A 523,770-nucleotide genomic window follows, 5' to 3' on the forward strand; every position below is an offset into this window, starting at 1 on the left:
ACATGGCAGTATGATAGACATTTCTTGTACACACAGTCCTGCAGTGTCTTGCCTAATATAAAACAAATCTGCTGATACAGTAAACTGTGTTTTATATTGTGCTACGGATTAATTTAACCACAAAAATGTGTTGTAAAATATGGCACTTATATATTAGGCTACATGGCATTTTTAGATTTGATATGTATTGTGTGCGTAACAAATTCTCCCCAGTGTTAGTAAAACTCAACATTTTTCCCATTCATTTCTCATTAAGTGCTATGACAGCCTGTTTCTGATTGTCTCAATGTCAGCCAGCCAGCTCAGCCGATGTCCCACAGGTCTCAAACTGCAGGATAAAATCGGAGTCTACAGCTATCATAATTAATAATCACCCACCCACAGGCTTTGCAACCTAACCTTCAAAATCCAATCCAACCCCTCTTCTGATCCTCCGATTGATAGATGCGCATGTTTCCGTGCGCGTACACTGTAAATATGTATGTACTCATAAACTCAAACAACATTCGTGCCTTTCATCTGCAGGCTTGCCATACGGGGAGAAAAGACACGCATACACACATGTATACAGATACACACTCGCATACTTTTATCTAATGTCAGATATCAAAATGTCAACCCATCGGTTGGTGGGAGGCGGGGCGGAGCGGGTTGTCGTGGATATTTCGCACCCCCTGGTCGAATCCCAGCACTACCCGATCAATACGTCGTTATAGATCTTAATCACGTGAAGCGTATAATCGCCTAAGACCTATCAATTATAGAGAGTGAGATAGCCGGACCGCCAGATCCTGGCCTGAAGCCGCCTTCCTCCTTGGATTAGGATCTGAGATTGGGTCAGGATCATAGGAGCCGCACCCTGCCCGGCCAGATAGCACATTAATGACCACTCCTGGGGCAGCCGCCTCTCAGGCTACAGTCTGGCAAAATAAATAATAAATCATTTAGGGATGAAGCTGACATAATTACCAACTTAGAAGCTCGGTACGGGCCAGCGAGGCCAGTAACAATGGGAGAAGAGCGCGTGATGGGCACAGCACTGAGCAGTCATTAACTAGTTTCCTTTTTATACATGTTTAGGCCCAGATTGTCTTTACAACATCCATTTCTCCTTCATCTTTGCGTTTGATTGAGGTTAAACCTCTTTGAAGTATATGAAAAACTTGTTTTAATCTTTCAAAAACCATGTTCTTATGGTGCATTCCAATTAATTTTAAACAATAAAACATAATAAGAAACATGATTTTTGAAAAATGTTAAAAACAGAGTTCTCATTTTGGAAACAAACTCTTCATATACAGACCTAAGTGACTGAAATGCAACCCAAGCGAATATGAAATTTCTATGCCATTAAGGGTGGTTTCACATTTTGTCGATTGGCGTTGCTGTCTTTTATATGTTTTTGAACCGTTAGTCTTGTTTCTAAAGTTTCGGTACATAACGACACTTTCGTCTGTCTTACAAATACACTGCAAATGCTCTTATGAACGCTGAAGGCGGACAGAAATGAGATATACAGGGCTCTCCTTGGAGCGCGTCAATCACTCTCGTCAGAAAAGTGGTTCACTTCTGCAATTTGGTACGATTCCGTTCATATCAGGAGCGAAGAGTACTGGAGTCCACATGAACCGCACCCCCTTTTTAAGCGTACTCGGGTATAGTTTGCAGGCGTGCACCTGGGTTCGGAAGACAGCATTCACATCATCCAAACGACCCGTACTTTGACGTTAATGGAACCCGTGTGTGCATCAAAAAACACACAATGTCGAAACAAACTGAAAGCGTGGCCCCAATCTTCCTGGGCCAATACTGCCATGTTGGACCACTCAAACTAAACTGACTTCAAACTTTTCAGGGAGTTCAACTAAAGAACAATAAATATTAAATTAGGAGAAAGAATCTTAACACTGAAATAATGTGTTCTTGTAGCTCTCTTGATAAATAGAGCATCGCACTAGAAACCCAATGCTCATGTGTTCGGGAAAGCACAGAGTGATAAAGTGGTCATTATGGCCATAAGCAAAATAAACTCAATAAGCAATAAGAAATAAATTCATTGAGAACAGACCACATGATTAAAAAAACAGATACAATTAGGTCAGCAATCTGCACTAATTGAGAAAAACAGTCTTAAAAAAATATTAGATATATTTTGCAATTATTTTGTTGTTAATACCAACCTACCTTTAGGTAGGCATGGCATGTTGCATAGTAAGTTATTGAGTCAACGCCCCTGACTGCAGGCAACCAATTGTCATTACCTTCACCGAAACACCTTGTTGCCAGTGGCGATGCAATTAAAGGGACGGTGAGCTCATTTTTCATGCGTGTCTCTTACATTAGAATCACCAATCAGGGAGGGTGGTTTTCGAGGAAACTCACACCGTGGTGCTTTCGTCCTGAAGCCGTGAACTCACTGCCAACCCTTTTATTTTTATCATTCTAAGGAGTCAGAGAGATGTACATTTTAAAAAGAGGTGCAAAATAAAAGCATTGTCCTAATTCATCTCACCTCACGTGCCATTTTGCAACATACCTCAGCCACGTCGCTTCCCGTTCCAAATTTAAATGCAGAGAATTCTTAAGCGGATTTTCTCAATTTAGCCATACTTTTAATCTTTGGCAAAAATGAGTGATGACTTCTTTCAAAAAAGAAAAAAATCTGACAGGCTTACAGCACACACCGACGGATTAGTTTCCCGCGGAGATGAGGTTTTCCTTTGTGCTGCCGTGTGTCTGTTTGATGGGGGTTTAACGGGAAACGTTCACGCTGAAATTGGATGCAGACGGGGATAGTGACGCGATGGCCGGGTTTTGATACGGACCCCACGCGGTCCCCACATCTTCCTCCCTGAGCCGTTCATTGATCCCTAAGAGTGCAGAACATCCTGTCAATATTGTGCATGTACAGTTGCGTTGTTTGGATGCATACTTGTGAGGATAATTATTTGAAGTTTGTTTACGGAGGTAATGACGTCTTATCGATTGCTTTTGAGGTGTTTGATTCCTCACATGTAAGACCAAGTGTGCCGGTGACAAACGAAAACACTGTGCTAAATGCCGGACCCTTGTAATACAGGAGATTATTAAGACGTTTTGTTGCGTGGGCACTTCGTATCTGCAAAGAAAGGTTAGCAAGTTGTTTACCAGTTCACCTACTTTTCAACATCACTTAATACAAACACTGATCCAGATAAAACTCATATAGTTTAATTTTAGTTAAAGAGCCTAAACCAGAAGAGCGGTTTGAAACTAGAATTGACACAAAACAATACTCAGTGTTTTGCAAGCATCTATGACGCATCATTGAACGCCTGCTGTCCCGTTGCGCACCCCCTCCAGCTCTGGCCAGGGTATGCAACAGATGGGCAAAGGCAGGCCTGAGCTCAGACTGTCTTACCAGGCCGGCAGGCTGCCTCTGAGATACATATCCTTTCCCATCATCCTTTGAATCCTGCACACAGAGATTTGTTTGTTGATTTGGCTCCTCTGATGCCCATCACACAACCTATGCTGAGAGAGAGAGAGAGAGAGAGAGAGAAGCCATTAATGACAATTTTTTATCTAAAGCATGCTCTTGACAATGTATTGACAGATCTATTGACAGATCCATCTCAAATGATGTAAATAAGACGGCTTGGGCGGAGTATCCGTTAACTCCTCCCCTTCAACTGTCAGTCTGCTGCATTCATTTCAAAATGCAACAGCTGTTTTTATACATCCTATCAATTCACAGGAAAAACGCAAGCCACGCCCACTAGTTATCTATTTGAAATGTGTCAGAATACGGAAGGAAAAACATTGCAAGTTCCGGTTCATGGGGACTTTAAATAGCCATGAGATCTCAGACTGACCAATCAAGTATTCCAAAGAGTCGTGGAGTAAAATCTATACCACAGGTTATTCGACACACCAAACATAAACGTTGACATTGGCTAGTCTTTCACCCACTTAATTCCAGACAACAATACCAAAATTTGACCTGATCTGGTTTGATCCTTTGAAGTGAGTGCGTGCTTATTGAACCAGCGCGAGTGCCGAGTTAGGAGCGTGATAAACCGCTGGGGTGGTTTGCTAGTCTGCAGGTTTTTCAGAGAAACGTAAAGAGAGGAGCAGCGTATTGGTTTGCCTTTTAAAGCTTCTGCTCTTGACCTACTTTTCTTTAATGGAGATTCCGAGTGCGAAAAAGAGCTGTTTATCAGACGATGAAAAGCATAATGACACAATTTATTTATTCAGAGCGGAGCAGATTCATACTCCTGACCCTTGGGGAGGTTGGTCAGCCTTTAAAGTAAGGACTGCTGTCATTTAGGAGATGTGAAGTAAATCTTGCAATGCGCCTTTTTGCATTTCCCTTTCCAGCCTTTTTGCGCACGCGCTACGTGATTTAAAACAACAGCGGATGGCGTGTTTGCCGTGAGGATTAGATTAAACACCAGCTTTCTCATTTATACGGGGTCATTCGAGTATATGGGGTAATGCAGCTGTTATTTTAAAATCGTTTTTTCGAAATGACAGCAATTTAGATTAGTCGAGGTGAGTAATTTTTAGCCGCTGTTTATCTCCTGTGCTGGCGTGAAGTGCACAGGTCCCCGGTGGGCCGAGAAGGCGTAGTGGGTGGGTATGTGCTGAGCGTGGGCAATTACAGCTTGTCCTGCACATAAGGGCCGTAGCACTTCAAAAAGAATTATTCAAGACTCGGCTTTATTTGATTACGGCCGGTCCCTTGACTTCCCCTTGCCGGCGACCACAATGCATTTCACCAATTAGCTTGTGCACCTGGCCGCTGTAGATATGAGAACCACTTTGCAAAATAACGGTTGCATCCCAAATAATTCACTAAAGAACATCAATATTTGATTCCTGTACCTTGTAGCGGTGTATTGAATATTTTTCAACCTCCATAAAAACACAGATGTTTAATATAAATATTTTAGGTCATCAACTCTATTACCCGTCTCTCTCTCTCTATCTTCCGCTCTCTCTCTCTATATCCTTTCCTCATTTACTATTTGAAGCAACTATTAGTGTTTTAACACCACAGGAAAGCGGCTTCATTGAAATGCAATGAAAACTGCACAGAAAAGGCAAAGTTAACTAATGGGCTCAAATTTTCAAACGAATGCAAGATTAAAGTCAATTGAGTCTCCCATCGGGTTTTGAGTGAAACCCTTTGAAAAGGAGCCCCGTAGTGGTTTTCAGAAATGAAAAATAGGACTTGTTCTAAAATATTAATAACATTTTATAACCTCATTACGGCAAAGCAATTACATTTATTCAGAAACTTACTTCGATTTTACCTTGAGGTGGTTCTTTCGTCTGTTCCTCGCCAGGTATGGCCACCGTCAGCCTTAGGAACATCTTAATACGCCATTCCCAGATATATCGCACTGACAGAGGAAGGAATATCATTTAATATAGGCCAAATTCATATTTGATCTATGCATTGTAAGTTGCAGCTCTAATGCCCCGTGTACCGTCGGCCCATCGTGAATCTCAAAGTTTGAGTGTAGACTTTGAGAATAAAGACTTTCGTGTGTGGTTATCTACGGAGGGAGTCAGAATGGGAGATCTGAGGTGCAATAAAACAGTAGTCTTCCGTATAAACCTTTGGGGAGCGAATAACTCAATTCTGAACGTTTTCTATCACTCTTTGTGCACCAGACATATCCCATCAACTAGTCTGGCCTAGTTTGCCATAACAGACACTATTAATTAAAGATATGACACAACGCGTGCCCTCATAGATATAAATGAAGCACGCAAGACGAAAACAATTCAGAGAGGAGATTAGGCGGAAAAACTCGCCAAATTCGTCTTCCATTGAAGCCCATGCTCCTCTTCAGAGGGATCGAGGGCACCTCAAATCACACACCACAATAAGACAAAAAGCAGAAAACTTCCAGATGCTCTCATATAGTCAGACAAAAGTGACAGGGAGAAAGATTTGAAACCCTTCTCTAGATCTCACAAGCGCACGCTCTGCCCGTAATGGGTTAAGAAGTCATTAAAACATCACTGCAGGCCTAATTAAGACGGGACATCTGGTCTCTCCTCACAGAACGAATCGCAGCCGAGTACAAATAACTCCGCCATGACATGTTGAGAGATGTCATACATCTCAGTGATCGTCAATCAACTGGGGACTTAGGCAACTCTTTCATCCTTAATGAGCGAATGCTTTGTTTTCCGTTATAAGAGAAAACATTTTGACAAATTTCAAAAGGGGGGTTCCAGGCAGGGTGTCTTCTGTCATTTTTCAATTCCCCTTTTATGTTGCTGCCAATTAGTCGGTGTAAACTTTAAGTTGTCTTTGACGATGATGATTTTTGCATAACAAATGCCTGTTGGATCCGCCACAGGTTGGTCCTCGAGTGACAAGATGAAGGGAAATGAAGATTGAGGTTCTGGGATTCTTGATAATGGAACTGATTTTTCCTGAAGCTGATTCTGTTTCTGCATAACTGTACAAATGTTAAAATATTCGTAAATCAAGATAAATTTACTTGAGAAGCAAAATGACCTACAATATTTAGTCTTGTTTTCTGAAAAAATGTAATGATAAGCAACGCTTAAAACAAGATAAAAACTGCAAATCGAGTAAGGAAAATAAACAAAGAAAAAGCTAAATCATATATATTTTTTTTTTTCTTGATTTTCAGACATAAGCTAAATTAATTGTAAGATTTAAAAAAATATCTTACATTATTTGGCTTCTACAGTAAATGTATCAATGTAAGAATGTTTAGATACATTTATAAAAGATAAAATTCAGTATTTTGTTTGTGTTCACACATTTTATGAAAAATCTATACATAAATGTCTTACTTATATACACAATTTTAATAGAACACAAACAATTCCTTAAAACGTTCAGATAATAAGTTCAATGTTACTATACTTTAACATGCTCTTATGCAACCTTGTGCGATTCTTTATTTTTGTCAGTTTCTCACACTTATGTGTAATAATACTTGACTTTTCATTTACCACCACAAAAATGCAACAAAATAAAGGGTTAAAGATAAAGAAAAACACCAAAGATATGATATAAATATAGAAAGAACAAAGGCAAAACAACCAGTCAGAAGCAACAGACAATGCATGAAAATAATTGGAGCCCAAGGGGTGATATTTGTTCTCCTGAAATAATAATTACTCTTATGGACGGTCTGCAAGCACTTTAACACTAAGGGAGTGCAAACATCCATTGATAACGTCACATTGTTATCTACAATCATTTTTATAGTAATGCACATCTGCTTCTCTTAAATCAATATATATGCACTTAGCTGTGATTTTCACTTGTTTCACATCACATTTTAATTGGATAAATAATAGATGAAGAACTCTTGGACCTTAAACGGCTTTTCAGCACTGATTGTGTATAATTCCAATCAGAACCTTACCATCTTATAGATAACACAGTAGCGGATAATGTATTAAAAAAACCTATTCAGTCTAAAATAAGGCAATTTCTATGTAAATCGGCAATAAAGCAGAACTTTCCCGACTGCTGAGGGCAGTTGCATTATTGACATGCGGGCTGTTGGGGAAATTGTTTAACCGCTTGATAGCAGGTATCTCTCTAGATATTTGCTTACCTTTCCTCTTCCATTAATGCTCCCTGTAATATTAAGCCATCTCCCTTGCACGCGAATATCTGCGTGCACGGTCGCGGCTCACTCTTTAGCATCTGATTAGCGTCGAGTAATTCTATCTTGGCCGACAACTGCGCTATCACGCGGCAAAGACCGCCTGGATATTATGTGCTGGGATGAAGAATATCCATCCATCTCAAACTGAACTCTAGGATGCATTATTGATTGACCAGTGAGATTGTGTCGGAAAAATAAGTGCCACTGGGTTTTGTTTAATATGAATGATAATGCACAAGGGCCTTCGTGAACCAGGGGCCCATCAAGCTAGGCCTGCTTTCAGGTACACGAAGGGAAAGTTTATTGCAGTTACAGACTTAAGAATTCTCAATTTAAGGTATCAATTGTGTCTCAGTCTCAACAAGAGTGAAAAGAAAGATTTGAGTTTTATATTTAGTATCGTCGAACCATTAATCACGATTAATCGCATCCATAAAAGCGTTTCCCAGTGAAATAAAAAAATGACAATTCTTATTTTTTTACGAAATATTGCAGCATTCATAGTTAATATCTTCAGTTAAATTCAGAAAATACACGATCTCAAATGACGTAAATTAGACGGCTTGGGCGGAGCATGCTGCTAGTGTCATTTCAAAATCAATGAAAGGGCTGTTTTCACACATCCAATCAATGTGCAGTGAAAAACGCAAGCCACGCCCACTTATTTTCTCCTTTGAAATTCCTTTTCCTAACGATCGCAATTTCCCTTTCACGGGGACTTTAATCTATACACAATATATGTCTGTTAACGGTGCATATTAATTTGTATTCAACATAAACAACATATCTTTAGTAAATATTTATTTTTTATATTTTTCTTAAACATATGCATGTATGTGTATATGTTTATAAATACAAAATGAATATGCACAGTACACAGACATTCATTCTGTAAACACAAACTTTTAAGTCTGGATGCGATTAATCGTGATTTCGTTTGATAACCCTACTGTAGTTTATATCAAAATCTTTGCCATAAAATAGCAGTTACTTGGCAAACGTAAGCACAATTTGAGATATATTATCATATTAGTCATCGTGTTAGTTTCTTGAAGTCTCAGGAGAAAAATCTGAGATGTAACAACTGAGATATTAAGATCTCATTCGCGATTCTCCTTTCTATACATACATACCACCATACTTCTGTTACAGCCTTAATGTGGCTCACTCTTTGTTGGACGTAAAGTTAAGTTTCCAAAACTTTGAAATGAGATGATAAAAGAATTCGGGTGTCAGCGATTCTCTTATTGTAACTGGAGCTTGTATCTCCCTGCAGGCCACCTAGAGGGATTATGATTATACAGTAGATTAACACTTTTATCCTCATCTGTGAGCAACGAATTATTGGTAGATGGGGCACAAACCAGCTAAATTTGGCGTATGAATAGGAAACAGATCATGATGATTTACTCTGTTGACTTTTGACCCCCAAGTTTATCGGACTTGTCTGCAATGTTTAAAGACCCTAGAGGAGAAGAGGCTATCCCCACAGACAAAATAGCTTAATCTGAAATCCAATGATATTATATATAAAAATAATATAATTCCATGTCTGCTTCCTTACTCATAGATGTGAGACCTTGTGACTGCGAATGGAGCCGTGAGCTTAAGATGTAAAGGTTGAAACTGAATGAGAACAAGATGTTAAGAATAAGCCAGTGGCCACTTTATTCCTGTATACACAGCGATCGCCAGTTAATTCAGAGTCAAGGTGCACAGCCATGTTTTGGTGCCCGCTGAAATTTGTTTTCCATTTCTAGACACAAAAGAGTTAACATGCATTTAAAAGTGCTAACGCATCGGGTCAAAGTAAACAGATTTGGGCAACCTATTTCAAAGGGGTAAATGTTAAAGAAACGGATCACCCAAAAATGAAAATCTTGTCATTTTCTCATCCTCATGGAAGATTATTTTTATCTTCGGAAAAAGGTTTGCTTACAATGAAAGCTACTGTGTCATACAATGTAAGACGATATGAAAAAAATGTGTCAGATATATGAATTTTAGGTGCTTTATTGTGGTTATTCTGCAATAGTGTTCAGCAATTCTGCATCTGTAATCAAGGGAAAAAATATAAGCGTTAAAGTCTGGAATGACATGATTTAGTAAATAATGGCAGAATTTTCATTACTGGATAAACCATTCATTTAATAACTTTGTATGATGCCAAGACATTCCTTAAAGACATTAATTTTACTTAGTAAATGCTTAGATTAAATTGCTTGAGCAAATGATTTTTGGGTGACCCATTCCTTTAAGACTGCTTTAAGATTTAATAATCACATATGGTGCGTTTGGCGCTGGTCTATCGGTTTTTAAATAATTGAATATCAGCACAATTTTTAAACTAGCATAGATCGTATTTTGTATGTAAAATGATAATTATAGGTAGAAAAATGCAAAGAAAAACATTAAAATCCATACAAATTATATGATTCTGTAAATAAGAGCGAACTTAAAAGCATTCTTGAGGCATCTAACTGTGGGTCGTTAATTTATTCATGTTGTTTTCTTTGAATATTAACACAGTGATCATCTGCAGAGACTCATTGGTTGTCTCCGAGCAATGGCCGAAGCGATGCAAAGACGACGGTAGTTAATTATTAAAAATGTCAAAAATAATCACCAACTCCCTACAAACCTGAGCCGTCATCAAACCTGTAGCATTAGTCTGAGTTTCATTCAGCAGGTCAAAAGCACCGTATGGAAGCTGCAGACAACATGGACTTGCGATTGAATTGAAATGGCACATAGGCTTGATAAATGATGGGTAAAACATGACCTCCATCCAACCGATGTATGTCATGACTGAAAACTACTTTCACCTCTATTTTCTTTGCTATGTGTGCGAGATGCTCCAAGGTGGCCTCATTTAAATCTCAAGGCCGTCATGGAAGACGAATACTATAGGACGTATTGCAATCTTAATAATGCTTTTTCACTATAAGCTTAAAAGCATTTTTATGAAAGCAATTCATCTCTCATTTAAATGCCATGGGTGATTATTTAGCCTTTTTCGACCGCCTTTGTTGAGTTTATTGTCCGGTTTTCTTAAGACTGATGTATTTTCTTGAAAGACAGATCAAATTTTTTGTGAATGACAAGCGGTTACAATGGTTCACAATTGTGTACGAAGACAGACATGAAATGAGAGTTTTAAAGGGACAGTTCACCTAAAAATGAGAATGAAGAAATTATGAGAAATGGTCATCATTTACTCACCCTCATGTTGCTTCAAACCTGTATGACTTGCCTTCCTCTGTGGAGCACGGAAGATGTTAGGCAGGATGCGAATGACGGCCTCAGTCACCATTCACTTTAATTGTAAAGAAATATCGTTTGGAACTACATGAGGACACCAGAAATGAAAACTGACTAAACTTGTTGACTGTAAGTGAAAGTTCACCCAAAAATGAAAATCCTGTCATCATTTACTTTCCCTCTTGTCATTTCAAACCTTTATGACTTTATTCCCACGAAACAGAAAAGAAGATATTTGGAAGAAAGTTGGTAACCGAAGAGCGCTGGCCCCCATTGCCTCCATAGTATGGATACAAAACCAATGCAAGAGAATGGGGTCCAGTTTTGAACATTCTTCAAAATATCTTCTTTTGTGTTCTGCAGAAGAAAAAGTCAGGTTTAAAATGTCAAGAGGGTAAGTAAATGTTGACAGAATTTTTATTTTGGGGTGAGCTTTCGCTTTAAGTGACCTTATTTTAACCCTTGACGTAATATCCAAGAGCATTATTTTCTGTTTGGCTGCTCATTTCTATACATTTAAACATAGTACACATTATACTTGGACTAAATAAAAAGGCCTCTCTGTCTCTCTGGCACTCTCCTCTTAAATTCAATAAAAAGAGAGACAGCAACAGAGACAAAAAGCGAGTGAGAGGGATTCAAACCAACATTTTCATTACGAGAAGGGGCAATTAAAATACCACATGTATATGATGTTCCCTATTCAATAAGCGCGAGAAAAGAATCAGTCCATGTGTCGCTCCATCCAGTTATCTTGTTCAAGTGCATCCACTGAAAGCAAAACTAATGGAATTCTGTGCGGTGGGCTGTCTGCCGTTTTCTGATCACTAGAAGATTGCACTATTGACCAAATGTCAGGCACAGAGAAATGCAATGATTGAATAAAAGAGTATACATAATCGAAGCCGAGAACTCTGCCAGGGCCGCCTTCTGTTGCTCCTCTAACTACACCCTGGGAAATTCTAAAAAAAATCATTACCCCTCTCTGCCCCCCATCACCACACACACTGCTGTCATCCTGCCTCCCATCTCTCGTGATGCTCTCTTGAAATGCTATTTGTTTTTCTCATTAAAAGCAAATTTTAAATGTCTCTCTCTCGTACACACACACACACACAATCCCATGCATTTCTGCTCGGTTGTCAACAAACTTTGAATCTGTCGGAGGACGTGTTATGAAATATTATGGGCTCAAATTAATGCGCTTTTACTTCAGGAGGACTGAGATGAAGATGACAGAGGGCCTCGGAGTATTTAGATCAGTACCAGATTGGTCACAGGGAGGAAATGTGGGTGTTGACCCCAGGAGACCGATACACCCCCATCCCCCCAAAAAACATAACTCACATCTAAGGGGAAGGAGGGGGCAGCTAACAGATTAAATTCTGATTAGGAGGAAGACGCCTCAAGGAATTTATTGGTCACTTGAGAGTCTTGAGAGTGATGTTCTACCAGTTTGACACCTGCTTGAACATGCTAATGATTCTGTTGCATTTATAAATGCAACACAAATGTGGCAAATGAAAAATGCATTCCCTCAAAAAGGAGATTTTTCTTCGACTTCTGTTTAAAAGTGATCCAAATCTGTCAGAGGTTAAATAAATTACATCTTCTGAAGGGAAGGAATGGATTTGTTTGCCCCGTGTATTAAATGTATTCTGTAAGAGTGCTTTCGCACTGGAGCTTCTGGTGCCAAACTGAGCCGGCAGGTTTGTTCGGTTGGCGCGGAACTGGTTTTCTGAACTCGGGTGGGCGTCGTATTGGCGAACCGCAGGAGTCTATTCTAATTTCTCAGGCACGAATTGCAAACAATTGTTGAAATTATTGACATGTAATTTGCATCTTTGCACGCTCCTGGTCGTACATATTAGCATGATGTTGTTGTATTTTTGGAAAGCAGCGTGCAATGTTCTACTTATGCAATACAAATCTGTTGCAGTAAAAAAAAGTTTCGGTTTTAATTTCAACTAGAGACTAAAGCATGAATAAAACTGGAAAAGTCATTTATTAGTTAGCAATCGTGTTTAGACCCAAAAAACTAAGTGAGCAACTCATTCAAAAAAGAGACGTGCAAACTAATATTTGTTAAATGTGGACTTTGGTTGCACCTGTGCACACACAGAAACACTTCAGACCCCCCCTCACGAATGCAATTATTGCACGCAATTATATCTAAATGCACTAAAATGATTGACTGAACCAAGTGAAGGGCATTTGCTTTTTGTGAACCGTGACATAATCTGAGAGGTTTCGAATCCTTTTTATCAGGAGGCCCAGGTAATGATAAAGGCACGGGATCCATTCAGAATTCTCATTTACAGCTAGGAGAGGATGGCCCCATCTGTTCAGTGGCAAGGCCCCTTCCAGCAATCTTTGATATCACTGAACGCTATTAGCCGAGGAAGAGGCTGGGCTAATGGACCTTTAAGAGCTCATTTATTTGAAGCAATTATTTTGAGACGACCCCTTTTTCGGAGTTGAGCATTGCCCTAGCAAACGGCAAGATTATGCCGTGTTTGGAGGAGAATGCATTTGAGTGAAGGACACGGGGAACTGAAGACGAGAATGAAACTCATTTCACCGAGGCAGAGTGGAGACCCACAAACAAGTGTTCAATGTACCCTGGTGTCAACTAATGATAGAAGAACAGGCGGGCAGTGCCAGCCCACAGCCGAAATGGTGCCAAATGCGTTACGGCTAAAATTGACAGTGATTTTACTTGGAGAAGTCAGCAATTATATTGTGTATTTCTAAATGCAAGAAATCTAGAAAGAACAGGAATTATTTCAGCACGGCAACAGATAAAAACTGAAAACTGTCCAAATATGCAGAAGCACAGGTTTGAACCTGTTTTCAATCCAAACCTTGCAATAGAGAGAAAGAAAAACAATCCAGAAAGGGAAGACACTGAGTCAGCAGTGTTGCTTCAAAGTGGACCAGGCCTTCACATCAAAATGGAGATTGAAGTGCTCAAAGGCGGCAATCGTGTGTCTTCTGTGGCACGAAGGTATTAATACAGAAGATGTTCTACTGTGGAGTGATTCTTCGGCTGGTTATGACTCCAGTTATGTTTACAGACCACTAGGGGTGCTTGTTGTTGTGATGGATGGTTCTCACATACTTTCAGATTGCAAAAAAATATGTAGGCCCTGATTTCCATTTTACTCGTGTACAGACAATGCATAGCATCTAAAAAGAGGTGTCAAAGAGTGCTACAAAGATGGTATGACATGCTAAAGTGTGAACACAAATGTTATTTAAATGGGCGTAAACTGTATTTGTTCACACGTTAAATGAATGTCAACATTGTTGTGGCATTTACCTTTTCTCCCATGTGTCCCGTTAGATCTGTGTCTGCAAGATAGAAACATATGCACGCTTAGAATATTTACAATGCAGTCGATAAACGTTACTAACCAACGTTATTTAGCATAACAAACTATAAAAAAAGTGTGTTCGTGAAGCGAATCAAAAATTGTGTTGGATGTTTTTTGCCGGGACCTTTTCTTTTTTGCAACACATCCAGAATCTTACATTCAGTTTTCGACTTTCAAATTTCGCCAGAAAGAACACTTGGTCCCTAGCTGCACATAAATACCTCCTCCTCTCTCCCTTATGACGGGGGTGCATTTGAGAATCACTGAGCTAGGATATGAGACCTAAAACTGAAAGAACATCACAATGGCTTCGATAGATGCCATTCCCCAAGTAAAAAGATCAATCGGACCTTTTATCGTTACGTCTCTTTCATTGAACATTTCAATCTTCCAAATACGGACAAGCTGTGAAAATCAGTTTAACCTCCTTTTTCTTAAGTTTGTGCGAGTTTGTGATATACTTTGTACTCTTTTGAAACGAGTACATCCACTTCTTGCCAACCTTATTTTTATGTTTTTTTTTTTCACCTTAGCTGTATTCTGAGATCAGACAATGAGCAGGTGATGCAATATTGCGGCCTGGCGGACTCGGTAATGTAGTCAATGGTATAAGTCCTGCTGCAATTTAAAACTGCTTATCCGAGTTGAATCCAAATGGGAAATCACTCCCAAACAGTTTTCTCTTATAAGCACTCGTCAGGGCTTAGCCAGGGTGGTGTTCATCTCCACACAGAGGATGCGCAAATCGCTTTAGTAAAAAAAAGTTGAAGGCCTCATGAGCCATTTGATGAGACGCCAGCGCGCGGGCCTCAGTTTCCTGCCTTCAATTTGGTGGGCACGACACCTCGGATGTGCATCTACTTCCATTTTCAATATTGCTTCTCCTATCATGACGAAAAAGAATCCTCAAAGACACAAAGCTTTATATTGGAAAATAATGGGCCGAGCGCGGGTCCTGCGCAGGGAAGGCTTAACTAACCGAGCCATGCGGTCCCACTACGCCAGATTACTTTTTCCTCTTTTAGGTCTACGGCTTCGTTCACGCCGCACGTAAATTCGATTTGGTTTTCAAATCGGATCTTGAGCAACGGCGTACGTGCTGTCGTTTTGCGAGCGATAAAATCTGATACGTTTGTTCGGACAGTGTAGTTAATATCCGTCGCGACTACATTTGTTGTTATAGTAATGATGTCATCGTTAGACTGTGATAGCTACCGATCTGGAACGAGAAGATGGAAAACATGATGTTACACACCAGTTACATTCAGAACCACTGAAACGCAAATTCAATTTAAAAACGAAATAATTGGAAATTAAACCTCGCATGGATGTTTGTACACATCAGATTTCATGTTTTTGATGTTCAGGCTAGCTAAGGCATAGGATGTGACTTCTTGCCGTCTGCACAAAGATCCATTCTGTTCATCTGCCATTAGAGGCTCTACGTGGAAAAGATGCCACAATGCCTGATCAGAAACGTTTCAGATCCATCCGAGCGAGACGCTCTACCTCAAACTCTTCATAGGTAATAATTCTGCGTGTTTGGAAAAAAAGAGCAACTCCTGTGTTAAGATCAGGCTACTGTGAAGATGCATCGAAACCATCTCGACTACAATGGGGCAAAACGCCTGTTTTTCCACCCCTCCCGAGAACAGGATCGGATCTGATCATCACTAGAGGATTAGTAACTATTCCACAGGGTCCCCTGACATGCGAAATGAGCAGCCAATTAAAACTTGAAGGAGGGGACTCTCGAGCTCCTACACAAGATGCGGAGAAAACACCAAAAGAGCGAGGGGCTCGTACATCACCCCCGTTTTCGTGGCTGTGTACTATATGAATCAGGGAAAAAAGCCTGAATGGGTGGCTTTGAACCAGCAAAAAAGGTTGAACTGCACGCCTAATTTGCAGCTTTATGTCAGAACACATTGACGTCAAGCTTACAGGGGGTTGTTACATGAGAAACAAAATTTTGAGAACAACAACAAATGTGTCGCGTCTGGCGGATGTTTGCTGTGCCCTTTAAATGTTCTCTGTACTGGGGACTGCATGCATGTGACAGACACACTGGTAACTGCATGTGGGGGATTTTGCTCGGAGGTTGTTCTGCACTTAAGGCCCACCTATCAGAAAGCATTAGATAATTAGCAAGAGCCGTTGGAGAAGCTAAACCGCTCATTAGAGGAAAGCATGACTCTAGACCACCTACTTTTTCCTAGAACTACTGCTTATGCTAGGTAAACAGCCAAAACCGTTAAGCCCATGGCATTTTCTATGTATTCCAAAACAAGCTCATGGCAATTTGAAACTATTTTATAAGGTAGCTAATGCGTATGAATAAACAATTCAATTTGTCCGAAAATGTAAACAAGTGATAGGTTAAAGCAGGGGTCTTCAACATCTTTTCTTTGAGGGCCAGATTCCAAAAGTATAAATAGTATGCGGGACAGTTTTCATCATCACATAATTTCTTCTGTTCTTTTATATTTCTGTGCATTTTGACCCTACTGTTTTTGTTGCTGTTACTAATAGGTCATTTTAAAGGGATAGTTCACCCCAAAATGGAAATTGTGTCATTCTTGACTCACCCTCATGTCATTCCAAATCTGTATGACTTTCTTTCCTCTGGGGAACACACAAGAAGATATTTTGAAGGATGTTGGTAACCAGACAACATTCGCCCGCATTACCTTCCAGTATATGGACACAAAACCACTATGACATTTCTCAAAATCTCTTATTTTGTGTTCCATAGAAGAAAAGTCATATACAGGTTTTGTACAACATGAGGCTGAATAAATTATGAAAATGTATTTTTGGGTGAACTATCCCTTTAAGGGGGGGGGCTTTATTCTAGCTTTTTTCTAAAACTGTACATTTTTGTACAATTTCCATAATCAAAATTTGTATGAATTTGCCACCTCGTTAAACACGTAAGTTTTCGCGTCAGATCAGGTTGTGTATTCTGAGTTTGGTGTTGCCAACTAGCTGCACATTGTTTCAGTTTTATGATGTCACCAGCCACTGCAAAGTGAAATGCAAATGGAGACTGTCGCTCTAACTTTGGTGAAATATAGCGATTTTCCATTTTAACTAGCTTTCTTCTCTAGCTCAGGTCTGTACAAAAAATTGTTCTCTGAGAATCGATCATTGAAATGGCGGCGGTTGTCTTTCGGTCCTTTTTATACACCTATAGTTTACATACCGGAGAATGAAAGTTAGTCAAGGCTGCATCCGAGAGTTTCTCTGTCAGGGTCCAAAAAATTAGTCAAATAACGCCATCTAAAAGCCACTTTAGCGGATTTTTCTGTTCAGTATTTCTAACATAGCCTTACCTTGAGAGCACTCAATAGTGTGGAAATAAGTGCATTGCTTTGACTATGTCTCGTTTAGCAAGTTAATGTGTGAAGCCTATGCGTACCGGAATCTGGCAAATTCGCAGGCCTTGCCACAGGTGAAGGTTAACGCTTCCCATCTAAATAGCAGAGGTAGGTGCTCAAAATGAGCCTATTGACGCTGGGAAAATTAATTTCATGATAAGTATGTTTTGAAAAGCTCACCTAAATGCATTGCGTCCATTCTCACAGCCAACATGAGTTTATACACTTTCTGCCTGCCATCCAATCTCAATTTTGTAATGAGGCCATTGTAAGCGCATGCGTTTAGTTCATTTCGAGGACCCACCCCGCGTGTTTCTGAGTCAATTAGCGATGGGAAAGAGAATGAGCTAGAGGCTAATGGCACTAAACAGAGAGGTGATGTCCTTCGATGTTTCGAATAAAAGGAGAGACGGTACAAATGTCAAAGCAGATGGAGAACGGGTTGTGTACTGATCAAGGTTTAGCCCTCCCTCCTTGAATCGCAGGCTTAATTATTGTAAGAAATGGCACGACGCTGATCTCAGATCAATGTAAAAGGCCGACTTTTACGGTAGCAACACCGTGTCATTACGTTGACTGACGCGCGTGGGCGGGAAATTGCGGCGCGAGCGCTCGAGAACATCAGTGACATCAATCATTGCTTCATCTTGCCAATTAGCGCTCCCAGATATTCACGCAGATGAAATCAGAGCCTCATCTAACTGGCTGACAGACTGTGAGATCCACCCCAGCCCCCAAACAGCATCATCACTGCCAAAACTTTACAACAAGATGTCTGGTTTTGTTCCGGGGCCCTCTCCTGTCATTCTTCGGCGACATTAATATTTTAACTACTTTTATTTGCAATCGAGACGAAATGGATCTGATCGAGCCAAAGATTCAACACTTTACGAGCTGAAACATATGCTACATATTGCCACACATGTTCGTTATTTACCATCACTCCACGCTTTTCCAGTCTCAACGAATAGCAAGGTTAAGTGTATATGCCCTCCTTATTTCATCACCGTTGGTGTATTTTATGTTTTGAATATATGTTCTTTCTCTGTGGACGCAAAGCTGTGATACCGTACGTGCGTTTTACGCACGACAGATGGCATGGTGCTGGATCGTATGAATATTTAAAAGATTGCAATTTTATATTTAGGGCTGTGGGATAAAAGAGGAATCTGCAGACAAAGAATATATTACAGTTTACTAAATTAAGAGTGATGGCTGACTTAATATTTTAAGTTTACCCAAAAAGAAAACATCTCTCATCATTTACTCATCCTCGAGTGGTTCAAAAAATTTGTATAAATGCTTAAGCAAACGGTTCTTGGCCACCATTGACTACCATAGTAGGAGAAATGACAATGGTAGTCAAAAGTGCCCCAAAACTTTCCCACGTTCTATAAAATATCTTATTTTCTGTTCAAATGAAAAGCATTTTTCCAACTAAATTATATGATATATTTTCTGAACAGACTCCAAAGCGAGTCCAAGCGTGAATTCAAACAACTTCACTCATGCAAACTCTTGAAACTAATGCGGTCGCCTATATCGTATCTACAGCAAGCAACTGCAATGCTTGTTAGAAGCAGTTTCGTGTAGCACATAAACTAGAGGTTCCATCGCAAGCAAGCCTCCATTTTACTGTCAACCGATGCTCAGCACTGCAATCAGGGATTGTCGGCAAGAGATTAAAAGATATTTTCCTCTTCAGGCGGAGTAAATTGGTTTTGGATTAAGGCTGATTGATTGCCGCGGAGGTATACGGCAGTCTGTTTGAAATGCTTAGTTCCAAACACACAAGTCATTTCAGCCAAGCTACTCAAGGAAATCATGCTGGATGGAATCGATAGATATTGTGTAGCAGGCACCGGTATTGCTCATGGTTATCATTAAAGGCTTGTAGAAATATTATTCAAAGGTTCATCTTGTGGTTTTTGAAGACGTGCATGTCTTTGCGTTTGGTATTACGTTCGCCGGGCGCGGTCAGGTTTTATTGACTATAAAAGGTCTTTTGTGATGGAAGGTTCAATAGGGAAGCGTAACGCTGACCTCCAAAACTGCAACATGACCTGGAAGCTCAAGTGTCAAAAAACAATTATTGCAGAAATAAAAAGATGGATTTGGGATTGTTACCTGGCTTTATAAGAAAGTAACTGAAGCATATCTGGTGAAAGACAAACTAGCGTTAGAGTTGAGAGCTACAGGAGATATCAAACTCATAGTTGTTTCTTGTGTGCAACTTAAAATTTTCAAATGAAAATGTTCATCATTTACTCATCCTCACGACATTCCTGTATGACTTTATTTATTCTGCAAAACACAAAAAGAGGGATATTTGACAACCAAACAACATTGGCCTCCTTTGACTTGTCTGAACAGAAAACCACGGAGACATTTGACTAAATATTGAACTATCCCTTCAATCTTTGAAAAATATAACATTTATTTCAAACATAATGGCATCCTAACAGGCATAACTTGAGTAAGAGGTTCCACGGGCAGTCACAGATTAAAACGTACTGAACTACCTACTTAAAACCCGCCTTTAGGCAATTCAGAAACACAAACGTGTCGTGTTGCTCTTGAATTTTATAGCTCTCAGGCCGGACCTTCCCAATGAATAGCTGTTTGAATTAAGTAATTTTCATCTATTCCCTCTGCGACAATATGAGGGGACGGCATCTTTTGGTCTGGGTGTTCTTAAACTTCAGAAGTGTCCACTGCAGCCCCATTACTAGAGATGATTCTTCAGACTTGCCGGAAAGAGTCTCTATTGTTCGCTTTAGTTTCTCTCTACTAAAAACTAAAATTGGTCTACAGGGCAGAAAGAGTGAGGTTGGTACAAAAATTGTCATTAGAAGCTGGGCATCCCTCGACCTTAGCTGAGGGTCACCAACCTGAAGCAATTACGGAGTGTATCGTTAAGGAGAGGCTCTTGTGGTTGTTAGCGCCAAGTTGCACATGTCCTTCTGTGTCCGTCGGGATTGGAGAACTCTGGGAATTAGATTGCGTGTGAACTTGAAACAGAGTCTGTATGTGCTGAATAGATTGTAAGGGCCCGTATGTAATTACGGATAACCTAGTTTGGGATTTCGAAAAGTGTAAGGAACAGATGACTGGGTATACTAGGATAAGAACATAAAGGTGGTCCGAAGCCTGCAGAATCTCAGCGGGACCACAATTAAGCGGAGCTAGTAAAGATGGATATAAAATACCACATGGCAAGGCACCTGGAAACTAAAACAAACTATACGATGATCACAGGCGATACATACTAAATAGATCAAGACAGGGCGAAAATTTGCAAAACACAGCCTGGAAACAAACCTGTGATTGGTTCCATAAATGAGGAGTCGTTTTTAAAAATAATACTTATTATAAATAATATTTATGGATATAAAAATGTTCTTCTAGCCGAAGAGTAAGGCCGTATTTATATTGCATCTTTAAGGGGGGGCACTGAAACTCTTAAAGGAATGGTTCACCCAAAAATGAAAATGATGTCATTATTTGCTCACCCTCCAAGTTGTTACAAAGCTGTGTACATTTCTTTGTTGTGCTTAATACAGATAAAGAGATTTTAAAGAAGGCTTGTAACGAAGCTATTTTGGGTCACCACTGACTCCCAAAGTAGTCTTTTGTCCTACTCAGAGTAATGGGTGACTCATTTTTGGGTGATCTATTCCTTTAAGAACTTTACCCCTGCCCTTTGACATAAACCATTATAGCACATGTCTGTAACATAAAAGATACAAACTGTGCAAACAAAGAGAACGTTATATATATTAGAACTAAAAAAAATCAAAGTATTTGCACTCCTAGGTCACAATCTACTTACTACACTTTTGTTTTTATATGGTTTTTTTTGCACACATCACAAACTGCTATGAAAATTTTTTTGCCCAGAGATGACTGGCACTACCCCAGCTTTCACCTCTCTATGTTTGACGAAACCATCTCGTCTTTTAAGTGCAAAAGCATGACATTCTCATTTCCCTAAAGTGCTCAGTGTTTTAGCACGGCGGATAATTAAGCGAGAGTGGGGTGTGGCCCTGATTGACATTATAAACGCTATGCCATCACTGCTCACCGTTCACACCACCTGCCTCCCCCTTCTGCACGCACGTGCATATAAACTTACCATCAGAGGAATTATTAGAGAAAAAAAGGATTGGGAAAAAAAGGGCGTCCCATGACAGATATTATCATTACAACCTTTTATCAAAAAGTGAAAACTAGTTTTTATCTACACCACCCCACCCTCCGTATGTGTCTCACACTCCATCCTTCACTTCTTCCCTGGGTATTTCAGCATGGAGAGAAAAGCAAAACGGGAGGGAGAGAGAGAGAGAGAGGGGTACCAAAAAAGCGAGGGAAAAAAAGCTAGACTGAGCTCTGTCAATTGGAGTGAGTGCACAACTAAGTCTGGCTTCACTACAAAGGTTAGCAGATCTGACTGTCAATACAGTCAGAGGAATGGAGTCTTAGGGAGGGGAGGGAGCAAAGGAGGTGGAGACACGAAGGTTAGGTGGTGGGGGAGGCAGGAGGGTTTTCTTTGAGAGAAAGAGATACTTTGATATTTCGGAATGTTAGAAGGGTGAATGTGGAGAACTGGAGGTTGGGGATCTAATTACCGGGCCATAATTGGGGGCTAGGGAATAGGTTGCCGTCCTCTCAACTCGCTGCAGATCAATTATGTTAAGAGAACATCTGTAAGTAGAACTTAATGAGGTCCATTAGAGCAACATGCGCTGCCTTCCCTAACGGTGCTTGTCAGCTTCTTGGATGAGTTGGAGTGCGCTACTAACTAGGGACCTGGTGAAGGTGCTTAAATAGGCGAGGAGACGTGCGGGCCGGCTCAGGTCTGTTTTGCTTTGCTGCCGGGGAGGGAAGGAGACCGCGAGAGGAGAAACATCCATTGTGGGGAGTCTTTTAAAGCGGGACTGAGAAGAGAGCAAGCGGGGAAGGAGTTGCACTGAGGCGGGCTGAGCGTTTGTACCCAGACACCTGGAACTTGAAAAAGGAACGGCTATATTTGAGCAACCAACTCTTCTTACGTGGCAACTTTTCCTCGGTACAGTATCTTTCAATCACGATTTTTTTAAAGACAGATATTCTGATCAGCAGCCTGAGCCTGGAAACAACTGTTTTGTGCAAAAAAAATCATTTTACCGCAAACCATTTTTTGTTGTTCAAATTTAGGTCTCTGGATAACTATTTTTCATTTATCTTTAGACTAAAGAAGAAAACGAGCTTATAGACTTGGTTATGTCATATTGTGAGTGGCTGCGGTGGGTGCGCTAGAGCATTAGATTCTATGTACATTAGTAGCAGAGGTTTAAAACTGGGATTAAGTTGAAGCTTCCGTGAAATGAATGGTCGCTGGAGATGCTCAAAGGAGGCTTAAACCAGAGTAAGAGCGCGCAGGAAATATCTGTTTAGTCCAATCCTCTCCGAAAAGATTTTCCCTGTGAAGCCCGGTAATTAAACTCCGATTTCATTTCGACCACAAAAATGAACTCGCGTTTCCGTGCGCGCAATGCGTCCGTCGGATGAAGCGGGGTGGTCGTCTGTCGGATATCCCTCTATTCACCGACGTTTTATTGCACCTCGGTGTGTGTGTGTGCGAGAAAGAGAGGGTGTGTGCATACATGAGACAGACAGAGAGAGAGAGCGAGGGAGAGAGAGAGAAGGGGAGTGAGACGCAAAATAATAACCAGCTCTTCATTGTAGCGATGTCCGTGCGTGCGCAGCGGAGTCCTGCGCGCTTTCAGCCGGACTATTTTGCGCATAGCGCGTCACGTCACTCTCCAGCTCATCACCCCCAATAATTCAGATATCTTCGGTGAATAATTGACGTGATAATGCGCGAGATGAAGTGGTGGCGGGAGGGAGAAGAAGAAGGGGTTATAGCGTCCCCTACTCCCTCTCTCTCTTTCCCTTTTACTCAGCTTAAGCGTCTCCCCCGCAAATTGCATGATTACCAAGATAGCCCGCTTTGAAATAATTCAATCCATGACAAAACCTAATTACTGGCAGGTAATACCCTGTCAGCTTTAATGCATCTCATCACTCATAATGGAAGCGAGGAGCGTTTTATGACCCATCTCATTACTGCTGCATTTTAGGCAGAGAGTGATTGGCGTGGGGACGCAATCTTATAAGCTAACCAACTCTGTTAGTGTTGCCATCAGTCCTCAGTTTCTATTTTCTCAGTGAGTCACTTCCGAACTATAAATGACTGCTTTTGGGCCATGACAGAAAATAAACGCCTGAGTGTGTATGTGTGTGGGGAGGGACGGTGGATGGCACCAAAGGCATGTGATTCATCCTATCTCGGCAACATGGGCATCAGGCAGCGCTAATTAGAGCGAACAGGTGTAACCAATGGGTGATGAATAGAGGATCAGGTATGTGCACAGTAACTGAAATATTAAGAATAAGCACAAGAGAGTTTAGCACATCAAAACAATTTGTCCAGAACTGCATAGATGTTTGATTGTGAAGTCAGCACACCTGAAGCATAAGCGCTTATGATCAAGAAAGAGAACATTTTTATTTTGATTAAGGTCGACGAAATGATACCTAAAACACAACAACAACGTAAATGTTGCAATGTCATTTATAAGACTTAACTCAAATACAATGTGGTACAAGTTGTCTGGTGTTTAACATGTATAACTGCATTTTTAAATAATTATACAGTTGTTGGCCATCTTTGCTTCTGTGAATTATTCGTGTGATTGATCTTAAAATAAATGTAATTAAAAATGCCTCCACTCCATTTAATATGCCTGTTTTAAATATAAAGAACAGCATTGTTTTTACAATTGTTTGATGAAATGCAACAAACTTAAAAAGTAAACCTTAACGCTTCACTTCTATATATTTACATTTTGACAATGACTGGGGATTATAGACTGTATGTGGTGTACTGAACTAACACGTGAATCAATCGTTTCTGCAGTAAAACTCTTTGCACTCGATGTTATTCTAGCACCACGAGATTGTTGCCCAGCTGCTTAAACAAAGAGAGGGAGAGAGAGAGAGTCAAAATGTGTAGTAAAGCTCATAGCTTGTTTGTGCGCGTCTCAGTGAGGTGAGCTTTAAGTTCGTGTGCGCGCGCCCGCATGCTTGCGCTCTGTTACTCCGGCTGTCGGTAATAACTGAATGACCTTTTCCTCCTCGTGTAATGTCTCACTGGTGAGGGATTGGGTTTGAAGATAATAAAGCTAGGCTTCACTATTCCTCGTTCCTCACTCACTGATAGGCAAGTTGTACTGAGCCATCTCACAATACCCAATATATGACGGCTCGCGCGAGAACACCTGTAGCTTTTGGTGCGAACAACTACTCGTAGATGATCCATGTGGACCTCATTATTTTCAACCTGAAGATCACTCTTATCCGCGGTGCAATGTCAGATTCGTGAACTTTTGCTCCGAGGAATATTGAGTTGGACGGTGCTCTATACAAAGTAAACCTTCGGCATAACTTGGTCAGGAAGGTGAGTGGGTTGCGCTTTGATTGTCTTGTTTATTGTACCTAAATAAACAATGGGCTTGTTTATCCTTATTTGAATCTGTTTTTAAAACAACGCTCTGGAGTCAAACAAAACAAAAATACTGACAAAACAATGCTGCGTTTCCTAGTTTTCATGTCTAATGCAAAATATCAAAATTGATCATTCGCACTCGATTGCTTGTTTATCTTGAAAACACGTGTGTGCATATAACGGATGGTTATTTGGATTTCTGTGTGGGTTTCGCGTTATGTAAGATAATCAAATCCTGAAATGTCCAATTCGTTGTTTTTCAGTTTACTGCACTTTTTGACAAATCCAAAAAATGATGTGTTGGCCATACAGCAATGATTGCGTTGTGCGTAAAACAGAAGAACCAATAAAATGTTACGGCTCTACGCTTGACAAAATAAATGTGTTTTTGTTGTATCACTTCTGTCCGTTCAGGGGTGCCCCTTGCATTTAACTTCGTGCCTTTTACTGCTCAGCACATCGAAACGCCTCGAACAGGCGAATAGCGTGAGGCGCGATAGGATTATAAGATTACAGCGCGCACGAAGGGGTAAAGCATATGCCTTTGTCATCCGCTGTCATTTGTTCGCCACCACTTGCCTCGCGACGGCTGCTGGTCGATGCAATTTCATAGTCGAGCACTGTTGTGCCAAACGGAGTCTTACAGTAGCGTGTTGCGCGCGCCGCGGCTCCTTCTCTCTCTCTCCTCCCGTGTTGTCAGTCGTTGTTTTCCTCGTTTTCACTGTTTTCTCGGAAGCGTGGTGGATTGTTACTTGTAACAAAAGCGAACCTCCCTCGCGCGCGTACAGCTGCTCACTTCACGCGTATCTTTGGCTCGCGCCTCGTCTTGTTGCATGGTGCTTCTGGGAACCGGAGCGGGTCAACCAATGCAGAAAAGGGAGAAAAGTTTCGGTAAGAACTACGTTTTGGTCTCGCTTTGCACAATATCGACGTGAGTGTGGCATGTGTGTGTCTGTGGCTGAGTAGTTTCCAAAGGGTACAGTGGCAGTTTAACGAAACGCACGCGAAATGTGTGTAACCCATTTCAGCTGCGTTTATCTGACGCGACGCTTCAATGTGCATTTTCCCAATTTCCCTGTCCGTTTAATTACATGCATGTCTGCATGCATAATGGTAAATAACGTTATTTGGTGTGCCGCCGTCGCGTATCATCGCTCCCAAACCCGTTAATGGTCTTTTCAGTTAACGGTTTCATTTCGTCGTTTTGCGAGCCGCCTCGAAAATTAGCTGCTCTGTAGCAAATCTTATTGGCCTTTTCCGCGCGCCACGCTGCCATGGCAACAGTAATTAAACTGATAAGAGGGTGAAATGTCAGCATCTCCGGCTCGCGCAGCTGTGATGCGCTCGAAAGGGGAAATCAAATTGGTACGTGGCGCCCCGTGTTTTCTTCCCAGAAATGTCCCCATCAGTATCTGACCAACAGTGAATAGCATCTCGGGACGTCTGGAAATATCTGAGCGAGTGAGCAAAGACAAAAAAGTGACCCATCCCGGGCCCAGTGGCAGGTGAAAATGAATTGATACCATCAAAAAGGCATTAAATTTGGGAATAGAGATTCGGGGGGCCATGCTTTTGAATAGAAAGAAGGAGCAGTGAGTTTGTGTCACTGCACAATCGATTCAGTTGGGAGTCGAAAACGAACTTCTTTGGGTTGGTAATGAGAGGCGGTGACTTTGTTGTGTTAACCGTGCAAGCTGGGACGGTGTGGATGAGCGGGACAGAACAACGACGGATAGCAGAGGCGCTCAACCGTGCTGTCCCCTCACAATTCAATCCAGCCAATTAAAAACTCAACCGCTTAAACGCAATAGGACAAAGTACGGCTCATTACTGCAAACAGTACCTGTCTGATATGCCTCCATGCTGCTTTCGCCCAATCAAACTCCTCTGATTCAACTCGAAATAAGGCATCATTAAAACGACGGAGGGGTCGAGCTAAGAATATTTATTATAATCATTATTATCCCTCACCTCTTTTTTATCGAACGTTCCTCCGTCCTAATGAGCGCGGTCCTACAGCAGAAAGAAGTTGTTCCACAGTCTAAGCCTATGGTACTGCATCAGATATTTGCTCTAGGCTATAATTATGACCCTAGAGGGATAGGCTACCTGCTGTTCCTTTCCCTGCATTGTAATGCTCAGTTGAATTGAAACAATTTCACACCTGTCCTCAGTCTTGCTAATTGGTGCTCTGTCTTGTTTATTTTCTGCGAGGGCCAACTGCCACGCTTTTGGCGAATCATTTCTGAAAGTAATTATCGTCAAGGCCGCATGTCGAAAAGGAAGAAAGGAATGCTCGCTTTATCGCACGGGTAGAGCAGACGCTTAATGTTTCTTTAAATGTGTCGACATGCGCAAGTATCCAAGAACCAGTCCTCTATTCTCCTCTACTAAACATAATACCAAAAGTTTAAGTCATGTCAAGGGTTGATCTCAAATTCCTCTGTGAATGTATTTCAGCGGGACAACACGTAGCGGTGACGAGCGCATTATAACTATCCCGAGGGAAGTCTTCAATTCAGACTGAGACACTCAATTTACCACAGCTGAGAAAATTCTCAGTGACCCTCTCACTCAAAGCTCGCAATTTCTCAGCGCTCGCGCTCTCGGCGTATACGTTAGGTGGAAGCTATGGCTCTGACAGCTTCGCCTGCACAAGGTGAGAAATGGGGACTGTCGCAGCAGCAGGACAATGGGGCGGAATCGGGCATACTTGTAATGTAGGACAAAAACTTTTGGGGCCGGGACAAAGAAGAGACTCGAGAGCTGGCGTGGGGGAGAGGGGTAGAGCTTGCGCTCTTCTGTATGGCAGGAGAATACTAATTACGGGCCTTCAGCATGAGCCCACATTGTCTCCACTCTACCCAACAAAGCCCTTTAACGTCCTTTATAGGGCTGCACAATGCCGGCTCTGGGGGCAAGCTTTCCCTGGCCCCTCCTCTAAAGAGGGGGAAGAGAGGGCGTTAGGAAAGCGGGAGTCAGAAAAATAAAGAGGACGTTTGGTGATTTCTTGTTAGCGATTGATGTACTGTATCGGCCTGCCCGTTTTCAGCATGACCTGCTTACTTGGCCCAAAAAACACATTGGAAAGATGTCTAATCTAAGAAAGATGTTTCTACATCGTTGAAAAATCTTTATTGGTCGAAAATGTGGATCTAATAATAAAATCAAGATGCATTGATTTATCGCCAAATATTGCAACACAAAACCTATTCTCACCATTCTGCCATTCGTTTTGTTTTTCACAGGTATACAAATGCTCTCCGTCCAGCCGGACACCAAGCCAAAGGGCTGTGCCGGCTGCAACCGGAAAATCAAGGATCGCTACCTGCTGAAGGCCCTGGACAAATACTGGCACGAAGATTGCCTCAAATGCGCATGCTGCGACTGTAGACTCGGAGAGGTGGGCTCCACTCTCTACACCAAAGCCAATCTCATCCTCTGTCGGAGAGACTATCTACGGTAAGGAAAGAAACATCACTTGTTTTTGCCATTTGTACTGTAACGCACTCCAAGCAATAATACAGATACGGTATACTGTAATTGCCAAAACATACAGTGGGGTCCAGAAGACTGAGTTCACATTGAGAATGTGGAATTTGTAAAATAAAGATGAAGAAAGGTAACTGTTAAAAAAATATGTTATAGACCACTTTGCAAGATGTAAACAGAAGGTCCCAGTATCACTTCCGGACTCAGTTTTTTTATTTATAATTATTATTAATTTTTTAAATTTATGATCAAATCTTAGATATTTGTTTTACATTTTAAATCGGTTATAAATATACTGCTATTTTGTTCAAACGGTTGTGTAATGTTAAAGAACCGAAACAGGAAGTTCTACTGGACCAGCGTTGTTTATGTCATCCAAAATGGCTTTTGCACACCATTGGTCTGAATTCTGAAATTAATTCTCGAATTCAGTCGTTTTTTTGTTTTGCCTTGCATTCAACTTGTTTTGCAGACAACAATATGCAACTCAAAACATTGCAAAATAGAAACTATTTTCTTTAGTGGTCTCAGACTTTTGCACCCCACACATTCTGTGTCACCTCTGGAAATTTTACTCCTTGCGTTTTTAGTTTTGATACCGAAAATAGCTGAATCTGTACTACATTCACAAGAGATCTCGGAGGGCCTTGCTTCAAGTACCGTGTTTGGACACACAAAGCCATATTGCTTTTAACACTGGCTTTAATGGCTGCCCTTAACGCCCAGAGTTCTCCCATGCTGTTAGATATCCTTTGCTCTTCATAATAGAAAAAGAGCTCAAAGGAGATCTTTATGAGCCTATAAAGTGCTGCCATTTCTGTGAGCTTTCAATGAATTCACTTGTTGGATCCAATCAGCACACTGAGCCTTGATAGAAGGGCATTGTTTAGCAGAAGACCACCCTGGTTTCTGTTCAATCAGCTTACCTTTGTTCACTGATGGAAGGGTTGCCTTAGAAACCCAACCTCTCAATTCCGCGCCATTCTGTATCCGTGTCACTTTGTGAGCAAACAAGCATCGCCGTTTTGAGGCAACAAGTCTATACTGTGTAGGAAATTGCAACATGGGAATACAAACAAGTTTTGACTTTACCTACTAAAAGCAAGTCGGTTTAATCGCTCATGACCTCATGGTACGCCCGGTCAACTCCTTATCTCTGAGCCTTTTAGTTAAACGGCTTCACACGTTTGCCCTAATGAGTAAAAATGAGAGAACGCTTGAGTGCTTGACTGAGGTCACAAAGCAGAACTCCATGCGCATGCGAGTTAGCCCACATAGACGTGTCTCAGCACGCACGTATATAAAATTATATAAACGCCGAACGGGACGCTCCAGGGAGTCACGGGATCGTGAGCGTGCTAGAAGCTACAGTAGGCGCTTTGAAATGGCACAGTTCATTTAATTTTGGCATTGGTGATGAGAGAGTCTCCATTAGGCGCGGTACACAAGCAGACGTTGGGGAAACACAACTCTAAAGCATTGCCAGAGGGCCAGAAGCAGGCTGAGATTACCATCGCACGGTAAGCCTCATTGACTGTGCCGTGCAAAACCGCATCTTCATTCACGACGACACTCGCAAGTTTGTGCCCGAAACAACAGCAGAGATGAGATGGATGGCATTAGATGTGTCATTAGGAAATGGCGTTTTGAATTTCGTTTGTGTTTTAGGAGCACAGTGGTGCAATACGGCACCGGTCTGCGCCAGGTGCGACAGACAAGATCACGCACATGTGTATTTTCTTTAATAACTCTTTTAGCTCCGACCAACAGCTTGCATGCGATTCTTCATCTTTAAAGTTCAAGGTGACCGCATGGTTTCCATTTTGGGCATCACGTGAGCCAGGTGGTCCTCTTTTGCTAGCAAATGAGGGGCCAATATGGCCAGTCCCAGTTCTTCGAATCACATCTGCATCTCAACAAAGAGAAAGCAGTCTCTCCATTGACAAACCAATCAATCGCCACTTCTACAAAGCACTCTCAACACTTGATCTGATTGGATCGTTTCCTTATTTATTTTCTTAAGTTAGTGCACCGAGATGAGAGATAGACTTAATCCCTTCGCCTTTGTTCCTTGTTCCATTTCGGCTTTCTTATTCCAAGTAAATTACGTCGGGATTTATTATACAAGACTCCCCACCCCCACATCCACACAGAATCAATCCAGTCCTCTTTAGCAGTGTGGCATATTATTAAGGCTGACATAACCAGGGTTAATAGAATTCTTCAGGGGTCTACAAGCATGAGCGATGCGATCCCACCAGCTGAGAAATAATAATCCCTATCGCAACACACACAAAAACAAATTAAATAAGGAAAAGAAAGAGATTTATGCCGTACCAGACCTGTCTCATGTAGTACGTTTTATCAAATATGATGCGGGGTGGAAGGGAGAGCCAACATCGTTTGGTCTTGGCTTGTCAGCTAGCGGGGAGAGAATATCATTCGATTCATATTCAAAGCATCGAGAAGGTAATTATTGACGGAGAGCGTTATCGTGGCCGGCTCGATTCTTGTATTGCACTCAAAATACGGGCAAATGGTAGCACCTGTCATATCAACAAATGATTCTTTTGATACCGCGCGGACATCTCCATTGATGATAAAGGTAATAACTGCCGTGGCAGTGTTTATGCTGACGCGCTTGCATTTCGTAGCGGGGAACGATAAAGTTAAAAGGCCCAGACAACAAAAGAAAGCGAGTCGTTTAAGTTGAGAAACGGGCAAAAATGAACCCTGTCACAGCTCGCAGACTGAAAAGCTGGGGAGAGGAAATCTGTTAGGCATCAGCTAATGGAAAACTGTAAATTTTCAGGCATCCATTTTAAAGACAGCACAGGGTGACCACTTATTTATTTATCTATCTGTTCATTCATTTTTTTTTAATCCAACTTCAATTTTCCTCTACAGTGGTTTTACGAAGATTGTAAATGCAAGCAAACTCGGTGCACAGTCAACATGACTGGATTTATTACCGTTATGGAAAGCTGGCTATCAGTGAAAGATAACCAACATGTAAAGCACGGTTTGGTTTGTAATAACTTGTATTTTTTCCATCCTCCCCATTCAGGAGTCACTTTGTGGTGCACATCTACCGTGCGCTTTATAAACATTTTCTGAAGCGAAACATAAAAATGTATCTTTCACTTTTTCATGTTAGCATCCGTCATGCTGCAGTACAATTGTGTGCGTTTACTTGCATGCCATATGTTTATCTATCATGCTTTGGGTCGACAAAATGTGAATAATCTTTCAAGTAAAATTGTGCAGAGGGAAACTGTTATTCGATTTTTCACGTTTCGTTTCCGATATTTAAAATTATAATTTACAGGAAAGAGATTTTTGAAGGATGTCTGTAATTGGAAAGTGTATCATGCAAGATTAAAAATGCATTAAAATCTGCAAGCGGCTTACTGTACATACTATATAAAAGCAAAAAGTGCACCTCTACTACAATCTGTGATCGTCTGTGTAAAGTGAAGTCCTGTCGTCCTTGAAAACATGCTAAAGCGTCACATTTGGGTCCATGCCACCGAGCAGTCCAAGTCACCACCTAAGACAGAGACAAATTGTTAGGAAAACTGCAGTTTGTAGACCTTAATACAAACTGTGTCCCATCAGCTATTTTATTTTAATCTATGTTCCGGGTGCCGTGCAGGTGTGCACCACTCATTTTTTTGTCTTCTAGGGGATACTGCTTACACCGTCCTTGTTGTAAACACAAAGAGGTCAAAAATGCAGAACTTCTTAGTTCACAAGTTCCAGTGCTCTAGATTACACCTTCAGCCGATAAGAGCAATAATTCTCTTGTATAAACATTTTTACTGTACGCTGACGTGACATTGTTCTGGTTAAGGTTGGTCTTCCCGTCGGGACAAGCGCAGTGCAGCCTTCTGTAGTTAGTCATGTTTGCTCCTCACAATGTTTTTGAAGCGGGCTGAAAGATCGAGGCCATCTCTTGTTCTAATGACCCGCACAGATGTTAACAAACAGTGTAGACCGAAGGGCATTAGGCAGGACTTAGGTGATGTGTATGTACAGTGCATCCCTACAGTAACCTCAGGTGTAAATGCATAAAAGATGCATTCTTGTTGGATAAACTAACATTTGGAGATGTTCAGATGATCCATCACTTTGGGATTGTAAATAAGTGACATTTTGTACTATTTATAGAACAATGCACAAAGAACTATCCCTCTGGACTAAATCTACAATTTTTAATAATGTTTCTATATTCGAAAGGTGATACTAGACAAATAAAGTAGTAACATCTTTCACAAACTAGTTTAAGATTGAACTGCGATACACATTTACCTTGCTGATGTTTATGACTTACTTTTGGATATATTAAGATTTGTATAAAAAAAATGTATAAATGTGACCCTGTATATTTGTACATACAATGTATATTTGGCTTTTACTAAAAATGTTCCCGTGCTAGTTAAGACTGGTTTTTTGATCAAGGGTCACAAATATTGTACAAAAGTAAAGAGAGGAGAACGTTTCTGTCTGAATAAAGACAGAATTAGACTACAATTCGGGTGGATATAAACACATAAACAAGAAGACAGAAGAACAATTAAGACTACATATGTACACCCTACACAATACTGCAGAAGCAGGTTGACTGAATTTAAAACATTAAGAATCTTAATGAGGCCGTGTTAGTTTCGTTGGCAGCGTTATATCACGCTGACAAATTTCAGGGTCCCAGGGGAAACATCTGCAAGGTCGGCCTTTTGAAAACACGCTGTTTTCTGTAGCTGTTTTCTGTAGGTGCACCTGTGCTGTAATTGTTTTTCCCCTTCTGTCTCTTAAAGAATGGATTTGCTTAACATTAATAAAACAGCTAGACAAATATTGTCACTTATTATAATATCCTTGTGGCGTAAAAAAGTTTATTGTTGGTTTTAAATCTGATTGTTCTTTAACACAGGAAGTTTTTGAGACCGTCTAAACTCTTAATTGCAGGACAATTTTTGCAATTACAGACATCGTTCCGTTGTTTTTGAAGAGTTCACTGTAACCCACCAGGATTTGGGGAAAGGCAGATTGTGGGGCCTTACGAACTCTGGTTCTAAAAGAGGAATATTGATGACTTGCAGAAGGTCAAATCCGTTCAGAGAGGTGCTCGAGTAGGAGTGGCCCTTACTACTGAAGGATCATGAGCACTTGAGGTGTAGATTCAGAAGGCGTACTGTCTCTCAGCCGCCGATTGTGCTCCGTCTCGACAGCACTTGTTAAATCAAAACACTCAACATTTACAAAAGGTCTCTCCCGATAAACATTTTAATGGCTGTGTAGCTTCAGACACTCTCTCTTTTTCTCCTTCATGTTATTAGATGATTCTTTACTCTTGTGCTGTTTTCTCCTAAGCGTCTTTGCTTGAGAAGTAGGTAGCAGGCAGGTTTTTGTTATGAAAGCCAGATGTTGCTTTGCAGAAATCAGAAAAAATGCTTTATTGTTTTGTAAAAGCCTCAGAAGAGATGTTAATGACTAGATAAGACTGTATTAAGAACAATATACTATATCCTTGCAAGTACATGCATAGTTTTAATTTAGAAACAGTCTTCATGTATTCATAACTTTTACATGAATCATCTCTCTAGTTTTGGCATGTTTGTGAAAGCTCATTGTTGTGCTCATAGGGAGTCCAAGTTGTGAACGACTCCTAAATCAAATCTTTTCAGTTTGACAAATCTTGAGGCTAAAATGACACATTTATCATCCAGATTCTCCCTTTAATTTGACAACAACAAATTGCGCTGGAAACTGGGATGCTTGCAAATGCGTAATTTACATTTAAATGTAAAATTGTGTTCAAACCCCTACGCAGGCCCTAGGAAGTTGGCGTAAAGAAATACTACACTTACAAGCTCCCATCTAAACAAAGTTAAAGAAACGCAGATTGGTTGGATTATTTGTTCCCCGCGGTGTCCCGTATGATTCCTAACCCTTTGAGGACACACAGCAAGCCTCTAAACAGCAACGGCCGCTCCACCGCCACAAGGTGAACTATTCCCCGCTGTGCGTTATTATTAATAACTGTCAGCCAGAGGGGGTCACCCCCGACCACTCCTTGAAAAGAACCCAGGGCAAGGCAACTAGGCCGCAGCTGGGCGCCTTGTAAAACAATACCCCCCCCCTTTCCACTTCCCCAGAGGAAGAGTGCTTAAGGCAGGAATAATGCATGGGAGCGGTTGGAGAGTACGGCACGGCCATGTTTCCAGCCGTGAAAAATTAAGATGTCACCACCTGGCACTGTTATGCATACCTTTTGCCAGCGCGATGCTATCTGTTAGAGAGGGACAGGCCAAAGGCGGTACGTTTCGTACACCTCCTCCTCCACCTATAGTCACGAATCCCCAATCACATGCTCTTCACAACCATTAAAAGATTTTCACGAAAAGTGTGCAGGTAGTTTGTATTTTCGTAACCTTTATGTCCTTTCAACCCTGTATTGTTTTGTTCTCTTGTACAAAACACAGATCTTAGGAAGAGGTCGTAGGAAAAAAAGCTTTTACCTTTTGCGTAACGTCTTATTTTGTGTTTCACAACCTTAAAACAACAATATTTTTTTGTGTGCATTGCCTTGTATAACAGATTTGTTTTGCATCATGTGGCAATAAATGTGAGATTTCCTAAGACTTAATACATTATTTGTTTGTTATATGAACAAAGTATGTTCTAGCCCATAGCTGAACAAAATTAAACATTCAGCATTTTTGATCAACACACTCTACAGAGGGTTTGTTTTTTTAACTGTGGATGCTGTCGTTGTCCGCATAGCCGCATTACTGTGGTCAGAGTAATTCCAAATAAGTGTTCCTCCAATCTCCCTTCACCACTTCTAATCCAACAAGTTTCCATTAAAATGAATGTTATAACTGAAAACAGGGTACCGGAGATGTGTGTGGGAGGGTAGTGACAGCAATTTATTTGTGCTCACCTCTTTTTCCATGTACTCTCACTTTGAATGCATTACAAATCCCGCTTTAATTTTCTCCACTGTACCACATAGACATCTAGCTACATCACTGCAATCTCTCCAAATGAAATTGGTTTTGGAGAGGTCAGAGTTCAGTGCATCGGTCTGTGTTATGATTTCCATCTAATCTGGGAGAGGACTATAAACACCTAATCCGTCGCCCTACCTTTCCCAGGCACCGCTGCACACTTGTGCCTGCATTTGGGAACCTTGTAATAACTCGAGTACGGGGGACAGAGAGGATGATTTCAAGTTGTATTTGTTTTGTGGATTTATGGGTGGCAAAATGTTAGATGGCTTCAACTGCTAAGGGTAGACGAGGCTAAATTAAATGTCTGCGTTGAACTGGCTACAGATCTTAAAGGAACAGTTCATCCAAAAAATGACAATTCTGACTTCATTTGCTCACCATCAGTTTGTTCCAAATTTCTTTGTTCTGATGAACACAGAGAAAGATATTTGGAAGAATGCTTGTATCCAAACAGTACTTGGACACTTATGACTACCATGGTAGGGAGAATTGCTCTATAAATATCTATGTTAAGTTTTCCACAAAAGAAGATATTAAAGTTCTGGGCCACTTTTGACTACCATTGAAATGTTTACTACTATGGTAGTCAATGGTGGTCAAGAACTGTTTGGTAACAAGCATTCTTCCAAATATCTTTCTCTGTGTTCATCAGAACAAAGACATTTATACAGATTTGGAACAACTTGAGGGATAGTAACTAATAATTTTGGGGGTAAACTTCACCTTTAAAGGGCCACCCAAGGGATTCAGATAGGCTTGATGGAGTCCCCAGGACCCCTGTAGAGTAACCAGTTCTCTTCAGTTAGAATGACTTTACATCTTCACTGAAGTAAACTGATCACCACGTGTACCAATCATCTCATTTTATTGCCAAGTACTACTAATGTGATTTAATTTTAATGCTTTTTGCTTCACTGGAGTTTTTCATTGTCCTACTGTATATCTCAGCTTCCACTTGCCGAATGTTTATTTTGTCCCAAGAGTGAAATTGGCCGGACAGTCGCGCAGGAAGGACAATCACAATATATTAATGAAACGGCTTTAAAATATAATGCAGACAGACATTTTTTTGTATTCATGATACCTTACGGTAGCAGGTGGTACTGTAGGACCGCTAGAGCTTAAATTGTGGGCATGGGAACAACATAACGCAAGCAGAGGTACATGCACGGCTACCTGTGGAGCGTGATATTATCTGTTATTGTCGTAACACTGGAGGAAAGGTTTTTCCACAGCGTACTGTACCTACATATTCCGGCATATTGATTTCTGTTATTGTATCTTTTTTTCTCATTGTATATGCGTACAGTTCCCCAAGTCTCAAATTCTCCAACACAGCAGATACAAACATAGCTTCTCGGTATTCACAACATTGATGTTACCCACATCCAATGACAATGGACTGAGAGCATAGCAAGTATAGTGGGTGCTCAACTGTAATACCATGGTCAAAGTCATCAATCCTCTCCTAACCATTACATCAGTCATCCTATTTTAGTTTGAGCTCCTTAAAGTGTGCACAAGGCTATATTAAGCTTGAATCACCTTATGGGCCTAATTTTTGATGAGATGATCTTCCAGAAATAGTCGTCGCGATACATCTCGTTGTCGAAAGCGCTTCCACAGGCGTTCCGACCATATGGGCGCTTCATTTTCCCCCTCCGTGCTCATGTCGTTACATTCATTTTCACAAACTACGCCCGTCAGTAAATGGCGAAATTAAATCCTGCACCTGCTGACTGGACTCCACAGAGCTATCATTGCTTTTAAAAAGCCCAATTTAACTTTCTCCGGCACACATTTATGCGGATTTCTTTTTCCTTCCCTGCAAACCATTTGATATCCTTACTCCACCGAGATTAACCTTTATGCCCTTAATAAATGGTCTATATTGACATCAAAGGAGCCGGCGCAAGGCCTTATGGGAAGAGGACTGGGGGCTTCCTGAAAGAAGCCAGGGCCCAGTTCTCCTGCGCGAGAAGCCTTAATCTGGGTTGAGCGTATGGAATTTACAGCTCCTCTTTGTCTTTTTAATTAAACCCGAGCACAGTTTGGAGGTTGTTTGACCTCTCAAAGCCCCCTCTTTGTGAGGATTGCCACAGGTCATTTCCATGCATATATTACCACATTTTAGTTCCTCTCTGCCTCTGGTGTGTCCATGATCTGCTTGGATTTACAGATTAAGCTGGAGGTGCGTCTAAAGAAGATCAGCCACGTATTTGAAACGCTGCTGGAGGAGAACGCTAGAAGATCAAGTATATAATTTTAGAAAGGCCTTGCCGAGTATTAACCGATGAATTTGAGAGACTTATGCTTTTAATTGCAAGCAGGGCTTGTTTTCTTTTTGATTGTTTTCTCTGTTCGACTCAGCTGGCACAGCTGCGCTTGGCGAGAGTGGGTGCCACCCCATCTTTGGCTGGCATCTCCCCTTCGCCGGCATGCGAGAGCGCGATAACCAACCTTGTCGTTTGACACGGCGAGATATGCAAGCCCTTCTGCCGCCCCCAGAGCTTTGACAGACACCGATTGGCCTTTGTTTCCGGGTTCTTCGCTCGGAAGCCAAACGCCATCTTGGCTCCCAACACAGCCATTTGAAAACCTAGCGGCTCATTCTCCAACCTGCCGGTGCAATCCCTCCAAAACCAGCTGTTCTTGTACCTGTGATAAAGCGACAGACCCAATTCGGCAAAAAAAAAAAAAAAAGATTCCCTGTCGAAAAAACATCCTCTGAAGCACTGCCTCGCATGGTCTGGTAGCTGTAAACTATTCATGACGAGTGTGTACGGTAGCAAAGATGGCGTTATTGTAGGATCAGATGCAACTACAAAAAAAACTTGCCTTCGGGTATAAACCCTGTTTGTGTTGTATTGCTGATTTTCTCAAAAACCTACATGCCATTCATTTCAACCCCAAAAATATATCGTTTCTCCCTCGTGTTATCGGCATTCGAGTGCAACTGGCAGCCTACAAAATTGTGAGCTCTTTAAAGTCTTAGCTCTGTGTCTGGTCTTCTTCTTTGAGATGTATTGTTTAAGGCGTCACCACTCCCCCAAATCCTACACTTTCTGAAAAGTCAGTTTTTCTACTTATTTAGTGCAGCTGGCTCGGTCCTTATTCCAAGCAACTCTCTTCTCTCTGCCACATCTCTCACATACAAGTTTAACAACCGAATTGAACAAAGCAAAACTAGAGCTCAAACCATGAACCTTCTCTAAAATGCTAGCTTTAGGGCTCTGTGTTATTATGTATGGGTAAGCCAGGTACAGAACTCCTAATGAAGGCCACTCAGGAATTCCAGATGCATCCAACTATCTCACTGTCTATGTCTGCATATGACTTGCAGCTCTACGGACCTCATCAGTCGGCTACGCTTGCTGACAATTAGATTGCATTGGTGAGGACGGGCTTGGCCTCGGACCCTCAGTCACACCCCTTTTGTAATGAGACTTTTATGGAGATGAGGGGTGGATGCCGGAAGTGTACGGGAAGAACAGGAACATCCAGATGGTGATTGGTCCGTGTCAGCCCCACTTACAGGGACTTGATTTGGATTGGGGGCGCGGTGCACCGAGCCCCCCTCGCGCAACCCCTGAGCGACTTCTCAATTAGTGTGCTGCCTAGCGGAACTGTGAAACGTCGCTGGACGCTCCTCACCTCAGCCCCACAGCTCCAGGCATACAGCATCTGCCAAAATATCTCATATGATCACATGGTCAGGCTTATTTTGCTGTGGATGTTACATCAATACACATGCTTCTATCGAGAGCAGCAGAGCAGAGCTGTGCCTGACTGAAAAGTGCAATTGCTAAATTCAAATGCATAACTCGGAGAGCGTCGCCAGCAAGATTATCCCAAATGGTTGGTTAAGAAAAAATATTTGATTATCGAGACTGTTATTGCTGTATCAAAATGCGGAGCTCCTTATAATTTACGTTGAATAATAAAAGGTAATTCTTACTCCAGATCAATGGCGTGGGTGAGAGCAGTCAGACCTGGTTGTTGAACTGTGCTTCTGTAAAATGAGATGTAAATGCAGCCGTTTTAACGCCTTGATTTATTCATGAGAGAAGCAAAAGAAAGGAAAGAATGTAAATGAGGCGCTCGCGGTTGCCCTTGAATCGGACACATTCACAAACAAGTCCATCTCACCAGAAGAATTAACAACTTTATTAAATCATCTACAATAGCTTTTGTGGAAATGTGACAGGTGCTTGATGCGCAACTACTGTATCTCTTAACATTGACTGCCTTCCTTTCTTTCTTTCTTTCTTTCTTTCTTTCTTTCTTTCTTTCTTTCTTTCTTTCTTTCTCTGTCTGTCTGTCTGTCTGTCTGTCTCTCCCTCTCTCTCTCTCTCTCTCTCTCTCTCCCTCTCTCTCTCTCTCTCTCTCTCTCTCTCTCCCTCCCTCTCTCTCTCTCTCTCTCTCTCTCTCTCCCTCCCTCTCTCTCTCTCTCTCTCTCTCTCTCTCTCCCTCTCCCTCCCTCTCTCTCTCTCTCTCTCTCTCTCTCTCCCTCCCTCTCTCTCTCTCTCTCTCCCTCTCCCTCCCTCTCTCTCTCTCTCTCTCTCTCCCTCTCCCTCCCTCTCCCTCCCTCTCCCTCCCTCTCTCCCTCTCCCCCTCTCCCTCCCTCTCTCCCTCTCCCTCCCTCCCTCCCTCCCTCCCTCTCTCCCTCTCTCCCTCTCTCTCTCTCTCTCTCTCTCTCTTTCTTTCTTTCTCCCTTTCTTTCATTCTCTCTCTCTCTCTTTCTTTCTTCCTTTCTTTCTTTCTTTCTTTCTTTCTTCTCTTTCTTTATTTCTCCATTTCCTTCTCTCTCTCTCTCTCTCTCTCTCTCTTTCTTTCTTTTGATAATATTTTGATTGCGACATTTGTCGTTGTAAAAAATGGAACAGGTAGGGCTTCTGAAATTTTTCCCTCCATCTCTCTATATTTTTCTATTTTTCTTGAACTTTGGCAAAAATCAAACCAGATATACGTTCACTTTTTTCAGATATGTGATGAGCATGAGCCCTAGAAACATTTCAGACTTGCTATGTGACCACTGCACTGTTGTCTTTGTTAGGAAAGGACGCAGCGCTACATACAGTCAATGAATACCAAAATCATACACTGCCTCTTCATTAAACGTATATCTTAGCATGCAGAAACACAGACGTGGGACTCCAGCGGCATACCCGCGTATATGAAAGGAGAAAAGACAGACAAGCGTCGCCAGCCCTGCACATGTTGATTATGCGGAATCTACCACACATTCCCACATACATTTAATCTCGCTAAAATGTAAAAGAGGCAATCAAAGGAAGTCTGTATTTGTGTCAGCGCACATCAGCCCTACGGATTTCTCATCCCAGCTTCCCTGCATTAGCCCCGGGTGTCTCGACCATTTGCACACACCAGTTTGCTCTTTTATGGCAGCTCTAACCCACGAACGTGCCAGGCTCGGGCTAGCACAGCATGCTATAAGCGCTTTGCTCTTCGTGTGGTGCTTAGATATCACTGTCCACCTACTTTAATGCCAAAGAGGGGAAAGATGGCAGAAGAATTTATATTTTAATGTCATATTTTAAGTGGGATGAACGGTTGATGAGATGAAGTGTTGGCATAAAAATAATTTATTTATCTGAAAATGTACTAAATAAATTTCAGAATGAATGTTTTATCATTTTTAACTATATAACATTTTGAATTAACAGTTTTTTGTAATAATAACTGGAAATTAAATACAACTTAATGACATAAATGGTCAGGATGGTTATAAGACCATCACAAATAAGTATTGTCTTAAAATGCAAAACTTTCTGTCTTAGCTGGCTATATAATGTTAGTATTTAATTTTCAAAGTAGACAAAACACATTTACAAGATTGACATTCAATTTTATAAATATTGACCTATTTGGCCCCACACTGAGTGTCAAAAATAAATAATAATAACAATTTACAGCTTGTTATCTTTTTACTTGTTTTCTAGTATTTTTAAACCGAAAGACATTTTCTAAAAAAGCTAAATGACCTAAGGTAGTCATTGTGTATAACTATCCAAGTTTATGCATAAAACAAGAGAGAACTTCCAAAAGGTAAGATGTTTTTTAAAGCAGAACCTTACTTAGTTTTGATAGTTTTCGGGAAACTGGACATCCTTGGTTCCTAGATCCTAGGTCATTTTGCTCCTTAAGTAAATGTATCTTGACTTAAGAGTTTTCAGATATTTGTATAATAAAAACAGGACACAAATAATTTTGCAGCGCTTTCAACTTTCCCCAAACTTTCCCCAGGTCCTGCTTATTGTAGAGCTCTGCTGTAGTGAAAAAGTTGAGCATCTTTCCTCCAATCAAAGTCACTACTGCATTTGGCGTTCACGGACACTACCAGTTAAGGGGATGGCGAACGAACGTCGATCAGACCCATGGCCTTTGTAAGCTCTGAAGAGAGATCTCCATTGTCAGGCCTGGAGAGCAAGATCATTTGCTCTGATCATGCCCATTCGCTACTCTCCACCAACAATCTGCTTAAAAATAAAAAAGAGAATGACACTACAGGAAGTGTAGGTTCTGGTGTCCGTAACCCAGTGCTCTGAAACCCATATGTTCCCGGAACAAAGCGGAGCAGCGGGTTTGATACCGAGAAGAGCGCATATAATTAATTCGATTTTCTGAAGAGGGAGGAGAGAGTGGGGCGTGGGTTAATGTATCGATCACAAGTTCATTTGGTTTTATCGTCATTCTACTAATTACTTTACTCTGAATAATATCAAGGTGCTTTTCATTGTAACTGCCAGTGGGAATTCCTGGAAAAAACACATCCAATCTATTCTATCAGTGATTAAAACATTTCAATCATTGGGTCCACAAAACACCCCTCAAGCTCAGTATGGGGCGGCATTCAGGACTCAGTCTAATTAAAATCCTACATTAAATATTTCTTAATTATCTTTTTCATGAAAAGAATGGGAAGAGGAATTAATCAGGTTGGATTTGAAGACGCTTTCCCAGATGGGATCCGCAAATCTAGTGGGGCGGCTCTTGTTTTTCTACTTTGAGTTTCTTTTACTTGTAATGGGTTTCAAACTTTGGTTATTTGGGTGTACATTAAGCGACATTGCTTAGCTGTTTGAATGAGGAACGATAATTGAACTGGGTTTATTTCTTTTACAATGGTATTTTGAAATAAATGCACCTTTAGTATCGCAACAGCCTGTCCATCAATCAAAAAATTATATTTAAACCAAGTAAAGCTTGTAAGACTTCTTATTGAAGTATTTAAATCACCTGACTTGAATATCACACACTTCATTCATCCAGAAGAACAATTCCAGCATCAAATAACCCTCTGTTCTAAAATTCGGTACCGACACATGATACAAACCCTGAATATATAGACACTACAAGAAAAGGTCACTTAACATTGTCTTTTTTTTTCATTTTTCCCATTCAAGTGGCTAGTTTAGACTGAATCAAATAAATGATTATCTTCGAATATGTCACAAGACTTTTCTTTCTCTTTTTAAACAACTTCTAACAGCAAGCCTTCTTAATACGAACAAAACCATCTTCTCCTGAATGAAGACTCACGTACGCGAAAAATAAATGAATAGATAAAGCGACGGAACAAAGAAATTCCCGGTCCCCTCTCGCCTCTATATTGTGTTAAATAAGATGGCGTGGAGATGTTAAAAGCTCCGAAGGCGTCCTGTAATTGCTATGTTGTGCTTGGAAAAAAGCTTTGCCACCATTAACCTCTCTTCAATTCAATTCACTTCACATGTCTGGCAATTACGTGGCCAATAACTCTCCAGTCTTGCAAATATGTGTGTTCTTGACTTCCTGTAATTAAATTGGGCTTTTCACATGTAATCTGGAATCGTGGCGAGGTCAAAATGGCCACTCGTAATCACCATCGATCGAATTTTAAAGTTGAGGTGCACACACTTATTCTATTATATTTCTTCCGTGTTACGTCGCACTGAAGGCGAGGTCAGGGATGCGGCTGAGGGGTCGGGGGTAGGACGCCATTGTTTTCTCTCTTTCTCTCCACAGTTGCTAGCTGACAAAAAGAAGAGTTCTGCAGCGCATTAAAGGACGGACATCCAACGCTTCGATTTTTGACAGCTCTTTTAACTTCTTAAAAGCAAAAGGGCACCTGTTCTTCGAAAAGACGTTATCTTTCAAGTAGATGATGAATAGGAGTTTCAAAAAGCTGTGAAAGTTATTTGGCTCCCTTTCCGAAAGGCGTTCGGTGCTAGTGATGTATGCTACGAAATGTTACTATCGCTCACCAGAGGCCACATACGCCGCAGTGCATCTTCTCAACCTTTTCTATGACGGTAGACCTTTAGAATAATCATTTAACGTGTCCGTGTCTACACAATGCCCTATCGGGTCGGCCGTTTCGTTTTCCTCCTCTTTGTCGCAGTCACCATTTTGTATCCGTTCGAGAACCTAAACTTAACAATGCAGGCATTCCCATTTCAGCGAAACGCTTCGGAGATCATTCGCCTGGACACATTATGTTTTTGGATGGTCCCCTCCAGTTGAGATTAGCTTAATTAGCTGTGAAGAGCAATGACTCGTGGGACTGCGCATGTTTGGTGCAGATAATTGCAGGGCTAGCGTGGCACACCCCGGTGCCCAGCTTGCGACTGCAGGTGGGTTGGCATGGAGAAGAGCCTATCAGAGTGCACATCTGGGCCCTGCGGGGGTTGAAAACTTTCATTACACCCCCTTTCAAAATACCCTCAGATTCCCCGCTCGCAACTGCCAGGTTTTCTTGCTAAAAAGCCCTCCAAAGCTTTTAGATGGCGCTATGTTGCGAGGGCATAATTATTTTGGTTTTGCTGTGATTTTCACTTGAAAGAGTTCAGAAAAAGACCTGACGCACCTTTCATCTCGGCTGTTTATTGAACACGGAGATGTGTGAAAATATTTGACCACCATTGTTTTTCGGGAGTCAATTAAAGTCGGCCTCCTGATAGGCCTATCTACGTTATTATCTCATAATAACAGTTTCTCAAGTCAATTCTTTAAGTTGCTGTTGTCTTAGAAGGTTGTTTACAATAATTACCCTGTTCAGGCAGATAGAAGCAGTAACTTTCGATGCGAGACAACAATTACTCCTTCGTCACGCGCCGTAAGATCTCCTTTCTCTCCTCAGCACCGAAACGCTCAACGAGTGAATGATGTTCATGTGACGCTCATGAGTTTTAAACACGCACGCGGTCTTTCGGGCTAATTATCGTGGGTCTGTGCCTCAGACGTAGCAAGCTGACAGGTCAGCGGAGAGCTGTTCTATCTGCCCTGCAGTGGAAAGCTGAGAGGCCCATAATTCATCATTAGGATATCAGAGTCCAGGTGCAGATTAGAACTGATTGAGCCAGCAGCCAGCCAAGGCAGGGCACTCAAGGAGGAAAATCTTATCCCACAGACAATTCCCAGGTCACGCCCGCTGTAATTGAAATAATTTTGCCCCAAGAGTTGTTTAATCTTCGAAAATCACATGTGGAGGCGCTAGATTGAAGAAAGGACACGACTGATCGCATCTGCCAACCCCGTCAACCCTCTGTTTCTAAATGGCCCCTCCTCTTCCTGGGTTTTTATAGGAATCGGCGAGACTTTTTAGTACGATACCTTTTGCTATTAGGGTCAATTTCATACTAACAGGGAGCTTTGTGTTTTCGAGTACATATTCGTCATTTGATCTATCTACTTAATATTATTAACACATTAAATGGGCATAAACTGCAGATTATCAGGCTACTTTTCAGTTTTTCATTTATAAATGATTTAAATTGCTGACACTATACATATGCTGTAGTTCTTAACAATAGTTAATGCACTAGCTAATATGAACTAAATTTTCTTTCAGCATTTTCAAATAAACTTACAAAAACCAAAACAATAATGTAAGTTTATGTATAATGACATGAACAATTGCATTGGGATTAGCAACATTAACAAAGATTAATAGATGCTGGAAAACTAAATTTTTTCAGTGTTCATTGTTAGTTCACAATAGCTTATACATTTACAAAAGTTACCAAACCTTATAGTAGATTTTCATAATTTGGGAAAATGGAGCAAAACTATTGATGACTCATCCTGCACTACACCATTTGTCGGATCAAATTTCGATTCCCCAATATTAGAATTAACATTTAAATGATTTGGACTCTCAATATAAGATCAATATCAAAAGTATCAATATTTCAAGATAACGCCACCCATCTGTACTTTCTAGGCTCTTCAGCTCACCGCACCTCCTTGTTCCACGCTAAACATTGACATTAAAAGTTTGCGACGACTCTAGCTGCAGACACAGCGCTGCATGTTAGCAGGGAGAGAGCCTGCTGCTCGAGACGCAACAAATCATTTGTCTGTTATTAACCCTGAGCCTGTAATTATGCAGATTGCCATAGATTTTCCCCGGGTGCCGAGAAGTGAGATCCAGGGGTTGCTCTCAGCGTGGCAGGCGGACGCGAGAACGGCCGCGCATTACTGAACTTGCCACATTCATCACGGTGACTGATGGCACAGGCAGCCGGTCCCCGGGTCCCGGTGGTTAATGTAGTGGGTAATTAACTGTCATTTGCCTGGTAATAGGCCGATGATCAATGGTTTGTGAGGAAACAAATTCTAATTCGGCAGCTGATGAATGCACGCTGCGGCCAGAGCGATTGAAGTGGCGGGGGTGGCGAAGGGAGAGGAGAGAGAGCCACTGTCAGAATTTCAAATGCCTCTGGAGGTGGCGGTGTTATCATTATGTTTTTTTCTTGCCTGAAAGGAGCAAAGAGGAAGAAAGTGCTTAATTTGTTGCCCTTGATGTTCAGAGAATATCTAAACAATTGAAGAAAAACGAATACAGGCCTGACGTTTCAGATAAACATGATGCTTTGTTTTGTTTGAAATCGTTTACGTGTTGCATAAAGGGATTCAGAAGAAAGAAAATTATTTACACTGCAAGAAAAACACATATTTATTAAATCAGCGATGCTTTCCTGCAGCATTTGTCTGGAATTTGGACTTTTCCAGGTATTTGTTATTAAGTCATTTCAATACATTTTTGATGTCTTGCGCTACGGTAGTGTGCAGGATTGTGTTATTGGGTTTATGACATCTTTGTGCAGCAGATTTTTTCAATATCAGAGATATTTTAATATCAAACGTGCATTTTCAACACTTTTCGGACCGAAATTAAATTTCCTTTTTGAATTTTAGGCCTCAAAAGTACACAAAAAAACATAAAAGATAAGACGAGTCAGAAAACCGATTCATATCTCCAGGTGTGGGACAGGTGTTGATCACTTCACAGAAGGGTTTCCAAAATGATACATTTTATGATTTCAGATCAAAACAGCATCTCCGGTTGTTCCTTGTTACTTTCATTCGCGTGTAAGAATCCCAGAGGGGCCTTTTGTTTGATAGGGACTCATTTACGAAGATTTCGTAGCTCGATGAGAATATCGAAGTGACATCGCTAATGTATTTTCCATTGTGGACGTGTCTAATGATTACAGCAAAGCTGCACGCTTCAGCCTCGCCTAGCGACCACAAGGATAAAGCCTTGTGGAATAATTTAATTGGTGTCTGTTTTCCTCTCATCAAATAGTTGCCAGTCAACTGTGAAAAGCTGTTGTGCACCTCAAACACCTTTTGTGTCCAATCAGGTGCTGTGATTTGGCATTCTCTTTTAACTCGCGAATACGAGCCGTGAGGAATTTTAATTTCGCGCTGCCTCTTCGGCCTGCTAAAATATACATGCTATTCTGTCGGCCTTTATGTCGAAGGGAGCAGGATTTCCTCTGTAATATTCGACAAATATTGCACGGCCACTGACCACTGACTGAAGCAATGATCTCGACAGAAAATACAGGGGAATCATACAATACTATAGTACGCAATATTAAAAAAGTAGTTCCAGGAGTAAAGATCAAGAAGTATTACATGAACAGACACATTATAATAAGAAGAATTTTGATCCCCGGTCGTATAAGTTGCACCGTGGTCAGTTTAGTCAAAGCTCTGTCTACATGAGACTATACTCTCGCAAGCTGCGTTTAGAGAACATGTACCTCCGAATTCATTACAAGCCGAGCACGCTTAATTTGCCGCCTCCCTTGAGAGCCATTAGCGTCTGCAGCCTCAAACTGGCAGACCGGTGAAAGACAAGTGGCAGGTAGAGCTTCATCCATCTTCCTGCCCCTCCCTCTTTCCCGGTGGGCTGGGAAAAAGACCTCTGGAAGGCTTCTGTGCTGCTGATAGACGTTAGATGTTTATGGCAGAGTTCCCTTATTTTTGAAGCAGCAGGTGCTATTGTGCTCTATTGTTTGCAGAAGGAAAACATATTTAAATTATACAGATTATAATACAGATTTGCAACAACTCGAGGGAGGGTAAATGAAGACAGAATTTTCAATTTTCATTTTTGGGTGAACTGTCCCTTTAAGGATGATCAACACAAACTCAGCCCACAAGGTTGTTATCTGTTATATAAGCAAATGTTGTGTATCGGCTATTGCAAAAGCACTTGTATTTAACGCAGAACGTTTGACATTTCTGTACCTGATCATACCGCCAGAGTTGTCCAGTCTACATGCAGTTCGTCTTAGTAAAAAGAATCAGCTGGCTGGAAAAACAGTGCTAAGACCTATTAGAGTTATACATAACCTAAAAACATTTTTCTCAAAACTCAAAAATAAAGAGCATGACCTGTACTGAATGTGTCAGTGCTGATATTCTGCTACTTACCAATTGTGTTTTGCAGAATAAACACTATATTGAATCTGTCTTTTGCTGTAGCAGTCCTGGCCTGTCTGATCCACATGAACTGTTCTAGAGGAAGTATTTTATGTCTTTGCCAGTCCGTCAACAAAAAATATGTTTGTAAACAATCCATAAAATACAGTGGTCTTTAAAAAACACAAGTATTGATTTTTCAGCGCTCTGTACAGATGTTCGAGAGCAGGCCACTTTATTCAAAGCAAAGCGCAGACCTTGGTCCTCTAATCTCAAAATAAGAGCATGAATGTCCTATTTAAAGAAAGCTTTTAGTTAATATACATTTGTACGAGATGAGAAGTTTGCGCTTGAGTTTGCAACGGTGTCAAGAAATGCAAATTGAAAAGTTAAAATTGAAGCTACAGTAATTTTAAACACAGAAGACAAACATTGTAAAGATATTTTACAAAAAAATGGATGCAGACACGCTGATACATTATAACGGTTCTTTTAGATCAGAGTAAAAAAATCCTCCTCATCATTTCGTCTGTTTCGTGCTGAGGCCTTCTGGCTATGCACTTTTCCCGAGACGAGATAGCACAAACGTGTCTATATTTAGTCTGCTCAAAGGAAACGGCATAATTCCTTTAATTAAAGCCACACCAATTCATGAGATGTAGTGTATGGAGTCTCGCTTCCTACAGTATCAGCCGCTTACCTACAACACTACAGAGAAGCACTGTTTCAAGGTGTGTTGACAGTAACTCTTAATTTTGTAGGTATTCATGAAGGCAAATCTATTTGCTTCCCTCTTTTTTTTTTTGCCTTTGGGAAACATAGTTTTTGAAGGTTAATAAACAACCCTGCATATCCCAGGCCCCGAGATCATTTATCAGATTGTGATCTCTTACAGAGTCAGAGAGTGGCATGCAGTTTTATCATTTTAACAACGACGGCTAAAAGGCCCGAAGAAGTCCGCCTAATAGCTTATTTTGTTATATGATTTCGTTATCAGATATTTCTTTTTTCCCTTTACTCCTTTACTAGATCGCAGTGGAGTAACAGTCATGAATCCCTAATGAATGCGCTCTCTCTCCAATGTCCTGAGAGAAGGCTGCAGAATAATAGGCTCGTCCCTGGGCAGCAGAAACAGGCGCCTCATAGGCTCTTTTAACAGGAAACGTTTGGCCAAAACCTCAGATTTTTGTCGGGTCTCACAGACACGGCTTAGCTTAAGCCAGGAGTATGTCTTAATTAAATTAAGTAATTCAAGTTGCTTTTATTAAATTGCCTTAGTCATTTCCATCGTTTTTTCTCAAGATGCACACCAGTAACGTTTTTATCTAACTTTACTTTTAGTCTGGGACTTCTTGTCTGTGAAACTGGGCAAAATTTGTGCTTATTGATAGTAACCCATGCATATGTAATATATTTAAACATTTTCTCTGGATTAAATTATTAATTATGTTTAAAATTACATTTACAATAACATCCATTACATTTGGTAAACATTTATTTGTTTTGTTTTGTTTTTGTTTTTTTGATTTGTTTATTTTCATACTTTCTGATGGTCAAGAACTTCAGTAAACCTTTGTGTATATTATGCAACCAGATGATGTTACTTTGATAAAAAAGGGAAACAGGCAGAATATACATCATATAAAACAAAGTCATTAAGTGTTTATGCTGCAATATCATCCAAAGGGGGTCCTACAAATCAGGTATCCGTCTTCCTTTGTATATATTATCCAGGATACATTTTCTTTAGAGACAAAATAACCTAAATATTAAATCTTGTTTTCTGAAAAGTCATCAAAGATATCTTCCTACAGGGTATTAATAACAAACTTAAATGAGGTTTAAAGCACTTAATTTTTCTTGTTCCATTGACAGACATTTTTGCTTATTTTTCAGATTTTATTGGCAGATATTTTTGCTTATTTCTTATTCCATTGGCACACATTTTCCAAGACAAAAATAAGAAACTCATTTTTCAGTGTTACAAAAGTATGCCTCAACAGTCAATGAAAATGTACCTCAGCACTTATGTGAAAGTTCAGATGATTCTTGTCCTAAAGGTTTTTGAAACTCTTTGACAGGTTGTTCGGTGTGACGGGGAACTGTGCAGCGTGCAGTAAACTCATCCCAGCATTCGAGATGGTCATGAGAGCCAAGGAGAATGTTTATCACCTGGACTGCTTTGCCTGCCAGCTGTGTAACCAGAGGTGAGTCATACAGTGCAAACCGCTCCTCTTCAAATCTCATTCTTATTGTTTTCGCAAGCAATTGAGTACTTTCAGCAAATAAATGAATCTACATGCAGATCTGTTAAAGAGCCGCTCAGAAGTAGTCTGGAATTATGGACCGTTTTAAGTGAGGGGACGCTTTCCTATCCAAATCATCTTTACAGTGAATTACATATTACAGTAACCTTTTAACCGCCGTATCGTGTCTCAATCAAAGGGCAAATTTTTAAAAGGGGATCCCGGGATCTCTCGAGTACATAAGTCGACCCTCCTGGGGTTTGAAAAATGACCTTCGCATTACACCTGTTGTTCAACCACCATAAGGCGGTTTTGGCAGGCGTTTTCTTATCCAAAGCATCTGAAATTACATCGGCCTATTTACTACAGTACAGTCCCCCGGAGCAAAAAGTACATCGCTCAAGGGCACGCTAGTGATAGGGGATAAATCTCTTTAGTATATGAATCGCCCTACTGGGATGCAGACCAGCAACCTTCGGATTACTGGCACAACACGGTCCTGCCCAGGTGTTGTGCATACGCCGGTTACACTGAAATGGCGTCGTGTTAAAAGACGTTTTGGTCGACAGCTGTATTGATAATTGTTTTGCAAATACAAATGTAGTACTTTTATATCAAATCAGACGAACACAGAACGAATTTGTCATTGCTGCAGTTCATCATGCAAAAACTGCACTACGCTACTTTAAATATTGTACGCCCTGCAGTTTTCTCATTGCATAATTTGTTTACTTCATCACATTGAGCAAACTGCGTTGTTTGTCCTCATTCACTTACAAGCCATTTGTCTTCGCATCTGCAAAAGCTCAGTTAAGCAAGACCAAATAAGGAAAAAACGTATGCACGGGTTGTTCATCAGATATCCGTTTCAAGCACGCACAAAGAGACGAACGCACAGGTGGCACATGAGCCGTAAACACAAGAGGGGCAGATTGCTGGATTCGGTTACGCTCAATTAACACCAGGTTATTGTCTTGCCACTTCACTTGACTGCACGAACCACACTCACCTAATCTAAGAAGTCAGCTAATCTTCATCAGCACAACCACAGACAGGTCTACCGCTCGCCTGGCATTAAAGCCCATTTAGACCCAGGCAAATCTTTCTTTTCGAATTAGGCCAGCCGATCAACTGTTTAATAAAACCGGCGTCTGTCTGCTTCGCACGCCTGCTGCAGCTTTCATTCGCCAATCACAATTTCCCTGCCGCCCACCGCAAGAGTTATAGCATGATGCTGGTGTTAATTGCCTGTATGACTCGTGTTAGAATTTGCTGTCAGTTTATAGAAACTTTTGAATGTTTCGTGGAAAAACTGTTTTACAGTGTGGCACAAATATGATAAACATAAATGTATACATGACATTGCTTTCGATAACCAAAAACATTTCCTTTATCATTTACTCACCCTCATGTCATTCCAAGCCTGTATGAGAGCTTTTTGCAGAACACAAGATATGTTTAAGAACGTACAAACCCCACATTGACAGTTTAGGGACACAAAACTAAGACATTCTCGAAGATATCTTCTTTTGTGTTTTAAAGAAGAGTCATATACAGGTTTTGAATGAAATAAGAATGAATAACATATAACTAGGACCATCCCTTAATACAGCCACTAAAAATCACCATTTGGTTCAAACTACTTGTTGAGGGAAAGGATCTGTATATTTTGTCCACGGATGATGTGATGTGATATTCTGTAACCGAACGCAGTCAACTAAACCCAAATGTTCTACAACCCGACTGAATTTATTAGGGCGAGATGCCGTTTTCAACATCAGATCTCCACCGCGCGAGTGTTACCCAAGAGAGCAGTGTATCAACAGACTGATATGCAAATACCCCCCATTTGACCACCAGCAAATTCATTCGTCAACAAGCCGAGGAGACATTATCTCCACAGACACACGCCACCCGACATGTCTCAGACACTTTGTAGTTCCGTCAGTGTCTTTTGAGAAAGCCGAGCGAATTCTGATGGACTCGTTGAAAGAAAAGAGGAACGGCCGGGCTTTTCATGATGCGTCCGTCATCGTGACAGCTTCGCACATTACCCGAGCACAGACTCGTCCGATGGTGCTCTTTAATAAACATCAACACGAATCGCAAAACCCACTTAAAAGCTTTCCATGAAATAGGCATTTGAAAGAGACACAATAAGGTCAATCATTGTTTTGAATAGCCAGCTGAATTAGCTTTTATTTTGTTACATGCATTTATTTATTTCTTGAATGTGCTATGCACTTAGTGATTGAATCAAAATGTCACTGGCTGAATCTCGAATAAATGTAGTCTTTTTTGTATTTTTCTTAAAGCAACCTTTCAGCCTATATCTATTAGTTTTAAGGCTATCTAGATTGTATGTTAGCACTGAGTTTTTTTGTTTAAGTTTTATTATGCACGACACAGAAAAAAGGAAATTGATGACTCTTGTCGCACTGCACACATTTTTGTCCAATCGGATGCTCCCCAGACTGGCATTGTCCCTCCCTCTAATGCCACCTGCAACCTGTGCACATCAAGAATTTCCATGGGTTACGTAAATGAGGGTTATTTTGTTACTTAAGCCGCTTCGAAGATGGCTTTTCTAATTTGTTCATCTTTTGTCTCTTTTAATACACATCCCCACCCATAACCTCGCTCTTCTCATTTCCCTTCCTCAAACATTATTAAAGAGGCCGTGGCCTTTAAAAGAGCCATCTAATCCATCTTACAGAGCGCTCCGCTTGACATCAATGACGTGGAATAGGCATTTTGTTGCTGGGAACAGGCTATCAGGTCACTACGGTCACGCCGTATAATTATTCTCCCCCACGAGGGTCAGAAATGGCCCGACATTGCTGTTTAATGCATAGATTATTACAATCAAGGTTTTAATACAGCCGGACCACCCCTCCGTTCTCTACACACATAGCTAAAGCGGTTTCATTAGTCAAACCATCCCACACAAAAACAACAAAATCTGAAATACTGACAAAGATTAGTCTGACTTCAACAAATCAAATGTTCAGATTCAACAGTGCACATTATTTTAAATTCATTTTTCAATTCTTCCTGTCTTTACTGAACTCTCTGGTGGGTTGTATCGCCCTACATCTTACTTCCAAAATCTGACCCTTTTTCTTGTTAAATGTCCCCAGTAGATGAAATAAAATGGGTTGCACATGTCATTGCACATTTCATCACTTAAATTACTGACCGAACACTGAACTACGTTAAGGTTTGGACTTTCATGACACCTCATCAGATGGAACATCAGTCACGCTCAGTCTCATCTATAGAGTTTCACATCGTGCCGCGCAGCCAGGTCTAATCTAAGAGTGATTACTCATCAGTCGGATATGAATCTGCTCACCTGGCTTGGGGTTATATTCTCAGCCTGGTTAACAGGAATCGGAGTGGTGCACGTGTGCGTGTTTGTGTGGTTTTGACTACTATAGGCGGCCGTTAGCCACAGATCAGCCCTGCGGGGACACTTAATCGATGTGCCTGTCGTCTGCTCAGGCCTCAGTCCCTGGTGATGAGCCCGGGATACGCTGCTTAGAGGCCCTCTGGAGATTCGTAGAAGGCCAAAGCTCGGGTGGGAGATCAGACAGGTCACAGGAACGGGTCACCGTCCTTGTCGGAAAGTTGAAGAACGCGAGCCAAATTGGGTTCCCCGTGCTGAGGAATGGCTGTTTCGGCCAGTACGCCACAAACAACAGAGACTTCCTAAGAGACTTAATCAGATTTTAGTTTAGGGAAACATTGTTACTGTGAGTTCCCTTACACATGACACAAATAACTTTAAAGTCATTGACATTTATATTTCATAATATCAAAAATTGATCCAAAAAGGAATAGTTCACCCAAAAATAAAAAACGTTTTCATCTCTTATTCATCCTGATGTCATGCAAGTGATATTTTGAGAAATGTCATAGTGGGTTTGTGTCAATATAAAGGAAATCAACGGGGTCAATGTTGTTTGGTTACCAACATCATTCAAAATATTGTCTTGCGTGTTCTGCAGAAGAAGAAATTTATACACAAAAGAAGATATTTTGAGAAATGTCTCAGTAGTTTTGTGGCCATATAAAGGAAGACAAAGGGGGTCAATGTTGTTTGGTGACCAACATTCTTCAAAATATCTTCTTTTGTGTTCTGCAGAATAAAGAAAGATATACATGTTTGTAATGACGTGAGAATACATTAATAATGCACAAATTTGTATGTGTGGGTGAACGGTCCCTTTAAAAGGGAGGACTTGAATTCCTATAGATACGCATTACAACTTCTCTCCACCGTCTTTTACAAACTCTGTAGTCTATTTTTGAACTGATATATATTCAATTCCATTCTGTTCAAAGATTTCTTTCAGCATTTTTTCTCTCCCTCTTTATTCACTCTCTCTTTCTTCTCAGTCAGTCTGTACGTCTCACTCAGCTCCTGCATGTTATTTTACAGAAGAGGAATGTTACTACTCTAGTTAACACAGACCTCAGAGGCAAATAGCTGACGAAGCCATACATCATTAAGTCCATTGCCTTGGAAGCCATCTTTTCTTTAACAAGACGGGTCTCGATAGACATATTCATCATTACTGTCACACCTAAGGAAAAAGAGAGAGAGCGAGAGAGACGGAGAGAACAAGAGATGTATTAAAGGTGGTGAACGACTGAAAGAAATAAAACAGAGCCTGAGAGAACGTAATGGAATTGTAAGTTGACCCTTCACTAAGCCGCGCCTTGAAAACATCACTGACCAATCATAGCGTAGCAATCCACCACAAATCATAAGCTTTTGAGGTTTTCTAATGTAATACTATGGATATTACGTGTATTGTTCAAAAGTGCAGGGCATGCTGGGTCATCCATCACTCCTAATTGACTACGTATAATATTAGTAAGGACATTTATATGTGCTCCAAGGTATTTGCTCCACTGTTTTTAATAAAGTTAATGCATAATTCAGCAGTTTCTTAAAAGAAAAGAGACTTTCTCATTTGAAACCTTTCGCAAAAATGCACTCCTGCGTTAAGGAAGGGACAAACTTGTCAGAGCATGCAACGGTAACCAAGTTTAACGGATTGCAAAAATTGACTTGCGGTCAATATCAAAAAGGTGCAAAATTTACGGTCACGCCTGAACAAACACTACATCAGACCCGTTTACTTTCTTCCCTCCTCCACTTGATGGAAAATACTAAAAAGCAATTAAATTAATCTAAAAGTTGAACTCATCCGGGAGGAGAGATTGAAAGGAGAGGCCAAAGGGGAACGCATCAAGCTAAGGGTAATGTAGGTGCTCGGCACACGTGGCGATGGGTAATGACTGCACGAGTAGAAAAGCGAAGGGCAGCGCGAGGGCATTTATTACCGCCGTCTCTGATGGGCTGACTGCAATATCCTCGTCATAATTGGCACGCAGATGTCACAAACGCTGTTGACATTTCACCAAGCAGAAACAATTTGGCGCTGCGAAACGGGCGGCGACGAGGGTAAGAGGCAACAGAAAACACGGGCTGTAAATAAACAGAAAGATCCTATTAGCCGAGAAAGCGAGAGAGGGAGAAAAGAAAGAACGGCGCTCAGAAGAGGAGGTGAAGAGGGCCGGGATGTCAAAGAAGACAGACACTAATGGATTCCAGGCAAGAATGTGTCATTTAAACAGGACGTTTTTATCGGAGTGAATGACACCATTACATTAAGCACACCGCTGCTTTGTGTTAATCACCGTGTCAACAAGCGCCGATTAATGGATATTACTTGTTGATACTTGGTCCAAACTAATGGCTGCGTGCTCACGCTTGACATCGCCGTGTCGTGGATAACGAAGAGAAAGTTTTCCAGAGTTGTTTGTGAGGGAGGAAAGATTTTACAAAGTATTCTCGCGCTCGCTCATTATATTCCAGAATGACGGAGAGGATAATGCTTCCCAGATGAGATCTGATCTTGACTATCCTACGCATGAAAATGGTGTCGAGTAGCAAGTTCAAGAGCTACTAATTGGTGAAAGGTCAAGACTATGAGTGAATCATACATCTACTGTATGTGCATATATGTGACGAAACTTTGGATTCACAATACAGTAGCTTTTTAATCCGACTTTAGGTATCATTCAACACCTAGTGAGGTTTAAGCATTAATTTCTGAATATACATTTTATAAATGTTAGAAGTCATTAAGGGAAAGCATCAAAAATGTTTTATTTAAAGATGCAATCCGTAACTTTTTTGGTTATGAATCAAAATTGAGCAAATGAAAATATAGCTCCTCACCTTACACTAATTTGCAATATAAGTGAAAAATAATGATTTATAATTGGAAATAACAGTTTGACGTCATTTGGCAAAAGTAACCTGCAATTTTACTTCAAACAGAGATGCGACTTTAAAATTGATACTTTAATTTGTACATATTTTTCTTTTGTGTGCTATTTCTGTTTAATGCCTTTAAAGTATCGTGTCATGAGACCACATGAAGAGTTAATTTGCAAAAACAGCTAACTCGGTTTTTTAATGATTTAAAAAAAAACTTTATTAATTATTTAAAAAAGCATGTTTTTATTGTGTTTTATTGTGTTAGTTTGTTGTATTTTTATAAGTTATAACTTAATATAAAACAACTGCAGTTTAATTGATAATTCATTAGTTATTATTACTTACTTAAAAAAAAGAAAACTGCAGTTTAATTGATATTTAAATTGAATGCACAATAAAACAAGATTTTTGAAATGTAAAACTTAGTTATCCGTTTTTGCAAATTAATTCTTCATATTAAAGAAATTACAAATCAGTTTTTGTGTGGTGTGCAGACTAAAAATGACTCACTCAGGAGGTTGCATTGCAGTTAGGATACTGTCTGTTTAGGCAGAAGGGAGCTTACCAGGTTTCGTAACAGAGCCCTTTTTCTTGCACAGCCCTCTACGCTTGAAACAGGAGAGGGAGGGTCGGGTAGGGAACGCCAGTAAACACAAGCACTCGTTGGCGCACCGACCTTGTCGAACTCTCGCTGCGAGCAAGATAAGCAACCCTCAGGACGACTAAACACACAGAGCCTTCTCGCTCCCCGTTTTTCTTTCTCTCTCTCTCTCCCTCGCCTGCCTGACCAACATAATCTTCTTTCCAAAAGGTCAAGTGAGACAGCGGCCCGTTGGGCAGCGGTAAAGCAGAGGAATTTGTGGGGTTTATTTATGAAACCGCTGCAGGTGGAGAAGAAGCCGGGTACCGTTGAGATACACTCTAGAGATACTCTATCCAAGCCGCGTGTCCGCGGGACAAGTCCTCTAGATGTACAGTGATATTGAGGGGGTGGGATACTGCTCGTTGAATAAGTATGTCTTCATCTGTGTGTATCGCATTCGTTAATAATGAGGACCTTTGCTCTGAGCTCCTGTTATGGGTGTTGCTTTAACTTCGGCACTTTGGGAATTTTTAGGGACTGAAACACTAGTTTAATGAAAATGCATTACAGTGGAAATCTGTCATTTACCCAGCAAACATTTCCTCGATTTCCACATGTCAAATTATAATGTTTGACAAATCTGTGGTGGAACATTTTGGAACGAAAATGCTTTATCTCACTATGGGTAATGTTATGGGAAATTAATGTGCAATTTTAGAAATCTGCGTATCCTAATGAAACACAATTACTTCCCTCACAGGGAGAGTTTTGATTGTGTTTTTGATTGTTTTTATCCACACACCACACATCTAGTATTCCAACACTGTTGTCTCCTTTGTAATCGCGCCAGGTCTAGGGGACATTTCCCCTCCAAATTTTTCTTGGGCCCGTCCAAAAAGCTGACATTTAAAATAAAAATGTCCAAAAATAGTTCACCCAAAAAATGGTGCCCATATTTGGGACAACTATACCTCTATTAAATACTTTTATCACATGACTTATTAAATACTTTCAGATTGCAAGTTTCAGGAGATTTTAATATGGGGAAAAGTTGAATTGATATTATTATAAAAAATGATACTGTCTATTTTAGAATATCAAAATCAACTCCTGTTCTATATTACTTTGCTTCTAATCACTTACATGAACTTCTGTTTTCTTGTTTTGTCTGTCCAGGTTCTGCGTTGGAGACAAGTTCTTCCTGAAGAACAACATGATCTTGTGCCAGACGGACTATGAGGAGGGTCTGATGAAGGAGGGCTATGCGCCACAGGTCCGCTGAGCTCCCCTTCTAGCGGCCCTGTGCACACCAGGGGAAGAGCTGAGAGAGGACCTGAAGGGGACATGCAATCAAACACAAAGCACTAGCGTCCTCTCCAGCCCCTGGCCCCAGTCAACTGTATATATGAAGACCCTAGATAAGGGAAAGTACTGTACAGATTAGCCATAGAGACGTTTTTTGGTAAGTGGGAGAAAATGAAGATCTCACGAGAGGCATGACGACGGTCTCGGACATCGACTTTGGTCATGATGATGATGATTGATGGCTTCATGAAGACTCAATTTGAGAGCCCCGCTTCAAGACCCCTATCCACCCCATGGCAATGCCACTTTTTACTTCTTTCAAAAGTTCCCTGGCCGTGGAATTTAACCTAAAAAATAAGCTAGATATTTATTTTAAGAAAAAAAGGGAGTCACGTAAACAAAATGTTTTTATAACGGATCTTTGAGCCAGACATCAAAATCAAAACTAACGAATAGCGAAAACAATTCCCTAACTTCTATCACCCTGTTTTGTACCTAAAAGATGTCACTAAAAACATTTAAGTATGACTGTATGTGATGGGGTTGGTGGGCTATGAAAAAAGGGTGTTTGTTACTTTCACTGTATTTATTTAATATGCTTTTTTGTTGTTGCGCATTATACAAAGGCTCTGTCCCTGATGTGTTTATACCTGAATTGAATCACAGTTCAGCCGTCAAACATCTCCTCTAGACAACCTGTTTCTCAATGTCATGTATTTTGTGCGGCACATGTTGCTCAGCAGGCGTAATCTCAAAACAATCAGGTCAAATAAACTGTTGGCATTAACAGAACAATTTAATACCCGGTCTGAGGATTTGCCGTCACCAGGATTTGTTTACTGTGGAGGCGATGATCAAGCGCACATCACTACCGTAACCTTCAGAGTTGATCATCCTTTTATGGATACGGCTACCTTTAAAGACAGAGGGCGCAGCCAATAGGCAAAATGTGAAGACAAACTTAATTTGTATATGGTGGTTGTACATATTTAAAAAAAGATTCCTTTTTGCTTGCTATTGTATATGGATTTTCTTTTAATGTGTTATTCAGCATGAGATGTTTATTTTTAGGATGTGTACATACTGTACTGTAATCATTTTAAGCACAAATGTAATACAGTTTTATTGTGTTAGCACTGTGTGTTGACTTCTATTCTTCACTTTTTGTCTAAAAAGCATTCATTTGTCTAACAATATTACACGTAACACTTTACAACACTTTCTAAAGCGTAACATGTAACACTTAACAAATATCTTTACAGCACGTAACACTTTACATCATTTATTCATCTTTAATTTGAATATTTACTAATGCATTTTAAAAAGTAAAACGTCTGCTAACATTTAACATGAACAAACACTCAACAACTGTTTTTGTATTAACAAACATTAACAAAGATTAATAAATTCTGTAAAAATATATTGTTTGTTATTAGTTTATTGGATTAAGTAATATAAAATCTTATTGTAAACTGTTACCATATTATCTTAAAGGGATAGTTCGCCCTAATAATTTCCATCATTTACTCACCCCCTCATGTCCTTCCTAACCTGTATGACTTTCTTTCTTCTGAAGAACACAAAAGAAGATATTTAGAATTATATAACCAAACAACGTTGACCCGCATTGACTTCCATTGTATAAACACAAAATTTACAAAATATTTTTTGCTTCGAAAGTCGCATACAGTTTTTGTCGGTGAACAACTGATTTTAACAAACATGGGGCATTTCAAGCCGCATCAGAAACCGGGTGAAAAGACCTTTCTCTTTCTCAAAACAGCAGACGGGCTGGTTTGCATACACCCTCATTCATTTCTACAACAGAGTGTTTACTGAAGCAATTTGGGTTAAGTGCTTTGCTCAAGGGCACAACTGTAGATGCCGAGCAGCCAGTGGTGAACCCTCAGGTCTCCACTCCATTAGCCTATCCAGCAGACCATGCTGCACTTCCGGCTTTGTGATTGATCATAAGTGCGCTTTGTCATTTTGGAAGCCATTTTGCTGTCATTGCGCCTCAAAAATATCCACCCCTGTAGTCTAGAAAAAAGGGTGAGAGTCTTTCTCTGTGTTTCTGAGAACAGTGCAAGAGAATGTTTAAGGCGCTGAACTGTTGGACTTAAACCGATAGCTCGCCTAAAAATTCTGTTGTTTCAAATCCTTGTTGTTATTCTTTCTGCCACGGATAATAGAAAGGAAATCTCACGCAATAGTGTTTCTGTAATTGTTCCACAAAACAATTGTGGGTTTGATTCCTAGGGACATACAGCAAATGGTTTAGTCGGTCAAGAAAAATGACAAGCAATCTCTAAAAAGGACCGTATTCCAAAACTGATGGACCGTCTAAAGCTTGAAATAGAGTCTGTCTACGATACAAAGCTCTTTTCTCTCCCACTAAGGCCCACACTCAAACCATTTAACACCTTTGTAGTTTGCTTCGCAAGAAAAGCCGAAATACGGCTTGAAGATCCTCTTCACTGTACCAGCGAAACGGCGAGATTAAAGTTCTCCCCCTAATTACGGAGGCTGTTTAAAGTGGCCTGTGAAGTTTGACAACAGCCGCGCTCACATCACATTACGGCCTATAATAAGCAGACCAATTAAACTAATTGAATTTCTTTAGCCCGAAACACAGTGGGAAAAATGTCTTTGATTAGACTCAAGCTGTTAAGTCCTTCCATAAAGAGCAGACTCTTCTGAAACCTCACTAGATAACAATCCAGTCATCAAGGGAAGAGCGAGATCCACTTCACTCATTTACAGTAATTGTCTTAAACGTCGCTGCGTTTGAAGAAAGAAATGATGAAACCGATCGGTTCGCTATTATTCCTGGTTTTGGAGCGATGCGTCCTTGCCGTAATTCATACCCCGCCAATTACAGATTATATAACTGTAAAACACGTCAAATACATGTTTTCTGTAGTGTGCAATTTAGAAAAGCACCACCGTAATTGTTCATGGAAATTATGCCGGCATGAAGTTTAATTAAAAACAACATTTAGCATGCATATTAAATGAGAGGAACACAACCTGTAAAATTCAAGTCACATTTAAGATCATTTCTATAATGTTGTAATTGCATTTCCAAGCAAGGAGATTAAAGGGATAGTTTCGCCCAAAAATGAAAAGTCTTCCATCATTTATTCACCCTCATGTCAAATATGAATGACTTTCTTTCTTCTGCAGAACACGAAAGAAGACATTTTGAAGAACATCGATAATCAAACAACATTGACACCATTGACTTCCATAGCATGGTCACAAAACCATTGCAGTCATTTCTCAAAATATCTTCTTTGTGTTCCACATATAGAAGTTTGGAATGGCGTTACAGTGAACCAGCAATGACATCATTTTTGGGGGGAACGTCCTCTGTAAATTAAGAGCAAATGTCAACCACATTCTCAATGTGTCGCCTAAAAAAGGCCTTAACAATATCTAAAATGTGACATTGGGAGAAGCCAAACTACACTATTTACAGTATGTTTTCTTTTTGTAGGCATTTACATGAGAAACATCTAAAACAAACATGCTTAAATACAACAAGCGAGAAGTCTTGAATTCTCCTGAGCTTCAAAAAAATAATCTAAGGCGAGCAGTGAGACCATGTATAATGCATACACAAAAAAACTCAGGGAACCATACCTTCAAATTCTTCTGTCCAAACTCACAAAAGCTATTTTCTCTCTACTCAACTCTTTTTAATCTCGGAGACATTCTCCAGTTCTGTTATTTAACACAACGTTACTGTTTTATAAACACTGATCACTAGAGCGTTTGTTAAATGTACTCGACCAAAAGCTGAAGTGCAGAGGGGGGTTCAGAAACATTTAGTCCTCGAGGCCGCCAGCGACGGCAAACTACAAAGAAATGAAAATAAAATGTACATTTTTCATGAAACAGTCATTAGGGACATAAAGAAAGCGCATTAGATGCATGTATAGCTGACCGTCAGGAACGAACACATACTCATTCAACTCTTCTCGCTTGGCAAACGGCTCCAGGGGCAAAAATAATGATCTGCAATGATGATGCCAATGCTAGCTGGACCAGATAACAAAGATCTTAATGACCCCTTATCCTTCGGCCTCTTCATAGAGAGGGGTGCCACCACGAATATATTCTCGTTGTTGGGTCATTAGCTCTTTACTGTGGCGATAATGGACGAACTGCGAATTCAAGTGTACATTACCCAGTGGAAAACAGCCTTGAGACAGACTGGCCGAAGATGCTCGGGGATTGTTTTTCAGCCCTAAACATTAGCTGGTATTGACAACCCACAATGACAGATTTGTTAAATGAAGTCAATGTAACGGTTAATACCGCATAAAAAAACAGAATAAAAATTTGACTAAAATAAGATTGAGTGTGCCGTCAATCTGAACGGTGGAGGTGCACATAAGTGCCTCACATCGTCCCCTGTTAGCTGGGAAGAATGCTAGTTATTTCACCTTAAGCACGCTTAAATGTCACTGGGAATTTATTCCACGCGCTCATTCAGCTGATCTGTGATCTTGAAGAATGCAAGATGTTTTATCAACACGGGCGAATCTACAAAAAGCGGCCCGCCATTATCAGTAATGTGCGCTGGATAGCAAACGGCGGACCGTGATTCAGAGTCTTTGAGCTCTGTGAAGTTCTGCCTTTTGATGTGGCGCGCTAACCTATACCAGATGGGCCGGGATTGGTGTAAAAGAATAAGAATACCGGCTGTGTTCAGTGACATGCTGTTGTTGTAGTACACTGTCTGAACTAATATGTATTTACTGTGAAGCTGCTTGGACACAATCCAAAAGTTGGAAAAGTCTGATAGGGATGAATTTGAACTGTATGTTAATTCAGTATATAGAGTATGTAGATGGCTATGAAATCTACAGGACACCAACTGCACACCATTGACTACCATATTCGGAAACGTTGCTTTATAATTTCTTTGTTTGGTTTGAACCCAAAAGAAGATATTTTGAAGAATGTAGGAAAGCAAACAGTTCTGGGCCATTGTAGTCAACTACCATGCCATTCAACTGGTTGGTTATAAGCATTCATCCAAATATCTTTCTCTGTGTTCATCAGAACAAAGAAATTCATACGGTTTTTGAACAACTCGGAGGCGAGTAACTGATGAATTTTCATTTTTGGGTGAACGGTCTCTTTAACACGTTTAACAGTTCCTTTAAATGTTGAGATTGTCGACATCATTGTCTTCAGTTACACGGATATAGACGTATATATTTTGTGGATCTGAATTAAGCGATTCACTCATGCAGAGCCACTAATGGCTATTTCGGCGTCCAAGTTAACACCTTCTCTCAAGTAAAACTACACAGCTGGAGCCGAGAATACCTCTAGCCTTTCATGGGCTTTTCCCATTTGACCTAATTCATACCAAATTGGAGAGATGATTGTATTCAGCGGGGGGTGCGAGTCGCGCGTAACTCCCGACAACATCCTCGCAATCCCTTTCAAATGAATATTTGAGATTATTCAAGGCAATTTTCTACCGTCCCCACCTCAAGCTCGTGTGTCCGGGACAGGCGTGACGACTTGAAACATCTTATTTTGCCGAAATGGCTGCGGCATCAGGGGGAGCTGAGCTCCGGGTTTCTCTCAGCAGGTGATTTTGGAGTAATCAAACATTGCTGTGTTGCTGTGGGACCCGACTAAAGCCTGTTAAACGGAAGACCGGTGAGATAACAGCACTACCTCGTCTCTACCAACCTCAGAAACAAACCCTCCTCCGAGACTTATTTGCTGCAGATGGGCTTGTGATTTCACCGCCTCACGGTGAGACACCCGATGAGTGATATGAGAAGAATGTTGATCTGATGGACCGGCGCATACCCGTGGCCTTGAGTCGAAGCCTTCGGTAGGCGAGAGCTTTATTTCGGGGGCGTAATTGGACTCCAGGTTTTTAAGGCCTTATTGAGTAGAGAAGTACTTGTGCACAACTACATCTCCAAAGGTTATGTTGGAATCCATGGATTTCGGTGCACGGTTGTGATTTAAGATTGGAATCAACATCCAAAATGTTAGGAATCGGTGACCTCGCTCAACCTTTCACGATCACTAAATGTAGTAAACAGTGCACACCAGACTTGTTATCAACACAGAGCGCTGGAAAAAGACTAAAATACAGGTCGCTAATAAGATCAGTGAGTCACGTTTCTAATGGGCACTCGGGAGACCAGCGAACCCAAGCTATCTGACAGCGTTTTGATACGTGAATCTTCACAAACCAGTGAGACCGTGAAATTACCGGCAATTGTTATGCAGTGACAGCTGTACCTGACAAATCCTGGTTTTATTTATACATTTATAATGGACCTGTATGACTCAAGGGCTCATCAACTGATCTGAGATTATGAGCCATCTTCACTCTTAGGGGCTGTTTATACAAGGTTTTTGCTGATCGTATTCACCACATCGTCTTGTATAAGTCAAACCATTTTTTAATGGAATAGCAAAACTTTTTCGTTTTGTACTTCACCATTGTCATGTTAACGTACTCTTAAAGTCCCAGTGAAATAAAATATGACTATTCTTATTTTTTCATGAAATATTGCAGAATAATGTAAACAGCTTATCAATGAGGGTCGATCACTTTTTAAAATTCATGTGCACTCAAAGTTAAAATTTCAAAACGCAATAATATAGGTATTCATCTTAAATGATGTATGTTGTTGGGTGGAGCAACCGTTAACTCCTCCCCTTCAACTGTGAGTTCCATTTCCGGCTGTTTTTATACATCCAATCGGGTCGCAGTGAAAAAACGCAAGCCACGGCCACAATTTTCCTCTCTCAAAATTTTTTCTTTTACTTGTAAATGTTTCAAATTACGACAAAATGGCTATCGGTGGATTTTCCCTTACATAACAGATTTTAGTAATGTTGTACAGCAAAGAAAAGTTTGATGGGGCGCTTTTGAAAAAGTACATTTGCATCATCCAGCCTCTCCCTCAAAGCACGAGCCGTGCAAAATAATGGATGTGGCTGTTTTCTCAAAGCAGTAATTTGTTTATTTATCAGTTAAATGTGTTTATATTAGTAGCTGCCATAAAAGACTACTGTTTTACTTCTCGACGGGTAACCCGTGACCTCTGGATGATGCTGAAAAAGTACGCCCACTCTCCTGCTGTGCTTTCTGGTCTTGGGTCAGATACGTGGGCTGGGCAATGAGAGTAGCAGCCAATGTGTGTTTGAGAGTGTGTGCATGTGTCGCTTCCTCTTTACCTCTAAGCAGATTCGAAATGTGAATGATCAGTTGTCGGATGGTTGTCTAAAAGCTTAAGCCTACTATCGTCAGCGCATTACGGAAAATAAAGCGCCAAGTTATTTCCTATCTTTACGTGAGCACCTAATAGAAACTAAGGCCATGATGACTTCTCAGAGTATCTGGACACCAAATAACAAGAGAAGCTGTATAAAATACACAAAAGGAATGTATCAATTATAAATTTATACAGATCTTGGATGCGAGTACATTTTCATTTTGGGTTGACTGTCCCCTTAAATTGACCAAATAGACATTATAACGCTACGGTAACTACTGAAACACTATGAAATGCATACTTAAATAGATTTTCGAATTCATTTTTTCATCTTGTGTAGTTTTATGGGAATATCATCACAAAAAAAGGCCTTCCTGAAGCAACCCACAACATTCATTTCAATTGCTAATAAGGCAAGGAGTCGCCGAACATCTGCCAGGCCTAATCTCCGCCCACAATCACACTATTCTCTCCCAAACTAGCATCATGTGGGGACTGAAGTGTCTTTCTAACAATACACAACTATTGATACCCTATAAGCAAACAATCAAAAACCCTTTTCAAACTATTTATTAGCTTTGCCATTTATAGCTTTCCATTTTTCCTCACATTCTTCTCTCTAAATATGATCAAAAGATAACAAGGGGCTGGTACGTGAAAGTGTCGAGATGGTAATGATGTCATGTAATGATTTCATTTCCCCTGAGGAGATCACATCTATCACAAGGGGATGGATGGGAAAAGACCCGAGGGAGAAACTCAGCGGTTCATGCGAGCGCCTCACTCGTGAAGGAAACTTAAAGCAGGAGTTGGAGGCCGTTTTAGAACGAGAACCAAATCCAAAAATCGCACCCTTGGCTTTTTGATGCTTCTTTCTCCTTCAAGTGTGTTTGTGTACGCTCACATCAGCGTGAGGGAAGGAAGCGGGTGATATTTAAATAGCTGAAAGGTATGATTTAACAATCCTCAAAGCTCAATGCAGGATAAGCAACAAATTACACCGGTCTGTTAGGGAGATGGCAGAAAAAAAAAACTCTCTCGATCGATTGCGTCGTCAAAAATTAATCAGCCGCACTGCGCCTGCATGGGATTCTCTGCCAAGGTTTGAGGAGTGAAGTAAGCACTGAATGTAACTACCTGTCTCTTTCTTTCCCAGGAATCTGCTTGTGGTCTTTACATGGGAAGTCCAGACATCCAGAGTAATCTAGACCACGCACCCTTCCTTTGACAATTGGTTCGGATGACTGAGGAGCCTACGGCGTTGCTTTTAGGAGCAACGATTTTGTGATGTATCGCGAACACACCTTAGTCGTAATGCGTCTAAAGACTGCTGGTTCCATTTACCTACTATAGCATGTCCATTTAAGCATTATCTCTATTAAAAGGCTAAAAACACACTCAGCACTGAAGGTTTTAAAGGAATGATGGATATCACACGATCCATTCTTGTACCCCGTCGTTCGGTGTCAGCGGTAACAAAGCAGACGTGTACAGCAATAAGTGTAGCTTGTCTGTCAAGATGCGATGGTAGTGCATCAAGTCTAGAGGTGACAATGCACTTCTGCCCATTTGCACCACATTAAGGCCTGCTCCCAGCAGAAAAGTGGCTTTCTGCGTTTCACCCCTCTTTACCCTAAAGTAATGGTGCTTTTTCACAGCTCATGGAAGCTTTTGCAGGCCGGCACTTAATGGTGTTCGGTTATCGCCCGCCTGTCTGTCTGTTCACAGAGTCCATTCTTATTTGTCTCAGAGAAGACCCCCACTGTTTGTTTCGCATCTTTTAGGCCAAATCTGTCACGGTTATAATTCATTGCAGCAGTTTCAAGCGATGGTAGTGTGTTGAATTTAGTTGAAACATGTAATCGTCATGTTAACACTTCTGTCAAACTAAACTCAACCCCCAAAACATTGCAACCATAGGATAGTTCACCTAAAATGTTTTAGTTTACTCATCCTCGTGTAAAACATGTACACAAAAGAGAATATTTTGAAGAATGGTACCAAACGACACTGGCCCCCATTGACTTCCATTGTATGGATAAAAACCCACCCAGACATTTCTCAAGATATCTCCTCCGTGTTTAACATAAGAAAGAGTCATAAAAGGATTTTTCATGACATGACGTGAATAAATGAGGGCAAAAATGACATGTGGAAATAAATTTGTCCATATTTGTTCAAGAATTGCTGTCAAACGTAGCAAGGATCAAATGTTCCTTCAAAGAAAAAAAGGGCATTTAGAATTCAAGCAGCAATTTATTTTACCTCTAGATGAGCTTCTCCCATGTTCCCACGTGTTGTACGCGGTGTGCGTAGAAGCTATTATCCTCGGTCTGTTCAATTATTGATTGGCGAGTGCCACAGGGTGAGAGAAAGCACAGAACACAGAGACCAAATAAATCTCTGTTTGGACATTTTCGACCGCGCTTTCGAATCCCTTGACTTCAAACAGTAATGTTGATACTAAAACTACAATTAATTCAACGTATCTAAAAAAAAACACATTGTTTAAATAACAGTATGAAGCAGTTCACGAAGCTGTGCCAGGGTGAAGAGGTTGGAGTTTGGATGTCGAGATGTACGATGATGCTACTACACCCCCGTAACGTAATTGACAGCCGGACAGCATCAATTTCACTTCTGTTATGATCTAGTATCGGTCATGTTCAGTACTGACTACTCCAATAGGAAGGTTTTTTTTGACAGGGTGTATTTGAATGATATTTCTGGAGTGATTGAGCTGCCAACAGCCTCCCTCGGGTCTCTCGCGGCCTCCAAAGGAGCTTTTATTTCTTTCATAAAACCGGGCAGATTTATCCATTATTAACTCTGGTCCTCATAGCAGCCACATTTTTATGTATTGCAGAGACAGGGTTAAATGATTTTCAGTTAATTAGCTTGCCTCCAGGTTATTGATTTTCCTTCAGAAGGCGGCCGAGCTCCAAACACGGCCCTCCGAACAGCCTCGGCTACGTTTCTGATCACGGCTGCATGAAGCCAAGCCGATATCGTGAGACAATCCGGTCGCATCCAAACTAGAACTGCGAATGCAGCTGTGAGGTTTAACATAATGAGCAGTGAGTCAGTGAGACTGAGAAAGTCTAGATGTTTCTAGACAGGAGGCAGTTGAGATGCAAGATGACTTACATTATAAATACTTACATTAAGGACGCCTACACGTCAGAGAATGTGTAGAAAACAAAAGAGCTTGACGGCTGGGAACGCATAGCAATTGTTGTGATGGTGGGGACAGAACCGGGTGAGTTTTGTAACCAAGCTAGAGAACTGAAAACTGTTCCGGCCTTTCTTAACTCTTGTTGCTCAATTCATGCGTTTTAGGGTGTCACAACATATGGTATTTGTCAATAATCAGTATATTAATCATAATTGTTTTAATACTTTTCGTTTTTATTTGGCCTAAATATTATTTAAAAGACGTCAACTAAATGAAAGCCATAAATTGAAATGCATTGTTAAATAAAAATAAAACTTAGATGAAAATACAGTTAACTAATAAAGCAATATTCAATTAAACTCATTTCAATTCAATAAAATATAGCAATTAAGCAAAAACGCTCAAAAAATTAAATAAAATATTAGTTAAAACAGCAAGAAAACTGAAAAAAATCCTACACATGATAATTTCTATAAAAAAATTCAGTCACTGTTTAAATGACACTCCAAAATAGTAAAAAAAAAATATATAGATATTATTTTGACTGCCAGCATTATTTATTTCTTTAAAAAAAACGCAAGATATTGCAATAATATTGCATACATTATTTTGACCATGAAAGCCTAATAGTCATAATGTAAGTCCATGTAAAGTGCATTGCAAAAAAGTTACTCTAATATTTGGTCATAAAGCGTACAATACATTTCTTTCCTCTCTATAATGCACCATCCACATTGAATTCAATATGCTCTCTGATGCAGCATAAACTTTTATTGTATGCGCACTAAAGAATTTTAAGTAGTTTCTTGCAAAGAACCTAAATCATTTAAATTCTTTTCCCTTGTAGCAGCACAAGGACTCTGATGTGATGTGTGTTTGCCCAATGGGGTCATGAAACGGGTGTACTGAAGGTCTACTGCAAATAGTAGAAAACTAACTGAATAGGTCCACACAAAACTGTTGTTGGAATCTACACGTATTAATCGATACAACAATATTGCCACATAAATAAAATCCATTCTCTCTCCACTTGACGTTTTGTACTTTGTGTGGAGGTCCTTTAACATTCAGATTGAACAGAGAAGAGCCATGACCTCTTGGTAACTACATTGGTTTTCAAGCAGGCAATTTCAAATCTAACTCACGTCATGTTCTGATGCTATTCTTAACTATTCTCCCCAGCATGTGTTTGTCCATTTCGATTAATTTATGCAATAAAGGAATAAGAAAATACAACTAAGTCAATAAATATAGATCTTCGGCTGTCACAATATTAGTTTTTTTTTACTTCACGGTTATTGTGGCCAGCCGATCTCATGGTGGCACTTATATCACAACATCTATTACCTTTTAATAAATCAAGTTCATATTTCTGTTTAATTTGTTTCTCTTTTTCGGCCAATGAATCACATTTAAAAATGAGTGTATTGAGGCAGAAAGAGTTTGTAACCATGGTGTCTACAAGATTTGCAGTATTAACTCGATATTGATCTTAAACATCATGCTTCATGTCAATACCGGTATGTTGCTCCACTCCATGCAACGTTAAGCCAAGATACAGAATCACATCCTGCGATATTTGAAACAAAGCAACACCCACCAAAGGTTCCTGACTGCAATTGGCCCAAATCGAGATGACATCACATCAACGTTAACAAAGAGCAACCCATGAGACTTCTTTTGAGAGTGAAAAAAGTGCTTTTCCTGATATCAGGCTCCAAATAGTGATGGCCGAGTCTATTCTCTGCCTCATCAATGTTTCACACCTGAGTAATGAAGTTGAATGTCGTCTTCACGTCTCGCACACAGCGGTTATCATGTGTCTCGCGTACGTGCGCGCACACACAGCCATGCAAGGATGAATTATGGCAACACCCCCACCTGACTTCTACAGAGGTGGGCTCTCTGACAAACATAAATTATGTTAATAGAATGAAATAAAAAACACTTTATTCCAAAGGTTTCAGTACTTTGAAATGTCAGGATGATCTAGTACGCTACCTGCAGAGAACTCCGAAGCTTAAGTCGGAGCGCTAAAATATTAAAACCAGAAATTTGCGCGCTCTCCCGAGGTGCTGGAAAGGTGTGTGAAAAATGACGAATGTTGGAGCGTTTCTCCCAGGTGGAGTTTTTCCATTCGTTAATTGATCCGAGCGCCAAATATAGCACCGCCGCGAAACATGGTAGATACGGAAACTTATTTAACCGTGCTTTCATGAGAACAATTGCCATTAGGCTGTTTTTGTCCCGTTGCCCCCATAAAGCGCTTCGTCAATGTTATCAAAATACCAAATTATAATTATCGTCCAAATTAGCTGTTTGATTTAAAAGAAGTTGATTAACTCCCCGGGTTATTACACTTGGGAGGTTATCTGGCGAGGAGCTCTCAGGGAAGCGCGTTCTCTTCTATTATTTTGATAGATGAAAAACATGGAGGACGTTTGCATCCAAATTGGAAGAGGTCCCACTGCTACCTTACCGTTCCTCGCGTAGAACGCGGAGGGAGCCAAGATGCTAAGCAGTTAAATTAACCGGAGATAGGATATTAATTGAACAATTCCATTGTTGCCATGGCGAACCGCCAATTGATTGGGCCTCCAACGCCTGATCCCTTCTTCTTCATTGGTGGCAGGACACCGAATGTATTTTCGTTAGATGATAATGCGCGAGAGGAACGAGAGGTGAACGCCGGGCAGGCGAGAGGGGGAAATGGTGCGGAGGCTTGGTCGTGGTGTTCAATTACAGCAGCCAGGAGGATAAATCAATATCATTTAAATTGCTTATGGTAATCACTAAGATCCAATCACTAAGATCAGCATACGATATCTGCTGACCCAAGCCAAGTCTTACAGTCCCTTAGCTCCAATATTCCAAATCTCCTACTCAAATACGTGTTAAGGTCACACTTTCCTCAGCTCTGAGTTGACAGGGTCACAGCGTTACTCAGATGCTACAGAGATGGCATGCAAGCTAAATACATTATATGCTACTTTGGCATGTGAACAACACTCGTTCAGAAGAACTTCCTGCTTCAGTTTTTTTAACACTAAACAAAAAAGATGAAAATACAACCAATATACAAATATAAAAAGAATAGTTAAAACTTGACAATAATACAATTCTATTTGTTTAAAGTGGTTAATGTTTTAGCTAACATAAACTGACCATGAACAATTATCCTACAGCAGTTTTTGATTTTGATTCATTTTATTTCAGCATTTAGTAATACATTTATTTAAACTGTATTCGTGAATTAAATTGCTCATTGTTAGTTCCTGTTAGCTTATGTGAAAAGATAAATCAAAATTGTAAAACAATTTAAAAACTAAACATAATGATCCTTTCATTTCTATCACCATGTCTACACGGAGGCGACACGACACAACAAAAGACATTAGAAACGCATTAGAACCCGTTATAATTTAAAATGTTGAGCAGACTTGATGCGCCGGTCGCATCTGGCAAAGACACGGTGTAAGCGTTTATCCGTTTAGTTGTTTATATTTTTATTTTTATAGTGAATTAGAAATAGTAGTCAACTATATGTTATCTTTATAATATCAAATGTACTGTTTCTCACAAAGTTTAAATGTTTCTTTGCACATGCATTTTTTAAGATCGATATGTTTTCCAGAAAAGGTTCATCTTATTTGGGAGTCCTTAGCTTCGTGTTTGAAAACCCCTGAGCTAATGCCTTTACTATTGCAACCTTTTGGTAAAGTGTAACCAAATAAAAAACTAAAACAAAGTGCTTCTAGACCAGAGTTGTATACGTCACGCGCTATGGTCTTATAATATAAAATCACGTTTTTCTAACAACAATTCTATTTAATAATTTCTAAATAATTTGTTCGATTATTTTAAAGCATTTTTGCAAAGTATCGTGTTGATAAATACGGTTACGAAGTTATGCTGCTACACGTTAAGAAAAACGGTACAAAAGCTGTCGCTGGGAACTGTAAAAGGTACATATTTGTATACAGTACATTTGGTACTAATGTGAAACTTAAGGTGCAGAAGTGTACTTTCTACAAGGGTGCCACCAAAGTGACAGCTTTTCTCTTTTTTTCTAAGAGTATGCAGTAACTGCTAACATTAAAGATATAACATGAAGCGCCTCTTTATCCATGACTTATGGCCCACAGAGGCCATCAATTAAAGTAACATGTTGAAATAAATACACGCTGAAGTCCGCGCAGAGCATCTGCTTCAATGACCGTTTCAGGCTGATTTAGTTGGCCCTTGGAGTGGCCGTTTCACCGGGTTTTACCCCATATGAGATAATATGACCTCCTGTGTCTAAGCGGCACTGACAAGTGCAAAAAGCAAATGGAAAGCTTACTACATTCTCACGGTAATGGGCTTCGGAATCGGTAGAGATGAAGGGCAGAGAAGGGGGCAGCAATGCGAAAGGCATTAGTTAGTCCTTATTATGTCGGCATTCCACTGAAGTCTGTTCTCTCTCCGAGGCGAACGCATGATCCCGACCTGCGTTTTATACTGTATCAACATGATTACGTGTGACCTCCGGACCCACAATTACTTCACATAAACTCGCAAGGCGTTGCATGTACAAGGACGAGAGAAAATGTGTGTCGTCATTGACGAAAGGCCACGAGGCCGCGTGTTCACGTCTTGCCTCTGACATTCTTCGGCATAACTTTCAGTGAATGACACATAGAGGAGAGGATCTGTGCCGCATTATTGCTCTTAAACAGGCTGGATGTTCAAAAATGCTCTAAAAATGTCCAGTCCAGCGGATATGGTTGGTTCTGGATTGCAAGGCTCAAACTCGAATTGATTTATGTTGCGCCGCGTCGCCTACAAGTCGGATCCCGACTAAGCGTTCATTAATTTTTCAGGACCCGTGGAGCCATTGTGTGATATAAATCTCTGCTAAACCTTGATACTGGCCCACGCCATGACTTTGAAGTGCCGCCTAATTAAGCGCCTGTACAGTTAACAAGCCGTACAATATGGCAGAGGGAAGATCTGAGAAATATACGATGTATTTTGTAATATAGAAACAGCGTGGGAAGAATGTACCAAAGGTGCAACCGCAGCATCTGTCTATCTGTATATATAGCCCACTATTGTCGGCACAGATGGCACATTTGAGAACGTGTCAGTCTTGGCTATGCATGTCTATATACCGCCTCAAGGTTCTTGAGCCTTTACAAGACTCTTCACTTAAAAACTCAAAGCAGCCAGGCCGGACCAGCTCTTTCCAAACCGAACAGAACCAGCGGAGAGGCCTATGTGGGTGGATCAGTCATTATTGATCACGAAGCAAGGTTTCGCTGCACTTCATCTGGCCAGATGGTAAAATGCTTGGCTTGACTGAAATATTGCACACCCTGAAGCTGGGCACACACCCAAAACAAATGAGAAAAAGCCTTTACGGGGCATTTGCACGGCCAGCCATGGCGACCTTGGGGGTAAGTGGTAGTAATTACTGTCACCAGGAGAGGGCCTGTGTAAAAAGAATGAAACATAGGGAAGATGCACAAAACCATCACCTATAACCTTGACGGGGAGATAAATGCAGATTTATCCAGATCGACAGATGCCTGTTAAAGGGTTTAAGAGTGAGTGCACATAGATAAATGGTCTTTATTTAAGATAGCTTGTGCAATTTAAATTTCTAATTAATATCACAGATATTCTGATTGTATTGGTTTTAATAGAAACTTTGAAGGTATGTGTGGGTCTCTACTGGTAATATGTTGGGTTTATTGGTGGGATGTTTTATCTGGCGGGTGGGAACCAAAAGAGCATTTAAATCCTAATGAAGTAAGATTAACAATGACATTTTGTAATGCTTTTAATGAGCTGACGGTTCATACTTGTATGAGATTGGAATCAGTATGTTTTGTGTTTATCTTTTGTTGCTGAAGGTGTTGAAAAATCCAGCCTACATGTCTGTAATTGAGGCTAAACCCCACCAACACGTTCTGTATACATACTTCCACTTAACTTAAATGTTGCTCTTATGTAGACCAGAATTTCAAGATTTCTTACTTTGCTTTGAGAAGCTCCAGAGTTGCTGTTCTGAAATTTGACGGCATGTTCTTTATAGTGATCTTCTCCCAAGTGTGCAATTTGAAAAGATGAACGAAGATTAAGGGACATTAAGCTTTTAAAAACCGGAAAAACATTTTTTTACAAGCTATTCACAATACAAAGTGAAAAGTAATTAGACAAGCATTACATTTAAATTGTTATAGTAGATACTGTAGAAAAAGAAAGATTATGCTCACTCTCTGCTAAACGGCTGCCTTTGTGTTGTTGACCATGTATCTCAATCCAAACACAATCAAAATGAGATCACGGGATGATTATTTTGTGTATATTGTAAGGACAACTGTGAAAATGTGTTTCACTAGACAAAGGTGAAAGAAACATCAGTAGTCCGTTGCAGCTTTCAGATAGTGCCCTCTAGTGGGTAAAACATGAAAGTTTTCACATACATTTCTGATGTAAAAAATATTGGAAACCTTAAGCAAGTTTATTCAAACTTTTTTAAAACCTGTTTACAATAACCATCAATATACAAAATGTTAATTTGCAATTACAACAGCATAACAGGAGGTCACATTCCAACTTTCATTTGCCTCCGTAAGACTTCTAAACTAATGTTACTTAAGGCATGAAGCGGTTACATTCATTTTTTTTCATTGTTTTTCTCTCACTTGGGCCTAATTTTAGAGATAAACATATCTGTTGCTTAATGTCTTATAATGGTTCATAAGAACCATATTAATAGTATACAGCACTGGTCAAAATTGTGCAGATTATCGTGCAGAGTATTTCAGTTTTACTGTAAAGCAGTGTGGTACCACAAACTTAAACAATTATGTAAACTGCAAATGCACATATGCAGGCTCCTCAAAATACTCAGCTCATCGTCATGTTTTAGTCTAAACCTGCTTTTCGTTTACACAAAGCATATCGACGAAAACTAAAAGTTTCCAAGTGCTAGCCATCAAAGGAAAAGTGCGGTAGTGATGACCCTGTAGGCCATGGAGAAGGTTGTGAACAATCCCACAATCCACGCCAGGCCTCTACTGGGCTGGGGAAGAGCAACCAGGTAAGCCACCGTGTGAATAAACCGTGAACCCACAAAAACCCTGAAGTGCAACAGAGCCGCGTAGAGATCGGGTCCCGTGAGAGCGTATAGAAGGCCAATTACCACAAAGGGAATGATGTTCTCCAGGTCATTCTGATGGCATCTGTGATCAGAAAGCATTACAAAACATCAGTGCCTAAACTGCTACTCCATCAATGCTGCGGTTAAACCGTTCATTAACTTACCTCCGCACCCGTTCGACGTCTGGATCTACCCTGACACACTTCCTCCTGTCTTCAGTGGTTTTGACCAAGTTGGTGTCCTCTAGGTTTGCAAAGACCTTTGGAGAAACATTACATTGATTCAGGTGTGTAGAATAAAACATTTGCTGAGTTCGAGATTTATAACTTACCTTTTTTGTCAAGCGCAAATAAGAAGTGAAGAGGTCCATCAGCATCATTTTAAGGATGACTATGGCTGCATAGGTAGAGAAAGCCAGGAAGACCTCAGTGTCAATCATGTGAGCAACCTCTGCCATTTTTATTTAAACTGCAGTGGGAACAAATGATCAACAACATGAGCAACAAGCACAAACAGTTACTATAACAAGTCTTGTTTTATATACACTTTAAAGGTTTAACAAACAAAAACTGGAAAACAAATACATTTACAAATATTTTACTTCGTTTTGAACAAACAAAAAATATAGCATGTTTGGTTGATATACCGAACGTAAGTTACGTAAGTCCTTTCATTCATTTTAGGTGACAGCTAACGTTATACTTGTGAACGGATTACGGTTTATGCATGCTGCACAACCGAAGAAATGTAGATATATTATATACATTTAGATGCTATCAAACGGTATAGTTGATCTTTGCACATATATCGACTTAAATGTTTGCCAGGTGACACCAAATTCAAACTTTATCGTGTTGTAAATTAGACGGCCGCCGCAAGCGGTCTTTGTGGAATGTAAAAAATGTCTAAACATGCACTTTTTAAAACAGGCTAAGCGTCAACTGCACATAAACACATTTCACGGTGTGATTGTGAAATATGACCAAAGACATCATATCGAATACGTTTTCTCACCGTTTTGAGGAAAATCGATCCACTCGGCGTTGTCCTGCACACTCCTGAATTTACGTGAAACGGTGGGCGTGCCACGTAAATTGCGTAATAACTATAGCGACAAATCATCCGGCTGACATTCAAAATAACGACATTTTACCTCCATGCTGCTGTTTTGCGAAAAATTGTTTATTTATACATTTATATTTAATACACTCATTTTTAATCTCCATTTCAAAGTTGGAATGCTCTTCTGTTAAACATTTAACAAAAAATAATTACGTAAGAGTTTTATAATGAGTGACCCTGGACAACAAAACCAGTCCACTTTTCCCAAATTGAGTTTTTCCATAATCTGAATAAATGAGATTTCGATTGATGTAGGAGTTGTTAGAATAAGACAATATTGGGCTGAGATACAACAGTTTAAAATTTAGGAATCTGAGAGTGCAAAAAGCCTAAATATTGAGAAATTTACCTTTGAAGTTGTTAATAGGGGCACTGTGGCAGGCCATCCACTCACAAAAATAAAGTTTTTATATATTTTAGGTAGGAAATGTGCAAAGTATCTTCATGGAACATGATCTTTACTTGATATCCCAATGATTTTGGGCACAAAAGAAAATTTGTATTTATGTCTATTACTAAAATGTTCCCATGCATCTTAAGACTAGTTTTGTGATCCAGGGTCATATATATGTACTTTTACACTTGCATGCATAACTGCTGAAGTCACATTTTCAAATGTTAGACTGTGAAACGTTGAACTGAAAACCCAACTGCAACCCCACCTAATGCATTGAGATACAAGAATGAATGAAAGAATAGACAACAACCCTCTTATTTATGCTGACTCACTATGACAATGGCCTGGTAGCCATGACCGAACAGTGCAAGTCACTGATGAACGTCTTCATAGACTGATATGTGCCCTACTGTTGCTAGCTTTACTGCATTGACTGTAGTTAATATCTTTGATAGTACAAAATACTGATAAAATGATTTTATTATAAACTGAAATTGTAAAATGGATAAACATACTTATTTAACGCAAACCCCTTCCCAACTTCTTCACATTGCATTGGACATTAAAGGAAAAGTGCAGTTGTGAGGACACTGTAGGCCATGGAGAAGGTTGTCAACAATCCCACTATCCAAGACAGAGCTCTACTGGGCTGGGGAATGGCCATCACATAGGACACCGTGTGGATAAACCGTGAACCCACAAACACCCTAAAGTGCCACAGAGCGGTGGAGAGATCCGGGCTCGTGAGAGCGTACAGAAGACCAATTACCACAAAGGGAATGATGTTCTCCAGGTCATTCTGATGGCACCTGCAGTTAAAAGAAAAATTGAATGTAAGGAATCCAACTTGACTGGAAATTGAGGTTCGACCGGACACTTTGCCATTACCTTCGGACACGTTCTACATTAGCGTTGGTCTGGAGCATCTTTTTTCTTTCTTCTGGATCTTTAGAGACCCTTCTGGTGTCTTCCCAGTTTGAAAAGGCCTGTTTAACAAACGAAATTATTTGATTAATGGACCTCAAATGCATTGCTTTATTAATCACATGTTAAACTGTCTAAAACAAGAGAGCAAACAAAGAACAACACTGGCCTAAATGAAGTTTTAGTACGGTCATTTAATGATATTAATCATATAAGGCCTGCAAGATAAAATCAAGTGATGGCACTGGATGCAATACAAATAATGAAAAACAAATAGCTGTTTGCATAGCTATTTACATTAAAATATATATTTCTAAGCAAGTGCACCTTTTCGCTCATCCTGTGGTATACAGTCAGAAAAGACATGAAGATCATTTTGAGGACGACAATGGTGGCGTACGTGGAGAAGGCCAGAAACACATCGCTGTTTATCAGGTGGGCCATTTTCCAATAATTCCTGCCAAGGCCAAGAACATGCATGAACAAAAAAGACAAAAGTACAGAAATCTGAAAACCATAGTAATAACTCATAAAACGTTATGGCATGTATATCTGTATGCAAGTACTGAAATAAAGCTATTGCGTGGAAATTAAAGTCTTGTTATGTTGTGTGTGTGTGTGTGGTTTCAAGACAACAAGCGTCTGTTAGTGGAAATACCACCTGAACCTGCCCAAGAGCTTAAGTTGTAACGTTTGACTAAACTGATAAACAACGCATATAAACAAAAACAACGTATTAACAACCCACATTGTGCAAACAGTACGATTATATATTACATGACATTATTATATAATTATATAACTTTGCTAATGCATGACGTTTTTTCAAAATGTTGCCAAATTTGATCGGTCGCTGCTATTTTAATAACGAAGCGGTCGAGCACAGCCTCGTTTATTATAAATGGTCGTGTTATACTTTTGCATTTTGCCGTCAAACTTTCACTTTTGCTGGCGTGTATTGTTAGGGTGTGACGTTATGAGCGTTGCATAATCGATTTCCCAACAAAATGTAACAAAGTAAATCAGATCAACATTTACATTTTTTTATTGCACGCTTACCTGGACGACGATCTGTGTGTGGATCACAAGCGCTTAATGCTTTTAGCAACTGCACTGTGAACTATAGATAAGCAACAACTAGGCGTTAATTTTAAGAGCAAAGGACAGCCTACTTGGACCAAAGCCTAAGCATTGCTCCACTTCCATTCTGAACTCGCATTGCTGTCGTTTTTCTGGCACTGTAGGTAAACCAATGAATAATCTCTGAACATTTACATTTGTACAGGGAGATACAACTAAGTCGATGTAGAAACTAACTTTTGCACATGCACAACACTGCTGGCAAGTTTGTGCATGCATCTGTATGGTTATGTTATTATTTTATCCTGTTTGCCAGCTTATTTATAACAGAGAAGTAAGAATTTACATTGTAATTCAAACACAGTTTATTAGAAAAGTCATCTGCCTATTCGCCCATGCAGGAAAAATGTGTTTTATATTTGCCGTTTTATAATTGCTGATCCACTGTAACGCTATCAATTTGTTTGTTATTCCCAAAATGGCCCCACCTCTCACTAACAAATCAATACTAATTTTATCTCAAAATCACAGGGGGGTATTATTTTCCCATATCGTTCTTGTTCAAAAATATCTCAAGAAAGTTGTTCAAGCGAGCGCATTCTGAAAACGGGTGAATTCTGTGTTGTGTACATCGACGTCTATATAAATTGACATTTTATTGTCAGTTTTAGTTTGTGCGCAACACAACTTTCTGTACATAGTGGTACCGCATCACTACGCATTTAACTGCTGAGCTAGGCAGGACTAATTCCATCAACCTCAAATCAAAGGCATCACGTCTCATAGTCGTACTAGTCTTTCTCTGGGCCGGTCATCTTTCAAAATGAGAAGTTACACCGAGTGAAGACCAAGACATCTGCCTCCTTACAATTACGCCATTGTCACAGTAAACAGCTGTATACACGTCATGTCACCCTTGTGCTCCTGTTTTCGCAAGTCATCACAGGTGTGCTCAACGTCCTTATCTCTGATGGAAAATATTCAGTCTTTACATATGCATGAGGCGCGGCAGAAAGCGTGGAAGGGGGTAAGGGACTGATGAGATATTCTCCTACTGACATTCCGGTGTTTGCCGGCTTCTCCAAGAAATGTTTACAGTTTCAGGAGAAGCGGCGCATCTTTGCTAGAGGTATACATGAGAGATGTCAATCAACACGGGACAAGGGATTTGAAGATGTTGTACCGCGCTAGGATATTTAACAGATTTTTATGGCAGGTGTCAACGCACTCTCTATCAGAATAGTAATGAAGACACATGTGGTACGTTGTTGGTTTGCGTAGCTTTTCTATAGTTTCACATGTGATAAAAACACAGAGTCATGCATAGGCCAACACACAGAATTTATTTTGATGTTGTGATTTTGTTGATGTTAAGGTATTTTGCAATAGTCAATCAGAGTTGAGATTACTGGCTTTATAACATTTTCTTCCACACACACTCGTAGCAGGTACAGCACAGATTGCTAACAACCCAATAACAGATGTTATGGCAGGGCAATTGATGTATGTGTCGCATAAGGCAAAGCAAAACAAGGTAACTAGGTCTCTGCCTGTACGATCTCTTGTTGATTTGTATTATTCACTGTTTCACAGAGACATGGAGAGCACGAGAGCCAAATAATGCGGTATGATTTCCCAAAAGGAGCCGTTAATGGCCAACACATGAATTGATCTCTCACCAGTCTCACCAGTAATTGGGATGCCGACTGCGGTGTCACTTTATTGATTTTTCACTGGTAGCCAACTTGCACCGGGGTTGTAGGACAACGATGACTAAATAACAGCCAGACCAATGATCTTAATGCTAGGAGCCAAGCACAGCTATTGATTTCATTACTGAATGCCTCCCAGGCTCCAAGCACATACATTTTTTTTATCGACCCAAGGCGGCGTCTACACTTCTTCCTGTGCCGTCACATGCACTGTGCCGGGGCATTCCACGCAGGATGCAGAGTACGTACAAATACATGGCGTCCATAAATGTGCACAGTATTCATTTTCCATCATGCTTTTAATATATGGAAGATTAAGGGGACTGAGCAAATTTAGGATAGAGGATAATATAAGTGACTCTAAATAATGCTGGGTTGATGTCAACCCAACATTGGGTCAATAAGGGGAAAAGCCAACTGCTGGGTTATAAATTAGCCTATGCTGGGTCGTTTTAGAACGTTGTTGGGTCAAATATAAAAAAAAATCCCAAAGCGGAGTTTAAAATAACCCAGCATTTCTTAGAGCTTGAAGACCCCATAAAATCAAAACCAGGTTTACGTGCATCAACCTTGCACCCATCTTCATGTTAGTATATTCCTATGTTAACAAAATTTCAATTTTAACAGATGAGGGCAGTTTAAATTTACAATCTCCCTCTACCTGGAAACTCCCAAAATTCCGATGACTCATGTTGCACTACACACATTCTTGTCCAATCAGATGATTTTGAGAGCAAAATACACCTGCGCGGCTGCGCCTGCAACCAACTAGAAAGCTGTAAATAAGGACTGTTGCGTAATAAAGATGCCTGTCAAATGGGAATTGACGTGATGGGAAAGTGGGTTTACACAGTCTTTAAAACGTGACATGAATTTTAAACTTTCTTGTCTTGCAGCTCTTGTTTCTCACTAATTGTGCAAATCTTGAGTTCCAACAATCTATCGAACGACAATGACCTGTAATGAGCAGAGCCATTATGAAAAAAGACTACATGTTCTGCATTTAATTATGCAAACATTAATGCTCATTATCCTAAAGGCCTTGTTTCCACATCAGCCTCACCTAAACTCTGAATTGAATTGCAAAGTTAGTCAACCTTTACAAATGTTCGCTAATGATCTATTGTGACAATTTAACACACAAAAATTACGTTAAAATATAATTGGGCATTCGTTTTAAAGGTGCTGTGTGTAATATCTTTTTGAAGCATCCACTGACAGAAATGCAATATAATATAAGCTACATATGTCTTCAGATGTGTATCAAGACCTTACATAATGAAACGTTATGCTTTGAATGAGCCATTTCTATCTGCATACACCGTGGGTTCTGTAGCATGGAATTGGCCATATTGTTTCTACAGTAGCCCTAAACGGACAAACTGCTCTACAACGCGCTAAGTGCGTTAAATCTCCTTAGGCAAAGAAGAGAAAAAGCGACAACTTCGTTGTCCTGTGTCTGCCACCATAGCGCTTCAAAAGGGAGGGATGGGGTGAAAAATCTTGCGAAATAGAGGTCAAGGTCACCTGGGCTGCATGGCTTTTGTCCAGGTCGCTTCAACCTTTTGTAAAGTCAGATTGCATTTAAGCAGGTACGACTAAAGTCACATTTTCCACAACTAAAGGCAAAGTTTTGCGAACAAAACGTCCCCTCTTATTACGAACATACTTTTAGTCAATGAACTCTGTTAATCATCTCTTATTTCTGAAGCAGCCTGACCCCTTTCCGTGGCAGGGGTCTACGAGCGAGTTACGTCACACTTTTAGGCGGAAGGTCTCGTATCGGATGTGGCTCCAGGGTGCAAATTAAAGTAATTACGTACGACGAATTTCTCGATAAGTGGCCCTCCAAACGCAGACGATACCACGTTCTCGCTTACTTAATGCACATCCGAACAAAAGCGAGCGCTCCTGCTAGGCGTAACGCTTGGGTCCCGGCGCTCGGCAGGAGGGCTTGTCTCATTAGGATGCTTATTTTAACGAAGCGTCTCGGCGCTGCAGATCATTGCGCTGCCCCACGGATCCGCTCTCCTCCTCACAAAGGGAAATAAATCTCTTTTCGGCAGGATAATTACCGAGATAATTTTATCCGTAATGATGCTTGTCAGTCAGAAGAGCTGATGAAATTAGAGATGTTCTTGTGTAAGAAAAAAACGAGAATCCCAGCAGATTTGTCTGTCAAGAACGAAAAGGGATGAGTAAAGAAACTAGTGAAAAAAACTTTCTTGGGTTCAACCTTACTCGTAATAGAGTTCGGGGATAAAAACCCTGTTATCTGGATGTTCTTAAAGTAACACATTTTGTCTTTGTTTGTGCAAGTGGTTCTGGACAAGAATGCACACAAAACATAAACTTCATAATTGTACAAAATTATCAGAGAATAATGACTTTTGATGCTTTTGGTCTGTTAACGCAATGCTTTCATATGGCTTCAGAACATTTCTGCATGCTATTTTCATTTTTGTGCGAATGTTCCTTTATTCTAATGTTGTGACTGCCTAATATAAACCAACAAAATGAATGACACTGCATTAACGCTGGTCTTGAGAGATAAAGCTGCAAGCCCTCTTCCCATTGGTGGACATCAGATTGTAGCATTTTCTTGCCACTAAATTTGCTCCTCACTCACACGCAGGAGAGTAAACATGTGGATGTGCTCAACATTACAGCTAGGAAAGCCAGGACAGCCATTCAACAAAAAAGAAAAACCAACAACAGTGCCTTTACACAACATGGGAAGCAGGAAAGCCGATACTTACTCCTGTGGCACCGCAACTGCAAAGCTTTGATCTAAGATATGAATTCTCTTAACTTCTCCGGGCTTTCAAAAAGGGGCTACTTAAATTATTTCAGAGGCACTGCGTTTCTCCGAATGTGGAAAAGGTAGAGCCCTCCTGCGGATTTGGGAAGATAAAAGGTGCTCAGGCAGACATCACGACAGGTTTGTTATATTACTTAGCATAAGCACTGCCAAGCATCCCTTAAAGGAATAGACATCTTGTGTTTTTCCTCTTTAAACAAAAAATTAACGGTGAGGAATTGGGACTCTGCTCTGTGTTGTATCACGCAACAAAGGCACGCGAACAATCGCTTATTATGTCAAACTTTGACAATGACAGAATTGGAACAGGGCTTCTTCGCCGCTCCGTCCCCCACTGGGAGCCCCCCTACATGCACAACTCTGAAAGAAAGTTTACTTTCGCTGTCAGAGAAAATTACGTTCATTTGCATTTGTAGAGCATAGCAGGCCAGCAAAACCAGTAAGGTTGGGCAACCTACAAAAGATTAACCAAAGTGTAGATTCGCTTTGATCGCTACCGAATGTACTTGTGTTAATATATGCTCAATTATACGGTTCTCAAAGTTTTACAAGTGCAGATTACTCCAACTGGAAAACAAATGTTGTAGATGTTTTCCAAGTTTGTATTTTTTACTTAACTGACTGTGTTAACATCCATTATTAGTTTCAGTAAATTCAATTGACTTGATGTTCCAGGGTGCCAGATCGGAGTAACAAAACCAGCCCAATTGCCAGTCAAACCACACACTTGGCAACACCATCAATGTTGGTGCTTTTTGCAAAGTACAGTTTACCATTGGAGTCTATTTCTGTCTCAAATCAACTCACAAACGAACTGTCATTCTTAACAAAAAAACAGGAAAAGTCAAGGTTTAATAAACTGTGAAAAGTGTATGAAGTGAATTCCACCAATTCCACAGTTTATGACAACAATAAAAAGACTAAATAACTTCAAACAACAACCCTGCTGAAAGAAACAGCATATGCTGGTTTGGTATGTTTTGATCCTGGTTTGTGGTGGTTTAAGCTGGTCATGTGCTGGTCCTCAGCTGGTCACACCAGCATCAAAACATAACTAACCCAGCATCTGCCGTTTTTTTTCAACATGGAAATCACAGAAATCCAAGTTATTCTGCTCGGGTACAAAAAACAAATACACCTCAAACGCAGTCATTAACTGAAAAAGGTTTGCAAATGAAAGCAGTAAAAGAGACTAAAGATCGATTCTGGGAATTTTGGCTGGCATGGCACAGCGTGAGAAAGGCAGCCGAATGTTTGCGTGCTGTAAGGAAGGGTCTTGATCATACGCTAACCTTCATTGGCTGCTCTAGCTGGCAGCCCTGATCATCGACAGGAAGGAGCAGACCGCCAGGGCATTGATGGATTAATCAAAGCTAATGTTCTTTTGATCAGCGAGTGCTGCCCTATCAACCAGCCGCCATAAGTAGGGGAGAAACTCTCCATCTTTTATTTACCCGCTCGCGAGGTCCCTCGTTGACTTACGTCGCTAACTTCAAAAGACTCTGTGACAATTCTGTCACAGTTTTGACTGATTGAAAAAAAACAGTTTCATATATATTTTCCCTCGACAGTAGATTTTGTTTAATCGTTTCCAGCCTTGTTCGGTTTTAATGTGTGTCGAGGAAGAGAATGAAAGTCTCATGTTTACTTCATGACTGTTTTCTCTTTCGTCTTGCTGTCTGGTGGGTTGTCCTCTTTATTTGCAGCGTGCCATTTTATGCTCCGCTGCCTGTCATAAGGACACCCAGGGAAACTTCATGCAATTTTTTGGTGTTCGCTATAATTTATCCCCTTGTTTCAGGTTTCAGTGTCAATCCTATAGCTACATTTTTACCCCTGTATATATGAACTTGAATATGCCATAAAAACAACCTGCAATGTCAACTCCTTTCACCTTTCTAATAGAGAACATGGACGGTCTACAACAAAATACTAGAATACTGTTTAGCAGACAGTTAGCGAAAACAAACCAAAAAAGAAATCGACCGCAGATGCCAGAAGGGATGTTATATAGGATTTTCAAAGCACTTAAAGTAAAGACTACATCTGAAAACTCTCACTTTCAGTCGGATGAAGGTACTGTAGACCCACCTTATAGACATAACCTTCACCGTCTTGTCTCATGTCGTTTGACTTTAAATGAGCTGTTGGGTTTGTTTGCAAGCGTGTTGAATTTAAGGCAAAGCTGAAGGACTTTCTCGGGGTCTTTGAGGTTCGGATGCTTCTCAAGTCTTCAGGAAGTCTCTCAGGGAAACATTTAACGAGAGTTAAGAACAAACCATCTGGATACGTATACAAACAGACGTCCCAACCATCTTAATACGCATCCTATAGTTTGAAATAAAACACTTACCGTTCTGTTCTTCATCCCTCACTTCTTCCCCTTTCTCATTCGAGTCCATTTCCTTTTTAACCTCTCCCTTGATGTTTTCCCCAATGTCAGCGCCGACTTTAAACACCAGCTGACTTGCTCAGAAGAGTCCGTTGAGATGCCCCATTCCAACCAATTATTCCCTCTCTTCCTCACTCATCCCTTTCACGCATCAATGTCACCGTCAACAGACGTGCTGATAAAAGATGATCATTTTGTCCCTCGCTGGTAGGCTTAAACATAAAAAGTGGAATATTTGAGAACAAGCAGCACCAATGGCGATTTCTCAAAGTTTACCCCATGAGATTCGAGGATGCCCGGAGAACCTGTTTGGGTTGTACAAACTCTCTCTTTCCTTTAGCAGGCTCGAGGCAGTCACTGTACCTATGAAAGTTTTGTTGAACAAACAACGAGCTTTCACCTTGTAGAGCTAAATCATTTAATGCAGATGAAAGCCGTCTACACTCAGGTGAAGTATGACTTGTTGGCCCAGCCAGCGAAGCTTCATAAAAACAGCTTCTAATGAAGGTTAAAGAACTTCAATATATTGATATTGAATATATTCAATCCAAAGTCTCCTCATTCTCTTTGAACCTCATCAGTTCTATGGACATTTATATACAAACAAGCGAAATCTAACTAATCAAACCAACTTTTTTCTATTAAACAGTCGCAAAATTTGTGTTACCCGATTCTGAATCATGAGTTTTAAAACAGCTTCAATAAAATTGCACAAATTACCTCAAAGGGTCAGAAAGCACATTGATAATTACATTCGCTGATTAGAAAAAACCTGATCGATAAAGATCGCTCTCACGGTTCGGCGGTATCCATCAAATCCGTGGATGGAGCTCAATCCTCAGACTCATCTCACCATCTGAACCTCCTCCGCAGCTTTTTAATTTATTTGGAGCACAAATATTTCCATATTGATTACACTGCGTTGGTGACCTTTTTGTGTTTGGTAAACCCAAACCCAGAGCAAAAGATATTATGAGAAATGTCTACAGGTTTTGTGACCATTCAATGAAAGTCAATGGGGGTTGTTTGGTTACCAACATCATTCCAAATATCTTCTTTTGTGTTCTGCCTAAGAAAGAAAGTCATTCAGGCTTGGAAAGACATGAGGTTGAATAAATAATATAACCATAGCCTTATAAAGGATTTAAATTACAGTTCTTGCTATATTGTGTATATAGCACCATCCGTGAAACCTTGTTAGACCTTGCACATGCCACTCCCCTTCGATCAAATCGACCCTAATGGATTATAAATACTCTGCTGATCTGTCAATGACAAATAATTTATCCACTGCGGATGTGCGAGTGATCAAAGCTAATTACCGTTTCCTCATTCATTTCAGCAGCAGAGTTTAACAAGTACGGCTGGAGCAAAGGTTCTTTGGAGAGCCAGACATTACACTGCCGATGCCAGGTGTGGCCCAAGCGCAGGTTTGATCTCGTATACATGTATTCCTTCACTACTCGGCCGCTGGGGAGCTGCGTGCCAAGGTCAACACTCAAAGACAACTGCAAGCAGCGAGAAACTCCCTGCATGCCGCGGCCCTTTTGTTGAGCGCATCACCGCAGCATCAGAGGGTGCAGACTGACACTAGCGGAGTCCCCAGACAGCAGCCGTCGCTTATGGTTTCCCTCCCTTCGCAAGAAATGCCAGCATACGTTCTAATTGCTTCATTAATATCATTAAGATTAATTGTCTTCCCCATCTGGGTCACGATTGCCTTTGTTGTGTTGATAGGATTTAATGTGTGAGTTTTAATGACCTTCAACCCAAGCCTGTCTCCAGTGGCTGGGATTGAGCTGACCGAATTTCTTGATGTAAAGTGTGTACGTTTTCCTAATGTCTAGGACTTATTTCCCCCCCCAAAAAAATATATTTATTAATCCTGGCAGAACTACTTACTTTTTAAATCACTCCTACCCACTTAGCCCAAAACACTGCGCACGTACAGTAAAAAGACAATACAAGCCGTTTTATCAATTTCCAAAATCAAGGATGTCAAAACAAGCATGTTAACATACATTTGACACGAAACTGTCAAAGCTTCACCGTCATAAGTCAACCAAACAAGCGTTAGCAATTATTCGTCATCTCGCTGACATTTCGACGAACTGACATTTTGTCACAGAGCTTTTTACAGTCATTTTACTTCCTTTTGTCTCACAATACATTAAAATTCAACAGCCGGGAGATGATAGTGAATGACATGCTTTTAAAATTAAACCTTCAGCGTACGCCTCATTTTACAGCACTTTCTTCAACTAAAACGCTTGTTAAAAAACCTTCCAAGATCCGAGGCACTCAAATGAGTGAAGAGTAACGCATGTATATCATTTATCACACAGAATAATGTGTTTCTATAGCAATTGATTATGAGGGGGGTTAATGTTGCTGCATGTTAAAAGTGCACTCACAAGTCTTCGACAAAGAAAATCCCCGCCTATATGAGAAATGTGGTTGACAGGTGACTCATGTCATTAAAAATGACTTTTTTGCCTGAAAACCTCACCCTGAGCGCACCATTTTTCACGACTGCTTCCAGGAACAAGGGGGAGAAAACATTTATGAATAAAACAGCAGAAAAAGCAATCAATCTGAAAAAAGAGATTTGTCAGAGCGAGTGAGAGGCGGTCTGACCCGCTGACAGAATCAATCAAATTTCTCAAAGAACTAAGTTAATGCAACAAAGTACAAAAGAGGGTTTACTGGCCACCTGATCTACAACGTACGAACTGGATTAAAAATACATGATGAATGGATTGCTTTAGCTTTTAGTTCATTTGGACGGATAACGCTGGGAACGCCTGTGGTAAAATTAAAACGGGATCTTAAGAATTGCATGTCAAATGTAATGAAACGCTTGAAATGCAAAACAGAGTCTCAAACAGTAGACCTACATATGCTAATGAATAATTCACATGTAATTCAGTCATTCCCTTTGGCATTTCAGATGTTTCTTGGATTCATTTACATTTCATTCACTGCATGACCCCATAATCAAATTAGACTGCTGTAACAAATGGATATGTTCGTAAAGATATCATTTGTATGGTTATGAGAGAAGAAAAACAGGATAAAGGGCGTGAATTCGTCGTACTAATGGGCATTTGTATTCATCATCTTTCTTATTTGATATATAGACTGGGATCCAAACGTCAGCGACCTCCTAAAAATTTTGGTTTCAATGAAAACTCATTTCCAAATTTAAACCAAAAAATTGAAGATTCTGCACAATTTGTGACTTGTGGCATCCTTAATCCTCACAAATGATCATATTAACACAAACTTCTACACAGTTTGTAAATACCAAAACTTGCAGTAATATTAAATAAGGTAAAAAATGACTAGCGGCATCACATTTTTGGACCCCACTGCATATCTGGCAGCTCTATCAGCTTGTTTGAAATGTTAAAACACACAGCTCGACGGGAAGCCACACGCCGCCTCAAGCAGAGAAAGTGATGGAGGAGAGCTGCTGGAAAACTAGGGAAGAAAAAGGCAGAAAATAGTGTGAGAAAGAGAGAGTGTTGTCTGTGGAGGAGAGATCAATCTGCAGGCTAACTCGATCCCTCAGCGTTATCTGGCTTGCTGGCGCGGGCCACGGGTCCAGATTGCAGATGATCTACATGCCTTTATGTAAGTGAAGCTAATCTGTCATGGCCTCGGGGAGGTGGAGAGAGCTGGAGGGAACGCCGGGACTCCATCACTCTTACTCTGCCCTGCCAATGTGGCCTCATAAACTACTACAGTCAAGAGAGACTACAAACAGATGAAGAGATAGACAGACGGCTAGACGTCACATGCCACAAACATGGATGATGTCTATAATAGTGCAGCTTGTTAAGGAAATGTGCGATTCCTTTGTGGGTTCAAGCAAGCTTATTTAGTTCACAACCCAGAAAACAACACAAAACGCATCAAAAGAAAAAATAATATAAAGATAACTATAAAGACAATATCAATATATATTTAAAGTCACAGTGAAATGAACAAATCAAAAATAAATTATGGAATATTGTAGGTTATGCTTTATACGTCGTTTCACTCTACGTGATATACGTCACGATACGGAAGTCCACATCGCAAACTATAGCAACAAGACCACTTTTCAACGTTTTTCCCAGAACACTGACAATCGAAATTCTTTTAAAATAAAACAACTTAAGCATTAAAATGTGAAACTGCAGTTTGAGATCTTGGAAAAAAGAATGTTATCCTCCCAGTGTGGAAGTTAATATAGTTATCATTATAAAAATTTTTAGTTATCGCTCTTGGTGTGAACGAGCCTTAAAGCAAGTTGAAAATTAATTAGTATAGATAATTCTGTCCGATTGCTGCTTCTTGCACAAGAGATCACATGCGTCTCTCAGGACCGTTGAAACACCAGCTCTAAAACAGTGCTTACCAAGGTATTATGAAGCTCATTCGAGAATAGCTTTAAACATTTCTTCGTGAATACAAATCTGTTCCCGCTCCACTTTGCCAAACCTACTTTCTATACCTTCAAGTTTCCTCCTCGCTCCACTTCAAGCTCTCGCCTCATTCCCCATTCCACAATTAATTCAGTCATTTATCCTCCAATTCCAGGCAAGGGCACGGCCCGAGATCTCTTAATTAAAGAAGAAAGGAGAAAAAGAAAGTTGTGTTCGTCTTCAAACGAAGCTCAAATCGGCATGGGGCATTATCAGATCTTTTAAACTCTCTTAACCTGGCTTAATGAATCCCAAACACACACTTCAGAGATCCGTCTCTTTATTAATGAAATTATCCCAGCTCAAGTCTAGTAATATCAGCCGTGGACGTGGCAGTCGTAAGCCCAGGTGAAGCTTGCCAGATGCGCGGGGTTGTCTGCAGAACAGCTGCTGGGAATTTCTTAAAAGAACGAGGTGATGCAAGAGACCTTTACACTGATGTAAAATGAGCGCTTTTACTTCTGATAGTTTGGTAGACAGGTTGCACCATGGCATCCAGAATTTTTTATAAGATAGCTTGCATTCCTCAAGTTTTTACAGTGTAATAAAATACATTCGGTTTGTGGTGATATGGATATTCTTTCTTCGTTTCATCATAAGAATTCATTTTCTTTAGAAAGGGATGTCACATCTTTCCATACACAGTTGCTACCGGTTGTTTTAAACTATTTAAAGCTTCAATGGCCATCGAGGTTCAGGCCATAGGAAGTTCATGATATGCTGGATAGCGCCCGGTCACGTGGTGGTAAATCTGTATTAACAAAAAGACAGAAGAGAAAAAAAAGTCTCTTTAAAATGAATCTAAGCTCTTAAAAGCGTTACCGAAACAGAGGATAATTTTCATCTCATTGATCACAGAAGTCCAAGGCCACACTGCTTCCGTTCCAAACATAATGGCCGCAATTATCCGTTTATTACGTCTGAAGTCAAAGTAGACCAGCTTTAAAGGTATAAAACACAGCGTTGATGTCATCACCTGCCGCTCGATGTCAGCAAGCAGACTACTCGCTCCCAGTCTGAATAGGTGAGGATTCAACCAATCGTCACCCAGTTCCTCTTTCATCAGGGTCAGCCACACCAGCGACTCCTGCGCCGTACGAATGCCGCCCGCGGGCTTGAAACCCACCTGAGGTGATGACACAACAATCACTCATGAAGCCTGGTGGAAACAATGGATGATTTATGTAAAGGAAGTTGATTTACTGGTAGAATGGGTTATTTACCTTATGACCTGTTTTCAGGTAGTAGTCACAGATGGCCCGCACCATTACTATGGCAACAGGATAAGTGGCGTTGACAGATTCCTTGCCAGTTGAAGTTTTGATGAAATCGGATCCTAGCAGTAAGAAAAATGTCTTGTAAACAATTTCTTGCATATTGACTTTTGCACCGCCCGTTTCTTGTCACACTTTATAATTGTAAGTCCATTTTGTTTTGTTCAGTTTAAAGTTCACTCGGAAGCGCTCTGAAAATAGAAACTTCCAAAATGAAGGTGCACATTTTTAGCACCTCAACTCGGGCACGTCGGAGAGGCGTCAGCAACTTTTGCTACCCGACGGGACATTAGTCGTGAGGCTTGCAGAGGCCAGACAAGAACATATGGTCCCGCCGACACCGCGCGGAGGGTGTGCGTTCGTTCATCAATAAGAGCGTTCATTTCTCTCTTCCTCTCCTTCATAGCCAATTACGGTTTATCAGCGTTCCGACAAAAATAGAAGACAAAATGACGCTTCTAATGGATGAAGCACAAACCGCGGACCGGTTCTAACCCCCAACAGCCCAGTCCCGCCCGCCCGCCTCTCGAGTTTAATGACTGTTCATTACCGTACAGAGCAAGATGAACATTTTCCAGTTCATTAAAGATACGTTCTATGTGTTTTTCCTTTCTTTTATCCGTCCCCCACCTCTTTCTCTCCCCTCAGACGCACTTGCACTCTATCGCTCACCCTCTTCCTCAAAATGACATAATCCTCCAGATTCGTTCTGGGGAGTCTTAATTACACGATAATGGATAACGGTTATTAAACGCGGGCGACAGTAATGAAGCTCTATTCATTTGCGCCGGAGCGGGGGGACACTGCCGGAGCGCGTGGGAGTAAAATAGCTCCGGCGTCGCAGATTAATAGGTGAAATTATCATTCAATTTCAGAAACCTCATACCCAATTCATAGGAACAGGGGGAGATTAAGGAATGAGCACGCCGACAAAAGCAATGCATTTTAATAACGATCCCTATCAGAGCCGCTGACAATTGGGTACAGTAATCGGCTTAATGTGCAGTTGCTATTTAAGCATACAGTGGTTGGCCTGATGTGTGTGTGGAAGTGTGTGTGTGAGATGGGCCATCTGGAGGAGAGAGAGGAAAAATGAAAAATAGCGCCGTGCGGTGGACAAAAGATCAAACTGCACTCCTCCTGATCAGGGTAGATTTTTGTTATATGAATATGTCTTCTAAGTAAATTAAATGCATGTATCTATTTAATATATAGATGTTACACCAAGCCAAGTAGAAATCTGAATGACTACATAAATATATATATATTTATCTCTGTATTTACTTCCAAGAAGAATATCCAAAAATTGTATTATTCCAGCTACAATGGCTAAGATTTATGCTTTTTTCTCACCTGCCATCATGGACACCAGACTGGCCTTGTAGACGTTGGTAAAGGTTCCCAGTTCTCCCACTGCCAGGATGGTCTTCATATGTGCGTCCCCACAGGCCTCCCTGAACTGCTTTATCTCATCATATAGGGCTGAAAAGGTCATGAAGAAAGATGTTAACCAGGTTATAAAACGAGTCATGAAACCAATACATCAGAAACATATTATGGGTCAAGTGTGTATGAGGTAGAACTGATCTCAAATGATGGGTCACAAATCGACAACAGGTCGCAGTACTATTCTGATGTTGAAAATAATACCACAATTTCATGAATTGCTTTTTTATAACTAATCTCCATCGTTTGGGCTATTCTTTGGCTTGTGCAGTTAATAATAATAGTAATAAAACATCCTGATGCAATTCTTGTAGTGCACACACCTGCCCACTGTCCAGTAAGTGCCAATGTTCGGTTGATAACAATGTCAATCTCCGTGGCACCATCTTCCACAGCCATACGGACCTCCTCCAGACGGGTCTTTAGTGGCGTCTGTCCGGCAGGAAAACCAGTGGCCACTAGCAAATAAAATACAGCTGTAATAAGATGTCTGAAGCATAAAAGAAGCTCTTGGAATAACGTGTAGGTTTGAGCGTTTCAAATGTCTTACCTGATGCAACAGGAAGACTAGAGTTGGCCGCCTTTAAAGATTTCACAGCATCGGCCACCCTTGATGGATAAACGCAAACAGCGGCAGTTGTGATACCTGCGAGTATTCAAAAACGTAATATACAGATTAATATACTTTTGCTTGTCTTCAATACTATTACATTTAATTCAATAATATATCATTTATTTTGCTTGTTACCAGTTGGTCTCCTTCATCAGGATTTTTTTTGTGGATGGAGCTTTTACTCCCTCTAGTGGGCTGATGCATACATACATATTTATGTTATTACTCTGGTCTGTCTATCAATTAAAAATGATTACATTATATGCAGATTTATCAAAAACGCAGACGAGTCAGAAAAGAAATATAAATCATAATTTTCAATTGACACACTACAAAGACGAACGTAACCTAAATTCAATTCAATCTGATTTTAACCTTTTAAAACACACAAATACACAGCGAAGGTCAAATATCAGTAGTACATGTACTAGTATTTACCAGTTAAAAAGACTTAAAAGTAAATACAAGTCCACATTTTTGTTCACTGTCAGACATAAAAGCTGTCATAGTGTAACCTCATATAAGTTCATAATTTGCAAGTTTATAATTTCACGTTAAGTAAGTCATTTACAAATGCTCAAAACTATGGAGGCACAAACCTTTGTCATGCATGTCCATACTCTTCAGCAGGTCGTGACGCATCGGCTGTATAGCCTTCATACAGAGGCGATGGACATTAGATGGCGTGTCATCTCCAGCAAGGGTGGTCAGATCGATGCACGTGAGAGCCTTTAGCAGCCAGGCTGCCTACAGCAGAGGATGAAAGTATGTGATTTTACAAAGCAAACAACGAAACAGTTCAATCAAGACGGGTGTATAGCCTTATAAAAAATATCAGCTGGCACAAAGCAAAACCTTTGCTTCAGCACCTCTGAATCGTTACCTGCCACTGTTTTTTGGCAACTTTACATCCCTGTATCTGTTGCGCCCTTTTCAGAACAGCCTGGGTGTTGACTCTGACTTTTGACACCCATTCCAGATCTATAACACAGATTGAATAATAAGACATCTACAGGGCTACAGGATAGACATGGTAAGAGCATTGCGTTGACAACGCGAGGTTGTGGGTTCGATCCCAGGGGATTGCAAATACCTACGTAAAATGTATAGGATAAAGCAATGTAAGTCGCTTTGGATAAAAGCGTCTGCCAAATGCATATATGTAAATGTAAGACCTATATGATATAATAGGTTCTATATGGTTTAGTTTGGCTCGTCCCCTTTGCTCAATCAAAGTCACATGACACATGTGATATTCATTATGATACTGTATCCACAAATCTTCAATTGCATGCATTTTTCGGAAAAGTGCACACTTTGAAACTGAAAACATGATGAGTTAAGGCTGCCTACATGTACACAGGCCATAGGAAGGTTGATTTAGAAAGTTCAAAACTAGTCAGAGTGAGTTAAACATTAACAACTCTTGGAATAAGCTTTGCACAACATATTTACATTGGTAGACGTATCCAAAGGTCCACCACAACGCATCTAAAACAGTTTAGTTTGAACCGTCTTCTGTAACGTTACTTATGAAATGTTTATCACATCGTGTGCAAAACGTTACGCTTTGCGTTATTTACAAGCGGCTAAAAAACGTAACGTTAAAACACTCACCAAGATGCATTCCCAGATTTCTAGCAGACATGATGAAAAATAGTTAAATACTGAAATGAATTAAAATACTCGGGTGGTTTTGAACTAAACCGCTCGCACACTGACAGCTTTCACGCTACTGCTGCGTCTTCCGGGATGACGTCCCTGCTGAGTGTTTTCAGCCAATCACGTTACAGTGCGCTGTGACGTTAACAGAATTTATCGCATGGCTTTTATAACCGAATACACTTGTGTTTATGTCTATGTTTTGATACTATATAACTAACAAAACAAGAAAAATAAGCGGATATACGAATAACTAAGTATAATGCAAACGTACTTTATTGTTCTTAAGATAGAAGAACACGTCACATGTCATTTTAATTTCAGACTTTACCTCAAATTTCTTCATTGTTATGGTAAGAATGGTATGTGTAATGGTGTCTTTGGGTCTCTACGTTACTGGCAATGTTTTGTATTCGTTTGTTGGTGGACAGGAACTCGTGCAACATCAAAACTGTCATAGTTTTAATGCTTAAATATGATCATTATGTTTTTGTAATGGAAAACATTAGAATTGTATCGTCTTTTCAACAGAAGAGTTCAACAAATAGCATGTCACACACTATTTAATATACTCCATAACTTCCAGAGAACATTACAGCATTTATACTTAAAACGCACCACATGCTTAAGGCCAAAAACAATCCAAAATATAAACACAAACACCCACAAAACTGTATTTTTAAATGTATAAATTTAGTCTTCATGTAATTACAATTTCCAAATAGTTTGACATGGAAAAATCCATTTTTGGGCTCCTTACATTAATCATTTTATTAATGATTTTGACATTACTATCATTAAAGCTAACAGCAGCTACACTCTTCACATTGCTGCCAGAACCACAATATATTATAACCAAACATCTTTCCTTTTGCTCTTTTTACACAATTGTTATACAATGATTTACAATTTGTTAGGTGCAGGTATGGATGGATAATATTGCTTTTGCATGGGTACCCAATTAAATGTTAAAATCTATACAATATTTTACAAATAGTATACAAAATAATACAAAATCTATTTCTTAATAACACAGAACCCTTAATGCTGATTTAAAAATGTCAACTATTCATTATTAAAATGTTGTTTATTGGGAACCCCACATCATCTGAACATCATATGAATATAGCCTATCTCAAGGAACAAAATAGATAAAATGCAGTAGTGTGCTCGCTCCTCTTGTTGTGTGCATGGTTATTTTCAACCTCGGTATGTGTGAAATTAGCCTACGGATGTTCCTTTTCAGAAGAACTTTCTCGGAAGAGCTTCCTGCCATGGGGTTTGGGGCCGGGACTCGTGATGGAGAGAAGGTTCATCCTTGAGCATCCTAATGGAGACTCTTCGGAAGTGGTTTGCTAAAGCAAGGGGTTACAATATGACTTTAAAAGTGACCTTTTTTTGATCTTCAACATGCTTTTTAACATTAAACTTTGCTTTGTTTACACAATGCAACTATGTTTTTCAACCTTAACGCTTCACAACATTTTTCAAAACTGTCTGTTACCTTTGCTAGTTTGCTCGGTGTGGTGCAGTCTTCTGCTTGCCCCTGTCGTTTAGGCGGTCTGCTGCTATCACTTGGAGAAGAGCTAATCGTTCCCATCAACGCTGCATCTTTGTCATGATATGATAATTCGGATTCAAATTCCACTTCCGTCGTGCTTGGCTCATCACAAATGTTCATGGGTGACCAAGAATAAGTTTGACTAAATCTCATGTCATCTTCTAAAGACATGTCAGGTTCTTCAATGTTTTTGTCGAGGCGTCGTGTGCATGAAGGTCTGGTGCTACTGGACGGCTGAGAGAAGTTTGGGGTATGTAAGACGGGTGTGGACTGTGTAGGTTCAAAACCTGATATTTGGGAAGGCCCAAAACTTTGGGTCTCCAAAAGACTTTGACTGAGTCCAGACTGTGTTAGGGTGTCTTCCCCTTCAGGGCCTGGTTGGGAGACCACCTTTTTGACAAGGTAGCACAATCGGGTCTTACGTGGGATGATCATTTTCCTGATGGCTCTTTCAATATCGGCCTCTCTACCCACAACATAAACGCGCTTCTGACCCCGTGTCACAGCCGTGTAAAAGTGTTGCCAGTTCTGACCTTTGCTATCTCCAAGGACATACACAATGGTTTCTGCCTCTGAGCCCTTGAGGAAGCAACAACAAAATATTATTCAAACTAGATTCAAAATGGTTGTGAAGAGAACGGAAATGGTTCACCACAGGAGACCAAAACATCAAAAGCATCAGGTAGTGAGTGTGCGTATGTATGTGTGAACTAAGTACCTGAAAGGTGTGAATGGTTCTTGCCCAAGCGTGACGTAGTTTACATTCTCTCTGAAGCTCCCGGAAGCTGGCAGTCACCACCCGCCCGTCTCCATCATCTAGTGTGAGGTATCGCTTCTTTCTGCATTTCCCACCCTTATCCTCTTTTGTATCATCCTGTAATTGGAGGGAAAATGATCAAATAAATTCTGTGTGCCAGTTAATTATATTTGCAAATGACAGCTAAATTGTTAATTTTATAAATTTAACATACAAATTACAGATTGTGCTACTCTGAATGAATTTGTTGTAACAGGCTCTGATTTACCAAATCATACCAGTGACTGCTACAGTTAAGAAAGAGAAGGTACATTTGTAAGATTTAACGTTTTTAAAAAGTAATAAGAAATACAAAGAGTCCAGTACCCCTTTAATGAAGAAAATTTCTCCATTGCACAGTCGTTCATTCTCTTTAGACTGGTCCTTTTTCTGGGTTCCAGAAAAATCACGGGAAGATCCGGCAGCAACGAATGACGCTTCAAAACTACGACGTGAATTTCGAGCAACCTGAGAAGGTCCAGCTGTATCAGTTAAAGTCTCGTTTTGTGTGGGTTCGTTGTCTATCTCTGTGACGTAGCCATTCTTTGTGCAGCAAACTTTATCGTTCGGCTGAAAGTTGATTTTATTTTTGTGATTCCTAAGTTTAAAAGAAACAGAACTTACAACCTCATATACTTCTAAATAAAGAAATCAAAATAAAGTAGCTGAAGCCCATTTGTGAAATTGAAGTGTTTGGATTTTCCATGTGGTGTTGTTTCATTTACTCACTTTGTTATATGACCAGAATAATGCTTGCAGCAAAGCTCATTGATCAAGTCACAGTCCTTTCTGTAAGCAAAAGAAATCGTAATGTCAAGATCAGCACGTTAACATGGACTAAATAAACAATCTAATGGGTGCAGAGTAAAATATCTTGCACATGAACTTTAATTTGAATGCACCTCATCTTACAATACATATTTTAATCTGCATTGCTAGTACTGGACAGATGAGCCTATAGTTTACTGTATATCGAAGGGTGAGAACCAGGCTTTTCTCCACAATACAGTTACGCCTTTCTGCACCAACTGGCTCAATATGTTCAGTGAGAAGACTTTTGAATAACTCCAAATGGACAAAGATGTCACATTTTTTCAATTTTGCAGAAGAAAGAGCTCACCAAGGGCTTTCATTTGATATATATGCCCATTTCTGTTCCAAGGTCATGTATTTTGTTCTCTTTATAAATATGGTCTTACCTCCTAAAAGCCACAAACTGTGAAGCTTTGTCGCCTTTGAGTCCAGGACCTTTCTCAAGTAAGAATTTGATGGCATTCTGGAGGTCTATGAACATAAATGATTGAGTCAGAACACAAATATTTGCATCAATTTCAAACTGGCCAATTTAAGGGTGATGCATCAAAATAGTATGTTCTTCCTGTAGTTCAAATGAGGTTCAGAAAATGTATTCAAGATCTCATAACCTGCATTGGGTCTATGTGATAAACCTGTATACATAAAGTTAAATGTGCATCAGACAATGGGAAGCAGTTTCAGGAAGACAATACACTAGACATACAAGACACATAGCAATGGTTTTCCTTTGATGAAAGCCCCCCATTGTTATTCTAACTATGGGCCTTTTGCTTCACACCTTCATAGTAAAACACACATCCTAGTATATTAGATTAGATTAGATTCAACTTTATTGTCATTACACATATACAAGTACAGTGTAACGAAATGTAGTTTAGGTCTAACCAGAAGTTCAATATGAAGGAGCACCTACAGTGTGGATGCCTGACGAGAAGCTTTCAGGAAGTCAAAAGATCCATAAAGTTTACTGTGAAGAAGGCAATAATGTAACGTAACTGTTCACTTACCCATATTATAGTTTTCTCCAGAGATCTGGACAAAAATGAAGCTTTCATTTGATGGGATTGAACAATGACTGGTCATATCTATGATGGCATCGAAGTCCAGAGGACTATAACTCTTCCTTTTACCCATTGCTGCAATTCTGAAGGAGGACAAAAGTGAATAAATGTAATCCGCATTTGGCTTTAAATACAGTTCACGTCTGGTTTTCCAATTTTCAATATCTTAGAATATAAACTGCTATCTGCTTACAGTCCAGCATTTTTGACGATGAGCTCAGACTCAGCTCGATGGTTTGTCTGCATCTCAATGGCCCAGCGGACCTTCCTGAGACCTTCAAACAGATCATACAGTGTGTTGCCAGGATCAATGCTGGGTAACTGCCTCACATCCCCTAAAATCACAAAAACCTTAATTTGTGCTTTGCATTTTGTTTAGAAAATAATTAATATTCATAGAAGAAACTTTTACCCAAAAGGATGAATTTCTGGAGTTGGGCATGTTTGGAGAGCATGCTAAGAAGGGAGTGAAGAATCTGAACAGACACCAGACTGCCTTCATCTACCACAAGCACCCGCACTTTTGAGAACTTCCACTCCTCGGGTTCCCCGGTCTGATCTTTTTTTGCACACATGAAACTCCATAACACCTGTTATAAAATATATTTGTGTAATTGACTAGTGTCACAAGTTTAACGGCTCTCTTGTCATTCCAAGGTCCCTTAAATAAATGTAAACTTAAAAATTTAGGTCTGTGTCCTTGTAGTTAGGTGGACATTAATTCAAACTCAAATCCCAAATCCTGGTCAATCTGGAATGACTACATAATTCATTAAAATGGCATGGTTACAAAATTTAAGAGATCAAAAATACAATTTAATATACCTGGTGCATGGTGTAAGCTGTGAAACTGGTTCTCTTAGTAAGAAGTGAAGCCGCTCTTCCTGTAGGAGCAGTGAGGAGAACCTCCAAAGGCTTTTTGTCATTACCGTCGCTCTCCGTGCCGTTTAGTCCTTCCATAAGCGTGCCGGTAAGCACCCCGTCACTAGACCCCAGAGAGTCGTTCTGAAAGACCTCACAGGCCTTCAACGATTCCTCCCTGTCAGATGTTTGCTGTTTCATGGCAGCCTTGACGACCAGACTAACCACCGTGGTCTTACCACAACCCCCTTTTCCGCTGATCACCGTCACCGGGTTCTCACACATCATTTCTGCCGCTCGCACCTGATCGGGATCTAAATCTAGAGCAGCCTGATCAGGATCCCAAGAGTCTGAATCAGAGTCTGACGTCATCTCATCGTCTTCCATATTTGAAGAACTGGCCTGGACATCATCACCAAGAGACCGATCTGAGACCGCATTTTGATTTTCGCAAGCCTTGGCCCTCAATCTCTTCCGATGAGCTCTGTGAAGAACCTTTTTTACGTTCAGCTGGATTCTCCAGGGTTCTTTTTCCACCAGGGACCTCAAGCATTCAGCGATGCCGTTCTCGTATCCAAAGAGGTTTTGAAGCGCCACTTTCTTTCTTTCCCTCTTCAGCACGCCCTGCTCCTCGAGGAAGTGCCTCGCTTCCCAGGTACGCTCATACCCAATCTTATCCTCCAGTTTGTCCTGCTGAATGTACGTGCTGCCCGTGGCGCTGCAGTAGCGTTTTATTTCCGCGTACAACAGCAGGGCATCTCTCTGCAGGTCAGGGATTGTGTTAAACAGACCGCAGAGCTCAAAGGCCTCCACTTTTGCTTCACACCGGACGAGGTGTAATTCTTTGAACATGATCTGTTAAAAAAAAATCAAGTGACGACACATAATATTGAATAGTGAGGGTGATAATGGGCTCCCTAATATGGGGAACCCGCTTTCAGGTCCATCTTTAAAAAATGTGTCCCTGCTAATACCACTCAGGAAAGAAAACTCCTGTAAGAAATCATACTTACATAATTGAAACCCAGCTTCCAAACATCAGTTTTTATAAGTGCCTCCAGTTTGGCCAACACATCTGTATTATCCGGTTGCTGTTGAGGAGGCTGAGTGGAGTCTTCCCCCTCCGGAGCGTCTGGTGACGGTTTCATTATTCCTTTGTTTATTATTGCCATAAACCGGCCTGGCAGCAATGTCGGCAAATATTTCATGATTCCAGGATACATGCTGGCAACCCTCACGTGTGTTCCAGGAGCTGAGATGTTTCAAGGAAAGATTAGCATGTGATTGAGCCTTAGACAAGGTTAAGATTTAAGGCGTGGAAACTTGATTAACACATCAATGATGCATGCTGCATGTTAGTAATTTGGCCATTGTTTATTCAAATACGTCCAAGGTGTTGAATGTAGTGCATGTAGACCAACCGGAGCGATTGACAATAGACTTGAGGTGATCGGCTATGGCTTTATGTTCTGGTTTCGATTCCTCAAAATCTTGCAGGGCGTCCATCACATTAGCGGGCTCCACTTGTCTGTCTTTGGGCAACCAGGCCATAAACATGGTAACAAACTCTGGTAAGGCACTACAAGCTGTAAGAAAGAGAGACACAATAGACTGTCCCTCTGACCCCAGATCAGTTCGGAGGCTGTATGAGGGATGGCCTTTGACAAAACACTTGCGTTGGGCATTGCGAACTGTGCAGGTGATTGACCACCAGGGATCACGTAAGGGAAAACGACCATCAATCCGGTACATGATACCCCCAGCCATGAAATCCACTGCAAGTGAAGACCAACAAAACATGAGTGACAGAATAATATTAAGGATTATAAATCCTGCTGAATAAAACCAGCATATGCTGGTTTGGTATGTTTTGATGCTGGTTTGTGCTGATTTAAGATGGTCATGTGCTGGTTCATAGCATCAAAACACACCTAACCCAGCATATGCTTTTTTCTCAACATGTTCAAATAAGCACGTGACGTCATGTTGCAATGAAAACAAGTCAACCTTGTTGTCTTAATATAAAATCTAAACATTGCACAGTACAAAATGGAAATACTGACAACATGTATAAAGGCTTTAAGTGACTGCATTGTGTTTACTTCATACTACAAAACTACAGCACGACAAAAGACAACGACGTGTTAGTATAAAATGTTACGCGTTACCTTCTTTTGAAGCCGGAAATGAGAAATGAAACATTTGTCCTCCAGATGAGACCGAGTCCATTTCCTTCATGTCCAGAAATTCCGGCTGTCTGTCCTCTTCATCTTCACTTTCTGAAACGTGATCTTGGTCCGTGTTAACAACGTGACGTTCCGGTAAAATATATCCCGATATGACCTTTACGGCGGCGGGTGACGGTATATTGTGCAGCGGCATTCTGCCTTTAGCTCGTTCAATTCAAAGACGTTTAAAGTTCGCGGTAGTCGATGTTAGTGTAACATCGCGACGTCAACAGTAGATTTTACCCAAAATAAAAGTCTCCGCGTTCATGCGCGCTTTTGACTGCTCACAAAACAGCAAAGTGAAGCCTCCCATCGGGAGTGTGTTCAGGGCGCCAGCTAGTATATTTTAGTTCAAGGGAGTTACCTAAGAGTGACGAAGTGATTATGCAAAATAAACCTCAGCAGGAGGGCACGCAAATTTGATATTTTAGAAATAATAATGTTCCACCTGGAAATATGTCCCAAAGGTAAATTAACAGGTAGAAATATTGTGTAAGTGTTGAGATGAATAACAAAACATACTTAAAAAACAATATTTCTTTATTTGGATGTTTGTTTTTTATTATTAAAGTTCTACCACATGTGAAGAACAACATACTGATGAAATGTTTATGCAATTTGTAAAAGGTCCATTCAATGTTTCCACAACTTTCTCAAGTTATACTGAAGACTGACACCAAAATAAATCCCACCCTTTCCACCCAATCCCTTGAAAGCAATAAAATGCACATTATTAAAGTTTGTGCTCATAAACACCATTTATTACATTTGACATAACATCCATTTGAACAAGAGTTAGAAGTACACAAACAAATTGTGAAAGATAATTACACTCTTGCTGTTAATAATAGTAAAATTGTATTTGTAATATACTTGATTTCAGCATATCTTCGCCTTATAAGGTTCCATCTGACATTTTGGTCAAAATTTAGTTATTCACATATTCTTATTCTGTGATCACTTTTTACTTTATGCCATGTTTGTTTTTTAATGGATGCATTTTTATTTTTTTAGATAAAAATAGTTTCTATCTACAAAATCGAATTATAATTTGGTGCTATAATGTTCTATCTCCAAGAGCCAATGAGGACTTTGAATGCACTTAGAGGACCAATCTGGGACTCCTCAGTGACAGAGGAATATCAGAGGAAACAGCGCAACCCTAAACAATGTTTAAATGAAACCTCAAGGTTGACTGTTTTATTGATACTCTTGTCAATGAGAGCAGCTCAAATGGAAATAAATTTAGTTTTGTATTGTGTTTTTTTAAGAGACAGAACCTTATAATGCCAAGGCGATGATATTAAGAATAAAACCCTTCACCTCTCCCTTTCTATGCATGCAGTGGGGTTAAAAGTAAAAAAATTTTTTTAAAGAAAAGCTTTTATTAAAAATGTTTAACATGTTGTTCAAAAATTACAAATTTTCGTGTTTAAAAATGTGTTTGAATGGTAAATGCTATGTTCCGGTTTAAAATATTTGACCTTATAACCCCTTTTGGTTAATGAAAACAAACTATAACTGTAATAAACTGCATGTATGTTTATACCTTGCCCACCTTGCTTCATGAATGATAATTGTTAAGCTAATGCTAAAAAAGCTGGTTAGATGTTGACTACGATGTGACTACGTGATTTTTTATAAAGCATAATCTGACCAACAGAATTGCATTCCCTATGATAATTCAGCTCTAAACAGACCAAGAGAGTCTCTTGGGGACGTTTGCTGTTGATGCCCACAAAATATCTTATAGACATGATGAGCGTAATGAACTCAGTTTTTTTTATCAAATTCTCCATTAATTTAATACCTATTGTCGTTTGCTTGGTGTACCGCAGATTTCCGACTGAGCACACCGTTTAGACGCCATGCCAGACTGAGTCGAAGTGTCTTCCCTTCTGGCAACAAGGCTGCACAATCTTGTGTTACGAGGGATGATCGCTTTTGTGATGGCTTCTTTCATGACTGTCTCTGTACCCACGACATATACACGCTTCTGACTCCGTGTCACCGCCGTGTAGAAGTGTTGCCAGTTTTGAACCTTGCTTTCTCCAAGGACGTACACAACAGTTTCTGTCTCTGAGCCCTTGCATAGAGTGAAAATACAAGTTTAGTTGCATAAAGCTTGTTATTTATATCTTGGCGATCACAAAATGTACAGGTTTCTGTCCATTTATCACAACCAACATATTGCAGTTCATTCAATAAGTTTTTGAGATGATCTGATAAATAATAACCGTGCATATGCATTTCGTACAACTTCACAAAGTGCTTTCAGTGCACATTCTCCTTCAAATGTAATTTGTTATGTTATGATGCTGCAGCTTCAGATAAATGAAATAAATTTGACACGACACTCTTCCATTATGCTGCGTTTTTACCTCTGGCATGTTTTCTGCATAAATACAGCCAAAGAGCATCAGTGGTATTTCATTTGCCTTCAGTTAACTTTCACATGAATGGTGTGGAGACCGGGCAGGAGAGTTATTTTAGTTTTTATATTACATCTCAATATGATTATCCATTGGAATTAATTTCAGCCATTTTTTTATGTGCTGTGTCATTTTATTTGTTTTAAATATTGCTATTTAGATTTATTTCCAGTGAATAATTTAAAAGACCTAAATTGTTTTGGTATACCCGAGACAGATGGTTGCCAGCAAGGTCACAGAGGAACACATGCAGAGCATTAAAAGAGTCTGTGTGTTTGTATGAACTTAGTACCTGAAAGGTGTGAATGGTTTTTGCCCAGGCATGTTGTAGTTTACACTCTTTCTGAAGCACCTTGAAGCTAGCAGTCACCACCCGTCCGTCTTCATCATCTAGCGTAAGGTACCGCCTCTTTTTGGGTTTCCTTCCTGCATCCTCAAACGTCACATCCTATTATTGATGTCATACATGAAATGGCTTGAATCAATCAAATATACTGAAGCTATTTTTACTTAAGCTTTCTTTGTGTTCAAACACAGAAATTTAAGATGCCTTGAGTTGAACTACTTTTAACTTATTGAAGTTCTTTCATCTACTATCATAAAATATTTCTATCAATATATACATTTTAATTTGGGGGCTTTTCGTAGGGAGTGTTGACACTTGTAATGAACTAAAATTAGCAACAATATCAATTAAGTTTTTTATACAAATGAATTGAAATTTTCACCTCTTTAATAAAGAACACTTCCCCGTTGCAAAGTCGTTCCTTTTTCTCTCCAGCACCTTTTTTGTTTTCATCTTGTTTGTTCTCATCCTGTTGATCCTCATCTTTTGAGATGTATCCACTTCTCGTGCAGCAAACTTTATCATTTATTTGAAAGATCTGTTTATTTTTTTTAGTCCTTATTTAAATAAAACCAAATATGCATAACTGTTGTTATAAAGGTAAAAAAAACAAGTATGGTGTTTGTTCATTAAAAGTTTAATTTACTCACTTTAAATCATGTCTGGAATAATGATCACAGCAAAGTTGGTTGATAAACTCACAGTCTTTTCTGTAAATAATAATAATCTAAATGTTAGTTTTTTCTTGTGAGCATTATAAAATGTCCATAGTCTTTATAAACGAAATATAAAAGGTGTTAATAGGTAACATAGTTATCATACAGTCAGAATAGAGGGATGAATTATCATGATATCAATCTTACAAACTTATTGACTTACCTCTTGAAAGCCAAAAATTGCGACAGTTTATCACTTTTGAGCCCAGGAGCTTGCTTTAGTAAGAACTCAATGGCATTTTGAAGCTCTAAACATATAAATATTTGAAGAAAAAAAGCAAAATTAAATTAGTTTTACAAATGAATCTGACATGACTGCAATAGAAGAATGTGCTGTAAACTGCTTATGCAATGGACCGTTTCCTCCAGAGAGTTTGACAAAAATGAAGCTTTTATCTGATGGGATTTCGGAGGGTCTGGTCATGTCTATGGTGGCATCAAACATCCAAGGAGTATACCGTTTTCTTTTATCTGAAATTCTAAAAGTTTAGAGAAAGAAAAATAGTATGGTTAAACCATCAAGAATGTTTTATATACGACAAAAGCTCTATATTTTACATTGACATTATTAAATATATCTGCTCACAGTTCAGCATTTTTGACGATGAGCTCAGACTCAGCTCGATGGTTTGTCTTCATCTCAATGGCCCAGTTGGGTTTCTTGAAACCATTAAACAAATCACACAATGTGTTTCCAGGCTCAATGCTGGGCAACTGCCTCACATCCCCTGCAAATACAAAAACACATGAAGGTGGTAAATCTTTTCATGTGTATTTTCGTCAAAAAATTAATCTTAATAGGCATGCAAGATGCCTTTACCCAAAATGATGAACTTCTGGAGCTGGGCGTGTTGTGTAAGCATGCTGAGAAGGGAGTGAAGAAGCTGAACAGGCACCAGACTGCCTTCATCCACCACTAGCACCCGCACCTCTGAGAACTTCCATTCCATGGGTTCCCCAAACGGATTTTTTTTTGTACTCGTAAAACTCCATAAAACCTGATAAAGGAACATACATTTCTGAATTACTACTACCAAGTTCATGTAGGAGACCATATTTTTGCTACGCTCGAATAATTTGTCTTTACCTGGTGTATGGTGTAAGCTTTGAATCCATTTTTTTTTGTAAGAAGTGAAGCGGCTCTCCCTGTAGGAGCAGTGAGGAGAATCTCAAGAGGGGGCTCTTTGTCTACACAGTCTTTCTTCTGATTCTGCATGACCTCCATTAAGACCAGACTGACAACTGTGGTCTTTCCAGAACCCCCCTTTCCGCTGATCACAGTCACTGGATTGGTACACATCATCTCTGCTGCTTTCACATGATCTTCATCTATAGAAACCAGATCCGAATCCAGATCAGAGTCAAAGAAGGTGGAGCCATTTATGTCAGAGTCTTGTTCAGCAAAACCTGTCTGGTCAGACCCGCCCTCTACCTCCATGCCATTTTGTGTTGAGCCCGATGCATTCGTTTTTACATTGGTGTTGGATTGGTTATGATTCGAATTGTCTTGCTTAGCCTTAGCACTTGATCTTTCCAGCTGAGCTCTGCAGAGGACCTCTCTCACATCTATTTCGAAATTCAGAGGGTTTTTCCGTAGAGACCGCAAACATTCAGCGATACCACTCTCATAGTTAAAGAGGTTCCGAAGTGCAAGCTTGCTCCCGTCCTTCATCAGCACACCCTGAACATTGAGGAAATGCAGAGCTTCCCAGGCACCTTGATCACCAATTTCACATCTCACCTTGGCCACCATATTTTCCTTTTCAATGTATGTGCTACCAGTGTCTCTGCAATACTTTTTCAGCTTCTCATACAGGAGGAGGGCATTCTGCTGCGGTTTTGGGATGTTCTTGTACAAATCACACTGTCTGAAGGCCTCCACTTTTGCTTCGCACCTGATCAGACAAAATTCCTCAGACATGATCTGTCAACAGATTTGTGAAAAAATAACCATATAAAAAGATGTGATACCAAATAAAGAATGGTTAGTATCCAAAATGGTTTAGTAAATTGGCCGAAATATTAAAATAGTTTTTGAACTAGAAGATTATATGAAAGAAACATGTTGATACGCAACATATTGCTGAGCGAATCACTGGCACAATCTACAAGAACTGTACTCATCTAGAGCAAGTAAAAGAACTCGCAAAATCACTTTTGACCCCTCACACCCAGCCCACTTTCTCTTTGAACTGCTGCTGACGGGTCGGCGCTACAGAGCACTGAGCACCAAAACAGCCAGACGCAGGAAAAGTTTATACCCTCAGTTCATGAACAGTTAAATGTTCTACTGTTTAATAAAAACATGTGCAATACACAACTATCCATCCATCCATCCATCCATCCATTTTCTTCCGCTTATCCGGGGCCGGGTCGCGGGGGCAGCAGTCTAAGGAGGGATGCCAAGACTTCCCTCTCCCTAGACACTTCCTCCAGCTCTTCCGGGGGGACACCGAGGCGTTCCCAGGCCAGCCGGTAGACATAGTCCCTCCAGCGTGTCCTAGGTCTTCCCCGGTGGGACATGCAAGGAACACCTTCCCGGGAAGGCATCCAGGGGGCAATCCGGAAAAGATGCACGAGCCACCTCAGCTGGCCCCTCTCGATGTGGAGGAGCAGCGGCTCTACTCTGAGCTCCTACCAAGTGACCGAGCTTCTCACCCTATCTCTAAGGGATCGCCCAGCCACCCTGCGGAGAAAGCTCATTTTGGCCGCCTGTATCCGGGATCTCTTCCATTCGGTCATGACCCACAGCTCATGACCATAGGTGAGAGTAGGAACTTAGATTGACCAGTAAATCGAGAGCTTCGCCTTGTGGCTCAGCTCCTTTTTCACCACGACAGACCGGTAGAGTGATTGCATTACTGCAGAAGCTGCACCGATCCGTCTGTCAATCTCCCGTTCCATCCTTCCCTCACTCGTGAACAAGACCCACAGATACTTGAACTCCTCCACTTGAGGCAGGAACTCTCCACCCACCTGAAGTGGGCAAGCCACCCTTTTCCGACTTAGAACCATGGCCTCAGATTTGGAGGTGCCAATTCTCATCCCAGTCGCTTCACACTCGGCTGCAAACCGTCCCAGTGCATGCTGAATGTCCTGGTCTGATGGGGCCAGGACGACGACATCATCCGCAAAGAGCAGAGATATAATTGTGTGGTCCCCAAACCCAACGCCCTCCGGCCCCTGGCTGGCCTAGAAATTCTGTCCATAAAAATTATGAACAGAACCGGTGACAAAGGGCAGCCATGCCGGAGTCCAACATGCATCGGGAACAAGTCTGACTTACTGCCGGCAATGCGAACCAAGCTCCTGCTCCTGTCGTAGAGGGACCGGATAGCCCTTAGCAAAGGGTCCCGAATCCCATACTCCCAGAGCACCCTCCACAAGATGCCGCGATGGACACAGTCGAATACCTTCTCCAAATACACAAAACACATGTGGATTGGTTGGGCAAACTCCCATGAACCCTCCAGCACCCTGGAGAGGGTATGGAGCTGGTCCAGTTTTCAACAACCGAGACGAAAACGACACTGTGCCTCTTGAATCTAAGGTTCTCCAGTACCCTGGCATAGACTTGCCCGGGAGGCTGAGAAGTGTGATCCCCGAAAGTTGGAGCACACCCTCCGTTTCCCCTTTTTAAAAAGAGGGACCACCACCCTGGTCTGCCAGTCCAAAGGTACTGTCCCCGACAGCCACGCGGTGCTGCAGAGGCATGTCAGCCAAGACAGCCCCACAACATCCAGAGACTTGAGGTACTCAGGGCGGATATCATCCACCCACGGTGCCCTGCCACCGAGGAGTTTCTTGACTACCTCGGTGACTTCAGCCCGGTTGATGGACGAATCCGCCTCCAAAGCCCTCAGCCACTGCTTCCTCAATGGAAGACGTGACGGCGGGATTGAGGAGATCCACGAAGTATTCCTTCCTCCGCCCAATACACAACTATATAATCATATTTATTACACATGTTGTTTATATATTATTCATCTATCTACATCTCTATTCTACATTGCCCTGCATAACTTGTATTTAACACAGTATAATTTGTATATAGCACACATGTGTACATAAAATATGCTGTCTATTGTCCTTTTGTCTAATATTGTCCTTTTTGTCAAATGTGTATTGTCTCTCACATATTTATTTCTCTGTTTTTTGTGACCTGTGCACTGTCACTTTTTTAACCCGTATGTGTACTGGAAGCTTCTATCGCTAATTTATCCTTGTGTGTCCAAGCACACTTGGGAACAAAGCTTTTTCTGATTCTGATATCTTACTTACGTGTTGAAAGCCCAACTTCCACACATCAGAGGTTGTAAGTAACTTCTCCAGTCCGTCCAATTGCTCTGGAATTCCTTCTGGAGTCTCTTCAGATGTGTCCCGTGTGTGTGTTGTCTTTCTTTGACTTATTATTGTCATAAACTGCGATGGCAGCAATGTTGGCAAATATTTCATGATGTTTGGGAACATAACGGCAACTTTCACATGTTGTCCAGCATCTTTTTGAGAATGCACAAAACCAAGCACAGTAAGTAGGTGGTATTTGTCATACAGGTGGCATTGTCATATTTTACCTTTAAATTTACATTTACACTAGCATTACTATTACTAGATCGGATGGTTATTATCTCACCTGAGTGTTGGACACATGACTTGAGCTCTTTAGATACGGCCTTATACTTTCGCTTTGACCCAAAAGACTGCAAGGCATTTTTGACATTCATAACCGTGACGGGTTCTTCATAGTTGTTTTTGGACACCCAGTCCATAAATGGTTTGACCGACCTAGGTGAGGCCGTACAAGCTTTAAGAAATAGAGACACAATGGCCCCTCCAACTGATTGGAGATCAGTACGGAGGCTGTATGACAGGTAATCTTTGACAAAATGCTTGCGCTTGCATTTGCGAACCCTGCAGGTGATTCTCCACCAAGGATCATGTAAAGGAAAACGACCCTCAACCACATACTTTTCTTCACCAACCTGTAAGACCACTGCAAATGAAAAAAACATACACAAAGTAAAGACAATGTTTGTATGTATTTATTTATATACATTAAAGTGACACTTTCACTGATTCATCACCATATGATGTGCTCCACTGTACTGCTCCTATCTCTTATCAAAAATGAAAATTCTGTTATCATTTATTCACCCTTAGATTGTTCCAAACCGGTTTACATTTCTTTGTTCTGCTAAACACAGGAACCAAAACTGAAGTAATATTTTAAAATGTGGAAGTGTACAGTGTTTTTGTGTTGAGCAACCAATGTCTGTATACGGTTTAATGTTTTCTATTGCATAAAAATGCTTCTCAGCTTGTTTAATCTACACGGCCTATAAAAATATAATTTATTGTGTTAACTGACATCAATAATCATGATTACAATATCAAAGTCAATAATAGACAATATTTTTTTATTTTAATCTTGCAGGCCTCTCCAATAATTTCCTGTTTTTTATATCTTTTTCATCAGATATTCTGCTTTGAGCCACCACATAAGTATTCAGATGCTGCTTTACTTCTGAGTCAATGAAAAGACTTAAATCATTTTGCTTTTCTGTTTTATTAACATAGTGACCCTAAAGGAGGACTAATCCTAAAGCAATCGGACTACATTACTTTAATATTGTGATACTTGGATTACATTACTGATTAAACGTTTTATTAATAAATGTGTAACTGTACATTTATACATTTTCAAGTAAGTGACCACGCCTACTTTGGCAATAAATGAGATCTTTTTACTGGCATACTTCCAACATCTTTTCTTTGTGTACAGTTGAACAAAGACATATTTACACGTTTTGAACAATCTGAGGGTGAGAAAATTATGACAGAATTTTTATTTCTGTAAATGTACAAAAAATGTAAATTGGCAGTCCTGATGACAGATCTTCATTGGAATACTGTAAAGTAAAAAAGGGTCAAAATGCTCTTCAGATTTTGTACTATTGAACATAGATGATAAATCTGAAAAACTCTACCTTTATACAAATAGGTCACGAGTGTTTATTGCTGTAAATTATTATTAAATGATAGATTTCATTTGATTTTCCTTATACTGTAATACTGAATTTAAAGTTTTTATTATTTGATGGGAGAATAAATACGTTTTTTAAATACCTTTCTTTGAAGATGGCGCGCGAGAGGTAATCGTTTGTCCTCCAGATGAGACCAAATCCATTTCATATACGTCCAGAAACTCAGGCTTTCCTTCTTCTTCTTCATTCTCGTCTTCTGAAACATCATCTTCACTTTCTGAAGTATTATCTTCTTTCGGTAACATATAACCAGTTATGGTCAACTGAAAGTTAGACCGTTGCTGCGCCATTTTGATCTGAATGATTCAACCTGTTTCAAATGTGTATTTGGCGGTTTATTTTAAACATTTATTTTATTGCAACACTCAGCCTGCAGCCAATCACATGACTCCAAATAAGAGGCGGCTCAGCATTTGGCAACAACGCCTTAATTTCTTTGAGTGAACAGATTTTAACGCCTTAAAAATTCTGAAATCTGGATCATACGTGAAATCATACCACACATTATGTTTGTCATAAATTACATTAATAATCTACACGTTTGCTTAGTGGATTTAAAGCGTTATACAGTAGACTATATATTTTTGCCCCAAGCTATTTACAAACTATTTACAAAAGAGCAATTTAGCTTTTCGAATAATTCTAGTCTAGTTAATACTGTATAACATTTTCATTTTCAAATTCTTATGTATATACATATATTTTTTACATTCATATTTATTTTACAATTTAGTAACTTTAGTTTTGATGACCACATAAACAGATCTTTTCATATTACGATAATAATCACAGCATTATAACTTCCTCTCATTTTTCTTCAGAATTCTGTCACAAACTCATCCATGTCCAGTCCATGTGTGATAAAAAAGTTTTTTTCTTCTTATTCTGCGGAATGTGTCAGATCCCTCGTCGGGTAAACCACTAATATTTGATGTAATGGGAATAATTATTTATGTGTCATATCTATTTCGATGCACCTCATCTGATGCGCTACGTCCTGTGCTTATTTGTGCCAATTGTGTGTAACTAATGGCCAGCTAAGTGAGGACTCCATACTCTTATCACCATTTAAATCAACGTTTTGTGCTCCTGGTCCCTTTTCTGCACGAAGCTTTATTTATCATTGAGGATATCTTGTTATAATCACATGAACAATATGGCTATTATTAACACATTTTCCATAATTCAAAACACATTACATAGATCAATAATCAAATATAGAATAGCAACTAGCAAACAATATTTTAATGGATACACTCTTGGTTGTCTCTCCCGAAACTCTGCAATATTTTTTTAGTAAAAACGTACTTATGCTAATATTTTGAGACTTGTTGTGAGAAAATAAAGGGTTTTGTCTACATCATGGAGATGTAATGCGGGTGCGGTTCGGGGCATATTGTCAAATGGGTAGGGTCGGGTGGAGACAAGGTGGGCAAAGCTTCTTATAAGGTGGGCAAAGTCCACCCTGGCCCCCCTGTGGAGCCGGGCATGGCCGGCGATGGCAAACGACCGGTCACCTTTAAAGTTGTTTATTGATTATAAACAACAGTTCTTATAAATCTCTTCAAATTCATTTTAATAATAATATTTACATTTACATTTAAACATTTGGCAGATGCTTTTATCCAAAGTTACATTGCAGTCACCTACACATTTTATACTTAGGTACGTGCAATCCCCTGGGATCGAACCCACAACCTGAGCTACAGGAAAGCTAATATACAGTAAGAACAATTTGTTGAGTGCATCAGTCTAACTTTAGAGAGAGAAGTTCCTCTGTTTTTATCAACCCCTGGTTGTACAGGTGAATTTTATTCCTCATCTTCTCTTTTGCCGGATTTCTGATATCATCATGAGAGGACTGGTCATCGTCATCTAAAAAAATAGATATACATTGTGTTACTGTCAATATTTTATTGGAATTCAGAACAATATGCTTATAACCTTATTTCAAAAGCAAAGCATAACTAAAGACAAATAAAAAACACATATTGCATTTACTTTTGCTACTTGCCTATGGTGACACATATGACAGAGTTATTGAAGCCATTAGCGCAACAGTCCTCGCATCCCTGTGCTTCTGCGTCAGCGGTACAGCTGCACTCCACAGGCAAACTCCCATACAAATCCACACGAGAAACATCTGATTGTAAACTATGAGCTGTTGAAAACACATTGTCTCTTTCCAGTAGAGATTCATCGGAGCAACGTTCTCCGACACTCAGGAAAGTCACCTCGGACTGACTGCATTCGCAGGGTCCCGACTGTCTGCTGACTCTGCAAGCTTTATGTTCCTGCACGGGGCTGTATAATTCATCGTCTTCTGTAGGCATGCTTACAGCAAGACCATGGGCACTGTAGGGTACCTGAAGAGCGCTCCTATCGTCCAGTGTATGTGGTTGGTCCTCAGGAGGTGTAGGGATCGGAAGAAGTTGGCTCAACATCTCAAGCACCTAAGTCATATAATACAACATGCCCCACTTGTTGAATACACTTGTTTATTTGTACGACAAGCAACATAATAATTATAATATTGTGCGCTCATGCATCATAATATTAACTAACAGTATCCATGCCGGGCCTAACTCGCATTCTGCTGCTTGTGCACTCTAGGCCGATTCGGAACAGACAAAGAGCAACAGAAGGAGGCCAATCGTCCACTTTGGGATCCAAGAACTGCAGACAGGCGTCCACGCAGCCCTTCTCCTCAAACTCTGATCTCACTAGATCTCTCTAAAAACATAATGACACTTTTGATATTAGTGAACAGTACACTTCTATGATATCTATCTATAACTAATATACTCAAAGAGTCAAATTTACCAAAAACGAGGTCTTTGCAGACTCTTGTTTCACCTTCTGTCCTGTACATGTCTCTAGTACAACCTACAAACATGAACATGTTTAAAACAATGTGGGCTGAGGCCTTAACCTCTGTGTTTGTTTTTTAAAGCCTTTTAAACTCACCATGCCATAGCTGTAAACGTCAAGTTTGACGGACAGCTTGCCATCGCGAATGTACTCCTCTGGGAGGTAGCCGAGGTGGCTTCGGGAGGCGGTATCCATGACAATGGTGCAGCTCTGGTTGACCGTGTGGGGTCTCAGGTGTGCTAATCCAAAGTCAGATAATTTGGGCTGGAGGTTCTCGTCCAAGAGTATGTTCGAACTGTCAACAACAAACCATAAAACCAGAAGAGATAAGGTCAAGAGTATATGACACGTTTATTTTAATGCATTGTAATGAAAAAAGCCCCTTTCACACATAATGCCGATACCAGAAATGTACTACTTGTATAGACCCTTTTTTAAGTGTTATTTGTTAAAATGCTCAGATGTGAGACACTGAAAAAGCATTTGGTATGACTTCACTGTGGCACCTTGTAATGTTTCCGCAAATAACCGTGCAAGGTTGCGCAGTGTGTAGATGATGGACAGCTTTCGCAGTTCCTTTGATGATGTTAAGTCTCTCCTGCCATGACAGAGGTCTCTTCACCTCCTTTAAAAAACACAATGGGATAGATACTTCAGACTAGCATATGAAAACTTATTTTGTTGCAGATCTCTGTTTCAGAACTCTTTATAGTTCAATAAGCAAACAGGTTACAATAAACAATTAACTAAGATGGCGCTATGAACGGGAGGAGATGGATTACCTCATGAAGTCTGTGAAACAATGATCCATTTTGTAGGTACGGATACACTAAACAAAATCGATCGTCCTTTGAAAAGCTGCCCCACAGCTCCAAGATATGAGGATGCTGGTAGCTGAGAAAACAGAAGATAGAAATTATCGGAAATCATTACAACAGAACAGAACAGGATTTATTTATTTATTCATTCATTTCAATATCATCAATCATGTATAAACTAAGTGAACATACAGTTGTAGAACTTCAATCTCTTTGGTGAATTTTTCCCACAATCCCTTCCAAGCAGCCTTACTTTCCTAAGTCAAAAGTTGAGGAATTTGATCAGCCTTTTTAAAACAATGATCTTTAAATCTTTGAACTATTTCACAATGTAAAGATCGGGATCAGTGGCCGCTACCTGCTTGAATACTTTCACAGCAAACGATTGGTTCCCCCATCTTCCGCAGTAGACCTCTGCAAAAGCGCTACCACCGATTTTCAAGTCATGGTGAAAATGTCTTGTTCCTTCTGTGACATCTGAGAAAGTGATGAGATACTTCTGTTTTTCACCTACGGTATTGAGATTACCACGTAAGGTTGAGAGGAAATCTATAAGGACACAACGCTATCATCTGAAATCATCATGAAACCCCTCCAAACAGAAGGGAAAGTATTTACGTTCAATAACTGCGAAGTCTTACAGTCATGTTAATTCATTCAAAGGCAATTACAAATGTTCTTGTCATTTTCATATTGTATCCTACCTTTATCACACACAAATTCTGGATGAACTGCTGATGGTTTAAAAGATTTTTCACGGTCTGTAAGATGCTGAAAAAAAGGATGAGAACCACATTCTTTAATCTATTAAGCACACATTTAAAAAACCTCATTAGAAAAATGCGTGAGGTTAAGATAAGTATATCACTTTTTACCGTGGGATAAATAGGAGGTGAAGATGAACTCAGCGTACACCAATCTAAACAAAATCAAACACCTTTGGATACTTTTGATATACAGGGTTGTGATGGTATGTGGTTTCGTGTGTTACTTTACAGCAGATAACTGTTTGTGGGTAATGTGGTTCGCGATGTATTTTCTGCTTCATGGTTGATTTCATATTCAGATTAGACTGCTTCCTCTTTATGCAAAGTATATGATTCAAACCCATGGCAATACTTTAGTCACATGATATTATTGTCGTAGCATGTAAACACAGTGCAAGCTCTTTGTCTTTTTTTAATAAGCATGTTTTGGTATAAGAACTGTTTTAACAACGCAACATAAATTGTAAAAAAGTGTATGATGATCGTTTCACCTTGGGACTGGAAAAAAAGACTCCTAGCACGGACATGACCCATCTGATCCAGAACCTTCAGCAGATCCCCCACCGTTTTATTTTGCTGGGCCCAAGACCAAATGAGCTCCTGAGTGGGACTCTTCCCTCCTGCCGAGCACGTTTCAATGCACCTCACATCCAGGAGACTGGGAAGGATGCGAAAAGCTGTAGGGAAGATGAGGACGCATTTCAGAGGAAGATCTTAGGAAGCTGTGTCACTTACATACTTTAAGTGACTAAAAACATTCAATATTTGTGAACTGTTTAGTGTTTAACGATGGAAAGGATGAACATCTGACCGTATTCACTGATGCAAACTTAAATTATGCTGAAAATGCTGGTTAAGATTAAATATATGTCATTTACGTGATGTCATTAATAATTCTCTGTCAATTCAGCGTTTTATTTGGGATAAGGTTTAGAGGTATTGTGTGGATACTGTAATTTACACTAATACAATTCAAGTGTGGCTTTAAAATGTTTATTAATGAATACAATAAAAAATGAGGAAGATCTTAGGAAGCTGTGATGTGGACAATTTTAATCACAAAAGAATCCTTTGTACAATTGTAGATCTCATTAAAATCAATACAATTGTTATTGCAATCAATACATTTATGAGAATTTCCGTGGTTTCGATTTTTCACCAGGATGACTTTTTATAACCTTCAGGTTTGTCAGATAACAGATCGAAGTGAAAAAACAACTATCACAATAAATAAAAAATATTATTCTTACCTAAATCTCGCCATCCGAGACCGTCGACTCCACTGTCCATCAGTTTACAAAAAGAACGCATAAGCAGTGGGGGGACATCAAAGAGAAACATCGAGGGGTTTATTGTACCTGCCATAGTTCTCTGTCTAGAGTGTATTGTGTTTGGTTATATGTTTCATCACTATTGCATGACGCTCGTGCGTAGACATCTGTTGCTACAATTCGGAAATTCCCAAACCCCGCCCACTTCCTCAAAAGTGAGTACTTGTGCTGTCATGATGTCTCGTTCTATATGAATTTAGATAATTTGGAAAGTAAAATACCACAAACAGAAATTGTTTTCATGAACTAAATTCTTGACGTAAGATAGGGTCTCAAACCCAATAAGAGCACATGCAATTACAGCTTTTTTTGTGATATATTCCCGACACGCATCCATTTTCTCAAGTAGGGCCATACCTACTATTGTATCTGTGGTGTGTGTCAAAATTTGTGCTATTACTGACTAAATACAACATTGCTACGTCAAAATAAGTGAGGTGGCCAATCAAATGAAAGAAGGCGGGAGTTACTGGTTGCAGAGCCGAGCAGCGACCAATCAAATCACAGAAGGCGGAGCTACTGTCACGTCTTCAGCAGCTGTTCAGCAAAACGCTTCAAATTTAATGTTGAAAGAGTGCTCAACACGACATACTGTAAGTGACTAAAAACATTCAATATATGTGAACTGTTTAGTGTTTAACGATAGAAAGGATGAACATCTGACAGTATTCACTGATGCAAACTTAAATTATGCTGAAAATGCTGGTTTAGATTAAATATATGTAATTTACGTGATGTCATTTATAATTCTCTGTCAATTCAGCATTTTATTCAGAGGTGTTTTGTGGATATTGTAATTTAATTTAATGGTTATCAAGTAAATATACACTAATACAAATATTAAATCATCCTCAAGGGATGTGTGGCTTTAAAATGTTTGTAAATGAATAAAATTAAAAAAATGACAAAATGAATAAAAATCTTTGCCAATAGTTAAATGCACTGAACAACAAATTCCACAACCTTTGTGTGATCTGTGCTCATAATTTAAAGGGACTGTTCAGCTTAAACTAGAAGTAATTCCATCCATCCATTTTCTACCGCTTTATCCGAACTACCTCGGGTCACGGGGAGCCTGCGCCTATCTCAGGAGTCATCGGGCATCAAGGCAGGATACACCCTGGATGGAGTGCCAACCCATCGCAGGGCACTAGAAGTAATTAAATTATCAAATGTTTTGACTGTTACAATACTTGTAATGCAAGGTTTATATGTTTTTTGTTTTCCATGGCATTCCTACCTCGCAAGCACAGATACAACTAATAGAATTGCATGTGCTAGGTTTAATGTGTGCATGCAAATAATCAAACATTGCTGGCCCTGCTTTAATTTATAGAAAAACCTTTTGAAACCCACTAAAAAGAAAAAACATTGCTTTAAAAGCACTAAAAGAAACGTTTTTCCTTCTTATCTTAATAATATGACTATGTTAAGCTCATATTGTACTAAAACAAATATTTAAAAAATCCTTAAAAGAGTGACACTTCACTACAGTAACACAAATAATAACTGCACAAGAATGTGAAGAAAAATAGGGTTGAAATGTGCTCGTTTGATGAAATCACATTAAGTTACAATAATGAATGTTATTGTTAGCAAATTTGTATGCTGTTCTTAAGAAAATACAATGCAGCTTTCGCCTCTGCCATATTCTGTAAAAAAATCTAAATGTATTTGCAAATCAGAAACAGCTCTTTTTACATTTTCATAAAATATTTTATATACTTTCAAAGACCTTGCTTAAAGGTCTGTACTCATGCTGTTTGTCTGGGGAAAGCTGGTGAATTCCATAATTATGTTTCGGATGATGTCAGCGTCTTTGTTCCATTATCACTTTTGTTAATGCATGATCTCTTCCTCATTTGTTTGTGTTGTTTATATTCAGGATTAAAGTGAGTCTCGGGGGAATTCACGTTACTTCACCTCAAGGCGACGCAGGATTGAAACTTAATAACAACAAATGTGATAATAGCTCAAACTTTAAAATCGTATCTCTTCTAATCTTCCCATTTAGCCTAAATCCTACAAATGTTTTGTTATATTGAAAGTGAAACTAACTTGGCTTGGCGCAGGTTTTTATCCAATCCCTGAAATGGTTGATCAGTTGCTAAGCAGACATTAATGTTTTAGGTAGGCCTGTTTTTATTTTCTGTTAAAGCACCAATAATAAAGGTTATTATCAGTTTATATATCAGTTAACACATTCATTAATGGAATTATAAACTAAGACATGTTATCTATTTGAAGCAGAAAAACACAATTGTTCTTTTAAGTTTTCTAATCTTTATTGTCCCATCTTAAAAATTACAATATTTCCTCTGGGGGAACAGTACAAATTATGCTCTATAGTGATATTAATTTACTAAACATGTGAGCAAATGTAGGTTAAAAACAGAATCGAAATAATATTTCAAAAGAAATATCTTTAATCACAAAAAAGCGAAACTATCGCCCCATCACTTAAACTTTAACTAAAAAGTTTACTCCTGCATGTTGTACACAGCATTTACAAAGAGAGGAATGAAAAAGTGAAATAACCAGAAATCAAACCCATACAGAAACACGTAGCAGCTAAACTTTAAGTATAAACCTTACTTTAATGTTGAACAACTTTACGTTGATTTAAGTTGGCTCAAAAAAATATCAATTTTATCAGTTTTCTTCCATCCTCATTTGTATACATTTTGAATCTTGAAAGGCACCTCTGTAGAGGCTGTTAAAAGTCCGAATGATGAATTATCCTAAGAGAGAAGAAACAATAATTTTACCTCTTTGCTAAATTGGACATTATCAAAAACAAAAGACATATCCAAGAAACTGAAAGCAAAAATACTTCGCTGCCACTTACCTTCTTTGTGGGTTTGTTGGAATTACATGTTTGACTTTACATGTTTGGCTCTGTAGGAAAACAAGTGATTCAGTACATGAAGTTTTATGAAACTATGAGACTGAATGAAAACACTATTTCACAGTAAATCTTAAAACACTGAAACGTAAAACTCACCCCAAGCGTAGTTGTTCTGATTGTTCAGGTGTCGAACTCTGCACGTGTACTCCTCTCCTTTCACCGGTTTGAAGGCGACACTCTTGGTCAGATGGAACTGCCAGCCCTTCTCAAAAGCCAGGTCAGTCTGCTGGGCATTAGGAATAGCTTCTCCATTTTTCAGCAGGTCAATGGTGATATCAGGAGGGTGGAAGGCGCTCACATGGCAGATCAGGGTGTTATCTTTTCCATACTCTCCTGGAAAATGGCTGTACACCTGGACTTTGGGATTGGCTGAAAAATGTATAAATAAGAGTATCATAGAATGTTAGGATACGTAATAAGACACTTTAAAACTTGAACACAATCAGCAATGGGGGCGCATAAAGGGTTAGGGACGGATACAAACACACAACGCGGAAATGAGACCACATACAAAAGACGTATTTGATTTGATTCATCAAATAAATATCAATCAAATAACGAATGCAAACTTAATAAACAGAAAACAACAAGAATGTGTTACAATTACATGATCTGTTTATATATTTCACAACATCTCTATTAGCAATTTTTTTTGTAAGCAGTTAACTAAATATGTTGTTCTCATAAATATTCTTGTGTATTATATTTCAAATGTTAATAACAATAACACCTTTATTTGGCTTTCTTACATCAATGACAATGCATTTTTACACCACTTGAAATGAATGCTAGAAAACAATAGCAAAATAATAGTTTAAAATATAAACTACTTACAGATCTTCCCTTGTACGGTGACAAACACAAGGCAGAACAGTGAAAAACAGATGAGCTCTCTCATTGTGGCCTGTTTTTTTGCGTATAAGACAGAGAATCCTTCAGCTTGCAGATCTTCTACACACAATATCGAAAGTGTTTCACTGGTAACCTTAAATGCACTGTGGAGTACAACCTCCCCAAGACATAAAGCAGCCAGTAGAAAAACTGCTACTTGGTGTTGTTGGGTAGATTGGGACAGGGGAGGTTGTAAAGGCAGTTGGATTGGTCTGGTAAATATGGCTCTTTTGGAAATACCCAAATTTACCAAAAGAAACCACGCCCGTTTGTCACAAAAAAACCCGGTCCACCATTATGTAAGCCTAACGCAACCAAAACAATTGACATGTCATATTTATAATGGTGAAGCTAAAATGGCCACAGATAAACTAAACCTTAAATTCGACGAACAATATTCTTAAAACACAAAAACAATAATCAACATAAAAGACAAGCAGTGTGATACAAATATTTTAAACAACATTTTATTTATTGTACATTTATTGCACATGCATTTTAAAAGTTCTTGAATAAAAAAGATTTGTAGCCTACTTAAAAACAACAAAATTAGCGATAAACTAGCATCAAAAAAGTGATTTTAAGTAGTTGGAAAATTAAATAAATTGTGGCCATCTAAAATACCCTTTTCTATTATACATTAAAAAAGATCTGTCGCTTTAAAGTTGCTTTTAAATTTCCTCTAAACAAAAATCTTTTTAATAACCCGAAGGTCATTGTAAACATTCTACTCAAACATGATTTTTCTCATGTTTTCTAACATTTCTTTCCTCATCTAACCTTTTCATATGCTATCTTGAATACACTAGGCCTATTCATTCCATCCATGCCAATGTATAAATCTTAAATCCATTGGATATTTAGCATCAAAGATGTACTAAAAAGAATGGGTAGCATAATGTGAATTCCTTCTTCTCATTTGTAAGGTTATGGCCATATGAAAAGTCCAGGCTGTTATATGAAAAGCATATGAATTGTGGTTTGGCGAGGATGTCAGATTCCCTGCCACAACATTCTTCATCCCTATGGATACGAAGCACAATATTATGACACTATGCTTTATGGAGATCTTTATTGTTAAATATTAGAGGCTTGGGACATTTTTTCTTATAAAATTCCAGTATATGCACTGTACTGCCTAGTTGAAGTACAGCTTAAAACATAGGACGTTTTCTTGTGTGTTGTTTGCATATTTGATCGAAGCCAAAGCAGAATTACCAGGCTGGGCACATTTCCAATGCTTAATGTTGATCCACCTTTTGATGAATGGCACACGATTGACACATTTGTAATGTTTTTATGTCAATGCATTAGATAAAAAAATATTAAATTAAATTCCTACAAATAAAGTTTAAATGAATAATAGATCAACTGTATTGTGATATATATTGGGATACTTTGGGAGGCTTTGTCATATAATTCTTTGAACTCAAGGGGAAACAGAATTCATTCTCCATAATTTACCCTTAAAGCTAAAAATGGATATCAAAATAAAGGCCGAGCATCATGCAACTTAATTTGATATCAAACGTTTTGCGCCCAATGAATAAACAAAAGTGAAAGTAGATTTCAAAGCACAAGATCTCCGGGAAATCACGTGATGGGATTTTTTATTGTGTTTTATTGCTGACATATACAGAAGAAAATCTAGAAAAATGTATTAAACTCCCAGTATTCTGCTTTTTTCATAATTTGTGTAGCTGATTAGAACTCAACTGAAGATCTCAAAATATAGGGCAGATCGCAATGGCACATTTAGTCCACTTGCTGTCAGCATTGTACAAGCATTGAAAGCAAAACTAAAACATGTCAAGGAGTAAATCTGAGCCACTGAAATGGTTTCAGACTGATTTGTGACATTAATGAAATGTAAATGTTTATTTGATGCGGGTAGGTGAGCTGTAAAATGTAATGGTTAAAATTTAATCTAATGATCCTGTCTTATGTTTACTTAATGAGCCTATCCAACACAAAGTTTAAACTGTAATTGAAGGTCTATTGGCACCTTTAGTTAATATCGAATAGAAGAAATCACATAAAGATCAGTCAAATGTAACAACTAACTGAAAAAACAACACGTTTTGACTTATTTTTAACAGCTGAGATTTGAGTATGCTACAAATCTACAGAGTTTGCGTTGTAGCTGAGTGGGACAGTTTCGCATGTGGTAGTTCACAATCTCAAAGAGGCTCAGGTCAGAGACCAAAACAAAACTTCACGCCTTACTGGAGATTTTTTCTGCAATTACTTAGAGGCGTAAAGACTTTCAGTTTGTCTGTGAAAAATATATTTTACTTTAGTGACATAACTGAGAGAAGAGGAGCCAACAGAGAAACACTTTGCAATGGTTCCATTTTGTTAAAAGTATACATCATTTTGTTATAAATCCTTAGAATAACAATGCGGGTGATAGGTTTCAATTTCACTATTTGGTTTGTTTATCTTTTTCTTTAATAACTCTACATGCCCGTGCAAAGCCTGATGATTCATGTTTGAGAATGTTCCTGAGCATCTTGCGTGCTTCTCTATTCTTGTAAACAGAGTTAACACTATCACTATTCCAAATTTGCCTTTTTAACTAGCCTATAAAGACTGTGCATCTTAAATGCTTTTTATTCTCATGTTTCTAAATGGTTGAAATTGTCAAATGTCGGACGTATTTACAGGTTCTGAATCCCAGATTTGCAGTTCTCACTGCATATTTGCAGTTCCCAGATTTGCAGTTCTCAGTCCTGGTTCATGAGATGATGTTGCAGCTGGAGCCTCGGAAAGGAGTTTTATTACATGTGGTATTGTTACCATAAGTTATGGAACACAATCAAACATTTGTCGTGGAATTCTTGGAGTTACTCTAGAATTCCCAGACTTCCCGGTCGGTTCTATTAGCTCTGGGAATGAAAGCCAGATCTGAACTACAGGGTGGATTAGAGCACCGACAACAGAGAAAGGGAGAGAGAGAAAGGGAGCTTCCAGCCATGCGGTTCGGTGTCCAAGCCAAGTCTGGGCTTCATTAAAATGAGGTCATTTACAGAGCCAGGAAGGAAAGGCAAAGAGAGGGAGGATAAGAATGAGAAAGGAGAAAGAAGGAAGAGATAGAGTAGTGAGGGAGGGGGAGCAAAGTTGGGTGGTGAAGGGAGGAGGGCGGCAAAATGAAAACAAGATGAGTCACACAGAGCAACAGAGAGAGAAGGAAGGGGAAATCGTTCCTCGATGACTGTACGAGTGCGGTCGGATTATGTCGCCGGCACGCGAGCCTACGGTGCTTGTGATGGTGGGATGAGTCAGGACCGCCACCGTGAGTCAGTGGTGTGTGTGACACTTCGGTCGGACACACCCTCAAACAGAAGCGTACAAACACACATCAGTCACACAACGTAAACAAATGCAGATTCACATAGGTTGACTCACTTAGTGGAACTTAATGCTTGTCACTTCACTAATATGCACTAAAATTTTTACAAAGTCCAAACTTTTAAACGTACGTACATGTGTAAAATGTCAGTGACATTGAATCTAGTTGCTGAAACGCTGTTTAAAAATGCAGTCTAAAATGCCGTCATTTTGCCGTTTGGCCATCCGCAGTACGCAGTAATTTACGGTGCTTCAGGGTGACACAGACACCCTCAAAAGTGCATTTTCCATAATATTAAAGGGATATATATTAAAATTGAAATACTACAATGAATTACTCAAACTCAAGTTGTTCCAAAACTGTATAAATGTCTTTGTTTTATTGTACACAAAGAAAGATATTTGGAAGAATGTTAGCAAATACGATTTCTCTACCATTAAAATGGTCGTAAAAGTGCCCTGGAACTGTTTGTTTTCCTTAATTCTTCAAAACATTTTCTTTTGTGTTCAACCGAACAAAAATTGTACAAAACTTATTTCCATATGGTAGACAATGGTGTCCCAGAAATTTCAGTTGCTAACATTTTTCCAAACCACACAAAGAAATGAATACAGGTGTGGAACAACTTGAGGTGATTCACTCATGACAGAATTGTCATTGTTGGGTAATTATCCCTTTAAATCGGAATATATTTATAACTTTATAGATTACATGGTTTTAAACTAGTTTCTATGGGCCACTATACGACCGTGCGTCGCTATACGACCGTGGTCCGCCATATTGGAACGGCGCAAGCCGCTCTGTGTTACAAAGTCTGCGGTTTCCCGTGGAATTGGGCTACAACCCTGTGACTGTCAACTTATTAAATAACAGGAAATGCTTATTAAAGAGCGAGCCGGTGTAAGGCCTTAATGCCTGTAACAGCTGGCTTTGTAACAGAAGAACACACGCCCACCTCCGACATCCCACGCTGAACGCCAGCTCAGATTCGCCAACAGCGGTGCTCTGACACACAGGCTGGGGAAACCGGACCTCTGGTCGCACCCGCTCCACATACGAAGGGGAAGCAGGCAGGATTACACAGCCTGTAGTTGGGATGTTCAGTGACTCATTCTTAAAAACAGGCTCTTCTGAATGAAAGGAGATCATATGTCAGAGTCCCATTGAGAGTCTAGAGACGTCTCCGCACTGTAGTATTTGGTGTACGGATCTGCTGCTGACTCACCTCGACTGTAGCGGTTACGCTCTTGAAAGGCATGAATGAGACCGGGGTCGTCCAAGTGTGCTAGTTTGGAACAAACGTGCCAGTTGAAGTCTTTAAAGAGAATACTGTTCATTCATTATGTAAGAACATCGATCGTTTATATAACAGTAACAGTTATGAGTAAACCAACCGTGGCGGATCAATAGCCAAACCTGTGCATATTTAGCGTGAATGCTCAACTGGAGAGGCCTCATCTGCGCATAACTGACTTGCTACCCAACACGCTACAAATAGGGCTCGGTGGTTCATTTGCATGTCTTTTTGTTAGTTACTCATGTATACATTTGTGCATGTGAAAGAGAACATGTCTAGCTCTGTTTTTACAGCTCTGTAACATTGAGCATGTGTGCTTAGCCTCAGACATACGTTAACCCCGACTGAGCCCAATAATGTTGCTAACCTTAACCCTCCTGTTGTGGAACAATGCAGCAGACGGCTCTGGCCTTCCTCACAGCCAGACGAGTCATTCCAAACACTCATCTGCAGGAAGCATCCGAAAAACTAAAACCACACCCCTCCAGACCCACTGTATCCTCAGCTCCCAAACAATCTATAGATATTTCACACTGACAACATTACCCACAACAAACAATACATTATAGATACAGAACACACATTGGTGACATCGTAAGAGTTTGGGAATCCGTGTTCCTCAAGTCACGTACCTCAGTTGGACAGGCTGGAATCAATAAACCATTTGGAAGAACGTTGTGTTAAGTGGACTTCCATTCTGCCTGACACAACTTTTTTCAGTCAAACTTGTTAAAACTCTTGAAAGAACCACGATTACAACAATTTAAATGAAGCTCGGGTCAGCAACATGATACATGAGCTTGGGAATTGGAAAACATAATATCTGATACAGAGAATTACTCTTCACTTGCAAAGGGACCTTGTTCATGTTTCATGGACGTTATATTTATAAGGAAGGTTTTTAAGAAATGTCTCAGTGGTCTTGTGTCAATGGGGACCAATATTGTTTGGTTACCAACGTTCTTAAGGATATCTTCTTTTGGGTTCTGCGGAATAAAGAAAGCCATACATGTTAGGTAAATGATGAAGAATTTTCATTTTCAGTGAACTGACCTTTTAACAGTCTTTTGATGCATCAGCACTTACATAATATTTAATATTGGCACAATTATCCGTCTTAAGGAAAATATACTGTATTTCTAAGTCAAAGGTTTTTACATAAGACTATAATATTATATGTGGATATAGGATTGTTGGGCTTAAAATGATCCAAGGCAGACAGCAAAGTCTAAACCATTTCTCTTCAACAGCTGCGCACAGACAAGCGAGGACAGGAAACGTGTTTTATTTGCTCAGCAGAGTGGACGGACATCCTTTAGTGTGAAAGACAGAGCAGCGAAATCCGTATAAATATGCAAAACTTGGGGCTTGTTTATATAAATAAATAAATACAGATTTATAGAGGGTTTTCCTCGTACCTTGTTTTTGGTTCTTTTCATTAATGTAATGTTATGGAGCATTATTTATTGATCTCGTTTTAACAAATTCAATTTAGCTTTTGAATAAAAAAATATGCATTTAGACATCAACTAAAAAACTGAGCTCAAGTTAACCAGTTTTCTCAGTGGCCCTCTCTTAAACAGCTGGATATGCTAATAAGAGTGCAGGAAAGACTTTCTCACACTAAAACAGACCCTCTTTACACGGAAGAGGTAACAAGACCACCTCTGAAGGTGGTTGTGGTAGCGGTGAGATCCGTCTCCACCCGGAATTTAAACCCGGTTCAAATTCCGCAACTTGGGTCAATCTGAAGGAATAATGAAGCATATTCACAGCAGAGAGTGGCGCTAACCAAATCCTGGTTATATGGCAGCGGGTGGAGGTAAATAGCAGAAGTGGTGGGGGTTTCGGGACGAAGGGGTGTGGGGGTGTGGGGGGAATGAGTGACGGGCCCTGTCAAAGCGCAGAGAACGGCGGGGCTTTGAAGTGGGGCCGCCGTCCCATTCACAGACTGTGCTATAGAGCAGAGGTCAGGGGCTCCAGGGTGGGGCTACGTCTCCCCCGTGAATACACCAAAGAATTGGAGTTAAAGAGATGTTTCGGAATTGGGAAGAGGGGGAGAGCCTGTGGAAGAGGAACGGGGAGGGACGAGGGGAAAAAAAAAAGTCTAAATTCCGTAACATTGTGTACCTAGAAGTTCCATACATGGGAGTTGGCCTCTCTATTTCTGAACATACAGCCGCAGTGTTTTGCCGTGGATTTTCTTTAAACACGGTGACACCTTGGTGTTGACTAACTGATGCTTAATTTTATTCGATGTTAAAAAACTGTTTTCACAGCTTAATACACAAAGACAGCTATAAGTAAGTCAATTGAGAGCTGGTTTTCCTAAAGTGGATAAACACTGACAAGCACAACATTACTCTGTTTATTTGAGCGCCCCAACCAGCCAGACACAGCAACGTATGATTCATCAATCACGAGACTATGTGGAAGTGCTCTGGACTCGCAGTTACAATAACACTAGGCGTAAACAAATACTCACTTCACTTCAGGTATTAAGTATGAGAAACATGCCCATGGTCTCTGGCAGTCTTAAAGTACCAAAGTTTCATCTCCAGCGTATATAAATATTTTTAGTGTGGACTTACATGAGACTAGAACTTGCGTTATATCAGTGGCTTAAGAAATCAGATTGAATTGTATATAATACTATTGAATACTATTAAAGGAATAATTGACCTTCAAAATGAAACGCACTCCATCTTGACATTTCAAACTGGTATGCCTTTCTTTCTTCTGCAGAGCACAAAAGATATAAGTAACAAAAATCCGTCCCCATTTACTGCATTGGTTTTGTTTCCTTACCATAGAAGTCAATGGGGACCAACGGTTTTTGGTTACCAACATTTTTCCGAATATCTTCTTTTCCTTTTTGCAGAAGAAAGAAAATCACTCAGGACAGGGTGAGTAAATGATGACAGCATTTCGTCATTAATAAAGGTAAAATATTCCTGTAACACACTTTAAATGTGTATAGATACAGCATATGGACGCAGAATGAACTAAATCACGCTCAAATTGACTAACTAAACAAAAAAATGAATGTAAAAAAAAGAAACATATATAGACGCCGCACTGGTCACTGAATCGTATGTCAATTGCAATTCCATGTTACGGAGCACAGAGGACACACTTTTGGTGAAGTAAAAATGTCCAAGAAGAGTGTCGCAGCCCAAAAAACCATTTTGTTCAACCGTACCGTATGTGTTTGAAAACCGGTTAATAATTTTTGACCCCGTAAAAAAATAAGAATCAACACGTCATAGTTAAACAAGCAACGTATTAACTTCATACACAACAACAATAACAGGCACCTTTTTTATTGTGCTGAACAAAGAGGTGGATATGTATAAAGAGGACTTTTTTGTAATACGTTTTCTTTTTTTTTGTCCTTTTTTTAAAACAAGCAAGCAAATTTAAGCGAAATCACAAACAGCAATTCTATGTGAAACAGCCATAATTGTTAGAAAACAAGTTATATCAAGTGAAGAAAGTTGAGACACCTAGTGACATTTTCCATCTCTACAGCTGCAGAAACTACATAACATTGCATAACGTAAGACAGCGTTTTATAAAGTCAAATATCCAGTCTTAGCTAACTTGTGACTTAAAGGCATAGAGGTACAGTCATATAAAAATCCCCCGCACACAAAAATAAACTATGAATATATATTTATATATAAATTTATGACGTTCTCTATGAACTCCGGCACCTGAATTTAAGCAGATAGTAAGTTTGAAAAATGAGGTAACGAGAGGCCCTTTTGGAGGTAGAAAAGTGTATTCGATTGTACTAGAACGTGTTGTCATAAAAATACAACTTTATCTTCATTAAGACACCCAGAGTTGAAGCCTGTGAACAGTGGCTCTTACGGATACACATTCAAACCAACATAGGAAATCTTTGAACACAATGGCAAGTTTTAGAAAGGTTAACCTCGAAGGCCCGTTTGCGTGTAAAAGTTGCGGTTTCACGCTGTTCTGCAATCAGCAGAGTTCAGATCGACTGATCTCCAAACAGTGTTTGAATCCAACCACTGCCAAATCTGAAGTTGTGAGACGGCAAAGCCGAGACATGCCATTCGTCAACTTAAGCCACTGTTAGATTTAACAAATCCATCCTATTGGATAACTAACATGACGCTTTTACGAGAACTGTAACCATTTAGGTAGTAGCATTACAGTGTTTGAGTCACGCTTAAATGATGGTTTGTGGCAAAAGCCAAGCTGCCGCATATAAAGACGGTCATGCCGTTGCAAGTTCAAAGGGGCATGCCAACAGTTCCAATAGCTTCCACTGAGATTCTACCTCAGGCCTACTTTGAGAATACCATGATTTTCATGGCGACAAGCTGAAAAAAAGTTGTATTCTTTCACTAAATAAGCAGTACATATACATCTGTTTGAACCATATAACGGGAAAAGAAAATCACATTTGTGTCGAGTACACAAAAACGCTAATCAAGTATATCTCAAGATCTACTAATTTTTCAAAAAACATATTCATATAAGCAATATACAAAACCCAAATATTTTTTAACCTGAAATGAGTTTCAAGCCGTTTTCCTCGTGTAGTGTTTTTATCAGCGTTCTTCTCCCCCAGTTGAATTAAGATTCCAATTTCCAACGTTTGTAAAACAGGATCCTGTGCAGTTCCAATACGCATTCAATTGAATTCATATTAAAACGAAAATCATTCCATTTTCAAGACTGGAGGTAGGTATTTGTCAGCTGATTATTAGTCCATTTTTATCCATTTTTTTGAGGTACGCATCTGAATCGTACATAGAGAAGAAACAAAAACGAAATCGATTCAGAGCAAAAGTGGAGAAGAGAAATCAAAAACGGAAAAGAAAAAAATCCATTTAAAACAAAAATTTAGTGTCATACAAGCACTTGATCTTTAGAAACCATTGAGTAAATCAGTACAAAATATATATTCAAGTTAAAAATGTAAAACAGACATCCCGGTTGTAGAGGCAGAGTGTCTCGTTACAAATGTCAGATATATACGCTAATGTGAAAAAATGAAAGAAAATGAACTACAACAAACAAATAAACAAACAAACAGACACAGTACTCTTTTCCCTTAGCTGCATGATTAGTTCGACATATGACTACAAACAGACCCCAGATTTCGATTATCACCTGCCCGATCCACAAAAACATTTCGCTCGTCTCTCATGCTCAAGGTTCGTTTTGAATATTGGCACTCGCTGCCATTCCCTGCTTTGTAATAAGAACTGTATAGCAGCGCGTGTCTCTCGAGCTGGTCGCTGAAATCAGAGGTAGCTTCGTAACGTTAAGGAGACATTGCATTGGTGACAGCGCTCGCGTACGTTAAGATTCTTTGAATACTCGACAGATCCGACATCACACGGTCACTGCTGTTCAGGTATTTTTTGCGTAATGAGGTAAAGTGTGGTTTTGTTCCTGTGGTTTTTGTAATGCTTGAGGTTTAGGTCTTGAACCAGACTGAGTTGAGTTTCCCTTTCCCTATTCGTCGGAAATTGTGTTCTTAAAGCTATGCCATAAAAGAAGAGAAAACACGATTATGTTCACGTGTGTTAGTTAAGTGAAGCCAATGATGCAAAGATATGTACAGTAGCTATTCTGAAACGGAGGCGTTTAACCATAGCGACAAATTCTTATAAGAACTTGTCAAGTTTTAATTTAATAGTGAAGGGATAGTTCACACGAAAAGAAACATCTTTGTTCAGTGGTTCACTTAAGACAGAAACTTCAATGGTTTTCAACAGACATGAGGGTGCGTCCAGCTACGATGACGGAATTTTCTAAGATAACATTCTTAAGAGCCGGAGACTCTGGTTGCAATTTTAAGACGAATACTGTACAGATTATTGTATTTTTGGTGAAACCACTGCATTACATGCGTCTATTTTTGACAGATTATTATCCTTGCAAATCAGATGTTTTGACTATTTCACACCTGTTTTTTTCAAGTGTGTTAAAGATGTCTTGTAATATTAGCCTTTGGAGAAATGACGGATATTTTTGCATTGCTTAGCCAATCTAGTGCTTCAGTGTGTACACTAAAGACAGAAAAATTATCAGTTATGACATTGTCTTTGGTGGTGTGGTACTGTGGAGACAGTGCTCTTTGTGTGTACTGTGTAAACTGCATGTTTGTGTATGTCCGTTTAAGGCTCCACCCAGATTTGGGAAGCACCACATGTTGTGACTGTCCAAATGACAAAACCATACGGTTTGAATCTTCCTAACTAATGTAGAAACATCAGTCGAGAAGAAAGTGTGCTTATGTGTGTCCACTGTAGCACATTGTGTGTGTTTAACCCCTGCGCCTCTGTGCTTACAGCAGTTGGAAACTCCGAAGTGGGAACAGCAAGGCGGCTCCAATTGTCATCTGCAAGATGTCTGTTTGCATTTACGTCTTTTTCGGGTTTACGCGCTGAGGTGTTGTGTGTGTTTATCACAAACGAAACGAAACCAAAACAAACGCATGAGGAAAAAACTAAAATAAACAAACGAAAGTGGGAAGTCAATAATAAGTGGTCAAGGCAGTCTTTTCCCTTGCAGAGAGTTGACAGCTGAATGAGGTAGAGGTGAAATCCTGTGGTTGCTTAGTCCTCTTCTGGCTCTGGCTCCGCCTCCTCTTCTTCCTGCGAAGCAAAACACACCCAATCAGTTATCAAGAAAATGTACATAATACAAAATGCTTTTTTGTGCATTCAACCATTTATTTTTATTTAATATTTAATTTAAATAACTAAAATATTTTTTTTCCAAATAAACCAGCTGACTGATACCCATGACCAGACCCCCATCTTTTTTTAAAGAATTTTTTGCATTGCAAAGTCACGTTATTGCCATTATATTTTCCCTTTTACTTTTTAGTGTTTTAAAGATTTACATAATTTTTCATATTTAACTTAAATTCCTGAAATAAAACGTTTTTTTTTTCAAATAAACGAGATGTCTGATACCTATGACCAAACCCCTCCTTTATTGGCATTTCTAAGTAAACCTTATTGTCAATTTATAGTTTTTTTACTTTTGAGTCTACTTTTCTCTCTGCATACAAACGTTCATGTGCTCAGACAGTGAGCGTCCCACAGCTGCTGTCGGGATGACCACCATTGAGAAAGGAAGGCACTGAATAGGGGGCTGGGAAGGCGCTTAGCTCCGGGCAGTTTTCAGAATGAAATGGATTTCGTTTTCCACATGGCTTCATTTTATTTGGTGAGGCTAACTGACACAATTTATAACCCTCTTCCTTTCCCAAGTCGCTGCGTTGCTGCCATTCAGAGGCGAAAGCCTTGCCTGTGTTATATGAGCCAAACTCCATTCATTAGTGCGGCAGACACTTCAGCTGTTAAGCACCAGCTAAGCGCTACCATGTGTGACATGGGTGAATGAAAGAATGGAGAAGGAGGGGAGAGGAAAGAAAAAAACTCTTTAATCATATTTGGAGCCCCCCAATCTCTCCCAATGCCTGTCCGTGCTTATATCTGAGGCTGAACACAGACCAGAACAAAATCAGCCCGGCTTCTAAATTTGAACCCTTTGGAATATGTAAAACAACCTTTTGATCAGATTTTAATGTTGATGTAAAATTTTGTATTTTTACTCAACTGCCTTGAATTAATGCACGTAAGAAGCAAGCCACTTTTGAGAAGTAGCTTTATAACATCACTTTCAAACTGGGATGAAGTGGCGTAATGCTTTTCTGAAGGAGCAACCAGTGGTCGAATTTAACCAAAAATACCTTTTATACAAAATACACAATATATTTGATAATATTATAACTATATACTATTTATTAAAAACAGGCTTTGTGATAATAATGTTTGTTCCAAGACATGACAACAAGCCCATAAACAAACTTAATGACTGTAAATGAATTCTACTCAAATAATATTCAAATGACCTAAAATATCAGATCCGGGACCCCCATAAGGCATTAGGGATCTCCCATTAGAAGTAAAAAAATAGACTTAGGGGGTCCCTATTGCCTTATGGGGGGTCCCGGATCCCCCCAGCCCCCCTTCAATTCGAGCACTGGGAGCAACACACTTTCAATAAACAGTTAAAGATATTATTAAAGATAATCTGAAAAAACAATTATTCTGCTTAACAATATAGCTCATTATTTTAACGGAGGCTGTTTGCAGTTGCCAAGTAACATAGAAGCTCTGCATATTAATATAGAATGTGAGCAGATTCAATACATCATTATTTACAGTCAAACAATAGTTTTATAAAACACATTTGCTTAGCTGCAAAAATGTGGAACTACACACGGTTAACTCCATGGCAGAGAGGTCACCATGTCAATAAATACCCAAAAAACAAGTCAACAAATAATTGCACTTTCATTATTCTAAATGACCTGTCGAACATCTCCCGTTATAATGGTTGCAATTGAGGCACCTGTACTCATGTTTACAATGTTAAAGCAGTAGAAAGTCTTGTTTACTGGAAGTTAGTGTATATAACATGTAGCTTTAAGTACGGCTCAAAGCCATCAGGGACCTGTGCTTTCCCACATGGCAACAAATCAGGCTCCAGTTATGCATTCACACTGTAAACTGGTCCGCACCAGCGAACAAGAGGAGGTGAAATGATTCCTGGTAAATGTGTGGAAGTTGTATGTGGGGGAGGTCGGGATTGTGGGATTTCTAATCAAGACACCTGTGGCCATTAAAGCAAAAACCACCATCGTAGGTAGTGTGCACATATAAACTGCATGGCTATTTATAAATATGTTTATTTACTGCAGCTTAACAAAATAATTAATATTCCTTTTAGTTGCATCAACATTCATTATTTATCAACATATAAACCAACATATAGATCTTTCATGAGCACATTAAATCAGCGCGTGTACGGAGACTATACAGCCAGCTCCATTGTTAATAGGGTAAAAGAATTCTGACTAGAGAAAAAAAGGGGGCGACTCTTCAAAACTAATCCTATCTTCCAGATTGCCTATCCATCTGTGAGGGGATGAAACTGAAGATCACATAGCGCTATAGGATTGGCCCCTAAATGATCGACCGCGCATGTCTCTCTTTAACCAAGAAGTTCACCCTTCATGTACATCAGTAAATCTGTTCCTCACTTAAAGGACCATCGTGTCATTTTATGAGGCATATAGCGGTGAGGTCGCAAATTGCAACCAACGGCTCACTCCACCCCCCTTTTCGGTTCTTTCCCGAATGTGATAACACATTTACGAAACATGTTCTTCAGAGCAGTTTGTCCACTTTATGTAGATAGAAATATCTCAATCTAAGGTAATAAAAACACAACGCTGAAGACATAGTTATGTATATTATACTGCATTTCTGTAAGTAGATCTTCCAAAAAAATTACAAACTGGACCTTTAAATACATTTTTTCCCCCAAATATGAAAGAATCTTCACTATCTGTGTGTGTTGATATGATTTGGTCAGATCAATAGATGGATGCATTTTTGATACTCAACAGATATCCATTCAACCAAAAACTGTACAACGTGCATGAACATGTGCAGGATCACCTGTCATATATCAGTTTTCTATGGTGCAAGATTTTATTTAACATACCTGAGCGGGCTTTTCCTGGACCTTCTGCTGCGGCTGAAAGACAAAAAGAAACCCATTACTAGATAGCTAATACATGATTTTGTGTCACTTGTGACTGCTGTTTATTTTAATACACACACTTGTGTGCACATACAGTAAGTGTGCACAGTTCATACTGTATTATATGACTGCTCACAAAATAACAAATCAATACACCCACTGGTGACTTCCCCAGCTAAATCCCCCAGCTAAATCCCCCAGCTAAACACCTGTCTATACAGTGAATCGTATAGAATGTAAAGACGTATGTGCAACACAGCAGTGCCATCCCAGTGGCAAGTGGAGAGTATACAGTACAAAGGCCAGATTGTCCCTCCTCGCATTACATCACAAACACTAAGCGCCGCCACCCCGCAGGAAGTGCTTCTAAGACCCGAGCTTGACAGCTGAAGAGCTCTCCGCTGTTCCGAATGCCAGGCAAAAATAAAACCATGAGAGTCCCCAGTGTTTGGAACCCAACCTCCACACACACACACTTGGGATCGGCGAGAGCAGCTGGTGTGTTTTGTGCCAGCTCCGCTTGGAATGCTATCAGTCTGTAACATAGTAAATGTCAACACCGGATGGAAGCGGGTGAAGAATGGAATCGGCGATAGAGGGGAATTGTGAAAATGATGCACTCGTTCCAAATAGATATGCGTGTGTATATATAAATATTTACGATACAAAATGTATAAAAGTACAACTATGATTGTTTAATGCAGAGTAAGACAAATATGAAATGACACGGTGAAGCCTGGCATTATATTTCAAGCTTTACACTCGGCTATTGTTATTGGCTGCTAAAAGCATGCCGTATCCCTGACTGACAAGCCAACATCCCACTGTTTCCACTTGACGTCTAAACTGAGGATCAAACGCAGGGATGACTGCCTATGAATGGTTATAGATGATCTAAGACAGTTGCAGTGTGGCCTCTGAATGTCATGATGTGTTCACGAAAACCAACCACTCACTTCAACATGAGAACATGCACTTGCTTTAAAGGAAAGCACATTTTATGTATAAAGATTTTTGGTCTTATTATGAATCCATTTCCATCCTAATTCTGCAATTTCAGGCATCATATTAATCGCTTGACCGAAACATTTATAAAGGCCGAACTATTAACCATCATGCGTATTGTAAAACAAGCGATACAAGTGACAATGCATGTAAAATTCTTCTACTCGACGACGTTGAACTCGTTCCCCTACAGGCACATCTGACATCGGCTCCTCCTGCCGTCCAGCACAAAAGGAAAAATCACACCATTGTCTTTCCCAAGATTGATCTCGCTCTTTGAAGTTGTTCACACAGTAGCTGACAAACCACATCACTTCTGCAAGCTTTGCTGAGATGACCCCTGCGGCCCTGTACTGTGTATGGCTTGTACTAAAAGACCCAGACATTTGCTTCCCAAAAAGCAGGGTGAAACAGAAGCCCACCCTGTCGTCCCTGAAACTTAACACTTGACTAGAAATACACCCGCATAGGCGCTCGTCCCGCTGCCAGCTTCCCTCTGCCAATAAACACAAAACTGACCTTTTCAATAAAAATAAAAGTTAGTGTTAACAAAATATATGTCTGTATGTGCATATTCATTTTGTATTTGTAAACACATACAAATACTGTACATGCATAAATGTAGGAAAAATTAAAAAAATCATAAATGTTATGTAATTTAAATAATTGGTAAATATAAATAAATGCATCTAAATATGTCTTAAAAACATACATTACATGTATATATATTTTATGTGTTTTTAAATACAAAATGAATATGTACAGTACACAGACATTTATTATGTAAGCACAAACTTTCATTCTGGATTTACTAAACCACAGGTGTTAACTTTGTCATGTAAGAAATCAAAATGAAGCAAGAACCTTTTCTTAAATCAAGTTTGAGAACCTTAAATTCCGACTGATCGTGTTTATTATCATTTTTGTTTGAATAACAATTTATTTAAATATTATATAACATAAAACACTATTTACTTTATTTATCGATCCCAGGGGATTGCAAATACCTATGTAAAATGTATAGAATAAAGCAATGTAAGTCGCTTTGGATAAAAGCGTCTGCCAAATGCCTAAATATAATATATATATATAAATATAATATATATATATAAATCACTCCATCCAGGGTGTATCCTGCCTTGATGCCCGATGACTCCTGAGATAGGCACAGGCTCCCCGTGACCCGAGGTAGTTCGGATAAGCGGTAGAAAATGGAATGGAATGGAATATATATATAATATATATATATATATATATATATAATATATATATAATATATATATATATATATATATTAACACAAAACATTAAAGAAAAATCAAAACATTGAAATATGTTCATTGATTTTCTATTTTTACAATTTATTTTTTAATTATTTATTATTAAAATTATTATTTTGTATATTTTATTTATTATAATTTATTTGTTTATTTTATAATTGTGGATACTTCTATACATCAAGGCCCAGATATCCCAATTAGTTAATAACAGCTCATGCGTAAACGGCAGAAATAAACAGAAAATTAGAGGCATAAATAAGTGTGGTCTCGTAAAGGAAATAACTACTTAAAAACTCTGATTTATCAACTAATAGCAACATTAAGGATAAATCAAGATTAGGATCAGGCAAACATTAAGTTCTCTGCTCTTTTCCACCCGTAGGCAACACTTTTTCTTCTGTGCACCAGCTTTGCACTTTAATTGTATTGTTAATGGGATCTGGTTTTAATAGAAGAAGTCACGCTCGGTGACCAAAGGGAAACTAACTACCGTGGGATAAAAGCGAATGATCTTTGGAGGAAATTGTAGCTTTGTTGTGCGAGTTAGTAAATTGCTCAGAAGGTTTATATCTAACCATACTACCCAATTACTAGTTGACAACCATCCACTAAATGATACAAGAGATTAATTCTCCTACCGGTGAATTACAAGAACATAAAATAAATCTCTGAGCACTTTTAAGACTCCTATAGCTTTGCACAGTAGTTTGAAACAAACACTTCAGTTTTTACATACATGTTGCAAATTAGATCCCGTGTGCAAATATGACGGCTGTTAAATGCAGGAATGCCGAACCATTTGCACAGTTACATTTTAACAACCTCGCCTTTCAGCGGCTGAACTTCCAATGTAAAAAGGCATGTGTTTATAAGTGAACAGAAACTGCACTCTGAAAGGTTGTTAAGGCCATTAAATTTTTATGCCAACATGAGAACAGAGCGACTGCTCAAATATTATTTCAAGTCACGAGTCACATTCATCATTCAACGCCAAACGCGAGTCTACATTGCGGTCGGAGTGATTGACAATGTCCAGAATTGTTTAACGCCAATTAAGACCATTTTTGTATGTGCTAGTTGGTTTTGTACACACCATATTGCATTTTTAAAAAAGGATAAAAAATCTCATGCGCCTTCTTAGATATCTAAATAACTGTGAACGACCCTTGCTTTTCTCAATGAAGTGATAGAACCTGGAATTGCCCAATTCTAGTGTTATGGATGTGGATTTTTTTGTCAAAACCTGAAATATAAACTCTTAGAGAATGCATTTATTAACCATAAATTTCAAATTCTGTTTATAGTTTCTTAAACCCCTGTTGATAGAGATAGATGCTCATGTTTTCTAAAGAGGGAAATAAATGGATGCGCCAAAACAGACAACATACTTTGTGCATTTTAGTTCAATCCTGCAAACCAGAGCAATTCTACCCAAAAAAACGGAGAACAAAAAATAACTGTTAAATTTTCAATTTCCTGAGCCCATTTATGAGGAATATGGATCGTAATGGATGTGACAATTCTGAAAGCGTCATTTTCCTGACTATGGAAAATCATTCTTAAAAAAGCTTTAAGAGACCTCACATGGGTATTTAAACCATCAAATACTGACATCTGAGCTATCCACTACGATGCAAAACTTTGGTAAAAACTTATTTTTTCATGGTTAGGTTGACCTTTGCATTGAATTGCCCTATGACACAAATAAGTTAAAGTACATTTCCAAGATCTTAAAACAGTTAAATAAAAATGTATTGCGCAAATGGCAATAAAAGTTGAATAAAATTATCATCAAAACGCTTTATATGACAAACTCAAGAATGCTTTGTGAAATAATAACACTGAATCATACAATCCTAGTTCAGTAGTGTGAAATGGAAGAAGTGATTTATTTCAACTAAATCAATTGTTTATGAATGAAAAACGTGAACGAATGTGCTAAGATAAGCTAATATCTACCGCTTTTGCTTTTATGTTGTTTTTGTGCTAAACAGACTCAGAACGCATTTTCTTTCAAATGTAAAAAAAACAGCAGGGAGGTTTATCTTCAAAAACATTTGCATTTAAGTTCAAGATAACATAGACAGTAACACGAGTTAGGAATAACATGAGGGTGAGTACATTTTATTTAAGGTGAGCTGTCCCTTTAACACTACCCTGCCAACTGGCCATGAAATTCATTGCTTGCCACAACCCGCCACACTGGAAACAAGCGCTACTGTGATTTATTTTCCAGCCTACAGTGTTACGCATGCCTTGAAACAAGGAAAACGGAGACATCCATCGTGCTCAGGAATGATAAGATCAACGGACATCATCTCCAAAATAAAAAATGGCAAAAGGAAACAAAAGAATGTGACTTCCTTCATTTCTTTTCATTTTCAGATCCCCGTTAAATCATACTTTCGCAAAAAACACTTGACACAATTTCTCTTTGCGACCTCTCTTTTTTTAGTAAGGCCTTAAAATAATAAGGCGAGCACATCCAATTCATTTTTTTTGATTGACAAATAACTTTTGCGGACCCAGTTAACACAATTGTGTAATAAAGCCTGTTCATCAAAAATGATGATAGATTTTAGAGGATGTTGCATTATGAGTCAAACATAAGCAAACAACCAACCGAATCCGTTCTTGCTCTCATTTTAAACAGCTGAACTTTCAGAAGACAAAATGACGTTCTGAATCTTTTCCATCTAAAAAGCAACAAGACCACATCCCATTTTCAAGCACAAAGAATAAGTCTGAAAACCTTCCCTCTGAAGTGTTCGATCATCTGTGTTAAATTCGACAGTGCTCACTCAACAAAGAATGTTTCTGGGCAAAAGGTGATGCATGTGGCTGCAAAATCACGTTTTTATCTCATCCTGCTGTAAATGGAGAGACGTTCTTTGAAATCTCTTGATTATTGGAAAGACTTTCGGTAATGCTTTACCCAATCCTTCATTCGTTGAATATAAGAGATTATGTAATGGCTGTAAGTCAGCCTCTGGCACAGGTACCTGGAGGCAAAAGCTGAAAGCATGCAGCTGCATGTTTGAGCCGCTCCAGGACAGAGCGTGCTGAAACAGAGCAAAGCCAAGCGGCTACAGTAGGAGTGGAAGACTCCTGCTCTTAGAACCTGGCACGACTTACCAAAACCGCTCTCAGTGCCAAGAGTCATTTACTCAAAGCTTACACTGTAGGGAACCCCTCCTTCCCTCTTACAAGAATCTGCAATGATATTTTTGTCTCCCTCTCTCATTCATGGCTCCTGAAGTCTTTGTACTGATGGCAAAACATTGAGGTTATTGTTTTAAACTTGATGGGTTTGTATAAACAAGCATGTCATGTTGGCGCATTTGCAATGCTTTTGTCTTTTTAGCTTCATTATTAACACAATAATTGGAATAAATGAATAACTAATCTCTTGCACGACTTTTACATTGATGGTGGTGTCGAAACGGATGCAGCACAAAAACGGTACTTCTTAACTCCGCCCACTTCTATTCAAATGACTCAGACGTATTTTTGATGAACATTTATAGGAGGAATTAAGACTCCCTGAAATGTTCGATCTGACCAAGACTACGCCAAAAATGTTTCAGGGTTGGAGCCAATTCATTACTTCTCACACTAGGTCAGGTACCTCAAAGAAAGTCAACTCTGTTGTGAGTTTCTACAAGATTTCTGTCATATCCGTCTATAATTTGGTCATCTGTGGAATGGATATTCTGAAAAATGTCTCTGTGGTTTTGTGTCCATGCGATGGAGTACAGTGGGGCCCAAAGTGTTTGGTTACCAACGTTCTTCAAAATATCTTTTTTGTGTTCTGTTGTTTTCATTTTGGGGTGAACTATCCCTTTAACACTTCTACTCAACCGCGAGGCAGATAAGGAGATTGTGGGGAACAACATCAGGTATCAGATAAAGTGACGATAGACGATCTTAGTTGCATTTCCAATGCTCAAATATATAACAGGAAAACTACGTCTACTAGAGTTGAAACCTAAAAATCGATGTATTGTGTTAAAATCCATTACACACAATTCCTCCATTTTCCTCAGAAAATCAACACCGATGTGTTAAAAGATTCCCATCGAAGCCTACTGATGTCTGAACACTCAAGAAGAACATTTCATGTGAAAGCCCAAATCTGTACTGTTCCCGAGACACTTAACCATGGTTCAGACCCATTAGACCCTTTCCTGCCCATAAGCCATATTCATTTTACCTGGCCGCCCGGTGAAATAAAGGGGGGAAAGTCTAGAGCGACGGAATGCATCTCACATTAGCTTTTAACTCAAACCGCTAACACATGTTTTGCGTTTGTTAAAAAACCTTACTTGAACATAGTCTCCTTAGGGCTGCTGACAGAAATTCCACAAAGACAGGAAACATAAAAAAACACTGGTGCTTGATTTGATGAGGCAAACTTATCCAAGGACTCCCTCACTAGAGGCAGACCCCACAGACGAGCCACCCAGTAACTGCACGCCTCTCCGCCCCCTTCGCTCCCGTGAATAAAGGCCACATGTTCTGTTAACCTGGAGGTGGAAGTGGGGAAAACAAGCCAGACATCTCCAGGGTACAGGGCCACAGCGCTGGCTTTGTGATCTCTCTTGGAATGCTTCCACTAGTTCGGCCGATCCTGAAAAGATTCCAGGTCCGAGAGCACCCCCCCAACACACATCTCTTCTCGGGCTCCGAATCAACCACACTTCCCGACCAAACAGTGCTATGAATGCCACCTATCAGAGCCCGGCTAAATCCCGCGATTAGGGGGAATTTGCCGAAGGGGCCTTTGTAGAAGAGAAAAATGTCTGCCAGAGCGAGGAATGTGGAAAATTCCTGGCAGGACAAGCAGCCTTTTGTTGGGTTTTTTCTTTGGAGGGGAGGGGGTGTTCTGAAGGGAAAGAAAAGCGCAGACAAATTGGATCTGCTCCGTTCAGGAGCCTCCGCTGTTTGATGTGAAATCAGTTCCCAGAGTTTCTCAAAGAAAAAGAGAAAGGGATTGGATCCAGCACTGTAATTCATGTTACTTCAGTTCCACACCAACTTTCCTGTCCAGGTTTTCTAATGTTGAGGGTCTTTAAGTTTGGGAACTGGGTCAATACAACAGTTGTTCTATTGGGACATTTCACAGACTACAAATATAGATTTATATTTCTCGAAGTTTATTCAACTGAACATTCCAACTTAATAAAATGCATAGTGTTACAAAACAGTCTCGTTCACACACATTTATATGCATTTAACACAAAAAAAAATTGTGTTTGTAGGCACAAAATCTGACTGTGCCTGTGGTTCCATCCAAGCATTACTTTTACAGTTATGCATTTGACAGATTCCTGTCTCGACGGACCTTTGCCGATCCCGCTCCCCCATCTCCACCCAACTCTTTCCTGTCACCCCTCTTACTGTGCAATCCCATTAAAGGCATAAAAAGCCCCTAAAACAAACCTTCAAAAAACTATTTTCTAAACAAGTGCCTGATCATCTGTAGTAAAACATTGATGTTTGCATATTGCTTTACTTATTTTCATGAGAATTTGAAACATTAAACTCAACAGTTTGATACTTTCTTGTAGCAATGCCAAGGCCATGGGTTCCATATAGTGAATGAACAATCTCATTCACTTTTGATAAAAGCATCTGCCCAATGTATAAAATGTAATAATGCATTTCTGCATATCTTCAGCCCCGTTTGCCCAAAAGCAAAAAAGGTGAGTGAGTGCAGACATACAGAGAAAAACACGTTTCCAGCCCTCTATGAGAATGGCTAAACCATGTGGCCATTGTATGATAAGGGTCTCGGCTTGACAAGGTGTCCCCATCAATAACATACCACTTCTTTAAACACTAACGTTTTGATTTCCTGACCCATCACTCAATTTAATCGCAACCTGTGTGAAAACTTTGCCAAAACACAACCAAAGCCGAACTCAGGAAATCTGTTTGAAAACACCCGACATGTCTAAAATAGATCCACAAACCATGTTGTTTTGATATTATTTATTTTCCCCATTGCGCTTTTCATCCATTAACTTCCTTTGTCTGTCACATTCTCATCTCTGGAGCACCTATCGAGGCAGCTGTTATGGTCACTGGCTCAGAGCAAAGTGAATAAAAAAAGCTTCCAGAGGCTGGAACGAGAAGGGGGGCTAGCGAGAGAAGCGGGGAAAGGGGTCACAGGGGTGACTGGTGGAAATCCGTTGAGGTGGTCCCAGCAAACTCCTAGAGCCACGAATTGAGTACACTCCCCTATTGGCAGGAATTCAGGTTCACGGGCCTCAGTTACAGAGATGGGATTAGGAGGGGGGGGGGCTCTGAGAATGTGGAGAAAGAGGTAGAGATGTCCAATCTTTCTCTCACATTGTATCTATCTTGCACAGACATCCAAGTGTGAGACAGGAGAGGCTCCAAGCCACAGCGTAAACTACGCTTCTGCAACTCTCGACCAAGCTTTTTTAAAGCTGCCCTCTAAACTTTTGCAGCACGTCACCATCGAACTATGTTATAAGAGAGTCTTTCCAGATGAAATCAGAACTGTGAAAAGTTTTTTGAACATGATGTGCAAACGAGACTTTTGTTGTTGTTTTTTTTACAACCCACAAGACCTTCCAATTATTTAGATTGGCAAACGGCAACATTGAGAGAGTGTGAGACACATGCATCACGTCCGTGTATTTAAAACGAAAATTGTACTTTTGTAATGTCAGGTATTTCTAAATATAAAAGCTGATAAGAAAAATGTATAGACAAAAAAGTAGGTGTTCAATATAAAAAATGAATGTGTTAACCATCAGCCCTTTTTCCCCCAATGTCATCCAAACAAGAAAGTTGTTTAGGCAGAGCGAGTTTGCGATGAAAGATTATGAAAACAAATACATACCGCAAATAAATATATACTTTTAATAACACACACTGTAAACAATGAGCATTTCAGTCCCATTTAGTTTCCAATACTATACAAGGTGGAAACACTTTAAAAAATGAGAGAAAAAAAATCTGGAAAATTCATTTCTAAAGATATTTACCTTTGTTTTCTGAAAACTATAATAAAATGTAAGTTAATTAAATAATTAATATTATTATTAATTAAAATTGTATATGTGTTATAAAATGTAAAAAAAATAATAAAATAATTGACTTATGATATAATCATTTAAATAAACTAAATCAAGTAAGTTTATGCTTAAACAAGTAAGGAATTTTTTTTTAATCCTTAAATTCTTAATTCAAGAATATTTTTCCTTATTGTATGTATAAACATACTCAATTTTTTTTTTAAATTTAATATCTTAAGTGTCTTTTCTTGTTAAATAAATGCATCTTGATTTCAGTTTTTTTAGATAATGTATTTGTACTGCAAAACCAGATAAAAATACCAAGAAGTTTATTTTTTACACTACACGCTGCTTTTCATTCAGGACAGAACTTCAGCTGACTGACTACTCTCCTGTCTAGGATGCCTGGGGGGCCAAGTTTAGTATTTTGCCCTTGAGGTTTGCGAAGGCTATAAAAAGGTTTTGATGTTTGACACCAAATTCCCATCACAATACCCTCCTCCTCCCTCCTCACACATGCACGCATTAAAAAAGGAAAGGAGGGGAAAAAAGAGAGAAAAATCTTTTCACACTTTGGCAGCAGCTGAGGGTTTTCCGAGCCTCCCCACCAGATCGAGACTTGGATGTCTCCCAATCACGGCCCTCATTCCCCCTCCGAACGCCGCCTGCCTCCACTCTTCCCTGCCAGACTCTCTCTCCCGTTTCCCTCAGCTCTGATTCCGCTCCTTACCACCTGACAACACTGTCTGTCCTCTAGCCAAAAGCAGCACATCCTTGTGTGAGATGATGGAAGTTCTCCCCTCTTCTGCTCTTTCTTGCCCCTTCACTTATTCATTTCTTCATTTCCTCGAGGTGACGGGGAGGATCCAGAGACGCTGTTCTGAAGTTTGTGCCTCCATCAAAATGCTCTCAAAAATGTTGGTTCAAGTGAACTTTGCTCAAGACCGACTGGTCAAGTAGAAATCAACTTCTCAATTTCAGATTAGTGTTGTCCATAATTTATCACCGTGTAGATGATGCAACCATGGTTTGAGACTGACATGTTTGTTCAATTTTAGTTCAAGCATTAAAAAGGGTCGTGGGATGGTTTAAGATCCAATAAACGCTGGTGAAACCAGGAGGTGAAGGGAACCATCAGGGAAAAGAATTAGGAATCAAGATGTTGTCATCAACCTCAGATCACAGGAATTATTGGCGAAAGAAACTCTTGCCTATATCATTTCTGTGCATGTGACATCCCTTACGGGTCGAAACCATGGGTAGTAAACCTATCTGCATTCCCATTTTCCACGTGGCAACTAACAGTAAAGTGAGTGAGCGCTTGAATGTTGCTGACAGATGAGAAGGTGTACAGAGAGCACAAAAAGCAAAACTTCTCCCTTCGATTTGGTCTCGCTCGCTCAGAGAATCAAACACGCAAACTCTGTGGACACTCGCCAGTTGGCACTATAAAAGGGGAACTGCAGTGCACAACTGAATAATCTTAGCTGGACAGAGATAGCCCGTTCCGACATTCCCCCTCCCACTCCAAAACACAGTGTGGCTTGTCCGCTTGGCACGGAATACTCCGTCCATCTCCGCACCTGTGCAGGAGGAGCACCCGGAAAAGGAAGAGGGGGTCAATAAATCAGTCTTTTGGCTGCCGCAGCAAAACTAGCAGATAACGTTCCGCCCGGCGTGGAGGATCCGCAGAATTCTCTCCCTAGCAGGACTTCCTGTTGGCCTGATTTATAAATAACAAAAGGAACAGCAGAAACGAGTATTGAAATGTTAGAATGCAATTCTACACCCAATGAATGGAGTTATTTATACTTCAAGATCCTCTTTTCGGAACCTGTCCGTCATAACTTTGGACCATAACCTAAAACAAAAGGTCATTGAGTCAATGCCAATACGTCTTTTGTTTAAGATGCGATTTGTGGCCGAGCAACTGGTGTAACACACAAACACACAACAATGAATTCCTTTTGTATACGCATTACTGATAGAGAAATCAACAGCTCAAGGTCTTTATTACGTTTTATCACTTTTGGGAGGACAGTTTTCTTGTAGCAGACTAGAATCTTCACGTATCAGCTTTGCCACCTGTGAAATGTTTTTACGAACTGTTGGATTTCCCATCTTGAACCACAAAGCCCAATTATCTCAACAGGTCTTTGCCTACAGATATAATCACAAAGTTAACATCCACAGAAGGATAAATCACAAATAGAGTTTTTCAGATTTTTACGTGAGCTCTTTAATTTGTCAAGACTCGCGCTTTCATATGCTCTTATTAAAAGGATACACTTAAACAATCCACCTTCCATTATTAACCATTTAGAGCAATGGTGATGCTGGCTGGGGTGGGGGCAAAGGAAAACATTCCAACAGCCCCTTATAGCCAAAAAGGATATGCTATAATTAGTTCCAGGAGGACGAGCGGTGGCTGAATGAAGAACACTGACTTGTTTATTCAGAAGAGGTAATGCAAAGTTCTTGTCGACAAAGTTATTCGTGGAGACCGCCATGCGACCAATGTGAACGTCTTCACTATGCCACCATGCGTGACATGCTAAACAGATCACAAGCCAAACACAATGACCCATACAAGAGTACAGAGGGTTGCAGACGAACACGTTTCCTATTGCTCATTCATAAAATGTTTTCTGCCTCTACCTTCTTTGGCTGAAACCAATAAACTCTGGCATACTGGTGATTCAAATCAAAGCACATCTCTCCGCTTTCCATCTCTGACTCATACTCATTCATACACTTGGCAACAAGTTCATCTCGGACTCATTCAAAGGATGTCATGCCACCGTGCCCACTCCACATTCAGGATATTTGTAGTATGACTACAGTCTGATGAATTCCCTTTAACCACAAGCTTGGGACACGATCAATGAATGTCTTCAGGCGGCCGTTAAAATATCTTTACTTTTTTAACTCTGTCCAATAAGGTGACTGTCCTTGCACAGTTTAGCTCAAACATTTGTCAAACAGTCCCGTGTGTGATTTAAGCAATTCAGAACACCTTGGTCATTTCTATTTGTATTTCACCAAATAAATTTTAAAATAATCCTCTAAGCACTGGATTCACACCAAACGCAAAATTAAGAGTTAGGCGCAAGTGAATTACATACAAAGTCAATGCAAAGACGCATATAGATGTGAACTCGCGGTAGGCGGTACAAAATGACTTAAAAAGGTTAAAAATATTCACGCGAATATAACAAACTATTCCTATTCGTGAAGTCTTTTAACCTTTACCTTTGCCACATAATGTCATACTTTTCAAAATAAAAGCCTGCTACTTGATGTATTCAACAATGACGACCAATATTTACTTTTATAGCTATATTTCTTTAAGCGCTCAACTCTTATTTTCATTTTCTGTTTACCAGGTCTACTTAGCATCTACAACGCATATTACCCCATTATCTATTTGTTTAAGACTAAAGGACATCAATGTGTGGGTGGATGAAGGGAGTGTGTGTGTATTTGTGTGTGGGAGCAATGTACAGCGTGGGAGTGTGTAACTGCATCACGCAGGCATCATGAAAGCACTGCCGAATGCACCTTGGGCATCGGTACAAAAAGAAATAGGCCAATAAATGTAAACTTTTATCAGCGCAGTCCAAAGAGCTCCTCCGCAGCTGAAACCCGCGTCCTGACTCAAAATCTCTCACATACCACGGTGCTTTATCATTTAAACAGATACTGCCGTGTCACATTCTATCCTTGTATGTGGTGCATCTACCTCTTCAGATTTCACTTCTGCAATGCATTTCAATGCAAATTATTGATTTTAAATAGAATAAAACGTGTTCAATCTCAGCCTAAGAAACGAGTAAAAAGCAAAAGTGATTTATTACACAAGAGCCAACAATATAAGCTATACTGCAAAAATCGGTGCTCATCCATACGCTGCAGGTTTTAATCCGGCTTGCAACATTTCCCAATTTTTCTATTGTTTTCATCAGGTCCTGTCCTATCCTTTACTGTTCACTCATAGCTACAATTGTATGGCATGGCGAGTGAAAGCTGAAGTTCCTAATGTTAGCTAAGGGTCTTAGCTGAGATGTGAAGGTAAAGGGTGTTTTGGAACGGCTTGGCTCACATGTGACTCAAATCGCATTCCTGGATGATAGAGTCAAATGGGTCACGTTTTCCTCCAATACAAATGCACTTTTTCTGAACAAATCATTTCGGCTTGTGCTTCCAAGCCACCCCCCACAACACCATAATGAAATAAATTACATTGGAGGATGCAAAAAATTCATAGAAAAACTACAAGCATTCTTAAAACATCAAGTTAATTCAATCACAAATCTTTCAAGCTAATGTGTGTTCAGGGGCCTAGGAATGCTTTGCTTTTCCTCTCTGCCTGGGAAAAATCCATAAGGACACAAGAGTCGGCATGCCACAAAGAGATTATTCCTTCTATATCTGCCTTTAGTTATCCTGGTGGCATTTTTGACTGCCTGCGGCTTCACTTCCCCGGCTATCAATCAAATGTGCCACTTGCAGGCTGATAAACGCGGAAAACTCCAGGTTATCAGAGGACGCATTGAATTAAACCAGAATGCAAACATTTGCACAATCTCCTCCTTCATTTGCAGAATGGCAAGAGCGATTAAGTAAAAACCGGATCAAGTGAAAAGTGGTAATTGTGTGGATACTGAATTTCCAGTGGATTCATTTTTCAGTCATTACTGAACATTGAGGTATTTTATGAAGCATTATTTTGTAGAAAACGCACTTATACACAGCATTTTAACTCATGGCAGAACTAAACTACTCTGCACATAGTCATAACTTTTTAAGATTATATTACATTGTCAAGCATTTGTAGACAAAATACCTGTATTACAAGTATATAATATTATTATAATTAATGTAATCAAACTCACCCATTTCCTGGGTCTTCCTCTGGGTCTTTTCTCCCCTGTGGTCTCAGCTTTCTGCAAATGCCAAATATAAAAAATGAGCATCTATGCTTTCAAGCCAACATTTCAGTCACACATTTAGTACATATTTGTTTGTTTTCATATACATGGGCACAGAAGGTGAGGTTGAAATGCTGGTGCTACATTTCCTTTAATTCTCAAAGGAAATTGTGACGGGTCTGTAACGTATATTCTGCCCTCCAACAATGAACTGTCTACATCGCTCGAGTTCCTGGTCTGTGTAGCGTAATATTTCACTTGGGGAATTTTATGCCATTCAAGTGTAAAAAAGAGCTGCTATATCAGCAAAAGCACCCAGATAAGAGCGAGATAAGAAGACATTTAGGGCTTTATATCACAGCAGATCCAGAACGTGCTTCAAATTTGAGTACCTGGGATGTGATATTTTTCTGAAACGTTGAAAATCGGACCCAAAAGAAATGCATGCATGTATCACAAATGAAGATGATAGTGATCTGTAATGCCAAGCTCCATGAAGTACAATAAGACATACTTTCAGTTTCATTTTACAAAAAACAGCTCAAACATTCATTAAAAATATAATAGTCTAAAAACAACAGGAGTAAATGAATTTGTATAACGTTTCAACTTTACTTAATATACTTGGCAGACACCTTTTTCCTGAATCAGCTTCCAGCATTTAAGCTGCTCCAAAATGACTAAATGAGCTTGTGAACACAGGTATTCCTAAATAGTGCTCAAGCACTAAATAAAACTTGTCAACGTCTTGTCTAACTATCCAACACAAGAAAACCATCAAACCCAAAACAGAAGTATATAGAGTTTCCTATATTTGATTAAGAATTCCACACAGATGTTTTGTGTTGTTTGGGCAACGACTTGCCCTCCCACCACCTCTGAAATCGCAACTGACATACTTTGACAGGTGGAAGCGGGATTATTTTCCCCGTGGGCTCGCTCGACGGTGCCCTATCGCCACCGTCCATCACAATTAACAAGACAAGACGTGCCTTCATTATTTATAGGATATAAAGTTTTCTTCTGCCTGTGAGTATTTGTCACGCGGAGCCCTGAAGGAAACCTTACTCAAATCATCAAACATCTATGAATTCTGAGAATGACCTAGGAAGGGTGGGTGTCAAAGGTATCATGTTATTTAACCGGGTACAACCAAATGAGCAAGATGCAAATCTGAGCCTACTATGGTAGTCAATGGTGGCCAAGAACGGTTCGGTTACAACCATTCTTCCATATATCTTTCTCTGTTCATCGGAACAAAGAAATGTATACAGATTTGAAACAACTCGAGGGTGAGTAAAAGTTGACAGTGAACTGTCCCTTTAAGGAACAATTAGGTAAAATAAGAGTTATTTATTAATAGTACGGTCCAATAGATAGATGTGCAACTCTCCTTTAAGACCAAAAAGATCATGTGATTTTATTATTTATGCGCCAGAGGGAATAAACTCTATTCTTGTATTCTGAATGTAGATATTGGTGTTGTGTATGATGTGTTCGGCCCTCTTCGGAGCCAGACATTGTCAAGGCTCACATTACCACCTCTTCAACAAGCACAGTTTGTTTTGAATACCCCAAGGACGCTTCACCATTCTGCGCAAGCAAGATAAAAACAGAGAGATGCAATTCTCGCCACAGCCAGGACCTGTGAGAACACAGCGGCATCTCTGGATCCAGAAACCAAATGTTATTAGTAGGCAGTTCAGAGTGGATTTTAAATGCTTTAAAAATCTAGCATTGAATATTATGGTACATGACTGGACCATTGGCTTAAAAAAATATGCTTGTCATTAGAAATTATGCATATCTGAAACGTCTGCTGCTGGGTCTGTTTCTAAGACAATTCAGACTTTTATCACTTTGTACACCTTGCATATGTGGAATAAAATAAATATTATTATTAGCTTTACTTTTACTTTGTCAACGATACTTTTTGCTTCTGTGCAAAGTGACATGACTTAAAAAGTGACAGAACCGATAGAACAAAATGGCGAAATCATGTTAGCCCATTTTGGTTTTAACTACTCCACATCATTTATTTTTGTAAAACACTGGTCAAATATGTATTCTAGAGTCTTAGACCTTTCCAAGGATATGTAGTTTATTATGATTGGCTTAGATTTTAGTTGCGAAATATTAACATAAACCTAAAATATTGGAACAGTGACAATAAAAGGGTTAAAGGGATCATTCACCCAAAGATGAATATTCTGTGATCATTTGCTCAGATTATTCCAAACCTTAACCAAATTTCTTTCTTCTGCTTAACACAACCGAAGATAGTTAGAAGAATGTCAGTAACCAACTCCAATGGTATTTATTTTTCCTACTAAAGCTGTAAATAGCGGATGAGATCTGTTTGATTACGGACATTCTTCCAAATATCTTTCTTTGTGTTTAGCAGAATATTATATAGTCTGTATTTGAACCCGGGTCCCTATTTGTGAAGCATACTATAGCACTAGACTATCCTATCTTACTACTTAGTAGTAAAAAGTGCTTTTCGGATCACGTCTTATTTCACCTAGTGCACAAAGACCTGTAACATTACAGAACGATCATAGTTCTTTGTCTTGAAATAAGATTATTTGGCTAACGTTGCAGTACACTGACATGCATGTTATCAAAGACACAATGTCTTTAACCTTAATCTCTCCGTCTCTCTGTGTCTTTATTCCTTGCCTGCCAATCAGTGTCTCTGGGCCCTCGGTCTTCAGATGGGGATGCTGCATTTTTAATCAGCAGCTTTAATGGTCTGCAAGCTGACACCCTGATCAATTAATCATGTTTGTGTTTGCATGTCTCATCCAGCCAAGTCCACGACATGCACGCGCCTGGATGCTCTCTGTCCTCGTCGACACAGAGACATGTGTGTGAGCTCGGCAATGAGACCATCCCTCATTAGAGGGAGGAGTGGTCTCGCCCATGCTAAACTGACTTTTGCGAATGAAGGGTTTAAAATTAGCCCCTGGGTGCCCAGTATCGAGTTCCAACAATGACTTGTGAATGGAAAATATTTCACTGAATGATCTGAGTGGGGCGGAAACTGGTCAGGTTATACGTGTTGACAGACACAACTGTGTAAGTTGTAAGTGAGGTATATCCTGGCCTGTTTAGCTTATTTTAGCCTGGATTGTTCATTTGATACCGTTTCTGTGGGTTGCGTTGTGCAACTGAAGACTGACAATAGCGGAATCTATAATGCATTCAATGACGTTATTAAAACCGGCTTGACTGACTGCTACATTTTCCCAAATTAGAGTTTTGCTGTACGATCTCTTAACAAAATCATGGCATTTTAATAGTCGTTTTATATGCAGACCTAGAATAGCGTAAGAGACCACTCCAAAATGTTTTCAGTTCTTCTGAATGAACTATTTCTAGGAACATTTTTAAGGAAAAAAAATGTTTTTGGTTGCATTTATTTGCACAAAATTGAAGCGCAACAATTTTGCAGATCTCGCAAACTTCCAAAAAATACACATTCATGTTTAAACAAGAAAATATTATTGTTTGTTCAGTAAATGTAGTTTAGGATCAGTTTAAAAAGAAAATATGATGCATTAAGCCTGATTTTTTTCACTACTTTAATGCGTCTTTGCATTCTCTCAGTCTTTACATTGCTGTTGTCGTTCCTGAGGTTGGTTTTTGTATATATTTATATGAATATATAGAGAGAGCGAGAAATAGCATATTTGTCCCTGTAAATAAATTCCAATATAAAATGTAAAAAACATTTTATAATTCTTGTGAACTAAGTACTTTACAATGTATTTTTTGTCTAAAAATAAGACTTTTCAATACAAAAGAATGTATTTTTCTGGTGTCCAAGCAAACACAAGATTAGAGAAAAGCACACTTTTGAATAAGGTACTAAGGTAAAACATGAATACAATAAGGTAATCTCACTGCTATCTTACAGAGACAGAAGAAAGAGAAGATCAAGAAATCTTTAAGAAATCCTCACTTGCAGACCAGCAGGTTTAAATGAAACAATTAAAACGTTTTTATCCGGCTCTGTTTGTAATACCAATTGCAGCATTAGTCTGTCTTGCATTCTGCAAAGCGGACTTCGAAACTCTGTTTCGATCATAAAGTAGTGGAAGACTCTAAAAGATGACTGAATCTGGGTGGAAGAGCAAACCCTGTGAAAGTGTTTCTGGTGTGAGCGCCTTGGCGTTTTGACTGCTTTCATCTTCGAAGATTTATCAATCCGACGCATATCATAACAATGCCAAACGAGATGAAACAGGACTACGCTGGCAGAAGAGTGCTCAGGCTTTTCAAAGCAGGCCCGTGACTGTTTACAGCGGTACATTAGCGCGAAAGAGAGCGGGCCGTTATTAACACGGACTAAATCCGCAAATACACAGCACGGCTCAACCCCGATAGCTCAGAGAAGAGAATTACATAGTAATGCTTTTAAACCCAAACGCACTGACAGTTGGCAGGGATCGGGAGAGGGGACTTCCCACAAACATATGCCAGACTAGACCACACACACAAGCGAGGAAGAAATGTTAATGACTTCATCAAGAAACGCTCTTCAGAACAGCCCCTCTTTAAAGGCATTCCCAATACATAAACAGAATTCTGCAATTAGAAATGTTGACCGTCACATTGCTGCGATTTGCTTTTCTGTTTGCACGAAGGAATGGGAACAGAGTTCGTTTGGCAATATGTAACAGAACGTGCTCTATATTCCCTGCGTGGAGTATACAGATGCACAAATGTGTGTGTGGCTACATGTTTGTGGTTCTCTCACATGCACGTGGTAATTTGCCTAAGGGGAGACCAAGGGAGAGAGAGAGAGTATTTATGTATTTGAGCGTGTGTATGTAAGCGTGTTGAACCCAGCGCTACTTTAAGGTGTGTGTCACCACCCGACCCAAATACTGGAGCTTAGTTTTTACTTCTGTGATGAAACGACGTTTACAGAGAGAGGCATTCCCTGTACATACATTATATACACACACTCGCCCCCGGATGTTGACAAATTTCTAATGCGTCTTAATGTTCCTGACACATTCCTGATAAATGATTCATGAGAAACAGCAAGAAGCAGTTTCAACATTTATTCCAGTTAATATTCATGCTACTGTGAAGTGGTGCTTAAAAAACAGCGCATACAATAAAAAAGACACAGAGAGATGGATGGACAGATACAAAGATACGTCGTCATATTTATGGCACACATGTATGAAACCCAGCCCTCCTGAGATTCAGTGAGATGGCGATATTAATATCATGAATATAAAAGTATGTTTTCTATGCTTGTGTTTTTAGTCATGTTCCAGTAGTGAGGCGTGTCTGTAAGCGTGTGCAAGTACGTTTGTGACTGGATCTCACCTTCTGCGCTGCTTTGGAGGGGCCCTTGTTTTTGCTTCCTTTGGGGCGACCCCTCGGCCGTTTGGGGACAGGCTCTCCTGTGGGCTCCTGAGGAGGAAAGGAGGTGAACGCAGGCCATGAGCACAGGAAACAAAACCAGGCCCCTCTTAACAAGCTTATTTAGGGGCCCCAAAAAACACTTCCACACTTCTTTTAAATGTACGTAGGGTGGATTACACCGTATAACAAAACATCGAATACTGATATGAAATATAGATACTTTTTGAAGTTTGCACAAAACACTCTTTTAAACGAAACCATAAGCAAAAATGCCGTTATTGTTTGTTTTGTTTAAGGACAGTGACACCTGCAGTTACCTTACTAGAGCACCCGTGTGAACTGAAAACATCTACAAAAAATAACCTCGAGGCCCTTCAAAGTACTCCCATGGCTAAGAAGAGTACTTGGTTGAGTACTTTCGATGAAATTTCTCCATTTTAAATGTGGCGTTCAAGTGTTCAATTGGACCCACTGTACAACCTTCATTCCTTAACCCCCCCAACTCGCTCGCAAAAGGACGGGGTCCCTTTCAACTGTGGACATTTACTGGTGGTCTCCCATTCACTCTGTGTTTCATGAGTCAAGACCAAAGGAACGGACAAAGGTTGCGTCTATGTGTGTGCGCACGGGAACACGAATGTTTAAATGCAACATTCTTTCACAGACAACCATCACAACAATTGAAGCAGAACATCTGTAATATACGTACAAACACACAGTGCAACGAAAATGTATAGGTTTTTTATATCCCTTGACTATATATAGCCCGTGTTAATATTAAGGCTGGTTGTAAATTGTTTTATTATTTATATTCGCCAGTGTAATGAAAAAGCACCCTGCCTCTACTAACACCTAATTACAACAGCTGCTCGTTTTACTACACGCCTATATATAGTATTGTGGCAGGAAATACCGGGGTAATAATCACGTGATGTTGACGTCCTTAGTACAACGAATATCCAACCTTCACCATCTCTAAGAGAAATGTACAAAAAAAGACATCTCAGAAACATCGTATTTGTTTTTCAATCAGAACTTCATTCCGATTAATGCCAAACGCGTAAATGTTTTACACGCAACTTTGTGACATTCCCACAAGGCCAACTATTCAATAGGAGAACCAGTTATCGGGTAAATTTATTTTTAACCCCACTCGCGACCTCTCTTCCTAATGGACACTTGCAATTAGATGTATTGTCGTGACTCATTCGTGAATTACTTGTGATACTGAATCACATCCTCTAGGCATAAACACTCGAAAGTAAGTATTTTGAAGGATGTGGCCGTGACTAAACAGCAAGATGTTCCGTGACATATTTCGATTGCATACGTGTTGTTAAAGTAACCATTTTTAAATAGGAAGAAATAACTTCGCCTATAATTATGGACATATCAACAGGTACACTTAAAACAGAAAACCCATGTCGCATACAGCACCATCTATTTTGCCGCTTTTACGCACAACATGGCGCAACATATATGTCCGTGTTAATGGTATTTCAATAAAATATTTAAAAGAGTTAAATGAATCAATACAAGTGCAGATAAAAACAAACAAGTAGCACGCGATTCTGTTCTGTGATCTAAGTAGCGAATGCAAACAGCCGAAAATGACTGGTGGGCTATGCATCATTACGCGTACCCACATTAAGTCCTTTTTCTGTTTGCTGACAATTCAGAAACAAACGGCAAATTTAATTTGCACTGCTTAGAAAATATCTGAAGCAAATTTGCCAAACATACCGATGAAAACGGCTTGCAAAGCGCATTTTTGCAACAGGTTCTACAGCGAAGGATCCTATAGCGCGCGCTATACATTAAGTCCGTGTTCTTCCCTTCGTGACTTCATAATTCAGTACACAAAAACAACACTTCTGTCACAAGATGCACATAACAAACAAAACCGCTTCCATTCACAAACAAAACTATAGAAAAAGGCATTTGTTTGAAAGACATGCGTTAATAGAGCCACGCACTGACCTGTTGCGGTTTCCTGGGTCTGCCCGGTCCTCTCTTCGGTGGCTCGGCCGGTGCGGGCGCGGGCTGCTCCTGCGATCCTGAAGGCTCGCCGGCGGTTTCCTCACCGCGCTCACTCATCGTGCGTGTGCGAGTGGGTACCAAACTGAGTCTCGCGCACCTTCCGTTACTGTAGCACGAGCTTTCCGTCAGTCACCGGACGTCCCGTTGCTGGAATCGGAACGGGCAGCGCGCGCTAGTGACAAACAACGCGGTTGAAGCCGGCGCGCACGTGAAACGGGGCGCAAAAGGTAAGAATTAAACGCGCGCCTTTACGCTATTGTAAGAAGCACGTGCTGCCTCCTGGTTGAGATTTTGGCACGCGCACACACATACACACACTGGGAGAAAAAAATCTCCTCCGTGGAATTGAGTGGGGGTGGCTTTGGTAATAAGATAAGCAAAGTGATCGATTGGGATTTCGGTCACCGTCTGTGCAAACGGGACATTTGCGGACCGTGACAGTGTACTGTCAAATCCGAGCTACTGGAGCGGCGATCGCTGAATTTGCGGGGAAAGATTCTCTACGGATTGATTCTGTCAAAACGTTGGCATTTTAAAAGCATCCCTGCTGCCCACACGGAAATAAGTCCACTGACTGGGGATGTGAATGAGGTATACATAAAAAAGAGGCGAAAATCACTCTTCCCGTGGGTGGATAACACGGGGAGGGAGGGGGCACGAGAGGCGCAAAAAAAGAGAGAGGAAAAGAATTGGACAACAGCCAGGGAAAACGAGAAATACTGCGACGCTAAGAGGAGAGACCAAATTGAGACAAACTCACGTGTCCAGCACCATTCATGTAACTGGGCGCACTCCAGAAAGTTTAAAGAAACAGCACATTTGATAGACTGTTTGTTTATTTGTTTGCTTATTTAATGATTTAGACTATTTATGTACACAAATCTACTAACTTTAGTGTGTGTGCTACGTGCGCACAATCAACAACAAATAATTGTTTTCTATTAAAGGAAGTCGTTCCCCTAGTGCAAGTAAGAAACATTATTTATTCAAATCTATTGATGTATTGCAATACCGTCAATATTTTTCAAACCCACATTTTCTCGTGCAAACCTCGGGAGCACTGCTTGGTCGTAACCATGAGCATGCACTATGCGTATTTTTGCACACTTATCAAAATCGTGCGTCGCAACAGAAAGTGAAGCAGTTGTTGTTTTTTGTCCCCCAAGGCCGAGAGGACAAGCAGACCGACCTCCAACAGCCGCGTGTCTTTGAAGTCTTCCGCCCATCGACGTGGAGTGCGATCAATTACACTTAGAACAACAGTGTCAAAGAATAAACTGCTTTACTTGGAGGCCCTTTCCCACGATCTGACAGACAAACGGGGGGAATGGCAAAGTCCTCCCTTACCCTCTCCAACTGAATACAATTGTGTCAGAGGTGGGCTTTATAACCGAGAGTTTAAGGATCTTGAAGTACAAGCACTGCTGAAAAGACCAATAATGAATGAATGCATTAATAAACGCATTATTATAAAAATGTAATGCTTGTGCGTATGGACACAATGTCCAGCTCGCTTTTACAAAACGCACTTTTCTCGGTATTAACTATGCTTGGTGAAAACCTCTTGATAAATTAGAATAATATAATTCGTAAGCAGAAGGATTGTTATTTTACAATTACGCACATTTTTATTTTACAATTACGCACATTTTATTTTACGCTTCACTTCGTGCTCTCCATCATTATAGCTGCAGAAATCGAAAGAAGCTCCTCTCTTGTGAACGAAGACGATTAGTTTGTCGTTGGTATTCTGTTCATTCATAAAAAACAGCTCCTAGACCCCCAAAGAAGGTGGAGAAGAAGAATTTCAGACCACTCCCCCGCAGACAGAGCGGCGTCAGGACCGCCAGCGAATGAAACGAATACGATCAATAGCCCCAGCCGCAAATTACTGCCCAAAGTACTACCAAGATCGATTACGGCCAACTCGGAACTTTTGTCAGAACACGGAGACATATGACTTGAATGTATACATATTGTGCAAAATGCGCGTCACTCTTCCCTTTGAGAAATTCCCCTTTCCAAGGATCAATGGTAAAAAAGGCTTGGCATCGCCAAAGCATTCATGAGCATCCCATCATAAAGGCTAATGTTCATTTTTTAAATCGAACAAGATAAAACCTACAAAATCCAGAAATCCAGAAAAATAACAAATGCTGAATATTTTGCATCGGAAAAGGGTGTCTGTGTGTATTGTTTTATTTTGAATTTGAACACATGTCTACAGAAACGTAAAGGAAACAAACGCTTAAAGGGTGTAAAAAACAGGAGCTTGTGCATTTCAAAAGACATTCTTTGGGTCGGACACAGATTTCCTCTTTTCTCTTTCTGTCAGAAGTGGGGAGCGCTCTGGGCAAATTGTGGGAGAACTCGTCCACGGCGGCGCACTTAAAAGATTCAAGCCCAACCACAGCCCCTTTGCCACCTGATGTCAATTTTATCCGTTTCACCCCCAGACTGCCTTAAAGCTGCCCCTGCATATGAGATACATTTATGAAAAGTCGTCGGCCGAGGGGCCTACGGCCGCACATCAGACACAAACACTAAAATGATTTTCCTCTTTACTTAAGTCGTGAATCTTTCTAAGATGTGCAAAGTAAAAAAGTTATGCTTATGTGCCAGGTTATAAAATTGTGTAAAGACGTATTTAGAATGAAAATTTTGCGTTTCTGAAAAACTGCGTAATTCGTCCGGATCTATTTCAAAATTTGTTCAATGAGGCTGACTACCCCACATGCTTACATCACTAGCCACACACTGTTTGTTCAAGTAGGAACGTACTATCTAGGGTCAGTCCCCCAGTCAAAGGGTTAAAGGTCACATGGGGTCGTAAAGACAAATTATCAGCTCAAGCTGTCTCTGTCTTCTGAAGTGACACGGATGTCTGGCCAGCTCCCAGGCCACCTTGGAGAGACAACGGAGCAATGTGTGTAAACTCACATAAGCTCCCACCTCGCTAAATTCGAGTCCCCTGTGAACAGCAGGTTCCGCTGGTCTATTAATAGCTTCCAGTCTCGCTCGTATTCCTAATGTGGTAGCACGGTGAGGTCAGATGGACCCCGTTGTTGAATCCGACCTTTCCTTAACACCCGAGCTTGGTTTAGATGAGTTTCAAAATCAAAAGATCATTTTAAGATCGAATTATATATCAATTAAGCCAACAGGTAAATTCTGCCCTAGCACACTCCTACTGTTCCCAGGACCTTGAAAGCCCGACCAGGGACAGCTCTATTATCATGACAAGTTGTATTCTGTTTGTGGACAAATATGAAACACAATAGACCACCCTGGGAACTCTAAGGGTCCGCCAGCAGGTGAAGGAGCCAGGACCAGCCCCCAAGGTGATCTGCTATCAGTCCAATATGTTCTATCAATCCACTAGCAGTTCATCTCTTCAATATTGTCAATATTAACCAAGGTGGTACACAAACAAAGCTAGCAAACAATCTTATCAGTTGAACTATCCGGCAAGCCAGAAACGGAGCTCAGAACTCCGAGCAAACAAGATTGTATTTAACCGATATTCCTATATTGCACTTAAACAAAAATCTACCAAGGAAAACTACCCGTGATCAAACATTAACCTAAAAGGACATGTGTTTTCCCACTGCCATTGTTCTTGCCATATATAAGCTAATGGAGGTAATTTATGTAACGGATAACGTACAGGGAGACGGTTGATATTGCAGAAATAAGCCCCAACAGTGTGATCAAGGTTATTTTGCGACAACAGCCTGCTGTTTGTGCCTTATCCTGCTTATTACACGGCTACGAGCCACATGAGAAAAAAAACTCTGTCACAAACAGGCAATTTGATTTAATCATTTGTAAATTTAATGTCATATATGTTATTAAAAGACATAGTTTACTTTTTGACAAATTAAATATAAATGTCAAAATGATTAGTTGCATACAGGTTACTGTGTTAGTTTTGAGGGGTTAGTATCTGGAAATAATGAACCTGAAAATGGCTCATTATTTATTCCAACGAGCCGTGTAATGAAAGTTATTAATGTTAACCTGACTTAGTGCAACACAACAGCATGTTATCTGTGAAAGTCAAAATAAAGGCTTTGAGGAATGTCTTGTGTGCAGCGTTTATGTAAAACAATTCTATAAATTTAAAGGATGTCATGGTATTTTGTTAAGAAGACTTAGTGGGCCGGTGGGACATTGGGATATCAATTATTGGGACATCAATTAGCGCAAGATGAATTTCGTTTTAATATCTTAAATATATTTTATTGCGTGTGTACAAAAAGAGAATTTTGTTAACATTTATTTGTACACTAGCAAAAATCAGCAATTAGGTATGGAGGAAAAAATAAGAAAAACAAAACAATCGAGTTGAAAAGTCAAATTATCTAACTGTGTATAGGCTACAGCGCACTCAATTATTTTTCCTAAATGCCTAAATGTCCACACTGGCTTGTTTTTTATATATTAAAAGTGTAACAGACACTACTTCTACTACTACTACTAGCACTTATTAATCCACCTTGTCCTTAATAATAATAATGTTATTTCTTGCACATACACGCTAAGCTCAGCAGACCACTTTGTTTTTAAGAACTTCCAGTGCCGGAAAATCTCGGCATGTTAACTTCCTGCGCTTCAGGAAACGGAGAGCAGACCTTTGACCTCAGAACTTCGCTTCCACACCTTGTTAAGGTCAAAGTGTACACGACACAAAGAAATTCCCTCCCAAGCTGAGGTGAACCGCAGAAGCCCATTTTCTCACATTCCTTACTTTTACACAGCATACACAGAATCGCACTTCAAAGTCAACATGATCGGTTGCTCACGTGCCATTTTACTTATTTAATGCATTTCTGTGTGAAACAGGATATATATAAAAACTTTGGGTGGGACTTTTATCTATAAAATGAGATGAGAAATCTCTCAGTGGTTAAGTCAATGGGGGGCAATGTTGTTTGGCTACCAACATTCTCCAAAAACATTTTTTGTGCTCTACAATTTTGCTGTACAACAATAAAACTGCTGACCAAAGAAATCTCTTTTTAAACAACCATTATTGTTCAAAAGCAATTTCGGCTTTTTTAGGGAACATCTACCTGAATCTAAGCCGGACGCTACCTATTCCTCTGTTCTGCTCAGTGCCAGCACTAAATGCTACAGACGATAGCTGGCAGGCCACAGGCTCCATCTGCCGGCACACAGGAGAGAAGTTGACACCGAACATTCCACATTCACTCATTCACAAAGTTCACAGGATGCCAAACGAGATCAATCCATTGAAACCTACAGCTTTGCTTAATATGTCCCCAGCTCTTAATGTCTCAGTGCACCTCACCGTGCCAGTGGGCTTCTGCTGCGGAAAGATACAGCAGTCAGTGATTTGTGTCTGGAATATAATCAGGTTTACAGCAGCATTTTTTTCACTTTTATTTAGATGTTTTCTAACCCTAAAGCTTTGCTTATTTTCATAATTAAAAAGGACATGCAAACTTAAACATTACTTTCACCAACATTATCTTTTAATATTTGTAGAATATCTCAATTAAATAATGACAATGGCGGCTAGAATCTATGTGCCGTGGATTTCAAAGTAGACAGAATATGCATCTTTTACCTCTCTTTACCATCCCTTCTCCCTCACCCGATGGTTTCAATCTGTATTAATCCTAAATCAAATACGTAAATCAGTGGCTCTTTCATTGTTACAAAATATTGCAGACAATTATTTTACATTTGAATTTTATACAAATAAGCACTTTTATGACACAGATTGACATTCTTAAAAAACATTATAAAAGTACTGTATGGTACATCTAGGCCCGGTTTCACAGACAAGGCTTTATCTTAAACCAGGACTATGCCTTCGTTAAATTAGGATATTTAAATCACTTTTATTAAAATGCCTTGGATAAAAATACAGCTGGTGTGCATCTTGAGACAAATCAATGGCACGGCATATTAAGATATGTCAGGGCTATTTATTTTCATTTAAGACAGCTCAAACTTATTTTAGTCTGGGACTAGTTTTTAGCCTTGTGTGTGAAACCGGGCCCTGATGTTTTCTCACATAAAAAAACATTACAAACTAAAAAACATTACAATTAATCTGTCACGAAACTTGTTAAAGTGGATTTGTTGGAAGGCTATAGAATAAGTGCTGAGTTTAGAGCTGAGAAACAAGACCAAACTTGAATCGTCAAGGAAAGGAAAATCTAAGTATATGATGATTTCTACTAAAGGATTCATTTATAAGCTTTTCTATGTAGGAATATCTAATGTGAATTATGCGTGTGAACAAAATCTAAAATGCATTTCTGTTTACAAGTGATTTACGCCATAACACTTAAACAACAATCTAAATTCCTTCTCTCCACATTCTTCTGTTAAATGGCGATCCCAACTACTTTCAACAGGACTGATTGCCAGATTGAGACGTATGTTAAGTTTATGAATAGATTGAGTTTTGGTTCGAACAAAATATCTGTTCTTTCATTGGTGGAACGCTGTCACAGGGTGCACCAAACCGCAGCTTTGTGAGTTTTTCCTCGAAGGCGAATTTTTTTTTTAACGGGGGAAATGTTTTAAGAGGCATGATGTCCCTTTCACACACACAACAAATAAACACGCATGTGCTCTCTCGCCTGTATGACATTAATGCACGTGTTCACGCAGACACACAGCACATTCATACGCATTCACAGTGCAGCCCCGGTCAGTTCTGGTCAGTTCTTCAATTAACTCGTTCTCATTGACAAATTTATGGAAGCCTGGCCTCCGAGACAGGAAGTCTTCAAAAGAGAGTGAATAGCCCAGTGCACATTCCTGACTTCCCCAAAAACATCTCAAGTGAGTCTGCTGCTGTGAACCTCAGCTACCATCACAATGAACAGACCCGCGTCTGGCTGCCGAAGTAGAGAGAGGCTGTAAAGATGCATTTTATCCTTCTTAAAGAAACAGTTCCCCATGCAAAAATTTCAATCTGCAATTGGTAACTTTTTTGGTTGAAAATAAATCAATTGAGCTGGTGCATGAACGGTCTCCATACTTCACCGAAATTTAAAACCGCAAGCTCACTGTATAATGATTTGGAAGCTTAAATTGTAAGATTGATTTTGTATAAAATGATTTGATTGAACAAGTGTCTGTTTTGCAACAAATACTCACCTGTTTGTTCTGCACATTCAAGTTCTCCATGGACAATTATTTTGTGGGTCACTAATCAACTGCGTGCTTTAAGAAAACCAGAATCAACGTATTTCCAGGAACAAACCATTACAACCTGTGACACTTTAGCTAATACTACATAACTTATGGGAATGCGTGTTTCACCATCACCTGCGGTTTGGCCGGACACCTGGGGCAAAGGTTAGTTTCCGTAACCCTTGTTTGGTTTCAGGGTTGGGTGGGGGTCATTAGTGAGTCTTGTTATACGAGGAATGATTGGAATGTGAAATGCAATATAAAAAATGAGGGAGTAGTCAAAAAGGTCAATGCTATCAATACCTGTGCTGCATTAAAAAAAAACATGTTAATCGCAAACCGCTACATGCAGCAGTATCTCTCAGCATCTCTAAAATACAGAGGTTTCAAAGAAGGGAAGTTTAATGTTTCTTGGTCTGTTCAAAACCAGTCTTATGGATCAATTTCTCCAAATTGAGATTGTACACAATCTGAATAATAAGATTTCTATTGATGTTAAATCTCAGGAATCTGAGAGTGGAATCAAATCTAAATATTGAGAAAGTTGCCTTTGAAGTTGTTAATAGGGGCACTGTGGCAGGCCATCCACTCACAAAAATAAACTTTTTATATATTTAAGGTAGGAAATTTATAAAATATCATTATGTAACATGATCTTTACTTAACATCCTAAAAATTGATCATTTTGACCCACACAATTTATTTTTGCCTTTTACAAAAAGAGTTCCCTTGCTACTTAAGACTGATTTTGTGATCCAGGGTCACATTTGTTCCCTTTTTGCATAAAAAAGACCAAACTATTAATGTTATCAAAGTAATAGATCAACTTTGTTTATTTACGCTCCCTCTTGTCATTTCAAACCTGTATGACTTCTGAAGAAAACAAAAAAAAGATATTTTGAAAAATGTTGGTAACAGAAAAGCGCTGGTCCCCAGTGACTTGCATTAGTTGTGTATCCAATCGATTTTGATAACCAACACTATACAAAATATCTTCTTTTGAATTTTGCAGAAGAAAGAAAAGCATACAGGATTAAAATAACAACAGGTTGAGTAAATGACAAACTTTATATGTTTAAGGTGAACTATTCCTTTAACAAAACAAGTGTGAAGTGTCTTAAAATCTGTCAAGTTGATATCATCGTTCTTATTAAAAAAACGGTTTTAAAATAATAAATATTTTTGTTTAATGAAAATGCTTTTTCGATTTTCCTTCTGCAACGTTCACACTGGCACAGAGTCAATGAATCCTCCATTGATCCCGTGAAGAGAAAAAAATAATTGGGGCCTTGTCTTATAGACCAAATGTTAACAGATGCTTTATCTCAGAAGATTTTGCCAAAGGCTTATTTCACCATTACCTTAACCAAAGAGAGGAAGTTCCTGCCAAGGCAAAAAAAAACACTTATATTTAAATGCTTGATAGCAAAAGCAACCTAAATTCCTGATAAATGTTTAGGAACTATTATTTTTATTTTGCAAATATAATCGCGGCTGAATGTGAATGCAGACTCTCAGTTTCATGTCGTTTGCAACAGTGACATTCAAATTGTTATATTAATTTCCTCTCAAAGCTTGTTACTCAACGACCATTATATCATCGTCATTACAGTGCCATTAGTTATTATTAGACAAAAATACAATCAAAAACAATTCAAACTTAAATTCATATATTTACATTTGCACTCACAGTATGCAAATTTTATGTCTATACATTCGGACTCCCTGACAGTGGATTGTGTAAATAAATGCTGTCTCAGTGTGTCTGTCTGGCAGGAGCAGAGCGGAGCGCGCAAGCACTGCTCACAGGGACCGCAAAAGAATGCGCTTTCTGTGGGCTCGCTCCAAGATTTGTTTTGAAAAGAAGCCAGGGGAAAGTCTGGAAGACTAAGTAAAAGCAACTGAGCAGCAAGTGACATCCCAAAGATCTGGCGTGCGTTCAACACTCCCCGCCGCCCCTGGAGCCGAAGCCCAGTTTACTTGCTATAGATACAGAGATAAAAAGAAAAGTGAGTAAACGGCATCAAGGATCGTTTTTGGAGGTGATATATCGAAAATATCAAAAGGTTTGTTTGAAAAATTTAGGCTAACAAACAATTAAAATATTATGATGTCTACACGGAAAAGCCTTAACTGCTCTTACAACCAAAACACAAATAAAAATGTGCAAGAAAGTAAACAATCACTTCAATATAAAAACACATTTTGTTTTCAATCTCATGAATGGAAATCAAAACATGGCAAAGTGCTTATTAAAGGATTACTGCGTTCAAAAAAGAAAATTCTGACATTATTTACTCACCCTAACATGCTTCCACACCCATTAGTCATTTCTGAATATGACATTTTCTTTGTTTAGCAAAGAAAAGCTATTTTCTTCTGAAATTATAGTGCACGAGTCACATTTTTAAAGAAATTGTTTGGCAACCTATGATCACCATGAACCAGTCATGTATAAAAAGTTGTACAAAATTAAAAACTCATCATTTATCTATCATGGGAAAAACCGTGCATGTGTTTAGAACAACCTAGTAGTGAATAAAGACTGACAGCCCTTTTTATTTTTGCATGAACCTAATGCACAAAGAGATTTTATGTTGGTGCAGATGGAAAACCAAAATCAATGTGGCCTGATCAGGTCTCATGTTTTTTCTTGATTACTTTTCCTCACAAAGAACTTAAGGAACCAGTCGGATTCTTTCTATGGGAAACAGTGAATGAAGTTGTTTGGTTGAAGGCATGGATTTACATTTTCAATGCAGAGTTTAAATCAAAGAGCAGTTGTTCTGTGCAGTTTAATTCTCCAGAAGATTTTCCACATTTCTGGCCGCGCAGCAGCGGGAAATTCCCATGGCCTTCTCCGCCGGTTTGCTAAGTTGTTCCAGAACAGGACTATTTTATTCTCAGGTATGCAAATCGTGAGTGCTTTGTAACCATTCTATATTTAACCCACGGCTCTGAGATATTGCCTTTCCTCCCATGGGCTATTAGAAAGAGGGGGCCAGCTAAGAACCTCATTCTAGTCTTTTCCTCCAAATGTAAACCCTGCGCAGGTTGAAAGTACAAACGCACAAATGCTCTCTGTCAGTTTTACGGCGTCAGCTCTTGAATACGCTCTTATAAAAACTAATTTTTGCTCGATGGTATGAACTGCAGAACGTGCAAGGGTACAAACAAGAGGCCCACTGACCACAATTTCTCTCCACGTCCTTTCTGGCATAATTGATACCAGAACCTTCAAATGTTATTCTGAATTTCCTGTCTCGCTCTCTCTCTCTCTCTCTCACACACACACACACACCTCTGCCTTCTAATTAATCAGCAGGAAAATAAAGAGTTAACATGTTCCATACATCCTTTGCTTAAAGAATAAATTACCTTTCACCACAAGTCCCTGTGTCAATATGGCTCTGCTCTGTTCCTTCTCTTTGACCCCTGCACACACTGGTTATTATCCAAAGTCGCTGTTGGGAAAAAGCCCTCTGCTTTTGAGAAACAGATTCATAATTAACTTGGCTTACCTTGCACTCCTACAATACATAATAAGCGGTTTAATTATTACGCTTTTGCTCAAACGCCATTACAAAAACTATTGTAAAATGAAACCTAACGGTAAATAACAAATTATTGAAACTTGTTATAAATATGTATTAATAAAATGAGTAGAATGAAAGAATTACAAGAAAATAATTCATATTCAAATCTCGCAAGCAGAGATGACAAATCCATTGTTTTCTGTGCAATCGGCCACTGTGGTTGTTTTGGGGTTAAAGGTGGAAGGATTATGTTAATTTCCTGACATTCTAAAATAAGATCAAGTTATTCATAACATTTTTTTCCTAATGTGTAACGCATGGGTCTTCAACCGAGTGTCCGTGGTGGGATTACAAGGGGTCCGCTAATCAAGATTTTCTCAAAGTCAACTTTTAAATATTTTTGCTAAAAATGTAAAGCATGGGTACAGAAATATTACAATCAATGTTTTCTTCAAGCTGCGCACGTGCCCGGCCACGGGGAGTCATTGAAGCTCCCACGCATTGCAATTTTAACCTGCGTGTGCACAAAAACATCCATTCAGGCTGCAGAAGCGATAGAAGAAATGTTACATCTACATCATAAAAAAACGGTAGGCAAAACTTGTGGATTTTTGGTTTCTAACCTAGACCTCTACCTCCACTAGAATAGTCTTTGTGCTATCATTGAAGCCTGAATTGAAACAAGGTTGAGGACAAGTTAAGTTCTTATATATTTAATGGAGGAAATTGACAAAATATCTTCAAGGAATATGATCTTTACTTAATATCCTAATGATTTTTGGTATAAAAGAAAAATTGATCATTTTGACCCATACAATGTATTTTTGTATTTTACTAAAAATGTTCCCGTGGTACTAAAGACTGGTTTTGTGATCCAAGGTTGCATCTAGTACAAGGAGGTCCCTGCTCCATGCATCTCTCATTTAATGGCTCCTTGCCCCGAAAAACGTTGAAGACCCCTGGTGTAACAATAATGGGGATAGAAGTGGCAAATTTTGAGTTTTGACAAGTGGGCCAAGACCTGGCAACCTGTTTTGCAAGGCCAATTCTTAACTACAACGGAATAGGGTTAAGAAAAGAAGTTGAAAAGAAGTTGCAAAGTTAATAATAACTTGTAAAACATTGAAAGTGGAATGTCAAAATTGTTAGCAAATTGGGAAGAGTGGGTATGGAAAACACAACCAGCAGCTTCCTCAGCAGACACAAACTAAGCCAGGCCAGATCTATTCAAACAGCCTCTAACAAACGTCTTGAAAATAAAAAGAATTCCACTCATAACCTCCTGGGGTCATGCGCTGGACACGTCCACAGGGTGCATCAGGACATGTGCGCAAGATGCAAAGTTAGGCAGTCAAAACAACCTAGCAGATTCAAAACAAACAGGCAAGAAGTAACTTTTCCCAGCTCCAGAGATATACCCGTACTCCACATTCCCACACACCACATCCATTACGCCCCGACCGTAGCTGCACACGGACACACACGTCCCCAATAACAGCACGTCCTCCTAAACCAAACACAGGGGCCGTGGTGAGCCTCACCCCTTGACCAACTTCAAAACACAGAGCTGGTTTTTAATTCCCCGTCCTGGGAAAAGAATGTCTAAGCAGGTCTGCGAATGAACTATTTGAAGAGCATAGATCACGAGCAGACACTTCCTGATAGTAATATAAGGAATAAGGCGGCTGAATCCCGGGGTTTATTTATGTTCGGCATGCCAGAGAGAGGTGGTGTGGTGATTGCCTGGTGGCATTCCGAAGCGGTGATAAATCACTCACAGACGCCCACCGTCATTTAGAGGAAAGAAAAATGAAATTTTGCTAACAAAGCTCGAGCAGAAAAGAAAAACCTGTACAGCTTTCATAAATAACCAGGGTTGACTTGTGAATGATATGAAGGGCTGATCCCTTTTTTTGGCTCTGTATAAAGGCCTTCAATTGTACTTTCTTTTGACACAGCTCAAGCCACAGAATTGCAGAGGACGAGACTTTATTGCTCTCGTTTCTGACCTCATGATCATTTTTTGATTGGTACTTCCTCCTCTTAGGTAGCCGAGCTCAGACTGCGCACATTTGGAACCAATCAGCCAAAAGGCGCGCTCAGTACGAAAGTGTCCGGTTCTGTGCAACGATGCTGAGCGCTGCCTCCAGAACCCTGGCCGTACACTGCATACCCCGAGCCCTTCATGTGGTTTCTGTCAAATTGCATCATTTGGAACGGGGCCACATACAGACTCTGGCCCTCTGCCCCCACACTGCTCATTGAAAAAAAGTAAATACTTGGCAGACCTTTACAGAGCTAAAATGAGATCATTGACTTTACTCCAGGAAAGGAGTCACAACACATCCATCAGACGAATGCCTGATAGCACTGGCAGAGCAGCACATTTCCGCAAATCGTTTGGCTTCTGCAACTAACCACATTATGACATCTGAAGAATCTCAAATACGGGTAAAAGGTGAAGGCTTGGACAAGTTTGTTAGACCTTGGGATGGTCAACGGGGCTCCATGATGAGTTGGATAAGGCTTAGTGATAACAAGGTGCAGCTAGGTCTCTAAACTTTTGTGAGAAGGCTTGCAAAATCTCTCGGTCAACAAAGTGTGGACAGCTATAGACAAGGTATGGGAACAGGGCATTACGCTGATGATGGCTACATAAAGGAACGAAAAAATTATTCAAATAAATCAAAGTTCTCAAAGTATTGGTCTTAAGAAGGAACCTGCAACAAATCACAGATGCAGGTCCATGCAAAGTCTAATCCCAAAGTAAGCAGAGATTTACAGTGGACATCAAGCAACGAAAGAATAAAGTGGATTTGCATGTACACATACCCAACATGTAGACTCTATATGAAGGAGTCCATGTTTGATCCATGCATGGATATAGTGAGGTGTTTATGTCTTGGATGACTTCATGGATCATGGACTGTATGTTTGGGCCTGTTGAGCTGCTGCCTTGGGTTCTTTTGTTTGGTTTAGTGCTTGACTAATGGGTCCACTGGGACAAGTGATCATGCGTGCTTGGTGTGATAGTTTGTTGGCTAACAAAAAACAAGATGGACCAAGGGTTTCAGAACAAGACACAAAATGTGCAAACATATCAACATACGAGGCTTTCCCTACATTCCACACCTTAAAGCATAAATGCAGACAAATGTGACAAGACCCATTCCGACTACGGGATGTTTTGGAATTCCATATACAAACAAACGGCTCGTAACAGTTGAAGCCGTTGCACATCCACATAGCAAGTTCACTTTTGCTCTATAAATGACAAAATTGTTTGACTTCCGGGTGGGAGATGATATGGGGTCCAAAGGCGGTTTGAGACAATCCAGCTGGCCGTCTACTCAAACCTCTATCCTCCATCGAAAGCCCCCAACCCACCAGCGACGCACAGTCTAAACACACCTGACTTGTAAATATTCTTTATTGCACGGGTAACGTAAACGCTCTCAGCGACAGGCCCGTCGGACGATTTTTCCCACACTCGCAGACTAAGGCCAACCACTCTGTTCTTTAAACAACTGCACCGAGGAGAGAGAGGCGAGGCTGACGTCACCCCTATCAGGGTTTGAAAAAGCACTTCTAGCAGCTCATCAAGTGCACTACCGCTCCAGTCAACCCAAGAGACTCATGGGGTGTCTGGATTTTCTTCGGCTCACAATAGCAACTTGTGGTGGATGGTGTTCAGCATTTGGGGAGCTACTGAAAATAAGAATGAAATAAGCCAATCGTTCTTTGGTCTGTTGAAATTCAAGCTTTCGCAACATTAAAAATGGGTATATTAATAACTGTTCGTAATTTGACAAAATTTGACATTTCTTTCAAGATATTTACTTTTTGCATAGGTGTTGTTTACACAAATGCACTTTTCCTAAGACCATTTCATTTCTAAATCAAACCCAAAATGCACTTGACAAAAGCAGCTACATTGATTTAGGCTCAACAAGTATACATTTTCTAGCTTAAAACACAGTTGATTGTAGGAAAAGTTCACCAAAAAAAAAAAATTCATATTTACTCACCAGTGGTTTCAAATCCCCAAAAGAAGTTTCCAGGCTGTTGTTTTCCAATAAGCGAAGAATAAAAAGCACCATAAAAGTTGAACGAATTATTTTCACATTTAAATACATGCAAAGGAAAACCTATAAACGATGCCATAAAAATATAAAAGAGCAACATTACAACAGAATCAAATTCATATCAGAAAAACAAGATGTATGTAAATGTGTGCATGTGTTCTCAACACGTTTAACAAAACTCACAACATAAACACATTATTCTTAATACTTCTTTATTCACACTGGTCAAAACGAATCAATATTCAATATAATCAAAGTGAATCCATATCCAAGAAAATATTTAACTCCGAAGATAAACAGGCACTACAAGCAGGGAGACCAAAACAGCACCTTTAAAAGTCAGGCTACGTTTGTGTTCAGACTAAACATTTTTCATCTGTTCCATTTTATTTCAAAGAATGCTTTGTACTCCACTTTTGCTTACTTTACTGCTCGCAGGAGCACTTGCATAGCATTTTCCTCAAACTTCATGACCTCCCTATATCGCATGTCACTTTAGAAACAGCTCAGCTCTGTGACTGCACGTACATGATTTGTTTTCAATCGTTGGGCTTTCAATATTAAGTACGGTTCAAACATCTTTGACCATAAGTGAAACGGCTAGATAACTGACAAAATTTGGAAGAATAAACAATGTTTACAGAGTACTTCAAATTTATACTAAAAATAAAAGAGCGATTTTAATTTGAAAAATATATTTTTGTTGAAAAATAGTGATAAATTGCTATAATTAAATTGACTTATTACTTTTATTTGTGAAATTAAAGTAACAAAAAAAGATGAAGATTTATTTGAACGTATTTGTTTGCGAAAACGGATACCTCAAAAATCATGTTTTTTTATTGTGTCATTGTTTTTATTGTGTTATTACTTAATCAAAACAACCGAACTGCAGTTTGATAAATATAACTTGGAATACACCGTAAGAAAAACATGATTATTAAAAATTCTTATCAGTTTTTGCAAAATTAACTCTTCATATGTTGATGTGACATACTGATCACATCATATTTTATAGTGTGCAAGTTTGCACAAATCTTGATAATCCCAGTGTGATCTGGAAATATTCCATGGTGGCAAATCTTAACATTTTTTCAATTTAAGCCTTTATAACTTAAGCACTTCATACCTTTTTTTAAGTAAACTTAAAAATAAACATATTTTCAATGTGCTCTCATGACTCTTGAACCCCACTGTATCTCTGTGCACAAAATCATTACTAACACACTTCTAACATTATAAAAACAACCACCAAGTGTTTCCAAACTTTCCGGGGACCAATTACAGTTTACCAGAAACTTGCTTAGGTCATGAAGTTTAGAGGCAAACATAAGGCCATTTACTGGGATGTGTATATTGCATTCCTGACATCATTTAGACAAACGTTGCAAAAAATATATCTGACTGATTGCACAGCTTGATTTGGAACAGTGACTTTGGTGTAGCCTATGCGTGACATCTGCGACTTGATTGGTCTATTTCAAGAACTATTAAAGTTCACCGTTCTTACTAGAAGATGGCGATTGACCTGCTGCTCCGGTTGGTTCCGCCTTATTAGAGGCATCGTCTTTTGACTGGAAAGTGAGAGAGGCGGAGTTTATGCAGTAACGTTTCCTTGAAGGGCGGGGTCCATCATCAAAGAGATGGCCCAGGTGAGCGCCACACTGCAGGTAGAGAGCAGGAGGAAAAAACACACCTTGAAGAATGTGCTAGCATGGCCTATAAAACTGTGGAAAAGCTTGTCACTCGGTTTTGTACCTGACTGCAGTTTATCTCCACTCTATGCATGCCGTACGAAAAGTCATCGGTTTTCGTTATAGAGTCCTTATTGATCAAGTCGAAAAAGGAAGGCCATCCTGCAAAACCAGTTAAGAATTCAGTGTAAAGCGACTCTTCAAGAGAGCATGTTGGTGGACCTCATCTTCTTGCCAATCTTTTTTCTGTTAGCCGAGGCAAAGCAATAGATGTAAAGTATGTGCTTAGGACACACAGGGATGTTGTAGCTAAACTACAAAATCTCCTTAAACGTTATATGCATCTGATTCATATTTAATACGATTTTGTTTCATGCTAGTTCAAATACAAAGCGATCGTCAATATGCCATATTGTACGTCTGGCCATCGTCTCATGAGATCAGCAAGTGAAATAAACCCTCCTTAAAACCGACAGTGTTATCACTGGTGTCCCACAATCCTGTTTCTTTCATCTGGAAACTTTCTATCCAGTAACAGGGGTGTGAGTGGAAAAAATAGCTGTACTGGCTCATAGGTGGTCCTGCTTATGGCTTTCTAAGAAGGTGGGACGTCTGGAGGAAAGAAACCTTGGGAACTTACTGCTACACAGCCTCTGACCACATATTTGTTTAGATCTTTCACAAAAAAAACTTTTTGCAAAGACAGCGATTCAAAAAACATCTCTTAATGTGGGATGAACTAAGTACAGGTTAAACGCTACTGGCAATGTAGGATATGCCGCATGCAATTACTGTTCACAACATTAAAGGTGCAGTGTACAATTGACGAAAATCCAGACCTTTAGAAACACCTTTTTTTTCTGTATTTTAGTTGCACTTCGCCAAAATTAATTCTCCACTTTTTGAGGTCTCCAACCCCCATCAGCAAACAAGGACTGTGTGCACCACCAAACTGTCCACACATCACGGATTCATTTGAGCTTGAGAGCGATTTTTCCTCTAAATATCATGCAGAGAGAATTGTTCAAGGCCCACCATAGAAGATCTGGCTCTTTCATACCCTTCCTTGTGCGCTTAGTTTGGCAACTAATGGTGTAATCTATCTTGATAACCAAGCATCAGTAACTCTGAATGAGATCAGGTCAGGCTTAAGGAAACAGGAGTGTGCTTATTGCGGACACTGTTTGTGGAAAAAAAACAAGTAATTTAAGCCCTAAAAGATGCATTTTCTTCACCCCCAAAAACCCCTCGACACCCCCATCCCTTCCCTGTCAGGTCAAAGATGCTAGGCTACAACTACAAAGCCGCCAAACTCCACTCGCAGGACGCTCTTGGAGGAATATAGGAATCCTATGACTCAGACCAGGACAATCCCGACGGATCACTGCAGAGCTGATCTAATGGAGCTTTATCACCAGGGCAAGGAGCCCGGTGAACGGATCGGTGTAGCAGAGCTCTAACAAAACAGGAAATTGAGTTTATACTACTTCGGGCTGCACTTCTGTCCACGTACACGGGACGTTTGGCTCCCATCTCAATGACAAAAATCAGATTTTTCAACACGGCCCGCATATGTTTCTCATTTCTGGCTGTTTTCTGTGGAGAATTCATGCATTCGCATATACGTCGTTGGGAGGCCGTGTAAAAATAGCCTGTGTAGCGCAGCAGAAGTATGCAATTTGAATCTAAAATCTGTACCGAATCAGCAAAGCGTAGCTGCTATATATTATATTGGCATTGTATACACTTAACATCAACGTTCATTTACTCTTTAGCTGATGAGCCTTTTTAAGCTTAAAAAAAAAAAGAGGTTTAATACACATCTTAATCTTGTAAAGAGAAAAGATGTCATTGCAACAACAAAGGCCATTTGGGCCACATTATGATGGCCAGCACTTCCATATGATCAGAAAAAATTATTGTGATCCGATTTATGGATTTTTGGACCTGTAAGTTCACTTGCTCAACAGTGTTCAAATCATATTAAACAATGTTTTTAACATAAAAACATAAATAAATTATGATAGCCAACACATCCATTAAGAAAGACCATAGACAGATTTTGAACGGCATCATCTAAATTCTTCATTTGATCTCAGTCTCTAAAGAGATCACTTAAAAGGATAAAAGGACTAAATGTCTAAAAAATGTTTCCGATAAATTATTCCCTAATTGTCCAGGAAGTTATTTCCTAATTGCAAAAGAAGACAGAATGCCAAGGTTAATGTGGACAAATTAGGAAGCACAAGATATCAAAATGACAGCAGTTGAATGCTTACGCCAATTTCATTAATTTACAGTAACAGATAGCGCTCATTAAAACAGTTTGTAACCTTCTTAAAGCCGACCGTTTGTTTTATGTATGTGCTGTAAATCATATATTAAGGAGCATGAGAGCTTTTGTGCTCCATTAGCCAGTTGACTGATTCACATTTGTCCTTGCAATCAACCATAAAACAGGTTGATGAGGTCAAAACACCTCCCTTTGTGGAGAATGAGCTAATTTGGTATCTCTGTTACTCTATTCATTTGTAAACATTACTATCACCTTAAGATACTCTCGCTGTTCTTGAAAAGCATAAGGTAGTAATGCAACAATTAGCTTGTACAAAAATATGTGTTCATATGTAAATATAAAACAAAAGACATAAAGGATGTATATTGTTTATAAAGATTTAGTAATAAAATATGTTTTGTTATTGAGGAGTGTGGTCACATACCTGATCCGGAATCAAACTTCATATCAGACCTGCAATGACAAAAAAAAAAACAGAAAAAAACTGAGACTACCTTAAATTGCTCCAAGAACACAATTTAGCATTTTATGAATTTGATTAAACACTTTTATCCAAAGCAACTTCCAGTGCATTCCCTCGATATATTTTTGATCAGTAAGGGTGTTCCCTGAGGACTGTATGCTTAATGATAAGCTGCTAAGGCAATGCTCTACCGGTTCAGCTGGAGGAACTATACAGAGATATTGCAGTCGTATTAGGTGTTCAGCGAAACTAAACATTGTTGCTTGGAGTAAAAAAAAGTTCTTGACAGTAAAAAAAGTTAAATAAAGAATCAAATCCCCGTGAACCGCAATTTGCTATCGTGTTAACTTCCGTATTCTGACACATTTCCGAGTAAAATGGAATTTACAATTAACCCTGCAATATATCAAGAAAAATATGAATCGTCGTTTTTAATTTCATTGAGACTACTAAAGGGGCCATTATCAACACTTACGTGAAAAGAGAGGCCCCGCAGACGACACAGTGGTAGTTTCCTTCCTCTTTGTTATCTGTATGTTTTCCGGCGAAAGCACTGAATGTGAAAAAGAAATCCAAGTCAAACAGTGATATGACATATTTAATGATCAAGAATGCATACTGGAAAAACACTTTCAAAGCACGTATACATTTTCCGCGCCCTGTTTGTAATGTGCAAAACTAATTGACATCAATGAATGATGGTCTGTAGAGCATCCAGATAAGGACAAAATGTGGATTGCGTTTCTCAAAACAGAGCAATCCCAGAATGCACCTTTCCGGGTCCTGGATCTCCTCTCTCAGGCTAAAGGCATTTTTCACATTCTTCCTGCCAATGGGCCGATAAATACATTCCCCACGTGTGTTTTTTACAACTGAGCGATTGAGGGGAGAGAGGAAGCGGCAGTGTTTTCCCTTCTACTTCACATCCTTTTGCACAACATCTATCTCACCTCCTTGGGACGATAAGGAGAAAAAGTGCCATGCGTTTTAGGCGTAAAATAATCAGTATGGATGATGTGACAATTTCATGAAATGTTTCAATATTCACAAAAAATTCAGAAGCCATTGAAATTGGAAAAAAATCTTATTTTTTTACACATTCTTATGTTTTACAATTTAGAAACAATTTAATCCATAAAAAAAATCTAGATTGATTCAAGTAATAATATTTATTTTTCTACAAATGTTATAAATGTTTTGTTACCAATCATAATATTTATATTGTAATAGGTTATTTATATCAAACAAATCAATACATTTTCTGCATCTATTAAAAAAGCATTTTATCTTTTAAGCATAAAATTGAAGGTTTTTGGAGTTTTCACATGGTTTTTAGTTATGGTGCACATGTCACCTTTCTGTGCCTTTCTCCTGAGTCACATGGTACTCCATCGGAGTCAAACGTTTCCTCAGCTCCTCCTCGGTGAAGGTTTTGGGCCATGTCTTCTTGCTACGGCACGTTCCTACAGAGCAGAACGTAAATTACAGCAGGCATGAGTGGCCCATATCGCCAATAAAACCTCTAGGTACTGCAAAACGTGAAACATTTCTTAATGTACTTTCATGTGACTCCTTTCAAGCAAGAGTCAGTGCGTTTGGTTATTTTCGTTGCAATTCTTTTTTACTGAAGACAAATCTTTGTCAATTTGAATAATAAGCTGACTTTTACCTGGAAAAAGTCACAATACCAGTGACACACACAATCCAAACACACACACACACACACACACAATCCAAACATCTCATTGTCATTGATGTGCTACAGCCAGTATTGCGCAGTGGCAAACGAGATTTCTCTGAATAACATATAAAGTGAGTTACAGAGAAGCACTTATGTTGGGTGTCTGTACAGAATGCTACAATATCTACGCTACAGGCGTTAGTATGCTTTTTCCCTTTAACAGCAATGCTGACCTCTAGAGCTCAGTCCTAAAACTGACCAATTGCAGCCACACGGCACCTTTACCATACATTTTTTTTGACAGCGTTAAATAAGTTCCCAAGCACTTCCAAACAATCCCGCCATATCTCATTTTAATACAAATACATAATGAGACACAGTCGTATGCCAAGATGCCAATATGTTTAATAAAATGATAAGCTAAAGCAGATTACAGTTAAAATATCCAATTTGGCAGGACGAGCTCTATAGCGGGGATTTTAAAAGAACCCATGTGTCCATTTGAACCTTATTTATTCGCTGGGACACACAGCGGTTTTGAATTACACACAATTCCACTGCAATTTCCAATTACCGAGAACCTTCTCCCTCGTTTCCACATATTTTTTAGCTAATTTTTTCGGCCGTTGCCGTGTTTACGGGGGGTCTGTACTACACCCTTATTGTTCTGCCAGTTTTACAGCTAGTGTTCTGGTGAGAGTGGGTCTCCTGAAGAATTCCTCTCAACAAGATTGAAACCATGTGAATAAAGGAAATAATAGGGTCTTTAAAGGTCCCTCTGGTGAATGGGCTCCATTGATGGGCTCTGCTCTGTCCAGCGAGTACAAAGTTACATCTGACAAACACGGGAAGAGGGGAGGAGAATCCAAAGAGGAGGCCCCCACACTCCCTGCAGGATTTCCCATATCCCTCTCTCATCTCTGGGAGAGGGTCTTCTGGATCCTATTAGCAAGACAGGGAGAGAATTCCGATTTTTTTTGTGTATGAAGGGCTCTGAACCCTATTTATACTGTGAGAGAATGGAAAGGGGGGAAGAAAGAAATGTTTTATTTCTCGGTTTGTCTAAAAAAGCCTCTAAGGAGGCATTTAAAGAAATTCAGGAATTTGGTCCGTGTCACCCCCTGCAAATGATTTAGTTTTGGTGCACCGAGAGGTCACTCTACAAATCAGCACGTTTCTTAGACTTCCCTCCGCTATAACCTCAAGTGTAAGCTATTTCCTAATTAGTGGCAAGATTTGTTCTTGGTATGTTCCTTTCACTCATGACTTGAAACCAAACATATCCTTTTGTGCCCTGGATGTTTTTCATGGTTCGTCTCACCCATGTCCTCCTGAGCAATGTAGACTTCTATGTTAACAGTGCTTGCAAGTCATTGTATATCATAAAACATTTGGTCAGGGGTGGTCTTAACCTTTAAAACTACATTTTAAACTTACAATTAATATAACCAGGACATCTTAACATACAATGTATGTTAAGATGGCATAGCACAGTACTTCAACATAAAAGACCCTTTAGCTGCATTTCTTCTGCTGGCTTGCATGCACTGCTATATATTTTAGGAATGTTTACTACAGAAAGTTTACAATTTACAATAATACATTTACCGATCAATCTTGATCAAGGTCTTCTTTGATCATTTTTTTATGTGCACCACGTTTGGTTATTGCAAATTATTGCAAAATCTAGATTCCAATAATGGGAAAAGTGTGAATACAAAGCAACCATTTGTAGAAAATAACAGTTGAAGCTTGACAGGACATGCAGGCTTAAAGGAAGGCAAAATGGTGAGTTAGATGTTAATTCATGAGCAACTGAAGATCTCTACAGAGAAGAAGCTTAGAGCAAATGTGACATTTCAGGGCAAGGGGACATCAAATGCAGAAAAACCAAGTCAGGCATCAGATGAAACATGACATCAGGCTGCCCGCTAGACTCAATCTACTTCATATAAAATTACATTTATTATCAGTTCACCTGTTGATATTCCAAATAAGCACATCAACAAACATGCACTTAGGCTGACACAATAAGAACTTGTTCTTCACACTAGGCCATTTAAAGCAAAATCATATTCATTTAAAGCTCAGTCAGGCTACCTTTAGATTAAAGAATTAAATTGGTTTCTCTACAAATAACATCTAAAACACTAAAAACAGACCCCTTGCCCAAAGCTTGTGCACGCAGAACAAAGCATCAAGGAGCTTGAGAAAGCAGAGCGCACACACACACAGCATCCAGGTGACCTGAGGGGAGACTGCAAGCCTTCAGTTTTACAGGTTGGCCCTGGCTGACCAGGTGCAGAAGATTGAACCCGGACATGGCTGGAGCTGATGCTGCTGGAACAAGAGAGCGGGGCGATACAGGAGCCGCCCTCTAAGACACCCTCCTAACTGTCAGGCTAAAAAAAAACAGGACACACATAGGCGAGGAGGGAGAGGAAGGAGAGAAAACACAACATTGGTCAACGCAGATGTCAGTCACATAGACAATGAGAGCGGGCAGTCACGGGACGGCTGACACTTTCCATGCACGGAAAGACTGATCAACATCGCTGTGTAAAGAGAGACAGGTTAACATGAACTCTATAGATACTTTTATGACGTGTCAAAGGTACAATTTGAAGCCAAGAGTTAGATGACAGTATTAGTAGTAGACCCCAACAATTGAAGTAAAAATCTAATTTTGTATAAAAAGGTTACACCCATGAAACATCTTGGACACCGCAAAATCTTGAGACATGAGGAATAAACGCGAAAGAGCAAAGATGTCAGAAGCAATTTGAATAGGCGATAATGGCCGTTTCAACCAAACTTATCAGCTGTTTTTATGGCTGTAGCACGTCAGAAATGTAAACTAGGACACACTCATACCAATCCACTGAGCAACTTGACTATTGCTAACCAGACTTGCATATTATAAGACATATAGTCCATTATAAAACTATAGTCCAAAAGCTGAGTGGTTACAGTACCTATCGCAGTGGGCGGAGACAGAGTTAGAAGCTGCCCTGTGGTTCTAGGGGAACGCCTGCATTGGAGCAGGGCCACGGATACAACCGGGGTCATGAATCGGAAAAGACGGACAGCCATCCTGGCATTGGCAGACTTGACAGCACGAGCACGCAGAAGGTTCGAGCTATAAGGAAAAGAGCAGGAAGGTGTGTGCCAGCGTCACTCAGCAGTCATGCAATTAGGAGTAAAGATATCTATTTCACAATCGCCTTGCTCAAGTCTTAATATGAATGAATAGGAGAAAAACATTCCTTTAATACTTAAGGTGTAAAGAACTTTGTGAAAAAAAGATTACAGATTAATAACTACATGAGCAAACACAGGCAAAGCCTGTGTGAATGCAACAGAATGAGAAGGTAAAGCTTTGGTTTATAGGGAAGGAGGTCCATCTAGTGGTCATGAAGGTTTTCATCTTTCTATTTCTATCAAAATGAGAAAAAGAATATTCTTTAAAAATTAAAGGGATACTTCAACCAAAAATGAAAATTCATAATTTACTCACTTTCGAGTGCTTCCAAATTCCATTTATTTGTGTTGATGAACACAGAGAAAGATATTTGGAAGAATGCTGAAAATCAGACAGATTTTGCAGCCCATTGACTAGACTACCATAGTAGGAAAATATTAAATGGTGGTCAAAAGTGCCCCAGAACAGTCTGGTGTCCTACATTCTTAAAAAAACAAAAAAGTTTAAGTAATTTTCCCTACTATGGAAGTCAATGTGGGCAAGATCTGTTTAGATATAAGCATTCTTCCAAATATCTTTTTCAGTGTTCATCAGAACAAAACAAAAAAATACAGATTTGTAACAACTCGAAGGTGAGTAAATGATGACGGAATTTTCATTTTTGTGTAAAGTATCCCTTTAATATTTGCCCCTAACAATTAGACTTGAATACTTCAGCCACACTTAAAAATGTATGCATGTCATTGGGTTAGATTGCAAAATATAAAACCAGGACACATCTGCATAGAAATGATGCTTGAACTTTTCCGCAACAAACTTTACATTTCAATAACATTCAAACATTATTAAGTGGCCGAAGACTGTAAGTGTCACTGTTAATAAAATCATATAAATTAATTGTTCGCAACGCTATCATATTGTACAATTTTATAGCGTTGTATTATTTACCACAGTGCAAAGATGGCCACGGACCGTATCTTGTAAATAAACATCCACAATTGTTCATCATGTACATCCAAATCTATAATTGTTGCAAAAATGAATGCAACAGCTTAAACATTGAGACACACGATGGTGCAGTGAATGTTGTTAAGTTGAATCTAGGCTGACTGGAAGGAGTGATTTCAACACATGCACAGATACAGACATAAGCAAGGCCGTATTTTAAAAATAGCTTGCACAGACTTCCACACTGGACTATAAATGATGCACCATTACTACGGCGTATGACTATGACACCATAGGTTAATATTTGTCCACAGCGTAAAGTTTACATCTTTCACATTCCTCATATTTCTTTAAATAACTTTAAAGGTCAGATGACATTCTTATTATTTAATAATTGATCTTGTTCTACTAAAGCAAATCTAATTTTAACTCATCAGAACCCGTACCATTTAATGAATCACTTCAGATGCACAGCAAGGCACTTTTGGAAAAGCGATTTAATTGAAATATTTTGAATAGAGCCAGCCAACTTACTTGAAGAATGCCTGCAAGTTTGACAGTGTTACTTTAACGTATTTTACCGGTGTAGTTTCTCAGTTGACCTACAATTATACATAGACGACATAGACTAACACAACATCAAGTCTCCATGCTCAGGAAAACAAACATTCAAAGCAACTCAAATACAGCTTATAAATACATCATGCTTGATACTTGAGGCAGAGCCACAACTATATATGGTCATGAGAGATGAATAAGGCCTAAAAAGCAGAACTGTACAAGGCAGCCGCGATGGTAGATGTCAACAATGACTAAAGTGAAGCTGACTAAAGATAAACAACATTAGGAGTGTGTAAACATCTCAAGCATGTGAATATTCTGCCATATGATCTGCGCCTTTGCTTTGGAGCACCAACACTGGCCAAAGTAAAAAGCTGTTTTGTTCCAGGTCCAACATGACATGTAATATTAATGTCATCAAATGACACGCGCTTTCCACAAACACAACGTTACGTAATAACGTGACGGTCGTTTTCCTGTGGCAATGCGCAGGCCGATTGGCGTATGACACCAGAGTATCGCGATAGCGGAGCTCTCGAGATAACTCGATATCATAAACTGATAAGTCTGCGCAGTGCCCCGCGCAGTCGAACACGCTAAACGTCGTCACCTGTGGGAGGTTACATACAAAGTATTTCAAGTGTAACTGATATCAGTGGACCACAAAACTGTACTCTTCTGGGCTTTTTTACACCGTATGTCGTCATATTATTATATAAGTTAAGCATTAACATAACAGAGGTGAGACAAACGCATACATACGAAAAACGCATACGCTGCGAATGTCAATATTGAAACGAAAGTTACGTATAACGGTAGTTACGTGATGAACGCGCAGTCCTTGACAACGATTGCTGTCACGCGCAGCTTGCGCTTAAAATAAAGTATTTTGAAAGTGCGTCATAGAGAATACAAACATAATAGTTAAACGTACCGGACAGAAAAAGCAGAGCTAACACCGGGCAGAGCAGCAGGCTGTAGAATGAAGAGCAGTGCATTTGTCAAACAGCGACACGTCTGTGTACTTCTTAGGTAATGACAAGTGCATTGTGGGAAATTCCTTCCGCCGCTCCATATACGTGCAACGCGATACGTTCATTTAAACGTATAATTACTCAACGCGTCGCACGCTTTAGTAAGATAGTTATGACACGATAATATTTATAATATAACGTTACTTGCTAAAGCATACTGTATCTTGTTATATAATATACAGGATGTGGAAGAGAAGTAGCCTATTGGGACTGTTTTCAAAGGAAGGTTGTCACATGCTTGTAAATAGTAATATTAAAATGTACATTTACAATATATACAATGTATTGTTGAAAAGTACATAAGAGTTTTAAAAAGCTTTTTAATTCACTGTCATGGCGACTGAAAGCTGTAACGTGTGATTACAAGGCTATTTTAGAAATCATAATCAATCACTGGAGATGTGTTAGTATTTGCTACATCCTGTTGTTACATCCATTAAAACATTCTTTATATAAAATCAATATTTACTTTTTATATTTACAAAACAATTAAAGCCCCACTCCCCTATCGGTCTTGGTAATTGTTCTATAAATACAAAACAAGACTTTATAAACATTTAAAAGATCAAATGACACTACACAAGAAAGAAAAACATTATTAATAAACAAGTACATTTTATTTACCTCATATCAACCCAAACTGCATCTGAACAAAAGCTGATAAATCTTTCTGTGATCCAAAATAGACACAAAGCAGCATGACATGCTCTCTGTTTATGAATGTGTCCCAGTACAAATCAGAGGATCGTCAGATCTCGACCGACAGGCTGGGACTGCAGCACAAGTGTGTACAAGGAAGTTCCAAAACAACTTCCATCCTTACAACGTCTCCTTTGGAATTTTTAGAAAGACTGGGGACATTTAAAAACAGCGACAGTTTGGAATTAAAATTTTCAAGATATGTGCATGGACAAAAAAAAGATAATATTTGCATCAATTATAATGGAGAAAGCATAACTTTTAAAATATAAACAACAGTAAATAATTATATACTTTAATATAATCAGGCTGTAACAACTGTGACTAGTGTTCAGAAACACAGCATTAAAAGGGAAAAGAACCAATGTTCATTACTCTTCCAAAGCTATGTCCAATACAACCATGTGGACGTTTCAGAACGCAGCAAAATCAGTGTAGTTATTCTGTTGGCAAGAAATGAACGACAGCTTATTACGATTTTAATTTTATACAGATGATTTTAACCACCACCATTCAATGATATATTTACAGCATCCCCTCTCTTGAGTGTGCGCATGCCGATCATGGACTAAAAAAACTACAAAAAAAAAAATGAAGAGGGAAAACAAACGCGAATACATAATCTAAAACATCCTCAGGAAAATAAACATCCACAATATATGACACAATTCAAAGCTTAAATATAGGCATACTTTAACCAGCACATGCAGCTATGTATAGCCCAACATAGCTCCTTGAAATTAAGGAGGGGAGTTAGTTGTGTAAAAACGCAGATGCTTGAGATCGAAAAAGACCGTTTGATCGCTCACATTTGTGTTTTTATATCGGAACAGAATTGGAAGCAATTTTGTGTCCTTGAAGACAGCGTATCAAAAAAGGACAAAGAAAACGCATTGAGAAAATGGAAATGGTCCACTTGCACCAAATATGGGAAAGAAAGCGGATCGTGGTGTCCACCTCTCCTAAACAAAGTTCTTGAAGGCCCGAGCAGCGCTCTTTCCACCAGATATACACCAGTGTCCACGTATCACTTGCTTTCCCCGATACCAACCGACATGGATAAAGAATAACAACAGCTCAGATGCCATTGCTTGCATATAGCTGACACAGGAGTTGACAGTGTGTACTCAAGTTGCCCTACTGTAAAAGCTCCCAAATGCGGTTCTCATTGGTGAGGAGGACGCAGGAGAAAGGAGCCTTGAATATAGCATAAGAGAGAGCAGTGAGGATGGTGGTGGTAGTCGGCACGTCCCTCAGGAGAAACACAGAGAGCTGGACGTGCTGCTTGATCGCTGGTTCAGGCGTGACATGCTGTTCATGCTGGAGCTGGTGGGCTTGAGGGGTGTGTTGCAGCCCAGGGCTTGCGGGAAACGCTGGTGGTAGCGATCAAGGCGCAGGTACTTTACCGTAACAAGCTTACCTAGAACGAAATACTACAGGTTGGATACTCATCTACTGAAATGAGGCGATTCTTAGCGATGAATGAAAATTACAGACAGAATCGAAAAATTATGTACTTGCATCAACCCAGAGTTGTCACATTGTTTTGCTCTTCTGATTCCGAGAGATTCTGATAATCAACATTCACTTACCATCAAACCAGGAGCCATGAAGTGCTTTGAAGGCTTTCCCAGAATGCTCTGCTGAAAGGCACTTCACGTAAACACAGCCCTAGACCAAATGAAAACATATAAAGGATTATTAAAACATCCACATATCGTTTATTCTAGACATATAAACCCAGAAAGCAAATTGACCACAGAAGACACAAACCTCTCTTGAGTTTTTGTCAACAGCTATGTGAACGATTCCATCATTCTCGCTGCATTTCTCCAAAATGGCTTCTTGAATGGCAAGGTGCCAGTTTTCCCCCTCTTCCCTGTTAAGTACAATAACGTAAATTCACTTATCGTCCAATCAAAATGCGTGTATCAATTCAAGGACACATTTGAGGGTTCTCTGCAAACTCACATTATAGGGTCGAACATGTTGCGAATCTTTAAGCATGGCGTTAAGCTGTTTGGCGGTGAATTTCTCCGGTCCAATGGAAAAGCTGCGAGAAACAACAAGCTAATTAAAATCTATGAAGGCACAAACTGGTCATTTTGATCTCTGATATGAAAGCTAGCATGTTTAACAGCACACCACGTTTGCCATAAATATCTGAATAAATGAAGCAAGTGTTACCTTTGCCTTGCCACACTTTGGAGGGCATGCTGGACATTTTATCAGGTGACATTGAGGGTTGAAGCCACCTCCACACCATGAAATCTGCCCCACCAATTCTCTGGGTTTCTGTACGAATGCGAGACTCATTGGCTGAGAGGAACGCAACAGCCCTGTCCCATACTCTCTTCATCTTTTTTCTGCGAAATTGACAAACAAATCTATTTTTTTCGACTTTGGTATTTGGAAATAAGTGGATTAACATTTTAGGAGAAGATTCTGCCAAATTCCGGAAACATGAAAAGGCCTTTGCGTTCCATTTTACTTAAGTAATGGAAAATATTTTACTGCAGTAAAACAAAATATTCAACGATTTTGTCCAGCTGGAACTGATTGGATTAAGAAATAAAGTCATTCAAAAATGGAACTGAAAATGACCTTTAATTTGCAGTTAATTTTAGCATTTCTTCATTCTGTCATTTTCAAAGATGGCATACCTGTCCTGAGGCATGACCAGAGAGTCACGGACATGAGGAATGGGCAAGTACTGCTGCAGGTCCTTGTTCTCCTGACTGGCCTCATTATGGCTCCTCATTAAATCTGGACAAATAGCAATCAAATGGATTTAAGGTTCTCATAACCCCTAATCACTGGATAAAACTTGTAATCTGAAGTGATGTGGTGGGCTTACCGATGATCCTCTCCACCATGTCATACATCTGCCTGGTTTCCTCTTCTTCTCTGCGCCATCTGTATTTCATATAATAGACCAAACCCCAAACTACAACGATGGCTTCAGAGAAACAGAATAAAAGGGGGAATATATGAAATTGCCTTCTCGCCGACACAAATCCAAACACAGGAAAACTGATCCCTGATCTGTTCTCTACATTTTACTAAAACCACAACAAGCACCTGCAAGGATGAGGAGAACTCTGTGGATGACGGTGAAGAAGGCCCGTCTGAAGCGGCAGAAAAAGGACATGCGGGGGTAGATGGACTCCAGCCGAGAGATGTCCGATATGTCCTCTATGGGTTCATCAGGGTTAGAACCAATCAACCTGCACAGAAAATGCATATATTTGGTGAACACACAAAACATACAGATAAAAGACTGAACATAACATCCTTATGGATATATACACTGTCCCTAATACATCATATATTCCTATTGGATCGGTCAAAACATTAAACAATTTATAAAAAAATTATAAACTTGTAGATAAAGTGTAGATATATTTCTTACCTTATTCCCACAACATCTTTGGTTTTAATGATCCATTCTAAAGACGTTTCAATCAAGTCTTCATAGGCTTTATTTTGGAGCTTAAAGGAAAAATGTTTTATTAAAACAGGCATTTTTCATATTTGCATAGCAACTAGTGCTACTTTTAAACATTCTACAATTCTGAGAAAGCGTCCATGTTTAATTCAATAAGACCAACCTTCTTTGAGTCGAATAAATAATTCAAGTCACCCTGAAAGCCTAAGCAGAGACAGCAACAAAAAATACAGGATCAAATAACCAAACAAACCTTGAGGTACTCGGAGGCTTCGCTGAAGGAGATACTTCTGTTTAAAGGATTGTTGGGATCCCCACAATCGTGTTCTCCTTTAAAGAAATAACAAGAATTCATTGTCTTAAAACTTTGAGCTTAGGGGACAGACCAGGGTGACCAACACCCCAAACACCAAATGTGGGACACCATTGAAAGGTAGCGCACAACTGTGATGTAACAACAGAATTAAAACATTTTTGTAAAAATCGTAGCTTATAAAATAATTTGTTATTCAGCCCATTTCAACTACATCATAATAAAGGCATAAATAAAATATGACATAACAAAATAACAATTTAAAGGCGATTTCAATTTAAGGTTCACTGTCTCTTTAAATTTTGAGAATAGATCAGATGGAGTTATGTTGTACACTTTGAAGATCTTTCTCTTTTAAATGTATTATTGTTAAATAATTAATTTCATGTATTGCAAATATTTTTATTCAAATTGCGTAACCACACCTATAGGCTAAACGCAGTTTCAAAGCCTCAAGATTTACAATGTTTCAGTGAAATTTTGACATGGGAGGATCGCCACCTGATCTACTGACAGACGTCGCAGCCTATTGATGACTAATAGATATCACTGCCGTATTCTCATACATTGGATAAAAGTCAGGCTTTAAAAAATAGTTGCGTTAGTACGAGCTCGTTGGACACTGGTGTGCACCGGGTTGGTACTTTTGACACAGCGCTGTTAAATACTAAAATAAACACTGCCGCAAAAGATTCTTCTGTGCGTTTCGGGTTAAAGAACGCGTTTCTTAATGTGACAACTAAAAACAACAGACTGATGAAAATGCGGGACTTTTTCTTAATATGCGACGTGCGGGACACGGGGTGAAAATGCTGTGCGGGACAACGCACAGAGGGACCGGTGGTCCACCTAGGACTGACACTAAAAACCATAAAGTTTCATCATTAGACGTATAAACGTCCTGTGATGTAAAGCGTGGATTTTAACTAGCACGCTCACCTGCGACATGGGCTAGATAGTCATGTAGAGAAAGGAGAAGGTTGAGGATGAGGTCTCTGTCTTTGACGTCCTGTTGAGGTAACATTAGTATGTAAAGAGCATGTTGGAGAATAATAAAATGGCTAAAACTTATATAATATAAATAAATTATTATATTTATTTTCTATTATTATATAAACACATAATAGTATATATATATACATATATAAATATTATTAATTACATCACTCAACCCTCTAGAGTGGAAATGTAGGCCAGATCATAAAAGAACCAGTATTGTTTTGATTGAAAGGGGACCTCAAATGATTCAGCCACCTAACTCAGTTTAAAACGTAGCAAACAACTGTCCAGACAGATACTTACATACTGCTCATTAAACTCAGGTCCAAACGGGTGGCTCTTAACTGACAGAGAGAAGAAAAAAGAGCATTACTCATCAGAAGGCTCAATCTTCTGTAGTCCAGTAGCAGCAGGGGTCTGTAGAAAAAATGATTACAAACGGCATTTCCTAACCATGCTGACAGACAGAGGGAGTGACTAGAGCAGAATCAGCTCAAGTCTCTCACATGTGGGAGTGACTGATGGTGAGAGCCTACCATCACCTTTCACACTTGACTCATTGTCTGAACATTTCTTTTCTATCCTTGCTCTAGTCCAGGCCCTGATTTATCAAAGTAAGGGCCCCGCATGTCTCAGTAACAGGTTCTATTTCGTCTGGGGTATCAAATGTGAGACGTCTGACGTCGTAAGACGTTTAATATCACAATCTCCGTAGGCAAGTAAAGTAAAAACTTTGAAAGTCAATAGAAGTAATTTCGTGTTCTTTCATTGCCTTGCAACAGCAGGGTCAAGAGCTTTGCATTGTGGGTAATAACATATAGTAGAACATCCAGGTGTAAATATAGAAAGTTTTCATATTGTGTGCCGTATTCTTCAGGTCTTTAATGCACAGAAGAATAAATCTATGTAACAGAGTTACATCAGTGTGACAGTCAGGCATTCAGACGACCAGAGAAGTCAGACTCTCTCTCTGGGCAGATTCCCCTGAGACACAGACAATTAGTCCGCTTTAGCTTGTCTGTGACCTAGATGTCTGCAACGTTCACTTCAGCCAAAGCCTTCTCCCCGAGAGACTGGCCATACCACAAATATACATTGTAATTCATCAGTCGCTTCCTCTCAAGAGACGCCTCTCGCTTCAAAAGCACTTCACTCCATTTAAACTGAGTGGCAGAACATGCGAGGCTCACAGACGTTGATTTTTCTCTTATCTGGGGGAAATGTTTCATAAGATAAATGCTGGCTCTCATATTATAGAGTGATTACAACACTGTAAGAGCGGCTAGGGGTATTTATCAAATTACTGGAAGCGCTCAGCACAGAAAATGTAAAATACATGTTACACACATGATGATTTTCTGAACACAATGTTTGTAGCTAATTTTTTCTGGAAAAATAAATAAGTGTGATTTTTAAATCTAAATTCTTACATTATCTTTTCATACTTTTCAGTTCCCCAGTCACAGTATTTTGGCCAAAGGTTAACCAGATACCTGCAATCGACCAGGCAGAGGGGTGGAACAGTTCTTTTTGACATGCCATGGAGCTCGCTCCTATTTTAATGAAAATACCTCTCTGTGTGTCATAAAGCTGCAGTGGCATGGGCCGTTTCCTGTCCAAGAAGGTGAAAATAGTCTGAGGCGATAACTGCTATGTAGATTAGAAATGTTTGCCTTACGAAGTCGCAGAAACAATGACAGGAACTGTGAGGAACTTTCTAAAGCATGATTCGTGACATTTAAGAAAACCACAAGCTCTATGATTTTGGTTAGCGAATCGGCACAGGCTACTATAATAAAGAAATGGGATTCATAAATCAATCGTTTCAATCATGTAAATTATTTTTATAGTATAATGGTATTTTTAAATACTAGAGTGCACCATCATCATGGTATATAAATATGAGTCGGGACATATCCAAGGATCGCTATAAAACTTCACTAAAACCCAAGAATGAAAACTCAGTCATCATTTTCTCACAAACTTATATGCTTCGTTTCTCCCGCAGAACACAAAAGAAGATATTTTGAAGAATTTTGGTAACCCAACAGCACTGGAGCCCATTCACTTCTATCATATGGACACAAAACCAATGGAAGTAAATGGGGTCAAGTTCACAACTTTTCTCAAAATCTCTTCTTTTGTGTTCTGCGGAAGAAAGTCACACAGGTTTGTAATGACAAAAGGGCGAGTAGATGATGACAGAACTTGTTATTTTCAGATAAACTATCACTTTAAGGATATGCATGGTTGTTAAAGAATTGGCCCAATGAAAGAAAAAAAAACCCAAAACCCATGAGAGACATTCAAATGGATATAAGGATACAATGGCCATAATGGTAATTGGTTTTAAAGGAGACTATGAGTTTCTGTGGGTCTCTACTGGTAATGTATTGGGGTACACTGGTGGGATGTCATCCGGTGGGTGGAAACGAATACAACACAATTAAATCGTACTTAAATAAGGTCAAAACCAAAATTTGAATGGTTGGATTGAGAAGGATATATATAAAAAGCTGATTTTCCATTATGTAATTACACATTACACATTACTGTTCCTACACTTTGATACTCACCGGCAACATCCGTCTCTGAGATGCTGGAGCCCCGCATCCGCAGATACATGAGGCCCAGGATCACGAAGAACAAGCAGGCGGCCGTCAGGAGGATCATTGACAAGTAATGCGCGCTGAAGCCCCCGGTGGCGGACACCTCCTCTCGTTTAAACTGCTGCAGGAGCTCGTCCTCCGGGACCGTCGTGTGCTTGGGCTTAAGGGATGAGGAATGACTGTAGGAGTGATTCGAACCGGTGTGGTTCGAGTGGTTCGTACGGTAGGTCGCAGGCAGACCGGTGTAAGAGGAAAACCGCGGTCTTAGCCCGATACTAAACCTACTACTGCTGCTGGAGGGCTCGTCATCCCCGTTGTCGAGGTGGTTCTTCGTAAAAGCAGACGGGCTGCTGGTACCGTCGTCCACGGAGAACAACATTGACTGTTTCGGGTAGTTGTGGCTAAGGAAGCCTGCCCCAAACTCCATCGGTTCCTTATCTTCGCCCTCCTTCATGTCTCGGCTGCTAAAGTCCGGAGTCTTTTCCGAGCCCCGGGCGCTTATATACGGGGAAGAGAAAGATGATTTAGGCGGACTGTGTCTGGAAGTTAAACGGCGGGGACGGTCTCGATCGCCCTCTTCCTCCTCCTCCTCCTCCTCGTCGGAATCGGAGTAATCCTTGACTAGCTTACTACTATTACTACTAACGTTACTCAATACGTAAAACGTCTTATTCCCGTTTATAGCCCGGCTGTTAGTCTCCGTCTCCTCCAAATTGTCGTTAGGCTCGCCGTAGTCTCTACCATCAGCATCTATACTGGACTTAGCCCACCATGGAGACCCCGATGAGCTTTTTCTGTCCACGGATAACCCGAGAGAGTATCTGTGTTCGCTCCTGCGAGAGGCGGCGGGTGTTCCCGCGGGCCTGATGGGTGTCTGTAAAGCGGATCCGCGGTCTCTCCTGCTGGCGCTGCCGACGTTCGGGCCTGCCTTCTTCTGAGGCGCCTCCACGTCCGACTCGTCCGAGCTGAAGCCCAGGACGAACTTTCCGGTTCTGTCTGTCCTGCGCTTTTCGTTCGGCGTCGGTCGTCCGCCGGCGCTCCGACGCGTGACGTCACTGCCCGGTGGCCTGGCGCTTAATCCCGGAGCTCGCGCCGCGGCGTTACCGCTACCGCTGCTACTGCCGCCGCCGTTGTTGCTGATCGTCCCGGTGCTGTTGCGCGCTTTCCCGCTCCGGGATCCTCGCGATTGTGGCTGCTCCTCTCGCAGCTTTTTCAGTTTCTTCAAATACACCGGTCGCGTGTTCTCCGTCACCGGGCCGGGTGTAAAGCCGAGTCGTTTTAATTCAGAGAAAAGCTCCTCATCCGTTAGCTGTGCAGACGCCATCTTTGCACGAAAAACGCACACAGCGAACTACGGCGGAAGTGACGTTGAAGTAAGCGGACAGGCGGCCAGCTTTAAAGGAAAAGCGTTTTTTTGTTTATGTATCCATTCTTTTTTGTTTTTTTCTCCCAATTTTTTATTTCCTTTTTTAAGTACATCTTATGTTTTAGGGTGATTTACAAAGTCTGCATTTTGTCAATATTAACTTCTCTTATAGGCCCTACCTGCAACATACATTTCATTGAGACCTAACCAGCACGAACCACCAGAGAGCGTTTGGTGTCCAGCCCAGGAAATTGCTGTAAAGAATGTGGCAAAAATAAAATAACTAAAATACTAAAAAGAATGTTGTCTTTATTATTGTTCAATTTCGTAGCCTTATAATCTTTTCAACAGGTTCATCAAATCATTACACATCACAAATGATATATTATATTTTATAGATTATATTTTTATAAACGTATGAATTTTAACAGATACACACGTTGGGTTTTGCTCTTCTTTTCTTAATTGATTTATATTTCATGTATATGTCAAATACAAAAGTTTGGTTATAAAATACATTTACTTGGTTATAAAAGAGTATAGGCCTACTTAAGAGCATGTAAGATAAGATCATTTACATATTTGCTTATCACGTTGTTTAATGTTTAATAATGTTATAAGAAAAGTATTTTGTAGGCTAATCATGGATGATAGACTCGTTTGGCGTTCCACCATGCCACCTCGTGGCGAGATATGTAAATTGCAATGGTTAGTGCGTTCAAGTAGCCTGCGAAACAGTGCGCTCGAATCATTCTGTCAATACAAGACTTGCTTGCGACACAGTTTGTAGTGCACGGGACTGAAGCAAGAACGGAGATCCAACAAACCGGAGTATTCATATCAACCCACTGATAAACCAAGGGATGGCTTCCACGACGCCTGCTGTTCAGCTGCACTTTAAAACGTGCCTTTTACTTTTTGGGGCTCTTTTAATCGAAGCTGCCCCTGAGCAAGGGAGCCTGTACATGTGGATCGATGCCAATCAAGCAAGAATATTAATTGGTAACGGGGCAATAGCATTTGAATGAATGAACTCTATACTGAAAAATGTAAAGTAAAAAATCAAAAGGCTTGTGATTGCTTAATGTTTTATCCTGTAGGTTTTGAAGAAGATATTTTAATTGTCTCCGAGGGCAAAATGGCACCATTTACACACGACTTCAGGAAAGCACAGCAACGGATGCCAGCAATACCTGTCAATATCCACCACGTTAACTTCACCTGGCAAGCCACTGACCAGGTACGGTGCCACTTTGTTTTGCAAGTTGCAATCCTGTGTCAAGTTTTGTACAGATTATTGTTGTATAGAGTCTACTTGGTGTTTGTTTGTAAAAAATAGATACATATCAAGGATGTTTTTCATGTTTTTGAAAACATTTAGACATAAATAATTATTCTAGAAAACTACTTACACTACTTTTAAGTAATACCTCCCAGCTATATGCACGAACCGTATATTGAAATGTATAGGGTATGTATGTGTGAACATTTTGGACCTATAAAGAATAACATTGAAGTGCATCCCAAATTCTGAAACATAGCAGGGGCCTAAATACTTTGTTGAGTGAACTTTATATTTTATTTAAGTTTATTCCTACAAATTAACACAAAGTTTCTCGAGCTTGTAGTGTACAACAAATCCAGTCTTGACCAAATTAGGCCACGGGTTTCTCTTATCTTTTGAAAACCAGCGTTTCCAACTCTTGCGGTATTTTGCGTCTTGGTGTTGCAACGAAGCGCACCGCGGATCAAAGCGCGGGACCGCATCGTGAGCGCGCCTCCTCATGCATGTGCCAAACATCTGGCCAGCCATCACTACACTGAAAACACGCGTGCCAAAACCTGCACTTTATTGTAAAGGGGAAAGTTTTGTTGGGTTGTTATTGCTTGTTGATCGTCTTTGTTTGTCGTTATGGTTTTGGCATGGTCTATACAAAGCAGTGTTGAAACAAAGTTAGGCTTTATTTATTGCGTTATTTATTTATTTGTATTGCAGCACTTACTCTATGATTAAGTTACAAGTAATGACAGCATATGGAAAGGCCATCCCACAAAAAATAATTTATAAGATTTTGTAATAGAGCAAATGTTTTCCATGCTCTGGTTTAATTATATCGTTTCATAAACTCAACAGATTTATAGTCAAGTAATAATATAACATGGTGTTTTATGTTTATTCGTCATGTCCAACTATACACCTTTAATTGCACTGGCAATTGTTTTTATAATAAACTTAATAACATCACTGAATACATAAACTCATTATGGATTGTCTGCTGAATGGCTCTCTGTGACATTTACACGTTTGCACGTATAGATCTTAATATCTGAATGTGACGTCATATTGTTAAAAAAGTTAAAATAACTGTTCAGAAATCTCTCCTGACAAATGATCCATCTGTGCACACCAGGATCATAATCTGTGAAGAGCACACTGACTTGGTGAAAGAGATGCAAAAAAGAGAAATTTAAAAACCAAGGGGAGGGATAGGGAGAAAAAGAGAGGACCCGCTCTGTCCTGGCCTCTGTTAGCGCTCACTTCAAAGACAGCCGCTGAGGGTTTAGAACAAAGGTCCCCGACATAAAAGCCTGGCGGCAAGAGTTATCTATGTTGGTTATTGCCATTCAGCTATAGGATTAGCTAAACTCTCCACACAGCTTGTGTACTTTTCCCTTCATCAAACGCTGGCCAGCTTTTACACTCAAATCTAGAGACCAGAAAAAGAGGGAAAGGGAGAAAAAGAGCCGTCTGCCTTGCTTTCATCTCCTTTTGGGACCGTTTTTTTGTGGGCCGTGTGTTTTGCCTTCCCATCATGGCTGTCTTCACAAGTGTGTTCTCAAAGGGTCGAGGTCATCCGTTCTTTTGGGGGAAATTGATTGCCCTGCAAACGTAAAGGAACGGTTCACCCTAAAATGACAAATTCTGTGATTACTTTGTTGACCCTTGTTACTTTTGAAACTCACATTTATTACATTTCCTTGCAGAAGTACTTCTTTGCAATGCAAAATGTTTTTTTAAAATAGCAGAATGTCCAATTTCCCACTTTTATTTATTATAATCAACGTTTTGATTTTCATTGAATCACCTATTTCCCATATGTCGTATCTCTCGTTTTTCTTTTAGGCAGAATACTTCTATGAGTTTCAGACGCTGCGCTCATTGGACAAGGACATTATGGATGACCCTACTGTCAATGTTCCCTTCTTAGGGTCAGTGCCGCACAAAGCTTCAGGTCTGCTTTCATTTTTTCATTCATTCAGATTTTTTTTAACTTTATTTATGGAATTCATTATTTCAAATTATACGTTTATTTCACTCATTGCTAAAGTTTAGTCATTACTGTAGTTGTAATGGGTTTTGATCATTTTCTGGTGTAACGCCAGATAGAAACATGACTCTTTGATGCTTAGTTCATCAAACGGGTTTTGTCTTCTCAGTGGTCCAGGTGGGCTTCCCGTGCCTAGGGGATCAGGATGGTGTCGCTGCGTTTGAAGTGACCATCCTGGTAATGGATGCTGGTGGAAACATCATTCTGAGGACACCACACCAAGCTATCTTCTTCAAGACTTGCCAGAGAGGTGAGTTTGTCATCCAACCTTGGATGGTAATATTAATCAAAATTGTCAAGTGGTTAGATATTTGTTTCTGAAACGAGATAACCTGGGAGTACATTTCCCCAAGGTTTCTAATGACTTTGAGATAATTTCTAGGTGAAAACGCCTACAGGAATACATTAGCTGTAATGCACTTCTAGAGAAAACATTTGTGAAGTAATGTGCCCAAATCTCATCTACCTATTGAACAAAACAAGACGCAAGATATGAACTACTTTTCCTGAGATACAAATGAAAATGTTTTGTCTCCTCATCTCTCTTTTTTAAAGGGTAGCATGAACCTTAGTCGGTGAGAGAGGGAGATCATGGTATGGTTGACTCTCAACCTCACCCACAAAGCCATCGCTGGCTCATGAGGTCATGTGAATTCTGCCAGCTGCAGCCCTTTAGAATGAGCGTGTTATGTTTTTCTCTGATCCCCCCTCTTCTCACAGACACTAACCTCACGGTGTTGCATTCCCCTACACACCCTTTTCCACCCCTCTCCATTCGGTGTGGAGACTTCACAGATCAAATGGTCCATCTGTGTGAAGCCACCCCGTAGGGAGGAAGCAAAGTGTTTCCTAGTGACAGCTGAGGGTCCCTTAATCACTTGTACCCACAAGTTGTTTTTTTAACATGCGCGGCTGCTTGAATTTCGCTCAAAGGAACTTAAATCCTAGCACATGGCTAACGCAGTTTGAAGGAACAGGTCACCCTAAAATAATCTTCATTTCTTCTGTGGAGCAAACATGAGACCCTGGACGGGAAAACCATTCTTATATTTTTGCATAATCTGAAAGCTGAATACATAAGATTTCTATTGATGTATGAGTTGTTAGGGTATGACAATATCTGGATGAGAAACCACTTAAAACACAATCTAAAAGTGCAAAAAATCTAAATATTGAGAAAATTGCCTTTGAAGTTGTAAATCAGGGGCACTGTGGCAGGCCATCCACTCACAAAAATAAAGTTTTTATATATTTAAGTTCTTCATGGAACATGATCTTTACTTAATATCCTGATAAAAATGAATCATTATGACTCATAAAATGTATTTGTGTCTTTTACGAAAAATGATCCCGGGCTACTTAAGACTGGTTTTGTGATCCAGTACCACATAGAAGAAAAGATACTTTTTTCAATGCAATTACAATTAATAGAGACGGAAGCTGCGGGAAGGCTTTCCCAAAACATCTGCATGGATGTTGCATTGAATGAACCCTGACTAAACCAAACTGCAACTTACAATGAATTCCAATGAAACATCAATAGCTCGTATTACTCCATATCTGTTCTACATTGTACTTTACAGAGTTGTTGACATTGTGGTTTCACCTCAAAGCCTCAAAGAGTTTTTTTTTCTGTCTTTATATGCTGCTTTGAAGGAAATGCTGTTAAAGAGTTCATTGGCCTTTGTCTTGGAATTTGATGTCCTTAAAGTGGTGCCGAAAGGGAGTAAGTTATAGGAAGTTTGGTGAGGATTAAAAAAGAAAAGGAAAAAGTCTCACCGTGTTGTCTTTCTTCTTTCTCGTTTGAAGCAAAGTGCCCCGGCGGTTGTCGCAATGGAGGCTTCTGCAACGAGAGGCAAGTGTGCGAGTGTCAGGATGGTTTTTACGGCATTCACTGCGAGAGAGGTAAATCATTTTTTTAACGCACATGTCTAGTTATTTATGCTTATTTACATATTGGAGTTTAGATCAATAGCTTGGCCTCACTGGATCTCCAGAGGGTCTAAAAGCATACCTGCGACAACACATCCCTATGAAAACCAGATGTAAGGAGTGCACCACAAACAGATTCATGAAAAATACACAATGGAAATGTGTTCTGCAAGACAAACTTCCTTTGAAAACTGATGAACGTGTATAGTTTATTATAATGATGATTATACTCAACCTCAGGGCATGAAATCCCAAAATGTCTCGTGCAAATTACAAAGCATGGTAAAGCCTGAGTTCGTTTTTTGTTGAAAAAAATTACTGAGCAGGTTTGCAGGCATAAACATGTGTTTTTCATCTATTTACAACTTTAAAGAGCGGTTTACAAAAAAAGACGTTAAAAATGTTTTCAATATCCTCTTTGTAGTGCTGCTGTGTTTGTACCTAAACCACTTCCACAAAACACCTTTCATCCAACATAGTTTCTGGCTGATTGGTTTTTGCCCGCACAGCTGCCAAAACCACCAGGTTGTGAGCTGTGCATATCAAAAACCTGCAGCCCGATATAAACTTACACATATATTAACCGTACCCATGTGATTTCTCATGTTTTTAACTTTACTTTAATGATGTACTGAAATTGTTTATTTTGCAAAAGCTTGTAGAATATTAAGTTTTCCTTTGCATTCGTATCATTTGGATCAAAGGCTGATGACGTACAAAGCGAATCAAAGCACATGAAATCGAATATTAGATAAACACTATAAACAAGCAAACCAAATAGCTCCAAAAGTAACAGGAATTGGTTTCTGCTCTCTTTTAAGCTCTGTGCTCCCCCAGATGTCTGAATGGTGGTCAGTGTATGAGCCCGGGTGTGTGTATATGTCCTCCTGGTTACCATGGATCCAGCTGCGAGAGAGGTTTGTTTGTGAGACGTTTGAACACAGTTTTCTATAAGTTGCCTTTACGTTTCTTCCGTAGATATTATAGACGGTTTCATCAGACGCACGTGAATGGCCCGAAGTTAACTTCCGGTCTGAGTTTGTTGATCGGTCTGGCTAGTAGCTAATAATATAACAATTTATATTTTATTTTTATATATATTATTTATATAATATTGTATACAGAAATTATTGGTTAGCATCAGAAATAATCTGGGACTTTTTTGGGCATGTGTACCGGAAGTTTGGGCCTCAAAAGCGTGCATGCGCCGTAACATTTATGTTGTTTTCTAAATACTGCAGGACTAGTTAGATTCGTACAGTATTTCTTAGTATAGTAACAATTCTGTAGTAGGACAATTCCGTGAAAATATCAACCTGACCACAAAAATGTTTGTAAAGCATTTGTTTCATGTTTAGTGCATGATTTTTAATAGTCAGGTAAGTGCCATTTTAAGTATTGTCACATCCATAACGCTACATAACCCTCATAAATTGAAACATAAAAATGAATATGAAGTAACTATTTTATGTTCTATAAAGAGGAATCCCTTTGGGATTGTGAATTTTATTTTACAGAAATCCATCAAAGTTTATCGCCTACCAAAAAGGGAATCCTTTTTTTGTAACATCCATAACGCATGTTTATTTCCCTTTTTTAAATATGTATATTTTTTCATAGATTGACATTTTTTGATTGTTAGACTCTATCAACAAGGGTTCAGTAAAATATGAACAGATGGTTCAATATAATCGTAACAATCTTATGTCACATCCATAATGCAAAATGTCACGTCCATAACGCTGAAATTCCCCAGTATTGTAACATTCTTTTATACTATAGTAGCAATACTGAACACAGTCAATGATACAAAGTCATAACAGGAATGCAAACAAAGTTAAACAAAGAAAGAATTAAAAAATAGCACGACGAACCAAACCAAATCAGATTAGATTAGATTGTTATTACTCTTGCAGTAAGTGACACTTTTAATCGACAGAGTCTGTTTTTGACTGCATTAACAGCAAACTGCAGCATCACCTGCTTGAATGGAGGAACGTGTTTCCATCCCGGAAAATGTGTCTGCGCCGCTGGCTTTGAGGGGATCCGCTGTGAGCTCAGTGAGTTTAGCAACATGTTCCAAACTGAATCATCATTTACATTTTTTAATTGGCAGACGCTTTTGTCAAAAGTGCAAAGTATGTATAAAGTATGCATGTTACCTTGGGTATTGAACAGACACATATAAGAGCATTACGTTACATCTGGTATAAATATACAATCAATATTATCATAAAAGCAGATTAAAAATGTGTAAACGTTGTGACACACCCTAATTAAATGAAATAGTTATAAACTCCTATTAACCTCCAATTACATCTGTTATCCTTTCAAAGGGAAAGCATGCGTTGTTATTCTTTGGTTGTAATGGGCTCATTTCCACAAATTGCCCTCAGAACAGTTTTCAGAGTAAACAAGTGTGTTCTCATAGTGGTGTTAAATGGGACAACACCTATGTGGGCAAACACAGGATGTACTGCAGTTGTGTTGTCACCCTGATCACTAAAGAGCCCCTTGTGAGCTCATAAGGTTTTCATGACCATTAGAGTAAGAGGAAATGCTTCTTGCATGCGTTTTTGGTGTCATAAATCCCATAACTTAATCCTACATTTGATCTCTTATTCTTCAAAGACACGGTTCATGATGGCAATCAGGCGTGGCTTTACATCACATACCCGCTGCTTGATATAAAAAGGGAGAAAATTGAAAACATTCAAGTCAAATCGAATGCTTCATACTGTTAGACCAGTTGTTGCTCTCTGATTCACAGAAGTATCATGTTCTCTATCAAAACATGCGCAGACATACACGTCCGGGGTCTCAGTGAAGTCCTCCCTTTGTGTATTACCATGGGTGTTGATTTCAGTGATTTGTCAAAGAACAAAGCACACACTGACATTCGCTTGCATATGCAGGTGCGAAAAGATCCGCAAGGATTGAGAAAGTGTATTCTCATTTACTTTGCTGTACATTATCATAGCCAAAACATCACAGAACTTTGCTTTACCTTTGTTATAAAAAATACATTTAAACAAAACAAGATCATGGGTTATAAATAAGATTTGTAAAATGGATTTTTTTAAACAAATTCAACAAAGACCAAAATCTTTTGATGACTCACACTGACTGCACTGACTCATTTTTTGTCCAATCAAATGCTCTCATTAATCCACAGGTAAATGTCGGCAGCCTTGCAGAAATGGGGGCAAATGCATAGGAAAGAACAAATGCAAGTGCAGTAAAGGTTACCATGGAGAACTGTGCTCTAAAGGTAAGCTTAACCCGATTTGGCACAAGAATATCTATGTAGATATCAAAAGAACATGCGTCCTTGTGACATTATAGCTACTGCATAATAAATGCACTGTACAAAAAAACGAACCATAGGTGACTGATCGCACCCTAAACCTTCCACTAAGGCCGCAGGCTTAGTGAACACGTGATACGTTTCCAAGACTAAACAGTGTCTGTGTATGTCTGTGTATGTGTGTGCAGCTGTCTGCGAGCCCAGCTGTGGAGCACACGGGACCTGCGTAGAGCCCAACAGGTGTCAGTGCAGGGACGGATGGCATGGACGTCATTGTAATAAGAGTGAGTAAAGCAAGATCTCACAGCCCCTATTCCTAAATCCCAGATGACAAATGACACCTGAAAACGGATTAAAATGAGTAATCTGTTGTTATGCCATATAGCCGGAGGAGACTTTCATAGAACTGATCCCAAAAAGTGTTTCTGTCAACGATTTCTGCCTGCATTTATTACTAAATCTATTACTTCACTAACTATGGTGTTACAATAGAGTTTTGGACATGTAACATGGTGGCACCGTGAAGTCTAACCATTGTTGGACCATTGTATCAATGTTTCTTCAGGATTTCGCGGCACGGTTTCCAACAACCAGCGGGTCTCTGGTCCCAAGCACAAGTCACAGCCTGCGGCTGCAAGGGACACCGTGGAATCACCCGACTCCAGCCAACCCTCAGAAACCAACTATGTGGTTTAAGCCCCTAAATTTTGGCCGGCGGTGTCTGGCCACCTCCTCCCATTTAACGTCGTCTTCCTCAGTCCAAAGCTTTCATCCTCCACTTCCGATCCCCGTCAGTTCCAACGCGAAACTCCCGAACCGGCTGCGAGATGTTTGCGTAGCACGGTCACAGTGTCTTATTTTACCGCACTAGTTCCTTTGATATAATATCTCCCACAGTTACCCTTCATTAAGCTTCTGTACTGCATTAACAGAGAGGGGAGTGAGTCATTGCGTGTTTGTCTAGCGGGGCGAGCGTCTGTGATGTGTGCGAGTAGCCCTGTAGTTCAGCTTCAAATGTGGCGGTGAATCAACAGAACTTCTGTGTGTCTATCCGGCTTTTCACTGGACCGTAATTGCCATGTTTGTACGCTGCTCGAGGTTTCTTCGAATTACTTATTTTGTAAACATGTTGTTGTCGCTGCCTGTAATGCCGCTTACTTTTTTCATTTGAATTACAGTGTCGTAGCTGGAGAGATTTCCCGAACAAGTACTTGTGTAACAACAGTCTTTCTAGAATATGTATCTTATTTGTGTTATGTAAAATTAAAATATATAGAGATTATATATGTAGTCAAACATTAGTGTAGTCTGACTTTTAGTGTATATTGTTACAGCTTTCATAATTATGTATAACAATTAATGGTGCTTGTTTTTTATAAACATAAAGCCAAAGTCTTCCTTTTTCATCCAAATTACATTTTGCTTTACAGAAAATAAAACCTCCCACAGTTTTCGAGACAACGTATTCGCTGCCTAACAATTGTCTGTACAGCGTAATCATTTTTTAAACCTGTAATCTGTTATTTTTTGTTAAAAATAAACAAAATCAGTCATTTAGCAACTACATAAAAGTCTGTATTGAGGATTTTGTTACAGTGTCATGGAAAATGTCAGTTTGGCATCATTTGACCCAAACCCACATAAAGGTTATTATGTAAAGTAACCTGCAATTTCATGTTTTAAACAGAGATGGCGATATAGAGGCAAATGTTACAGATTGCAGTCCTAAATTTGTGAAATTCCATCATTTGGTCCACATGGTTTGAAAGGCCGCATAAAACAGGATTGTAAAATCCAGAAATCAGGCCAGACTTCTGTAGATTCTCTGACTCCGTGTGCGCTGGCAGAAGAATAAAAAAATCATTTTTGCGTTTTGTATTTAGCGTCTTATCTTCGCTTTTAAAATGTGATAATCCAATTTACTTGTACTTTGCTAACTACACACATTTATCTCATTAATTTGCCTTTATCGTTGTGTTCTAGCTGGAGTCCATGTTTCAGACAGACCTATGACCTTCCAGTTGAGTAACACTGCTTAAGAGAGTTCATTCGCACATCACGGCAATTAACCTTGGCTCATCTTTTATGGCCCGAGGTGAAAATAAACAAGCGCTCGGGTGATTATTTGTACTGGTCCGCATCAAGTAGCAGCACGGCCCACCATGATCGCACCCCGTGCCCAAGGGATGCACACTAAGTTGCCACGTCAGGTCATCTTTCATGTGGAAAATAAAACAACAACACTACCTGGAATCCCAAAAATGCACCAGGCGAATGAAATGGCGGTAACCATGGAAACAGTCTTTTTTGAGGCGTTCGATATTGTCCTATGGTATTCGTTTAACATCTGGTAACTTGCACAAAACAGGTGCGGGCGATGTGGAAACAGGTATTTTCCATTTGCATCTGGCTCTAGGCACTGAGGAGGTTTCAGTCTATTGAATTCGATTTAAATATTTTCGCAATTACAGTTACATCTATTTTTATTACATATACCTGTAATTTTTGTGGTTGATATGCCTGAAAGCAAATGTTCTATTCAATCCTAGCCAAATAAGACAAGCTTCTGAAGGCCCTAGCCGAAGCAGAAGCCAGTCCAGAAGGTCTAAATTCTCCTGTGGTGTGCTGGAGAATAGAAGAACCAACAAAAGCAACAATCACATTGTGCCCACTGTGCCAAAAGGTTCTCGCCATTGTTCCAACCAACGGAGAAGGAATGAGAGCAGGACATCAAAGGCCAAGCGGGAGAATGGGCTGTCAGATCCAAGGGCTTTAGATCAGCTCTGCCCTCATACATAATCACCCCGCTGGAAAATACAGTAGGCTTACAGGTAGAGGTCGAGAATACCGCAGTGTGGATATATGGGGTGGGCGCTGACCATTAACACAATGACACCAATCAAGTGTCATTGGTCTTCTAAGATAAAAAAAACTCTGGAGGGAACAGCCTACGGATGCTTAAGGGATATATATTATCTAGTAATAACTTCTTGTTTGTGGAAACTGGCAAGAGTTTTTGTTACGTACTAAAAGCCTGCTGTGTAATATTATATAATGACAGTTCGTAAACGTGTGTGGCAAGATTTTTATTGTTAACAGTAAATCAGCAAATGGACGCTAAATGAAAACACCTTAGAATACTTTAGAAGGGATGCCAAACACACCACTCCATCAAATGAAACCTGGCAAGTAAGATCAGAGAAACCCGCTGGGCTACCATTTTAAAATATAGTGAAATGCTATAAAAATGGTAGGAAAACTACACAAGAATAACACATAACAGGTAGGAAAATACATTATGAATCACACATGGATTGTGGCTCTCATTAAGCGTAATTCTTGATCTCTATGACAGAACATTTTCCAGGTGGGCGGTGCTTTAAGGAGACTCTTAAAGTGATAGTTCAACAACAAAAATGAATTCTGTTATGTTCACTCCCCTCAATATCAATTCAAAGCTTTGTTATTTTGTAAGGTGGAAAAGTACATATTTAATATTTAGATTTTTTTTAATTGAAATGCGTGTAAAACGATCGCACAATAAGGAAGGTATGCTTTAAAGCATTTTCAAGGTAGCCCTGTCTGCTTCTCCAAAGACAAAAAAGAAAAACACTGACATCAAAGCTATGCTGTCATCACAGAAGAATTTCTGAGTGCCCCCATCCTTTAGGAATACTGGCCACCCTGGAATTTTAAGTGGATTTCACCATCTCTTTCGGAGCCGAATGGGTGAGGGGGATACTGACATGAGGTGTTTAAAAATGCAGTATGGTAGTATGGAAGTCGTCATGTGACTTTTCAAAGTCTGGCTTCTTCAAGGGGTTTTCTGTTTCAGTTATTTTACAAAGGAATGCACAGATTCAAACACAAAATCCATCCAACATCTCGACAACTGACAGAGGCTTGTAGAGACATACACAAGTTAGACAAGTTTTTAAAACTGCAAAATGTTTTTGTCTATTCTGGCGGAGGAGAAAAGCCTTGTGACAACTAGCCCCGAATATTTAAATAATGGAGCTTAATGGGCAGGGGTTGTCAAATTGTGCGTAATTGTTGTAGTGAATGACAACAAAAACGACGTTAGTCCTATGAATGCAACTGCTTTTGATAGCCTAAGGTATTTTGTGATTGCAGTTAAACTTAGTTTGTTGATGCGAAGGAAAATAAAAACGGCTCTCTATTAGTAAGGAATAGAATAATAATGGTCATAGAATGATAAAAACACAAAATATTTACAATAAACTGATGTCAAAAGCGTGTACACAAAACTGTCATACACTAAATTGACAATAGCTTTAACATAAATAAATATTGATTACATTGGTGTTTATTACAAAAAGAGAAAAAAACAACACCAAAAAGTGAAGGAATTAGACATTCAACTTATTTGTATTAGGAGAACTATAAACCATTGAAATAAGAAAATGCCATAGCAAAAAAACAGAAAAATGATGTAAACTGCCGAAAACCCCAAATACTTTATATCCGTAACGGTCCATTATCACAAATGGCCACACATTTTTAAATTAATAATTGTTATAATAATATATCAAAATTATATTAAAGCCACATAAGGTGTCTGCAGCACTTATATCTTTACAGCATCTAGTCTGATCATTAACATTAAAATCACATCATTACTAAGTGGTGCCCTTCACCTGAGATCAAATTTGAAGACACAATTATAATGACGTATATTCTGTCCTAGATACGTGTTCCATCTACGCAACATTGACAGATAGCTAACATGAGTCAGAAAAAGGGGAGACGACTGTAATAAAGTTGAATGCTTTACTGTTTTGTTCTTTCCTCTTCTTTCTCTTTTTGTAAAACTGAAACATACAAAGATTACAAATGTCTTTTACAAAATATTCTCCAAATAAACACAAATGAACTTCCGCTGTTTACAAATATTCTCTGAGCACATATTAAAAGGCTACAATCAGTTCTCAATGTAATTATAAACAAAATGCCATCACTGTTGAATAGTTTGTTTTCCTTTTAAACTCAAACTAATGAGTTACAAATATTTATATACACATTCATGCAAACACTGCAAAAATGATAAACTTACAGGCAAAGCCTTTCTGAGGCACGAAACGTAAAGAAAACAGAGAGATGACTCGTTGGCTCACCGCATGGGAAGAAAACTAGAATACAGTGGCTATTTCCTGGTTAACCTCTAACCCAGGAGTCACATGACCTAAACCAGCCACTAAGAAAATGGTTTACAATAATCAACTTCTCTGTTATAACATCAAACTGCCACAAGATGGCGCCAGCGAACAAAAAACAAAAGAATGTCATGACACTCCCCGTCTGGTATTGTTTAGATACCACCATATAACCTAAGAATGTTCACATAAGACCTCACAAATATCAGTCCTCCGTTGGCATGAGCAGAACTGTTTCCGATATAGGTCTGAGGAATGTCTTGATTGTCCCATTTCTTACAACTCTTAGTTCAACCGTTCTGACTCTTTTGTCACTGCCAGGAAAAGTTTTGGTCACAAGAGCCATAGGCCATTCATTACGCTTACTTTGAGCATCCTTAAGAAGGACGACATCGCCCTCTCTTAGATTTCGTCGTTCCTCTTGCCATTTGCTTCGGCTTTGAAGCGTTGAGAGGTATTCACGCCTCCATCTATTCCAGAAAGTATTAGCAAGATGTTGCACCCTTCTCCATTGCTGTCTGTGGAGATTGGTTTCCTTGAAATCACCTGGAGGTGGGAGGAGTGTATGACCCTTTTGAGTTAGGAGCATGGCTGGCGTCAACAAGAAAGGTGAATCTGGGTCTGTTGAAATAGGAACAAGGGGTCTTGATTTGACGATTCCTGTAACCTCTGCCATCAAGGTGGACAACACTTCATGTGTCAAGCGGGAAGGACTGATCTGTTGGAGCATGGAATCTAGTATGCGCCTGGAGACTCCTATCATCCGCTCCCAGGCTCCTCCCATGTGGGACGCATGAGGTGGATTGAAGACCCATGAACAACCCTCTCCACTCAGGAACTTCCTCACACTAGGCTCTTGAGGATCATTTACCACAATTCCCAACTCTTTACAGGCTCCTACAAAATTGGTCCCGCAATCAGACCGAATTTGTTTGACAGGACCTCGTAGAGCAAAAAACCTTCTCAAGGGCGTTTATAAAGGTGGATGAATCCATACTGTCAATCAGCTCAATATGTACTGCACGAATACTCATACATGTGAAAAGAACAGCCCATCTTTTGCACTGAGCTTGTCCTCCTCGCGTGCGCCTTGCGACAACTGTCCAAGGTCCAAAAACATCAAGACCGACTTTCGTGAAGGGAGGTTCAGTGCTCAGGCGATCGATGGGCAAGTCCGCCATCTTCTGCTCAGTTACCTTCCCACGAAGCTTGTTGCATATGATGCAACTATGTATAATGCTGTTGATAAGCTTCCTGACACCAATAATCCAATACCCTGCATTTCGGATAGCTGATTCAGTAAACACACGACCCTGATGCTTGACTCGATCATGGTAATACTCCACAAGTAGCTGCGCAGCATGACTGCGTCCTGGAACAATCAAAGGAAACTTCTCTTGGAAATCCAAAGTTGCATTTTTAAGCCGACCTCCTATCCTGAGAAGACCTCCACCATCTACGTAAGGATTCAGTTTTTTCAGAGCACTGTGCCTGGGGATGTCAAGTTTTTTGGCGATGCAGGTGAGCTCTTCTTGGTAAGCTTCCCTCTGAATACTCTTGATTACAACTTCCTCTGCTTGTAACAACTCTTTCACTGTACGAGGCTTAGCACAGTAGTGCCATGAGCTGCAGTCTCTTTCTCTATCATCAGACGACTTGTAAGTCTGGGCGACATGTATGAGAAAAGCAATGGCTCTGACTAATGACCTCCAAGAAGAGAATCGCTCGAATCGTTGACAACGATTGTCCAACTCTGGCCCGAGGAGGTCAAATTCCCTCTCCTCCAGAGACTGATTCTGATCCATTTGCGACAGGAAGGCAGGTCCTGTAAACCAGGTGGTGGTGCCCAACAGAGCTGCAGGAACGGAGCGGGTGGCATGATCTGCAGGGTTATGCTTAGTAGACACATAGTGCCATTGCATTGGGTTTGACACTCTATGGATACGCTGCACTCTGTTGGCTACGTATACATAGAACCGTCTTGTCTGGTTATAGATGTACCCCAGGACAACTCTACTATCCGTGTAAAACTCCACAGCATCTAAAGTGAAATCCAGCTCGTCTGTGATTATCTCTGCTATCTCAGCAGCTAAAACCGCAGCTCCCAGTTCCAGCCTGGGAATGGTATGAGCAGCTTGTGAAGCTAATTTGGCCTTCCCCAATATGAACCCAGTGTGGCATGCTCCTTCGCCATTGATGACACGAAGATATGCCACTGCTGCAATCGCCTTGACCGAAGCATCAGAGAAAATGTGGAGCTCCTTCCTCAGAGCTTTAGAGAGAGCAGTAGAAACATATGTTCTAGGAATCTCCAGCTGTTTGAGATCTTGTAGGGATCTCCTCCAGGCATTCCATGCTTCTTCTCTGTCCTCAGGGAGGGGAGAATCCCAGTCACAAGTCTCACCTGAGAGTTCTCGCAGCAGGAATTTCCCTTCAATGGCGACAGGGGCAACGAACCCAAGTGGGTCGAAGAGACTGTTGACAGTAGCCAGTATCCCTCTCCGAGTAAAGGGCTTCTTAATGTCGGTTACATGAAAGGTGAATGTGTCTCCCTTCACATCCCAGCTAAGTCCGAGACTACGTTGGATGGGGGTTGGGTCAACTTCCAAGTTGAGATCTTTGAGTCCATTCGCATGATCTTCGGTCGGAAATGCATTCATTACTTCCTTGCTATTAGAAGCAAACTTGTGCAATTTTAAATTTGAAGTTGCCAGCATTTTCTTTGTTCGTGTCAACAGATCGATTGTTCCCGTAGCTGTGGGTGTTGACAAAAGTCCATCATCGACGTAGAAATCTCTCTCTCTACAAAGTGTTTGGCATCTGAACCATATTCCTCCTCACCATAAGCCGCTGCTCGTCGAAGACCATAAATGGCTACTGCAGGAGATGGACTATTACCGAATACGTGCACCTTCATGCGGTATTCAATAATCCTTTGGCTGGTGTCATTATCCTTGAACCAGAGAAATCGAAGGAAGTCTCTATCTTCCTCCTTCACAATGAAGCTGTGGAACATCTGCTCGATGTCTGCAGTTACAGCTACCAGCTCCCTTCTAAAACGCAGTAAGACTCCCAAGAGGCTATTATTCAAGTCAGGACCAGAGAGAAGAACATCATTCAAGGAGATGCCCTGTTTCTGTGCACTGGAGTCGAAGACAACTCTGATCTGACCAGGCTTCTGTGGGTGGTACACCCCAAAGGTAGGTAAATACCAACATTCCTGGCCTTCTCGAAGAGGAGGGGCTACTTCGGCATGGTCACGATCAAAGATGTTCTGCATGAAGCTAACAAAATGACACTTCATCTCAGGCTTCTTTTCCAGTGTGCGCAAAAGGGAGGTTAGGCGTGTAAATGCCTGTTCTCTATTATTAGGGAGTCTTTGGCGAGGTGTTCTGAATGGGAGTGGTGCGACCCAACTATTGCTCTCGTCCATGAACATCTCTTTATCCATGATGTCCAAAAAGCGCCTGTCTTCAATAGACAATCCTACTTTATTATCCTCCTTTGTCCTCTCAAAGATGGTATCTCCTATGGCATAGTCATCAAAGATGAAGGCGCCGTGCGCCAGAGATATCTCAGGCGGAGGCTTGATGTCAAACTTCTCCCTAACACTGAGTTTGTTGGGACATGGAGGAAGTAGAGAAGGACGTCCATTATCAAGTACATGGGTACGGTAAGCACTAGGTGTTGTAGACCTGTGGACAGATCCTAAGCAGACGTCTCCGACTACGACCCATCCTAGGTCTAGTCTTTGTGCGTAGGGTGCGTTATTAGGACCATTACGTTGCTCACGTACCTTATGAACCTGAAGGATGTCACGACCCAAAAGGAGAAGAATTTGGGCTTCTGGATCCAAAGGAGGAATGCAATTCGCGATGGGCTTTAGGTGAGTGTGCCAACTTGCTGCATCAGGTGTCGGTATCTCAGCCCTGTCATCTGGCATATTGTTGCATTCGATCAACGTTGGCATTTTCACCTTCGTTACTCCATCAAAGGCTCTATTATGAAACCAGTCGCTCTTCTTCCCGCTGCCTCTGTCACACCCGCACAGGTACGTAGAGTATATGTTGAGTTCTCTCCATTGACATGCAGCAAGTCGAAGAACTTGGTTCTAGCGAGCGATCTATTGCTCTGGTCATCCAGGATCACATAAAGCTTGATTGCTCCTTCTGGGTGGCCTTCTGGGTAAACCTTAGCCAGACAAATCTTAGAGCATGACCGTGAACATTCACCGTAACCACAGACTTCTGTACACTTGGAAGTTATAGCAGGTTGAGGCATGTCTTTCTCTCCCTCCCCGCCATGATCAAATAAGTTTGAAGGCGGTGGTCCTGGATGAAGCGCTGCGATATGAGCATCACTGCCACATTCCTTACATTTAATAGCTGCCTTACAGTCCCTTGCCAGATGAGTGGTTGTTCCACAGCACCTGTAGCAAACACCTTTCTCCTTTAGAAATGTATTGCGCTAGTCCTATGAATGCAACTGCTTTTGATAGCCTAAGGTATTTTGTGATTGCAGTTAAACTTAGTCCTATGAAACTTAGTGCTGTTTGGTTATATTTACAAGAAGATGCACGAAACAATTATCAGTCAATACAAGCCCAAATATCTGCAGATTTAATCTCCGTGATAATGTGAATATTTGACGAAAAGGCTGTAAGGTGAAATGAAATGTGTTACTTACTTTCTACAATCTAACTTGAGTTCACTAACCCAACATTTGTGTCTCCGTAATGTTCTTAAAGGTGCGGACATTCTCCCATCAAGTTAGTATTGTCTCACAACCGTTGCGTGGAAAGTGGCGTACGCACGTTTCCACGCCCATTTTGTGCGTACACCACGTTTATAAATGAGACCACACACTTAAGGGTGTTTAACACCGCCGCCTACAGTTCAGGATAAGGCAACGCGTCGCAGCGCAATGGCTGAACAGGAAGCACCAGCGCCTCTGAAATCGCTGGATTCTCATGATCCGACATATGTCGTTTTTATCAATAAAACCAACGAGAATGCCGAAGCGTGGTGGTTAAATTTTTCGGGGATCCCAGTGCCGTACGGTGCCATAAGCCCCGGGAACGCTTTGCAAATGGACACATATACAAGTAAGTAACTTAAAGTTGATACAGCCTTACTTGTCACATTACTTATTAAACACTGATAAGATTTATAAATGCACTTTTCAGCCCACCCGTGGGTCTTTAGAGCATCCGACGGCTTCCAACTCCTTGCAAACCTAAGTGAAGTTTATTTTCCTGAAGTTGGGGAGTACGAGGAGGACGGATACCCGCTTTACAAGCGCGTGCATGTGACCGCCCCAGGTGAGAAACGCATCATTTGAGTCGAGCATGTTTGATTTGATCATGTTTCTTATAGTATTACCCGTATGTTCTGTGTGTTTTAGTATACTCGTTACAAGAGTACTGCACGCGCATGATCCGAAAAATGGTACGAAAAGAAGACGTCAACAAACTGGAAATCGCCGCGTTTTTGAAAAAGGAGATCAGCCGAGCACCCAATCTAAGAAGAGACTTGAAAGTTTTAGCCGCGCGGAGAGCAACGAATGGTTCATAGTGACATTTCTCTCTTATTTCTCAAATTGCAAGCCAAAGTAACTTTAGTTTTTTTCAGCACGGATGACAGTCTGGAGAAGTGACCGGTGTTAGAAGTTGAAGTGTGAAGGATGTAATTCAGCCGGTTGTTAAAAACAGTTCACCCGAAAATAAAAAGGCTTTCATCTTCTGTCTATACTGTTACCCTTAAATTAATCCAAATCTGTATACATTACATTTCTTTGTTCTGTTGAACACAGATAAAGATATTTGGAAGAGTGCTTATTTATTACAATGGTAGTCAATAGTGCCCCAGACATGTTTGCTTGTTTACATTCTTCAAAATATCTTATTTTGTGTTCAACGGAAGCAATGGGGCATATGAACACGAAGCGTTAACGTATGTCTGCTAAAATCTCTGTCTATCTGTTGTCGATTTACTGGAATTTGAACGTTTTCTTAATAAACGCATCGATATGACTTGATTAAATATTACACCGGCCCAATTAGAAAGGAAGTGGCTTAGCTGGCTGAGATTTTAGCAGAATTACGTCATCGCCCCGTATGCATAGCCAATGGCAGTCAACAGGGGCAAAAAACTGTTTGGTTTAAGCATTCTTCCAAATTTCTTTGTTATTAGAAGATTTTGGGGTAAACTGTTCCTTAAAAGATGGGAAAACGCACACCGTTTCTGCAACTCTCATATTATTATTGAGGACCTATACGAAATATGCAATACTGCTGTATCTTCTCAGTGTATTTTGTTTGATATGTATAAAAGAGATTATCCCTTTGTGTTGTTTATATTATAGTTTGCCAACAAAACAGACATATGACTCAGTTTGACTTACCGCGCGCGCGGTTAATGTCCGGCAACTTTTAGCGCTGAGACCGCACCATCTATCCGTTTCAAACTATCGGGAGAGTGGCCAATTAAAGTGAATACGATCCCTGTATAGAAAAATGGGATCCAGCAAAAAACTTTCCCAAGCAAGTTGGACTGCTGGGCTAGTGTATCGAGCACAGAAATACTATGTCATACGTCCAACTCGTATTTATCAAGTTGACCATGTTAAGCATGAGAAGCCGGCACGTTTTAACAGAGTAAAGAAGTCAGTGTGCTTGAAATAGCATGTTAACCCATATTTAAGTAGAGGAAGAAGTGTGTACATTCTGAGCATCGTAATTGATCTGGTTTACTATAAAAACAACACACAGGTCAAAACACATTCCTTTTCATTTTTATTAAGTACTGTACAAAAAGGTAAATTATATTACATCAGATTTTTTAGGTTGATAAATATTGCACTTGGAATTGGGTTAATAAATAATATATAGGCTTCTAGAAGCTTCCTTTAAAAAACCTGAATGTTGTGTTTTTAACGGTTTAATCCCTATTTGTCATTTATTTCAATGAGCTGACTGCCATTTTGATGTTTTTAAAATGGGTCGCATGCTGTTTCAAAACCTTTAATTTAATATAACCGACTTTTAATATGTTTTAATGAACGGCAGTGATTGCTGTAAATAAACATTGTAATGATGTTAGCTTTTAATGTTCACAAGGAAATAAATTGTTTAAATGTAATAGCTTCTGGAATGTTAATGTTGATTCACTCCTTTTTAGTTAGGAAGTTAAATGCTTACGTTTATAAATTATCAAGTTAAATCTGAACATCCCATACATCCACCAAAATGAAGAAAAACGTGGAGACTTGATTTTAGCTTGTTCCCAAACCATTAGCAGTAATTTACTTACACCAACTGTACAGGAACTACCACTAAATGAGGTACACTTCACTTTACACAACATAATTCATAAAGTAGTAACTATCAATCACAATTGAACACATCAAAGTGTTTTGTACTATCATAACTTGATATAGCATTCAAATATGTGCAATCTATAAGTATTAAAGCGAGACAAATGTACAATGTTTGGAAACATGATGAAACTACTCCATAAGAGAAGTATCATTTTTAAACATGCTGTGCAAAAAAAAGTGTACTAAATTTTTTTTCACAAAATCAAATCCCTTTCACTGTCTAAACAGAAAAATGAATGTGTGCTCTGTAAGACTTAAATCCATTTAAATGATTTGGTGTATAATGCTATAATTACTTCTCGGTAATGAATTATAATCGTGCAAATATATTTATTTGGGGCCGGATATACAGTACTTAAAGACTATGAAATATTATTTTTGTTATTTCGAATCCACTCACAGCATTAACGTACCCATAATTCATCACTGAAACTGAAGAACATCAAAGCATTCAGTGTTTCTTCAGGGAATCAAGAATGCGCAGGATATACAGGAAGAGGTTGACTATGTCCAGGTACAGATTGATGGACGCCAGGACATGTTCCTCTGGTGACAGCTTGTGCATCAGCAGGTGCGTATCAAAAATGATAAACCCACAGAAGAGCAGCGCTCCGGCTCCAGCGAAAACCAGCTCCACAGTGTCGTTGTAGATGAAGATCTAAAGGACAGATATTTGGACAGATGTTGAAATGCGGATTGCGTTGCATAAAGTGACTTAAATAATGGACAGGTCTCAGACTGGCAACGTACCCTCAGAAAGCTCGCAATGATCAGAATCCACAGGCCAGCGAACAGACTATGAGACATAAGTTTTATTAATACAAATACAAATTTGATTTACTCAAAAAAGTAATTGTGTTATTCCGAAACCACATACTGCTATTTATTTTGCTACACAATGTTTTTTTAATGTCAATTGCATTAAATTTCAAATGCAACTTAAAAAATAAAATGATCAAAATGGTTCAAATGTTCCTTTAAGTACTCTTATACTTAGTAAATCTTCTGCACAAAGACATCCTTTTCTCCTCGCTGTAATTTCCCACGGCAAATGGTGGATGATGCGTCACGCCGTTAGAGTTATGACCACAAAACCAATTATTTTATTTCAGTTTAATAACTGCAAAGAAGAATGTTTCACAAGAGAGACATTCTGCCACAAATTCCTCATGGACTCGGAGCAAATGGATTAAAACAATATTACGGATCTTATTTATTGTGACGAATGTGACAGGTCCGGGCCCCGAGCTGACGGGAGAGTGAGAAATACCTGGCTCCGAGTTTGCTGAAGTCCCGTTTGGACTGGAAGGTGTAGGCAGTGAGGCCCAGGAACACAGCGGAGGTGAGCACGAAGGCCTGGAGCACTACGGTGTAGTCATAAAACGTCACTTGAAAGAGAAAAACAGTATTAATTGCAGTGTAATGGTTGTGTAAGTCAACATTCTGTGATGTGATGTTGCTATATTAAAAAAAAAACATACCTGCCGTTGCCACAGACAATGACTCCAGCAGTGTCTACAATAACATTATACACCCATTAAATTACATTATAATATCTATATTATGAATTTGAACTGGAATGGATCTAAAATACTTACAAATCCAAACAGCAAAAAAAGATTGATAGGGTGCTGGTGTCGGTACACAGCGAGGGCAAGGAGCAGGATAAGAGACCCAACAGCAGATATCAGCACCAGAGCGGGACTAAAATAAAAAAACAGTGAATCACATAAGCGCAACTATACTCTAAAAGTTTACGTTTAATTTTAACATCTAAAACAAATAGGTGAATAATATACATGGCTGGTGGTCCTTTACCTTGAGTGCACAAAGCTTTTGATGGGGTCACAGAGCATAAACACACCAGACACGACAGTTGTCATAATAATCTGCAGCGATAGGATGGTGTACACCTTGCGAAGAAAATCTAGAAAAAATTAGAGGATTACATTTAATACACCAATTTATCCAGAAAACATGTACAATATTACATTTCATTCATACAGGAATGTAATCTGCCTATTTATCTATCTATCACGAAACACATGTACATGATTTATGTTAAACAAATGTGTAACCCTAAGCTTTCATTTTCATGGATTTAATGGTTATAATGTGAATTGTGTTGGTTTTAATAGAAAAACTGTATTTTTGTTGCTCTTTACTGGTAATGTGTTTGCTTGATATTATCTATCAAACAATAGAAAACCATGAAATCCTCCAGGATTAACAACTGGATAAAGGAATCCTGTGCTGGTTTTAACGGCTTATGGTTCATAATGGTATCTGTAATGTAAGAATTGATACAACTTGTTTTTTTCAGCTGGTTAAATGTCAGAGCTACTGTAACATCGTTCTCAACATTCAGGTTTTACAAGTGACATTTCTAGGACATCAATAAGCTTAATGGCTCGTGTCAGCTGATTCAACTGGCAGCCATTGGCACCATATGTTTGGCATTTACCATCATCGTCAACTACGAAAGAATGTAAAATAAACGTAACAATGGGAAATAAAACAAGTGCACGTGGATGTGACAATAACCATCCACAGTTACATTTTTAAATTGACGGAAAGACACATCTTGCGCGATTGATTACGTAGACCGCAATGCATTGTACATATACGCAGTGACTTACCCATCCGGATGTGGACGCTCGCGCTTGCGACGTTCGTGCCATAATTGAAATCATCTTCAATCGACGATCGCGGATATTTCTCCTCATTCATGTTTGACGGATTTATTTAGGTTTCGTTAAACACTGGTGTTTTAATGATCTCTTCCGGCTTTGTCCTGACTTCCTCTCTATCTTCTGGGCTTTTTACATGTGCTTGAGGATGTATACTGCCACCAAGCGGAGGGTTTACCTGGAAATTCATTGAAGTCCATTAAATACAGAAAAAAGTCCCTGCAGTGTGTAATGTGGATTTGTCAATAAATGCTCCTTCTTTTTTAATAATGTGCTGTGTAATATACATTTATATATGTGTAGACATATATGTGTATTTATATATTTACACAATGTAAGAGAACTGAATTGCTTCCTCTTGTCGGAGGAGTAGATGCGCATTATAAAATCACTTTGATATAACTTTAGTAGACAAAATAGTCTTAAATGACTGAAATGTCAAATATAGGTATAGAAATGTCCACAAGGAGACCTCCAAATACCCGCACATGTACTAAGTAGGTAATTCCCGACTGTTCCTTTAAATCTCCACCTTTGAATGAATAATATAAAAGAGCTTCTTTATCAAATTTCCTAACAGGTCTAAAAAATCCACCCAATCTATCATCCATCTTTGCAGACTCAGGGGGGCTTTGCACCTGTTTCTTTCCTTTGTGGCGATAATAAGCTCACGCAAGTCTCAAACACAGCCTGCGGAGAGCTCAACCAACTCCTATTTAACCAACACATGTTCATATTCCTGCAGCCCATGCTGCTCTTTTTTATATTCTAATTACTTCATAGCCCCAGCAGTGGTCAAAAGTAATTTCCTTCAGGTTAACCTACAGCCTTATCTCCGAAAAGAATATTTTTCACCTTTGAGAAGGGTTCCCCTTCAGTGTCGGCTGAACAGTGGGACACATTTTCCACTAATGACATGCCTGTGGGTTTTAAATCGTGCCAACGCTCCAACAGAACCTGCTCGCAATCTCTCCCGGGCATTCTTAACAAAATGCACTGTGCCTTGCCTTCTCCCGTGAAGTCCACAGAGCATTTCATTAAAGCTTCTGTGGTGCCAGCCTTGGGGACTCGGCCACATAATTCATTTGGAAGTTCACTGTATTCTTCGAGCCCTGTATCTGTTATCCAGGTAGGTCTGAATAACTGGGTGCCATCCTGCATTCAGGGACATGTTCATCACATCAATGCTTTCATGCGGCACACACTGGCATCTCATTTTCTGCATCCTATCATTGCTTGTAGATTTTCCCCTATTGGAAAAAATATTACATTACGGTTAATAAAAGCCTGAATCAGCTAGAAGGCACCAATGTGGAAAACTTTCATTTATCTTTTATATTTAAATGTATTACAACATGCACATTTTCATTCCCTTTTTAAAGCCAAGGTTTACAACCTGACATATAATACAAAAATCGTATGTTATGTAAGCTTATAGATGTTTCTGAAATAACAATTCCTCGTTGACCACCAGATGGCGCACCCCCTATTATTGTAGGACCGACAATAAAATGATGGCATGTAAGGCATTTTTCTGCAGAACTCCCCTCTCTAAATGTTTAAACAAATATTTTATGGACCAAGTTAAGGGAAACATTTATTAATTTGATCTCTTGTATGCACTAATTGTTTGATGTGTTTGTAGTTGTTTTATGTTTGAAAAGTAATGAAATCCGTGATTACTTACTGACCAGACCAGGACTTGTTGCAAAAAAAGTTTCTCCTTCAATGGAATGTCAAAGGCGATTGATGGAGCTGTTTTTAACACCATAAAAAAGAATTGGTGACTCGAGGCTGTCAAACTCAAGAAAAATAAATAAAAATAAGAAAAGTAAAATTGTTATTGTAAAAAAGTATTAAAGTGTTATCAACGGACCACCTCTTTGTGAGTAATAGACTGAAATGTAAGGCATTCCTCACCAGACTTCTTGTTGTAAAAAGGGAAGAGATATTACAGGAAAAGTACTATCGAATCACCAAATATTTACACGGTTTTCATTTCTGGGTGAACTATACATTTCATTTTTCATTTCTGCCCAATATGGACCCAATATGGACTCAAAATGACATTTTCAAGAGAAATCTGTTGAAAACTTTTTAACGACACAATAGAAATCAAAACAAGTTAAACAATTAAACAAATAAACTGCATAAGGTTTTAGTTTCCCAGTGTTTCATTGACAATTCTTTCATAATTCATCCTAATATGCTTTTTACTTTGATGAACTAAGCATGAGGGTGTACGTAACCATGGAGATAATATTGCATTTTACTCAGAGTCATGATATTAAGAGCTTAATTAAAGTGAATAGCAGGGAGCTTTTAACAGCGCCATTACAGCACCACAAAATGTGTCACGTGACAGACAGACATCATTTCAGTGTTCTCCCTCCGCTCGGTACCTTTTATTCTTTTCTCCATTTGTCGGCCATACAAAGGATTACAGCTTTAGGGATCCCCAAATTTATACATAGACGATAAACATCATGCTAACAAAGTATTAAATTTGTACAAAAATACTTTACAGCTCATAATACCTGTCCATTAGAAATAAAAATACAATATTTCAGGGACATAACTGTGACATTGAAACATAAATTCATGGTATACTGAAAATGGACACCCACTATTTTATCTGGCAGTGCTTGACTTCACTATATGTTCTCACATATGAAACATAAAAATGATTTTTATTTTTTTCAACGCAAACAATGTGTGCACCAACGTAGACCATACAGTTTTGCAGAAACACAATGACGTCCCATGACAAGCATAGGCCCAGATCAAGATAACTGCAATGAAGTGAAAACCATGGTTCAACACGATTACACTATGACATCTGAGAAGTGTCTAAACATCCAGTGCATGATTTTGGGGAATGAACCCGTACCTGAAAGTTTATTTAAAAAAACAGAAAAAAAAGACAAATGCTCCCTATCAAGAAACTCCTTTGAGCTTTTCCCTCGATGAGGTTTCTATGTTAGGCCCTGTAGTCGGACCACATGTGCCATTTAAAAACAATGTGTGTAGACAGGATCGTTGAGCACTGACAACAAGGGTGACGTTACTCAACCAAAAGCCACAATGTTTCACACAGGTGGGTGAGGGTTTTCATTGCCATGAGCAGCTTGTCATAAACATTTTTTTCTGTATTTTTTGTATTTCCTTCAAGCTGAGCTACACATTTATGTGAAGTATGTTTAGTGGTCTATCACGCATGGTACACTCAAAAAAATGTTGGGTTGTTTTGACCCATGGCCGGGTAAAATACAGTACAGACATTCCATAGGTTAATAAACCAACACTTGGGCTTGTCCACAATTTCACCCAACCGTGGGTTAAAAAACTGCATTTGTTTTACAGTGTAGGACTGACACCACTCCTTGCCACGAAATTGACACTTTTTCCTTTACACAAACTTACTGCTCGCACACTTTAAACAAATATCAGATGAGACGGACAAAACCATATACAAATTACCATGATTTAAACTATTCAAACAAAGGGGGAAATACAAAAGTATTTTTCTGGATTCTTATGGGTATCAACCCCATGCTTTTATTTTCGTTTTTTAAATCACTTAGTGGATTTTAGTAAGTCATAATTACAAAAGTTGCCATGATAACCACAGATTCGTTCACAAATGTTATTAGGTATAATAGTCGTTTTGTTTCATATTATTAATAAGATTATTAATTTATCGCTTTACAGTAAAAATAGTAACGTAGCACTGATGGAATTTATGGTTAACATGGTACATTTTTGTAAGCTTGCAGAGAATTTAACAAGGGAAACACACTAATGTGAAACCTAACCAGCATTTCCATAAATATATTTTTGTTTGTTTGTAATTCATAATATTCTGATATCAGACAGTGAGTAAACATTAATATAAAACTATCTAATTGAACAGTTGTCTTTTTTAATTAATTCAGAGATTGATCACAGACTCATTGGATGATTCATTTCGTAAAAATGAGAGCATTTACCGCAGTCACCTGACAAAGAGTTTTCCCGACCGAATGACCTTCTCGATGCTCTAAATCTGCTCCTGTACATGGTCAATAGGGGCCACGAAAAGGCTCAACCACCCAACCTTCACTTAAATCACACACAACCCTTATAAATCATCATGACTCTATTCATAAAAATAGACATCTGTCCAATTTTCAAGCTAAGGTGCCTTTGTGGTGGCTTCAGATCAGTCATGATGCGTAATGGCATATCGGACGGAGACTGCGGTGTCTGTGTAATTCTGTTTAGAGGATGGAGCCAAGCGCTTATTTTTAGACAAAAATACATCACCCAATACAAAATTGTTGGAAAAAAGTCTCATGCATTACGCTACAACCCACATTCAGCCCGGATTGAAAAATGGCTACCCAATTCATTGTGCTGATTTTTCCCCCGTGCACAGCTGTCGACCCCTCCTGTCGGGCGCCAACAGGGACACGGTCTGACCTTGGCATCGGAATAGGAAACACACACACACATACACTATACACACACTTGTGTTTCAGTATCACAAAATAGGAGCGTTAATGGTTGCGTTGAGAACGGAGACTTTTGGGACTTGCGAAGTCGTCGAACACGCATTGGGACTCACACCGATAAACACAGAGAATCACTGAGTGCTCAGTCTAATATTTTAAGTCTTATTGTTGCTTTTATGCTTTTTTTCAACTCTTTTTGTCCTCCTTAGAACTATTGTTTATTGGCAATAAAATCAGGGATGGCACTGTTTCACTTTTCTCCTTTTTTAACAGTTTTGGTTTTCCAAGAGGTCAGTGTGGTCTTCTCCATAATCACCATTTTCACAGGGTAAAAACACCACCCAGCATGTCAGGATAGGACCTCGAAGTCACTGTGGCTCATGCTCTGACTGGGTGGAAAAGATCTGGGTGTGTGCTGAATGAGAAGAAGCCCCTTCTGTTTTTCTCCACCAGGGGGAGCCGTCTACAGGAGGAGAGAGAGTTCAAGGGTAGCACCATGAGGGGCATTCCAGTGCAGGAAACTGGAGATCTGCTATAAGGATTGGTTGGGGTCTCTGTCATTTAGCGTCGGGTTGTGCTGGCCCTGTTCCAGCCGGGCGGTGGGCTGATCCACAGTGTCTGCCCAGTTCACTGGCTCGTCATTGGACAATGAGTTCAGTTCTGACGGTTGGGAAGAAACCGGGTTTCGGCTTATGACTAGATCCAGTTTGTTCCCGGATTCCGCAATGAGAGGAACCACTAAGCAGCAGTCAAAGTCTCTAGTCCGGACGTGGTTTATCTGCATCGCAAACAGAGATAATGAATCTCGATTCAACGCTTGCAAATTGTGTAAGATAATGCATAAGTAATAGTTTGCATACAAATATAAGAATGTAACAAAAACAGATCAATAAAATACATTTTTTTTTTTTACAAAGTCAATATTTTTGTTTACTTTTTTTGTTCTAATTTTATAAATAATTTTGTTTATTTGTGCAGTATTTGTAAAGAGTCTACATCAAAAAGAATTCTACCCTTAAAAAGCATGCAGAGAGGCATTTTACTTGTTGCAATGTAAGGATTTTTATATGAGTCATAAAATGAATATATCCTCTTTAAGAAATTAAAAATTATTGAAATTATTGTCCTGCTCTGTAATGATATAAACCAATACAATTATATTTCAGTGCCAATACTGATCTTAAAGAACCACCAAAGTGCCTTAAAATCTGCACCTTTTTGTTTGATGCACTGAGGTAACTTCCTACGAAACAGGAAATTAGGGCGGGACATATAAAGTGTCTCCGGCTCCTTTAAAATAGCCGACAGCTGAGGCAGATGCTAAATTCTCTCAATTATAGAGATGTTTTGATTGGTCAGGAAAGTTTGATGAGAAGCTGAAGTGCAGAATGATGTCATAAAAAGTGTGGTTCCATTTTAGTGGAAGAGAGACTAAATATATATTCTAAATATAAATTTTGTCAATGTTTTGGATCCCATAAGGTTAACATTATCACAGAAAAGCCTTAACCTTCCATCTTGATTTCATAGGTACTTTAAAGATTGTCACATCTCATAATTCAATTTGTCTGCATCACGGCTCACCTGTAACAGACGGTCATATGGCTTCAGGCCTCCTATTTCAGCGGGTCCCCCCGGACGGATGTTGTTAACATAAACCCCTTTCTCTAGAACTCCATCAGATACGCTAAATCCAAAGTCTTCAAGATCGGAGTCCTTCGACAGACTCACCTGCGAATGTAACACATCACATTTAACATCATAACCACCAATGGTACCGTATCAACTTATGGTTTTATAAACACAATATTCACAGTATTCCAGACCTTATGAAGCTCAACTGGGGTGGCCGACATAATGTCTTTGATCTCCTGCTTCATTCTTCTCATGGCGAAAGCTTTTCTGCCGACGTCGGTGGGCAACGTATTGCTACGGTTGGCCTGCGTGTATTGTTGTTTGTTGTTGCTGCGTTCCTGAAAGCTGGCTTGGCGGCCCAGGTGACTTCGAGTGGGAGACGGGTCGTGGTTGAGGCTCAGCGAGCTGCCTGACATGATGGTGGCCTGGGAGAAAATGTAATATTAATAATGAAATCGTACCATACAGAGCGCATGTGTATAAGCAAGTTTTGACGTTAAAATATCCATTCAAATGTAAGTTTAACAGTTAAAGTAACACTGAACAAATAGCCTTTTTATGTCTTGCGCTACAGGCTGACATCGCAAAGCATCAATGATTCAACAGTTGACAAGTTTGTGTTGAACTTCCTGTTTAGTACGTCACAATAAGCAAAATGGAGATGGACCACGATACACAAACTCTTAGAAACATGCACTTCTTGGAGATTGGTTTGAAACACTTCAAATTTTAACACGGCAAGCCCAAACAAACATGACCAGGGGGTGCTCCGGCGGTCTCGTCATTTGAAGATGATCTCCAAAAAAAGAACCTTCTTCTGGTTCTGTCTTTTTGAGAGGGTGCCACTGCACACGGCTAGACACAAATCGTTCACAACGAAAAGCCTTGCAGCAGCTATCCCATCATGCTTTGCATGAGCCCACATGCCTTCGTTCACACCTCCCATTTCACCGTCATTCCCCAGTTTGGGTGAATTTCACTCAAACTTTATTGAAATCTGTTTTCAGGATAATGACGGGTGACCACGGACAGAGAAAACTCCAAGCCGATGCATTGTTTAAGCAGCGCTGAACCCATTATGCCGGTGTTCAGACATTTATTCATGCACCTTATTAAAATGGACGCCGCATTCGTCAATTCAGCATATGACAAATGAACAATTGTGACTTTTGTAAAAAGCTCTTTTTAGTGCACGCTACTGACACGAACCAGAGGCAAACACTTTCAATGAATCCAATGAGGGCCAAAGGGTACATTCAGTGTAAAAGCTTTTGATTTTATTGTGTTTCCACAGACTAGCGTACGCCGGAGAGCAAAGAACTTTCAAAGCGATCCCTAACGTCGAGTACTAAAAGCTTCTGTGCGCCGTCGGCTACACGTAGTCCGCATTTAACTCAAGGTACCTGACAAAGCAAAGACAAGAAAATCAATCTGCTTTCATGAAGTGTTTCAAGGTTGCCCACAAAGCACGTCAATGAAACAATGCGTAACACGCCGGAAGACATTATCTATTCTACGAGACGGACAAAAAAGGAAAATTTGATTGACGGTGGGCCTTGACAAGTTTGCAATTCTTATTTCTTTTTAAATGAATGAACGTTTTTGTGTTTAATATTTGGTATTTAAGGGGACGATGCACCCAAAAATGTAAATTCTGTCATCATTAACTCACCATCTAGTTGTGTATACATGTCTTCGTTCTGATGAACACAGAGAAAGAAATTTGGAAGAATGCTTATAACCAAATAGTTTTTGGCCACCATTGACTACCACAGTTGGAAAAAGGACATTGGTACTCAAAAGTGCCCCAGAACTGTTTGCTTTCAAACATTCTTCAAAATATCTTCTTTTGTGTTTAACAGAACAAAGAAATGTATAAAGCAATTTTTCTTATGGTTGTCAATGGTGGCACAGAACTGTTACATACAGAGTAAATGAAGACAGAATTTCATTTTTGGGTGAACTGTTCGTTTAATAGAAATAAAAAAAATAAAAAAGGTGTCTTCCTGTTTTACGTATGTGCATGTACTTTGCATGTCATTGTATAATGTTCAGAGATCAGGGACTAAATGAATTCATTTCATGCCTTAACTCTCATAAAACACAAAATTGACAGCCCTAAATCTAATTTAGTTTTGAATGCACCCCCAGGATTTGAAGTGGATGCCAAAATTGGTTGTCCGTAATGACCCCCCACCATAATTTTCAAGCAGGCCCTTAGCAAGAGACACGGAGCAAATTAGCACGAGAACACTCGGGTGCCAGCGCTACAAGCAACTAGAAAGCCCAAAGAAAAAAGGAAAACGGGTACCAAGATGGCCAGGTTTCTCTTATTCAGAAGCCTGTCTGGCTTGTCCTGGAAAAAGAAGGACCTGTTACACAAAACCAGGGTTCGAAGAGCATGCTACTAAAAAAGACGTTGAGCCAGGGAGAGTAGGAAGGGTTCAAACAAGTGGACACATGATGGCTGATGGACGATGGTCACCCAATTACCTCAAGTTCTCGCAGGATCCCGGACTGTCCACACGTCTCTAAATCCTCTAGCGCTTGGGACCAGAAGTTCTCCTCCTGGTCCGGCTCAGTTCCGTCGTGTCCAACGGTGAACCTGAAGGAAAACAACGGACAATTTTACCACGCGGCATGTCAAAAAAGCGTCAGCCAATGAGCAGGCAGGCACCACAGTGATGAGCGCGGGGGACGGCCAATGATCTGTGCAGGCTATGGTTTGAGGTGGGGCTCTTGGAGAAACAGACAGACACCCAGTGTGGTTGGGAATGCCGTGATGGACACGGCATGGCAGGCGGTGATGTCCTGGTGGATTGTGGGGCTTTGAGTAATGAGGTGAAAGGGGCCGGATTGGTTAAGGGAGGCAGTGTAGGTAACAGGCACACAGCACTGAACCCTCACCTGCTGTCTGAGATTAAACCGGTGGGCAGCGTTGACGCTCTGTAACGGGAGATCAGCTTTAATCAATAACAACACTGACAAGCCCGATAAAGACAAACTCATGAGAAATGCCAGACGTAGATTCAAAACAATATCAGTCTTATCTGTCACCGTTTGGTACTGCGGAGTGTTTATGCAGTCGGCCTTGCCGTAAAACGTCTTTTGAGAGTTTCCGTCTTAAAATCATTCAAATCCCACTCGGGAAAAGCGAGAAAATGTGTGTAGGAAAATCTGAGGAAAGCTTTGCATTATAAGAGGTTTTTTGACTGCACACTGCAGATGACAAGATCCGAAATAACACCAGAATACATTAAAGATAAATGTATTGGAAAACCTCCTTTTGAGTTGCGTTGGTATTTCTTGTACTGTGTATATATACGGCTGGACGGCTATAGAGCGGATTCACAGATCGTTTGTCGAAATGGCTCGAGTCAACATGAAAGTACATTTGAAACGCATTTTACCTGCATAATGTGATGTATTTCAGAGTGAAAAAGGATATTTAACGAGAACAAATGTGGAGAGGGACTTGATTTTAACCGTAACAAAAAAGTCCCTGATAGCACGACTATTTGATGTCTGCATTTAAATCTGTAAGACATCTACAATCTACACAGTTTGCTCATCTGCAATATGTCTCGGAGATGTTTACTGTAGGACCTCAAATAGACATCTAGAAGATGTCTGTAAGATGTTTATGATTCAGCATGGATGTAAAGCTGCTCTTTCTAAGATGCTTAGCAGATGTTTTTACGCAGCAGATCTCCAGATCTTTAGCAGACGTATTACAGACGTTCAGACATCTCTGAGACGTAGTGCAGATGAGCAAACTATGGATTGCAGATGTCTTGGAGATGTAAATGCAGACGTCAAATAGACGGATTGTGCAATCTGGGATCAAAACTTAGAACTTCTTTTACTTCTGTAAAATAAAATGTTCGTATCTCAAAAACTAAAATTCGGTCATTATTTACTCACCTTCATGTCATTTCAAACCTGTATGACTTTCTTTTTTCTTCCGCAGAGCACAAAAAGAAGATATTTTGAACAATGTTTTTAACCGGCACCCATTCAAATGCTCTGGTTTTGTGTCATTACAATAGAAGTGAATGGATGCCGGCACGGTTCGGTTATCAACTTTCTTCAAAATATTGTCTTTTGTGTTGTGCGGAAGTACAAAGTCATACAGGTTTGAAATGACAAGAGAGTGAGTAAATGATGACATAATTTGTATTTTGAGTGAACTGTCTCTTTTAAAAATCAAGGAAGAATCATCAGCAAAATAATTCCCAATCAATAAGTGGGGACCAAATATCCAAGTAGGATCTTTCCCCATAAATCCTGAACACCTTGACTGGATGACATCACCCCTAAAAAAGTAATTGTAGTTTGATAAAAGACTATATTGTCTATAAGTGACAACAAGAGCGGTAAACATGATTTTTGATTTCATGTTGACTTTAAGACAGTCACCATATAATATGAATCGTAAAATCCTTCGAAGAAAAATCCCGGGTGATCGTAACACCAGTTTAAGATAAATACTTTAAAAAGGCTCTGTCATTTCCATGACCCGCAGGCACACAGGGACCGTTTGCGGCTTTGATCTACTGCACAATGAATATGAATTACACATTCAACAGCATGAGCTAACAGAATAAAAGTAAAATAACTCCAGAAACTATCGATCAAAGCTCTATAAAATGTGCCTTGAATGTGTCGCACGGCTCAGTTAATATTACCAGACTGATAAGACTATTACACTCAGGCGGAATTAAAGAAATATTGCGACCCATTTAAAGTGAATATTGAAATGAGAAATAAAATTGTTCAAATGTTAAGTACTATACGAAGACGTCTTTTGAACTCAATGAGTCAGAGAATTCACAATAAACATTTTTATAGATTTGGTTAAGCTCTGCTTTCCCACAATGCCTCGTGCACAATCTGGTTCACGATCAAATGGATATTGACACTTCAGTTTTAATAGAATAAAACAGCGATTATAGAAACTACACGTAGCTTGCACAAAACTTCTTCTACTAATTCCTTTCCATTTATCCATAAAAGTTGTATCCAAAGTATTAAATGTGCTTTGTAGAAGCATGTTGACGTACCCACTAGCACTTGGCCTGTCCCATTCATCAATGCCAAGTCCATAGTCTGGCAGGATATTGTTCCTCTGCCGACTGCTGTTGACCGGGGACAGGCTGCCCCGGTTGGATTTGGCGTTCCTCCACTCGTGGCTATGAAAACTGTACCCAGATGCTTGGAAACCTGCGGGAGCTGAGACATACAAACAAACAAATATTTGATTTAACCATTAATCTGACAAAAAATACCCTGATAGCAAATAATTCCCAAAACTACAGTAGATTTATCCATTACATGACATTCTCTCACACATGAACAGGAGGGAGAGGTGCTCCTGGATGTTCTGGTTCCCAAGCTCCGATCATTAATCTGACTCGAGACTGCTAGAGGGCAGTGGAAGGACAATAGGGAGAGCGGAGAACAACATGCTTGCTGTGTTCACACACTCATCCACGGAGGGAGCCGCAGATTTATGCTTTATGCCTTTTCGTCTGATTCTTCCCCGGTGACCACTGCCGAGCGCAGCGCAGCCTGGGGGCTTTAAGATTCACCAGCAATTCAATAAGGATTAACTGCTTGTGATTTGTTCACCCCTCAGGGCTTTGAAAGAGAGAAGAATGCTTAATGGGATTCTCTAGATAGCTGTTTTGGTTTTATGTCCCCTTTTAGAAAAACAAGGGTTGAAATTAATAATGATACAGACAAGACTCCCTTTATTTCAATAAACTGCATGCATTGCCTGGCTAAGCCCCGCCCACTCAGAAAGGAAGAGACCGACTGATATGTAAAGTGACCAGTCAGAGTCGGTTACTTTTTTAGTGCTGTCAAATCGATTCGACGTGATTAATTGTTTGTGTTTATATAGTAAACATGTGTGTGGCTAGTATTTTTATATGTATAAATAAATATTCACTGAACAAAATTATAAAGGCAACACTTTTGTTTTTGCCCTCATCTTTCATGAGCTGAACTCAATGATCTAAGACTTTTTCTATGTATACAAAAAGCCTATTTCTCTCAAAAATTGTTCATAAATCTGTCTAAATATGTGTTTAGAGAGAATCCGTCCACCTCACAGGTGTGCCGTATCATAGCTGAACTCAAAATGATGCACAGGTGTGCCTTAGGCTGGACATAATAAAAGGCCACTCTAAAATGTGCGGTTTCACTGTATAAGGGGGTCCGGAGGGTCTGAAAAGCAGCCTGGTGGCCTGTGGAATGTTGGTCAACTTCTCTTCAATGGCTGTGAGACGTTGGGGACCCTCAATAAAGTAAAACTGCACGTTTTAAAGTGGCCTTTTATTGTGGCCAGCGTAACGCACACCTGTGCAATAATCATGCTGTCTAATCATCATCTTGATACGGCACACCAGTGAGATGGACGGATTATCCCGGCAAATGAGAAGTGCTCACTAACACAGATTTATTTAACAATATTTTAGAGGAATAGGCCTTTTGTGTACATAGGAAAAAAGTCTTCCATATTTTAGCTCAGCTCATGAAAAATGTGTATATGTATCTATTTATACACAATATTTAATAAAGAATTAAAATATTTTAAATTAAATATTTGTTTGTGCAATCGCGATTAATGGATTTGACCGCTGCGCTAGTTTTTTGTGTCATTTAGGGGCAGGATTATCCAAAATGTGTTTTACCACAATTATATTGTTATTATTGTTTTATTATTTAAATGTTGTGTACATTTTACCAAAAAAATAATATAGTAAATAATTCAGCACCTATTAAAAGTTTTGTCTTTAGCGGCACAATAATTATAAAGTCTCTCTTCCTCCCTAAACTTATTTTGCAAGTTTATTCCGTTCGTACAAAAAATAAACAAATAAACAAAAAAATCAATCCGACTGATTGAATTAATAATAATAAAAAGTGATAATATCATTACCTTGATGTAAATCATGTGAAAGTCTGATATTGCAACAGCCCGAACCAAAAAAACAGACTGCCGTGGACACAAAAGATTTAAATAATGCCGCAGGCTTCCACACCCAACGTATATTATTTACTAGAAGTCTAGCATATGGATTTTTTTGACTTTGTATTCAAGTTCTAACGTTTACAATCAGGTTGAGCCTTATCATCAGATCCAGCTGCAGTATGAATTCCACAAGGGCCGATGCTTTTCCAGCAACCTTGAATTTATGCTCTGTCCACATCATCCATAATTTAAGGGCCAGATTGCTTCTCTCTGCGAATGGCTTTCGTATCTTTGTAACCATCCGAGATTCATTTATGTGTGGGGGGGGCTTCTTCAGGTGAGGCTAGCAGCTCTGTACGAACCTGTTAACACGGGTGAGAGTGTCTGTCTCTCTCTCTTTATCTCCGTTGCTCACTCCCATAAGGGTGAGACGGGATAAAGGCACGAGGAATGCAAAGGTGGCCACGAGATGAAATATGTCACCAGCCCTGGGATAAATTAATCGTGGCTGTAAATGAAAAATGACGGATGATGTCATTTGGTTATAAACGGGAACGAGCTAAAGCTTCTGCTCACTGATAGGCTAATTATAATTCATTTTTATAGACCCGAACCGTCAGATATCAGTAGAGCTGTCAACTTAATTAATTGATATCATCATCCGCCTGAATCGCTCCAAAATATCCCTACGGAATTCACGTCCGCGGACATGATTGTTTGGAAAGAATAGTCGGCCTCCAAACCAACCTGACGTGGCAACGAGTTTGGGGGCGGGACTGTCTGTTTTTGTGTTTGCAAAATAAAGTTTCGTATGGTGCAACTAGTGGTAAAAACAGATGAATAAGCATAAAGTATCACCGAAGCAAAAACGAAACAATTTAGGCCTATTTACAAAAAAGTTTAATTTAAATGGCAAACACGTAAAATTTAAAAACAAAAACAAACAAAAATGTTTTAACAAAACACTGCTGTAGTCGCTTCATATCCATTCTGTTTTCATGATAAAATGCTTTTTATGTAATACAACCATGTGAACCAACTAGCATATTGTTATGACAGTTATCGTTTTCACTAAACATACACGGATCTGCGTGGGAGCAATACCTAAAGTGTTATTCATAACGAACAGCAACGATTCCACAGAACATTAAAATGTGTGATGTGCCTACTTGACATTCTCGGTGCAAAAAGCTGATTGTATTATTCTTGACCAGGAGGCCTCAGTTAGAGCTGATTGTAATCCAAACACATTGCCAGCGAGTTACACAAATGATCGGGTGCATCCCAGCACTCATCTGGACTCATTTTCCACAAAATAATGCATTTTCCCCCTATTTCCCGCCAGCTGGCCTAATAAAAGACGCTTCCCAATGCAGATTACTGTAAATAATTACCGGGGTAAATACACATTTACAAGTCTAGAGAGAAATGTAATCTCAATTAAACCAACATTACACCTGCTGGGCTAAACTCCCAAGATGCAATGTGGCCGACAGTGCTTAGAGCTGCAGTTAAGTGTGAGAGATCCAGACGTGTAATCTTAAGAACAACAGGCGTATCCATGGTGACCATAATGTTCAGGTTATAAAAGAAACGGGAGACATGTTGGACGAGGATAATGCTTTTTGTTAAGATCTGAGTAACATTCAAATATGAATCAAGATGTGCTGCAGATCCATCATACTTGAATATACGTGAATATTATTTTGGTGCTAAACTTAACGGGTGTACTTTTCTATATCATTGCTATGCACTCCGCATCGCATGAACATAAGGATGCTTATTTCACTGTCAATACCCGTCTGAGCCCCATTTTTTTACTTTTGAAACAATTGTCAGCTCATTCGCATTTACAAACCGAAGCGCCCGGCAGAACATTCCAGAAGACAGATGTAATTTTTTATTATAAATTCCGAAATTAATTCAGCGAGAAACTTCCGGCAAGTGAGACATTTCACATCATTATGCTGAAAAAGCAGAAAGCAAATTTTGCCCAGAGGGGAAGAGGAACTGGGAGCTTATTTATTACAATAAAAACTGAATTTCATAGAAAGCGCTAAAACACTCGAAAAGAAGAGACGCTCAAATGTACCCTGCGAGCTGAAGGTGGCGTCAATGGCCGAGCCATCCCAGGATTCCACGGCGCTGTCCACGCTGGGGATGGTGGTGGAGTAGATGTCAGAGAGTTTAGTGGGTTTCTGCCCTGCTTGACTCTCGTCCTCCATGTCGCTCAGATCATTCGATCGACCGGGTATTGGAGGCTGCTTTGGGCTTGCCACTACGCACAAGAAAAAAAGAAAGAACAAAATTATTGTTTGAACCCACAGATAATAGGGCAGCAGAGAAACTGAGACTAAAGATCAGAGCTTATTTGATCTTTTGTACTCGGAAAGAAACTTTATCTTGTTTACTGTCCGTACAGTCACAGTCAACAGTATGCGATAGATGTGAACAAAGCATCCTTGTAATGACTCACGACTGCACAATGTTATTAAACTTTACAGTTTCAAAGAAATAACAGTCTAGCTTCACAAGTCTAAGTCTTTTGACCGCTGTTGCGAATATAAAATACCAGTTTGAAATAAATGAAAAATTGAGTGAGAGAGAAAAATGCTTCAACCAAGCAAACTGTAATCTAATATAGTTAAAATAAGTCAAGATACCTTTTCAAAGATAATACATTTTTTGATAAGGCAAACGTAACTAGTAAATGTATTATTATATGACTGAGACAAAACAATTAAACATTTAATAAAACAGGATTTTACTAAATACTACGCGGAAAATGGTCAAATCATTGTTTTCCCAAATTAGTCACTGGATACAGCAGCCCATTGCTGTAAAATCTTAAAAAACAAAAAAGGTTGTAAAATAAAAAACAAGAAAAAAACCAGTAGATTATATGTCGACTCTATATACTCAGTTACTTCCAAACATTGATGTGTGAAGCAATTTTGTCAAACTTCGCCTGCCAATACGTGCGTGCGACAGCACTTACACTCTCCCTGTTTCTTGATCTTCAGCGTGACTGATTCTCCGGCCATCTGGAGCAAGTGTATTGCCTCGCTCAGAGGTTTGCCCTTCAAACTGTTGCTGTTAATGGCCAGGATGCGATCCCCAACGTGTATCGCACCGGTCCTGCAAACATGACAGCACACAAGTGTCTCTTCACAGGCATCTAAAATGCCTTTAAAAAGCCGATAGTCGTATTTACAATAATCACTTTATTAATAGAAAACCTTATTAATAAAGCTCGCAAGTTCACAGGTTTGATTCCCAAGGAACTCATGTACTGATAAAACATAGATTGAACGGTAGCAGCTTGGGATAAAAGCACCTGCATTAGTGTAAATGAGCTGTATATAAAATAGCATATAATCTCAAAAGTTGTACCTCTCAGCCAGACCGCCTTTAGTGAGACTGGAGATGATGATGGGGTCGAAGGGCTCCTCGGTGCCTGAGATGGTGATGCCCAGCGGCCCACCGAAGCGTTTCAGCTCCACCGTGTATATGATGGCACCGGAGGTCTCCTGCTCGTCTGCAACACAGGCCAACAGCACACGGGCGTCCCTATCAACACTGCCATCACGTAGGATACCTCACAGAGGGGCAGAGAGCAGAGCGAAGACACCCCTCACAACACCGGACAGAGAGAGGAAGTCAGGGGGCGGGGGAGGGAGGTATGGTGAAGGAAGTAGAAATAAAAGATGGGTGGAGAACAGAAAGTAGGGGGAACTAATAGAAAGAAACCGAACAGAAATTCTAGGACTGTGATAGTTTAGTACAAAACAATGCAACAGAAGAGAAAAATGCGCAGTTTTGATATCTTTGAATGATCTCTCTTTGGGGCTTTGAATGCATTGATATTTGCAGTAATTTGGTTAATCGTGATTGATTTGCTTCATCAGTCGACATATTGCGTCGTGATTTCATTTATCAGTTGAAATTGTCTAACAGCCCTAAAAAACACAATCAAACTATTAAATAAAAGTGATTGTTAATCAAAAGGTAATGAAACGGAGAGAAACGAAGATGTGGATTTTTTAAATAAAGTCAACTCAACGCAGGTATGACGTGAGAAAACAGAAAAGTCATATTCGCAAAATAAAATGAAATCAAGGGAAATACATGGCAGTGCAAAAATGGAGATATTCACATGCATAATACAAAAAATGGGATATTGACTTTGTGATTCATTTCATGAAAGCCCTTTCATCGGCTTCAGAAATGAATGCTGCACCTACCACTACAAATCATTACACACACCGGCAGCGGAGGTAAACCCTATGGCCTGGACCCACAATGCCTTTCAGCAAACCAAATGTCAGGTGTAAATGAATTATAAAAGTGAACGCTGCTCTGTTTGTGTGAGCGTGGTGCAAAATAAAAATCATTTTCTTGATTGCTATTTTTGTCTGGAGCATCCTTAATTCACTGATATGCTTTATACAAAATGTTCATTAAAAAAAAAACTATTTTAATCCGTAGAATTTATATCCGAGATACATATTTTGTGTTACGTTCAGGGGCGGCGTTTGCGTATGGCTGTAGCATTCAGACAAAACAGAGAAATCAAAGTGTGCATAATAAAAGATAATCTAAATATTTGAGACTACTGTATATTGTTTGCATGGGCGTCAGAAGCATGTGTATTATGGAGCGTCAAAACGACATTCACTAACAGCTTCAATGGTTTAGTGAGTAAAACGCGTGACTAGTTCAAATTCACCTTTCGCTTGTCTATGTTTTCACATCACATCTTTCATCATGCAAGCATTGATTTTCACAACAGACCGGGTCAGCCTTACCAATCAGAGCCTTTCGGAAGGAGGGACTTTACATAGACCGGATGAAATAAATCCAGTCGTTTTGTTAAAAGAGGGACAGCGGTGAACAATAGACTTGAAATATGTGGAATATAAAGCGTTTTTTTTTAATCTATTGTTAAACACCCAAAAAACATAATCAAAGTAAAATAATATTAAATAATGATATTAAATGTGAACAATAATAGTTTTTATTTAATGTTTCAAAACAGATGATGTAATAGAAGCAAAACTTATAGACTGCATATAATGCATATCATTTTGAAACCTTGTAAACAGTAGTAGCTACTGTATAACTTCACCGAGACCTACTTTAATTTATAAAGCGGTTCATATAATATTTTAACATCAATAAAAAGCTTAACCTCACCATTTGGCACGTCTTCCCCGAAGCGGAAATGTGCTAAAGAGAAGACGACTATAGGAAAACTCAAAGACCCTCAGGGCACTCCTTGTCAACTCCCACCCTCCTTCACATACTAATGAAGAGCTGATCTCTGACAGATCATAACATTAACTTTCCCGCTATACGGCAGGCTATGTTTGTGTGTGTGTACATTCGTACACGCAGACCGTCTGTGCTGGAGGTCTGGGAATGTTCGTTAACACGAGGTCGGCTCATTACGCCTTTGTTTTTCAGACGATGGACTAATGGAGAGTTCGGAGGGAAATTACCCCATTTAGCACGCAAGTCAGGACCCTCGCTCATTCTGCTGATGGTGCCCTTGATGATTTGTTGTCACTGCTCTAAAAAAAAAGCGTGTGCACAAAACGAATGTCACCCTAATGTTTTCCTTCGAGAAAGATTTAAACGATCTTTTAGCTTTGAGCAAACAAGCATGAGGTCTTTTCTGCGCTTAGACACGTAAGGAGCCGTTCTATGGATGCGATGTATGAAATATAATGTGACATAATAGGTTCTGCGATTCTTTTTTGTCGTATACATACGAAGCTTCTGAAGAGGACAATGGTGCAGGGGATTGTGGGTAAATGGCTTTGAAAGGTTCACAGTGGTTCTCTAAAGGCAGGGTGACGGCTATGAGGGATTCTAATCAGGTAATTTAACCAAATGAGCGTTAAATTGGGACGATTAAACACTATTTTCCTCTACGTGCACAATGTTAAGCGTGAAAGATGAGAGCGTGGATACAAGGGAAGCTCTGTATGTTGTTTAATCTCTCTAGGAGAAGTGACGGGTTTAGGTGGAGGTAATGGTGACAACTCCATGCCACGTCAAACCATACCTTTTAAAGGGATAGCTCACCCAAAAATCATTATCATTTAATCATCTTCGCATCATTCCAAACCTGTATGACTTCTTCTGCAGAACACAACATTTTGAAGGACGAGGGTAAGCGAACAACATTGGCCTCCATTGACTTCCATTGTATGGACACAAAACCACCGAAACATTATTCAAAATACCTTCTCTTGCGTTCCACAGAAGAAAAAGTCACATTTAGGAGGACATATGGGTGCAAAAATATGCAATTTTTTATTTTTGCTCCCATTACATTGAAATAAGGGGTAGTTGCAATTAAATGATGGATCACGGCAGAAAGCAATATCCCTATAAACTCATCTTTCACAAAAACAAAGTTCTCATCTGTGTATTGGGCTTTAGGAATTTATAGCCAAGAACACTTCAATGTTTTCTCTCACCCTGTCCTTACTCTGCCCTTGGTACATCTACTTGAAACCAGATTATATCAGAGCAAGGTAATCAGCTGAGCTGAGTTAATTCATGATCTTGATTCTAGCTACTAAAACGTTGCTATGATAAGTCTTTGCTGATGCAGTGTCTTTCGACCTTGCACGGTAGATTCTTCAGTCGTTTAATGTGTGTGTTTGAGTGGGAGGGTTGCAGGGATTCTGGGGTACCTGAGTTGTCCTCGTCCTTGCGTATCTTCAGTTTGACCAAGTCCTCGCATTGCTGGAGGATTTGAACCGCGTCCTCCATAGAGCAGTTGTCCAGACGGATGTTGTCTATCGCCAGAAGCTTATCGCCAAGCTCTAGGGTGCCCGTCCTTTAAAGGAATATAGGGTGAAGAGTTTTGAGATGTTCATCCTATTTACACACAGATACAGTTTTAGCTGTATTGTTGCTTTGGGTGTAAGTGGGATTCAAGTAATGCTGAGGACATATTTCACTATAAAAGAAATATGAAATTACATTTTACCCAAACTGAAGACTTGTTTAAGAGTATCAAGATTCAGAGTCATGCAAAACATCTTAATTGAAAAATACTCAAATTACTTTGATAAACACCATATTTTTACTATATATGATTTTTGGTATTTATTGAACAGCTTTTAATGTATGCTGTCTTTTGCATATGTAAGAATCAAATAATATTAACAAAGAGAACAAAAATCAATAAAATACAATTAACAACAATCAAATTAATTTTACATTATGGTAAAGGAAATGTATAAAAATTTAACATTTTTTTATTATCACCCTTTTATAATGTCATTAAAGATATGTTTATTGAAAAAGTAACATAGAACGGAAGTAAATAATATAAAGTATGTATAATGTGTATTTAAGATAAGTCGTTTTAAGGCCCTTAAGGTATTTTCTTCACACTTCTTCACAAAATAAAAAAAAAGAAATTTGAATAGAGAAAAATCAATATTAGCAAAAAACCTCATCTCTTTTAGGAAAATGTGACTTCTTGTTTGTCGGGGTTGAAATGTGATCAGGCAACGTTTTTATAATTCTTAAGTGTTTATTCAGCTTTCATTTTTTATGAAGCAACTACAGCAAGCTTTCCACAAACTCAAAGCACATCCCCGGGCAGTCTCAAATTGTTTTAAGGGAAAGGTTATTGACTCCGGCATGTTTGTTTTCACAGACTTTCACGCTCATTTCATTGCAGTGTGAAACAAACCGTATGTATTATTCAGGGGACTGACCGTGATACACAGCCAAGAGCAGCCGCAAGCACTGATGTAGATCCAAATCAAAAAGCAATGACTTCCTGTTATTGTATTGGTGACAACTGTTCTGCCATTCCAAAAACGATTTTCCTCATACATTTATTGGACGTAATTTCACCTGAACGCACAATTATTCCACCAAATGCCTCACATATATTTAGGCTATATAAAAAAAAAGCTGAAATGGAGGACAGGAGGATTTTAAAGACTGTCATCTAAACACAAAGACCGAATCTTAACTAATTCCACGTTTTACAGTTCAGATCATAACCTGATTCTCTTTCCTCCTTGGATAATTATAGGTCAACATATGTTATATTTGATAAAAGTACAGTAAATTATAACGTGTGCTGAAATTGGGGTAATTAGCTGGTACCCATCCCCATAACCACCCACACGGTTACCATGGAGACCATTGTTTGATTTTTATTAGATAGGCTTTTCACGCTTTAATTACGGAGACGAATTATGGAGAATTCATCCAAATTTACTTTCTTTGGTGGAAGACATTGAGGTTATAGCAAATCCTCATTGATCGGTCATGTGACACATTCAGTAAAAACTAACTGTGTGTGGTGTAAGTGTGCTTTTGGACCTTGGGTGTGATGTTTAAATGTATGGGAAAAGCCAAAACTCGATGAGCAAATTATATGTATTTCCCGACGACACATTCCTGGTACAGTCCTGCATGTTCTCTCTTTAAATGCAGAACATTCTGGAAATCAATTTTCGAAACATGCCATTTAAAAATGAATTTCCGTGCATTGAAAACTGTTTCTTCGCACTTCAGCATCTTTAATCAGATCAGGTTATGATACTAAACCGTCCGTTTCTGGCCCTGGCACGCAAACGTTTGGACTCTCATCCAAATCAGCAAGCGGATAATGTCACGACATCTGCACGGAGACTTCAGGGAGACTGCCGAGCTTTACGCTATCTGCACCGAGCTGGGCAAGCAGGCTTATGCAGATAAATGCTAATTTTCTTCGGCTACAGAAGAGGGCTTGTGATTTGGCGCGGCTGGGAGAACACGAAGCCCTCCGTATTGACGCAAATCTCAGCAGCGGCCCTCTGGGAAGTTCTTTGACTGCATTGTTGTTGATTGCGATTGTGAGGTCTGTACGGGGTTTCGAGCTGTAAAATCGAATCGGTAAAAACCAACTTAAAATGTATCGCCAAAAATATGGCTTGAATTTATTGACTAGAAAAGATTTCGCGGTGTAGACAGCATACAGCTGTGGGAAAAATAAGAGACTGTAGAGACTACTGCATTTTGAGATTTTTGTGGCCAGTCCAGTGTCTGATGAATTTAAAACCAAATCAAACCTCAGATGTCACAAAGTCATCCAACAGCAATATAAAATACTGAAAGCATGACAAAGATAGACATGAAAACTGTGATAAAAATGTAGAAAATCTACATACATGTACAAATATTGCTCTTGATTGCTTAAAAGTTGGCCTGTCATAAGATTAATCACAATTAATCGCATACAGAATAAAAGTTTGTGTTTACATAATATATGTCTATGTACTTTGCATATTAATTATGTTTTTACAAATACAAACACATACACATTTATACATATTTAGGAAATATTTACATGTATTTATTTATATTTACAAACAGTTGAAATTATATATAATAATTTTTTGATTCTTCTTAAATATATGCACGGATGTGTATGTGTTAATAAATACAAAATGATTATGCTTAGTATACAGATATATATTATGTTAACACAAACTTTTATTCTGGATGCGATTAATCGTGATTAATCTTTTGACAGCCCTACTTAAAAGTAAATATTACCTTGTTTTCTTTGCACTATTTAAGATACTTTTCTTTTCTTTTGACTTTATATTTTATGTAAATAAATGCACATTTAAAATTTTTGCAGTAAAATTGTTATTTTCCATATCACATAACTAGTAAGTTCAGGGAATCTAAAATTCATTTTGAAATGGTCTTTTTTCCGCGACTATATATTTATATATTAAACAATGATAAACTTTCTCTTTTCACAGTTTGCAGTGCAAGGCATCTTTCAATAAAATTAATCATACCCTAGACTTGATTATATCTCACGGAGCCGATCTAACCAATATCGATATTATACCTCAAAGCGACGATGTTTCCGATCACCATCTTATAATATGTACACTGCGCACAGCAGAAATCAGTTGTATATCTCGTTATCGACAAGGTAGAACAATCACCTCAACTACTAAAGATAGTTTCGTAAAGAACTTGCCAGATCTGACTTCTCTAATAACCTTTCCAACGAATATAAAATTGCTCGATGACATGACCAGCAACATGGGCACTATTTTCTCTAATACATTAGAAGCGGTCGCACCTATGAAGTCAAAAAGGATAAATGAAAAGAACATAGCACCATGGTATGATAACACCACTCGCGCCCTAAAAAGAGAAACGCGTAAACTGGAGCGAAAATGGAAACAAACCCAATTAGAGGTCTTTAAAATTGCATGGAAAGAGAGTGCAAGCTGTTACAAAAAGGCACTAAAAGCAGCAAAAGCCGAGCACTTCCGTAACCTCATAGAAAATAACAAAAATAATCCAAGGTTTTTATTTAGTACAATTGATAAATTAACAAACAAACAGACTCCACCTGACCTGGGTATTCCGCCGCACCTTGGTAGCAATGAATTCATGAAATTTTTTACAGAGAAAATCGAAATAATACGAGACAACATAGCTAAAACCAAACCTCCAAGTTTGTCGGAAGAATTAGTTTCAACCGTCACCCAAAAAGAAAAGCTAGAGTGTTTTTCTCCTATAAATCAGGAAGATTTAATTAAAATTATTGCAACATCCAAACCGACGACATGCTTATTAGACCCCATTCCGACTACTTTATTAAAAGAGTTACTACCTGCTGTAATTGAGCCCATTTGTAACATAATCAACTCGTCTATTAATCTAGGACATGTCCCAGGACCCTTTAAACTGGCTGTAATTAAGCCTCTTATCAAAAAACCAAATTTAGACCCAAATGAACTTGGAAGCTATAGACCGATTTCAAATCTCCCGTACTTGTCTAAAATACTAGAAAAAGTAGTGTCAACTCAACTGTGTACCTTCCTACAAAATAATGACATGCACGAAAAGTTTCAGTCTGGCTTTAGACCGCATCACAGCACTGAAACTGCGCTCGTTAGAATTACAAATGACCTTCTTATTGCTTCAGATAAAGGAAACATCTCACTCTTAGTCCTGCTTGACCTTAGTGCTGCTTTCGATACTGTAGACCATAAAATACTACTAGATCGTTTACACCATTATATCGGTATTCAGGGACAGGCACTGCAATGGTTCAGATCTTACTTAACAGACCGATATCAATACGTCCATTTAAATGGGAAATCGTCAAATCTTACGCAAGTCAATTATGGATTACCACAGGGATCGGTTTTAGGACCCCTGCTTTTCTCCATATACATGCTGCCCCTCGGCAACATTATTAGAAAACATGGAATTAGCTTCCACTGTTATGCAGATGATACTCAGCTATATATCTCATCAAGACCAGATGATTCCTTTAAGCTATCCAAACTGGCAGAGTGCATCGAGGACATAAAACATTGGATGACTAGTAATTTCCTCCTTTTAAACTCTAGCAAAACAGAAATATTACTTATAGCACCAAAATTAAGTAAACCGAATATCTCCGATTACAGCCTGCAAATTGAAAGCTGCACTGTTACTCCAACAAATACAGTTAAAGACCTAGGCGTTATATTAGACGGCAACCTGTCATTTAAAAATCACATCTCAAATATCACAAAAACAGCCTTCTTCCACCTTAGAAATGTTGCCAAATTACGAAATAGTTTATGTGTTGCAGACGCAGAAAAGCTTATTCATGCATTTGTGACCTCACGGCTTGACTATTGTAATGCTCTACTTAGTGGTTGTCCTGTATCATCGATAAACAAACTACAGTTAGTTCAGAATGCAGCTGCCAGAGTTCTTACTAGGTCAAGAAAATACGATCACATAACCCCAGTTTTATCATCGCTTCACTGGCTACCCATTAAGTATCGCATTGATTTTAAAATTATTTTAATTACTTACAAAGCCCTGAACGGTTTAGCACCTACTTACTTAACCGAGCTTTTATCACGTTACAACCCATCACGCTCGCTGAGATCTCAAAACTTAGGACTTTTGACAATACCTAGAATAACAAAATCCACCAAAGGTGGACGAGCTTTCTCATACGTAGCACCTAAACTCTGGAATAGCCTTCCTGATACTATTCGAGGGTCAGACACACTCTCCCAATTTAAATCTAGATTAAAGACACATCTTTTCAGCCAAGCTTTCACTTAATGCATAGTTAATGAACAGCAGCTACGCTAATTGTTCTCTTTATTCTCTTTCCGCCTCTGCCTCGGGATGCCCATCCCGAGGTAGGAAGAAGTTCCACCATGTCCAGACGACCGACAGATGCCCATCCCGAGGTAGGAAGAAGTTCCACCATGTCCAGACGACCGACAGATGCCCATCCCCAATTTGAGATTACACCAGATACAGCTGCAGACTGACTGACCATCCCAGCTCCATCTAAGGCAATTCCACCAGCTGCCAAGAGAAATATGACCATCGGACCATCCCAGCTCAGACCACTACACCCCCAACCAAGAGCAAAGACGGACTATTTGTCTTATTAATGCTGAAGTTACAATATTTGGTATTAAATGCTAAACTAAAATCACATGTCACCAGTCTGAGTGCAGCTATGACACGTCAGAGGGGATCTGGCCCTCCCGGTTGAGCCTGGTTTCTCCCGAGGTTTTTTTCTCCATTAATCAATCATTGGAGTTTGGGTTCCTCGCCACAGCAGGGCAGTGTTGGCCTGCTCACCGGGAGACTGCATTCATTCATTTATTTATTTAGAAATTAGATGTTATTTATTAGAATGAACTTACTCGTTGTATAAATACCATGCACTGTGCTGTGTTTTAACTTTTCTGTTTTTCCTGTTTGCCCCTGTAAAGCTGCTTTGAAACAATACACATTGTGAAAAGCGCTATATAAATAAACTTGAATTGAATTGAATTGAATTAAATATATCTGCATTTAATGTACATTGTTGAGCAAAGCTGGAGCATTGCGCTCTTGGATATAACACAAAATCCATCCGCTTTGAATCTGTATCTAATACATTAAACCGTGAGGTGCTGGTGGGTGTTCATGCAACGGAGGTTGTATAAAATGAGTCACAGCGTTTGCATGAGATTAGCGTTTCTACAGAATTTGAGACTATACAGTACATTCAAAGAAGATGTGGTGCGAGCCGATGAGGTGAGACAGTACCTGTGTGCCACACTTCCTTTCTTAATTTCAGAGATGATGAGAGAGTCTCCGGGCTTTCTGCTGGAAGGAGCTGCGAAAAGAGAAGAAAACAACAGTACTCATTTGTTGTCACAATCCCAATTATTCTCTGCAGGCAACACTGCTGCTTAAGTGTGAGTCATCCTTAGCAATTAAGACCTTGAATTACGGCTCTTAAAGGAGCAGGCCATCATTAACAAACAAGTGGCAGGTATTAGTGTTTAAAAACTTTAGAGAAACTCTGTTACGGTGATTCAACACAAAACACCAAAGGTTATAGATTTTCTGTTGTAAGATGTTAAAAGATGTCACCAAGGTTGTCCCCATGCATTCTGGGATGTGCTGTGTGTGAAGAATGCGATCTGATGCTGTGTTATATTTTGGCTCAATTTATCTCATAAGGCAGCATCATTTCAGGATTGATGTCTAAAAATGATGTCTAAACATGTCTTCCAGGTTTGGCACCAACCCATCAAATCTATAAACGCTTTCAGGCAGCCCTGGTGGTCATATGCTTGTTTGATAGTGGGGACAGATGCGAATACATAACCACATGTCATGTGGGGGTCCCTTGCACACCAGTAGCATCTGGGGGTGTGATATTAAACTTCTCTAAGGACGCACCGTGGCATTTTTACTCAGAGCTGAGGATGATTCACGTTCGCTTTCGATTTTTATACGAGCTGTCACATCATGCAACCAATGCAATAAGACAGGCTAAGCGTAAGCCCCGCCCCCTTTAAATCATCCACCTACAAGTGATGCAGACATATGCCAGAGGTGCTTAACATGGTGCTGGGTTTTCTTTTTTTGGTTTATGTTTCAGTTCCTGATGTTGCTAAGGAATGCTAAATAAGAGAGACTTATTCCAAAGCTTCAGAGCCACTTCATTTAGATAATTTGACACCTTTATTACCACTTATTTTGTCTAAACTGCCGGCAGAGCCAGAGTGTAGAAAGAGAAAATTTAGTTTCTGTGTCCGCAACCAAACAGCTCTGTGATTTAATGATTTGAAAGAGAAAGGTCAAGATTCAGCCTAGAATCTCTAAACATTGCAAGCTTCAGTCAAAAGGTGGAAAGACTTGCTTCGGGGCTGTCATTCGGAGCTGACTTTGAAGCTCTCCGAGAACAAACCGTCACCGTGTCAGCAACATGGGTGCTGAGATAATTCAATGTTAGCGCGTTCCTGGACGGAATAAACACATTTTCTGATCGCGGTGAAGAGAGAGTGACATCCACTGATGATAAGGACATATCGCCATATGCTGCATTGTCAAATGATGTCACTTTCAGCTGCTGCACAAAATCCGAACTTGCCGAACTGCTATGTGTACGGATAAAAAAACATTCTCAATGACACGCATGCATTCATAAAGTTGTGCACAACTATAGAAACGAATACAAAGTGAAAGAAAGTCTTTGATGGCCAACAACAAAGGCTGAATTCACACAGTTGCTCGAGACAGTTCTGCAAACAGGTGACTCTGGAATTGTCTTGTTTACACAACAGGTTATAAAAGCAGATTGAATTATCTCTATGAACAATATGATGATGGTTGTTGTATTCTGACCAATTTATAGGGTGCATTCAGGTTAATTGGCACGTTTTTTGACATTCAATGAATTGACCCTACTTTATGACTCTCTTCGTTTATTGGAGGAAATAGACATTTTGACCTCTGATTTTAGATCTATTCTTACCGCCTAAGTTGAGTTTCTGTACCTGGAGACCTTAAGAACTGGTTTGTGGCTGCCGATTTGTCAAAGTCTAAGCTTCCGCTTGCACGGCTCTTTGGCCTAACGGTGATAAATAGCATGGCCAACCCATTGTCTCTGAAACTGCTTGGTCATGTTAAGCATGTCAAATGACCGGGTCTGGACAGGTGAACAGTGTTGCACAAGCTATGGCTTTCACTTAAAGCAAAAAGTGAACTTTTGCTACGTGCGTTAGCGGTGTTGTTTTCTTCTGTGAAACAACAGTTACCATGCTGAACAGGAAGGTCATGTGTTACTGGGACCAGTAAGACCACTGAGTAACCAAATGATCAGAAAAACATAAAATATTTTAGCAATATCTAGTGGCCGGTGAGGTTGTGAACTGCAAGCAAGGCTCACTTCACCACTCCCGAAGTACTACGGTAGCTGACACATAACTAAGATGTGTCAAGTTTCCGCTTCTTTGCGGATGGATAACGTATTTACGAAACACTTCGTCCATATAGCGCTACTGTAGAAACAACATTGCGATTACGGTATATGTAGATAAAAATGGGTCATTATAAGATAATAAAAACATAACGCTTCATTATGTAAGGTCTTTATACACCTCTGAAGACATACTGTTGTTATATATATATATTATATTGCATTTCTGTCAATAGATCCTCCTAAAAATCACGCACTTGACTTTTAAAGCAACATCCTTAAGAACACCATAGCAACTGCATAACTGTCTAGCGTCATCATTGCGGCTTCTGCACCACCCATGTTAATTTATAAAAAATGATATATATTCTGACAGTTTCTTTGACAATTGATGTTGCATGTTCTGGCTCCCTGTCACAGTGATGGATTAAGACACGCATGTAAAGAAACACACGCAGGTGCATATAAAAAGACACTATATATCACATCCTCTAATACACAATGAGCTGCCACCTGGAGAATAAGATGAGGTAATCTTAAAAGACAAGTAAACAAGACATCTATAAAGGTGTCGCTCTACGGCTTTATTAGCACCTGTGAAATACAGGCCACGCAGAGGCACAAAGCAGAAAGCCATTAAACCCTTGAGGAAGGCCACAAGAGCTCAGCAAAGCCCATATTCATAAATCAGCACGCGGGTAAGGACGGCCTGCTTCTACACCTCCCTCTCGAATCCTAAATCATACAAGTTGACTTTCTCAGACGCGCTATTGGCCCCGAGCCGAGCACAGGCATAATTGAGCAGACTTTCTTTTGCATATGATGCATTGCCTCGTGGGACACGAGAGGCCCGCTTTAATAGCGTGGCATTTCTTATAGCTTTGTAAGTGCCTGTGATATTACTCTGCTCTTCACATACAGCACTTTGTCTTCATTTGTTAAAAGCAAGAGCTCCGCCCACTCAGTGCTAAATCCCTCCCTGATGAGCCATTAAGATGGGTAACATGCTATTTCATGCATTCTGACTTCTTTACACTGTTAAATGTGCTGGCTTTTCATGCTTAACATGGTCAACTTGTTCGAGTGGTCGAGTTGGAAGTTTGACGTAGTATTTCGGTGCTCGATACACACCCTAGGACTCCGACTTGTTTCAGAAAGTTTTTAAGAAGTCTAGATCCCTAATTTTTTTTTATTTTTAATACACCCTCATGTCATTCCAAACCTGTATTACTTTCTTTCTTCTTAGAACACAATGGAAGGTTTTTTAGAAGAACGTTGGTAACTTTGAATTCCATTGTATGGACACAAGACCACAGGGACATTTCTCAAAATATCTTCTTTGTGTCACCGAGAAGAAAAAGTCATTTTGAATAACATGAGGGTAATAACAGATGACAGGATTTTTTTTCCCAGCTGAACCATCCCTTTAAACATCTTTTTGAAGCTGCAGTCCCCTTTGCAACTGCATGAAAGAGCGTTCTTCAAAACGGCATCATTTGTGTTTCTAAAATGAACAAAAGTAACAAAAGTACAGAATGACAGATGAGTGTAAATAATGAATAAAGTTTTGGATGAAGTATTTTTTCAATGCATCTTTGAGGGTACACGGTGGAAGGAGACCCTGGAGAACATTTGAAGACATTTTTAATGATCTGAAACATAAGCAACTATGTTGTTTCAATAGTTCATACGGTTCATTAAGAAAGCTCAGACGGCTGTAAACCAACACAAAGCTTTACTGGGAATCGTTTGCTATTATTCCTGAGCATATCTACACAACAGATCCAGGGAGATATGGCGCCATCAAATTAGCGCGGACATCACACAACATGTGCACCAACAATGTAATAAATACTTTCATTTAGAAAGCAAGGAGGAAGACAGGCAGAAATTGCTTTGGAGGTAAACAACTCCAGGGCTTCAGAGAGGCAATTACCGGTGGGCTGTTGCATGGGAGCCAACCGATGCGAAACCATTTGACAAAGCTTTCGCTGACTAAAAGCAGAAGGTTTGTATCATAATGCTGTAATGGCAAAAAGAGTCAATATGTCAAAACAAAGCTGGGATGAGTTGATGAATCACTCCGGCTCGACGACGCGGGCGGCATTGATGGAGCAGCTGGCAGGGCCTCCGAGCGATCGGCACGTGGGGTTTGCGAACGGATCTCTGCGGTGCCCCGACGGAAAACTGATTGAATCTGCGGGCAGATCTACATCTAACATTCCTCACAAAAAGTCAGGTGATGGTAAACGAATGAAAAACGAGAGAGGAGACACAGTGTGTTCTCTGGAGTGAGAAGGGAACGACCTGATATTTATTTTCATGAAAACGAGCTCCGTTTATGAGTCTCTTGGAGATGATGGCTGAAAGGTAGTCTGCGTTTAAAGGACAGGGGAGACAATAATGGCTCGAAAATGGTCAAGGGGAAAATGGAGAGTGATATATCACAATGCTAAGATGATTCAGGAACGAAGGACGGTGGAGGGTCTAGTAAAATACGTCTGAAAGGAACGTTCTCCCCATTATTAAGTTCTGTCATCGGTTACAGAGCCTCATGTCGATCCAGACTTGTCATCAAACAAAAGTCATCAAAGTGTCAAAGCTGTGCTAGTCTATACAATAAAAATGCATGATGTTTAATAGCTGTCATGCACAGTTGCAAATTTTGTGGGATTTATTAAAGAAAAAAACGCAGAATGATGGGTTCGAAAAAACAGAGGTACTGTAAATCACTACTTTGAATGCACTTTGTTGCTTTGAATAAAAGCAATGGTCAAGGTTCAAATACTTCAATTTTTGAACAACTTCAAAGAATGTCCAGATAAGGGTATATCTTGTGAGCAACAAAGCACTTTCCCTCAGTATTCTAGCAAGCAGCATGATTTATCCAATCAAACGTGACGTAAAACCTAGAAATTCTGAAAAGACTGATATTAAAATTCCACTAAGGACACGTGGTTACATAACCCGTCACTGTATACTTCCATACATTTACATTCATACAGTCGGCAGACGCTTTCGTCCAATGTTCACATATGCATTTCTCAGTATGTACGTTCCCTGGGACTCAAAACCCATGACCTTGGTTATAACAGTTGCATGTTTCATCCTGTATCTAGGTTATCAATTTGCATACTACACCAAAAGAAGAAACACTTACAGCTGATAGTGATGCCCAGCTCCACACCTGGCTTCTTTGGTAGCTTCACATGGAAGGTTCCACTGCTGGGGATGACTGATTCTAGATGAGACGGAGAGAAACAGAGAGCTTTATCAAACACCATTTCCCAGTTTTACAAACACCGGGGATTTCTATCGAACTTTAAATCAGAAGGGTGGAGCAAACCAACGCTTGTTAAAATGGCTTGCCGATTGATAAAATTCATTCAGAAAACAAAGTGCAAGTCCTTTTGTCAGATAGAAAGAGATAAGGCCCAATAGCTCAGTCTGGCAGAGATCTTCGGAAATCTCGATAGAAAAACATTCCTCTCTTGGGCAGTGAATCTGGTGCAGAAAGATTGAAAGCGGTGCCAAACCTGTTCAAACAACAACAAAAAAGAAAAGAAAAATGCACCGCACTCCAGCGACCAGCAATTACATATAAAGGCCACTGCTCCTGGAACCATCATTCAATAATTCAAGCGAGCTCATTTCCTCCGATCCGACAAAAGAGTCACAGAAAACAACCACCTGGTCTAAGGGATGATAAATGCACAAAATGTGAAAACACAGCAAAGCTTATCAGTTCCTAAAAAAATCATTATTATTTTAACGCCAGAAGCACTTGTCGTATAAACTCCTCATATATCAAAAGAAACCAAATGTCACCATTCATCCATTGAAAATGACAATTGTTAAGGTATAAACCCTTACATAATACACACGCTTTTCTTTTAATCTTCCATTGGATGTTCAGCATCATCTTGTAAAAATCAGCCAATCAGATTAGAGCTCGCCTTATAACAAAAATAGTTTCCAGTCTTGTGAGCAAAAATATATATTTTTGAAAATAGCTTAATATGAAACCACAATATTAAGACACAACACGTAGCTGACAAGCTAATTGCATTCATTCCAGGGGGCCGACCTGGCATACTGCGCCTGTACTTTGATTACAATGAAGCACAGCAAGAGATGGAAAAATAAGAGAATATGTTGTGTGCTTTTTGTTAAAAAACAGTGAATAAACACAACGTCAAGGTTTTCTTTTCCTGCGGATGTCTGTTTGAAAACAGTAGCTGTTATATCACGGCCACTTGTCTAGCGGTGCTAATCATTTTCACACATCAAACGTGCGCCAGATGGCCAGGCTCTCCGAATTACGGGGCGACTTTTTAGAACGAACATCAACACTAGGACGAAAGCAGGAGGCGGCCAGATGGATCGCTCATGCCAAAACAGCCTTATAATTGATGAATCCGTGTTCTTACCTGCTACGTCAAACTCGATCTCCAGGGTTACTTTGCTGGTGATGCTGGAGTCCCTCAGCAGCTGATTGGTCTCCTCAAGCGTGCTGTCCTCAGTGGGGATTCCATTTATTGACAGGATGCGGTCGCCGATCTGCAGGACGCCACACCTAGTAATTGTAGCACAAACACAATTCTTTTTTAGTATGATAACCAAGAGACTAGTCTCATTGAATGTTCTTTAGGGGACAGTTCAGCCAAAAATAAAATGTTTATCATTTATTCACCATCAAAATAAAATACTGAATGTGACTCTTTTGTGGAACACCAAAAGATATTTTGAGAAATATCTCGGTGGTTTTGTGTCTATAGAATGGAAGTCAATGGGGGCCAGTGTTGTTTGGTTACCGACATTCTTCAAAATATCTTCTTTTTTGTTCTACAAAAGTAAGTCAAACAGATTTGGAATGACATGAGGGCGAGTAAATGTTTGAAACATCCCTTTAAAAAGAGAGCAGCGGTGAACATCGCTTGGTAGATGATGTGACATTTTAGCCAAAAAAACAAACCCCCTCTTCGCTTCTGCTTCAAGGTCAGAGTAAAAGTGCAAAGGTTTCAGCAACAGATGGATCCAAATATCTTTACTGAATACCAAAACAGACTGTGAGCAAAACAAACCCAATGCTTTACTGTCATACTTGGTCACCCCTATACATTGTGTTTTGGTTGTTGCTTACTGTTGGAATGATATCAGAACTCCCTGAAGGTTTTTTACTAGGTTATGGTGAACAACATGACACATCATTTGTAAATTATATGTAAATGTTTATACATTGTTATATTTTTCTTAAGGATATGCATGTATGAGTATGTGTTTATAAATAAAAAATAATATGCACAGTGCACAGACACATTACTGTAAACACATTACTGGTGGTGTCAAATGATTAATCGCGATTAATCACATCCAGACTATAAGTTTGTGTTTACATAATAATGTCTGTGCACTGTGCATATTATTTTTTATTTATAAACACATACCCATACATGCATATCCTTAAAAAAATATAACAATGTATAAATATTTACATATAATTTAAAAATGATGGGTAAATATAAATAAATACATGGAAACATTTCCTAAATATATATATACATGTAAATGCATGTTTATGTGTTTATAAATACAATATATTATGTTAACACAAACTTTTATTCTTTGTGCGATTAATCGCGATTAATCATTTGACAGCCCTAAAAATGTGATGCATATCACGTTCAGTACATCAAATTGCATCAGAAAATTATATAATGAGAAAACAGAAAGCATTATATTAATAAAAGATTGTTTAAACTCGGCTCTAAAAGCTATTCCGGTCCACAAGCACCGAACCATCAGAAACGCATTTATGCTGCTTCAGGGTGGTTATTTCAGCAGGATTCTCCTCCCAGCATCAAATCAAAGACATTAAAAGGTTTACGTCCTTAACTGCAATTACAACATCAGCTGGCAGCTACGAGTCATCTCTGTTTCTCAGGTCAGTAATTACAGTGAAATCGCAACCTAAATCTTATCCGACGTGCAAGTTCCTTCAGTTGCCAGCTGCGGCGTCGACGTGCACATAATTACACTTAAGGGCTGCGCACTGTCACGTAACGGCGCAGTCAATCACGGCACTCGCACAACCCAAATCAAATTGTCAAGGGCGGGCAGTTATATATCATGTGCGATCATTGCATTACATCACGGATGAAGCCTCGGCCCTCTACGAGCGACTGCGAAGGACAAGCTGTGTGCCGAGAGAAATTATGTAACGGGATTGAAGATATGTTGAGATAATCTAAATTAGATTCGAGATTAAATATTAAAGATTCCCGAAAGGGAAGTTCACACTTCTGTGATAACGCAAACAATTAAGCCGAGCACCCGGATCGGAAGGGGCGCCCGGAATATTAAGTTTCAGAGTTTTAACTAGGTCGCATGAAGCGCTGGGGGTTAATATTAGTCATAATAGGAGGTCTCACCGTTCTGCCGGGCTGTCGGGGTCTATGTAAGCAATAAGCGGAGGGGAGGACAAGGTTTCCGTGGCGAAGACTCCTCCCTGGAGCTGGATTCCGAAACCCATGATGGAGTCGCTGATGAGGGTCACCTCTGTCGTTTCCGTGTGGACCACCTGACCCGCCAGCCCCACGGTACTGGATGCCAAAGACACTAGAGAGATGGAAAGCAGGGTTGCACATATTTTATCATGTAGAATCAAAGGCACTTTATTGTGGTTGTCTGCAAAATAAAAAATGTAGAGATGTCTCTCGAGGGAACTTTCGAAATGCTTCTGTTAAAGCGACAACTCTCACAGAAATGAAAACTCAGCTTTAATACTTTTTTCCCCCTGTGGAACATAAAATTAGTTTTTTGAGCAATACCCAAGCTGCTCTATTGTTTATGATAAACGTGTAAAGTGAATTGAATCGCAAAAAAATCCTTTCATGTTCAACAAAAGAAAAACAAAATCCATATGGGTTTGGTATGACATGAAATTGAGTAAACAAAATGGTTTCAAAACAGACTTTTGCACCAACTTATCTGGATAAGTCACTTTCGATAAAAATTGGGTTCAGAATGAATACTAGTGTGCTAGTGTTTCAGATCAGACCAAACAGCCATTGAAAATGCCCTCTTATAGAGTTGGAAAGAGTTTCTGTAATGTGCAAAACATGTTTTTATGTATTTGTACACGTTTATATGTATACAAATGTCACCCGACTCTTTTAGATCATTTAAATGTATATATTAAAATGTATTTTTTCTTCTTATTTTGACCTTTCTGTTAGAAACAAAGTATGTGAGGAACAATACACCGTTCCTTGAAGACAAACTGAAACTTGAGCTTCATCCAAAATGTCATTTTATCAGACAGCCTAATATTAAACCCTGTGGCATCTGTAAACACATCGACCTTTTCTCAGAACTTTACTTTAAGTCATTTTGCAATGACTGTTAGTTAAATGGTGTCAATGTGAACTTCAATGAATGCTCTGTGTGAAAGGTTTGCCTTAAAGCATCACTCTTAAAAACACTAGTCAAACATTTTATAAATAATGTCAAAACATGTAAATATTTAAAACATTAAAACTTAATTGTGTCACAATACCCAGATATTTGTAATTCAGCGATTGAAAGAAAAAAATTAGGAAAAACCAGCATAACCAATCTGATTTGAACACAGCGCTACGCTCCATTTACAATAGTCTATTTCAATAAGTCACACTGAATGCATCTCAATTGAAGAGCCAGAGAAGCGTTTAAAACCTGGCAACAAAGGACCTTACAGGCGTTTGTGGACAATGCCTTTCGTCAATGTTTGTTGACACTGTGCATACCTCCCAAAAAAGTGAAAACAATCTAACACCTAAGCACTCGTAACACAATGAATCCAGCATCCCGACATCATGTAGAGATATTCAAGATCTTATTTCGTAGCAGCATGCTACATTAAACCCCCAATGGACCACAAGAGGCGTCCGTCTGTAATGCCTCTTTGAATAATACAAAAGCTTGTTCTGGTTTAACCCAAATAGCCTTTTTAGTCTTATTGCACGTACGGTATTAACTCCATTCCATTCCATTCCATTTTCTACCGCTTATCCGAACTACCTCGGGTCACGGGGAGCCTGCGCCTATCTCAGGAGTCATCGGGCATCAAGGCAGGATACACCCTGGATGGAGTGCCAACCCATCGCAGGGCCGGTATTAACTCATTTTACAAAATGGTTTTGGTAACATTGCACTGGAATCTTGACATCGTGGCTTATTTTTTAGTTGATAGGAAATGGAATTACTACATCCCCCATTGGGATGTTGTTACACAATGCATTGTGCCGATACAAGACATCTTGAATATGCTAGAAGAGCAGGCCATTTGACACCAAATCCAAAAGCTCTTAACACCACCACAACAGCTAAAAGGGAAAACAGAATCCAGACATGACGCATTCTTAAAGAGTCCCTTATTCTCCCAGGATCGCTCTACTGTGACTTCAGAGTCCATCTGTCTGAGATTGATGGCCATGCTCACAGGCTAGATTTACCGCTCCAGACACCTTTATTGTTTTAAATGCGGTGACCTTTCCATTTTTATTGGGAATGAGGGATGAGGAAGGGAGGCTGATGTGACGCAGCGGAGGACAGGACGTCTCTTTGTGTGCGAGGTGGATGCTGAAATGTTTCAGGGACGGTTCTGCAGGACACATCGATCAACATCAGTTTGGGACTTGTCGCATCCGTAGCACGTAAAATGATACCGACTGGTATTTTCGTAAATGGGTTACACCCGTCTTGGGCGTGCAGACTATAAAATAACTGGAAAGGGCTTTTATGCTTTGGGGTCTTGGATCAGTTTCGCTTTTCGGGGTGATTTGGTTAAGTGGAGTCTTCATATCTTGTTGACTTCAAAGGCTCGGGTAGAGAAGGAAACGCCTGAGGGGTCATGTCGTGCGGATCTTCGAGAATCGCCAAGTTATTCTTTCTTTTGAATCCTTCTGCGAGAAATGCTTTTTTCTGCTTCCCACAGAAACATGAGTCAGCTGTGGACCATAGACCTCAGAATGAGTCACAGCACTTTTGTTTTCCTCAGCAAAGACTCAAAGCCACTTTTGTTTGTTTCTAGTCAAACTTTTTCAGGTCTTGATTTATGTTAACATTCTCCAATGCATTCAACTCTATGGACATGAATCATCACTTATAACGTGGCCGGATATGTGCCTTGCACAAGTTACCCAAGACCTTTAAAAATTTAATTATATACAAAGCTTGGCCGACCCATTGCAAACATTTAGTGACATTGGTTTTAGCTAATGCTCGCTATAGCACCCCTAGTGGCGATGTTGAAATCATAACAATGCACAAAATTGAGCTTTCATACAGTCGATAGAAGCATTTGCATTATCAAATGTGTGTCTCAGGCCTTCCAGTCCTCAATTCTGTCCTTTAATGTAATCACATTTTCTTCGTGCAGAACACATTAGCACCTCAAGTGACAACCGCAGGAAATCGTAAATGAGAACCGTTGGCATTAGCCAACAATTAAATTATGCTAATATTCTCGCGTCGAAGAGGCGCAGCGCTGGTTCAGTCACGGTACATTAAACGCACACTGGTTTGTTCCGGTCCACAGGGGCACAAAGGGGAAAATGTTAAAATTAGCATGACACTAGCTTCAACAAGGGTAAACAAGGTTTGGAAAAGACATCAGTGAAGGGTTTTTAAGAGAATGCCCAGCAGGGAACGGAGGATGAACGAGAATGTGCGGGAATGTTTGTCTGTTTGTGGGGTTTGTTGACAAGACAAACTCTCCTCACCTTCACTGCTTCATTGAATCGCTGTTTGATCTGACAGCAGTTTTGTGACCTTCTGCATTATCTCTCAATGTGTCCTGATGGGTCGACATCACATTCAGACGTGTCATTGTTGTTTGATGGTGACTTTGCAACATGGTTCTGACTTCCTCCATCTATCAATCTCTCTCTCTCTCTCTTTGTTGGAAATCTATCTTTGAAATATTAATCTTTGAAATTGTAGCTTGACAAGTGGCAGTAAAGTCACATTCCCTTAAAAATACTTTGAACGGTTTCTGTCGTGGACTTTGATAACCTAAGGAGGGACTCTTAATAAACCTCTTTCACCTTTTATGCAACAAAATGTCCATTGTGCAAAATCTGGAACAGGATGCATCAGCAGTAATACATGCAGTGAATGCTATTTTATTATTTCCTTTTTTTAATGTAGCTTGTCAGAACTAATCTCTGATGTGACCGCAAACGTCGCCACCCGTGCAGTCCAGAGTTTGACAATGGTTAAAAGAAAGTGCTGCAAAATTTGTTAATTTGGAGCGCAAATTAATGTAGTTAGGCAAATTAGCAGGTGAAGGCTTCATTTCTCTGATGAAGGTTGTTTAAAAGTGGCTGTATATTCTTAATATGTAAACATTTAGGCAAGCATTACACAAATATAAAAAATCATATTAGATATACAAGATGTAACCATGGTTATTTAAACATTTTCGATGGTTGAAAAAACAGCATATGCTGGGTTAGGTATCTTTTGATGCTGGTTTGACCATCTTAAACCAGCTAAGGACCAGCACATGACCAGCTTAAACCAGCACATGACCAGTTTAAACCAGCACATGACCATCTTAACCCACCATATGACCAGTTTAAACCAGCACATGACCAGTTTAAACCAGCTAAGGACCAGCACATGACCAGCTAAAACCAACACATGACCAGTTTAAACCAGCTAAGGACCAGCACATGACCATCTTAAATCAGCACATGACCAGTTTAAACCAGCACATGACCATCTTAACCCACCATATGACCAGTTTAAACCAGCATATGACCAGTTTAAACCAGCTAAGGACCAGCACATGACCAGCTTAAACCAGCACATGACCAGTTTAAACCAGCATGTGACCATCTTAACCCACCATATGACCAGTTTAAACCAGCACATGACCAGTTTAAACCAGCTAAGGACCAGCACATGACCATCTTAAATCAGCACATGACCAGTTTAAACCAGCACATGACCATCTTAACCCACCATATGACCAGTTTAAACCAGCATATGACCAGTTTAAACCAGCTAAGGACCAGCACATGACCAGCTAAAACCAACACATGACCAGTTAAAACCAGCTAAGGACCAGCACATGACCATCTTAAATCAGCACATGACCAGTTTAAACCAGCTAAGGACCGGCACATGACTAGCTTAAACCAGCAAATGACCAGCTTAAACCAGCACATGACCAGTTTAAACCAGCTAAGGAACGGCACATGACCAGCTTAAACCAGCAAATTACCAGTTTAAACCATTTAAGGAACAGCACATGACCAGTTTAAACCAGCACATGGCCAACTTAAACCAGCAAATGACCAGTTTAAACCAGCTAAGGAACAGCACATGACCAGCTTAAATCAGCACATGACCAGTTTAAACCAGCACATGACCAGTTAAAAACAGCTAAGGAACAGCACATGACCAGCTTAAATCAGCACATGATCAGTTTAAAACAAGCCCATGACCAGTTCAAACCAGCTAAGGAACAACACATGACCAGTTTAAACCAGCTATGGAACAGCACATGACCAGCTTAAATCAGCACATGACCAGTTTAAAACAAGCCCATGACCAGTTTAAACCAGCTAAGGAACAGCATATGACCAGTTTAAACCAGCTATGGAACAGCACATGACCAGCTTAAACCAGCACATGACCTGTTTATACCAGCTAAGGAACAGCACATGACCAGTTTAAACCAGCAATGGAACAGCACATGACCAGCTTAACCCAGCACATGACCAGTTTAACCCAGCACATGACCAGATTAAACCAGCACATGACCAGCTTAACCCAGCACATGACCAGTTTAAACCAATCAAGGAACAGCACATGACCAGTTTAAACCAGCAATGGAACAGCACATGACCAGCTTTAACCAGCACATGACCTTCTTAAACCAGCACAATCCAGCATCGAAACATACCAAACCAGCATATGCTGTTTTTTTCAACAGGTTTAACAGATTCAGGTGTTGATCTATAAAATACTACTAAATAGAACACTAGGTTGGGTCTGTGTACATCTTTCCCCGGAACTCTTTTTACGGCTCTTGTAACTGGTCTTCAAATATTCAGTCCACGAAGCACGTCTGAAACACACATGACATCATCATGAGCCTGTCAAGCAACCGCCATTGAGATGAAAACACTTTCTACAAATCGCTTTCGCAGGTATTATAGACCACCTCTATGATGTCTATGTGGGAAGAACCAGCTGATATAGGAGCACTGGCCTTTCATTAGGTGTTTTACTCCAGTGCTTGTGTGATAAAGTAGGGCATGTTTCATTTGTTACATTAAATAAAATGCACTCGAAGCGGCTATAACGGAACCATTATGAAATCTGTTTTCTAAACAAAACGGTGTGTATGAGAGGCTGCGCAGGCACTCACAGCGTTAAAACTGAACATAAATATTCGTAATAGACCAGAGGCTTCATTTTTCAAAGCGGGTATATTTGGAATACCAAACAAAGGACAGCACGGTAGGCGAAACTATCAAAAGATGTTCAGTGTGGAATTAAGTAGAAACAACTTTTCTAAGAAAAGAGTATCGATTGAGTGCCGATTCATTCTCATTGGACCAAACCTTGAGGGTAATGATGTCAACAACACGGCTTCATCCTGCGTCAGCCGCAACATGTGCTTTCACTACAATTTAACATCCAGTTTATCCACAGCAGGCGCACAAACAACCAGCCTGATCAACTAACCACAGTTCAACACCACAACTGCGACAAACAAACCCAAAAAATACTAAAATAAAAATACTTTCAGCACAATGAGGAAGTGAGTGTGAACGCAGCCAGTGATGTGGGCTGCTGATTAACTGTTTTTCAAGTCCCAGCGTTTGTTTATTTGTCCTGTTCGCAGTGCCAGAAGATAAGACCCCCATCTTCACAAGATATGAAAGTGTGGCGGGGTAATTATCGGCGGTGGCGGAGGAGGACACGAGCGCCAGTGACGCTGTCTAGCTGAAGGATATGACATATCTTTCAGGATCTAATTACTGGGTAGCCTGAGGTGTAATTTCCCTCTTGTGCTTGGCGGCTTCAGATATGGGCAGGGGAGGCTGAACTTGTTCCATCCAGGTAAGCGTTATCTTGCTCTGTGATCTCATTCAAATACATCGCCTTTACTTATCCATCCAAAGATCGAGGGGCGTAAAAACGGAAACATTTTGCAAAAGGCTGGAATTTATAAAGATAGAATATTATAACCAAGACGGGCACGATTACAGCCCTTCTGGTTTTATGTTGGTGCGTCACTTTAAATATCTTAACTAACATTGTTGCATGCAAACTTGCAGGCATTAAGCATAATGTGGCATTTAGAATGGTTCATTTCTGAATTACCGAGGGATGCACTTTGAGCTTAGCTTCTGTTTTGCTGGAAGAACAGAAAAAGCAGGCAAAACATTTGAAACTCAATATATGAGTCGAGACAAGTCCACGCTTAGAGCCTGCACGAAGATGCTGATACTTTAGAGAAATTTTACAGGAAATCAATAGCAAAGCCTTTTTGGTTTATTTCAGGCACGCTGACAAAAAAAGAAAGATTTAAAGAATGAATGAAAGTGGAAATGGGCAAAGACTACCGCACTTTTAAAGGTACAGTTGAAAAAAACTATTTTATCATTATTTACAGCATAGCACAAAAGTCTGTTTTTAAAACCGTTGGAATACGATGCAAAACAAAATATATATTTTTTAATGGAACTGCCAAGCTCCAATATGAACAAATATCCTTGAAGTTATAATAGCAAAATAAAAATTCAGTCATCGTTTTCTCACCCACTTGTCATCTCAAACCTGCATGACTTTCTCTTTTCTGCAGAACACAAAAGAAGATATTTTGAAGAATGTTGTTAACTGGCCCCCATTCACGTGGTTTTGTGTCCATACAATAGAAGTGAATGGAGGCCAGTGCTGTTTGGTTAACTTTCTTCAAAATATCTTCTTAAGTGTGCTACAGAAGAAAGACTGTCATACAGGTATGGAATTTTTGGTTGAACTAACACTTTGAGTGATGGAATCCTTCATTTGTATTATGTTAAAAAAATTAACTTTATTCGTAAAAAATAAAATCACATTCACGATAATGTCGGACGTACTTGAGCTCTTGTAGTCCTTCTTCTTCAGTTTGCGTCTCATCATGGTGCCGCGGGGGCTTGTGGGATACATGGTGCGTGGCAGCGTGTTCATGTTGAGTGAACTCAGACTGTAAGCGCTCATGGAGGTCGGCGAAAAGGAAGAACCCAGAGCTGTGCGACAAACACAACAAAAACATTTGAGAAAACTCTCAATGGATCCCTTAAACTGATTCAAATTCAGAAGGAAAAAATCTTCAAACTTTGTTTAGTTAGCATTCAAATGATTTTCAGTTGAATTGCATTGTTTTCAATGTAGATATTTGAACTCGAATGCTTATTTAGATTCTATATTTTAAGTGGTCTCGTAACAGGTGCTAGAAAGAGACTGGTGGTTTGTCACCATCAGAAAATAAACTCATTAAAACACTAGAGAAAGTGCTCTCCTGTTTGACATTGTGTGAATTGTGTTAAGTCTTCATCAAAGAAATGTTCTTAAAATACTCTTAATGCCTAAAAGCCACTTTTTATCCGCGCAACGAATGTGGAAAATCAACCTCATGCTGATCAGATGGTGCACTTCAAAGCCAATTTCTAAGTGCTTGCTTCAAATCAAGCAATAAATATAAAAAAAAACATCAATACTCAAAAAATATGCGTTATTTACTGGTGATGTCAAGAGTAGGATTAGGGCCGATTACAGTTTTTTTGTGATGTCCCTTGAGAGAGTTGTCTGCTCTAGGAGCACGCAAGTAATTTTTTGCTTTAAATAAAACCGCTAAACTATACAAAGTGCTATAGGCTCAGACCGGTCCACCTATTTTTTTGTAAGGAATTAGCTCAATATAATCCAGACATAATCCAAATATTTAAAGAGATAGTTTGACCAAAAATGAAAATGCTGTCATGAATGAACCATTCTCTAGTTGTTCCAAACCTGTACAAATTCTTTGTTTGGTTGAGAAAGATATTAAGACAATGCATGTAACCAAACAGTTCTTGGACCCCATTGACTACCATCATGGTAGTAAAAGTTGCCCATGACTGTTTGCTGTCCTACATTTTTCAAAATATCTTCTCAAAAATAAGTAATTTTTTCCTACTATGGTACTATGGCAATTTCCTAAATATCTTTATCTGTGCATATCAGATCAAATAATTTTTTGAGATTTGGAACAACTTTGAAGGCGAGTAAATAATGACAGAATATTTATTTTTGGGTGAACTACCCCTTTAAATAATTTAACTGCTAGGGGGAGCTTTGGGCTTTTATTAAAAACAAAAGACCTTTTTAAAAGATGGCCCAGCCAGGGGGAATATATAATCCAGGGAAGTATTAGGTAGCAATAAAAAAGAGAGACTATCACTTAAGGTATTGATAGAACAACGGTAAATTATGTGTAACCAGCAACGATTTGTTCAATAAAGTGCAGGCGGCATATTCATTAATAGAGAAGGGTGAGCAAAGATGCAAAAACCATTTGGCAAACGTCCCTTATTTTTCTTAACGTTGCACTTTTTCTTTCCAAGTCCAGTCTCCAAAGTCACGTAAGCTAACCCGATCGGCCACACACAAAACAACTGACAGGCAGAGAGCGATTCTTAATTTGTTAGCTCTCTAAAACTGCACAGATTGTTCCCCTGACTACTGTTTGTTGTTTACATACCCAAAGGCTGCCAGCAAGAATCAAAACGGTGCAATTTTCCCCCCAAAAAATGGTTTTACAAAAAAACACTGCTTTAAGGGACCTTTGAAGTGTGATCACAGAAAACGGCACTAAAAACACAGGAGGTCGAGTCTCTATACTGTTGGCTGCTAAATGCCATCCCTGGTCGACAACGGCATCCATATGTTAGCGAGGAGGTAGATTAAGAAACCTCCGCTCAATTAACTCTGATAAGAACACAGCAGATCACAGCTCGTTTCCCTAAACGAACACTTAAAAGCATCCATTTTGACGGTGACTTCTACTCGTTGCCTCTCATCGAAAACGAAAGACTTCCTTTCTCTTGCTACAAATCAGTTAGCGTGAAAACCATCTCCAGCAATAATGCAGTGCCCTTGAAATGCAGAAAGCACCAGCAGAAGAAATCAATAGAGGCCTGACGGCTGGAATTTATAGTAACAAATCTATATCATCGCAGACTCTAAGCCTTCTTCATGTTAAATGAGGCGATGTATGACCTGTTACAATCTTGTTAGCGACACATCATCCCATCCTTCAGCTCAGTCGGAGCACTAAGGTTGTGGGTTCGATTCTCAGAGAATGCACATACCGTGTATAAAAGCGAAGCGTGGCGAATGCAAAAATGGATTTCAATTATAATTGACTACACGTCCCAGAATTCACTTGGGACTGAAATGTCTACAAGAAAAGATCCTTAGTAAGGACTGTGTTACATATCACCATTTCCCACAGTCTCCAATTGGCTGAATGGCTCGGTGCTTTCTGACTTTGTACTCCATCTTTGCTCTTTGCCCTAATGTGCTCAACATCGCCCACAGTTGGGGAATAAAAGCCAAATATAAGACAGAGAACAAAAGGAAAAGAACAAACAAAGAACAGTTTTAGCTTCGCGGCTCTGAGAAACCGCCTGAAAACAATTTAGTTCTGCTCTGTTTTTCTAGAAGATCAAATATAATCCGATAAAAACGACAACAAAACAAAGACACTATTATAAAATATAGCAGAACCGATGCGCCCCAACGATGGCTTAGAGCCTCAAAGTGCCGCCCATTTTTTGACAGATGGAGACATCCATCATTATTTAGATAACTTCATATCCTAAGAAACGATTTCCAGTAGAGGGATTCCTCGCTACGCCAACAATCACAAAAAATGACCTGGAGTTTTTTATTAAACAGCGACCCCGAAGATCAATTTCACACGCACACGACGCCGTCACGAAGCCGAGACCTTAATATAAATAAATCTTTTTAGAGATGATATTAAAGAGACACAAAGAGGGATACAAGAGGATGAGGATGATTGAGAATGAAGGAAGGTAGGAGGGAGCATTACGGGGGTTGTTCGGAGAGGTTTTCTGCTTGGCCTGGCTGTGGGACTGGTCGGGGTGGTAGGTGTTATAGTGCTGGTAGGGGAGGAAGTTGCTGTTGTTGTTGGTTCCGGATTCCCAGGGAAGCGTCCGGTTACTCCTCTGCACCTTGACTGAGCAAATGGAGAGGAGAGAGACGGGTGTCAAACATTCAACATCAAACAACGTGGACAACAGGCATAATAGACATAGGATACAACATACAGTACAAAGAGAGACACTATTTTGTGTTTTATTTTGTGGGAATTAAGTACTTTTAACCTTGAGTTTGAGTTTTATTTCGCTGACTCTTTTGCATCACACAAGACCAGGATTTAGTCATGTTGTAAAGTGCTGCAAGGTCTTATATATCCAACATCATCTCTCTTAGAGACATCACAAGAAACAAACACCCCATCCAACCACTGCATTGATCATTTTCTATTTTTGCCTTTCTCTGTTTGAGTTAATTTTGGAATCATGTTTACCCTGACCAATGCTTTCAAACACATGAGCACACAGACTGCAAAGAGAGATTACAAAAACAGAGACTGGGGGGCGAGGCTGTGAAACAGACATTGAGGGGTGAGGAAGCATGTGTTTTTGTGTAAGCGTAGAGACCAGGGATCTATCATCATGATAGCGCCACAGATCAGCACAGGCCTGAGAGACAGTGAGAAATCCTTAGAGGCTAAAGGTAATCAAGCTTGGGCAGATGAGAGCCATTACTTCTTCAATACTGTGTGTGTGTGTGTGTGTGGTAAGAGCAGGGATTGTTCGTGTATTATAAAGGGAAGGTGTAAATGAATGCCTGATAGATGTTCCTGCCGTCCCCCCATACCCCCACCCCCTGAGTATAATTCTCTTATTTTTTGTATATAGGAGGGCTGTTCAATTATAAAAATCACAAATAATCTTTTGGCTGTTTATGTGATTATCTCCTGTTTTAATTTGCTGGAATTGGCCTGTGTATAGAGACCGAATCCGTTTTGGCTCACACACTTTATACTTCAGTGAATATTACCTAGGAGAGGTACATTTTTTTTGGATTATTTATTTCATTTTTTATTCTACAAAAAGGAAAAATAAAAATGACTAAAAAAGATACAGTTCGTTAAACGTATGCTGACTGTTATCGGGGCATGTTGTCGCAGTATGTGATGTCAGCCATTTGAAACAAGTTGAGGCTTTTATGCCAATTTAACCAAGAAAAAAAATCTTCATTATGTAAACAGAAATGTGACCCTTGATCACAAAACTGGTCTTAAGTAGCACGGGGACATTTTTAGTAAAAAGACAAAAATACATTGTGTTGGTCAAAATGATCGATTTTGCTTTTATGCCAAAATCATTAGGATATTAAGTAAAGATCATGTTCCATGAAGATATTTTGTACATTTCCTACCTTAGATATATAATATATTTTTTGTGAGTGGATGGCCTGCCACAGTGCCCCTGATTTACAACTTCAAAAGCGATTTGCTCAATATTTAGATTTTTTTGCACTCTCAGAATTCTGAGTTTTAAATGGTTGTATCTCAGCCAGATATTGTCCTATTCTAACAACTCATAAATCAATACAAATCTAATTTATTCAGCTTTCAGATTACGTAAACATCTTAATTTCTACGTTTTGTTGTCAAGGGTCAAAAATAGGTTACAGGTTGTTTTTACCAATAGATTTGTAAGTGTGCCTTACGTGAAATTGAGCGTAGAGAAACAACTAAGACATTATAATGCATATATCATACGTTTTATTCCACAGCATTTCAATTATGCATGTCAGTGTTTTTACCTTTAAGTGCATTAAAAATGAAGTACTTTCTTACTTTATTCGAGTATTTTACATTTTACTCAAAATATAAAAGTAAGAAAGTACTAGATGTTTAATGAAATTTAATCAATTTAATGTACATCAAATTGTTTAGTTTGCTGTTCAATGTACTTTAGTTTCAAGGTATTATAGGTCAAAAATAAAAAAAATATGATTATGTTTATATATATATATTTATAAATGATAGATAGATGATTGATATATATGCTGTGTTTGAATAGATATTTGTGATGCATGCCCTCATTCTGGTGTCAGCTGGCTGTCTGACATTCAGAAGCGCGTTGGTATTGAGAATGCTTCACTGCGCTAAGTTTATATCAGCATGCGCAAAACGGCATAGTAATGCGAGAACTGCGAAAGCAGACAAGAGCGGCTAGCCTGAACCTCCTTCCCTGAATATGCTCGGATGGAGCGCTAAACTCAATTTCCTTTCTTTAAGAGCCAATCAGAATACCTCCTACCAGATGACCTGAGGGTCACTTCATTGCTTTTTAATGCCGGGCTCTGAAGAGCCCTACGAAACACGATTAGTATGCGGTGCAGGTCTACGCTTGTTTATGCTATTCAGGTTTAGGCCTTAGTCTAAATTCTTATTGGGTTTATAGATAAAAGGTTGTACAGTCAGTGACCTTGCGGAAATTCTGCAAGATCATTCTAATTCGGCATTGAGGCTCACACTCCTCCTCAATTTGACGGGAATTTCTGTATTTAAGACCTTTTGGATTTTTGGTTGATTTGAGGAGAACACCTTAAAAGGCAGACTAAAGATAACATTAAGATTAATAATAACAAAAAATCAGTCATTGGTAGATGCATAGACTTTATTACGTTGTGATCTAAAGGTATTCGCCAGGCTTTCCTATAATTAAATGATAAATCTTTACAAAGGTTTTTGTATGCAGTGCTTCACGTCGTTCACCGAAGAACTCCAAGAAGTTTCATCCCCTCATTCCACCCATTATAAGCTCCATCGCATTAAGCAGTAAAATGAAGAAATTCACTGTCGGAATTCAAATGGTCTGTTGAGAGCAATGCTACTTTTATTATGCAGAATTTATATCTGTATTTAACCTAAACGCCAGTGTTTTTTAGAGTCTCATTCTTTCACTCCTTTATATAAAAGCCCACCAGCTGTTTAATGAACTGGCTGTTGCACACAATATTTCTTATCTAACGTGCAGAGAGGAGGGACGTCCCGCTCTAGTTACATCCGCGTGGAACGCTCTGCGTCTGATCTGTATCAGATCGTTTTTAATTAAGACTTTGAAAGTTATGTTTAAGAATATGGTTATTCCTGTATGTTGGATATCTTTTTTTATGTTTCTATATCATCCAGTTGGTGCTTTTAGATGCTGCCTAATTTTCTTGAAACCAACGAATGGACTAGTTGTTAAAATGAACCACTGACTAGTAGATTATAAAACCCAGTAGACAAACACGGCAACATTACATATTGAATGAAATGTCAATTTCATAATCTCATGTTTTGTTTTCTTTGAAGCGATTCTTAAAGGCACAGTTCGCCGGGAAATTATTCACTCACCCTCATGACAAAACAAGACTAGTCACATGACACTCAAGAACCAATTAGACTCAATGTTATCGATGTACTTTGCTAATATTGTCTAGACTCAACGTTATTGTAGTATTTACAAATATTGTCTAAATACGCCTAAAATATGAAATGTTTCCTCTTACCATTTGACTTCAGAAAAGATATTTACCCATTTGTGTCGTATTTTTTACTTTTATGATGAATGGATTTGTTTTATTGGAGCTTCAAAAACGTAGTTACTATTCAAAAGCATTATTACCAATATATGATTTAATATCGTGTTAAGCTGAAGAAAGAAAGTCATATACTCCTACCGTAGCATGGTGTGAGTGTGCGTAAATGATGGTGTAATTTTCATTTTCCGGTGAACTGTACCTTTAACTGAGCTTTCCCATCTTGCAATATTTCCTGTTTGCTTTAATAGCATCTCACTGTGCTGCTCTCCAGTCAGGAGCAAGATGTCTTGAGAGAACATTAGCGGACCTCAGAGCTATACATCATAAGCACTACCCAAGCCTGTCAGCTATTCCCTCCAATCCATTCTCTCTCTCAGATATATAAGACACAGTGAAAATTGTAAATTCAGCCCCCTGATGACAGATGATATAGAAAATCATTGGATTACTCCAAGCTTTTCTTTCAAACTCACTAACAGCCCGGCTCTTCACATCTTTGCGGTATAAATCCATCCTATCTGGAAGTACAACGGCATTGGAGCCCTGGTGCTGAGTGTAGCATCCCCTTCCTGATAAAACATGACAGGGTAACACTGGATGGAATGAGGGTCTATGGTCCCTTTGTGGAAGAATCATTGTTGCTTTAAACTTTTCCTGCCCTTGTTATCAAAGCATTTGGTGCCGCACAGCCTAATAAAGCCCTGTCAGGTGATAAGGAGCTTTTGAACAACATGTTACCCCTCATGACGCAAGACACACAGCAACATGCTTTGCCCTTGAACAGCCCTGACTGCTGTAACAATATCTCAGCGGGATATATGCTTAAAAATGTTGAGATAACCGCCCGGTGGACAGGAGGCAGCTGGCCTTGCACTCAGCTCTCAAACCGTGCGATAAGACAACACCGTATCTAGGAACCACAGGGTTGATATCAAAGACAGGCGGGAATTATGTTAGGCATTAATTATGCAAGTGGCATCACTTTCAATATTGATTAACTAGTTAAGGAACGTTTCCACTCAGGAGTGCCGGGGTTTGATGTGCTACTCACATGTGCAGCACAATGGTTCCGATTAAGAAATGTGATCAAACATAACACTAAAATGGAGATTATCGATATAATGTTTTTACTAAGATTTCCAATTTGTGCCGCTTTATGGCGTATAAAGCACAAGACGGAACTGCAAAGGATCCAATTCAGTTTGAAGAGGAAGAGGAAATACAGCAAATAGGAAATTACGAAACAACTTGAATTTCTATTCAATTAATTTAATTCATAAAAAATATATTTCTCATTGGTGATGACAGAGTGTTTCAACAAAAGCATTTTTTTCTAATAAAATTACACACATTTTTATAAATTTATTGAATACAAAGATAATTTTTAATAATTCAATGAATACTATTCACTGGTGACATCTTTATCAGTGTGTGTGTCAACAGAAGCTATATTTTTCAATAAAATTAAACTAATTTTTTATAATTCAACTGAACTCAACTCATTTAATTGAATCTAATCTAATCTAATGTAATCTGATTTAAAATCTTTAATTTAATTTAATTTAATTTAATTTAATTTAATTTAATTTAATTTAATTTAATTTAATTTAATTTAATTTAATTTAATTTAATTTAATTTAATTTAATTTAATTTAATTTAATTTAATTTAATTTAATTTAATTTAATTTAATTTAATTTAATTTAATTTAATTTAATTTAATTTATGTATCCCTGGTTACAGCTTTACCAGAATGTGTTTCAAAAAAAGTTGTTTTTCTAATAAATAACAATAATTTTATATATAATAAATAAAAAAACAAGAAATAATAATTCAATTACATTTGACTAAACTCAATTCAATTCAATTATATTGAATTATTCAATTCAATCTTTCTCACTGGTGACCGCTTTATTTCAACACAAGTCGTTTGTAATACACCTACCCAGTAATTTTTTATATAAAATACATTGTAATGATGTGATGTAACTGTCCATGGAGTCAAGTGTCTCTCTCTTACCATGTTCAGGTCCCTTGAGAGCCAGTCTTGTTTGATGGTGGGGCAAAATCTCCATTTTGACATGTTCTGAAGCGCTAGCCAGCAGTTGGGTGGCTTCAGCCAGCGTGCAATACTCCATACTCGTGCCATCCACCGACAAAATGTGATCTCCCGCATGCAGGGCACCACACCTGCAAAAACGATGACATCACTACCTGTTCATACACTTCTCCTGCCATCGTTATTTCAAATTCCGAAATGTAAACTCATAAAACGAGTTCTCCACCATGTTGTAAGGTCATGGGTATCGGCTATCGCTGATTTATTCGCAACTCCTCCCTAATATTTCTCCAAAGATGCAAACTTTGAAATCATCTCACAAGTGCTAATCTACTCAGAAGGAAAAGTTTTCACTTGCTCAGCACTCCGCCACCTCTATTATTGTTCCGGCCTTTTCCGCCGGCCTGAAATCTAGATGAGTTATTGATATTCTATAATTAGTTGCTAAGCTTTATGCATTACGAACTTTTGAAAATTTCACAAGCCGCCATCAGGTTTCCACAGCGTGCATTTCTCTCCGCTCGACACATCGATCTGGCTGGCAGAACAAAGGAAAAATGATGAGCGACGACGCTCCTTTCGCTAGAATCAAAACGCTCGCCCTCCTCTGCGTTCGGGAAGTGATTGCGGCTGTAATTACCTATCGGCGATGCTGGCCGGTTTGACCTTATCGATGATGATGACCTGCTTGTTGCAATACATGGAGGTAGAGAGAGCCAGACCCAAACTGGAGCCCATGGTTTTGGCCACCTCCACCAGCAGCGGACCAGAAGCCGTGGCTACAGAATCTGCAGTGGAGACAAAAGAAAGCCAATACGTAAACCAAACGGTTAAACACACAAAACATGAACGCACACCTCATTATCTCAAATAAGGGCGAGTAGGTTGATTTGTACCTTTTATGAGTAAATGCACATGCAGTTTAGCCATAGGGCACACTAAGAGGTTCGCAGAACAGCGCAGAGGAAGTGCGACACATCCCGGTTTGTTTTTAACACACGCTGATTTCACCTGACGCCCATTACAAAGAGAAATAGCTCCTGCTGTTCGGCGCGGAACAGACAGGATGAGCAGCCGGTCTTTAGTTAGAGCTGGTGTACGGCTGTCAGGTGTGTCAGCTTCCTCACCGCATTCACGGTAAACACAGATACTGCCGTCACAATATGCCACCGTACAGGAAAACTCCAGCAGCAGCACGACAGTTATCTACACTGCTTAGAAAAAAACGTAATTTCAGCTCGCTTGGTTTTGAAAGTAACTCTTTAAAGTCGGTTTATTTACAGAAACTCAATACAATATACAAACCTACGTCTTCAGAGGTGCCTAAAGACTTTAAAAATGAAGTGTTTCGTTTTTATTAGCTTAGATCAAGCCATTTTTATATACATACACCAGGGGTCCCCTCGCACAGAATTCGTCATGTTGTTTCTAAAGCAGCCGTTGACGGACACACTGCTCTACAGAGAGCGATTTGTGAATACATTATCTCCTTTTGCACCTATAAAAAGTACCAATGAGTTTACTAAAGGCAAATGAGAATTCGAAAATGACAGACAAAGATGAAAAGCAATTAAACGCCATTTTCCGGCCCGTGATTTCTACCGCCACCTTTCTGGGAAGCCGCGCAGACCCAGCTAAAAAAGAAGGGTGATGAGTCCATTAATAAAGCCAAGGGTGGGGGAAATTGTTTAATCACGAGCGTGCCATCCGGGTGACAGAGATTTTAAGATTAACGTGCGGTGTGAAGAGCATCATGCTGATGAGTGGTCGAGCGAGGAGCTTGCTGTAATGGGCCTCAGATGCAGAGGAGAGGTGAGAGAGGGCCTGAACGCTCGCTGTAAATTGTGATGAACAAGCAATGCGAGTTTGGTCTCTGGCGTGCCTTTTTAATCAAAGTCTTGTTAGTGTTGGAGAGTTTTTATGAGGAGTAAAAGAAAGCAGAAGGTAGAAGAGGGAGAAAGACTGTGCCAATAGATTTAAGTGCGAGATGGTGCTGTATTTCTTAACGCACTGTAGACAAGTCAGCAAGAATTAAGGGGATAGTTCACCCAAAAGAATCATCGTATGTTCACCCTTATATCATTAAAGCTTGAACTTTTACTTGTATATGACTTTTTCAAAAACAAAAATTATATTTTGAGAAATGTCTTTTCACACAATGGAAGTCAAAGGGGGTCAATGTTGCTTGGTTACCGACGTTCTTCAAAATATCTCCTTTTTATGTTCTGCAGATGAAAGTCAGTCATATACAGATTCGAAATGACTTACTGCGAATATACAAACTTCGTCTTCAGTTGGGATAGAAGAAAGCCTTTTAACATAATATATACACACATCAGCTTTGAACTGAGAGAACAAGCACAATGACCAAAAACGCAGTTGAATGGGCGCTGTGGGATTGTTGGCATTTAATGTCGTCCACCCAGCTATGTCCAAACTGAGGGGTGTATTAGTGCAGTGAAGCAGGATGTGCCTTTTCCTCTGATTTACACTGAGCAAAGCGGCAGAAAAAGAATCTATCACTTCTGGGTCAAAGCCCGACAAAGACATCATAGAGATGAAATTCAGCCATGAGCCACTACAACACTGTTTTCCTCTATGAATTCCCTTTTCATTTACTATAGTATCATGCGCAGCATGCGAACCCTGACATTTAGAAAAACAACATTTCTGAGTTTGATCAAATTATACAAATGCCTGATAGTTTTTAAATGCTAAAATGGTTGGGGCTGTCAGCCAATTGCTCTGTTAGATAATTTACAAGAATAGGCTGCCCACAGAGGCGATATTAAAAGGGACAGTTCACACAAAAATGGGACAACTTTTTATTATTTATTTTCTTTCTCGTTGCTCAAAACCTGTATATGACTCTTTCTTCTGTGGAACATAAAAGAAGATATTTTGAGAACGTGCCAGTGGTTTTGTTTCCATACAACGGATATCAAAATATATATATCTTATAAAACATTACATATACATGTATAATGTAATGCTCTCCAAGTCACTTTGGATCACATTTCAAATGTTAATGAAAGTATCTAGGGGTGTGTCCTTACCCATGACTGACACATCGTACTCAATGAGGAGAGTGGCTTCCTGGCCACACTGTTTAAGGATGCTCATGGCCTCTGCGTGAGACGCTCCGTGCAAACGAATTCCATCGATGCTGAGCAGCCTGTCGCCAGGTTTGATGGTACCTTCCCTGCAAAAGAAAACAAAACGCAAGACTGAAATGTACTTTCTGAATTACTGCACAGAAGACTTTTGTTGTTCACAGAGCATATTTTCAGTGTAACAATAATCACTTAAAATTGCAATGTTGCCAGCTTTACAATGCGTACCGAGAGAAAATCCACACATTCCATCTTCACCGTCTCTGATCGAGTAATGTGTGCGTTTATAACACATGAGAGACACAACAATAATTCCTGAACAATTAACACCAGGAACATTCCTGAAGCTCAAAAGCATTAAAATACAATCACACACCATTGGAGGCACTTTAGGAATGTGGGAACTCTCTAAGGGAGCGTCTGGTACTTAAGCTTTCTGTCGGCGTCTTATACGGCGTGCCCACAGTACGCACTGACACAAACTGCTATGTGCTGAATGAAATCACCAGTTTCAATCGGAGATTGCAGAATGTCAAGGGGCCAGTCAACACCAAATTGCAGAGGTGGGAACAAAACACAATATTCACTCAGAGAAACGGGAGACACCACATTGAATGTAAATAAATGAGAATTCTGTTTTGGTAAGAAATGAAATTACCAGTGTGCGAAATGAATATTGATAAGGGTCGAGGGAGAAGCGATAGAGAAAATGGTTGGCACGTAACTAGGGTAACAGAGGCTGGGTTCAGAGTGAGTGAGTAAAATATCAGGTCGATCCATTTGCAATTCTCGAGCGGACACCGATGTATTTCAATTCTGAGGGCTGACCAGGGAGATACTATTTCTATTAAAAAATAACGTGCTATTTGAAAACACAGCAATGACCGCGCTCAATCTGTGCTGGACTTGTTATTATACTTGTTATCAGAATCCATAAGAAAAAATATGAACATATACTATGGAAGCCCTGAACCGCAATGTAAAAAAATCTTTTTCCCCTTAAAAACTATACTCCAATGTTTAATGCAACATATACAGGAGATGAAAACTATACCGCATACCAATTGTTCTAATAAATAAACAGCATTACAAACCTTTCCTTGTGTTTATCTTAGATGGACTATACGCCTAAAAAACATCATTTGGGTCTAGGATTGCATGCAAGAAGAACAGACCGCAAAAATAAATAAATGGTGGGTGGATGTGTTGAGGAAAATTTAACTATATTTCATTTGTTACTGAAAAGTATGGAAAGAAATATAATTGGATTATTTTACCACAGCAAGGCATCTTATAAGGTTTTGTAAAAGAGCCTTAATGTCAGTGTTATTGAATTCTGTTTACTTCAGGACAATCTCACCTGTCAGCTGGACCGCCGGGTCTGATGGTTGTTATGGTAACTGGGCGAGATTTGTTCCTATCCTCATGGGCACCACCTACAACATAAAAAACAACAACAACAAAATAACAATCCTGATACATTTATCAAATCCCTTAAACTCAAAATTTCAACATTTAAGTTTTATTTTTAAGTAATGAGCTCTGAATATGGCTCTGATGTAAACACCAAAAGGCTCACAACGTGGATGTATTTCCATACATTTTTCAACAAGAAGGAGAGTTCATGAATTTTTAAAGCCACGCCTTGCTGTAAAATTGCATATTGTCGTATTTGCAAACGTTAAAATGTTCCATCTTGAAGATGAAAAGCAAGTCGGTAAAATGCCTCTTTGATTCATTTCGAGGAAAGCTAACAGAGACCTTGACTGAGAACCTTTTTACTCTCTTCAAAAGACTTCCTACACGGATGGATGTGGAAAATGGCCTTTTACTTTTTAATGAATGCTAAAATGCTGTTTGGTAAATATCTCCAAATGGAGCGTTAGCAGCGTGAATGAAAGCTTAATGCTTTTGCCGGGCCCGAGGGCAGCCAAACAAAACTTCCAAGAGAAATTTGTCTATTTCATTTGAGGCCGGTCTGCGTGTTTGCGAGACGTATTCAAAGACACTGGAAGTCCAGAGAGACACTCACCCCTGATGACGAAACCGAATGTATTGCCTTCTTTATGTAGCGTCACCTCCACGTTTTTGAACATGACCCCTGATCCCTGAACAGCTGAGGGAGGAAGGAAACAAGGTTCAAAGTTCTGCCAAGCTTTCAATGGGTGAGCAGAATATCTAAGCAAACATCAAATGCAATTCATGTTCAGGTCTCATTGAAAGCATGAGGAAACTCAATGTAAGACGGAGGTTATACAACTCCCTCAGCTTATTGGTTCACACACAAATCCTCACTGTCCTCGTAAAACCTCGGATGTCCAAATTTTTTTCAGGAAATGGAAACAACGCTATTTTTTAAATGAATAAAAGCTATGTTGCCTAAGTTGACAGGGTATGTTTTAAAACTTGTGTTTGAGGAATAGAAACGGTGACTAATACTAATTACTTATGGCAAAAAATTAAAATCACGAAATATGGAGATATGAGGTTTCAGAAGGACGGCAGTGATATGATGGCTTTTTAAATCAATATTTACTGCCTATAAATATACAGTTCTGTTCAAAATTATTCAACCCCCTGAAATTGATTGTTTTGGTCGGTTTGACATTGATTATGATCATTCAGTCATCTTGCTTACAATTAAATCAAAGAGGCACGTGTAGGTCAGACAAATATAACATAACATTTATAATGAAATAACCACAAATGTCTTTTCTGAGCTCACATCATTATCAGTTTTATTCAACCCCCAAGTGACATTCAATCTTAGTACTTAGTACAACATCCTTTTACAGTTATAACAGCTTTTAAACGTGAAGCATAGCTTGACACAAGTGTCTTGCAGCGATCTACGGGTATCTTCGCCCATTCATCATGGGCAAAAGCCTCCAGTTCAGTCACATTCTTAGGCTTGCGCACTGCAACTGCTTTCTTTAAGTCCCACCAGAGGTTCTCAATCGGATTTAAGTCTGGTGACTGCGATGGGCACTTCAAAATGTTCCAGCCTTTAATCTGCAACCATGCTCTAGTGGACTTGAGGTATGCTTGGGATCATTGTCCTGTTGAAAGGTCCAACGTCTTCCAAGCCTCAGGTTTGTGACGGACTGCATCACATTGTCATCCAATATCTCCTGGTACTGAAGAGAGTCCATGGTACCTTGCACACGCTGAAGCTTCCCAGTACCTGCAGAAGCAAAACAGCCCCAAAGCATGATTGACCCCCCGCCATGCTTCACACTAGGCAAGGTGTTCTTTTCTTCATAGGCCTTGTTCTTCCTCCTCCAAACATAGCTTTGATCCATGGGCCCAAACAGTTCTAATTTTGTTTCATCAGTCCACAGAACACTATCCCGAAACTTCTGTGGTTTGTCCACATGACTTTTGGCATACTGCAGTCGACTCTTCTTATTCTTTGGGGACAGCAAGGGGGTGCGCCTGGGAGTTCTGGCATGGAGGCCTTCATTACGCAGGGTGCGCTGTATTGTCTGAGCAGCAACTTCAGTACCCACATCTGACAAATCTTTTCTCAGTTCCTCAGCAGTCACACGGGGACTTTACTCCACTCTACGCTTCAGGTAGCGCACAGCAGTCGAAGTCAGCATCTTCTTTCTGCCACGACCAGGTAGCGTTTCAACAGTGCCCTTTGCCTTGAATTTGCGAATGATGCATCCTATGGCGTCTCTTGGTATGTTTAACATCTTTGCAATCTTCTTATAGCCATTGCCCTTCCTGTGAAGAGTAATCACCTGTTCTCTTGTCTTCCTGGACCATTCTCTTGACCTCACCATGTTTGTAACCACACCAGTAAATGTCTAGAAGGAGCTGAGTATCACAGTCATTTTAAAGCTGCCTAATTGGTGCTTATTAGGCTTTATTGCTGCTCCCTGATATTCAATACCTGATTGAAAACACTTCATTGAACCTCTGTTCTTCAGAGTGGTAGTCTTTAAGGGGTTGAATAATTATGTCAATGAAGAATTCACAAAAGAAACATTTACTACTGTATTACAAAACTAATTGATGTCATTTTAGTTGCATATGGTTCTTTAAGAAGTCCTTGTAGGATTTCATTCTGAATACAATTACAAATGTACACTAAATTCCCTAAAACCATTTACAGCATTGGGGGTTGAATAATTTTGAACACAACTGTATTTCCAAGCACTTGTCTCTTGTATTTCAAGTACAGATCAGCATGTACTGTATTATACGCGTTATTTAAAGCAAATCAACCCCATTTAAAATATCAACATCGAATATTATAATATCGATCATTCAACCTGTTCGCAAAAGAAAAACATCCAGACAGACTATGCATCATCTTCAGTCACTATTGAATAATAAACCTTGACCGAGCTTTAGTCTATACAAATAAAATGGACAAATAAAATATAGATTTTTCAGAAATATGTAGAAATATTTGACTATATGATTGAATATAGTCACTCACAGACAGGCGGCAGCTCGTACTCCACCTCCAGCACGACCCTCTCCCCCACATTCTTCAACAGACTGATGATCTCATCATGACGAAATTTCGTCAGATTGATCCCGTTCACAGACTTTATGTAGTCGCCCACGTTCAGCTGGTCACTCCTGCAAAGAAATGAAACACTAGATTTTGGTATTTGATAATGTAGCGGATGTTTACCTTTGTAACGCACAACAATGGAAGCGGCTGTTGGTGGTTTCTTGGTGTTAACTGGTGTGTTCAGACGTATAGACGTCCTTTGACTCATGCCTGTATTCACAATAATTCACTCTCACACATTATTGCCTATTTATAATGTTAAAATATAGATATGAAATGAGAGTCAGTATGTTCAGTGTAAGTCTATGGGGGTTATTCCAATGTTCACCAAGGTACAAGTCTGTTCCAGATGTATTGTAAGAATTATTTACATTTACACTTTCATACCAAGCGACGTATAGATGAGGGAAACAATGGAAGCAATTGGAACAATATAAGGACAACAAAAAGCATAAGTGCAATAAAAACCTAGTCTCATAGCCAACACAGTATACAAGTATAATCACATTGAAAAGTAAAGGAACGCATTTCTTCTTCACAAACCATCAATTTGAAACGTTATTGAATTCAAATGGTTCGGGAACAAAGGACGGGATGGAAAAAGAAAGAAATGAAAAGTAAAGAAAAGGGTGAGAGAGAGAAATAAATGGAATAATTTAAAGGAAAAGAAAGGTATGGAAAAGGAAAGAGCTGAAAGAACAGAGAAAAGGTAGAGGTGGAAGCAGGTTGTGCTCTTTGATAGTTGATCTGAGCAGATAAAGAAAATACTTTCTTCTTAGGAAACATCTGATGAGACGACAGGCGGCTTCTGTATCTGTCGCTCGCTCTGACACGCACAGCCGCAGTTGAAAGCTCTCGCACTTTGCAAGGCGGAGTGATTGTCAACAGTTCCAAGAGAAACGACTGTGATGTCGGGCATTCATTTCAACGTGAGAAAATGATCAAGCCGAGTGTCTCAGTGGCAATAAAATACAGAGCAAAACATTTAATTTAAAAAAAAATGATTTATAGAAGAAAAGTACCAAACCGTGAAAGGTGGGTGCAAAAGTGTGCTGGCATGCGGGTATGTGTTATGTGATTTACTATATGTATAATATGACAGTATATGCAGTCTTTTCTCTATATGGATCAGGATGTGATGTGTGTGTTCACGGTGATTGAAATTTAGTGTGCAAAACTCTATGTCGTTTCAAAGAGTACCATTTCAAACTACACAGACAAAAATCCAAACACCCCATCTACACTAGAATATGCAGTACACTTCTTTTGTGTTAATAATTTACCTCAGACACAAGACCAAACCATATGCTTAAAATTGTGAAAAAAGTATATTATTGATTGAACATTAAGTCCTAATACAATACAATTGTTTGAACTTTAAGCTCTACCAGAGAATATAAAGTACCGTTGTTTGCAGAATGTGCATCGGTACTATTGATCTCCATACGTAGCGTATCCGTACATTAAAGTATTTGAAAGTAATGTTCCAGATTCAATTAACATTTGTGGAACGAATTGAATTGAATCTCGAAGTTTGCGAACACAAAGAAAAAGCATTTTCTCTAATGGATGAATAAATGGAAATCTACAGGCAAGGCATTCTAGGAGGCTTAAAAGCACAATGATGCTATCCTTTTAAAGCACTTACTGTATACATATTCATCTTTTAATAAAAGAGATGTGAAGAAATATAAATGATCTTTTAATGGTGTGAAAGCGTTCTTAGTGAACATTCTAGACTTCTGACTGGACACTCGTGGGCGGAGTTTAAGTCCCGCAAACAGTGATCAGCGGACATTAACATTCCGGGGTCCTTGCACACATCATGATGTAGTTACTATGGTTACTGGTTTACATATTCATGACGCGAGTCAAAATATTTGTTGCGGTTTTGCATACATAATGCAGGGGAGTGATTCTACAGTATAACCTTATACTTTCTTATGCTTAATAATCTTTAAGCCACGTTGATCTATCATCATCATCTTTTTGTTTACGTAAAATTCCAAACAGTTTTTCAAGTTTATCTCTTTGGACTACGCGTCCTTAAATATTAACCCTATGCGCATCATTGTAAACATAATTGATGTTTGTTTGAATGGATTAAAAAACATACCAAGCACAGTTCTCAAGCCCACACACTCACCTGGCTGCGATGCCACCCTGACGCAGGTTGGAGACGCGGGGTTTGCCCTCTTTGTCGATGCCTCCGGATACGGTCAGGCCCAGGGTGGTTCCTTCCTTCTTAATGAGCTCCACAGTGCTTGTGCCTTTAAACTCATCTGTAAAGAGGAAAGTAGGATGAGAGGAGGTTGGCGAGGATGAGCAGATGCAGGAGATGAGAGGGTTACAGGAGCAGAGGAGGCCAGCAGATGCCATACTTCTCCTCTCCCCTCAATGACTGTAATCGGGCATCTTGGCCTATAGCCCTGTCTCTCTCTCCCTCCTTCTGCTTCCCTCACTTTATCACTTTCTCTTTGTCTCTGTGCCCTGTCTGGTAATTACTTATACACTGCAGAATGCCTTGTTAGAGAGATAGAGATAGACCGAACGAGAGTGAGAGCACCTTTTCACATCTTGCTCCCTTTCACTCCCTTTGTCATTTTAAAGGGATAGCTCACCCAAAAAATGAAAATTATGTTATTGTTTACTCAGTCTAAAGCTTCTGAGCTCCAGTCTCCATTTAAGCATCTTCAAAATTTAGCCTTTGTTAAATGGAGAAAGACATGAGGTTGTTTTGATGATGTCAGAACTTTCATTTCGAGTGTACTGTCCCTTTAAATATCATCTCTCTTCGCCCGTCTCTGTTTTTTTTTCTCTCCTTTCTCTTCTATTTACAGTCTTGCTCTCACCTGCTCGCACAGATATTGCTGGACAAGCAGACGCGTCTCTCCATTCCTCTCTCCTCGATCGACCGGCTGTCATTCAATTCCTCTGTGAGATCATCAAATTCACATTAAGCTTGCCGCATATCTGCGCACGCAGGACACCCTGATCTCCCCTCACACACAAACATATATGCTTCTGTCACTACTTCAGCTGTCCTAGCTGGAGTAGGAATAAAAATAAGACATTTGTAATCCCCCTCTCCTCACTAGAGGAAGGGAAGATGAATGTTTATGTCTTCTCCCAGTTTTCTCCCTCGACTCACTCCATCTTTTTTCGCCGGGTACCGCAGGATGAAGCGCGGGGGGAGACCGAGCTCCAAACCCCCGAAGGCTTCTGACAGAACAGGCATGCTGAGATTCTCTCTGCAGGAGGACGGCATTGACGTGACACAGGGTAAAAGAAGAGCTTTTTATTCGCCACTGAAGGCTAGACCGAAAGACCTTGGGGAAACACTAAGTACGGGGACCAGCAGTACAACGAATTCACAAAGATCGATCACAAAAACACATTCATTGAACATACTCGATTTTAAACTTCAAAGCAAGTCTGGTAACAAGTTTATTCTTTTTTTTTTAAGTTTGACTATACTGACATCTTAATAACAAAATGCTCATGCCACTTGAAGTGATACAAAAGCCAAAGATGTCGAATTGGGACTCAAGGCAACTATTAAAAACAAACAAATGAACGACGTGGAACTCACTCCATTAGCCTCAATCTTTTCAAATTGAAATTAAGTCACAACCTCGAAAACTTCAATAAAGGTCCTGCACGCTTTAATTTAGTCAAACGTTATCAACCTGTTAAAATAATCAGTGTGAACGTTTTATCCCTTTTTTTGGCAAACCTGCCGGAGCAGAGTTTCTGCATCTGTGATGAAATGATGAGCACAGTTTCTACATCTGTGATGAAAACTTTCTGTTGCAAATGCATCTGCTTTGTTTTGCTTTAAACCCCATGACCGCTCCAACATTCTTTGCATGCGAATCACAATCGTAGAGACTTCTGCAAAAGATGAAACATATTTGCACTCAGGGTCCAATCAATAGCACATCCATATGGACACAGGAAGGGAGTGACCTTGACATGTCAACCAAGACAGTGAGATGTAAGGTCGGCTTTCACCTGAACCTCCAGTCAAGCCTGAGGAGCCAAGAAGAAAGCTCCCAGTTAAAACTATATAGAGAAAGTAAATAAAAAGTTCAGACAGTAAATAAAATGTATCATGTTCCTGTTAAATAATGTAGTGTATGATTGGAAGTGGCAGGGGCTTTAACATCTTGTCATGACAAAAATATGGGAATCAACTTTCAAACAGTTCAAAAGCCTGTTGTGTTCGTCGTTAATTCATTGTATAAAATATATTAATTTGCCTTTAGCTTTCGTTAAAAAAATGTGATTAAAAGAGCTTGAGGGAATTCGACTGACAGCAAAAAATTACAGTGGGACAAATTATAAATGCTGTCATTTCTCGCATCTCATTCGGGTGAAGAATAAATGATGGGTTATTCTGAGGTTTCTGACAGCACTGAATTAACGCTCTCCACATGTGAAAGACAAGAAGAAACAACGTTGTTGGCATAACATGACTTATAGAGCAAGAAACATACTTGTACATTTTTAAATGCTAGGACGCAAACACAGATGCAAAAGTTTGGCCAACCAATATGCACAACCTTGCATTTTTATGCATTTGTGGCTTTTATTTTATTTGCTGTGTTAAATTTTTAAGTAATTTCGATTTATTATTGTACGTTTTAACCAGTGTTGCAATTTACGAAAAATAAGTTGAAACTACTTAACTTACTTAGATGAGTTGAATTTACTTTGAGTCTTTTTTTAAATAGTTACTTATAAAAGCTTGTAAAGCCAATATGATTGTACTGAAAAATGTAAGACTGCAACTTTGTATACTTCCGAGGAGTATGTTGTGAGCGCAGTGCGCTTTGCGCATGTACACTTCTTAACCCTCATAGCTAAAAGGGCAAGGTAAAATATGTCCTTCATTTCACAGCTCTGATTGGGTAATGTCTTGTGAAACACATTTTTAAACTCTGCTACCTCCACTGTATACATAGTGGGTCAAGTCACGCAGCTTAGCTGAGGGGGGGCCCTTTGGGGGGTCATCCAATATCCAAACAATTTGTGGCACGGTATGCCATGGTCACATTACAAGCTCACTCTTAAGCTGTCTGGGAAAAACATGGTTCACAGAGGGTTCAGTCCAATATCTCGGCCCCGGGCGAAGAAAAGGGCCCTTGGGATCTAATGAGCTGTTCTTTGGGGGCTACACTGGGACAGCTGTGGTGGTTGATAAGTTGATCCCATTACTTGTGGTTTCACATGTAATTCCAGGTCGCCTTGCCTTTTCTCTTTGACTGAGGTAGACCGTGCTTGCGGTGCCTTACTAGGTTGCCAAGGTGATGGTCGGCCATCAGCTTTCCCGAAGCAGACAGATTTCAGTGGTGCGATCAAAGATAGCGGAGACTGCTGGGGCCGTCAGACAGGTATTGAGAGAAACAGCATGAGCAATAGAAAAAATACTGAATAGGGATAAAAGAAGAGATGGAGTTTATGACAGAGACTGTGATACAAAACACAAGATGGATACAAACTTATGTCCATTTGCGACAGAATACGTTCACGCGTGAATGCAAGCTAGTCAAGTATGCATCTTACCAAAATGACACTAATTGAACAAAAAACGTCTTTGATTTGGCAAAACGCACTGATTTATGTGTGTGTGTGAACTCTGGAATGGATAATGATTCCATCTATAATGTCGCGAGGTGTAATGAAAACATTTGGGTAAATGCCCATTGTCATTTCCGAGTGTAAGTCTCTTTGAAGGCTGTGGGCGTACCAGCAGGTGGTCTCAGCTCCGAATCGGCTTTCCACCACTGAGACTTCAGCAGTCAACATGACAAATTGGCCCATAATTCAATATGGAACCAGGCATGACTAATGGTGGATGTTTGCAAACATTCGCCAGATAAAACAACAAACTACCTCAGAAGCGATTACTACGAAATTAGTACAGAATTACAATTATAAAAAGTACATGAAACGCAAGACCTCGTCGGATACTCACTTTCTAAACCGCCTCATCAAAAGGTGATAAAACGAAGCAGCTAATGAAATTAATAACGAAATGAGTTATTTGCCATCGGAAAAAAAGCAATCTGCTGTTTAAATTAAATAAAGAAGTTTTCGCCGATGTTCAGTCAAGCACGCGCTAGACTTAATTACATTGAGACTTTGTAACTCCCATTGGGTGCATGTAATAAAATTCTCTTCTGTTCAATAAATTGACCACCTAAATGCCTATTTTCACATTGACAGACGTCATTTTGCAACTGAATGTGAGGAAGGATCAATATATGGAGATAACAAGACTCAAAATGGTGGAAGAGCACACCAGTAATGTAAAAACGTCTTCGAGATCAGCACTGCCTCACGCTAAAATTAGTAGCCGGAACAATGGGATTCACTCCGTGTCGGTTTTAATAGCTAAAAGGCTTTTCAAGTCTGAATACAAGAAAATCTGCTGAATTAGAGGATTTTGGAAGTAAACCTTATTAGTATGCCGCTCTGACCTCTCCGCAGAACACACACACAGGTAAATGAAAAACGCTATTTGTTGGTTCCTGCGCCGACCAAAGCCTTCAGGGAGGAATACGTTTGAGAGCATTTATCATGAAGATTTCGCACATCCGCATCGAGCTATGAAGTGCTAGCCTGCACGTCTGCCTGCTATCTCTTTACTCATCTGTGTCTGACACATACCCCCCAGCGGAGCTCCGTCTGCTACCAAAGAACATTTCAGAAGAGCAACCCCCCTCCCCAAAAAACTTCCCAAGTAACTCTGTCCACAAGCAAGCATCTTTATAAACGAGCAACAATTTACATTAAACCTTCGCACTTTCCATAGTTTGATGACAGGCCGGAGGCGAAATTGATAGATGCTGCTGCGGTTGCACCCCACACTGCATTGGGTCCTATAAGTGCTGAATCACTATGTCGTGCATTTATTTAGCTTGCGAACCGTCGCCCCGGCGGGCTCCGCAGCCAACTCATCTGTCACCAACCCAACTTTCTCGCTCTGATTACGTGCCGGCCGGATGAATGCTAACATGGCACTTTGAAAGAGATGTGTTTACCAAGAGACCTGTATCCAGGATAATCATAAGCTAGCTTTGGTTAGAGATGAATGATGTTGATGTTTCGGTCTCTTCAGCAGCAGGCCGATGAGATCTGGGACGTTCTGGCACAGTGGGTTTTAGCTGTCTATGTGTTGCTTAAAACCTATTGTGATAATAACCTGTTACAGAACACGACACCCTATGGATCCATTTCCACGATTTGCTAATTCTCTCACGCGTATTGATAACAACACAACCGCAGGGTTTTAAACGTGGAGCTAGACGGGTTTTGGTGCGAGAGTGCAGAGACGACAACTGTTTTTACGTTTATTGAAAGGCCCTTTGAGAGATACATGATTGAGAGAGTCTCCTGAGCGCTTCTCTATCAGTGTGATAAAAATACAGGGATGTCATCTTGGAGAGAGGTACGGTACTTGTTGAATCTGAAATGAAGTGCCTGTTATCGGTTTTCTATCCAAGCAATCACTTTTTCCCTCGGTTCTGATTTTCACCTGGAAAGTTTAGGAAATTGATGTCAGGTTTTTCTAATGCATTACCTATCAATCAATGCAATGAACAATGTTCTTTTTCAGAATTAACTGCATTAACTTATGTTAACCACGAGCACTTTTGAGAAAAAAGTTAAAAGCAGAAATTAACATAAACTAGGATAAAATCATGTCGAAGAGTTGTTTATTGTAACTTATGTTAAATGCAACCTGTTAACAATTTTTTGGGAAAGCTGGAATAAATTGGCAACTCCCACTTGATGTTTATTGGAACTTTACATTAATTACATTACATTTTAATTATTTTTTTATAATTATGTCTATACCCTCACCATGTCCAGAAGAATACATCAAATGTTTCTAAACTGTCTAATTACAACCATCAAAATAGGTTTCACTTGCCAAAATTGTTCTCTAAGAAACTGAAATCTTAAAGGTCCAATGTGTCATTTTTTGGAAGATCAATTGACAAAAATGCAATATAATACGCAAAATTGTGTGTATAAAGTGCTTACATAATGAAGCGTTATGTTTTTATTACCTTAGAATGAGCTATTTCTATCTAAACACACAGCGGGTCCCCTTGCATGGAATTCGTTATGTAGCCCTGGCCTGGATTTCATTCTTTTCCATCACGGCATACATTTTTAACCCGCATATTAAAAGTTTCTTAAAACACTTAGCATGTACGGTCTTAAGAGAGCAAAGGCTAAGAAAACTGTTTCCATTTTCTTTTCAAAAGCCACTTTTCTTCAGTGAACCACATCACTTAGGACAGACGGTCCTTAGGGTAAAACGATTTTATTATTCATAAACATGACATGGGCGTTAATTCTGGTTCAGAATGATCTTGTTTTACACAGATGATGAATTATTAGAATTCCCTTGAATCATATAAGTAGTGCAGATTCAATGTGTATTATTTATGGACTGTGTGAATAAAATGAAACTTCTGTCGCCATGTACTCATCTATTGGGTCATAACACATTCGTGTGACTTTTTGTGTTCTCTTTTCACTGCAAATACCGTCTCCTTTGAGTTTTACATGACTACAAGCACATTCAAAATATGTAGTGTCTATTTACAAGGAGTACGAATAGCCCGCCTTGTTGGGAGACTAGAGACTGTGATTGGAGTAGAGAAAGTGTGACAACGACGCGATTCTCCAGTGGAGTAAGGTGTAAAGTCTGTATAGCTGTATAATCCACCGCCTGCTGAAATCGCTCTTTTACCTTTTCAATAACATTATGGATAATAAAAGTCATTGTTTTCAATAAAATTGTTTTGAGACTTAAATTCATTTTTATTCATAAAGTTTAGATTTAAGGTAAGGTTAGGGGTAGGTGAATGGCTTTAATATCTCAATAAATCTTATAAATATAATGATTTACACTCTGTTATTATTGCATACTGTTTAATGTACAACAATACTGAGGTGCAAATAGTAACGTTTTCTTTATAAGTACAAATAGCATCTTACTACTAGCCAATTTCTACTTAATCCAAAGAAAATACAGCAATTTACGGTTAGTATAAGTAGCATATCGCTAAAATATGTTGCCATTTTCTCTTAGTGTGCACAGAACCTGCTGCTATTTAAACCTAGTGCAAATAGCCGCTGCCATAAAAACATAATGGAAATGGTTCATGATTCACCAACTTGTGTACTCCATACAGCCTCAGAAATAAATTAAGAAACAATTTCCATGTGTTCATTTAAAATGATATTTTTTGTTTAATTGTGTGAAATAGTGATAACATTTCTTCCAAATTTCTAATGGACATATTTTTTTTATTCACATTTATTTGCAGAAATTTAAACTGGACAGACCGGCAAAATAACCAAAAAAAGATGCAATATGTGTTGCAAATCTCGAATACTGCACAAAAAAAATTCAACTTCAACTTCAAAAATTGTTCAACTAAACTAATGTATTTTAAGGTTCTACGATGACAGAATTCTTTTATTTTTTGGAAGCACTGTCCCTATAAGAAAGAGTCCCGTTTCACCTCAAAAATATTGCGACAGTAAAAATTTTTATTGCATAAGTCTCATGCATCCAGTTATGAAACCTAGCCAATGGAAGGAATCCAACAAATGATGTAACCTCCTTGTCTTTGTTTTAACCTACGGCCTCTTTCAATGTTCACTCGCATTCCCTCGGCCTCATTCAATGTTGGATGTATGTGAAGTACTTTGTGACAGTCCCCTTTAATCCCACTCTTGGCAAAAACCCATTTCATGAGGGAGCAATGAGACGTGCCACTATCGCTGATGTGCACGCCCGCAAAACCATCACACAGAGCTCGGCAGAAGCGTTCGCAGCCTGCGCCTAATCTGTCTTCAGATGGATGGTTTAATACGCCAGTCCAAAGAGCCCCGTGCCTACGGCATGGAGCTACATCAGAACGTGGGCACCAGGCCCCAAAGCCGTCATGCTAAACGCTAACCACTTCTAAAGATGGGTTTGATGTGCTTAGCGCTCTGAACTGAAAGATTATACAGGGAATTTATTTTAACACCCTCCGAGACATCTTTTTTACCTCTAGCATAGAAATGAGAGCTGCTTCAAAAAGGTCTACATTAACAAAAGGGGCGCAGGGTTTCTGTAGGGAGTCTTGAGTGAATGATGTACAGAAACTTTACTTTGGGAGGAGGACCGTGATTTATTCATCTCGTCGTATAATGGATGAAATAGTCGTTTGGTTTAACTGTGCACATTTGGAACTGCCCGTCAAAAGTTTCACCACATCAACTCATTCTCTACTTTCCTATTTTCCACCTGTTAGATTACTTGTAGTCAGACCGTAAACTATCACATTTGGAAAGGATCAAACAAATCTTCTTCTTATCATCGTTGCATATTGCTGGCATCTAGAATGATTTTGATCAGCATTTTATTGTTCATAGCAGGGGGCTGTCTCAACTTAAATCTACTGTTTGCCGATTGATCCATTGTAGGTGTACTTGGCAGTTTTTGGGGCTTTTTATAATATTGTTTTAAATAAAATTATACCGTATTGTCTGAAATTAATAAATATATTAAAATATCAATTTAAGTCATATCGTCCAGCCCTACTGTTGGCATTATCTAAAACAAATTAGTACCAGAGTTCAAACAAAAAAATGCTTGCAAAGAAAGTCATGCATAGAGACAATTTACACGCGTCTCAAATATTTATGTCAGGTTGTAAGGTACTATTATTTCCATCATAAGATTTTTAAGAGGGAGAAACAAATTGCAGAAAATAGATGAATGAGAAACATATTCGGTGTATTTGTGTGTATTTAAAATGTTGACTGGTATGTGTAAAAACATAATACAAACCATCGATTAATTAGACTTTGTTTTTATAAAATGTAATATTTTTTCTGAAATATGAAGTCTTAACAATGTTTGGATTAGTTCACTTTATGCATACTGAGCGCTTGTCATTATGCCAAGTGATGTAAATGCAAATGATCTAGTAACATCATGATAATCCCATTTAAAAACCCAAAGCTTTATCGCGCTAGAAGCATTGGTAAGTTTAGCTTGCATGACTTTACAAAAGCCACTTCCCACTGGAAACAAACGGCAGCCAGTTTTAAGAGTCTCAATTTCCAACGTTTTGTGATATGTACGTTCAGACAGGTGTGTAAATATGTAACTATATCTTCTTTGTTGATACTCATACGCAGTAATACAAATGCTACCAATGTCATTTTCTTTCTTACTGCCTGACATTCTGAGCATTAAACAACTGAGCACTAGAAAAGTATCGAGGAGAAATATCCCACATGTGAGTCTGAATGGAATGCAATGCCGAATTTGCAACATCTTTGGAGTGACAAGTGAGACATCGTAAATTGAAAAATAGGAAGGTGGAAGGGCATCAGAATTTGTTTACAGAGCTACTGTATGCATCCTTCATTGTCATCGATATCCCAGATAATAATAAAAAAAATGTAATATTTGTTTGGCTATCCCCTTAAACTGGAGCCATTTCGGACACAGCCAAGAAACGAGTTTGGCATCAAGGGGCCAATTTCGGGACCCACCAATATGCTTCGTACCTGGAATACTCTGTCTCCTAATTGCCAGAGCTCCATCTGGTGGCCTGGAGGGATTGGAATGTTTAGTGTAAGGCCCCTCATCTGCAAAACACAAGAAAACCAAAATACATTTGACAACCACACACAAACAAAATACTCCAACTCAACCTTGATTCATTAGCAAAAGCTCCTCCTTGTTTTCACACGCAAGCATCAAGGTGGCGTTCTTTACGTAGGTTGATAGCTGTAAAGAACACTCGGCTATCAAAGAGTTCAACACACTCAAAGGGATGTAGCCTTCAACATAACAAAACACACACAAAAAAAACCGTCAGAGCAGAAGCTGTCACCTTTTCACACCCACGGGTAAACATAATAAAGACACACACAGTCTCTCTCAGAACATCACGATCCCCAGCCACTCCTAAATGTCGTACAGCGAGCAGTGTCCTTCCATCTGTGATTTACAGAACGTGAGGAGCTCCAGCTGCGGCAGCTCGACTTGGCCTTCCACGTGCTCAGATCGAGACAGCGGGAGTCCCATCATAATGGAACAACAGGTCTCAGACACCAAGCACAGTTTACTTTGACTGCAGGAGCAAAGCGCAGCCAGACTCAACCACAGATCACATACAAGTGGAGATGTAAGTACTGTGCGCCTCTACTCTAAGAGACAGGAACCTGTATGACTTCATTTATGAAGATTAGATGGGGAACAATCTCTGAACACCGCATAAATCAATAACGGTGTTGTTCATAGTTATGGATGGGGATCTGAACAAACCCCCAACCGCAAGTAGTGCACTTTGGGCACATTAGAGCGTGAAACAATAAATCAAATCATGCAGATTGTTGAGGAGAGGTGCTAATACTTCTCTGGGGTAAGTCGTCAGACTTCTTGCTTTCCCTGGCGGACGATAAAACAGGAAATAAAAATATAAAAACAGACATTGAAGGACGTACATGAGGCATATCGATGGACTATTATTGGAGACTTTGGGGGATTGAACTGGGATGGTAATGAACAGCCTAGCCTAGCAACCACTCAGAACAACATAGAAACTTGTAAGCAAGGCACAAAAACGCCATTTTGACTAGGGGTCAGGACGCACGATACACAATTCAGGATCACGATAATAAGACGGTTTTTAAACTGAAATGTAAATAGAAATAAAAAAAAGTGTGTTCAAGGTTTAATTGTCACTTTTGTAAATAAACTAGGCAAAGCAACTTTTTTTACATGCCACATATAATTCAAAGTGCTTTTCACGAAAAAAAATAATCAACGTTTTTTAATTACAATAAAAACCAAAATTGACTTGAAATGTGCAATAAAACAAAGAAAATAGAAATAAAAGCGTGACTTCAGAATTTAAAGGAAAATAAAAAGGAAATGAAATAAGATAAAAATACAATTAATTACAATTTAAAATGTCTTTCAAAGAAAAAAAACATTTTAACCAAATTTAAATTAGGAAAGAAATTAAAAAGCTTAACCCTTAGATAGAACTTTTAGGGTAAAAACACCTTATAAAAAATATAATATAAAAACATTAAACAGTATATGAAGAGCTCTTTCCCAAAACGCTATAAATCCATTTTAATAGTTTTCATGAAAATGACATTTTTTTACTTTACCCATACATTTTGTTAATATTCAATTTATCCTGTTAAAATGGTCTGTTGGCTCAGTCTGAACATGTTAAACAATGATTGTTAAATGAAACAACAATATTGTCGATTATAAATTCAAATTGTATTTTTATTTTTTTCAAAACGCTACAAATCCATCCTTTTTTTCAAAATTGTTTTGGTTTATTTCTTTTTAAAAACAAACAAACAAGAGAAAACCAGAAACATATGACATCAGGGACTCATACTATAAATTAATATAAATCAAATAAATGCAAATGCATGAAATAAATAACAGCCAAATAAATAAATAGTAATAAACTAAATAGTAAAATAATATAAATATTTTCAATTTCATGTTTCAATATTTTCCACCACATACAACAAATAATTTAGAAATAACACATACAAATACAAATAACGAGGCAATTCTGATTGGTCGAGAGGACATATCGCATTTAATCTAAAAACAGGTTCGGGACTTATAGCACTTTGGAAAGAAACTGCATCTTGCAGTACATTTTAAACAAGAAATTATAGCGATTTGGCATGAAACATTGATGGAGCAGTGAATAGGTTTAGTACACAGCAAAATGGCATGACAAACTCATTTTTTTTAATTTGGCACTTCGGAAAAGAGCTCTTCATAAGTTAACACAGGTCACACGGTTGCAGGTCGACCAAAAGGATTCAACACAAAGCTTACCATAAACGATCACCATAGCTCTACGACAGGCTACATATCTTACATTTTTTATATCATGATGTCACAGCAAAGCCCGGACATCAACCTGCAACGACTTTCCACTTCCAAGTGCTACTTAAAATGTATTTTAAAACTTTTTTTTTTACTTAATGCAATGAATCCAATGTAATCATTGTAACAACCAGTTATGAACCAAACTCAAAACAACACGTCCTGTATATTATTAACCACATAACAACGCTAATATTCAAAGCTCATAAATAGAGTAAATCATGAGTAATTGTTTTCCAGGTGTGAAAACTTTATCATCGATGGACTGTATCATAGCAGTGGGTTTGTGGGATTGTTATTTCTCAGCACTATCAGTTACGTATCTGGACTACAATACCAGTATGGAAATTAGCTGCGGATTAGGTCATGCATAATAACTACCGGTGTTGCTCCAGGGAAAATGTGCCTGTAATAAATGTACTGTAAGTTAATTAAAAATTGCACCCATAGTCATGCGATAATAAAACAAATCTGTTCTATTTTAATGAGCAAATGCACACTTTCCATCTTCGTGACTTTCAAAAGGACGGTGGGAGGCAAATAGGCCTGCAATACAACTAGAACTGGTGAAACATTTATTGTAATATGATTAAATATTTACGGCGCATATTGTGTTTGTAAAATATGTTGTTTCATCAGAAAAAAGGATGACTCCTGGTGTAAATACATCATGTAGCAGCAGGGGTTAATAAGGTCACGTTCGACTGACAACTCCAGACCGCCTAGTGGGAGGAATATAAATGAGATCCACTATATTATTGACAGTTCTGGTCTTACTAGAAATTAAAGCGGCTGATGGGTAATTTAGTCTTTATCATCAGTCAAGCTCCGTTTGACTGTGTGGTCAGTGGGTTGGGTACAAATCATTGAACTTAACAATGGAAACAACTGCTTTTAATCCCACACCAAGCTCAGCTTCAGCCGGTATTAAAAATACCATCTCATTAATAAATCACATCTCAGCCAGAGCTGCTTGTGAAATGAGGGAAGGTCAAAATGAGACAGGAACTCTTCTGAAGACTACAGGAGGTGACAAAAACATATTTTCCAGTTTCTTCTCCAGTCAGTTACGTAGCTAACATGAACCCTGACATTTCTGGGTGTCAAATCACAAGCACCAAATTACAGAATGAATGACTGCAATATTTGCTGAAGCTGTGATTTTGTGTGAAATTGAAGCACAATAAGAGTCCTTTTATTCATGTGAAGGAGATGATAGAGAAGAATTATATTTTATATAATGAAGAACAAATACACTAAAGTACAAAAATCTCGGTTTTAAAATACAATTCGCAACATATGATTTTTTACGAATGCTGACGTCTGTATAGCAATATCTCAATATAAATAATACAGTGATGTACCAAATATAAACCTGACACAGCGTCCTGCAGAAGACATGCCTGGAAGGCGCCACCATCGAAGATCTTTGTGATAGTCATTACATAAACGACAACAATTGTTTTTATTGAAGTCAAATGCATTGACTGGCACTATTTTTACAGCATGTGTAAGATGACGGCCGCTTGTACTGTATCTCCACAGGAAAATAGGCCAGACAGACAAATCTGTAAGTCCACAGTTTCTTTGAACCGTTGTGTAGACGTCACACTTTGAGCCAGCAGTCTCCTCTCAAAGCGTGTCTGATGTCTGTGACATGACTGTACAACAAAGATTGAGCTCATGAATATCAACTGACTCTTGGTGGCTTTTCATCTTTCACTATCTTCATTGATTTTGCATAATGTTCATTTTTGGTTAAGCTTGGCTTTTTATTGCAATGTATATTTTAAAGATTAATACACATATATAAAATCATATAAGCAACAAAAATGTCAACCTTGGCTATGTCTCTTCATAAATGCCTCCAGAAACAACGCTTTTGATAATAGGCAGAATACACAAAGTGCCCAAATGTTTTAATGCGAGCCATCTGAGGAAAACTACATGAGCCATTACATCTAGCCATTTAGTGCGAGCATGTGATGTTCTGAGCAACAGAAGGGTCAGTAAATGGATTACGGGCGCATCCAGGAACAAGATTTCCCCGAATTTGTCGCCGGTTCTGAGCTGAAGGCATCAAAAGATGAGATAACCGAAATAAAAGCAAGCTTTATATCTTACTATTACATCATCCGATCATCCACGTGCCGATATTTCGATTTGCAAGTTTTTACATCATCCGATCATCCACCAGCCCATATTTTGATTTCCAAAATCAACACGGGCGAGCGCACGGGAGAAGATTTATTTGTTTTCATGTGGAGAAAAACAAGAATAATCTATCAGCGATGCGCAGGAGGCTCCCATATTGGCAAGTTTCAAAGCTTTTCGCGGTTTTTCACGCAAAGTGAAAACCAGCATGTGGGTTGTTTTTCATACGCTCGCCCAAGGCTTCTCTACCTCATCAGAGTGTGTCACTGTGAATGAAGACAGATATGTTGTTTCAATTATTCATTGCAAAAGAAAACGCTTTTTATCAATCGCGCTTTCCGTCGTGGATATCTTTGGTCTTGGCAGTCTTTGGTTCAAACTCTTACAGTGTGTAAAAAAACGACAAATCGTTTCTGTTGCCTGCGAAATGGGAGTGTTTCAAAAGCTGTTGGATTTGGATTTTGCATCATTTTGTAAATCTGGGTTAAAGAGAGAGAGAGGGAGAGAGAGAGAGAGAGAGAGAGAGAGAGGGAGAGAGAGAGAGAGAGAGAGGGCCTGCGTACGTCACACCATCACACAAGGAATAAGTGCCATCCTTCACCACTTGTTATTGTGATCACACACAAACACAAAATAATGAGAATGCACACGCAACAAGGAACTAAATGTATAGCATCAGAACCGCACGATTTTCTCTGCTGTCACTCTTTGATAAAAAACTAATTATACTCCACAGTTGTGAGCGAATGTTGTTTGTGGTATTATATAGACTTTTGACAATTTAACATGTGTGGTTTCTCCTTCAGTGCCCTCGAAGAGCCGCGTCTGCATGCAAATGATCAGCCTCCTAATAAAACATTTAATTTGCGGTGCTTAGAAAAAATCCCATCACTGTTACTTATTCCACATAAGTAACACAACAACGTCCTAATGGCAAGTGTTAAAAACGTCATTTTTTTGTAGAACAGATATGAATGAAACTTTAAAAGCGATGACTTGACTTTGGAATTCAGCCCGGCTGATGATGAAACAAGTGAAAATTGTTTGCATTGAATATATGTGGAGCTTAGAATATCAAGAACAGAGGGATGTTTTCTGGTTTTAGAAAACCACTTAGCAACCACCCAGAGCACCCTGGCAACGGTTAAGCAATTGCCCCGGAAGGAACTTCATATTGTAGCCAGTCAAAAAAATATGCTCAGCGCACATTAGCAAACACATTATACCCTGGAAAGCATTTACACACCGTACGACACAATTGGCACTGTAACTCTTATTTTATTCGGAAAATATGCAAATCTAGTTGCCGTTTCTATATACAGATTTGACAGCAGAGGCGAGAGGATTCTTGAGATCAAATCGCACATCACAAGCTCACCTAGCCAACAAATCAGGTGCCTCAACGGTGCCTCCTAGATAACTCGTGCATTATTATGCAGACGGCTGACATTCTGTCAAAAAAGACTGAATATCTGAATAATAAGATATTTGAATGCCTGTCTGGTTCTGGAGATATAGAATCAGATAACGAAATTGGGCATAGGCCATTGGTAAAAATAGAGGTTTCAATTAAAAAAGCACAAGCTACACCAAATTTCACATTAAACATGTTCTATCATACCAAAACGTCATCCCCGTTCAAAAATATTTAGCAGTTTAGAGAAAACAAAGCCGCACAGCGGGGCGACAATTAACCGTATTAGGCAAAGCCTATTAAGAGCATTCAATCTCTCGCTCTCTCATATCCCGTGCGCTACTCACCAGAGTCGCCGTGGAAAGCCCTGCTGATGCCACACAGAAACGCCATGCCTTCTACAACACCCAGAGGTCACACGAAAAACCCCTCGCACACAGGAAACCAAATCAAGCACCATCGGAGATCTGCTTCAGCCTCACCAGCTGTCCGGCATCTGTTTTCCGCATAGTTCCTGGCCCCGTTTCCCCTCACATGCATAAATCCGTCGGTACATTCTCACACACACAACCTTGGCGAAGCGAGATGTTGTTCTGATAAGTGCTCCGGTTTTTTGTAAGGCAGTGGGCGTTCTGAAAGTGGTGGAGGCCGGATTTTATTTGTGTTCATTCTACATTCAAAGAAGAAACCCCAGGGTATTTGTGCACTCTAGACAAGAGATGACAATGTGAAAAGTTGACGGACGGAAGGGCCGACAGTGAGGAAAAGATCAATGTGCCCAAAAGCCAGAAAGACAATCCAGGTTGGTTGACGCAGACATGCAGACAGGTGGCAATGAATAAATTAACACAATCTTGGATTTGAGACGCCGGCATTAGCCTGGGTAGAAGAAACTGATTTTTGGACGTGCAGCATGAGGAAAACGAAAGGGAAGGAAGGTTTCTGTGTGTGTCCATATGTCTGAAATAGAGAGGCTGTCGTTCTGTCAGGTCACAGTAAGCTCGCTCATGCATACCTGTACACTCATGTGGGGCGCTGAAGACATGACATGAAGGTACAGCAACAGTCCCTAAAAGCTTGCTGCAGAAAAAAAAACATGTCGAAACTAATTTGCGACGCAAATGAAGACAAGTATTCTACGTATATTATTTATATTGTACATTTTGTATTTCTAATGTATAACATTTATAACCGGTTACTATTATCTGATTTCTTTATGATCCGTTTCATTTCTAGCGTTAAGCTTTCTAGTATAAGAGGAAATCTATGTTTTTTCATACTGGGGACTCTTCTGTTGGATGAGATTATATGAATCGCAGTAAAAACAAAAGCGCATCAAAACACCCTTTTATTTTTTTAGTTCAAGTGTGCTCAATAAGAATCGCAGTATTATGAGGCCACTTTAAACATAGATGACCGTGGTGCTCCCATCTAGGGAGAAGGAGTGATTTTATTATTTTTAGCAATGATCTCAGACTATTTAAAGTGGGTTGACACAAGCCCACCCACTCGGGCGAGGAGAGTGAAACTACATCATACATAAAGGGAGCAACACTCCTAGTAGCCTCTTGGGTACGGTGGAGGAGCGTCTGCCCGCATTCACCGCTGAGTGGAGAGGCAGGACGTCCTGAGAATAAAAGCCCTTAAGTTTTAACCCGAGTGACCCGAGCAGTCAGTTCATGTCATGCTCAACCTACGGTGGTTTTTGTGAGGTGGAAGTGTGAGGGGGTGCCTTTCAGAAAGGAGATGAGAGAGACAGAACAGACAAAAAAGGAACTGAGATCGTGTCTAAGGGAGTCAAAGCTACCCAAGGCTCTGTCTCAGTTTCTCAAAGTGCAAGCCCGGATCTGATTGGCTGGCTGCTACACACCCAGAAAAGGGAGTACACCATTTTTTATTAGTCTTTTTGTGTTTATAATCTACATGCAGAAGTATTACAGAATTTGGTAACTTTTGTGAAATTTGTCTGTGCCATGGTACCTAACAGAAATCATCAAGCAAAACTGCATCATTCTGCTTTGTTTGCAAACAAAGTTCTGTAGTGTTGAAAGCTAAAGTCATTAAAAGGATTTACTAGAGAACATAACAAGATCAACTGACTTACGGTAAGTGATAGTTAATGAGTCCAGCAGGAGTACTGGGCATTTAACAATCAGCCAGTAATTCAACGTAATGTAGTTGGTCACTGACATGTTGAAAAACGCTGAAAGGACTTCAATAAAATCATGTGAAGGGAAAAAATCGAGCACATTATAGAAATTATTCCCCAGGTAAAAAAGTGCACCAAGTACACCATTCAAGTACACTTCCATAATCCACTTTTGTTTTTGTACTTCCATTCATGATGTCTCAAAATAGCACAGTTGAGTACACTTGTTTATCTTAAAAAGTACAAAAAACATTTTTTGGGATATTAAGTACGAAATTAGTGTAGGAAAATAGTGCACTCATAGGTAATAATAATAATAATAACTTTATTTTCTAAAGCGCCTTTAAATGAAGATCTCAAAGAGCTTTACAACAACAAATAAAACCATACACAATAACAATAAAAACACAACATTAAAACAATGTAAAAATAGTACAAATGTTTAATAAAAAGCTATCCTAAAAAAATGCATTTTAAGGCGAGATTTTAAGTGTACACTTAAATGTATTATAGCGCTTTTTTTCTCAAGGGTTGCATACCGTACATACAGTACATACGAAAATAAATATCTTACAAAAAGATGTTACTGTAGGTGTTATACTATGAAACAAAATACTTTGCAAAATTAGTTTTTGCTGTCAAACTTAGTAGGAACTGACTCCTAAATCTACAAAAATATATTAGAAAATGACTATTTAAAAACCGTCTCATAACAGTAAAGTTAGCTGTAAGAAAACATCTTCCACCGTTTGTTTACAACCAACTAGTTTTGCCCTCATGGTCTAATTCAATTCAATTCAAACAATGTACTTGCAACATTCCATTATTTTAACTTGAACAACTTTGTCAGCAAATCTGTGAGATCACGGTCAAGCCTGTTCGTTCCCTACACTGTAAACTTTCTGCAATAAGATTCTAGCATTTTCACTGCAGTACAAATAACATCATTTGGGTCCAGATAATGCTCTGAACCGCTCGGCCATCAGGGCAGACCACCTGCACCAGGGCTATAACTCATCCTCGGACACGCACCTGCTTCTGTTGTTCCACAGTGCATTCCTCTGGATGGGAAGCGTATGTAATCCTTCACCTCTGGGCTGGAGCTGCACCCGGTGGCTGTGGAACTATTCAAACACTCATATTTCTCACCCTGACCCTGTGGCCCATCGGTGAGCTCATTAATGTTCACACCCGACCCAAAGCGGCAGATGATGTCACAGCAGGGTTCAGCTAGATGGCCAAATAATTGACAGCCAGATGAAGTGTACAAAGATGATCTAAAGATAAATGAACAGGTGCTTGGTGAAATGCAATTGCTCTCAGGTTTTAATTCGTACCTGCGATCTTTCGTACCTGCAATTATCCGAAACTGACGTGGAGGCAGAGCTCCAAACTGTCAATTGAGAGTTTTTGGACTGAAGTGCATGAGTCACATTTTCTATAATTCGGTAAATCAAAAGCGAAAAAGAGAATCGGACCTCCGGGTTCACGAACCAGAGTTTTTATTCACGGAGATTCCCAACGGTGTCGCTAACCATTTCAAGCAGAAAGCCCTTCGGCTGCTCGCCTCCCGTGGCTAAGTGGCTAACTCTTGAGATTGATCCAACCTTTCATTTCAGCCCACAATGTTTGCACACCTTCTCCGTAGCTTATCTGCAGAACAGGTGAGAGGTGCTTTAGCATCTACAGAGGGCCGCCGTTGAGGGTAATTGGCTGCGTGAAGTGTTTGTCAGGCGAGTCTATTTAAACGCTTAAACTCAGACTGCAAGACATCTTTGAAATTCATGAGAATCCAAATGAATCAATCTTATGAATGTGAGTCTTTGACCTCCATTAAGGAAAGATGTAGTGGGACCTTTTTTTTAGAAGATCAAAAGTGCTGCCAGTCACTGTAATATTGCTTAAGAATGGCAATAGTTTCTCAAGAATTAAAAATACAAATTCTGTCATCATTTTTTCACCCTCATGTCGTTCAAACGAAGTGGTTTTGTTTCTATACGATTTAAGTAAATGGGGGACATTGTTGTTTGGTTACAAACGCTCTTCAAAATATCTTCTGGTGTGTTCTGCAGCAGAAAGAAAGTTGGTAACACTTTCCAATAAGGTGCTTTTATTAAACATTAGTAAATGAATTAGATAACATTAGATAACAATGAACAGTTTAGTTTTTTAGCATTTATTAATCCTTGTTAATGTTAGTTCATGTCAATACAGTTATTCATGTTATTCACGGGGCATTAACTAATGTTAACAGTGACCATGTTTGATTTTAATAATGTATTAGTAAATGCTGAGATTAACATGAATTAACATTAATAAGTGATGTATTAGTATTGTCCATTGTAAGTTCATTTTAGCTAATGCATTAACTTATTGTTAATAAATAGCACCTTATTGTAAAGTGTTACCAGAAAGTTATACAGGTTCAGTGAAAATATTATTTTAATATTTGGGTGAAATATCATTAAATGCACAATTGACACCACTATCTTGAATTTTTACCATTTTTAATGGAAAATGTAATGCAATAAATAAAACCGAGATTGATTAATACCCTTGTGTATATTCAAAATGTAGATATTTATTGAATATGATATTATATGTCACAGTTATTCTAACAGCAAATACATTTTTGCAAAATCTCAATATTAACACAATTAAAGTATATTCACTTATGAAAAAACACAACAATGATCTGTTCTTTACGAAAACATAATATGGCTATAGAAGACTTTGTATATAGTGGACTAGTCAAATGGGCTACATGTCGTTTCTTTGGCCTTAATGAAGCATGACCTGGTCATAATATGCTTCCATTGAGTAAAAAAGCAACTCAGGCAGTCTTGAAAATCTCATTTTGTGTTTCACTGAAGCAAGTCAGTCAGGTTTTTATCAACACGAGATTGTAAAAACTGACAGAACCTTCATACTGAGTAAAGTCTCCCTTTCCTGGCTTGATGTTGACTGCACTTATAAATATTTGGATGCTCCCGGTAGGCCTTTGAAGCTTTAGAAAACCAGAAAACACTTGGCACCACTGGTGCATTATCTTATAGCGACGTGCTTTAGCATCGCTTCAGAACTTCACAGCGGAAGAATAAAGACATCAAAGCAAAGATGGTGGCGTAGGGGGAAACAAACAGTTTGTTCTCTCTCACGCTCCGAACTCGGAGCGAATCCTAACCGGGAGACAAGATTGCGAATGACAGAAAACACAAGTCTACCGTTCTCCCTATTCTCCTCCCCTCACTCCCCAGCCAAACTGAACACGAACCCCATTACCGCCCGCTGATACTGAACGTTGTGTTTCTCCAGGCAGGACCAACCTCCACACTCAATCTAAATGAAGGTGTTTGTGGAATAATGAAACATTTTTGGGAAAATACATTTTGGGTAGTTGGTCAAACAGATGTTTTGCTTGTCTCAAAGCTTGGCCATGTTGGTCTCATGACCACCAGCTCAAAGCTCTAAAACTATCTAACAGACTAGCAAGGCTTGGTTTACATTATACTTTGAGTTACTGTATAATGATCTGGCCCACTGAGGCAGCTTTATGTTGGAAATGTCAGAAAACTTTAGCATAGGATGTGACCGAACTTGCTACATTTTATGCATACATAAGCCAACAAGCGCAATAACGTTTGTTGTGTTGCCATCATTAATGACAATTCTCTGCCAAATTCTTCAGCTCTCTTTGCCAAAACAGTCTTTTTTATTGACAACCAATTCACAGCCGAGCTTGAACCGGCTGTTTGGGTTTGATTTCGGCTTGGCTGCATTCAGTTTCCATGACATCCAGCATCCGTTCTGCTTTTCAGACATATGGGGGCAGATGATTACACCCAGCAGGCATCTTAACCAATCGGATGACAAGAGACGGCTCAGAGGAGGTGGCACCGTGCAACCTGTCGGTAGGGTGACTGGAATAATGCTGACGTTGCAAAGCCAGAAAAGCAATGGGAGCGTTGATGCTTTAGGGCAGCACGCAGATTCGGTGAAATTAGCAACACAAAGTCAACAACGCTTGAAGACACGCACACACCAGCTGACACAAGCAGAAGCGAAGCAAGCCTTGCATGTAATGAGACTAATGAAGACTTCTGTTGTGAATCATGACTGCTTGCTGTTGTGTGCGTGTGTGTGGTTTTGATGGGAGACCCAAATGTTGCTGCAGCTCTACAGGTTCAGTCCAGGCCACAAGAGACTCTCTTTTGCTGAGAAGGTCATATAGATTAAAAAATATATACGGTGAATAAATAATGCAAGAATCTACATTTTTTACTGTAAGTCGAATAAAATAAAGTAAATTCTTACTTTTGATGGAACTGCTTTTTAAAAACCTGCAGGAGGTTGATGTGCGCTTATCTACTTTCCACCCGAGGTAGCACAAAAACGTACACTTAACCTTTAAGAAAAAACTCTGTGACATTAATTTCCCTGGGGGAAAATTACACAGAGGGTAAAAAAGCCAGGCGACATGGGGTAGACCATTCAAATAACAGACTTCCTCTGGCCACAAAGGCTGTTCTACTGAAACAGAAGGAGCTGATTGAAAACCCAACAGAGTCTGAGAGGGTCTCTTTGATTTGATTGCCTCACACATCAGCCAAACGATCTAAAGCTCTGACACCTCATTGGTTCATGTACGAAAGGTATCATCCCAAAGCTGTTACTGCTGTCAAGAATTATTTACTTCAAACTTCTACCATCTGCTCTGCTCATGTAAGGTTGCAGAGTGGGGGACAACATTGACGATAATTTAATGGTGTCATCAGCAATACTAAAATAAGAAAAGTGAGCAGCCACGCTATGTACTGTTGATATGATGTATAGTTCAAATCATGCAGATAAAGTTTGGTATTACTTTTCTAAACCCTGAAACTGTAATTGGTCGACAATAGACTGTGTAAAAATATCTAATAGACTTTACAGTATGACCTATACAGTTTTTTTCATTTGGGTCAGTCAGCAACCAAAACACCTTGGCAACTGCAAAGCATCGCATCAAACAATTCAGAACATCTTAATAGCAGTATAGAGATCCACCAAACACCACTTAGCAACATCATATCAATGGAACAAATATCACTCAGAAGACCATAGAAACAGCATAGAGATGCCTACAGAACACCTACAGAACGCCTTAGCAACACCACACATTGGGCCTAACATCACAGAACACCTTAGAAACTGCATGACAATGCACCAAACACCACACAGAACACCTTTCCGATGGATCGTACATCACAAAACACCTTAGAAACTGCACAGAGATCAACCAAACACCACACAGGACACCTACGCAACAACATAGCAAATGGACCAAATTTCACAGTACACAATAGCAACTGCACAAAGATAAACCAAACACTAGAGAGAACACCTTGGCAACAGCATAGCGATAGACCAAACATCACAGAACACCTTAGACACTGCACAAAGATAAACCAAACACTAGAGAGAACCCCTTGGCAACAACATAGCGATAGACCAAACATCACAGAACACCTTAGCAACTGGCCAAAGATAAACCAAACACTAGAGAGAACACCTTGGCAACAGCATAGCGATAGACCAAACATCACAGAACACCTTAGCAACTGCATAGTAACGCATCAAACACAACTCAGAACATCTTAACAACACCATAGTAATGAACCAAACATCACAGAACACCTTAGCAACTGCATAGTCACGCATCAAACACAACTCAGAACATCTTAGCAACACCCAAGTGATGAACCAAACATCACAGAACATCCTGGCAACTGCATAGCGATGCCCTTGGCAACCACCCAAAAAGCTGGCACTGCCAGTATTGCATGGGCAGTCAAGCACAACTGTAAAAGTCAACTTTAATTAGTTTCTCTAGTTTGCCATGACAGCTGTTCATTTTATTGGTGGCTGAAGGTTTATATTCCAGGATCCCGAGCTTCACACTTAATGAAAACTGTTCGAGTGCCTTCTATTGTGTCTGCTATGGATGCTACGATTTAAATATAGAGCACTCGTTGGGAGCTGTCAAATCATAATGTCTCAAGATTTTCAAGATTTCATATCTACACAGTAACGCTCCACACGACAGGCCAAAAGATCACCTTCCAACATTTACCTCCTCCAGCCCCTAAATCTAACTGTCAGTCAAGCGTACGGGATTGATATGGGCCGCCGTTCAAAGGGAAAGCTGTTGAAATCAGGGCAGGCATGCACCAGCAGAACCAGAAGCAGGAAAGACAGAAACTCACATCTCCAGATACTGACAGCTTTCTTTTGAAAGTCAGCCTGGAGACATTCTTCTAAAACCATGACGGTTCCTACCATGTGTGAATAGACCGAGTGAAAGGTGCCATGCTCGAGCTGGTGCACGAAAGCGACTGTTGTTTCTGTGGCCTGATCCATTTACAAAGCCACAGGTGTGCCGTGAATCTTTTGCCGGGCAATTTCTTTCTCTCGCTGGGATGCGTAATGTCCTTCTACCTGGTGTGATCTCTGTAATGCAGTTCTACAAACCGAGCTCTAAATTGTTTTTCGGATAGAAAGCAGGTGCCAGTGGTCAGAAGCTCAGTGTTAAGGGTTAGTGTACCCGGTGACTGGTCTGGAACAGAAAGTGAAAGCTCAACTTACTATATCGGAGCAAGAGAATCATTAACATTGCAGTTAAGACAGCAGGCATATGGTGACACTATAAATGCTCACTCTCATTTTTGTTTCACGCCGAGCAAAACCTGTTTCCATTAGCTCTACACTTTAGCCACCTGAGCGGATATAAAACTGCATTCGATAATTTGACAAAAGAAGTACTGGCAGCCACAGAACACACATACCGATTACACAAATACACCCACACGGATGCAAAACACAAATATTTATGAGAAGCCCAAATAAACAAAATACCGTTTCAGGATGGCAATATAAAAGAGATACCCAGATCATTTCTGCCCACCTAGTACCCCAGGAAAGCGGCGATTGGCAGCGCAGTTCACAAAACTCATGACCATAAAGGCTACTAAAAAATAATTGGCACAGCATGCAGAACACCTGCAGAGGTGAAGGTATGGATTGTTATTCCACTCGGTGAAAGAAAATGATATGCATAAATTCATTTAATTAACAACCTGTCTGTATCGCCACACCCTTCAGGGTGCCAAAGACAAATCTTTTCATAAATATTTGAGCAATTTTAAAGGCGGCAGAGATTTCTGACAAAGTAAAATGAGGAGGAAAAGTAACACCTTGGGCCCCTATTTAATTTTCTGACCGAATGACTGCAAACGTGTAACAAAGATATAAAAGCACCAGGCCATTGTGCCATAAATGTCACCAGCGAGATGGATACCGCACACGGCTGAGGGCAGAAACACCAGGTGGTATCACATGTGATGAACGATTTTCGCTGACATCACGTCAGAAATTGTTATATTTTACATTTAGTTATTCATTATACAGTACATATTATATACTGTATGTTATTACATTATTAGCACTCCTGAATATGCCTGCATCAGAGTGTAGAAGGGCTGGCAATGTGTCGATGTTATCGGATATCACCGATGTCTCCATGATTACAACAGACAATAAATGAAAATAATGGAAAATACGTGTTATAACATTATCATCAGCCCAACGTCTGCGCAACGTTGTATGAAGTCCAACAGACCTCATATTATCGGATATCGCGATGATTTTGAAGTAGATTATCCCTAGATTCTATTTTAGAATACTTGCCTTAAAGAAGTCATTATAAATACGCTGTCATTTCATCCACAGAGTAGATGACTCGCTGACTCACGATGAGTCAAATTACTACCTGAGACTTTTAAAGACATGCACACACACACATACACACGCACACACACATAGACACCAAATAGGTTTCATTCACACAAAACCCAAACTAATGATAATCAGATTTATCTTTTTTGGGTCATTCACATGATCACATTTTTAAAACGCATCACAACTGAAATGTTAACAACAATGTGAATTTTATAACAGTAACACAACACCCAATGCAATTTAATTATATCCCAACCTGTATTTTCCAATCAATGCATATGTTAACCTAAATTTAAACAAATCCATTTTTGTTTAATACTTCACATGGCACCACTTAACACCTACGGTGGAGCTGCAAAAATATTACAGTATGCTGAAATCAGTGCTGTCCAATACAAGCTGTTGCATTGTGCATGGATGAAAGGCATCCACTTTCTGGCTGAAATGTATTTTTCACACCGCCAACTGGGGGTTTACTCATGATATTGAGGTCAAGTATTCTCCCCTGAGGGAGCAAGATTTGCAGTATTTATGACAACATCACATGTCTTTAGTAATGCCAAGTTGGCCAACTAACAAACTATAAGCAGTCAGGGGGAATATACAGAAATACATTACTGGAATCAGTCCATGTTTAAAAATGTATATTTAGGCATTTGGTCCAAGACAGTCCATTCAATGTATACGTTTTATTAGTATGTCTCCCATGGGATGCGCTGTTAACGCAACGCGTTTTAATGTACAATATTCTATAGTCTTACTAAAAGAATCAACCCTGAGCCTCGTGCATCAATAGCTTAAACAAACACGTCTGCCATCCCACATCATCCAACATACAAACAACGATCCCAAACAGCGCGGCGCGTTGCATCTTCGGTCAATAATTAACGGGACAGAAGCTTCCGGGCATACGCTCACAGACAGAAGGGTTTTTCCATTATAAGTGCACTGGGCAGACCACCAACTACTGCGCTCTTTCCTGTTAAATATTTATGTGGACGAGCGCTACTTCAGTGCGTCTTTTTGCACCCCAAGTTTAATGCGAGTGCATTTCAAATCAAAGGCGCGCACTTGATGGCCATCGCTCACTGTCCTACATCAGGTCCGATGACCCCTCTCTGCATCTCATCGTCCTGCGTAAATCCCGATCGAATACACAAATAACTAGACAATAGCGCGCTCGCAAACACATCGCAGGGACTACAAGGTGGAGCGCTGGAAAGATAGAATGAAGGGTGAAAACAGCCGAGATCGTACCTTTGTTCACTCTCCGCAGTATCTGGCATCGGCATTTGAAAGAGACGGCTATCATACTAGCTCAGTGCGCGCAGCCGAGGTGCTCGTCCGAGGGCTCCGATGAAAGCGATGCTGCACATGGACATCCAGATTCCGCGCGCATAGCACAGACGCCGCGTCCCACAGGAGAAAGCCAGACCTCGATTCACGCACTCCGTCCTTGCATGCAGCTCATCCGTGCACTATAATGGCAAATCATATTTTCCCCATATAAAATCCAGTGGGTTGTTGAAGGTGCGCGCAAAGGGAGAACGCGTAGAGCTTTGCCGATGTCTCCCATCCAAAGGGTTTGTCTGATCTGAATGGGCTTTAAGAGTTGCACGCGTGCTAGATTCAGTAGTGACCGGTTGCTTTAGCGCATAGAGGGGACACTTGTTTTTCTTTTTTGGCAAAGACGCACTTTGTCAACCGAAGCATTACATAACCAATTGAAAACGACACGTCCGAGGTTCGTTGTAATAAGTTTTTTTTTTGGAGTGGGGATCGTACATAATAATACATTATTTAAATAATCTAAAAAAATTAAAAAATAAAGCCATAATGTAAATAGCACATGAATACATAAATAGAGTGATAAATAATAGCACAGTCAAGAGTACATTTTGTGCAAAACTAAAACACTTGCATTTCAACACTTAAAAAACACAAGTTTTTAAAAACAATCTCTGATGCTTTTGATACAAGATAGATTTTTCTTTACCCCCACATAAACATAGTAAACAATTTTAATGAGTAGGGCTATTGTGAACCCTGTCTGGTAGATTTTGAATAATTACCTAATACCGTCTGTTTACTTAAGTCCAAATTTGCATAATTCCTTTTATACCTTCCCTATTCAGATCCTGTCGAGAGTGGACTGGTAATGTGCAGGCTGGTGCTCCTTTTCATAACATAGAAAACATGCATTTAGGTCAGTGATCGTATCTCTTCGTATTATCAGATATTTGGATGCGCATTAAGCCTGGCAACACGAGTATTAAAGTGTTTCATCTCTGTCTGTCGGTGTGAGTGTATATAAATACGCCCCCATGAGTCCTTAACATGAACGAAAGTATTAAGGTCACCGTACTGGTTTCCTCCCGTGACGATTGTGAGAAAAATTTGAGATAATAGCTGAACGTCTCCGGTGTCTCTGATATGATTGCAATGAGTAAACTCAGGGGTTTCATCTTCTCTTTTCAACCCCCATGTTTTTTTTCTTCCGTTTTAATTTTGTCCAGCGACCAGGTTTATGGTCCAGCAGACCAGATCAATGTTCCGGCGGTGAGATCTGCTTTTGGGATTATGCATGTTGATCAGATTACACACAAACAGGGATCTGTCTGTCCACTTGAACAAGCAATGCTGCAGATGCAGGGATGCTTGATATTCCATGCACGTGGTTATTAAAGTGTATAGGAGTATAGGCGAGCTCTTTGTACACGGCTAATTTGTTTTGTATATCGTTGCTCTAAAGGTTCAGAGGAAATGCGCCATCACGTAGGGAAAGTGCATTAGCCCAATCGTGCAGGAAGAGATGGGCGCGATATGTCAGGTCTTTAAAAAATGTATGGAGATGTCAGCGAACTAAGGCACTCTCCCACATCGAGTTCTTCCTCAAAGGACGAGACTCGGGAAGAGAAATGCACTGAGTAAACCACAATCACTTCAACTGTGTTTAAGATTAAAAATTAACTTTCAATCTGAAAAATTCAGAGACAAATAAAAATTTAAATCCAGCTTTAATCCATGCAAAAATACAATAATTTATGCATCCCACATGAGAAATCGGAAAGACAAATGTTCTCAGCTTGGGATCTACATTTGCATGTAATATTTTATCAGCAAGGCAGCAGATAAAACTGTCCAGGATGAGACATCAATTTTTTCGCTTTGTTGAAAGACAGTGAAGTACAATTTAAGTGTATACATTTGCTCAACTCAAAACTAATACGCATCAGCCAAAAACGAATGCATCCGCACATTTAAACTCCATAAAATCGCAATTTCATTTGAGAAAGGCGGTTGATTTCCTACGTGTTAACATCTGGAGCAATGAAAGAGACATCACCATAATCATAATTGTAAAGAACTGTCATGATTAACCTTATTCTAAGTTAAAGGGACCACACGTATATGTGAAACATTCCATAATCATGGGCATCAAATCTAACGTTTGTCTCCTGAGATGCAGCAATCATGTCTCCTGGGACGAGCGTGGCTGAAATGGCAATCACAACGGCAGGGTTCATTTTCCCATGTCAAAACAGCACTAAGGACCAAGGGAACTCATTCGGAATGAGTTTGAATTCACCCAATCGTATCTGTCTGTGTCTGAATGCATGTAATCGGGAGACGTCTCCGTGCATGGGTGGATGTGTTCTAACAACATGCTGGTGCAAAGGTCTGTCATTAAACTGTAAGGCTGCAAACGTGCCAAGCTGGATGTCCTCGCAAATCTCTGTCATTAGCTGAAACATTTATGGCAACTGCAGTTGAAAATACCTTTCACAACAACCTTGAAGTAACTCAAACTTATTCATCAGGGTGTCTCCATTTCCCCCCTAAGCTTCTTTTTTAGCTGCTGGAAAAGAAAGCAGGAACTCAAATCTTGAAGGGTGAATTGTGATAATGGCTCTCAGAAATAGAAACCCTTTGCTTACTAAAAACCTGTAGAAAAAATAACTGGCCGGAAACAAAGAGAAGTGAACTATTATAAATGAATGAAAATAAACAATCTGATGCCCGTAGCACGTAAAGAATGGCGGGAGCTGTCCACACACTCTGGTGCTGAAATGGCCCAAGGCGTAGTTCCAGTTGCCGCTACGTTAGCGGCCTCTAGTGGCGGAAACTATGTACTGCAGCAATATATGAGTTCACGACGAGAGTGCAGAATGTAGATCACATTTTAAATGTTAAACCATCAAAAGCATCAACTGAATGATGCATGTTTTAAGTAGAATGAAATAATTTTGTCTGGTTTTGTGTTATCTTTGTGTGTACAGGCACATACACGCAGATATGTGTGACTACTAGAATGCCCAGTTACACATTTTCTATCTTGCCCATCCCACAGGCACTGTATTGGGCTGAGTTTAAGGCTTGTAGGCCATTAGGCTAACCAGATGTCACTTTTATGTTCAATAAGCATGCCAGATCAAAGTCATCCTAAGATAAAAACAAAACAGCAGCATAAAGGGCTTCAATGTGTGCCAGAATGATCATTCCTCCGTGATTATTCTTAATAAATACAACCCTGGGATTTCAATTAAAAACTTACAATTAGCAGAAAAGGTTAAGCTTTTCCACTCTGTAAAGTGATTGTGTGCATGTTAAATATTATGCATGAATATATTTATTATCTAGATATTAAGACTGACATTGCCTTCTGCCCACTTTAGCCAACACCATCAGTATCAAAGTGGGTTTTCCAGTACAAAACTATCTTTCTATGGATTCTTTAAGCTCACATGCCCTCTGTCTAAAAAAAATCCTCAAGTTTATGGAACCACAGCATCTGGCATCCGCAAATATTGTATCAGCAAGTCATTAAGATAATACGTGTTCTAGCGTTTACTTGTTCAACATATTATTAAGTTAGAATATATCCACAACAGACATCTGTCTCCCTCTCTCTGCACATGTTCTTTCATTATTTTAGCAGTAGACAAAAGCTTTATTGATTCCGTCTAATGCAGGCAAATTGAATATTCTTACTGAAGCCCAGGCCGTTCCATTCATAACAAGTGTGTATCCCAAATTCAGTTGCATTTTTTGCAAGCCATCTTTGAACGACAAATCTTTTTATTTGTTTATATTTTTTTAGAGTTAATGGTCTCTGTGTGAGCTCTAGGCAGCAGGATTAAAACCAAGCGATGGGTTAATTCCTCATTTAAATCTCAGAGAGAGAAAATTGGCCTGTCCATTTATAACATGACCCGTATTAAAAGTGTTGATGAGCTGCCCGTCATTAAGAGAAGAGCATCTGTTATGTTCAATCGCCGCTCTTTATAGCCTTCGGCGGGGGGTTTGGCACCCTTAAGCGTGGATGTCAGCGAGATTTTTGCATCCAACATAAGTTTGCAAAGGCCATTAAAAGTTAAGCAATGTTCCCAAACGCAGATTGTGGATGAGATCTGGTGTGGGTTAAAGCTTTGACACCTGAGATTTAATGATGCTACCGACACAATAACAGGACACCTTGTCCACTGACTCCAATAATATTTCCTCACAACATCAACAGACGGAAAAGCGAAATGTGTTTTAAAATGATGAGTTGAGCACACTTGAGAAGCAAAAGCACAATCCTGCCATAACACAAACACAATGTTATCTTCTCACTATCAGATGTTGGAAAGAGTCACAGACATGCTTTGCCGTGAATTTGTTTAATCAGCTCAGCAGTTATCGATACCCAAACGTCCCTACAGAACGACACACCCCATATGCGGGCCAAAACCGGTACCCTGGCATCTCCTAACAACACTCGATTGGACACTTTCAGGGCAGGCAGCGCCAAACCCAAGTTAAGGCAGAAAGAGGTCAAATTGACTTGGCCTTGAGCAGAAATCATCTGTTAGGACCATTTGCTGCTCAAGACCGGTGCCAAGAGAAGACAAACCAACCAATCACAGTCGCATTGTCGAATAGACACCCCAATACATTAACAGTTTACAGCGAAGTGCCCCACGTCTGACGGTGAGAATATTACTCTGAAAGACCCAAAAGCTATCCACAGATGTCCCTGTCAAGATAGATTCATCGGACTAAAGGCGGTGGGCAACTCGAGCGATTAATGGGTCCAGTCAAGCATCACCGTCCCACGGAATTGTCTTAAAGCAAGTTGGAGCGCAGGTTGCAATCAGTTCTATTGTTTTAGAATGATTAAACATCAGGTCTGATGAAATGCTGATGACAGTGATTTCCCATACAAACACGGCACCGCTTCCGACGGGAAGCCGGAACATGAGGAAACAACCGAACTTTCAATATCGTGTAGCTTTGAAGTAGGGACACATCAAAAAGCGTCTCCTAAGGCTGTTTGCTTTTGCTCTTTCTCTATCACTCTAAATAACCATAGACACAGTAGAGGATGCATATAAATAAAGAATTATAAGATATTTTAAGAGACCCTATAGCTGTGAAGATACAGACTAAAATGGGGAAGATACAAACAATACTTAAATATCATAGTTCACTTCTAAACTTGTTCCCGTACAGTTATCACGGTTGTCACAATTATGTGACATGTTTTGAGCGATTACATGAATATTGTACAAATCATTCTTTTTACTTTTACTCTGGACACTACAAAAAGCATGCTACTTTACTTTGACAATGCTAACCTGTTAACTGTCAGATCCCTTTTTGAGCCTACACATGATACCGCATGTTGGAACTAAAATGCCGGTAACTCATGAATTCTTTGGAATACAGACTTAAGGTTAGTCTCGTTTGAAAAAGAAAGTAGCTGACTATTGCTAATAAAACACACACACAAACAAAAAAATTTAAGGTATGTTGCTAGGTTTATTTTAAAAAATAGATTAAAAAGTTATGTTTTTATTTGATTAAAAAATACATTAAAAAACTACGGCTCACAAAAGATAACAAAAAATCTAAGCACACTTTATAAAAAAGAATCAATTACTCTCCCTACATAAATTATAAAAAGAACACCAAAGAAATCTGTATTCTAGAGTCTTAGACCTTTCCAATGATATATAGTATATTATCATGATTCGATTAGAAATTACATGAAAAATATTGACGCAAACTTAGGTGTCCCGTATACGGAACGGGTGACAGTTAACTAAAAGTTTTTGTAAGTCATCATCCACTTATGAAAATCCCAACAAACAGCCAATTATCTGCAAACTCTTGTAAATTGTGAATATATTCAATATCATAGCTGTCCATCCCAAACCTTGTATGTGCAAATTCACTGTTTCTAAAGGAAAGGAAAAAACACTGTAAAAAGACTTATTTATTGATTAAATATTGTGTTGTCGAAGCTGACAAGCACTTTTAAATACTTTTGATTGTTTAGATTTTCCAAAACTGAGGAACAAACATAAAGATTGAATAATAATAATGATTTATTAAACAAACTATGGAGGATTCAGAAAGACATCAGCGATATATTAAAAACAAATCAAATACTACTCCCCCCACAACTTTCAAATGACAAAAAGATCATCTCCTGAAGCCCACAAACTAGAGCCACTCACAGTCCCTCACCTTGGTTTACACCTCCCCCCTCTGTACCTGCAGGTTCCTCCTCATTTCTCTGATCTGTATAACAGGACGGACGGGAAAGAGGGACCGCAGTCCAGCTCTGTAGCAGCCTTCTCATCTCAACGGCTTCTGAGAGAACTGTCCATCAACCGCTGTGCCTTTCTAATCGACCCCCTCTTAAAACAAAGCCTAACTAATGACCCTAAAATCATTAAGCAAACATCAGATCCCTCTCTTCCGCCAGTAGAGGGCAGCGATGGGCGGGATGCAGGTGGGGGAAATTCTGAGCCTGCGTGTGCGTGCATGTGAAGATGGTTGCCATGGAAATAGTGCAGTCGGAAAAGGGCGGATCTGAGAGCGGTTGTGCGCGGCTTATAGGAGTTGACAGGAGGTGGGCTGAGAGCCCCTGGTGAAATGTGGGTACACAAGCGTGCGATCATCTCATTCTAAATTTGTGTGCGTGTGTACGGGGGGTAAATGATAAAAAACACGACACTGCGTGTTAAGCACGTGGCAATGGTATGTAAAGATGGTCATGAATATTATGAATGTAAATTGTTTCTAGGCAGCGTGGCGTATTGTCTACACTGTATGGATTTACTGGAGGAAAAAAAGCAACGTTGAGCAATCACTCATCTGACTCAGCAAAGTAGTGATGTTCAATGCTGCTAATGCACAATGAGCTGTGTGTGTGTGTGTGTGTGTTCATTGACCCCTTAACCAATCAAACCCATCCACTGCTAATCTAAACATTTTATTCAAAGGTGAACTGACCCCAGAATGCTTCCTGTGCATGCCGATACCAGAACACAATGAACCACTGCAGTGGGACAATGACACAGAGAGAGAGAGAGAGAGAGGAGGTGCAGGTTCAATTAAACAGGCTTATGTTGACTTTGATCAATCAGGCTCTTAATGATGTTGAGTTCGCTGCGGCAGAGAGAAGTTTCACTGACATTTTAATGGAAGAGGTGCTTTGTAAATCATCAGATCAGACAAACACAGAGCTGACGCTGCTCAGCAGAGGGCGCTATTTAATAAGATCACTGCTCAAGAGGACCAGCACATCTATAGGCGAAGTCATACATCATATGCCGATAAAATGTTCTCGTGACGATATGTGACAAGCTATAATCTGTTTAGTCCTGAGTTGTGAGTCGTGGTTTGACTATATTCATGGGTATGTGTACTGTATGAGGCTTGCGGCATGACGTATGAGTCTTTTGATGGGTTTTGACATAATGTCTTTGTAACTGAAACGTTTGGTCTCATTGAGGAAAAAACTTAAAGAAGTGGACAGTTTGCACTAATTCACTTAACGAAATGCGAAACTGTCAACTGTACACATTATAGGCATAATTATCACAAAGATGATGATAATTGTATGCATTTAAAGTGCTTAATTCTATACCGCTAGTAAAATCACTTTACGGTGAATGTTCAATGCCCAGATGTATTGGAACAGCAGCGAGGGCAATCACGACTCTGATGAAGAAAGGATAGACATCTACATCAATCTTCCTCCCTGTTATTACAGAATACTGCATCTCTGCTATCAGCATATATCTGCGTTTAATCAAAACCAATGCCAGCCAGAGGGCAGTAAACAGTGTGTGTGTGTGTGTGTGTGTGTCTATGTCTGCATGTGAGGGACAGAGAGAGAGAGACATTAAGAGTTCAATAGCCCTGCGCAGCCTTGATCATCAATGGCGATAAGAGCCTGACAACATCTGACCTCTACCGTGACGCATCACCCTGTCGCTTTACTGCAGTTTCATCCTGAACAAATCTGCACCTTTAAACAGCACCTCTTTTATCAACCAAGAACCAAAGGACAGATACTGTAGTTCACATCTTATCAGCAGCTGACAGAAAAATGCATTGCTGGTAAAGTTGGTGTGATAAAAGTTATGACAATAAGAAACTTGTCTATATGCTCATTAGGATTTACGGAAAATTTGCACACAATACAGTAAACAGCACGTAGTTCCTAATGGAGGCTTTTATTTTGTATCATACACCCACTTGTAATTAATTCTAAATATAACAAGTAATGTCTAAATATACTATTTTTACACTAGTTTTATGTTGACTTTGACAGACCTCGTCAAACTAACCGGCAGACATACAGAACACATGGTCTGCCGGTTTTGGATCTTTAATTGTTTTTGCATTTCTACTGAAAATCCTCTCTAAACCGTCAGGTGTTTGGCCAGTAGGTCACTGTACTTCTATAGCCTGAGGCCTGCTGGTAATGACTGGTTGGCCTCCGGCAACCGCAAAGACAATCACATCTCCATTTGTACCTCCATTCGAAAATAACAAGTCAAACAGCGATGAATGATCTCTTTAAATTACAGCAGCTGTCTTACGGTGTGAAAACAAAAGAACCATGTCAAATGGTGCATTATGGGTACAGTCAGCACCTCCCCTGCCAGCTCTGTCTTTAAGAGATCAGGTCTTCCATAGAGGAAGTCAAGCAGAGAGTAAGACTGGTGTAATGAAGCCCTGTCACTGCTTCTGGGATATGTTTATAAGCACTTCCCGTGTGAGGAGGAAGCCGTTATTTTTGGGACTGCTATAGACGCCTCGTCTTTCTGTGCCGCCAGATCGTATTAAGACCCGGTCGGCGCAATGATGTCAGGCCTCGCCGTGCTTCTAAAAACCAGTCTGGAGGAAATGTTAGATTTAGTGATCGGTTAAACAGGACAGACTCAAAACCTCCAGATTTATATACTAATTTGGGACACCGTCATCGGGACCTATTTGTGGCTGGAAATACAATACACTCCTCTGATATCGATCATGGTCTTCCACACATGACAGTTAAAGAGACAGCGCTATTTAAAACTCTGTCTCTCTAGGTGGTCTGACCTCTCTTAACACACAGGCGTCTCACATTTGCACCCACAACATCCGGAAGATCCAGACTCTTTGCTAACACCTGTACAGTTGATAGAGCAACACAATCTTAATGAGCTGACTCTTAAAGGGACAGTTCACCCCCCAAAAAAAGAAATTCTTCACATTTCACTCACGTCATCTGTCATGTCGTTCCAAATTGATACGACTTGAAATTCTTTGGTAGAACACGAAAAATGAAGTTTAAAGGAGTAGTTCTCTTTCAAAATAAAATTTCATGATAATTTACTCACCCGCATGTCATCCAAGATTTTCTGGTTTTTTTTCTTTAATCAAAGAGAAATGAAGGTTTTTGATGAAAACATTCCAGGATTCTTCTCCATATAGTGGACTTCAATGGACTCCAAAGGTCAAAATTACAGTTTCAGTGCAGCTTCAAAGCGCTTTAAATGTTACCAGACGATGAGTAAGGGTCTTATCAAGCGAAACGATCGGTCATTTTCTAAATATAATAAAAGGGATATGCTTTATAAACAAATATGCTCGCCTTGCTCTGGTCTGCGATGGCCGTTCATGGCTTCACGTAATACGTCCACTATACGGAGAAAGTCCTGGAATGTTTTCATCAAAAACCTTATTTCTTTTCGACTAAAGAAACAAATACAAAACATCTTGGATGACATTTATTTCGAAAGTGAGCTACTCCTTTGACAGTTCAAACTGATGTTTCATACTAAATGTATCGTAAATGGGGACTGGAGCTTTCTAGAGTCAAGCTATAAAAAAAATGTGTTGTACATTATGAATTTGGTCATGAATTGATCATTAATGGGCATTACATTCATAGGCTTCAAGGGAAAGGAAGAAAGTCAAATGGGTACAGAAGAACATAAGACAGAAGTTTTATTTGGGATGAACTGTTCCTTCAAGTTGATCCAAGACACATGCAACGATGTCACCCATCAAACTGCTGACATCCACACGACATCGTATCCTTTAAGTGCCAGGTCATAGTGAGGGCGGCGGGGAACTCCTGCTCATAACGTGATTCCACAAGAGACTATTCAATGACACACAATAAAGACAGACAGCACACACATAAAATATTAAAGAAATGTGCTTACCTAAATGGAGTACAGCAGAGACGGTGAGCGAGGGAGAAAGAGAGAGAGAGAAAAAACATTAAGTAAAGAATACATGAAACACATTTAAAAAAACATATGAGGTCCTTGTTATTGTTTACAACTGGCTGACTTCATTTTTTTTCTATTGACATTAAATGAAGAACTCTATTGAATCTCCTGCTTATCACACTATTGTACATAGAAAAAGACCAAGGAACCTCACAAGTGTCTCTTCTAGAGTTTTAATGGAGATCTCAACAATGTCTCAGATGCTAAAGTCTGCAATGAAATATCAGAAATTATTAAAAAGTATTTATAGAGCTGTCAAACGATTAATCACATCCAGAATAAAAGTTTGTGTTTACAGTGTTGTACAAATACAAATTAATTTTATATATAAATAAATAAATAAAAATCAAATTATACATGCATGTGTGTGTATTTATATATACATAATTATCAAAACATATATTAACAAAACAAAAACAAAAACGTTTATTTTGCACATGATTAGTCGCCACGAATGGTTGTATATAGCTAGATTACATAATATATGTCTGTGTAGTATGATTATTCATTTTATATTTATAAACACATAAATGTATACATATTTAGGAAATATTTACATTATTTATATTTATCAATAATTTAAATTATATATATATATATATATATATATTAGTGGTGGGCCGTTAACGGCGTTAACGCCGTTAACGCAGTGAGACTTTTATCGCGCGATAAAAAAATTGTCGCCGTTAATCTATTCTCAAAGTTGGTTTGGGAGCTGGGTCTATACTACGCAAGCTATGATGACTTTCACCTTGATATTTTAGCGCGGATGTATACCAGCTTAAATGCAATGTACGGGGCGAGAACGAGATTTTTCAACTCGCGTGATACGCGGAAGCAGAAGCCGCCTCATCATCTCATAACCAGGGCTTCATTCGCGCAGCAAGTAGGTCTATTGCCTCTTTGCATTAACATATAAATCACTCGCGCTTGACACGCCATTCGCGTTTGGTCTGAACACAACATAACGTTACTGTGAAATTACAACATCAAACGTGACGTGCTAACATGGATGCAGCTATGAAGCCGCCGGGTTTGCTTCAGGGAATATTAATTTTTAAGAAGCTTCCCAATGGAAACATCGACAAGACTAAGGTTGTTTGCACCTTGTGCAATGCGGAATTGGTTTAAAAAAAAAAAAACTTTCTCTCAACAGGTAGTGGTCTAGCTTTAGTTGAAACCAGTAACTTTGTATTGAGATCTAATGTATTATGGCTCCTGTATGACATATCGCTTGTTGCTCCCTCACTCTTTGTAAGTCCCTTTGGATAAAAGCGTCTGCTAAATGACTAAATGTAAATGTACTGTAGGAGCTCTTCCAGTCTCAAGTACCACATAAACACAAATCTTAGCTAATGCGGAAGTAAACACAAATACATCTTATTGAACATAACTTATTTTCATCATCAATTATCATAGTAGAACAGCTTTCTCAAGCAGTTTGTGATGCATTTTGGAAACAGGACATGAGCCCCTGGTCTAATGCGCCACCTGGCTTGAGAAACCTGTTCTCGAAGACTTACTTTTAGTCATTATTTGGGTAGCACACATATTCTGAATGCCTTCGGCAGAATTCAAATGAGCCATTTTAATCTAGATTAATCTAGATTAATTTTGGAATTAATCTAGATTAATCTAGATTAAAAAAATTAATCTATGCCCACCACTAATATATATATACATATATATTTATATATATATATATATATATATATATATGTTTATTCATTTAAAAAATATATATTTTTCTTAAATATATGCATGTATGTGTATGTTTTATAAATACTAAATTAATATGCACAGTACACAGACATATAATTATGCAGACAAAAACTTTTATCCTGAATGCGATTAATCGCAATGAATCACCTAATTATTTATCACCAAAGAGATCAGATTGAAGCAAAGCTACTGATGTGAATGTATTCATTTAGTGTGTGTCAATAACTCATTTACTTTATTTTTATTTTAATAAAACAGTGCAATTTTACGGAGAAAAATTCGAGATAAAGTTGATATTGACACTGGGAACGCCCGTCGCACAAGCTATGAAAAGCATCTGAGCAATAAAATGCTTTTCTGGTTCGAGTCTCCCAAGGCAACCGGTCCACACCAAACAGATTATGAAAACGCAGTCAATGCTCGCAGCTTTTGCTTGGATAAGCATATAAGCATCTTAACATCATCATCGACTAAACAAACATCAACACCAGCGGCCTCGAGTATACCGAGCACAGTACATGACCTCTGATGTGTGTTCATATCATCGTCCCACTTTAAATAATGGACAACTTTCTGACATCTAATGGCTTTCATCTCAACAGCCCACCATCATTTAGCCTCCCTAAGGAAAAGAGTGACAATCTAACATCTTTCTAAATGTTTTTTCTTCCCCAGGCGCTCCAGGCTGCGAGGGCAGGAGGGGGAAAAATGGCACATGATTCGACAATCACATTTGCATCTTTCCAATCTGCATTCCAGAGCAATGACAAATCAAATGCGGCATGCGCGCGGGGAGGAAAATTTGCTTTGGGTCAGCGGGGAAGCACCTTTCTGGTTGTCCGTAATGCAGCATGCTTTAATGACCATCTAACTCATAAAACTATAATCGTGGTCTAATGTGAGGGTGAACTGAAGATTTTAGCCTGTGTTTTCTTAGGGTTTCTACTGAGAGGAACTGTAAGAGAGAATCATGGCTAAAGATGGAAGTTATGACTCAATAGTGAGGTGTGACTGCTGATGTCTTTCTCAACTCGATCTGGTGGGAATGACGTCAATGTTTTATGCACATTAAAAGTCAACCAAACCTGACAGCTAGTCCTCAAATTCCAAACTGCAATTCCTCATGACATATTCAAAAGGAGAATGACCATACGATTTGATCCTTTAATGATACAATGCGTCATGACATTTCATTCATATTTAGTTTGTTTTAAATGTTCTCTAAATGTATTCAAACCACAACAGATCGGTGCTCTTATGTACACAAAGCTTTGCATAGATTTCATTCAAGAGCCTTCATTTTTTTTAATGCAGATATGTGCATTGAATATTATGTGCACATTTAAATAGCCATGTGATACATTTCTACATCAGGTTTAAGAATATATGTAGTTATTTCTTTAAGATATTAATGGAGAAAACAATAGGTTACAATTATTAAAATTAAGATTAAATGTTACTTATGTTAAAAAAATTGTGGAAAGATTTAATATTATATAAAAAGAAATCAATTGGATAGCGACGGGTGGATGGTCTTCATTCAGAAGAACAAAGTTGAAGATGTTGAATATCAGCATCTATTAAAATGAGATACAAATCTAAGTTCTTTCATAGGCAGTGCATGTTTTATTAAAAAAAAGAATATCCCGACACATTTCTTCCCTTCAAATTAGTCTGCATCAAATAATCGTGATTTTGTGTTTGTTCATAGCATTTCTACCCATAATTCAAAGTTTCCGTCTATCACGTCCTGTGTATTGAGATTTTTGAAACTGCAGTGAAAAATGTTCAAGAACACAATGGCACCCTGTCAATCAGAGCTACAGACTACACATACTGTTACCACAACTTATTCAGGTTTTATGAATTTCTCTATCATTCTCTCGACCTTCAGAATGTCTGCTACTAGCTGGACAGCAATGAGGCAAAGAGGAAAATAATGAAGTATTATAGGATCCAAATCTCCAGGCTTCTTTAAAAGCCAACAGCTACTCAATTTTATTTTAACAATACAACTCCTGGCTAAACGCAGTCCTTAAAAGCACGCTGGGCTGAGCTGTTTTACTGCAACTTTAGTTTTTGGAGTCTCATCCTGAGATGTCATGCCGGAGGGATTGCTCTGCCAGTAGGGATAGCTGAACCTTTCTGTCCGATGGACACAGAGCACTGAATTAATTTTCTCCCTCAGTAAACTCTGGCTAGCTCTCCCGTCCGGGCGATTAAACCAACACGGGTAACTTTTACTGTCCGGGGAAATCAAAAGCCACTCTTGGATAAAAGCAGCGCTTGTCTTAAATCCACTGACAGGCCAGCTACAATGTCGATGTGCTCATTTGAGTGAAAAATTAGGTTAAAATGTCTGAGAAAACATTGGAAATCTACCTAATCTGAAAGATCAAAATTAGATTTTGGAAAAAATGTGTCCTGTAGCGACACCTGCAATGATCCGTTGCAATATTAGAGTGATGACCACCCGTTTTAAAAAATGGATGATTGAGCGTGCGCCACATCCCTGTGCAAATCTTGTAGACCATATGCTGATTCAGAACACAGGGACCTTTCAAGCAGAATGATAAATCTTCTTTCTCTTTACAGTGTGTAGAAGTATCGATGTGGTCTGGTTATGGTGGTGGACAATGCAGTTCACCAAACTATCAAATAATTGAGTAGATGGGGAATGACATAATTGACTATGGTGCCAAATATTGCACAAATTAAGGCCATGAACACACTTGACCTCTTTTTTGACTGGCAAAGTTGACAAAAAGGGGTTTTTAGTTAATAAAAAGAAGGCCGTGTTTGGTTACAAATAGCAGCCGAACGCCATGACTTCAGTCCTGCGAAAAAGAAATCGAAGTCGACTTGAATTATAAACATAGAGTGTATTTGCAATAACAAATCACATATTTAAAAACTATAATACAAATTTCTCGATAGAAATGCCATCAAAAGTTATTGAAAGCTCAACTTACATTTATACTAAACTATGCTTTTACCGGCATTTCGGCCAGCATTTTATTTATTCAAGCTTGATCAATCACCTCCCTCGCATGTTGTTATGGAAATGACACACTACTCGGTTGTCATTGGTTAGTAGTTTGATGTAGGGCCATTTTTCAGAAAAGTTGAACTTAAAAAGACACCCAGAGTGCAGAAAAAGACGCCGGTGCTGGCGTTAAAAAAAGCGCTTTTTGAAATATGCAAAAGAGACGCTAGCAGCTTTGAAAAAGAATTCAAGTCTGAACACGGCCTAAGATTTTAATTTCAGAGCAAATCAGCTGACTAAAGAAAATCACCATGACAAAAACAAACTAGACATGTGTTTGTTGTTTGGTTTATAGACTATAATGAACTTAAGGACTGTAAAATGCATGGCGTTTCAATCCATATATCTAATAAATAAATATTAAAAATAAACATTTCTTCAAAAACATATAGAGCTAAAGTACTACTGGCAGTAAGGTGAAATGCATGCATAATAAATGCCTAACACCCTCTCTTCTGTTCAATAAAATCAAGGCCAACTTCAAAGAGCCGGTGGGGTCTCTGTGTTCTCAGTGGCAACCTTCAACAGAATAAAGGACCACTTAAATCACAGCAAGCTGTATAGTCCGTTTCTACAAAGTTATTTTTAAAAGAAAATGCGATTACTAAAAAGAAAACGTCATGCCTCGATGACCCACACATAGTTCAAACTAGCGAAAATGATTAATTATTGGTCACACAAATAAGCACCCCTTAAATCACCTCCTGTTATTAATCTGTAAACTAAAGACTTCACAAGAATCAAAGCTTTCACCTCATAACAAAATAATATTTGGTAAGCCATGTTGTATATGGAAAGCCTAGAAATGACAGTGTGATGTTTATGGTACGTGTTTCGGTGATTTACAATAACAATAACCTTTTTTAACACTAGAATCTTCTTTCATACATGCTGGTTTAATATCGTCTCACTCACAATACCAGCAGGTAATGTTTTCTTATCTGTTTAATAATAAAAACAAAGCGTTGAGGTAACTACCTCAGAAATACGGCCATGCATTTGAATTATGAAGCTAATTGTGATAACCAAACAGGATCCAATCAAACGCAATTAAATCCCTGCAGATAAAACCTTCTGAACCCGATCGCTACATTATCTTCAACAGCCTCAAGCTCTCTCAACATAAAAAACAGCAACAAACCCAAAAAATTCAAGCCTATCCGAACCCAGTGTTTACAGTCCTTATAACAAACATGTTTTTACACATCTGGGAAAACCATGTGTAAGAAAAAAGGTAGACACAACTGGGCTGTTGCGTTTCCACAATCCCATCTGCCGCCAGAAGCCATGGTTCTGGCTGAAGGTCTAGCATTATCATGCCATCTACCCATCAGGGGCTTCCTACGTGTTTCCAGAGCCTGTAATCTAAAACTCTGAACAAAACACATGCAAAGATTGAGCAGATGTAGCAAACACAGCAGCTCCAATTGGGAACGCCTGCTGAGAGTTTGACAGAAACAGATATGTTGGTCTGCTGCTGAATCCTACAAATGCCTTATTGCTGGCCTTAGAAAACAAGGGTTCATTCCTGTAGTGCTACTGAAGGTTAGCAAGCCGTATTAGCACTTGGCTCTTCACAGGATCTATATTTACACGAACTGTTGAGAGTATCTGATGTGAGATGTTACTACAGATGTGTGAAGTGAATTAATTTTATTATGATTGAAGCTACTGCCATATTCATTTGCACGTACAGTATTGTCTTTTCATCTACTGTTGTTACAATGGACTAGGACAAGTGCAAAAAAACACAAAAGTCATGTTTAGGCTAGAAACCACTGATGTTTTATTATTCGTCATATGAAAACAACCAACCCAGCAAAAGTTCATTTAAAACCCAACTGTTGGATTGAAAATAACCCGGTATTTTATAAAGAGAAAACATTAAAAAGCTTTAGGGTTATTTTCAACCCTGTGTAGGGTCAAAAGGGTAAAAGACAAACCATTGGGTTAAAAACACCGGCATTATTAACCCATTGTTGGGTCAAATATTAACCATTTTTTGGGTTAATTTGGGTTTCTCTCTTTTTGACCCAAGCATAAACCACCATTTTCTAAAGTGTGGTTTACCCTATTAACAAAATAACACAAAAATTACACAAAATACAATACATACACATGCATTACATTTATTCAAATGTACATCCATTTTTAAAAAAACATCAACCACTTACACCAAAGGAAACACTTTGCAAACCAAAGATTTACTCAACACCCATTTCCAAGTAAAGTCAAGAGTTTTAATACTTTTCTTGGAGTCACAGCCTGCAACATTGACCGTTATGTGGAACCTCGCAAGGAAATTAGGCTTATGCTGCAGTTAATAAGAAATTTCAAGCAAGAAGCTCTCACACTGATGTACGGCAGTTTGTCTCAACAGTCCATGTCATTTCGAACAGCACAAATTCTCCCTGCAGCTTGAGGTTGATGTAACAACGTGAAATTTTTCTGTTCGTTTGCTCCTGTTGGACGGACCCCATAATGGTCTCGGAAAGGCAGTTAAGGGGCAGCTGCTGACAGTGACTCCAGGTTTTTAACAATAGCCGCTCTCACGCCTGTGTACAAGTTAGCATAATTACAGACGTGGGCCCGCTGCTAGCAAGGGCTGTTCAGACAAAGTGAAGAGACTGTTTGCTGTGCAAATAAGAGGAGCAAGAGAGAAATAGCACAGCAGTTTTCAATTAGATGAGTAGGGTGCCATTTATGGAGACTGCAGGCTTATGCAGCTGCGATGTGCAAAAGTAAATTTTTAAATACGACTAGTTGGTGGGTTTCCTAGAAAGACAAGTTGACAGACAAATCAGCTTGCAAACAATGAGAGGATTTGGATTCTGAACCCACTCTGATTGGTTGCATTGAAAAGGATTATTTGCATATAAACGTGTCCTAAACAGGTAAGCGTAACAGAACATAAAAGTGCAACCAATTGGCGCACTACATCGGGTCACAAAACAGAATATTAGACATGGGACTATTTTTAAAGTGACGTCTCAAATATGCCACGCTTAGCCGTAACTCTTAAAGAATAAACATGGCAAAGCATGGTAACATTATTGTTTACATTAGCTAATGAATTAGCTAACATGATCTAACTTTAGTTTATCCACCGTTTATCCACTCCTCAAACCAAAAACAGCGACTTGGAAGTGAGGAATGTCAGACCAATCAATTCTCCAGGAGCAAAGACAAAAGAGTCAAAAGGAGCTAAAAGACTGCCAAAAATGGACTAAAAGTGACTGAAAAGTGAAAGAAAATGAACAAGGAAGGAGTGTGAGGCAGCGAGCGGGCCTTGATGTTCCTGAACAGAATCTGCTGGAGGTGAAGATCTTGTTTGAGGAGTGAGTGACGGGTTTTTCTGTGACGGTATTACGAGCGGTGCTGGAACACGAGAAAGAAAGAGACAGGAGAGCCAGATACATTCGTGACAGGAATATCAAGGAAGATCTGGAATCGGATTGGGGGGCGGGAAAGAGCTAAACGTTTGAGAGGCAAAAGAAGTGGAGATGGCGGCCTAAATTGAACAGTACTGAAATAAGAGTCAAAGTGAATGAAATACATCTCCAGCTAAACTGAATGAGGTTTAGGCCTTAAAGAGGTTAAAAATATAACTATACGACTGGAGAAACTAGAGTAAATAAATTAATCAACACTTAATGCATAAAATATAAAGATTTGTAAATATTGTATTTGAACTATGGCTAATGAAAATAATATTTATTAATAATTGTTATCATTATTAGAGCTCAGATAAGTGCTGGAGTACACAATGCTCAGAGTGAACTATGAGGAAAAGTTTATATTCTCAAAAATTGCCTTCTCCAACTAAAAGATGTGCGTTTTCCAAACATAACAAACCCAACTGAAGATCTCAAGAGACACAATGTCTTGGAGATAACAAGCTTTACCAGGAACCCAGAACAACAACAGACTCGGCACAAGAGGAAGATATCGACTGTACCCCAAAGCCACAACAGACATTAACCCTTAAAATCATGCATGTTGGCTGCAAATCCCCATCCCAAATCCATTTACATTTACGCATTTGCCTGACGCTTTTATCCATAGTGACTTAAACTATGCATTTGTATCAGACTACGTGCAATCCCTGGGATCGAAACCATGACCTTGGTGTTGCTAACTTTTCTGGAAGGCGTGTGTCAATAAACCAGCAGATATGTTGTCAAACAGACAGAATGTATGCAAAGCTGGTTGGACCACATGTAAGCTGGTTAGACCTCAGGTAAGCAATGATTCCCTAAAATAAGTCAGTTCTTTATTTGGTTTAGCAAAAGGAAATGTAAGGACGTCAAAATGCTCATGAGAGAAGGAATAAGAAGGTGAGAAAGAAAATGGAGAGAATAAAAAACAAATGAAACTAAGAAAGAAATAAACAGTGTGTTTCAGAGAGAAACAACGAGAGTGAGAGAATGAAAAGCAAGAAGAGAGATGAATCAAGACGAGTGTGTGTGTCACAGTTTTGAAGATATTGTACTAGACTAGACTCGACAAAACTTAATATCCATGGCTCAAGAGCTGCCCATGAAGCTAAATTATCAATGAGACTTTCATATTAATATCCCAGCTGAATTATTCTGCTATTGCAACCAACGCTGTTCTGTGCCCATTCATATTTCCACCTCGGTTTATGTCTAGTCTTCATTTGTTACACTGATATCTATTCACAATTCTCTGCTAGTCTGAGAACAATTGTCACTAATGTGTGTATAGTGTGTACACTACAACACACACACAAAGCGTGGCTAATATGAACATCTAAAGAGTCATGGCGGAGAGCCGTCGGACATCTTTCACCATTTCGTCACACATCCATCGCACGAATAAGCGAATTAACACATCTGAAATCCTCTCAACATGTTCAGAACAAACAGGAATTTCGGAGACCTGCTTTGTATAGTAAAACATTTGAGCTTTGACTCCAGTCTGGGGATTTAGAGGTGCCTATTAAGATAAAATGATCCAGTCCTGCGCCATGTGTCAAGAATCAATGTATCGTCTCCTTCCCTCTATCGTTCTCATCGTTTCACGCTCGCCATCTCCTTGAGACTCAATTTCCTCCATTTCATTCTTTCAAAGAGCTTATCCGGCCCTTTCATCCACTCTGTGTAATGTTCTTCTTTCTATTAAAAGACTCAAAGAAATGTCACAGCTTAAAAAACATAAAAAAGAGCTGTACCACAAATAATAAGTTTGATTTAATCTTCACAAAACAAACAGAGAAGGGGCCAGATGACAGAGAACATTTCCTGAGAACATTTCCCACTGTGTTGCCGAGAACTCAAAGCATGTTTTTTTGAGGGAAAAATACAGACGTCAATCATTTCACGCTTATTTCACACAACAAAAGTCACAGCCGCAGTACTTCTTGATGTATGTTTGAGTCAATTGAAATAACATAGGGGAGGTATAATAATAACACACCATATGCAGCTCTTCAAAAGCCTACAAATTCTTTTACAAATAAGGTCTCTCTATCTCTCTCTCTCACAAAGTGCTGCTGACTCACACCTCGTGAGGGTTGTGGGTTGACTGAAGGCAGTCAGGTAAAGACGAAACACACCAGAAATTGGCTTTGCTTTATTAAGGCTCTCATGCTTTATCTTAAGTCCTTTAAAGGCCTCCTGAAAAGTCTAAATGAGTCACAATCCATGGGTATTGTGAGACCCCAGGACACTATATTATAAGCGCTCAAACCTAATCGCATAAAAACATATACCGCATTAATAAAACATTTCCGTGGGACACAAAAAGACACAAAACAGTACAGTGTGCATCAACAAACAATTTCCAATCCCTTCCTTTTCCCGTCTTTGTGAACTAGGTCCTAGGAGAGTTACATACTGAACTCTATAAAGTCTAACGGAAATCACAAAGGTGTCTAGTGCAGGTTTTCTGAATAATCCACGGCTGAATGAATCCCATTTAACAGCCGAGTGAATACGGGGGTTTCAAGCGCGATGGCAGCCGCAGCAATTATCTCTTTTCTGCCATTGCCTCTCTATGCAATTGAATTAGAAAAATAATGAGGTGGAATTGGAAATGCTTAATGAAGGTTAAAAGTTTACTCTAGCTTCTACTGTCATGTTTGCTTGACTTTTTTGTTTTTCAAATTGGTTTCTTTCGCTACCCATGGCTGGTGTCTGGAAAAATGTCATTAAGAATTAACATATGAGAAAAAAACACATTTGTGATGGGGCTGGGCAATATATATCGCAATTCACGCTAATTAAACATGTCTAGATCGATTCTGAAATTGATTTGATGTTTTAAGCACAGCTCTTCTGTGAACTACGGTTGTTTCGTCAGTAGGAAGTACTGCTCAAACTAAAATCACTACGAGATTGAGTGGTTTATAATGTGTATTTGAAAAAGCAACACACGTCTATCATCATTACTATAAATCAACTTTATTATCATGAATATACCCAAAAAAGTTTCCCACCAAACGCGACTTGCACTAATAAGTCGCGCTATTCGCGCGTAGTTGGACGCTTTAACATTTTGAGTTTACTTGCTTCATTCGCGTGTTAAACTCGCTTCATTGGCACGTGAAATTCACTTCACGAAAGTCGCAAATTCGTTTCATGGGAGGAGCTTCTGGCAGGCAGCTCCAGTCTCATATATATATATATATATATATATATATATATATATATATAAATAGCTCAAATTGAGTAAAGAGCGTTTCTACAACTTAACAGATTGTTCGACCTCCTCACTCACTTTCTTCAAAGCATGATCCTTTTTATTACTGTTTCGATAAAAGTAAGATGTATCGTACAGCTCCGGGTATCCACATACAGCAACAATGATTTTGTCCTCCATTGTTATTTTGGATTTCTGCCTCCGGTCGCTATGTCATAATCACGTCACTACTAGAGCAAGCTCCTGATTTGTTAACGTGGAGCGAATTTTCGCCAAAGTTCATATTTTTCAACTATCACGTGTCAATCGCCCAAGTCGTGCCGCATCAGTCGCGCCGCATCATTCACGCGAATCGCACCGCAGGATGTCCTATCGCGTCTTTACATTGACTTAACATGTGCTTAACTCTTCATACGCGTTTGGTGGGAACACACAGTTAGTCATTGAGAAACTGAGAGCATAAGAATCGTAGGATATATTGCCCAGTCATAATTTGTGAGTAAACACTGAATTTACAAAATTGGTATATATTTACGTCTCATATTTGCTTATAAAGACTGATATGATGGAAAGTCATTAAAGTGATGGTTCTCCCCAAAATGAAAATTCGTTCATCACTTACTCACCCTCATGTCATTTTAAATCTGTTTGACTTTCTCTCTTCCACAGAGCACAAAAGGGGATATTTTAAGGAATGTTGGTACAGAATGACGTTACCCAGTCACTGCTTTTGTAAAGACACAACACCAATGCAAGTTAAAGGGTTTCGGCATTGTTCGGTTGCTAACTTTCTTCATAATATCTTCAAAAATACTGCATAATCAAAGATAAATATATATAAATGTTTCCATTCAAATGGAGCCTTTAAAATTGTTGAATGGTCACAACGCTCCTTCGCTCTGGAGCAGCGACTGTAATTACAAATGGATTTGAAAGTCACTCAAAAATAAGAGGTAAGGAGAAAACTCAATGTGAATTGATTCCGAAACCGTGAGTTTCTCGAGAGAAACGTGACTCTCGCAGGACAAAACAAGAGAGGGGAGATAAGAAAGAAAAATGAGGCCACTGCCTGAGGGCCTTCACAATCTACCGGGACATGTGAAGAGATGAAACGGGAGAGAAGAGAGTGGCATTGGTGGTGGGAGTCGGCTTTAGAGAATTCATGGACATCTTAATTACTGCTTACATATCATACCATTACAGTTAAAAAAAATTAGTCACTATATGAGTTATATACAGACAAATAGATACAATCGTACTTCACATGGTTAGGCCACAAGCTGTTTCCCAAATGGTAACACGGTTAAAGGGATATTTCACCCCAAAATGAAAATTCTGTCATCATTAGCTCACCCTCAGGTATTTCCAAACCGGTATACATTTCTTTGTTCTGCTAAACACAAAGAAAGATATCTGGAAGTATCCAAAGTAATCAAACGGATCTCATTCTTCCAAATATCTTCCTTTGTGTCCAGGAGAACAATGAAATGCATACATGTTTGGAGTAAATGATTACAGAATTTTCATTTTTGGGTGAAAAATCACTTAAGGCTCAGTCCTAAAATGAACTGTTCGATTTCTCTTTAAGGAAGTCTGTCAGGTTTTCTCAAACTGACATAAATCACGTTTGTAAAAAGTAAAAGCCCTTTTGTTGTTGTTAAAGAATCTTACTCTCACATCTTCATCATTGCAATTCAAATCCACAGTTTGTCAGCCTTGGTTTTGATCATCAAGGGATGCCAGGGGGCTGAGAATTTAAAGACAGGATAGTATAAAAACGGTAATGCTTTGGAGCATTTTTCTTAAAAGGTGCTGTTCTCTGTTTAACAGTCTGCATGAGTAGTGAAGGTTCAGACTTAAGTCAGGGGGAAAAAGCATTATTCAGTCTTATGGAGAAAACAAGAGCAGAACGAAAAAGAAAGCATGGAAAGCATCTCTGATGGGAATTCAAAGTTGAAAAGTAAAAGAAAAAAGATTCTCTACTGTAGCTATACATTTGTGTAAAAAAGCAGCCGAAAAATCTCTTTTGCTGGTCTTATCTGGTTCTAGATGGTCGATTCGGTTCATCACTGTTTGGTTCTGCTAGGTAAGATAAAGATGTCAAAACAAAACAACTGAGCAATGGCCAAATTCAAAGGTCTGTCCTAAACTTCTACAAATCTCATTGTGACTGACCAAGCATTTAAAATCATGATGTGCACGTCCGCTCCCAAAAAATCAATGACAGGAAATTACGAGGTGCTTGCACTAAAACGTGCCCTGCAAAACCTCAAGGACGCAGTCGAGGCCCCGTTTGGTCAGCGGAAAAACCTCCTTAAACGACACTAATGATAATTAATGAATGGATTTAATGGCAATAAAGGTTGACTGCAATAATTAACTTTGGCGAGGAAATTAACAATTAGTTTTCCGCTCCTCACCTCCGGCGAGACCACCAAATGCCACCGTCCTTTAACCCCTTGAATAGGCTTTGTGTTGTTAACCTTTAAAATGAATGCAGGCGAAAATTACTGATCAGTTCTGAAAAGAATAAGAGATCACAGCTGAGTGAATAAAAATGCTTTGCTTGACGTGGTTTGAGATACGTAGATTTATAAGGCTAGAGGGGGAGTACAGCACATTAAATAAGATTACACATAGTAAGTTTTCGCCACTCGCATCCAAATCCCACTGGTTCTACCGGGGGTATGTGCAGCAGACTGCAAGCGTAGCATTAAAAACTGGTAAAAGTATCCCGGACATACCGGTTGGAGTGGGCAAGGTTATAAAAAACCGAAATAAAGAGAATATTTCATTGTTCTTGACAGGACACCTGATAAGAAGATAAAATCCATTAGAGAAGCAACGCATTGGACCAGAGGTCCCAGTAAATGTAATGTGACAGTCGCATTGAGGTAGGGTTCATTTTCAAAAGGCCCGTGTTGCACCAGTGAGATTCTAAGTTTTCCCCAGATCCCTGTGGTGAACAGACTGTTTACCCCTCTCAGCCCGTGCCAGCTTTCATCCTTGGCGAATTTGCTCGGTGACTCTCTGTCGTCGCAATGCACCTTTTACCGCTAAACAAAGAAATGATTGATTTTGATTCTGGGACTTTCAATAATGCAACGCAATTAATCACATCTCCTTACAGCAATAAGAGCACCTGCCTACTGCAAGCGTGTGAAAGCCTGTGGGGAGGTTTTGATGGTGGCAGCGAGCTGTAAACTGCAGTGGCACGAGTAGGGCTGGTAATGGAGAGGCGCTTTTATTTAGAACTAGTTTCTTTTCCAAATCAACTTACAGCCACGGAAAAAAATAAAGAGACTTCCTAATTTTCCATTCACCAGCTATTCTAAATGTATTGTGGCCATTCCAGTCAAGTGTCTGTTGAATTTCAGCAGCAATGTGAAAGACTAACAGCCTGACAAGACGCATGAAAACTGTGATAAAACATTTTCTAAATGCATGTGTACAGATATTATTATTTCTGTATGCTTAAAAGTGAATGTGAACTTGTTGTCTTTGCAGTATTTGAGGTCTGAAAAACTACAGAGCATCTTTTGTTATTTTGATCGGTGTTAATTTTCTGCAAATAAAACAAATATTTTTATTTGAAGTTTGGGAGAATTTGACCATTTTGTCTAAATACATACCAATAAATAGTAGTTTTTAAAATAAGAAAAACTGATATTAAAACTATCTGTTATAACATTAATATTTCGCATTTCAACAAACAATCACATCTAGTAAACTAGATGTTGCCATATTTTTGGATTATCACTGTGATGTCACCTACTTTGCAAAAACCATTAAGAGCATTTTTATGTCTAATAAAAGACATCAACAGCTTAATCAGAGAATTAATCTGGGACACAGAAGGTGTGTGACAGTAGCAGTCTGAAATTGGAGAACAAGAGACGTGGCACAAAACAAACAGCTATCCATCAAAAGCAGTTAATGAAGGGGGCAGGAGCCTGTCATTCCCAAATCTCGCTCATATACACACTACAATGCCGTTCATTTCTCTTTTGTGCAACCTGAACCGCATTAAAACAATGTGACAATTTGCAATCTGGCAGGTTTTATGTAGAAAAACACTGCAGATAAGCCAAGCACAGGTGATGCAACCACGTGATGCAAGAGTCGTTTTAAGAACAGTAACACACATGATGTGGATGAAGATATTTCCCAGATTAAAGCTGGTCTGGCAGTCATTTTTTTCTTCCCAAACGACACGCCGCTCGAGATTTCAATCAGCAGAGAAATGCAGTAATGAGCTGGCTGGAAGGCAAATCGATGCTACGTGTTAAGAGAAAGATAAACTTGAGCAATACAGAGTGAGTCTGACTGGAAAAACACCATTGGTTAGTAATCACTGCACAGTAAACGATCGTTTCATAATTGCCGGTGTGTATCAGTTCATTTGTGCATTTTGACATTGTGAAATTCAAGGTCCTGTATATGAAATGACTTGCATCTAGACTAGCGGTGAGTAAGAATTGTAACCAATGGTTCATTCCACCCCTCCCTTTTGAAGCACTACGGTGGCTGACAAAGGTCTAAGATGTTGTTTTGCTTCTTTGCAGAAGGAGATACCGTTTTTACAAAACACGTTCTGTAGAGCAGTTTGTCCGTTTAAGGCCACTGTACAAACAACATGGCTAATTCCAAATAAGAGGACCCGCAGTGTATGTAGATAGAAATATCGAATTCGAAGGTAATAAAACATTACGCTTCATAAGGTAAGGTCTTTATACATTTGTATATTATACGGTATATAGATCCTCCAAAAGATGACACACCGGACCTTTAGGTACAATTCTGAATCCGAATAAATCAGTAATCATACTGTATCAATAATATTATTGCTAACATTTTTTATGATTTTTTTAAGAAAAATCCATATTATCCATATTATCCATAAAATCCATATTATCCATTGATGGAATAGATGTTTTCTGATACTGGTCCAATTGCTGGGAGCCACCTGCCCCCTTTTCCAACTCGGATCCCAGTAACAGTAGCAGCTATGGAAAAACTCCAAATTACATGTAAAACACAAAGGCCCCATTTGTTTGAAACTCCTAAATGCATTCTGGGTATTGTAGTGCTGCCAGCTGCAGGCACTGGGAATAGTGCCCATATTGAACTATGATTCATCCTCACAGGATCCGGGCTTTCATCCGCAGCCCATAATTACTCTGTAAACTTGCCTCCCTGGATTCGTAGTCGTTATGAAAACGCACGAGCTGTCCGATACAAAAGCTCCGCCGTAAATATGCGCTTGCGGTTACAAATAACGTAAAGATAAACTGCATTTGAACAATTTCTTTCTATGCTTGATCATCTGTATGAATACAAGACCGCTACAGATTTAAAGGAAACCAAATGTTAAAGGTCTGGAATTATTTACTTTCATCTTATTTCAAATCTAATTCAATTTATTTATAAAAAGTGATTTGTTAAATATCCCGTCCACTCTATTCGATATAATGAACGTAAATGGGGACTGGAGCTGCCAGGCACCAAAGTTACTAAAAGCCGCATAAAAGAATCACAAAAGAGCCTCCAAAGTGCATTTGGGCCATAAGATTTTGTTCTTTGTTTAAAAGCAGAAATTTCACAAGATTAACTATTTCTTTAAGAGACAAACAGGCAAAACGGCAATGAACACACACACACACACAGAGACCTTTGAAATAAAACACACACTATTTTACTGTACACAGAGCAGTGAAGCTTCTAATTCCCATCACTTGCCATCTCATTCTGGACCGGACCCAGCAGTCTCGCAAGTATAATTTATAGCCCATGCGTCTATTGTTCACACAGTGCAAGAAAAGCAGAACTTGCTAAGGACGACTGATAGCCGAGACATTACTCAGAGTGCCCTGAATACATGTCCACAATGGCTTTTCAAAAGTCCACTAGAGCCAAAAGTTGTTTTTTTATTCGTAAGTGCTCAAAGCTCCTCTGGCCTTCTCTCTCGGTGGATCTTGTAATAAAAGGATATATGATTTCAGACAGGGAAGTGAGGTCAGAGGGGACTGATGGACAACGCTGATGATGGTTTTGCAGGCAGTTCTCTACAAGGGACAGAACACTTCTCTAAAGTGTGCTCACAAAAAAATGTGCATGCAAACGCAATGTTATGCAAGACATGGATAAAGATTTAAAGGACGCAGAGGTCCAGGTGCAATCTTAAACTCTTCATTACAGAGACCTAGCTTTGCATTTGAGGTAAAAGTGACACAGAAGTAAATGAGATGCTTGGATGTGGATGTGATTGGGACATGGATGTTATCTTGGACGTGGATGAAAGCGAAATCAAGCACTGCTTGACGGAGGCCGGGTCTCAGTCCAGTTTACCACTACATCACACACGCTCAACAACAAAACTCCTGTGCCGTTCTTCCACACAGCTCATTTTCACTAATGAACTTGGGATGATTAAACCGTACAGAGAGATCTTGAGAAAGAGAGGCTGTGTAATATTATTTCAGCTGGATGAATGGCTCAATTGTACGGCGTGACATAATAGTAATACAAGTTGGGGAAACTTTGAAGCGGCGAGGCATCACGGTCGTGCTGCACAGTACAGATTGAAAACATTAAGTGTGTACATAAATAGCACACACTGCATACGCTACAGGAATTTTTATATTAGAGAAGCACCGCAGTATTGCATCCGGGTCTGATGCTTTATATAAATGTTAACATTTTTCCACCTGAAACAAAATGTTTAAATAATTGAGAATTATTTTAAGATATGAAATAATGACTTGTAAACATAATCATATCTACCGATTTAGATAATGATTATTACCTTTATGTATAATATTAATAAACACTAAACACTTTAACTACACTTACTATCCTATAATAAGTTGACCAACACACTGACAACGTACACACGTTTTTTTCGCTGTTTTGCAGAAACAAAAGCTGGTCACACCATGAATATACACCGGCAATGTTTGGGATTGACAGCTGTCATAACGGCAACAAATCAAACAGTAAATATATGTTCGCGCCGTCAATCCCCTTCTGTAACTCATCATCAGTTACTACTCGTCTTGTAGCCATAGCAACAGATGAAAAGCTTCAGCACATGCTATTGCATCATTAAAGATTACATTTTAATTCCAAACTACTCTGCCATTCTCAGGGACTCTCGCACTGATTGTATCCGCTCAGATCAGGAAATACACTCAAGCTTTTCTTTTTCTGAATGCCAAGTGTGAACCTGAATACTCCGGCTAAAATATATCATCATCAAATATAGCAGTAGCTGGTAAATAATGCAATAGCCCTTAACAAATGCTGAATAAATTATATAAACAGACATGCAAAGAACAAAATAAATCTTAAATTTCATCAGATGTCAGCAACAAGAGGCATTTTTGCCTACCAAATGTTACATTTTAAAAGCATTTGTCACTTTCAGTTACTTTATGCCAAAAGCCTCGGGCCTCGTAAAAGTATAGTGTGTATGCACAAAATGGATATTGAAATGCACGACATGTACAGAATTCTCCACCCATATATCAGCATTTTTATACAATATATATTGCTGCTGTCCTACTGAAACGTGAATCTGAAAATAGTTTGTGATTTGTATGTTTTTTGCCATAATTCATTATTATTGCTCAAACTCACACATTGCATTCGTCACTGGATTTTGCAAAAACTGTCTCTAATCAATAAAACGTATTAAAAAAGTCCTTGTCAACTTTGACACAACAGTATTTTATAATTTATTTATAAAGCACTATGGGTTTTTTCCATTTTGTGAAAAACAATGAATTTGGACATCCAAGCATTCTCGAAAGGGAAGTGCCAGTGAGGATATATAAACTTAGCATACATATGCACACCATGTGGATGCTTGACTGTGGTAACACACATTTTAAGAATGAAATCTACATAAGACCAACTACCACAGTTCATAAATCACACTAAACTCTCTTAAAATTTGGTTGTAACTTGATTCCGAGTCTAGTTATAAAATTCATTCAACTGTATTTATTACCCCAAACATGACTTCAATACATATTATACTGCCATGTAAACACAGACCCTTCGAGCTCCTCAGAAACATCCTCATTACAACCTCCACAGTTCAGTCCTGCAAAGTGACATTCCACCAAACCTTCTGATTCCTGTTTGTTCAAATATCAGTCTTGACTTAAAGCCAGCAAGACTACAAATGTGCACTGATTAATTATGTTTAGGCGGGTGAGACTTTGTGTTTGTTGCGGCGATGACTCTGAAATAACTCTATTGCTTTCGCAAATGCAGTCTGCGAAGTGTAACAGCCAATAGAACGGCTAATAGACCTAAAGTGCTGATGGTGGTCTGATGTAGTGTGACACTAATGGCTATACAGAAAGCAAACAATTTTACTAACCTGCTCTCGGTTCACTTTATCAGCGGCCACTTGAACTGAAAATGTGGGTGTCTAAGGATGAGAGGCTTATGAAACAGCCTGAGCCGGAAACAGGAGCAATTCAAATGATGTTATGTAATTACATAGAGGCGCTAAGAAATGTAAAAAAAAGTTTGATGGCTTATGTCTGTATAGTTTACATAGCATCACACTAAACACATTGTTTGGGTGACCTAAACTTAAGGGTCTAGTCTAAATGATGTGCATTTCATATTCAATAATTCAAAAGTAATTTACTACGCTGCGACGCTTATCCGAACGCTGTGAGCATTCAGGGCTAAGAGGGACTTAACACATTTCCTAATTCTTCAACTGAAACACTTTTAAATAACCCAGAACTAATATCAAGTCTCTAAAAGAAGCCACAGAGAAAGATGAAAACCATGTCAAAATGATTTTAAAAGAATAGCCCAAGGAAAATGAAATCAGTGTCATCGTTTACTCATCCATAAGTCTTTCCAAACTCATATGACTTTATGAAAAAAAGCATATTGTCATGAAAGAATGTCATACAAATGAAAGTAAATGGTGACTACAGCTGTCAATCAGTATTTAAAGTGAAAGAACTTCATATATTCCTTACATAAAGCTGCCATATGGCTTCAGTGGTGTTTTGAGGTACATGTGGTATTTGTATAGCCGACATTTATGATGCTTCAATGTCTTGAGTCACCATCCACTTCCTTTAATAAAATTCAGAGTTTTACAAAGATGTCCCTGTCACGTTCAATGATATTTGAGAAATCATAAGAAACAATATGAGAATTCCCATTCATTTAAAACAAACCATCCCTACTAATTTCACTAAAACATGCTGCATTACTTGCTATCACAGTGCCGACAATGCTTTTAATGAAATCCTGCTCGAAGATCACCGCCACAGAGAAATCATTCAAGCAGACACATAGAGAAATGAAAAAAATGCCTACGGTGCATTGCTGTATGCACAACACATTTGGGCACTGATCTTATCAGAGTTGATGGATCATGCCGATAGTGAAATGAGAGAAAATGTGAGAGAAAGAGATGAAAATAAAAGAGGAATCTGATCAAGCGAGAGGGAGTGCAAAAGACAAATGCGAGGCGGAAAGTGGAGAAGGAGGGGCTTTCTGTACTTCTCAATGGCTCCTAGCTGGAATAGAGACCACCGGAGTGTCCGGTACTTCATACGAATTGCAAAGCCATTTCCCCGAGTGCTACGCAAGAATTCGTGATTGTAGATTTGAGGTACAAATCCATCACATGATACATAGCAATTGCTAGTGCAATTGATAGAGCACCTGTCAAATGTGTGAAAGGGAATATATTTAAAAGAACATGAAGACTTTCAATTTTCACAGAAATTTCTAAAAAATGGTGTTTACCTGTGCCAAACACGCACTTTGAAAAGTTGCTTACGAAAGAAAATAGTTCTACGCGGCGCACAATTTGTGGTATCATTCACTTTTGTAATGCTAACACTGAGCTAGGAGATGCAAGCCTTAGCAAACAATAAGAAAAGCAAAATGTAAAAAAATATATATTTAGCTGTGAATATGCCTGTTTCCCTCTTTAAACAGAAGATAATAGGTTACAAACCACACATATTCGGCTGCTTTTTCAGAGATGCACTCGTTCAGAGCAAATTGAACAATAACACTCATAGCCCAACTGACACACTAATAAGAAGTATGATTTCTCAGGGGTCTGCAATGGAGGGCGGCGTGATTGCCGGGGTTAAGATGCCATCAGCCGAAGTTAATATTGCTGTTGTTTACTCTGCTCTTCTAAAAACGTTGGTACAGGAAAGAGAGAGAGCAACCATCGGCTGGCCAAAGGATGCATTCGGTGAACGCGTCAGACTCACCCAATGGGGCGGGGATTATATACAACCGTCAGAGAAAATGAATACTTAATGCATGCCTTAATGGCTCTTACACACCACATCACAATTCATCATGTCTGTTTGGTGCCGAAGGCTCTATCGGCAGCACAGAAATGGGCGAGATAATAGGTTTGCTTTCAAAGACGACATTTCCAGGGATGATGAGGAGGTCACTTTACAGTACATGGCCCACTGTAAATGTGGCAGTGCGGCGGCATGACAGCAGAGTTCGCAGAAACCGTCCCAAGATCACAGGCTGGAACTGCAAGCAATGTATATGTGGTGAAGGAACTCCATCGGTGAAAACCTTAGAAAGCAGTGTACACTTTACTTAAAATGAAAATCGACTCACGCTCTTGTCATTTTCATGACTTTCTTTCTTCTACGAAACACACAAAAAAAAAGTGGAGAATGTTGGTAACCGAGTGCCGGAAATCATATACATGTATTGTACGGACACAAAACCAATGCAAGTCAATGGGTACCGCCCTAGTTCGGTTACCAACATTCTTCAAAATATCTTCTTTTGAGTTCTGCAGAAAAAAGAACAATAAGCGTGCCAAGTACGCATCATCCTCCCACTGTTCAACTGAAGTCCCGAGGTAACCATCTATATCTCATCTTAATCGAGAATGCACACAGAAACATCAGCTGACTGTGAAAAGTAACTGCAGAAAACAATGGCAGAGAGACCGTCAGGCTTCATTATCACCTACTTGCTGCGAGCAGCCTGTTAAAATGCCAAACTCCGTCCTTCTTTAGAAACCGCGGGCCTAAAACAGCTGCCGCCACGCAACAGCCGAGCCCCATAACAATATTTCAGGAAACGCTGCCATCGCTCCAGAAGGATTTCAAGAGCGTTATGAGAAGATGTTAATTTGTGGCTGCTTAAATGCATTTTCAGAAAGAGGAATGGTGTGACACTCAATTTGTAAAGGAGGGAACAATACTGAAGTGATTCTGAAACGCTTGCACAAAGCTTGTTCACCATTATTTGGTAAGAAAAAAGCCTTTGTTGCCTTTTCAACTGTCTGGCGCTAATATAAAAATATTAATGGAGCCGTCATTCTGTGTTCTGGACAAAACAAATTAACATTTTATCAGAGGGAAATGGTTTGTTTCTCTTTAATGTCAAAATGATTTGCTTCATTTTTTCTTCAGGGTTTCACGTGACCTGCAAGAGAAGTGTATGCTCTGATATGCCAGTGACTTGATTTAGCTCTCAGCTCCTTTGAGATGTCTGTTAAAAGTGCTGCTTCTCTCATTTTAAGATGCAAACGCATTCTGCCACAGCAGCCCTGGTGGCTATTTTACTGACTCTGTGAGGAACTCTCTCAGGGCTTGTTGTTCTGAACCAGATAGGGATTAGTGCACATTCTGAGAAATGTCAGTGGTTTTGGGTCAATTCAATGGAAGTCAAAAGGTGGGAGTGTTGTTTAGTTACCGACATTCTTCAAAATATCTTCTTTAATCTTCTGCAGAAGAAAACATCATACAGGTTTGGTATAACAATATTTTTGGCATAAACTATCCGTTTAACTCACTGTGTTAACTAATATTTTCTCTTAGTCAAGAATCGACACAGTACCGATGAACCTGACTATCAAGACTTGTAAACAAAGATAAAAACAAAACAAGCAAAAATGGATGCTGAGCTTTAGGCTTCTGGGAACGACACAGCAGGAAAAGGACACTTGCCCTGAGCTAAAATAACAGCTTATATTCCATTAAGGGATTCTCTCTTTCAAAAATAGCAAAAGAGAGGATTTAAAAATAGCAGTCTATATACTATATATACTTTTTTATTATATCTAGAAAATATGCATGTGCATGTTGACTTAAAAAGCAATAGTGGAGACGTTTGCAAGCAAACAAACAGAAGGACGTAAACAAATTCACATCAAGCTAGCAAACTGTGTGAATTAAAAATACAAGTGAGAAACACATTCCACTCGAAATAAATGGAAATACCAAACAACACTCGGTCACCTCCACTTGAACGCGCCGTTTTGCCATTTCTAAGCTAATACAGCAACAAACATATTCAAACTCTGCAACCTTTGTTACAGTGATGTGGGCCATTTATCAAACTGCAGATATCCCCTAAGTGTAGCCCACCGGTACAAAAATTAACTCTCAAAAAATATATATAACAGCCTGGACTGACGGTGTCCCACACTTCGGTGAATTTGATAAATGAAGGCGAGTGGGATAAACTTAAACCTGTTCGTGAATTATACATGAGGAAGAAAGGAAAGATGAAAAGCCAGACAGGGTGTTCGAGGGATTCAAGACAAGGGATCCCAGGGTGGGCTGGGCTCGGGGAGTCCAAGTGTGACATTTCCAGGATTTGTTGTGGGTTAATTAGTGTGTGATCTCTCTGCGCCCACCGAGCCGTGTTTAGCTGCCTTTGCGGTTTTAAAAACGCCATCGCTGGTTTACAGTCCAATTAGATTTAACCCACACCGTAAGCGTTACGCAAAACCAAACTCTGTGTGGAAAAGGACATCTCCTGAAAACCCAAAAATATTTAAAACGATTGTTCCTTCATCTTCTCCATCACTTGGACTCCAGCTGGGCCAATCAGACGTATAAATCCACATTTCCGTACAGAGCGTTTCACTACTGCATATCAATGTGAACACCTGACATCAAAACTTCAGTAAAAATCAGTAAGAGAACAGGTTTGGGTCATAAGAAGTGGAATTTGATCATCAAAATTAGCCATTAGATTATTAAACGCTTCTATGCAAATTGAAACCACAAAGTGGAATGTGGCTTCATTTAATTTAAAGAATTTTCAATTTAAGCAAGCAATGACTAAGTACACTGCAGCCTCGCAAGTTTAAATCCCAATTTTTAAAAGTTATTCGTGCAAATCAGTTTTTTCATCCGTGGTGCTGACGGCTACATTAACATTGCTAATGCGCTGCAATGAGTGAACACATATTGGGAAATGCTTTGTCTGACTAAGCTCTCTGTGACTAATTCAATAGTCTTAAACAATCCTTACTGACACACAGCTTTAACTCAAACTATTCTAATAAAATGAAACATCTACGTTGGTCCACCCGATTGAACACATACATCTCGGAGATGTCTAATAATGTCTGCAATTTCGTCCGTACATTTCTAACGTTTTGCGTTGTGGATGTGACACAAAAAATACTCAGAGAATTTATTTCTTACGAATATACTGAACCATCGGTTTATATTTTACCAAAACCTTGTTGATAGAGTCTAAACATCAGAAAAATGTCAGTCTATTTTAAAAAGTTAAATAAAAATGCTTTATGGATGTGACAATCAAAGGATACAGTTTTTGGGAGACAAACTTTTCTGTGCATTTCTGTGAAGTAATAATACCCAATGAATGAAGAAGGGATGCCTCTTTATAGATCATAAAATAGTTGCTTTATTTGCCATTTATGAGGAATTTATACCATTATGGATGCTACAATCCTGAAAATGGTACTTACGGAGTATGAAAAATCCTGTACTAAGAATAAAACAAATGATTCAAAAACTTGAAGAGAGACCTCACATGGGTATTACAACCACCAAATGTTGATATCTCTACTGTAACCACAGTAAAAACTGTTGGTAAAAACTTTCACGAAATTGCCCATTTGCAAAAAGCGCTGTTTTTGTGTGCTCCTCTGCAATATATCTCTGAGATGATTTGTGTCAGATGTCATACAGGTATAGACATCTATAAGTATTGTGTTCCAGATCTCTAGACCTTAAGGGAAACATCTTATAGACATACCAGTGCTATCTAGGTATTCGATTCGATTCGATTGGATTAGTCTAGATGCTCTCGACAGCTTCCACAATGCAGACAAAACTTGACCTACAGACTTATTCACAAGCATAAACACTAACGCATGCTTATAAAGCTTCTTTCACTCATTTTAATCTAAATAATGATGAATCCCATAAATCTTCCTTTGATTGCACATTTGTTATTCTCACTTATCCCAAAATGCAATAACACAATCAAAAGCTTGGCTAACACCTGCTTTAGGCCACTCTCAGACCGCCCGTCTCTCACCGGGGAAGCTGTGGAATGAGGATTACAGGACTACCAGCAATCTTTCCTGTTATTACCCAGGGTGCCCTGGGGTCATTTCAAGGCAGGAATCTGCCCACCGCAAATCATGCAGGAAAGTGCCACGGGAACACGGTGCCAAATTAGCAACCTACGCAAGAAAAGTCGGAGAAACATATTCAGCCCAGATTCAGTACATGTATGACACGGGAAGAAGCATGTTAACATGGGAGCATAAAGTGTGTGGCAGCATGGAGTGATCACAATAAACTACAGAGATGAGTCCATTTTCTTGAGGGCTGAAACGGGGACATATGAACAGTGGAGAGGATTGTCAGGCAAATCTTGTGAAACCGAGACTATCCTGGTTGAACCGGGCATATGTTCGCCCAGGGCTTGCATGGGTGCGATGCTACCATAGACAACATTAGAACTGTGTATTTGAAACCTTGCACTACTGCTACCTGAAACCTGCATGTCGTTGTAAATGATGCCCGGCATCGGTGCACAGGCACGCGCACACACTTAAACTTCTCACCTGTGATGAAAGACAAGCACTCAAACAACAGCGTGTGTATACGAATATGGTCATAAATGTCCACTCGAGCACGCATTTAACAGCCAACGCAGCATTAAACACACTCTAAATCAATAAAAACAAATGGTGACCGACAAAGTCCGTCCCTCATGATGCTGGAGGATAAGAACACCCCATGTCCTCATAAACACACATGCGACCACAACTGCTATAAAAAGTCCAACCAGGAGTTTAAAGGCTACAAACTGTATAATTCAGTCATACACCCCCCCCCCCCCAAAAGCTGAGCCGGGGGGATTTGTTTCCCTTCTAACACCCCCAGGCTACCGCTTCATGCGGTCGTAAAACAATGACTCGCAAGCCGTGATCCCTGTTTCTCCTCCCATTCCAACCACTTACGGTGCAGGTGCTCTGAAGCGTAGTAATACACATCTTCGTAGCCCTCATGATAATCCTCTTCCGGGCGGTATTTTTTCCCCTTGCGTCTCCTGGACCTCCGGATCTGCTTGACAAAACCAAGAAAGCGCTCCATGCTTGTTCAGCGGGTGCAGTCCCTGTGATGCGGGCGCAGACCGCTGCACGAGAAGGTGTGTGCACAGCTTCACAAAGAGCACAGCTCAGAGATCTCAGAGAGACGGAGCGAGACAGAGGCTGAGAGAGAGAGAGAGGAGGGGGTGGAGGGTGGGAGCGAGTGTTCGCAGTCAGCTGAAGAGATGAGGCTGGGTCAAATATCAGTCTTTGAAAATGGACTTGTGTCTTTTAAAGAAATCACAAAAAAATGACAGTGCTGTCAACGTGTGTTCATGTTGCTTTTAACCCACGAATGACTGAATGACTTCAGAGGAACCAAAGAAGAAATTGTAAAGACTGTGAGTCACTCTTTTTCCGAACAATTTCAATATTTATATTTAGTGTGTTTGAAAACAAAAATGTATTACAGATTACAGATAGTAATAAAAAAAAAATGATAGAGTTATTTACTGAAACCCAACAGTAGCTCTCTTAGGCACATGAGTGGAGTTTAAAAGATGCTTGAAATGCATGCCAAATGGATACATTTTTCTGACATCATTTGATATAATCCGTGCTGTTGTTTTCTGTTTTTTAGTCTGTTTCTATAGGCTGTAATTGCACACAAAAGAACGTCCGTATTCAAAATATCAGATTTGGGAGTAGGAGTTGGGTGAACTGTTTCTTTAAGAGAACCACATGCGTATGCATGAACTCTCAGCTGAATGTGTATGTGTGAATGTGAGTGTGCACGTGCAGGTACAAGAGCGTGTGTCATCAAGAATCCGGTGATAAGGCGGGTGGGGGTGTTGGGTGTTATTGTGGTGGAGGGAGGGTGCACAGATCTGTTTTTCACAGGGTAAAAGAGAGACGTAAAGTTCAAAGGAATACGAAGGCAGGCGGGCAATCCTTGGGCTACGGCTGTCTCATTCCACAGCGGGAGCGGGTTTGGGGACGTGTCTGAAAACGCTGCTGTCAAAGAGTGCACGAGTGTGTTCATCTCAGCGAGAAAGACACACAAAGCCAGTACCAGCGCCGGAGGGGGTGTGGGTCAAAAACCTCATGGGGCTTTCCTGCTATTTCAATGAGAGACAAAATGATAAATCCACAGACGGAGGGGGCAGTGTGGGCATGTACGAGCCAGTGTGGTGCTAACAGACAAATGTGTGGATTAACAATTCCTAACCCTATGAAATTACGCCCCTTTATTCCTCCTTGTTTTTCAAGTAGTCATGGATCCCATCAGCTGCCTGAGATTAGGGGTCGCCAGCCTGTATCACAATCATCATAACAAGACACTCCAAACCTTCACACAAGACCCACTTGTCATATTTGTATATACTATCGTGTCATCTATGAGTGATTTCTGTTTTGATGGGCAAGCCTGCACGAAAAACCTTGCTTATGTTGAGTCTGCTCCTTTGTGCACAGCAGCGGGGGGCAACTCTTTGTTTGAGGTCTTCCACACGGACAAGCACAGACTAGCGAGTTTAATCCCGCCCCTTTTGGATTACTACATGAGTTTGTGTTTGCAGCTGGTAATGGATTACTGTAAATATGTGTGTTATTGGCCTCTTCTATCTAGTATCTGAAGAGAGAGAGAAAGAGTAAAAGAGGGTCAGGCAAGAATGATGATGTAGTGGTTAGAACACGTGCTTGCCCACTGTTTCCCGTATCGAAGACTAATGATACTGTACACAGATACTATAGACACTGTAAATGGATCCTACAGATAGATACTGTAGACAGATACTAGATACTATAGACAAGTACTGCCAACAGATACAGTAGATAATTTATAGATGCTATAGATAATGCGGTTTTCTATTTTCATAAGAGGGCGCCGGTGAGCTTTTGGGACGCCAGGGTGGGCATACCGAATAATACTGTATGGGAAAAGGTGGATTTTTGGACCGCAAACATAGGTGTTTTTTAGATTAAAAAAAGAAGTAATATATCAGCTCCTATACATATATGATATAACAGATCATCTTTACATTGCTGAGCACGTAGTTAAGACAAAACAACTCGATAGTGTTATACGACCAGATATTAGTCTGGCGACTCTGTCAAAAAAGTATTTGCAATTGTATATATAGACCCAGTAACTAAAGACAGTAGATAGATCCTATAGATAATGTATAGATAATACAGATACTGTAATTAAATACAGCAAACAGATACTGTAAGTACTGTAGATACATACTTTAAATAGAGATACATACTATAGAATAGATCATGTAATTAGACACTATATAAATACTACATATACAGATAAATACAATAGATAATATCATTAGACACTGTATATAGATATAATGTATAATGTAATTGAATATGGTCAACAGATACTGTAATTAAATACTATAGATACACCTACTATAGATAATGTAATTAGACACTGTGTATAGATACTGTAATTGAATACTGTAAATACAGTAGATACTACAGCTAGATAGTATAGATAATATAATCAGACACTGTTTATGGATACAATAGATCATGTAAGTATAAAATGTATATAGGTATGATATAGATGCTGAATTTAATAACTGTAAATAGATAATATAGATCTATGTATAGACTATAGAAGTAATGATCATAATTACATACTATAGATAATGTAATCAGAACAATATATAAAGAAAGTATATATACAGGAAGACACTCTAGATACAGATAGCAAGAAAGAAAGACAATAGGAAGGGGAGGTTGTCCAAAATAATTTCTGCAATTACAAAAAGTTTATACTAATAAGATCTCCTCATCACACAATCTAATAAACATAGTCACACTTAAAAAACTCTGATTGTCTACTGATTAGGAAGCACATTCTGTGTCATGGGAAAGATGCATCTTGGGACTTCACGGTTTCACCATTTGGAGACTCAGGCTTGTTTATCCAATCTGTCTGCACCTGAGGCAATCAACGCGCATTCAACAGACTCATTATTGTTCCAGAAAATACCGAAATTCAGACACAATCCAGCTAGCGGGTTTTAATTAGCTGTGCAGACGTGGCACCTGTAATTACACATTCTGCATCCTCGTGGAGGACTGGGTTTGGATTGGGGGCAGATTCTCCGAACAAAACCACAGAAGGAAAGCAGTATTATCTAGCAGGGGTCTATTAATCTGCACGAAGAGAGTTCCTTTGCAAACTATTTTCATCTTTACCAAAGATAAGAAATTTCAAAATATTGTGTCAATTATTATTCATGAGGTAAGTAAATTGTAATTAAGTCTACGACTACCCTTTAGGGGGAAGGAGTAATCAGGCCCAATTCACTATATTTAATAATATTCCATCTGGTCCCGTTATGAAGTAAATGTTATGATGGTTTCTGCTTGATGTTATGGAGATGATGGCGGTGTTCCAGGTGTGAGACTCTCCGGAGATCATTTTCAGATAAACCACTGCAGTAAAAGGCAGGCTTAAACAGTGAGCCCGTGCCAAGCTCTTAGTTTCCCTCCGCATGCAGCAAGGACCTCACCGCAGTCACACTTCTTTCTGTTGTCTGCCTCAGGAATTCAAAATATAACTCTTTGATGGCAAAATGCCATTTGCACTGTAAACGCTGCGCTAGGTGCAGAGTTGCGATGGGAGTCATTTAACACCGCTGCAAAGAGACTAACATTAAATGTATAGTTCACCTAAAAATAAAAATTGTGTGTCTGTGAGAGAGTGAGAGAGCGAGAGAGAGAGAAAGATGAGGGAGAAGAACAGAAACCCGCTTTAAAGGTATAGTTCACCGAAGAATGAAAACTGTGCAGATATTTCATGACTTTTAAAGTTTATTGCTCCAAACAATAGGACGTGTCTAATACACGTATTCACGGCATAGGACCCCTTTAAATCCCTCACTTGAGAAGCCATCCGAGCATTAAACGCCTCAGGCTTTTTCTAGAAGCAGTGCAGTGCCAGTTTGTTGCAATATGGTAGCTCCTCTTAGGAAGCAAATCTATTGCTTCAGTAGAAAAATGACTCTACATCAGCTGAAGCAAAGGCCACAAACCCATACATTGTTTTTGCTACAGTAGCTAGAAGTCTGTTGACATGTCAAACGCTTGCGTTTTCGCAGTGTGTCGAATGGAGACATTCAGATCTGTTGCAGGATTGCTGAGTCAAGCGTTTCACACCTTGTTCGAACTAATAAAGTCACGCATCGTCTCAAATCTTTTAAAATGATCTCCTGCCAAACATATTTTCAGAGGTAAGTGAAGCTTCACATCTACAGGGTCTTAATCTATTCCTGTTTAAGAAACATCTGCAGAGGGGATCTATTTTCATCCCTTGTGCATCACGCTCTTCCTCATACAAGATGTTACAGCAAGAGCTTCTGTCTGGTGTGAAGAGACTTTCTCAGAGTCAAGCCAGATCGAAAATCAAGCCAGATCCTGTCTAAACCAGAGCATGCGTAAGGTTAACGGAAGAGTTCAGGCCTCAACCATTCAAGAGACTGTCATTATTGTTATAGTAAGAACTAGAGAACGCATAATCCTTGCCTCAATCCCTTCCGAGCCTCATGTCAACAATAAACCAATAAAACGAATGATTGATTCTGTAAGGTAGGGAACTCCAGAAGCGATCTGTCATCTAAACAGACTAACCAAATAACTTCAGCTTAAGAAAACTATTGACAGAGCAGTTCACGGCTGTAAACGACAAAAGAATGAGAAAGAGACGGAGAAAGAAAGATTTATTTGAACGTACTACTGCTGTCACAAGAGGGCAGATGAAGAAAAATCGAAGAGTTTACGTTTCTTCATGCCCGCCCTCTGATTCATTTCACACCCAGACGGTTCGTGCTAGCAAAAATCTCATGGGCTGTCGTTGACCTTCACTCAATCTGCAGTAGGTAGAACAAACAGTGACCTGTTCAACTTCTAGTAGGAGGCTTAAAGGCCTCTTGAAGAGCAGTTTTGAATGCATCGAAAGCTAAACGCACAATCAAGATTATCGTTTTACGCTTAGTCTAGTGTACAAATGATCTGAAGAAGTAGATTGGAAACAACTAAAGTTGACACAATCTATATTATATAAAGAGGTCGACTTAACCTCTAATGCATTTTAACTAAATATAGCATCTACCTGCTGACTAATGCACATCTTTAGTACTGACTAACATATACAGTAGTCTGGAATGAAATGAAAGCTTGCTTTTAATGCTCTATAAAATCACAAGGGAATGTCATTAGCTCGGAGATAAAACACAGGATACAATTTTCTCACTGTTTTGAAAACACACTATAAAAACAAAAATGAACAAAAAGGATAAACAAACAACTCTGGTTTGAAGCAGCGCCAGTTAGGCCGTGTTCACACCAACAGCTTTTTCTATCCAGTTTGACCGTTCGTCGACACGCAAAAGTGGTACCGAACTTTTTTGAAAACTCCGGAGATTTGGATTATGACCATGGAATGCATATCGCTATCTCCGTTGTATGACGTCAGATTCCAGGCTTCTGATTGGCCAACACAGCTTTATGGTAAGGGCGATATCGCCACCTGTTGGTTTGGCATGCTTTTGACAGCTCTTTATAAGACTTTGTTATAATTGTTATGTATGTTTATATGCTTTATTTGCGTTTTCATTTGGACGCAGGGTTTTTTTTAAACGAGAGGAAAAACTGTTTATAAATATACCCGTGTACGTGTGGACTAGGCCTTAGTTAATCTTCATATAACTTAGTTAAACTTCAAATAACTTCATGTATCGCAAGGTGGTCTAAAATAGGGTTTTCAATCTTTGAGATGCTAGAGACGTTTATATTTTATATATTTATATATTTTTTATTTTCACTATTGCAATGTACTGTTAAATGTATTCATCATTTCTGTTGATTTAATACATTTTTTTGGTATTGATTTGAATAGTATCACCAATTATGCAAACTCTAAAAAGCACTATTTTCGATTTGCTTACCTATTCAATATACTTGTAACTAGCTATTTCTTATTTCAAGTCAAATTTCAATTTAATCAAAATTTAATACATTACTTTTAAATTTTATGTACAGGTAATACATTTATATTTTGATTTAATTAAATTATACCAAAATGATTAAAATACAATCAAATTTTAATTTCATTCAAATTCAATAAAATTACATTTTAATTGGCTTTTTTATTTAGTTTTTTAACAGTTATTCTCTATTCTTTTCTAAAGACCCCATTGCTTAGACTAGGGGTCCTAGGATTCCGTTTTAAAAAACCCTGCTCTGTACCTGCGATCCAGGATGACTGGACACATGGCTTTTACTGCTAAATTACTTACTGAGAGGTCCTTTAAAAAAGTTCCCTTGCCCACCCAGTAAGAAAACCTGTCTGGTCTCATCAGTCAACTAAAAGAAGTCATGCAAAGAACTACACTTAACTGCCAGTAAAAGCTGCTTTAAGGCTATTCCAAAGTTCTTCAAGATTCACAAAATAGACGAATCTTCGAATCACCCAGGATGAAGCTGACTGGATAAAACCGAGCGATGCCCCAAAAATGCGTGAGAGATGATGTTGGATGCATCTCATACTGTGAATCTTTTTATTGACATGAGAAGAATTCATTTTAAAGATGTATGTGGTAAAGAGACTGAGACGGAGCACACAGATGGCCTTTCGCACTGAATTAAACATGAAGGCAGAGCGACACAAGATGCTGAAATCACATTTGGGTCGCAGCACAGATTCGCAAAGTGTCACAAACATCAAAGATCAATCCCAGGTTAAAGTGCCCCAAAAAACGGCTTTAGACATCTCGGCTGACGCGAGCCGCCCTTTGGTCCTCGGACTCCAATTTTGTCCCCAGAAGCAGTCAACCTTTTCGAAAGCCATCAAAAAAGTGCCATCATTGTGCCATAAATGTGAGCTGGTGTGGTTCTACAAGGCTTCCTTTGGGCACTCACAACCCCACCCAGAACACTCCAATGTGTCATTTCTGGCGTAGACGGACATCTTCCAACTGGCTTGACAGACAAGTCTACATTATAAATGCATGTGATGTGACTTCAGATGGATTTCATTGTTCTCCACGGGCCTGTCGACGGCGACATGAATTCTGGATGCAACACGTTATGCCACTGTACCAGAGAAATGCCTATACACATATCTCTATACCAAGCAAAAAAACGTAATCCCTTAAAAATAAAACAACACAAGGATTTAATTAGAGTAAATGTAGCCGGCAAAAATATTTAGGATTTGACGCATTATCATTTATCATCCATTGGCTGACTTACAGCTATGACAAGTAACATTTCCTCTCTTTCATAGGTCATTCACATCATTCCTGGACTGTCGTCGCTGTTCAAGCGTGGATGGATCTTTACCCGTTTCGAATGAGATGGGTGACCCTGTCAGGCCAGCGATTGACTTTGAATCAGACGGTCTGAATTTTAAATTGCTAGACCAATGAGACCTGCCAGGTAATATACAATCTTTTACTTGAAGAAGGATTGAGCTTCTATTGTCACATGGGGCTCAAATATTTTTAAAGATGTTTAAAACTTTATGAATGAACTGGGGCCACTGATAGCATGTAAATTTTTTCCCAAAAATAAATGATTTTTTCACCCTCATTTCATTCAAAGAGATTGAGAAATGTCTCTATGGTTCAATGGAAATCAATGGGGGCCAATGTTGTTTGGTTACCAACATTCTTCCAAATATCATCTTTTGTGTTCTATAGAAGACAGAAAGTCATACAGGTTTGGAATGAAATGCGGATGAGTAAATAATTTTCATTTTTGGGTGAACTATGCCTTTAACACTTCTACTGTATTTATATACAGTATAAACAAGACAGACAGATTTCTCTTGGCAACCATGCTGTCATCTCAAAAGCATCATTTTGCAAAAACATGAGTCACAATGCCCTGCAGGCCACTGCTGCCAAAAACACAATGACTCCAGCGTCTGAGGAGCTCCCTGTCGCCTCGATATGTCCTGGGCCATTGCGCCAATATATCGATTTGACATAACCTGCCTAATGGACCACGATGCGGCTCAAGTGCCACTTGGGAGCGAGAAAAATAACAAGTGCCTTGATTTGATTTTGTTAAATTAAAAAGACGCCGCAGTGCTGCATATCATCTGCTTTTTATTTCCGACCCTGAGGCATTCGTTCTAAAGGTACAAAATGTATTGTAAATGATGTAAAAAATGTAATGCGAGCTGTTGCTGCAGGCACCTGCTGGAGTGTGAGGAGGTAAAGCTTCTTAAAATACATGACTCACGATTATTGAATACATCTTGATAATTAATTTTATCGTTTCATTTGCAGATAAATTCACCAGTGACAAGATTTGCAATATACGCAATGGTGTCAATGCACCTGTAGTTTGATGTGAGCTTTGGGTTTTAGGGCATTTGTTTGTATGTGCGAAAGCCCAAAAACGAGTCCAAATTTATAGAAGTCCAACAGATTGTAAAACACATCATTATAAAGATATGATCACCTATGGAAAATAACATAAGGCATGAAATTCTACAATCCACAAAAATTCCATTTGTGTCAAAACATTTCATACACAAAGAAACTCAAAATGACACTTTTCCTTTATCCCACTGACTGCTAAGTAGCTTATAGTCCAATAAGTAACTCCAGGATATTGGTTTAACTGCGGCATTTAAAGCTAAGCTGAGCAAAGCCCTGGAGGCAACATCGTCATCGTCTCCAAATCATTCCCTTTCGCCTGTGCCGAACCACTGACACAGATACTTCAACCATCTGTCCACAGTCTTAACATCTACCTATCCATTGCTAGTCAAGCATAATGCATGTGCTGGGTGGATTCGGCCCAAAGTTACAATATCAATCATGTTTAGCTTCCTGTAACACCAGTCATGAAACATAGTATAAAGTAAAATGAATGAGGGACGTTTCACCTCTAGACACAAATCATTTCTTTAAATTGAGGAAGGCAATCCATTTCAAACAATTCTATTAACCGTAGCCAGGAAATGAATTTCTAACAATCAATTACGGTGAGAGACGTTATCAAAAGCTTCATTCTAGATTTAATACGGACCGGGATGCCGGCTGTACTGTAAATTTATTTCAGTTTGTGGAACAGAACGGAGCAGAATTTCAATTGATTGATATCATGTGCCTTGACCGTGAGACAACTGGATCGCGGCCCTGTGGACATGTCAGGCAAAATAATTTGGCCGGCTTACCAGCATGGCTACAGGAATACAATTTTGAAAGTGATATTTTTTCGTGTTTTATGGTTCAGTCACACCAAGAACGATAACTATAAAGATATAACGATAACTATATCAGCGAGGGCAACGCGATAATTAACCGCGATACCACTAAATCCTATTGTAATCGAGCTGGCTGTGAAATGCAATGTGTCCATATTTTTTTGAATGCGAAACTTGTCCGTGAAGCACAGCTTCAGGAAATGCTGCTCGATCTAAAAGCAGTGCGAGTTTGAGTCGCTTATAATGTGCATTTGAAACAGCAACACTCGTCAAACATGATCATTATAAATATACTTTATTATCATAAAAATAACTGATGAGGCTTGTGTAACAGTGATAAAAACATGTCCATAGGCATATCCTAGATTCAAGAACGTGTTATGGTCTTCTTCTGCAGTGCGTATTTGGGGTTTCCGCACGAGAGCGCCCTCTGGCTTTCGGATGCAGCAGCATTTTCCTGTACTTCACTCAAAAGTTGTGCATAAATCACGCGATATTTATCGTCGGTTTATCATGACAGCCATAATAAGAACCACATCAAAGAATGCTAATGTTATTTATACATTATTAAGATGCTGCAATTTCATTTTGAATGTGTGAGCCCTTCAAGACTGTCTGTCAAAGTTTATTGTCTCAGCTTGAAAAAACACGCTGAAAGCAACCAGAATGATATTGTTCCTCTGTATCAATGTCCTGTAGTTGTGTCCTCCTAAATAAAAAAAGTAAAACTTTCCTGCATAATTATTCTTGTTGTTAACCGACCAGAAGGCAAAAAAAACAATTGACCGATATTCTTGAAAAACATTCACACTATATCCAAAACAAACTGCGATAGTCTATTTAAGTCATTTCTGATGCAAATGATCTTTTTTGATCTTTTCTATTCTCAGCTTCTCGAGACAAAACACTTCTACTCCTTTACCTTGACAACACTTAGCATGCATGAGGGACACCTTCAAGCCTAAACAATCTTGTTAACTTTAAACAGCATTCAAGGGAAACTCACTTGATGTACCATTTCTAAACATTCACAGAAAGTTTCCTGTAGCACTAAAAGCACGATGGTAACAACATCAAGGTCACGATTTCAAGTCCAGCTAAGCGTGTTGAAAGACACTTTCGATAAAAGCATCTGTAAATAAAAGCAGCTCTGATCACTGAGACACACTCAGGTTTGGATTTTTATACAAGCTCGTTTCTCAAATAAACCTGTGACAAGGGCATTATAATTATCAATGAAACTCTGCATTCTCCCCCAGTAATTGGGAAGCACTTTACTAAGATAACCTTGAGCTTTAAAAACACACAGAGACTCAATTGTCTTTGGCTCAGAATTTTCACATTTAAATGGGGCATCAGCTCTGGATATGCGAAAGTCAACCACACGATGTGATTTTAAGCAAAATAGTGATGTGTTCCATGCTGCAAAAAACTCATTCCACATTATTAATGAAACATCACAAACTGACCAGGAACAAAACAAAGTTTGTAAAGAAAACTGTGAAAAAAATGTGGCTAAATACTGCTAAAAGGAATAGGCTTTTCGGATAACAACGTCTGCCATCCGCTTAAATGTAAATGAAACCTTTCAATAGCACTTCAAGTCATAATGTCAATTTTTGGGGGGTATTGGATGATCCGGAAGACCGGAACATCCTAATTTTACAGTTCCCGTGATGTAGCTCATCCTTGGTAAAATCTATTAAAGGTCTGAAAGTGATGCACCAGCACAAAGCAATTTGCTCCTGTTTACGGCTTCAAGAGCTCTGATCAAATCTGAAAGATCAAATTGCTGCAGCGGCCCGGCCACTCCAGTCGATACTGTCAAGTATTTTGGAGGGGACAAAAATGAAAGAGAGAAAAAGATAAGAAACAGATAAAAACACATTCTGCTGTTATGATACTATAGTAATCAAGAGCGATCTGACAGCTTCTTAGAACATAAGGGTTGAAATACAAGAGTTCCAGTGGACATGAAAAACCTCAAATGCACAATTGCAGCAGACGGGCACCTGTGACTGGAGACATTCTGTTTATAAAAACAGGTTAAAAAGGTGTAAAATAAAACAACAGACGTGACAGAACCTTTCTGCTGTGCATTTGTTTTTGCACAAGTTTTTCTGCTATAGTCAACAACCTGCATTTACTCACAGTAAGCATCACAGTCACATTAACGGCAATGACCTACAATATCTATTCTCCACACAAGTCCTTTAAAATAAATAACACCTTGTAGCCCTTAATAAGCTATTTTGCAGAATGACAGAGAATACCATTAACCCCTAAGCGCCAAGTCATATGAACAGTCAATGGGAGGGGAAATAAACATTACCACCCGCAGAAGGCTTAATGATATTTAGGACCTTTTCGAGCTGTAAATACGCCGGGATTCGAGGGACACACCAGGACAAGTGATATGATTGGATAGAGCAGCATGAATATTTATGTGAGGCTTCATTAAAGATAGTTTGAGGAAAGACAACAGACCACAAAAACATATACTATGATAAAGAACTACTGCACACTTGGATTTATATTTCACGGTTTGTTGCTATACTGTATTTCAAAATTGTGTGACTTTCGTCTGTAAAAAAAAGAAGACATTTTGAAGGACGTTGGTAACCAAACAACATTGGCCCCCATTGACTTCAATTGTATGGACAGGAGGAAACCACTGAAACATTTCTCAAAATATCTTCTTTCGCGCTCCACAGAAGAGTGTCATATGCAAGCTTTGAGTGACATGACAGTGAAAAAATTTTTTAGGTGAACTATCCCATTTCATTGGTTCCTAGCCATGTCCCATATCTACCACACCATTGACTTTTAGTAGCGACCTCCCCAAACATAACTTTTCCTTCCCATAACGCACTCTGCTGAAGTCACTTATCCACTGAAACATTAGATGGCCAGAAATGTCACAGTATTCGACGACTGCCCTAAAACCACAAAGAGGGCTTTTAATCTGTCCTGTAAAAAAGCCAGGAGAGGTCGAAGGAGATGCACTTAGAGGTGTAAACCAGTGTTTCTTGTGTTAAACGGTATGCTCGGGGTCTCCCAGCACACGCTGTGCTGGAGGAATCATAGTTAACCTTGCAGCTGACCCTTAGCTGGCTGGGGATGAGACAAGGAGCTTCGCTCTGTAGGTCAATGTGTAGCACACGACTCCCCGATGGGACTAATGTCCTCAAGGTTATTTCACACTGTGGGTCTGCTGGACCAGATAAGGATGTATGTGCGAGTCTCTGTTTGTGTGGAGGTGAAACCTTGCTGGGATTTAAAATAAGGAAAAAATTGCAGTGAAATTATGCAAAGGAAACATTGCAGTCGATAGGTGGCGTTTCAATCTAAAGTTGCGCAAAATTGGAATATCGCATAAACATTTGCGAATAAACACCATTTCCATTCAACTAGTCAACCGTTACTTCCTAATAAACTGGCATGAAATATCAGTAAGAAAATTAAGAGAAGCCACCGAATATAATAATTTTCATATGTAATAATTACTTGCGCAAGCAGACGAAACAAAATAAATGCGGTGCTTGGGTGCCTGCTGTTTGGGGAAAGCAGTTGTGACAGTTCTGGGAGGCAATTACAGAAATACTTTGACGGCTTTGCTCAGGCATTTAAGAATGAACATGACAACATTTCAGATGCTATGTAACAAGATCAGTACTCTGGTCAGGTTACACAGTCTCATAGTGCAGTTACATAACAAAATGCGTTTCCATCTCCCATTATTCACATGACCCCTTTTTCGTAAAAACAGAAAAACCAGTTCAAGCGTGTTTCTAAATTTTATTAGCAAATTAAAAATATATTTTATGTGGTGTTTCCATCACTCGTTTCTGATGCGAACTTCAATATGCCCAGGACACCTGGCTAATGTGCTATCCACATCCATACAAAACAAAACACAAAACAAAATAAAACAAAACTAAACCCAATAACAAAACAAAACTTAAGAGATTCTTTAGACTATAAAAAGTAAGAAAGAAATGGTTCAACTTTCAGAAAGGTGCAAGCACACCGCAGGTTATGTGACAAGAACCAACCAGCCAATATAGACAAGCTCAATGAATATGGAGACAAAGATGATCACAGCATAACTAAATCTAGTAACAGAGTTACTGCAAGTTATTTTCAGTGCATATAATCCATATATCCTTTGTTTATATCTCCTGGTCTCAACAGCTATCATGGCCCATTGTTGCTTAGCGATGACAGACGGCAGGAGAGCGCAAAGTCCAGGCACTTTGGAAAAAAAGGAGAACACAGTGCAGCTCGTGTTTTCCGCGCGGTTTTAGACGCGAAATGGAATCGGGCCTAAAGTGTGTTTCACAGCAACCGTACCCTTTTATCTGTGGCCACAGGAACGAACACTGAAAGCCTCGGGACGGGGAAAGCTGTTCAGCCTTGGAATATTTTCATCAGTTTTGGGGATACGCTCTGATGAACTCACTCATATTGTCTGCCCAGTGGCCACGGCAGGCAGTTCGGTGTTCAGCAGAGAGAAAAACGTACAAAAAAAATAACATTTTAAAAAAACGACCCCGGGCATCGTCCACAATGAACTTCAGACATGTGAAAAATATGGCTCTATATTGAAACATCCATACGTTTTGATAAATAAAATTTTGGGAGTATTGTATTTCAGAAGCAGGATTGGGAGACGTGTTGCGAGTGTCATAATGCGGATTCTATTGTGTAAAATGCCATGTGTCAGTAGGTGAAAATGTTTTAGAATACATTACCGAAAATGTAATACTGACACAATAACCTCACATGTAGTTTAAAAAGAAAAATGGCTGTTCAATACCATCTCAAACCTATTAAACAGGGATTTCTAGTAAATATAAATGGCTGCCACACATTCAGAAGAATTCATTTTTTTGTCTAGCAAATCACATGCATATTCATTTTCCCGTTAGAGATAATTTGCTTCATATTAGTACTCAAGATGCATTTCAGCTCATTCATTAGAGCACAACTCCTCCTGTGGTTTATCTCTCTAGTATTTGAGTGTAATGAGCTGCAGTATAATGAGAATGAAGGAGGTTTTCAAATAATCACACTGACTCCAGAGCGCACACAGATGAACAACAATACACATAAATATGCATTACCTGTAGCACATAACAATGGTGAGTACTTTAAGAAAGCCATTAAACGAATGTGTTTAAAGTCACAAACAGAGTCAGTTCAGTGGATAGTAAAAAAAAGGTTCAAATAAGTTACCTGGTTGCCCTAAAATGTTGAGTTAAAGGTGCAGTTTGTCACAACTTTGCAGTAAAATATCCATAAACCACTGGGCTAGTGTTACATATTTTGTTCAGCTGAGTACTAACGATATCTTAAATATTTCCAACTACTTGTAAATCTTGAGAAAATCGCGTCAATGGCGTCATATTAACATTTCCCTTTGTTACTGCCTTTACTGGCGTAGAAACCGCATGACAACAGTGTCGTGGAAAAATGCGGAAGTAGTGTCTAGCGTCTAGCAAGCCATTAACTTTTATCGATTAGTCACTTATTTATGAAACACAATTATTCACAACATTTATTAAACTTTATCTCATCCGCCAACATGATTTCTCGTTCCAGTCTGATTGATGGCCATCAGCGCTGGAGTTGAAGACAACAGATCCCCTCATTCTACGCTCCTTCACAGAATCCTCAAGCTACGGCATTATTGTTGTTTTGATAGTGCGCCCTCTAGCGGCATTTTTTTTACAAACTGTAGCTTTAATTCAACTTAAAAACATTAGTCAACTCAATACGAAATTCATTAAGTTAACTAATATTTTTAAGTTGAATTAACTGAACATTTAAAGGCAACCATTTTTAAGTTTAACCAACAAAAAAAAACGAATCACTTTTCAAAGTGAAAATTCCATCAATTTGAATTGCCAAGATGAGTTTGAATCCCATGGAACGCGCAGGCGAACACAATATCAAGCATGAATGCACAGTAAGAAAAACTGAAAACCAGAAAGCTAAAAACAAATGCACTGGGATCATGACCTTCAGGACATGATGTGAAATGGTGTGACGAATGGAATTTACGGTAATAGGATTACTCTGCATGTCACCATACGATAGTACTATCCATAAACATACAGCTGTCTGCTTAAACCAGGTAGGTCTTTAGGATGACAAACATCAACCTGAAACCCCTGATCTCTGTAAAAGCCATGAAAAATAATCTGTTTAGTTACAGGTCTACACTGGTTGGATGACGTTTACCCACACATGTTTACTTACCTACAAAAATGCTCCATCTTAATATTTTAAAAGTTGTCTTTCTTTAAATGAAAGTAAAAAGCGTAAATTAATACTAATCAAATTTCAAAAGCAGCCAACAAATGCCATTAGGAAAAGTTGTGTTTAATGACAGATGGAAATGATCATCAGCTTCTGCTAACAGGGTTATGACAGCAGCAATACAGCAAGAGCTGAATAAAGCTTCCCTAAAGATTTAAAAATACAAAACTGCTGGTTACTTTCCCCAGCCGTGACAGATTGTCTTTAAATACATTTTCATTGGCAAACGTTGAGTAGTTTCATCTTTCGATTTTGTTCTCGCAGATCCTTTGTTTGATTGTTGCTCTCTGGAGGTGTCACGGAAAGCTGGCTGTCCGTCCAATTAAAGACCGCTTTCCTCACCCGGTCCAGTCAATACACTGAACATTTCCAGCAGAACCTGTCTACCTAATCTAGCAAACAGAATTTATATATCCCAGATACTCTTATTAGAGGCTTGAAGTGCACTCACAGTTACAATAATACAACTGTCATTCGTACAGAATATAATATATAAAGTATCAGATGTTCTTGCATCTCTTAAAGCATTGCATTTGCGGTCCAAAGGTCATGGGAACACACAAGTTAATAACATGTATAGCTTCTCTTTGAGACGCAAAGTTGCTTGAATAAAAGCATCAGTCAAATGCTTATATTTTTTGAGTTTCGGGTTTAAAAGAAATCACTTATTCTACTTGAAGTGGAATAAACATGATCCTTATTCTCCATTCTTTCCTGCTCTCTTTCCTCTGAAAATACCACCTCCTCCGAGGAACATCCACTCAGATCCTCTCAACAGCTCTCAGAAACGGCAAATGAACAGTCTTAACAGTGAGCTTTGATCTGCACAAGAAATTGTGCTTGCTTTTGTGGTGTACAGCTTGAAGAAAAGCATGGTTGACTTCAATGAAATGGCCATAATTTAACATAGTAGAATTTCTTTCAAATTGATGTATAAACGTGAGCAGATACTAACAAGTCAGTTCCAGATGTGAAGACACATTTTTCTTCATAAAAGATAATTATAAAAAAATCACACCCTATAAACAAACAAAAAATGAACATATCCACTGTGTATCTCATTTACAATGTGGCTTGAAAAATGTATTCTTTCACACATTTAGTCTTTTACTATGACGGTAGGAAAAAAAGTCAAAAGTGCTCCAGAGCTGTACTACATTCTTCAAAATGTCTTCTTTTGAGTTTGACTGAACAAAAAAATGATAAAGTTATTATTCCTACTACGGAAGTCAATCGGGGGGCAAGATCGATTTGGTTAAAGGTATTTTTCCAAATATCTTTCTCCATGTTCATCAGAAAAAACAAATAAATACAGATTTGAAAAACTCGAAGGTGAGAATATGATGTCAGAATTTTCATTTTTGATTGAAGTATCCCTAACAGAAAATACTATAATAAGTTTTGTTATAAGTTTAAATATCTTACACAATAAAGTCAATTTTTACAGCAAATGTACTTTTTTTAACAAAACCAGGACAAAGACACTGACGTCTTTTTTCTCTGATCACAGCAGTTTAACTGACAGCTCTCTACATCTCATTAATATTCATGGATCCGATTTTCTTAATGGATGAAAATGTGATTTATGTGATAACAGTTCTAGAGGGTCGGACGTTAATCGTCAACAATGACAAACAAACTCTTCTGAACTACAATGCCGCATTCTCTGGTGATAGAAATCTGCTGACGGCACACAAGCCTCAGTTAGCCTGTGGGAAGGATAGCATTTACTGCTAAAACCTCTGTTCAAGAACTCGAAAATTCAATGTTGTCGTGCCTCCTCGTCCCAGTCAAAAGCAGGCTTTAGATGACATGCTAGACTTAAAGTAACACATTTACAGTATGGTTGTTCAAATGATTACTTATTAATAATGATCAATATTCATATAGTCATGAAGGCCAACTGGATTTAATGTGAAATTATCAACCAAAACCAACTGACATATTTAGAAAAATACATATATAAATATATATTATTGAATAACCAATGAAACGGCATGGAGAAAACCGTCTCCTCACATAACTCAATGACTGACAGCCCTTTAAACATCCAAGGTCCAATGACTTAGTGACTTTCATGGTGTTTGCTCAATAGAACAGATTGTTAATTAGGTCCATTTATTTCTGCTTCCATAATTGCCATTTCATTCAATTTGGTTGTTTTATTATAATAAATAATTGCCATCCTGGCAGTGACGCAGCTGCGTATTGTATTGAAAAATACCGTTGACTGTTGCAGCATACATAAAGCCTTTTCTATGGCGTACTGCATGAGCGTCAAAAACATGTTCTTTATTTCATTGAACAAAAACTACACAAATTAATTTATGTACTGCTTCAAAGCAAGTGTGCAACAAAAAGGGACAAGGATGTATTTTGAGGGCTGCGTATGACATAATCTGGTCCACAACGTGCTAAAGCTTTGTGACAGAAGTGCAGTTTGGCCGCATAAAACATGATTCTGCTGTCACACCTGTCCTGTAGAGTAGCGCTGTGTGAAAATCTCCAGAGGAAAATGCAGACAAAAACCTTATCCATCCAATCTGTTTCACACAACTCGCCTTTCTGACGTCAGGCAGCAAAGTACTGCTTTTCAGATGGGGGAGATCGGGGCTAGTTGTCCCACTGCTTTCTTTTGTTTACATTCATTTGTATAGAGGCATTCCCTCGCTGTTTTTGCTTAAGATTCAAATGTTAATAAAACACAAAGACCTTTTGCGGGGCATGTTGTCCCACTATGGGGTAAATAGACACAATGAGAATAATTTGCCATTTAAAAGCCAATTACAGGTTATTGAATGAATGACCTTTTAGCTAAAAGGCACAAAACAATCTTAAAACGTGAACTGATTAACCTGAAACCATTTTATTTCCAATTGATGATAACTTCCAGTTTAACACACATACTGTGAGCCGGTGTCTCACCAACTACAGGGAAATATTAAATGATCGCAAAAATGATTTTCTATTGCCCAACTAAAACAGCGGATTGGTTTTAAAAGCCCAGTTTAAGTATCTATTATTAAACTCCGTCCAAAACAAAATGATCAATAATCAAAATAGGAAATCAATAATTATGATAACAGCTTGTGGCACTGAATGGTAATCTCATCCATCTTGCAGCGTGATAAAGCCTCAAAGGGAGTTGTGAGGTATCATCTCAGTTGAAATAAATGAACCAGTGTGAAAACCATGTGTCTGTGAACATAAGCCTCCTGGTTAACAAGGACGTTTTCGCATGTAATGCAACCTCCCAGCATGCCACGGGAATGCAGCCGAAATACCTCAATGCCATTTTCACATATTTGATTCAGAGAAGCTCTGAAAGATAACTGGCAGTAAAACTTATTAGACGACGAGTTCAGCAAACTCACCGCCTGGTGGGCTTGAACAAAAAAGATATTTTGACGAATGTTGATAACCAAACAAAGGTAGCCATTCACTTCTATTGTATTGACACAAAACCAATGCAAGTCAAAGCAAATTTTCATTTGTGATCTGCAGAAAAAAGAATGTGAAACGGGTTTGAAATGACAAGAAGGTGAATAAATGATGACAGAATTTTCATTTCTGGGTGAACAATCCCTTTCAAAACGGCAGGTGTCTATTCACACGGACCTGCAGTTTTGTTTATATTATGCACATCCTGAGAGTCTTACACCTTAGACAGGTCCAATTTATTTCAATTAACACAACAAGCGTGCTGACAGCGAGCGCCACGGATTCAACCGCTCGCGCCGAGAGCTTTTCATCCGGCTGGCTGCTCTGATGTAGACACCCACCAGGACGAACCTGAAGTGGAGATCTTCATCATGCTCTCTCATTACCAGTGATAAGAACAGATCCAGACATCGAGAACGGAGCTACTTCAGAAGTAATTGCCCGTGAATAGCATCATTTAAACTCAAGGCTGATTTTCAGACCAACCGAGCAGCTCCGTTTCGAAAGGTTTTGGTCTTAGTGTGAAATACTAGACTGAAATGCTGAAATAATGGGAATGACCGTAATGGATACAAGACACTTCCAAGGGTTTTGAACGGGTGTTTCACCCTGAGAGCAGCGGAGCAGAATATGATGAGCCGAGCGAAACCCGTGGCTCTCTAATCGCATTACGGTAGCTACATCTCTGTGGTTTGGGTTTGTTGCTGGCTGCATCAGGACCACCCATCATTCTCTCTCTGCCAATGTTGTTTATTTTATGCCTGCAACTCTACTCAATTGACATCCAATTTTTTTACATAAACAAATTGGATTTACGTCCATTTTTCTCATAAATAAATAAGACTGGATGTGCACATTTCACATTTAAGTGTCTTCCAGGTCAAGAAATATTGCAACGTGATATACTGTATGTATAATGCATTAACAATACATAATATTTATATCCAATTCACGCATTTGTCAGGTGCTTTGCCTTTTATCCTAAGTGACTTAATGTTTTACACGCTATACATTTTATAAGTATGAGCATGCTCTAGGCATCCAACCCATAACCTTGCCGTTGCGCTTTTCTGAGAAAAAATGCTCTCAGAAAAATATTGAAAAATATTTCTTTATAGTAAGTTAAAAGCTCCACAATCCTTAGACTGCCTTTTCATATTGCCACAAAAACACTGGATTGAGTTTATTCATTCAGAGATATGGACTAATACATTCTCATGCAAACACTGTGGTCATATAAAAACTGAATCTATAATCTAATTTGAAATAAATTACTAGTTGAAGTGGACAAACTTCGCACAAGTAGGGACAAAACAAATCTAATACAAGGCAAAATTGTATTCAGTGGCACATACCGTATCTAAGAGCCAGCCTTATCAACACTTTTTATCTCTTTTTATATGGCGGTATAAAGCAAGCCTTCTGTTTTTCCAGCGATAAAAATCAAAATGTCCCATCAGCCCTTTTGAATTCCTATCAGTTTACCAAGGGCCATGATAATCTTTCCACTAATGTCTATCCGTCTCATACAATCTCACCGAGCACACAAACATCGGAGGTTACGTGAGGAAGGTTCTTTGTTTCTCTGTCACGACAACTAAAAACAACTGGTCCAGGTCAAGCTGTTCCAGTACAAAGGACCCGATTCTTATCTTCTGCTTTCAGTTGTGGCATCTCGTAACTGCAGGTCATTTGTCAGCGTGTTGCTGTTTTATTCATGAAAGCGGTTACACGCATGTACAAGCGACGCTGGGCCGTGGCACTTTCCGCCATCGATTCGTCGCGTGTTGTAAAACAGGTGTCGGGTTGTAAATCAGATGGTCAGGGTACGACCAAAACGCACAGACGAGGACATTTATCATTTTCAAAAGAAATGGAGCTATGGAGCGGTGCTGCGACGTGCGGTGAGCGAGAGCTAATCTATAAATGCCCTCTTAATCTCGGCAGATGGATTGATTGATGCCGGACAGATATACAGCACGCCCTAAAACAGGTTCTTGGTGTTTGAAACATTAGGATTAATTCACGTTCCATTGCATTTGTTCCTATGCGAGATACATTAAGTTATCCGACTCTCTTTGATAAAAAGTATCTTAAACCAGTCTAAGATTGATGTTTCTGGTCTTTGCTGGTTTAGCCTGGTTTTCCTTGAGCCACACTTGCGGAAGCTAAGTGAAAAATGACCTATAAAATCAGAAAACAGACCAGGTTGAGAGACCCTTCAAGACTGTCCTATCACACAGGGGCATTTCAGGCATCACTAACGGTTATTAAAAGGATTCCAGGTGGCATTTTTGAAGAATAAAGACAGTGACATCAAGTCTGACACAACCTCATTTACCCAATCCATTTGGCATTTCCTAAATTCATTGAAAGGTCACATTCATTCAAACCTGAAGCGGACGGATAACATGTAAAAGCAGTGATGACACAGAGGGATCTGGATTGATGAACTAAAGTCATTCTGCAAGACATGCTTACTTTATTAGTGTGCACTGTGTATATATATATATTCCCATTTCAAAATGTATTATAAACATTCAAATCATTATGACATCAGATGATGTGAGTAGCACATTTAATGTGTTTTATTTTAGTCTGGAGCGCAGAATAAAAGCTTTCCAATTACAAAAAAGGAATACGTCAATGGGAAAGCCCACCAGCACAACCAGGCTTTTAGAAATAGATCTTAAATTATTCACCGGTGGATTTATCCATTGCGTTCCTCTGTGTGAAATTCCACCACAAATCAAAGAGTGACCTTATTTTTCATCAGGGTACTCAAAGTAACCCAGAAGACTGTAGATAGAAATGAGAGCGCTGCCATACAGTGCCACCTAGCGGCCTTCATATTATATTACAACACCATTCACAAGAAGCTGATAATATTGGATACCAATAAAAGAATGAATAGTAACATAACCACTAATGTCTTTCAGCCGATTTTAATAATAAGAATGAATGAGACTTTATATGAATTCTTTATTGGAACATTAAATGCAAATAAAAACGTGTGTCTGAAAGATTTTTTTTTTATCTCTTACTGTCCCCCCAAAATCCTTTTTATTGAGCCCGGTTTGTCATTTTATGTTTTAAAAACACGAGGATACCAAAGTGACCTACTTCACAAAAACTGTGGATGCTCAGTAAAAAGAGAAGATCAGCCGCTGACAGCAGCTTAATGGAGCCGCTGTAAAGTAATAACAGTGTGAAGAGGAAGACGTAATAACCGCTGTTAAACCCAACACACACACACACAAAAACACCTATTAATTGTGTGTGCTGTAATCCATTGTCACACAACCAGCGACAGCTAATCTATGGGAATATTTTAGGAAAAATAAGACTGTTTTGTCAGGATGTAGGTCTACGTTTAAGATGAGCAAATGAGCCAAATGAGAAAGTGTTGGTTTATGTTCCAACTGTGGCCTGATTATTTCATGACAACTTTAGATTAGAGGGGAAATGAGTCACATTATCGCATCTGTTCTTCATTATTATTCCAATCTATGCAGGGCTTATTTTTGGCAAAACTGTTTTTCTGTGTCAGAATGTGTAATATTATTTCGTTAAATATTAAGTTACAACAACTTCACCATTTACAGCTTTCACTGATAAACCTTCGGCTGTTTCAGTCATGCACATAACATTTGCTTGATCTACAAAATGATACAAAAACATTTTAACAATCACTTTTAATATATAACTATAATCTCACAAATCACATTTAATATATTGTTTTAGATTAAAAATAATTTTCTTTTCGGTTGATTCCTAAATATTTACATTTGCTTCCCCACCATTTCTATAAATTATGTTAGGCTACATCTTTGTAACAGAACAACAAAAAATGTAATATATGAACTTTTATATAAAACATGGACATCTTTCCCAGTCAGGACGTGGCGACATTAATTTGTACATTACCAATCAACATGATTGTTTTATCCATGTCATGCTCGGCTCTGTGAGAAGAATAGTTTGCCACCACACCGTCGTGGATAAAGAATGCCATCTAGTGAAAGCTCTGTGAACACATCACTGCCAACTGCAATACCCCCCCCCAACACCTCAGAGCAATATGCAATAGTGATAAACAGATGGATAGTATATAGAATAGAACACACTGTAGTAGATTCATAAAAAGATGTGCAACTTCTTCACTATATCCCAGAAACAAAATTGTAAAACCATTGTCCCCAAGTTGTCACAAACCAAGACACATAATACTTCCCTTTAACTTGTTTAAACTTCCACTGCAAGCAAAAAAAAGCAATTTAATTGGTTATTTGCAGAAATCAAGAGTTTGGTTCTAAAATGAAATAACTCAAACATTTTGCAAAAATCATGATTTTATTGTGTTAGTTAGCTGTATTGTTTGGTTACTATGGCTTAGATCAAAGCAAACTGCAATGCTTTTTGAAACATTGTTATCTCAATTTGGAACCAAACTCGTCAAATATAATTTATTGTAAAAGCCACCCAAAGAAGGCTGCGTTGATATCTCTTTAATCATCTGTCTTTTAAAACCCTGCGTCCCTGAGCTCTAAATGAAACCCCTATCTGCATAGATGGTCAGATTACACGTTACCCTGAGTCTACTGCCAGCCCGTCTGTCCATTTAAAAAGATCAATACGTTCACTTCTCCAAAACCTCGCTTGTTTTCTCTGCTTTCCAATATGCTTTCTGTCTGTTTCATTCGATGTGTCTATTGTGCTGCATTTTCACTTAATTGCTGTCTGTTGCTATGAGAGTCAAGCAGGAAGGTTTCAGTGCTTCATACTGTGAAGGGGCTAAACATTTGATCGAAATCTTACCAAAGGAAAAGTCAGTTCTTGCCATTGTGAACGAACATCTTATTGTGTGATTCAAGCAGGATGCAATATTAAAGGAACAATTCACCCAAAAATGAAAATTCTGTCTTAATTTACTTGTACATTTTTTTGTTCTGCTGAACACAAAGGAAGATATTTGGAAGAATGTCAGTAACCAAACAGATTTCATTCCCTATTTACAGCCATAGTAGGGTAAATAAATACTATGAAAGTCAATGGGGGATACGATCTGTTTGGTCACTGACATTCTTCTAAATATCTTCCTTTATGTTTGGCAGAACAAAGACATTTATAAAGGTTTGGAACAGTCTGGGGTTGAGTAAATGATGACTAAAATTGCTTTATTTCTGGATAATTCGGAAATATACAGTTTTGAAGGATTTCATTATTTTTTCACTGTAAAAAACTATCTAGAGCTTTACCAGTCACTTGAATTTAAATGATATTAAACTGACTATATAAACCTCTCTAGGTATTTTTTGCATATCTTCATTTTCCAAGTTATGTGAAAAACTATTTTTCTTTTAGTTAGTTTAATATAATTTACGTTCATATTGACCTTTGATTACACATTTGCCTTACTTGCTAAACATTATCAGTATGACCTGTCATAAAAACACACGTTTAAAAAAGTGATGCTGCTCCTAACATTTTGGTTTTTGATGTGGAAGAAACATGACCGTACCACAAATTATCAAAGATTTTGTTCTGTAAAGTTTTTCGTATCAATTTTAATCAAACCTTTTTATGCTATAATCGATATGTTGTAACCCGGCCATGTGGCCATGAACACAAAGAGTATATTACACACAAATAATAAATATCACAAAAATATCAACTAATTCATCCAGTTATTTGTGTTTCAAATAAATCCCAAACTCATTTCAAAGCTATCTGCAGGTGGCACTATACCAGTCAAACATTCGCACACTAAGTCTTCCTCTGGGGATTCTGGAACATTCTGCCCACTTTAAGCTCTGGGGTGCAGCTACTGTGCTGAAAATAACCCAGATTTTCTTGAGCTTTGATCAACACAACTGGACTGCACGGCAAGCAAATTGGAGCTGATTAAACTCTTCCGACGGCCATGACTGTGTCCATCTTCCTCCCGCATCATCTCACCGGTGCGTTTCCCTATCGAGTCCTGAAGTTGCCTTTTTAAAAGAATTTACATTCACTTTACTTCAATCTCAGCGACACTCACACAGATCTGGTGCTATCGCTCCTACGTTGGCCCTGAGATGAAAAGCTCAGTCTGTTAAGCATCAAACGTCGGAGAAAAATGACAAAAAAGCGAGTTAAAGAAAGAAGCTTGCTTTTAATAGAAGGGATTACACTCGTGCCCACCGCGTGGCACAATTCCCAGCTAACATCTACCTTGATTCCACACCACCTAATCGAGCAGCCTTGCGTACAGCTGATATCATAGAAAAGCTCAAATTAAGAAGGGGAACAAATAGGCTTCAGCGTGAACTTAAAACAACCCGACTTCTACAAATGCACAGGATCCTGCGTGCTGTTCTTTTGTGTCCTCACCCCGGCTTTTACACAACTCTGGCGGAAGACGCTTTACAAACACAAATGAATGGCAAATGCAATTTCGAGGTCGCTGCTGCTGTTGTGACTAGAGATAACATTTGGAGCTCTACCAGTGTGTTTTTTCATAACATCGATCGCTTGAAAACACACATTCAGGTTTGTATTCTTTATATGTTGTAATCCTGAAACAAACTTGCGAAGTCAAAACTGGAGTTATCATAACGTTTCAATCGTCCTTCTCATATTAAAGAGACCGTTCACCAAAAAATGAAAATTCTGTCATTATTTATCAACCCTCATGTTGTTTCAAACCTGACTTATGAGACTTACTTCTGTGGAACGCAAGGGAAGGTATTTTGAGAAATGTCTCTGTGGTTTTGCGTCCATACAATGGAAGTCAACGGGGGCCAAATTTGGTTTATTTGGTTCAAAACATCATTTTAGTGGAGTAGGCGGGACGTAGGAGATCGGGAGCATATAAGAGAACGAGCGAACGGACCGTAGAAGAGAGAGGACCGGGCCTGAACATGTTTTATGTTTGTATTTGTATTTATGTTTTATTTGCCGGCCGTCGACCGTGAGGGGTGGGCGGCTGTCATTTTACTTCAGTGTTTTTGTTTGTGATTTGTTTTGTTCTTATTATTTATATTAAACCTTTATTTTAACTGTCTTCCGGTTCCCGCCTCCTTCCTTCCTTTTAATGAACCTTGCTACAATCATCTTTAGTGTTCTGCAGGTTTGGAATGAACTATCGATGAGTAAATGATGATTTTTGGGTGAAAAACATATCAAGTGATGCAGAAATATAACATTCTATTATAATAATGATATTTGTGACCGCTATGCAGCGTAAGCTTCAAGTATTAAGACCTAAGTATGCACTAAATGCTTTCTAATATGGGCCAGGCTTAAATTACAACTTAATTTGATACAATCTGTAACACCGGGTCCCCCTGCTCCTAACACTGATCTAGACTCTCCTCCAAATAGGAAAATCCATAGGCACCCTAAAAGCTTTCACCCCCGCTCTCTGTAATTACCAAACACTTTCCTCCCAATATATCGATGTTTAACACCCTGTGCCAATCGTTGTGACGGTTGGACAATTTACCCAGGCTAATCATAGCAAGCCGGTCAGGATTCAGGTCCGGGATTCAGTTTCTCAACATCCGCCTGATATTCGTCTCCTGCGTCGCACCTCCCGAAGATGTACGGCAAACCGAGACAGATGCCCGAATGGACACATGCTGCCAAGTCCAAAGCAACAGCAGACACATCCCTGGAGAGCTAGAGAGAGACGGGAGAAGACAGGTGGCGCACCTTGGAGCGACAGGGTGGCAGGATGAAAGCAGCCAAGTAGATAAGAGATAGATAAGGCTGGACCAAGAGCGGAGGGCTGTGACCGGCCTACGGCAAACTCGTCCAGCCAACAGGAAGTATTCACTTTCAGGCCATTCCGAGTTCATGCCCTTCAATGTTCGACAAAATTCAAGAAATTTATGTTCGCTCTATAAATTCTATTTGTTCCGAACTGAAGCTCTCACATGCACCAAAGGTCCGGGGTTGAGGGGCATGAGCGATTGATGGCTACCATCCACTTTTCAATTTCTGAGGTTAACCTTCATCATGCAGGAACTGCAGACGGGATATGGCGAGCCATTTTATACTACAGTAAATAAATGAAAAACTGTAGATAAGCATAAGTAGACAAAAAATGCATATTCAATAAAGAAATTCCCATTCATTTCCCAAACATTTCCAATGGAAATACTGTATAAAAGCGTTTGGTTACAGTAAAATCAGGTAAAACACAACAACGTGAATCGCAGTGGTCTCAACTGTCAGCATCATTATTCTGGTGACTACATCAGTGAATTGGTTACTTGTCTGATGCACTAGAGCTGGTTAAGAGAGGCAAGACGTTCACGTTGAGTCAATAGGAAAGAGTCTTAATATTTTATCTCACATTTGCAGCTTCCTTACGTGGCAGCTGCTCTCTGATCTCCTTCAGGGATTTAATCTCCATTTGCAATGTGCACAGACTTTCCTTCTTTACGAAGGCCTCTGTAACTTTTTCAATTGCCAACTTTCCAGTCGGGCTCCCTGAGGGTCTGCGGTGGGTGTGAACCTTTTCTAATGCTCAGACAGAGCTCAAGTTGAGGGTTCTCGCCGTGGTATATATAACACATCTATTCATTTTATTCTCTTGTATATGGCTCAAGACATTCGCAATTCTGCACGCAGAACATCACTGTGCGGTTTTAAAACATGAAGAATATCACATATTGTTTCTAGACAGGAATGGCATCATTTTCTATGAATGGATGAGGCGGACGTCTTTATGATGGGGTGGCTTGGAAATGACAGGAAGATGTTACAGTATATTCACTACACCCAGCACAGATGCATGGGTGCTTTTGTCCTGCTTTCTTTCAAAAGCCATCATGATGTTTTCAGACACACCATCTATACTTTTAAAAGACAATGTCGCTATTACTAAATTTAACCTTGTAAGTCACTTACTGTATATTTGTTTAAACATGATCGTTGCTCTATTTCGACCTCCAGACTGGTCTGCTTGCAGGGCCCGATCTATCATATGCCATTATAAACAGGATTTCTCTCATCCCTCATACCCTGCTTAAAGCAGAAATCTGTAACTGTATTTGAGTAAAATTAAAGTAAAATCAGTTGTTAAGCAAGTACATAAAAAAATGAATGTTGAAAAATTAAGTTGTATATAAATATGATTTCTAATTTGAGCTTAAAGGAGTAGTTCACCTTGAAAATATAAATTCTGTCATCATTTACACGTCCTCAGTTCATACCTGTATTTGACTTTCTTTCTTCCCCAAAATACAAAGGAAGATACTTTGAAGAATGTTGTTAACACCCCCCTATTCACTTGTATTGGTTACAATACAAGTGAACGGGGGGGGGGGGGGGTTTGGTGTGCTGTTCTCTTACCAATATTTTTGGTTCTGCAGAAAATTGAAAATCATACAGGTTTGAAATGACAAGACAACTACACCTTTAAATTGTGTTTCCATGGACTGCAGCTGCATATTTATTAAAAGGATAGTTCACCCTGAAATGAAAAGTCATCGTTTACTCACCCTCAAGTTGTTTCAAACTTGCAAATATCTTTCTTTGTGTTCAGCAGAAAAACAAGATTTATACAAGAACGTTTGCAACCAAACCGTTCTAGGGCACTATTGACTACCACAGTGGCAAAACAAACTAGTCAATACTGCCCTAAAACTGTCTGGTTCCCCACATTCTTTTAAATATCTTATATTGTGCTGAACAGAACAGGTTTGGTAAATGACAGAATAGTCATTTTAGAGTGAACAATGCCTCAAAAACTCAAAATCCTGGTTAAGAAGCGAGCAGTGAGAAAACATTTAATAACAATAATTAAGAGGCAAAAAAATAAAATGTAGGCCATTAAACCCCCAAAAACGTATCATCTACATTCTCCATGACTTTTAAAAGTAACATTTTCCAGCACTAGTGAGATAAAATCAGTAGAGGTGACACATAAATGTAAGAAAAATGCTTTCTGGGCACAAGTAAACAGCTTCTTTTTTATGGTACCTGTCACCCTGTTTAACAGCTGTCGTCTTACAGAGTCACGGCGAATAAATCGCGGCTACAGGCAGCATCCGTCGCCCCGGGCTGGATAACATACTGTGTACTCCACACTGCCTGCCACACACAAGCTGTAGCCGTCTGTGATATTACCACAAACTAATCGAATTCATCCGAATCACTTCAAGAACCTCATTCAGTGTTACATCTTAACTAAGAGAAAATATTCCATGACTAATTTCCAGTTTTATCTCTGTGAGACATTTTGCAGTCAAATAAACTACAGACTGATGCAAAACCTCTGACCGTTCCAACTAATCGATACCATCATTGAACTAACCATTGACATCAGTGTTCTCATTGATTTCACAAATTAATCCTGAAGCCCTATAACGGACAAACTATCGACTCTGAGGAACACCGATGACTAATATTCAAAAATGAAAAACAATCAACTTGCGAAGCTTAGCGGAATTTGTTTTTATATATTGAGACCTCCTCTCAACACTGTGAAACTCAATAGTTATCAAATATCCCACTTAGCCAAACATATCAGATTATAAAGCCGAGATGTTTTTAAGAGCGAGCAAATGAGGCGCCACAGACTAGACGGGCAGTAAATAGGGGATCCTCTTCCTTGTCGACGGGGAAACGCCTCCAATGGGTGAGAGAGCCACAGTGAGGTCACGCTCGCAGAATCCAGCCCTGTCATGAAGAGGCCAGATAGCCAGAATTTCACTCCGCTATGTGCTCAGAGGACTTGAAACCAAACACTCCGTCGAGCACTTCCAGCGAGTCTCGGGACTGCACGAAAATAACCCTGCGAGCGGGAATGATGTCAGGGGGCGTTTTACATTTTTACAATCCCTGCCTATTCACAAAGTGACAATCTGCTAAAAGGCAAATCCCTTGAGTCACAAACCGAGCATTTGACTTGAAAATCGAATTCTTCCAAGACACACACAGACACACATGCTTCTAAATGCAGAAGGATTCAGGCAAACAGCAAAGAATAACTTTCTCACTATCTTTGAAACCTTTAGAATGATGTTTCTACACAATTTTTGAGCTTCTCTATACAATGCAAGTGGATGGGGACTAGTGGTTCTTAAAGGGACAGTTCACCCCAAAAAAATTGCTGTCATTCATTCACCCTTATGCCATTCAAAATCAAAATGTAACTCTCCTTCTGTGGATCACATAAAGAAGATGTGAGAAATGGTTTTGTGTCCACAAAATGCAAGCCAATGGGTTTTAATGTTCTCTGGTTACCAATGTTCTTCAAAAGATCTTCTTTTGTTAATTGCAGAAAAGACATGAATGATCAGTAAATCATGAAATAATTTTCATTTTTGGGTAAACTATGTCTCTTCTGGGTGAAATTGGAAGTAATGTTTGAATGAACTATTCCTTTAAGACTTTAAGAGGATCGACTGTCATTCAAAAGGACCAATGAACCGCAATGAAGTCCCTCATTCACTTCCTGTGCCAGATAGAGAGTGTTTATCATTTAATTGTCGCCCTGTTCGGCACCGACTTCCCGCATTCTGATTACTGCAGAGAGAACAGCTGCTCTGGATCTCCTGCAGAGCAACAAATAGAGAAGCAAAGGAACACGGAGCTTGCCTAGTGAAGGCTGCAATGCTTGCACTGCAATAACCACAGGATCATCTCCCTTTGACAACACAAGAAATACTTGAGCTCCATGAAAAGAGCACCGCGGCCTAGCTCTGATATTCTGACAGGTGCTTGAGTCAGCTACTCGTATCAGAAAAGTGGTCATTGTTTATACACTCTGCTTTTGTCATCTTTGCTTTTGTCTGCTTTTTCTGATATTAAAAGGCGTTCAGTCATATGAATAGTTCAGACTCAAGAGTAAAGTTTGATTCACAAATCAGTGAATCACTAGTTGCAAACATTTCTACACAAGGGCAATGTTTAGCCAATAAAATATTTGAGACCAGAGGGTCATCGGAAACACACCTCCGGTCAAAAGTTTGGGATCACTTGACAAAAATGTTTCACATGAGCCACATCTTTTTCTCTTTATGGAAACAAAAATATAATTGTGCCAGCGTGTTCATTTCTTTTACAATAATAATTAAACAAAATACTGTTATTTAATATGATTATTTTTAATCGGTTGGACCAAATAATGAATAAAAAGCAGCCAGCATACTTGAAAATGAGACCTCAAGAAGAAGCAAGATGGACAAGATAAAGTGTACGATTTCTGCTAATTCTAGGTGAAGAGTGAGAACTTTTAAGAAGCTTTAATATAACCAAGTTCATTTACTATGTGATTATTAAATTATATTACTGAATGTGGAAAATGTTAAATAAATAATGATGAGTGATCCTAAAACCTTTGACCGATAGTATACATTTATTATAAAAATGACATGACTTTTAACATATTCATTTCTATCACTATATCACTAAGTCGGGCCTGGAAAACATTTTTTTAGTATTCTCAGCTATCTGGACCTAGACATTTTATGGAGTGCGATTCGGACGAGGACTGTGATTTTACTCCATTTCACACTCTGTTCTCGGTTTAAACATGCCAGTACGACGGGTGAAATGAAATGTTCTGCTATGCACAGTGATTCAATCTGGTTCAGGCGTCAATAACTCGCCGGGGTATTATACAGTAGAAGCTTCTGGTGAAGCTTGGTTGAATTTTTTCACCCTTTTGCTGTAGCTCTCAGGGGCGCTACTTCTGTCACTGATGATTTGGGATATAAACACACTGATTATTTTTCTATTTCCATCCGTCGGAGAGTCCCATTTTACTTCCTTGTGACATCTACTACTCGCAACTACACTCGGTAGTAATTTGTGTACCATTACCCTTTGGATTTCAGTGGCACAGGTGTTAGACATATTGACGGAGCGACCATGGAAAATGTCATTTCCGCTTCAATACGCATAAAGGCGGGATGTCAAGTCGATCGATATTTTGTGCAAGCAATAAATGTCAGTGAGAGGGGAAAGATTGGACTAATTTCAATTTGGCCCGAGACATTAATCTCGGATCTTCATCAGCTAAGACAGGGAGATGGAAAAGAAGAGGGTGCCCAACATGAACCCAGGTGCAAATGTTTCCTGACGTATGTGTCAAGATGCCTTTACGGGTACAAATTTAAAGCAACAGCTCAACCAAAAATAAAGATTTTGTAACATTATTCACTTAATCTCAAACTGTTTTAAAACTGTATGACAATTATTTTTTCATTGAAATAACAAATATGGGAATCTGAATAATGTACTTACTGTAATAAAATTAGTTTTTCATGAAACTGGATTGAATACAGACTTGAGCTTTCTAGCAAAGAACCAAAAAGACTAATATAGAGACACTTTAAGTTTTTTAAATGACCAATTAATCTGTTTATTTTGATTAAGTATTTTTAATAAATTTTCTTAAAATTAGACATATGTCTTTGAAACAACATTTATATTTTGTAGATTGACTTTCCCGTTATTCTTAAAGCGACAGTTCAGCTAAAAAAGAAAACACTTTCATTATTTATTTCATATCCTTATGTCATTCCAAACCTGTATGATGTTCATTCTTCTGCTAAACAAAAACGAAGATATTTCAAAGAAACTTGTAAACCAGAGAACATTGGGGCACTATTGACTTCCATTGTATTGACACAAAATCACTAAGACATTTCTCAAAACATCTTCTTATGCGTTCCAAAGATGAAAGATTATGATATATTATGACATAAGGGTGATTCAAAGTCAACATGCTAATTTTTGGGTTAACTACCGTATCTCTTTAAATTTATTCTTTATGTGTTTGGGCAAGATAGTGCTCAAAAAACTTTAAACAACTATAGAAATAAAGTTTCACTTTAATGTTTGATTCAATTTGCTTTACCAGGCAGAGAAGAAAACTGCAGCTTTCCCGCATGTATAATTTTAACACAATTAGGAAATCATCACTTCAAGACTCCCATTAGCTTCCACTGTGAGTAATGCAGATGAAAGATGGTGGTATCCTGATGGGCCAAATGGTGCTTATAGGAAAAAAAGCTGCTAAGAGAGGTTAATCCATCGACAAGCGTCCCAGCAATGAACATAACATAAGGTGGGTGGTCCCATCTAAACTGGTAAGCTTTCCCTTCATTTGGAGACTTTACAAAGTGGTCTCTGATTCTTGCCTTTATATAGTATAACAGTAATATTCCCTTAACTGTGAACCCAGGGAGTAATGCAGGGAGCGATCACAGTGCCCTCAGGGCCTGTAACTGAGAGGAAACCTTTGCTTAGTGACATCTGGGCCATTTTGCAGTCTCTTTGCAAAAAAATCGTTCACCCACGAATGACAATTCAGACCTCATTTACTCACCCTTGTGTCCTTCCAAACTCAAATAAGTCAATTTTGCTGTTGGCTCTTTATCTATTTATATCGTATATCTACACGATATGTACAATGCATTCCTAGTGCTACACTAATGCTATATTCTAATTTAACTTCTGCGATAAACAGTCAGTTTTATACTTGCTTTGACTCAAGTGCATTTTTTATCATGATTCCTCGCATCCCCATTCACTATTATTATATGAAAGAGTGGGCAGGATAGTTTAAAAAAAAAATCACCCGAAGACAGAGATAAGATAAATGTATAATTCCCTTTAAGACAAAAATAAGATAAGTACATTGGGTACATCAAAGTAACAATTACATTTTTTGGTGAACTATGGTTTTCAGACTTGGGGAAATTGTGTAGGGTGAGACTGGGCTTGACAGCTCAGCGCTGAATGTTTGCCATGGTGTTGGGAGGCCGCCGGCATCCGCGAAGGGTCACAGCTGTAGTGTGAGATGGGGCGAGAAGAGAGCAGCGGAGCCCAGGACGGCAACCAGCTTGCGGACGTTTAAACAAATCACTGATGGATCAAATCACAGCCTCTTCATGCGGCTACTAAGAGTTGGAGGAAGAAACAAAGATGAGCTGGGAGCTGTGAATTATGCTGAAGGATTTGCCAGTAATCCAAACTCATTTTCTCTCTTTGCAAAATAAAGAAATAAATAATCATCACGTTTGCTTGAAATCCCAATAGGATGAGGGCGCATTGAGTCTAAACAGCTGGGCAATGCAAAATAACTTCCAAGGGTTTGGTCCACGTGTCTGCCCCAACGAAGAGTCATTAAAACTTTATAGAGTAGTTTAGTGACAATGCATGTGGCCAATAAACCAAGTGGCTTGAGTCCATTTTCAGTATAAAAAAAAATTTGTTTTAATTATTAACAATTCGTAGTACCTGTAAAACATTGTGCCAGGCTTCAAGGTGCTCAAAAATGAACAATGTTTACTTTAAAATCAAACAGCCATGCACCAAAACAACAAGGCTGTCAAAATCTTGTATGACATATGCATACAGGATTTGCATGCAAATAAATAACACTTGTTGGATCGGAAAATTTGTTTATGATGCAAACAAGCAAACATCCAGTAAACCAAATAAACACGACAAACCTCCCTTGTGGTAAAACTGTCAGAAACAGCCAAGTTTGATTGACAGTTCCTAGAAAAATAAAAAAAGGCTTCATTTAATCAACTTTTACAACTGTGCCAATGGTGCAATTAAAAATTACCACAACAGTATGAAATTAATACTAGAACGTCAATGCTGACTGACATTCCAGACGTATTTTGTCAGCTCGAGTCTGCTATTCAAACAGTAAATGTTATTAGCATTTATATGGCCTCTGTAAAGCCACTGAATCCTCACAGAAAATATTTCACTCACCATCTTTGAAGCGTATTTATAAAGCTTAACATCATGCACCCTGACCACGACCCTGTTGCAGTGAAGCAACGACGTAGCTGCCCCCTGCAGCGATCACAGAGTCATATCTACCTGAGCTTCTTTTGAAGTGCAGGCCGACTTTGGCAGTTACTCTGTAAAGCTCTGATAAATGCATTAATGCTAATCTGGACTGGTCGTGATAACGTGTCAACTGTGGAAAATGCCCAACCGGCAGCTTCTTTCTATTCTGTTCTGATTCTGAAATGTGTCTGTCTTCCTCCTCACCCACCCTGGAAGAACTGGCTGTGTCTCTAAGCTAAGGACTTCTCATTAGCATTCAGCGCTAACGGCCGCCGATGCCCCGCAGTGGAGCGCGTGGGTCTCTCGGTCGGAATTTTGAGAGAAAAATGGGTTTGTAGGGGCAGAGGAGAGGGAAGTGAACACGAACTGGAAGACAGGTGAAGAGGTGATCGGCTGCTCGAACCCCGTGGCTTGGGTTCAGCCGAGCCACATCTGTCAATCAAGCTTAGCCCCACGTCAGACGAGGTCGTCTGGAGGGATGCGACGGCGTGCAAACGGAAGCAAACAAATCAGGTAGAGAGGATTCTTTTTTGCAAACGTAGAAGCTATACGAACAATAAGCTCACTTTATCATTTTTATGCATTCTACAAGAATAATTAGGACACCGGCTCCGGCAAGTACAAAAACAAGAAATGAAACAATGCTACAACTTCCTGAGGATTAAGAACTGGAACAATTCTGAAAGCAGCTTATTCGTGTACAGTTGGCGCACGACAATGGCATGAATCTTGTTGTTTTACATACAGTACCTCGTGAGCACGGGCATAATGCAGAGATTACCATTTCTTTAAATGGTGATGAGTAAACGCTTTATCGCAGTTTGACAGAAATGGCCTCCCACAAGAGCAAGTCAACAAAATATACTCGGGGCTTATTGTGTACTCAATCCGCAGGGAAGGAAAGTCATGCCACGCACGGATCTTTCTCATTGCAACTTCTTAGCTGGTTGTGTAACCGGCTGTGTGGGCAATGCGTATCATCTTTCTCCCAAGTAGCGATTCGTCATGCTAGGAAAGCTAGCGCAAATCCAACAGTCAACCGAGGCGCTGAGAGGAACCGTGTTGATGGTGACGTTTGTGTTGTGTAACTATACTTCAAGGCTGGCTTCAAACGTAACCCAGCCGATCTGTGCTTTTCTTTGTGAATAGGCTTCGTTTCGGACATTCATACACGAGCACTTTTCAAAAACAGATTTGACTTTTTTATTCAGTGGGTGAGAATAAAAGCACAAAGGAACACAAAAGATTCGCTGGCAAGGTCCTAAACATCAATTCAGACTTCAAGGTCAAGAGTATACGGATGCCACCTTCTAATGAATGAGTTTTGGCTTTTTTAGCTAGAGTCATTACTTACAGGTGAATTAAAACAAAGAAACGGCCTTGCAATCTTCTTAGACAAACATTTACAAAAGCTTTATGCACAAGGCCATTGTACACTCTATTTCAAGTGCATAAATAAATCACAAGCAGGTTGAAAAACCTGAAGGCCTGCACAAAGCCCAGCAATGAAAGATCTTTGGGATGAACGGGACTTCTTGTTTTACTGATGCTCTCATGTATCCGAATGAAGTAAATCCAAAGAGCGTTGCATAAACAAAAATAGCTTTAGAGCTGTCCCAGAGAGACACAACCGTTATAGCAGTACCCTCTGTTAAAGATATAGATCACCCAAAAAATGAAAAGTATTTCATCATTTACTCACTATCATGTCATTCCATACCTTCATGACTTTCTCTCTTCAAAAAGAAGATATTTTGAAGAATGTTGATCCTCAAACAACATTTCTCAAAATATCATCTTTTGTGTTACACCGAAGAAAGAATCGTATACACCTCAGAATGACATAAGGGTGAATAAATGATGACAGAATTGTTATTTTGGGTGAACTCTCTCTTTAACACCGAAGGTTGTGCAATTAAAATCTTAACCAAGCACCAAGAAAGTGGTGTTTGGATGTCCACATACATTTGTCAAATTAGTGCATCTACACAACAAGCTTAAAAGCACTTTACTTCTACACACAACCTAACATTACAGTCTAGGCTTCCATCTGTCAACAACAATTTTCAATAAATTCTTGCAGGACTGCTGAGTCCCACTTTTCTTTGACATCGTACACAATCTCTCAGACACATCATAAGCTCTGGATCCCTCTGGAGGGCACGTGGAACTTGTACTCCTTTGAATCATCAGAGTACCTTCTGTGCAGGTTTCATAGCGCCATAACCCAAGCCAGGTGGAGTAACAGCTGATCTAAGCCCAGTGGCGTTGACTTCACAGCGTTGGCAATTATCACCTCGGATTAGCACAGCATAGGCGAAGCTATCTGTCCCACTGCAGGGCTAGTGTAGGTCAAAGGGGCTCCGGCCACGTCTTTGAAAGAGGAACAAAACCAGAGCCTTATCTGTACGCGCAAGATCCTGGCAAGCCTGAAAAGAGTTATTTCTGCCAAGTCCTGGTTGCAGAGTCAGTGTTCGAGGGGAGTTGTAAAACTTCATTGAGTGCTACCCAACTGATCTATTTAGAGTTTGTTAGGCGCAGACGGCGAGCCAAACAGAAGCGCCTTAAGGCGCTCTTTGTAACTAAGGCTGATTGGGTCTTGCACAATAATGCCAGGGTGTTTTTTTGTGAAAAGTGTCGGCCCTGTGCCCTCAAATTCATTTTTCTTTCTCAATTCGATGTCTGTTGCCAAGTCGTTGTTCATTGGCTTATGGGCGGGGATAAGGATGAATTTGGTTTTTGTAAAGCTTTGTGGATTCTCCACAGATCACAGAGCCCAATTTAAAGCTTGCTTTAACAAGCGACCCACGTTTTACTAATACCGCATATTGTCTACGATCCAAACCATCTTTAAACGAAGAGTCCAAGAAAGGGTCGCATGGATAAAACTAGCACACACACACAAGTAAAAATGCAAGCAGGAATTTTCCAATACCGTGAAAAATCCTATATTCTATGCCATGACTTTTGAAATCGTACATAAAAGCTTCGCCCGGCAACCCCAGAGGCTCTTTCAACAACAATAATTTAGTAGGAGTTGGGTTTTCCTAAAGCCAAAGAGAGAGGCATCCAAACAGAATGAATTGCTGAAGGAGGTGGCATGAATCCTCCTACCCAGCAGTGTGGGTAATTATTTTAAAAAGCTGTTTGTACTGCGGGCGGCATCGGCTTAAGACATGGCAGAGGAACGCAGGAGGATCAATGCTGCCTGGAGGGAAGGTGTCAGAGCTGTGGAGAAGATGCAGGTTTATAGTTCTGATGGGCAACTTCAAACACTTTGAATTGATCGAAATTCTGTGACCATGACGCAAAAGCAAGCAAGCTTTCTAAAAATGCAAAAACTAGCAACCTCGCAAAACCTAAGCATGCCAACAACTTCACTTTAAAGATAGTGAGAGTCGTATTCTTGTTACATTGCAGTTCGGCCAGGGCAGCTACATTCAAGAATGTTTTCAATAATCGCCTTAAAAAGCTAGCCTGGGTGCAACTAAATAGAATGGAGCACTGGGGTGTTGAGGCACATCTTTTTAAAGTCAAGTAAGTGAATAAAATTACCAAAATGGCCATTCTCTTTCACAGTAAAAAGGGCTGTCTTATTAAAGGGAGAGGCCAGCTAAATCTCGTCCCCAATGGCAGATCAAAAGGTAAATCCTGTTTCGTTTTCAACGTTTAAATAGTAACGTTTAAATAGCCCCCTGACAGTTTAGCTTAAGAAATAAAAAACCTCAAATGCTTTGCTTATTGCTAAAGGTACGGAAACTTAATTCAAGGGCAACACATATTGTTTCATTCTGACAACTTGACACCGTTGGGTGGACCGCAGCGGACTGTAAAGTTTCAAAACTGTTTACCAAACATACCGAGGAGAACGACTCGGTGGATGGATCCGGATGCACCACGCGGCCCCAATTTCCTTTCGCAACATACTTCATTAACAGTATGTTAATCTCGGTTTGTTGATATGACTTTGAGAATCCATTTCCCTGTCTTTCTCCCAGTACATCTATCTCTCCGTCTCTCATCAACCTTCATTCGCGACCTTCTCACCGGCTGTCTCTCAAATCGAGTGTTGCGTTTTTGAAAATGCAGCGAATGGAGGGTTTCATTCCTGCCATTTAGACACTTGAAAAGCTAATCTGAAGCCCAGAGCCACGGCATTATCATATGATAGAAGCGGCAAAGAAAAAGCGCAAGCGTTGAATATGCGCGTAAATAGACTAAAAGGTTTTCAAGAGCAAACGCTCTGATGTCAATTCTGGCATGAAAATAGGGTCATATGTTATATGTTATATGCATGTTATAAGATTTACACTGATGTAGATGTTCAGTAAGTTTTGACTTTTAATTTTGGCACGCTGGATTTGGCTGACATCTGTCACTATAAACATCAAAAAGACATATTTCTAACAATTAAAGGGATAGTTCACTCGAAAATGAAACTTTCTGTCATTGTTTGTCATTTCAAACATGTATGACTTTCTTCCTTTTGCAGAACACAAAAGAAGATATTTTGAAGAATGTTGGTAATTGAATTCACCTGTATTGTACGGACACGAAAAATCAGTGTCAAAAGTCAATGAGCAGCCCTGTTGTTCTTCAAGATATCTTTGGTGTTCTGCAGAAGAAAAAAGTCATACAGGTTTGAAATGGCAAGATGAGTAAATGATGACAACATTTAATTTTTTTTGGGGTGAACTATCCATTTTGTGGTAAAAAATAAGTTTATTTTGACAAGACAAGTGACAGAGCATATTAATATGACTGCAAAAAACGTATTTTCCATCTATACAAAGAAAAGCACAAGATTTTTTAGGTCTGGTACAATCTACAAAAAGAGAGCGTCTTGTAGAAGAATAATGCATTTGCTGTACCATGTATTTTTTCATCCTACGCAGATGGCTAGGACAATCGTATGTGTTATCCTCCACAATCTTAATTAATTCTATTCAATTAAAAAACAAAGCAGAGCACCTAGAATTTAGATTCATTGTACTGGAGTATCTAGTAAAAACAGGCCGTAAATGTAAAAATGCAGAGTACAACTATAAAAAAATCTCTCTCTATATTAGATAAAAAAATGACAGCAAACTAATGGACCGCTGGCTTTTAAACCTAACATATTGCCAGAATATATATTTTCTAAACCCAAACACACCTGATTCAACAGCTCCGCGCATCAAACAATTGATTTATTGAATCAGGTGTGTTAGTGTGGGCTTTGTACGAAAATCCTCTGCAATGGGATCCAGCAATTTGGATGGAAATCTATTTTTGCACCAAATCTGTTCTGCCCGGGTATTTGAGGTATTGTAGAGGTCAAACAAAGTCAAGCGAACAATTTGCAAACCCCATATGTGGACATGGTGCTAAGCAGTGAAATGTCAGGAAACCTCTATTCACAAGGATCCTGAAGTCCTCAGACACAGCAAAGGCCCCCTGAGGGCCCTTAAACCTGCACATTCATTCACAAAGACCTAGAAACATCATGAAAAATTTATATTTCTCATCAAGTTTTACATTAGTTAGAAGAAACACAATACTTATTAAAACTATCCTCCGTAGAATGCCATAACAAGATTACTTCAGGGCATTTCCTTCAAGTCAACAGAACTTCAGTCCCAACTTATAAGCATCCACAGACAGTTTATGAACCAACTATTGCATATTGGTCAAAACATATAAGAACTTCCTCATAAAAATGGCAAGCCTAAAACTAACTTGGCGATTCGTATCAGCCTCAGGTATTCATTCAGTCTCGGTTAACAAAGTTGTTCTTCAACCGTTTCAAAGACGGCCTCCAAGAAAGAACTAGTCTAAAATACCGACTTGCCAAAGCTAAAAGTTTTGCCTGAAACTTCAAACCTAGCTTATATGTGAATGTTGACAAGTCTTTCCTTTGGAGTATTGGCAATCCACCACCCACCTTTAAAGTCTATCTACGTTTCATTTTATTGTTTCATTACTTTGTTGTTCGGATCATAAGGCCTTCCATCAGAACTACAGAATATCAAAGGGGAAATGGTTTTTGATTAATGTTGACATGAACATTTATTCAGGGTTTTCTGAACAACACATCACTCTCCGGCAATTCTCATCCAAACAAAGGCTGGCTTGTGTAAATTCACACAGGAATATCTTTTGATCTACATGACACAATCCAACTCTCAGAGAAGCAATTTAAAGGTCGGTAATTTTGCCTCTGCGTTTTACAAAACCAAAAACAGATTTGTTGAATTTTTATGTATTTCAATAGGCTTCCAAAACTCAGCCCTTATGCTGAAACATTTAAGAAGCCAGTAGGGCAAAACTTAAGACAAGACCATGTACAGGGCCCTTTAATGTCTTGTTGGTCTTCTGTATTCTCAAGGCTTTCCCAGTGAATGCATATATTTTAGTACTACATAAATAAACAAAGACAAGGTGTTAATGCAAACAGCTTATCTGTAATAACATACTGTTTTTCAAACTTAAGTGAAAACTTTGGCAGAAAATGATAGCTTGCTTTTCTATAATGCATTTTTACGATGCTTGAAGAAAACCAAGCGATTTCCAAAAGATGGAGAGATAAGCTAGTACTGTATTTATACAAACTTACAATTGTGTCAAAGATAACCAAAGTCATACTTTTCAAACAGTGTTATAAATTCTGCTGATTTCAAAATTATTAACAAGTGTAGAACGCTTTCCAGAAAAAAAAACTAAAAGCAGACACAGATCTAAGAGTGAGAATCATTTTTCTTAAAGGCCTATTTATTTTACTAGCTGAATCATGAACAACCTTTGAATTTATAGTACACTAGAAACAAAGGCTATAAAAATCCTCAGCAACATATTTCATGGTAGTTGTGTCTTTTATAGTTCATTTCAAATCAAGTGTTGTTTAAGGGCTTACAATGGGTTTAATGTGAATATGTGTGCCTGAAAATACAACCAACATTTTGAAAAGGTGAAACATCTAGACTTTGCTCACCAACTCATGACCAACTAAGGACCAACTCAAACCATTTTAAACCAGCTGCCATGCTTAAAACATACCTAGCATTTTCTGTTTTTTAAACAGGGTCCTTAATCATTATTTCGCAAATATTTACAAATCAGTGTTCTATAATGTTCAATATACTGTCGCCTTACCTTGCACTAACTCGCAACAGTAAGGTTAAAATAATGACAAATGTCAAAAGTAGATGTTAATTTGACGTTATTTTACTTCAAGTGTAATAAGAAGTGTGACATCACAGTATGAGGTAGATAAAAAATCTGGCTACCCTAGTAGTGACCAATTAGAACGTATAAGGCATTTCTTCTATAGTCATGTATTCTACAGTCTTGCATCGGTCAGCAGTCATGCTTGATAAATCACTAAGTACAAGGAACCATGCCAAAAACGAAATGTTCACTAAAATAAATGGATCTAATAACAACTTATTTTAACACTCCACTCGGACAAAATACAAGGCATCCTTGTGCCGCCTCAGCAACGACACCACTAATGTTGTGAAAAAAACTTCTTCCATCATCTGCAACCACTACATCTCAATACTCATTGATCACCAGGTCCACTTTCCTCCCCAAAAAAGTGTCTCCAGCAATCAATTTGCACATTGTGCAAGCAGGCTTTAATTACGCCGCTTTGTCAAATAATCACACGTAATTGCGGCAAGAGCGCTGTTCGGGGCGCTTAACGGCAAACGATTCAAGTCTCCCCGATGCTCTTTTCAACTTCTGGCTGTGACATCAGGGCCAGCTTTGTGCCGAAGATAAACACGAACGCTCCAGTCTGACAAAGAGCAAGTCATTTGCAGCAAAAATTAGGAAGAGATTGCCGAGGCACGCCAGCGTGGCGCATCCCCGGGTACGTCAATAATCCCAATGGCCTATTGACATGAAGAGATCTTGCCGTTCAAGCTAACGCCACGCTTTTACAGCTAGCGCTAAGATGTCACGAACACAAGTTCTCCCCAAGCCAATTAGCAGTGTTGTTGGATAAAGGAACTTGGGGGGAAATTGTGGGGGATCTCTCACACACACAGCCTCCAGGGACCAAACCGGGCATGCTAACAAGTCCCACGTGCCTAGCCGACACAAAGCAAAAGAAAAAAGAAAAAGCACCTGAGGCTCTGCCAACACTGTCACTCATTGTGTCATTCTAGCGGAGCTTTTGAATGTAAACAGATCACCAGCTTCAATTAAGAGGAAATTTATAGGTTGCTTTGCCAGAGGCCCCGGGTTGCCATTGTTCTCGTTCACAGTTCATATTGTCACCAAACATCAGGATTTACAGGCTTAAGGGGGGCTTTGGGGTGTGAACGGTTACATGCGACTCAAGATGAGCGCTGAACTGGGCCACTGAGATTCACTGACTCCAATTTAATTGCTCCCTGTGAGCAGGAAAGGGGCATATGGTGAGGAAACTGTTGAGGAGTGGTCGACCATGGAGCAGATTATGTTTGCTATGTAGTTCCTACAAACACGGCATTCTTACTTGACGTTGTTCCTCTGTTGTCACCCAAAAATGACAATTCTGATATTATTTACTCATGTTGTTCCAAACAGGTGCTGTTATGTGTTCTATTAAAAAGGGAAAGTTGGAAATCATCTACTAAGTGAATAAATGTCTAAGAATTGTTCCAAGTAGATGAGTCAGTGTGAATCAGATCAGTAAATGATTTTTTCTATTGAGTCGGTTCTGTTCATTGAACCGACTGATCTCGTTTATAAATGATACCTAATAAATTCAGAAATTTGCTTGATTTAATCCAAAAAATCGGTCTCAGCATTTTGCAAGTACACTGAAAGGGATGTTTTAAGAGAATGATGCTTAAAATTTAAGACAAGACAGACCGGAGTGTTGCGCTGCCCTTAAATGCAAGATTCTTTCGGGACTTCATTTCTCACGGTTAAATGGCATTAAAGACCTGACCTTACTCATCATCTTTATCATTCATGCCTTCGACTTCCATTTACAAGCACAGTCTGTCAACCTGCTGACAAGAGGAAGTCCGAGACTCGTGAGTCCCCTATGAATGCTCCATATCGAGTAGTCTACCTTTACAGCTCAACGTTAAAGATATTCCGAAAAAATGTGAAAATTGCCATTAAAAATGCCCTCACGGTCAGTTTTCCCTCAAAGGATGTGTGACTTTCAATGACGGTAATTTAACCTGGCAGCGAAGGAATAAATTAGCCCAGTCATTCACCGAGTGGGAATTCATAACTTGTCACAACGTCATGTATAATATTTCACTTCCCGCCATGTGGCGAGGGTTCGCCTTAGGTGTTTTGTCACCTATGAATGAGTGCGGGACAATAATGGCTGTTTAAAGCACACCTGATTTAAAGCACTTCTATTAACTACAAACAAAGCCACACACCAGCGCTTAACAGTATAATTGAAAAAATGGCTTAAAGTTTTACGGTTCAACTGCAAAAACCCCAGAGCTGGTTTGACAAATGTACATCGATCAGCTACAGTCCAACAAACGCTGTACTCTACATCCTTTACCATGAAAGATTTTCAGGACAACATCATAACTCTGTCACATTTCACTGTAAGTGCAGCAAAGAGTCTTGAGTTATGGCACAGTTCGTTTTTGGAGGAGATAAGTCAGACGCAATGAGATACAGTGGTCCGGTTTAAACGAAATGTAGCTGAATTGTGACCATGCTGAGAGATGTGTCCCAGTTGGCTTTAAAATATGATTATTTAAGTATGATGAATACAATTATATGTCCAGAGCATGTAATTTAGTGACATCTAGCGGTGAGGTAGTGAATTGCAACCAACGGCCCACTCCACCCCTCCATTTTAAAGCACTACGGTGGCTGACACCAGGCTAAGATGACATCACGTTTTCCCTTTTCACGAAATTGTGAAAGAAGGTACACATTTTAGCTTGAAATACGAGTGTATATGCGCTGTAGTGTGGAATGACCCCATGTGCAGAGTTCTTTGCAAAGTCGCCGACGGGATCCCGCAGGAGCACACAAAGTGGCAGACTACAGATGACACGCACAGCACATCCCTAGTGAAAACACAAGCGCGCTCACACACTTTAATGACAGTGCCATTTTCCACTTGATCTTAGCAACATCTAAAAACACATCCCGAAGCCCAGATGTTTCAATGCTTCAAACCCTTAATGATCAAAATAGGCCCTTACTATAGTGACGCTGGAAATATTGTGCCCACTGAATTCATCCATATTGACTCCCAGTTACGGCATCTTTGTCACACACTGTCTTGAGCAATAAGTGGAGATCCGCTCTGCCTTCTGCTAGCTGAGAAGAAGAAAAAAATCCAGTTGTCTGCATATTTCCTTTCACATATATCTAGGTCACAGGAACAGAAAGAGAGGGAGAAAAACAAGGTTGCCAGGCATTCTTTAGAGTCTCACGCATAGCTCTTTAAGTTAAAGGGGTGAAATCGGTGTCTCTGAATTCTTAACCAATTCAATGCAATAGGGTGTCATTGGCTCTCGTTTCAATTAGACTCAGTATTTTATTGTTAATATTAGTCCATCATTTTCAATAAGAGGGATGGTCCAAAAAATTTGAACAAGGTTGCCAGGCATTCTTTACAGCCTCACGCACAGCTCTTTAAGTTAAAGGGGTGAAATCGGGGTCTCTGAATTCTTCACCAATTGATGCAATAGTGTTTCATTGGCTCTCAATTAAATTAGATTCAGTTTTAAGTATTAATATTAGTCCATCATTTATATTAAGAGGTCAGATTTATATTAAGATGGTCAGAAGAATGTGAACAAGCGTGACCCCTTAAATCTAATCCAGGAGAGCAATGCAGAAGTTGAGTGTATTTGGGGAGGCTGCGAGGATCCACCACTTACACAGCGACATCTGCAGGATGGGAGGCACCATACAAAGTTGAATGTTTAAGTTGAAATGTTCACTTGTCATTAAAGCCACACTCAAGTTTCAATCGGTGTATCCGTTGTCCTGGAAGAGATGCACTCTCTCTGGGTATGGATTGCCATTAGGGAAACCCCATAGCCGCACATGAAGTGGAAGTGGAGAGTTGCCAGAGGGGCCTAGACACAAATTATAGTGCCATTTGCGAGTCCTGAAATGCACAGCAGGGTTAATTACCAAGTGAGCATCACAGAGGATGAAAATAGAGTAGAAAGCTGTTAAACGCCGTCTGCACCACAAACATACTCAACAACAACTATGTATTTATATGTATATGCGGCCTCTGTCTCTGATTGAGGGTTAAATGTGACATATGCAACATGGTGTTTGGAAAACCATCATTCGATCATTCCTTCTGAACAACAGGACGAGAAGCCTCTCCGTGACGACTGAGGTTCCGAGGGTTGCACAGGATGTCAAGATGTCAGCTTCCGTCACCTGTTGCCGCAGTTTCCCACATGCAATTCATCCTAACGGCTACAGTATTCATTTCATATTCATCTAAACAGTCAAACGGTTGGCCTATGAAACACGCACAGTGGGATAGCATGAGTCTTCTCAATTACACTCACTTCCTGTGAAGAGGTGAGAAATCAACGGGTGGAAATCAATGTGCGCCTTGCGTTGCTTCGAGATGATGTGGGTCTCCAGGCTGATTAGTGTCCCAGACTGCAGCCACAGGATCAATACTCTAATAAAGACAAGCTACAGCCGTCCACTCGGGCAAAGGCTGCTCGAAGTTCCCCTCCCACACCTGAGGAAGTCCTTGTAGGATGCTTCCTGACCATAAATTGCTGGTTAAGGGTAATAATGTTCAATGAGGCCATGATGTTATACACTTCGGTGTCCCATCATTAATGTTTTAAAGGAACACATCCAATGTTTTCGTAAGAGGAACATTTACACGTGTACCTTTACACATTATTGCCTGCTTTCACGGACGAGGCTTAAGAGTAGTCCCAGAACAATCAAAATGTATTCCCTTTGAATTGATTGGATCATTGGAAGCCAAACAAACAATATAGTCCCACCCTAAAACGTAGACATCCATCACCAAGACAATAGATACTGTACAATGGGGAGCAGAAATGACTGAAAAAAATCATTCATAATAAGCATTGCAATATTTATGAAAAAAATATTTTCCACTTTGATTTAATAGTGACTTTAACTTACCAACATTACATTTTCTAGCATTTATTTCATTAATAAAATGAACCCGTTTTTTTAACCCAGCGTTGCATCAAAAAGGGACTTACCCAACAGTTGGGTGAAAGGCCAAGTGTGTGATTTTTTGGAGGATCTATTGATAGAAATGCAATATAATACACATAACTATGCCATCAGCGGTGTATAACGAGCATACATAATGAAGCATTATGTTTGTATTCCCTTAGAATGGTCTATTTCTATCTACATACACTGCAGTCCAGTTGCACAAAATAGATATTATTATCAGCCAAATGTTTGTGTTGATAACTAAAAGGTTGTACTTGATCCTTATTTCATCCACTCATAATCGGATAGATAAACAAACCATCAAATCCTTGTTTAAAAGACATATGCCCCATATATGACTGGTTTAAATTACAAGCATGGTTGGGTTTACAAAAAAAACAGTAGCAACGTAAATATTTAAACAAAACTGTCTGATCATGCACCACCTGGGGAGCTCACAGCTGTAAGTTGAACCTCAGATCATACAGAACACAGCGGCAACTGACCCACGATCCATTTCAATACGCTCGGTTCACATACTGGCAGCGCATTAGCAGGTGCCGCCTTTAATGTTTTGCCAGATTCACTGATGAGAATTCTCTCCAACACCTGTGTTTTTGTCTCATTCTGAAGTCGAGTTATAAAGCTTCATGCTTGTCTGCGGTTTATGGTGCCTGCTGTCAGGCAAAGAGCTGCATTATGGGTGGCAAAGCCCGGTGCTCATAAATAACGTGGCGAGGAGACCCATCGCGCTTGCTACACTGCAGCGAGATGCTCGGCACTGCCGGTGCCCTCGTCCACTGTGACTGGCAAATAAAGCTTTTGAAAGGTCACAGAGACGGCCCACAGCAGCAAAACAGACCAATACATAACCCAGACTGGGCTTTTAAACTATCTGAATTTTCTGACATCATTTATTCATTATCATGTCGTTCAAAACCTGTATTTGTTTTTTTCGTATGTGGACCAATAAAATGATGTTTCAAGAAATGTCTCAGTGGCTTTGTTTCCATATAATGACAGTCAATGGGGGCCAATGTTGAATGGTCACGAGCGTTCTTCAAAATATCTTCTTTTGTTGTCTGTAAAAGAAAGTTGAGTTAAGTAAATGATGAAAGAATTTTAGTTGCACTGTCACTTTAAATTAATCTTTACGTTTAAGCCTTTTTGTCAGTTGTCAGCCACCTCGCATGTATGAGTTTCATTAATAAAAATTCTCACCCCTACTGCACAGAACTTCAACTTGTAAAACAAATAAAAGGCTGTTCTATTCACGTCCTTTGCCCTTGAAACAGAAGTAAACAATTATGTGAGCAGTAAGCATGACTTCAAACTCAGCAGGGATCAAAACTTTTAAGAAGATCTCTAAAACTTTATACTAAAACACACACACGAGCAAGAAACTGATACTGGGTCCAAAGCACTACGATCATTTCCGAAAGGTCAGTTTCACTCCAAAATGGGAAAGAAAATGTGAGGTTTTGTGGTGCTTTGGGAGCGCAGTTATAGGACGGTCAAGATTGACTCTGCAGAAGCCACAGGTCCTGCTGAGATAGAGGGATATTATACACACCAGATTATTCCTTGAGAGCTGAACGCTGACAAATCTGCAGGAGGTTCTGAACTATCAGTGTATGCAAGAACCCAACAGCAAAGAGAAATTAGCTTAGTGAAGATCAATTCAAAACACACTTCGCTTTGATAATTGAAGGAATGACTACAGAAAAGAAATCAACCTCTCGGGTTTATGATTACCCTGCAAAAGCTTTATAAAGATACAGGAGCCAATGCGGGACGTAACAGAAAATAATAAAAACAAATGTAATATATTCGCGCTGAATCATCTAGCATGCGAACGCTCGCCCAGGAAACAGTTATGAATGATAATTCCCATCGGCAAGCTAAACCCATCATCCCGACAGCAATTTGTTCTCTTGTGCCAGAAATTAAAACTCGGATTAAGAGACATAGTTGTTGGTGAGGAGAGTCTGGAGAGCATCTTCTCGTCATTAAACATAATTAAACTGCCAACCTCATCACCCGGGACGGCGGACGGGCGGTGGGCCTCCTCCGCTAGACAATTCAAACAGTGGCTCTTATTTGGCTTTGACACCTGCACTCGATCGGAACTAGATGCAAATAACCCTTCAATCTCATCATGTTCGTTAAGGTCGCAGAAGGTCTTTGATGCTTAATTACGTTTTCGCAGCTCATCTGTGGAAAAGTTTCAGATGTGCTCCATTTAAATGCAGAAGGAAACCATAATGTGTGACTGTTTTATTAATAACGCCGTGTTAATGTTCTGTCAGCGCAAGAAATCGAATGTGGTGCTTAAACTCAATCAAACTCTGATAGTAGATTTATAAGCTGGCCATTTGTAGCAGAGGGGATGGTGAATTTTGGAGGGCCTGAGGGAAAAATACATGAAAGAATAATAATTTAGATAACTGCGTAGTAATTTAAATTGAATTAAAGGGGGGATGCAACGGTGTTTTATGCATTCTGAATTATTTACAATGTTAAACATGTTGGCTTCTCATCCATAAGATGGTCAACTTGTCAAAAAACATAGTACTTCTGTGCTCGATACACTCATAGGTTTTGGAAAAAAAAATTGAACGTGAAAATCTGTTTCGTACAGCTTTTCTTAGTCCCTTATTGGTCAACTCTCCTGTAAAAGCATGCAACACACCCATGCACCAACCAAGGAGAGCGTATGAGCATGCGCAAATGTCACTTTTGTGTGGAGGAGAGAGAGAGCAGTCCGCAATTTGTTTGTTTACTGCATTTGGGAGATGAATGTTATAAAAATGGTGGATATAACGCTGGATTTGGAGATTGCTTGAAATTGATAGATGCCGGACATGAACTGCACGCAGTAAGTGAAACTGAGTCATATGTCTGTGTTTTGTTGGCAATGGGTGCGCAGATGCTTTTTTTGCGCAATCCCCCACCAGCCCTTCGGAAATAATCATTCAGCTGTATCTATCGCTTATAAATGTGATTAAACTACAGACTCTAGGGATATTTGAGCTAGGGTACGATACTATTCTGTAAATACTCAAGATTAACATGAGATTAGCAAACTGTCTGAGTTACGGTCACTTTAAAATGACAGTACAGTATGTTGTGACTTTACAGATCAATATGAAAAATGATCAAGTACATTCATATGTTCTTAAAGAAACAGCACTCTCAAAAATGAACAAATTCAACTTTTGAATTTACCTTACTCTTTCAATGCATCAATCAGATCACTGCTAGATGTCGCTAAATTTCCAACACTGGACCTTTAACAATCTCCGAAAATCAATCAATTCGACCAGGCTTGGTAGCACATACCTGTGACCCCAAATCTCATCCAATCTGTCATATTTCCCAACCCATTCACTTCTCTCATCATTTCCCTTCTAAAAAACAGACAAAAAGGGCAAAATAAAAAATGCAATATAAGACATGTCAAACCATTTCCTAGGCCATCAGACTGACTCTGTTAAGCAGCTCAGAAGTCTTGCCAAATCATGTCAGCCTTTCCACCCCAGCGCACATTATTTCACATTTTGTACAAACCCGAGCAGACCAGCAGATTTATTCTATTCCAACCGGAATGACCATCCCAAGACACTCTGCAGCCACTTCCCCCATCTTAAAGAAATCCATTTCCGCCTTGCTGGAGGAAGACTTCAAAACAAACAGATGGTGAGGGAGACGAAAAGAGGAGAGAGTGTTAAGAGATGCATCATTACTTCACCCGCCTTGGTTCTTCATCTAGAAGATTCAGGAAGTGTTGGTATTCCCTAAGCAGGCTCCAGCCATGCTGCTGGAACAGGAAAAGTGAAGTGAAAAGGATAGTTAATATGAACTAATTTATTTTACCCTTAATTGTTCAATGTACTTCTGGTGGCTCTCCACTAAGGTGTATATTGAGTGACAGCAGATTTAGCCCAAACACACACTTGTTCGTTTCTCTAATCTTCATGAATACCAAACTCGATTTCATAAACAGCTACAATCTTTCTCGAGTAAAACAGCACGTTCAATCCTGTCAGGTTAGAGAAATACGGCCATTGAGATGAAAAGGTGACAGTCTATTAAAACATCACCACCCAATTCATCACGTCCAGTGGCACCAGTTAGATTTATTCGCTGCCGCTTCGTCTGAAACCAATCAGGGGAATTTACCTACAGAGAGTCATTTTACAATGGGATTTTCATGCCTCATCTCACCCCATTTACCACAATGAAAACATCCAATCATTTCGCAGCTGACGACTTGACGCTGGGCTTGGCTTTTCCCTCAAGATCATGAATAACCCAGCCCATAGAATCCATAATGATTTTGTGGTGAAAATCTATAATGCCACTCTGTAAGGGATTCGCCAGAGAAGTGAGGAGGCAGCTGTGTATCGTGACAGGGAGTCGATATAGATCTAGGCCAGTCACGCATCTCTGACTGAAGATCTCAGAGCTATATTCAGAAATAAACATCTACTCAAATACGCTCTGATTTCTTATTGTGAGGTTGTATGTATGTAAAAATATACCATCTCCAAGACCACCGATGTATGTCTTTGGTGCGTGTCATACAATATTGTCCCTTTATATCCATACAAATAAATTAATTTGGCAATAATAACTATTGTCCTAAAGTGCCAATCCCTTCATTTTGCCACGACAATGCATCTGTTTATCATTTCTTCTTCTCTACACCAGAAGCTACTCTTCCCATTCCAGTCCCATTAAAACTTACAGACAAAAAGGAATATGAAGGATAATTAAGCAGACTTTATCCACCTCAATTTAGTCTATTCTATTCAACAGCAACTCAACTAGTGCAAAAGAGTAATGAGCTATAAAAATCACAAGTATTCAAGTCCCACAAATAATGATAATATCTTCTGCTTAAGAAACTGGTATCGCTTCAGCATATTAACACTGCCTTGTTTTCGTGCTGCAATGGGAAATGTGCCAAATTTTTGAGACCAGACAAACAGGGAACTGGGAAAGGGAACTAGGAAAATCTAGGAAAAAATGCAATGTGCCATATAGACTAATGCTCTGAAAAAATTTGAGATTTGACATTACCAGCCATGTAGCAGAATGCCATTGCCTGTTGATTGGTCCTTTTTAAGACTTAAACCTCAAAACATAAAACAAAATAAAAAATGTTGAGCTCTTGAAGGATTTCGAAATAAATAAGTTATGAATTACGTTTAAAGGAGTAGTTTACCTTCAAAAGGAAAATTCAGTCATCATTTACTCACACTCTTTTCACAAAAGAAGATATTTTGAAAAATGTCATATCCACTTGCATTGGTTACAATAGAAGTGAATGAGGTGCATCATTTACCAACATTTTTCAAAATATCTTCTTTTGTGTTCTGCAGAAGAAGGAAAGTCATACAGGTTTGAAATAACAAGAGGCCATGTAAATGATGACAGAATTTTCATTTTAAGGTGAACTACTCTTTAAGTCACTAATTAATATTTGTACATTTGTGATTGACTGCTGGAACTATGGGAGTTTCTGATATTATACTTTTTCATAATGCATTTAGTCAAACTGTATCTGAAAAGGCCCTCTGAAACATCTAAAATAATGAAAACGTTAAGATGATTTATGCAATGTGATGGGAGATAAAAGTTGTGACTAAGGGGTAAGAATAATAAGATACAACACTGGAAGAGACGTAATGCAAAAGGATACCCCGAGTTTATTGTTGCAACTTGTCCTGAATGATGCGTAACAAAAATGAAATGGGACGCAGAAGTAGTCAGTGTGCTGGAGCAAAGAGTTCATTGTCAGTTTATTTTTGAGATAGATATTTTTATTGGCACTCATGTTGCAGTTAAAGATGCACTAGTCATAACAAAATGCAAATGTTTCAAACGGGAATACGAAAACACAAATCTAAAAGTTACAGGAAGTATAGATGGGAAAAGCTTTCACTTACGCTCTGTGAGCACACTCTCATGTCCTTAACGCAGGTGAAAGAACATCGGCTGGTTTTTGCACAGCTGAGCCTTTCGCTCCGGTCTCTCTGCTGATCCGGCCCCTGCAGCAAGCGGCACATTTCTCACTGGGTCGACTCACAAAAACCCCATATATCAAAAATGACAGCTGCGTGCAACACACTAACACGCATTACAACTCGAGGAAATATCTGCAGCAGTCGAATGTGATAATTCTGTGGTAAACAGGAGGAGAGTTGAGGAAAACATAGGTGACACTTGTCACTCTGATAAAAATGGAAAGCTTGGTCTTTCTCTGGTCTGCTCCATCCTACATGAGTATCACGTCGAAGTGAAGCGACTCAGGTCATTTCCCAAGCCCCGGTGGAGTAAAACAGATATATTACATTTTTGAAAAAGGGTTACCAACCTGACCTCTGTTTCTGAGGGCCCAAAGGTCCAGGATTTTTTGACCATAGAGCCAGAGCAAACGTATCCCAGAATTCTTAGCTACCCCCCTGATCGATAGAGATCACTGGTGAAAGTTTCTACTTTTTCTAATTCTGTTGCCACTTATTCACCGTCATGTCGTTCAAAACTTGCATATGACTCTTGCATCTGTGGAACACAAAACAAGATTCGTCTCAGTGGTTCATGTCCATACAATGGAAGTCAATGCCGGCCAATATTGTTTGGTTATCCAAATTCTTGAAAATAACTTCTGAGTTCTGCAGAAGAAAGTAAGTCAGGTTTGGATTGGAGTAAATGAGGAAAATTTCTGTTTGTGGGTGAACTATCCCTACAAACGACAGCATGCCGTTTGTGCACAACCTAATAATCTGTTTCCAAGATGTTCCAAAATACATCTTGTGAGTTACAATGGAAGTAAAGACTTCAAGGCTACAATTATGGGCCTCGAAATAAAATTATTTTCATACTTTTTTACATAAAAAAACATAGTGTGTGCATACATTTATGGTTTATTTGAGGGATTTATATATGGTTTATTGGAGGTCTTACACGAAATCTGGAATTGCACACTTCCGATGTGGTCTCTAGAGTCTGTTTTAAAGCATTGCTCACTACATTGTATGCATGCACCTTACAAGAGCGGAAATGAGTTTCATCGAATCGATGCTTCAACAGACTACAGTTCTTTATTGAAAATACAGTATTTTCCAATCGATTGTCATACAAACAGATCTACTTCAGCAATCCACTGTACCGCTTTCAACACCCTGTCACCGGACTGTCCTCTGAAATAATGTCTTCTTCTCTGAAATGACCCTCTGCATAATTCATCGCTCCGGGGCTCATCCATGGCCCATTCCAAGTGCAAGTGGAGAAAAATAACAAGTCTTATACTAGACTTGATCTGATCCCATTCAACACAAAAATGACATCTCAAAACCGCCGGCTCGAGTTGTTGGTTTAGAGATCCGTGGGCACACAGACTGGTAGACGGCAGGTAAAGTGCTGATATTTGAGCTGGCAGGCATTCCCGGCCTTTCCTCTGTCAGAGACACAGAGGCTTTAAGAGAGACTGAGCCATTATCTGCACATCCAGTCTAAAAACAACCACAATTCATAAAGCACAAAGCTGGCAACAGTCTTACAGTTTGCCGGGGCGCAGAACGTTTCTCAGCCCACAATTCTGTGAGTGGAGCATCAATAAATCTTCCTGTCTGGCTCTCTCATGTAAATTTGCTACGAGATTAATAATCTTCACATGATTAACTTGCATATGAATCATTAACAGTTCGGGGATTTAAAGGTGCAGGTTCAATTCAAATTCGATATCATTCATACGAAAAGCTAATGACTAAATTATGCACAGTATGCTACTAAAGTTTCGCAAACTGAAACTCAAAAAGCTCATTCTGGTAATGTTCCAAACCCGTATTTTCTTCTTTTTCCTGGGAAAACAAGCTGAGACGTTTAGCATCATAACCAAAGCTGTTCTTTGTCTGCGCGATGAAACGGATGATTCATGCTTCAAAAGGACAAAATACAAAGACAAAAAAATACAGGTAGAGGATGAGTTAATCTTATTTTATTTTCAAGTGAACCATTCCTTTACACCGTGTCTAGTCGAATGCATTAGTATGTCTGAAATCAAAGCATTCATTTCATAATCTATTCTATGTACAAAGTTGAAAACAAATGTAACAAGTGCAGTAAAGGGAGGAGAACTTTAAAAGCTCCACAAAAAGCGCCGCATTCTGAAAGATTAGAATTATAGCTTCTGATGTGCCTGAATATAAAGATCAGAGGCTTTTAAACAGGTCTTTGAACCCAACTAATTAAAACAGAAGTTACATAAAGAGAGCGATGAGCAATCGGTTCCAGCGGGGCCAGACAGCCTACGATGACCTGTGTGTGATGTCACCCTGCACAACCTTATGACATATGCGTGTTGTGACCAATAAGACATGCACAACACATTTCCACCCCGGCTGGACATTGATTTTAACTCCAGCTAATAACATTGCAGTGACCCAAGATCAGTTCTAAAATCTAGAATTAAATAAGACTCGCATAATGTCATATGGAGGCTTAATGTGATCATCTTAAAACTTTAGTTTTCGTTTGTTTCATTTCAGTTATACGAATATTTTTTACTGCCGGTATTCGTCTTTATAATAGTGTCTTTATAATAGCCACGAATAACCTTGCCTCAAACATAACTTATTTCAAACCCTTTCTCTCTGTCTACTATCTCCACACGACTGCTATTTCAAGGGCTTTCATCCATCACTTTACAACCTACAGGCTCACAACATTGACGCTCACAAATTGCAGCTGACACTTTATACATTTCCAATGCAGAGAAGATGTCGTCACGGCCGGGGTGAATTTAATGCACCAGTTGGACAGTCATTGGCGTGATTATTAGTACTAATGAGAGCCATCCAGAGTTCTACATGAGATCCAGATTGCGACACTGCATTGCGGGATGTAAATTATTCCATGTGACAAAAAGAGCAAATTGGAATCCATTACCGAGGCTGAGCAAAGGAATTATAAATGGGACGAAAAACTTCATTAATCCCGAGCCTTGTGCACATTTTGGAGAGGTGACGGATTGCTTTATCAACCCTGCGACCTCTTATCTGCATGAGGAATTTGTCATATCTAATCATGTCCGTCAAATGCAGAATATCTTTGTCGCGGTGCAGCATGTTAAACACGAATCTTATAAGTTTTAAGAAGCATCCTGCAGGCAAGTGTGAAGTCAGAGTAAGCATCTAGGTTTTGTTCACACTGCACTCAAATCTAATTTGGTTTCAAACCTTTTTTGACTGCCTGCAGTGTCATTTTGATAATAATGTAATCTTGAACAGCTCTATAACCATACCTTACATGTACTTTTGTCCTTGGCAGACATTTGGTTTGTCGAACACCGTATGTGAAAAGCCTAATGTTTAATGCAATAGCGCTGAAAGCAATAAATTGTCCTTTGCTCTACCGAAGCTCTTCCTGCCTTCTTCAGCACCTTTAACCCACTTCAAATTCAACCTCCTACAGAAATAATTACAATTCTAACATACAATGCATGAACACTTTGAAATAGGGCTATGTAGACCCGTCTCAAACATAACCTTAAATGTGACGTGTTGACAATGTATTCTTTCTATCAAATTGTAGATTCTCAAAAAAATGCTACTTCCATAACCACGTCCAAACAAATCAACTACATCAACATATAACTTTGCTTTTCATTAACTTATCCAGGCCATTTTCTTATCCATGCCAAATCGACAAACAGCTTTCCGCTAATGCACATACTGGGCAAGGTACAAACACCCTTCATACTTTGGTATGACACAAGAAATAAAATAAAGTGCAAATCTGATTCAGATGTACATTATTAGATCTACCCAGACATAACTCATTATCTATGCCTGTCGAAACTTGTTTTTTTATGGTGGTCTCCGACAAAGCAAAGATGAAGGCTGTTTGTCTCATTATTATAAAATAATGCTACAGTGTAATACTACTTTACTTATTCCTCCTGTCACTACATGTTAAAAGCATTGTGCAAACGAACATAGCCAGCCTTAACCAATAAAGGGACATTAATAACATAAAGCATTTACCTGCAAAATTTTATCTTTTCTGGTAGGTGGATGTATACGCTCTCTTGAAATCTAATAGATGTCTTTACAATGTTGCTGTGTACCCGATTTCCACTTCAGCCTGGCTGGTCACATTCACAAGTGCCAGAGCTCTACATGCTTTAAAATAAATAAATTACATTTTTCCCATAGACCGCATTATGAGTCATTATGAGAAACTTAGGAATGTTACTCTCAATCGGAGAGAAACACATTTGATAACAATTTGTTTAACCGAGCTGTCTGAACAAACTTCATTGAACAAGGGTGTTGTTTTGTTGAGACTGTGCCCACTCCCAGAATGCAATCCAGCATTAATAAATTATGCTGTTTGTTCGTTTAGTGTTTTCTAGCTAATTATGTTGTTTTTGTAATCACTGTTAGCTATTTGTGTGATGGTAAGAGCTCATCTTGTTTCCTTTAAGGCATTCATTAAAGTACAAGTGAAATAAAAATTAAAATGACAAATCTTTTATGAAATATTGCAGCGTTATTTGTAAATTGTTCATCAATGTGGGTCATTCTCTTTTTAAAATTTGTATGCCCTCATAACCTTTAGGTAAAATCGGAAAATGCACTTCCTTCCTGTAATGACTATTCATTTTAAATGATGTATGTTAAGCCTGCCTCAGACTACAGGAGTTAGATTGTAAAATCTGCTTGCATCACACACATAAGGAGAATCTTGACATATTCTCGTACTAAAAGATTCGAAACTCCTGGCTCATCACACACTACAAAATAATATTAAGATTATCTTTAAATGACGTTTGTTAGACGGCTTGGGCGGAGCATCCGTTAACTCCTCCCCTTCAACTCTCAGTCTGCTGCCAGTTCCATTTGAAAATGCAACGGCTGTATTATATATCAAATCAAATCGCAGAGAAAGACGAAAGACACGCCCATATTTTTTCTCAATAGAAATTCCATTTCACTCGAAAATGTGTCAAAATACTGAAGTAAAAACGAACCCAACTTCCCATTCACAGGGACTTCACAATTATGTTTTCATTAATATATCTAATTTACTTTGTGTATCATCACTATTATTTTGGAAGGTAAATTATGCACATGAAATATTAGAATATGAATGAAATAATGACAAGTTTATGTCCGTAACTGCTGTAAATTTAATAATGGAGCAAACGGTTTTTTTAAACAAATTAAATAGTTTAAAAAACTATTATGTTTTCTATACTGAATCACTTTTCTATATATCTCTATTTGTTTTTGTCAGATTGAAGTGGATTAGTCCATAAAATCAACTGATATCGCATGGGGTTCATAAACCCACCATTAAAAACCACTGAGGGCATAATGAGGTACGTGCTTCATTTGGTACTTGCAGCCCATGAGGCAACGTTACACTCTATGTAATGAAGATAAATACTTCGTAAACACAGAAATACTTTTTCTCTCATCCCCATAGGGCAGTCACAAACTGTCAAATGGAAGAAAATAAATAATCTATACGTAATATATGACTAATAGAACAAAATTAAACCTCTAACATGCTGCTAACGGATTGTGTATAGTGAATATTACTCATTCGCACCTGTAAAATGCATTAAATGTTGCCCTGTAAAAAAGTGAGGAATCTGATAATGACTTCATTAAAAGGTTAGTAGAAATATATGTCAGTGACCTAAAGGAACAGTTCATCCAAAAAACAGTTTGTAGCAGAATATCCAAGATGTTCTTTTCAATAAAATGTAAGTGAATGGTGACTACGGATGTCAAGTACTTTAAAGGAGTAGTTCACCTTCAAAATGAAAATTCTGTCAAAATTTACTCAACACTTGTCATTTCAAACCTGTTCGTCCGAAGAACAAAAAAAATATTTAAAAAAAATGTTGTTAACTGCCCTTCACTTGCATTGGTTATAATTGAAGTGAATAGGGGGCTGTGCTGATCTGTCACCAACAATTTTCAAAATATTTTCTGTGTTCTGCAGAAGAAAGTCATACAGGTAAATGGTTATTTTTTGTCATTCCAGGCTTGACAGCCGTGGGTCCCCATCCACTTTAATTGTATGAAATACACTCATACTATTTTGGAACTACATGAAGTGAAATATTTTGAGCTATTCAACAGCTCTTGTAGAAAGACAGTGTTTGGATTACACGTGCAGATGAATAAAGTAAAGCTAAGTTTATCACCTCAAAAGAGTGACTGATTTACTCATATCCGTGCAAAGTCTCAAGAGGGGAGGGAAGAACTTGCTACTCCTAGACCTCTTTCATTGGGACGGGGCCAATCCACTGATTATAATGGCAGTGAATGACCGACCTCAGGACTCCAACAGTGAGCACAGCTCACAGCACAGCAAAGTAGCACACTAGATCCCACTGAAACACTGCAAAGTAACAACTTATTCTCAAAACTTGCATAATTCTGACTTATATGATAATGGTACATTTAAGTTAGAACCCACTGTAAATGTAGGGAGCAGTGTAATATCTGGCTTACAACGTCCCGCTGCTTGAGTATTGCACAATTAAAAACATGGTTTCGTGCAACGTGTTGCCTCCTCCCACCGGCCTTTTTAATGAGCATTAACAAGTAGTCTACAATTTCTATGCAAACATTTATTCAGTTCTGCCAAAAAGGCTGCTTTAATTACGTTGAATTAGAAATCGCATTTTAAAAACTACTACTAATGATGCAAACCCAAGAGAAGTTCCCTGCGCGAGCACTGAATGCCGAATTTTGGATTCCCACCCCCTGCAGCTCAGGCGAATTAATTGAACAAGCAAAACGATCAGTTCACCAATCTCTGGCTGTCATTCACGTCTATATGAGTTTGACTTAATGAATAGATATTCATGTAGCCCCAAAGGCTTGGAATTGCAATACCTTTTATATAGACGGTTTCATCGGACACAAACTGAACAGCACACTGTCTATGTATAAAATGAAGGTTGCCGTGTGAGCATTAACAGCAAAATTCACATTTGAAAGTGGCAGTGGGGAATATAAGGCCAGTTCGTGCCGTGTCCTGTAGCTTTGAAGCCCTTGGTCTCATGAGGCCTGTCCTTTTGGAAGAAGCTAAGTGACTTTAGCCCTGTTAAAAGCACCCATGGGTAAGCCACCGCCACTAACTAGCTGAACCCACGTCGTATGCTTAAGTCACTAATTGCTTCTATCACTCTAGGTGAGCAAAAGGACTTCTGTGCGATTCTATTAAAGTGTTGCTCTATTATTGCCCCAATCACCAGTACAATCAACCAACACAAAGCTTTGTTACTGAAGTCGCTATTACAGGAATTGTTCAACCAAATATGAAAAATAAAACATGAAATTACTTTCCCTAAGGCCATTCCATTTGTATATAACTTTGTTTCTCAAGTTGAACACAAATTATTAATTTATTAAAAAATTACATCATGTTATCTTCTTATCCAGGGCTCAAAATGGTAAGCTTTAAAGCACATACATCCATCATCAAAGTAGTCCAAACACCTCAAATAGGTTAATAAATGTCCTCTATAGCTTAACAATACATTTGTGAGAGGAAACTATAGATATTTTGATCTTGTTTACTCTACAATCTTGATCTGTATGTTTCCATGGATAAAGCAAGGTATAGATAGCAAAGTTCAAATACGGCCACGTCAATAACGTTGAATTTCAATGTGGAATTCAACATGTCTCTCGATTTATAAAACAAAGTCATACATATTTAAGATGGCATGTAAGAAAACATCATATTTGGCTGCACTATACTTTTATTGTCTGAAAAAGAAAGAGTCTAATCTATTAAGGGTGTAAATGAAGTGTAAATAAAGTGGAATATAAAAAAGAGCTATAGTTCTTGCATTTAAAAAAGTACAAAATAAGCAGAATATTTTACATTAACAATGGCTAGAAACATTTGGTAATCCAGCCACTGTAGTTGTGTTTTTTCACAAATTAAACCTACTCAATACAACGGTCAAAAAAGTATTATAATCCATGAGAATTATGACATCATCCTAAAGACAGCTGTCACGTGAATGATTAATTTTTTTCTCTGTTAAAAATGCGCCCGAGTCCGTCCCTGTCAACACACCGTTAAACAACCCCATCAAAGCAACGTCTGGAATAAAACAGTTTAGGATAAAAGACCTGCTCACAGCTGACATTTGCCTCAAAGCTGATATCACACATCAGCGCCTCTACAGGGGAAACATACCCTTTGTTTTTGCAAAAAGGGCGATAAAATGTCATTCCGACATAGGCTTGAAAGAGAGCCATCTCCACATACTGACTCTAAAGTGTATCGCCGAAGCAAGATATGAGACTAAACTTCACTCAAAGTAATCTGCAATGATTCTTGTGTGAAGAGGTACAGCCACTGTGACCCAAATGAGCCAAAATTCACTTCAAAAGGCATAAACCGAGGACGTAAAAGCCTGGATGGAATTTAAACAGGCCTGGGAGGCCAACAACCTGCCCCTCCGGAAACACTCTGTCAGTGTTTATTTGACAGTGTAGGAAACAGCATGATTTGTGCATAATCCCCCCCCCCATAGTTACAAATGGTACCACTCAAATTGATGTAACATAATGTGGGGCATTCCAAATTTGTCAAAAAGGGGGTATACCCTTTACTCCTTTAATAATTGGGGTCAGGACGAATCACCAAACTTCTATTTCCACTGAAAACCCAAGCCCTCTGTGCCTGCCTGAGGGAGGATTTCACAAGCCGCTGGTGGTTTGGGAGTAAAAGTTTCAATTAGGATGATATTTGTGCAGTGCCGTGTAGTGGCAGAGGTCCACTTATAACCTTAGTATTGTCTGCTTTTTCGCACAAAGCACAAGCCACGGCGAGAGGTAGCCGAGCATAAAAAAGATCAAAGGTTTTAGCACAGCCAACAGCACTAAAAAAGTAAACACCCAGAAGAGAACCCAACTTTCTGCACAGCGCATAGAAGTATGAATGCAAACAACAAAACAAATAATGTGGAAAGAATTATTGAGATGGGGGAAAATTTGTATGGAGCACATACACAATTATTATTTTATTATAGTTATTATAGTTTTGATGTTAGTTTTATTTAACTTTATTAATATTTCAAATTAGCTTTAATTTTAGAATTGTAGTTTTCGTGATCGTTTTTGTTAAGGTGTTAGCAACTGAGGTATAGCATTTGTCATTTATAATGTATTTGTTTATTTTTAATGTTGCTATATAAGATTAATACATTTTCATTTTAGTTATATATTTCATTGTAGTTTATTATTATAATTTTAATGCTTCAAACTTATTTTTGAGGCAACATTTCAAATTTTCTTTGAGTTAAGTTTATCCAATATTTTATTTGATTTCAATGAACAGGAAAGCATTCAAAGTTTTAATTTTAGCAAACTTAAATAACCTTGGACTATGGAGAAGTCTGTCTTTGACTCCTCACAACAAATAAATATCGTAATGGATGAAATAAACATCCAAACAGACATCAAGAGCTGTTTGTAACAACAAAGCAAACTGAGTTTGTATATTAAAGTTAGTGATCCACAGAAGCCTCCTTCGTGACACCTCCTTTGTCTGTGTGTTTTGCAAATCGTTATCCAATAAAAGGGATTTTAAAAAGCTTTTCAACTTTGTCAACAAAGTGTTAAGCTAATTATTAAAAAAAAATGCAGTTTTTTATTTCCTGTGGCAATTTAGGAGATACAAGTTTTTAGTCCGGCAGTGACGTTATGGAAAGCATAAAATCAGCATTTATTATCGATAATATAAAATAATATCATATCAAAAATTAGCTAGTGTCATTGGTTTTCAAATAAAAATGGGGAGTGGGCATTAAGAGAAAAGGGCTTGACCAACAGGGAAAGAGTGTTAAAGAAAAAAGGAAACAATGGATGAGGAGCACGTGGGTGTAGAGAAATATATTTTCGGAAGGCCCTACAGGCATTCTGACTCTTCTTGTTAGCTTCATAAGCTTCAAAGCAGGGTATGAAGCAGAAATGTAAGTAATCCTCACACCATATTCCCCTCAGGCACATTTAACCTTTGAAATAAGGGGGAATCACAAACACTTTTCGGAACAACCCATTAAATTACTTTTATAAATATACAAGATAAAAACAGAAACAGTCACCAGAAATTTCTATAAGGGCTACACACAAGGTCTTGGCCTACAATACGTAATACAGCTCAAAGGTACACTTGCGACAAGCTGGGGATTTAACAAAATTATCTACAAAGACTAGGCGACTCCTATGTAAAATAACAGTGTTGAATGAAGAGTGAATGAATATCTCTGACTTCATAAACGATTTAGATTTTTCTATTTAAGATCACAAGAACTGTGATGCAGTTTTGTAGAGAAATGCTAAAATGATACAGCTCAAACTATAAACCCGGATAAATTGGCAATACTCAAATATTTTTGGTTTAAGTAAGCAGAATTTTCAAATTTTAATTACTGTTAAGTTAAAGTTCTTACCAAATCTTTACTCTCCTAATGCAGTCTGACGCGAAGCATGCTGGGAATTGGAAATCTTTCTTAACCAATTGTGTTGAATTAACGTGTTCAAATTAAGTAAATTGAACAATGACTAAATAAATTTTTTTGAGCTGGTCAAAACTTCAAGTTAATCAAAAATAATAATTATACTTCACTCAAAATTAAAAAGGTGTTTCAGGGATCTAAAATATTTAAGTAAGTAGTACTTTTTTATAAAATTAAGTTTACATTACTTAATCTGTTTGATTATTTTGAACATTTGGGTTTACAGTGTAGAAAACTACAATGTGCAACTCTATTATGCAATATTTTCAAGTTTAATCATTGCCATGCGATATTCGTGTCATAGTTACTACATCTTACATGAATTAAGTGCTCACACAATAATCTAAAAATTCTCGTTTGAACATTTTAAAGAGTAAGTCTGACCATTTTGTAATAATACTGAACAAATTTGCATGTCCGATCAATAAAATTAAATGAATGTCCATTACATGTCAAATCCTAAAACCAGAGGTGTTACAGTAAGTACACTTCAATCAATAATTTTAAGGCAGGTACTATGGTATTATCAGAAATTTGCATCAGGGGTTGAGATTTCTTAGTACACTCACATTGACCAGACTTAAAAGAAAGATTATTTTAGTATTTATGTATTATTAGGTGACTTTCTCATTTTAGCTTGTGCAGCCTTATCCAACAAGTTGTATCGACTGTGTGCTTGCACGTTCAAAAAGCAAGGCATGAAATGGCCAATTAAAGAGGATTTATTAAATGAAAAAAACATTCAAAACTTATCCTTGGCTTTTATACTGAGCCAAGCATTTGCAGCCAATATGCATTAGCTATACATATGGCTAATGAATGACATACTGTAATCCACCAATCGTGAGTCACCTTATTGGAATGTGAGTGCTTGTTTAGTACACTACAGATGGCGGTTTCTGTTCCCACTTAGGCCAACCATAAATGTTAGTTATGGAGATTAACCGGACTGAGCCGTATAATTTACCTTCATGAGACAAGAGTGCAAGTTCAACACGGTGAGCTCATTTGCCCATACCGGAGGGCAATTAATAATAATGTGTTTTTACCTTTGTATTTGTGTTTTTATCGCTTTTTCTGATACAAACAAAACTTAACAAATATCCAAAGTCTCTGTGAATAACTTTTAAAAAAGCTAGCAATTTCTTAAACTTATATTCTTGCATATGCACCTAACAGTGGACTTCTCCTTGGGAAGGTGTCCTATCAATACTAATTCCTCCTGAAGCCATCATACGTGAGGTGTAAATAATGCTCAGAGACTCAGGATGCAAAGCATCCATCAACTATGAGATCTGATCATTAAAACCATGAATTATTCACTATCAACCCATGCCTTGGGAACAATAGGTAATGATTTGCCTTCCGACTCAACTATTTGACAGACATAACATTCCAGGAGACTTCTATATTAACACATATATAGGGTGTAAAAATAAAGCTATGGGTGATGCATCAAGCTGCTTTAAAAATGAGGATGACACAAGCTGCATCTATGATTAAAACAGGCACTTTATTTCCATTAGACGTCTTTACAAGGTCCTTTTGCATGCTTAAGTGTTTGTCAACCTGCAGGGGGAAAGTAAGGCATCTGTCAGCATTTCTTCTCCTTATGAATAATTAGAAACACAGAATTGTGGTTCCCGCAATCTCTCGTCACCTGTCAGGCATTGCTCATTCTCCCTAGGCAATAAATAAGCCACCGCAAACAGTCTTTTGCCAGCGAATTTGTCATTTGCAGTAAAGGCATGGTGCGACGTAAATGTGGCGTAAGAGAATGCATGCGGTGAGTGCCTTGATTAAATATGGATGTATTCACGCATGCCGTTGTGTGCAAGCATGTGCATGGGCATATGATGAGGCAACACTATCATTATATGCACGGAGGTATGTGAGCTATGTACACGCTTTATAGAGATGCGCGGGACATTGCGTTGAGTCCCTGTAATCTGGTGGAAGGTATGCGCTAAATCCTGACATCAGCATATTTTAGAGGTTTGCAAGCCAGAGTAGAGAAGAAGGGAGGGGGTGAAAGAGCCCAGCGGTGAGAGGTCAGCTGACACTGCAGTGTGCAGATGAAGCAGAGGCTACTTTGTTCGATAGCGCTTAAGGCTAGTGAGCTGTGATGGGTATTTCCCACAGAACTATGCTATGGGATATACCGGTATTTATCCTTGCTATTGTTGCTTTAAAATGTATAACATATTTTATGAACTGCATTTTCGATAGTTCAGAAGTACTGTAAATTCTGTTATTTCAACTTTTGTGTTCCAATAGGTAAACTAGGACATGGTGCGGACAACATCAAAGGAAAGCATCAACTGTTACACTGAAAGCCATGCAATGTAGGATGCTCCAGAACAGCATATTCCAAAGACATTTAATGTAATGTTAATTGTTTAAAGCACTTCATTTTATTTGATTATTTTCTCTTTTTTGAAACAGGATGGGTGTAGTCCAAAAGGTAAGATTAAAAAAAAGACGAATGATGTGTCAGGCATCTAAGCAAAGTGCTGCTTTACATTAGGCTGCATAACAGAACTGACTAATAATCAAAACAGTAATAAGTTACAAATATGACAGGATGAGTCATGTCTAAAGCCAACTTAAGCTGAAATATGCATGCAGCAGTCTCAATACATGCATATCAGTTGCATTCTATTCAGTATATAGATGATCACGCACCGATATATCGGCCAATAATCGGTATCGGTCGATAAAAGCAATTTTCACACCATTGGCTAGTTTAAACACAGCCGATGATCAGGGTCGATATATCCTGTCGTTCAAAGCTAGACAGAGAAATACAATAAATGTGTGCTCTGCATATAGAAAATATTAAGAAACATCACCGATGTTAAATATCAATAATTAAATAATAACATTCAGAAAGTTCTAAATTGGTTTCGGTTTTGGATGATACAGTATCACTCTGAATAATCCGCAATCGATATCGATGGAGAAATTTAGTAACGGTGCATCACTAATACTGTATGTAAATGTGCATCTCTTTGCATCTATTTAGACATTCATGATATCGCACACCGATATAGAGTTTACATAATATACCAAATTGCATACAAGTATACATATAAGTTTATATTTATTTGTAGTATAAATGCTATCATTTTACAAAATATATGCAGTTGTACCACCCAGCCCCATGCAGAACCACGTTAGGAAATATAACCTTGCACGTAAGGGTTCTACTGTAGTGTCGAAAGGCTCAAAAGCCCAGTGGGGTTTGGCTTTAATGCAAGTATTTAATTAGCAATCAAAGCGCAGTTGCGGTTTCTGCCAAAGACTACCAGTTACTAAGCCAATTCTAAATGTTAATGCCCTGTGTCCATGTGTACTGCTAATGTCATGCAAAAGAAATGGCTAGCATCCACACAACGGGTAATCTCACCGCAGAGAGGTGGAATTAACACGGCTAATGCATGCAGGTCCTGCGATCTCAGTGGACCATCGCAGTTGCAAGCTAGTCATGCAAACATTGAGTCATCACCTGAGAGACACGACATCAGTGCATGTTTCCATTAGTGCTTTTGTGTGCATGACATGCAGCTATACTATGTGTACTATGCAAACCCTCTGCCCTGTATGTGCATTTAGATATTGACAAATGACAACAGGTGTAGTCGGTTAATGCGAACAAAGATACCCACCATAAAAACTTTTGTTAAAATTGGGGGATGTATTTGTTTTCACTGGCAAATACGATTGCAAATGTAATGTAAACAAGTAGCCCCGCCCCAAACTCAAGCCATTGGTTGATATTTTAAATAACTAATTCCAATGCATTTATGGAAAGCCATTCATTCCAAACTAGCCCAAAAAAACTTGGCTTCTAACAAAAGCAATGCTGTTAGAAAGGAAGGAGAGCCACGTTCAGCCGTTGTAAACCCAGCATCAAGATGATGTCTGCAATATCTGGCGATCAATATTGAGCAGTCTGGTCTTGGCAGGCAAGCAAACTTCATAAGTCTCTGCATCTCACACATGCCTTGCTGACAGCATCTCCTGGCATCCGCGCTTATATATCCAGTATAGGGTCCGGCCCGCGCTCAAGCTACACTGCTCTGAGCCTAATAAGCATCCATTACAATAAATTTCAAACGGATCCTCATTCAGCAAGTGTGGTTTGTGTAAGAGAGGAAGACGAAAGTGGAAAGAGAGGCCCCTGTGGGGAATCTACGCTGACTGACCCAAACCTGACACTGTGATATAGAATCATCACCGGGTTGACCTGAAGGTTATGACCACCAATCAAAAGCCATCATAATTATGTTGTTTGCCAAACCGCCCGATGTGTGTTTTACCATGGGCCACGAGGGCATATTAGTTTTCTTACGCACCCACGTTGTTCTGTGGATGCAATGATGATAAATTACACAGCACTTGAACTTGGACGTGTTTGAAAAACTAGGCAATTCAATAGCCACAGGGCTAGTTTAAGCGCAATGCAATTTGGGTGCATTTGCATGCAAGGTGTGTGCTTATGAAATGAAAGTGATTTTGTTAAAAACATACTGGATTTATGCAAAGGCCTGCGAGAAAGACACAAATATACACACAACGTAGAGGAAGCCATTAAATTGGCATGTAACCTGAAAGTACACATAAAACAAACAACATTTAAACCGTCCGTGAATGAAAATGTACAAACCGGTCAGCCTTGCTTTCTATGCTTCAGTCTGATCTACATTTGTTCTCTTCAAAAGACAGCTGCAACCTGCGGGTCACAAGCTGTCCCCTCGTGTTACCATCCCGCCCTGCTTCGGTAGACAACTGCCTCTGTTCGTCTAGGTGCTGAGTCACGTTTTGGAGAAAAAGATGCCGGTGAAAAGCCAAAATAAAAGCGGCTGAAATAAAAGGGAATTCCTGCCAAATAAGATGGTTTTACAAGCATTAAAAGCAAAACTCCAATGCAGATCAGAGCTGCAGTAGTGAGCGTAACTGGCACAGACTCCCATTGGTGTGCAAATGTGCTTTTTTGGTAGGTTGTCTTCAAAAAACCTATTTTTCTCAAGGCTTGTTGAGCCCTTCAGGCACTTATTTCCACTTTTCCCCAGCAATTTCCTTCCCCGCGAGTTAATGGATGTGTCAATATGTAGTATGGCTTAGCAGAACATGACAGCTTTATCTGCTTCACTTTAGAGGGAATGTAATCCATAGAGGAGCTTCATGCCCAAAAAAGCAGCCAAGAATATATATCCTGGGACAAATAAGCATTTTTTGGCAGGGAAACCAAATAAGACGTGTAATATGTTGACGACTTATGAGAAAAACAGCTTAAATGGATAGTTCTCCAAAAAACAAAAATCTGTCATTATTTACTCATCCTGTCATTTCAAACCTGTATTACTTAGTCTTCTGCAGAACAAAAAAGAAGATATTTTGAAGAATAATGGTAACCAAAGAATGACAGGACTCATTCACATTTATTGTGAACACACAAAACCAATGCAAGTCAATGAGTATTGCCATTGTTCGGTTACCAACATGCTTCAAAATATCTTCTTTAGTGTTCTGCAGAAGAAAGCCCATTCAGGTTTGAAATGACAAGATGGTGAGTAAATGATGACAGAAATTTCATTTTTAGGTGAACCAACCCCTAAACGAAAATAGTTTTAGGTGTCCCCCAAATAAATCCCCAAACCCTAAAACCATCACAGCCCAGTAAAAAACAATTTGAATCACATTTCCATTTAATAAAGGCTTTCCCTAATATTTGGGGCATGTACCCAACCCTGATTTTCCCCCAAACACCCATAATAAAGCTGCACCACTAAATTGACCTTTGAATGCAGTACAAACCCAGTAAGACGACCAATAAAATCAAAACCAAGTATCTAGACAAAAATACTACAAGTTAATTGGGATGTGCTCCGCCATACATGAAATGAGAAAGTATCCGACATTTGGTTGAACAACTACGACTAACAATAATGCTCTCCAGAAGAGGGTCCTATTTATTCATTTCCCTAGGCATGTGCGAACATGAGTCACAGGCTGGAGAACTCAAAATTACCCTTTATTTTGTCACACTCTCCTTCAACTGTTTAAAGAGCCTCTAGTTCCCGTGATGGCACTTCTGTATTGTGTCAGAAATGAAAGCCTCATCCATTTGGAGGATATCATTCAGATTTGACGACAATACAGATAACAACGGCCGATCTCAACCTGTAATTAAGAGTACCCACGCAAGGATCTGCCTGTGCCTCTGAATCATCACCGTTTGATAACCTCGGAATGCACAGGATGTAATTTTATCATATTCAATACAATGTCATTCCATGGTTGAGGTCGCCACAGGCGGAGAAAATAACAGTGCTGCTTCGTATGAACTACACAGTGAGACGGCGGTGTATGATGTGAGCAACCTGTCTGGCCTTCGTTCGCCTTGGGGTTTCTATTGTCTTGAGAGCTGCCGTGTTAAAAACAAATTGAAAAATAATATATCGTTGACAAATGATTGACAAGCCGTTTTCCAAAGCTTTGATGCAGAACGCTTGGATAACGACAGTGAGGAACACTAGTCCTTGAGCAGGCGTGAGTTTTCTCTTCCGTCTTAATTGGCTCGTGGGAGCTTGACTTCATAAGTACAATTCAAGTTCCTCTGAGGCATGCAAATACACAATATTAAAGTGTGACTCCCACCGAGATTTCACCATATTGGCACATACGACGCTATCTGGGGGTTAAACAGAAGCCGCGTTTGATTTTCCGCTCAGATAAAAACTAATTAACAAATACGCTTCGCAGAAACATGTATGCAAATCTTCCAGATTTGGGAAAAATCGTGCCGATTTGATATCACATTTCATTTCAATACACTGATTGATCCACGGCCCAATTTGGACTATGTGGCGAGACACGACAAGGCGTGAAATTACTGTTCTTCTCAGCGCCTCGTACACACAAGCAGCGCAGATGGACACCAAGAAAAAGCGCACCCATTTCAAAGGTCCAGTAAAAAATCGATAGCCGGTTTGAACTGACAATCGTGGCAGTTCAAAAGAGCTTCTACTTGCTGTACTGACATTAAGTGAAGTAACAGCAGACGGAGAAAGTGAAAGAGAGATTACCTTTGTGTGTCAGCACACCTTCTTACACACCGGGTCTGAGTTTTTCACAATGCTATGGAGAAGGTTACATGAAGGTTGTGTCAAAACCCTTAACAAACATTTATCATCTTTAAACAATGTGGCACTTCCAGAATCTTGCTCGACTTGCCTAAGAAGTCTGTTGTTTCAAATATGACCTGTGTTTGGAAAACCATAAAAAAATTAAGTAGCTTAGATTTAATTGGAAAGCATAGATGGTACACGCAAGTGATTATAAAAAAAGAGTTTCTCATCTTAATTTTCTTTTGACGGGTGAACCATATTCATGCCTCATTTTAACATACTTCACACACTCAAGACTCAATGACTCAGTGTTGAGATCTTGTTTCATAAGACAACAATCAGACAGTCACCTTGCTTCTTCCTCCCTTAATGACTTGATATTGAGATAAATAGGTTTCCCTGGGGCGCATCACCTGATTGCCGCATCCAGCCCTCGATCATTCTGCATGCTCACAATCACAGCATAGGGCACAACTCATTATCTCACCTGAACTGAGAAATCAAATCAAATGTTACCTAATACTGACAAAGTGCGCGACAACATTTCATACTAATCAAATCAAAGGTCATCAAAATAATATCCTCATACGGCAGGACTGATGTAAATCACACAATCAAGAGTGACTTTCCCAATATCCCTCTAAAAATACATGAAGTTTAATAAAATACACTCGCACATTACTGCTAGAAACATGACTTAATGTATGTATTGCTACACATAGACTGCATGGCAGCAATCTGACATGAACTTTGCTTAAAACAAAGCCTGTTTTACTCTACAGAACAACGCAATGTCAATACGCATTGATAAAGATGTGGTTCTATAAAACAGGTGTTAGAGGCGATGGGCTTAAATGAGCTTAATGATGTCTGCAAAAATGAAATACTATTTCAGAGCAAAGCAAGTCTTTTTTGATTTTGACCAATCACACAAAAAAACTTTTTTAATATTCACAATAAGCCTACAATTTGTGTTTAAGTAAAAAAAAAGGAGCATTTTTAGTTGTTGTTGACTTTCAAAGGTGCAAGGTGTGAAATTAAGGAGGATCTTTTTTATCTACATACACCACGGGTCGCCTTTCATGGAATTCGCCATGTTGTTTCTACAGTAGCCCTAAGCGGACAAACTGCTCTAAAGAACACGTCTTGTAAATACGTTGTCTCCTTCATCAAAGAAGCAAAAACTTAATGACATCTTAGTATTGACCCCTGCGTCAGCCATCGTAGTGCTTGATAAGGGATGGGAGAGTGAGCCATTGGATGCAATTCATAAACTCAACACCAGATGCCGCACCTCTTGATACACAACAGAAAACCCAGTCATGATCTCACCTGAAGTTCTCACCAATGATCTCTGTCACAGTTACTGCCCATAATTAGGAAGAAATAGGGAAACTTTAAATGGTAACCAAATTAAGCCTGTTGATCTATACACTGCAGCCCTTTTCTGTAGCTTTCCTGTAGCTAGAATCTTTTCGTTCCATGTTGCATGCTGACGCACCACATCATTAATCTCCATCTATTGATTCAACATCTGGAAGGCGAGGTTGTGTCCAATTAGTATCGGCTGATTGTGCCTTTGCATATCCCTCACGAAGTCGACTTTTGTAAAGTACCTTGGCGGAAGGACGGCGAGTTAATGCATTAAATGTGGTCATCGAAGAGTTGACGAATAGATGCTCTTTTGGAATCCAAGTGCATGAACGTCAAAGTCTGTTGGATGTCCTATAAGCACACAGACAAAACGCTCACATACAAATTGACCTTGAAACTGTAATATAATGCCCACGGGAACAACGTTAGCGCTGTCTTAATCTGGTAACTCGCATGACCCGAACAGGTCAGAGGTCAGATGCACAGCCTGGGGATTTCAGCAAATCACAGCTACACGTCACAGCGCTGTGGATTCTAGGCTCTCAAGGTTACCAGTTATATTCTATTTCTAAACACTATCACAATAAATGGAGACAACAGCTAAACGAAATAAGAATAATGTCTGCAATGACCTAAAGGAAAAAGGCAGGTCTAGTATGCTTCAATAAAATATCTGTGCCAGTCACCAGTGAACACGTGTGGAAAAGTCTATACGTTGCAACCTCGCACACCTTTTCGCCCTCAGCAACAGGGAGTTTGCGATCCACAGCCCCATATTATCTTTGTGAATTGAGACATGTTTGCACTTGCTGCTACCGCAAATGACATCCGAGCTGAACAGCGTTTCTGGAACAAAACATGAAAAAATAAAAAACAAAAAGCAATTTCTTTTCTGTTTCAAAAGCAATCATTCAAAAAGTTGACTTGGACACGTTATGCTTCCATCATGACCTAAGAAGCAATTACCCCCCACATTGCTGACAGTGACAAACCTTGAGAACCCTCTTCAGCTTAAGACCAAAAAAAGAAAAAGCAATCTACAAAAAGCTTTGGCACTTCTGCATACTACAACAAAATAGTTTCTGATATGCGTGGTCGTAATTTCTGAATTATGAATGGCTTACACGTACAACACAGCTTTCTCTGGAAATAAAAATGTCAGTCTTTAAAAACAAACAAATAGCACGCATCACGTTTACTACACTGTAGAGTCTAAATAATCTCAAATACGCATGCTCTTAAATTCCTTTGCTTGGACCACATAAATGGAATAACAATCCGTGCGGATCAAATGTCAGGTGGGTCGACCGGCCTTCATCCGACTGCAGTGAAGATGAGGGCGCTGAATTACCCTCCTTTCACTTTTGCCATTTCATTCCAGCTGGAGGAAAGGTGAGGAATGAAGTATTGAAAAGCACATTTGACTGCGCAATGATGCAGATGTCATGCTGACGTGATCATCTGGCTTCTGGCTATAAACTGAAACTTTAAAACACACATAAAACAACAACTGATTGTCACAAATGTATTTTTCACCTACAGGTAATTTGCCATTCATGACTGCGATGCCATGCAGGCGTAACCCGTCACTCAATTGTTTACTGCGCTTGTGCTTTCCTGATTAATGACTCATTTCTGTTTAATGTGACACATATGGTCTCTTCCGCACCAAATGCTGAAGAGCTAGCGAGAGTCTATTGTGGCATATGGGCGAATGACAGCCCTGGAGAACCTTTGGTGGGCTAGTTAAAAGCTTCAGCCTACACAAATCACAAAAACACAACACAAGAGCACGTTAATAAAATAAATCGGTGTGAAAGAGAATTTATCAGATCATATAAAGGAATGATGAAACCAGATTGTTGTTTACTATTGTTGCTAATAATGCTTTAGAAATGTCTTTGGCTATGTACACTACAGTATATGTGCAAAATGTGAGCTGATTTAAATGATGTAACATCTTATTTTGGGTCCCGTGATTGCTGTAAGATTACACTCACACTTTCTGTCAAGTGAATATGCATATTGGATCCATCATCCGGGCATGAAATTTGGTTAAATATTTGAACGGTCACCTGATCTGAGCTGTTTTCCTAATGCACTAGCAAATGCATCAAAAACAGTTATAGACGTCCAGACAGACTCCGGAGTAAACATACACACTCTTTTTATTTAACAACTGCAGTCCCCCACTGCACAAATACACCATCTCCTCATAGACATACAAGGCGTTTTCCCTTCATGCCCTAGATCTCTCTGCCCATTCAATACAAAGACACCGAGGAAGAGTCTTGCAAACGCAACATCGTCCACAGCTTCCCGTGAAATCCCTGTTTTGTATGAGCTGCTCATTCGGCCCCTGCTGGTTCCCATCATACCCAATTACATGCCACATTGCCAGGCAGCAGGGCAGCAGATCACAAGGGCCTGCGTGCTGAAGATGGCACCAACACGACGCAGGATTTGCCTTTACATAAAGTGGCATGCTGTTACGTGTAAAACTAAAATACGGGGTGGTGAAAGGTGGACCGTCAGACACAGAGCTTCCTCACTACGGGTTTAACATTACGTGGGTGTGTTTAGTTGTTGAACTTGAAATAGCCTCTGGAAATACGCTACGAGGGCACTATAAGTTACATTATATAAAATGTCATATCTTTTAGAGAGTATCAAAAATACATGAGAGTCACACACACAAGGAACGAATCCGTAAAACTGCTGATTAATGAGAAATACGGATTCATCAGCAATGAGTCATGGTGACGATGACCGAACGCTCACGCTCAACACCAGAGTAAGATTTTTCTTTGTAATGGAAGGACATAATGAAGATATGGTCTCAAATACTTCACACAAGACCCATTTATGGGTTCCACAAAATTATACATTTTACATCATCAGATCAATTTTCTTGCCTTTGCAAAAGGAGTCCCAACTCTTTCTTTATAATTCTAACAGCCAACTTTCCATCAACATTTGCCATTTGTAAAATAAAGCTCTTCATCTCTGCATAAAGAATAGGTCAAAATATACCCATTGCACCGGCAAACCACGTTTTACCTTCTCTGAAACACGATCATTCCGAGCTCCTTTGCTCTGATTCATTGTGAGCTCGTGTTTTGTATACTCTGTGTGTTTGCTATGGGCAAGTGCATCTGGCTTCCTCTCCTGACCATTCAGACCCGACACGCATGGCTGTGATGGATACGATTTCATTACGAGTCGAAACGCAAAACGACCAAAATACACTAAATATCCTGTCGTTACTATGTATTTACACTCCTTGCTGTAAGCTAAATAACAATGAATACAGGGAGCAGGAATCTGCAATTCGTGCCCCGCGGCTACGGGGACTTGCAAAGCGAAAGAATAACAATGTTGCATGACAAACATATAAATAATCATGTTTGTAACAAACGCGGTTTATAAATAGAAACTGCAAACTGTCACACGGCGAAATGCACATGGTTATCAGTCCAGCCGAGTGGAAGCGAAAGAAATGTCATGACTGTGAGCAACATTTTACCATTGAGTGCTATGGACCCCATATATCTCTATTTATACACATTGCTACAAATGCATTCGCAATAACACACCCGAATGCATAAAACGGGAATCCAGGAAGGGAAACACAAGGTAAGCGACCACATAACGCCTTCAGATGTCGATTTCAGGAAGGACACCGACCGAACAAGTGCATTACTACTACGGGATTCCTCGAGGCGGGCGCGGTATTGCCGCTCTCTACCGAGACCACTTGCTGAACAGCGAGGGTAAGTTGACACAATATAGCGCCGAACATTACAAACATTTCGCGCCAAACATCAACAACCGCGACGTAACAAATAAAGCGCGTTTCATAACAATAAATACAACGTAGCACAACTTGCAACTCGCGCGGCAGGACGCGAGCACGCCGCTCACGCAAAACTATTAAACCGCAGCTTCCCATACCTCCTTCTTCGTCGGCTTGCAGACAAGCGGGGATGTTTTTCTTCCAACCCGGCATTTCGGTGGCGTCGTGTGCATTCAGCGGCTAAATCTCAGGCGCATTTCTCTGACAGCACAGCCTCCCTCCGCGTGCATTTCCCCGCGCGTAGTCCCTCTATTCACTGACCGACGGTGCGATTGAACGCTCCCTCAGCCTCGTTGTGGAGGGGAGCTGAGCTGGGGGTGTGAACAGACACACAAACGAGAAGGTGCCCACTTACAACCCACTGAACGCGAAAATGTTACTCCTCGACTTCATCACATCATGCCTTATCGTGGCAAATCCAAACATTTCAGCACGTTACTTTCGTGTTAACGTAATTTTTCACGGCTGGTCCGATGGTCTGGTCCAGCGAGAGTGAGTTTGTTGCGTTCATTCATCTCGGTGGGGTGGGTTGTACGACGTTGTAAGGTAACACAATTAGGAATATGATGAATTGCGCTGCGACTTAAAGTTGTAGTTTACGAAAGCAGTGGGTTTATGCGTAATTGTTGTTCGTTAATCGTGCAGAAAGCATCAGCCCACCTACGGTTACTGTGCGGCGGTTTGCTTCGACCTTTAACGGTCTCATTGCGAGTGGGTTTCGAGAGCCCACTGTGCTGAACTCTAATTAACTTGCTTGTAATTTAATTATATCTGCTTATGTCCCATTTTTAAGCTCGTTGATGTTATTCAAATAGGTGCATTTAGGAGCTAAATGTATGCAAAGGTCATGGGTTTGATTCCCAGAAACCATACATGCTAATAAAAAATGTATAGCTTGGATGCACTTTATTCATTATGTATGCCTGAAGTTTGAATGCAAGTAGCTTCGGATAAAATAGTGTCAAATAGGTGAATGTAGGCTATACATGTGACAAAAAATCTGGTCTTGCAGCTCAATTGATGAAGATTTGCACTGGTGGATTCATTGTGAGGTAATGTACATGTTTATTCTTGCTTTCTTTAAAACAATCTGTGAAATGCATAGTAGTTAATAAATACGGAGTTATGTGATAAAAGATTTATATTAACAATCAAAACGTGTAAAAGATATATTGTGCTTTTTCCAGCCTTTCCGTGTTGTAGTTAACTCTACTGCCCAAAAACATCTGGTTGGTGTCTATGCTGGTGGTCCGCAACAACACATATGCCTTCTGCCAGCGTGTAGACAACACACAGCCAGTGGGCAAAACATACAGATAAATTCGGGTAGAGATGCTGCCTTTTGGTGGGCATCGAGACACATCATCACCGCCCTACTTTCCTCATCCATTCCTCCCCCTCCGGCTTCCCGTCCATCCATTCACTGGGGTGCCCTGGCGGCTTCAAGTGCGTCAGAGCGAGTGCTGCGGGGCGAGGCTAGGGCATCATGAGTCAGGTCGGCAAAGAAAAACAGGCAATGCTTATCTTCTTTTGGACTCCTATTACCTAATCCATCCATTCGCCCCTCAGTTAGCACAGCGTGATACACCAGAGAGAAAATAAGAGGGGGTTCAGGGAGTAATCTAATGCCCTTGCTTTGCGTCTCCTAATGGTTCCACTAGTGGGAGTGGAAGTGATGCAGAGAGGACTGTGGATGGTATATTATTACACTTGGGAAGAAGTCAATACTTGGAAATGAAATATTCAGATTGCCAAGCTCACAGTCCCTATGAACACGTGTATGAGAGGTTTCTACTTGGCAAAATCGCCAGCGTTAAAAAGGTCAAATTAACTCTCACAGTGTATATATAATCCACAATATCGAAGTGTGGATTATATATACACAGTGAGGATTAATTTGACATTTTATTTACACTGGCGATTTTGCTGCGTATGGTTGCTAAGCACACATCGCCAAGGAATGATGACTCAATGCTGCATATAAACCGTTTGCTATATAGTGACCTCAGTCTTTATAAGGTGATGTGGGGATTCCAGAAAACTGCGCTCTCCCCAAGGCCATCTTTTTAGCATCCTGTTCTCAAAGCGCCACGTTCTCCAAAAAGCACCAAAAATGTATTCTTAGCCCAGACTGAAGGTTAATATTTTGAACATAAACCACCTGAAGGCAACACGGTGAGTTAAGCCGATACATGATGAACTGAATGGCTTCTTTGTTTGTTTGAGGTTTTCACCTGCAGAGATCCATTACCAGTGGAGCTGTATTGCCGCTATCTTCACATCAACCGATGCTCCGAGATGTTTAGATTATCAAGCCACCATAAAATTGTTTTTTTTAATGAAGCGTGTCGCTACGTGACAACACTTTGTCTGTCTACATAATAACCTTATAAAAATCAGAGGCGCGGATAAGTTTGTTCTCATTACAAACCAATTTTCATTATTGTCGGAGAAAAATCTCAAAAGTTCTCTTAGTTCAAGCTACAGCAGTTCAATAATAAGATACACTTTTCTATATTCAGTCTTATTTCATTGTTCCACTTGCCATTTTCAATTAAAATTTTTAGGACGGTAAAAATAAGACGGTCATAACTGCAGAAAATATCCGCGCTCTTAAGATATAGCTCCTCTTCAAAAACCCAGCCATGGCAATGCCTCCAGAATACTGATTCGTAATGTCTTCCATCCTAGACCAAATATTTTAGCAGTCCCTTTTTTCCCCCCAAGTATAGCGTTGTCCTTTCCACACGGTTGAATATGTCATCTACCTCGTCCATAAGACAATTTCATTTAACTGCAGAGGAAGAGAGCGACACAATTATTGTCATGTTTTGATTGCTATTAATGCGGGCATGTTTCAGGGACGTTTTGATTCGATAAATCAAGCAATGTTGCGAGACCTGCTATCTCTGCTGTGACGAAGGACGGAGCAAAAACAAAATCGAGCGAGATAGTGCTTCTGTAATAATTTCTCTATGACAGACCGCAGTGATTCTCTAAATTTTGTGATAAGGATGCTCTGTACATAATTATTTATGAAACAACAATCAGCAGGCATTGATCTGGACGTCTAAGTGATGTCCGCTGGCATGCTGGCACACAGCGGTGATGGACTGCATCATTCAAAGACGTAATCAAAAGACGAGACCTGCTATTATTGCTCTTAGCTGTCAATGCTAATAACTGTCATTTACCCCGCTGTGATTCATTACATGACCTTTGAGGCAGGACACACATGGGTTACTCTAAACACACACCCAGCATGCCTTGCGCCACCCCGATCACCAGTCAGACTCCGCAGTCCTTCATATAACAGTTGGCACCACCTGGGTGCCGGGCTCGTGAAGCTCTCCGCACTGTGTCCGTCGTGCGAAGCAGATGGAGCCTAAAAAGGAGAAGCATAAATAAAGAATGCAGAGCGAGGAGAGGGATCAGACAGATGGAAATAAAGAGAGTTTCTTTGCTTCTGAGGAGGAATCTGAAGGTCTGTCGAGGGAACGGTCCGGGCGTAAATCGTGAATTCTCATGCAGGTCTTGCAGGAGAAGCAGACTCCCGCTGCTGTCGAGAAAGGCCTGACCTCGCATGCCGCGTCTGCCTGCGCCCAATGTAATTCACAGCCCTGTGACAGCGTTTCAAGTCGTGCAGGGCAATCAAATGCAATATGATTTCTGCTTCAATCGAACCACTTTAGCGGCCATTAAAATTCTCGTATGCCTTGTCAAATAAAAAACCAGTGGCTGTGTACTTTCTCTAAGCAGCTGATGAGAAATGAGAGAGGGAAATAAAGAGTTGGAAAGGGACATACGCACAACTATTTGGGGGAAAATATAAAAAAAATTGTCAGAACATGACTAGAGAAGGTAACAGGGCTTTTGACTTTGCCTGATGGTCCATGGGGTGTTTTCTAAAGAATATTGCAGGTCCTTGAAGAAGCGGTATTCTCATGTGGCTCGTATTCGCCTTGGTGGGAACAAAAGCGAGGACGGATGCCTCGGGATGTCCTCTGCACGAAAACAGTTTCACTCAAATTATTTGGTGAGGGATGTGCAGCATGACATTTTTAAAATGTATTTGCAATAACATTGCAGAACAGTCTGGAATAGAATGCAGACGCTTTGTGTAAAAATCTGACTGTTTTGTACTTAAAGGGATAGTTCACCTAAAAAACTTTTTCTCTCCCTCGTGTCATTTCAAACCTGTTTGATTTACTTAGAAGAATATTTTGGAGAATGTTGACATTTGAAATGAGACATTTCTTAAAATATTTTTGTTTGTGTTCCACAGAGGGGTCATGTAATGAAAAGGTTAGAATGACATGAGTGTGAATAAAAGATGGGAATATTTCATTTTTTGAGGGAACTATCCCTTTAATGTGGTGCCTAAAATATTCTTTACAAGACATGACGCAAACTTTCCAAGGGAGGTTTATTATGCTGTCTAACAACTAGCTTATAATAAATTAAAACAAATGTTTACTTCTAGAAGGGTTTTATGGCCTTTTCAAGTGGAAAAGCAAATGTTGCAACGGTTAATGCATGTACTAATAAAATATTTACTTTGAATGCACTGTAAGTCACTTTGGATGAAAGCGCCTGCCAAATTAAATGTATAAATGTTTTTTTATAATTCGCCTTATTTGGCCCGGAAAGAAATCACTGAAATGCTACGAAGCTTGAAAGCAGATTGTAAATCATGTTTCACAAAGGTGGGTAAATTCACATACATTTGTACTTTTGCCAATTGTATGTCAGTTCAATTGAAATAGACAAGACATTTTTGACTCTCATTTGGAACTGTTGAAGTCCCAGTGAGTCCCCGATAACTGTGTCTGAAATGGCGGCAATGATTTTGTCTTTATTTGGCTGTGCTGTCTCGGGCTTGTCAGGTGTCTTGACGTTCCATGAATCTAAATGATACTAGCTGCGATTGTGAAGCTCAAAGACACAGCAGGGTTTGCGCTGTGTTCTGCTGTGAGGACGAGCAACATCCTCTGCAGACTCGGCTACCAATCCAAGCACATCTTTATAAACAGAAATGTGATCATCATTGTGCCTTTTTTACCTTTTAACCTTTGAAAGTTTACTTATCCTATGTGGAATGTCACAGTCTTTATAATGATAGAGTGTAGGAAATTTAGTGCCATCTAGTGGAGAGGTTGCATATTGCAACCAACGGCTCACACCGCCCCTCCCGTTCGAAGCATTTCTGTGACTGACACATGACAAAGATGTTATCACGTTTTCACTTCTTAGCTGAAGGAGGTAACGTATTTATGAAACACGCTCTGTAGAGCAGTTTGTCCGTTTGACGCTACTGTAGAAACAGCATGGTGAATTTCATGTAAGGGGACCTGCGATTTCTGTAGATAGAAATAACTTGTTCTAAGGTAATAAAAACATAACGCTTCATTGTGTAAGCACTTTAAACACCACAGAAGACATAGTTACCATAGTATATTGCATTTCTATCAATAGATCCTCCATAAAATGACACACCAGACCTTTAAAGGATGTTTTCCATTTCAAATTCTGTGTATATAACTCACTTTCACACTTATATATTGTGTATAATGCGGTTGCATTAAGAATAATTAAGAATAAAAATACATTGTTATCATAAAAGCTATCTTATAGCTTTATATACAGTGTAGCATAGTTTTATGTATTATGTTATATTCAATTATAAAAATGTATAAAAGACACAACATAAAAACCTTTTAAATATATAAAAACTAAATTCATCCATCAAGTTTAGAGAAATGACTTGTGATTTTTGGTTATGTGTGTTTGGTTATGTCTAGAAAACAAACCCAAGAGCGCAGAGGCCCCAAGCCTTTGAATTGCAAAGCTGAGAGGTAGATCAATAAATGTGAAGGTAACTCTAAAATTCTGTTGCTCTGAAAGAGAGACACAGGCCTAATGTTGTTGCACAAGAACAGTGCAAAACCTTGGATGGTTTTAACACGGCACACCATGTACCAGAAAATGACCATGGCCTATACCACAAACTAATAAATGACATATTAAGCATATTTACCAACTGTTGAAGTGCACAGAGGGTTACTTTAAATGTACTTTGTATTCTTAAAAGAACTCAGTGTGTTTGGCTGTTTTGTTCTGCGAGAGTATTTTATAATCTTGCTTTATAGATCACACTTCTTTTTCTTCTTATTGTTGCAAACTTCTCGGATTCATGTAGAGATTATATTATATTAGTTTTTAACTCTGCTTAGTATATGTCAATCATACTCCTCTACCATACCACCATAGACAACCTGATCACCTCAAGGAATCCCACCCGGCTCTGTGATGTTCCATGGAGCTTATCCTTATGGATAATTTACATGGCTTTGTGTTACTCTGTCTGGGTGTGCTTGTTTTAGCTAACAAGGGACTGTGTGAGGCCGCCTTTTAATAAGACATTATGCAAGCACTACAAACAACACGTCTCAAAAGACCTCCTGAAAACAAAATGCTGTTTGCATCCCTGTGACAGAGAAGCATTCTTTAAATTTAATGCAGTAGGTAATACCTTTATTTCTAAATTTGAAACAACCATATGCATATTTATAGACACACAGACACATATATTGTATATACACATGTATATATTGCATCATGTTGTTCATCTCATTACTCTAAATACTAATAAAACTCGGTTCACATAAATAATGAACAGCACCACATCCTCACTTACAATTCAACCACTAGCCAAATTGTAAATTGCACATATGTTCACATACATGCCATCTCATCTTGCTGAAAGTAAGAATCGCTAAACCATAAAATAAAACAAGATCCCAAAAGGCCTATGGTGCTGCTTGTATATTTCATTTCCAATTAGATCATCAGCTTTAAAAACAGCTTCCTCTGAGGCCTCGGCGTCAACATGTAGGCTTCATTGGATGCTTGGTTAATCAAATGTGAATTAGATGAAGGCCTTTAATTAGCTTAATGTGTCGAGAACAGGAGTGGGTTGGCCAAGTGAGTTAAATTAGAACGCCAAAATCCGCTAAAAGGGACATCACAATATCAAGTGGAAAATAACTGGCAACACACACACAATATGATTCTCTACCACCTCTGTTTATCAGGAAAGTTCTTCAGTGCTCTTTCTCATTCCTGCTTGTCTTTCATAAATGTGTCTTTCCATTCCACGGTATAGCTGCATTGTGCATACACATTTTAAACAACTTCATCACAAAGAATAGGATCGAGACCTGTTGCAGACCACACTCGAACTTGAATTTCCACACTAGCACCAGTTGGTTTCTAATGAGTTGGCCGCCAAATAATATAATTCCAGCAGGCTCAACTAAAAGTCATTCCCTGATCCATCAATCATACAGTAAATTGCTCCCAAATCGATGGATATTTATGTGCGTTAGGCTGATTCTGGACCTGTGGTTGTTAAGGGCTGTACAGTTGATCAATGACTAGCCTTGTTCTATGTTCCCCATCAACCTGGTATATGGCCTAAACATGAGGTCTCTGTGCAGAGGTGGCGTCGAGGTCACAGGGGTTTCGGCAGGAGGCAGGAGCCTCATACGTTACATCTCCTCTGGGATATTCCGCTGTGCTGCATTGATTAATCAGAAAGAGCACCGACAATGAGGTCGCACCTCTATACATGCCCCATCTTCTGTCAGTCTCCTCCCCTGAGAGCTCCGGGCTATTTCTCACTGTGAATCAGGAGGCTGAGAGAGAGACTCTAGAGAGAGCACCGGCGATAAACAGCTAGATCAGACAACGTGATGGACAGGCTGAGGTGGATGATGGTGGGGTGAAGAGACTAAGAATACATGACCTTGTACAAATGGCCTTTGTATATAATTGAGCTGCCGTTGACCAATAAGAATCCAGGAATGCGTGATATGAAGTGGGATGCTAATAATATGTCATGCTAAAACGAACAGTTCACCCAATAATGTAAATCTGTAAAAATTTAGAAAGTTATTTGGATGAATGCTTGCAACCAAACAGTTCTTGGTTACCGTAGACTACCATAGTAGGAAAAAGACAGCTGTCTTGAAGCACGTGTGAGCTGAGTTGTGTTTTGCTTCTGATGGGTCCACGTAAATCATGAATCGTAAACTCTCTCTTGCTATCAGTGTCTCTCTATCCCTTCAATAAGTCAGTCTTAAATAGTTTGTTAAGACAAGAGAGTGGAGAGAGGTAATAAAATGAGCCTTGGCGCCCCTTCACCAACGTTGGCGTGCTCGTGTGAGAAAGTGAAGATGAACGATATGCCTACATAAAGAAGCCTGTATTAATGGAGTGCTCTCATGAGACTGCCTTAAGGCTCTTCACATCGAGTAAATAACATCTTTGTTATTTCAACATATTCAAGGCTGACGTACAGTGTTTTCTCATGAATTCCAAGGTCTTTTCATCGTTTCGTGGCAGTCGATGGGAATTTTATGTTAGCTTTAAGTAATTAAATTAATTTCAATGTTAAGTTCATCAAAGGATGGTCATCGCTCGAGTAAAGCACAATTACCTCCAGAAAGCCATTAATGGGCTGTAGATTGTTGCTGTTTTACAACAAGAGCTAATTTGTATTTTCCAGGTCACATTTAATAGAAATTGCGGGGAAGATTGAGAAAGTAATTGGACTTGGAAAGGAGCGCAGAAGCGACGGTGTAGTGTACTGGCTTATTCTTCAATCTAGAATATGAGAGAAAGGGCCACTTGATAATTGATTATAGCTCCATTGGGTTCATTGTAAACAGAAGGGGAATCATTAAACTTCATTTGTGCTCATTCATGCTTATTGTCATTCAGATCCAATGAGCCAGTTTCTGTCTGTGTAATTAAATGATCTTTCAGCCTGAATTGGAATCAACCCATGTTAAAGTAGAAGTGCATATTTTGTCTAAAGTTTCATTTTTGTGTTTTTATTCAATAGACCATGAAATCCTAGGATGGAGTATTATGGCTTTTTGTCCATGTGTGGTAGAATTCGCTAATATACTTCACTAATTAACTTTTAGCATATTGTCTCTATCCTTCTGAAACCTTGGATGTCCAAACCCTGTTCAATTTCTAGGATTCTCTTTTGAACTATATGAACAATACTCATTCAACATTTAAAAGATGTAATGCAATGTTTCACATAATTTATGGTTAAAACGCTGTATTTTCCACATACCGTGTATGTTTGTATCTCCTCTTTGCCCCGCCTCTGTAAAACGAACGTTTTTTTACAAAGTTCATCGCTCTGAAAAGCGAGATGTGCTATGATTGGCCAGTTAACCAGTGCATAGTGATTGGTCGAATACTGCAAGTGTGTGACGGAAATGTAGCACCATATTTGAAACATCAGGATACAAAGCAATTGTACTGACGGGTACTGCCTTTATTGACTGCTCACTAGGTTTTGGAATAGATATACATACACCCAAAATCTTTTGTTTTAATAGAAAATTTGAATACAAAAATTAATTGAGAGATGAAAAAATGTCACATTTACATAAACCAACTTTACTTTTTACAAACAGGGCTGGAAATCAGTTTGCAACCATCTTTTCCTCCCATATCTTTTCCTAACCATCTTTCCGCCCCTATTTTGCTTGGAGCATCTGCACGCTGCTGCCTACAGAAGGATTTGTGCCATTATGCGAGAGCTATAGGCATTCTTGCTTCCAACACAAATCAATGCCTCCTTGAGGTAACATAATTGGGACATCATTGCCCGAAAAAGGCTTGGATAATCTTAGGCAATACCATGACGATTTATTTCAGTGCAGGGAGATATTTCTTCAGATTGACAGTGCGTCGCTGTCATTCTCTCTTGCTGTTATTAAACCTAGTGAGGTGCATTATATGCGGGCCGCATATTAAAGCACCATTAGGATGCTGAAAAAGATTCCGCAACCTACGTAGCAACATAGACCAAAAGGCAGTTTAAATCCCTTACACACTCAAAAATAAATCGATATTGAATAATCCTTTAAAGAAAATACATTACATCTTCAGTCACTGTGCGAGGTTTCTCATTTAATTCAGCTTTCTGCATAGTAATTATGAATCGTTGACATGCTTGTCTCATCAATCTGTCATACTATTGAAAATAATTGAAAAAGATATTCACTCACTTAATGAGTCCTGAATGAAATTCCTCTCTTACATCTGCGCTTTCGCATGCAGACTCACACTTGCTGTCTTCCTTTTATTTCCTGTCTATGTTTTTGCCACCTGGTGTCCATTCAAAATCCATTTTCCACACTGCTGTTGAGCGTATTCTTAAAAATCAGACCTTATTTAATGGTAATGGATTTTCTGTTGTGCTTCAAAATAAACTGGTAGATTGACAAGCATGAAATCAAGTAGCCTTTTTAAAGAAAGATATACATTTTACAGTAGTGCTGATCACAGTGATTTGTTTATTTGTGTTGCGTTAACATGACAACACAATGATTTTGTCTCCTGCTTTTTTATCTTGACTGAAGGCTTTGTTCCACTGCATGACTGCGCTTTGCACCGCCAACAGTGCTATAATTGTAATGCTAAATATATTTGACCTCCTGTCTCCAGCTGAGTCAAAAAAACTATGTGCTGTGCGTTTAACTGTACCATAGTTGATACCAGAGACAAATTAGAGAAGACGTTGAAATACTGCATGCAGATTTGAGAATTGCAAAACAATGCTGGAATGCAGCAATCTCATAGAGAAAAAACATGTAATGTACATAGCCTACTCATATATACTGTCTAAGGAATCCAAAAATTAAATGTTAAATAATTAGCGGGGTATTGGTCTGGGACTACTTGAATTTACAAGATTCACAAATTTGACATAAATCAATTTTAAACAAATGAATTCAAAACACAAATTTGACATAAATACTATTTATATTATCAGCATACAATTTGAGAGAATAGTTGTGATATGTGATAGAATTCTGCTGTAAGGATGGGATTATGACAATGGCATGGGAATGAGCACAATCGCATTGATCTCTCTGCTTATTCATGCTTCTCTGACAGTCTTGGAAATAGAGGTTCATAAGAGATTTAGGGAACGTGGTTGCATTCCTCTCTGGGAACAGTGTTGGCTTTGAACAGAGACTTTGAATGAAGACATACTGAAGGACAAGATGAATGTAGAGGGCTCACCTATCAGGAGGTGCAGAGGTCAAAACTTTCTGGGGACTACTGTGTAGGGTAATTGGTAGTTTCTCTCTCTCTGTCTCTCTCTCTCTCTCTGTCTCTCTCTCTCTCTTCATACATCATACATACGTCAAACATACATTTAATTATTTCAGTATGGCAAAATTTTAAGCAATAAGTAATATATAAAAATCACATACGATCATTATTGATGATATTTAAATCTGTAGGCTACTGTTTATTACCAGTGTTGGGTGTAACTAGTTACAAAGTAATTAGTTTCTGTAATTCAATTACTTTTAAAGTAATGTAAGTTACTTCTGATGTAATTAAACTAAATACCTTGTGTAATACATTTGTGTGCAATGGCGGAATTTACATCCTAAAATCAAAGTCTATCTTTTAAAATCCGTCCTTTAATCTATAATTCTCACATTTGTAATACTTTGGTCAGTAAACAATCCTACTTTATGTAGTTTCATATTATTTGAATGAATTAAAAGAGCTGTTTCATGTCTATCCTTGAATCACTTAGCTAATCAAAGTTGATGAAGGATATTGAAAGTAATGAGTAATGAGCAATGAAGTACTTTTTGGAGAGAGTGATTTGTACAGTTATCTAATGAGACTATTGAATTTGTAATTAGTAACTAGTATTTAATGACTTTTTCTGAGTAACTTGCCCAACACTGGTTATTACTACTCGATGCAACTATATAAAAACCACAAACGCAGGTTTAAGTATATGCATAGTTTTGTATGTCCATGCAGAAGACTACATTGTACGTTTTGGATTTGCTATTGCTGACATCTTCTTCAGTCAACACAATCTCTTACACAAAACTGTCAATATTTAATAAAGATATAACATATTCCATACATATGCTATATCAGAGAACGTTTTAGACTGTGACTTAAAACCTACTGAGCTGCCTACATAGACACAATTTATGGGAGCCCTTAGGCGTTGCATTTAAGCATTTGAGCATCGTTCTCAATAACTATCTGACTCGAGTATTTAATTGATTCCCAACGCTTCAGCAGAACATTTGTGTGCATCGAAAGCGCCTAGTTAGGCAGCCTATGGAGGCAGCTCACTAGGTTTTGAGACGCAGCCGCACCTCATTCTATCCTCTCAGTCATCGTCGTCCGGTTGCAGCTCCTCCCTCCTGCAGAAGCGAGCAGCACCTCCATTCAAACCCATCCAAACTCAAGGCATGAGCGTCTGCTCTCTCCCGTAGAGCTGCTGCTGATCACCTGCCTGAAAAATAAACCTAAACTCCCTTGAAACCTCCGATAAGAAGCGGACTAAACAATTCTGGCCCTAAACACACTCACAAGTGGCTCACCTGACTGCAAACATGGCGAGTGCCTCCTACCACATCTCTAATCTTTTGGAGAAAATGACATCCAGCGATAAGGATTTCAGGTCAGTCGTGTTGCAGATGTGTAAAATATGTTTGTAAGCGCGTGCTTGTGCACATTGAAAGCTCGAGATCGAGTTTAAATGCGTTAAAATGAGAACTGAAGCGATCGCAGAAACTTTCAGGCCGCGCTACTGTTGTTTAGCTAGTTAGCGTAGCATGTCAGACTCGTGTTAGGTTGGGTTAACGTGTTTTTATAGTTTGCATATCAGCCGTCGCTACTGTACCGGCTATCGGGGTTATTGTATTTACGTAATAAAACATGTGCTTGTTGTGACTGAAGCTGTCAAAAAATGTTTGCCGGTGTTCTGTGTGAACGTTAGCCTGCTAGCAGCTAATGTGTTAGCCGATTAGCTTTAGCAGCTCGCCTTGATCTTAGTGATCATAGACTGCAATAAAAATACATATCAATTTGTGGCTGAAAAGTTTATTTTTCTGCAATATTTTTTTGTTTGCATGTACTCATTGTGATTAAATAAGTTAAAGTAGCTAACAGCAGCTTTGACTGGCAACTTATTATGAGAGCATGGCCCATGTGTGTAAACATGACATTTAAATAAACAACCATGACAAGTTAAAAAAGTGCTGTTTATATGGAATGCATAAATAATACAGTGTATAAAATTGAGTAACCAATGTTTTATTAAGGGTTCTGTGTTGGAGCACATGACATGTCACTTCTTGATCATTCGGGTTTGACAACAAGGCTTTAAACAGTGGTAAAAGATTCATATTTACACAAATGTTGGTTTATGTAGAACTTGTGTGCAGATGTTTTTTTATCTCACGTGTGTGACTGGTAGTTCAAATAAATAAGAAGTCAATATAAATGTCTGTTTCACATTATCATATCTATGTGACTTTACTCTGGGGTGTCTCTGAGAATGCCTGAGCAGAAATGCTGTCATGTGAGATAAAGAAGCAATATGTTTTGTTGCTTAACAGCACTGGGAAGTTATTTCTTTTGCAGTTGTAGCGCATTATATTTATTATAGATACTCATAATCGTAGTGTGTATTGTCATAGTTCGTCACTGATCTGTTTGTTATATCATAGATGCATTGTGGGCTGTCATGCTTTCATTGTTAGGGGAGTATTACGCTTGAGACATTTCTTATTCACCAACTGGTTAATATTTTTTGAGTCTTACATGGACCTAACCGGATCATCCTAGTAAATACTTTAAAGGCAGTCTTCAGATAATTTTTCCGGCTGTCAACCATGTCAAACCTCCAGCTGTTCTTATTCGAGATCCCTCTGAATTTGACCCCCGGGAACATTTTGCTTACACACCATTCTAAGTCTTCTCTCTTCGACATGTGCATTAGTTTTGCACTGCCACTCGTTCTCTCACCGACATTGGTGTGCATCTCATGCATTATTCATTCTAGAGCTCTCGTCGGAATGAGAGATTCCTTGGCTTCAAATATATGCCAGAACAGCGGCGTTTAGGACGGTGTGAGGGAAAGATGGCATGTCATAGTATATGCAGAAGGTTTTTCCTCACATTACACGCGAGTTTTAAGTGCTGTGGCTTTGATGTCGGCACCCAAAGACAAGATTTCATTTTAATCCACTCCGGTTTCGGCTCAGAAGTGGATTTCGAATTTAGTAAACCATGTCAAGTGAGATGAAAAGGGAAAAAGGCTTCAGTCGGGCCGTCGTAACGCCCGCTTGCGTTCGTACGGGAAGTCTTGCTGCACAGGTGGTTTGCACATTAAGGAATTTTTCTAGCAAATTTGTTTGGATTTATTTCTGAAATGATGTGAAACATCCCAAATATGTAGGTGTGTCACTGTGTCTGCACCCTTGGGTAACATCATGGCTGTTGACTGTGAACTGATCTGTTTTGCTGAGTTGTAAGTCAACATGAAATGTGCGAATGAGGGTTCTGCTTTCACATCGACATGCAGGATAAACTTTACATTTGAATTGGTAGCTTCATTGTTCGTATATACACTAAATAACTTCTCCTTTTCCTCTCAGATTCATGGCCACCAATGACCTGATGTCCGAGCTGCAGAAAGACTCCATAAAGCTGGATGACGATAGCGAGCGAAAGGTGGTCAAGATGATCCTAAAGCTCCTGGAGGACAAAAACGGAGAAGTTCAGAATCTAGCTGTAAAATGGTAAGAATTTGTTCCCTCATTTCAGTCATGTTGCGAATATGAAACGTCTTGTGCGTTTGTCCCTCAACATTTCTTCTTAATGTGAAATTGATTTATGCCACTGTGCCAAACACAGTTATTTGCCTCCAGGATCTTTATTTTCAATCTAGATCGTTTTTATGGTTTGAATAGCTTTTCAGTTCTTCTCTTTTGTTTGGTTTAGTCTTTGTGCCGGATTGCAAGTTTCTTTGCAGTGACTTATTTTAAACGTGATGTTCTTGTGAATTAGCACAAACTGACCTCAATGTTTTATTTGCGCAGGGTTTTTCACCTATTCATGCATTATAACAAAAACATTTTAGACATTGCACTTAAAAACCTTTATTTGTTGCAGTTTGGGCCCGCTTGTCAGCAAAGTAAAGGAATACCAGGTGGAAACCATCGTCGATACGTTGTGCACAAATATGTTGTCAGATAAGGAGCAGCTTCGGGACATTTCCAGCATTGGCCTCAAGACGGTGATCGGAGAGCTCCCTCCAGCATCAAGCGGTAAAAGCACATGTTTACCCTGCTTAATGTCCCACTGGTGTTAACACAAATATTTCCTTAAGTTCTTGGACGTTTTTTCAACATGTGCCATGAGAATTTATTCACATCCCTAAGTAGAAAGCGATCTCTTTTCTAAGTTGATTTCTCTTCGCTTTAGGCTCAGCGCTTGCTGCTAGCGTTTGCAAAAAGATTACAGGTCGCCTCACAAGTGCCATCGCTAAGCAGGAGGACGTGTCTGTTCAGCTGGAGGCGTTGGACATCATGGCAGACATGCTGTGCAGGTATGACAGAGCGGCCGTGTGCATCTTTTGTTTTGATGGACTGTGTCCGAGTGCGTATGGTATCCTGCCAGGTAATTTCTGGATGTGTTTGTGCATGCGTAAAGGTGCATCTCGGCTGTCTCTTTCACAGCTCGAGCATACTCCTAGGCCTGTTATCTTAGATGATGGCTCTCAGCTCGCTGATGTACATTAGCTAATGATGGACCCGTGAATTTGGCATGGGTGAATGCATTTGGCAGATGCTTTTATCCAAAGTGCGTTACATTGCAGTCAAGAGTGTACATTTTGCCAGGTTGTGTGTTTCCTAAGAATTGAACCTGCAACTTTGGTGTTGCTGGTCGTATTTGAGCTGCAGGACTGATGTGAATATTAGTGCTTCTGTTGGACTTGTGGGTCAGGGGTTAGAATGCATACTTTAGATGCAGTCACTCATAAGTGTGCTTGACTTTATTTGGGATCTGTTTGTTACACTCAGTATATACTGTATACTGACAATATGCTTACTATAGATTCACAATTATTAACTGTATTCCTACATGACATGTATAATACATGTATATTAAATGATTATAATATTCTGTAGACATAAGTAAAAGTACTTGCTTTTCTGAGTATATTCTTTGTCTTATTAATGGATACAAACGCTAATAATAGCATCAGCATGTGAGATCTCCAATGAACCCTTCAACTATCTGACATTGTTTTCATCCATTCAGACAAGGAGGCCTCCTAGTGAATTTCCATCCTTCGATCCTGAGCTGTCTGCTGCCTCAGTTGACGAGTCCACGTCTCGCTGTGAGGAAGAGGACCATCATCGCCCTGGGGCACCTGGTCATGAGCTGCGGAAACCTGGTCTTTGTCGACCTCATCGAGCACTTACTGTCCGAGCTCTCGCGCAACGACTCCATGTCGACCACACGCACTTACATCCAATGCATCGCCGCTATCAGCAGGCAGGCTGGACACAGAATCGGTGAGGTTCTCCTGTTAATGCCTCAGTTAATGCCTTCAGTGTTCAAGACCTCATCTCAGTTACTCTTAAGTGCTGAAAGCAGTTCAAGCGCGAAGCCATCGGTTGTGAACTTCTCAAGGAGGCTTTTATTTTGAGCACTGATGCTGTAATTTAGCCACAACTAGAAGCAAACCAAAGCCATCTTCAGAGGTCTTTAATGAAAATGATCCATTATTGCTATGGCTGGTTTTGTGTTAAGCGTTGAGTAAATACATTCGCGCGTATTGCTATGTTGCTTCATGACATGATAGTTTGCTTCTGTGCTCTCGAGACCATTATTTTTATAGTTATTATAGTACTATGATAATCTAATAACAATTTATGATATTTCTACCAAAGCGTGCATATTCGTTAAAGCCAATCTGTATCATTTGCATGTATGCCAGATCGTAATGTGACAGCAAAGCAGTACTACTAGCATCTTAAACACTTCTGTCGGTTGCATTTTTTAAAAGGTATTTGTAATACATCTCCATATACTGGAAGGAAGGAGTCGGGAACCGGAAGACATTTTAAACATTTAATAAATTAATATAACAGCCGGCGGCCCCTCACGGACGACCGCCGGTGAACAAAACATGAACATAAATATAAATACAAACATAACATAAGTTCGGGCCCGGTCCTCTCTCTTCGACGGTCCGGTCGCTCGTTCCTTTTGTATGCTCCCATCTCCTACGTGATTCGAGGCCGGTGTGCGCACAGCTGGCGCTAATTCACAATTACTCACCGGACTCGAACCACGGTCTTGCCCCGCCTACTCTACTACAGTATTGTAGAGAATCAATATCAGATAAGATATTATGTGGAATTGACATCTGTACTTTTGCTACGTTTTCTTCCACTATGGGCAGTTATCTATAATAGACGCAACTTTGAAGTGAACTCTCCTTGGAGTTTGACCGAACAAATTGCTAGAATTTTGTTGCGAGACAGCTGATGGAACAATCTCCAGAATGGTCATTATTACCTGTCGCCTTGTTGTCAAAGATGTCCCATCGCAGTGGTACCAGGCGAGGCATTTGGCACAAATAAAGTGAATTGAAAAGTCAGTGAGGTTTGCTGCTATGGCGCGCCGTTCCACCATCAACCAATTACCGCCTACGTTTGATGAAACAAAGACAGCTGCGATTTAGATGCACAAGATTACTTCAGCGGAACACACTCAAAGCTGTTTTTCAGCTATCTGTTCAATAGCGTAACTGTTTTAATTTGAATTTCCCTTTTTTGTCTTTTTAAGATTTTCTTCTTAGATTGTGCTAAAAAGAGCAAGGCCTGAATCTCGCTTCTTTCCAAAGTCACTTGTAATTTTCATTGTTGTCGCTTAATGTTGAAGAGATATTCACTCATCCTGAACCTTTATGATTTCAATGAAAATTTATGGTGACCACTGCTTTCCATAGTCTCTCCACGGGAATTAAAAGTGTTATTTAATGATACTGGTGCTAATACTGGTTTCATCCCTACAGGTGAGTACTTGGAGAAGATCATCCCATTGGTGGTCAAGTTCTGCAACATTGATGATGATGAACTGAGGGAATACTGCATCCAAGCTTTCGAATCGTTCGTGAGGAGGTTAGTCTACATTTAATGGCACATACATACACATATACACCTCAGTGTGTGTAAATGCTTTTAATGGTAGTTTTGGGAGCATTTCACACAGGCTGACACCTTAACAGTGGCTATTAATTTGTCTTGCACTGTATACATCAGTCAGGTGGGTAGTGTTTGTATTGCTGTATAATGCATAATTTACATTGGGAAAAACAAAGTGGATATATACATAGTGGGTATATTTATCTTAAGTGTGTTCTTAGGGATTTATTATGTTGTCCATGTGGGTGATGTTGAAACCTACTGTTATTCTGCTTTGAAATTTTGAAAAGTGCCTGTAATTCAGTCGATCAGACTAAAAAGGAAATTATAGATTTATTATTGTCTAAAAACAAGTTATGATTTTCTGCGTTACAACACCTTTGAACAATATAGTTTAAACAAGCACCGTCAAAGTAAAAGTGGACAAGTTGAATTGTTTTGAATGTTCTCTTTATAACTGTTAGACTTCAAAGCGTTGAACACAGTTAATATTTTTGTTCTATTGTTTGTCACTTTCTTGTTTATTTTATTGTTCGGAAAGTAAAAGCAATGTTTACTTGAAGGCTGTATGCTACCGTTTATTTTTAGTCGTTTATATTTATATTTTTGTATAAAAGAGAATTTTGTTTATGTTTTATATTGCATGCCTTTTGTTTAAAAATAATGATCAGTTCTGAAGTCAAGGGTGTGTCTAGTCGCCGATTTCTAATACAAGCTTGTTAAAAAATATTACCAAGTGTAACCTTGAAGCTTTCTTAATCCATACTCTCCACCCTCTGACCCCCAGGTGTCCAAAAGAAGTCTACCCACACATCCCGACAGTCATTAGCATCTGTCTGAAGTACCTGACCTACGATCCCAACTACAACTACGATGACGAGGATGAAGATGAGAACGCCATGGATGCTGACGGAGTAGATGAAGATTACCAAGGTATGAGGCGAGGCTCCTTTCTCTTCACTGAGGAAAGAAGATTTTATTCTGTCTCCCGACCCATACGGGTTGTTGAGATGTAAGTTGGAAGCGTGGTTTGTTAACGCTGTTGTGTGCCGGCCTCTGCTTTCAGAGTGAAAATTGCATAACATCAATAACAACAAGCCTAGAGTTATTTCTTCCGTCTCAAACACAGACAGACGACAGATTGCGTCCTCGTCTGAGGATGTGAGACATTGGACAACTGCCGGTTGTCTTTGCCAGATTATCAGAAATCAGCTTGTTATTAGAACAAAGGAACGGCGTTGATTGGTCCAGTCTCACAGCTTTGAATAATGGCCAGTCCTTCACATCGGATGAGATTGCCTGATGGACAGTCTAAAACGTTTGCCACTGTCCTTTACGTTTCATTGCCACTTACTTCTTTTACTTTCATAAATGGATGTGAGCATGTTGTTTCTGTTCCTGACAACCGGCATGCATTCTTGGCATATAACAAAGCATATTTTAAAGATCTAAGAGCTCTTATAGCTTTAGTGCTGTGAAGTGGATGGAGTGTGAATGTACTCAACGTTGCATGTATACAGCTTAACAGTGAAAAGTGTGTTGCTGCACAAGATTTGACAGGAGCTTACTGTAATGATGTGTCCCTCTTTGGTTGTTTGAGTTAAGGATTCCCAGTGTGAACCTTACTTCCTCAGGTCTGCTTGATCAGAGTCAGTTTTGTTTTTTGCCCTTTTATGAGTGTTGTTTTCATCCATAAATCATATTTATACCGGTTTGGAGGTGTTTTTTCAATTATTTATTGGTTGAATTCTACGGTGTGTTTGTTTTTCTCAAAGGAGTATACACATCAGATCTGCTCTCTTTGTGTGTCAGGGATCGAGGGATAAAATTGCACCCACATATGTTCAATAAAGAAACACCAAAAGTGCTCAAACAAGTCAACAAACATGCCAACTCTTAAAGTCTCTGTGAACCGGTGGTGGCGAATGTTTTTACTTCCGTATTCTGACACATTTCCGAGTGCAACGGAATATCGACTGAGAAGAATAGTGGGTGGGGCTTCGTTTTTCATTGCGAGCTGATTGGATGTATTAAAACAGCCGTTGCATTTTTAAATGAAACTAGCAGCTGACTGAAAGTTGAAGGGGAGGAGTTAATGGCTCTGACATCTTACTGACGTCATCTGAGGTGGATAGCCGATATTCGGTTGTTAAGTGGTGACTTAAGGAATACCGTTTCCGGGTCCAAGCATCTATTTATATCCAGCAGGGCTACAATTTAAACAGCTGTTAATGAGAACAGTTTACTCACATCGCATATTTAAGTGTAGCATTTATTAACTAGCAGTATACACTAGTCTCCAATTTAAAAAAGTGAATGGCCTACACTGATAAGCTATTTATAACAAACTGCAATATTTCACGAAATAATAGTAATTGTAATTTTTTATTTCACCAGGACTTTAAAGGAGTAGTTCACTTTCACTTCAAAATTTGCCCCCATGTTGGGCTATTAGCCCCACTATGTTCCTAATGTCATCTAACTTCCGTGACCCAAACAGGAAGCGATGATGAGTACAGTGACGATGATGACATGAGTTGGAAAGTGAGGAGAGCAGCAGCGAAGTGCCTGGATGCTGTGGTGAGCACACGGCACGAGATGCTACCCGAGTTCTACCGCACCGTTTCGCCAGCGCTCATCGCCCGCTTCAAAGAACGGGAAGAAAACGTCAAAGCGGATGTTTTCCACGCGTACCTGTCACTGCTCAAGCAGACACGGCCAGCTCAGAGCTGGCTATGTGACCCAGATGCTATGGAACAGGGGGAAACTCCTCTTACGATGCTTCAAAGCCAGGTAAGGAAAGATACAGTTTATTGTTAACATCAGAATGACGCGTTTATTATGCATTATACAAGCATTTTGATTTATATAACAAATTTAAGTAGATAACTGTTAAATAACTGGTTTTGATATTGAACTGATTCTGTAATTGTGCACATTCGCAAAACATTCATCTCATGCTAATGGACCTATTTACAAAAGATGTCACAGCGCTACAGTGGAGACTATTGTGTGACAATTACAAAACTGGAGTTTATGATGATTATAAGGACAATATATCATGTTTTTTCGCAGGTGTCCATGATAGTGAAAGCGTTGCACAAACAGATGAAAGAGAAGAGCGTTAAGACCAGACAGTGCTGCTTCAACATGCTGACAGAACTAGTGAACGTGCTGCCAGGCGCCCTGACTCAGCATATTCCTGTTCTCATCCCAGGTATGCGCTGCAGGCAACACACTGCGTGTTAAAGCCAGTCATTTCTGCATTGATCAGATATCTAATTTTTGACAAATGTGACATTATTAAGACCCCTTGAAATCATCCCGTTCCATTGAAATGGCTTTTGTAGCCATTATGTTAATAGCTTCGTAATCACTGTTTCCTGTGTTAAAGTGACACTTGTGGGTTTTTGTTCCTTTTTTGTAATCTCTAGGAATCATATTTTCTCTCAACGATAAGTCGAGCTCTTCTAACCTGAAGATAGACGCTCTGTCCTGCTTGTACGTGATCCTTTGCAACCATCAGCCTCAAGTCTTCCACCCCCACGTTCAGGCTATAGTGCCTCCGGTAGTCGCTTGCGTAGGGGATTCCTTTTATAAGATCACCTCCGAAGCCCTGCTGGTCACCCAGCAGCTGGTCAAAGTCATCCGGCCCCTCGATCAAACTGATGCCTTCGCATCCCCCTACATCTCTGACCTCTTTGCCTGCACCATCAAACGGCTTAAGGCTGCCGATATTGACCAGGAAGTCAAAGAGCGAGCCATTTCCTGTATGGGCCAGATTATTTGCAACCTCGGTGATAGCCTCGGTGCGGATTTACCCGGCACTCTTCACATCTTCCTAGAGCGTCTGAAGAACGAGATAACAAGGCTCACCACGGTCAAAGCACTTACCCTCATCGCTGGGTCGCCGCTGAAGATCAACTTGAGACCCATCCTGGGCGAAGCCGTTCCCATTCTAGCCTCCTTCCTGCGTAAGAATCAGCGAGCGTTGAAACTAAGCACTCTGGCCGCACTAGACATTCTAGTCAAGAATTATAGCGACAGTGTGACGCCGGCCATGATCGACGCTGTGCTGGCTGAGCTGCCGCCTCTTATCAATGAAAGCGACATGCACGTCTCCCAGATGGCTATTAGCTTCCTGACCACGCTCGCACGGGTGCACCCGGATTCGCTGTCAAAGATCAGCGGCTCCATCTTGGTCGAGCTCATAGCTTTGGTTCGTTCGCCGTTGCTGCAAGGCGGAGCCCTTAGCGCCATGCTGGAATTCTTCCAGGCCCTCGTAGCCACAGGAACGGCCAGTTTGGGCTACATGGACTTGCTACGTATGCTAACGGGTCCAGTGTACGCCCAAAGCACAGCTCTCACCCACAAGCAATCCTATTACTCCATCGCAAAGTGCGTGGCCGCTCTGACCCGGGCTTGCCCCAAAGAGGGCCCAGCAGTGGTGGGGCAGTTTATCCAAGACGTGAAAAACTCACGCTCCACAGATTCCATCCGACTGCTGGCGTTGCTTTCCCTGGGAGAGGTCGGTCATCACGTGGATCTCAGCGGCCAACCTGAGCTTAAAACGGTCATCCTGGATGCGTTTTCTTCAGCCAGCGAAGAGGTGAAATCGGCAGCCTCGTATGCGTTGGGTAGCATCAGCGTTGGAAATCTCCCGGAGTACCTACCATTTGTCCTGCAGGAGATCTCCGGACAGCCCAAGCGACAGTACCTGCTGTTGCACTCGCTCAAGGAGATCATCAGCTCCGCATCAGTGGCAGGACTCAAACCGTACGTGGAAAGTGTGTGGGTGCTGTTGCTCAAACACTGCGAGTGTGCAGAAGAAGGCACGAGGAATGTGGTAGCCGAATGTTTGGGAAAGTTAACGCTCATCGATCCAGAGACTCTTCTGCCCAGGCTAAAGGGATATCTGTTATCAGGTGATTGCGAAATCTGCGTCCAAACTTTTCTAAGTTTAGAAACTTTATATAGAAATCTTTTGATCTGTATGATTGTTTTTTCAACTGAATTTTCTCCATTCCAGGATCATCCTACGCCAGGAGCTCAGTAGTCACGGCTGTTAAATTCACTATCTCTGATCATCCGCAGACGATTGACCCCCTTCTTAAAAATTGCATAGGCAAGTGCATTTTTCAGTTTGAGGATGGGTTTTAAAGTTAGTTTAGATCAAGAATACTTTGAAAATGTGGATTTGTCATAGAGTTGTAGGTTGATAAATCAGATCAGTTCAAAATTTCTGATTATAACTTTTGAAAGTTGTTTTGACTTAACAAGTACATAACGGGAGTAAGTTGCTGGAAACAAAATATTGAAATATTTGATCTCATTTGCAAAACATGAAGTTCAGACATTTTTGTTTAATCATTTGAAGATAAACTGTTATTATTAATTATTTTTATTAATTAATAAAATTACATTTATTTATTTACACCTACTGCCAGACGTTGTATCTGGCAAATCAGGTTGAAGTATTCCAGAGCACATGTAATAAGTGCTATTCAAGGTTCAGTGTACCCAGAAGTTTTAGTTTGAATTTTGTCCTTCATATACTTTTTCTAACTTGTTTTATATTATTTTATTCTATTTTAGGTGATTTCTTGAAAACGTTAGAAGATCCCGACCTCAATGTAAGAAGAGTGGCTCTAGTTACCTTCAACTCGGCAGCGCATAACAAACCTTCTCTTATCCGAGACCTGTTGGACACGGTTCTCCCTCATTTGTACAATGAGACCAAAGTGCGCAAGGAACTAATCAGAGAGGTAAGCTGCTGTTTCAGAGCAATTCCTTCCGCATTAAAACCTGCTATTAAGCTCAGTGATCTACATCTCTTTGTAGGTGGAGATGGGTCCATTCAAACACACGGTGGATGATGGCCTGGACATACGGAAAGCTGCGTTTGAGTGCATGTACACTCTGTTAGACAGCTGCCTTGATAGACTTGACATCTTTGAATTCTTAAACCACGTTGAAGACGGACTTAAGGACCATTACGATATCAAGGTAAGACCATGAATGTTGCATGAGATTTGTTTGCCATGCAGATCATGTAGCAGGTAGCAGATGAAAGAGTGAATTGATTAACAAAGATTTGTTGCGCGGCCATATAAAAGATGTGATGCATAATGGATGGAGAACAAATGAGGTGGTCCATGTTTATTTTAAATGGACGAATAACCAGGTTTACTTGCATGGTAATGAAGCTAGAAGCATTTTAAGCAATTAGGTTCATGGAAAATGTGCTGAATTTTTATTTAAAGTTGAATTGTGATGATGATGTTGACCACACAGCTAACGGTATTTAATAGTTACTCTGGATTTCTAAGATGAAGTGTTAATATTTACTTAATTTATGCTTATGTCTTTATAGATGCTGACATTTCTCATGCTGGCCAGATTATCTAGTCTGTGTCCTAGTGCAGTGTTGCAGAGGTTGGACAGACTCGTAGAGCCTCTCAGGGCAACATGTACCACAAAGGTAAACAATGTTTATAAGATTTAACTTGAAAATAACACATATTTTTTCGAATGAACTTCTTGTTAAAATCAGATTCAAACAACTGTTCCTCCTCAGGTAAAGGCCAACTCTGTAAAGCAAGAGTTTGAGAAGCAGGACGAGCTCAAGCGATCGGCCATGCGGGCAGTCGTGGCCCTGCTGACGATCCCAGAGGCCGAAAAGAGCCCCCTAATGAGCGAATTCCAGTCTCAGATCAGCTCCAACCCCGAGCTAGCCGCCATTTTCGAAAGCATCCAGAGGGACTCCTCCAGCGCCAACATGGAATCCATGGACACCAGTTAAATGACCACGCCAACGACAGCGCCTGTCACCGTCGCTCTCAAAACATCCACAAAGAAAACCAACCCTGGGGGACCCTTGTATTGTTCATGCATTGCACTGAATCCAAAATAGGAGGAAAACAAAAATCTCAAATCAAAAAAAGAAAAAAATATATGAAAGGACGGACATTTATTCTAATAAGCTTTAAAGCTTAGTACCACATCATTTGTGTTTTTCTATAAATGACCGAAACTTGCTTCAGTTGTTCATTGTTTTCCATTCCTCACCTACCATGTTTTTTCTTTTCCTGTTTATTTTCATGATTCCAGAGGATCCATAGGTACCTCCACACGTGACTTTCAGAGGTGCGCAGCTGAGGAACCAGCTCGCCTGAAATGAATTGATGATGTAGAAATGGACCGCAGTATTTGTGTTACCGTGGGAGATTCGCTCTTTCGTTCTAGACTGCAGACCAGTCAAATTGGGGGTAAACGATAGCACTCGACGGCTTTGAATATTTCAGGACCGCCATGTTTCTTATCAAACCAGTTTTATTAGGTTTTTGTACGATTCGAATGTCATCTCTTCTCTTTTTACTGTTGACAAATATAGAGCGAGAGAACGGACTTAGAAATATTATCCTGGAGAGGTGTGGATTAGTTAGCGTTTCATTGGATGAGTGCTTTTTTTCTTCATTGCATTTCATTACATTCCCCCCTTCTGCGAAAATTATGAGTCATCGGCATGCGCCACGCGTCCAGAGAAACAAGAATTCAGCTGCACACGATTTGCATAATAGTTTTCTTGTTTACCTGATGACAGTTTTGTTTGGCTCAAGCATATAGAGGTCAAATATGACATCAGACGTTATGAGAAAATATTTGCTCTGTATGGAACGCACATATGTGAATAAAACAAGTGGAAAATCTCTTCAGGTGCTATACTGTATTCTGAAATCGTGAGGGCGCTGCTCCCGGAGTTTAAATTTGAAGGGTATAGTTCACCCAAAATGTTTTGTCGTATATTGATGACAAAAGCAGATGTTTTTAACTGAATGTTCCAAGATAAAAGTCATACTGATTTGGAATAACATGAGTTTGACAAAACGTTTACAGAAGTTAAATATTTGGGTAAGCTATGCCTTTGAAATGCCTTGTTTGTACTGACTTCTTGGTTTTATTAAATGCAACGTTGTCAGTTATTAAAGGTGTGCAGTTTCCTCGGAGGATTCTGTAAACGGACGTTGAAAAGTCGAAAGCAATGTACATCTCGCAGTACAGATGAGAACTGGATGCCCTGGACACCACAATCTATAAAAAACACAATCTAGCTTTATTTGTGTATAGTCACACACTGCATTCTACATTAAATGAAGTGTGACTGTATGGCAACGTTCTTCAGTGACAAATCAATAAAAAGGTCCATTGCTGCCTGCAACCAAATGTTATTTGATGGTTTTTCCAATACACGTACAAATTTTGAGCACATCTCAAAATCATTTTTGCTTCAATCGCAAGTTTTATTAACACAACAGCTAAATTCTGATAACTCTATTAATATAATCTTAATGGTTTATTTCAACAATCTCACCAGAATGTGTTACTATTTTACAATGTGGCTTATTCGTATGGATTGTTGTAATGTAAAATGTACAAAGCATATGATTTTTACAAAAATGCAATACCGAAGCCCCTCCCCTAAACCTTATCGTGAACGGCACGAAAGAAAATCGCACTTAAACGTATAAATAAGAATTCTGAGAAATCTCGTAAATAAGATAGATTGGGAAATAATAGAATCAAATCTACACTAAACTTTAATTTCACTTTCTGTCTTTTATCCCTATTCACTTCGCCATCCTATTCTACATTATCTTGCATCAGTTCATGCCTTACAGAGCATAACTTTGATGTTTGACTTCACTTGGTCCAAGCAGGAAATTAGTACACAACGTTAGTCACCAGTCATCTCTGACTTTTCTCCCTCGGTCTAGTTAATCATTAGAAAAGCAGAGCGACACTGCAAAGGTCATCGTTATTGACGCATGATGAACAAGACCCACCAATTAATTTTTATAGAAAAAGACTCCAATATCAACATGTCGACATGGCACAGAATCACATCCTAATGCGAGGGCGTGAAGAGTCACGCTGAACAGGTCTTTGATCATTTTCTTGGCTGTCGGAAGCATGAAAGTACATTAGCCATGTTTGTCGTGGCATAAATGAACCCGCTTCCAATTTGCACGCCAATGAGTCACGCAAATGCAATAAAAGCCCAATTAACAGCGGCCTGATTTGCATTAGAGATGCGAGGGGTAATGCACAGGCGTGATCGGTCGCGTGTCGGGATGGAAATCAACCGCCATCCCACTGGTTTTAGAAACAGAAAAACAGGCTTCACCTTATCCTAAACCTTTTGGCATGAAGGCTCCACACACTCACAACAATATATGCTATAGATCTTATTTTTTTTTGCTAATTGTAATGCTTGTTTTGTCTTGGGATCATTAGAACTCTTCTTGGAAGTTTGTTTAAGCCAAGTTTTATGAATTTTGTGAAGATATTTTGAAGAACGTTTGTAACCAAACAACCTCGTTCCCCATTGACTTCATTGTACCCAGCTAGCACATGTAAGTCTGTAAGACGTCTGCTGAAGATCTGGAAAACATCTGCCGTGTAAAAACATCTGCTAAACATCTATGAAAGAGCCGTTTTACATCTGTTAAATCATAAACATCTAACAGACGTCTTCTAGAGGTGCATCTGGCAGCAGACGTCTCGGAGATGTATTGCAGATGTAAATGCAGACATCAAATAAACGTCTGCCAGATGTAGTGTGCTATCAGGGTACGGACAAAAAAAACATTTCTCACAATATCATCTATTGTGTCCCACACAAGAAAGAATAAAAAAAATTGAACAACACGAGGGTAAATAAATGATGACTACATTTTCTTTTTATTCAAACTTCTCAGTTACATTTCAACTCGTGCTTTATTTCATGTGTTTTTTAATGCAAGACTGTGGGCACAAACTGTGTGTATATATAATGATATCTTTGTGAGCAAGCAAGCGAAACACAAAACAAAAAGCTAATCATTGTTAAAGATGGAATGTGTTTTAGGCGACGTCAGAATGTTTGACTGCGGTGCCCTATGGGTGAACGCAGCTGGAGACCGTGAAAAGCCTCGAGCTGCAGATTAATGCCTCCCTGCTGCTGAAGGAGACCCTCCACAGCCCGCCGAGCTCCCGCTCGTAGCTTCAAAGAACTAAGCTTAATGTTTCACCTCTAAGCTGAATTCAAACAATGCAGACTTCACCCCCCGATGAGCGATATAACTCCTATCATCTCTCTAATGATGCTTACACTAGCTCTGCGCTGGAAAAAATCTGCATGTTCAGGCATTCCAAATGTGATTTGGGCTACATTTGGCAGATGCTTTTATCCACGGTGACTTTAGTGTATTATACTTGTAGTATCTGTGTGTTTCCTGGGATTCAAACCAAAGACTGAGTTAGTCATACAGTAACAAAATGATAATTTGTGTGATATTATGCTGATGACATCAAATAACCTGAAATCATGGTTTTGATGTTAATGACCCAAATCATTTTAAAGGAAACTCGGTGTGAGGTTATGGGAGCTAACCGTCCAATCAGAAGGCAGGATGGCGGTTGTCTTTGATTTTGACTGGTCTGTTAGCGTGGTCATGGTAATGTCCTGATTTCAGTGAATTGTTCTCGGCGTGAGGCGGTCTGCTCTTGCTCCGAGCGGTCCTGGAGATATCCGGCATGCTTTTGGTAAGTTTTAGAGAAGTTTGTCATTGGATTTAGTGTTTGGCTAGTCATTTATTATTCAACTTAATCTGTTATAGTTAATAGGATGTTTCTCAAAGGTTCTGTTCAATATCATTTTGGATTATAACAGATATTCAAACCTATATAAAATCGTGTGACTTCGATATCCTTAAAGTGCACCCAAGAATGAAATAGGTCATCATTTGACATATTCTAGTCATTTCAAACCTGTATGGGTGCAAAAGAAGCTATTTTGAAGAAATTGATAACCAATTTCATTTTAGGGTAAACTGTTCCTTTCGTTATGAACATCTTAATATTTTGTTGGTTGAAAAGTAAATAATACAGTTTAAAATGAAAAGCTTTTGTAAAAACTAAGATGAAAATGTGTGGTTCCCCTATCATTATGAACAAAGGACCACTTTTAGTGCAATAAAGCACCTTTTTTTTATTGTATTGAAGGCAACAGGCAATATATTTCACGCTGGATTTAGTCTTCGATTAATATCTGAAAGCATGAGATTGATTTAAAACAATCCTGCCGCATCAGTAAAATACAAATGATCTTCACTGCGGCTGAATATATTTTTTCATTTTGCGCTTGTATTCAATTTTTGCAATAAAACACCTATTTATATGTTAATACACTAGAACGGTAATGGTATTCTTGAGCTCCTGTTTGTAAAGACAAAGGAGACTCATTTGTTATTAAACAATTATTTATAGGATGGAGAGGTTTTGGAAAAATTAATTAAAGTTTATTTCCTAATTATGAAATTTCTCAGTGGGCTCAACTTCTAACAACTTGTTATCTTCAAGGGTAAATAGAGTCGCAATGGGCTTTTCTGGCAGAAGCTGTGTCATGGATGGAAATGGAGACTGGTAATGCAAAACAAATGTTCATTTGTTTGTTGGAAGCTAGTACATGTTTTCTGTAGCAGCGACACTCTTACGTGGCCAATTTATCTCAAGTATTGACAAATTCTTATTGGACATGAATTGAATGAGCTTTCTGTTGTTTGCAGTTGTTAAATCTGGTGACATGTATAGTGTGAAATGTTATAGCCACAGTAAGGTTTTAAAATGCATGTTTTGTCAAAAGGCCTTCCAAGAAAATCAGAAAACACAGAAGCCAGTCTCCAAGTCGTGATGTTTCACCTGTGCCATCATATTATTCAGAACCCGTCTCATTCCTGCAGCGTCGGGTAACACTGCATCATCCGCCTCTATAAACATAAAGATCTTTAGCTTTATAAGTGCTCTTTGGTTTGCATGCACCCATATAATATTGTCCCATGCTTGTCACATGCAAATACCCATGCTTGTATCCCATAGGATGTAATTGCCAGCCTTCCCCGCCTCCCTGGTGTAAGACAGCCAATCAGGGATGAAGATGACGATGACGATGTTCGGAGTCACAAGAGCCTCCCAGTGATGACCACCTTGACCCTCCGACCCAAACACGAGAGGTCACACAAGAGTCAAGTTATTTCCGATCTACCTCCTCTCATAAGCTCCAGGTACTCCATACGGTCTATTCCGCATCTTTCTTAGTATCCTGTTCTCAGATCAGTCAAAGCAGGTATGAATGCGTGTGTAACAGGTGCAGTTTGATTGTGAAAGGCACCGGGTGTAAAACTGACCTCAAGCTGCCACCAATTACCAAATCTGGGAAGTTTCGGAAGGAAACGGACCCCCAGAGACCACCTTGCAGGGCTGGATGCAGGTATTGGATAATATGAACAAATTGAAGTGAGAAATTTCAACATCACTAGTTTAACCAAATAAAAGGGAAAGAAGTTTTCAAATAGGTTTACTGTAAACCTCTCCTCCTTCCGCTATTGGTCAGATAAACTGTTGGCTCCGCCTTAAACTTGTGGATTGTCCATTGTTTTGATTTATTAGTCATAATTTTGCTTCATAAATACATTTATTTTGATATTCTACAGGAAAAGCAGAAGCACATTAAGAAATTAAGTTTTGCAGTGTGAGCCACACAGTGTTTACACATTTTGGGGATATCAGCATATTCATGGCTTATACAGCAAAGAGAATATTCTCTGCATATTAAGCTGAACATCACAAAATATTATCTTTAAACAGCCATGCAAGTCCGTCGTATAAAAATCTTCCCACAGTGAAACTGTAAGCTCATAGGTGGAATCAGGGGTCTATCAGAAGTAAACCCTGTCTGAGAACAGACCTCACAGCTGAATTCACTGCTTTTACTCAATGGTCCAGAGGAAGGTTACGTTCTTTCACACTCGTGTCTCTGTAGGACGGAGACGCTTCTTTTTTCGCGTGCCTAGACTTCTTGTTGCATTAAGGGGGGTGTTCATTTAATTCCCAGAGCAGAAATGAAGAGGCACAGTCGATATCTCGCCCAGCAGATATGTGTGGAGTCATTTTCTGCTTATTAATGATTTAAAGCCTGGTTAGTCTCGGAATCACGTGGGAAAGCATTTTTCAGCTTCCTTCATTCATTCGAGGCTGCGAGGGAGAGCGCTGAGAACTCAGAAGACCATGCAGATTTCTATTCACTTATTATCAATCCCCACAGCTGCGCTAATAAAATAAGATTACGGTCTCAAAATGAAGTGGAATTAAACGGAGCAACGAAAATAAGAGGCTACTGCGAGGTTGTGAAGCATGAGATGAGGAGGATGTTTAAAAGGCTTCTCTTTGGTACATTCGCCGCTTATAATGTAATTTAAGAGCAGTGAGATTCAGTGAATCTGAGTTAGTAATAGAAATAAAGTAATTGGATCTTAAAGTGATTGAAGTCTTGAATTTTCTTTGAATAACTGTAGCAGAGTCAATAGTAAATATGCTTTGGCCTAGTGTCTACTGACAGTGTAGTTTGTGTCGATAGATACTAAATAAATGGATCATTCTTATGTTTTCAATTTTACACAATACTAGATTTGTCTGTTTGAGGAAGTAGTGGTTGTTATGAGAGTCTAACTCACGTTGTTGCCGAATGGTTTTCAAAGTGTTCTGAATGTTTAAGTTCATTGCTAGGACGTTGTTGTATGGTTGTCAATGAATTATTTGTGTTTAAGTGTGTTGCTAGGACGTTGTTATATCGTTGCTAATGAATTCTTAGTGTTTTAGTGAGTTGGTAGGATGTTGTTGTATGATTGCTAATGTCTTCATAGTGTTTTAGTGTGTTGCTAGGAAGTTGTTATATGGTTGCTAATGAATTCTTAGTATTTTCATGAGTTTCTAGGGTGTTGATATATGGTTGCTAATGTATTCTTATTGTTTTTCTAGGACGTTGTTATATGGTTGCTAATGAATTCTTAGTATTTTCATGAGTTTCTAGGGTTTTGATATATGGTTGCTAAAGTACTTAGTGGATTAATAAGGTGCTGCAATATGGTTATGTATTCTGTACCCACTCATATTCAGAGTGTATTCTGAGTGTTTCAGTGCATTGTTGTTTTATGATTTCTAATGTATTTTAAGTGTTTGCATTGCTGGATGTTGCTTATGAGTGCTCAAGTATTCAGTGTGGTTTGAACAGTAATGTGTTGCCATGAGGTTGCAAAGGTGTTGCTGTATGGTTTGTAGTCTAATTCGTTTTTAGTGTATTGCTGTGAGGTGCTTAAGTGTTGCTATATGGTTGTCGTAGCATTCTGAGCATTTTACTGCATTACTGTAGGGTTGCTATGGTGTTGCTACATGCTTGCTAAGTATTCTCAATTGTTTTTTCGTGTGTTGCTGTGAGGTTGCTATAATGTTGTATGTGGTTGCTACTGTACATAAAAATCTATTTGTAAAAAATGAACATATGCACTTAAGTTTAATAAGTTACATGCAATTGTTTAATGCTTATGGGTTGCAGGTTTAAATACCTAACCGCAAGAATGAACAGAAGTATGCAAGTAGTTTCCTGTTGAGAAAAGTACTTCAGCATCTAATTATTTTGTTTTGTTTATAAAAATAGGCTGGAGAAAATGAAAATGGATTCAGCTGAAACCATTCATGCATTCATCCATCCCAAAACTGTACCTGTGGGCGCTCTGTCTGCCAAGGTGCACAGTGTTAAAGGAAACGAGCCCTGCTTGGTCCCTGCCAGAGCTTCACGCGTGTGCCCGGGATCTCGTCTGACTTTCCAAAGTCCAATAGTGCAGGCAGTGTATCCTATCAATCCAGAAGGTGTGCAACACATGAAGCAGGCTGACAGAGCGAGCCGGCCCCTGAGGTCCGTACTGAAAAAAGCTCATGCATCCAACGGCCGAATGTTTGACTGCCCGCTGGCGGCACACCTGCTGGAGCCTTTCTCTGGGTTTCAGGAGCATCTCTGTCGCCAGATCCTCCACTCTCCTCTGCCTTATCGCGCGGTTCTGCCGCAGGTCCGCTTTCCTTGCCAACAGGACCAGGTGGATCTGTTGCCTATGTGTGGGGGTCCGTACAGCTCACTGATGGAACGCACTGTAGAGCTTTGCAAGTCTCAGGGGCGGATGTTTCCCAAGATTACCATGACCTGTCCAACGCCTTCTCCGAAAAATCTGTGTCCCACAGGGACGAGACATGCAGCTTGAGAAACTGCAAGGTCGTCCAGTTTAAAGATATTATTGCAGATTTGGAACTTTATTAAAACTAATCTTGACATTTACATTCATCCAAAGCGATTTAAGCTGCATTACGATCATCTGACTCTGCCCTATCAATACAATCACCAACATTCAATTTATTGTGTTCATAGTAGGAGACAGAAGAGCCAATAGAGACGCATGTGTCAAATCTCTGGTCACTTTATCTGATGGCTCAGCGATTAGTGGACTGGAACTCATACGACCCCAGCGTGCACAGCTTTGTGTAGTCAAGACACTGTGGAATCACACGTCATCTTTCATCTGGTTGCCATGGAAGCCTTGAGGATCATTAAGCCATGTGGACCCTGGGGCCTGTTATGTTCCACAGGAAGAACAGGAAGTGGCTCAAAGGAGTTTTATAAAATAATGCCCTACATTTTTCAGGGTGTCGAGACCCCTTTGGGTACATATCCTTTGTCTTATTGAAGTGGAACATAATCATTTTTCTTGGCCCTTCACTCTGTCGCTTTATATGTCTTTTATTTTTTGAAGCATAAGTCACATCAGTTTTCCAAGTTGGCCAGAATGTGCAGTACAATACTATAGACTTTCTTTAAAAAATAGTTCACATGAGAATAAAAAAGTACTTCTAAACCTGGTTATTTTTCATATTCATCCAGGTCAAATTAAATATGGTGCCTTGACTCAACAGTATCACATTCTTTTCTTTTGTCACCCAGGATTGACAAACGTGTGAATGTTTTATAATGATTGTCTGTAAGTGACTCCTAAAATTGGAGGATAAATAATACACATTTTGTAACAATTACAAAGGACATGTGAGTTCATTTTATTCTTAAAACAACGGTCCAATGACCAGCTTCAGTTTTTGACTTGACACTCTGTTGTGTAGCAGAAATAAACATGCTGACTAAATACACATTCATACTACATTTGTTTATAAAATGTACATTTTGTAATGAGTATACTATTCATTGTAATTTGAGTTCACATTGTTGTTCAAACAACGTTCCAATGACCAGCTTTATTTTTTTGTCCTGACACTGTGTTGCAGAAATAAACATATTTCATTTACAATGTGATTATGTTGTTATTCTGCCAATCACATGAAGCAACATTAATGTTGTACAGTAGATTTAAATCAAAGCATATAAATCATTTCAATGCATTTACAGATTAAAATAATCCTTAGAATACAAAATGCATTATAAGGACAGTCAATCGAAGAGGGTGTCAGTATTTTGGCTGTGGCTCTTCCTTCGAGCTGTTGTTTCAAAGATCAGTGTAAGAGAAAAGCAGATCTCAGGGCTGTCAGTACGGCCTCTGAACGCATGGACTGGAACGGCCAGACAAAAATGTCACACTGGTGAATTGTAAAGCGGGCCTGTGTACCCCACGGCTGGTTTAGCAATGACATCAGAGCGGAAGTCTAACATTCTTCACTCTTCAGTTCGAGCACTAGAATTGGTAAAATCGGTGAACTGTTTCTTGAATGCAGGGTTTAATGTAACAATCCCATCATGCTTATCACTTTTCCCAAGCCTAGGGAGAACAAGCATGCAACAACTGGTGTCTGACATCCAGATTCAGTGTGTGTGTGTGTGTGTGTGTGTGTGAGCATGTGACTTGTTTCCAAGGTGCTGTGATGGCTCCCTGGTTTATCGCTCCGATTATCTGGCAAGCCTTATCTCATACGCTTGTGTTCAGTGTGCGTTTAAACATTTTATAACTCTCATATATTATCTTTTTAGGACGATGAAGGAGTTGAAGTTAACCCATCAGAACCGAGCCCGAACATCACTAACCCTGTGTACGGACCCACCCGTGCACCAAAAGACCACGCACCAACGCTCAGCGAGTCTAACACGCAAACAAACAGCGTTTCATATATTTTCAATTGCTGAAAAACACTGCTTTTACATCACCATTTATAGGATATAGTACACGTATTGGAATAGGTCCTTCTTATCTTTTGCTAAAGGAGGACAAGCATGAAGTGATATCCAGTGGTTCCTATGACCTGCTCCAGGATAGCTGAAATAACCCCATCCAGCATATACTGACTGACACAGTAGTAAAACATCATGGTGCAGTTCTCTCAATACTACAAGAGACCGTCATAAGCACAATTTCACAATGACGGGACAGTGAAATACCAAGATTACACTGTAAAATCGAATTGTTCTGCGGTTGTGTATGAATATTTTTTGTGAGAATGTTTGCTTGTGTAAATATTTGTCATTCACAGAGTGACTAACCATTTCTCTACTCTGTTGTGTTACAGCAAAGTATAAATATCCAACTTGATGTATAAAAACCCATTTCTCTGTGACAAATTCTTCTGTGAAAAAAGGGGAGCAAGGCAAAATTGTATTGTCATTTTCTTCAGGCATTTGGCCTGCACAAGTTTTCTAAACTGAATACATAACACCAATTTCGATCTACAGGAAAATATGGATTTTTTTTCCATTTAGATTTTGATCAAACAAATCAAGATCATTTTAGATTATTGGATCAACATATTTATTTGTATGTTTTCTTAGAGGTGCACCTTTCCTAATACAAACTGGATGAGTGTCCATCGGACTAGGGATGCACCGAAACAATAATTCTTGGCCGAAGCCAAACTTGATGTGAAACACTTGGCCGAATAATACTGAACATGCTTTTTCACTATTGCACAAACTAAATAGTCAAAATGTGCTTTTTATAATTTGTCTTGCTTTTCAATAAAATACAAAACAACTTGATATAAAATTGAGTCACACAAAGGAAAGAAAACTAGCCCCCTCCCTTCATGTACAGACTATATTACTAAGCCCAATAACTGACTGCTAAAAGAATCTAATGTAAAACAGTTCATTAAAAAGTGTAATTCCACATTAGGCCTATAAACGAAAAATACGAATAAACGAAAACTGTTGGATTATTATAGGCTACTTTGCAAAAATATTTTAAGAAAAAACAAACATCAAATGAAAGAAATTCTGATGCTGACTGACAACCATATCAGTTCACGTCTCCTCCCAAACTCCGGCAACAAAAGCTGACTGTTAAGAGAGAGATCAAGTGCAGGACCTGATTGATGCAGATTAAAGGAACTTTCATAAAAAACAGATGCAAGTAATCTCCGCTGCTCTTGAAGACGAAGCGAATTGAGTGGTTTCTTAAATAAATATTAAACATCATCTATAAACTACAACTTCTGCTACTGAAACTGAAACTTCGGACGAATATCAATTGAAATGAAAATTGGAAATGATGACTAGCAACTGTCTCTCATAACATAGCCGTTTCATCACACAGGTGACCTAAGTAATAAATCACAATTCCACGCATCAAAATACAATACAATACAATACAATACAATACAATACAATACAATACAATACAATACAATACAATACAATACAATACACGCATCAAAATACAATACAATACAATACAATACACGCATCAAAATACAATACAATACAATACAATACACGCATCAAAATACAATACAATACAATACACGCATCAAAATACAATACAATACAATACAATACAATACAATACAATACAATACAATACAATACAATACAATACAATACAATACAATACACGAATCAAAATACAATACAATACAATACAATACAATACAATACACGCATCAAAATACAATACAATACAATACAATACACGCATCAAAATACAATACAATACAATACAATACAATACACGCATCAAAATACAATACAATACAATACACGCATCAAAATACAATACAATACAATACACGCATCAAAATACAATACAATACAATACAATACAATACAATACAATACACGCATCAAAATACAATACAATACAATACAATACAATACAATACAATACAATACAATACACGCATCAAAATACAATACAATACAATACAATACAATACAATACAATACAATACACGCATCAAAATACAATACAATACAATACACGCATCAAAATACAATACAATACAATACAATACAATACAATACAATACAATACAATACAATACACGCATCAAAATACAATACAATACAATACAATACAATACAATACAATACAATACAATACACGCATCAAAATACAATACAATACAATACAATACAATACACGCATCAAAATACAATACAATACAATACAATACAATACAATACAATACAATACAATACAATACAATACACGCATCAAAATACAATACAATACAATACAATACAATACAATACAATACAATACAATACACGCATCAATATACAATACAATACAATACAATACAATACAATACAATACACGCATCAAAATACAATACAATACAATACAATACAATACAATACACGCATCACAATACAATACAATACAATACAATACAATACAATACACACATCAAAATACAATACAATACAATACACGCATCAAAATACAATACAATACAATACACGCATCAAAATACAATACAATACAATACACGCATCAAAATACAATACAATACAATACAATACACGCATCAAAATACAATACAATACAATACAATACACGCATCAAAATACAATACAATACAATACAATACACGCATCAAAATACAATACAATACAATACAATACACGCATCAAAATACAATACAATACAATACAATACACGCATCAAAATACAATACAATACAATACAATACACGCATCAAAATACAATACAATACAATACAATACACGCATCAAAATACAATACAATACAATACAATACACGCATCAAAATACAATACAATACAATACAATACACGCATCAAAATACAATACAATACAATACAATACACGCATCAAAATACAATACAATACAATACAATACACGCATCAAAATACAATACAATACACGCATCAAAATACAATACAATACACGCATCAAAATACAATACAATACACGCATCAAAATACAATACAATACACGCATCACAATACAATACAATACAATACAATACACGCATCACAATACAATACAATACAATACAATACAATACACGCATCACAATACAATACAATACAATACAATACACGCATCACAATACAATACAATACAATACAATACAATACACGCATCACAATACAATACAATACACGCATCACAATACAATACAATACAATACACGCATCACAATACAATACAATACAATACACGCATCACAATACAATACAATACAATACACACATCAAAATACAATACAATACAATACACGCATCAAAATACAATACAATACACGCATCAAAATACAATACAATACAATACACGCATCAAAATACAATACAATACAATACACGCATCACAATACAATACAATACAATACAATACAATACAATACAATACAATACAATACAATACACGCATCAAAATACAATACAATACAATACAATACAATACACGCATCAAAATACAATACAATACACGCATCAAAATACAATACAATACAATACAATACACTCATCAAAATACAATACAATACAATACAATACACGCATCAAAATACAATACAATACAATACAATACACGCATCAAAATACAATACAATACAATACAATACACGCATCAAAATACAATACAATACAATACAATACACGCATCAAAATACAATACAATACACGCATCAAAATACAATACAATACAATACAATACACGCATCAAAATACAATACAATACAATACAATACAATACACGCATCAAAATACAATACAATACAATACAATACACGCATCAAAATACAATACAATACAATACAATACACGCATCAAAATACAATACAATACAATACAATACACGCATCAAAATACAATACAATACAATACAATACACGCATCAAAATACAATACAATACAATACACGCATCAAAATACAATACAATACAATACACGCATCAAAATACAATACAATACAATACAATACACGCATCAAAATACAATACAATACAATACACGCATCAAAATACAATACAATACAATACACGCATCAAAATACAATACAATACAATACACGCATCAAAATACAATACAATACAATACAATACAATACACGCATCAAAATACAATACAATACAATACAATACAATACACGCATCAAAATACAATACAATACAATACAATACACGCATCAAAATACAATACAATACAATACAATACACGCATCAAAATACAATACAATACAATACACGCATCACAATACAATACAATACAATACACGCATCAAAATACAATACAATACAATACACGCATCAAAATACAATACAATACAATACAATACACGCATCAAAATACAATACAATACAATACAATACACGCATCAAAATACAATACAATACAATACAATACACGCATCAAAATACAATACAATACAATACAATACACGCATCAAAATACAATACAATACAATACACGCATCACAATACAATACAATACAATACAATACAATACACGCATCAAAATACAATACAATACAATACACGCATCACAATACAATACAATACAATACAATACAATACACGCATCAAAATACAATACAATACAATACAATACAGTACAGTACAATACAATACAATACAATACAATACAATACAATACAATACACGCATCACAATACAATACACGCATCCCAATACAATACAATACAATACAATACAATACACGCATCCCAATACAATACAATACAATACAATACACGCATCAAAATACAATACAATACAATACACGCATCAAAATACAATACAATACAATACAATACACGCATCAAAATACAATACAATACAATACAATACACGCATCAAAATACAATACAATACAATACAATACAATACACGCATCACAATACAATACAATACAATACAATACAATACAATACACGCATCAAAATTCAATACAATACAGTACAATACACGCATCAAAATACAATACAATACAGTACAATACAATACAGTACAGTACAATACAATACAATACAGTACAATACAATACAATACAGTACAATACAATACAATACAGTACAATACAATACAATACAATACAATACAATACAATACACGCATCACAATACAATACACGCATCCCAATACAATACAATACAATACAATACAATACAATACACGCATCCCAATACAATACAAAACACGCATCCCAATACAATACAAAACACGCATCCCAATACAATACAAAACACGCATCCCAATACAATACAAAACACGCATCCCAATACAATACAAAACACGCATCCCAATACAATACAAAACACGCATCCCAATACAATACAATACAATACAATACAATACAATAAACGCATCACAATACAATACAATACAATACAATACAATACACGCATCACAATACAATACAATACACGCATCACAATACAATACAATACACGCATCACAATACATTACATTACATACATTACAATAAAATACAAAACATTACATTACATTACATTACATTACATTACATTACATTACATGACATACCATACATTACATTACATGACATACCATACATTACATTACATTACATACATTACATTACATGACATACCATACATTACATTACATTACATACATTACATTACATGACATACCATACATTACATGACATACCATACATTACATTACATTACATTACATGACATACCATACATTACATTACATGACATACCATACATTACATTACATGACATACCATACATTACATTACATGACATACCATACATTACATTACATGACATACCATACATTACATTACATTACATGACATACAATAAAATACATTACATTACATACAATAAAATACATTACATTACATACAATAAAATACATTACATTACATACAATAAAATACATTACATTACATTACATACAATAAAATACATTACATAACATACAATAAAATACATTACATACAATAAAAAACAATACATTACATACAATAAATACAATAAATACATTACATACAATAAATACAATAAATACATTACAAAACATTAGATACAATAAAATAAAATACATTACATTACATTACATACAATAAAATACAATACATTACATTACATACATTACATACAATAAAATACATTACATACAATACATTACATACAATAAAAATACATTACATTACATACAATACATTACATTACATTACATACAATAAAATAAAATACAATACAATACATTACATACAATAAAATAAATTACATTAGATTACATTACATTACATTCAATACAATAAATAAAATACAATACATTACAATACATACATACATAACCTACATTAACAAAACATATCAGGCCTGATTACAACTGCAGAAATAAAGAGCCTGTTAAACATAATGCGTCACATCATACTTTGAGTAAAAAAAGATAAAATCTTAAACACCAGTGATATGCAGCAGTGATGCTAAGGAAATAAGCTGAAGATTACAGGCACACAAAAATGTTTTGGTGGCCAAATCAAATTACACCTTACATACTGCAGTTTGTACACTAGAGGGCTGACAAATTTGTCTTTGCATGTGAGAAATACATGAACTTTGTTTGAGACCATAGTCTCTCTAATCACAAGAAAACAAAACGTACATAAAGATTTTGTAGCCTACACAATCTAATATTAGCACTTCGTATTAGTTTAACTGCATACATGTATCAGTTTTTGTAAATAAAGGATTGCATTGCAAAATGCTACTTCATGTCTTTTTACAACATACAGAAATGTGATAAGCTTTTAGTTTGCATGCAGCGTTTATTGGAAAATGCAAACGGTACACTTTAAGCAAATAAAAAATATTTGTGCACGATTTCATCCTGACAACAGCGGATCATGCAGAAATAAACAGCCTGTTAAACAATGCGTCACGTCGCATTTTAAGATAAAAAGGTACCATGTTCTTACCTTTGTAAATCAAATAAGCCTTCAACACCAGTGATATGCTAGCAACAGTAACGCAAAGAAAAAATAAAACAGTCTGCAGAGTTTAGCTCCAACTTGTCTCAACACACCTGTTAGAAAGTTTCTAGTCTGCTTTGTGAGACCTTGATTAGCTGTTCAGGTGTGTTTGATTAGGGCTGAAGCTAAACTTTGCACTCTGGCTTTGGACACCCCTGGATTACTCAATTAAATACCTTTATGATGGACACTGTCTCCTATGTTGTTTTCAGACTCTCAACGAAACGATGAAGTTAAATGTAGCAGCTGACGGCAGAAATAATTTCTTTAGGAAACACAACGTCGCCTGCCGGCCGTCTCTCTCTTCGTTAAATGCAGTTGGCCCCGCCCTTTAATCACTCCACGCCCCTCCTCCAAATGGTGTAAAACTTTGCCCCACCCCTTATGGCAAATAACCAATCCGATAGAGAATGCTATTTTCTAGACTCTTATTGGTGACACACTCCGCATATTTTAATTTAACAAATATATTCGTTTTAATAATTAAAAATATATAAAATCAGCAAATGAAAACGATATAATAATGCATTACATGAAGCCATACCGTAGGTTTATTGCGGTGTCATCATTGTTGAATTATGTATATAGACAATACATGAATACAGCCAAAAACAAACAAGGGAAGTGCGAACTCTCTCTCTTTAGGAGCTTGATTTAAGGGAGCCCCAAACTGCAGGCTAATGTTGTATTTCTTAAATGCTGCCAATTATAAGCGAACGAAAAATGCCATCTTGTGGACAAGTGACGCAATTGCAATTTCTTAAAATACGTTTATATGAACAGATGCTTTTATCCAGGACGACTTAAAATTGCTTAATAATTTGACAAATGGAAGGTACTAATACATCAATAAATAGTGTTGATAGCTTATGGATCTTGTGTTAAAATTAACGTTGAAGGCCAGCTAATATTTCTTATTTTTCTAACCCAGATATGAATCTGTATTAGTAGGATGAGCAGAGTTTGTTTGTTTTGTTTTGTGTAAAGGTCTTAGTCAATATGCAGTGGAGTAGTTTGACCACTAGAGGATGTTAAAAGCCTTTTCTACAGCAAACCTTTAGAGAGTCAGATTGTGTAATGAGCCTGGAATACCACAGGGTGGCAGCACTACTATTTCTAATCGATAAGCAAACATTACATGTCAAAATCAAGTTAAGAACTAACACCCAAAAATTCATCCAATACTTTCGGTATTGTCTATATATTTTGGTTTTCCACCAATATTTGAATGTAACTTAAAAACATTGTTTTAACATCAACACTGCAGTGCAAAGGTTTGATCTCATGACAATTGTATACCCTGTTAAGAAAACCAGCATATGCTGGGTTAGGTATGTTTTGATGCTGGTTTGACCATCTTAAACCAGCTAAAGACCAGCACATGACAAGCTTAAACGAATTATTTTTTTCAACAGGGTAGCTGGGACTACCTTTCTGGGTAGACGATGAGTAAGTATATAGCCTATTTCAGTAACGGACATTGAATAAAGCAACAGAAAGCCCTTATTGAGCAAATCAATTGACCAGTATCCTTCATTACTGACAGTTGTCAGCAGAACCACTGCACAAGAAGTGAACAATTCTGACAAATATTTGAAGATGCAACCCAAGAGATGAGTATCCATCTGACAACAGACACTGCATGAATCAATAGCTTCAGATAAGCTACCTGAAACGTTCACTTAAATGGCAAAATAAATGGAAAAGAACAAACAACCAATACTGCTGATGTCACCCAGAGATAACATGAAATGTTTACCTATAGCCATAACGCATATAGATAAAGTTCCTCATGTATTCTCTTGTTACATCAACATGCGTGTGAACCTCTATACAGAATGACTACGCAGTAGATTATAAACCTTATTTTAGTTAATGTACTTTTGAGGTTTGTGTGTGGATTTGCAAGGTTTTATTTCACGCTTTTGTCTAGGGAGAGAACAAATGTCGTCACTTTAGGAAGAACTTTGCTCTTCCGGACATTTCTGATTGAAAACATCAGATGAAAACTGACAGCTGAACGATATAAATGACTGAAACTATATGAATCAAGATATTTACTAAATAACATTATTGTGGCCTTCATTTGTTTGAAGCTGCATGCAATTTTTGCATCTCTAGCCACCGTTGAATTATTAAGATGTTGTTGGCCTACTGTAGTTTTTTTACAGATTTATTGAACAACTCCCTAATATGGCAGTGATCTGTCCGATAGTCCCGCCCCAAAACTCATTTAATCTAATGTTGTTGTTTCCGGCCACTTTTTGAAAATTTAACTTTTTTGTGTGGCTTCTTTGAGTTGCATGATATGCTAAGACGTGTCAAAAATATCTCACTTTAGCTTTCATTTCATACGACCGCCTCAATATTGACAGTGTGTTTACATATGGAAAACAGCTGCTGTTCATTTACAGACAGGATTCTACGTGGAGGTCATTCACCTGCACCTATCGGATTTCTAGCGAAATGTTAGGATTACGGCCATGGTTGCTATTTTAGCATCAAACCCGACTCCAAAAATGGAAGGCCACTGGTATATTCACCGGGGACGCACACTCCAATTCACTTACAATAAGGTGTCAATCCCGTGTGAATGTGAACCGTACGCCCGATGTCATAGGATCTCGAAAGAGGCATGTGTTTGTGTTCATGCACCCACTCCGATAGATTATTGCCTGTCTAAGATTATCAAAGTCCGTCGTGAAGCTTTCAACACCGGCCTGTTTTTGCCTCGCCGCTTGTAATCTATAGTTTCAGCTTCAATCCTAAACCGACATGTACCCGCGTGCATTAACAACACCTGTTCCCAGAATACTGCATCGTGCCATCTTTATCTCTCAGCGGGGACGGCACCCTCTTTTTGCACATAGTGAGATTTTGCCTTGTGCCAATGTGTCCACGAAACTTTCTATATTTGACTGCAAGCGCAGCAGGGCTGCAAATTACCACCTCAGCGTTCGGTATCAATTTATATAGATTACAACAGTGTCAAATGTGCCACAAGAACAACTCACATCAGCAGAGACCAAAGAAAGGATTACAGATGTCCATAAAAGCAGCAGTATTTTTAGAAACGGTCTGTATAACAAGTGGATGAGAACATTCATATAAATACAAGAGTAATTGGAATCAAACAGAGTTGTAATTGAAAAACAAATAATCCAAATAAACGTATACAAAAAAATCCTTGAGTGGCTTTAAAAAGTTTTGGATATCTTCTAAACCTTGAGAGTTTTTGGGGGCCAAAGGTTGTTTACTTGAAAATCTTTGAAATGCAGAATCTTGAAAACATTTCCATACTGAAGTTGTCATTGCACCTTAACAAATGTTTCACAACTAATTTTTTTAGAGAGTCATAGAATATGTAAACTGGATTCTAGTTACCTAGTTTAGAACCCAGACAACTTATTTAACTTAAATAACTCATTTGTTTAGAACATCTTTCAGTAACTTAACTGTTTGGTTCGCTTGTAGTGTTTTTTTTTGTTGTATTTAATCAATAGATTGTTTTCTATATTCTCTTTCCGGTTTACTTGCATTTATTCTGCTGATTAATTCATTTTCGTACAATATTTTAGAGGCCAAAGAAACTGAAAACAAAAATTCTAAAAACTCCACAGTACTTGGACTGGCAGATGCATTGTGGGTAATAATAGAGATACAATATAAATAATAGTATAAAATAAATCTGTAGTATTTAGCAAACACCCACTATAATAAAACCCGTGAAAAGTGAAAGCTCATAGTTGCTCGGCACGCGAAAGTTTTTTTCAAACGAAATTTACAACATCATAAAAGTAATAGTCGTCTTTGCAAGTGCACTCATCACTGATAAGGTTTGTTTGCAGTAAAGGGGTTGTAAATGCATATGATCTGTCTTCTGTTTACTGTTTAACCTGCATACTCTCTGTGTCTTTATGCGAGGACGTCAGGGTGAACGGGTTCAGTTGGATGGCTCTCTGAGGCCTGTATTTGGAACTGCATCATTCAATAAGTTTCATAAAAGCCTTTGCCAAGCCTGCCAATGTAGATCTCCCCTTGTCCGTCAGCACATACCAGGCGCTTGTCTTTAAACAGCCGCGTCCTCTGTGACTTCCGCAGGGACCCGAAGCCCAGCAGGCCAGAGAGCGCTGACCAAGCCGTTTATTTAAGGACGCATCTCCGCGTGTGCTAGTCAATATTCACCGTATAATTTTGCACAGCACGGATCCAAAATACTCTGGATATTTTTGAATAGATTGAGTTGTTTGGTGAGCAGCGGATGTCAAATTGGTGACAGCGAGGTGAGAAGTCACATGGACATGGGGAAGCGCGCATCAGCGACCTACAGCAGATGTCAGTCTCTTGAACAAAAGACTTGATTTTATGTAGCCTACATAAAAAGCTTTTTGATCATTCTAATAAGACATTATTAAGTAAGATCCCTTGTATATTCTTCATAGAGGAGTCACTTTTTATGTTTGATGCTATTCATTTTGCACATAGTGTGAAACCGCTTTTGCGACCTGACTCACTTTTAAATGACATTGACGTTAATTTCTTCGTATTTGGGACAGTACATCAGTGCTGGGTGACATCATGTTAAGCACATGCAAACAACCCCTTGGAAGTTTCTTAAGGTCCCCTAAGAAACAACATTCAAATGCTTTGGATTATGTTGAGACTGAGACTAAACTTGTTTTTGTTAGCTCACTGCATTCTTCAATCTCTTGAATATCAGCATATCCAACAGCATTATTTTCCAAGCCTCAGGTTGAACAAACATTAAAGAAAACTGAACGATGGGTAGAGAGAGGAATACAGATTAACCTCTTACTGGGAAAAGCCTCATGCTTAAAATAACTCGTAAGAGCACTTGTCACCGCTCTGTGAAGATCAGGATTAAAACCCTGTTGCTAATCATTTACTAGATAGTAGACAGGGGTATTCAGGCACTGCCTGGTATTGTTAATGAAGAAAAACTATTTCTGTTTTGGAGAGAATATAAAATCTAACCAGTGTGTTATTTTGAATAGTCAGACAAGCCATTTAAATTGATTGATGAAAACAAAAGGCAATTTTATCTATTAACCCTCGTGTCATAAAAATCTGTTTGTGACTCTTTCTTATGGGAAACACAAAAGAAGATATTTAAAGAAATGTCTCGGTGGTTTTGTGTCCATTCAATGGAAGTCAATGGGGTCCAATGTTGGTTGGTTAACGTTCTTCAAAATATCTCCTTTTGTGTTTTTTTTTGTTGAAATAATCAAAATAAATGCAACGGATACCCAGCTGCTTTCACAGCTAAAAATCATATATTGCTGCTGTTCTTCTGAAACCTTGTATCTCCATATTGTGTGATATTTTTTGCCATAAATCATTATTATTGGCCCCCCCTATGTTTGTCATTTACAAATATGTAACAACAAACAGCATTAAAAAGTGCTTGTCAACTTTGACAACAGAGTATCATTTAAAAAGTGCAGTGTCTTTAAATTTTCTGAAACAAATTGAATTCTGAAAACAAGATTTCAGAAGGACAGCGACGATACTGAGCAAATCCTAAAGAAATAATTGACACGAAGAAAAACGTTTCGTTCTGATTGGATAAAAGAGAGGGGGCAGCTCCTCAAGTGTTCCTGCTGTTTATGGAGCCTCGAGCTATGTCAGAGAGACCAGGTGTACGTTTTCAGGGGACCTATTTCGGTGCTCTCTCAGGTAGGGACATTTCATGTCTGCCATCCCATCAAGAAACGAACACCATGATACAAGTTTACATATGCATGTGCCGGATGCTTCTATCCAAAATGCATAATTTTATCAGCATGTGCACTTTCTGGGAATCAAACCCATAACCTTTGGAGCGCTTACACACTGCTATGATGAGCTACATGAACACTCGTATTTAAGAGTTCAACGGTTAAGAACTTGTGCTAATGTACGTAAATTCAACTCGGCAACTTCAAAACGGTTCTGCTTTGATAGTCAGTCAGTTCTTTGAGCGGGTCAAAGAGTCATAAAACGGCCGCAGGGCTGTTGCGTCAACAACAAAAGGTGTTTGCCCCGCAGGACTATTTCAGGACGGGGAGTATTCAGAGAATGGCTGCATTGTTGATTCACCTGCATCTTGTGTGAGTCAGCTTTCTAAAGGCCAGTAAAGAGGCTCTCTGCAACATCTTAACCTGACACTCTCCTGGTGTGTGCGTTTTTCAGACAGGCAGAAGGCAGATTACCCCCACAGAGGTAAACTAATCCCTCCCTAAAGAAAGCCCTACTCCCAGCGCAAAGAGCAGAGGGGACAGCTGTATGGGTTGGTGACTGTGAAATTGTGGCTAAAAATAAAAGGATTTGTTCTAGAGGTTTATTTGGCTGGTTTGATCCTTTAAAGGGACCCAAAAATGAAAATCCGGTCATAATTTGCTCACCCTCTGTTCAATTCTTTCTTCTGCAGAACACAAAATGATATTTGAAGAATGTTGGTAACCAAACAAAGGGGGACCTGGATTGACTTGGATTGGTTTTGTGTCCATACATAGAAGTGAATGTGAACCGCCGCTGTTCGGTTCCCAGCATTCTTCAAAATATCATCCTCTGTTCTTCAAAAGAAAGAAAGTCAAACAGGTTTTGAAAGAAGATGTGTTTACACTATGTATATATACAACATAGTATACATTAGCCCCCCATAAAGGTCGAATGACCATCAGCTATAAAGACAGATGAAAATTTGTCTTCTTTTTTAGTTGTTCAGTGGAAAGTAGATAAAGCATTTCTGGGATTGTGGGGTATTTGTGGGGCAGCGTGGGACGGCATGAAGGGGCATACTGTAATCTAGCCGGGGCATTGGAGGTATTTCTCAGCTGATCTGTGCTGGGAAACGGGTCAGTTGAGTGTCATAGTTTTAACCTTTGACCTCACGTGGTGGACACCCAGCCTGTCAATCAAGGAGCCGAAACCACACCCCTGACTCTTGAACAAAGAAAAAGCTCTTAAATAAATAGACAAAACACAAGGAGTCATACCGCGCAAGTTCTGTGCAACACAGAGAGCAGACTGTATGCTTTACATGTATCTAGGCAACAAAACAGAGGGTGCACGTGGGAGATCGTGTCACATGAGAGAATGGTTCGGTGAAAATATGTTACGTAATCTTTAAGTGCTACTTCTCGTGCATATGACGGAATGGTGCAATTTCTGATCCATCTAATGAGTGTAACAGTATAATTGTTCTCTGTGACTTAAGACACACATGAGGGTAGTGTGACGGCTCAGATGTCAGTGAATGCATTTCATGGCTGAGGTGCAGAAACACTCTTGTTAAATGTGGATTAGTGTTAGGCCGAATTACCGGACCCCTCGCTGCGCGGGGCATGCACTTGGACCCGGGGGATAACAGTGGCCTGGCAGGTTACTGCTGACATCCATCAGTGCCATAAGAATGCCCCCATGATCATATTGTGCCATCGAACCATTACACCGCTAAACGTCAAAACCCGTCATGATATGCGGAGAGCACATTTATTTCAAACATCTGGTGTTTCTTTTGCTTTCACATTGTTTAAAGTGCCACAGAATGTAAAGAGATTACTTACCCTCTGCTTATTTTGCTCAAAGCTGACCAGTATAGACCAAGATGTGTGAACAAACCTCTGAAAAAAGGCTCTGGTTTGCCTCACACGTTTGCTGTCAATTTGGCTCGGACTGAACATAATGAAAAGAAAATAATCACCAGGTTGTAAAATGAACAGTTGTTTGTTTAATGTGGCATTAGGGGAATATTTAAGTGTTAGTTTACCCAAAAACGAAAATTCTGTTATCACATTCAATGTGTTTTTTTTTTCCATACAATGAAAGTGAATGTGGACTGGAGCTCAGTTCAGTACATTCTTTTAAAAATGCCTTTTTCATTTGCAGAGAAAGAAAGCAAGAAAGGAATTAGTTTTGGTCTGTTTTTGGGTGTCCATTGATGTTAAATAAGGATGTGGACAAAGAATTTGTTGCATGCCATTGGTTGCATCACTACTGGTTGTCTGCTTGTTTATATAAGAGCGAACATGCACCTTGGGAAGATGTAAGATAACGTGGGAAAGTCTGACAGAGCAAAAATTATCTCAGGTTTGTATAATTGCTTGAGTGATAAGACAATAATCTGCAGACTACTGAAAAGCATCATGGGAAAGTCTGTATTGATTGTGGCTCCCTGAGGGTCGCAGTGATAAGGAGTGACCAGCCGCAGCATATGATATCGTGATCCAAAGCTGCTGTTTGAAAGCACAGAGTTGAACAAAGACATCTGTTTCTTCAGATATTTTGAACAATGTGGGAAAGCAAACAACCCCGGGGCACCATTGACTATCATAGTAGTTTCCTCTACTATGGCAAATAATAGTGGCCCAGAGCTGTTTGGTCGGAAACATTACTTCGTAAATGCACAAAGGTTTGGAACAACTTGAGAATGAGTAAATGATGACAGAATTACATTTTTGGGCGGACTGTCCCTTTAATTAAAGAAGGGGTGGGGCCAGGACATCATATAAAAGTGTACAAAATGATGGATTTGCATGCTCTGAATATGTTGTCTGGGCACATTATACATGAGAAAGATCCATCTGTAATTATACATAGTAGACCATATAGCAACGACCAAACAGCAACTCTTGAAACCAGGACAGTGTTGGGCAAATAACTTGTTGCCTGGCAACAATTAATCTCATTTATCAACACAGTCAAACACAGTCAAAACTAGGAACCTATAGTTACCGCAGACCAACCACCTACATCGTTTAAATCCATTTCTTAAATAATCTCCAGGACACCATCGAGCAATGTCACATGACTCTTGCTTATTCTTAAAGGGACAGTTCACCCCCCAAAATTCAGCGTTTACTCACCCTTTCAAATCTGTATAAATGTCTTTGTTCTGATGAACACAGAGGAAGATATTTGGAAAAGTGCTTGCAATCATACAGCTCTTGGCCACCATTGACCACCATAGTATAAAATGTCAAAAATGCCCCAGAACTTGCTTTCCTACTGTACATTCTTCAAAATATCTTCTTCAACAGAACAAAGACATTTATAAAGCATGTTTTTTCTTTTGTGGTAATCAATGGTGGCCAAGAACTGTTTGGTTACAAGCATTTCTCTTTGTTCTTCAGAAATGTCTACAGATTTTGAACAACTTGAGGGTACAAGCGTTTCCTTTTTTAGGTGAACTGTTCCTTTAAATAATCTGAAAATTAAAGCTGTTGCTTTATAAAGTGTTACAATGTTTCTTTCCTGTGTAGCCCAGTGCTTCAGTTTCGCTATTTAAGTAAACTGATAGTTTCTCATGTCTGAATGGGTGCTGATAGAGAGACTCTTAATCCTGTTGTTAAACCAACGTGAGTAGCAGAGCCTTTACAAGAGTCTACAGTAAATATAAAGCCATTCGACAATAGGCCTAGAGGGTTTAGACAGAAAAGCTTAGAACGGATCGACAGATCAATTACAAAATGACAGCGCTCAATACTTGGGAAGGAGGAGCCAAGTTCTCTTTCTCTTACACACACACAATTTTATTTTCAACCCCATCAATTATTAAACAGTGTAATATTACTTTGTCACACATCTACTCTGTAGTCACGGCCCGGCCTTGTGAGCATGGCTAACAGAAGGTTTGGGTGATCAGTCATACGTACGTTAACAAGGCACAGGCTCCTCCTCATTACAGAGAAACCATTGGAGCCCAAACTGTAAAGGTTGCACAGTTGGATGGATGAAGGACATGATGGTCACCAAATATGAAGCTTGAAGAGGAAACCAGTTGGATTTTTGATCTAGTCAATTGGGATTTTGTTGTGATTGAATCTGTGGAGGAGCATTGATTGAGGTAAGATGAATGCTGAACATTTTAAACAGAAACAGGGAATAACAAAAGCAGTTTAATAAATGAACCTGTTGACAGTTTCTGAATTTCAAATTGGATTGGTTTAAAATCAATAGGACTCTCTAGAGAGCAGGAAGGATAAGAAAGGCTCATTTGTTACAGCCACTGAGATGAACTATTAAGGTCTAAAGGGACTACAGAGGTGGAAATCTTCTTGTTTATTGAAGCCAGGAGATGTTCCATTAATACAAATAACAGAAAAACACAGTTTTGTTACTTTAGTAATGTTGTCTCTCATAGAGTTTCAAAATGTAATTTTCTTCTTTACGGCATGTGTCCAGGGTTTTGTCTTATGTCATGGCAACATCACAGCTGGTGGCCAAATATTTGATTGCCTTCTTGTTTGTTAAGCGACATTGCACAGAAGCACCAGATAAGATTATTTATTTTAGCCTGTGAGGCTGGGAAAAGAATGAGATAAGAAAAAGTAAGACAGCGCCACACCTTGTGATAATCTCTATTTGATTATATGATTCACTGAGATCACATCACAACTACACATTAAGCTTCTTCCTCTTGGTAACTCTGGTGCAGGGAACAGTGTAAACACAGCTGCAGGAACGTCTGTGCTCTCTCTTCTTTTGATTCATTTTGAAGTCCAATTTGAAATTGAAAGACTGAGTTTACAGTCAGATTGGTTGTTTTTTGTTTCGGTGAGAGATGGTGGAAACATTTAATTATTCATTTATTTTATTTTATTCAGTGCATGCTTGATTTTGGTGTACTTTACTTGATGTGTCCAAGAAAACAATTTCTACTAAATTAATTTGCAAGAAATGAAGAACAATAAAAAAATGACCCTTAAACCAACATTGTGTAAGAAGTTCCAAAAATACATCTTGAATTAAGTTTTTCTTTTAAACCTAAAGCAACAAATTTTGTTATTTATATAATAAAAACATTTTGCAATTGTGAAAATAAAAATAAACTCAGTACCAAAACAAATCTGTTGAGGAGTTTTAAATTAATTTAAAACAATTAATAAAGTATTAATATAAATGAAATCTAAACATGCATCTGATGAAACCATCTATAGCCTTACAAATGTTTTCTACAATGCAGTTGCAAAAAAACCAAAACCAACCAGTGGTGGATATTTACAAAGTAATGCAGGAGGGGGTCCGGTATCTCTTTTCATCTGTACAGATGGCAGTATCCTGTCCCCCCCACAGCGAGGGATCAAATGATTGGCTGTTGTTCTCTATTCATCACTCAACAAATGAGCTGATTGGTTCATGGGTCTGTAGTTAACCTTGTTTGTAGAACAACACTTTGGGTAATTGAGCCTTCACTATCATCAATATCATCAGCCTGGGCTCCTTTTGTGTTATCTATCCCGCTGTAGCAATGCCAAAGAAGGTGGCGCTTTACCAACCGTCCGCACAATGAGGACAACAATAGCTCTACATTAGAATATCAAAACAAAATGTAATTCGAACACGACCTGTTCCTGGCATATAAACCGTCGCTGTCGGGAGATGTAAACAAGGCCTCTGATATTCAGACTGTCGGGACTGATGAACGGGTTCATTGTTGCCAGGCAACGCATTATTTGTGCAACACAGTCCTGGACTGGTCTCAGCGGTTGGTGTACGGACTACACAAGATTACAGCCGGTCTGATTGATGGCTGTTTAAACATGCAAAGTGCTACAGTATATCATGTGCCGAGAGAACACACTGAGAGCATATTTCCCCGAAATCCATGGTTTTGTCGAGTCTTGGAATTTGCTCAGGATGGATTACTACAACAGATTCAAAAAGTTGGACGAATGACGCTTTGGAAAATCCCATCTGTATATTAGTGATTCCTACAGCCATATTGTGTCATTTGTTTTGCTTGGATTTCTCAGAACTTAAGAAAGACGAATTGTAGCCAAGATCTATAAAGAAAGGTCCTTACACGGCAACAAGTGCAATAATTAGCAACCCTTCAATAGCCTTTCATCCGCATGCACAGCCTTCTCCTAGGCCTGAGGGGTTTCCCAAAGGCAGGGAATAAGTGGAAAGAGGGAATTAGAGACAGAGAATACTGGGAAATTAGAGATCACTCGAGCTTCCACCTTTAGCTTCAGGCACTGGACCATTCGAGGATGGCTAATGTTGCCTGTGAGCTGTGAATTCGATACACAAATGAAGACACATCGACCCCCTGCAAGCCGTGTCAAACCATAAACCAATCATGCAATGGACAAAAAGCCACATAAATTTGCACAAAGCCTAAAGCCGTGTTTACAATAAGAGCAATTGGATCCCTGGAGGTCGCCAGGTTGTATGGCCGCTAGCAGCATTCCTTATGGTTTAATGTTACTTGTGAAGTCCACAATCTGAAACAAATAGAAATGATCTGTTATCTTGCTATGAACATTTTACATCTGTGATGAATGCATGAACATGTATCAAATCATGAACAGCATGAGAAGTGATCGATGCATGAATCAAACTCACTCTTTTCAATGTATCCCTGCATGTGGGTGTAGAAGAATCATACAGAACAGCAGACAGTAACATTACAGTGACCAGAATCACGATAGATAATTTCCCCGTCTTACTCTTTTCTCCCATTGGCTGCTGCATTATTGCGTAACCGCTCATTTGCATAACGCATCACCTCGGGGTTTCATATTTTATGTCTGAACACAAAGAAAACAGCTTGATTTTCATTCTGGCTATTAATGGATGTCACGGCATGATTAAATATCATTGTAGTGCAAGTCACCACCGTCATATACGTACGCCTACATCAGATTTGATTCAGTGCTACAGGAATACCCAAAGCTGGCGATTTTTAGAGGCATTTCTGAGAATTTCCAAAGAATCCACCAGATGGCTGTAAAAATAGTCCCAGCTAAATATATACAGTGTGGGTGAATACATGACAGTGGAGCTGACAGAAATATTATTTGCCTCAGGCAACTTTCTTTAGGAAGCGGATCTGTAACGTATAGAGGGGGGAGAGAAACACAATGCGAAAATGCTATGCTGAAAATATTCTGTGGTCTTGATGTGACAGACATGTTTTTCGTTTTTAGGTAACTATTTGGTACCCTTCTGTTATGTGAAAATAAGACACTCTGAAACGTGATACTAATATACAACACTAAATCATATTTGCAGCATTATACGCAGGAATAATTCACTTGAACTCTCTTACGGTGCAGTCAAAAATGCTAAATGTCCCGGACTATCTTCAAAGGTACAACTACACTTCCTGTCTGTCTGCGCTCGCATGTTTATATTTGCTCAGACTGTCTGCGTGGGCCGGGAGTGCACACTCAGATATAGTCGAAAGTGTGAACATGACTTACTTATTATGCAACCTGCCACCATTTTGCTCAGTCTCACATCAGTCAAGCTGTGTGTCGGGGGTGTTGATGTGCAAGACAGTGTTCCGGCCCTGCATCTATTGATCTTTCGATTGATGCGAGGGGATGACAACAGATCGGATCACTAAACAACACCCAGGTTCTTTTTATAAACCTGACTGTATTATTAAGCAGATTGAAACGATCCATCGGCCATCTGTGCTTTTGTTTTGGCCCAAAATCTTAATTTGCCAAATAGAGGCCGTGCCACCTGTTTTGAGCTATATGTAAATTGAGGGAAGAGAATTGTATTCATTAAATTGAATCAATTTTGGTGTCAGAGGATCATTTGTTTTAGTTTAAATAAACGGGGTTTATTGAATGTTTCCATCTAAAGTGAATACATGAAAACTGTGCTTTCAGAACGCAGTCTTTTTATAGTCTGTGAACCGATGGAGCATGATGGAAACTGTAAAAACTCTCATGTGTGCGTGGGTGCATTTGAAAAGCTCTCAGGTGTAACCTCTCGCTATCCGTCCCCAGGACTGGATATCATTATGAGTTGAGTTGTCTGCGGGGTTCATTACTGTTACCGCTGAATAGGTGAGATTATACACACTTTAATTAGTCACCGGGGGTTGTTTGGATCAAACTACAGGGATATTCATGCTTTTAGCAGGGCGTTTTTTTCAGTTGAACTAGTCACAAAAGTGCTTTATCTGGTGAACTTCAGCGTTCTGTGCTACGTCTGTAACCGAGGCACTCACAGCTACAAGCACCGAACAAACTGTTCTGTTCATTTTGGGTTGACAGACTAAAAGAATAAACAAATTGTACAAAGGTGCTTCGCTCAGAGGCATCATCAAACATGACATGAAAAATGTGTTTTGCGTGATGATTAACGAATGTGATACGGGGCTATGACATTAATGTGGGTTGCCAAGCGGGGAAGTCTCAGGCTGGGTCTACCACACGTTCCCAGAGCATCATTTTAATGCTTGGATGCTCTTGCGGATCTCAAAGCAATGAGCTATTTATAGAGCGAGGCTTGCATCCTCCCCCTAAGATGATGCTTTAAATACAAGACATTGTGGTACTCCAGGCATGGTACAACCGTTTTATCAAACCATTATCATTGTCTTGGCTTTTTGTTAAAAACAGTTTGTAAAATTATGTATTAATATAAAGATAGTCTTGTTTTTTTGCACTGTATTTCGTATTTCTACAGAATTTTAGTTTATGTTGGAAATGCATTAAATACAGTATATATGGTGTATATTTCAATATCAATGTCAATATGCAGTAAAACTATAATTCAAATTCACTAGTAAGGTGTAAAATAAGATCAAATTTACTTTTTACAAATTTGGGCATCCCAGCTGTCTGAATATTTCTGTTGTTTTTACAGGTTTGTTACTGAAATATCCATAAAATGAGCGTGTTTAAACCAAACTGTCATAAATTTGTAGAGAATTGCAGTCTTTTTAGACCTTGAATGATGCTTGTTTCTTTCGAGGAGCCATTGATTCATGTCTTAAATATCAGGAATCCTTTAGAGACAAATGTTAAATATCAAGATAGATTTTGTCTTTTAAAGGGGAACTGAATATCTCATCCGCACCTAAATCAGTAACAAACCATCTCGTAATGGAAAGGAAGCACATCCTATTTATTAAAGCCCAATAGGTGAAAAAAGTGCACGGTTCACACCCTGTGAATCTCCAGCCGAGGAACTCGAATACAGATAACACCTATGTTTCCGCCGCTAACACACTCCTGCAGGTCCATTCACAGCTTCTAGCATGAGGTGCCATGCTTTGGTGAACGGGTACTATATGCCTCAGCCAACAGGTCCAGTCATCCCTTTGATATTCCACTATGAGAGGCCACAAGACAGCCATGTGAGGCTTGACACGTACCCTCGATCAGCCGTGTTATCAGAGGCCCAATTTCTTACGCAGCGCTTACTGAGGTTTCCCAGTAACCGCAGTGGCAAATCCCATCCCAGCATTCCCTGCTCCCGTCTGACCACAGCCCGATACGTGACACTACTTTAAGTCACTTCCTGGGGGGTGGAGGTGCGAGTTGAAGACTTTCATGCTGAATGCAAGGAGACGTTCTGAACACCACTTTGCTTGTTTGTTTTAGTGGCTGAAACTTAAAATAGATGAGATCTCGATGAGCTAATGTATATCATGTGTTTAAAATCACACGTGCTGGCAGCAGAATGTATTAAGACTCTTTCTTTGTTTAAAGCGCCTTTGTGTTAGATAACGGAGATGCCGTTTAAGTGAAGGAGTCACTTTTAAGGACTAAACTGTTTACAAATACACTTTAAATTGTTACTAAATTGTAAAGTTTGTTACAAGATAAACAGATTGAGTCTTGGAAAGTAGGCTAATGTGGGAAGTCAATAAATGTAAGTTAACATGGAATTTTGCAAACTGCATGCTAAAAACTTTCTCTACCAAAGTGAAGTGTGCTTAAGTTTAAAGTGGCTGAAACTGGTCAGGACAAGTGATGAACAAAACACTTGAATCACATCGTTTGCATGGGACATCATATCCCATTAAGCCCTCATCAAAAGACTGAAATAGATTTTGTGATGATGACTCAACAACAGTCAATGACAGAAAATAAGATCATCAATCATTTTCCCTCCTGATACAAGATTCAATCACCCTTACGGCTGATCTAATCACTGATGAATGAACTTTGATACGTAGATATGCACTATGGATTTTTTTTATTCTAAACTTGCTTTAATATAAAAACCCATAAGAGCAGTTTCACAATTTGTGTTATGATATTTGACACGTTGCATTGCATCCGGTAGACAATTGTTAAATTGTGTACATATTGGGTTAAGCTCTGGAACTGAATGTACAGTTAAAGACGATTATGTACAGTACACTACAGTACATGTACTTATGCTTTGGGAAACTGCGCTCACTACATCCTCTAGTGGACAGTTGCCTAATAACACACCCGTCGGACCGAAACTTAACACGTGCTCTTAAGCGTAAAAGAAGGTTTTACCAAAATACCAAATGTTGTATATGCATCTAAATGCCAACACCACCAACCCCATAGGCACACAATGTTCCCAAACACACTGAAAAACGGGAAAAAGCATCCACGTTAAATATATGCGTATTCAAACAAACACGGGTTCCAGGTGTGTAACTAGGTAAGTCTGTGTGCTATTTGGGACTCGGTTGGTGAACTCTGTGCGGGGAGGGAGAGAAAAGAAGGTGGGGGCTGTTAGATAGATAAACCCAGACAACACCCTAAACCGGTTTAAAGTGTATTCCCTGCCGGTGTTTGAAAGAGACAGCATGCATCCACGACCGTGCGAGCGCGCAGAGTTTTATGGGACCAAGAAGTGAAGCGCGACGCAAAGCCATGCGTTCATCTTTGTTTGTTTTGCGCGTTTCCAAGCGATGCTGAAGCGCATTCGGCTCTTGTTTGAGGAAGCGGCCGAGCCGGTAGAGTTTGGATGTAACGTAAGCTGATTGGAGTAAGCAGCGGCAGTCAGAGTGGGTGATCACGGGGAGGAGGGGAGATACTCTGAAGTGGGCTCTCTGCGTGTGTATGCGTGTGTGTCTCTCCAGCGGCCATGTTAACCAAGAAACCCTGCGTTACTGCTGGTGCTGCCGTCTACCCGACTGGTAAGGAAGCCGATGGCCGGATCTGAGAGGGCGGCGCGTTTCACGATCCGCTCGCCGGGCGCGTTTTGTCTCCGGTTTGGATTTGGGAGATGGATTATTTGTCCGCGTTAAAAGCTTCGTAAACCGGGAAGCTTTACGTTTGACTGCTCTCCGTTGGCTGTGGGGTCGGGCACAGTAGCTGTTAAGCCCCCGGTGTTCCAGGACATACCATTTGAAAGACAATCGTTTTGTTTTTTTAGTGTATTTAAACCTTTTTTTTTAGCGAGCGTGAGTTTATAAATAGGCGCGTTTGCGATTAGCGTTTTGTTGGATTTATGGGGTTTTATAGCCCGTGCATTTCAAAGGGCTTTGACGTGGTAATGTTCATTTTCCTTTATAGGTTTCACACAGTCTTTCTTGTTCTCTGTTTGGGTTTCATTATTTATCAGCATTGAACATGCTCGGATGTGAGGCCACGTATTTTGGCTTTCTTTAAAAACAAAATAAAAATAATAATATTGTGATACTCAGGGTAAATCGTTTGTTTCAACGCCTTTCGATGGTGCATTTTTCCAATTCTTTTTTGTTTGTTTGTGCAGGCAAAGGGGGTGAGATTTGCCAGCTACAGTCTTCCCCTGGACTGGGCATTGGGGGTCCCCGGACTGGAGCAGGGACGGAAGCCACATCACCCCTCACATTACCCCCTCTCAGGAATAACAACTTACTCATGGTACAAACAAATTTCTACTTGTACTTTCCACCCCGCATGTCCCATTCTTTGTTTGACTTCAATGTGTCAGGATGAGGAAACCTTATGTTCCGGTGTCATTTGTCTTGGAGATCCTTTACCCGGTTTCCTGTGATTCATACGCAATGCAATCCAGTTGTTGCATTCGGACATGTGTGCACATGTCTGTGCATGTACAGTAGGTGACATTGGGAATGTGGCTATCCTGGACCGACGTCTTTAAGGGGACACATTGGTCATGCATAACAAAAACCGACATAGAATGAGACGTTTAGACTGTGAGATGCTGTTGGAAGACAGGCCGTTTTATTGGGAAGCGTGTGAAATGGTAGCCAATTGACTACAGTTTCATAATGCTGAAAACCTTTATGCACGCTTTAAATTCATTCTCTGATTATTAGGACGCATTCTGGTCGATTATATTCACAGAAGTGTAAATTTTAATAGTTGTTTGCATGTGAAAAGCATTCAAATCGGAGCCGTAGCAGTAACAGAGAGACGTTGGCCAATGTTTTGTGTAGAGAGGTTGCCATTGGTGGGGGATGGGTGCCGTTGGGCCCAACGGTGAAAACCGTAGGCAAAACTGAAATCTGTGATCTAGTGATTTCCTTATGTAAATTGCTACATCTGAAACCGTCTGCATCTGCACGACAAAGAGTTTTACGTGGTTAAGGGCGTATCTTCTTTTATATTAGAAAATAAATTGGTTGCCAGGGCTCATGTAATGCACAAAATCGCATGGCGATCGATAATTTGTTCATTAGTAGCATTCACGGAATTGCAGTTTGTGTTCATGCGTTTGGCCCACCTATAAATCAAATTCAAAAATTGGATAAATGCCATTTATGACTCAGTAGCCCGGCTTGTAGTTCTTTATATAGCTGCCGTTCTAGTGGGGGTAAATATAGGCGCAGAAAGCTCAGGCCTGCGTGGTGGGCACATTTGTGTGTTTGCACACACCTACAGGTCCTGACACAAATAATTAATCAAATTAATTCACTTAAAGCTTTGTATTTGCAAACAGTAGCTTGTCATCAAAAATACTATTGACATAATTTGATGATGTCAGTGATGTGATCATTTTAATGTCAATGTGCATGTCTTCAGTTTCCAATGATTTTGATTATACATTTTGTTTTATCGTCAGACATGCAATTTATTTGTTCTTGCTAATATAGTTATTCTAGCTAATATGTGACGCTGGACCACAAAAACAGTTAATTCTTTTTGAAATCCGGATTTATACATAATCTGAAAGCTGAATAAATGAGCTTTCCGCTGATCTATGGGTTGTTGGGATACAATTAACAAAATCTGGAATCTGAGGTTGCAAAAAAATCCAAATAATGAGAAAATCACCTTTTAAAGTTGTCCATCAGAGGCGCTGTAGCTGGCCGTTGATAAGAAGAAACAGGTTTGTGTTAACGGTCTCTATCGGTTTACGGGAGAAATGATGTTGTGGAGGGTAGATGAACCCAAAAGTGAAAATTCAAAGCTTTACATGGATACCAAACTTAAGGGGGTAATACTTAAAGAGCGGGCAGAAGCAAGCAAAGTTTGTTTCCGGTTTTGCTGCATGCAATGACAAAAATAAAGTTTTTATATATTTATGATAGGAAAGTTACAAGTTCTCTTCATGGAACATAATCTTTATTTAATATGCAAAATGATTTGTGGCATAAAAGAAAAAATATACAATTTAGACCCATACAGTGTTGGCTATTGCTAGAAATATCCCCTTGTTAACAGTATAGAGTTAATGGATTCGAAGCACAGTCTGCTCTGCTTATTGCTTATGTAACTGCTTACGTCAACAAATTAGTGCTGATTGTGTACAAGTACTGCATCTTACAATTACATTTACTGTGTTTCTAAAACGTCTGCCAAGTCAAACTCTATGGGTTTTTTGTACACACAGAAGGAGACATTGTTCAGTTTGTGTTGTTTTTGGCAGGGACGCTATCTGGATGTTTGCATGCAATTAAATGCCAAAAGTTAAAAATTGCTATTGGTTTACATAAGCAGGTAATGTAGTTAGTTAGAAGTTAGAAGGACATTCTTTCTTTCGTCTCATTTGTACCTTTTTATATACCTGATCCGGTCAAGCTTTAGTGTCATGTCTTTCAAAAGCCAATTAACAACATTAAGGCCAGTTGAATTACACGTGGCGTTTTGGATCTGGTCTCATGCTGAACATGCATGATAAAGGGGAGGTAAGCTTTAGGAAGATTGACATGCTCACCGCATCCCCCAAAACCTTATGAGTCTTTTGTTCGGCTCCAGTTGTGTCCTTTACAGCTGTCAGCGGGCCTGCCCTTTCCACGACCCCCCACCTGTCCAGATCACGTCTGAATTAACCGACAGGTCGGCCAAGTACAACAAAAGAGTATAAGTGCACACAGCTTTATTCAGATTGACTCATGAATATCATGTTTTCGTTGCATTAGTACAATATTCAGACACTTTAAACTGCACCGTACAAATTATTAGTACTTTATGATATTATTTTAGATTGTTTTGTTTGCTCAACTCTAGTGTATGTCAACCACTGTATAATCTATATAGAGACAGAGAGGTTTCTGCAAGACTGCATTTTATCTAAATATTTGTGTATTTAAATTTTTTTATTAAAATGAACAAACAGTTAATGTTTAAGTACATAAAACTGACACCTCTTACCCCTGTTGGTACCAGTAAGCTTAAAATAATGGAAGCAATCTTGTAGATACAATTTTTGTGTCAGTTTGATGTCATTTAAACCCACAAAATGACAAATTCGTAAAGAAACCGGCGGTTTTATGTTTTTAACAGAGGAGGCAAAAGTTAGGGGTAATAGTATTTATTTATTATTCTAGGTAATTTGGTTCTGGCTGTTGTGGATTTTTGTTTTTATGAAGCAGTATACACTGTTTTATTTAAAACTTAGAAATCAGATATTTTTAAAATATGAAAAATATGTCCACATTTTGAGTGTTTGAAGATCAGATTGTGTCAGAGCTGTTGGATTTGTAGTTCCATCTTTATTCAGTGGTGTAGAAATGTCAGCAGTGGCCATCAGGAATATTAGAGAATGGCAAGAGACAGAAAAAAATCTTGCTGTTTCCCTAACATTGTATTTGCAAACAGAGATATTTACGGAAAAAAATAACTAATTCATTAAAAACAGCCTGGACCGAATAGCAGGACAACAGGGAGGCAGCAAACAAAGACAGAAGCAACCGGATGTATTTGTGAAAATAAGATGCGGAGATAATCACATTATCAAGGAAGCAAGCATCTTGCATGGCAGGCGATTCAGGCAAGCACGAAATGCATGTCTAATTTCCTTGAATAAACAACAAAGTCTAAATTTCACATCCTACATACAAGATGGTGAGAAGCGTCCAAAAGCATTGGCGTTGAAAGGTCAAGAAATGACACCCCCCTCTGTGACAAGGACACGGACACCAGATCTTTAGGATCAGTTGTGTAACATTCGAAAGTGACATATGTGAAGACGAGGTGCAGAGTGTCATTGACACCTTGGCTCCTCTACAAGAATCAAAGATCGCATTAGCAGATCTTGTCATGTATGATTGAAAGTCATCTGGTTAAGCACAGTAAAGATAAATTATAGTTTGGTCTCTTACCTTTCTTCATTTATTTACCCTCCTTCCTTTCTCCATTAGAGATTATGTGCCAATCTCTGGACTTTAGTTCAGCTTCATTCGTCTTGCTCCTCTGAGAATAGACAAGCAGGATTTACTTGAACACCATCCAGGCTTTGCTACGGACAAGAATCGATTGTCCAAAATGTATGTTAATGTTATTTAAAAATAGTGTGAGCTCTTGGGCAAATAAAGTTGAAATTACATCTCTGAATCCAATTATAGAGAATCATCAAATTCTTAGATGTCAGGTTTGGAATGACTTGTTCATAACCCATTAAATCTAGATCTTGCCTATCATGATATTAATGCTTCGTGTCTTTCATTTATTTGGAAAAAATCCTCAAACGTCTCTTTTGTTTTACCTTCTCCAGGCTGGAGGCAATAAGCACACAATGAATGACCATCTGCACGTCGGGAATCACCAGCAGATCCACGTTCAACAACTGTTCGAGGAGACCAGTAACAAGAGGACAGTGTTGACTGCACAACCCAATGGGTTGACACCTGTGGGCAGGACGGGTGTGGCCATGCCTGAAAAGCAGCAAGAAAGCACCCCGTGTCGACAAGGAAGCTCGACCTCCTTCAAATCAACCGAAAGCAAACCCAAGCCAGCGCCTTTGACTTCAGAACAGGCCATGAAACAAAACATGACTAAGCTGACAGTGTTCGAGCACCAAGAGATCTTTACCTATCCCGAGATTTATTTTATAGGTCCAAATGCAAAAAAACGTCTAGGCGTCATTGGCGGTTCGAACAATGGAGGTTATGACGACGATCAGGGCTCCTACATTCACGTGCCCCATGACCATATTGCATACAGGTATGAGGTACTGAAGGTCATCGGCAAGGGCAGCTTCGGCCAGGTGGTCAAGGCATACGATCACAAGAACCACCAGCAGGTGGCATTAAAAATGGTGCGCAACGAGAAGCGGTTTCACCGGCAGGCGGCTGAGGAAATTCGTATCCTGGAGCACTTGTGCAAACAGGATAAAGACTCCACGATGAATGTCATCCACATGCTGGAGAACTTTACATTCCGCAACCACATCTGCATGACGTTTGAGTTGCTCAGCATGAACCTCTACGAGCTCATAAAGAAAAACAAGTTTCAGGGGTTTAGTTTGCCACTGGTGCGCAAGTTTGCACACTCCATCTTGCAGTGTTTGGACTCACTGCACAAGAACAGAATTATTCACTGCGACCTCAAGCCAGAGAATATCCTCCTGAAGCAGCAGGGGCGCAGTGGGATAAAAGTTATCGACTTTGGCTCTAGCTGCTACGAGCATCAACGGGTCTACACTTACATCCAGTCGCGCTTCTACAGGGCCCCGGAGGTCATTCTGGGGGCCCGGTACGGGATGCCAATCGATATGTGGAGCTTAGGTTGTATCTTAGCGGAATTACTGACAGGGTACCCTCTCTTGCCCGGGGAAGATGAAGGGGACCAACTAGCATGTGTCATAGAGCTACTGGGTATGCCCCCCCAGAAGCTAATGGAGTCATCTAAGAGAGCCAAAAATTTCATCAGCTCAAAGGGATACCCCCGTTACTGCAATGTCACGACCATGCCCGATGCCTCTGTTGTGGTAAACGGGGGCAGGTCTCGCAGGGGCAAACTCAGAGGTACACCAGGGAGCAGAGAGTGGGTAACGGTGCTCAAGGGCTGTGACGACCCCCTGTTCTTGGACTTTCTCAAACAGTGTCTAGAATGGGACCCGTCATTGCGTATGACCCCAAGTCAGGCCCTCCACCACCCGTGGCTCAGAAGACGCTTGCCAAAACCTCCCACTGGGGAGAAAACCACCGTGAAGCGGATCACTGAGGGCACCGGTGCTATAACTTCAATCTCCAAATTACCTCCCCCTTCTGGCTCAGCCACAAAGTTAAGGACTAACTTGGCACAAATGACTGACGCCAATGGGAATATACAACAAAGGACAGTGTTGCCAAAATTAGTCAGCTGAACGCTATTTTTCTGGGTTTTTACATGTTGATGTTGGAAATTGTGCAAAGCTGAGCTTTCAGAAGTGTGGCATTTTTTTAGGAATAGAGTCTTTAATGCATATCCATCAATTATGAGCTGCTTTGTAGCACCTTTTGTTGGATTTTTATTCTAGGAACGCTAAAATGGCCAAGAAAGGGGGAACAACACTTAAGTTTTTATCTCAGGGCTTGTGTCAAATGCCTCTTAAGGGGAGCATTCATCCATTATGGTCTATGAGAACAAACAGTCCCAGATGGTATAATGCCTTAATCAAGTTGCATACAAAGCAAATGGCTTTGCCACATTGAAGTAACGGCAAAAATACGTTGTGAGACTGAAATTTTAATCACCACCCTCAGATCCTGTCAGACAAATAGTACAGTAATGGATGAGGATTACAAATGCATTTACTAAAAGCTATGCGAGGCCTGTGGCATTTTCGTTTTCAATATCGAGACTTTCAATACCAGATTCTTAGACCACGGGAAGAGGTCCTAATGGAGAGCGGATGTTGCAGACTGTTGTGAGGTAGTTAAGGGAAACAATGTTTACATGACAGACTTGGTATGTGCCTATAAATCTCTTGACATTCCTTAAAAACTGAAATGAGGAAAAGAGTCTACAGTCAGGCTACTGTAAAAGTCGAGTTATGGCAAAGGGTTTGAATGAGAGAATACTGTTTTAAGCTGTAATTGACGGATGTATGTTACGATAAGCTATTCTCCGGTAGAGTTGCTTTTGAATGCATAATGTCCTGGAAGGAAAATAACTTTGGTGCTTTACCTTTTATCATTTTTATAGCTTGTAACTTAATACTCATGGAACAAAGCAGTATTAAGAAAGGAGTGAAATCATGAGTTACCGCTGTAAGATTGCAGATTTGTCTTGAATTGTTTATTGTCTTTATCAATGCGCATTTGGAGTGACTAGAAGGACTGAGAGCATAATAATAAGAAGACGGGATGTTGCATTTACTTGAATGTGAGAAAGTATTGAACGTCACACCTGAATCAAGTCGCAAATCAAATTTATACCACTTAGAAAAAACTTTTTTTAATGTTACATACCCTTTTATCATGTTATCATTGTGTGGACTTGCTAATATCAGGCCAGAGTTAAAATTCTTAAAGGTTGTTCCCTTTCATAAAAATAACAATAACACTTTCTTATAATCCAGAAGAGGGTTTGACAAAGAATATATCATATTCGAGCAAAAAACAGGCCATTTTGTAGCATTTGTTACATGGTAGGAAGAACATTTGACTGACATGGGTGTGTAAAAGCGTTTAACTTATTTATTTTACCATGTCTCAACGAAGAGCTAATATAAAGGAACCAGTGGCCTGATCGTGTGCGGTCGGCTGTGTATCAAATGTACGTCATGTGTAATGCACAAGAAATATATCTGCCACTATACTCTGAGACCCGACTCGAGCAGGAACTAGTCCTGTTTGCTGTCAACCAGTCACGGATTGTGGAGGTGTAAAATGGGGTCAGATCATGGGCTGTCAGGGACTCCAGCTAAGCTGTAATGCTCACTTTGATCCCCCACTTCTTCCATCCGAGACTGGCACAGTGCCCACCAAGGGCCTGCTGCACACTGCTCAGGGGCCCAGACCCCTGTAAACACCCATAGTGCTTTAGAGATGGAGACGTATCCTGCCAACATCAGCAGGCATTTCACAATGTACTTTATACTTTTTTTTACTGTTTTGTGAATTGACCGCAGTGTGGAATAAACGTGCCCTTAGGTTGAATACAATGTGCCTTTGGTTATCAATGCCATTCATTTCATTTTCAAACAAAGCTCCCTGCTACTTACTTTTTAAAGGTGATCCTTTTGCACGTCACCCAAAGATACTCCCCAAAGCTCATGCAGTCCGGACGCTCCGATATTTTTTAGCCAACGAGAAATCCCAAACAGGGATGTCTTGGACAACGATCACTACATCGATCTTTCTCAACGACTACTACTGCATTCATGTTGTCTAAACACCAACTGTTCACGATTACAATAGAAATAAGGACATGTTTCGATATTTTACCTCAGACTGTTGTGATATTCTTGTACTCTAAACCCAGGGCATTTGGTACGTACCAAAGTGCATTCCTTTCTTTGTTAGCGGCAATGAGGAAAAGAAGCCAGATTTTTCTCTTTTTTTTCTGATCTAGAGGCACTCAAGCCTCTCAAGGGCATATCTTGAGAGAGATAATCTTCTGTGGAGAGCGAGGACGGGGTAAAGAGGCTTGAGATCTATTTAGCTGCCAATTACACCACCTTCTATAAAGTCTGAAAGATGTAGCACACCTCCAAACGTGGTTGGATGTATCTTTCGAGTGAAAACTACAACTCCCAGAATCCGACAGCGAGTCAGTTGCGCAATACAGCGGTAGCATCGTTGAGGCAGTAGATGAGTCTCTTTTTAAGACTTTTAAAGCGTATGCCCTAACTCTTGAATCCAGCCACTCGGGCGGTCCTTTTCAATTTAATCTTTCAACTGAGGAACAAAGTTGCTATTTGTTTGTATTCAGCCACAGAAATGTACTGTACATATGTGAATTGAGAATTCGTGGATGTGTACATATGTATAATGTTTTCATTTTGTGAAATGCTGCTGAAACACTACGAATATTGCTGTAGTGGGGGTTTTATGTCGGCGGCCAGTTTTATGATACTGTATGTATTGTACATCTGATGGAAGTTTTTTTCTAGTGATCTTTGTTTTTATTGTTGTGGCTGGAAAAAATGAATAATAAAAGTTTTAATGTCTCATCTTTACAAAATGCTGCTTTTTTGGTCATCATTTTTGAAGAGAAATATGAAGCGATAAAGTTTCAATATAAAGGAACAGTTCACCCAAAAATGAACGTTCTGTCTTCATTTACTCCACTGTCCCAATGAATGAACAATGTGAAGATATTTGGAAGAATGCTTGCAACAAAAACGTTCTTGGCCATCGTTGGCTACCAAGGTAGTATATATTACAATAGTACAATAGGCAAAAGTGCCCCAGAACTGTTTGCTTTGCTATATTCTTTAAAATATCTTCTTTTGTGCTGAACAGAACAAAGAAATGTATCAAGCAGTTTTTCCTTCTATGGTGGCCAAGAACAGTTAAGTTACAAGCATTCTTCCAAATATCTTTCTCTGTGTTCATCAGAACCAAGACATTTTTACAGATTGGGAACAACTCGATGGTGAGTAAATGATAGAATTTTCATGTTTGGGTAGACTATCCCTTCAAAATGTGTTTCTCTCAAACATCCTTCATCCATTTGGTAGATTTGGAAACATCCTTTCCGATAATAGACTCATGTTCATCTCCCATCCTGGATGGCCTGATTTAAGTTACAATCTTAATCAAACACACCTGCCTGTAATTTGGTAAATAGTCCTTAAGAAGTTGGTCGGCTGGTTCGGGTGTGTTTGAATAAGGTTGGACCGGTGTCGATAAGCCCCGGTCTAAGTTGACTGCTTCAAATGGGGCTAGAACTAAATAGCCAAGTGTGTGTGGAGAAGAGATGCATGAAAAATTGTGATACAGAGGTAAGCAGAATCTGCTTACATCTACTCTCGCTTGTGAAGATTGTGTGCTTTATATGTGATGATTAAAACGTTTTATGTGATGATGTCCTAAGAAACACTAACAGCTTACTGGGCAGAATATGTGAATGTCATTATGCAGTCATGGGAGTCAGCTGTTCCCATTGAGCCAGGTGCAGGTTTAACCTGCTCGGTCAATGAAAGGAGACAATTGCGGTTTGTTGTCCTTCAAAGGCTTAGGAAAGGATTAATAATAACCTGGTTCATACTCTGCATAATTTCCTGAGCTGGAAAACGGCACCAATATCTCACTTTTTTAGGTATATTAGCCAAAAACTGTAAAACTGTCAATGTTGCTACTAAAGCTTCTGGACAGAAAAAGAGACTTCTGTAGAGAGCCCTTGCCATCTTTTATCATGTCATAATAATAAAAAATGCAATCTGCAAGGCTGTGGTTTTCCTTCAGTGAGCTTTTGGTTCCAAAGAGCGCTTTCATGCTTTTTCTTGCATTTTCAATGATGTCATGTGTTGTTTGTTCTGAACTCCGTTGCTGTGAGATTCGGCATAAAGACAACATGAGCACATGCATGCACCGTCTGTGCTATAGATAAATAGCTTGTGTTTGGCGTAAATGCATCTAAGATTTGAGTAGTGTTTTTTTTCAAGGTTGTTTTGCTCGCACAACATGGGGGCCTTTATTATTTACAGAAAATTCAGTAGCCCCCACTTATAAGAGGTTAGACCACCCATTGACTATGCATTTCAGCGATTGCTCTTGAGTCATATCCTCAGGCAATTGAAATAAAAACGTGGGCAAGAGTGTATGCCAGCGCTACTCTCGCTTGAGGTAGTCATTGGCAGGGTAGAGTTTCATGTTAGGGGGTAAACATCTGGAAATCCTTAATTCATTTTTGACGTCTAAATTTGCGTAATGTTGCAAATTGATTTTTTACCAACAGCCAGTTGTAAGGCTTAGAGGCTAGCACCGGTTTGAGCAGTCTTCTACCCTTTTCACTAACTTTAATAAAGGTGTTTCACAGGAGGAAGTCTTGGCATCGATGTAAAGGCTTTGACTTCAGTAGCCCTGCAGACAGTGTTGTGAATGGAAGGCTGAGAATTTGTGGTGCGGTGGGTCTTTTGTAAAGCTCGAGCTGGCCGGGAAGTCATGTTGCTGATTTTTTTTTTCTTTTTCAAAATTCTATTTATGTCCTTCCTTTGGCAATGCCTTGCGTTGCGTGTGAAATACAACTTTGTGTCAGTTGTTTTGTTTTGCTCAGGCACCAGTTCTAAGTCATGCAATTTAACTAGGTCATGCATTTTTGCTTTTGTTCTCAGTGCTTGGTTTTAGAAATGATCATTGTCTTTCCTCCGCATACAAGACACTCTTCTAAGCCTTTTGGAATCTTCTCAAGTACGTTGAAAAGAAGCCACTTTGCCTCACAATGTGAATTGATTGACTTTGGTTTAGCCTTATGAATGAAAGTGAAATTAAAAGCTAGTTTACTGTGATTTTGTTTTCTTTTAACAGTCAAGTATATGAAATGCATTGCAATTTATTTTGATCAAACCACATGAGTTACTGAGTATTCTGATTCTCTGTCCAGCAGTGCTTTGAGACCTTATGAAAGCAAAGACAATACTGTCGATTTGGGTGTGCAAATGCTTTCGTGACTGATCTATTTTAGAAAAAACTGCATTTTCAGAGTTCTTGCAAAGCAGTAGTGCTGCATTCAGATGGAGGGAATTCGGTTTGTAGCTGCGAAAACAGAAATGCATTTGTGGAATGCAATGCAGAGTAGCTCAGTTATTCAATGGAAGTAGCAGGAATTTCTTATAAAAAATGACTCTAAGATTAAATCTGTTTTATTTCTGCTTGATTTCCTTGTACCAAACTGTCTGTAAACTGAAGCCTTTCTCAATGTCAATTTATAGCAAAGAGATGCGAGACATCTTGTTCTCTATTCTCAGACCTTCCCTTCATTAACTAATTTCAGGCTTTCCGATGTTCATAAACAACCTGAATTTCAAGATTGCGCTGTTGTTTTTTGCTGGTCTTCTTGCCTTTCTATGTCGCCAACAAATTATACTGTATACTACAGTGTTTGCTTGCATTACATAAACGTACTCGCTGGAAGTGCTGATTCCTGACAATGCTGAGATCAAACGTCAATAGACGTTTATTTTTTTATCTAGCTTGTCTCAGAAGAAATTCGAGTGGTGCTCTTTCGCAACCTGCCGGCCTTATCCGGACTGGGAGGCTGGACACTCGTCCTTTAGTAGTTGTTATGCTGTTCACACTGCCAGTCAAGTGGCTCTTGCCCTTTTGGGCACGAAGAACAGGCCTTCAAAGAATCTGAGTAAATAAGGTGAACATGAACCCTCAGGAGGCCTGTGGTCAGATAGCATCTGATACTATCCTTGGTTGTCGTTTGAAATGGGCAATATGACAACATTTAGTGTCTACAAGCCTAGCGTTACTGGGAAGACAGGGATTCTTGCTTTAAAAGTCTTCGAGTGCCATTCAAGACACCAGCCACATGTGGCACTGCCTGTAATAATGTACGAAATGTGTTCTAGGCACCACATGCACGGAGTGCTTTGTCAGAGTCTGATGCCATGAAGTCACAGACCTAGTTCTTAGTTTTTCCATGATGAACATCCACGTTCTTCTTTGGTTTAAGTGTTTCTTACAACAGAGAGTACATACAGGTTTTTAAGTAGGTTTACTCCCTTAAAGTAGTTCTGCCAAATTTGCCCTTTTAATTTTTTGGCGTGCGCTCAGCGACAGCGGCTAATCTTTCTCAGCAGGCGCTGTCGTCGGTGATGTCAGCTGATTCGGGGTCAGGGTGTGCTATTGAGACCTTGCTAGAAGAAGTCAAATTTCTCTGTACGTCTGCATTCCTGTACTGTGCTGTACGTTCAACTACCTTGTCCCACAAGAGCGGAATAAGAACATATTATGGGATATATAGTAAATCTGCTGTATCCCTAAATGTGTTGTTTATTAATTTGGCCCACATAACTACAACTAAGTTGTATCATTTTGTAACATAATCCAATGAAGGATCATAACATTTTGGCAAATTGGTGCTTCATTCCCTTCATGCATTTTTTTTTTCTTATAATAATTGCATGCTTTTGTGTGGTTCACAACGTTCAAAATTTTACAAATTTGCCATGTTGTAAAACACAATTTTTTTAGTATTTTCTTCTGTGACTTTCTTTTTCAGTTATTTCTCAAGTGTACTTTTTCAAATATCACTCGAACAGGTTTAGCTGCATTTCATTATGGTTGCACAGCATCCTGGAACTTCCCTGGATGCTTGTTTGTCAAATTATTAGCATACTTTAATGTATGTGTTTGAGTTCGTGAAAATACAGTTCTTGAAATGACATTGTATTCTGTCTTTTTGATGAATGACCATAGCATTGTCTAATAACGGCTCCTAATTTTGAGGGAAGAGTTCATGTGCCAATTGGAAGTTGTTGCATAGCATTTGTCTCTACATAATCCTGAAAAACAAATCTTTATTTGTGCGATTTTTGTGTACTTTCAATCGGACTACTCTTGACAAACGACGATCCTCAAGTATTTAGGGGACTAATGAAATCCCATGCGCAGTACTGGAAAAAGCTGGCAGCTCATACAATCTTGGCATTTCAAACATGTACATCTTTCTTTTAAATTCTGACTGTGTGCGCCCCAATTTTATATTTAATACACTTTTCACTTCTCTAGTTGAATGTGTTTGTACTTTCAGTGTTTTCGTCAGTAATGCAAAGTAAGAGAGGGCTGAAGCATGCAAGCGAGGTCATTAAATCACCATTACTGCTGACTTGACAGATATATGAAACTAAGGGCAAGTGTATTGATGTTGCTGTTGATTTGCTTGGCAGACACAAGTCACCCAATGAACCCATGAATATATAGCCTATAGTTCATTTTAGCATGGTTTCACAAACACGGCTTAGCTTAAGCCAGGACTATGCCTTTGTTGAATTGATATGTGTTGCTTTTACAAAAATGGTTTCGAAGAATACATTACTGGTGTGCATCTTGAGACAAATAATGGCACTAATATATTAAGTTCTTTCTGGCCAAGTTATATTTGGTTGTGACTGGGCAAACATTCATTTTAGTCTGGGACTAGCCTTAAGACTTGCCTTTGAAACCGGGCCTTTGTTATAGACTTACAAAATGAAAAAAATATTCTGGTTTTGTTTTTTGATCGTCGTCTCTTTCCTTTTGTCAAAGCCAGAAGTCAGACAATGAATCAGTGTTGCGAATTTGAAATAAAGTAATGGAGCAGGTGATGGGTCACAGGCCATCATGAGCCAACGGCCACAGGGATTGTTTTAAGCACAACTAAAGGAGGTAATGCTATGAGGTAGCTCAGAATGGTGCGGCTACTACGTGTTCACGTTGCAAGCGATCAGCTGTGTGTAGGCATGTGTTGTGCAATTCTCTTAATAGTCCTGTGAGGCTGGACTCGGTGTGAGCGAGGTTCGGGTTGCACGCTCGCAAGCATTCCAGGATTTACATTCTTCCACACTCGGCCAGCCCGTCAGTCACAGTAGATTTGAAATCAAATTAGTGTTTACCTGTTCTTGCAGGACAGCATGCAGCTGTCTCTGTACAAAGGCCCTACACCACATGACTCTTTATATATAGTCTGAGTTCTGCAATATGCTGTCTGTTCAATTTTGACAAAAGTCATCCAACAGCAATGTGAAAGCCTGACTGCATGAAAACTGTGATAGAAATTGAGGTTATCACATTAAAAACTGTACGATTATTACGGTGGTATACTTTTAAATCGAGCATAAACTTGTTTTCTTTGCAGCATTTGAAGTCTGAAACGATGCAAACATTTTTACTGTTTTCCTTTTCTGCAAAGAAATGCAAATAGAAATAATATTTTTATATTATCAATACATTATTTTATCAGAAAAATTGAAAATAATTTTGAAATGGTGTGGGGTGCGAGCCACCTCGCCACACTCCCCCCCCCTAAGCGTCGACCTGGTGGGGAGAAGCCTCTTCTTTACTCCGTAGGAATCCGGTGTTGGAGCAGGGGGGGGTCGTGACCTTGACCGAGTTGTCCAACCTGACCACATCCTCGACAGACCATCCGCATTACCGTGGGAGGCCCCGGCCCGATGTTGTACATTAAAATGGAAGTCCTGGAGCGCCAGGAACCATCTGGTCACCCGGGCATTAGTTTCCTTGGCCTTGGACATCCACTGTAGTGGAGCATGATCGGTGACCAAAGAGAAACTACGCCCGAGGAGATAGTACCTGAGCTCCATGACTGCCCACTTAATGGCCAGGGCCTCTTTCTCCACGGCGGCATAGCGGGTTTCTGCTGGGGAGAGCTTTCGGCTGATGAAAATCACCGGGTGTTCCTCTCCATCTCTGGTCTGGGAGAGGACCGCCCCCAGGCCGGTGTCCGACGCGTCCGTCTGGAGGATGAAGGGGCAACCGAAGTCTGGGGCGTGTAGCACCGGAGCAGACGTTAGGTGCTCCTTCAATGTCTGAAAGGCCTTCTCCGTCTCTGAATTCCACTTTACCTTCTCTGGTTGCCCCTTCTTGGTCAGGTTGGTCAAGGGGCTGGCTAAAGAGGAGAAATTCGGGATAAAACATCTGTAGTATCCCGCTAGTCCCAAGAAGGCACGTACCTGGGTCTTGTTGGTGGGCCTCGGGGCCTTCCGGACGGCCTCGACCTTCTTTGCCTGGGGTTGTATTAGCCCCCGACCTACCCGGAAACCCAGGTACTGTGCCTCCGCTAGTCCCAGGTGACATTTCCTGGGATTTGCAGTCAGCCCCACTCGTCTCAACTCGAGCAGCACTCTCCGTAACCGGTCCAGATGGTCTTCCCAACTTTCGGAATGAATCACCACGTCATCAATGTATGCTGCAGCATACTCCTGATGAGGTCGAAGGACGACGTCCATCATCCTCTGGAACGTTGCTGGCGCTCCATGCAGCCCAAACGGAAGGACACGGTATTGCCAATGCCCCGATGGTGTGCTGAAGGCAGTCTTCTCTCTATCTTTCGGGGTCAGCGGCACTTGCCAGTATCCCTTCGTGAGGTCCAGAGTCGATATGAACCGGGCCTTACCCAGGCGGTCAAGAAGTTCATCTATCCTAGGCATAGGGTATCCATCGAACGTCGACACCTCATTCAGTTTCCGAAAGTCGTTGCAGAAACGGAGAGTGCCGTCGGGTTTTGGAACCATGACGATGGGGCTAGACCATGGGCTGCGGGACGGCTCGATGACTTGGAGCTCCTTCATCCTGTTAATCTCCTCCTCTATTGCCAACCGGCGAGCCTCCGGGACCCGATAGGGGCGCTGCCTGACCACAACTCCGGGGGGGGTACGAATCTCGTGTTGAGCTACCTTGGTTTGTCCTGGTTTTTCACAGAACACATCCTCGAACTGACGGACCAGGACTGTGAGATCCGACTTCTGTATGGGGGAAAGCTGTTCCCCCATCTGTACAACTGGCGCCTCCTTTTCCGCAAAGGCGGCCACCTGCGTTGCGGTTGCCACCCACTTCTTCAATAGATTGATGTGGTAAATTTGGTTTTCCTTTCGCCGTCCTGGTTTCCGGATGCGGTAATTTACCGGCCCCATTTTCTCCAGGACTGTGTACGGCCCTTTCCACACAGCTAAAAACTTGGACGTTGTAGACGGCATGAGCACTAACACTCGTTCCCCTGGTGTGAACACTCTGGGCTGTGCGGAACGGTCATATAGGCGGCTTTGGGCGCGTTGGGCTTCGGCCAAATGCTCCCTTACTAGGGGCATCACTCGGTCGATACGACTCCTCATCTGCTGTACATGCTCTATGACACTGCGATAGGGTGCTGGTTGTTGTTGTTCCCAGGCCTCCCGGGCAACATCTAACAGGCCTCGGGGTTGCCGCCCGAACAGCAACTCAAACGGGGTGAACCCTGTGGAGGCCTGAGGCACCTCGCGAATGCCAAAGAGCACATAAGGTAGCATCAGATCCCAATCGCGCCCATCCTCTGCCACCACCCGCCGGAGCATCCTCTTCAACGTCTGGTTAAAACGTTCTACTAGTCCATCTGTTTGGGGATGATATATGGACGTCCGGAGTTGTTTTACCTTCAGGAGGCGGCAGAGGTCCGCCATCATCCGTGACATGAACGGGGTTCCCTGGTCCGTCAGGATCTCTCGTGGAATTCCCACCCGGCTGAAAAACAAGACCAGCTCCTTGGAAATGGCCTTCGTAGTCGCCTTCCGCAAGGGTACCGCCTCTGGATACCGGGTGGCATAGTCCAAGATAACGAGGATGTGTTCATGCCCCCGGGCTGATTTCGGCAACGGGCCTACCAGATCCATCCCAATCCTGTCGAAGGGTACCTCGATTATGGGTAAAGGAATAAGCGGACTGGAGGGAGGTTTACTTGGTGTCGTTACTTGACAGGTGGGGCAGCTTTGGCAGAACCGCTTCACATCTCCGTCTAAGCCTGGCCAATGAAACCGGTCCCTGATGCGTTGCGCGGTGTTGACCGGTCCTAAATGTCCCGCTAAAGGGTGGGTATGTGCCAATTCCAGTATGGGGTTCACTTTGGACTTTGGGACTACCAGGAGTTGTTTTTCCTCCCCCCGTCTTTGTGCGACGCAGTAGAGTAGACCCCTTTTTACCATAAAATATGGAAGTGGGTGAGGTGGGTCCTGGCGGACTTCTCCGTCCACCACCCGGACTTGAGACCAGCAGTGTCTCAATCGGTCGTCTTCTCTTTGGTCTCGTCCAAATGACCCTCCTATGTTTACCTGATGGTACAAATCGGAGAACAGATTATTAACACGACCTTCTGACTCACCCTCTCGCTCGCTCTCGGTGGCTAACATCGCGATCCGTCTTGGTGGTCCCTTGCTTGTCACTGGCCGGTGTTGGCCTCGTCTCTGTGTGTTCCTCGGCTGCACTGCTTGGGCCAACAGTTTTTCAAAGCCTGGCCAGTCTCTTCCCAGCAAAACCGGAACGGGTAAGTCGGGAACTAAACCGACCTCCAAGGGCCAAGATCCAGGTCCGGCTGTTATAGTCACCCGTCGAGCCGGGACGCTGCGAGTATCCCCGTGAACACAGGTAATGGGTATAACCAGCTTTCCCTTCGGCTGGACCAAAGAACTTTGCACTAGGGTCACCGAACTTCCTGAGTCCAATATCGCTGTGACTGTTCTCCCATCTAGACGAATCGTCCTCTTTGGTGCACCCCGGGGCGGTTCCATGTGCCCAACACAGCCGACTAGCCATGCTTGAGGGCCTGGCGTTGCTGGTTCGGTCGGCATCGGCTCATCGCGAGGAGAGGGGGTTGCTGGTCTCTCTACTGGTCGTGAGGTACCCTCCATGCGCCGCCATGGTGGTGCGATCCTCCGAGCCGGGTCCGCTGCTCTCTCTCCCATGTCCCGAGCGTTTGCCGCTTCCGCCAATTCCACCGCTTCTACCGCCTCTCGAAATGTTCCGGGGTTCCTCATGCACACTGGGCCTCTCAGCCATCTAGGTAGAGCGCGCAACAGTCTATCGATCACCACCCTCTCAGCAACCTGTGAGGCCGTCGGGTTCTCCTGGAGAAGCCAAATTTGTGCCAACCGTGTGAGCTGTGCTGCTTGAGTGCGGACTGGCACTGACTTCTGGAACGTCCACTCCCAGAACTGCTGTGCCGCCGTGGTTGGAGAGACACCCACCCGGGCGAGTATTTCTTCTTTCAGGACGTCATAGTTCTCGTTTAGAGGGGATGGTAGAGAAAAATACGCCCGCTGGGCTTCCCCGGTCAGAAAAGGTGTTAAGATCTTTACCCATTCGGTTTTATCCCAGGTCTCCCGATTTGCGGTTACCTCGAATGTATGGAGGAAAGCTTCGACGTCATCAGCCTCTCCAAGTTTGGTTAGATAGCGATGGGCGGCGGCACGGTGGTCTGTGGAAGGCGTTCCCCCGGCAGCAGATTCAACGAGATGGGTGAAGGCATGCTCTAGCCTCTCCTGTCGTACTGCCATCTGTTCATTAAACGTCTGTTGGCGGATGTTCAGGTCCGTCACACGGCGAATGATCTCCTCCATGGTTTCGTCACCCGGAAGTGGGTCGGTAATGCAGAAGAGAGAGAGCTAGCGTACCCCTGGACAAAAAAAAATCAGAAAAAAATATTATTATACTTCCTGGATGTATGTCTTGCGTCAATATGCCCGCATTCTCCACCAGTTTGTGGGGTGCAAGACACGAGACAACCACGGAAGTGGATGAACAAAACGCCCCGAAGGGTAATTTATTTAAGTGTCAACAAAAACTAGATGCTTTTCGTGAAGCTCAGCTCCGGATAAAGTCCTCCACTCGTGGTCCTTCACGTGAATAGTTCCACTAGGCCGTCTTTGTCGAGTGAGGGAACGTCACTACTTCCGGAAATCCTTCTAGCTGGGGAATCCGCCGTTCGTCATACGTCCGAATCTTTAAAGAGAAGGGAGAGACAAGACACGTCAGCCGGGTAAGAAGCTTGGAGCTGTAACTCACTCTTTCTCCTGGCTGTGAGGCTTTTATCCCTGCTGGTGATTGATCTCAGGTGTTGACGATCGGCTGATTTCCTGCATAACCATGGCGACGCTGATTGGGTGCGAGCCACCTCGCCACAAATGGTCTCTTGATTTTATATTTAATATATTGATTTTATAGCATTTTAAGAAAATTTGCCCAGTGAAAATGATTTTCTACACCACGACTATGGACTGAGTGTTCTTCTCTGTGAAAGCACCCATGCCTCTTATTAAACCCGAACTACTGCGCAGATAGCTGTTAATGGCTTAGAAGAGAGACTGCACAGCCATTTAATGGATCATTGTAATGCGCTCTGCATGAAAAGTGAGTGTGTTTGCAGAGAATTATTGGATTTTGAAGTGGATGCTGAAATTGGAGATGTCTAATGAATCAGCCGACCCAGCTAACACTTGAGTCAGCTCACGGAGGTTTCGATGGCCAACAACACACTATTGGTGGATGTAATGCCTTGCCTCTGTCCTTCAGGCCCTTTCCTTTTCAGTATTGTTTCTCAGGTGGATTGTATTTCTTGAGGGTTGACAATTGGTTAATTGTATGATAAAGTAAAACAAGGAAAATCAACAACTCTGCCCTGCTTTTCTCTGGTCCAGGGATGTCAACCGTGCGAGGTCCTTTTGTTAGTTGCACATGGCCTTTTTTACACCGGCTCTGCCCTCATGTTCTTTTATAATGGATAATGTGGGGATGGCAGTGCTGCCAACAAGAGACAAACAATAGGTACATGACAACAGGGAACGTTTGGTTTTAGCTGTTTGTGTGTGTTGAGCGTGAAACTGGAGATTCAGGTGAGCCCGGACACAAGTGCTGTTTATCTGTTCAGTTCTATCTTTTGTCACCCTGCCCAGTTTGGTCTATACTGTGCTTGTAAGTTTCTGTTTTGTTTGGTTTGTTCCACATTTGTCTTGATGTTTGTTTATTTCCTCCCTTTATTGATCGCTGTTTGCACCTGCCTCTATTACCCCCCTCTCTCTGGATAGTCATAGCTGCCAAAGTTTCTCTGTGTTGGCTTACTTGCCTGCTGTTAGTGTACTTTACCCCAAATTATTTTGTCCTTTTGGAACAACTGCAATTCTGGTTCGGTCTGAAAATCGTAATTGTGACTACAATGCCACTGTTTGCTTTGGTTTCTTTTCAGAAAATCGATAATGAAAATGAGTTGCATCCTTGCTTGGATTGCAATTTTACATTTCTGTAACATGCGGCAACAAAGGTGTGACCACAAAAAGGCCGACTGACACTGGCCAAACCAGATTAACAATGATTGATCCATCTAATTAAAGAATTACATTTTTAGTTTTTGTTTGTTTCTTGTCCGGTTTTGTTTTGATCTGCTTGGTCCTGTTTTGTTTAGTTGTTGTGTTTTGCTGTGCTGTGCTTTGCTTTTTTTTATTTAGTCATTTTGCAAACAATAGAAGCAATTTGTGCAACAAAAGAACAACAATGCAAAGGTGCAATAAAAACAGGTGTCAGTCAGCCTATCACAGTATACAAAGCTTTTTGTTTTGTTTTTTGGTCGTCTTTTGTCGTGTCCTGTTTTTTATAAAAAATGTTGCCCAGTCTTGATTTTTGTTTTTCGTGTGTGTGTAGTTCTGCAATTAAATTGATGCCACAATGCAAACTGTGAGCCAGAGTCTCCCAGCAGGTACTGTACTTGTGAAGCTGTATGTTGTGGCGATATTTTCAAAACTAACCTTTTCTTAGAGTTTGGTGTGTGTGCAGTAATGTTCACAATGGCGTAAAGCCCATCCAATGTTTCTGAAGTCAGCTAATTTGCATATCTGCTGCTGTCATTTATATTTTGCATTATTTATATTTGAATCCTAAATTGTTATTGTTTGGAAAAACATGGTTTGAATTAATTTCATCACCGTATTCCCAATAGATCGCTAATCTGCTGTAAATTCAATTGCCATCTTTATCGTACGTATCCTTCTGTGACTCATGTCAAGTCATCAAGGCTGTTTATATAACACATTACCGAATGCCTTTTTACACCCTACTTAAATGTAATCTCTTGGTCTTTTATCATTGTAATTTTTATCTCGCGTCGCTCTATGCTCGCTGTGTCTTTAAAAGATGTGTGCTTCAATCGCCGAGTGTCTCGCCACCAGAGGTCCAGGTGTCAGCGTTAATTAACAGCTTTTGAAATAGCCTCTATTCCCCGGGACTGGCTATCGCCGTCTATATAGGGGAGTGAACTTTATGATATATTTGCACATGGCACGCACCATGGATCCCTGGGTTTAAGTTTCCTTTGCCCATAGCCCATGGGTCCTATTTAGGCCATTGGCAGAGTTTGAAATTTTAATTTCATCACCCATAAATCTTTGCTCTCGCCACAGCAGGGGCTGGATATTCGTGCAGCTGGTCACCTTATCACCGTTTGCCTTTGTCTGCAGGTCCCTCAGGGAGCAACGGTGGGGTGGACGGGTCTGAGGCCTCTTAACTGGCAGCTGTCAGACAGAGATGAAAGCTCTTCCTTTCGAACCCTGATCCTGCCAAGAAAATGAGGCGATTGGTGCATATGCACTATGAAAGCTTTGCGTAAAGCGTAGATGATGATGTAATTTTATTTTACACCAGCAACACTTTTTCGCAGGTCACAAGACTCGTGGTGATGACTGAAAGTATACCTGCAATTTTGTTTGTCGTATATTCGCAACTGATACTCTGGATACGCATGATGCACAGGTCAAGTGTACTCAGAGATGCACACTTCGTTTTACACCCACACAATATGTCTTTCATTGCTGCTTGTCTTCTAGCGGGTGTAGATATTATTGGCATGGTTTTACTAGCTCGTCGTTCTCCGGAGAAATGCGACTCCATTACACAATTAGAATCAGGGCAGTAAATTGTACATTTGTGTCAAAGCGTATAAGGCATAGATACAGTGCTGGAATGGAGACTGCCAGGCATGCGCAGAAAGGTCAATACCTATTACGCCAGAGTATCGGTGTGTGAAAGTTCAAAGGGCGATTGAATTTACAAATTGACATATTTGTGAAGTCTTAGATAATCTGTATTATGTTTAATTCTGCAACATCAACAATAATGCAGTCCAGTGAACCGTACATTCACGCTTGTTGTGTTTTCCAAAGACATTTTTCCTGAAGTATCATTTCTGAAGTATTTTGAAGTAGTCTGCTAGTATAGTGATAAGTGAACATGTTCATTCCCTTACAAAAAGGTTGATTCAAGTGTGCTATCAGTGTGTCCTAAATCCTAAAGTAGGCCCAATACCTTATAAAATATACTAAATACAATTGGGCTATACTTTGATAAAATGACATCACTTGTCTGCCTTTATTATTTTTGCACTTTGTATGATGGGACCAGGCATTCAAATAACGTAGTAAACTATGATGTTAATAGCTTATACATTTGTACCATTTCATAGTTTTCGTATGTACTTTCATAAACTAAAAAGGTGGTACAAGTATCCTATTTATCTGGTTAACTATTAGTATTCCTATAAGTTGTAGTATAGTTCCATTAAACACTAGCTGCAAACTAGTTTTATACTTAAGTTTACTAGTGTTACACTTAAAGTACACTTGTATAAACTAAAAGTGGCCCAATTTAGTCCCAAGCACTATTGAAATGGTACACTTATTAATTAATACAACTACATTCATATTAGTTTACTTACTACAGTATATGAAGTATGTTTTTGATCTTTATTTGGGTATACTTAATAATAGAATCTACTATAAAGATATTTTTAAGGGATAGCAAAAATAAAACCCTGCCAAATGAAAAGCAATTTAAAAATTTAATCTACTTTCAATCACTCTAAACACACCATATAGCTTTCATAAATAACATATTTAATCAAATAATTGATTTAACGCTTATAATGTAGTTTATAATTTCTAGTTAATAAAATCAACGTGTAGAGGACTTGATGTCATTGAAATATTTCCAACAAAATATATTAAGAGTTTGTTAATTGTGGTGTCAGATCGTCTGATAAAATAAGCTGCGCCGGTCATGATATCTTGCTATCTGAGCTATCGTGTTCCACTGAAAACGGCAGTATTGCAATTGCAAGGCTAAACACATTTGCGCAGGGACGCTCATCTCTCTGATAATGTTCAACAGGTTTATTTTATCATGATTGATGACTAACTGCTAATATGGCTCTTCTGTCTCATGTTTCTTTAGAATAAATATTCCCATCTGATGTCTTTCAAGGTGTGATTGTAGAATCTAAGTAAGGTATTGCGTATTAAACTAATCTGATTATCTGGCGTTTAAGCAGGTACAGGATGACACAGTTTATTTCAGACACGTTGGAAATAATGTGCTGTGCAAATGTGCATAGTTTGAAACCGTAAAAACAAATATGGTAAATGAAAAGTGATGAGGCCTACTTTTAAATAAAATAATAAAACGAAACAAATATAGAAATTTATCAAGTTAGGCTATGTGTGTGTGATCAATGTGTTGACCAAAAATGATGACATCACCGTTTGTACATCTTCAGGATGCCACAGCATTGGCATACATCTCTCACGCCCCATTTATAACCGTCAAAAAATGTGACGCTTCGGTTTTCTAGGACACTCATTTTTCTGTGAACCTGAGCGACAGCATCATCATTCTGTTGATGGCAGTCAGTTTTACACGTGATCTATGTAGCATCTGTCCCGGATCACTTTACAGGGCCAATCTAGGAGGATATATTGGTTGGGGTGGGGGTAAGAAAGGATCACCTTACTATATAGTGTGGAAGTCCTTGCTGGCTCAACTAGCCATTTGTCATATAGCTGAGAAACCACTAACAGCAGATAAGTTATCCGAGTAATAAGTTGTCACATACTGTACATCATGTCGATGGCAAAAAAAAAAACACATCGTGTAGACCAGCAAACCAAATTATGAGATTGTTCAGTGTTGCGGCCTGTAAACATTTTAAATCCGTCTTTTTCCTTTGAGAGCTGATGGTAAACAAACATCTTCAGTGTTAGAAAGGGGGGACATCAGTGACTCTGTCTACTAACCATTGAGGGTTTTGGTGTAATGAAATACATCCTCATTAAAGTTGTACTTGTAATAGTCATTAGTCAAACGTGTAATACAGACCTTGAGGGAGTTTTTGGATGTCTGCCTTTGAATGCAAATTGTTTTCATAAACATATTGTTTGTATTTATTTCAGTTCTTTTGTTGGAATCGGTCTGATCAGATTCACGAAACGCTGTGCCGCTGGTGTTGTGTATTTTGGTGTATACGTGCCGAACTGCACAATTGTGGAAACAGATGACTTTACTTTCTTCTGCAGAACAAAAAACAAGATATTTTGAAGAATGTCGGGAGCCACGCAACACTGGCCCCCCTGGTTTTCATTGTATGGACACAAAACCATTAAAACATTTTTCAAAATGCGTTCCACAGAACTCATTCTTGAGAATTTGAAGACCAAGTAAGTTTATGCAGTCAGCATTTCCATCCTCTTAGCGACAGACTCTCAAACAGAGTATGAAAAAAGAGTTTAAGTGGCTTAAACTAGTTTTGTTTGGTATCTTTGGGGCGTCACAAAGATTAGACCCTGACCTTAAATATTTGGATCGGACTAGACAGGCTTTACACAACAAATCATCTCTATTCTGATCGACAGTAGTCTCATCATATTGCATTTGTTAAATTGAAGATGGATGAAACAAGGTCTGTACATGGATGTGTTATGAAAACCAAGACCTTGTGTAATGAATACCTGAATGAAATAAGATGAGCTCATATCTCTGTCCGTTGTGTATCAACCATGCTTCATGCCAGAACATGTCCAGCATTGCATACGTCGTCTTGTACGGTATGTCAAACATCGCCTCTGTCTCCTCCAATAAGCGTTGGCCTATATTTGGATGAGCAGGCACCATGCTGACCTTGGGGTGTCTTACTGTTTGTCATGAGTGATGAGGGGTGAAAAGAACATGTCAAGATTAGGGATGGGTACCGAAACCAGGTACTTAATCGGTCCCGGTGCTAAATTATAAAAGACCGAAGTATCGATAAGCTCTGCGTTAACTGTTCTGCCGTCGGTACTGGAGAAATTAAGAAAAACATTTCCTATTTATTATTGATAAATAAACGTTAACTAGCATATTTTAACTGGCCAACCATTTCTAATTTGTGATAATATTAAAGACATTTACCTGCATGTTCGTTATTCGCAATCTCGCACGCGAAATGTCCGTCTGTCCCACATTACACAGAGCTCGCGCGCACTCAACACGAGAGCTCGCGCTTAATAGAGTTACGATGGCGGAGAGAATCAAACGGTCTAAAGTCTGGTTACATTTCACTCGAGTGGATGCAGACAATGCTCGTTTCAACGAGTGCAACAAGATTTTTGCTTGTAAAAGCGGAAACACAAGCAATCTGGCAAAACATCTTTCAAAAGTGCTTAATGTGCAGACAGAGAAATGCAAAGTTTTCGACTGCCTAGCTTCCTGAGGTACGTGTATGCTAGCCTAGCTGTCTTCCTAAATAACCCCGACATAAACATTGCATAAGGTCTCTTTAAATTAGTACGTAATCATTTAATAAACACACATCACATTAAAAAAATTGCCTACATATAAATATTTAGACTATTTTTTTCTGCAGTAGCCTAATTAAATATTGAACATTAAAAATGCTTTCACACTAGGCCTACTGCATTTAAAATGGATGAATAATAATAAATTATGCTTAAGAAATTATAAACCAGAGCTTAGCTAAAAATTAATTTGTATTGATGAAATACATAAACTTTTTGTGTGTGTGTACTTTGCAAGAGGTTCCAAACCTGTATAACTTTTAAGCCCAAACAGAGTTAACTACATTATGTGAATGTAAAGCTGCAGTTACAGTGAACTAGTCCACTCTAGCATCTGGTCCAATTATGGTTATTATTAAACAACAAAAAACACAAACAAACTTAGGCCCACATCCACTTTATTTTAATTCTCTATGAATAATAGGCGGGTATCAGTCATTCTTTGCTGACCCAACATATCTTAATGCAGGTAAAAGATGTATTAAATGGTGAAAACAACTCCAGGTTTAGTTTTGTCTTTTATAAAAAAACACAACAAAAAGTACGATAACAGTACCGGATCGATAAGTGGTATCGATAAAAGTAGTAAAACCACTAAAACCATAACGATACCCATCCCTAGTCAAGATATACATGTCGCAGGTATATCCAGATCACTTCATTAATTTTGTCTTTTATATCTTCTAATATTTTATATTTTGTTGTCGCAGGTGGTGTGGAAGAGATGCAGGTAACATAGCGATTTAAGGTAATATTTGCATCGACCTCTGCCCTCATAGGTCAGTCTCACACACTGAGACACCTGCTGTCAATCCGTGATGTGGCATCAGGTTTCAACACGGGGATTACTAGAAAAAGATCTCCTCCCAGGATAGCGCAGCATGGTTGGTTATATTTAACCCGGCTTCATGCATAGCCAGATTAATGCCACGTCTGCTGGCCACTGACCGCCTCTTGCCCCTCTGGTGCTCCCAGAGAGAGGTCAAAGGTCATTTCAAGTTAGGGCCACACCGGGGAGAAAAGTGTTTGAAAAGCAGAGTTCTCGGTTTCGTTCTGGTGCATTAGACTTTTTTATATATAAGGATTTGTTGTTTCATTTAAGATGTCCGCTTGGAAAACGGACTCGACAGCAACTAAACTAATTGCTTAAAAAATGCCTAATATTTTATACAAATTTGGTTATGTCATTGACGTCTGTTCTCTTACCTCAAAAGGTTTTTGCAATCTGAAATTCACCATAATTGCATTTTCAAAATTTGCTTGTTTTCCATACAGCGGATTCAATACTCTGTGTTGGTCTTAGTCTCTGTACCGAGTTGTAAAAACATGCACAGAACCCATTTTAGCCGAAAGTTTTCTGGCACATGCCTGATAGAAACTCACGTGGTTACCAGAAGTCTACAACCTTGTTCTTTTAACCTAGACATATGGCACCCTGCAAGAGACGAGATATTCAAACTCGGGCACGTTTGTGACCCTCTGTCACCTTATTTGTTCCACAAGAATATTCTTAACTTGTTCTCTCCATGACACATAAACAGCTTTAGCTTTACCCTTTTGTAAAGCATTGAAAACCATATGTGAGACTGTATTTAAAACCACACGCGTGCTTGGAGCCTTATCGCTTTGAGGCCGCCGCACGGGGATCGACAAACCGACAATTGTACATTAAATGTAAGATTTGCTGTATGTGGTGAGCTGTGTTTCCAAGCATTTGATGCGAAAAGCATATGAAAATAATTGCCCTGTATAAATATTAAGAATGTCAGTGTAAGGCGTTTACATAAAGATTAAAATGGATCCGTTTAAAATCAAAGTGAGTTTGAATGAAAAAGCTCTGTACGGCCAAACAAGTATTTGCAGAGCCAAAAAGCACAGGGTCAGTCCGTCCACCGTCTTTATTTGGTCCGCGGATGCCTCGCGTCTATGTCTGTGAGGGTTCAACAGGTTCGAGCGTCTGACCAGGGGCACGACATTCATGCGCTCGCTGGAACAGAAACATGACACTACTGGTCTGTCTGAGGGATTTGAATACAGTTCAAAAACCTAACAAACCAAATCCCTGCTCGGCAAACATGCACAGGTGCCGCTGTCCCCATGCGACTCTCAGCAGGCAGGCGTGAGGGATATTTTCTTTTCCCCAAAAGGGTTGGATCCCTTGTGCTTGCAGGAATCAATAAGCGTATCTTGGAGCGGGCTATTTTGGACTCCGATGGGGCCTGGCTGCATTCCTGCTTCACACACTGCCCGTTGCACAGGGATGGTGTTCGGAAAACGTCGGGCCGTGTTGTGTTTCGAGGCCATTGTTCATTAGCTGGTCATCAAAAGAAAATATGATCCAGATGCATTGATCTTTGTTGAAAGTCCATCATAACATTAAAGAATGTCATTGAACTTGTGTTAAAGGTCCAGTCTGTAACTTTTTGGGGGGTTAAAAATAAACTAAAATATGTTATTGAGCAAGTACATAAGAGATGAGACTATTCACAAGCTTAATATAAAATGATTTAAGTTAATCTTTTGGGTACAATTTTGCAGTTAGATGTCATCTATGAATTCATAAAATATTTCCTTTACATAAAATATAACCTTGACATTTTTATATTGGCCAATTTAAAATGAAACATTTTGTGTAAAATATTAAAATGTCAATCTTGAAATCTATAATAGAATCTCGTAAATAGATGATAGGACTTTTAGCTTGAATATATGACAGACAGGGTCCCAGTCGGAGTGAGATTCTGAATGGGATTATGGGTAAATTGTGGACTTTTTACACATATTTCTCGGCACATTTTTGGATTTGGAAAGGATTTGCATTTAGTTAAATGTGTTTCTTAAATATGACTGTACTATTCTGTTATTGGTGTTTATAACCATAATAAACCAGCAAAAATATTTATTAGACAAACAATGGGCTAGAAAGTATGTAGAGCTAGAAACCAGTGTGAAAGTGAATCATAAATTCTGTGGGAATCTGTAGACAGATTCAGTTTGAGCCCAGTCATGTGTGAATTTAAAGCATTGGTGCAGTAGATAGATTCTATCCTCCGGCTGACTGCTGATGGAAACTTCTGGGGTCTCATGCTAACTCCTGGCATGTGTCTCTGAGCTTATGTGTACATCACTCTGCAGGTGGCCAGTGTTGACTCGATTGCAAAATTCCCATAATGCATTGCACAAAAGTGTCCCTTGGTCTGATATGAGAGACCCTTCGACCTAGATCTGGCAGGTCGGTTAGGAGAGCTCTTAAATTTCAGGTGACCTAATTGGCTGCATAAAAGATTGCCCCGTCTGCCAGTGCCCAAACGCCCTCTGTTCATCTGAGTGTATGTAACCACTTTATTTTGATTAATTTATTCGGTGACGGTTGCTACACGAAAAAAAATCCAGTTTTGCAATTTCAGTATTCTTTTAAAGGGACAGTTTACACAAAATAAGAATTCTGTCATAATTTATTCACCCTTGTGTTGGTCAAATCTTGTATACGAGTCTTTCTTCCTGTGTACAACAAAGCCAATAGTTCGAGAAATGGTTTTGTGTCCATACAATGGAAGTCAATTAGGGGTCAATGTTGTTTGGTTACCAACTTTCTTCCAAACATCATCTTTTGTGATCTGCAGAAGAAAGTCGGGTTTGAAATGACACGAGGGTAAGTACCTGATGAAAGAAATGTCTTTCTGGCTGAACTATCCCTTTAAGATCTCTCCAGCGATATGTTTGAGGTTAAGGATATAAACAGAATGAGCGCTTAAACTTTTATAAAGCTATATGTAAAACTCTTAGTCTCCAGAGACTTCCACATGGACCCTGAACTTCTTGCTGTCCGCTTGCTATTGTTAGTAGCCTTGTGAAACTTTTAACCCCCTTTTAACATTTTTTACACATCTGTCAGTAAGAAGATTCCATGACACTGGCCCTAAATATAAAGCCGGTTCCCCGTTCCTGCTCAGGAATAGCCATGTTTCCATCAAAGGTCAGCCTCTGGTGCACGACTGGAACTGGAACAGATGCAGCTTGTTTTTGGGCTCCATTGCTCGAGCTCTTTCTGCGTCTCTTCACGTCCCTGTAGGTTTCGGTTACAATCATCTATAGGCGGTCGGCTCACTTGAACATGACACAAATACAACAACAGACTTTAATACGTGAGCGGGTGTTGCGCTGGGATCATTTAGACCATAACCTCTCATTCGCTCAAACATTTTACAAATATTTTCAATGCTAATGATCTGATAACTGATATGTTTATTGTCCAATATAAAAAATGCTCAAGTTTGTTCTTTTTTATCATAATGTATTTGTAACTAAATGTCTTTCTGAACCTCTAACGGTCATTTCAGCAGTACTTGATGTCTGATCAGGTAGTCATGAAGAAGGGACGATCTTTGTCTCTACGTAACGGTTACTCATCTCTGGTTTCTCAGGGCTCCTCTGTGTTATTATTCTGCTGAGACAAATGTTTAGTCATCTGAATATGCACAACAATGATGTTTTTCTCTTCCAACGGTGTGTTGGAGACACTTGAGCCAGTAACCCATTTAACCTTCAGTGTGGCAGGGATAGAGTAACGGCTTTGTTCACTTTTAAAGGTCTTTTGATTTAACAGTTTACCTGCTGCATCTTCGGACTTATTAAAAGATACAATTAGGAATAGAAACCCTAGGGATTTCCAGAAATGGTGCACGCTTGGATGCACCGCTTGTAAACACAGGCCTTAGTAAAGGTTTCCACGGGATGGTATTTCAGCAGGTTGTTTTGAAAGGCAAGCTTGTTTGTGGTCCTCGCGTGATTGTGGTCGGGGAGGCTCAGCTCTTGGCTCCGTGCAAGGTCATTCATCCGGCGATTCCACAGGCCAGTCAATAAACGGGCCTCGCTTATGCCAAAGCTCATGTTCATCGCCCGGTTAGATGGCAGAATGACGGTGCCTCATATCCTGCGTGCCGGACGAAATGAGACATTTTAGCTCATGTATACAGCATATAAGAATCGAGTACAACTCTCAACTCGTAGAAACCTATTTTACTGTTTCAGTCGTGTAATATTTTTTCAAAATGATGGGTGTCAGAAAAATATGACCGAAGCTTTCAGTGAAGTATTGCACGTAATCTATTTTATGGGAAGCTTATGTGTCGCTTGGACAAATGTTTGGCTTTTTATATTCTTTTTTTCATATTGTCTTCTTTTAGTTTGTCTTAAAGCCCAATTAGTAAACAATGATTTTCTATACACATGCATTCTCTCATGTGTGCTACCTCACATGTGCTGCGCCTGTGACAGACCTTCTGATGTCTCTGTTGCTGACATCTAGTGACCAGCATGAGGTAAAGAACAGAAGCTCTGTCTGAATAATTCATGTCTTGTATACATCACACGCAGCAGATTGTCAGCTGTAGGGCAGAGATGCATGTGAAAGCGAACGCCTACTTGCTTTTTTGTTTTAATGCAGTCCCAGTTGATTATAAAGAAGATTATAAAACGAGAGATTAATATCTGTCCCAAAATGAATAGCTAGGGCTGACCAATATATAGAAATTATTAAAATATTGCAATTGTTTGCAATAAGTGAGCATTCTAACATTTCCTAAAAGTCAAGTATAGATCCTTTTGGATGACGTAAGCAACGCTGATATAACACTGGTCCAGAAGACCTTTGTGAAGTTTTTTAGATTTTGATTGTTGTGGCATCATTTTAAACGGTCTATGCAGTTTTTCTTTGAAAACTATTTTAAAAGTCCAAAACTTATAACGTGTCATTTGGACTAAGCTAACAGACACTTGTTTGTTTGAACTTGTCTCGCAACTGTCTCCAGATGACTAATTTGTCTCTTGTTATGCGTGTCATATAAGGATCATATTACCCATTAAAATGAACAATCGAGGGCAGTTGTAGATTTAATTAAAATAATAGGCACTGACACAAACTCTTTCATTATTTATTATATTTAAGGAAATGATTGCTTGGATACAAAGGGTTTATATCTTCGCACTAGAGCAAAGTGTATCGAAGAATGCAGAAAGGTGTTTTTCAATCGTTTTTGAATTGTGATCGAGACTGAGTTCTAGTTGAGAAACTTAATGGAGTCTCTTTGCCTGTCTTCATCGCCCCCTAAATCCAAATGATGAATCCCATTGATGGGTTATACACAGGGCTGGGGGGTAACGAAGTTACGTGGAACACTGCTATGCTAATAATTCCAGGGATGATTCAGGACATCTTGTTCCAAGCCCATATGCAAGCACTTCAGTTGCTATAGATCCCCTGTTTGTTGTCTTAAAAAGGAAAATCACAAACACTGGCAACGATCATTCATGGCTTTTTAGAAAGTTTGTTTGATTTTTGTCCTGAGGTCTTTAATAATATCAGTTAGACTGTGCACCTGGTACACAGTTTCACATGCATTAGGTAAGTACGTACATTTAATGGCTACATGGAATGGTTTAACTTTATTTTAAAGCTTACTTTCCCAGCAAAATACATAATGCTGCTTGAAATGAACATTCTGGCATCATTTGCTCACCCCTGGTCATTTAAAACCAGTATGACTTCATTTCTTTTCTGAAGAACACAAAATAAGATATTTTCAAGAATGTTGTGACGGCGAATATTCACTTGCTTTGGTTTTGTGTCCATATAGAAGTCAATGGGAACTTATCCCATCGGTTCTGCAGAAGAATAGAAAGTCATACAGGTTTGGAATTACTAGAGGGGGAGTAAAGGATGACGGAATGTTCACTTTTGGGTGAACAATTACTTTAATAAGGATTGGGTTCTGGGCTGGTACGTATTAATTACGCCGTAAGTGCATAGGATGTACTTGTATGACAGTCATATATTATGAAATTGAGAAATTAAATCGTAATGAAATAATAAACTGTAATAACTAATACTTTCTCATACTGGTGCCAAGAGCTATGGTGCTCTAATGCCAAATGTGTGCGTGTGACACCTTATGAAACCGGTTGTGCGGTTTTAGTTTAGAATAGCTGATCCAAGAACCCGAGCAATAAACAAGGTGAACATGAATTTCCTGAACCCATAAAGAATGAGGCCAAACAATTTTTGTCAACGCCTGACAGTGACTCTGCATCAGATAAGAGGGAGGAATATCGTAAAGTACTAATGCACAAATGACCTCATATGATCTTTTTACATTTAATGTAGTTCCCTGGGAATTTAAGTTCTCTTTTTCTGTAGATTGAGAAGTGCTTTAACAAAGGTTGTATCAGATGGAGTTCTCTATTGATTGTTATAGGAAGTAATTTATGTGATTGATTTAACATTATCAGACATAAGGTTATTTATATCTATATGATGTTATGTCATACAATTATATCACTCTTTAATAAGTAGAAACTCGATAAAAGAAACTTTAATAGCTTCAAATGAACAGGCCTGCATTTAAAATGGCCTATGCTTTTTTACTGTTACTTTTACGGTTCTCCACTAGATGGCGCCATTACATCATCACGCATTATTCTTTGAACAGGTGCATTTTGCCATTAGTTAAATGACTTTCACCTGACCCCTATTAACCCGGGTTAACCCAAATTTCTCTAGGTTGATTTAATAATCACACAATGCAACTAAACTCCTAATTGTGAATAGTCCTCATGCTTCTTTTGCACACATATAATTTCAATTGTGTTAGCTGTTTCTTGTTAGTGGTCCATACTGATGAAAAGTATTTTTGGAAAGACCCTCAGCCCCTCCTCAGTTCAATATCCTGCTTGGCTTATGAAAAGTATTAACTAGGCCTACTTGAGAATGAAGTCTATTTTCACACCTCATGAATTAACCTCAAGGAAGTCCAGATCAACCACAAGCTCACAAAGTGTGTCTTCAAAGAATTGCCCCAGTCATAGACGATCATTTTGAATAATATTTTCCATCCTCATGCCCTGTTTGCTATATTCCGCGTTAAGGTTAAGACTAACGGCAAACTGCAAGCAGAGCTCGTCATGTCATTTGTGAGAATTTAATAAATACTGTTAATAATAAAGTTAAGATAATTGAAATGACTTCTATTAAGTATTCAAATATGTGAGTTATTCATTTACACATGTCGTAACATGCTTTTTGAAGTGATTTCACACTATAATCAGTCTGTAGATTCAACCCTTTCTCATCAATTGCGTAATAAATCCGCTCATACCTTAAGTTCATGGGGCGCCTCGTATGGGCGGTCGGTCGGTCGGTCCCTGACTCATCTGAGTTTTCCAATCACGGTTTCGTTATTTGACCTTCTCACCTATGGGACAGAAATGATTGTAAGATAATCCCATTCGGGTTGGGGACAGTCCTCGAGCATCTGGGTGTTATTTAACTTTCTGAATGGACAAACTGAGTTTAGTCTGTTGGTGGAAAAAACTTGTCAGTAGTCACAAGTTTTATCATCAGCATATCATTATTATATTAATATCGTTATCAAATCATTGTCTATGAAACTGAAATTAACATCGTGTCGAGTTTGTTAAAGAGCATACGTCTGCTTGAATAATCATTTTGTCCGACTTTTGCCTATTGTTGGCCTTACTCCTACAGTTCATGTTTACAACCACGCATCGTGCAGAGCAACAAAGCATGCACAGGAAGTGACACGTTCTGAAATGACAGCTTATGGAAACTGTAAAGCTTTTGCCCTTTTCTTTTTGCAAATAAGCCGTTGAAATATAGGTTGAATTTATGCTTACCCCGTGTAAACATGCACGAGAGAACAGCGAATCGTGAAAACGTGGCGTTTAATGTATATAACAAAACATGCTGTAACTGCGCTTTTTTTTTATTTTAATCATTTCTTTGTGGCTTCAGGTTATGTTCTCATCTCGGAAGTAAAAAAGTTTATTTTGTGTGTTCATAAACACTCTTAAAGAAGAATTACTGGTAAGGTTGTGGTTTATTGCACCATTTTTACGCCTGGCCTTTGTATCTACAAGCATTTGATTTGATCTAAAAGAGGATGCCACTTTGTTTTTTGACCTTTGTGTCTGATCTGGTTTCACAATAGGTATCAATTTGGCTTGAAGTTTCTGATCTCTATCTCTAAACCATAACCCTTTTTGTCTCTGTTATGACTCTTCTCTGTCTATTTTTGGAAGTGTGCCTGAAAATCCTAAATGTGTATATACATGTATGGTGTATATATGGTATTTTCATGGTTACATGGCATCACCAAAGCAATGTGTTGCTAGAGGTCAACATTTCTACGTATGGATTTGACATCATTGATGTGTCAATCATATTATCATTTGTTTTGGGATGTGTGGCATGTCTTTCGCGTATTTGTTTTTGGCCATTCCGATATCATCCGTGTCATTTAGTGACATCGTGATAACAATACCGTTCGTGTGATACCTTGACAAATGCATTAAAGCTCCAAGTAACCGAGGGCCTACGTTTCTGGAGAGTTTGACAATGGGACCTTTAGAAATCCTCAGCCTCCGCATTGTGCCATTTGTTCATTCTCCTCGAAACTTGAAGCAGTAGTGAATTAAACGTGGGTGAAGTGTGATTCCGCAGGGTGATGCGGTGAGGAGAACCGAGATGAGCGAGACATCTATGGTTTATAATCTAGTTTAACCATCATGACTTTTTGTTCTAACTTCCACGCCCGATCGGCAAAACGTCTCATCTATCTTAGTTCAAAGACGCGCAAGACCATCCTACAGAAAAATGAGGAATGTCGTCTTGGGATGTAAAGGAGACCATTTAGGTCTCTGGAGGGTCCACAGACTCCACACACCCAAATGTCGTCACGGGCCGTGTGAATGTAGGTGATGTCACATTCACTTTTTGCTGTATGTTATGCGATAAAATACTTTTTAGATACCTTGAAACCCTCTCGATACTTGGCGGTTCATGGAACAAGTTTGTAATGGCTGATGTCATTAAACATATTATGCAAAAACGCTCACGGGTGCATTTTGGATGCAAAGCAGGACCTGAGTGAGATCGAAAGTGCTGACAGCCTTATGCATGCATACATGTACATATAAATAGATATGCATTTATTTTCAGTCTGAAATTAAACTTTTTCATACATGATATAATTTTTTTTTTTTTACAATGACTGATGTTATAATGTGCGATAAACTGGTGAAAGGGGATCTGGCATTTCTAACCATCCTGCTAGATTTAATTTGTCATTTTCGAGGAGTCAGCGCACAAACCCTTTTCCTGCAAAAAGCACCTTTTACAACGGATTCTCGACACATTCTCAAGTTTGCTTTGGTCTTTCACAAGCATTTGTTTCACCACCAAAGCAGCGAAGCAGTTCTGTGAAGCTGCTAAAGTCTCTCTCTTTTACACCACCTTTCAATAGAAGGGGCTGAGTTTGTGGTCTGTGTTGCTCTGTTTATCGTAAGTTTCACTAGCAGAGGCTTACCAGAAGTGACTGGGGACTGGGGCTTTCTGAGTGACATCATCGTTTCATGAGAGGAGGCTGGTCACACCCATCACCGATCCAGACAGTGTCCTTGCATGCACACATGTGGTTTTATGATACATTTTTGTAGTATTTGAGGATGATCCAAGATGTCTAAATACCTTAATAATAATGATGCCCTACAAGCTTTTTCGCAATGTTACGTCGTAAATGACTACATGCATTCTGCACATATTACATAATCTCCTATTTTAAATATATTGATGGTATTATACGTTGGTATTAGTACACGTACCCTGACTATGGTATATAGATCAATAGTTGAGGGCATCCTTACACATAATATTGTTGCTTGGTATGGTAATCTAAACAAAAATAAACTATCAATAATAAATTATTCAAATAAGATAACTGGACTTAAACAGCAGTCAATGGAGTGTTTATTTCATTGTTTTGTGGAAAAGATGCAATTGCAATTTTTAAAGATCACACCTATCCTCTTCATTCTATTTGAAATGCTTTCATCAAGGGCATAGACTTCAAATCCCTTTGGCTAAAATAAATGTAATAAAAAATTGTTCCAATGGCAGTATTATTTTTAAATTAAAAATATTTTTTGCATTTATTCAACACATTTTCTTTTATATAAACGTTTTCAGCATGAGTCCTGCGTTTTTGCTGTGCAGCCGGCTGGTTTCCGGGATGATTTTGAAAAAAATCGCTAAAACAAAAGTGAAGCTTCACAGATTTTGCTTTTCTAGGCCTCCTGAAGTGATGCATCAGAGATTTCCTGCTTTGTCATTTTGCGCTTTTTTAAGTTTCGTTTTTCAATTTGGTTATTTTTTTCTTATTTGTCAAGCTTCAACAAGTGCATCACTGCTTCATCACTCACATCTTTTTATTTAAAAGACCCAGATGTATTTTGACCTTGCCCTGAATGTAATCTTTTATAATCTCTTCTATGACCTTTTAACTGTATATAATTCACCTCAGTGTTTCTCAACCGTTGTGTCATTTCCAGCACATAAGACCAATTATAGAGTTGTGGTATGTCACATTCTTTAATACATAAACTAAACAAACATGGTTTCGTCTAACCCCACTATACCAATGTGCAACTCTTAAACACTGATCTAGAAGCGCTTCCAGTGTCATTTTTCGGGTGTTTGATCTAACATGTATGATTAAGTCTTTAAAAATGATATTTAAACATTTGAATTGGGTATAAAAGATAATATATCAACACCATGCACCGCTGCCATAACAATGAATGGGAAGGAATGCAACGCTCGATTATGGTTGCTCGAAAAAGGTTATTTTAGCAGAATTTAAGCTTAGCAAACAACATTTACAGTGTAGTTTAATGTAGCTTTAAATTTTGATCGGAAACGGAGATTTTTGCTGCGATTTTATAAATATCTGCATGTCATCTTGCTATATTGAAATAGCTGCCCGTGGGCGTTCTTGCTATGACGTAAATAGCTGCCTGAAGGCATTGCAAACATGGCGGCAGAGTGGCACAACTTTCGTAAAAGGACTTTATATCACTATGCACTCTTAGCAACCCCACTTAGCAGCGTAAAAACACAACATTCTGTTGCTGTTTATAGTCTGTCAGGGGCTATCCCTGCATCCGAAATCGAAGCGCATACGGGCCTCAAGACAATAAAACATGGCGGATGCAGTATGTCCTATATGTGCCATCTTCTCGTGCACTGATGTTCTCTTATAGAACGTACTGTTTTAATGAACGATAGGTAGTTCCTTTTTCAGATTCAGTACGTACTGTCACAGAATGCGATCACGGATGTAGATTATTTTCTAGCGGAAGGGTTTTTTTTGCATATTTTTTGGCTTTTATACTTGAATTGTATGGTAATAGTTTTTTAAAAACAATATGGTTCTCTGGGCCGATGCTATATCATGAACTATTCACATGGTTTGTATTTCACAAGTTGTGCGTTAGCCAATGGTTCAATATACACCAAGCCTAACCTCATGAAATCAATGTGCATTTTTGCATCTGATTTATGCAGTTAGGGCATGTGCATGAGTGGCAAATGCACATGAAGGACAAATAGCAGTTCTGTTACATTTAGCGTTAGCTTTTGTACTCTTGATATGATGTATGTTGTTTGTACACAGTCATTTGGGGACGTCATCCTCTCTTGTGTCCTCGTCCTCTCTTGGCCTTCCCAAGAAATATCATTTAGTAAGCATATATCTAAAGTAGATTAATTTATCATAAAAGCATGCTTGCAAGGAAAGAAAGCAATGGACACAGTAGTTATAAAGGGTTTTACTGAGGAGTCAAATAGTTATGTAGCATACAACTTTACAAAAGTAGCTTTTTTAAATAAGTTTTTACCATCTGCGTTTACTGCAGTACATTCATAATCTTTCACCGAAAGTACGTAGCGTTATGCATGTTGCTTTTACCCTGTTTAAATACAGTTTACTTTAAAAAAAATGTTTTTTTACACATTTAAGGATAAGCGCACTACAAAGTCTCATCATAAACCCGTTATCTCAATATTTCCAGCCTTGAATTGTCACTTTGGCTGTACAAGGTCATCCCTGCTTAACCATTGTTAGATTACAAATAGACAACAGGTTTTAAAACTACATCCACAGAATGTTAGTCATTCAGCTTTTCCGGAAGCCTTTTCCCGGCATGTAGAGATGGAGCGATTTCAGCTCATCCATGACCCTCTCCTGGATTTTTACGTCATCAAGCTGTCGAGTGGGAAAAATGAGAGAACACGGGTTTAATGATTCTTCAACGGACGTTCAAAGCTGTAATTCGTAGGGAACATACTTACCCTATCACTTGCATATTTTAGTTTTAGTAGCTGTTCAATAGCTGCCTCAGTTGCCTCAGATTTCTAGACAAAAGTACAGAATTTGTAACCTAGTGTAGGGTTACATCTACACAATATTCTGGATATTTTATTTGGAAACTGAACCTTTACCTTTGGGAGTGGTGTGATGTCAGATGGATCGTAGGCTTTCTTATAAAGTTGTTTGCATTTTTTTACCTGAAACGGATGTTGTGTCAAAGAATATTGTCAGTGGTTTCATCAAGGCCAAAAGTAATACAAAACACTTTCGAGGAGTCGCTAAAAGTGTTTCTGTTCACCAGCAGGTGAAGCTGGTCAACCTGCTTGGTTTTTTGGTGAAGTTGGTCGACAGAGAAAGCTCTGCTGGTTAAGGTGGTGAAGAAGCATGGGGGCATAAGCATGCAATGTTGGGTATAGCCTCCAAATGCTAGCCAAATTTTATTCCCGAACATAATGGGATTTTTGGCATCTACGATTCCAAAATATTAAATATGTTGCTGAACAAGGTCAACCCATTGGAACATTTCCATTTTTGGCCTTTATTTTATGAACTGCATCCCCTTAGGGCACTCAACAATATTACTTATAAACTTAGGGCACTCAAGAATAATACATGGGAAATGGTAGCTGACCTTATAAACACAGTTCCTGAGGCGATCCATAATATGTATGAGCTCCAAATGGTGGTCCAGATCTCCTTCGTGCGGATTAGATGACTTCGCCTCCGTTCTTATGAGAACATGTTCGAAGAGATCGATGATTTTCTGAAGGACGCAGCTGTGAAGGTCTTTCTAAGGAATAAGAATGTTACAGTACAATTTACATCGGAGCAATCTGATGCCGCCTTAAACGGGCCTTTACAAAACAAATGTATTGTAAATCTGAGTTCAAAGGAAATAAATACATGCATACGGCCATGACTATTTTTTTAAGGAATGTTTCACCCAAAAATCAAAAATCTGTCACGATTTATTCACACTCGTGGTGTTATAACCTATAAATGACTCTTTCATAAACAAAACTCGAAAAGAATATATTTTGTGTAAATACAATGGAAGTCAATGGGGACCGTTTTTGTTTGGCTACCACCATTCTTTAAAATATCTTCCTTTGTGTTCTGCAGAAGTTAGTCGTACTGGTTTGGAATGAGGGCGAGTAAATGATTATGATCTTTTTTTGGGGGGCGTTGAACTTTTCCCTTAATATGAACTGCATACATCAATATCTTTACAGCATATACTACATATACACTGCATCATATCATTTCTATACATAATCTCTTACCTTTTTCCGAATTTTGTCGAAGGAGTTGTGTTTAATAAGGATGTTCTCTCCATCTGCATCTATCTGAGAGGGTCGTGAAAACCATTAGCAAATATCCAGGGTATTTCAAGAAAAAGCATGTTTGGAAACTGATTCGGCATTTCAGCACTTGCTTTGGATATAACTTTGTTTTTCTTGTTGTAGCATTTGTCTCATTGGTATGACTTGATATGGACAATGCATTTGAGGTAAAGAAGCATCACAGCCCAATACTAGAATCCGACTACAGTACTCACCAGATCCTTGCTGACCCGTCTAGCCATTGTCTCCACTGTGCCCAGATCAAAGCAAGGTTCCCCTGTGACACACTTGGGATCCTGACGCACCGCCACGCACTCGTGTATCGGAACGGCAAAAGTCAGGAGCAGACAAACGTATTGTAAAGCAACAGCCATGTTTAGTCTAGAGGTGCAGAGTTGAATAATTGGTTGAATGGAGATCCTGACAGAAAACCTGGTTAGTTCCTTTCTTCCCTGACTTGTCTTCTCTGCTCCTCACCTTTTTATATTTGTTCTAGTTTCCTGGTTACGTCACCTTCCCCCCCTTGGACTTTTGTTTGTTTCTGATTCGCCTGTCTAGATCACACTCTGAGATGGATATCAGTTGCGTCCTCTTTCACTGAACCTTAATCCACGACGTATTCGGTATCCAACGGGGAACTGGTGTGAGCCAGTGAGGTGTTGACGCTGAGGAATGTGATGTTTGAATGCACCTTCTCACTTTTGATGGAGTTTAAACTAAGTCACCACACGATTGAAATATAAGTGTATAATGAGGTCATGACATTTCTGTGGCTTGTGTATGTCCCAGATTCTACAACTCAACGCAAACCACAGTCTTGGTCAAGGAAAGTTCATTAAAGGATTAAAAGGCGTGCCATGATAGTATAATTTTACAATTAAGCAGGTACTGTAATGTCATATTTGCAACTGTTTAAGGAGTCTCTAGTCTCTATAAAATCTCTGGAAAATAAATTGAACGTTTGAAGGATCTTTTTAAACGGAAAAGGTAAGAGGTCACTAATGGAAACCCACGCGGGAAAGTTTGAAAATCTAGGCCACTTTTCAACTCTTTCTCTCTCATCGTAATCTTGTTTTTTAAGGTCAGTTGCATCACATGGGAAATGCATTTTCTCATGCTATTGTGTGATTCTCAAGTGATACATTTACATAGCATTTTACATTTATTAATTTAGCAGACGATTTTATAAAAAGTGACTTGTAAACGACCTAAACAATAATTGCAGATTACCGAGCTGTGTTCACTCTTATGTCAAATTGTTTTGATTTTTTTATGTGAAGATCTCATTCAACTTTTGGGAGATTTTATAACATGCAGACATTTTTTTGAAATGTAAGGTCTTAAGATAGGTTAGATTTAAAGTATAAAAAAGTCTCGGACTGGAATAGTAATAGCATCATTCAAATATGAAAATAATCAACGCATTTCAATATTATTCATGATGTGAAAACTTGAAAATGTGAACAAGTTATGATCTCAGTGTTGTAATTTACAACATGGCCAACTATTTCCTCATTTTTATGCAAAACTTTAACAAGGACGTTGTTACCAAAGACATAACAAACCGTGTCAGCGAAGAATGTGCTTGAGATGAAATCGATAGACTCAGAAACTCTGTAAATACATTTATATTTACATTTACATTTAGACATTTAGCAGACGCTTTTATCCAAAGCGACTTACAATATTATTGTTGCAGGTTTAGGATGCCGCAAATACTGTATTTGCCATAAAATTAGCCGGATTAATGTCATTTCCACCATTATGGTAGAAATACAGTAATGTGAGTGGGTTTGTTTTGCACCGGGAGAATACAAATGACTAAAATTACACAACCACCTGCCATTATTACAATTTACTATCAATTAATGGATGTACTGTAAACAAATATCGAGGTGTATCAAATTTCGTTCCTTTTTACAATATGGACGCAACACTAACAGCATTTGTCCAGAATTGGCCTTTTAATGCCACCTGATGGAAAATGTCCAAATTCTTCACCTATGTGAACAGTTCTGTCCTCTATTGTGTTTACACAGCAGTTCTATTCCAGCTTTCGATTCTGTTTGTGTTGAGTCTCAACATTAATTGCACCTTGCTGTGCATTCCCCAGACTTGAGGAATTTCCAGCGTTCAGCATTGACCACTTAACATCTTTGTCAAATGAAAACAGACAAAGATGATAGTGGAGGGGTGGGGGGGCTTTCCAGAGTCATTGTCTGTCGCACAGGAGCTTTGTTTTATGCTCACTTTACCAACCTTTACTCGACTTCCTTGAAATGCATGTCTATGTAAACAGGAAGCACTTTAACGTGCTTAAGGGAATCAATTTAATAGTGGCTTTGCAGGTTTTCATGCGGGAGTCTCTGGCTCGAGTTACATGAGGCTAATCTGACAGTTTATCATTGTGCGTTCACAGAAAATCAAACCCATGATCTTGCCATTGCCAAGCAAATGCTTTAACAACTGAGCTACAGGAATGACAAGCAGGTGCAACACATATACAGAAATCATGCTTTGTAGAAAATAGAAATTGTGACTGCTGATGCACTCCGCATCCAAACACTGTACCAATGCAGACAGCTTTATTAATAAATGGACATTAGAATTTTTTTTAAATGGAAACTAACCACACAAGCATACACAATTGACAGTATATGTGAGGAATCAAAAATAATAATAATAGACAACTGATGAGTCTTGTCATGACATGCAAAAATATGAAGTCCGTTAATTACTTGTTTGTTAATGATGCTACCACTGCATAACATTTTTGAACATATAAGAAAACGTATATATTGTGACTGTTTGGAACTGCTAGAAACTTTAAAAAGCCTAACTAAAATGCAAAGTGATGTAGGATAACAAATAGCATTCTCATGTTTTCAAATAACAGTAAAAGTTTTCTTAAATATGTTTTTGTTAACTCCTGGCTTTGAAATGAGTCAACATCACTGCATTATGTGTCACAATGTTTATCTACATCACAGGACTCATTCACAATATTGCATGTCTTTTTCCTGTTTGGTATTTAAACACGAAGACCTTAATAGATCTCATTGGTTAATATCATACAAGATGAGAGTACCATGCATGTGCATAATACAAAGACGTAAAGGTGCTGTGTGTGTATGAACGTTGTTGACATTTATATTTGACAGGAGCCTGAAACTGTTGTGGAAGTGGCAAAAATGGAAGGTTTTATGACGCTTATGCAAAAGGCAGACAATAAATGTTTGTATTTACTTAAAAGCCTGCATTGTTTGGCCTTGTTATCGATGCTTAAGCATGGATAATGTTGAATGTTGAGTTTATGTACACTATCAGTCTCACTCTCCATTTTGTTGCTTGGTATTCGTTGCATAATCGGTGCTTTTGCATCATCATATTTCATCATATGTCTTTTTGAAATGCACAACTTGGCCGGTTGCTTTTTGTTTGGTTTGAGGCCAGGCTTTTTATCCAGCAATTCACTTAGGTTTTTGTTAACCTAACATTAACAGCATGACCCAAACTGCACTTATAAACCAGCTTGGGAAGCTTCTTTAAAGAGACCGTTCAGTCAAAAATGAATTCTTTCATCATTGATGTCACTTCTGCAGAACACTAAAGAAGATGTTTTGAAGCACGGTGATAACCAAACAACATCGTCCCACATTTGATGTTGACATATCTCAAAATATCCATCCCTTTAAATGTTACTCATATCCCTTTATTGTGATCTCATATAATGCATCATCTTGCATGACTTCTATTAAAAAGACGGACTTCTGATTGCATCCACAAAGTGGAAACATTCCTCCGTCTCGTGCAAAATAGAAGTTAAATAATGTGTAAATCTCTTCCTTCTCCGCTTTCAAAACAGCATGAATAAAAGGGGCGTCTTTTTGATCGCTGTGTAAAAAATTCTGGATCACAGAATTTGATATTGCATGGGCATTTTCCCAGCGTTAACCTGAGCAATTGGTGTCAGTCACTGAATTAAACACACAAAGCCTCATCCAGGGCTCCACCCAGCTAGATTTGATAGTGTTTTCCTGGCAGCCACATGAGAAGTATAAGTTTTCGTGTTCACTTTTCTTGAAGGAAGTAACGGCGAAACCCTATAAGTTAATTTGTTGCATTGTGCGTGGTTGTGTTAAGGTTGGCTACCTTCTTGTATACTAATGAAAACAAACAATGGCATTTTGGGGTGGGCTGGAATTTCCGCATGGATTGCAAAGGAGCATATTTCTTTGAATGGTTCTCAAGTGACCTACTGATGCTCCATCACAGAAAAAGTGCACAAAACGTGGTGAAGGATGAATGCGTTTACATGGTCACCTAGTTGGCGTATGTGTACTGTATATATAACTGATGTTTACCATAAACATGAATCGTTGATGATTTATCAATATATTCCTTAAATGTTGAACTAATATAAAGATATACTTTAAATAGCTTTCCTGAAGCTCAGTGGTAAGCGCATATGCCATGGTCATGGGTTCGATTCCACATATTCAGAAACAAATGTATATTATAATTCAGTGTAAGTCGCTTTGGATAAAAGCCTAATGTGTACATGTAAATAAACTTCACAGGTGTTTAATATAATGCAAAGATGCTCACACCTCATCCCAGTTGCCAAAATACATTGTGTGGCCACTGTGATTTACTTTCACTCCAGATTCACGCATTAACTTTCATTTCGAATTTGTTTATGGCTATCATAGATCATTTTTCTTTCATATAGAGATATTTGGGCACCTTAGTCTTTCATGTGAAATTTACTGCTCAACAAAGGTTCATGATGTGGGCAATATGCGGATAAGCTGGTGACACAGACTCATAACGTAAGCGGGAAAGCGATACACTCATTTTCAGCGT

General features: G+C 39.4%; 19 protein-coding genes and 3 long non-coding RNA genes across 47 annotated transcripts; 8 read left to right on the forward strand and 14 right to left on the reverse strand.

Annotated features, from left to right (window-relative positions):
* The first annotated feature begins 22,295 nt into the window (after nucleotides 1–22,295).
* On the forward strand, nucleotides 22,296–60,238 carry lmo3 (LIM domain only 3). 4 transcript variants are annotated; one of them, XM_056748458.1, is made up of 4 exons: nucleotides 22,296–22,744; nucleotides 28,474–28,687; nucleotides 50,535–50,660; nucleotides 58,757–60,238. In XM_056748458.1, the coding sequence occupies exons 2-4, from the start codon at nucleotides 28,482–28,484 to the stop codon at nucleotides 58,860–58,862; spliced, it is 438 nt and encodes a 145-aa protein (XP_056604436.1). In that variant the 5' UTR covers nucleotides 22,296–22,744; nucleotides 28,474–28,481; the 3' UTR covers nucleotides 58,863–60,238. The 4 variants fall into 4 exon arrangements, with proteins under 4 accessions (XP_056604436.1, XP_056604437.1, XP_056604435.1 ...); XM_056748459.1 differs by lacking the exon at nucleotides 22,296–22,744 and adding an exon at nucleotides 24,791–25,177; XM_056748457.1 differs by lacking the exon at nucleotides 22,296–22,744 and adding an exon at nucleotides 25,683–26,116.
* A 15,577-nt stretch (nucleotides 60,239–75,815) lies between these two features.
* mgst1.1 (microsomal glutathione S-transferase 1.1) lies at nucleotides 75,816–77,637 on the reverse strand. Of its 2 annotated transcripts, XM_056749239.1 has the most exons (4): nucleotides 77,493–77,637; nucleotides 76,810–76,946; nucleotides 76,643–76,737; nucleotides 75,816–76,560 (listed from the first exon to the last, which is right to left on the reverse strand). In XM_056749239.1, exons 2-4 carry the CDS (start codon nucleotides 76,933–76,935, stop codon nucleotides 76,314–76,316), a joined length of 468 nt encoding a protein of 155 aa, XP_056605217.1. In that variant the 5' UTR covers nucleotides 76,936–76,946; nucleotides 77,493–77,637; the 3' UTR covers nucleotides 75,816–76,313. The 2 variants fall into 2 exon arrangements, with proteins under 2 accessions (XP_056605217.1, XP_056605216.1); XM_056749238.1 differs by having other exon boundaries at nucleotides 76,643–76,946; nucleotides 77,493–77,618.
* A 2-nt stretch (nucleotides 77,638–77,639) lies between these two features.
* LOC130421396 (microsomal glutathione S-transferase 1-like) lies at nucleotides 77,640–80,133 on the reverse strand. The gene is made up of 4 exons (XM_056749240.1): nucleotides 79,981–80,133; nucleotides 79,249–79,378; nucleotides 78,886–78,983; nucleotides 77,640–78,806 (listed from the first exon to the last, which is right to left on the reverse strand). Exons 2-4 carry the CDS (start codon nucleotides 79,363–79,365, stop codon nucleotides 78,560–78,562), a joined length of 462 nt encoding a protein of 153 aa, XP_056605218.1. The 5' UTR covers nucleotides 79,366–79,378; nucleotides 79,981–80,133; the 3' UTR covers nucleotides 77,640–78,559.
* An 11,528-nt stretch (nucleotides 80,134–91,661) lies between these two features.
* Nucleotides 91,662–96,488, reverse strand: dera (deoxyribose-phosphate aldolase (putative)). The gene is made up of 9 exons (XM_056748935.1): nucleotides 96,349–96,488; nucleotides 95,615–95,712; nucleotides 95,331–95,478; nucleotides 94,669–94,764; nucleotides 94,442–94,576; nucleotides 94,026–94,154; nucleotides 92,622–92,734; nucleotides 92,375–92,524; nucleotides 91,662–92,149 (listed from the first exon to the last, which is right to left on the reverse strand). Exons 1-9 carry the CDS (start codon nucleotides 96,377–96,379, stop codon nucleotides 92,093–92,095), a joined length of 957 nt encoding a protein of 318 aa, XP_056604913.1. The 5' UTR covers nucleotides 96,380–96,488; the 3' UTR covers nucleotides 91,662–92,092.
* A 450-nt stretch (nucleotides 96,489–96,938) lies between these two features.
* On the reverse strand, nucleotides 96,939–104,046 carry helb (helicase (DNA) B). The gene is made up of 13 exons (XM_056748934.1): nucleotides 103,657–104,046; nucleotides 102,910–103,263; nucleotides 102,502–102,740; nucleotides 101,453–102,343; nucleotides 101,040–101,217; nucleotides 100,821–100,962; nucleotides 100,574–100,710; nucleotides 99,950–100,034; nucleotides 99,480–99,539; nucleotides 99,078–99,348; nucleotides 98,673–98,828; nucleotides 97,898–98,533; nucleotides 96,939–97,748 (listed from the first exon to the last, which is right to left on the reverse strand). The coding sequence occupies exons 1-13, from the start codon at nucleotides 103,868–103,870 to the stop codon at nucleotides 97,620–97,622; spliced, it is 3,492 nt and encodes a 1,163-aa protein (XP_056604912.1). The 5' UTR covers nucleotides 103,871–104,046; the 3' UTR covers nucleotides 96,939–97,619.
* LOC130421181 (uncharacterized) lies at nucleotides 98,503–99,201 on the forward strand. Its single transcript, XR_008906773.1, has 4 exons — nucleotides 98,503–98,636; nucleotides 98,730–98,780; nucleotides 98,968–99,018; nucleotides 99,111–99,201. It is a non-coding gene; the product is annotated as an uncharacterized LOC130421181 (long non-coding RNA).
* Nucleotides 104,047–104,430: 384 nt separating the features above from the next.
* Nucleotides 104,431–113,691, reverse strand: LOC130420910 (DNA helicase B-like). Its single transcript, XM_056748448.1, has 12 exons — nucleotides 113,337–113,691; nucleotides 111,844–112,203; nucleotides 111,492–111,709; nucleotides 108,298–109,134; nucleotides 108,031–108,208; nucleotides 107,797–107,938; nucleotides 107,568–107,689; nucleotides 107,374–107,458; nucleotides 107,145–107,204; nucleotides 106,877–107,051; nucleotides 106,441–106,596; nucleotides 104,431–105,802 (listed from the first exon to the last, which is right to left on the reverse strand). The coding sequence occupies exons 1-12, from the start codon at nucleotides 113,542–113,544 to the stop codon at nucleotides 105,527–105,529; spliced, it is 2,817 nt and encodes a 938-aa protein (XP_056604426.1). The 5' UTR covers nucleotides 113,545–113,691; the 3' UTR covers nucleotides 104,431–105,526.
* Nucleotides 113,692–114,767: 1,076 nt separating this feature from the next.
* Nucleotides 114,768–119,218, reverse strand: irak3 (interleukin-1 receptor-associated kinase 3). Of its 6 annotated transcripts, none has more exons than XM_056748071.1 (13): nucleotides 118,961–119,218; nucleotides 118,202–118,387; nucleotides 117,819–117,862; nucleotides 117,648–117,714; nucleotides 117,302–117,420; nucleotides 117,136–117,200; nucleotides 116,908–117,019; nucleotides 116,632–116,750; nucleotides 116,222–116,420; nucleotides 116,078–116,140; nucleotides 115,820–115,987; nucleotides 115,269–115,707; nucleotides 114,768–115,129 (listed from the first exon to the last, which is right to left on the reverse strand). In XM_056748071.1, the coding sequence occupies exons 1-13, from the start codon at nucleotides 119,073–119,075 to the stop codon at nucleotides 115,002–115,004; spliced, it is 1,824 nt and encodes a 607-aa protein (XP_056604049.1). In that variant the 5' UTR covers nucleotides 119,076–119,218; the 3' UTR covers nucleotides 114,768–115,001. The 6 variants fall into 6 exon arrangements, with proteins under 6 accessions (XP_056604049.1, XP_056604048.1, XP_056604047.1 ...); XM_056748070.1 differs by having other exon boundaries at nucleotides 117,302–117,453; XM_056748069.1 differs by having other exon boundaries at nucleotides 117,302–117,492.
* Nucleotides 119,219–119,602: 384 nt separating this feature from the next.
* On the forward strand, nucleotides 119,603–121,754 carry LOC130420634 (uncharacterized). The gene is made up of 2 exons (XR_008906677.1): nucleotides 119,603–120,197; nucleotides 120,927–121,754. It is a non-coding gene; the product is annotated as an uncharacterized LOC130420634 (long non-coding RNA).
* Nucleotides 121,445–122,944, reverse strand: b2m (beta-2-microglobulin). The gene is made up of 4 exons (XM_056748076.1): nucleotides 122,784–122,944; nucleotides 122,046–122,318; nucleotides 121,890–121,939; nucleotides 121,445–121,782 (listed from the first exon to the last, which is right to left on the reverse strand). The coding sequence occupies exons 1-3, from the start codon at nucleotides 122,845–122,847 to the stop codon at nucleotides 121,926–121,928; spliced, it is 351 nt and encodes a 116-aa protein (XP_056604054.1). The 5' UTR covers nucleotides 122,848–122,944; the 3' UTR covers nucleotides 121,445–121,782; nucleotides 121,890–121,925.
* A 7,871-nt stretch (nucleotides 122,945–130,815) lies between these two features.
* Nucleotides 130,816–159,502, reverse strand: hmga2 (high mobility group AT-hook 2). Its single transcript, XM_056748586.1, has 5 exons — nucleotides 158,735–159,502; nucleotides 156,716–156,802; nucleotides 151,331–151,381; nucleotides 137,063–137,095; nucleotides 130,816–134,133 (listed from the first exon to the last, which is right to left on the reverse strand). The coding sequence occupies exons 1-5, from the start codon at nucleotides 158,849–158,851 to the stop codon at nucleotides 134,095–134,097; spliced, it is 327 nt and encodes a 108-aa protein (XP_056604564.1). The 5' UTR covers nucleotides 158,852–159,502; the 3' UTR covers nucleotides 130,816–134,094.
* A 14,287-nt stretch (nucleotides 159,503–173,789) lies between these two features.
* Nucleotides 173,790–185,487, reverse strand: msrb3 (methionine sulfoxide reductase B3). Of its 3 annotated transcripts, none has more exons than XM_056748614.1 (7): nucleotides 185,374–185,476; nucleotides 182,704–182,867; nucleotides 179,402–179,510; nucleotides 178,523–178,600; nucleotides 178,009–178,037; nucleotides 175,353–175,450; nucleotides 173,790–175,258 (listed from the first exon to the last, which is right to left on the reverse strand). In XM_056748614.1, the coding sequence occupies exons 2-7, from the start codon at nucleotides 182,819–182,821 to the stop codon at nucleotides 175,085–175,087; spliced, it is 606 nt and encodes a 201-aa protein (XP_056604592.1). In that variant the 5' UTR covers nucleotides 182,822–182,867; nucleotides 185,374–185,476; the 3' UTR covers nucleotides 173,790–175,084. The 3 variants fall into 3 exon arrangements, with proteins under 3 accessions (XP_056604592.1, XP_056604593.1, XP_056604594.1); XM_056748615.1 differs by lacking the exon at nucleotides 182,704–182,867 and adding an exon at nucleotides 181,976–182,130 and having other exon boundaries at nucleotides 185,374–185,461; XM_056748616.1 differs by lacking the exon at nucleotides 182,704–182,867 and having other exon boundaries at nucleotides 185,374–185,487.
* A 577-nt stretch (nucleotides 185,488–186,064) lies between these two features.
* On the reverse strand, nucleotides 186,065–194,902 carry lemd3 (LEM domain containing 3). The gene is made up of 13 exons (XM_056748948.1): nucleotides 193,509–194,902; nucleotides 191,236–191,276; nucleotides 190,873–190,942; nucleotides 189,874–189,950; nucleotides 189,585–189,664; nucleotides 189,254–189,399; nucleotides 189,030–189,131; nucleotides 188,836–188,938; nucleotides 188,360–188,538; nucleotides 188,144–188,225; nucleotides 187,946–188,051; nucleotides 187,765–187,843; nucleotides 186,065–187,592 (listed from the first exon to the last, which is right to left on the reverse strand). The coding sequence occupies exons 1-13, from the start codon at nucleotides 194,863–194,865 to the stop codon at nucleotides 187,426–187,428; spliced, it is 2,589 nt and encodes an 862-aa protein (XP_056604926.1). The 5' UTR covers nucleotides 194,866–194,902; the 3' UTR covers nucleotides 186,065–187,425.
* Nucleotides 194,903–195,678: 776 nt separating this feature from the next.
* Nucleotides 195,679–205,163, forward strand: wif1 (wnt inhibitory factor 1). The gene is made up of 10 exons (XM_056748668.1): nucleotides 195,679–195,909; nucleotides 196,008–196,147; nucleotides 198,032–198,140; nucleotides 198,346–198,486; nucleotides 200,046–200,141; nucleotides 200,990–201,085; nucleotides 202,133–202,228; nucleotides 203,344–203,439; nucleotides 203,664–203,759; nucleotides 204,041–205,163. Exons 1-10 carry the CDS (start codon nucleotides 195,771–195,773, stop codon nucleotides 204,169–204,171), a joined length of 1,140 nt encoding a protein of 379 aa, XP_056604646.1. The 5' UTR covers nucleotides 195,679–195,770; the 3' UTR covers nucleotides 204,172–205,163.
* Nucleotides 205,164–213,515: 8,352 nt separating this feature from the next.
* On the forward strand, nucleotides 213,516–215,296 carry vhll (von Hippel-Lindau tumor suppressor like). 2 transcript variants are annotated; one of them, XM_056747433.1, is made up of 3 exons: nucleotides 213,516–213,753; nucleotides 213,835–213,969; nucleotides 214,053–215,296. In XM_056747433.1, the coding sequence occupies exons 1-3, from the start codon at nucleotides 213,573–213,575 to the stop codon at nucleotides 214,220–214,222; spliced, it is 486 nt and encodes a 161-aa protein (XP_056603411.1). In that variant the 5' UTR covers nucleotides 213,516–213,572; the 3' UTR covers nucleotides 214,223–215,296. The 2 variants fall into 2 exon arrangements, with proteins under 2 accessions (XP_056603411.1, XP_056603412.1); XM_056747434.1 differs by having other exon boundaries at nucleotides 213,910–213,969.
* A 123-nt stretch (nucleotides 215,297–215,419) lies between these two features.
* Nucleotides 215,420–218,845, reverse strand: tmbim4 (transmembrane BAX inhibitor motif containing 4). Its single transcript, XM_056747432.1, has 7 exons — nucleotides 218,666–218,845; nucleotides 217,845–217,953; nucleotides 217,625–217,730; nucleotides 217,508–217,541; nucleotides 217,297–217,414; nucleotides 216,777–216,822; nucleotides 215,420–216,684 (listed from the first exon to the last, which is right to left on the reverse strand). Exons 1-7 carry the CDS (start codon nucleotides 218,754–218,756, stop codon nucleotides 216,478–216,480), a joined length of 711 nt encoding a protein of 236 aa, XP_056603410.1. The 5' UTR covers nucleotides 218,757–218,845; the 3' UTR covers nucleotides 215,420–216,477.
* A 4,506-nt stretch (nucleotides 218,846–223,351) lies between these two features.
* Nucleotides 223,352–420,068, reverse strand: grip1 (glutamate receptor interacting protein 1). Of its 11 annotated transcripts, none has more exons than XM_056748031.1 (25): nucleotides 419,330–420,068; nucleotides 289,125–289,205; nucleotides 279,673–279,808; nucleotides 277,446–277,591; nucleotides 275,028–275,111; nucleotides 274,356–274,431; nucleotides 272,939–273,084; nucleotides 270,523–270,670; nucleotides 269,844–270,013; nucleotides 264,247–264,393; nucleotides 261,248–261,397; nucleotides 253,535–253,721; nucleotides 251,534–251,679; nucleotides 250,264–250,344; nucleotides 244,940–245,009; nucleotides 238,531–238,676; nucleotides 235,217–235,361; nucleotides 234,822–234,961; nucleotides 233,916–234,101; nucleotides 229,908–230,076; nucleotides 227,752–227,790; nucleotides 227,338–227,449; nucleotides 225,036–225,269; nucleotides 224,794–224,940; nucleotides 223,352–223,987 (listed from the first exon to the last, which is right to left on the reverse strand). In XM_056748031.1, exons 1-25 carry the CDS (start codon nucleotides 419,382–419,384, stop codon nucleotides 223,742–223,744), a joined length of 3,387 nt encoding a protein of 1,128 aa, XP_056604009.1. In that variant the 5' UTR covers nucleotides 419,385–420,068; the 3' UTR covers nucleotides 223,352–223,741. The 11 variants fall into 11 exon arrangements, with proteins under 11 accessions (XP_056604009.1, XP_056604005.1, XP_056604006.1 ...); XM_056748027.1 differs by having other exon boundaries at nucleotides 235,217–235,421; XM_056748028.1 differs by lacking the exon at nucleotides 419,330–420,068 and adding an exon at nucleotides 306,243–306,541 and having other exon boundaries at nucleotides 235,217–235,421.
* LOC130420617 (uncharacterized) lies at nucleotides 393,663–395,465 on the reverse strand. Its single transcript, XR_008906674.1, has 3 exons — nucleotides 395,384–395,465; nucleotides 393,869–394,115; nucleotides 393,663–393,708 (listed from the first exon to the last, which is right to left on the reverse strand). It is a non-coding gene; the product is annotated as an uncharacterized LOC130420617 (long non-coding RNA).
* Nucleotides 420,069–431,476: 11,408 nt separating the features above from the next.
* On the forward strand, nucleotides 431,477–445,026 carry cand1 (cullin-associated and neddylation-dissociated 1). Its single transcript, XM_056748470.1, has 15 exons — nucleotides 431,477–431,772; nucleotides 433,754–433,897; nucleotides 434,271–434,425; nucleotides 434,583–434,706; nucleotides 435,423–435,679; nucleotides 437,188–437,293; nucleotides 438,105–438,250; nucleotides 439,818–440,110; nucleotides 440,393–440,534; nucleotides 440,752–442,242; nucleotides 442,347–442,442; nucleotides 442,913–443,082; nucleotides 443,159–443,323; nucleotides 443,691–443,798; nucleotides 443,895–445,026. The coding sequence occupies exons 1-15, from the start codon at nucleotides 431,705–431,707 to the stop codon at nucleotides 444,117–444,119; spliced, it is 3,690 nt and encodes a 1,229-aa protein (XP_056604448.1). The 5' UTR covers nucleotides 431,477–431,704; the 3' UTR covers nucleotides 444,120–445,026.
* Nucleotides 445,027–447,673: 2,647 nt separating this feature from the next.
* Nucleotides 447,674–453,531, forward strand: si:dkey-39a18.1 (uncharacterized protein LOC557637 homolog). The gene is made up of 6 exons (XM_056748729.1): nucleotides 447,674–447,901; nucleotides 448,718–448,780; nucleotides 449,001–449,103; nucleotides 449,234–449,418; nucleotides 449,502–449,624; nucleotides 451,848–453,531. Exons 2-6 carry the CDS (start codon nucleotides 448,734–448,736, stop codon nucleotides 452,443–452,445), a joined length of 1,056 nt encoding a protein of 351 aa, XP_056604707.1. The 5' UTR covers nucleotides 447,674–447,901; nucleotides 448,718–448,733; the 3' UTR covers nucleotides 452,446–453,531.
* A 17,644-nt stretch (nucleotides 453,532–471,175) lies between these two features.
* Nucleotides 471,176–487,453, forward strand: dyrk2 (dual-specificity tyrosine-(Y)-phosphorylation regulated kinase 2). Of its 4 annotated transcripts, none has more exons than XM_056748795.1 (3): nucleotides 471,176–471,282; nucleotides 478,893–479,023; nucleotides 483,063–487,453. In XM_056748795.1, exons 2-3 carry the CDS (start codon nucleotides 479,021–479,023, stop codon nucleotides 484,653–484,655), a joined length of 1,596 nt encoding a protein of 531 aa, XP_056604773.1. In that variant the 5' UTR covers nucleotides 471,176–471,282; nucleotides 478,893–479,020; the 3' UTR covers nucleotides 484,656–487,453. The 4 variants fall into 4 exon arrangements, with proteins under 4 accessions (XP_056604773.1, XP_056604774.1, XP_056604771.1 ...); XM_056748796.1 differs by lacking the exon at nucleotides 471,176–471,282 and adding an exon at nucleotides 477,728–477,833; XM_056748793.1 differs by lacking the exon at nucleotides 471,176–471,282 and adding an exon at nucleotides 477,941–478,314.
* A 29,550-nt stretch (nucleotides 487,454–517,003) lies between these two features.
* Nucleotides 517,004–519,560, reverse strand: si:ch211-266a5.12 (uncharacterized protein LOC557488 homolog). Its single transcript, XM_056749069.1, has 6 exons — nucleotides 519,120–519,560; nucleotides 518,845–518,907; nucleotides 518,193–518,351; nucleotides 517,693–517,758; nucleotides 517,543–517,605; nucleotides 517,004–517,456 (listed from the first exon to the last, which is right to left on the reverse strand). The coding sequence occupies exons 1-6, from the start codon at nucleotides 519,276–519,278 to the stop codon at nucleotides 517,367–517,369; spliced, it is 600 nt and encodes a 199-aa protein (XP_056605047.1). The 5' UTR covers nucleotides 519,279–519,560; the 3' UTR covers nucleotides 517,004–517,366.
* Nucleotides 519,561–523,770: the final 4,210 nt, after the last annotated feature.

Source organism: Triplophysa dalaica, chromosome 5 (assembly GCF_015846415.1).
Source record: "Triplophysa dalaica isolate WHDGS20190420 chromosome 5, ASM1584641v1, whole genome shotgun sequence".
Classification (NCBI taxonomy): Eukaryota; Metazoa; Chordata; class Actinopteri; order Cypriniformes; family Nemacheilidae; genus Triplophysa; species Triplophysa dalaica.

Coding starts and splice junctions, on each gene's coding strand:
- si:ch211-266a5.12 (XM_056749069.1), bottom strand. CDS start 519,278: ATGGCTGTTGCTTTACAATACGTTTGTCTGCTCCTGACTTTTGCCGTT. Junction 518,908..519,119: donor GACGGGTCAGCAAGGATCTG/GTGAGTACTGTA, acceptor CGACCCTCTCAG/ATAGATGCAGATGGAGAGAA. Junction 517,759..518,192: donor TCAGGAACTGTGTTTATAAG/GTCAGCTACCAT, acceptor CATCCGTTTCAG/GTAAAAAAATGCAAACAACT.
- hmga2 (XM_056748586.1), bottom strand. CDS start 158,851: ATGAGTGAGCGCGGTGAGGAAACCGCCGGCGAGCCTTCAGGATCGCAG. Junction 137,096..151,330: donor GAGGAAGACCCAGGAAATGG/GTGAGTTTGATT, acceptor TTTGTCTTTCAG/CCGCAGCAGAAGGTCCAGGA. Junction 134,134..137,062: donor TCCAGGAAAAGCCCGCTCAG/GTATGTTAAATA, acceptor TTTGCTTCGCAG/GAAGAAGAGGAGGCGGAGCC.
- grip1 (XM_056748027.1), bottom strand. CDS start 419,384: ATGCCGGGTTGGAAGAAAAACATCCCCGCTTGTCTGCAAGCCGACGAA. Junction 261,398..264,246: donor AACCTCTCCGAACAACCCCC/GTAATGCTCCCT, acceptor TTTGTCGCACAG/CTCTGGGTTCTTCCTTTTCG. Junction 238,677..244,939: donor AAAGGAAGTGTGGCACACAG/GTACTGTCTCAC, acceptor ATTCCTTTAAAG/GACGGGCACCCTAGAGCTTG.
- si:dkey-39a18.1 (XM_056748729.1), top strand. CDS start 448,734: ATGGGCTTTTCTGGCAGAAGCTGTGTCATGGATGGAAATGGAGACTG. Junction 448,781..449,000: donor ATGGATGGAAATGGAGACTG/GTAATGCAAAAC, acceptor TTTTGTCAAAAG/GCCTTCCAAGAAAATCAGAA. Junction 449,625..451,847: donor CCTTGCAGGGCTGGATGCAG/GTATTGGATAAT, acceptor TTATAAAAATAG/GCTGGAGAAAATGAAAATGG.
- b2m (XM_056748076.1), bottom strand. CDS start 122,847: ATGAGAGAGCTCATCTGTTTTTCACTGTTCTGCCTTGTGTTTGTCACC. Junction 122,319..122,783: donor CACCGTACAAGGGAAGATCT/GTAAGTAGTTTA, acceptor TACATTTTTCAG/CCAATCCCAAAGTCCAGGTG.
- vhll (XM_056747433.1), top strand. CDS start 213,573: ATGGCTGAACAGGAAGCACCAGCGCCTCTGAAATCGCTGGATTCTCAT. Junction 213,754..213,834: donor GCAAATGGACACATATACAA/GTAAGTAACTTA, acceptor TGCACTTTTCAG/CCCACCCGTGGGTCTTTAGA. Junction 213,970..214,052: donor CGTGCATGTGACCGCCCCAG/GTGAGAAACGCA, acceptor TGTGTGTTTTAG/TATACTCGTTACAAGAGTAC.
- wif1 (XM_056748668.1), top strand. CDS start 195,771: ATGGCTTCCACGACGCCTGCTGTTCAGCTGCACTTTAAAACGTGCCTT. Junction 198,141..198,345: donor AGTGCCGCACAAAGCTTCAG/GTCTGCTTTCAT, acceptor TTGTCTTCTCAG/TGGTCCAGGTGGGCTTCCCG. Junction 201,086..202,132: donor TGGATCCAGCTGCGAGAGAG/GTTTGTTTGTGA, acceptor CTGCATTAACAG/CAAACTGCAGCATCACCTGC.
- lmo3 (XM_056748457.1), top strand. CDS start 26,059: ATGGTGCTTCTGGGAACCGGAGCGGGTCAACCAATGCAGAAAAGGGAG. Junction 26,117..28,473: donor GAAAAGGGAGAAAAGTTTCG/GTAAGAACTACG, acceptor TGTTTTTCACAG/GTATACAAATGCTCTCCGTC. Junction 50,661..58,756: donor TGCCAGCTGTGTAACCAGAG/GTGAGTCATACA, acceptor TTGTCTGTCCAG/GTTCTGCGTTGGAGACAAGT.
- dyrk2 (XM_056748793.1), top strand. CDS start 478,263: ATGTTAACCAAGAAACCCTGCGTTACTGCTGGTGCTGCCGTCTACCCG. Junction 478,315..478,892: donor TGCTGCCGTCTACCCGACTG/GTAAGGAAGCCG, acceptor TTGTTTGTGCAG/GCAAAGGGGGTGAGATTTGC. Junction 479,024..483,062: donor GGAATAACAACTTACTCATG/GTACAAACAAAT, acceptor TACCTTCTCCAG/GCTGGAGGCAATAAGCACAC.
- helb (XM_056748934.1), bottom strand. CDS start 103,870: ATGCCGCTGCACAATATACCGTCACCCGCCGCCGTAAAGGTCATATCG. Junction 103,264..103,656: donor ATTTCCGGCTTCAAAAGAAG/GTAACGCGTAAC, acceptor CTTCACTTGCAG/TGGATTTCATGGCTGGGGGT. Junction 97,749..97,897: donor CACCGAGCAAACTAGCAAAG/GTAACAGACAGT, acceptor CCCTTGCTTTAG/CAAACCACTTCCGAAGAGTC.
- msrb3 (XM_056748614.1), bottom strand. CDS start 182,821: ATGGCTGTCCGTCTTTTCCGATTCATGACCCCGGTTGTATCCGTGGCC. Junction 179,511..182,703: donor GTCTCCGCCCACTGCGATAG/GTACTGTAACCA, acceptor TCTGCTCTGTAG/GAACGTGCCGTAGCAAGAAG. Junction 175,451..178,008: donor GAAGTTTGATTCCGGATCAG/GTATGTGACCAC, acceptor CTGGTTTTGCAG/GATGGCCTTCCTTTTTCGAC.
- LOC130420910 (XM_056748448.1), bottom strand. CDS start 113,544: ATGGCGCAGCAACGGTCTAACTTTCAGTTGACCATAACTGGTTATATG. Junction 111,710..111,843: donor GTCATGTGTCCAACACTCAG/GTGAGATAATAA, acceptor ATTCTCAAAAAG/ATGCTGGACAACATGTGAAA. Junction 107,459..107,567: donor CAAACTCTCTGGAGGAAACG/GTCCATTGCATA, acceptor TTATATGTTTAG/AGCTTCAAAATGCCATTGAG.
- cand1 (XM_056748470.1), top strand. CDS start 431,705: ATGGCGAGTGCCTCCTACCACATCTCTAATCTTTTGGAGAAAATGACA. Junction 434,426..434,582: donor GCTCCCTCCAGCATCAAGCG/GTAAAAGCACAT, acceptor TCTTCGCTTTAG/GCTCAGCGCTTGCTGCTAGC. Junction 443,083..443,158: donor GCAAGGAACTAATCAGAGAG/GTAAGCTGCTGT, acceptor ATCTCTTTGTAG/GTGGAGATGGGTCCATTCAA.
- irak3 (XM_056748069.1), bottom strand. CDS start 119,075: ATGGCAGGTACAATAAACCCCTCGATGTTTCTCTTTGATGTCCCCCCA. Junction 116,751..116,907: donor TGTTTCACAGACTTCATGAG/GTAATCCATCTC, acceptor TGTTTTTTAAAG/GAGGTGAAGAGACCTCTGTC. Junction 116,421..116,631: donor ATTTGCGGAAACATTACAAG/GTGCCACAGTGA, acceptor TGTTGTTGACAG/TTCGAACATACTCTTGGACG.
- mgst1.1 (XM_056749238.1), bottom strand. CDS start 76,935: ATGGCAGAGGTTGCTCACATGATTGACACTGAGGTCTTCCTGGCTTTC. Junction 76,561..76,642: donor GACGTCGAACGGGTGCGGAG/GTAAGTTAATGA, acceptor TTCTGATCACAG/ATGCCATCAGAATGACCTGG.
- LOC130421396 (XM_056749240.1), bottom strand. CDS start 79,365: ATGGCCCACCTGATAAACAGCGATGTGTTTCTGGCCTTCTCCACGTAC. Junction 78,984..79,248: donor ACCACAGGATGAGCGAAAAG/GTGCACTTGCTT, acceptor TTTGTTAAACAG/GCCTTTTCAAACTGGGAAGA. Junction 78,807..78,885: donor AATGTAGAACGTGTCCGAAG/GTAATGGCAAAG, acceptor TTTTAACTGCAG/GTGCCATCAGAATGACCTGG.
- tmbim4 (XM_056747432.1), bottom strand. CDS start 218,756: ATGAATGAGGAGAAATATCCGCGATCGTCGATTGAAGATGATTTCAAT. Junction 217,415..217,507: donor ATTGTCTGTGGCAACGGCAG/GTATGTTTTTTT, acceptor TTCTCTTTCAAG/TGACGTTTTATGACTACACC. Junction 216,823..217,296: donor TTCAGCAAACTCGGAGCCAG/GTATTTCTCACT, acceptor TATGTCTCATAG/TCTGTTCGCTGGCCTGTGGA.
- dera (XM_056748935.1), bottom strand. CDS start 96,379: ATGTCTGCTAGAAATCTGGGAATGCATCTTG. Junction 95,479..95,614: donor TTGCCAAAAAACAGTGGCAG/GTAACGATTCAG, acceptor CCTCTGCTGTAG/GCAGCCTGGCTGCTAAAGGC. Junction 92,150..92,374: donor TTGCTGACATCGAGCGGCAG/GTGATGACATCA, acceptor TTGTTAATACAG/ATTTACCACCACGTGACCGG.
- lemd3 (XM_056748948.1), bottom strand. CDS start 194,865: ATGGCGTCTGCACAGCTAACGGATGAGGAGCTTTTCTCTGAATTAAAA. Junction 191,277..193,508: donor CTCAGAGACGGATGTTGCCG/GTGAGTATCAAA, acceptor TCTCTCTGTCAG/TTAAGAGCCACCCGTTTGGA. Junction 188,052..188,143: donor AACATGTTCGACCCTATAAT/GTGAGTTTGCAG, acceptor TGTACTTAACAG/GGAAGAGGGGGAAAACTGGC.